The following is a 501,443-nucleotide window of genomic DNA, read 5'->3' as shown; positions in this document are numbered from 1 at the left end:
CCTCAGAGTAATCAATGGTGACCTCAAATTGACTTAGGTGAATGTTTTCTTTATGCAATTGGTTTTATTCTGAGCGATCTGATTCTGGGTCTGAGATTTATTGAAAGTACTTTTTTTTTTTTTTAAATAAAATTTTTACAGCAAATAAACTGAAAACATTTTAGCAAATTACTAGACATTTAACCTGTCCCATATATCTTAACCTCGTTTAATCCTTATAGTTTATAGAACACATTCACTTACTCAGGCCATGAAACTGGCTTGGAGAAAACTTTGTATCACCTAAAATACTTTGTTACTGAAGTTCCCATCTAGAGATGAGGTGTTGCTGGTTTTCCATCAAAGTCAACACTGAAAAGAATATTTTCAATAGTAATGCGTTCTCGAGAAACCCATTTGGATTTACGCTCTATGGCGACTTCCAAGTGGGAGTTTTATGAATATGAAATATAATTTTGTGTGAGCATGCATTGGGGGAGGGGAGTGGCCCTCCATGATACCAGTAGAAATTCTCTTTAGCCAGATATCTAAGTGCCACCAAATATGATATTCCCAAAGACCATGATATGAATGACCATCCTGGGCACAATTTAGCACTTAGTCTAACCACCATATGTAGTAGGTACCATTATGACACTCAAGCACAAATTAATTTCAAAAAGCAGTCCCAGAAATTAATATCCTACACACTCGTCAGATGGAGCCAAGTTTTTTGAAAGGAAACCTCTGATTTTCGAAGTACACTGTGTAGATCTGCTACCCCCTGTAAAGCAGTGGAAGTGAGGGGCTGGTGTTCTCAGTTAAAATAAGGAAACAAAGGGATTGGAGTGTTTGGCCTCATACACAAATAAATATGGCAGCCATTTCTTCTTGTGAACCCGAGGGGCCATTTGGCAGTATTGAGGAGGCTGAATTGGGGTTCCTGCTCCACACCAGAAGCACCAGGGCTACTGTTTTCTTTAGATAGTCTTGCACCTGTATCACTCTTATAAAATGTAGGATATTAACTGCCACTTGGAATGTTCTAGAATGTTCCTGGTTGGCCAAAATAAGATTGAAGCATATTCTGCATGATTTTAGACTTAGTGTCGTTCATTAAATTCTGGCCCTAGGTGCTCACTGCCTGGTAACTAAAATGCCCTATTTTCCTGAAGGGATGAAAAATAGAGCATTTATGGCACTGGCAGCATTTCCTAGAACACGCTTATTCTTACTATGGAATAACACAGGCACCAGCAACAGTGTAGTCAAAAATACTTGATGGCATGGAATGTATACACTGAGTACATTGTAAGTAAAAAAATATATAAGTTACAAGCCCACATACAGCATGATATAAAAAGAAAATATGAAAACAGGCATAGATAAAGCCTGGGGGAATATGCCAAAATGTTAACAGTGATTAGGCAGCGGTATCTTCCTAAAACTTCTAAAATAAGTATGCATTATTTTTAATATAAAAATTTTAATAAATATAGATTTAAATGTGGTGATTTAAAAATAGTTGTTGAGTGTCTTTTGTGTGCTGGGCAGTGGGGATGTGGTAGAAATAAGACAGACCTAGCCCCTTCTCCATGGATCTTACATTCCGATAGCTCCTCAAGATATGGTTTTATCTTCAAATTATGGGGCATCCAATAAGAACACTGAGTAAGGAATGTGCTTCACGGATGAGGTTCAAGAAGAAGGACAACATACATCTGCGGTGTTGTTTGAAAGGAAAAGAACACCATTATTTTAGGACAGAACTAGAAATAACGTATTATACTTTCTGCTGGATTCTGGGCAGTAAAATGATAAGTCAGCTTTTGACAAAGTAATGCACATCGTTCAAACACACACACACACACACACACGCTAAAAATTGAAAATCCTTCAAAGTTAAATGGAGTTCATCAACTTTGCTTTGATGCCCAAAGATGTCTGAATGCTGAAAAGCCTTTAGCAGAAGTATTTGAAACACTTGCAGATCAGATGGCATCATAAGAAATGCGTGAGAAGTGGCAGGCAAGGATAATTTTGGAGTCGGCTGTGTCTGGTGCTCTATACATAGGTTATCACTTATAGCCCGTCCTGTCCTGTGTGTAAAAAAACAAATATAATGTTCTAGGCCTAATTTTGCGGCCCTGGACCTAAAGATATTACCATTTAAAAATAAAAATTAACAAGGAAAAAAACCCATTTCCCAAGAAGTTGCCCTGAGTCCCTATTTACGTTCTCAAAAAAGATGAAATGTATTCATTTGACAGATTAGAGTTTTTCAGCTTAAGTCCATTTCACAGCAGTTTTATTTATGTGTTTGTTTTTTCTTTTTTACAACATGTGAATCCTTTCCCCCAACCAAGCAAAACGAGATCGATACCAGCAACACCACCACCAAACAACGCACAGGATAAGATCTCCAATTCTGTGTCCCCAGTAGTTGAAACGTGTGGTATTTTCCTTGCTCTTTCCCTTAAAACACACGGAAGTGGGGAATTACAGGACTGACTTCACAGCTGGGGCCGGTTGGTGTTTCTTCATGCAAAAGATAACTATTGAGCTCCGTCCTCGCTCCTGATGCTATGATCAAAACTGGGCATGCAAAAGTGCACAATCATATAAAGTAAGTCTCTGCTCTTGAGGACCACAGAATTTGATGGAGAGAAGACATTAATCAAATAGTCGCACGCATGGATAATCACAGACTGAAGGACTGACTTGGGCAAAATATTGGGAAAGACGCAGATCTCACTGAACTAAAATCCAGGTGATGGCAGACCTACCTTCCATCCTGGAGGCTCTAGGGGACCATCTGTCTCCTTGCCTTTTCCAGCTTCTAGAGCTGCCTGCATTCCTTGGCTTGTGGCTGCTTCCTGCACCTTCAAATCAGTGATGTAACACCTCTCTGTGCCTTTCTTCCGTACTCACGTCCCCCTCTGACTAGAGCTGGACAAGTTGTTGCTTTTAAGGATGCATGCGATTACATTTGACTCACCCAAGTAATCAGGAAAATCTCCCCATCTCAAGGCTTAAGGTCCTTAGTCACATCTGCAAAGACCCTTTCACCTTAAGGTAAAGTAACATATTCACAGATTCTGGGGATGAGGACTTGGACTGTGTTTTGGGAGGAGTTCTTATTTTGTTTACCACATGGAGCATCACACAGGCATTGTGATGCATTCGAATTTGGAAGTTATTTCAGCAGAGCCTGGAGAGTCAGAATGATTATGGTGCATGAAAGAAGGAGGCTCCGGAGACGCTCTTCTCTCTTAATAAGATGTTTCCATTTGTTGTTCAGCCTCTCAAGTGACAATTGTCTCAGGAAAAAGGAAGAACTGCTTCCCGACTCATTAAAATCCTCTCAAGCACAGTGGATGAGCCACCTTCGGAGCTGGGAGGGGAAGGACTCGAATTTCTGCCCCCACCCCTGCCCCAGGAGTTTCCAGACCAGCCTGGAAAGTTCAGCTTTTCTTTAATGCAGCAGCAGCTCCTTACGTGTCAAGAGCTAACACGTGTCTCTACTCTCCCTCATTTACGAAGGGCCATTTGAGAAAAGAGCACTCTCGTTTCTTCTGAGTCTTACCGGGAGAAAGAAAATGGGCTTTGGAGGCTCAGATAATTGTGTGGAAACCAGAGCACAGGCTGTGTGACCTTGGGCAAGTTACTCAACACTCCGAATCTGATACATAAAATGCAGACAATGTCTATCTTGTAGGGTTGTGGGAGTTTGGGCATGTGGGGTGGGGGGCGGGGTGGTTCTCTACTGTGGATGGAAGTGGAGAAACACTTTTTACCTGTTGTCTTCCATATCATAGTATCCAAACGAATGATCGAATGATCGCTATTTAAGTAACAGACAACTGTTTGCTGAGTGCTATTACAGTTTACAAAGTGATGCATATATTTTCTCACTCATTCTCCCAAAGGTCCCATTGCATAGACAAGGAGACAGCTCCTGGGGTTTCCAAGATTACCAGGCTCATGTGTAGCAGATCTAAACTCCAAACCCATACCTCTCTCTCCTGCCCCCCTGCTCTGTGCTCTCCAAGAGGCTGCGTGATGATTGGTGTAAGTGGGTGAGGCTGCCTCCAGTCAGAACACTCCTCAATGATTTTTACGGTTCATCCATGCCTGGGGGGGGGGGGGTTCAGCCACAATCCCTGAAATATTTCAAGTGTGTTCAATGCAGCATCACGAATGCATGTTGGAGTCTCGTTTTTTTACTTAAACCGCTGCGTTTGACGGTAAGGGAATGTAAACGCATCTTTCATTCATGCTACCGCAGATCTTTTCCACATTCTTTTCTCGTTTTGCCACTTTTGGTAGTGAGAAACCCCAATGCAGAAAACAATGCAGACACTTAACTGAGCTCTTTACAGGCATAGAACTTAAATTTGGAAGTTAAGGATGTGAAGAAACAGACATGGTAGAAGGAACTTATACCAGAAACTGCTAGCTGCATACCAAATATCCATTTTCTCCTTCTTTCTTGGTAACAGAATGCCAGCTGTACTAGGGCAGCAATGTGCTAAGCTCAAGCAGGACGTCTGTCTGTCTGTGTCTTGCTGTTGGGGGTAGCTGAGGCTGCGTGAGCATAGCTCAGTGGGTGGGGTCACAGGAAACCTCACTATAGGGAGTTGACTCAGCTGGCAGACCCTTTGTGCCTCTTCTTCCTCCTTCACTACACCTGCACTGTGGGCATGATGGCTGGGGCTCTATCAGGTATCTTGGATCATGAGGCAACCTTGACTATGGAAGCTACCATGAATAGTGGGGCAGAAAGAAAAGGTGCAAATCCCTGCTGATTGTGGGCTCACCAAACCATTCCTATATGGACTATGTCCGGACTTTTATACATGAAAGCAAAAACAAGCCTCTATCTCCCTAAAGCCACAGTTATTTGGGGGTAGTAGTTGTTTTTATTGTTACATGCAGCTGAACCAAATCCTAACTGATACAGAGAAGCTTTTCTTGACCTTACAGAATTGGCAACAGTTTATTCCAGGACCTTGTCTGAATCACTTCACCACTGAGCAGTGAAGGACCAGGCACCCACTGTCCCTTGTGAAGACATATTATCTTCCTTCCAAGTTGGAGCTGAGCCCCAGGGAGAGTTTCATGCCACGAAACTCTGCATTTTAGAACCAAATTGAGCAGTTAGAATCTCCAAGTGAAAGTTCCTTCCTTTCCTTCCTGAGCTTCTCTTAAATCTCACCTTTAAAAAAAATTTACTTATTTTTCATTTTAGTAAAATATATGTAACATAAAATTTACCATATTAACCATTAATTTTTTTATATATTTGTTTATTGTGAGAGAGAGCACATGCACGTGCATGAGCAGGGAAGGGGCAGAGAGAAAGAGGGAGACAGAGAATCCCAAGCAGGCTCTGTGCTCTCAGTGCAGAGTCCCAGGCGGGGCTGAGTCTCACCAACCATGAGATCATGACCTGAGCTGAAATCAAGAGTTGGATGCTTAACGAACTGAGCCACCCAGGCGCCCTGAATTTTAACCATTAAAAAAAATTTTTTTTTTACATTTATTTATTTTTGAGAGGGACAGAGAGTGCGAGCGGGGGAGGGGCAGAGAGCGAGGGAGACACAGAATCCGAAGCAGGCTCCAGGCTCTGAGCTGTCAGCAAAGAGCCCGAGGCGAGGCTCGAACTCACGAACTGTAAGATCATGACCTGAGCCGAAGTCGGACGCTTAACCCACTGAGCCACCCAGGTGCCCTGTAACCATTTTTAAGTATACAGTTCTGTGGCATTGAATACATTCACATTGTACTACAGCCATCACCATCACCTACCTTCAGAACATTCTTCATCTTGCAAAATTAAAACTCTGTTCCCATTACATAGTGACTTCCCGTGCTCCCCCCCCCCCCCCATCCCCTGGCAATCACCGTTCTACTTTCTGTCTCTATGAGTTTGAGGAGTCTAACTACCTCATGTAAGTGAAATCATACAGAATTGGCCTTTTGTGACGGGTGTAATTTCACTTAATATAAAGCCTACGAGGTCCATCCATGTTGTACTATGTGTCAGGATTCCCTTTCTCTGTAAGGCTGAATAACATTCCACTGTATGTGGAGACCACCTTTTGTTTATCCATTCACGGACACTCAGCTTGCGTTCGCCTTTTGGCCATTATGAACAATTGCTACTATAAAACGAGTATGAAAATATCTCTTTGAGACCCTGCTTTCAGTTTTTTTTTTTTTTTTTTTTGGAAGGGGAGCAGGATATGCCCAGTAGTGGAATTGCTGGATCATATAATAATACTCTGTTTAACTTTTTGAGGAATTACATTTCTGTTTTCCATAAGGACGGCCCCCTTTTATATTCCCACCAGCTATGTACAAAAGCTCTAATTTCTTTACTTCCCCAACAATACTTGTTATTTTTCCGAGTTTCTTTTTTTTCATAATAGCCATCCTAGCAGGTGCGAAGTGATATCTCACAGTTTTGATTTGCAATTCCTCGACGAGTGGTGATATTCAGTATCTTTTTTTTTTTTTTTAATTTTTTTTTCAACGTTTATTTATTTTTGGGACAGAGAGAGACAGAGCATGAAAGGGGGAGGGGCAGAGAGAGAGGGAGACACAGAATCGGAAACAGGCTCCAGGCTCTGAGCCGTCAGCCCAGAGCCCGACGCGGGGCTCAAACTCACGGACCGCGAGATTGTGACCTGGCTGAAGTCGGACGCTTAACCGACTGCGCCACCCAGGCGCCCCTATTCAGTATCTTTTTGATGCTGGCAGGCCGGGGCCAAGGACCCAGAGTGGGATCCTGCAGGACCAGCCAAGAGGGTCCTCGGTTGCACGCAGGATAGAAACCAAACACGAGCCAGAGAAAGTGAAAACAGAGTTTATCGAAAAGTGTGACAGAAAGTACCAGACAGAATGTCTGGGAGACTCGGAAAGGAAAGGAGAATGAGTCCTGTCGTCACTTGGGGCTGGGAGTTTATTTGGAAGAGGGTCCAGGGAACGTGTTCCTCCAGGAATCTTGGCTGAGGTTTGTTTGAAGCTAATGTCCTAGAACATGTTTGGGATCTGGCTCTTCTTAGATGTTATCGGGTGTTTGGGGGCCTAGGAGAAACTCAGAGAATGACGAACGCTCTTCCTTCCCCCTTGGAGCGGGAACGTAGATTCTTTGGCTTTTACCTGGATGAAAAATGTAGGACATGGGTACATGGAACCTAGCGGAAAAACAGCAGAGACAGAGCCTTTCTAAAATGGAATCCCTCCAGCTTCCCTACCTTGTTTTCATGTGGTTATTGGTCGTTTGTGTATCTCCTTCGGAGAAATGTCTGTTCACATCCTGTGCTCATTTTTAAGCTGGGTTGATTTCTGTTGTTGAGTTTTAGAAGCTCTCTCTACATTCTGGGACACCTGGGTGGCTGAATCAGTTAAACTGCCAACTCTTGGCTTCAGCTCAGGTCATGATCTCACAGTTCATGAGTTTGAGTCCCGTGTCGGGCTCCACGCTGACCACAAGGATAGCAAGGACGGCGCGGACAGTGTGGAGCCTGCTTGGGATTCTCGCTCTCGCTCTCTTTGCCCCTCCCCCACTCCTGCTCGCGCGCTCTCTCTCTCTCTCTCTCTCGGTGTCTCAAAATAAATAAGTAAATGAACCTTTAAAAAACTAAAAGAAAAAAGAGGTTCTTTCGACATTCCGGGTATCAATCCTTTATCAGATATGTGATTTGCAAATATTTTCTCTCATTCTATGACTTGCCTTGTCACTCTGTCCATGGTGTCCTTTGACATACATTTTTAAAAATTCTGATGGAGCCCAAGTTGCCTTGTTTTTCTTTTGTTGCCTATGCCTTTGGTGTCCTATCCAAGAAATCACGATCAAATCCAGTGTTCTGCAGCTCTCCCTCTGTGTTTTCTTCTAAGAGGTCTAGAGTTACAGCTCTTATATTTAGGGCTGTGATACATGCAGTGTTAATTTTTGTATGTGGTGTTAAGTAAGCATCCAATGTCATTCTTTTGCACGTGGATATCCAGTTTTCCCAGCACCATGTGTTGGGAACCTCACCTATGGGGTATTTTCTGTGCTTCATTCATATGTAGCACCCCTGGTAGCTGATCTTTATTGCAGCAAGTGCGCTAGATATTTTCATAATCTTCTTGAATCCTGGTGATGACTCCGTGAAGAGTCTATGGTCAGGATAGGCCGGAATGTATTGCGGTAACACACACTCTCAAATCTCAGAGTTTTACCTGAATAGTTTTTGTCACTCACAGACTTGGCTTTGGGTCTGAGCAACAACCCACACGTTGGCCCAGGATTCCATAGGGACCCTCCATGTCAACATTGATTCCACGATTTCTGGGTCAGGGAAAACAGTGTGATGAGACCCCCACATTGACTAGTCAATGCTTCCACTCAGAAATAACACAGGATACTTTCACCCAGGGCTCATTGACAAAACAAGTCACGTGGGCAAACCCGACTTCAAGAGAGCAGACAACTACAGCCCCCTGGCGTGTTCAGAAGTAGAGAACCAGATATCGGGGAATAATAGTAACGCTTTCTACATGCAGGTATGACTATTCCCAATTCACCGATCAGAAATTAGGGAGTCATAGCTAATTACGAGGCAGTTCTGTTCGGTTTTAAAACCATATTCTCTCTTCCTGTTCCCAACACAATAGCTATTACATTAGAATATACTGGATTAGAGATTATTTTCTCCCTAGAGAATGATGAATTTTCTGCCTGCACCAGCCTTTGTGATGTCTATGATGATTTAATGAAGCTGCTTGCTAACTGTATGCAACATATTTTCAATAAAACAACAAAATTCAGGGGCGCCTGGGTGGCTCAGTCGGTTAAGCGTCCGACTTCAGCTCAGGTCATGAGCTGTGAGTTCGAGCCCCACGTCGGGCTCTGTGCTGACAGCTCAGAGCCTGGAGCCTGTTTCAGATTTTGTGTTTCCCTCTGTCTCTGACCCTCCCCCGTTCATGCTCTGTCTCCCTCTGTCTCAAAAATAAATATTGAAAAAAAAATTAAAAAAAAATTAAAAAAAAAAACAGCAACAAAATTCAGATAGTGGTGAGTCATTTCTGTGGTTTTCCTGAGTTCCTTCACCAGAACCATTTACAACTCCTAAGAGTCCACCCACGGCTCTTAGGAGATAGCCAAGGGCCCTTTTCTCCCTCTGGCATATTCTGGAAGTTCAGCTGGATCAGTTTAGGATTCGGGCACATATAGGCACAGTGGTGGCCACTAAATGGAAGTATATTTGCATTGATGCCAAAGTTCAATATGCACTGATGTCAGTTTTTAAAAAAAATTTTTTTTTTTTCAACGTTTATTTATTTTTGGGACAGAGAGAGACAGAGCACGAACGGGGGAGGGGCAGAGAGAGAGGGAGACACAGAATCGGAAACAGGCTCCAGGCTCTGAGCCATCAGCCCAGAGCCTGACGCGGGGCTCGAACTCACGGACCGCGAGATCGTGACCTGGCTGAAGTCGGACGCTTAACCGACTGCGCCACCCAGGCGCCCCTGCACTGATGTCAGTTTTAAAAATACGCATCAGGAGTACGTGACCCTCAGCCCCTCCACCCTCCCCTCCCCTCCTGCAATCACGAGGTTGCTCTCTGTATTTACGAGGCTGTTTCGGTCTTTGTTCTTTTTTCTTTTGTTCTGTTTTTCAGATTCCACAAATATGGGAACTCAAATGGTATTTGTCTGAACTGATTTCCCTTAGTATAATACCCTCTAGGCCCATCCACATTGTCATGAAATAGGTGAAGGGGATTAAGAGGTACAGATCTCCAGTTATAAAATAAATAAGTCACAGAAATGAAAAGGAAAGCAAAGAGAACGGAGTTAATATTGTAATAAAGTATGGTGACAGATAGTAACTATACTCATTGTCGTGAGCACTGAAAAATGTGTAGAATTGTCAGATCACTATGCTGTACACCCGAAACTCATATATGTTGTGTGTCAACTATACTTACAAGAACAAAAACAAAAACAAAAACAAAAACAAGAGGTACATGTGCTTTGTTCACACCTCTCCCATGACTCAGATGCATTTTCTCTGGCTCTAGAATCAATATGTACTTGTCACCATGCCTTATTTATCCCTGAATACTGAATGTCCTCAGGTCCTATCGACCGGATGGGTAGAAATGGAATCCAGTAACGGTAATAAGGCCGAAGTCACGACTCTCCTGATCCACTTGATCTATAGAAACTCGGCCTCCTCAAAAGTCTTATTCCCTCACTCAGCCCCAGAAACTTAAAAAAAAAAAAACTTAAACAAGGCCTGGGACAGGTCACCCACCATCATTTCTAGCTACAGGGGTAGGAACAGATAAGAAGGCAGAGACAGAAACGGGTGACCACGTGACAAATGTTGGCCAATGACAGATAGTAAGAAGTCTACTGGCTGGCACTTTTGAAATGCTCTGGTTTACCCGCCAGAAAGAGTGGCACAGCTTTTTTCCTTTATCCTATCTCCTGATTCCTTCTTGGAATGTAAATGTGATCACTGGAGCTACAGCAGCCTTCTCTCCACATGAGGACAGAAGCCAAGGCCAATCCGATGACGGCCGCAAGAAGCCCTCACTCTGCTCTGCTCCCCTTCAGGATTCCTGCCACATGGGAGAAAACACACCCCGGATCTGTTAGGTTTTCTGTAGCTTGCAGTCAACAGCAATCCTAACTGGTACAGAGTGGCAAGGCACGTGTCTCCAAAATTACGGATGACATTAAATTGCCTTTAAGAGAGGGGTGCCTGGTTTGTTAAGTCTTGGGCGCCTGGGTGGCTCAGTCAGTTAAGCGTCCGACTTCGGCTCAGGTCATGATCTCACAGTCTGTGAGTTCAAGCCCTGCATCGGGCTCTGGGCTGACAGCTCAGAGCCTGGAGCCTGCTTCAGATTCTGTGTTCCCCTCTCTCTCTGGCCCTCCCCTGCTCACACTCTGTCTCTCTCTCTCTTAAAAATAAATAAACATTAAAAAAATTTTTTTAGTTGCTTTTGAGGGAAAACACACCCCTTTGAGTGAAGATGGGGGAGGAAGGGGCAGGGCAAGAGGCAGGGACTGGCCAGATTCGGGAGCAGAGTCAGCACAAAAATATAGACCGCGGTGGCCCATGTTCTTGAATCTCCCCATCCCCGCCACTGGCACCACTCACGTATAAACAGAAACCAGGGCAGGGGCAGGAGCAAGGGAGAAGCTAAAACCATAAAAACTCAGGAATTCAGTGACTTGGTCATTTGGTGAATTGGCTTTTAGCAAATTAGCTTTCAGAGATTTGACTGTCAGCAAAGTGACTTAAAGCCTGTGTTTTTGGTTGGAACTACTCCCATTCCCAGAACTGCCCCACCTCCCACACTAGCCAGAGCGGGGCTGCGGCCGGGCTGAGAGGGATGAACCCTCCCTGGCTCACTATATGCTCGGGAAGGGCCTGGCGGGGGGCTGCACTATCCCAGAGCCCTCTGGGGATCTCAGCCCAGTGGCTCCTTTACCTCCCCACTCTCTCTGGAGCATTCAGGCATCAGCCCCGGCGTGGGGCACAGAGGCAAACCCATGGGTAGGCCTGGGATTCCCGCACACCGGCCTCCCCTCAGGGGGCTGGGGTTTTGAAGTTGGCCAAGCTCTTTGGTGCTTGCCCCTCCCCGTCCAGGCTTTATTCTCTTTCAGGAGGCTCCTAAGTTCTTGTAGGAAGAACCCTGGGCAGGTGTGTGAACCACAATTTTCCAGACAGGCCTTGTATGGCTGACCCCCAGCTGAGGCTCGAGCTGAGAATGCACATCCCAAGTTCCCAGGGCTGGTCTGGCATATGACAGGAGGTCAGTAGACACTTGTTCAATAACTGATTATAATAATCACTGTCCTCTGTGGAGGGCCTACTGTGTGTCTTACGCTGAGCCAGATTCTTCATTTTCATATACCTCAGTTCCCTGAGGCTACCGTGAGCCCCTCTTCTAGAATAAAGAGGAACAAGGGAAATAAAATTGATCTTCCAGAACTGGGAGACCATCCACTGGAGGAAACTGGTCTGTCTAAGAGGCAGGTCAGCCTCAGCTAAAACTTAAAAATAGGTAGGATCTCTGGGCTGAAACAAAATAAAGTCACTCTTTATCCAAAGCATGGGGTAACATGGTCACAATCGCCTGGTAGTGTTTCATGTTTCCGAATTGTTTGCTTTTGGGGAACCATCTCTTTCCCACCTTCAGTCCATCTGGTTTTAGGTGAAAGTAACTTTACCTCCCTGCCCTCAGACCTTGGACACGTATCCTGGACTTAGCCTGTGAGTGTTAAAGCCCAAGGGTGCAGTGATTCAGTGAGTCATTCAGAGTTGTCCATGTGACCCAAAAGCAAGTGATTTAGAGTCATTCCTGGGACTATCACTGACCCTCACTTTTGTGTGGAGAGTGGGGAGGGAAATTTATGCTAAGTGCTTACCGGGGGATAAAATCAGCCCAGAGGAAAGCATCTCAGAGGAGAGAGAGCAAGAGGGAGAGAAAAAAACCAAACCGGATCCAGCCATGCCTGAAGCACATACCTACCCCTGAGCTTCCCAGCTACTTCAGCCAAGATATTTTGTGTTAAGCTAGTTTGAGTTGGGTGGGTCTAAGAACTGGTCTGAGTACCCCGAGAGCTCTTCAGGGGGAAGACTTGCTCATGCTTTCACATACTCTGGTCCTGTTGGCAAAGTCATCTCTACGCTTAATGGACATCATATAGCACCTGCAGTTTTCTCGTTCTCCACCCCAGATCTATCCATCTCCTAGGATCCTCAGCTAGATAAATGACACTTCCATGTACATATCTGTCGAAATCCCGAGAGGTGTAATTGGTTTTACTCTTACCCATACCCTCCAACTTCCATTTATCAGAGCCTATCAATAGGGGGCAGACGCCACACATATCCATATCCTTCCGTGGTTCCTCGGTTCTTCTGCCACCATCATGGCTGGCCTGACGGTTGCAAAGACCTCTCAACAGGTATCCCTGGGGCAGCCAAGGTGATCTCCAAACGTGTAGATCAGGTCTGGTTGCTGCCCGGCTTCCAACAATTCATTGCTCCGAGGAAGAAGGTTAAGTCTGCCCACTGGCCCGTGAGCTCTGTGCACTCTGGCCGTGCAGCCTCGGTGACCTTTCCCAAGCCCCTTGCCCCCCTGCTCATTTGCCCCAGCTTGCCTGCGTCCTTCCTGTTCCCTGGCCTTGCCCGGAGCCTTACAGCCCCTTGCGACTCTGTCCTCCTGGAACATTTGTCTCCAGGGCTCCCCATGCATGGTTCATCCTTATTTCTCTGGTCTCACCTCATGAGTCATGTCTCTCCTTGGAGAGAGACTCTCTGGCTTATTTGCTTTAGGCTCGTGTCTCCCTGGTGGGGATGGCAACTCGGGGAGGTAAATGTTACCCCACCCCCACAGTAGAGACTGTGAGACCAGCGTCCAGCATTGTTATTAGTCAACTTCAGCTCCAGGACAGATGGTGCAAATTGGGGGGCTGAACACCGGGAGTTAATTTCTCACAGTTCTAGAGGCTGGATGTCTGAGAGCGAGATGTCAGCAGGCTGGCAGGGCTGGCTTCTTCTGAGCCTCTCTCCTCGGCTTGCAGATGGCCGTCTTTTCCCTGTGTCCTCACACGGCCTTCCATCCACGTCCATCTGTGTCCAAATCTCCTCATGGGGACACAAGCCACATTGGATGAGGCCCACCCTAATGGCCCCATATGAACTTAATTACCTCTGTAAGGGGTCTGCCTCCAAATACAGTCCCACTCTTGGGTCCTGGGGGTTAGGACTTCAACTTAGGAATTTGGGGGGAAAACAATTCAGCCCGTAACAGGCATAAAGTAGGCCCTCAACCACATTTGTGAAATTAGCGCAGTGATCTTCTCCCCACATTAGCCAAGGTTTGCCTTCTCCACCCTGCACCGGCCCCAGTAACCTCCTGTTGGAGATCTGGCCTCCTGGGTGACTAGTCGATCCGGCCAGTGCTAGACGTGACACACGTGCTTTTCGTTGTAAACGAATACGGCAGAATTCTGCTGTTTGTCACCATCTGCAGTGCTCTCTAATCAGCATGGACAGTTTCTAAGGCCTTCTTACCCCTGCACAGACTGCTCCAGCCCCAACCTTCAAAAGCAACGGTCAGGTCCTGGGATGCAGTAGATGAGGGTGGGTGGGGGCGGGTACCACTGGTGTGGCCTTCCCTGGCTTCAGCACCCCCTCTCCTGATTATCCCTATTTTACAGCTGATCAGAGAGGTTAGGCAGATTGTACAAAGTCACCCAGCCAGTAACTGATGGGAGAATCAGAATTCACATCTGGTTTTCTCTGGCAGCAAAACCCCTGCGTTGTCATTGTTCTACAGTTCTTGCTTCTGCAGATGGATATGGAAAAACAAGTGGCAAGTGACCCCCCCCCCCCCCCCCCGCCAATTCCCCGGGGGCGCTGATGTCATTCCTCAACGGGGAAACACTTGCTGCTTTGAAAAAACGTGAGGATAGCAACAGCGAAACCTGAGCAGCCTGACAGGAGCAAGGAGCAGATGTAAGTATGTGGTGAGGCTTCAACTCAGACGCCCCCTCCTCACATCTGGAGCCTGAGCCGCAGGGCCCGAGCCTTGGCAGCCACATTTTGGCACTTTCCCCGGGCCTGGATCTTGTCAACCAGGATTCCAGAAAAGACTGAATAAAGAACGAGTAAACGTCAGGAGTGCGTCCTCCCCAGGGTCAACTCCTTCCAAAGCGGTGCTTCCCATTCACCCTGGCCTCCGGCGCCACCGCTGGACTAGGTTTCTTTTTGTATCATAAGCCCCGCCAGGTCTAGAGCCCGAGCCTGTGAGGAGACGCCACGCAGCTTGGTGATTAAGAACAAACGTGGGCGTTGACGTAACAGAAGTCTGATCTCAATCCAGGTTCCAACACTTCACCTTCCTTGTGAGATGTCGATGGGGATAATAGTCCCAATCGTGTTGTTCAGCTATGAAGAAAAATGTGATAAGAAAGTCAAATTCTTAGCACAGTGTGAGTCTCAACCCAAAGAATATTGGGGTGCCTGGCTGGCTCGGTTGGGTGAGTGTCTAACTCCTGATTTTGGCTTGGGTCATGGTCCTAGGGTCATGAGATCGAGCCCCGCATTGGGCTTCTCACTGGGCATCCAGCCTGCTTGGGATTCTCTCTCTCTCTTTCTCTCTCTCTCTCTCTCTCTCTCTCTCTTTCTTTCTCTCTCCCTCTCCCCCAACCTCAAGAAAAAAATAAAAAATAAACATAAAAGAATCTTAGAACCTAGACTTGTGGCTTGGGTCTTGCATAGTGATCTTCTGGATATTGAAGTTATTTTCAGGAGTTTAACACCCATTTCTTCACTACTTCTTCCTTCCTTCCTTCTTTCCCTTCTTTCTTTTTTAAGAATGTAAGACACTCATAGGCAAGGGTTTGAATTCCAGCTTAGCTGCCAGTCGGCTGTGTGACCTTGGACAATTGACTTCACCACTTAAAGAGGCAATTTCTTTTTTCTGAAAAATAATAGTAACGGCTATTATTTAATGGGCCACACACTGTGCTAGAGGACGTTAATACATTATGTAATTTAATCTTCTTAACCCAGTGAGGAAGGCATTTTCCCTAATTTAGACATGAGAGGCTTAGTAACTGGTCAAGGTTACTCAGCTAGTGCAGAGCTCAGTCAGGATTTGAATCCTGAACTTCTAGGCTTTAAAACTAATGCTCTTTTGGGGTGCCTGGTTGGTTAAACATCTGACTTTGGCTCAGGTCATGATCTCACGGTTTGTGAGTTCGAGCCCTGTGCTGACAGTGGGGAGCCTGCCTGGGATTCTCTCTCTCTTCCTCCCTCTCTGCCCCTCCCCCACTTTTGTGAGCATATGCGTGCGTGCATTCTCTCTCTCTCTCAAAATAAAAAAAGAAATATTTAAAACTGATGCTGTTTCACCTGCCCACTCCCCTTCCCCATGAGGATGACCATACTCTCCCTCCCACACGGCTTGGTGTGAACACAGAGACAGGGGAGGCGAAACTGCTTTCTGCATTGTAGAAGGCAAAGAAAATGTCAGTTGTTATTTGATCTCACCTGCTGGCTCCACATCTGTCCTCCCTTTGGGACCTGTCTCTCAACCCACAACATCTCCGGGGGGAGGAAAGTGTCAGCCAACCTACAGCTCTGTCCCTCAACAACCTCCTCCTCTGGACCTGGGGATGGTTGCCTTGGGAACCGAGTGATTTCCTTGCCGGCTGCCCTGAAGACAGGCACACTGGGAAAGCTGCCAGAGACGGGCTCCTGGTGGATTATCTGGTGCCCAGGCCGTTGGCTTTGGTGGTCTAAGACACCTGCTGCTTGGGAAGAAACCAGGAGGTATGGGGTGGAAGAAAGAACTCATCGAAATCTGAGTAGAGACCAAAACTGAAGTCAGGAAGACCATCCAACCGAACCCTGAATCTGAAGGGTCCCAGACAGAAAAGAAGAGGATGGAATACAGAAAGAAGACAGGCCAAAGTGTAGGGTAGAATCCAGAGAAACTCCCACTACTCAGAAAATGTCAGGGCCAAGCCTCTTCGAGGAGGGTGGGAACCCTGGCTACAGCCAGGAGCTGCGGCCAAGTTGCTGAACCTACCCAAAGGAGCAGGTTCAACCCACCCTTGCCTTTTGTCTCACAGCCCTGGGGGAAGGAACTTCAGGATGGGTCAGTTTTGTTCTTTATAGACTTTATTTTTTTATGGCAGTTTTATTTCATGGCACAGTCAAGTGGGAAATACAGGATTCTTACGTACCTCTGACTCCACACATGTACAGCCTCCCCCTACTATCAACATCCCCCACCACAATTATTACAACCAATGAACCTTTGCTGACACATCGTTATCGCTCAGAGTCCATAGTTAACATTAGGGTTCATTCTTGGTGTTGTGCACTCTATGCATTTGGACAAGTATATAGTGACATATACGTCATATATGTCAAATATATGCCTCCACCCATCATTACAGTATCAGATGGAATAATTTCACTCTCCTGAAAACGCTCTGTGTCCCCACTTGGTCATCCCATAGAACCGCAACTCTTTTTACTGTCCCCATGGTTTTGCCTTCGCTTGAGTATCATAGGGCTGGAATTATATAGCATGTAGCCTTTTCAGCCTTTCCCCTCACTTAGTAACATGTTTTTAAGGCTCCTCCACGTCTCTTCATGGCTTAATAATTTGCTTCTCTTTAGCACCGAATAATATTCCATTATCTGGATGTATCATAACTTATCTATTCACCTACTGAAGGACATCTTGGTTGCTTCCAAGCTTTGGCCATTACAAATAGAGCTGCTATAAACATCTGTGTGTAGGTTTTTGTGTGGACAGTAGGAAATACCAAGTAACGCGATCGCTGAATCACATGGTAAGGGTATGTTTAGTTTGGCTAAAAAAGAAAACGGCCAGAAATGAGTTAATTTTGATGGTAAGGGTTGTTCAGACACGAGAGAGCTCCTCAAAAGACGGTGTCTAGATAAAGAGTAGGGTACCACGATAGTGGAACCAGAGATGCAGACGAAGGGCAAGTAGAAGGCAAAAATGGTGAAGACTGACCCACCTCCTTCACGACCGCCAAGGCCAGGGCTAGAGACCTCATCTTTGCTTGACCTTCATTCAGCCTTCGCTGAGCCAGAGCTGCCAGCTCGAGTCACACTTGCCCTTAGGAATCACCAACTGGTTGTAAGAATCACGAGTCATTAATCCAATTCACTAATTATCCAATTGGCCCCTGGACTTTTCAGTACTTTAAAGGGGTCCTCCTGCCAAGGCACTGGTGTGTTGGAGACTGGAACTATAAATTACTCGTTTGTCTTCCTTCTGGACTATAACCAGTTGACAGTAGACACAAGGAGCCAAACAGGGACCAGAGACTCAGTTTTATCAATAGCAGCAATGTCCCCTTGCGTTAAGTCATGGCCTTCGACTGCACAATCCCCTGCCCGTGCCCTGCATGGAAGGTAATGGGCCAGCAGAGCAGGACGAATTTACAATCTACCACTTTGGTTTTTTTGCTTTAGGCTCTGCTAAGGAAGATGGAGAATGATGAGATCACGAGGCTCACTGTGCCTGGGCACAGATCCCACAAGAAGCAAGAGCCCTGCCATGAATGAGCAGTGACTGGAACACACTCACCTTGCCCAACAGAGCGATGCGCTGCTGAGAGTCAGTCTCTCGCTGGCTCTCCAGTGGATGAGTCGGTGCTCTTACTCTCTGCTACTGGGGTGGGAGAGAGAAACCTACCATCCCTGTTTGCCTGGCACTGAAGCGTTGCTGTGATATGGGATTTTTAATGTTAAAACCAGGAAGTCTCTGGCAAATCGGGACAAGTGGGTCACCTTACATCCTCCTAGAGCCTTAGCACATGTGTTCTTTCTAATGAGGGACAACAATGTGGAGAGAGGAAGAGAAGGGTTTCTCCTTACAGTGACTCCAGCAGCACCCCAAGGCTGATGAGAACTGGGGTAATTAGGGGATTGGCATGGGCGTGGGGATAATATTTGGGATGTGATACCAGTTACATCTGGCGTTGCTCTCTGTGTGGTGAGACGATGTGTGATTTTTATGTTCTTTATACTTTTCTATTTTTCCCCCAAACTTTCTGCAATAAACATGGGTAGCATGGTTATAAAAAAAAAAAAAAAAAAAAACCTCAATTATAATTAAGCAATAGGAATAAAAAGAGAAAACCAGTAATTTAAAAAATAAACCCATTTTTAAAATGTGATCTTTTGGTCATTTTCTCCTGTACCCAGATGGGGTGTGTTCTAAGAGGCAAAGTTACATTGATCAAATGGTCCAGAACAATGAGTAAGGAAAATGAGAAATGTGCTCCAAATTTTCCCTGGATGACCTTAGATTATCCAGTGGTCATACTGCAATTTTTAAGAAGTATCTGTTCCCCTACTCTTCCCTTCCCAATCATAATCTACTCTAAGTACTTATCTGGATTCTCCCAAAACACAAACTATATTATCCTATTCTTCCCCAAATACCTTCTCTGAATTGACGTTGTAATTTAATGGTATGCCCTCCATTTAAGTAGCATTTCCCATCTTTTGAGCAAGGATGGCCAAAGATATAAATTTGTTCTATTACCTGCTTAACTGAGAGGAAAATCTGAAGAGATGAATTTTTGGTCTCGATTCAGCTACTTTCTAAATGTATGGCCTTCCATGTTACCCAGACTCAGGCTCTTCATCCAAAGAGTGGAGCTGGGAGGCACTTTTCTCCCAAGCTTGAGTGGCCCTGGGGGACTCCATCAAAATCAGTGAGCATGGAACTCTCTACAACACTGCACAATTTTGTCCAAAGATTCACAACTCCATATCAAGGGACTGGCCTTTTTGCCTTAGGGGCCAGGAAACACAGAAACAAATTCAAATGGAAAATAAAGCCATTCATTCATTCATTCATTCATCCATTTATTTATCCCAAAACCTTTCCTAATCACCTCTGTGCTTAGAGCTGGAGACCCGAAGATAAATAAGGTCATCTCTAACCCGGGACCGAATCTGTGAGGTATAGTTTTCAGTGGTATTGCCAGCTCCCAGACCACTTTCCACCCACTCCTCTTAGTTCTGGGATCTGGGACCATAAGGAGACAAATCTTATTGAAAAGCAAAGCTTCCAAACACTTTTCCCCTGGTGACTGATAGAAATTCGCATTTTCTTTCCTTTTATCCACAGAGAAAAATAAGCACTGTAAAAATGATGAAAGCCCTTCAGTCAGGAAACTGGACTCAGACCTAGAAAAACCAGACCGTAAACACTTGAAATGGTAGAGAGAAAAGATCTTCTCTAAAGAGCTTCCGTGGGGCATCCAGTGGAGAGGCTGAAAATAAACCTTTTGAAAAACAGAACAGGTGGGTCTCAGCCCCTTCATAACAGTTTATTGCAAACTCTATTTCAAGCTCTATCTTGGAGCAAAGAAGTAATTAAACACACAAAGGCAGACATGCTCAGACAGAGGAACACCCACTCCCAGAGGACTGAGGCAAAGGGAAGACAGAGATGGCTTGCTTTCCCCAGGACCAGATCTTCTGCAGAGGTAGGCAACACTCCATGTAATATGCTGGCTGCTGGAAGACACCCAGCTCCCTAAATACCACGTCCCACTCCAACCTGCCTTATGGGTGTCTGAAACCCAACCCCACTGTAATTGCATTCTTTTAGGTTAAGATAGTATCCCTGTTACATAAACCACACCAGGTGTTGGTAAGAGTGGGCAAAATCGGGCAAATCAAGTTCCATGTATTTGCAGGAAGTAAGGAGGTTAGCAGTGGACAAGCTTTCTCCAGGATGTCTATTAGGAAAATGCTCAAGCCTGGGGCTTCTCAAACTCCAGTGTGCCTCAGAACCACCTGGAAAGACTGTTAAAACAGATTGACCCCCCCCCCCCAACCCCTGTGTATCCTTGGCTAGATAAAGAATTCCAAGTTCAAAGGCACATATCCCTACCACTTTGAGGCTGACCCTCTCTTGTCTGCTGGCATCTGATGTGGCTAAGATTTCTCCATCTTACTGTAGTATGCTGTTACATAACTTAACTTTTTTATTTTTATTAATTCTATGTGACTGTGACTATTTTTAAAGTATTTTTTATTATTTCTATGTCTTGAAATGAGGGCATTTTTTCCCCCCATGCTCAATCTATTATCTTGAGTGAGAAGTCTGAGCACACACTCTCAATGTTTTTCAATTCCAGGAAACCAGCCTCAGGACGTCTCCAAAAGCCCAGAGATCAATTTATAAAACTCACATTGTTAATTTTCAGAGAAATCCCACAGTTACCATTTCTGTTATGTCTCTGTATTCAGGAAACATCGTGTATGTATGGCTTGTCTAGATGCTTCTTTATTCCCTTAATTCAATTTAATATTTAAAGAAGAAAAGAAGGGGAAACAAAGCCATGTGTCCAGGCTCTGATCTGAGGTGAATAATAGCATATATTTCCTACTTCTCAACGTTACTGTGGCATATTTATCCCAGGAAAATCAAATCCATAGCTTACCAACTAGTCTGTTGTTCCATGGGAGGAGGGTGTCAGGGTCATTCGCAACCATAACCTTTGTACCTAGCACAGTGCCTAATATGTAGGGCTATGTACGATCTGTTTATTCACTGAATGAATAACTGTAAAGAGTAAGTAGGATGTATTTGACTAAAGCTATATCTCACTTGAGGAAACCAGGAGCCAAAGTCACATCCAGTCACCAGAGTTAGGACTAGCACCCTGAATTTCTGGCATGAGCCCAATTCAAAATACCCCAGAAGAAACAACACAACTATGCTGATGATTTACTGACTAAACATTTCTCCAAAATGTGTCTTATTCATCTATGTGCTCATATGAACACATAAAAGATACTCAATAAGATGTTTGTTGATTATTACAGTGAAATGAAAGTTTAAATAAACTATTCATTTGTTCCTTAATATTTTTGCACTCATGGAACATCCTAGAATTGAATAATAGTGGGAAGAACCTTCTCCCTGGAAAAATACACATCTGTATACATGCACACAAACACATGAAATTTTGCATCAATTTCAAAAGGTTTCCAGAGCTCCTAAAGCTGAGTTAAGCCTTAAAAATCCCTTTCAAAGTCATGAAATATTAGGGCTTAGAAGGAGCCTCACCAATGATTGATTTCAATGTCCTCACTTCTCAAATTCAGAACTGAAGACTAGAGACAGGGAGCTACCAGTAGATTGACTTTAGAGTGCCCTCGAAGAAGGCATGGGGTGTCTGCTTTGTGGATGTCCCCCACCCCCCCCCTCCACCCCGGGAGTCAGCTGGGGAAAGAGACGCCACTTGGAGGCAGAAGTGAGCCCAGCTTCATAGCTCCTTAGGAGAAGCCCTCGGACCAGAATTTCCAGCCCATTGCCCTTTCCATGACCAATGTGGTCCCACAGAGTCTCTTGTTTTTTCCTCTTCTTTTTCTTTTAATTGAGGTATAATTGACAACATTATATTAGTTTCAGGGGCGTAATAGAATGATTCAGTATTTGTACATACTGCAGAGTGATCACCATGAAATCTAGCTAACATTTGTCACCATACGTCAGATGAGAACCTTTATGAAGTATTAGCAACAGCAAAGTCCCTTCAAACCTCCCCCCTCCACCCTCCCAGCCAGTTCTCTCATCCTTCCCTCTGGGCCTATTTTCATGGACTGCTTTCTCATATTACATTCTTTTTTTTTTTTTTAATTAAAAAGGAATCACAATTTCAGCCTATAAAAGTGATAAATAGTTAGATTAGGGTGATTGAAACCAAAAATTACTTGTCTATGTCCGGTGTGAATCTCCCCAACCAAACTCTTTAAAACTCAATTAACTAATCAATCAGTCATGACCGTCATTCCTTCCAACACTGGGAAAACAACAACGTAAATATAACGAGCTAATGGGACAAGATAAAAGGTGACATTTAAAATCATGCCCTGAAATGTCATGAGAGGTTTGAGTAAATCTTCGTTATGGTAAAATAAATAAAAATAAAAATAAATGAAAAAAAATAACGTATCTGTGGAAAGAGATGGGCACTGAGCAGAATTGAATTCTGCTGTTACCACACTGTGATTAAACCAAATGAATTGACCCTTTCAGATAATAAAAATTGTTAACTGCTTCAGAAATTTAATTACACAATGACTGATGAAACAGATTCATCTCACAGAATTGGAAAAAAATCAGACAAATGACAACAAAAACTCGTGTGGTTAACCCTGCAAAGCTCCCTGCCCCCCCCCCATATATATATATATATATATATGAACAGGTATTTTTGAGAGTTGGGCCAGTGGCAGAACCCTGATCTCAGGGCAGGGCAATAACTAATCAAATTATACATCACTAAGTTACACAGGCTAGTTTTCCAGATAAGGTACCATGTCTCTGTTTTGGCTTTTCTGTAAATATTATTGGCGAGTTTTGTTTTCAGCAATGACTGACTGGGTTGTGTTGGACCAACCATCCTGCTGAGAGCCATAAGAGAAGCCAGACAAAATATAAAGAACACCTGTTCAAAGGCATCAGGAAACCACCAAGGCACAGAGAATTTAGGGCCAAGGTCTGGCCAAACCAAAGGGAGTGAGGTCAGGAAATAGAGCTCCTTCACTACTCAATTCAGCTGTTGATTCCAAAAAAAAAAAAAAGCTGAGCCTAAGAGCCTGAATAGAATTTTTGGGATTTTCATAGGACTAGAGGGAAATAAAATGGCATTCACAGTGCTTCAAAAAGGTAGGGATTTGAAAAACATGCAAAGTTTTTCATTGGACAATAGGAAGGGCTGTGTCCTAGGAGTAATGGTAAATGGGAATTAGAATATCCCAAGGACTGAGGCTTCTCATAATCTCAATCCCTGATTTGATGAGGTGATCTGCCCTTAGTTTAGCTCAGTTTAGGAAAGTTCTGAAGAACAAAACACAAATGTGACAAGAAGAAAACAAAGAGCAAAATGTCCGACTTAAACCCAGCCATATACATAATTATATTCAATAAAAATGGATTGAACTCTGCAATTAAAAGGCAGATATAGTCAAATTGGATTAAAAAGCAAGCTCCAACTTATGCTGTCTATAAGAGATGTATCTTAAATACAAAGGCACGGACAAGTTAAAGCAAAACAATAGAAAAAATACATCATAAAAAAACTAAGAGGGCTCGTATGGTTATACTAACATCAAAGTAGATGTCAAGATAAGGAACCTTGCCAGACATAAAAAAAGGGCACTTCTAAATAATGAAAGTATTAATTCATTAAGACATAACAATCCTAAATGAATATGTACCTAATCATAAAGGTTTAAGATACCTGAAGGAAAAATTGATCAAAACGAAAAGAAAAAAAAAAACTAATCCAGAGTTACACCAAGATTGTCCATATTCTTTTCTATAATGTCTTAATACATATTAAAAGATTAAGATCTTATATAGTATATTTTTGGCCAAATTGAAATCAAAATTGAAATTGATAACAATGTCTTCTAGAAAATCTAGAAATCTTTTAGAAAATCACCCAAGTACTTCACAACAAGAACACACTTTTTAATTAAAAAATTGTTTTAATGTTTATTTATTTTTGAGAGAGAGAGAGAGACCAGAGTATGAGCAGGGGAGGGGCAGAGAGGAGACACAGAATCTGAAGCAGGCTCCAGGCTCTGAGCTGTCAGCACAGAGCCCGATGCGGGGCTCGAACCCACGAACCGTGAGATCATGACCTGAGCGGAAGTCAGACGGACGCTTAACCAACTAAGCCACCCAGGCACCCAAGAACACACTTTTTTAAAAACAAAGTTGGCTACATTGTTGAAAAATGTGAATGTGTGATGTAATCACAAGTTTACAAATACTTCTAGAAGTCAGTAACTTGACACTTCAATTGACCAGTTTATATCTTTCTCAAAAGTAAAGTTAACATTCATTCTTTCAAAGTGTAACAATAGACAGACTTCTCAGAAGGGAGGAATCATTACAGGAGCCCTAGCATTGACATTTCAGTTTAGGATTATCTATAGGGCATATTGTATATATACACATATATGATATAGATATTTATGATATAGATATATACGATATCTATGATACAGATAATATATATCAGATATGTCGAATTAGTATCTTTTTTTACTCTTAAAATATATATGTCAAAGTTGAAATTTTATACATATAAATTGTATATGTATAAAACATATTTAGGGGCGCCTGGGTGGCTCAGCCGGTTAAGCGTCCGACTTCGGCTCAGGTCATGATCTCGCGGTTCGTGAGTTCAAGCCCCGCGTCGGGCTCTGTGCTGACAGCTCAGAGCCTGGAGCCTGTTTCAGATTCTGTGTCTCTCTCTCTCTCTGACCCTCCCCTGTTCAGGCTCTGTCTCAAAAATAAATAAACGTTAAAAAAATTTTTTCAAATCCATATTTATATATACATACATTATACATGTATATGTATGTATAAAATTGCAACTTTGACATGCAATTTTTTTCTATTTTATTTTATTTTTTAATTCAGGTATAATTAACATACAGTGTTATATTGGTTTCAGGTGTATATTATAAGGATTCAACAATTCTATACATTATTCAGTATAATAAGAACACACCTATAAATGATAAAAAATACAACATATCAAAATGTGTGAAATCCAGCTAAAACAGTATGTAGGAGGAAATGTACAGATTTAAACACTTATATTAGGAAAAAGAAGGAAATTAACTCAAAATGGATTACAGATGTAAGCCTAAGACCTGATACATAAAAATCCTAGAAAAACACAGGGAAGAAGCTCCTTGACATCAGTCTTGGCAATGATTTTTTGGGATGTGACACCAAAAACACAAATAATAGAAGCAAAAATCAACAAGGGGGACTACATCAATCTAAAAACCTTCTGCACAACAAAAGAAAAGATGCACGAAATGAAAAAGCAATCTACAAAATGGAAGAAAATATTTGAAAACATAAAATGGGTAAGGGGCTAATATCTAAACATATAAGGACCTCCTGCAACTCCGTAACAAGAACAACAAAAACACACAACTGTAAGTAAATCAAAAGCATCTCAAAATAAATTTAAGATTTTTTTAATGTTTATGTATTTTTGAGAGAGAGAGAGAGAGAGAGAGAGAAGGCGCAGAGAGAGAGAGGGGGACACAGAATCTGAAGCAGGCTCCAGGCTCCGAGCTGCCAGCACAGAGCCTGTTGCGGAGCTCGAACCCACAAACCGTGAGATCATAACCTGAGCTGATGTCGGCCGCTTAACCTACTGAGCCACCCAGGCACCCCAAAATAAATTTTAATTTAAAAAATAAAAAAATCTGATTAAAAAATGGGCAGAGGAACAAATAGGCACTTTTCCGAAAACGACATTCAAATAGCCAACAGGTATGTGAAAAGATGCTCAACATCACACAGCATCAGGGAAATGCAAACCAAAACTGCAAAGAGGTATCACCTTGCACCTGTTAGAATGGCTATTGTTAAGTAGACAAGAGACAAGGGTTGGTAAGGATGTGGAAAAGAGGGACCCCAGTGCATTGATGGTGGAAATGTACCTTGGTTCTGCCACTATGGGAAACCGTATGGAAGATATCTGCATTCTTGTGGTTATTGCAGCATTATTAGCAATAGCCGAGATATCAGCACTACCTAAGTGCCCATCAACAGAAAGATAGATGGTAGAGATAGATAGATAGAGATAGAGATAGAGATAGAGATAGAGATAGAGAGAGAGAATGAGATAGAGATAGAGGCATGCCACAGGACATTATTTAACCATGAAAAAAAAAAGGAAATCCTGCAGTTTGTGACAACATGGATGGCCGTTGAGGACTTTATTCTAAGTGAACTAAGCCAGACAAAGACAAATACTGTATGGTATCACTTATAGGTGGAATGTAAAAAATCCAAAGTTGTGAAAACAACCACAATGGTGATTGCCAGGGGCTGGAGCAATGAAAGAATTGGAGAGATATTGTTTAAGAGTACGAACTTGTAACTAGTGGATAAATAAGTCTTAGAGATCTTATTCACAATAACTGTATTATAATAACTTCAAAGTTTCTGAGAGTCTAGAACTTAATCATTCACATAAAAATAACAATTATGTACTCTGATAGAAGTGTTAGCTAATGCTGTGGATTGCAATACATACATGTATCAAATCGAAATGTTGTATACCTTAAACTTACAACATGTTATGTATCCATTATATCTCAATTTTAAAAAGAAGCGTTTAAAATAAGTCATCCCATTTCCACCTTAAAAAGTAAGAGAAAAAAAAAAGCAGTTAAACCCAATGTACAAGAAAAAAAATAAAGACCCAAAGTCAATGAAATAGTTAACAAGGAAAACAAATCGAAAAGTTCACAAAGCCAAAAATAGTAAAGAAAAAACAGGGAGAACAAAATTGTTAATATTAGGAATAAAGGAGGGGATATAACTATATATCCTACAGATATTAGGAGGATTATAAGGAAATATCATAAAGAACTTTGCCAATAACTTTGGCAACTGGACAAATTCTTTGGGCAACACAGCTGATGGAAACTAACAAGAAGAAATGAAGGACTCAAATACTGCTACATCTATTTAAAAAATTGAATTCATAATAAACATTGTCTCCACAGAGCCAGATGGAGCCACTGGTAAATTCCATCAGACACTTACGTAAGAAACAGCAGCAGAGTGTGTCAACGGTTTAAGAGTCTCCGTAGTAGATCGCTGGTCTTCCTCGCTGGTGCTACCACGCACGTGAATCCCAGTCTCCATCCCTTTCTTCCAAATTCCAGATTCCAGGGAAGAAATTTAATCACCTCGGCGTGGGTCAGGTAGACACGTCTAGAAAGCTCAAATCATCCCTGGCCATTAGGGTGGGGAGCATGGGCACTTACACAGTACTGACCAGGGCACTGGGACCGACTCTACGATCTGACATGCTCCTGGAGAAGAGGGGGTCACCACAGGCAATCACCCCAGAACACCTACACACTGTACCTACTGGAGCCTAGCCTGAGAAACGCTGCCTGCATCTGACCTCGGAGAGAACTACTAGCATCCAAACTGTATACATTGGTGCAGTCTTGTCATCTGAAAACCGGTCCCAGGCACCATGAGGTTTCAGGCACAGTGAAAAATAGTTGATCTAGTAACACATGAGAAGATCAACCAACGAACAAGCCCATGGAGTACAACCCATAAGAGAACCCATCAGGTTTTTTTAACCAGTCCCCAAGCTTACAGGACCCTAAAGGAAGCAAACGCTCTCCCCTCCCCACTCCCACCCCACCAAAAACAAAAACCGCACACATACACACACACACACACACACACACACACACACGCAATGATCCTTTGAGATCACTACAGCAGGTTCTGTATTATAATCCCCATTTTCCAGATGGGAAAGGTCACTGTTAGAAAGGGGCAAAGGAGCCTGACTCATCTCACTCTAGGATCCTCATATCTTTATGATTCCTGCCTCCATAGTTTTACTCCTTAAAAGAGAATATTGGGCCCTCATTGATTTCTGTTGGTCTAACCTGGGTACCACCTGGATGAGGAAGCAGTGGGGGCGCAGCCAGTGACAGGAAGGGTTCCTGCTTTTTTTTCTGTGCCCTTGCATTTCCAGATCCCTCAAACCTTCCTGCTTTGCCTACCTCCCCATTTTGTTGAGATTTGTTGTGTCTACTAAGGTGGAAACGAGAACAGAGATCATAAACTAGAACTGCCATTTGGTTTGCCGAAGGTGACAGAAAAGGGCAAAAATACATATTTAAAGAGGCTCACTTTTTAAAAAGCTGAGTGATTATTTCCTCTCAGAATAAAATTATGTAAAATCATTCTCTGCAAGGAGGGGGAAAGATGGCCTTTGGAGGATGAAGCTAAACTAATTTTAGCTCAATTTGCATTTCTAGTACATTAACAACTTCAATCTGGAGTGTGGAGGGGAGGAGAGAGGCTGACCCAATTATGCGTCTTAAGAGGGGGCAGGACAGAGACAGAGCGATGCCGGCAAATGCTTACTCGGGCCAGACAGGTATGCTTTGCTCACACAGCTTGTAGGCAAGGGACATTCCTCCCTCCTCTTCACCCCTCAACTCTGGAGCCCGCCAACCTTCCACCTGAATGCTGTGTAGACTCCCAGGGGCAGCATGATTCAGTGGACAGAGGGAGGGTGGATTCCTTGGGAAAGTCACATAGCCTCTTTGCTTCCTGTTCTTATCTGTGAAATGGGAACTATTTGTGGTTCCCACAAGGATTCCAGGTAATCATGTATGTAAAGCACCTGGCACAAGAAAGGTAGTATGAGATCATAGAAAATACGTATTGATCTCTGCCCCCCGTTTCACAGAGCTCCTGAAACCCTTGTCATTTCCTAAGTGTTAGGAGCACTGGGAAAATCTATTGTTCTGGTATTTGATCTTTGACTCGGGTTGCTGACACAGGGCTCCTGAAACCCTTACCATTTGTTGGGTGATAGGAGTGTCTTTTATTCTATGGGGTAACCCTAGGTGGGCTCCTGGATGGGAGGAGGAAGACAAAGCCATGATAAGAAGCTTGGAATTTTCAGCCCTGCCCCCCATTCTCTTGAGAAGGGAGAGGGGCTGAAAATGGAATTAATGATCTATCATGCCAATGTGATGAAACCTCCATAAAAATCTTGAAAGCATGGGGGTTCAGAGAGCTTCCAGGTTGGTGAAAACATCCACGTACTGGGAGGTGACGCACCCCAACTGCACAGAGACAAAAGCGCCTGGGTTCAGGACCCTCCTGGGTCTTGCCCTGTGTATCCTCTTATTTGGCTGTTCATACAGAAGTTGTAGGAAACCTGGGGACCTACTACTTGCTATTGGCATCTGAAGTGAGGTGGGAGCAGTCTTGTGGGACTGAGCCCTTAACCTGTTGGATTCGATGCTATTTCCAGGTAAATAGTATCTGAAGTGTGTTAAATTGTAGGACACCAAGTTAGCGTCGTGGAAAATTGCTTGGTGGGGAGAAAAGACCCACACAGTTGGTGACCAATAGTATCAGACATTAAGTGTTCAGTGTGAGTAAAGAAAAACTCACAGGAGGAAACAACTGTAGGGTTTCCCTACATAGGTAGTTATTAATTAGCTGAGCCCCAACCATCATCCCTATTATCCATCTACCCATCCATCCATCCATCCATCCAGAGATGCCATCAATAGGAAATTGTGTGAAACAGATTACAGGGACACCCTGAAGTTCTGGAAGTTGATGGGTTCCTGAGTCTTTTTTACTGCCAAGTTGTATAAATCAAACAAAATCCAAAATGCACCTCGTACTCCTGCCATTTGTAAGTAATTACATAAAGAAAACCGTAAAGCAAAGACTGGGCTCTTCATGTCTCTGATTTGTATGTAGGTTTTCACATAGAATAATAGACCCTCAAGATGGAAAGGGACCCACGGCTTTGTGTTCTACTGGGAGGCTGTGGCTGCAGAGGAAAACATATACCCGTGATGCGGTTTCATGCGGATTGAAATGAAACAGATAAATATCCTCCGCTTTCTAAAAAATCACTTCTGCCTTTTTAATAGTAAACTTGATCAAAGTAACTGAAAAGTATAGACAATATCAAAAATTGGTTATTAGGGGAAAATTTCCTTCTTAAAAGTCTATTTCTTCCTTATTTTTCCTCTCTGGGTATAATAACCAAAAGTATGGTCTAATGCAGACTAAAAGATGGGGAAATTGGAATCTGATTTTCAGATCCACTCTTTAACCTCTGGATATTTTCCTATCTATATAGACTCCTATCAGGGGGACTTAATCCCACATAGTTGGTGGTGCTGTTGGTGTAACTGGTGTTCCTAGCAAGCTCGATGGTGCACTCTGATCAAGACGCACCTGGTTACTCTTACGCCCTTTGAACGTGATTCCCAAAGGCAAGGGTGGGAAGAGGGGGGAGGGGGTGGCTTCCCTTGCCTGTGAGTGACGAATCCCACAGGCCCAGGCCTACTCTATTCACACTTAGCGGACAGTCTACAGGCTACAAATAAAGCTGCAATCCAGCAACGACACCGTCCAGTTCTTTTTAATGATCCAGAACTCTCAATGGGACTTAGCTTCTTACCTTCCCTTTCCAAGCTCAGGTGTGCTTCTGTGAACAGTGGGGAGAGAGAGGCTATCTTTCTGCTCTTTGTTCTCTCCCAGTTCACCTTCCGCTCAGGAGCTGCTCTTTTGGATCTGCTTGCCAGGTTTAGAGAAGGGGAGGTAAGACGGAGGGAAAGAGCAGAGGACCGTTTCTCACTTAGCAAGTGACTTTGCACTCTGGCCCTGGAGGTGCGGAAGACGCCAGGGAAAATGTTCTGAAGGTCTGAGAGTCCTTCCAAGGCCTTCACTAGGCCTGAGGCTAGAAGGTGACACTCCGCTCCCTTTATGAATCTTCTCTCAATCTTTCATAATTTCAAATCAGATAAGGGTAGACATAGAACAAGTTCTCCTTCATTCCCATGGTAAATCCTGCATGTGGGAAGGTCTCTCTCACACTGGCTCATAACCAACATATTGATACCTTTGAAAACTGGATCAAGAGAGTCTCCTTTTAACGTCCTGTCATGTAAATACAAGAAATAATATATCTCACATATAGTAGGTGCTCAATGAATTATTGACAAGTTATAATTCTTACTAATTAATTGTTTCTCCCATCTGGCCGATGAGAGGGGACTTTATGGGAAAATCCCAACAGGTGCCTGTTTGAATACACCAGAATGCTTTTCTAAAAATGTTCTGTAGTCAACCAATTTAGATTTCCCAAAGCCAATTCTTGTTAATTATTCAACATTTTAATATATGCCACAAGAAAAACCACATGCTTTAGAATTAAAAACTCTGTTCAAAAACATCCTGGGGTTGGCATATCCAATGGTTGTTGGTGATCTTCCAGAATCAGGATTAAAACAAAAGAGTGCACTGTGGGTTTGAGGTTCCTTTTAAAAAAAGTGTCGCTTTCTCAAGCATGAAAACTATTTATTCTGCAGATCCCGATGAACGTCTAAAATACAAATTTAAATAATGGTTCAGAAATCTCACTGAAAATTTGCCTCCATCAGCTCTTTGGAAAAAACAGATTTAATTCTGGTTCTATCACCTCTGAGCTTGGCAGAGAATGAGCTGGACTGTTTTCCAGGCAAGCAAATCAATGAAAAAGCGTGAACCTTCCAGGAAACCTGAGACTTCTCATTACACAGACCCCGTGTTTGTGCATATACCACGTGCATGTGGTCTGTGTCCTGCCCTCTGTGAGCTGTGGGCACTGAGGTTCCCCTGCTGAGAAAGCGGAATGTTTTGTTTTTCTCCTGGCAACGTCATGGAATCACAACTGCTCAGAACCCACTGTAATCTGGCTGACTCCATGGAAAACCAGCACCTCTTCCAAAGCTGGAGGCGCCTTTGGTAGCCAGAGGGAACTGAGATGCAAAGGCCTTCTTCTCATCTGAGCAGGACCCTCTTGTACAGTCGCCGAGGACTTAGGTAATGCCCTTCAGTTATTTGGCTCTGAAACCCACCTTCCTTTGTCAGTCCAACTTCAATCTCCCGTGCCCCCTCCTATGCCCCCACCTCCAGTGGTGCTCACTGTTTCTTGTCTGACGGTTGGCAGCCTTCTTGGCCTCTGCCTGTCCTCAGTGCTCTCTCTGGCACTGCCCCACTGCACCACCTATACCACTCTTCACTAAATTACTGAAGCCCCCATTCCCCACCTCCACCAACTGCCCATCACTGCAGCATTCGAGTAGAGACTGGGTAACCAACCACTTAAAGGGAATGTCACCCAGACAGGATGTTACCTAAAGCATCATGGAGAATCTGTGCATTGGGTGATGAATGCCTGCTCCGTGAGACTCGGAGAGGTGAATTAATTTGCCCCACACGCATTGCCAGGACAAAGCCCTCAGACCCAGCTTTCCTGCCTTGGGCACAATGCTCTTTGGTCTGTGCCTCACCAAATCTGGGAGTCAGGAGAGTCACCTTCACACTGGTTGTTTCTCCCTCAAGCAGTTTTTCTCTGGCCACATGCATCCATCACTACTGATCTGAAGGGGACCTTCTAGACTAGACGGTCTAGGTTTGGGGTGCCCCCAAATCCTTCCATCAGAACCACTCCGAAGTAGACCTGCATGGAAGGATATTTAGTAATGTTGGGTGAAATAATATAAGGAGGGTACAGAAAAATACGTGTGGAGTTATCCTACTCCAGTGCATCCCAGAGAATGCACACTGGATCATTACTATTACTCTTCAGGAGTAGTGCTATGAAATGTGGAGGAGGGAGTTTAACTCTTACTTTGTGCAGTTCCATTAATTTTTTTTAATTTAGGGGTTACCCTAGAATTGCAATATACATTTATAATTTTTTTAAACATTTATTTATTTTTGAGAGACAGAGAGAGGCAGAGTATGAGCAGGGGAGGGGCAGAGAGAGAGGGAGACACAGATTTCGAAGCAGGCTGCAGGCTCCCAGCTGTTAGCACAGAGCCCTACGCGGGGCCCGAACTCACAAACCGCGAGATCATGACCTGAGCTGAAATCGGACGCTCAACCTACTTCAACCAACCAGGCGCCCCTGCAATATACATTTAAAACTAATCTAAGTCCATCTTCCAATAACACAATACTGCTATCGATACTCTATTACAAAGTATTGCCAATACCTTCCACCGATCCCTCCTAATATTGAGGTCATTCATTTCACTTATCCATATGCTATAATCATCCAATATATCGTTGCTATCATTACATTAAACAAGAAGTAATCTCTAGCTCAGTTAAAAAGAAGGATAATAAAATATTTTATTTTAATCTTCATTTATTCCTTCTCTGATACTCTTCCTTTCTTACGTAGATCCAAATTTCTGACCTCCATAATTTGCCTTCTCCCTGAAGGATTTCTTTCAACATTTCTTACAGGGCCATTCTGTTAGTGATTAATTCCCCCAGCTTTTTGTTTGTCTGAGAAAGTCTTTATTTTTCTTTCACTTTTGAAGGATAATCTTGCTGAGCGTAGAAGTCTAGGTTGGTGGAGTTTTTCTTCCAAGACTTTAGATATTTCAGTCCATTCTCTTTTTTGCTTGCATGGTTTCTGATGAGAAGTCTGCTGTAATTTTCATCCTTGTCCCTTTATAGGTAAGCCCCTCTCCTGGCTTGTTTCAAGAATTTCTCTTTGTCTTTGGTTTTTTGGAGTTTGACTATGATAACATAAATAATGTAGATTTTTTTGGTATTATTCTGCCTGGTGTTCTGTCAGGTTCCTGGATCTGTGTCTGGGGGGTGTTATTAATTTTGGAAAGTTCGTGGCCATTGTTCAATTATTTCTTCTGCTATATTATTTATTTCTTCTCCTGGTATTCCGATGATGTGTTATCTGGCATATGCAAGTAGATTCTATCTTTTGATGTCCCACAGTTTTTAGGTGCTCTGTTCTGGTTTTTTTCCTCCTTCTATTATTTTTCTCTTTGCATTTCAGTTTGAGAGGTTTCGTTGACCTATTTTTGAGCTCACAGATTCTTCTCTCAGCTATGTCTAGTTAGCTAATGAAGTCACCAGAGGCATTCTTCATTTTACCATTACACAGTTGGGGTTTTTTTTCCTTATATTTTATTTGATTATTTCTTAGGATTTCCACCTCTCTGTTTACATTACCCGTCTGTTCTTTTATGTTATCTACTTTTTCCACTACAGCCTTTAACATACGAATCATCGTTATTTTAAATCATAGTTATTTTAAATTGCTGCGCTGATAATTCCAACATCCGTAACATATTTGAGCCTGGTTCTGATGCTTACTTTGTCTCTTCAGACTGTGTTTGCGTCTTGACTTTTGTCATACCTTGTAATTTTTCTTCTCAAAGGCTGGACATGAGGTATTGAGTAATACAGGAACGAGGTCTTCAGTGTGATGTTTTATGCCGAGGAATTGGCCTCTGTTTAATATTTGCGGTCGCGGTAGATGTCAGAACTTCAAACTCCTCTAGGGTCTCTGTCTTTAGGTTTCCCTAAGAACTCTTCCTTCAATAGAGTCTGCACCTGGCAGCTCATTCAGCTCTCTATCACCGTCATTATTCTGGTGTTCCGTTGATAAGGCAGCAAGATGTGGTAAGATGTAGTAGTAAGGAGGGAAAGCATTCTAATCTGATTATTAAATTGCAGTCACTTAGTGAGGCTGTGTCCCTGGACTGTGACCTTCACCAGTGCTGCTTCATCTCCTCCCATTCCCCCTCCCCACCTTGAGTGACATAGGAAGGCTGCAGCAAGGTGAAGTCCAATAAAGGCCCCAGGTGGAATAAGGGTCTGATATAGTCTTTCCCTTTACTGGGTAGACCTTTCTAATGCAGAGTGCCTTGGAATATTTCCAAATGGTTCCTTTTCTCCTCCCCCTGCCAGAGCCACAAGGGGATAATACTTGGATTTTCACTGCAAGAAGCTGGTAGGGTTACTAGAGGTGAAACCCATGAAAATGTGACACTCCACCAGAACTGTAGCCACCAGGAGTTTCTCACTCTCAAATTATTCTACACTCGGTCTTCAGAAATTCATCAAAATCACTATTTAAGTGTTCTCATTAGTTTTTAGCTCCAGGGTGTTTCTGTTTCAGGTAAGCAGATCTTGGCTCTGACTCTGAATTCACCTGTCTCTGCATTTCAGAGTGGCCGTTTGCCTCGTGACCTCAGTTTTCTGGTGGGTCCAAGAAAAGTCACTGATTTTCAGGCTGTTCAGCTTTTATCTTATTATAGAGATGGGATTTCTTTACATGTTGGAGCTGAAACTGGAAATCTATAATTTTTAACAATGAGTTTCACTGTTTTAATTAAAGAAAAACTTTTGAAGAATAAGACATCCTTTATAGGGGTCTATCTTTGGCCTTTAGCTGTCTATACAGTAATTCTCTTCTTACTTTAGCAAGGAGTAATAGAAATTACCTAATAGAAATTACCAATAGAATCATTGTCTCCCATAAGGAGTAATGATTATCCTCCTTGCTGAGCCCTGAAGCAGCCATATCTTGCCTTAGACAACAGCTTCCTGCACCTAGCTGGCAGCTTGTTTTCTGGACCCAGGACAACAGAAGTGCAAGAGATTCTAGAAATTCTAGAAATTCAATCTCCCCTTCTCCCAATAAATCCCAATGCCTGTAATGGGGGACATGATCTTTCTTTGTAGAAGGATAGCTATGGTTTCATTTCCAGAGACCCATGGAAGAAAGAACTCAGTGATGAGTCTGCACTGATGTGTATTTGATTGATAGTGATATCTTCCTAAAAGCAGTCTCTTCCAAGGCAGAAGAAGAACTATGTGAGCATGCAGGGCCATAAAGAAAGGTGATACATTCTCATAGGGGAGGGGAGAGGGAGAAAGTTGCAGGGCCTTCCCTTACCTGCACCCTGCTGCCAGCTCTGAGGATTTCACTCCTCATTCTCCCTGGCTAAACCTGGCCAAGGCCAGCAAAATAGTACAGGCTTTACTATAGTATGCTGAGATGGGTCACAGAGCAGCACAGGACTATAAAAGCTGCCATATAGATATAGAGAGAGATATATAAAGATACACACACACACACTCATACACATATATATGTAACTTGGGAAACTCCTTGATGCTTCTGGGTATGGGCATCCTGGTGGGGGTACTGGGTGCCTCAATACAACTGGGTAAGTGAGGAAGTGTAGGCATCTCACTTGACCTTGCTAATGGAGATGGGTCTGCAGTTTTCTCTGTGGTGTTTAGCCAGAGTAGAAAAGTTACCATCTGAAAGCTTTCTGAATTGCTAAGCTTCCATGTTCTGGTGACTATAGAATATAAGTCTTCTTGGGGCTTTTGATGTCTATGCCCAGTGACGTTTCCAGGTTGCTGATTTCATCAGCTCAAGTCTGAGATACATGGGGCAAACAAAGCAAAACGCCAAGGGACTCACCACCAGGTCATTCCTTGGGTCCTGAGGTCCCTAGCCAGTCTGCCTTCTTCTCTCCCCTTTCAGAGTCTTCCTAGGCTTGTCTTATATATCATAGTCAGGGCTTTTAACTGCGTATGGTGGGAGGAATAAGAAAAGTGTATCTATTCCATCCTCCCAGAAGCAGAACTCTGCCCTCTTTGTTTTATGATCTACTTTCAGGGCAACACCTTTCGTGCAAATAAATCTATTTCATATTATCATTCTAATGGCTGTGTATTATTCCACTACACTTGTATACATTGCTTCAATTAAGTCAATTATCTGTGGCTGGACGTGCCCGGGTTCTTCTCCTCCAACACGTTTCTTCTATTATGAATAACACTGAAGTGAATATCCAAGTAGCTAAACATTTGTCATATTCTTGATTATTCCCTTAGGCTAAATTTCTGAGTACTGGCACTGTTAACCTAATGTTAACCTACATGCTAACACTTCTGAAAAGTGCGGCTGGTTGCTCTCCAGAGAGATTGTAGCAAATTAGGCAACTGCTTCTACCCTATTGGTATATGCAGCCCTCTGTACCTCCAATATCACTGCATATTTGTTTTTTACTTAGCAATCCAGTAAGTTAAAAATGGTAGGTCACATTTCTAAAATTATCTTTATTTAGTTACTCGTGAGACTCGAGAGCAATACAGGTGCCTGTTAGTATCACATCTCCAGGCAATAGGAGGAGAGATGAGAAAAACTGAGTTTGAAACTTGAGAGGGTCTGCCAGGTAGATTAGAGTCCTGGCAGCTTGTGTTACACAGTGTAGTATAGCAGCCAGTGGGCAGAACTTGGTCACCAGGCTGGACTGAGACAGGCAAAGGATAGGGAATTAATTAGGAAGGCAGCTCTCATCTGATGGGACAACAGATTTCCTCGTCATTCAAGAGGTCATTTAATTTCTCTGGAATTCTTGGGTCTGTTTCTAAGGAAGAATCTGTCAACCATCAGAAATGGGTAGTTGTCATCACAGAGAGTGGATTGAAAGCCCGATTTAATTGTTCTATAACTACTGGCTATGTATAAATGAATACAAACATGCACACACACACGCACACACACAAAGCCCTGGCCTGTTTTAATCCTGGTCTTCTGATCCATGCCACACTTAGTCACTATCAGACTATAATTAGCGTGTGTTACTGTCTGGCTGTCATGATAGTCACGTAGGACGAGTGCAAGATGATAGGGGTTGAGCCTGATGGAAAGAGAGAGAGCTCTCCTCTTAGCAGTCCTCAGCAACCGCTTAGATTTCACCGCTGACCATCCTGCTGCTCATCAAGGGAACACGAACAATAGTGATTCGCATTTGTTTGCAAGGGATTTTTTTTAAGGGCAAGTCCTTAAAGGCAGGAACTCCCCAGGCGCACCCCTCCAACCCCCCCAAATCTGAACTAATGGCCACCTCATATAGGTTTGCTGAATCGGAACACAGTGAATCATATTTCATTAAGTTGACGTGTCTAGATTCTGGCATGAAGGGGATGCCCCTGCCCCGATACTGGTGATGGTGGGCATCCTAGGATAACTGGTACCCAATGCCTTAAAAGTACACTTGCCTCTTCAGGCTGTTTCATCTGGAGCCATTAGATTTCATCAGAACGGGGTATGTCAGATGTGCTCAAGGGCAATCTGATACTTTGGAATGCATGAGACTTCACATAAAGATATGCTTAGCGCCTCAAATTACTGTTACAGAATTGGATCCCACCAACACAGAAATTTTCATAAATTCCATTTTGTTCAATTACTATCAATAAAAGGGGGAAAAAGGTGCATTTATAAGTGTATAAATAAGTGTATGTGCGTTTTGGCTGCGCATTCATGAAAACAGAGTATGCCAGGTATAATTACACCTTTGATGGCTGGAATAATTGTATACAGAGTAGCTTCTGGTGGCTTCTGGCTCTGTTTCAAACTTTGCTACTCCTTTATCGCTCACACATCACCAGTGCCGAGCACAGAAAGGCATGTTCCTCTAATGATACAAACTCTTAACGCTGCCTCTCCGTGTCACTGCAGCTGAGCTGGGACGGTGGCCGGCTCAAGGATTCCTGAAGGCATGATGCCCTGCTGTTCAAAGCTGGCACCCTAGGTGCAAGGGGAGCTCACGTTTTCTGATTCCTGCCCCAACAAGGTCAGCCGTGGTCTGGCTGTTCTAACTGTGACTGGTGCATCCTGAGGCTGCCGAGCCCCGGGACCCAGCACATCCGTTCTGCAAGCGAGGTGTGAGGTACACTGAGGTATGCGTACTCCGTATGCAGCCCCACCACGTTCTTTATTCTAGAAGTTTCCAGGGAGAGCCTCACCCTTGGGAGTATTGATCACTGCTCAGCTGCCATTTCCAAAGCTGGCCCTGGAGCCCTAATCTGGCTCCTTGGACTGCATTTCAATGGTTAGAACCCAGAGGGAGGGAAACGGGTTCTTTGTCCTATGTCCTCTGTCCTCACCAGGTGTTGATCGTCTTACGGATGTGTACACATAGCGCAGCGGGGCCTGTCTCACAGTGGCGCGGCCGGTGAACATACGGGGAGGGGACTATGAATAGGCATTGGTCTATTGGTCTATACTGTGAATCCCCAACTCCTTTGTCTGCCCTTTGGTCATTTTTCACTGTATGAGCCCTGCCATTCCCAAACTTCTCACATTCCTGCTTGCTTTGTAGCTTGTTGCACGCGTGGGACTCAGGCCCCACCAGCTGGAGGCGTAAGCCTGGCTTCAGCAGTACATGCCCTAAGAAGTCCTCGTGCTGGGAAGCCAGTGCGTAGGCAGAGATGTGCACTCTCAAAAGCACTGGAATGGTGGGCGTTCTGGGGTCTCATCCCGAGCGAGGGTGGCCAGAGTGGTGGTGCTGTCACCGAGACAGCTCCCGTGGCGCTGATCCGGGCCGTGTAGCTTCAAAGCTTTCGGAGTCTTCCCAGATCCTGGGACCCACTTAAGACCTTTAAGTAAATCCTTTCCTTGCTTAAAATAGCAAGAGCTTATTTTGTTGTTTGCAACAAAAAACCTGACCAACATGGACCGAATCCCAAAATCTCTGATTCCCAAAGTCAGAGCTTTTTTTTCTCGGTCCACAGTCAGGTCTTAGCTTTAAACTCACATCTTATCAACCCTCTCCCTTTCTCCAGATAAACAACAGAAAAGAAAGAACTGAGGGCACCTGGAAAGAGCAGCTTGGACCCTGGGATTGTCAGAAGGAACAGCTGTGGGTGGGTGACAGGAAAATTGAGAGGGAAGCAGGAGAGGTGGAAAGCAAAACAGAAATGGGGGGGGGTGGGCAATGCAGACAAGATGACACAATCAGACAAGAAAACACATTTACTGAGCAACGACTTTGTGCCAGGACACATTATAAACCACAGCAAAACTAAACATAAGTGTCTAAGACAGGCATTCACAGAACTTCTTGTCTTCCACTTTCAAAAGAGGGTTCTTTGCTAAAGTTCTTCAGCTCCTAAGTTCTTTTTGTGGGACTTGCTGTTCCCACAGGTCTAACGAACCAGCACAAGAAATGCCTCGGAATTATGCACAGAAGAAAGAAGAGGTAGAGAAAGGGGGAGAAGGGGATGACAGGCTGGCAGTAAGAGGGAGGGTAACAGAAATAAGAAATTAAAGAGACAGGTACCACCATGAGGGAGACTCTGGGGAAGGCAATGTTTGGGAGGGTGAGGGGAGATTTGCTGGCATTGCCTGGCGTAATCCCCTTTCCCTTGTCTCCTCTTTCAAGAGCCTTCATAAAGGCTCACATTCCTCTTCGAGAGTTTAACATGCATTTGTTATTCTTTTGAAAGTATCACCATCCTGGGACCAATCTGAAGAAGGCACAAATGCATTACCTCCTTTGACGTTTATTATAAGCTTGTGAGATGAGCACTATTATGATTTCATTTCTCAGCTTAAGCACCCGAGGATCAGAGAGGTTTTATGGCTTCCCCAAAGTCACACAGCTGTCTAAGTGGTGAGACTGGGATTTGAGCCCAGACGGAAGAGATTCCGACCGCCTGGCATAGAAGAAGGTGGAGGTGACATATGTTGACCTCCTTCACATCACCGTCTGCCCATTTGCTTCCCCGGGCTGGTCACATGGATCCGGGAATTCCTGAGCTGATGTAGGAATCTGCCAATTACTTAGATCCATAACTTTAAAAAAAGAAACGAAAAGAAAAAAAACCCGCAAAAACCTCTGAAGTCCCACCAGCTATTCCCACAGCCGAAGGACAGAACCTCCAAAGCTATAATCAAGAGCTAAGCTGGGTTAAGTTATTCAGAAAATAAAAATTAATTAGACTACAAGGATAAAATAGGGGTGTAATATCCCCTTGGTCTGCTGGTAACACAACTCATTTCTCAAAGCAATTAAGCTAATATGCACTTTTTAAAAGGGTAAATCCAATGACCTCATGGTTGTTTATATCCATACAGACCAGAGAGTGATGACCCAGGAGGAAAGTCACCTTTGTGCCATAATCTTAGTCTAAGGTGCTAGTACCAGGCCTGGAAGAAACAATCGCTCTGTACTATGTAATCGCATCACAGAGGTTGTCTTTTATCCCCGCCACACCCCTAAGAGGTTAATACCATTAGTTCACAGCTTATAAATGATTCACCGGGGCTGCAAAAGCTTAAGTGATCTGCTCAGTCACTCGGCTTCTGGTTTTAATGAGGACACCATAGGGTCTGGCATAAAGACGGTCCCGGGTTCATACCTGTTATCTCAGGGTAATTAGAGTCCTCTTTTTTTATTATTATTTTTTAATTTTATTGATTTTTTTTAACGTTTTAATTTTTTTTATTTTTTGAGAGACAGAGACAGAGCGCTAGTTGGGGACGGGCAGAGAGAGAGGGAGACCCCGAATCCAAAGCAGGCTCCAGGCTCCGAGCCGTCCGCACAAAGCCCGACGGGGGCCTCGAACCCACGAACTGTGAGATCACGACCTGAGCTGGAGTCGGACACTCAACTGACTGAGCCATGCAGGCACCCCTATCTCAGGGTAATTAAAGAGCCCCCCCTTTGTTCACATTATTTTCTCCTTTTAGATGACAATTTGTCATCAGTGACAACACTGAGGTGAATGCAGGTCAGACTGACTTGATAGCTTGTGGTCACTGGGGTCTACAGGTCTGCACAGGGTACATTGTCATGAAGCAGGGCCTGACCGTAGAGGCCCTTATTCGGTGAGTCTGGATTGGGCCCAGAAGTCCGTTTTAACAAAGACTTCCCAGGTGACAGTGTTGCTGACGGCTGGAGGGCCATGTTTTGTGAGATGCTCTCCTGTTATCTCACGCTTTAGTTTGCGAGGGCCTCCACGACAAGATATCACAGACTGGTTGGCCCGAACAGTGGAGGTTTATTTTCTCACAGATTTGGAGGCTGCAAGTCCAAGATCAAGGTGTTGGCGTGGCTGGTTTCTTCTGAGGCCTCTCTCCTTGGCTTGCAGATTGCGGCCTTCTCACCCTGTCCCCACCGTGGCCTTTTCTCTGTGCACACGCTTCGCTGGTGTCCCTCCGTGTGTCCAAATTTCCTCTTGTTATGAGGATACCAGACCAATTGGATTAGGGCCCCAGCCCAAAGGCCTCTTTTTAACTTCATGACTTCTTTAAAGTCCCAATCTCCATCTCAGTCACCTTCTGAGGTATCAGGAATTAGGACTTCAGTATACAAATTTGGAAAGGGGGGTGGGGACACAATTCAGCCCACGACGCCTTACTGTCATGGAGGGAAATTGCGAAATCTTTTCGGAGGGTCTTTAGAAGTAAAACAAAGGCACACCATGAGACACAGGTGTGAGCCGGGTACAACAGACCTTGTGAGACCTGGTTAATTCCATCTTTGCCACTGGTTTGGAACTGCATCTGAGACTGTGCTTTGGCCCACTAGTGCGAGTTCCAAACGCTGCTGGGAAGAGATGCTTTTTTGGCCACCGCCATCATCATCCAGCCCTCCCCCATCCCCAACTGGGTACAACAGAGCAGTGAAATCAACTTCTGCTACTAGAAGGTGTGGATGGGGGGCGAGTCAGATGCAATTTGGATTAACCTGCAGGGCAGACAATGTTATTTTTGTACCCTAATGACGTTCCTACTCTTCCTTCCTGACGGAGGTTACCGGAACTACAAAGGCAGGAGACCTCTTGAGCAGCTGGGACATGAGCATGTGGCTCAACTTCGGTCAAGAGGATCCAAGGGGAAACCTGTTAGCTGGCTTCTGGAAAAGAATCTTCCTTTGGTTAAGATAGAGTATTCAATAGAAACCCCATGCCTCCTGCCTGGGGCATGGTTGTCTGTAGATACAGATAATGCCATCTGTGACCTCAGGGAGAAAAAGTGCCCTCAAGAGGGTGACCTGGACCCCTCACCTGTGAACCAACTCTGGAACCAACCACCTCCAGACTTACCAAGTGAAGCAATGAACATCCTAGTTGTTGAGCGTCTTTTAGTAGGGTTTCCATTACTTTAAAAAAAAATTTTTTTTAACGTTTTTATTTATTTTTGAGACAGAGAGAGACAGAGCATGAATGGGGAGGGGTTAGGGAGAGAGGGAGACACAGAATCGGAAGCAGGCTCCAGGCTCTGAGCTGTCAGCCCAGAGCCCGACACGGGGCTCGAACTCACGGACCATGAGATCATGACCTGAGCCGAAGTCGGACGCTTAACTGACTGAGCCACCAGGCGCCCCGGGTTTCCATTAGTTTTAAGTAAAACCCTCCTACCTGATATTAGGAAAAGGGCTCTAGGCTTTATGTTTAAAGTGTTACAATTGTTTGAAAATTAGCATATGTTGCATGTTTGTTATAAAAACCACAAGCAAGGATAAAAATGTATATAGAAATCAATCTTAGGGGCGCCTGAGTGGCGCAGTCGGTTAAGCGTCCGACTTCAGCCAGGTCACGATCTCGCGGTCCGTGAGTTCGAGCCCCGCGTCGGGCTCTGGGCTGATGGCTCAGAGCCTGGAGCCTGTTTCCGATTCTGTGTCTCCCTCTCTCTCTGCCCCTCCCCCGTTCATGCTCTGTCTCTCTCTGTCCCAAAAAAAATAAATAAACGTTGAAAAAAAAATTTAGAAATCAATCTTAAAAGTGTACTCCATATAATGATTTTTAATAATCCAGTTATGTCTTCGTTTATAACTTTAACTCCAGGCATATATACATGTATTTATTTTACAAAAATGGCATCATACTCTGCCCCTAGTTTTATAATTGGTTTTGTGTCTGTGCCTAATGTTATATCGTGATGTTCTTTTCACAATTTTGATAGTGGAAGCATTCCAGTGTGTATATATTCCAAAATTTAAATGATCATATATTGATGGCATTTATAGTTTTTAACCAATATAACTGCTATTATAAATATTATGATAAGCATCTTGTATATAGAAATTTGCTCATTTGACTGAATACTTCCATAGGATAAATTCAGCAAAAGGTACCTGAGTCAAAAGATACCAGATAATGCCTTTAAGGATTGGGTCTGAATTGCAAAACTACTCCCCAGGAAGGCCGTGGCACTCTATTCTCCCACAAGCAGTGTATAAGACACCCTGTTTCTCCGTTCCTGCCCCCAATGCAGGATATTATTCTTTAAAAAAAAAAATTTTTTTTTAATGTTTATTTACTTTTGAGAGACGGAGAGAGACAGAACATGAGCCGGGGAGGGGTAGAGAGAGAGAGGGAGACACAGAATTCGAAGCAGGCTCCAGGCTCTGAGCTGTCAGCACAGAGCCCGACGCAGGGCTCGAACCCACGAGCTGTGAGATCATGACCTGAGCTGAAGTCGGACACTCAACAGACTGAGCCACCCAGGTGCCCCTGGATACTATTCTTTTAAGCATGGCCAATCTGATAGACCAAAAAAAAAAAATTTATCTGAATTTTTTGCAAGCTTTTGATTACCAAATAAGGCTGGACATTTTGGCTTCCTGTTGAATGCTTGGCTATCTCAGAGCACAGGAAATTTCTTTCCTATTTTACTCAAACACAGGCTTGCGAGGCCGCTGAGCACCTGGCTTGCTCAGTCTCCCCAGTTGCTTACAGGACTGAGTCTGGCGGAGTGAATTCTCCTAGCCCCGCTGGTGACCGCCCATTACTCAAGCAGCACACACAGCCCCTGGGGCTGCCCCACCCCCGCCTCTTTTTAAAGGTAGCAACATGTCCTCAGTTGGCTAGTTTCAACCCTGGCTGCGCATCAGAATTATCTAGGCAGGTTTTTTCTCTAATATAATTTGTATTGTCCTTTCTGAGTAGGCAATATACGACTCACAACAACAACAACAAATTCAAACGAGTATTCAGTTTAAAAATCTCCCTCCGTGGCCCGGAACCACTCAGTTATCTCCCCCTGAAGCAACGGCTGTCACAAATTTCTTGGGGATCCTTCCAGAGGTATGAGATTTAAAGAAACGCCCCTCTGGAATCCCATGCCAGACCCTGTATCAGCATTTCCAGGATGGAGAATCTGAAAACTTAAATTTTTCTTTTTAATTTTTTAAAAAACTTTTTAAATGGTTATTTATTTTTGAGAGACAGAGACAGACGGAGCATGAGCAGGGGAGGGGCAGAGAGAGGGGGAGACACAGAATCTGAAGCAGGCTCTAGGCTCCGAGCTGTTAGCACAGAGCCTGACTTAGGGCTCAAACCCATGACCCATGAGATCATGACCTGAGCCAAAGTAGGACGCCCAAGTGACTGAGCCACCCAGGCACCCCAGATTTTTCTTTTTAAAGTCCACAGTGTTGTTGAGTTATGGTCAGTGTTTAAAACAACTACTCTAGTATGTCATTCGTTCATTCATTCAACACATATTTATGGACCACGTGCTTTTATTGCCAGACGCTATGCCTGGTGCCCTGGGGGACAGCCGTGAACCAAAGTCGTTACTCTCATGGGGCCTAGATAATAATGTGAGGGAAAAATAGAAAATAAACTGTAATTATCAGAAAGTGAGACATTCCATGGGGTGCCTGGGTGGCTCGGTCAGTTGAGCAACTGACTTGATTTCGGCTCAGGTCATGATCTCGTGGTTCGTGAGATCAAGCCCGCTGTGGGGCTCTGAGGCTTGTGATTCTTTCTTTCCCTCTCTCTCTGCTCTCCCCCACTTGCACTCTCTCTTTCTCTCTCAAAATAAACAAACTTTAAAAATATATAAAAAGAAGGTGAGACATTCAGTGATGAAAACTCGTCTTCTAATTGCATCTCAGCTTAAACCGCCTTCCTCTCCTTGGAGATTTTCTTAGTCCCTGCACTGGAAGGCAGGGGGAAGACAGGAAGAAAAGGAAACAAAATGTGTCAGGCAAGTAGATTGCTCCCAGAGCCCAGATTCAGGATGAGCTCGAAACCTGTGCCCACAGTCATTCCCGTGTGATGTTCATTTCTCTTTATTAGCACAGGGCATTGAATTCTTCATAAAGGCTTAGAAATAATTCTGAGAAATGTCAATTAGCTCATTGCTCCAAAATAAAAAGTCTGATCCCTTCTTTTTTCCTGCAGTCCACTAAGGCCCACACTGAAGCATGCAAGGCCGCTGCACAGCCAGCCGACATCTGAGAACTAACAGCCTCTCTCGAAGCTGAAGCAACACCAAGGGTCTCTCAAAGAGAAAGGTGGTTGGGAGTCTCCCTGACACAAACACTCACAACATTCAGTTCAGTTCAAGAAAACACTGTTGTTGACATGCGCTGTGCCCTGTTGTACCATTATTATCCTCCTTAAAAAATGAGGAAGAAACTCAGGCTCAGAGAGGTTAGGTAACTTCTCCAAGTCACCCTGAAATTCGATCTAGGTGTGCTGATGTCAGGGCTTAGTATATCCCCCAAAAGTTTACTTCAAATTTGAATGAGATGATCCAAGGACACCTGGCTGGCTCAGTCAAGAGAGCATGCGACTCTTGATCTTGGGGTCATGAGTTTGAGCCTCAGGTTGGGAATAGAGTTTACTTAAAAAAAAAAACAAAAAACCACCCTCATTCCAAATCTCTGTACTCAGCACCACCCCACAGTGCCTACACCCAAAAGGGAATAAATCTTAAAAAAAAAAAAAATTGAATAAGATGATCCATGCATTGTGTTTGATGTAACATCTGGTAAATAGTTAAGATTTCATTCTATGAAAGCAACCTTCTTCTCCTTCTCCTCCTTCTCCTTCCTCTTCTTCTCCCTCACCCTCCTACCTTCTTCCTCCTCCTTCTTCTTGTTAATTGACAAGGTTCTTCAAGATGGCAGCTATGGGCTCACATGTACCATTTTTTTTTGAGCCAAACTAATGACAAGGGATGAGGCCAGGAGGAATGAAACCACACGGTGGGGGGCTGGAATTTACCCACCTGCTGCAGCCTGGGGATTCGGAGACCCTTCCTCGTACCCGTGGGCCAAACCATGAGATGTTCCTGATTCAGCCTGCATTGTTGGTGTCTCAAAAACCTGCCTCATTTTCTCCTCCATTTGACCATGAACCACTGGAGGACTTACTCCTATTTGTATCCCCAGTGCCTAGAGTAGTGCTTGGCACATAGCAGGCACTAAATGTTGAATGAATGAAGACATGATTGGATGAGCTGCATGACCATCCAACTTCCTCTTCTCCCAGGTTGGACCCAACCCTCGTGTCTTCAGTACTATTCGTTTTGTATTTTTCCCCCACCAGATGCTGTACTAGACCCCTTAGGCATATTTTTGTCTTCAATTCCCACACCAGCCATTGGGGTAGGAAACATTAGCTCCACTTTTACACCTGTGGAAAGGGAGGCTCACGGGATGTAAGTGGTGGTCACACTGTTCTGAAGCAGCGAGGGTAGCTCTGGTATTGCCACTTCTTATCCCACACTGTCCATTCAGCATAAAACAAGCACAGACTGAGCAGAGCCATTCAAGGCTCGGCACACAGGAAGGTCATGATCCGTGGGGCCCTTGTCCTCATGGGGTTTATAGTGCTGTGGGGAATGGACAGCAGTGAGCGGGTAAAATGCAGGGTGCTGAGTGATCAGTGCAAGAAGAAACATGCAGGGACTGTGGGAGACAGAGGATGGGTGCCCACCTCATTGGCGGATCATAAGGCTTCTGGAGGAAGTGGTATCCAGGCAGAGCCCTGAAGGAAGGTCCATGAATTACCAAGATGGAGAGAGGAAATGATGTTCCCAGCAGAGGGAACAGTATATGCAAAAGGCCAAGGAGAAGGAACAGGTGTCAGGAATTGCATGGGGCTTTGCTGGAGGGAAGGGTGTAAGCAACGCAGCTTCCAAATAATCAGGGCCAGATTGTGAAGGGCCCTGCAGGCCAGGATATTTAAAGGTTGGGGGCCCAGTTTGTAGAGAAGCCCTACTTAAAATGGGAGCAGGGTGATTTGATTTGCATTTTCAAAAGATCACTCTGGATACTGTGGAGACAATGAATCAGAGGGGAGCAAGGCGGGGGTACTTTAGAGGGCTTTGTACATGCACAGCAGGGAACAGGGTGGAAGGCATTCAGGTAACCGCAGAACAGCATGGGGTGAAGAATGAATGGATGTCAGAGGCCTGTGCAAGATCCAGCCAACAGGAGTTAATCATTGAGTGGGACGTGGGTGGGTGGTGGGAGTTGGGTGGGGCAGTGCTAGGGGAAAGGGCAGGAAGCCTGTGTTCAGAAAGGGAGTACGTGGGATCAACGTAGTGCTGGGAAGGCCTTTTCTTCTGCTGGTTTTCGTGCTGCACCCCCACCTGTGCCTTGTAACCACCCGCTCTGCTGTTTCTTTCTCCCTGGACCACTGATGCCTGAATTTCCTATGACATATCCCTCTTTCTAGCAGTTACAATGGTCTGTGCTAATAATTGGTTGTGTATCTGTTTCCTCCGATTGGGATGTGGGGCTCTTGAGGCAGGGACTGGGCCTGGGGGAAGTTGAGGACGGGGCAGGAATCACTAGCCCCGGTCTTCAGACCATTGGAGTTAGAGTCACTTGGGACTTACCATTGAATGTGCAAATTCTGGGGCCCAATTCCAGGCGTCCAGAATCAGAATCTCTTGGAGGAAGGGCCCAGGAATCTGCTTTTTAACCAACTCCTCAAATGCATCCGACGTCTACTGAAGTTTAGGAACCCTTGGACTGGACGGGTGCCTGGGTGGCTCAGTAGGTTCAATCTGACTCTTGTTTTCAGCTCAGGTCATGATCCTCGGGTCGTGCGTTGGGCTGTGTGCTGAGCATGGACCCTGCCTGGGATTCTCTCTCTCTTTCTGCCCCTCTCCCCGGCTTGCACACACACCCACTCTCCTCTCTCAAAACAAAAACAAAAACAAAAACAAAAACAAAAACAAAAACAAGCAAAAATAAACCCTTGGACTGTAAAGTTAGGATGAGATCTAGTCAAGAGGACAATCTCTGGAATCAGAAGTCGGAAACCTGATTCAGGTCTTCATTGAAACTCAGTGTTATTATCTCTGCAATGGATACTCTGCTCACTCCTCAGGGATGAGAAGGATAATGTCTATAACACACAAAATATAGGGCGTGACAAAGGTACCCACTCCGTGAACACTGGTTGAAAAAAAACTTGCAAAACATGCACGGGACATGCAAGCATGTTCTTCTTTTTGTCGCCACTGACCGGCCCCTTTGACCTTAACAGCAGTTACATACTAATGGCGAAAAGCAATGGAGTGTTTGTTCTCAGGAACTTAGGACCCCACTGGCCCTGTTGAAGTGAAACTGTGCTAAATCGGTGACCACAAGGACATTTCCCTGTCCCTGTAGGAAGACTCGTCTAAGTCAAGGAACAGGTTGTTCTCTTCCAAATGTGGCCTGGACTGAAGAGTAACTTCCACGTTATTTCTTGGTCAATACTCTTCTTCCCATTTGGCCCCTTTGAAAAACCATCACTCCATTTTCCCAGAATTAAAATGACCCCTTCTTAGAATCCTGCATGCGATTTCTCAGTGGCAGTGGTCTTGGGAGGCAGTGGGAGGCCTGGGTGGGAAGGCCAGCTCCAGCCCTTACCAGCTGAGCAACCTGAACTCCTCAGAACCTCAGTGGTGGTCTCTGTAAGGTAGGTATAATAGTAGTTCCCACGTCAGAGGGCTATTATGAGGATTAAGTAATTCCTGCAAATCCCTTAGAACAATGATCTGCCCTGAGTAAACATTTGGGTGGGCTGTTCTTAGACGTTTCCAGCAGCAGATATCTGGCTGGCAGCTGATCCTCTGCTTTTTAGTCTTAACTCCTTCTAACTCCACTCGGTGAGGTCTGTCTCTGTCTCCTGTTTCCTTATTCAATTTATAAATAAACCTATTGCACAAAGGGAAGAGAAAATGTATCCCTTGTCCGGTTGACAGAAAGCAGTTTTTTCTCTGACCTCTTCCAGAAGGATTTGTAGTTTCATAAACCCTGAGCCTAAAACTTACCTAAATCCTGCCTGACATACCCCCATCGGTCAACCAAATCCACACCTCAGTAAGAAGCCTTTAAACATTAGAAACTGGACCTACTGCCTGGGTGTAGGGGACAACGGCAGAAGTAGGAGGTCCCAACACTCCTTCTCTCCAAATCTCTGCCTGTGCTTCATGGTGAGGTGGCTCTGGTCCATTGCATTCTGCAAAATGGCGGCAGCTAGCGGCACAGGCACTTTGGTGCTCCTGCTGGACTGTGTGAGCATCTCCAGTGAAAACCAGAGCACCCTGGATGTCTGAAGTTCCCAAGAGAGTAACAGTATGCTGATGATAACAGTCGCTATGCCAACAGTATGCTGTGCCTCTTCTCCTGGGTTTGTCTCCTTAGAATCACCTGGGGAGCTTTGAAAAATCCTAATGTTAGGCTACATGCCAGACCAATTGCTTTAAACCTTCAGGAGTAGGACCCAGGCACCAGTATTAGGACAATGCCTCTCAAACTTTAAAGTGCATCTGAATTACTAGGGAAACTTGTTAAGATGCAAATTTGGATTCACTAGGTCTAGGGTGAAGCTGAGATTCTGCATTGCTAACACACTTCCAGATCCTGCCCACACTTCTGGTCTAAGGACCAGAATTTGGGTAGCACAGCTTTAGGCTGTTCCTCCTCCCATCCCTCCTGCCCATCAAAATCAGTGCCTGATTCTCATTGGTCTATTTTCCTCAAGGATGTAACATCAGAAATGCAGGCTTTCTTCCAGTTAGTGTCTTTACTTCTGGAAGCTGGTCTGAGGAAAGGGAACTAATTATTATTGATTCACCTACGTTACCTTGTTTAAGGAGAAGATACTTAGAAAAATAGGAATTTATGGGGCGCCTGGGTGGCGCAGTCGGTTGAGCGTCCGACTTCAGCCAGGTCACGATCTCGCCGTCCGTGAGTTCAAGCCCCGCGTCAGGCTCTGGGCTGATGGCTCAGAGCCTGGAGACTGTTTCCGATTCTGTGTCTCCCTCTCTCTCTGCCCCTCCCCCGTTCATGCTCTGTCTCTCTCTGTCCCAAAAAGAAATAAACGTTGAAAAAAAAAATTAAAAAAAAAAAAAGAAAAATGGGAATTTAAAACGTTCTTGCAGTCAGGTCTTTCTGGCCAATGCAATATGGTCATCTTCATTCTTCCTGCCATGAAACTTCCAGTTTTAAACAGGCTCACATCGTTCCTCTTTCCCTCCACCTCCCAGCTGTAACAATATCCTTTAAGAGCATGCACCTCGGAGTGAGGCAAATGGCCCAGCTGTTCACTTAGGACCGACAGGCCTGGGTTTATATTCTGGTCCCACCTCCTAGTGGCTGTGTGACCTTGGACAATTTGTTTAGCTGCTCTGTGCCTCAGTTCTCCCACCTGTAAGTTGGGAATTGTCCTACCTAAATTAAAATCTGTATAAATAAAGGCTTAATCCTGTCGTTGGAACCTTATATAAATTTACCTTTAGTCCCTACAATTGGACCAGACCGTTGTATCATCCCACTCTGTGGATGGGCTGAGTACCCGGTGTGAGGTCACACAGCTAGAAGTTAGTGTCAGGGGCAGGATGTGAGCCCAGGAAGACTGGATCCAATGGCCATTCTCTCCACCACACAGAGCACTCCCTCTTGCCTGCATGTGCTAGAACTCTGACAGAGGACGGAGGTCTGTTGACCCCAGTCATGGTTCTCAGGTAGGGCCATGCCGCCAATGTTTGCCGCAGCCAGCCGCAAGCTCTCGGTCCCACAATCCCTCTGCAGCCTCCCATGCTACAGGCGCCCTGATGCCTGTGCACAGCCGTGCCAAAACCATGCGCCTCCTTATCGACCTTGAGGCCGGCGACTGGAATACTGCAGGCAAGCCCTTCGTATTGATCAATTCAACAAATCACGCACATAGTCCTTCACTTCTGGAGAACCTTTCGAGCTCTGAGTCGGCCTCCTGTGTTAAGCTCTGGGGATGTCCAGATCAATAAGCCATCCCTGCTCTAAGAGAGCTCATGTGGGGCCTCACGGAGGGGGCAGACTTGTGAGAGTTGATTTGTGATAACTCACAGGAAGTGCTCAAAAAAGCAGAATAAGCAAAAAGGAAAGCTCTGTCCGGGGACATCAGGGAAGGCTTCTAAGAGGAGGCGGCATTTCAGCTCAGAAATGAATCGGGGAAATGAATGAATCAATGGATTCACTGGCAACGCTCTGCTTAGTACTAAAGATGTGAGGGTGTACTGGGTAATTTCCGTTTCCTCCTGCAGGTTTCCTGGCCACTTCTCCTGCCTGCTCTGTGCCCCAGGAGGTTGACCCAGGGACTGCATCAACAGGCTGCTTTGCCCTTTGGCCTCTGGTTGGGTTTAGCAAGTAAGAAGTACCAACAGGAGATTAGCAGGTGGAAGAAGAATGAGGTCAGGCATGTATTTGCTAGAGCGCGGCTGTTTCAGTCAGTTCTGGCTTCTACAACAAAATACTGTAGACTGGGTGGCTTATGTACTATAGATATTTATTTCTCACAGCTCTGGAGGCTGGAAGTCTGGGATCAGGGTGCCAGCATGGGGGGCTTCTGGTGAAGTCCCCCTGCTAGGTTGCAAGTTGCCACCTTCTCATTGTCCTCACATGGCAGAAAGACAGAATGGAAGCAAGTTCTCTCCTGACTCTTACAAGGGCACTAACCCCATTGTGAGGCCCCACCTTCATGACCCCATCTAACCCTAATCGCCTCCCAAAGGCCCACCTCCTAACACCTTAGGGGTCAGGACTTCAATATATGAATTTGGGGAGGGGGGACACAAACATCAGCCCATACAATGTCCCTAAGGGGTTGCCTATGATTGGTTGGATCCCTCCACCAAAGGCCATGGTTCCTGCCAGGTGGCCCCCTCCACATGGCTCTCTCTTTGAGTTCCAGATGCCTTCACCTGTCCTTTCAGACCCGATGGGGTAGATCCTGCCCATGCCTCGTAAATAGTCCTTTCATTAAACTCACCTCAAGCTATTTGATTTGAGTGTGGCATCTGTTCCTGCCAGAACACTGACAAATACACAGGATAAACAAGAAAGACTTGGTCCCTGCTTTCAGGGAGCTTAGGTATGTTGAAGAAGGTGGGGGTATTTTGGGTAGGGAAAATGCATCTTAGCACAGAGTAAGGGTCTCGGGGGTTTTGAGAATGGTAGGACCTTCAGTGTGGACAGAGCGCAGGGTGTGGGGATGAGAATAGCAGCAGAAGAGGCAAAGAAGGTTCTCAGCAAGGTACTTACTGGGCACCTACTTTGTGAGAAGCACAATGCTACCTGCTGGGTGAACCCATAAATAAGCAAGGCCTGGTCCCTGTCTGCAAGGACTGACTGTAGAAGTAACAGAATGTCTCGCATAAAATAAAAATTTCCTCAGTTCGAATAAGAAAGAAAACCTTCACTTATATTTCAGTCAATGCATATGTAGTGAACATCAGCTACCAAGCATTCACCCCACAGCATGTCAGAGATCAGATCCGTTGGAATGAAACCCTGGACTTGGAAGCTTTGCTGGTGGAAAACCAGGGCAGGAATAAGTCAGGGACAGAATATCATCAAAATAAAAAACCAAAACAAAGTAAAACAAAAAAGCAATAGGTGCATGAATATCTGTTGTTTATCCACCATTCATCCCTCTTCCTTCTTCTGGCTATATCTTCCTTTGCTGTTTAAATAAATTCTGTGTACCCTGTACCCCACCCCCATGCCATCCCAAAGGGATGGACAAGTGACCTGGGCTCATCTAATCAGAACATTGAACTCTCCAGACCACTGGGATTGGTTCAGGGAGGGCTGTGTCTCATGCAAGACCAAATAGTATCCTCCCATAAGATTCGATAAAGGGGTACTGGGAGAGAGAGGACCTGTTTCTCTAAGATCACTCAGAGCGGTAATAACCAATTAAACCCTGACTTGCTGGAGTCTGTTTTCACCATGAGGGGAGAGTTTGAGAATGAAACAAAGCTGGGATCAGAAAAGGAGTGATGATGGAAAGAGAGAGATGGAATTGTGGAACACCTGGATCCAGCCATACCTGAAGCCACAGAATCCCTTGGACTGTCTAATTATGAGCCAATTAATTCTCCCTTTGCTTGAACTAGGGTTTCTAACCTCTATAACACTGAGTTTTACACAGAGGCCACCAGAGAAACCCTGGATAGCAGTGGGGAATGGTCTCTGAAACAAGAAAGGACCTAAACAACAAGAAAGGAGGGAAGGCAGACTCCCTACCCTTGCTAGGGTTGCCTTGGCAACCAAAGGAAAAGAGTATCTTCTTTACTCCATCACACAAGGCGGAGCCCAATGGCCCCAAGATCTACCCTCTACTTTGTCACTTACTCTGTGACCTCAGGCAAGTCACTGTCCCATTTTGAGCCTCAATGTCCTCATTTTCAAAATAAATAGACAAAAGCCAAACTCTTTTGGATCAAACTCCAACCCAGGTGGCTACCATAATTGTTTTCCAATCTTATTATTGTTAGGGCTTCATGTTCTCCCATCAGTTCTTAATTCCCTTCCTGCCTTCCCACAGGCTGCTAGTTTCCTGTGGGACGTTTCCGAGCCTAAGCTGCCCAGTTCAGCTGGAACATTCTACTAGTTTCCTGTTGCCACTGTAACAAATTACCACAAACTCGATGGTCTAAGACAACAGAAATTTATCCTCTTAAAGTTTGGAAGACCAGAATTCCAAAGTGAGTCTTTCGAGGGCAAAATGAAGATGTTGGTAGGGTTGGTTCTTTCTTGAGATTCCAGGCGAGAACCTGCTTTTCACTAATTTTAGCTCCTGGCAGCTGCCTGCATCCTGTGGCTTGTGGTGGCACCTTCCGGATCTCTGCCTCAGTCACATTGCCGTCTCCTCTTCTGTAGTCAAATCTCTCTCTGCTTCCTGGTGATAGGCACCCATGTCATTGCAGTTAGGGCCCATCCAGGTATTCAGGGTCATCTCCCCAGCTCAAGATCCTTCATCACATCTGCAAAGTCCTTTTCTGCCATATAAGGAAACATACATGGATTCCAGGAATTAGGACATGGATATCTTTGCATTAAAATGTAATACATCCTCACAGTAGAAATAAGTGAAAACAGAGAAAAGCAGAAAGAAGAAAGATTATCCATAGAGCTAATGATAATCACTATTAACCTTTCATCTTTAAAAATTGCAGTTGTGACCATATCACTGGCATGTTATTTTTCAGTCAAACTAATACATGCATATTATTTAAAACATATTTTTTTTAAATGTTTTTATTTATTTTTGAAAGAGAGACAGAGCATGAGTGGGGGAGGGGCAGAGAGAGAGGGAGACACAGAATCAGAAACAGGCTCCAGGCTCTGAGCGGTCAGCACAGAGCCCGACGCAGGGCTCAAACTCACGGACCGCGAGATCATGACCTGAGCCAAAGTCGGATGCTTAACCCGTGGAGCCACCCAGGTGCCCCTAAAACATATTTTTTTTTTTTGAGAGACAGAGAGAGAGAGGAGAGAGTGGCAGAGACTTTGTCTCAAAGCCTTTGAAAATCCAGGCAACAGGGGCAGGATGGGCGTGTGTGGCATGTCATAATGTCCCAACAATGACCTCATCCTGGATTGAGGGGCCCTTGGATGACACAGAGGGCTGGTTGATAGATCTCTGGCCAAAGAGTCAGAAACCTTGAGCCCCATTTTACGAACTTTGTTCAGTTTCCCAGAACATCCCGCTGTGGGGCAGGGAGGGAGGGGACAGGGAGAGACTCAGGAACAAGAAGTTTAGGGAAAGCTACCACTGTCCTGATGCTCCTATTGTGCTGTGGCTGTTGTCAACCTACAACATCTCGATGGGCCAGAGAGTAAACAAGTTTTTGAGGAACAATGGGAATCTATCAAAATGACACAGAAGGCAGCTTGAAGGGGCCACTTCTGGCCAAACCTGGGAGAGTTGGAATATTACCATAAGTAGTGGTAGTAATGTATTATTAAGCCGTAGAATAAAATAAGAATCCACAGGTCCATCCCAATATAAATTTTAAAAATTGGGAAAGAAGGGGAATATCCTTCTTAAATTAGAAAGCCAGCTAGTGAGTGTGGAAGGAATGCTGGAAATAGAAACCCACCATTGGGCAACTATCGTCATAATGGATTTGGGCAGCTATTGACATGGACGTTGAAACTGGTGGGGGGAGGCTTTAAGAAGAACCTCCCCCAAAGATAATTATTCATCACAAAGGCAAAAAAGAGTAACTCTATGGTAGCAAAACGACACCACCTTCACCAAATTAATGTCACCAGTAGTGGGAGAAATAGACATCATGGGCCTCCTGAGACCATTCACTAAACAGAACACAATGTACTTCTGTATATTCCCGCCAAAAGTCTAGAACCTGAATCTAAGCTCCAGAAAACATTGGATAAACCCACCCAACAATGAGGGGTTTAGACTAAATGACCCATACTATTCAAAAATGTCAATGTCACGAATGACATAAGAAAGAACTAAATGTTTGAGATTACAGGAGGCTAAGGAGACATGACCACTGAATGCGACACATGACCCACGATGTACTTTCTCTATAAAGGAAATGATTGGGACAGCTGGTGAAAATAAGCTAGCTAGCTAGCTAGCTAAATGAATAAGAACTATACACTGGATAATAATATTGTATCAATTTTAATTTTCAGATAGTGATTATTTTTACTGTGATTCTGCAAGAGAATAAGTCTTATTTTTAGGAAATACGTGCTGAAATATGTAGGAGTAAGGGGGCATCGTGTCTTCAGCTTACTCTCGAACAACTTAAAAATGAAATTGTGTGTGTGCGCACCTGTGCACAGCTCGTGCAGGGAAAGAGAGAGAGAGAGAGAGAGAGAGAGAGAGAGAGCCAAGTCCCTCCCCTCCCTCCTGTGGTCAGCTCCTTCCCATCTGTTAGGCTTCGGTGTAAGTCAATAATTTTCTCTACCATTTTTCCTTCATTTTTCAAAATCCTACCATAAGGTACAAACATATGTGTTTACTGCTTAATCCTGTGAACCACTTGAACGCAAGGAAAGCATTCACCTTGATTGCCTTCACACCCCAGTGCTCATACCCCCTGCTGCGTAGAGGTCACTTATTAGCTCTGTGACCCTCAGCAACTTATTTAACCTCTGCCTCTTTTTAACCATAAAAATGGGTTTACCTCATAGGTCATTTTGGGAATTAAGCGGGATCATTTGCCCAACTCTCATATTTACTGTCATTGCCTTCCCTTTCTTCCTGAGAGAGCCCATATGTTAGTCAGGTGCCCCTATTTTAAGTGACAGACACTGAATTGGAGCTGGTTGCAACAAAAAAAGGGAGGCTCTTTGCTGGTATTTCTAAACCACTGGAGAAGTAGGGCAGAAGGTAAAACCAGGGACTCAAATGCCCTCGGCTGCCCACCTCTCCTCCTTCTCAACCTCTTTCTGTGTGTGTATATGTGCGTGTACAAGTGCGTGCCTATGTGTGTATGCGTGTGTGCATGTGTGTGTATATGTGTGTGCACGTGTCCTATCTCTGCTTCTCCCTGTGTCACTTTTACTCTCTCAACTGCCCACCTTTCCTGGGTGGGAAACTTGTCTCTGCAGCTGTGGCTCCCATTGTAACTTCCTTCCGGAGAGAAAGGGCGCTTCTGTTCTCCTAGCTCCAGTTAGAGCCATCCCAGGGAAGAGCTCTGACTTCCCTGACTTGAATCGGTGACATTCCCCTGACTACTAGGGTCGGGGAGGTCGAGACATACAGCTCTCATTCAGATTAGGATAGGCTGGGGACAGTACTCCCAAAAGAAGGGGATGCATTTCCAAGGAGGAGCGGAGGGGTTCTGGGCAGAAAAAACAATGATGTTCACCGTGAGAAACACAATATAATACAAAGTGGGGCATGCATGGCATAGGGATAATTACAACTGCCTCTCTAAGCGATTTATGTGTGTTTGTCTCTGCAATCTAGAAACAGAGACAATGCCTTAATAATGATTCTTTCCCCTGTATCTAGCACTGTCACATGTACACGGGCAAGGAGTAAGTGTTGCCTAAATAAAGGAAGGAACAGCGTAAGCACCATAGCTTTCTTCCATCCCTCTGGGTGCTTGTGATCCTAGTCTGGGCAAACAGTTGCATAATGGCCTTCAAAAAGTCTCCAAGAACTCTGGCTTCTCTCTCGTTAGTTATTTACGTCTTAGAGTGGTCTCCCTGAGACTTGCCCAGTCTCCTCTGCCTCGCTTGGCTTCTTCCGTGAGTTTCCATGTTCCTATTTATAAATCTCACTTGAGCCCAGCTCTCTGGGTCTCATTCTCTCCTCACTCCCTGCCTTCCTCCTACGGGCAGAATGCTTTGGTTAACCTGGAATGGCTCTCAGAGGAGGTACAGCTGTTCATACCAATGTCTTGTGGCTCCATCCAGTTCCCTGCCAAAGAGGCAGCAGCCTTTCCAGATTGCCAGTTTGGCGCCTGCCTCAAGGACAGAGGGTCACTTAGCAGCTTCCCTGTGTCATGTATGGAAAAGTCAAGAGGCTGCGAGAGGAAGTAATGGGGCTAGAGTCCCAGAGGTCCAGACTAACTCAGTTCCGGGCTTTGCAAGTTCCAGTCCCTAGGCATGGCTAAGCCTTGGACACCTCTCCTCAACCCCTAGGAAATAAACTATATGAGACTCTTAAAAATAGAGAACTAACTGAGGATTGATGGAGGGAGGTGGGGGGGGGGTGGGCTAGATGGGTGATGGGTATTCAGGAGGGCACTTATTGTGATAAGCACCGCGTGTTGTATGTAAGTGATGAATCACTACATTCTACTCCTGAAACCATTATCGCACTGGATGTTAACTAACTAGAATTTAAGTAAAAAATTGAAAAGAAAAAAAAAACGCTAGAGATAAAGTCAGCCACCTTAAGCTGACCACCCAGGCTATGTGGGGTGCTGGGACACTGCAGTGATCAGACCAGTTCCTGTCCTTGCAAGGCTCATGTCCCCGGCAGGCAGCTGGGAAGGAAAATCATTAGTACAATGGAGTGTGACGTACCCAGGTTTCAGGCCACGAGCTGCACAACATAGAAGAGATTAGAATGCTCTGCACCTGCAAAGACCTTGGTTTGACTCCAGAAAATCCTCCAGGGCTCATTTACCGAGTACCCACTCATAGAAATAACTAAAGAAAATCCTTTAAAGTTATTATTTATAGTCATAGCAATTTTTAAGCTGGAGGAATCTTGAAGATAATCTGATCCCAAACCCTGAGTTCACAAGGGAACAAGCCAGACCTATAATTACACAATTAAATAACTGCTGTGGTGTGCAAACTGCCCCCAAAGATGTCATCCTAATAATGCATATCAGTTTCTGTTGGGAAAAGGAAAGAAATTAAACATTTATGCATAAGGCCTTGAACTACACATTCAAGTTACCGTTGTAAATGCGTACTGTTGTCACATTTAACTCTCCCAATAAGGACGTGGGTGTTTTTATTCCATTTCCAAAGGAGGAAACTGAAGCACAGAGACATTAAGTGACAGCCCAGGGTCACACAGCTGATAAATGACGGGTTGGGGATTGGAACTCAGGCTTACTTATTTCCAAAGTCTCTCTTCCTATGAGAATGGACATGTATTTGAATTACTGTCAAAAAACCTGGCTCCTCTTTTTGAATCTACCACTAACAAGTTACGTGAACTGGGAAAGTTCCTTTCATTTTATTGGGACTGAGTTTCCTGTTCCATAAACAGAATTGAGCGGGGTCAGCGATGGCACTATATGAGCCACCAATGGCCACCCTCCCATCCTCTGCCCAAGGCAGATATGACTATATGATCAAGGCGCCATTTCTCCCAGAGCTCGAATTGAGTCATGCAATCAGTAGCAATTTATACAAAATAAAACTTATTTGCCACCCTCTGGCTCTATGAGCTCTCAGATCTTTGCCAGTTCTATTTAGTCTGTGCACTCTGGCCCTGGATTTTTGTCATTTCTCCGCAGTGCCGGAAGAAAAACGGGAACAGCTTATCTGCGATTCTGCAGAACCTGCCAGAGGCAGAGCCCTGCTGTGCTGGCTGACGGCAGAGCTGCGTGCAGAGCTCCAGAGCCGAGGGTCTGCTATAAGTGTGAAGGGTTACAATTCTGCTCCACATGATGGAAATCTTCCCTCGTGCCTGACATTTACTTGGACGTCACATCGTGCTCTCATGAAATGAATCTCTATTGCTGAAATGGCTTAGTACCTACAAGAAGGCAGCCGGAGAGGTATATGGAAAAACACCGCCGTCCTCACACGCTGACTGGCACACCAGCCTGAGGGATGGGGTGGGGAGGTGATGCGGGACAGTCAGAGTTATCTCTACTGAAGATATCCAGAAGTGCCCAGCTATGTCAGGTGGTTGAGCCTGGGACAGGAGGTGACAGGAATGGAACATCAGAACAACACTGACATCTGACGCTAAGCTGACAAGTGACATCGCATGCCATGTGCTGGGGACAACAGGCAGGGTGCAGATCTGAGGGAGCAGTGCACCTGGCCAAGTCACCAGGTTGTCCAGACCTCAGCATCAGGTCATCCCAACCTGGCAACAGCCACCATGAAAACAGAAGTGGTCCATTCTTCAAAGTGTGTATTTGAGCGCAGTGTCAGACCCCATTCCCAATCTTGGCTACTCGACGGTGGTAGTTACTAGAAGAACCCACGGAGGCTCTTTAGGTGACTCAGAAAACAAACCACTGTCTCCAAGAAAGAGAAATCCAGATCTGCCCCCACCTCAACTGCTCTAACTCAGCAATTCTCCAAGTGTAACCCTCCAATCAGTAGCATGGGCATTTTTTGCCATCCCACCACATCGATAGTGTTAATTTAATATGCTTCCATTCTTACAGGGGTCCACATTGCGTAGTGAGAAGCCCCAGCCCAGGAGCTTGGTAGAAATGCATTCTCTGCCTCCACCCCAGACCTCCTGAATCAGCGATGCCGGAGTAGGGCCCAGCGGGCTGTGTTTGACCCAGCCTTCCAGGTGGCTCTGATGCCTGCTGAAGTTTAAGAATCACTTCCCCCGCTGAACAAGCTGACCTTCCAGAGCACGGGGAATTCCCCCTTCCCTCCCTCCACCCAACTCCACTCCAAGGGGGGAAACCTCCCCTCTGGTCCTGGGCCCCTGAGGCAGGTGTGAAATGGTCTGGCCTAGGACTGGGCCATCCCTGATACTGGAAGATAGGTCACTGTGGCCCGGGGCATACTTGTGGGCTTAAAATGATAACATAAAACCGGTAAGTGGGAGGGACTGAGGTGAAAGGAAGAATAAGCCTCCCCTTAATCTCCTTAATGTTCAGCCATTATAACCCTATAATTACAACCAATAAGCCAATAACAGCTACCATTTACCTGGAGGTGGTCACGAGCCACGCACTGTGGGGAGCACTTTACACGTACCATCTTTCAGCAACTTTCGAGGGATATGGCTTTATTTTACAAAAGAAGAAACTGAGGCACAGTGAGTTAGACATCTCATTGGAGGGCATTCAGCCCTTCCTAAGTGTCAGAGTTGGGACCTAGCCCCACATCTGTCTGACTCTAAGTCTTGGCCACGTTGCCTTAATCCGATTGCCAGTGTCCCTTACCACCACCAGCCCCACAACACTCTTCATCACGGTTGATGTGGGGCCAGAGGAAGACCAGGAGTGTGAACTTCCTTGCAATTCCACGGTAGTGTTTTCCACTAGCCTTTTTAAATACTCATCCTCTGCGGCCCGGTCCTCGCGAGGGCACCTCCGTATCACACTGATTCCCTTTGTGGTTTCAGGAGCCCACTCCTATCTGTGCACAGTCCAAGGAGAAACCAGGGTTTAGCCCCAAACTGGCTCTGTTGCAAGTCACATTATGACGACATCCCAGGGGGATGTTCCTGCTAACAGAGACAGTCGGACCCCGAGGTACACCCCTTCTCCAGCTTCCCATTATCACAGGAACATCTCTGCACCCTTGCCTCCTTCTCCTGAAGGAAACTAAGGCCCTGTGTGGTTGCCCGACCTGCCCACGGAGGCCAGGGAAACAACAGAGCGAGAACCAGATTCCAGGTTTCTGAATTCCCAGCCATTCTCTCACACAGCATTGTTGCTCTGGGAAGAGAGCTGGGAATCCTGCGTCTGGCTGCCTGGGGGGCACAGCTAAAGGTCAGAATTGTCTCTTTGCCAGCCAGGGATGCTCGCAAGCTACTACGCATTGCTCTGGGTGCTGCCTAGAGAAAAGCAGCTAATGGTTATGGTGGTTGGACACAGTGAATCTAGAACCGGGCAGCCTTGGCTCAAATCCCAGATAGCAGTGTACCTGTGGCTGAGTTACTTAACCTCTATTGAAGCCTCAGTTTCCTTACCTGTAAAATGGGGGTAACACCTTCACGAGGTTGTTATGAGCATGATCTGTGTTATAGTTGGCCCTCTTCGTGTGTTTTCTCCTTGGATCTTACAAAAACACTTTGAAGTAGGCATTATCATCCCTATTCCCATGAGAAGAGACAGACACAGAGCTGAGAAATATCCTGCCCCAGGTCACACATGGCAGTGATTTAATAACTCTTACTTTGGGCCAGGCATAGCAAAACGGGGTAGCTACACTTGTCCCTAATGTAACAAAAAGTAAGGGCTGAGGCACAGAGAGACTGAGCTGCCAAGATCATAAAGCTAGTAAACGGCAAAGCCACAGTATAGACCAGGCAGCTTCAGAACCAGCCCTCCTGATGGCCATTGTCACCCCATTTCTCTGTCCCCCCCATGCTACCCAGTAACGAGCTGTGGAATCAGTCATTTCATTTTCATGGGAAAAGAGGCTCTTCTTAACTTTAACAGCTTTGGTCACCCGAGGAAGAGTTCTAAATCACATCATCATCAAATAAGGGAGTTCTAACAGTCCAAACAAGAGCTGATTGTCCAATTAGAGCTGGGTGGCTCAGGAGGGCACTATTGGCATTGTTTGAGATGGTTCTTTGCTGTCATGTGGTGATCAAACTGCAGGCGCCTTGCAGGACAATCAGCACCCCCCCACACACACACACAGGATGCAAGAGACCCCCCCCCCACACACACACACAGAATGCCAGAGACCCCCTCAAGCCAATGTAATACCCCAAACCCAACCCCCACGACTTTCACAGGGTTTCTGGGAACAGGGGAGGATCCTGCCCCAGGTGAGAACCAATGAAACGGAGGGTTGCCTACTGCTCTCTCCTCTTTGCAAGAATTCAGTTCTCCAAGGAATTAGGAAAGAGCAGAATCGAACTGGGGACAGCCACCGGTAGGAGAGTAAGTACTAAGTACCAAATGGAGTGTGGGCAAGCGCCAGGCTAGGGAGGAAGGGATGCTACCCAGGTTCACGGTCAGGGCCGCTCTGTGGCAACGACCTCCTCTGCTTGGAGGTCAGGACAGAGGAGGAGGCAAAGTGGAGAAGGGGTGTCATGTAAGTGACATCCTTAGCTGTTCAGTGGCTGGGGGAAGGCTACATATGGCAAGGCTGGGCACAGGGGGAGAGGCCCCAGGGGTGGAAGTCAGAATGCCAGACCCGGGTAAGCTGTGGCACCGTGGTCAAGTCACCTACCCTCAGTCCTCAATTTCCCCAGCCACCTACTGAGAGTGGCCTCCCTCCCCATGTCCCAGCTCAAGGGACATCAGGAATGTGAGGGCACCCGGAAAAATGAATATCTCTCTCTGGTAGTTTTCTTTGTGTCCAAGGCAAGTCGCTGGGCACTGAACGCCATTTCCTTTTGAATATCTGTCACCATTCATAGAAGAATGAACTGTTTGCCAGGCCCACACTCAATGATTCATCTGTCCCCCTGGGACACCGAGAGAGTACTTCCCTCCCTGGTCAATCACTGCCAAGCGCCAAAAACCTCGAGGGCGGTGTGCCTGGGGTGCCCAGAGAGCAGGGAAGGAGCATGTGACCAGGCACCACGCAGGCTCTCGGCCTTTGCTGCCCCTCCATTGTGAATGCCGGGTCGGGGGTGCCTGGCCGGCTCAGTCGGTAGAACACACAACTCTTGATCTAGGGGTTGTGAGTTCAAGCCCCACATTGGGGGTAGAGCCCACTTAAAAAAAAAAAAAAAAAAAAAAGCAGGCCAGGACGTAGCCATAAGAAACATTTTAGGGCACTGTTGTTCAGGATACCATACAGGCTCCGGAGTTCTACAGAACTCCAGGGTGTATGTGTTTATTTTTGACAAAGGAAAGAGAACACTATAGGCTGAGCACTTATATGTGCTAGACGCTGTGCTAAGGGCCTGAGGTGCGTTTGTCTCATTTAATCCTTGCAGCAGGACGGGTGGGAGAACTGAGAATTAAAGAGTTAAGAGATTTGCCTAAAGCAGTGCACCTCATCGGTGCGCATGGCAAACAAAATAATGCCCCCTCACCACATCCACCCCCCCGACCCCCAGAATCTATGACAATGTTAGGTTCCCTGGAAAAAGGGAATTCGGATTGCTGCTGGTGAACGTAAAATCTCATGGCTTTAAAAGCAGGAGATTATCCAAGTAATCTGGGTGGGCCCAATGTACTCGCAAGGATCCTTAAAAGTGGAAAGGGAGGCAGAGGAGGAGAGGTAGAGAGAGGGGATGGGAGGGACTGAAGGGGAAGCAAAAATAAGCCTCCCCTTATCTCCTAACTTACTGTTAGGAGACAGAACCCCTAGAATCCCGTAATGACAGCTAATAATAGCTACCATTTATCTAGAGGTTGTTATGAGCCAAGCGCCATGGTGAGTACTTTACATATATCATCTCCCAGCAAAATTTGAGAGATGTGGCTTTGTTTTACAAAAGAAGAAACTGTGGGGCGCCTGGGTGGCGCAGTCGGTTAAGCGTCCGACTTCAGCCAGGTCACGATCTCGCGGTCCGTGAGTTCGAGCCCCGCGTCGGGCTCTGGGCTGATGGCTCAGAGCCTGGAGCCTGTTTCCGATTCTGTGTCTCCCTCTCTCTCTGCCCCTCCCCCGTTCATGCTCTGTCTCTCTCTGTCCCAAAAATAAATAAACGTTCAAAAAAAAAAAAAAAAAAAAAAGAAGAAACTGAGGCACAGCCAGGTTAGACACCCTGTGCATCAAAGGTCAGACCACTAGGGCAGCACCTCGCCAAGCTGCTGATGGCACAGCCACTGCCTGTGGGGGCTGAAGGCAGCTATGTGACCACTCCTTCCAAATCCTCAACGCACACAGGGCCACCAGCTACAGAGCCTTCTGCATCATCCCCGGTCTTCACAAATCCCAACTGGACCACTTTTCAGTGACACTGATTCTTTCTGCACTACACAAGCTTTGGCGAGAGGAGTTTCTTTTTGATTCTCTCGGAAAATACGTTTAGGGAATAATTTTTATGTAATAATTGTACTCCAACATTTTTCTATGTCTGTGATTCTAATTTCTTTCTCCAAATTATACCAAGAGATTTCTGGCATCTGAACCTCATTTCATAAGAGCCACCTTTGAGAGAGAGTTCCGTCAACCAACTAACCAGCCAATTAGAATCCATCATTGAAGCTCGCACGTTGAACCATGGATTGATGACCATGCTTCCTTCTTTCCCCCTCAGGTCCCAAAGGGGGGCCTACAGAATCGTTTTCAAGTGGAATATGAGTGGTGGTTTCCCACAGTTAAGCAGAGGAGTTGAGCTCAGAAACTCAGTTCTTCTCCGACTTTGTAAGCTCAGTGTTTCGGAATCATTCACTGCCATCTGCCTTCACAGCCTCCGGGAAACAAGGAACAGGAAAGGAGAGAACAATGGAATCCATGGACCGGTGGGTTGCCCCCTCAGCTCTGCCTCTTAAAGAGTCTCAGAACAGTTACTAAACCTCTTTGGTTTCAGTCTCCTCTACTTTACTGTTAGGCTGAATTCGATGGTTTCTAAGGTCCCCTACGAGGCAGACCTACCCTAATTCTCCAGGGTACCATGCCCTGATACCTAATCTGATTTGGTCCCATTTATTTAGCATATAGTGATTCACTCCCAGGCCCAGTAGCTCAGCTAATTAGCTACCACCCATCACATTGCATGGGTATATGAGTAGTTGTCCAGTATATTTACAGATACATCCAAGCCTTGTTTTGCCTGAAGAGTCAGAGATACCCCAAAATATAGTGACTTTTCAACAGAAAGAGAAAAGAAATTCTAGTAGAGCGAAATAATCACTAAGAATCTATGCCCTCGTCTCCTTTATCTGTGTATTGTTATCATTGTTCTATTTTAGTATTAATGTTAATCTCTTACTGTGTCTAATTTATAAATTAAACTGCATCATAGGTATATATCTATGTATAGGAAAAAACAGGGTATATAGAGGGTTCAATACTATCCATGGTTTCAGGCATCCACTGGGGGTCTTGAAACACATCCCCTGTGGATAAGGGGAGATACTATATTATCATTTTCTGCCATGTGCTGAGCACCAACTATGTGCTAGGTCTGTAGACACTGAGTATACTTCATCTCGTTTATTTCTCACTAAGACTGTGGAGATAATGATTTCCCCCATTTCAAGGATGGGCAAACTGAGGCTTGGAGAGTTTAGACTGACTTGCCCAAGGTGCAAACATTGGTGGGCGGGATAGGTGGGATTCCTAACATAGTCTATTTGGCCCCAAAGTGAGTGTTGTTTACGGACGTAGATCAGACATAGTGTTGGCTTCCTTCTCCATTTCCTTTGTTTACAACAATTATCCAAGGTTTGACCTCACCTACCATTTTCTCCAGATTGACCTCACCCAGTGGTCCACCAGTCCAACAACTGACCTTTTCCAGGCACTTCCCGCATCCTACTTCTCTCTCCATTCCCTACCCCACCCCCAGACCTAGCTCCCAGCAGGTGTAAAATATATGCTCGCCGGCATGCATCAGTATTCCAAAAACGTCCTCTGCAGTGAATACCACGCTGATGAATTTTGATGAAAGAAGTCTTTTTTAAACATCATTTTAAGATAGAAAAATGGGCGTTTGTCATACTGTCCATTATAGACATCATCAGCTAAGCCTCTTTTTTTTTTTTTTTTCTGCCCCAATTTTAAACTTAAGTTTGATCCGTTGGGATGGCCCATACATTTTGAAGCGATTACTATTGCTGTGATCAGATTACTCCCTGGGCATATACTCAAGCACAGGAGAGTGAAATGTGATTAGTACCCACATTCCCTGCCACCCACCTGCTTATCAGTGTCTGGATCCATCATTTTAATGAGCACAATCACGACTGATTTGGTCCCTGAGGTTTATTGCATAGACTCTGGAGTCCTGCTGACTCAAATCTTGATTCCCCCAGATTCCTAGGGAGCTCTGGAATACTGAGAAAAACAAAGGACTGAACAGCAAAGCAAATCCTTGGCTGTCACACACTTCCTTGCCCAGAGACCTGTCACTCTGTCTTCTGGACACCTTTCCTTGGTTAATATTAGGATAGAATTATGGGGCTCAAACAAAGCATCTGATTGATTCATTGTCAGCCAAGAGAACAGTCTCTGGGGTGAGGTTCAGGGCTGCTTCTTGGACTTAAAACTTGGACACTTACCTGCTAATGTTTTGTTTTGTTTCTCTGATATAACGGCAATGTTGGATCAGAAAATGCCTGTAGACTCACATGCCAACACCTACATTCCAGCTAGCACATAATCACATTTGCATTGTTTTCCCAGTGGACATTTTTGTAGTTAGGATGTTTTCTGTTTAAGGCTTTTAGTAAAGCCCAGACTCAGAGCTGAAGAGAACTCCAATATTCCTACAATTAAGTTTTGTAGTTTTTTTTAAAGTTTATTTATTTATTTTTGAGAGAGAGAGAGAGAGAGAGCACACAGGAGAGGGGCAGACAGACAGAGAGGGAGAGAGTCCCTAGCAGGCTCCATGCTGTCAGTGCAGAGCCCAGTGTGGAGCTCCAACCCATGAACCATGACCTGAGCTGAAATCAAGAGTCGGATGCTCAACCCACTGAGCCATCCAGGTGTCCCAAGCTTTGTAGTATTACATCCAGTAGAACTCCCAAAACATCACTCATTCCAGCAGTCAGCCCACCTTCCAGAACATAACCTGAATCCTCCCTCCTGTCCTCATTGCCAGCACTGCTATCCCAGCCCAGGCCACCATCATCTCTAACCCGGACCACGGTCGCTGCCTCCTAAGTGGTGCTTCAGCATTGCCCCCTGACACACCAGCCAGAATGTTCTTTGAAAGAGATAAACCCGATTGCATCTCTCCTTTGTTTAAACCTTCTAGTGGATTCCCACCGCATTTAATTTCTTTTATGTTTTAATTTTTTTAGAGACCTTCGTTTTCCATCAACCTAATTTCCATTTCGTTTGCCCTTGTGAAAGAGCAGCTTAGGACCACTCGGTGGTTGTTCCTACCCATTCGGTGGCCTGAACAGTGGAAGCTGCGGACCAGTCTTTAGGAGGGAACTGCTGGGTGGGCACAAAGGGCACCTGCACGCCTTCAGACCAGCCTGACTTCAGGTTGAGTAGCAGTGAACTCAGCAGTGGAAGCAGTCCATTCACCCTGAGATCCCTCCATGATCACAGCCTTTTTGGCAGTGGGCTGCTCTTCCTTTTCAACCCCTTCAGGATCTCTTCAGAGAGGGGGCACGACCTTCCTTATGGGTTCACCGGAAATGGTGCTACACATACGCGGAGCTCCCCAGGACAGCACCCACCCCACCAGACCCACCGAGTGAGCTCCCTGGTTGCAAGGGATGGCGATGCCCACGTAGCACAGAGGAGAGTCTGTGTCACACAGAGCAGTGTGTAGGTAGGTTAACATAAGACACCTCTGTGAGAGACTGGTGGTCAGCCCTGGGCTGAACGACCACACAGCAGTCTCGGCTCCCAGGAGGCTGCGCGGGTCTGGTTAGTGAAGTTTCCAGGAGCAAAGCGGCCGGCAATAGGAGTGACTCCAGCAGCAGCAGGAGACTTCAGCCCAGCTCGCTGGCCAGTATTCCCAGATGACCCGATACTGACAGCAGCTGGGTTTTCAATGGCAACAATGGCAGGAGCTGCCAGCAGCAGCTTCTCCCAAGCTTCACTTTTCCTTCTGTAGATGTACCGTTCCATTTGAAAGCCAAGGCCCGTGCCACCCAAGTGGGTTCCTGCTGCAAGAGATTTGAGAGCATCCTCCTTTATTTTCAGGACATCAAGAGCTCCGGAGATGGTGAAAGTTTCCCGGAAGTTACAACCTGAATGCAGAACAACGCCGAATGGACTCCTCCCTGGGTAGCGTGGAAAGGGATTCCCACTGCATTTAAACTAAACTCTAATCTTGCCGTGGCCGAGAGAGCCCTAGAGGTCTGGCCCCTGCCTGCCTCTCTGACTTCACCTCCTCCTACTCCCCTCCTTGCTCTCTGCCCCAGACTCACAGCCTCTGGCTGTCCCTGCAACACAGCGAATGTGTTCCCCACCAACAGCCTTCGCCCGTGCTCTTCCCTCTGTCTGCAACACACTTGTCCCTGTCCTTACAATAGCTGGCTTCTTCTCACCCTTCAGGCCCACGCGTCCAACTCCCTGTGACTTCTCCCTGAGCAGTCCTCCTCACCCCCATCAACGCTCCATCATGGCACCCTGCTTTTCTTCCTTCACAGAACGTCCCACTACCTGCGATGATTGTATTTATTTTTTGCTTCATTTTCTAATATCTCTTCCCCCTAGAATGTGGGGTCTTTGTCCTGTCGGGTGACGGACCTTTCTCCAGAATCTAACACAAGATCTTGCGCATACCAGGTGCTCAACACATTTGTGTTGAATGAATGAATGAATGAAAGAAGCTGTTAATTTGTGGTGTGGAAAGGTTTCCTGGAGGAGATGGCCTTTGGTCTGATTCTTGAAGCAGGAAGGGGTCTCAGGCCAGGTGCACAGGGCGGCAGAGGATGTGGAACAGGGAAGAGATATGTAATCCATGCCAGGGGGCACCGTGAGCCAGGCCTGTGCAGTGTGCACTGGGAGCATCCAAGATGAAATGACCCAAGCTGGGCAGAGGGTTGGAGGGAGGCTCCAAGGAGATGTTGCTTGAGTTGAGCCTCGAAGACTGAATTTAGAGCTCACAGACAAAAACAAGGAAGAGGCATTTCGGGCAGCGTAAGCATCCTGGACCAGGCAGAGTATGGAAGAGAATGGTGAGAAGGTGCCTTGCCTGCTAAGGAATCGGGATTTTTCCCCGAGACTATAGAAAATAGGATGCTGTTTTCACCAACCCGTGGAAAGTTAAACAAATAAACACTATCGCTGAACAATAAGCAATGGGACTCTGGCAAGAACCACAAGGATGAGTTAGGAAGGCTTGAATAGATCTGATTTAAGCACACATTCAAATGATTATATATGCACGTCCAAAACATATTGTTTTTATAACATTTGTTTGTTCGAACGGCTTCATGCATGACCAGATGTGCACGCTCTGACAGGCTTCTCTGACTGCGGTGAAGGATCAGATATTTAACTTTCTAATCTATCGTACTCAATACTTTTGTAAAATACAGCAAAAATGGCGTGAATGTCAAATTGCAGTGAATGTTCCTGAACACTTCTGCTCAGTTTCTGTATTTCCTCCTGGCCTGGTCAGAAGCACGTGGTGAGCCAGCTCTGATCCATGGGCCACACGGCCCAGCTCTGATCCATGGGCCACATTCCATAGATTGAGGAATGTCACGTTGGGCACATTTTGGCTTAGAATTCAGCACACACCCTCTGACCCACCAAAAATAACAAAAAGAATGTCTTGAATTTATAGATCCAATTTTATGAATGTTTGTGTTTCATTCAGACATGTTCATGTTCCAGTGCCCCCGATCGGTCTTCGTTGTACATACAAGGGTCACGTGATTCAATCTTAGTGTTTATTTTGCACGGGATGGTGAAAGTGGCCCAGGCTGTGGATACATGTGATAATTCAGGTCTTACTAGATCAGATTTTACTAGACAGTAATTCTATGAGCTTCAGTATCGTCCTCTGGAAAAAAAAAATGTGAGAAATAACACTTTCATTTCAGAGTTGTTTCGCAGATTAACTAATGTATGCGAAGCACCGGGCACAGAGTAGGTGCTCAGTAAATGTTGGGCCCTTTACCTGATTCATCTCATTCCTTGTCGTACCTTTAGCCGTGGGCTGGAGGAAAAGAGTGGTGCTGTCTCATCCGATAGCCTTTAGTTATAAGAATTGTTGGAGTCTGTCCTCAGACTGTTTGTGCTACACCCACCGCAACAAATCCTTCATCCTAAGCAATTACAAGCAAACGCCTCGTTTGCAGCAGAGCCAACCCTGTCTGCTCCCAATGCACTTGGGGTGATGATAGCTCTGGAACCTCATAAAGCTATCCTGCTCAGGTTGTCCTCGAGCACTTTGAACTGAGCTGGCTGTAGAAGAGAGCTCCCTTCGGCTTTTTCCCTTCCTTTGAGCTTGCATTAATTACTCCTTGAGCTGAGTTTATAGACCAGAGCCAGATGTGTAAGATCAAAGGGAAACTGGGCCTCAGGGAAGGAAATGGAAATTGCCCCAAATGCCTTCAGGCGACATGAATGGCAATGTCTTGACAAGCAGGGCCTCACGGGGGCTTTGGCAGCATCTGGGCAGACTCTCTTCGGATTGCCCGAGAGGACAGAGGGCTTGCCAGACCAACACTGGCTGACAACATCCACCCTGCTTGAAATATGTGCTTCCTGGCTGCCTTACCAGTCTAGGCGGAAGGTATGGGAATTACGGAACCATGAAAACAGTCTTTGGCTCTGAACAGCGACCAAGAGCATCTCTGAACCCCAGCCCTCCTCCCCTTCTCCATACCCTGCCAAGCCCTGCCCTGGCAGGTTTGAGGGGGGCCCTGGCAGCTGCTAAAGGGCCCCCTGGGATTGTTCGGCTTCTCTCTGCTCCATGCTGGTCCCCGCCTGCTCTGTTCTCTTTTCCCTGACTCCCCCTCACGATGAAATGGGCCGTCCTTGCAGTACTTCCCGAGGTACTGATAAAAGCCAACAAGAAAGAGTCCAACACATCCTGGGTCTAATCTCAGCTCCTCCTCTTACTAGCCCTGTAACCCCAAGTCTCATCTTCCTCACTTACAAATGATGCCTGTGACAATGATGCCTGTCTCATGAAGTTGTGCAGTTGATCGATAATGTGTTATAGCGCTTAGCGCCGTGCTTGGCACAGAGTGGATATTCAGTAGATACTCTTATTATTGTTGTTGTTATTGTTATTACTAACAAGCAGTTGGCATGCCTGTTCCCAGACCATCAAAGGTATATTAGTTTCCCAGGGCTGCTAGAACAAACCACCATAAACTGGATGGCTTAGTACCATAAACTGGATGCCTTAGTACTATAAAAATGTATTCTAGAGACCAGAAACCTGAAATCAAGGTGTCAGCAGGGCCCTGCTCCCTCTGAAGGCTCCAGGGAAGAATCTCTTCCTTGCCTCTTCTGGCTTCTCATGGCTGTTGGCATTCCTTGGTGTTCCCCGGCTTCTGGCCACATCATTCCAATCTCCATCTTCACATTGCCTCCCCTGTGTGTCCCTATCCTCTTCTTTTCTCTGTCTTATTTTCCTTTGCCACTTTCTTCTGAGGACACTTGTGAAGGCACTTAGAACCCACCCAGATAATTCCATCTTATCTGTTACCATATAAGGTAATATGCACTCTTTTGCCATACAGGTAATATTCACAGGTTCTGGGGATTGGGACCTTATTGGAGGTCCTATACCTTATTGACGACCACCATTAAGCCCACTACAGAAGACATTCCCTAGGGAAATGGGCTTGGGAAGGAAGGTTTCTACTTGTTTCATGCTCAAGAGTCTCAAATCCTCACGGCATTTAGTTATCATCTGCAAAACTCTCTTTGCTGTCTTTCTAGGAACCCATTCATGACCATACCAGATCCTAACACAGCCACTAGGTCCCTGGAACTATGATATATACACTGCCTGGTGGTGAGTTTATAGGATGGTGGAATAAGGCAGAATAGGCTATAGTGACTAGAAATATGTAACTGGAACAAAGGAACTCTTAAGAGGGAAAGAACATCAAATTTTGGCTCACATTATACTTAACAGTGGGGATGCTGTAGATGGGCCAAGCCTGGGGTCATTTGAAAACTTTTTACTACATGGGTGATACTTACTGATATTTATCATCTCAGAGATTAAAAGTTAAAACATTACAAATGTTTATTAATTCATTTAAACAAGCCATGACATATTAATGCAAGTCATATTTTTATGTAAAAAATATATGTTCCCCCAAACCAAATAACTTAGTGAGAAGGGTGGGACTGTTTGGTATTTTTGTAAATTTCTTTAGTGTCTGGGTTAGAGAGTACCCAGACACCCAGTGGGTTAGAGAGAGGCTCATCTGCGCCTCTGCATTCAGTCCTGTGTGATATACTGGTTTCACTGGAGTCTGGGAAGAAAATTCTGCCTCACTGGGATACACAGTTTGAAAAGGGGGAGCAGGGGGGGAGGCAGAATTTAATAGCCTTTCCAGGTAACTATGGCTGGGTATTCTTCTCTGATACCTCACCCAACTTGGCTAGTGATAAATTCTTCAAGATTAATGACAATTTGGAACCTGAGATGTCAATGGGCTTTTTGAACTCGGTTCCGCTAACGTCCGTTAAGCTATCTCACACTTTAAATGAGTGTTTTACCCATGTATGGATTTTGTGCCATCGTGCATTGATCTTTTGGAAAATGTTGGTTCACTGAGCTGGGCAAGTGTTCTCAATGTTAATCTGGCTCATGGTGCCAGAGAAAAGAGTTTCAAAATTCTGATTTTCACTTAAAAATGTGAATTTTGCCACTGCCACAAATTCTGCCAGTAAGGTTTTTTGAAGTGCCAGATTTGTTTCATTCATTTTTGAGAAACAATTTGTTAAATACCCAAGGCTGAATAACCGTAGTTTGTCAGTCAGTTATTACTATTTTTTTTTTTTTTTTAAGCAAAAATGGCGTTCCTTGAAAACGGTGGCGAAGTTCAGGTCCTATCTCAAACAACAGCCTGATTGCTTTCCCCCTGGATAACCAGGCACTTTGATGTGCAGGAGAAGCATTTTAGGTGCTCTATACTTTCCATTTCACTGCATGGAATATTCCAAAGAGATGTACTCAAAGTCAAGGTTTAATACAATTAATACTTTTTTACTGCCTCATCACGGCCATTCTTAAGTGAAACAGACGATTTTTTTGCAGCTAGTCCATGAGGTAAAGGACAACGGCACCGACCCCCAGAGCAGTTTGTACCCAAGACCTTGGTTTGCACCAAGGTGCCACATTTTCACCCACATTGCTTTTACCTCACCAGTGCAAATGTCAACACCATAAAAATAAATAAAACTGGCGGAAAGGCAAATAACATCTTAGTGTTTTTGTGCAAGCAGGTTTGACATCATGTATTCCCTGAAAGGGTTTCAGATTCCCCATGGATCCATGCACCACACTTTCAGAAGCTCCCTTCTAAGACACCTTCTAGTTCTGGGAATCCATGACCCTTACCCAACACCAAATTTCTTAGACGACTTTATCTAAACCTGTCATCACAGTTGGTGCCACAAGAGAGAAGAGTAGCCCCCACATTCCTGTTACCCTTCATTCCACTTAGATTCTGAGTCAAAAGATGTAAGGTATGGTTGGAGGTGGGCAGGAGGGTATAATTCACATGCGAGCATCCAGTTGAGTCCACTGGACAGCGTCCTGTGTCCCCCCTGGGTGATAGAATATGAAGGAAGTGGCCTATTTCAGGGTTCCCATAGAGTGTCTAAGACCCTTTAAGTCCTTCCTGGGCACAGTGTTCAGGAAACCTTTTCCTTTCTGCAAAGCTGTTTATCTCTTTCCCCAATTAATTCCCCCTGACATCTAACATTAGACATTAAACAGTGATTTCTGGTCTAGGTCAGCCACTCTACAACTATTTATAATCCTGCAGGAAATCATTACTCTTTGCATTTCAAGATGAATGATTGAAAAAAAAATTATGGCAGGTCATGGAAACAGAATTTCAAAGGGTGGTTTGGGGACAGAGTGACCTGGTAAATAATTATTTTCTCTTGTCCCTAGCTCTCTAACCGCACGGAAGCCTTTATCACTGTCTTCCTGATGAGTGGCTTTTAGGAATTAGCTGGGATTCAGAGAATTGGGGAAGCGGACGGCAATGAGATTTGCATCAAGGCACAAGGTTTTCAGGGTATTAATAAATCTAAATGTGTCCTGTGAGGACAGGCAATGTGGCTGCGGAACACAGGGGGATATTTAGAAGTCTGCAAAGAATCTCTGAAATAAATGTCAGTGTAGAGACCATTTGGGGTTTGGTAGCAGGGTGAAATTGACAAGATTTCAGCATAGTAAATACGATTGATCTCAGCCTTCCTCCTCTGGAGCCGTCAGGGGGCATTCTCTGTGACCTTGAGGATTTTGTCAAATCGCTGCAAAAGAGGTAAAAAGGTCTCTCAAAGAAAACTGTGTAACAAGTCACTGTGCTGACTGAGAATTTCTACGTCCCCATTCTCCCTGTCACTTAGTCTCTTCTCTAGTTAACAAATATCATGGTTTTCACATCTACCCTCTGCCTAACTCTGAGCAGGGCACTGGGGAGAATATGAAAATTATTAACATCAAACCCTTTACTTCAAGGTTTCTAATTTTTTGAAGGAAATAAGAATTATGCACAAAAAAATGATAAAAACAATACGTGAAGTAATGAAAAGCGTGGCTCTTCCACTTCCTAAATGTGTGACATTAGATAAGCTTTCTGAACTTCAGTTTTCTAGTCTGTAATGTGGAGATGATCCTAGCACATCCTGCACGGGGCTGTTTTGGACATTAAATGAAACGACATGTGTAAACAGCCCTATACAGAGCCCATACTTAGCATTACAAATATTTGAGTCAATTATAAGAACTGTCATTTTGGAGTGACTTTCCCTCCGAACAATAACCGGGGAGCCTTATTCCCTTTACAAATTATGGAACCTAAAGCTCAAGAAAATAAAATAACTCATTATACCATGATACCCTTCAGATGAGAATTATTTCAAAAGAGTCGAAGGGACAGACATTGAAAAGATATGGGTCATTGATAGTTGTGGTAGTTGTTCTCCAAAATGGCCCCCTAGGGAACCATTGTATTTGTGTCCTTGTATAGGCCCCTCACTCAGTGAATGGTTCCTGTTCCACAATAAATGTGGCATAAGTGATGTTACATGACGTCAGAGGTGGGTTAAAGGAGCCCAGTAGCTTCCACTTGGCTCCTTTGGGATGTTTGCTTGCTCTGTAGATGCTCCATTTTGGAGCTCAGCCTCCATGTTGCCAGGTGCCTAAGCCCAAGCTGCTGCCCCAGCCAAACTTACAGCCAACAACCCACACCAGCTGATAGGCTTGCGAATGCACCACTCTGAACTCTATCCAAAGTCAAGCCTTAAGAAGACTACAACCCAGATGATATTTGACTACAACTGCCTTTGAGAAATCCAAGTGAGAACTTCCCAGCCAATGGGGGTGGGGCAGGGGACATTTCACCTAGTATGTGGAAAGATACAGGGAGTCTTTCCCTCAACCTAACAATAAGAAATAACTAGATGATCCGAACAATCATAAGTTTTCTGGAGCATGTCAAAGAGCTAAAGTTACAAGGCAACTGGGTTAACTCAACTCCAAAGGTCGACAAGCCACTCCAAGAAGAGATATCAGCTATAAAAGATCTACTACACACCAGGAACTTGGAATATTTTTTAATATTACTTATCTCCAATTCACACAAAACTAAAAGTTAGATATTACTGTCCCATTTTGCACATGGGAAAGCCAAGGTCAAGTACAGAGAAGTGGTTACATCATAGGCTCTGCCGTCAGACTACTTGGGTTTGATTCCCAGGTCTGTGACTTACACACTCTGTGACTGTGGGCAAATCTTCTCTGTGCCTCGGTCATCCCTTTTATAAGACGGGGATAATACTGGTACTTTTAATAAATGAGAGAGTGAAAGTATGACATTTGGCAACGTAAGCCCTTAATGAATATGACCAGTCATCGTTAAGTTACTTGACCCAAACCACACAGTGAGAATGTCTGACTCCAAAGTTGCGTTCTCTTCAAAGAAATATTGTTCGTGGTTGTGAAAATTATTTTTGTGAAATATTAATAAATGTAAATAACATAAGTTCAACAGACCTAATATGAACTCAATCAGACTTTCCTCACTTGCCATGATCCTCTTGAGGCAGCATAGCCAGGGATGACCAGATGTTTGCTGAACGTCTTTCTTAGGTTCCCACCCCCCTCCCCTTTTTTGTAGTCCCAGGTCATTGAGACTTCCGCTTTGATGAATCTCATTCCATTATGTTACATTTAGGCAACTAAGGATCTTCAAAGTATAGTATATATTGTATTTGCTGTGTAAATGTAAGAATATCAAAGCGAAACAAGTCTCCTGGATAAGTTTATAAATCAATCTCTCTGGGCTCATTGTGTCATATAGGTTATCAAAGAGATAAAAAGACATCAATGGATGAATGGATAAGTAAAATGTGGGTGTATACACAATAGAATATTATTCAATCTTAAAAAGGAAGGAAATTCTGGCACGTGTTACAACATGGATGAACCTTGAAGATATTATGGACACTATGCTAAGTGAAATAAACCAGTCACTAAAGGACAAATGTATGATTCCCCTTAATGAGGTACTTAGAGTTGTCAAACTTATAGAGACAGACAATAGAGTGGTGAGTGCCAGGGGCGGGGGGAGGAGAACAAGGGAAGTTAGTGTTTAATAGGTACACACTTTCAGTTGTGCAGGATAAAAAGAATTATGGGAATAGACAGTTGTGAACGTACCAACCCCTAAGATACATTCCCGAGATAGTTTTGGGTTAACTAGTTTCAGTGCCACTGAACTGTGCACTTCAACATAGTTTAAATGGTAAATTTTATGTTCGTCATATTTTATCACAGTGAAAAGCGTTTTCAAAGAAGGAGAATATACGAAAATTTGGAGGAGACTAAAGACATGACAACAATAATGTAACATAAAATATTTGTGAATTTCTTGTTCTGAGTCATGCTTGGAATGGATCATGTGTGAGTCCAACATCCTGGTGGACAGTAAGAGAAAATAAAATCTAAATTCGGGGCACCTGGGTGGCTCAACCGACTGAGCGTACGACTCTTGATTTCAGCTCAGGTCAAGATCTCACAGTTCGTGAGTTCAAATTCCACATCAAACTCTGTGCTGACAGCTCAGAGTCTGCTTGGGATTCTCATTCTCTCTCTCTCTCTCTCTCTCTCTCTCTGCCTCCCCCTGCTCGCACTCTGTCTCTCTGTCAAAATAAATAAACTTAAAATAAAATAAAATAAAATAAAATAAAATAAAATAAAATAAAATCTAAATTTCTCAAGCTTCATTTCTGTCAATGCTACGAGGCCATACCTATTGAAGGATGGACTCCAGGAATTGTAACACCTGTCACTGAGGGCTAGAAAAGAAACAAGATAATCAGTTGTCAAGGATATTATAGATGGCGTCATTTCTAAGGGACAAAATCTAAGCTTCCTAAATAGAGGAGGCAAACGGGGAGTGGTCAGCTGCAACTGAAGCTCATTGAAGGTCTCTGTGTGGCCAGCACTGAACCGGGCATTGCTGGGAAACACAAACTATAAGGTATTATTCTTTACTGAAGGAACCAAGATCAAGTTGGAAGACAAACCAGTATCATGTAATCAGAACCTGTTCAGTGCTAAGTTGTGTGGATTCGCCATATACATTCCACGAGAGGTCAGGATGTGTGGAGGTCTTGTATTATACCAAGTTGGCTACACTGGAACTGTGTTTCCCAGAATTCCCTTCCCTGCATGGTTCTGAGTTAGCATTGGTCACAGAAAGAATCTGCAATATTTGAAAGCAGTCATTATGCTCTGAAGGTCCTAGTGGACCAGCACTGCATGCTGGTGCCTCTAATGAATGTGGCTGGTCTGTGGGCTCTCGTTGTTGGTGGGGGAGGCAGTCGGCCTGCAGCTCTTCAGGCCCCACCGGATGGCCTCCTCTGGCATCTCTGAGTCTGGAACAGGAGCATGTGTGACTCTGTAACAAAGAGCACCAGCTTCTGGAGGGGTTGCCCTCATCATCCAAATTAGAGGCAGCAAGCGAAAGATGGGGGTTTCAACCCCTCCTTGTGGGTTCCAATTTGCCTTTATGGGTTCTGGTTTGTCACTGGGTGCCCCAGATGGTCCTCACTCTTCTCCACTTCACATTCATCTTTTCTCCCTAACTGCTGGCCTTGCTGACCTACAGAAACTCCAAGTCCAGCACCAGGAGTAGAAGCAAGTCTTCCATAGTTTTCTTCATCACCTCCCACAACTGCCCAAGGTCTAATGTCTCTGGGGCATCTCTGACTCCATATGACCCATGGTGGCTCTGCTGGCCTAGTACCACCGTCACTGCTAAGAGCATGGAACAGAATAATCGGGCAAGAGAAGGTATATGTGAGCTCAGCCTTAAAAGCTTAGAGTTCTAAATCATTAACGTGCCAGCCACTTTCTAATGCTACTTTCCAAACATCACTCGTTCATGCCTCAAGTGTTCGGTCACAGGCCTGTGTGATTTCCAGCTCAGTACATACCAACCCCTAAGATACATTCCTGAGCTAGTCTCGGGTTAACTTCTTTTTTGGTGTGCCTGATGCCCACAGCTTTATGATGGATACACACTAGCAAAGGCTATAAAACCCGAGAGATAAGCAGGGGAAGGTTTAAAGCAATTACATTCATAGAGTTTAATGCAATCATCAGGATGATATCTGGGCTTTGGAGTGGAGAACTGAGAATGCATTCTGGCTCCACACTTTCTAATCACTGGGCTTTAGCCAAGTTGCTTAACTTTACTGAGCCTCAGTTTCCTCATCTATAAAATAGGAGGATAACCCCTTCCTTATCAGTTTTCTGTGACGATAAAATAAAAACATGTGTATAAAATGCTTGCTATAGTGTTTTTAAGTGCTTTGTAGTATACCAAATAATTGTATGTGTACACATGTGTGCATGCATGTGGGTGCCCCCCTCCCCCGCCCACACACACACAAACTCACTATCAGGATCAAAGAGCTCCATTATTTTGGTCATTGTGCCTTATCTCCAGTAACTGGGATGCTTGTCTATAACAAATAAGTGGATGGATGGATGGATGGATGGATGGACGGACTGATGAATGGACAGTGATGTTTGCTTTGCTAAGGATCTCCAGAATAGAAGGGCCACTGGGAAAGAAATGGACCTGAACATCATGACTTTGAAACAGATGTTAAGTCAAGGACATGCCTACAAGAGAAATCACTCAAGATTGCCACAGCATCAGGCTGTGCCAGGTTTTGTCCTTGCTTCCCCAGGGTCTGTTCTTCAAGCACCATGCTGTTCTGGGTTTCTCTCACAGACTCTTACGGCCCTTAAATCCCTTTTATGACCATAATGTCATTAGATCTTTGCAATAGCCCACTAAGGCAGGAAACGTGAAAATTAGTGTTTCCATCTTACCATCAACAAAAGGAGTTTTAGAGCGGCTTGAGCCACTCTGTGGCAGAACCACAACTGCCATGAGAAAAGCTGCTTTTCCTTTACAGCAAAATCATGGAGAATGTACCTTGGTCTTGCGTGACACTTCTGCAGGGGATCCAGAGCTCCAGTTCTAGGCCTGCCTTTACTAGCCGCCATTTGGCATGGAGAAGGGGAGGTACTTGGACCTCACAGTCAAATAGATCAGAGTTTGAGTCCCAGCTCTGCCACTGTCTGTAGAACTGCAGGCAAGTCACTTAATCTCCTTGAGTGACAATTTTTCAATCTACAAAATTGAGATAATATCCAGTCTTGAGGCTTAAGTGAGATAACCTAGCAAAGTGGCTAAAATCTAGCCGAGGTTCAATCAGTGATGATCCCCTATTCTCCCTTCTCTACACACTTCCTCCACAGTGGAGTAAAGAAAAGCATAGCACAATAGTTAAGAGCATGGGCTATGGAGCCAGCCCACCTGGGTTTAAATTCGAGCCCTGCCATCTATTGGCTGTGTGACCTTGGGAAAATTACTTAACCTCTCTGTGCCTCCGTTTGCTCTTCTGCACAATGAAGATAGTAATAGTACCTACCTCTTAGGGTTGTTATGAAGGTTAAGATAGTTAATATTTGTAAAGTGCTTAGAATACATACTGGCATACATAGGTGCTACATATGTTTTCTTTTTTAAATAAAAAATAATCATCTTTGTGGGACTTTTATGGAAAGAACAGCTGTGAAAATATCTTTTTTAATTCAGGAGACTCAGACAAAGGGACCGAAATGCGAAAACACCTCCCTGAAGCATCGCAAGGCATTGAGCCCTTACAATCTCACAGGCACTAGATAAGGCACAAAATGATGATATCTGAGTCATCCAGTCAGGAAACACGTGTCGCATGCTGACTGTGTGCCAGGCACTTTGCTAAGCACTCTAGATACGACAGTGGACAACAAAACCAGGCCCGCCGTCGTCGCGGAGTTACCATCGTGGGGAGGGGAAGTGGAAATTGTAGGGAAAAAAAAAAAACCCCAATAAGATAATTACAGCTCGTATTAAGGGCTTGAAGGAAAGATAGGCCGTGTACTGTGATCAAGGACAATGGCAGGAAGGGGATGCTTAGAGGGAGGAAGTCAAGGAAGGCTTCTCCAAGGAGGCATCAGGTGAGCTGAGACGGAAGGGCTGCGAAGGTTCTGCTCACAGGGCTCAAATCAAGTCATTCTAGTGGGGCACCTGGCAGGAGCATAACCACAGAGATCCTCACGGCGCTACCTCCCAGGATTGTTCTGAGGAATAAATATAATGAGGTGTGAGAAACACCTGGCACAGGGCCTGGTACACAGTCAGTACTGAGCACCCTTGCTGTCCCCCGGTAAGTGCGTCACTTTGGAGGAGCAGGGCTTCTGCGTAGTCAGACGGGGCGCTCTTCTGGGCCATCTCTGCCTCCCAGAGCAGCCTCCATTCAGGAGTTAATTCCCTCAGATCAACACCCCTTTATTAAGTGAATTTATTTATGAGGCACGTTAAAGGTACGGTTATGATAAAAGATACAGGTAGAATCCTAACCCTGCTCTCCAGGGACTTAGGGACTAAAAGAGGAAGTGAATACCCACAAACGCACAAGCCGGGAGCCCAGTGCTAGAGGGGGTAACACGGGTCCACCGCAGAGCACGTGATGGGGTGGCCCACAGATCCTCCCCAGAGAAGAAATGGAACACAGGGTCAGGGAAAGTCTGGCTACCTGGGGAGGGGGGCTCTAGGCATCCAATGAGCTTTCGGTTTGCCAGCGTGCTGAATCGGTGAACGGTGAACGTAACACCTGCCTGGCTCGTAACACAAGGCCCACGGGCAAGTCCCAGGGCAGGGGTGTGAGCTGAAGGAAGAGGGGTCTGGACACTCAAGATGGGCAACAGCCATGCCACAGGCTCTGGGGGAGGAGGGGTAACAAAGGCACCACCACTCGTGCTCTGGCCAGGAGGCAACCTCAGTCCCAAGGCACTAAATGCATTCCAGCCTCCATTCCTCTGCTGACCAGTCCCGGCCCCGAGTCCCCATCTTGTTCACCACTTCCAGATTCAGTGCCCCGCTCCAGAGTTTGGTTCTGTTTCCCTGCATATTGCAGCCCATGGCCGTCACCACCACCCGCTCCACAAACGGTTACAACGTGTGTGTGCAGGACTCAGCTTCTTCTTCAATCAGACCATAATGTATTAAGCTCTTGTTGCATACAGAACTCGGTGCTAAGTGCTGGAGGTAGAACTTTCACAGTATACAAGGTGCCAGGAGATCCAGGCGGACATATCCCCTCAACACAAGGTAGGTTTGAGCCGGCGCTGAGAGAGACCCACATACAGGGAACAGGGCCCTGGCGAAAGACGAGATTTCACACTTATCAGGCCTCCTATTTTCCCACACTACGTGGCCAAGTTCTTCATTCGTTCACTTGTTTGTTGAGACAAATACATACCAAGGACACTATTCCAGGTGATTAAGACACTTGAATGAACAAGACAGACAAAAATCCATCAGCGGGGGGATATTTTCACAAGGGCAGGACAGAGGTAAGGAAACAACTGTGTAGATGAATGCAGCTCATAGCACGTGCTTGGAGGAACAATTCAGTGCAAAGGCCCTGAGGTGAGTGCGTACCTGGGCCCCTGCGGAAGCCAGGGTGGCTGGAGCCAAGTGAGCGTGGAAGAGCCGGAGAGGAGGAGGACTGAGGGTTAATAAGGGGCCATGAGAGAACATGAGCTTTGTTCTGGGATAATTCGGGAGCCATATAATTCACATCTAGGAGGCTGTTGTGATACCACAGGAGAGAGAGATGGTGATGGCTTTACCCAGGTGAGAAGCACAGAAATACCTTTAAATTCCATTTCCCTCCCTGGTGCTTAGGACTACCAGCTGGTGGGTATGGGATTAAAAAAAAACCCAAAAACCAAAAACTGATTGGATTGAAATAAAACAAAAAACAAAACAAAAAACTAATGGGTCCTTTGGATCTGAGCTCCAGCCAAGTGCCACGTCTCATTGCACCACAGAGGACAGACATATTAAGTGAGGCCCTGAGACCTGCCCTTATCAGGCATGCTCGGAACAGTGCTGACCCAGCTGCAGTTTTCTCATGGAGAGTTCAAGGGCAATCCTGCCAGCACTGAGTGCGGGCCCGAGGGCTCCTTGGCCAGAGCTGAGAGCTGCAAGAAAGAAACCTGCGTGCTGGGTAAAGCAGTGAGAATGGAAATGTCCCTGTACTTCCATTATGTCACGGACTTTTAGTGTATCAAAGTGACCTCAGAATTAAAAGAGCCTTCTGAAGGCCCATCCGCCACCTTCCCAGTTTGCTCTCCTCGGAAGGCCTGCCCTGGATTTCAGTCCGGAAGCCTGGTAAAGAGAGGCTCACAGAATTTAAAAAGGTAAAAAGTGATGATTCAGGGGCCAGGCCCAGCTTGCGAGATCTGGTGTGCAGTGGGATACAAAAGGGGGTGATATGAGTGCATAGTGAGAGAGAGATCAATCTCCCATGGACTGAACCCCCTCGCTCTGCCTGACCTCCACTCCCCCACGCTCCCACAGGCTAGAGGCATCCAAACAAAGTATCATGTAATCTTTATGATCATTCCAACTCTTCCCCGTGAGACACCGGCGTGGTGAGGAGTCCCTTCTGCAGAATGCTGCAGGACGCAGTCCAGGTGAGAAACTGCAGGAAGACGCAGAAAAAAATCAGGATCTTAGTGAGTTTCAGTGCCCTGACCCCTCTGTTGATAGGAGTGCCCCACCCCTGCACTCACTGTAACTCACACTGTTACATCAGCCTGTGTCTAAATCCATTCCGGCTGTGATAACAAAACATCACAGGCTGGGTGGCTTAGGAAGAATGGAAATTTATTTCTGAGTGAGTGAATAAATTTCATCAGCTTGGGCCAGGCTGTGCATGGGAATAGCCCCGGAACCCCATCCGGAATCCATTACTAGTCAGAGAAAAACCTTAACTTTACCCTTTCCTTAACCTTACCTTACCTTTAAACTTTCTAGTTTTCAGAGCTCTAAGGATGCATTCCCTGATCTGACCCTCACAGCAACTCTGCGAGATAACTATTTTCGTTTCAGTTTTACAGGTGAGAAAACGGAACCTCATAAGCATCCAGTGGTATCCTCAAGATCATACAACTGATACGTAGCAGGGCTGGCCCTCAGATGGCCAAGTTCAAGTTCAGGGTTTATTCTGTGCTTGAGGAACCCTTTAAAAGAAAGGCTATTACTGCTACCTAGATCCTTTTCTAATTTATGTATCTGTATCTCCTAAGATAGGGTCCGACGTAATCTCTTTGCTCTGGAAAAAGAAGTGTGGCCCAGTAAAAAGGGATTGGGCTGGAGTCCAGACCGGAGCTACAGGAACCAGTTATGTAACCTTGGACAGGTCCTGGCATCTCTCTGCTGGCCTCTGTTTCTACTTCTTTCAAGTGGACGGAATAACACCTGACTGGTCTGCCTTACAGTGTGCCATGAGGCTATAATAGAAAAAGAGAAGAAAAGTGTCCCATACATAGAAGCTCAACATTACAAAGGGTGCCAGGGCTCCCGTGTCCTTGTGTCCCACCCACCCCCCAGCATGCTGCTAAGAATGCTGATCGTGGAAGGGCCTTAACTACCCTCACCCCACCCCACCTTATTTCCATCCTACCCCATTTCCAAGCTCTGGCCCTCCTGTCAGAGCCCAGATCTAGGATTAGCTAGTGGGGGCAGAAACTTTGTACAGCTACTGAAAACCACTGAATTTTAATCTTTAAATATGGTGTGTGGCTTATAGCTCAATGTTTTTTTAATGCAATTGCTAGCCCTAGTAAGAGGCACAAAGACCTACCTGAGACTGCGGCTGTGGTGTCATGGAGAAGACAAATTCACTGTAGGAGAATTTGAGGAAAAGGAAGAAGCCAAATGTGATTACAATTTTAGGACTGAAAATGAGGGAGGATGGTGGTGCCTTTAACAAAACGAAGGGCAAGCAAGTCTGGGAGGCACCATAACCAACTCAGCGTAGAGTGTATTGAATTTGGGAGTTCAGCGGGACTCACAGACGTCCGCGTGTATCGGGAAGCCAGGAAATCGGGGCTGGATTTCTGGGAACGATGAGGACGTGGGAACCACATAATGCCACGGTTAAAGACAAGATTGGATGACGTTCATCGAGATTTAAGAAAAGAAAAAAGAATCATCAGAGTTTTGATACCTCCAATATTCTGAGTCTTCTCTAAATTGGTGGGCTCCAATCCTTGTCAATCTATGAATTCCTTGAGTTCAGTTGAATTGGTTAACATTGACTTTCTCCAAGCAGGGTTAAGTTTTTCTCTTCTTCAAGCACATCACCTGGAGCCCATCCAGGTTTGGTTTTAGGCTTTGTTTCTTCTGAGCTGTTGTGATCTTTCCCTCACTCCATGACTCTAAGGGAAATGCTTTAGGGTGTAGCCCTTATTCCTATGATTTGGGTCTCCTGAGGTCTTAACTGAGATCCTAGGCTGGTTTACCAACGCCCTTGGCTTTGGCAACACTTGAACTCCATCGTCTATCTCCCCAGCACTGTTCTGTTGCTAAAATCTCTGCCCAGCACTTGAGCCTCCCTGCTGCTGTTCTTTTGGGTATCCTGGAATCGCACTCCTCACTGGTGCAACTCAGGAGTCATTCGATGACTTCAGGGAATTTGTTTGCATATTTGGGGGCTCCCTTACCTGAGGCTCCCTCCTCTCCGGCAGCTCCGAATGCTGTGTCCACTCCACACAATGAAGTGATACTCTCTTCTCGGGCTTCATCCTCCGTACTGAGAATGACAAGTAGCCTCAGGCAATAATCTGAGGGGAATGGGGAGCTCGGCTCATTGGCTGCCTTCTCTCCAGGATCCTAGCACCTCCACTCCCTGGGCTGCCCTCAAAGCTTTCAAATGTATTTTAAATATTTTGCCCAGGTTGCCCGTTTTAGGGAGGCTGTTAATGTAACATGTGACTCCACAAAACTATTTTCTTTATTAAGAAAATAAAAAGTTAAATAAGGGTTGGCCCTTGGAAGCCTATTTTGGGGATCCAGAAAGGGAGCGTCAGACAGAAGGAAATGAGAGAGAAGAGGAAAGCCAGAGTATACAATCTTACCGACGCGGTAAGACAAAAGTGCTACAGAGTCGGCATTATCAAAAAGAAAAAAAAAAAAAACCAACCAAAAAAAAAAAAAAAAAACCAGCCATGGAAAGAAGTCTAAAATAAGAATGTTGTCCTTGATAAGGAGCAGAAGGTCATGGGTGTAGTATTTACCGATTGTTTATAGTTATCAAACGGTAAGATTTTGAGGGTGGACAACAGGTTTACAATTGTGTGTCTTTTCACTGAACAGTTCTGAACATTCAGCACATGGCTGTTCATAAATTATACGATAAGGGAAAGTCCCAAATGTTTGAACGGTATGCGTTTGAGAGACGCTGGTGTAAAGCTGATAGAGAGGTCTGGTTCCGAGTGTCCTTTGCTGAAGGGCTGGGAGATACTAATTTAGCAGAGGCCCCCCTGCCAGACTATTTATACCCACCAGCAAATGTGCCAGTGCACAGCATTCAGCTCATGACTCGGAAAGACAGGAAATAAATTTCATTCCAAGGATCGCAGCTCACATGTGGAAAAAAGAAGTCTGGCTTGTGCTTTATCTCTCACCCAACTGATAACCACACATCCAGCCATACAGTGAGCACACAGCCCAAGCGAACCGGGCTTTGGGTCTGTAAGAAATGTTGTTTCCTCGGCTTCACCCATCAGGCATTTTTTCCTCTGCACTAAGTGAAAAGACTATCAGTGAGCTCCCCTGGACCAGTCTGACAACTGGAAATTCCCTGTTGCAGGCTCACATCCTGGTAGTTTCTCCACCAGAGGGGAAAGGGCTTGGCCCTACCCTACCTCATCCCCCCACTCCACATTCTCACCAGGCATGTTCCCTTCTTTTTTTTTTTTTTTTTTTCAACGTTTATTTATTTTTGGGACAGAGAGAGACAGAGCATGAACGGGGGAGGGGCAGAGAGAGAGGGAGACACAGAATCGGAAACAGGCTCCAGGCTCTGAGCCATCAGCCCAGAGCCCGACACGGGGCTCGAACTCACGGACCGCGAGATCGTGACCTGGCTGAAGTCGGACGCTTAACCGACTGCGGCGCCCCAGGCCTGTTCCCTTCTTGTAAGTATCCAGTCAGTTTCTAGCCTGCAGACAAGTGCACACAATAGTCTAACCCAACAGCATTTCACAGACCAAAACAGTCACAGAGGAGTGGGGCTGGAAGGGTCCACATGGGACACCCCCCCTCCCCCCCCCACCTCCGACACAACAGAGGAGCAGTGGTTTACTAGTTAAGCATCTTGGCCGCTGGAGCTGGACGCTGACGTTCAAATCCCAGCTTTGCCACTTTTTACCCTTGTGACCTTGAGTAAACCGTGCAGTGTTTCTGTGTTTCAGATCCCTCTCAGGAACACCAGGGATGATAAAAACACTTTCCTTGCAGAGCTGGTGTGAGGGTAACGCAGTACTTGGCTACCGCTATGAAGGCATAAACCACAAGACGCAAAGTACGCAGTGTGATGTGATTACCTTTATTACTCTTACTGCTACCTCTGCTTTTAGTTAACCCTTCCTTGTGTGGATTTTAGGAGACTGAACTGTTGGACTGCTCAGCTCTGCACCAGTCAGCATCTGCACTGTGCTGGGTCAGAGGGTTAGATGTGCCCCTGGGTGGGGGGAGAGGGGGGGATGCTCACCTGCCTGGGGACGAGGAGCTGAAGCCCTCCAGTCACAGTGCTGCTTGGAGGCAGGCTGTCCCCTGGAAGCAGCCAGGATTAGAGAAGGGCTCCGGGTGGAGGGCCAGGCATTCAGAAACAGTGGAGGGACGGAGACAGACTCTCTGAGAAAGTCATCGCCACCCCATACAGCAGGAGAGGAGCAATTACCCACCTCCACCTTCCAGCCCCGGGCACAGTCTTTGCATTGAGGATGCAATACATCTGCATTAGGCTGATTAAAAATTGTTCCTTGTCAGCTTCACAAATGTGATACGAGGGAGTCTGGAAGGCAAATGCGCAAAGGACTTCGGAGTCTGACATACCTTCGTCCCAACCCCCGCTTGGCCAATTACCAGCTCTGTGACCTTGGGAAAGTGGCTTTGCTTCTCTGGTTCTGGTACCTTGCCTATAAAATGGGGATGATAGATTTAACTCCACAGGGTGACTGCCGAGAGTCACAAGAGATGTGGCATATGTGACATGCTGTGTGCATACTGTGCCAAGCTCAGAGGAAGCCAGCAAGACAATGACCATGTCTCCCTCTTCCTTCCTAAGTGAATCATTATGTCCATTCCATTGCCTGTCAACCTATTTATCCCATTGCATCTCAGGTGTATCCAGAATTCCTAGCATGGAACGATAGTTGCTCAGAACATAAAACAAAAGTCTGGGGTGTCTTGCTCTACAAGGTTTCCAGTTCTATTGCTTTCATTGCCATAACTCCATCGTTTTGAATTTACCGATTCAGCCATTAAAAGGATATTCATTACTTAAAAAAAAAATACAGACCTAGGTATGCTATCACAAGGTAGCAATAGGTACTTTACCTAGGGCTATGTCAATAATTTCCTAAACTTAGAAATCTGCACAAACTTCTTTTACCAAAGTCATCACATTTGTGTTTATTTTCATGTCAATGTTCCCTACTCAGCTGGGACTATGGACGACCACTGATCTTTGTACAGTTACTGCTTAAATTAGTATTTAGCACATAGGCAGTGCTAAGGAAATCTTTTTAAAAAAAAAAAAATTGTTTTCATGTTTATTTATTTTTGAGAGAGAATGAGAGAGTGTGAGCAGGGGAGGGACAGAGAGAGGGGGAGACACAGAATCGAAGCAGGTTCCAGGTTCTGAGCCTCATGCAGGGCTTGAACTCACAAACTGGTCATGACCTGAGCAGAAGTCAGACACTTAACCTACTGAGCCACCCAGGTAGGTGCCCCAGGAAATCTTTTTTTAAGGGAGCTCTGAATTGAGCTGTTCTTCCTACTTAAATTTTTGTTTGTTTTGGTTGAATTCAATACTACTCTCAATAAACAAGGGTTTATTATGACTCAGGATAAACAATGTTATGCCCTTTACACACCAAAAATAATGTATCTGTTCACATGAACAACTCATTAATAAAAGATGCTCACCAGAGAGGTCAAAAGATCTCAGATATTTCTAAAGTATTTCCCTCCATCTCTCTTATATGTTTCAATATAACCTTTCATGGAATCTCACTGTCTAATTAAAAACAAAAATAACAACCAAATAGCCGTTACCATGTATTGAATGCTTACTGTGTGTCTGCGTGAAGTGCTTCACATTGATTATCTGAACGCCCGTTGTAGCTTCATTACATGGTCAAGGAGAAGGCAAATTGGATGCACTGGCCAGTGGGGCAGTCACCCAAGGTCACCCAGCCAGCAAGCCAAATTTCCAGCCCACAAGGTTGGACTCCAAATCCAGGACTTTTTGCCACTACAACCTACACGCCTCCCAGCCTGGCATTTGGGCTTCCTGGGATGTATTCCACAGACTTCGTTTCCCACCTCAGCTTTTCCCTTCTGTGCACCTTCTGCTTCAGCTGGGGGAGCTACTGTTAACATCTCCACTCTGCTCTACCTCCGCTTAGGAAAGTCTGACTCGGCCTCGGCTTAGGAAAGTCTGCTTCCTGGAAGGCTTTCCCGCCTTCCCTGCACAGCCTATCTCATCACCGTTTAAGACCCAGACCAAACCTTGCCCCTTCCAGGAAACTCTCCCTGATACCCTCTGCCCACCATTAACACACACACACACACACACACACACACACACACACACACACACACAGCAACAGGGGTCTTCTCTCCCTTCTCCAAAAGGCCAGAGCATTTTCTCAGCACTTCCTGTGGGCGCTTCATACCTTATCCCTGTGATTTGTGTGCAGAGGTCCCAGCTCTCCCTACTGGACACCGCTCACCTTGGAGGCAGATCCAGGTCTGGATCCACACAGCACCCGACACAGGAGATGGTGGATGGGAGCCCCTCCCATGGTGGCCCCATGACTGGATGGCTTTGTGTGACAAGCTAAGTCACACAGATTCCCCCCCACCTCCTGGCTTCTCTCTCTCACACACACCTACACCCAACTTAATTGATTTAATGGGACTTTTGTGGGACTTATCAATGAGGCTTGAAATGGACCCACATGCTGCTGGAGCCACCCAATTAATCAAAGGGCTAGCGAGAAATGAAAATGCTGGATAAGATCAAAACAAATAATTGCCCAAATTAGCCACCATCTGCGTCTTGTTGTCAACAAACAGAGCCTCATCCTCCTCTCACTCCCTGCCTGCTCAGATTGCACAATGAGGTCTCAGCTGAAAGGCATGAGTAAGGAACTGCGAGCCTTCTGGAGACAGGATGTGCCCCTGAACTTACTTGGGGAAATTCCATCGTCCCAACTGGTGTTTATTAGGCACCTACCACATACGTGACACTCTGCTGAGCACTGGAGATAGAGTGGTGACAAAGGCTTTTCTGTCCATGTGCTGAGCAGGTGAACAGGCTCATAAACAGATGGGAAGAGCAAAGACTGGCAGCTTCTTGGTCATGTGGCCCGGGGAGATCCTATCCCTGCTCTCAGCCTTGGTGTCTTCACCTGTGAGATGGGCTGATGCCAGGTCGGGGAGGAGGAAGTGAGATGACATTGACATAAAGGCCTGGTTCGTGCTATGTGCTTCATGATTGGTCCCAGGAGCTGAGCCAAGGTGTAATCCCTCCCTCCACACAAATGCTGTCGGTGAATGGAGGTTAAGTACACAGGTCAGGCAAATAAGTCCCTCCCAGAGACCTCATGTAACTGCCTTCCACAAGAAAAACGGAGCTAAATAAATGTTCTTTTCTTCGTATTTTCCTGGTGACATGCACCATTTCCCATGAGCCTCAGAGGGTACACCCCCCAAATTAAGGTGTCTTCAAAAGCAGCTAAGATCCATGTCTTAATTTCCGCATCTCTGAAGTGGAAAGGATAATATCCACCTCCCAGGGTCCTTATGAGAAAAAATGAGATTACTCTTCTATCTATTCAATAAATGTTTACTGAATGCCTGTGATGTGCCAGTACTGTTCTAGCTTCTGGGGTCACAGCAGTGAACAAAACAGATTTAAAAAAAAAAAAAAACCCTGTCCCTCTAGTGGGCAAGGCAAGGTAACAAATATCAACATAAATTACACAGTATGTCAGATGGTGAAATGCATGCAAAGCATTTGGTACAAAGCATGACTTATAATGAATGCTTGGGTTTATTGTGATGGAAAGAACGATCAGTACCATGAGTAATTTACCCAGAAAAGTCAGCTTCTTCAAGGTCAGGCCCAAAGACACGCTGCAGGTGAGAAGCAGAGGAGGATCTTAGTCCCCACAATCACTTAACACGATGTCATCCATGAGAAGAAAACGTCCCGGGGGATATCAGCGCTTGTAAGAGTCAACAGTGTGTTTTTCTATAGACTTGAGAACAGCAATGGAAACGATTTTCATGCTCAGTCATCCCTGTTTTCAATTTACTCCCTTATTTGACTCAGTGGTCCAAATATCTCCAAGACTTGCTTGTATGAAAAATGAAATTATGTTGCCAAAAATGTGTATATTCTGTGGCCTTCTGCTTCCTGGTGCAGAAATAAATGATTGCACTTAGGTGTTGGTCTTGTCCTTGGGACAAGATTCAGTGTAAATGCTCAGAGGCAGCTGACCAAAACCAGGACATCTACCCATGGAACAAAATAACAGACTTTAATTCTGTACCTGAAAAAGCCAAGAGTTAGCATAAACATTTCCGATGAACAAGCCTCACTGAGGAAATAAGGCTCCTTGACCATGAGCTCCAATCATCAGATGAAAAGCATAAAGAAGTGGACATACTTTCCACCTCTACTCGCGATCACCAACAGCCCAGAAACCATGGTGGGTGGTGCGTTGGGCAGTAATGCAGCAAAGCTCTGACTTCCCTAGGGCTGAGACCATTGCTTAATACTCTTTGGCACCCTATCACCCAGCAGAGTGTCAGGTGCATTGCAGAAGTGCTGGTGACCATTCATTTGCCTGTCCTAATCGGTCCTACACCCTGCTCCACTCAGCTCTGCACCCTGCGAGGCTAACCTTTGTGTTCTTAATCAAAGTGCTCTCTTGCTTTCATTCAGGCTTCTGGTTGAGTTTGATCAATAGCGATGTTAGGGTGTTTGTTCCCTCTTTCCTTGTGGGGTGGCTGTGGGTTGATGGTGTCCCTGGAGAGGACATTTCTCCTGTCAGGGCAACTTATCCACATCTCTCTCCTCTCTCTCTCTCTCTCTCTCTCTCTCTCTCTCTCTCTCTCTCTGGGCTCCAGTAACAGCTGGGCTGTTTCCCTTTGCACTTCAGGCATAGAAGCAGTAACAGCTCCCCTTGGATACTTAGCCCGAGCCGCTTGCACGATCCCTTCATCAGTTTTCTTAAACACTGAATTTAAAAACCAACTCATTTATTAAATGCTCCTCAAAATACCCTGTGGGAACTTGCCATTAGTTCCCTTCCAGGATCTCAACTGACAGAGAATGGGAATAATAAATGTTTGCAAAATGCATTAATTGAGTAACGGACTCAAATAGTATTATCCTATTCATATATCGATATACCATTTATAATCCAGACCAGAGAACCCAAACCTGTCTGATGATCAAAATTATCTGGAGAGCTTTTAAAATAAATATTCTCAGGTATGTCTCAGAGAAATCTAGACACTGAGTCTTGTAAATGTCTCTGTATAGCTTTTGGGATCTCCAGGGGAATCTGGTGATCAGGATGGCATAAGAACCTCTGATCTAGAAGTCTCCCCTTAAATCCCTGACCATCCTAGAACTGGACTCCGTTAGAGACTCTCACCACCTACACCTACACTTCTCATGGTTGGTTCCCAGAATAACTGGGTCCAGGAGAAAAAAGAACTTGTCCATTATGATATTTCTCTCTTCAGTTGGGAAAGGGGAGGGGGTGGAGAAGAGACAGGGAAGAACTTTCTCCCATCATGAGTAGCAACTGGCTATTGAATTCAATGCTGAAAGGAAAGGATTACTTTAGCTATTAGTTAAACAATACTTCTACCTAGAGAGCATCTATTTCAAAGAATAATCTATCATAATCACTAAGAACGTGATCTTGGGAATCTGCTCATTTGAGTCCTAGCTCTACTGCACAACAACTGTTTGACTGTGGGCCAGGCACACAGCCTTTCTGAGCCCCACTTTCTTCATCTATAATACTCATCTACTCATTCATTCTTTTTCCAACCCTTCAACCCACCCACCTACTTACTCATTCATCTATCTACCCAACCATCCACCTACCCACCCATCCATCCATTCATCCATTTACCTACCTTTCCAACAAACTATCCACCCATCTATCCATTCATCCATCCATTCAAATCATCCAGCCATGGTCTATGATGTTTAATTGCACCATGAGAATGTATTAGCTTTGTGATCCTTTACAGCCTGGAAGTCTGTGATTCCATAAAAATCAATAGACAAAAGGATGATTGTATACAAAATGAACTATAGTCTCAGCAAGCTCTCAAAGAGCTCACATCCAGTGGAGAAGATCAAAAGATAAATACACAACTAGAGCAGAAGGCAGCAAATGAAAAGAGCCTAAGGGTGGTGTGAGCAACAGCATAAAGGGTGGAGCTGATTGAATGTAAAATGGCCTGATTGACACAGAGAGAGGCAGCCTTAACTGTTTCTGAAATATGTTGCAATCAGCATTGTGGATTGAGAGGCACCAAAAGCCAGAATCTACCTCCTGCAGTAGCCAGTACTATGGCTCAAATTGCTACCCTCTTTTGCCTAAGGGCATCTGCTTCCAAGTGGTCCCTATTAAAGGCACAAATTGCCTGGGAGATACATCAATCAGTACCTATCTACAAGACTAGCAATGACACCATCTGTGATTCCAGGATCTTATTTCATGAACCTGAAATCAGGGCATGTGACAAGCACACATGGAGGCAAATAAAATGTCTATTTTGGAATCTGACCTGCCTTGGAAAATCTACCTCATATAGATTCTGTAGCCATAGAATGGCCGAGCCTGAGAGATCAGGAATTTGGTTTGGGGGAGCATGAGGAACCTGGTTTTCACCTCCATCCTGAGGGACTGTTGGGCAAAGAGCATCCAGTAGAGAACAAGGGGCACCCAAATGGTAGTGAGGAACCAAAAGTCAAATGAGAGCAGGAAGAGAGAAGAGGGAACTTGGGGAATTGTAGGCAATCTCCATCCACAATGAGCTTGACTTCCTTCATAATTATTTTCTCACCTGGCTTTCAGTGGGGCATCTGCCAGACAAGCCTGCACCAGAGGCAGGAGTCTGGGGCCCTGGGAGAGGCCTGGGGCCCCTCAGTTCCTCCCCTTCCTACTCCCCACTCTCCTTCTTCAAAGGGTCAGAACTACTGGCCCCAGGAAGTGGAGACTCCATACTCCTGGGAAGTGGGTTCCCATGGGGGTAGACGTAGCCATCAGAGAGCATTTCCTGAGATGCAGCTATGCAAGGAAGGAATCTCTCTGTTTCTGTGAGTTTGACTATTTTAGATACTTCTCATTCCTAACTGTCCATCTCTTTTTTTTTTAATTTAAAAAAATTTTTTTTTTTTTTTAAGACAGAGAGAGACAGAGCATGAGTGGGGATGCGGCAGAGAAAGAGGGAGACACAGAATCTGAAGCAGGCTCCAGGCTCTGAGCTGTCCACACAGAGCCTGACACGGGGCTTGAACTCACAAACTGTGAGATCATGACCTGAGCTGAAGCTGGATGCTCAACCAACTGAGCCACCCAGGCGCCCCTTAATGTCCATCTCTTGAGTCATTCTTTATTCTTACAAATCAAAAGCTGCCATTCAGCCCTCTAGGGCTCCTATTACACTTGAGTTTTACCTCTTACTTGGCATTTAAGAAACTTTCCATATGGTATTTTCTTATGTGTATGAATCTCTCCCTCCCCCCTCCAACCTTAGTGCAAACAGGAAAAAGTAGGACTTCATCTATACAGTGTAGTTTTCATCGTTAAAACATCAGGCGTTACCTGGATCTGTATTAGATTATCATTAACAAGTAGGTAACACAGGTGCTGTTTAAAGTTCTTCAAGATTTGTAGGTCTATCTTATGGTTATAAGACATAAGACCCAGTGGAGTAGTAAAATGTAAATTTCTTGTTTTACTCTTAAACAACCAAACTAAACTAAATCAAACTAAAAGGACCTCAGAAGCCATCCAGTTTAGTGCCCCCCTTTTACAGACAAGATTATGTATTTTCAACTTAGTCACCCCTCCAGTTACCAAGCTGCAAATATAGTGATAGTTTGGGACCCTTCTCTCCTAACCTCTGCTCCAACAAGGTCCAGTCAGTGGAGCCCAGGGCACATTTGGGGCATGACAGAACACAAGATTCTCATCAAACCCAGGAGATGGTGGTGACTCCTCCTCTTCCCTTCTTTGCCCCTCCAGGAAGAAGATTCTCAACTCTTACAGACTTGCATTTTTTCCTTCTTTGTCCAAATTAGTCATTTTAAGAAAAGGGGAAAGGAAACTACTTGTCACTTCTGGGATTAGTTACGCACACAAGTTCAGTGTCAAACCAAATCACAGACACCCAGCTTAAGACTTCCTTCTTTGCAAGATCGACGGGAGGGGAGGGTTGATGAGTGTCCACCCTCGGACTCAGCAGGAAGGTCATCAGGGAGAGAGGAGAGTTACCTGCCCAGCATGTCACCACCTTGAAGCACTGGGTCACTGTTTGAAAGGTTAAAACCAATGACAGACAATTGGTTGGGGATGGCACAGGGGAGACATGGGGAGAGCAGGATTAATATTGCAGCAAATATAGCCATAGTCCCATGGGAAAGTCCAGTACAGCCATGGATGCTCAGATCCACTAGCCTCAATTCTGAGGGCAAATATTTTCAATTATGGCATTGTCACTAAGAGGTGAAAATGCCAAGCTTCTATTCTGTTTGTTCACAGACTGAAATCCAGGATGTCTAATGAAAAAGACTTGACATGCACAGTCTTTGCTCATCCGCCATAGTTTTACTGGGTTCTCATGACTGGGACATAGGACAGGGATGCTGATGCCCATTTAAGAGCTAGAACATTGAAGTCCAGACTTTCCTACTTTAGGCAGGTGGTTAGGGCAGGTCATGGACTCAAATCCAAACCTTCTGCCTCACTGGTTTAGGAATCTTTCTCTACAGTGGGAAACAAGGCATCACAAAGCCAGCAGGTCCTTCAGAGGGGACAGTACAGTACCCCCAGCACAGCAACGGTAGCCATGCAAACACACCCACAAACACAATATCAGCGGGGAAGAGGGGCAGCGGGGCTCTCTCCTGGTGGATGTCTCCCGTCGATGCCCCCTGAGTGTCACCTTTCTCCCACTCGGCTTCTTGTGGCCACCCCAAAATTATCCTCCTTTCCCTTAAAACTTAGGCCCAAGTGGGCCAACAAGCCTTTTCTTCTGCTTCTCAAAGCAGAGCTGAGACAGCCAGACATTTCCAAATAGGATGGTTATAAATAGTAGCCATAGAATTGTGACCCACAATGAAAACATTATCACAACCGCCACATTTCCAAAAGAGAAGTTTCAGACACAGAGAACCACAGACTCGCCCCCAGAAGTCCAGAGCCTCTTCCTAGGCACTTGGTTAGCTTGTCTTCAGGTCGGTCATTGGTGCCCAACTGCTGATAACGATCGGTACCTGCACCTGTGAAGTGAGACCACCACCCCCGGCACCTCTCCTGGTGAAAATCAGAGAAAAGACACCAGATAAGACGCAGCTGAGACATCTTCAAACCTGCTCAAATCTAGGGCTGTTTCTTTTGTTGGTTTGTGTTTGCTTTTATCCTTCATCATCACTCTTGGCCACAATTTATCACACGGATCAGGAGAAACATGTCAGAACCTCAGCAGAGACCTTCCAGAAGAGAGAGAACTTGATGATTTCAAGGAGACGCTGGCATGGAACAAGCCTTCCTTCTCCTGCACTTGTCATCCTCCCACCAAGGCAAACCATTTGATGCACTCCAAATCTTGGTCTAGAAAAGAAAAGGCCCACATCTACCTGTTGGGTTTACCTGCCAGCAACAGGTGGCAGCCTGAAGCCTCCTTCCCCCTCACTTAGGGGTGTGAGGTGAGTGGATCACGATTTCTGAAACTGCAGGGGGTGGCCTGGTCTGTCAAAGACCTCCAGAAAGTCTGCCTTTCAATGGGTTTACCTAAAAGGGTCTTGTCCAGGTACATGTCTGCTGGAACCATATGCCCTCTCTCCCTCCTGCCCCCATTGGCTTTCGTCAACTCCAGATCCCAGTGTGTGAGTCTCTGCAATGGAGAGTTTCCTCCTGTGAACGCTTCTAGCACTTGGACCTCAAGGGGACCCAGACTAGAAACAGCAGGAGAATTCAATCAACCTGTATTTGCTGGCTCTTTGAATGAATGAATTTGAGTCTAAAATCTTGCCAGGTCCAGATTCTACTGCTGTGAATTTAACAGGTACCCAGGAAAGAGTGAAATCAGGTAACCTTTTCATTAAATCATAATTGCTACCACTTAAAAATATCTATTGTATACCAAGTGCTTTACAGACGTTACTTCTGGAGACAACTAGGAAAGGTAGATGTTCGTATCCCAACTTCACAGATTTTGAAACTGGAACACAGGAGTATTTCTCCAGTAACTAAGCTACTGATTGACGGGGTTGCAACTTTACCTCTAGCTGGATCCTGAAGACCAGCCCCCTTCCATCTTGCGAACTGCCTGTGCACCAATGCGGCCAGCAGTCCTTCTACTTATGTATCCCACCCCACCGGTCATCACCATTCCAGAAAAAGCATTTGAGGCAACTCGGTGAGCAATAGGTCCTACATCTCCTTCTCTACCTAGGATCCTCTGTTTAGAAAGATCATCTGCATATGGGGGTGAAAACCCATGACCACTGTTTAATCAACCGACAAGTAGCAATTAAACTTCACAACACACGAAGCACAGGTCCCACGTGGGCACTTTGGGCAAAGGGCTCTAGTTGAAGAGGCAAAAATAACACACTTAAGAACAAACTGATAGAATAAAAAGATGGCATTTAGTCGTTTGCCACAACACCAATTCTGTGGTGCCTTCAGTGACTCGGCCACATCCTGGCATGTTCTCATTGCTGGCAAAACATTTATTGACTGTAGATTTGGGTATCAGAAATTGCTAGATGCTATCCACAGCCAAATCGGGGAAAGAAAGACATCAAAGAAATGGAGTAAGTCCAATTTTGATCAAAGAGTAAGGCAATGATTAAAACAATCTTTGGATTTTTTTTTTAAATTAATGTAGTTCTGAGGCAATTCTGAAAGAAGCCTTCCCACTAAGAGTCTTGAGCACTGACGCTCACTAAAACAGGGCTTCCATTGTCAGATTTATTTGAAGAGGGAAATATTACTTGGGTTTATAAACTCAAGGGTGCTTGTTTAAAAGGATAAAATCATGCTATTTTATTACTGAATCAGGGTAATTTTAAACCTGAATATGTAAGAAGCTGAGTAGGAAACAGGCTAAATGCGTTCAGAATGTATTATTTCTGAGGCAGCTGGATGATTCATGATCTTGAGGTTGTGAGTTCAAGCCCCATGTTGGGCGTGGAGCCTACTTAAAAAAAACTGTTTTAAATGAATGATTGAATAAATATAATGAATCAATCAATCAATGCATAAAAGAATGTGTCATTTCTGTATCTGGAGTAAAATAAGACTGTTGATACCCAGGAAGACAGATGTGTGTAAGACCCTCATCAAATTGAGCTCCTCAAAGTTCAGAAATTGTTTTCTGAATGCGGCAAGGATGTTCTTTCCCTTCTGGCTTGTAGAAATGCCTGCTTCCACATTGTCGGACAGCTTTGGGGACTGGATAAGGCTTATTTTTGTGTTTGTTTGTTTGCTTAATGAAGACTACATTTTGAAGGGCCCCAAAACCCAGGCCAACTCTGCACATGCCCAGATGCCTAATGGCTTCTGGAGCCTCACTCAAGTCCCCAGCAGAGCTCCCCGACCTCGGCTGCTACTGGCATCCTCTAAAGAGCTTTCAGAGCTCCCAGTGCCCAACCAACACCCTGGTGCAATTACCTCCGAATCTCTAGGGAGGGACCCAGGCACAGGTGTTTAAATTTTTTTTCCATGTTTATTTATTTTGAGAGAGGGAGAGAGAGAGTGTGAGTGGGGAGGGACAGGGAGAGAGGGAGACAGAGAATCCCAAGCAGGCTCCACACTGTCATTGCAGAGCCCAATGTGGGACTTGATCTCATCAACTGTGAGATCATGCCCTGAGCCGAAATCAAGAGTGGGTGCTGAATGGACTGAGCCACGTAGGTGCCCCGACAGGTGTTTTTTAAGGCTCCCCAGGCAGTTTCCATGTGCGTCCCAGGCTGAGACTACTGCTGTATCAGTGTCCCCCTGATACCCAGGTTGTAGCAGGGTGCTGGGCCGTCAAGATTCAACAGCAGCCAGCAACACACCATCGCCTGGGGGGTGGCATCCCAGCCTCTGCAGACAGCCCCCGCATGTGACTCTGACCTCGGCTACAATTGCAGTTGTGGAACCAAAGGCATGGGCAGAATGATGCATATTTCTGCATCTTCATTTCCTCACCTGTAAAATGGGAATTAAACCTTCTTTGGGGGTCATCGGGAGAATGGAACAAGGTGGCGTGTACAAGGCACACAGCCAGTGCTCAGAATCATGACTCCTGAAATCTCTGTGTTCCATCCCGAGTTAGGAGGGGAAGAGGCCATGGGTTGGGCAATGCCTGCCGATCAGGGAGGGATTCGCTATAATTTCTGTCTCCTCTCTCTTCTCTCCAATAACCTTCACCCCAGCATTTGGGGTGGGGCACTAAAAAGCTTGTCTACCTCATTCTAGCTGCAAATTGGCCTTTAAAGAACGTCTTGGGGAGCAGAGGGCGAGCACGGTGTCTCTGGGTGGTGGAGCAGGAGCAGTGCACCTGGGAGATGTGCCCTGGGTCCCGGACTTCTTAGGGGCTTTGGTCAGTGTCCAGAGGAGCGGGGTGCATCTGACGCTGGACCCTGAGAGGCTGTGAGGCAGGGAGAGCCTGACTTCCCACCCTTTAATGTGTAGAAAGCCACCGCGAACAGAGTTCAGAAGACAGGAAGGACAGATTCTCATGACTCCAGCTTCTTTATTTCTGAGAACCATAGAGTCTGAATCATGGTAAAAGCTCTGTGATTCAGATTTTATACTGAGATAAGAAAGGTCACATTAACACAGCAATCTTTCAGTTTTAAGAGAAGTCCCTTATATTTGAACACACTCTAATTCCAGCTATGAGCTGACAAGTCATAGGCACTCTTGATTGGAGGAGGATCAGTTCGGTATACCAGATGCCTGGTGCGCCTGATCTCATTGTGTTAGACAGAAGCTCATGGGAGAGAAATAACCTGCCAGGGCCGCTCAGCTGGCAAAGTCTGGATTGCAAAGACTAGGGTTGCCCAGGGGCTCCCAAGCCTGAACACACAACAAGATTGCCCAGGGGGACTTGTTAAACAGATTGCTGGGACCCACCTGCAGACTTTCTGATGCAGGAAGTCTGGGATAGGGCCCAAGAATGTGCATTTCTAGCAAGTTCCTAGGGGATGCTGATGCTACTGGTCCTGAGAACTATAGTTTTAGAACATCTGCTTTATGGCAACCTCGTCAATTACTTAAACCTCAGTTATGAAGAAAATGGAAGAGTTCTTAGGAATGACTCTAAAAGGTTTTTGGGTTTCCCTATTCACCCATATACACCCTTGCCAACACCATTGCTTATCAAGCAGATGTATCTTCAGACACAGGTTGCTGATCACTCCAAATCTAATCACACCCTCCAGAGCAGCTGAGGGTGGAAGACCAAGGCCTCCCTAGCTTCCCGGAGTGGGCGACTTGGTTCCCTGAGGCCTTTCCTTGGGCAGGTAAAGAAAAGTCCAGGAAAAGGAAAATAAACCGGACTGCAATGCAACCAGAGCACTGCCAGCCTCTGCCAGGCAGCTTAGCAACCACTGAAGCTTGATTGCAATTTGTGGCTATTAACACAAGCTGGGACCCAGGTGAACTCAGAAAGCCCTTTCCCTGATGTTTGTCTGGTGTCCTAGCAACCCAAACATTAAGGGACCGAGGTAAAAACAAAAGGTTCCGGAAGATCATCCCCTGCTGGCTGCCCCCACCAAGTATTGGAAGAGGTTTCTGCCGAATTAGAATTAGAAGAGTTTTGTCTGCCAGCATGAATAAGGTCTGTGATCCCAATCCACAGGCTGAACATAAAACCACAGACTGATTACCGCAGTGCCCATCACAATTAAAACCAGGCAAGAGCACAACTCTCATTGTTGCAGCATAACTGTGAGATGCTGGTGGAAAGACCAGCTCAGTGTGCAATGACCTGAAATAAAACCAGTATTTGAAAGTTCAAGGCTTTGAGGAATGTATGCCATGGCATTTTTTAGAAGACATTGTTATGAAGTGATTGCCACCGACCCAATAGCATGAACTGACCCAAATGGCAAGACATGCTATCCCAATGAGCTTTCCAGTCCATCAGATGATGTTGGAAGGTGTGATGTTTGGAGAGAAGGCGAGTGTGGGCCTTGGAGTCAGCCTTGAGTTCCAGTCCCTTATCTGCCATTTATAAGCAGAATGACTTTGGGCCTATCACCTCATTCCCACATGCAAACCATCTGCAAGCCCCTATGGCTCTACCACCCAAACACGTCCCTAATCTGCTTCTCTCATCGTCACTGCTGCCCACCGCAGCAAGCCATTAACTCTAGCCTGGATTACCACAATAACCTGCTACCCAGTCTCCCTGCTTCCATAGTTGCCATCCCACGGTTCATTCTCCACTCAACGGCTGAAATAATTTGTTGATTTCATTATACTAAAACATGCAAAACATAAGATTTTTCCATCTTAACCATTTTTAGGTTGTGTTAAGAATATTACAAATATCATATGATTTCACTCACATGTGAAAATTAAGAAACAAAACAGGTGGATATAGGAGAAGGGAAGAAAAAATAAGATAAAAACAGAGAGAGAGGCAAAGCATAAGAGACTCTTAACTATAGAGAACAAGCTAAGGGTTGCTGGCGGGGAGGTAGGTGGGGGATGGGCTAAGTGGGTGGTGGGCATTCAGGAGGGCACTTGTGATGAGCACTGGGTGTTGTACGTAAGTGATGAATCACTAAATTCTACAACTGAAACCAATACTACGCTATATGTTAACTAACTTGAATTTAAATGAGACATTGGGAGAAAAAATATTTACATCGTCGTGCAACTAATCTCTAGAACTTTTTCATCTTGCAAAACTACAACCCTCTGTCCATTAAATAATTCCCCATTTTCCACTCCTCCCAGCCCCTGGCAACCACCATTCAACTTTCCTTTTCTGTGTTTGACTGCTCTACGTACCCCATCTGAGTGGTATCATATAGTGTTTCTCATTTTGTGATTGGCTTCTTTCACTTAGTGTAATGCAATCAAGGTCCATCCGTGTACAGCATGTGTCAGAATATCTTTCCTTTTAAAGGCTGGATAATATTCCGTTGTCTGCATATACCACATTTTGTTCATTCATACATCTTTCAATGGAAATTTGGGTTTCTTCCTCTTCGCTATTGTGAATAATGCTGCTACGAACAGGGTAAACAGATATCTCCTTAAGATCTTGCTTTCAGTTCTGTTGGGTAAGTACCCAGAAGTGGTATCATATGTTAGTTCTGTTTTTAATTTTTTGAGAAACTACAGTACTGTTTACGATAGTGGCTGCAGCATTTTACATTCCCACCATCAGTGCAGGGTGACATTTTAAGACCTCATCACTATTGACAGTTGGGTCTAGATATCTACTTGTTGTGTGTATATGTGGGGAGAGGGCCGCTTTGTGTGACGTAGAAGGCTTAGCAGCATCTCTGGCCTCTACCCACTAGATACCAGTTGCACCTGCTCCCCCAGGTGTGACAACAAAACATGTCTCCAGATATTGCCAAATATTCCCTAAAGGACAAAATCACCCCTGGTTGGGGACCACTGAATTAGATCATGGCTCTCCCCAACTTAAACCCCTGTAAAGTCTTCCCATCACATATAGGATAAAATCCAAATCCTCCCATGGCCAACAAAGCCCTCAAGACCTGCCTTCCCCACTTCTTAGATCTTATCTTCTCCCACCTCCCAGGTGCTCAATGAGCCTCACCACAGTGACTATACTTGGTCCCTTGAACCCAACAGATTTATTCCTGCCTCAGGGCCTTTGAACTTACTCTTCCCATTGCCTGTTGTTCCTAGGTCTCTGTTATTCACACCTGAGCTCATGTATCACCTCCTCAGGGAAGTGTTTCTTGACTACCCAGTCTAAGCAGCCACTCTCTGGAATAACTCAACCACAGCATTTTGAAGCTTAAGACTTTGAGAAATATGTGTCTAAGTCATGGCATTTTTTTTTTTTTACAAGACAATGTTGTGGTTGTTTTCTTCATTGCCTTTGTCACCATCTAAAACCATTTTGTTCATTATCTGTTTATTACCTGTAGAATAAAAATATAATTTATCAACCAAATCAGGACAATTTTGAGAGTAAAAGGGCATACTAAAAATAATGAACAGGTGTTAATGATCCCAGACAAACTAGGGGGTTAGGACAGCCCTCATTATCCATCTCCTAGACTCGGACTTGATCTCCATGAGAACTTCTGCTTCATTCATCATCCATCCCCAGCAGTACCTGACACACAGTAGGTGCTTGGTAAATATTGCTGAATGAATGTCAGAACTTTCTGACCTCAGTTACTTCAACTATGAAAACGACAACTATGACAGCCTCGAGAATGTGGTGAGGAACAGATATCACAAATGTACCATCAGATCCTCAACACAATGCTCACTGCCTTCTGTGCTATTTTCATAGAAAAATAGAGCTTTAGAACTGAAGGGACCTTAGTCCCTGGAAGTGAAAATCCAGAACTGGATGTGTTGGTCTCGTCCAGTGTTTCTCAATCCTGGCTGAACACAAGAATCCCCTGGACCATGTTTCTAAACACCAGTGCCCAGGCCCCACCTCAAGCCAAGTGAAATGAAAGCTTTGGAGGCGAGTCTCAGGCAAATGGTGGTTTTTTAATTTTCTTGGGAGATTCTGATGCACAGAGAGGGGTGAGGTCCCTCAATCATGTCAAACCCACTAATTTCACAGGTGAGGAATCAGGCTCAGAATGGAGACTTGCCCAAGGTTACATACTGTGTGGCAGGTCTCCTGGCTCCTAGGTGGACCTCTGTCCATCCTGTCAAATGATTTCCTGCTGGCAGATGTAGTTTACCAGACCTGGGAAGATCCTGAAGATGTTCTGTGGGAAGACCTAGGCTTGCTAATGAGCCCCAGTCATCTGCAGAATCACAGAGTGGAGTTCAAGGCCAGTTAAGTTCCTCATCAGATCATCATGCCTACCTCAGAGCAATCAGCATGGGCACCATGGTGGTCAGTCTCAATTTGCCTCTCCAGATTCACTATCTACCCTCCACACATTCCCAGTGTCAGGTGACACTGAGAATTCAGATGCTGAGCTTCAAGCACTGAGCCACCCAGGCTCCTCTGGCTTCTAATTCAACTCATCCAATGGGTGGCACCAACAGGAGATCAGATGAACAGAAGAGAGGCTGAAAACGAAGCCAACCTCACTGGATTCCACGAGGAAGACCTGAGCAGATGAATCCAGTGCTCCTAGCTGACTACACTATGGTCACATGGTCAGTACATAATAAATATCCTTCCTTTCTGACTCATAGCAAGACATGGGTAAAAATCTGTCCAGTACTCGGGGGGAAGAAACAGAGATTAGTCTATATTTATAGCAAAGGACTGACTCAAAAGATTCATTTAGCTAAGCAGAATGGCAAAAATAAAACTAAGAAGTCAGCATTGTTCTCCTTTCCCTGTGTTTGTTGTTCTTGTTAATTATACCTTGCTTCTCCAATGCAGGGCCAACTTCGTTTTCCTTTCCCTAATCTGATTACTTTGTAAACAACATCCAGAGCTTTTTTACAATCTCTTGTGAGGTTTCAAAAGGGCTCCTGTACTTAGAGGAACACTCTTTCCTCTGTTGACAGTGTGATTTTCCCAAGTCTAAACTGCAGCCAGACTCCAAGGAAAAGCAAGTGATGTGTTCTCAGCTTCCCAAGTTGACCAGCAGCCTGGGTTAGCCATCAGAAGTGTAGTGGCCCCTTCTCAGAAGCGTTTGGGGCCATCTCAGACAATCCCGCTGGGATTTTCTGACCTGCATTCTGTTATGTGAGTTGGATACCCACATGCTCGCAGTTTGGTCTGAGCGGACCAATGTAACAAGGCCATAGCAGCTAGTGAGGTAGGAAGTGAACAGGTTGACCCTGCTCTGGGGTCGACTCATTACTGCTGCATGTTGTTGCCTGTCACTAAATCTCCTCATGCCTCAGTTTACCTGTGTATAAAATTGGAATAGCAATCATGTTTCTGCAGGGACCAGTGGTAAACACTGAACTCTGATTTGGGTTTCTGATTTGAGAAAGGAAGGGGATTTGAGAGGATCGGAAATAATGAACGTCAAGCTCTTGGCACATAGTAGGTGATCAATAAATAATTGTTATTGCTTCATAGGGTTCTATGAGTGTTCAGTGTCTTAATGTGTAAAAATAACCAGTTGCTGGTAGACACATAGTAGAGGCTTAGCAAATACACACACACACACACACACACACACACACACACACATATGTATGTGTATATGTATATATATATATACACATGTGTATATGTGTGTATATATATATATATATACATGTGTATATGTGTGTATATATATATATACATATACACATACATATAATGTATTTGAAAGCAGGTCTAAGAATATCCATAAAGAAAGCTCAAAAGTAACTCACTCTGCCTTGAGCTTCACTGGGATTATTCTAACACCTCTTTTACTCTTGGACAGTATCCTCTGGGGCCATCTTCTCCTCATCAAAAAGATCAGATGAGCTCCTGACAGATACAGTTAAGATTGATGGCAATAAGCCCCGTCATGAAAGTTAAATTTATTACTAGCTATAGACACGGTTCAAGCATCATTTTAAGTTCCATTAGTTGAAGGTTGGAGTGCAAAGTTGAAAGCAAAGTCCCGTAGCCTTGATTTGTACATCATTGCAGTGTTTGTATTTTTCCTTGTAGGAGGTGTTACTTTCTGGAGTGCTGAACTAAGAGGCAAGAGGTGGGGCTTAGGGCCCTATCATTAGCCAGTTAGATGACCTTGGGGCCCTGGTTCATCACCTGCCAAGCAGGGGAGTTGGGCTAGATTGTAAGTGTGTGGCTTCCATTTTCCCCAAATGTTGATGTGGTTGGATGGATAATAATGATGTCCTTGAGTGAGTGAGGTGGAAGGGATGGAGGCTAAGTCCCCCCACAGAACCAGGGAAGGGACTCTGAGGTGGGGCCAGTGGTGTGTAGGGTATAGGGGAGGTATGGGGCTGTGGTGGCAGCAAATGGCTTTGAGGGACGGATTATCTGGGGCAAATGCTGAAGAGAGAGGTCCAATAAGACAGGAGCACAGACTGGTGATGGATTTAGTGATGTGGCGTCACTGACGACTTTGACAAGAAGCCCTCTGGTGAAGGGGTGGGGGTAAAAGCCTGACTGGGAGGAGACTGAAACGAAAGGAATTAAAGACAGACACACTTTGGAGGAATTCTGCTGTCAATCTAGAAGATGACTGTTAGTGATAAAAGAGATGAGCTACGGAAACACTTTGAAGAGTGCCTGTCTTGATGGAATTCTGACACATGTTAGCCAGGATTATGGTTCTCCGTTCTCTCATCTGACCCTCACCACATGCCTGAGAGGTTCAGAGGTCAAGCTTTATCTAAGTTTGACAGGAGAAAACTGAAGCAGATAAATATGAGGACTTACTCAAGGTCGCACATCCAGTTCATTGGTTTATCCATTTGTGCCACACATGTCAGGTAAGTGCCTGCCGTATACGGAGAGGACAAACAGGTCACTAAAGAGTGGACCTAGGAACCAGGTCCCTGGGTTCACAGAGCCATACTCTTTCTACTATATTAGGAAAAGTTCTTAAAATGTTTAAACTTATTCTCACTGCTAAATGTGTGAGTTACAAATCATCAAGGCAACTCAACTCCTTGACCCCTCAGAGAACCTTCACACAATCCAACAATTCCAGCTCTAGGTATTTACCCAAAGAAAATGAAAACAATAATTTGAAAAGACATATGCACTCTTTTATTCATTGCAGCATTATTTATGATAGCCAAGATATGGAAGCAACCTAAGTGTCCTTGGATTAATGGATGGGTAAAGAAGATATGGTATATAAACTTACAATGGAATATTATTCAGGCATAAAAATGGATGACAGACATCTTGCCATTTATGACAAAATAGATAGACCTGGATGGTATTAGGCTAAGCGAAATAAGACAGAGGATATTATTTCACTTCATAAGTGGAATCTGAAAAAAAAAAAAAGAAAGACAAACAAAACAAAACAAAACCGAAATAAACTCATTGATACAGAGGACAAACTGATGGCTGCCAGAGGAAAGGGAGATAGAGGGATGGATGAAACAGTGAGGAGGATTAAGAGGTACAGTCCTCTAGTTATAAAATAAATAAGACACAGGGATGTAATGTACAGCATAGGAAATACAGTCAAGAATATCGTCAACAATTTTTTAATGGTGACAGATAGTAACTAGGCATCAAGGTGACCATTTCATAATGCACATAAATATTGAATCACTACGTTGTATACCTGAAACTAATACAACATTGTATGTCAACTACTCTTTTTTTTTTTTTTAATTTTTTTTTTCAACGTTTATTTATTTTTTTTGGGACAGAGAGAGACAGAGCATGAACGGGGGGAGGGGCAGAGAGAGAGGGAGACACAGAATCGGAAACAGGCTCCAGGCTCTGAGCCATCAGCTCAGAGCCTGACGCGGGGCTTGAACTCACGGACCGCGAGATCGTGACCTGGCTGAAGTCGGACGCTCAACCGACTGCGCCACCCAGGCGTCCCTGTCAACTACTCTTTAATGAGAAAGTAATACAATGAAAACAAAGACTGACCATCTTACTCATGGGCAACCACCAAAAGCATGTCCATACTATGCTTTCTGGAACTAGACACCCATCAAAATTGGTCTCTTGGCAGAGACTCCAGAGAAAGAAGTTTAATTCGTGATCATTTTGGGGTTTCTTTAGATGCAAGAAAAGTTATCCCTTGGAAACAGGGCTAAAATTTTTTAGGTCCTCAGCCATCCATCGCTGTCAAACAGGCAGGATTTAATTATTGCTTAGCACGGAAAAGGTTAAAGATCTGAGTGTAATACATCTCTTTGAGCTTTATTACCAACGTTCCTTTTCTCAGCCTCTTGAGTAATCAAATTCCTCCGACCAAGGAAATTGAATGTAGAATCAGAGAAGAGACACCAATTATCCACCCACCATCACTGTCGCCATGACACTGTCTGCAAGCAGAGACCCACACACTGTTTCGCATGCCATCCTTGCTTACTGAGTCCAGGGAACTATATAACTTTCCTTACCACCCATCTCCACCGAGGTTCCTTCTCTGACACGGATGGGAACAGCCAGAGACAAGGATGGCCTGCCTGGCTCCTGACAAAACTGAGGCTCTGGCCCCCAAGCCCTGCCTTCCAGAACCTTCTGCACTAGCCCATAGCCCAGTGGTTCACTCTGTGGCTATGGAGCAGACCAAGCTACAGGCTAAACCCCAGAGCTGACATCTATTTTTGGTTGGACTTTGGGTCCTGGGTCTCAATTAAAACCCACTTCAAAGGGCTGTGCGGATTCAGGGTAACATGTGGTACATAACCCCTTAGCATATTCCAGCATTCAATAAATCGTGTCATAATTATTTAGTATTTTCATTGTTTTTACACAGATCATAAAAAAGGAGGATTCATTCAACAAACAGAGTTTAAACTTATGTCACTGGTTAAACATATGTCACCTCAATTTAACTCTCCACACCAGACATGGAGGGTCCTTGCATTCAGATATTGCCATATGTGTGTGTCCTCTGTGATGGTGCTATCTTAGGTGGGTAGCCCTCTGGGGCCAGTGGCTCTGTAAGTTCAATATGGAGTCTCTTATTCAGCGATACAGTCTGCCCCCCTGCCCTCTTCCATTTGTTCACCTTGTTCTGATGGTCACAAGATGCAGACGCCTTGCTACGATATCTCCAAAGTCCTCAGACTCTGTCCCATCACATTCCTCCCAACAGGTTTGCCTTAGATCCAAGGACCCGGAAAGGAGGACCGGGTGTTATATTTCTTGGCGAGCCGTTGCTGCGATTTGCAGTCTACCTTCTGTCAATCGTTCGCTCCTCCCTACAATGCTTCAGGTGCTCCACGGGCCAAATTGTGCTCCCCCCCTCCCCCTCCCACCAAAAAAAAAAATTTGTATCTTGAAACCCTAAGCCCCAGTGGCTCAAAATGTGACTATATTTGGAGACGGCCTTTAAAGAGGTGATTAAGTTAAAATGAAGCTATTAGGGTGGGCCCTCATCCATTCTGACTGGCGTCCACATGGGAAGAGGAAGTTTGGACAGAGAGAGACACAGATGCACTCACACAGAGAAAAAGCCATGTGAGGACGTGTGAGAAGGTGGTCATCTGCAAGCCAAGGAGAGAGGCTTTGGAAGAAATCAACCCTACAGACACCTTGATTTCAGACTTCCACCCTCTAGAACCGTGAGACCATTAATTCCTGTTGCTTAAGCCCCCCAGTCTGTGGTGCTTTGTTACGGCAGCCAGAGCTGACTAATACAGACTACTTGTATTTCTCAATAGGCAGATGCTTCCACATTAACTCACAAGTTCAAATAAACCACGCTGACTCATTCTCACAGTGGCTTTGGGAAATTGTTTCCAGCCAATTATATTTAAGGTGTCACTAGACAATGGTGATATAGGATGAGGCACAGCACTTGAAAGCACATTTCTTACAGTCGGTCGTTCTTCCTGAAGAGACACCGTGGCTCCCAAAGGTGGGGCTGGAGCAGACAGTTACTTCCTATTCACATTTCAGCTTCTTCCCATGCTAGGATTCTCCTATACATTCATTTCTAGTCACTTCACTGGAATGTTCCTCTCATGAATATGCACCAAACCACTAACAAAAGGAATTCACAGTTTCCAATCCCCGTTCCAACACTGAGCAAACTGTGTCGCATCTGAGGCACTGCGGGGAGCTCCACAACGTAGCTGCAACCTTCAAATGCAAACTGTATTTTAAGCTCTCTAGATGTGACAGAGCCCCCCATACACCGCATATTGCACTGAACAACCTGGGGAGGGGGGGCAGTTGCACAGACTATAGGTGCCAATAGCACACTCTAGGGTTGTGCAGTGTACAGCCTGCACAGCTGTACAAAGAGGCTCTGGAAGAAACTAGGTCTCATATAATCATCTCCCTTCCAGCTTCACACTGTGTGACTAAAATGCCCTTTATAAATATTATCAATTGGCTGACATTTCTAACTGAAGTATTCTCCTCCAAAAAAGAAAAGTCACCAAGGCAAGAAAAAGGCTCTGGTGAATATTACATAACTACCACACAGCTCCCTGGATCACATTGTGTCCTCTCTGGACAATGGGAATTACCCACTAGAGATAAAATGACCTGATATACATACTTATCTCCGGGAAGAGAAGAGACTCAGTTCTGATGCTCCTCCTTTAGTCCACATGTTTGAGCATCACCTTACAATCACCTTCGGCCTTTCATTTTTTACACTTAATACCGACTCTGTTGTCCTCCAATTTCTATTTCCATAAGGAACCTCTAAGCACATCCACATTGATTTATTGGTCGAATAATGGTTGTCTTGTTCATTAGAGTGTGTGCAGATGTGCTGGTAAGAGCATGTTGCAAGGGCTACGAGCAGGTGAGGTCTCAGAGGGAAGAAGCACATGCCTCGGGCTTACAGGGCATGCAGCACTTAGAGACTGAGACACGAGTCAGAGTGCCTGCTTGTTGGTTTAAGACAGGAAGTGCACCTGCCATGCAAGCACAGTTGCCCACCTCGGCACCTCTCACCTGCCTTTCCCGATACACCAGATGCCGTTGAAATTGCAATCAGGGGCTTGCGAGATGAGTGGGGATGCCGAGTTGTGTAGACTGATACGTCACAGATTCCATCTATTCAGAAATAAGAATGGCGAGGCCCATGGGGCAGCAGACACTCCCTACGGGACAGTGTTGAAAGGCTCGGCCACTTCTGGGTCTTTGAGGATTTTCTTCGTTCTATTCTTCAGTCTTCTTCTCCCCCTTGGTCCCCACAGTCTTTCACCAAACCATAAAGTACAAGTGAGTAGGTATGTGCTAAGTGGGTTCCAAAGACTCCTGCTTGGTCTCCTTAGAATCGGGTCACCTGATTGCAACTTCCTATAGTTTCAGATTCTTTGGTTTCTTCTCAACAGATACTTGCTCGGTTTACTCCTGGCCTCCATGCATGGGTTTTCCTGACCTACCTCCCAAACAGAAACTTGCCCTCTGAGTTTGCAGGCACACATCAGACTCACTGCCCCTTTTCAGCCTCTCTTTTCTGCTTTCGAAGGACTGTGGACAAACAATGAGATGGTGCATGTGACATTCTGCAATTGGGGCTCAGCACAAGGAGCACTCAGTAAGCTTGGTTTCTTTTCCCAGGGATAATGAAGCGTGTTTCGGAGCTCTGCATACTCCCACCATCGTGCCCTCCCAGAGAGCTTCTGTTGAGTGATTGTGGGGATCCAAATTCTAACCTAATCCCAAACCTCAAAGGGGACCGAAGTGTGGGAAGACCCCAAGGGAGACTATGGAAGTGGATGTGGATCCCCAGAGGGGGGCCGTGCTGGAACACTGTGGCCTGACCAGTGCCCAACCAGATAGGGGCAGCGACTGACTCTCCCAGCTAACTACGAAGCTCTGACCAGGTTCATCAATAAGAAAACCTCTAACTCAGCGTTCAGGGATAGTCAGGGGCCCAAGAGAAATTCAGCTTTGATGTGAAACATGTTCCAGGATGGTGAACAAGGTTGCATATCGTTGCCTCCCTACCTCGTCAGGAGCAATGATAAGGCCTGATGTTCACTACCCTGAGATGGAGGAGAGAATGTGGGAGAGAAATAACAACAGTTGGCTTTGACTTTTCAGTGAGAAGGAAGAATTACAAGGTACTCCTCTCAGGGGACGTCTTACCCATATTTGTGTCTCAGGTCCTATGAGGAGGGCACCAGCCCCATCCTGCATCCTCAAAAACTGCGGTCACTTACCACAGACGAATGGGGCAGCTGGAGAGGCTGGTTGATGCCCATGGTTGTACGTATTCCACCTGCAGCCTGTAAGCTTGAAAAGTGGCCTTCATGGAGACTCTTCATGGAGGTTTTCATGACCCTCATCTTTAGGAATGAAGAAAATAGAGAGCTGGGGTCCAAGGACCTTCCCAGCGACTCTTTCAGCAAACACAGTTCTGGGTGGAGCATGTGTTCCATACTGGGTGCTAGGTGTGGTGCTGTGTATGTATGTGTAATTTCCTCCATGTCTACACCAGGAGGCAGGTGCTATTTTCCCCATTTTCAAGAGGGAAAACTGAGGTTCAGTGGGGGTAAGTATCTGGTTGACTGAAGGACAGCAGTTGGTAAGTGGCTAGACCGGGATTTGGATCCAGATTGGATGGCCACTTTCCACTTGGCCAAACTGCCAGCGCCTGTAGGAAAAGTCTGAAGCAGCACAAATTGTGTAAGGTTCCCTAAACTTTGTGACCTGGGCTTGTTATTTTGCTCTCTCTGCTGTGTCCCCATGGTGATTAGTTAAGAATAAAAAGACCTTCAAACAAGAGAAATCCAACTGCTTGTCTTTAGAGGCAATGAGAAGAGAAATCTCTCATGATCAGTGGGGCCAGAGTGGGGAAAAGCAACATCTAAGTGGTGAGATTCTGGAGGCTTTGGAAAACGGGATGGGACAGTCTGGGAATCAGGCTGGAAGAAGCTGCACTCCAGGGGCTCAATGGTAGAAAGACTCAGGTTGGCACACACTATGCTCCCAAAGACATACAGAAATCTTGATGTGGACAAGAGAGGGCCAAAGGTACACTGAGAATTGAGGGCCCTGCCCATTTCATGGACTATAGCATGATATATATACAGAGTCATCGTCCTTTTTCAGAAAAAGTAACACTCGTTGAATTTTGACAATATCGTTTATTTTTTTTTTTTAAGTCTCTTTGGTTGTTTTCATCCTGGAAACACCTGGTCTGAGGCTGGGCCAAGGGAAAGCACACTCAGGTTACCCCTGGCCCTTTGGGTGCTCTTCTGTCCTCTTCACTCAGTGACTTTAACTCGTATAAGCCCAGAGGGTTTGGGAAGGCAGGTCTGGCTCCAAATAATATGTCTATTCCACAGGATATTTAGCTGTCACTGCCCGCCCCTCTCAGGTTAATCTTGGTGCTATTGGTGTATGAAGGACACGATGCTACCAATGGGTCTTCTTTAATGGGATGTGTTCACAGGAGGGAAAAGCCGTGCTCCATGCTGCCCCCAAACATGGCCCGTTAGTCAGGGACAGCCAGCGCCCAGACTCCAGGAAGGCACCACTTTCAAGACGCAGGGTCAGTCTTGCAAGTGAATGGAACCTTCCCTGCCCATCACCATCCATAATGGCCCCACCTCTTCCAATGCCCCGTTCTCTCTAAGTCCGTATCTAACAGTTAAGTTTGCAATGGTGTCTGACTCTTCCAGAGGCATATGCTTCATTTCCATGGCAAATTCCTTGAGTTTCGTGAGGTGGGTGGGAGTAGGGGACTGGCTTGTAGATGGTTCTATCCCCCACAGGCCAACCCCAGGATCCAGCTCACATTCACCAAATCTTAGCCAACTCTATGGAATTTCTCTGTGTCCTCAAAACTGCTTTATGAACAGTCCTAGATGCAGTGGGGCTCACCCCTTGAATTCTTTTTCATGACTTGTTTTCACTTACAGTATATGGACTCAGAAAAATGAAGAGAGAGAGAGAGACAAAGACAAAGGAACAGTAAGTTAGGAGAATTAATCCTGGAATTAAAACTGGTTCCTTGGGAGTGCTCCTCTCCTGCACGCAATAATCTCATTTTGATTAACCCTGCCCCATCAGGGAACAGGTACAGTTTGAATGCAGTAATGGAGAGATCAGATTTGGAACAGCCACTAAGCTGTCAAGGTTCTTTAAAATATGTTTCCAACTTTCATTTCTGTCTGAGCCTCCACCATTCTTCCAGCTCCCTCTGTGCTCTGGGCCAAGACTGTGTCTCTCCATCGGAGAGACAGCTTGTGGGATGGGGAGACAATGGGCTTTGGGGTCTGGTGGGAATGTGTCTGAATCCCACCTCCATGTGCTAAGAGTTATGACTTTCCTTTCAGGGTTTTTGCCATGATTAAGAGAGCCAATGTGCTCACGTGCCAGTGCGCACAATAGGGGCCCAATACATGGAAATGGTTTGTTTTGATTCATATCATTGTGAACCCTGAACACACCTTGCTGTCACAGCTGCTGCTGCCCTGGGTGAACACCTCTGCTGGTTGACATCCTACTCATCCTTTCAGTGATAGGTTGATGGATACCTCCTCCAGGAAGCAGTCTCTGATTTCCAAGTCAAATAAGATATGGCTCACGGAAAGGTGACCGTGTTGTTCCTCTATTCAAAACCACTGGGCGATTCTCCATTGCCTAGAGCATAAAATCTAATCATCTCTAGTGAGAACAAGGCCCTTTGTAATATAACCTTTGTCCCCAGTCCTTCCCCAAACTCCACCTTCATTTTACATTCCAATCATATGCATCTACAGTTTCCTGAATACAGCAAATTCCCTCTTACTCCCCTACTGTTGGGGGCTGCACCATCAAACTCAGGTGGCTGAATCAGCTTGCACTGGATTTCTGGGACACAAGGCATGCAAAATGTGGGATCCAGTTGTAAAAGGGCTCTTGTGAAAGGTTTCTTCTTGGGGAACACCAAGAATCACGCCCAAGGTCCCTGAGGGTCTCCACATCTGCATCTTGCAAAGAGAGCACTCTTGAGTTCATCTGAAGTCATCCTCGTGATGGCCATGGAAGATGCGTTGGGTCCCCACCTCCCAAGCCAATCCATCTTGCCTGTCTGTCTGTCAGCAGCCTGGGGTCGGAGGAAAAGGCATCCCTCCCATGGGTGGCTCAGAAATCCAGGACTCTGTCATTGCTAGAGTACTGGGGGCAAGAGTGCGCCCCCAGGCAGAACCACATCTGGCCCAGACCTGACTTGTCACTTACCAGCTTTGGGACATTGGTTATGTCTCTGTACACCCATTTCTTCGTCTGGAGGAGGAGAGTGGTAATAATACTCCAAAACGTTATAGGGAGGAGTGCATGGCATACAGCAGGTATTCAATAAATATTTACTATTAGCAGAATTTCTGGAGATGTGGGCAATATTTCGTCTAAAATGCCCCTGGACCGTAATCAGCATTTGGGGGCTGGGTTTTATGCAATGCCTGAGGAAAGTGATCCATTCACTTTGGATATATCTTTAGTTCAACATGGAAAGGTCAAGGTTAAAAAAAATAATAATAAAATAAAAGGTCAAGGTTATATCTGTCCTCCACTCTCATCCTTTCCCCCCAGAAGGCTCTCTGTGCTCCAGCAAACATGTTCAAGAAGTCAACCTTTGCAGTTTTGATTCTTCAGAACTTATTATATGATATGTAGATTATGGCATGGGATGATCCAAGGGCCTGGAGACAGAGGACCTGGGTTCTGTTCTAGTTCTGGCCCACCTGGTTACCAGCTGAGCTGTGTGATTTTGGCTAAGTCACCTAGCCTCTCTGAGCTTCAGATCCCTCATCTATAATATGAAAATGTATACCTCACAAGATAATGAGAGGGACCGTGTTTTATAAACTACAAAGTATGGTGGCTCAGGTCTGAAGTTCTTGGATTTGCCTCTTTTCCCTCTTGGGCTATTTTACTATGGGCAAAAAAAATCTCTTACCTAGAATTCCAAAATGCAAAAACAGCTGAAAAACGATACCTTTTGTAACTCATTCGGCCGCAACACTTGACCTCAACTGATGTGATTCTACTTATAGACTTTATTTATCCGAGTTATGGTGAATATGTTTTACCACAGAAATAATGTGTTTGAAAGTCCTGTTCCAGTTACTTCTTGGTGTGACAAGAATGCATGAGATATTCTGAAATACATCTGGTCCCAAGCATTTTGCTTAAGGAGTTATAGATTTATATCCTAGGGATAGATCCTAAGCTGTAGTCATTCAGGTACAATTTTCATGACTTTTGTCATATTATTATACTACTTGTATTATTATTCGCTATATGTATTTTAACTGACTCATTTTTTACTTATTTTTTCAAATGAATCTTTTTAAAACATTCAGTAAAATAAATACCTAAATACACACTAAAAATATTTGTCTATGCGATACCCCAAATCACCTTGCACGTTACAGTAAACACACCCGACGCCTCAGGCAACAGTGATCTCCAACCAGGACAACACGTTAGCTCCTAAATAGAACATCAGTGTGATAAGGGCAACATCACCAAGCTCAGACTCATCTTTAAGGTTCTCAATTATCATGAATGTTCAGCAGTTCAATTCCACCAAGTGCTGGCTGCATTCCTGCTGTGAGCCATGATCTCAGTCACATCAGCCGTGAAGGTCTGTTAAGAAAAACCAAGAAACAGCCAGCAGACAGACAGCAGGTGAGTCTCCTAAGAGCTTAGGGGTGGGAAGTTCTTTCATTGATATCCTTATGGATTCTCACCTACACCAATTGCACAGGTAGCATTGGCATCATTTAAAAAAATTTTTTTAACGTTCATTTATTTTTGAGAGAGAGAAAGAGAGAGAGAGACAGACAGACAGAGTGCGAGCAGAGGAGGGGCAGAGAGAGAGGGAGACACAGAATCCGAAGCAGGCTCCAGGCTCTTAGCTGTCAGCACAGAGCCTGACACGGGGCTTGAACTCACGAACCGTGAGATCGTGACCTGAGCGGAAGTCGGACGTTTAACCGACTGAGCCACCCGGGCGCCGCGCGCGGACATCATTTAAAACAAAAGCTAGGTCCACATGGGTTGAGAGCTTCCTCTGAGATTTCAGAGCAACAGGACGAGCTGAGAGTAAATTCGGGAGCCCGCTGACCACGTAGGGTTTTCTGGGCCACGTCGCAGGGTCTCTCGCCCACATCCGGCCAGTCCTAGCTGCTCGTGGTGCTACTGCACTTTCTGCCTGTGGTTAATATTCACAAAAGCTGCTGGACATTCATAAAACCAGCCTGCTCTCAGCCTAAAATATTCCCTCGGCGCTTAGTTATTTATTATTATTCGGTTCGTGAAAAAGCTCTGCAGTGGTTGAACGGGTCTAACAAGGCTTTTAGGGGTTTTGAGAATCTTCAGAATGGACTGAGAAGAATTATGTGACTGTCTTGGTGTTTTCTACAAAACCAGGGAATAGAAGTTTGTGGAAACAGGACAGAGCCCAGACATTCCAAGGCCATACATAACAGCATAGTTTAGCTTTGCGGTAAATATTTTCTAGGAATCACAATTTCTAGAAGAATCAAGAATTTCTCAAATTATCTAAACAAGTAGAAGAAAGTCAAAAGTCTCTTTCTCTCTTTTTAAAAAATGTTTCACCAGAAGGAACCACTGACGGTCCCAGCTTTCCTCTTTTTTCCCCATGTGTAAGGTCATGAAAGGGAAATGACGCTGGAGGTCAGGAGGCCTGCCTGTGTCCCAGGACCAGTCTACTATCCATAGACCACAGAAGCATGTCTGAAGGAGTTGGCCTGAGTGTAATATGGAAACCTAGGTGCTGCGGTCAAATAAACATATGTTTTTCCCTAGCTCTGCCCCTTGGTCAAGTTATTTAACTTTCTCTGAGCCCCTTCTTTCCTCATCTGTAAAACTGATCTCAAAGGTGTTAAGGAGGATTAAAAAGCAAAATGGATGTAAAACACAGCGCAGCCCTGCTACAGAGCAAAAGTCAAATAAATGGCAGCTGTTGTTGATAGTGTCAATTTGCATAATCTGGGCCTTTTTAAAAAATGTTTATTAATTTTTGAGAGAGAGAGAGTGAGTGTGTGTGTGTGTGTGTGTGTGTGTGTGTGTGTGAGTAGGGCAGAGGCAGAGAGAGAGGGAGACACAGAATCCAAAGCAGGCTCCAGGCTCCGAGCTGTCAGCAAAGAGCCCGACACGGGGCTTGAACTCACAAACCATGAGATCATGACCTGAGCCAAAGTTGGACGCATAACCAACGGAACCACCCAGGCATCCCGATAAATGCCACTTATTATTCATGTGCCATCTCAGGAGGATTTCTGTCTCCAGCAGAAATTCATGGTCTAGAAGGAGCCAAAAACAAACCATGCCAGGAATTGTATAGCCGAATAATAGAGGTGAAAACAAAGTATAATGGTGTCCCAAGACATGTGGGGTCAGCCTGCTTGGTGACACAGAGGGGCAAGGTCTTCCCTAGGGGTGCCTGGGTGGCTCAGTCAGTTGAACATCAGACTCAGGTCACGATCCCATAGTCATTGGATTGAGTCCCACATTGGGCTCCGTGCTGAGCATAAAGCCTGCTTAAGATTCTCTCTCTCCCTCTCTCTGCCCCTCTCCTCTGCTCACGCTCTCTCTTTCTTAAAAAAAAAAAAAAAAAAAAAATTAAACAAGGTCTTCCTCCACTTGCACATTTTGCAGGTAGAAAAAGTGGGTGGAGTGTAGAGGTTAATGGATTGACAGGGACAGGTCACATGAGCAGAACGAGTAACATGGCAAAGCAGGGAAAGGTAAGAGAGCCCCTGGCACATGTGTGGAGGCACAGTGATTCTTTATGTGTCTGGAAGGCAGAGAGCGAGATTTCGAGGGATAGCGGAAACATGTCTTCTCAACTGTGCAAGATTACAGGCATGCTTGCCTTCCGCACAGAAGAAAGGCCATTTGAAGTTTCTGGCATTAAAAAGCACAAACAAATCTCTAGGCTCTACTCTGACTTGATTTTTTTTTCCTTTTCCTAATCTGAAAATACACTGGCATCCTCCACCAAATCCCAAGTGGATGCTAAATACAGTCGGCTTCACCATAAGGTGTTTTGCTTGTCTTCAACTCTCTCCTGTAGGTGGTTTGGCTTCATTGTGTGCGGCACTGGGCTGTAAGCTCCTCAAGAGAAGATGTCCCGTCTTACCCTCCTTGGGGTCCCCACTGCAACAGCCCTCCATCTCCACTGCCCTTTGGGGCTCCAAGTCCCTCTCCTAATTTAGCCCCAAACCCACTGGATTTCTCTCCTTATTTGATCTCATGTCCACTCCAAACCTAAAATCTTTCATTTCCTTAGTCTTCAGAGAAAGGGGATCCTTTCTTTCCTGGGCCCCGAATTCACCCACACCCCACTTTAGTTTCAGGTCCAAACATGTGCATTCGGTTTGCACCCTGGTCAACTCAGGTCACTAAGCATCTGGCAGTAGGCACTTTGCTCAACTTGTCATCACATCTTGATTGTCGTCTCCATTGCTGGTTCTCCCCGGTTTGGAGAGTCACTGAATTCTGGGGCTGGAAGGAATTTTTGAGTCATTCAGGATAACTTTCCTTGATTCACTTGTTTTTTAATTTAATATATTTCTCGAACACATACATTGCTATATCCTTCATATGGATTCTCTTTATTGCCAACCTTATAAGGTAGGGATTATTATTCCTGCTCTACAGATTAGAAAACCAAAGCTCAGAGAAGCTAAGTAATTTGCTCAATGTTACCTAAGTGATAGAGCCAAGACTCAAGCTCAAGTCTGTTGTTCCCAAACTGAATGCTCTCTCCATTCTTCTATTCTACCAGCTCTAGAATATCTACCTTGTATGGATTCTGCAGCCCCTTCCATTGGATCCATGTACGTGTCCTCTCTCTCATCCTAGTATCTCCAACAGGCCCACAGCTTTCACTCTTTACAGCTCTACTCTCTACCATCATTTACCTCTGATTTGATTCAATCCTGAAGTTTCCTTTCCTCTCGAAGTTTGGTCAACAATATTAGCATGAACAATGCAACCATAATCTTACTCTGGAAGGTCCTATGTGCTGTCTTTATTAAAACAGAAAAAATTTTCAAGATGCCACACTCACAGTTTATATTGTATACCTAGGCCCACATCCCTAACGCAACTATTTTGAATCACCCGTGAAATGGAAGAGGAGAATTTTAAGAGGAGAATTTTTTTTATGCGTAGACCTAGGTGTCATTATTTTATTCCCTTATTTGTACAATAGGGCAGCTTCTGGTCAATGACCTTCAGTGGGTAGGTTGTGAAACAAAAACTAACTCCTTTGAGTAAAGGTGCTTTGTGAACTGCATCGTACTGGATACTCATTGGGCACTACCAGGGTCATAATTCTGCCTGGTCCCCGATGGTCCTGGGAGTGCTGAAAGGGCCAGACCACCCTGCACACCCAGAACTTTCCCTGCTCTCAGGATTTCACTTCTACTTGTAATCTACCAGTGGGCAGAGCCACGATATTAAAGCAGTGTGTGTACCCTTCTCTTTCTTCGAACACCTCCTCTTTCCGACGTTTCCACCTTTCCTTTCTATCATCCAATCTTCCCTTTGGGCTCTAAATACAAAATTTCCATTTTTCCACATCCATCCCAACCTAGTATTCTTTCATCTTTCACCAGCAGTACCACTCCTGCAGTATCGGGATGCTACCAATTTCAATATCTATTCTTTTTTTTTCTTCAGCTGTGGTGTAATTTTGAGAAATAGACTCTTGAGAGCAGAGAGAGATGGGCTATTTTTATTTGAAGCAAAATCCATCACTGGAACTGCTATCTGAGGTAAAGAAAAAGACTTGGAGAACAGGGCATTCAACTATTCCCATAGCAACAAGGGAATTAGGCATTGCTTCATGGCCCAATAGATGTTTATGGAAACGCCAACACCTACAAAAGGATTACAAGGCAAAGAGCATAGGATTTAGAAGCCTGGATAACAGAGAACCACCTCTGCTATTCATTGTGTATAGCCTTGAAGTTCCCAGAATTCAAGTTCCTAGAATTCAAGTTCCTTGCCTATGAAAAGGGGGAAGGAATACCTGTGACTTCAAGGCTGTTATATTGGCCAAATGAGATAACCCCTATGAAATTTCTCTGTCAACTAGAGAGCTCTAGACAAATTATGATCACTCTTTTTGGATAGATAATGCTGAGGTTTAGAGGCGACAGCAACCAAAGATGAACGATCAAGTAAGGCACACGCACACACACACTAGGCTTTCTGGAACATGTACAGGGTGGGGGAAATTCAGAGACAAAAGCCACAGCAAATGTGTGAACCTGTTTCCGATTGCATTTGAACAGCATACAAGGATCTAGCAGGGCCAAACTTCAGGCACTGGAAGAGAAACCTCAGTCTTCAGGCTGTAGTTTTTTGTTTGTTTGTTTGTTTGTTTGTTTGTTTGTTTTGAGGGAGGAGACGAAGGGGCAGAGAGAGAGAGAGAGAAACACAGAGAGAGAATCCCAAGCAGGCTCTGTGCTGTCAGCGCAGAACCCGATGCAGGGCTATAAGTCAAGGACCCATGAGATGGTGACCTGAACCAAAACAAATGTTGGACGCTTAACCGGCTGAGCTACCCAGGCGCCCCAACTGTGGGGCTTTTAAGTTGTATGACTGAGAGAATACAAGCTCCTCACGTGGTGTAATCAACAGCTAGGGTCCCAACTTGTGGTCCCAGCTACCGTGTGGCAGAACCTTGGCTCTGTCCTTATGTCTCTGCCTCAGCATTCACCAGCTGTCCCAGCTAAACTGCCATGTCAGGTTTCTAACGTAAGTTGGTTTGCATGTCTTAAACTTTCAGCTGTGGCCGGTTTCTATGGGGTTTTTTAGAGGCCAGCTTAGGAGGAATCAGTCTTGGATAAGTTAGCCCTGCCTTTTCCATAGATTAATAAAGAATACTTTTTTTTTTTTTTCAATTTTAGTTCTAAACATTTTGAGAAACAACGAAGATGTACAGTTGAAGACAAAAATAGGCTTACCGGTGACAAAGGGTAGGGTGGAAATATGGATTAGGTGAATAGCAACAGTGAGCTTGCTAATTCTGCAGCCCAGACTTAGGCAGACCTATTGTCAAGTCACAGGCATCTTTTATAAACCATGGGCCTTTCCTGGCAGGAGCAAAATGTTTTCTAGTAAAATTATCAAGTGGCCAATTTCTCTGCAGGGCGTCAGATCCCAAAGGAAACCCAGTAAGTGACAAATTCCCCCCAATCCAACCATCATAAGCAAAATATGGTAGATACACAAAACCTAGGGGAGGGGAGGAGTCCAGTTAGTAATTGAGAGAGGCTAAAACTGTTAAAATAGAGAGCTCATGAAGAAATAAATGCCATGAGATGAAATATCTCCCTTAGCCGATTTTGAAGAATCCAGTGAACTGTAGTCAGTCCTATTTCACACGAGAAAGGAGGTGTGTCTGAAGTTTTCCATTAACCGGAAGTCCCATTTCACCCCCCCGGATGTTTAGTGTAACGTAAGATAATGGCTATCCGAGTGACAAAGCCATTTCCCGTGCAAACTCTTATACAACCTTACAACAACCCTGCGAGATGATGATAACAGTGTCCAGTACTCAATCTGCAGAAGAGCTGTGTGACCTGCCTAGGATCAAACAGCTAGTACACAGAAGACTTGGGACTCCGATTTAAATATTATTTCAGTAAAGCCACAGTAGTTTCCTAGGACCTCACCAGTTTTAAACAACATGCAAAAAAATATTGGGAGGCTCCAAATCACCGCACTTTGGTGCAGTGATTCAGGAGTCATAGTGCCACAAACAACTTCAAAGCCATGTGTTTGATCTGAGTTATCTTTTGGTTGCTTCACTTCAACGAAGGTGTGTCTGATGGACTGTGATTCCAACACTTAAAGTCACACTATAGATGCCCAGAGAGAGAGAAAGTGGAATGTTTTCACTTTCCCATTATTCCTTGGTTCAAATATATTCAACAGATTCCTTTTTTTTTTTTTAATATATAACCATCAAATTAAAGACCAGGGAGAGTCCTAAAAACCGCTATCTGAGCAACAACCATTTACTGAGCACCTTCTATATGCCGAGCATTTCATCAGGTATTATAAATATATAATTTCAATCCTTATAACCCTAAAGAGAGATATTATTGTCTCAATTTTATAAATGGGAACCCTCTGAGACTTCGGAGAGGCTAATCCTCATGTGTCAGCTCCCATAGCTAGGAGGTGATTGGCTTAGAACTGCTGGTTTCCAAATGACAAAATTCACATGCCTTCGGAAAAGTAAAGGACTTCCGCTATGAAAGCAGACCTTCCCCTATGACAATGGCCAGGTCTACCTGCAGCAACCACTTCCCTCAGAGGCTCAGAGACTCAGAGGTTCAGAGGCTCAGAGGCTGGAGGCTTAAAAAGTGCACTGAAAATGGGTGAGTAGGTTAAATCTAACCCATATCTTCTTAATAAGTTTACAACTCTCTTACCAAGCCTGCAGACGTCCAAAATTGATACACAGCTAAACAAACAAACAAAACAAAAAACAAAACAAAACACCCAGGTAGAAGGAGGGATAACCTATAAATGGTATCGTGGTAAATACCAAGGACACAATAACACATTAGTCTTTGCCTCAGTCTTGAGGCATCACACAACAGATGTGAAACAACGTGTTGATGGTGTCCACAGGGAGCCATGGAATCATGAAAGATTTAAGTCTCTAATTTAAACGGAATTTTTGTCTCGCCCTTTCAGATTGCTATACTTCATTTATATTTTTCCTGAATTGGAATGATGCCATATTTTTATTTAAAAGGTTACTGACAGTAAGTCACTGCAGAGTGAAGATTAAGCAATATGAATAGTGTCAAAGTGACTTACTTTATTGCCCAATATGTTGAATTATACAAAGCAAAAAATTGTAATATAATGCATTACAAGAACTTAACAGCAACATTGTGACCCACGTGGGTCACACACTTAGATTCACAGAACTCTAGAGCTTACAGAGTACCTCCTAAAGGTTCTCCATCTCCCTGATAGCAGACGATTCTCAAGGGAAGAACTTGGATTTCATGATTCTCTTGACACACTTCCTTCATAATCTGGTTCATTACTGGACACCAAATACATAATGTAAGAGCGAGTGCAGAAAATATTTTTCTTCTGAACTGCATTTTGAATTTCTGAATTTTGCAGAGACAAAGAGAAAAGCTGAATCTTAAATTAGTAAGTGAAACTATTTATTAGCCGTCTGAGGGGGAAGAATATTGCAGGAAGATATCATTATAAAACCTGAATGTAGCTGGGATCCAGCTTAGAGTTTTCAGCCTGTTTATAAAACATGCCAAATATCAGATGGCATGCAAAGGGTAATGTGTTAATAGCAGATAGACGAAACACTGGCTACAATTTCCAGGAAAGACTAAAGATTTGGACTAAGTTTTTGGCAGAACTGCTTGACAACATACTTTTTCTCTCAAAATCCAACTGCTTAGAAATAGAAAGGACTTGAAATAAATGAGGAAAGTTTATTTTTAAGCACCTTAAGCATTGTTCTTTTTAAATGTTTCATTTTCTACACAGAGAAATATAAATATGAAAAGGAGAATACCAACCAGAGAATGTTTACTGTGTAAATTTAAAAACTCTAAGTTATCTACCCCTCTATCCAATTGCCTAACATAATGCAATCCTATAAAATTTGAAGAAAAAGAGAAGCCTACAATACGGAATCAGAAGAGTTGCATTTAAATAAAGGTCTAGCTTCTTAAAGAACTTTGCAACTTGTTCTCATATATAAAATTGGGGATTGTATTACCCTTCCTGCTTTGCCAAAGAAAAAAAAATGCTATGATTATTAAGAAATTCTATTGACTCATCGATGGCTGCTATTTGCTTTTGCCAGCTCTGGAGATTATGATTTTTTATTTATTTTATTTGAGAGAGAGAGAGTATGAGTGAGCTGGGGAGAGGGGCAGAGGGTGAGAGGGACAGATGGAGAGAGACACAGAGACACAGAGAGACAGAGAGAGAGAGAGAGAGAGAGAGGGAGGGAGGGAGGGAGAGAGAGAGAGAGAGAGAGAGAGAGAGAGAGAGAGAATCGTAAGCAGGCTTCATGCTCAGCGCAGAGCCCAATGGGTTCAATCCCACAACCCTGGGATCATGACCTGAGCTAAAATCAAGAGTCAGATGCTGAGCATCCGACTGAACCACCCAGGTGCCCCTGGAGATTATGATTTTAAGTGCTTTGCAATATATCTTTTCTACTCTACTACTGCAATGATATGTTTTCCACTTAAGCTTTTTTCCACTTACCTTTTATTTCTCTTAGCATCCAGGAAAAAGCCAACACATATTACACAGTGTGCAAAGGTCTGTGATAGTTGCAAAGAAAAACACAAAGATAAATCAGATCTGATTCCTACCTTCAAGAAACTTAGGATATAATAGAAAGGATATCGGCATGAAAAAATGCCTGCAATAATAAGGCACCATGATTACAACAATAGTCTCTAATGAATAATGCCTTCCTGTGTCCATGCCCCTTTGCAGTGTGACATAGCCAGTTCTCACATTAAAAGGATACAGTCAGCCTCTTCATCCCTTTGAATTTGGGCTGGTTTTGTAACTGGTCTTGACCAAGGGAAGGTGGCAAGAGTTGCATGGCATGAAGTCTGGAGTGTAGACATTAGGAGACCTCAGGGCTTCTACTTTTCCTCTCTTGGGACCCAATTGTCATGTAAAGATTTGGCTAGACTAAGAAAGGATGAGAAACCATGTGATGAGAGAGATGGTAGCCTTCTACCCATCTCTGCCTGAACCATCTCAAATCCTCTAGCTTCTGCCAACTCACCAGTTGACTGCAGCCACACGACGGAACCCAGGCAAGACCAGCAGAGACACTGCCCAGCCCATACACAGAAATGTGAGAAAGAGTAAATTACTGTCTTCAGCCACTAAGTTGTGGAATAATGGTTAACTGAGATGTCTGATAAGTACTATCATGGGCATAAAAAGTGACCTTGGAACAAGGAAGAGTCAGAAATTATTTTCTGTTCAGAGGATGTGGGGTGAAAGTTAAAGACAACTTTAAGCAGAAATGACTCAATGTTTTTCGTTTTTTGTGGGGGGCATTTTTAATACAGTTTTATTGCAAATATTTCAAGTGTAAAGTTTGGTGAGCCTGGGCATATGTCATCCAATAAGCAAGGTAAAGAATGCATCCATCACCCACAAGTTTCCTTGTGACCCCTTTATAATCCTGGCCATTCTCCCTCCCTGTCCTCCCTCCATCCTCAGACAACCAGATGTTTTCTAACACTACGGACTAGTTTGCATCTTCTAGAATTTACATACAGTAAATGGAATCATACAATGTGGACGCTTTTCTGTCAGCAGAATTTTCTGTACAATGTCTGGCTTTTCTGTCAGCAGAATTATTTTGAGACACAACCAAGTCGTTGCACGAATCAATAATACCTTTTCATTGCTAATGTGTATCACATTATATGGATACACACGATTTGTTTATCCATTTTCCTGTTGATGAACATTTGCATTGCTTCTATTTGGGGGCTATTGCAAATAAAATTGCTATATACTTTAGTGCTAGGTCTTTGCGTGAGCATATGCATTCATTTCTCTTGCATAAATACCTTGGGTAAAATGGCTAAACCACACAACAGGTGTGTGTTTAACTTTTTAAGAAACTGCTAAGTTGATTTCTAAAGTGGTTGTACCATTTTACGTCCCTACCAGCAGTATGGGTAGAGTGAGTGTGTGTGTGTGTGTGTGTGTTTTTCCATTTTAGCCATTCTAGTGCGTGTGGTTTCAATTTGTATTTTCATGACTAATGACCTTGAGCATCTTTTCATGTGCTAATATGCCATCTATATATCATGTATGGATGTTTGTTTCACTGGATTTTGTCTTTTTTTTTTTTTTTTTTGCATCTATTGAGATGATCACAGAGAGAAATTGGGTCCTTAAATACCTATAGTTTCCCTTCTTCCTCCCATTCTCTATTTCCTCTCTGAGACTCCAACTACACATTTTTAAAGGCCTCTCATTGTGCCCACATGCCACCAAAGGTCGTCTGTTCCATTACTTTCTTCTTCCTGTGCCTCAGTGTGTATTGCTTTCTATTGACCTGTCTTGCAGGTCATTAATTCTGTCTTTTGCTGTGTGAATCCATTACAACTGTCTAATGTGTTCTTAATTTCAGATATCATATGCAGCTATAGAATGTCCATTGGATTAATTTTTATAGAATAACTTTCTGATGAAACTCTCTCTAGGCCTTCTCATTTTTTTCCCCCATAACGTGTCTCAAACAAAAATAACACAGTTATCACTATATTGTATACCAGAAACTAATATAAACACTGTACATTAACTGTACTCAAATTGAAATTTAAAAAAGAAAGAAAAATAACAGGTATTTTGGAGTTCTTGTCAGCTAACTCCATTATTATCTGGATTATCTGTGGGTATATATTTTTGTATCTCTTTTTTCCTCTTAGTTTTTGGTCATATGGTCCTATCTTTTGGCATGTCTAATAATTTTCAATTAATTTCCAGGTGTTATATATAAAAATTTTATGGGCTTCTGATGATTATCTTCCTCCTGAGAGGTTCATCCTTCCTTTTGCTAGGACAATACAGAGTGGTCCCCTTAATCTAATTAGGAATCATGATAAATCGAGGGAGAGGTGCAAACCTCTGTATAAGGCTCATCCCACATTTGATCTGCCCTGACCTTCAGAATTTTCTAATAACTTAGGCTGTTCCCCAGATCCTCTTCTTCTAGCGGGTCCTGAATTTAATCTTTGTTTCATAAGGTTCTCTGCTTAATTTTGTCTTCTGTCCTAAATAGCTCTGCAATTTTGCAACTTTTCTGAGAGGAAATTTTACATGCTTGAGGCTTCTGTATATCTCTACCAAAAGCTCTCCTGGTTTCTGTCCCCCAGAAGCAAGCCTTAAAATATATAAAACCAAAATTATCAGCCTCCTGACGGCAACCAGAATTGACAAATGCTCCCAAGCTAAAAGCAACGTTAGAAGTCAGCTCATGTTGGGGCGCCTGGGTGGCGCAGTCGGTTAAGCGTCCGACTTCAGCCAGGTCACGATCTCGCGGTCCGTGGGTTCGAGCCCCGCGTCGGGCTCTGGGCTGATGGCTCGGAGCCTGGAGCCTGTTTCCGATTCTGTGTCTCCCTCTCTCTCTCTGCCCCTCCCCCGTTCATGCTCTGTCTCTCTCTGTCCCAAAAATAAATAAAAAAAAAAAAAAAAAAAACGTTGAAAAAAAAAAAAAAAAAAAAAAAAAGAAGTCAGCTCATGTCTAAGATGTTCGCTCCTCTTTGGAGTCCTGCCTAGGCGGGTTTCCACGGCCTTCAAAGAGATGAGCAGAGATACGGTAGTGGTGTATTTAGTAATTTCTAGCAACTAGTGAGTAGAAGTGATTTTACTTTCTGAGTAGAAGTGATTATTGCATACTGGGTCTATAGGGGCAGATACTTTTTTCATTTGTAGGATATCCGATACCAATGAGCCAGTTTAAAACCTTATAAAGAGAACAGTACATTCCCAGAGTTGAATGCAGTCACTGCAGGGAAACTTGAGCCTACCTCCCTATGGATGGGTGTCTCCCATATAGAGAAAAAGGTGAGGCATGAATACTTGATAGCCAAAATGGTAGATTGTGATACACAGCTAGTTTTTCCCCGAAACGTCCTTCCCTTCCTCCAATTTCTGCCTATACATTTGGCCATACAGATGGGGAGATTTACAAGTGTCTCTTTCAGCTCAGTGTTCTTTTGATGGTTTGATAGATAAGTAGATGTGTCACGTGGCAACTTAAAAGTTGGTTCAAGCCCTTTTCTTTTTACTTCCTTCCTCCGGATAGACTGCAGATGTAATAGCCGGAGCTGAAGCAGCCATTTTAGAGTATGAAGCGACTTTGAGAACAAACACTAATTACGTGATGAAGCGGAAGGATGGGAATCTAGGCTTAGCTACTTTGTGAAGCAATGTAAGCTGAGACTAGCCCTGGACCACACACCACAATCATTTCATAGGGGAGAGAATCAATCTCCATTTTGTTTCAGCTTACTATTATTTTGGGGTTTTGTTACTTACAGCTAAACCTAATCTAAATCAATTAGGAAAGTTCAGGATGGCAGTTCTCCAAGTGTGAAAGTGTGGTCTGCAGATTCCTAGGGAGTCTGTGAGGTCAAAACTATTTTCATAACACACGAGGACTTTATTTACCTTTTTCACTGTGGTGACATGTTCACTGACGTGTGAAAGCCGTGGCGGGTAAAAGCACCAGCATTAAAGGCACTAGCAGTCGCTGTCGTCTTCGCTGCCATGCACTTGCAGCTGGGGCCGGGCCGGGGGTGGGAGTGAGGGCGGTGGGAGGGGTCGGGCAGAAAAGCTTCACTCAATGCCCTTCAGAAAGCAGTAAAAATTATTTAAATCTTGACTGTTGAGTAAATGTCTTTTTAATATTCTGTATCAAATGGCAGAGGTACACAAAGTACTTCTGGGGATACCAAAATACGATGGTTGTCTTGAAGAGAAGCAATTATGAGATTGTGCTGAGTTGTGAGATAAACTTGGTTGTTCAGATGTGCGTATCTGGCAGGTATTTTCTCAAACATGAAAAAGCGAACTGTGACTTCAAGGAAAACTAATGGTATGTGTTCCCAATGACAAAATTTAAGAAATCAGAATTTGGGGAAACCTGTATCTGCCATTGGAGAGGGGCTTTTTAAAAATGAGATCACTGACCATATTAAACATGATTTTTAAAATTTTATGTGGTATATGTATTAACATTTGAAAGATCTGCATAATTCAGTGAACCAGTAATTTCCAAATGCCGAATGCATGGTGTTATAAACTCATGCATGGGAAAAATGTTCAAAGTGCAAGGTAGACCGACAGGTTTTAAATGTAACCTGATGCAAAATTTCATGGATATGGTTTTGAGTTCTATAGTGTAATGAACTGTTTAGAAACTACCCCTTGTAAGTTTTGGTAGCACCCAAGAATAAATCTACAGTCATATAAAAAGGTTATTAAAAGATTCCTCCTTTTTCCAACTGTGTCTGTGTGAGGCAAAATTTTCTTCATGTATTTCAAACATGACAAATATCAAACAGATTGAATGCAGAAACAAATATGAAAATCCAGCTGTCTTCTATTAAGCCAGACATTGAAGAGATTTTTAAAAAATGTAAAACAATGCTAATCTTCTCACTAAATTATACTTTTAGAAAATAATCTTCATAAAATGTGTATCATTTATGTTAACATAAAGCTTGTTTATTATTTTAAAATAAATTAGTAATTATTTTTGTAATTTGTTGGCTTTAATGCTAATGCAGTAAATATTTTTATAACCTTCATAAACAAAAACTCTGTGAGGACCTCAATAGCTTTTGTCAGAATGTGAAAGAGACTTGAGGCCCCAAAAGTTTAAAAATCTTTGGTTTGTGACACTGAAAGAATTTGAGATCGAATTATAAAGCTATCCTCTGTGAGGAGCGCCTGGGTGGCTCTGTAAGCTAAGCATCTGACTCTTGATTTCGGCTCAAGTCATGATCTCACAGTTCACAAGTTTGAGCCCCACATCAGGCTCTGAGCTGGCAGTGTGGAGACTGATTGGGATTCTCTCTCTCCCTCCCTCTCTGCCCCTCCCCTATGCGTGCTCTCCCTCTAAATAAACTTGAAAAAAAAAATAAAAAAGCTATTCTCTGTGAAATAATGAGAAGATCAGGAAAAGTACCATTAAGCTCAAAGTTGTATAAATAATGCCCTATTCAGAAAAAAGAGGAGTGCAGACAAGTCCTAGAAGTTGTAGACTACTATACTTGATATTAATCCTCAGGAGAAAGAATAGAACAGACTAAACAGAAAGAAAAGTGGTAACCATTGGCTCCCAACACAAGTTCACTAAGAGCAGATCCTATCAAGCCAAAGAATATTTGCTTCCTTGATAACCAGTAGAATAGGATAGATAGATAGATAGATAGATAGATAGATAGATAGATAGACAGATAGATAAACTATGTCCCATTCAACATTTTACTGTCTGTTACAACACAACAGACTAGAGAACAGCCAGCAGAAGATGAACCATGGACCAATCTGCCTGAAGGAAAACGTGGTAAGTTCAAAAATGAATTCGGATGTGACCTACAAAGTGAGACAGTTGTTTAGCACTGATACAGAATGGGCTGGGAGTCAAGCCAGAATTCAAGCTGCTAGAGAGAAGCGCACCACGTAGCGGGTGGCAAGGACTGAACTCCTTAAACACTTATCTACTGTACACCCACCATGTTCCAGGCACTGTACAAGCTTTACAGATAGAGAAGTGAGCAAGTTAGATGAGATCCCATCCTTCGTGGCACTGACATTTAAAGCACAGTCAGACCTTCTTCTTCTTATGAAATGTGGGTACGAATCAGAATGGAAGAAAGATCAGTAAGAACGGTTAACCATATAACGAAACTAAAAATGAATTTGGATTTGTTCTCCTCCCAAATTGAGGGCAAGAGAAAAAAGAAACTGACTTATGGTTTTAAAATAACAGCATGGACCATAGCATACATTCTAAAAACTTCATTTCCATCAGTCTGAGGTTGGGGACAAGAAGAGAACATGAGGAAGAGAACGAATGCACTTGAGACAGGAGGTGAAGAGATACAGAATTACCACTGTTGCACGGGCACGGTGATGGTAGGGTTGACATGCAAGAAGGAAAATTGTTCATTCTAATTAAAGTACTCACAGTTTTTTTTTTCCAACTGCCCCTCTTAAACCCCATGTACGTCTAGCGTCTGCATCACTATTTTGCAAATGGTAGGCACTACACAAATGAACAGCTTTCATATTATTAGCAAATGCCAAGTCTTTACTGAATTTTACAAGTCTCACAGTTTTTGAGGGCTCACCCCATCTCTCCCCAAAACTAGTTCCTTTGAGTTTAATTCTTTAGTCATCATTCTCACATCTCACATTTATCATTTGAGACAAAAAATTTGACTTGAAATTGTGGGGAAATTATACGATCTCTCAGGTGACTACTCTTTTTAATTGGTGTCATAAAAAGTTGCTCAAATTTTTTTCATTCATAAACTTATCAATGGCATTAACATGTTTGATGTCACAAGATTTAATATAAAAACCTACACAAAACACCATGTGCTGTCACAAGATCAGAAGACCCTAAAAGCCCCGGGCTTCAAAATTAAAAACGTTGTATGTCCTCACTTTAAGTAGTACTCCATTTCTAAAAGTTAGAGAAGAAAAACCAATTTCAGTGTTACAACTCATATACCAATAGCATTTATTGCTTTGGTAAAAACAAGTGATCTGTTAGTGAGGTTTCATTAGGAGCACATGATAAACCCTAAATAATTTGCAGATGGGTTATCCACAGACTTTTGGAATTCCCAGGTAGCTTCCTCAGGCTTCTGGGCCATTTCCCTCTATGGCTGTCAGTAAGTATGCAGGGAGTATTAATCCTAATATTTAAATATTAATATTTAAACTTATCCAGAAAGCATTAACCTGACCACTTGATAAAAATACCCCCTAGATATGATCACCAATACTTTCCAGGCTCCTTGCTTTGTTTCATTTATCTCTAGAACTTACCACTGTCTGACGTAAAACATACTTCAGTGTGTATTTGCCCCACCGATGTCCTCCCCCTCCCACCCCCCAGAATAAACTTCATGAGGATGATGATGTTCCGGCTGTTTGCTCAGTTCCTTGAATAGTTCTGAGCACACAGTATGCACCCCAAAAGACAGAATTTCTTCAATGAACCTTGAGATTATAGGTAAGAAAATGACTCCATGAATCTGGAGGTAAAAAAGGAACCTAAGCAGAGAAGAGACGTTACAAAGTCCATACAACTGATGCCCTATTGCACAGTAACTAAGAACACAGGCTCTGAACTTGGACAAAGTTGGATTCTAGTCCAATTATTAGTAGTGACCTCGTGGGCAAATAAACCTCTCCACATAAAATTTACCCAATATAACATAAGGATCATAATAGCACCAACTTATCATCATTATTAAAGTGATTAAACATGATAAAGTGTGTTAAAATCCTTACACGGCAGCAAGTAAGTGCTTAATAAAAGGGAGCTAAACATTATTATCACCATCTTACTCAGGTTTCATAGCCTAATATTCCCCCCCCCCCCAAATTCCTGGTAAGACTGTCTATCTAGGTGCCAAGTCCACACAGATGAGAAGTGGCAGCTTAGAGAGACAAGGCAGTTGCCAAAAGTGAGAGCAAGAAAAGGATAGGAGGAAAATGGAAGTCTTCCTGAGGCACTGCATTACAGCACAGTAATGTCCATGGGGGTCACACATAGCCACTAAGGAAAGGGTGACATTACATTTCATACATTCTTTTAAGAAGAGAAGAAAATATAATTCTAAAATTAAGAAGATTTACTTCAAAATGGTTCACACAAACTTTCCGTGTGAAAGATAAACCTCCATCAGCTTCAGAATTCACCTCCTACAGAAAAGGATAAATGAAGCCTTACTATACAGAAGGCTTGGATATCTCTGCTGTCAAGACCCATCAGTGTGATCTATGCTGATCTCTCTAGTGCTATTTTTGACATCCTATTAAAGGTCAAATTGTCTCAATATGGGATCATTCTTCTCTCATAATCTGTAGTGGATCTCCAGTATGGACCTCAGTGAGGCAGTAAATAGTTCCATTTCACTGTGTCAGTGACACTGCTACAACCATGTAAAAAAAAAAAAAAATCTGCACTTATTAAACCTATTTTCTTTAGTGACAGATTAACCAGGGCCCTCCCTCAGAGATTAGGAAGAAAATCAAATTTCAAAATCAAAACCACATTCCAAATTTCTTAAAAGATATTTTTTGTTCAATTCCTTTGTAAAAACATTGGTCACCATTTAACATACAGTGGCAACAAAATGCACCCAATTTACATGCATCAACAGGTCAATAAATCGTAATACACAGACAACATGATTTTCAAACAAACAGTACTAAAGTAGCTCATGTTCCATTTAAGTACAGGTATGGTGCTTCCAACAAAGAAATAGCTAATATGAGAAATAAGATTCCAGTTTCAATCTCAAATAAGGTTATTTGTGACAAGTACCATGAAACAATGATTTTATGACGTCATTATCTTAAAGGGAACCATTTTCCAGAAGTCACGTTGTGCAAAGCACCAATACTCAGGTAGAGTAAGATCTTGAAAAGATGTGAACTTAAGTTAAGGACAAAGGGCTCCATTTTTTGAAAACTAATTATCTGAATGATTCGAATGTTTATTATGTCCATAAATTAAAAGATCTTTCAACATGAAGGCTATATATACTACATTTTGACACCTTAAATAATTCTGCAGACATTCAGCTAAGCTGAAAGCTTCTGTAGGACTACTTCCAAGAGCAAAGAGTGGAAACCAATAATTAAAAGCCCTTTCTATACTCACAGGCAAGGTTTCTGGATATGGGATTTAATTAATAAGAAGAAAATTTAAGCACCACAATAAAATACTTTTTAGAAAACAGAAAGGACTGGGAATATACAAGTTAGGAACAAAAGCACTTAAACGTTTACCCCCCACCCCCACCCCCCAAAAAAAAACTGTTTAAATAAGCACTTGAATCCTATCAGCTGAAGTAATAAATTCTTTTTGGTGTGTGTGTAGTACTAGGTGGAAAGTAAAACCACAATTCTGTTTAAGGAGTCAACTTCTGTAATTCTAATTTGATCAAATGAGACTGTTGTATTATTTGTACATAATAAGAATGTTATATATTTTTACATTATATGATTTATTTTCTTCTTTTCCCTCAAAACCTATGATTGAAGGATACCTTTAAATTATTTTGAAATTCACAGAGCATAATTTATGACAAACTGCTTTGTGGGAAAAAGCAGCCCCTCTGAAAATAAGAGGTCAAAGTAATCATGTGCAAATAAAACTTCAAAATAAGGTAGCTGTAAATACAGCCATCTTAGAAGTTTCCCTTCGTTTGTATCTATTTAGCAATATAAATAATTTCAGTGGCCCAAACAGTAATTTTAACTTCAGTTTTTCTCCTCCATGATGTGTTTACTCTTAAGAAGGAGGAGTAATTTTTTAGCATATGGTGTTACAGACCATATGCTAACAAACTTAAAGGTTCATAAAATTAAAATTTATGATTCATATATAGTTATACTATGTATGTCAGATATAGAAGGCTGAACATAAGTAATTTCAACCTAGAATATTATTTCAACATCACAAAAGAAGAAAAAAGACAAAAAACAAAGATTTCTCCTCGCGTAACTTTTGACTACTAGACTATTCATAGCAAAAAAAGGCAAAATATAAAATATGTAGTTTTTAGCTCAAAGTGAGTTATCCCAAAATAGAATTCACTAAATGAGACAAGACATCAGGATTATGAGTATGGGGTACTCAGATTCATTCAAATCAGATGAGGAGACACTTTGGGGGAAAAGAAATCCATCCCAAACAATATAATTTGTATCTCACTAACCCTCTAAACACCACAACTTTACCGCTTATACCATAAGCCTTCTCGACAGTTCCCATTTTCTTCTTCTCTAAAAAGATGTTCTAGCCTCTTAATTTCCAAGTGTCATGTCAAACCCCTTATTTTACCCTACTTCCATACTCCTCATTTATAAAAGACCTTAAAATAATCATTTTCTTCCCCTAAGGAGTTAGAAACCACGAGGTAATAATTCAAAATTGAGAAATTAAAGGTTAAAAAATCAACTGAAAATACACTTATTAACATTTGTGGTTTTATGTAGTAGGGACACCACATAATTACTCATTCTGATTAACCTCTTGAGACAGTGAGGTCAGAAAACTGAAATGAGTAACAGATACTTAAAACGCTTGAAGTGTCGTCTATCTTGAGTAGAATGAGTTAAAAAGGTGACTGAAATTATATGATTCTAAGTGTTTACTGTAAAACAGTACAAAATTGATGTTGCCAAATAGAGTAAAAAGAAAAACCTTTAACTTATATTAAATATCGTCCATAATTTGGAAAAAGTCTCAAGGCTGAATTGTAACTAGAGAACAACGGCCACAACAGAAGACCCTTTCATGCATGCACACACATGAAATAACAAATAGGCAAACCCCAACTGAGTACAGTACACCAACGACTAATACTTAAATGATATTTTGATATGTAAAGAAAAAGGTAAAATGTTGACTGCTACTGATGAAAAAGCATTTCAACAATTTACACAAGATGATACTAAACATTTTTTTTAAAAAGATGTCCTAAGAAAACCAAGCCACAATAAGTTAGTGTTTTCCATAATACATGCTGAATTATTTGATCCCGTATCTATACACTGTTATTGTCTTAATTCCTAAATGTTGTGACAGCATATTTAGTAATTGAGGTACATTAGTTTACATCTTTTTATAGATATTCTAAGAGAGTTAATTTTTCTTTTCCAGTTTTTCATCTTCTTCACCTCCTCCAAAGAAAAGCAAAGGAAACATTCCTAGAATGCAGCCAATAGTCACCCCAACAGCTTTGCCCTAAGGAAACAAAAGAAAACATTTTTTGAAAGTTATTTTATCCCTAAAAGAAGAATCCTTGCCTAAGTATCTATGATAAACAATTACTATGTATTATAAAATTCAACTGTAATTGCATTTCTTTTGACCACAATAACTTAAATATAAAAATAAGCAACATATGGGGCGCCTGGGTGACTCTGTCAGTTGAGTGTCTGACTTGATTTCAGCTCAGGTCATGATCTTGAGGTTCATAAGATCAAGCCCCACATCGGGCTCTGCGCTGACAGCTGGAGCCTGCTGGGGAATTCTCTCTTCCCCCCTCTCTCTCTGCCTGTCCCTCGCTTATGCTTTCTCTCAAAATAAATAAACATTTTTTAAAAAGTAAGCCACATATGACAAAGGAGGTAAGAATATACACAATGGGGAAAAGACGGTCTCATAAATGGTGCTGGGAAAGCTGGTCAGCTGCATGCAAAAGAAAGAAACTGGATCAACTTCTTAAACCATACACAAAAATAAACTCAAAATGGATTAAAGACCTAAGTGTAAGACCTGAAACCATAAAAATCCTAAAAGAAAACACAGGCAGAAATCTCTTGGACATCAGTCTCAGCAACATTTTTCTGGATCTGTCTCCTCAGACAAGAAAAAACAAACAGAAAAATATAAAATTAGAAACTACTTCAAACTAAGAAGATTTTACACAGCAAAAGAAACCATCAACAAATGGGAAAACAATCTACTGAATGGGAGAAAATATCTACAAATGATATAACCAATAAGGGGTTAATATTCAAAATATATAAAGAACTACAACCTAACACCAAAAAACCCAAAATGATTTAAAAATGGGCAAAGGACCCGGAATAGACAATTCTCCAAAGAAGACATACAGATGGCTGACACGTGAAAAGCTGCTCAATACTACTCAATCATCAGGGAAACGCAAATCAAAACCACAATGAGATATCATCTCACAACTGTCAGAATGGCTGAAATCAAAACCACCAGAAACAAGCGTTGATAAAGATGTGGAGAAAAAGGAACCCTCCTGTACTTCTGTAGGAATGCAAACTAGTGCAGCCACTCTGGAAAAAAGTATGGAGGTTCCTCGAAAAATTAAAAACAGAACTATCATATGATCCAGTAATCACACTACTAGGTATTTACCCAAAGAATGCAAAAACACTAATTTGAAAGAATATATGCACCCCTATGTTTAATGCAACATTATTTATAATAGCGAAACTATGGAAGCAGCCCAAGTGTCCACTGATAGATGAATGGATAAAGAAGATGTAGTATGTATATATGTATGTATGTGTGTGTGTGTGTATGTGTGTGTATCATTCAGCCATAAAAAGGATGAAATCTTGCTATTTGCAACAACATGGATGGAGCTAGAGAGTAAAATGCGAAGCAAAATGTCAGAGAAAGACAAATACCATATGATTTCACTCAGATGTGGAATATAAGAAACAAAACAAACAAACAAAGGGGGAAAAAAGAGACAAACCTTAAAATAGACTCTTAACTCTAGAGAACAAACAGATGGTTACCAGAGGGGAGGTGGGCGGGGGATGGGTGAAATAGGTGAAGGGGATTAAGAGTACACGCATCGTGATGATGAGCACGGAGTAATGTATAGAATTGTTGCATCACTACATTGTACACCTGAAACTAATATGGCACTGTCTGTTAATTACACTGAAAATTAAAAAACAAAATAAAACAATAAGTAACAAATATTGGTGAGGATGTGGAGACAAGGAACCCTTGTGCTCTGTCAGTGGGAATGTAAATTGGTGCAGCCACTATGGAAAACACAATGAAACTTCCTCAGAAAATTAAAAATAAAAACACCATGTGATCCACAATTCCACTGCTGGGTATTTATCCAAAGAAAATAAAAACATGAATTTGAAAACATATACCCACCTCTATGTTTAGTGCAGCATTATTTACAATGGCCAAGATACGGAAGTAACCTGAGTGTCCACTGATAGATGAATGGATAAAGAAGATGTAGCGTGTGTGTGTGTGTGTGTGTGTGTGTGTGTGTGTGTGTGTGTGTGAATGCATACACAAACATACCTACATGCATGTGGATACATATGTATACATACACGTATATGTGTACATGTATATGCATTTGTATACTAGCATATGTGTATGTACACATGTGCACAAATATACACAATGTAGTGTTACTCATAAAAAAGAATGAAATCTTGCCATTCGTGACAATGCAGATGGATCTAGAGGGTATTATGCTAAATGAAATAAGTCAGACAGAAAAAGACTAGTAACCTACAATTTCACTTACACATGGAATCTAAAAAGCAAAACAAAACAAAAAACAGAAATAGACTCATAAATACAGAACACAAAGTGGTGGTTGCCAGAGAGAAGGAGGTGGGGGGACAGGTGAAATAGGTAAAGGGCAATAAGAGGTACAGTTTCTAATGATAAAATAAATGATAAATGATAAAATAAATAAGTCATGAGGAAGCAAAGCACAGCACATAGTAAAAATATACAGCACATAGTAAGAACTATTATAGTAACTTTGTATAGTGACAAATGGTAACTATACTTCTTGTTTTGTAATATACATAATTGTTGAATCACTATGTTGTACACCTGAAATTAATATAATGTCGACTACACTTCAATTAAAAAATAATAAGCTACAAAAAGGTTCTAGAACAAATAATATTTGAAGTTCAATGCAACTAGGAAGTTTTTTTAAATGGCCACAAAATATCACCAAAGAAATATTCAAGTATAAAAACACTTTTTAGAAATCATACATATATTTTCTGAAAGAAAATCTGAAGATAGGAAGAAAATAGGGAAAAAAAACCCTCACCAAATACTCTCAATAGATTTGAATGTGCTCCTTTTTGTATATATTCCTTTTCCATATTTATCCCCATGTATACCTAATTATATGTAGGTCTAACCATTATGGAAACGTACCTTTGTGTTCTGCCCCACCCCTCAGCCACACATGTTATATGAGCTCTTTTCCAAACTGTTTCATAATCTTAATATAAAAACTTTTAAATTCCCCTAAACTGATAGCCCACAATCTGCTTAAAGCTCTCCTTACACCATTAAAAATCACTGCTATTTTTTCACCATTATAAGTGATATTACAATAAACATTTCTGTCTATAGTTCTTCCCTAATGGCTTATTTAAAATCAAACAGCATGAATACTTGTGCATATTCATAGGGTAATGAATGCCATGCTGTCTATTCCGGGCAAAATTGACTGCAAATTCATATATACCAGTTGAAATACAGTTGACACTTGAAAGACACTGGTTTGAACTGTATGGGTCTGTTTATATGGGGGTTTTTACAACACAGTACTGTAAACGCATTTTCTCTTCCTCATGATTTTCTTAGCAACATTTTTTTCTCAGCTTACATTATTGTAAGGATACAGTATATAATACACAAAATGTGTGTTAATTGACCATATATGTTACTGGGAAGGCCTCCAGTTAATAGTAAACTATTAGTAGTTACGTTTTTGGAAGTTGAAAGTTATACGTGGATTTTTAACTGCACAGGGAGTTGGGACCCTTAACCCCTGTGGTGGTGTTCAAGGATCAACTGTGTATGTATATACACACATCAATTTTTCTACAACCATACCCACATTATGAACATCTAAAATTTTTATTTTTGTAAATAATTTTTAAAATTTGCATTTCTACAATGACCATCAAGGTTAAATACTTTTCAATTAAGTTTCATTTCTTCATACAAACATTTATTTAGAATCTATTCTGTGCCAAATTCTGTGCTAGATACCAGTGAGACAAAGACTAATTAGATGCAGTCTGTCTCTCGTCTAGGAACTTCCAGTTAGTTATACACAGAAAAGCAAAGAAATAAATTAAGTTCTATCAAACATTACGGGTATATGATAGCTACCTAATCCAAAGTCTTGACTAAAATAAAACACATTTTGCCTATACAATGTCAATTTATCTATCAGACCCTACAGTTTTTCTAATAAATTTCAAGAGTAGCCACTAATGGTTTGACAACAGCTTGCATAAAAATTTTCAAGTCTATTATTTTTGGGTTTTGTTGGTGGGGGTAGTGATAGTGGTGGTGGTATGTCCATGTTTTGTATTAATAGATTTATCACTTTCATACCACCCCACTTAGAAAAGTATCGGTTCTACAGAGTTTTAATAAGCAGAAATTTTCTTCATTCCTGATGCTGAAAAAGTTAATCCTAGACCCTTATTTTGACCTTCAAGTTTGTATTCATTTATATTTATTTATATACACATAGAATATTTTATTTTAGATTCCTGACTTCCCCATATACATGAAGTGACCACGGCAACAGGCTCCATGTCCACTTTCCACCCATTTGTTAGAATGCCTGTTACAATATATTGTCTGTGGAACTCAAGCCTTTCCTCCCCATTCACTTTAGGATTGCCAGTTAATGAGTTCCAACCCAATCATCTCGATGGCGTGTAAAGTCAACAGGGCAGAGAGGGAGGAAAGAAGTGAGATATCCTTTTCTGGCTCCATGATTCAGGCAACATTTTTCCACTGAAAAATCAGTTAATGAGGCACCTGGGTGGCTCACTCGGTTGAGTCAGCTCAACCGTCAGCTCAGGTCATGATGTCCGCTCAGGTCATGATCTTGCAGTCTGTGAGTTTGAGCCCCATGTCAGGCCCTGTGCTGACAGCTCAGAGCCTGGAGTCTGCTTCGGATTCTGTGTCTCCCTCTTTCTCTTCCCCTCCCCTACTCGTGCTCTGTCTTTCTCTCTCAAATATAAATAAACATGAAAAGAAAAGAAAAGTTATCAGGGCTTATGATAGTCTAGGCCCTATAATTAACTACACTGGAACTAACCCAAGAACTTGAGTACATCTGTAATATGGTTCTGCAAGAAAATATTTTCTGAGTTTCAAACAGCCAAATCATAAATGAGGTTTTAAAATACAACCTGTATCAACAGGAACCTGCATGTGTATTTGCATATATTGTATTATGGGTAAATTTCAGAGTTAGCTTATGTCATGAATAAATTACTGATCACTAACTTAAATTACTTCAGGCTGTTTGTTAACCAAATGTTATGTTACAGAGTAGATTTGACCCTAACAGAAAATAAGCAGAGTCAACAACTAAGGGACAGAATCACCTCATATACTGGTGGAAGATTTAGCAAAATATACAAACACACAAAATGTATTTATAAATGCTAGTTTAATAACTAAGGTGCTTTTATAATAGAAGAGGGGAATGGACCTGCTTGTAATACAGAAAGAAAACAGAATTACCAATTATGTGAGAAGAAATCCCAGGAAAATAATCTTCTTTTGATCCCAACTGTACTGCTAAAATGTTAAGCCAAGCTGCTAGAATGTTAGAATATCCTGATTCCTAAATAATGCTGGCCGACATTAGCCAGCTAGTCTCACTTCCATTTATTTACGAATTGCAGAATATAGACACACACATGATTTTTTTACAGAAATAGGTCTAAGGAGGAGGTTGAGATATGCATTTCTAACAAGTTTCCAGGTAACGTTGATCCTGTTGGCCCTGGCATCACACCTGGGGGGAACCAGTGCCCTGTCTAATCTCACTTTCCCCCATGGTTTTAACTATCACCTTTTCAGTGTGGCCTACAGTAACCCTCCTATCTAATCCTGCAATCTGTCTCCATCTCAGCACTCCCAACCTCTTAATCCTGCTCTGCTTTTTTTCTTTAATTCCTGTAACATTTGCAAACTTCTAACACATTAAACATTTTATTTGTCAGATTGTTTTAATTGTCTTCTTTCCACTGCTAGAATGTAAGATCTACCAGAAAAAAAGATCTTGTTTTGTTAACCAATATATTCAAAACTCCTACATATGTACTGGACATATAGTAGGTAAACAATAAATATTTGTTGAATAAATGACTGATAATACTCATCATCTCTAATTCAGATCTCTCCAACTCTTCACTTTTAATCTAAATGCCTACTCAGTATTACCACTTCAATGTCCTGTTAGTCTCAAATTCAACTTATTGAAAACAGAACTCAATACCTTCCCTTACTAACTTGTTCTTCCTCCTTTTCTTCTTGACTTAATTAGTAGCATTGTGATCCATCCAGTTTCCTTCCTATTTAAAATTCTTCACTAGTACTCCATCAGCTAGGTATGAGATTCAAGCTCCTCAGCATAGCTTATACAATGTCTTTCCTGTCTGATCCATTTTACTTCTCCAATACTGTTTTTCTACTGCTGCTTCTATCCTCAACTACTACCTATTATAGTCCAGCAATGCCTAATTTCTTACTTTCTCTGAACATACCCTGTTTTTATCATGCCTTTCTACTTGCTAGTCAATGTATTTGGAATTCTCTAATGTCTCATCAATAATTCAAAAATCAGCTTAGATCCAATAATTTCCAAGAAATATTCCCACCAAAAGAAATTCCTCCCCACAAAATATTCTTACTTAATGCTATTTCTAGTGCATAATTCTATAATTGCATATGTCACACCAAATTATAGTTTGTTTACATGTTACACCTAAACAATTCGTAAAAATAACTAGTTTATATTCATTTTATATCCTTCAGTTGCTAGCACATGACAGATATTCCTTAACATTACCTGAATCATATAAAGAATACTTCAAAAGTCAGTTACACTATAAAAAATAAAGAGTCAATACAAAATTACCGTTCTCTGAAAACTGCCAAGGCTTACACAATTTGTGTTAAAAACTCCACTCAAAACAAGCAAACAAAAAAAAACAGAAAAACTCCCCTCAAATAAATTTGGTCTCAAATTTCTCAGAGGACTGAACTATCCAGTGTCTTGGTCTGGCTACCTGAATTCATGATCATAAACCATATGAAGTACTTACAAAATGTGTACTAACACGTGTTTGCCACATGTCCACTTGTTTTGGTGTAAGATCAGGAATTGACAAGCCTAATCTGGAAGCCAAAGCTTCAACGTAGCCTGCAAGTCTTTAAAAAAACAGAAGGACAGAATATGAGTTTTTAAAGAGACACACAAATGTCCTCAAGATAATGAACTAGTTACTACAAAAGGAAACAAGATAATTTCACACCTGTAACTGGCACTCCAGAAATGGTGTAAATGTTTTTTACAACTTCCATTTTTATTGTGCATAAATATATCCAACTTAAAAATATTTAGTATTAATATATTCGATACACAGGTAAACACGTTGCCTTAGAGCAATTATTCTCCACAATTACTTTAAAAAAACCAATTCAAAGTATATAAAAAATTTTTGCAACAATTAACAGTTATGCGCTTATTCCAAATTCAAAGCAAAGCACTTTAACATATGATATAAATTAATAACTGTCACCAGAAAGCAAAAATTTCCAAAATTTATCAGATTAATATACTAAGATTGATATACTTGAATTTTCAAGGCCATCTCAAGTATTTATCAGATACAAACTTACTTTATGAACTGTAATAAAAAAAGAATTGCCAACTCATCTATGCATACATCAATTATAAGATGGATCCCAAGAGCAGATATATTAAGTTCTAAAAAAAACTTAATCTGTATATCTAAGAATCAATAAAATGTAGTATCTGTTATTTGATGATATTTTTTAAAGGCAGAGGAGAAATAGTTCTTAAATATAAAGACTCCCAACAAAATCTTTATCTCTAATCAAAAAGAACTGTTTCATGATGCAATCTAAAATTAAACGGCTTTAAATTCTATTAGATCATTTGGTTGTATTAATTATAAAAAGCTATCACAGTAGCTATAATATTACCATTTTTAACATTAATGTTGGAAATGGAGAAGTGGAACGTGTAAGGGGTGATATCATTATAAATTAATGTCACAAATCCCAGGGATATAAAATTTCTGCCTTGGCCCAGAAGCAAAGAAACTTTGTGTTTAACAGTAGCTTTGGCCCCAAACTCCAGTACAGAAGTCTAATAGACAGGGTCAGATCACTTATGAAGCTGCCTTTTCCGAGATTATAGGGCTAGGTAGACTACCACTAGATCCAAATCCAAATCTCAAAACTGACCACTCTAACACATGAAGAAAGGAAGAAATAGAGCCAAAGACTGGGCAAAAGAGAGTATCTTTATCACAGTAGTTAATGTCACCTTAGTCTAATTTATAATTTCCAGGCTTCCTCAAGCTCAAGAGGAAGCCCAGTCCACGTGTTGCTCAGAAGAGAGAATGTAAAGAGAGAAAGGGGAAAAGCTGGCCTTTTCTAAGTAGACATCCTCACTTTTTTTCATCATTCCTGCCACATGAAATAAAGGGAGCGAAAACTGGCCAAACCCTGTAATGCTCTGGCCATTCCCACATATGCTCCAGCCATTATGCCTTTTGAAAGTTCCTCTCTCCGGAAAACATGCCCAGTCAGTATCCTCACATTTGAGCCGTATCTTTTATCTTTGGGCTTAGTGGGAGAAGGGTGGGGTGAAATAATGATGGGGATTCTTGCTATTAATCCTGCCTCAGCTTGGAAATGTCTATAAAAGACATATAAATACCTCAGTAAATGAAAATTAAACTCTGCTTACATTGTGGTCATCTTAGAAAACTTTTTTGCATGTATCAGTCTCTTGAAAGGATTTTAAACACAAATTCCAGGTCCCTAATTCTGAAGTGCAACCCAGGCATTCATATTTGATGTACACCAAAGATTTAGCACCACTCATTTAGAAAAAATAAATTTAAAACGTCAGTTTGAAAACACACCCAATAAATATCCCATTTCTTAATTCTTCTCAATTAAAGAATGGAGAAGAGAAAGAGAGCAAGGTCAGTACACACATGCACAAATGAATGAATAAATGGACCTACCCGAGTCCAGCTAAATCTGACACAAGATTTCCCAAAGCAGCAGCTAAAAAATTGAGAAGTGGATAAGTGAATTGTTATCTGGAAATCAGAAAAATCCTTATAATACATCACTGTCTCATCAATAAAGCACTGATCTGGAAGAGTTATCACAGCTTCTGAAACCACAACAACTATATCCAAAGTAACTCACTGGGTAGCTCTGAGTCAAGATTTCAAAATAGAACACAAGTCTTTCGAGATTACAGTGCTGTACTTCCATCAAGTAGTGGGTTTTTTTCTGTTGTGGCAGCCAGTTTCCATTCTGGTGTCAATACCCATACAATATTTCGTAGTTTTATCTTTCATTATATTTAAGGAAATTTGGATATTTGGAAGTTAGAGTAAAAGTTTTATGCATAGGTCTGAAATTCAAGAAAATCATATAGAGAAGAAATGTCTCTTTTATTAACTCATCTACTTCATACTTTTCTACATAATAAACACACCACTGAACCATTCCCAAATTTCACCATCATAAAAAATAGAGTAGTAACTGGGGGAAAGAAGGTAATAGAACCAAATTAGATTTTTAAACTTGTATTTCCTTCTTTGATTTTTCTACCCTTAAAAATAAATAACAGTAGAAATAAGGGTAAAAAGGTTTTAGGATAACACTGAATTAAGAGAAAAACTTATTGGGGCACCTGGGTGGCTCAACTGGTTAGGTGGGAGACATGATTTCAGCTCAGGTCATGATCTCAGAGTTCGTGAGATCGAGACCCACATCAGGCTCTGTGTTCACAGCTTAGAGCCTGCTTTGGATCCTCTGTCTCCTTCTCTGCCCCTCCCCCACTCGTGCTCACTCACTCTTTCAAAAATTAAAAAACATTTTTCAAAAAATTTTTAAAAAAGAGAAAAACTTATTTTAACATAGTCAGTACAGCACTATTACCCATTAGCTAACATAAAGTACCTAAAATTTCTCAGGAGAAGTGCAACATATACAAAATTAAGAATCAGAAGAATAGGATTAAGGAGATAAACTATTAGACATCTCAGTGAGTAAACTTATTCAGATTAAGTATCTTCTTCTAAACCTAACCTACTGAAATGTTTTATAAATATACAGACAATGGAATAATAACATTAACATTATTAAATACCTGCCATAGTTGAAATTCCCAAAATAATTCCAATAGACATCTCAATATGGGTGCCCTGAAAAATGATTACGAAGAAATTAATCTTAAACATTAATGAAGTGGCTACAAAAAATAGCAAAGTAGTAATAAAAAGTTAAAATAGTTAAACATGTTATTGCAACAAAATTATATACATAAAATATGCAAAAATATTCACATATAATATAGTAATGCACTTAACTATTAAATATATGCATTCACACAAAAATAACATCGATATAATTTTATTCATTAAAATTAGGCTTTCATAGAAATAAACAATAGCAACAAATAGAATTATAATATAAAGAGCAATATAATCCATAATTAAAGATCTAGAATTTATATTTTCCAACCACAAAGAAAGATGCTTTAAACCTCTTGGAATACAGGGGCATCTGGGTGGCACAGTTGGTTTAACATCCAACTCTTGATTTCAGGTCAGGTCATGATCTCACGGTTTTTGAGTTCAAGTCCCACATTGAGCTCTGCGCTGACAGCATGAAGCCTGCTTGGAATTCTCTCTCTCACTCTCTCTCTGCCCCTCCCCCATGTGTGTGCACGCGTGCATGCTCTCTCTCTCTCTCTCTCTCAAAATATAAATAAACAAACAAACCTACCTCTTGGAACACAAAGAAGACCAACTCACCTAATTTTAAATTCTGAATGATACATTTATATAGATATCATTGTTATTTAGTCTATCAAAAACAGAGTAAAAAACTAGTTTCTAGGCAACCAAGAGATCACAGACTTCAAAAATTACCTTTATAACCACTTTGTTCTTTAACCATTCAGTAGTGAGACTATATATGGTTCATTATAAGCAACAACAGCTTCTTGTACAATAGATAGAGCTGCAGCAAAACAAAAGGCTCTAGCTCTACTGCATTTGCACTGAATTTATTGAGAGTTTCAGACGTTCCACATCCATCCCATTCTGAAGACAAGAAGGACTCATATTTTTACTTCCATTTTAAACAGAAGAAACTGAAATGAAAAAGATTAAACTATTCTAATGGGTTATTACATAGAATAAAGAAGAAATCCTATGGTCTATTGTGCTAATTCCATTCTAATACTTGGGCAATGCTGCCATAAGTAGACTTAGGTTTCCTCCTGAATACTGATGCTTGAAAATTTCTAAATAATTTTTTTAATGTTTATTTATATTTTAGAGAGAGAGAGAGAGAGAGACCACAAGCAGTGGAGGGGGAGATGGAGAGGGAGACACAGAATCCGAAGTAGGCTCCAGGCTCCAAGCTGTGGCACAGAGTCCCGACTCAGGGCTCAAACTCATGAGCTGAACTCAAAACAGAAGGGGTGAAAGAAAGAACTTACTGCAACAATCATAATTGCATTATCCAAAAAGCCAAACCCTATGAAAGGTATCGCATTGTGGATGAATACTGAAAAACACCAAAAAGAGAAAATATATGTTAAGATTTCTATAACTTAAAATGATAAAAACAGACCATATGACTAAAGTCTCCTAAATAGATCTGATAACCTTTGAAATTTGCTTTTCATTCCCCACAGCCAAAAGATTCTGCTCCTGCAGTAAGTTCAACTACTTCGTAGAAGCTATACTAGGGAAAAACACCAAAATTAAAAACGCTGTTACATGTAAAAATAATTGTGTTAGACTTCTGGGTTGTTTTCTTACTAGCTACAAAGTACATACAGTTACTGGCGGAACAAATAAGTAAATATATATTACGAGTACCATGTTTTACCTATTTAATTGCTATGAATATCAATCTACTTCTTATATTGTAAAGACTGATATCATAAAATTAAGCTCCATATTAGAAATAATAAAAAATACCCTGAATCAAATTTCATGGAAACCATATGGTCGCTTTTACTCACTAAACAGTTTTTTGGACAAATATGATAAAAATGTTACTACCTCATCTATATTAGCCATCTATATCCAGTCTTTTCCCCCCTCACATCATCAGTATCCCTGAAAGCTTTCACAAACTATAAACAAACTATTTGATTTAAATCAAAATGTAATTTGATCTCTTCCTAACAAAAGCATACCTTACCTTATCTATCTAACATATAATCTGAAAGACCTGACATAATAGAAGTGTAACTAGGAAGAACTAATACCTATATATTTTTTATACATTCAGCCTCATTTTTTTTTTCATATTTGCATCTTCAGCATGTTGCAGAATGCCTAGTGCATAGCAGATACTCAATGAACATTAGTTAGTTAAGTTGAGGACCACTAACCTGGAAAGGAAGAGAATTCCATATTAAGAGAATTGAAGGCAAACTGTGAAATAGATTAAAAGCTGGAATAGTTAAAAGATTTTATTCTAATTCATCTATAAAATTGCCAAGATATAGTCAACATCAATTTAACTAAGGACTTTTTTAGATAAACATCAAAACTGTGAATTTTATACCATATCCAAAAAATAGTCCCTTAAAACAATTGGTGGTATGTGTTCAGTGACTTTAGAGTGTTTTTCTTCTTTTAATGTAGTTAAGTCCACAGAAAGTATAATTAAAATATAATTCAGAAGTTATGAAAGTTTGATATTGCTACACCAGTTCTGCAGTGGTACAGTTCTGCACCACCCCAGGGAAGGCTAATAAGCAGTGAACAGAACAAAACAAAAAATGCCTCTACCCAAAACAACTATCGAATACTAACATCACAAGAAAAGGGTGTATATACATCCCAGATCATTTCAGATTTCTTTTTGCTATCAAGTAAGAAAGTTCAAGATAAAAAGCAGCATTTTTTAATTACAAGGAATATTATTTTAAAAGTTATTAAAGATGATAAAAATCAAATAGTGTATTAATGAAATGGGATTCTTCAATTAAGGAGTCTAACCTTAGCTCTTTGACTTTTTGCCTAAGTCTAGTTACTTAACTACTAGACATCCAAACTTCTGTAATAAGCAACTCTGAAATATAAAATATATCATGTTTTTATGCTTAGACCTAAATAAATGTGTCCTATATATTAAAATTTACTTTCAACACAAAGGAAAAAATACAATTTTCATGTTGTTAAGTAAACATGTACTGGCCACTCCACTGGGCATGAGATACAAAGATAAATAAGATTTGGTTACCAGCCTTCAAAAAGTTTGGGTATGGTAACACACCATACAAACGGCACCATTCAATATGACAAAAAAACTGGTAACAGTATTATACGGTGCTTGGATACAAACTGCATGAACCTAGGCTAGGAGAATCACAAAAAATTACCTGGGGGAAAAAAGTCTTAAAGAATTCTTAAATGTTTTGGTATTTGGGAAAAGTTACTTATTTCTAATATAAATTGTATTCTACCTCTGAGAGAAAAAAGAACTGGCTATTAATTTTTAAAAGTTATGTAAGTTTACTCTCCAGTATGTAATGATCTCCTATTAATTTGTGATTTCTTCAACTTCCTTTGGAAAATACTATTCTATAACAGCAAATCACATCTAATATTTAGCTTACACTTACAATCTACTCAAATTTACTGCACCATTAAAACATTCTCTTCTTTCATTGTCTCTATAATAAGACCCCAAACTGTTTTACATTATGTCAGTGTTAGCCTTGACTATTTAATTCCTATCATAACAGTAAAGAAAGCACACCAGCACCACTTATAAGCTTCTTCTTCGTGGCAGTGTTAAACGAACTTAACTTTCTTCATCATTACAAACAGCACGCCGTAAGTATTTTCTCCACCAGAGAACAGTTCTACCCAGCCCTGAGCTCAGACTTTCAAGTTCTGAAATTACCCAACTTAAATCCAAACTAAAGTAAACATATCCTTTTTACTGGGAATCAAGGAAACCTTACCATAAGTATAATTTTATTTCTACATGGTAACTACAGTTTAACAAAGTTAGATACTGTTACAAATGTCGAAATTCCCTAACATTGTAATATGTCTTAAACCAAGTTTATAAACTTTTTGTTTCAGCATGATAAATAAGATAATCTACTCTCTCTGGAAAAATTAAATTTACTGACTCTTCTATACTATCAGTGAATGATACAGTTATTTCAAGTCTAAAAGACAGATGCGCAAATATTTAACAATTATAGAACCATTACCATATCTCAGCTGTCCTGGTGTGGGTGGTGGTGCTTCCAATTTTTCTAAAGGGGAAAAAAAGGGTTTAGGTCAAGAATTAGGTACCATAGCATGAGTTCTTTTTTATTACAGTGAAGAAAATACCAGCAGATTTACAAAGTGGGAGAATATCAAAGTTTATTCATACATTTTTGTAGGATAACAAACCAAAGTTATCCATACAGAAAATAATACTTGGTATGGATTACATCACAAGGCTAGAAAACAAAACTGAACTTTAGTTACGAGTCTACCATGGACCCTATGGCCTTGGGTAATCATTAGCTTTTCATTTTTCTTTTTTTTTTTAAATCTTTACATCTATATAATGGGCCTGATTAGTTACAGTAAAAACAAAACAAACAAACAAACAAAAAAACCCACCAAAAACACAAAAAACAAAAACCTTTGAAATACAGTTACCCTTCTTTAAGATGGCAATGATAGATGTCTTAAGATATATACAAACAAACATTGATAGCAGAAAAAAGAATATTCAAATAGACCTAGATATCCTTTAAAAAACAGAAAATATTATTTTTAAAGCAATGTATTTCAACAATGACTTCACCGGATTGTGTTCTGTTCCTTAATCTCCCTTGATAATATAACGAAATATTTTGAGTTTTGGAACCTATACTATCGGATAATATAGAATATTCTACACAATAAAAAGTAGAGTGCTAGTCAAAATCACAAGTAACAATAAACTGTTTATAATATATATCATAATAAACACACCAAATTTTCCCAAAGTAATATCTTTAACTGCCATCATTAAATCTAAAAACTAACAATTATTATAAAGAAACAACATACCTCATCTCATAACAATAACCATCTCACCATTTGTGTAAGTACAAGAGTAAGCTCTGGTAAAATGGCAGAGAAATGTACTTTACCCTCCTCCTCCAGTCCAAAAAAATTAACACCCACACCATGGATCACACTGCTGTAAAGGTTTAGTACAACCAGACTGTCCAAGGAAACACATTACAAACTGGATATATATTTTCTAAAATTTTTATTTATACTCTGTGACAACATAAGAAGTGAAGAATTTAGTTTTAGAAAAAGTAAAAAGCAAATGTATCTCCATTGATAAACTATGTAAAAAAGTATTGTCCATATTTGTGAATGGTATTTTACTAAAAGCGCATACAGTACCAAAATGGTTTTACAATAAGTATGCTAAAACCTTGAGTTTAATCAATGATCATATTATCCAGACAGTTCTAAGAATGCAAGTTTAAGTTTTGTTTTCCCCTTTTTAGAAGAGTTATGAAATGAAGATATACTAATCTTTGCAGAATTTCCCATCTGATTAAAGTATATTCGCTGTCTGTTGACTAACACCATTACCTCAAGATCTATTTTGAAAGCATGCAAATGGTTTTCCAAATTTTAACAAGGAACATAGGTTACTACGTACTCCAGAGTTTTCTGCTGAAGTAAACATGCAAAAGTGGTTACATACCAGAACTATTTGCTAGATGCATTACTCTCATCATCACTACAGTTCTGACACTGTGAGGAGAAGTCCTTGTCAGTTGACTGGAACATCTTGAAATACCTAAAAATTCAACAAGCAGGACTTTCCCAATAGAATGAGAGTACACAGAGTCCTTGCTTTTACTTCTTCAAATTCCCTACATCTTCATATTGAGCAAAATATTTAAAATATTTTACAACTCCTAAGAAGAAAGGGTAAGAGGTAGGCAAATGTATAATGTGCAGCAAAGAGCAAACAATCAAATAATATAATCAATATTCCTCATCTCTCTTTCCTATTACACATACGGATTAAAAAATTAAAACTAATGAAAAAATAACTTTTTTAAAGACTGAGAAAGAGAAAGAAATATAAAGTAAAGGAGACAGAGCAGGAAGGAAAACCACTGGCACAGAGATTAAAGTAAAATCAAAGCAGAGACTTTGCCTCCTGCTTCACAAAGAACCTAATAAGCAGCAAGAGGAAACATGAAAGGAACATTTCCTAGAAAGTGGAAATTTTATTGGAAAGTATCTGTCAAAAGTGTTTTAAGCCATAAGTTGATCATTTTGAGGACTTTGACGCTGTTTATTACCTTATTATGTTAACTAAATCAAAATTATATATATCAGAAGTGAAAAACATTAGAGGTTCAATGCACAACAGAACTCAATCTTGGAAGTAAGCCCACGCAATCTTACACAGGTTTAAACTGTACTGGCTGTGGGGCGCCTGGGTGGCTCAGTCGGTTAAGCACCCACCTCTTCATCTCCACTCAGGTCATGATCTCACGGTTCCTGGGATCCAGCCCCACATTGGGTTCTGTGCTGACAGTGCGAAGCCTGCTTGGGATTCTCTCCCTCTCCTTCTCTCTCTACCCCTCTCCCACCCTCTGTCTCTTGAAACAAACTTAAAAAAAAAAAAAAAACACCAAAAAACTGTAGTCGCTGCTAACATAACCTCCCTCAAAACAGTCACAATAAACCCCAGAAGCTTTTTATTTCCCTACATATGTATCTTAACCTTAAGAATTATCTTTTTTTATTAAAAAAATTTTGTTTTTTATTTTTGACAGAGACGGAGACAGAATACGAGTGAGTTAGGGGCAGAGAGAGGGATACACAGGAGCAGAAGCAGGCTCCAGGCTCTGAGCTGTCAGCACAGAGCCCGACGCGGGGCTCGAACTCACGAACTGTGAGATCATGACCTGAGCCGAAGCCGGACGCTCAACTGACTTAAGCCACCCAGGCACCCCAAGAATTTTCTTTTTGAGGGCACCTGAGTGGCTCGGTCAGTTAAGCAATTGACCCTTGATTTTGGCTCAGGCCGTGATCTCACGGTTTGTGAGATTGAGCTGGTTTGTGAGATTGAGCCCCACTGTGGGCTCCATGCTGAGAGCAGCACAGAGCCTGCTTGGGATTCTCTCTCTCCCTCTCTCTCTGTCCTGCCCCCTGCTCGCACTCTCTCTCATTCTCTCTCTCAAAATAAATAAATAAACTTGAGAATTTTCTTTTGACATATAGTAAACTATCGACGCTTACATCGGAAATATATTCTAATCTAATGTTTCATTAAGAAGACTTTGGAGTTAGAAAAACCTAGTTCTTTCAGTTTGGGTGTGTATGTGTGTGTGTAATATACACCATTACTTTTTTCTTTTTCTAAATATCTTGAAATAATAAGATAATCATTAACACTAGACTGTATTTTACCATATCATATTTTCCAATGATTTTAACTTAAAAAATTCTGGTTCTACTTCCACTACTGGCTTCCTAACCTCCTGTGAGACCAATTTTCCTGCATAGAATATCTATAAACTATAAACAAATATGTAATAAATATATAACTACCTAAAAGCACTAGAAAATGTCCAAAAACAGGTTGATTCTGGAAAGGAATCAACACTTAGAAAAAGGAATGGAACTAAGTGAATTAGCTGCTTATTGTAGCTTTTGGCCTAAGGGCAGACCTCACCCACAATATTGGGGCAACTAAAACTCCAACAAAATATCTTCAGTCTTTCTGGCCTGCAGAAGCAGTGGCCAGGGTGCAAGGTAGCCAAAGCCACTAGAAAGTGAAAGGGGAGTCCTGGAAATGATAGAGACAGAAAGGAGGAGGAGCCCTAAATTCTGTATATACAGTCAGTTCAAATGCACAGCTGACCTGTGAACCACACATGTGTGGTAAAAACCAAAAAAAATCTCAGCTAAGAGTAAAATAACTGAAGATTTGAGCTGTACACCAAGATACAGTTTGTAGTATGAGCCTAACCATCAACTGCCTGCTAAAACAAGTAAAGAAAAATCAGTCTCTTTTAGAAGAATAAAGCACAATCCAGAGTCTCTACAACATGATAATTGCAGCAGTGATTAAGATATAATCTAAAATGCTTCACAAACAAAGAAACAGGACAAAATGACCCATCTTCAGGAGAAAAAAACAATAGATGAAGATAAATTCTGAAGTGACTCAAATGTTAGAAGTAGCAGATAAGGTCTAATAAAGTAGCAATTAAAATTATATTCAAAAACATAAATGAAAACATAGTCAAATAGAAACTATAAAAAGAACCAAACTCATATGAAAATTATCTGAAATCTTAAAATTAATTGGATAGGCTTAAAAGCAGAATGAAGAGCGAACATGATAGACCAATAAAAATTATTCATCCAGGGGCGCCTGGGTGGCTCAGTCGGTTAAGCGTCCGACTTCAGCTCAGGTCAGGACCTTGCAGTCCGTGAGTTCGAGCCCCGCGTCAGGCTCTGGGCTGATGGCTCAGAGCCTGGAGCCTGCTTCCAATTCTGTGTCTCCCTCTCTTTTTGCCCCTCCCCCGTTCATGCTCTGTCTCTCTCTGTCTCAAAAATAAATAAACGTTAAAAAAAAAATTATTCATCTGAAGAACAGAAGATAAAAGGATTGAGAAATAACAAATCAGTCTCAGAGACTTGTGGCTAAATATCAAAAAGTCAAAACATGTATAACTGGAGTTCCAGAAAGCAAGAAGAAAAAAAAAAAACAAAAAAAAAAATGTTTGAACAAATAATGTCTAATAATTTCCCAAATTTGGTGGAAGACAAAAATTTCAAGAGTCATGAAAGTTCAGTGAACCCCTAGTAGAATAAACATGAAGAAAATCAATGATAAAAAAGAATCTTATATAGTCACAAAAAAATGACATGTTCACTAAAGGAAAACAATGATTTACATGATTCAAGAAGGGGGAAAAAAAAGCTATCGGCCTTTATTCTGTATCCAGAAAGATTATCCTTCAAGAATGAAGGCAAATGTATTTCAGAAAAACTAAAACTATGAGAATATGTTGCCAGCCAACCTGCAATATAGGAAATGTGAGAGCGAGTTCTTCAGACTGAAGGGAAACGCCAGTTGGGCAGTAGGATCTTTAGGAAAGGATGAAGAATATCAGAAATGGTTATATAAAAAACTGTTCCCTGGTAATTTAATTTAGGTAGACCTGACTACCTATAGAAAAAATTGTAACTCTGCCTTATGGAGTTTATAACATACGTAGATGTAATACATATGACATCAAAGCATAAAGGATGAAAGAGGTTACAAATGGACCAACTGGGTAATTTGGTTGCGATATTTCTACAATGTCTATTAAGTAGTACAATATTAGCTCTAAGTAGTCTATGAAAAACTAAGAATGAATATTTGTTTTTTAAAAAAATATTTATTTATTTTTGAGAGAAAGTGAGGGAGGGGCAGAGAGACAGGGAGACAGAGAATTGAAGCAGGGTCAATTCCAAGCTGTCAGCATAGAGCCCAACGCGGGGCTTGAACCCACGAACCATGAGATCATGATCTGAACCAAAGCTGGACACTTAACCAGCTGAGCCACCCGGTGCCCCAAGAATGCATATTTGTAATGCCTAGAGCAATCACACATACAGACAAAATGCAATGAGAATACGGTTAAAAAGCTAGTAAATAATTTGAAAGGAATTTTTAAGAATTAAGTAAAAAAAATGCAGGAAATGAGAACAGAGGGACAAAAAGCAAATAGTAAAATAGCAAACCTATATCCTACCATGTCAGTAATTTACATTCAATGTTAATGGACTAAACTAAACGCGTCAATGAAAAGGCAGAGTTTCGGGGCGCCTGGGTGGCGCAGTCGGTTAAGCGTCCGACTTCAGCCAGGTCACGATCTCGCGGTCCGTGAGTTCGAGCCCCGCATCGGGCTCTGGGCTGAAGGCTCAGAGCCTGGAGCCTGTTTCCGATTCTGTGTCTCCCTCTCTCTCTGCCCCTCCCCCGTTCATGCTCTGTCTCTCTCTGTCCCAAAAATAAATAAACGTTGAAAAAAAAAATTAAAAAAAAAAAAAAAAAGAAAAGGCAGAGTTTGTCAAAATGGATAAAAAAGCAAGACCCAACTATATGATATCCACAAGAATTACACTTTAATAGGTTGAAAGTAAATGGATGGTAAAAGATATACTTACTATACAAACACTAAGCTTATAAAGGCTGGCGTGGCTATTTTAATATCACATGAAGTAGACCTAAAGAATATGACCAGAACCAGGGACATTTCAAAATGATAAAAGAGTTAATTCATCAAAAGGCAAAATAATAATTTGATTATGCCTAATAACATAGCTTCAAAATGCATGATGCAAAATCTGACAGAATTAAAGGGCAAAATAAACAATTCCACAGTCATACTTAGAGAGATAGAAACCTCTTTCTCAGCAACTGACAGAAAACTAGGCAAAAATATCAGTAAGATACAGATTATTTGAACAACACTACCAATCATCCTGATCCAATTAATATTTTAACAACACCCAACAACTATAGAATACATATATTCTTCTAAAGTGGAGATGGTTCACTCACCAAGAGAGACCATAAGCTGATCCACAAAACAGATATTAATAAATTTATGATTAAAATCATAAGGAATACATTCTCTGACCAAAATGGAATCAACAATAAGGTATCCAGAAAAAGAGTTTTGGAAATTAAATAACATTTTCTAAATACATGGGCCTGGGTGCCTGAGTGGCTCAGTCAGTTAAGCCTCTGCCTTTAGCTCAGGTCATGATCTCACGTTTGTGAGTTCAAGCCCCACACTGGGCTCTCTGCTGTCAACACAGAGCCTGCTTCAGATCCTCTGTCTCCCTCTGCCCTTCCCCTGCTCACTCACTCTCTCTCTCTCTCTCAAAATAAATAAACTTTTTAACATAATTAAATACATGGGCCAAAGAAGAAATCAAAAGGGAAATTAGACTGAATATCAATGAAAATACAACATATCAAAATTTATGGGATGCAGCTATATGAATGCTTAAAGGAAAGCTTATAGTTTGAAATACTTACATTAATAAGAAGAAAGGTCTAAGATAAATGGCTTACAGTTTTATCTTAAGAAGCTATGAAAAAAAGACCAAGAGCGAGTTAAATCAAAAGTAAACAAAAAGGAAATAACAAAAGAAAAGAGCCGAAATCAATAAATAGAAAATAAAGGAAATAGACAAAGACAAAAGTTGGTTCTTTGAAATGATCAACAAAATTAATAAGCCCCTAGGTACACTGATCAAGAAAGAGAAAACACAAAATACTAATATCAGAAATGAAAGAAGGGACATCACTACAGATCCTAAAGAAATTAAAGAGAGTATTACCAGTAACTTTATGCCAACAAAATCAACAACTTTGATAAAATGGACAAATTGTTTGAAAAATACAATTTACCAAAACTGACATAAAATGAAACAAAAAATCTGAATAGTTCTATCTATTAATAAGATTGAATTTGTCACCAAACACTTTTCCATAACATATACACACAAAAATCCTCCAGGCTCAGATGGTTTCATTGGTGAATTTTGTCAAATGCTTAAACACACACACACACACACACACACACACACACAATCTTATATAAACTCACAAATTATTTCAAAAAACAGAAGATATGAAAATACTTCCCAATTTGTTTTATGAGGTCAGAATAATCCTAAAAATAAAACCTAACCAAGAAATCGCAAAAAAGAAAAATCTGCACACCAATATTCCTCATGAACACAGACACCAAAATCCTTAATTGAATGATGACTCTTCTGCTTTCTTTAACTGTGTTTATTCATAATAGTGGCAAAAAAATAGCATCCATATTCCCTTGCATTTTTCCCTTTTTTTAGATATTTCTCATTATTGGAAGAAGTTGCTCTTACTAGAGTTCCATGTTTAAAATACATAGGTTAGGGGGTGCCTGGGTGGCTCAGTCAGTTAAACATCTGACTCTTGATTTCGGCTCAGGTCATGATTTCATGGTTTGTGGGTTCAAGCCCTGCATCAGGCTCTGCTCTGACAGCATGGAGCCTGCTTGCGATTCTCTCTATCCCTCTCTCTCTGCCCCTCCCCTTCTCTCTCTCTCTCTCAAAAGATAAACTAAAAATAAAATTAAAATTAAAAAAAAGAAATACATAGGTTAGGAAAATTATCTGCAAGCATTTATGACGTAATATTTACATATAGGATTTTTTTCCTTTGGATGGTGCATTTAAAAGTCTGCCTGAGGAAGGGTAAATAAGAAAAGACAGTTGTTGCAAACAGCTAGTTTTTACTGTATCAAATCAAATGAAAATTATTTGAAATGGAACTCTCTCTTCCTCCAACATGTCCTTGAGAATTTAAATATATTAAAGTATTATAAAACATAGACAAATCTTTTCCTAATGTAAAAATATCTGAGATACTAATTACAAATCTTGAGAATATAAGAAAAACACTTGGTATGTTTAAATATAGGATTTTTTTAACACTTTCAACATTTTGTTTTGCTTCAGCAACCCAGCAAGACTAGAGAAAATGATTTAAAATGTAAAGCAATTTTACTTTTTTTCTAAATGCAATGAAACTCTAACTTTTTAGATTGTATAAAACATGAGGTATTCAGTTAGTTTTCTAATTAACTGAAGCAACCAGAGACCTGTCGTAGCTTATAAAAATGCCATTATTGCCTGTGTAATATTAACATTTTTTAAAAAGGAATTATTTCTTTGATGTATTAGAATACTATAGTGCATCACAATCATTTTAATTCTCAATTAATAGCTCTTTAGGAAGCATAAAAGTGAGGGCACTATCATATAAAAAAGAAATGAGAAGAGAGTCAAAAGAAAACACAAATTAAGAATTTTTTTCTCCTATTTCAGGAATAATAATGTATTTAATCCAGCTGTGTTTTATATTTTCCTACATAAATATAAGTATAAATAAGTTTGGTACTGTATTTACTTAAAGAAAGAGGAATGTTAGATTAGGAAGAGAGCAGCAGAGGGAGGAATGAGAAACAGAACATGGTAAGAAAAACAGATGAGCAACAAATGCAGAGATTTTTTTTTAAACGGAGAGGGAGGGAGGGAGAGAGATTATTTTAAAGGGAGCCTCAGAAAAGGCGACACAAGAAAGAGACTCCCTAGATCTGGGCAAATGAATTGCTGGAACATGGATTTTTTTCAGTCTCTCTACTGTGATGCTTTGTTGATCAGTCATCTAGCAGTCTAAACTTGGTATCTTTGGATCAGACTCCATTGTGCACACAGAGAACTAATACACAGCACAATGCTGAGCACTATGGGAAAAACAGATGAATAAAAAGCATCTCAACTGTGCCAGAGGTTCTCAGGTTTTGCTGTAGGACACAGGTCTAAATGTTTCTGTATCCTAGGTCACATTCTAAAAGCTTATTTTATTTTTTAAAGTGTATTTATTTATTTTGAGAGAGAAAGAGTGCACAGGAGGGGCAGAGAGAAAGAGAATCCCAAGCAGGCTCTGCACTGTTAGCACAGAGCCCGACGCAGGTCTTGAACTCACGAACCCTGAGATCATGACCTGAGCCAACATCAGAGACTTAACTGACTGAGCCACCCACGTGCCCCTATTCTGAGTGGGGCACCTGGGTGGTTCAGTCAGTTGAATGTCCCACTGTTGACTTCAGCTCAAGTCATGATCTCATGGCTTGTGGGATCGAGCCCCATGGCCGAGCTCTGTGCTTATAGCACAGAGCCTGCTTGGGACTCTCTTCCTCGCTCTCTGCCTCTACCCTGCTCACGTGTGCACATGTGTGTGCACATGCACTCTCTTTTTCAAAATAAACATAAAAAATAAAATAAAATAAAATAAATTTTAAAGTAAATTCCTGACCAATTGTTTATCATTACCCTTTTTTAAAACCTTAAAATGGCATTTAGTAGGAGATAAGTTGGCTAATTGTAGGTTCTAATAAATTAATTTCCAGTTAATCTTTTTTTTTTCTTTTTCCTGTACTGGAAGGTAACCAATAATAGTTTATTAGTAAGCATCAGGAGAAGCTTTTCCTAGGACATGTTTTTGGGACAGTAATCCTACAACCAAACCTATATTATTGCAATGACAACAGGACCTCTAACCATAGAAGAACAACTATTACCACTTTAAAGTTCATATTTCCTTTAATCCTAGAAAATTCCTAGTAGGTTTTACTAAAATATTTTATACTACTTCATAACTAAAATGTAACTTTTGTATTCAAATATTTTTGTCAGTGTTATAAGTATACTAAAATTTACTCTTTATATTAGTGCTTAGAATAAAGTAGAAAATTTGTTTAAATTACACTTTTCAGGAACATACAACATGTGAGTTAAAAACAAATTTTTTTAATGTTTTATTTTTGAGAGAGCTCAAGTGGGGGAGGGGCAGAGAGAGGGGGACAGAGGGTCTGAAGTGGGCTGTGCACCAACAGCAGCAAGCCCGACGTGGGGCTTGAACTCATAAACCTTGAGATCATGACTTGAGCTGAAGTCAGATGCCCAACTGACTAAGCCACGCAGGTGCCCCTATATGCGAGTTTTAAACAGAGCCTCTGGAAACAGAACAACTGTCTGCAACCTGGCCATACAATGCCTTGTGCCTCTGATTGTGCTTTTCAAGCAAAATACATTGCTTAAATAGGAATTTACTGTAAACATCTTACATTAAACAAGCCATATTTATATACACACATGCATGCATTATGTATATGTATACATAACTTACACAAATATTTATGTATTTGTATTTACATATATTAAAGAGATGTGGATATTGAGTTTGTTTTTTTTTGACTTAGGAATTTTTAAGCAAAATTAGAAAATAACATTTAAAATACTAATATCCTTTGCCTTGTCCAAAGGAAAAAGTTACACTTTTCAAGTATGAAGATCATACATGTTTACTGCAGGAAGTTAATTGGATTCAGAAAAAAAAATTAAGTACCTATAACTTCTCAGAAATGAACATTTTGATGTATTACCCTTTGATCTTTTTTCTATAGAGATGTATACATAAAACATATTCTGCCATTTTTACAAAGCATTATATGGTGAATATTTTCCCTTATCTTCAATTTTTTTAAGGTAATGATTTGATTGGTGGCATTTTTTTTCTATTTGCCCATGATTTCTATTTATTTTATTTTATTTTAATTTTTTCTTCCAAGTTTTTATTTAAATTCAAGTTAGTTAACATTTAGTGTAGTACTGGTTTCAGGAGTAGAATTTAGTGATTCATCACTTACATACAACACCAAGTGCTCTCCTTAATGTCCATCACCCATTTAGCTTATCTCCCCACCCGACTTGCCAACAGCAGCCCTCAGTTTGTCCTGTGTAGTTAAGAGTCTCTTATGGTTTGTCTCCCTCTCTGTTTTTATCTTATTTTATTTTGCCTTCCCTTCCCCTGTGTTCATCTGTTTTGTTTCTTAAATTCCACATATGAGTGAAATCATATGGTGTTTGTCTTTCTCTGACTGACTTATTTCACTTAGCATAATACACCCTAGTTTCATTCACCTCGTTGCAAATGGCAAGATTTCATTCTTTTTGATGGCTGAGTAATATTCCATTGTGGTGTGTTTATACGTGTGTGTGTGTGTGTGTGTGTATTTCTTTATCTATTCATCAGTTGATGGGCATTTGGGCTCTTTCTATATTTTGGCTACTGTTTGACAGTGCTGCTATAAACACTGGGGTGCATGTGCCCCTTTGGTAAGTTATTTTTGCATCCTTGGGAGAAATACCTAGTAGCACAATTGCTGGGTCCTAGGGTAGTTCTATTTTTAATTTTTTGAGGAACCTCCATACTATATTCCAGAGTGGCTGCACCAGTTCAGATTACCACCAAGAGTGTTAAGAGGGTTCCCGTTTCTCCACATGCTCACCAACATCTGTTGTTTCCTGAGTTGTTAATTTTAAGCCATTCTCACAGGTGTGAGGCAGTATCTCATTATAGTTTTGATTTGTATTTCTCTGATGATAAGTAATATTGAGCATCTTTTCATGTGTCTGTTAGCCACCTAGACATCTTCTTTGGCAAAGTGTCTATTCATGTCTTCTGCCCATTTCTTCACTGGATTGTTTTTTGGGTGTTGAGTTTGATAAGTTCTTTATAGATTTTGGATACTAGCCCTTTATCAGATATGTCATTTGCAAATATCTTCTACCATTCCAATAGCTGCCTTTTAGTTTTGTTGATTGTTTCCTTTGCTGTGCAGAAGTTTTTTATCTTGATGAGGTCCCAATAGTTTATTTTTGTCTTGTTTCCCTTGCATCCAGAAATGTGTCTAGTAAGAAACTGCTATAGCTAAGGTCAAAGAGGTTGCTGCCTGTGTTCTCCTCCAGGATTTTGATGGTTTCCTGTCTCACAGGTCTTTCAGCCATTTTGAATTTATTTTTGTGTCTGGTGTAAGACAGCCATCCGGTTTCATACTTCTGCATGTCACTGTCCAGTTTTCCCAACACCATCTGTTGAAGAGACTGTCTTTTTTAATTGGATATTCTTCTTTAATCGGATATTCTTTTGTGGTAGATTAGTTGACTGTATAGTTGTGAGTCCATTTCTGGGTTTTCTATTCTGTTCTACTGATCTATGTGTCTGTTTTTGTGCCAGTACCATACTGTCTTGATGATCACAGCTTTATAATGTAGCTTGAAGTCCGGAATTGTGATGCCTCCTGCTGCGCTTTTCTTTTTCAACATTACTTTGGCGATTCAGGGTCTTTTCTGGTACCATACAAATTTTAGAATTGTTTGTTTTAGCTCTGTGAAAAATGCTGGTGTTATTTTGATAAGGATCGCACTGAGTGTGTAGATTGCTTTGGGCAGTATAGACATTTTAATAATATTTGCTCTTCTAATCCATGAGCATGGAATGTTTTTCCATTTCTTTGGGTCTTCTTCACAATTTCTTCCTCAACAATTTCTTTCCGAAGTGTTCTATAGTTTTCAGTTACACATCTTCTACCTCATTGGTTAGGTTTATTCAGAGGTATCTAATGGATTTTGGTGTAATTGTAAATAAGGTTGATTCCTTGAATTCTCTTTCTGCTGCTTCATTATTGCTATCTAGAAATATTGGTGGCATTTTTTCATCATATGATGTATAACAGTTTAATCCCCTATCACTAGATATTTTTTTTTCCACATTTACAAATAATATTAATATAAACTTGTATCTAAATCTTTTTATGTTCCTCTGAAAGTTCCTTAGGGTAGATTCCTAAATGGTAATACTGAGTCAGAAGGAAGGAAGGAAGTTAAGGATTCTTAAAATTTTGCAAAATTTCTCTCAGAAAGAGTATGTCAAATTATTCCCATCTTGCTTCATGATTTTTCCAATATAACACTCCATTAAAAATATTTTCATGTTTTCAGAATATAGACACGTTTAATGTTGTCATTAAAGCAAATATTTGAAAGAAATTTCTAAGCCCTAATCAATTATCAATTATTTTAATTGGTATTTTAATTGGTAAAATATTGTAATAAAACAATCAGGTAGAGTGAGTCTGAGATATCTCCCTTTAACTATATTTTCCTTTGAAAATAACTCTTATAAAAAACCTTCAGTCTAATATTAATAAGTATTTATAAAATACTTTTTACGATAAGGTATGCCTTGTTTCTTTTTTAAACAAGTTACTCTACTTAGAGGTATATCTTAAATTGAAAATCAAAATGCTTTGGTAGAACTGTAAGTAGAATATTACTGTTTCTATGTTTTAGCCTCTATTATAAAATTATAAAACACATTTATAATGGTGATACTGGAAAACAAAACTAGACCCCTTGGCGTACAAAATGAGTTTTATTACATTATTCAGTAGAAACCATAATTTGTCATTTTCATAGTTAAACATTCCATTCATTAAATTTAACCATATTTTACAAAGTATAAATCCAAACTTAAAAAAAAATCTGAAAAACAGAAGAAGTGTCTTGTTTTCTATTATGATTTCAAGGCAATGATAATTCTAAATGTGGTAACTTATTTTAGTCTGTTACTATGGACATAATCATCAATATAAGATCACAAATCAAAGGAATAATTTAAAATCATTTATAATGTACTTAATAAGAAAAGTACTAAAGCAACTACACTCTGAGACAGTTTAATGCGCACGTTATTCCTTCAATTACAAATAACTCAATAGTCTAAATGTCCAATTAGCTAGTTTTGATCTTTTGAGCACCTACTACTTGTTCCAGGCCCCACCCCAGCATCTTCCCCAAGGAAGGACAGGAAGTAGAGTTGGCAACACAAATCACACTTTGGTCTAATAAGAGATTTATGAAAAGAACAGGGATGAAACTGCTGTGTTTAAGCAACAATTTAGAGCCTGCAAGTCTCAGTTACTCTATTTATGAACATTATGAATAATGGTTTAGACTTTTAACAAAATCAAAAGTTCTAAAGGGTAAGGTGAAATTTACAATAAATAGAGATAGAACACATTAAAGAATTTAAAGATTTAAAATGCAAACCATGCCATATACAAAATAATTTAAACAAATTGTATAAAATGATCAAACATGCACCAAACAGGAAAAAGCTTTAAAAAAAGGTTTATTTTCAAAAGCCACAAAGCAGTATTTTCAAAAGAAACGCAGTCATATGGCTAAGTAATACACTCATAAAAACTGACACTCAAAACTGAAAAATGGAAACATTCTTTATTTATTTATTTAATTTTTTTTAACGTTTATTTATTTTTGAGACAGAGAGAGACAGAGCATGAACAGGGGAGGGGCAGAGAGAGAGGGAGACACAGAATCTGAAGCAGGCTCCAGGCTCTGAGCTGTCAGCACAGAGCCTGACGCGGGGCTTGAACTCACGGACCGTGAGATCATGACCTGAGCTGAAGTCGGATGCTTAACCGACCAAGCCACCCAGGTGCCCCAGGAAACATTCTTTAGAAGTAGCAAGGAACTAAACTTTTTAACTTAGTAAGTTTAAATTATCAAGTCTTTTATAATAAAAGCTATAATTGTAAAAGTACTTTTTAATAATTTTTTTAAGTGCATGCTTTAAAAAAAAATGCATGCCTTAGCTAAGACCAAAGACAAAAAGCATTTGAGTGTGATTTTGTCATTTTATTTAGCATTTAAAAGTTTATTGCAACATGCACATTATGTAGAAAAGAAACTTCTACCTGGATGGCATAATAATACTATTACCTCATTAACTTCTGGGGAACATAACATGGGACCTGGGGTTTCATTGTAACCTACACTGGTATCTAATTCACTTCACTGCAATTAACCCATTCCTGGGTTGAGGCAGGCCAGTCATGTAACAGCTGAGGGCAGGAGTTGGCCAGCAGTAATGATGAAGAAGACAGTGCCCAATTAATTATCACTTTTATTAACATAATTAGTGTATTAGCTTGTTAACTGCTTAACTCTGGCTTAAAAAAGAGTAAATACTAGAAGTACAATAATTTATTTCTCTCTTATCTGTCATTTTCTAGGATTTTTTTTTAGGATAATCAAACATTGATTTGTTGTTGCTTTTACATGTCTAACTTGTATATATTATATATACATATGTATATGAATATATGTGTACATACACTTATATATACTACTTAACACAGAGATTACATTCCTTCCTTTCCTTCATGCCAAAGGAAGGCAGAAAAAGGAAATAATTATTACTATATATAATGATATTCCTTTTTTAAAAAAGGCTAAGATAAAAACAACAGTACAACTCAAAATAATCAGATCTTACTTTTACTTATTACATACAGACGATAGTATGTAACTTTAAGAAACTTTAGAAGATCATACGGCTAGGTATATTATACATAGATACATTGTATTATAGATGGAAAGCTTAAAGTGAGCTAGAAAAACATAATATTTCATCTTGGAACAGGATAAGTAATAGAGATATCTGTGGGTATAGTTATCTAGATTCCCCAGAAGACATTCATTTTAAAACAAAATTACTTAGGGGTGCCTGGGTGGCTCAGTCGGCTAAGCGAAGCATCCAACTTCGGCTCAGGTCACGATCTCAACAGCCGTGAGTTCGAGCCCCACGTCAGGCTCTGTGCTGACAGTCCAGAAGAGCCTGGAGCCTGCTTTGGATTCTGTGTCTCCCTCTCTCTCTGCCCCTCCCCCACTGGCACTCTGTGTCTCTGCCTCTCAAAAATAAATAAACATTAAAATTTTTTTTAAATAAAATTGCTTAATACCAGAAAGGAGCTGAGATTTTTCATCAATGAATTACCTTTTTCCTTTTCAATCATTCTTCAAAGAATTATTTCACAGAATGTTAAAGCTGAAAGGATCCTTAGAAACCATCTGCCAGTAATTCTCAACATGGAGTATACCTCAACCCTTGTTCACAAATAACAGGGTTGCTTTTGGATGTGACAGTGACTGGGAAATGCTACTGGTATTAGAGATTCTAAACACCCTGCAATGCACAAGAGAGTCCTTCATAATGAAGATTTATCCAGCTCAAATGCCAGTAGTATACCCACTAAGAAATACTGAGTTAATTCTCCACTTTGAAGATGGAGCCATTTAGGCCCAGAGATGTTAAGTGACTTATTTGAGGCTACACAGCTGGATCTAGAATCCAGATTAACATTCTCTTGTTCTACTTCTCTTTCAATGAATAAAATCTCAATAGAAAAACATAGAAAACCAAGAATCACTTGTATATTAATACATACATTGGTCATATATTAATATTTGAAATTGAAGTAAAACTACAATTAACTAAAATATTAGTATCCCTTTCAAATTGCTATTTTCTGGTCCTAAGAAGTAATTTACTTTCAGATAAATCATATTTCAAAAATCAATCACAGTTAAAAGAAAGAGGAGACAATGAACTGACATATTATGGTTACCAAAGAACATTTTTTGAATGGAAAATTACAGGGTTTCTGCTGGTTTCAGAACAATTTAATACCCTATAGTCTAGCACTAATCGTCCCTTCTAATCCTGAAGAAATTTATCATAGCAAAATGAACACTGACTTAAAAATCCAAAGGACTTGACGCTAATCTCTTTGTGATGTATATGTAACTAGTTGCCAAATCTTGAACATGTCGTAAACCTTCTAGATCTATTTCATGTTACAAAAAACGAGTTTAGGTCTTTGTGATCCTTGCCAGCTCTAAGATTCTCATTCCATATTTCTTCTTTATTGCATAATTAGTGGGATAAAAAAATAGAGGGTTTGAAAAACATATTCACGAAGAAGCATCCTACAGTGAGCAGAGATACAATTAAAGACTAAGTCTCAAAAGGTAACCATGGACAGGTCAAGTTCAAGTATTAAGTACTTATTGTTCAGCAGCATCTTACCTCCTACTGATATCTGCCATCATCTACAGAATCACTATTATTCCTTTTTCCCTACCTTGTCCTAAAAAATGAAGGCTAAGTAAACAATCTTCAGAATAATTCAAAATTAAAACTTTATTCTTAAAAAGACATTTCCATTAAACAGTTAACTTCTACATATATACAGAGATAAAAACTTTTTAATTTTAAAGTTACGTTAGAAATGGCCAAGTAGAATATACTGGGGTCTTTTTGCAGGAAATATTAATGTGTGTGTGTGTGTGTGTGTGTGTGTGTGTGTGTGTGCACTACGTTTCTACGTATCTCTTAAGCTCTTACAGTTTGGTTTTTGCTCTTGACAGTATATATACAGCCTAAGAAAACTAAGTTGCATTTAACCTTTATTCTTATAAAATTCCAATCATTCCATATGATATTTTTTATTCCTTTTCATACATGTGTTATGCTTCTTAGGCAATATATCTATATTAAATAGTAATCAAAAATAAATAAAATAGGGACAGAGAGACTGTTATTTTTATTTCTCCCTCCCTCCATCTCTCTCTCGCATACATACACATACACATGCACACACACACAACATAATTCCTCCAACTAGCACATGCAACATAAGTTAGCTACCAAGCTGTATGGAAACTGAATCTGAAAAAAAAATTTTGTGTCTTGTTAAGGTCATAAATTTAATCCCTCAGTTAATTAAACATGCAATTATTATTCCATCATATCCACAAAGTCTAGGATTAGATAATAAAAATAAATACTCTATAGACAGTCTAAAACACTGGTGCAAATAAAAAAGGGGGTTATCATTATAACCAAAACATTCTATTTCAAACAAGCAAGAAGTTCTGTCAAATAGATGCTTTGCTATTTGCAGTAACAGCTGACAAACACTCAATACTGTTAAGATTGTACTATACCAAAACTATCAGGGGTCTCTGCTGATGATACCTTCTTCGCTCGCTTCACAATGGCAATCTCAGGTTTGGGATATCTGCATGCTAGAAATATTGTAAAATCAAAGTGTATTCAAGTGATAAAGTAAAATATGTATTAATAAAAAATTATGAAATTTTGAAGTGAAACATGTTAGAATAAAGGCAGTCCTTGCTTTGCACAATAGCGTGGTTAACACGACCAAGGACAAATTAAAATCATGGGCAAATGACACGATGAAAAAGAACAGAACACCACTTCTATATTATTCCTATCAAAGATGCATAACTGGAATCTATTCATGAGGAAAGAGACAAAATCAAATTGAAGTACATGCTACAAAATAACTGGTCTATAAACCTCAAAAGTGCCAAGGTCATCAAGGGCAAGCTAAAGACTGATGGACTGTTTCAGATGGAAGGAAATTAAAGATATTTAATAACTAAATGCAACATGTGACTTTGGACTGGATCTTTTTGTTGTAAAGGCACATTGTTGGAACAACTGGTGAAAGTGAGCTTCCTGGGAGTACTTAGATGGCAGTGCATGTTACATTGTGGCTATATAAAGCAATGTTCTTGTTTGTGAGAAATATACACCAAAGTATTCCAGTTGTGGCCATTGCAATGCAGTCGGTCCTTAACGGCTGGAAGTTCTGCCAAGAGACAGCTCGTAGTGGCCAGTCACTACGGGAGACAGCCTCAGCCAAAGAATGCTGCCTCACCCAAGGCTCTGTACCCTGCCCAAGGCAGTCCGCATCCAATAGCTCATTTTTACAGAGACAGGGGCCCAGACCTCTCACCCAACTCAGAACAATGTTGTTGGGTCATCCCAACTGTAGAACTCTCTACAGGGTAAGCTGAGGCTTCCACCGAGACCCCATCACTTAACTTGCACCTCTGTCCAAACCTGCTTCCTTCCCCCCATTCCCTTCCCTTAGGAAGGTGAGGATTTCAACAGCATTCCCCAATACACTTCCTGTAAGCTAATCTTTGTCTCAGAGACTGCTTTCTAAAGAACGCAACCTATGACAGGAATCATATCAGGAGCTTATTCTCAAATGTTTCAGGGGAAATTAAAAAAAAAAAAAAAAAGCTTATTGTGCTATACTTGAAATTCTGAGATTTGTTACATAAATAGAGAGAGATATATAAAATTGAAGTTATTTCAAAATCTTAAAAGCAATTCAAAATTAAGTGGGGAAAGCAAAGGAAGAACAGAATGAAGGAAGGCAAAAGAATAAGACTAGGGGCATGGTTCACTGAAGAAATGAAACTAACCAATGGACGGAATATTAAAGATGTTAATGGATAATGAAACAGATGAGCAACAAAGAATGTATCTATCACACAGCATTTGTAACCAAAAGTAATCGTTGTGTAACTATAAAATCAGTATTAACAATTTACATTTTTTGCTTGTCTTTAAGAAGCCCCTTGAGCAGGAAAAAAAAAAAAAAAAACTAGAATGTTTTTTAAACCGTAAGATCTTAGTCACAAATACAAAATTCTGCCAGCTCACAAAATGTGCCACATCTTACATTATCATGCTCACATCTGTTGGCCTGTTATCTTTCTTTTTTTTTTTTAATTTTTAATGTTTATTTATTTGAGAGAGAGAGAGAGAGCGCGCACAAGCTGGGAAGGGGCAGAGAGAGAGGCAGACTGAGAATCCTAAGCAGGCTCCAAGTTGTCAGTGCAGAGCCCAATTCCAGGCTCGAACCCATGGATCATAAGATCATAATCTGAGCCAAAATTGAGAGTTGGATGCTTAACCAACTGAGCCACCCAGGCACCTCAACCTGGTTTCTTTCATAATTCAAACATGCCTGAGTTTATCTATATGACTTCAACTCTTTCCAACCTGAAAAACATAAACAAAAACACTTTCTATAACCTTGCTCCTCAATGGACCTGTAGCACTGCCATCACTACAAACTTGTTAGAAAGGCAGAATTTCAGGTCCCACTCCAAACCCACTGAAATAGAACCTGTATTTCAATAAGATTCCAGATGACTTTGTATGTACATTCAGCTTTGTGAAGCAGGGCTCTAGTTTCCACTATGGGATGTCAAAAGCCGTAAAGAGTACTGCTCCCACCTTTCGGGTGAAAACAAAGTCACACTAAATTCAAATTCCTGACTTATTTTGAACCTGGAAGAGAACTCAAGTCACAGAGCAAACAAGAGGCAGACACCTGCAAGGACAGAGGGGACATTAGCACTTGCTTAGTTGCGACAGATGCAACTAGATACCACAAGAGCATAGCTAGAACGGTAAGGGAACTGGTGATGGCACAGTGAAGGCTGGAGGGACAGTGTGAAGGCACAAAGGTATGCATAAATGAGAAGACTCTGCACCTTCCGGCAGATTCTTTGACCAGAAATCCTACCAGATGCAAAAAAGATGAGAGAAAGCTAAAGTGTTCATTATGGTGCAGACTTGGAGGAGGGGAAAAGCAGTCGTGCAGGGAATATGAAACTCTACCTAGATCCTTTTGCAATCTGTCCTATGAGTCAAAAGTCTTAATCTGCAAGAAGGGGAAAAATAAAATACTATTATTTTCCTTAGGGCAGGTAGGGTGATCAACTGCCCAGTTTGCCCAAGACTGTCTCAATTTTAGCAATGAAATTCCACATCCCAGGAAAAAATGTTCCCCCAATCTCTTAGGTATTTTAATTTGAAAAATAGAATTTCCAATCATCTTTTTGATTTCTATGAAAATTTTAATGACACTGAAGAAAAAGTAAGACTGTGGATAAGTTGTAAGAATCTATAACTGGTAAGAATATGACTTTCTGGAAAAATGAAATAGCTAAAGCTTTATGAAATATAAGAAAACATAGTTTCAATTAAGATATATTACGATTGAAATGTGTTAAAATGACAAAAGCTGGTCTCTTACAGGTATTGGTTCTAAGAAAATACAGATGATTTAAAAATTAAATGAATCTATAAAAAAGTTTCCATTAGTAAAGTTTAAAGTTACAATATACAACACAGTTCCCCAAAAACTGCTTATTAATTTAATCTTATCTTGATATATGGTGAGTCAATTTTTTTGGTGCCATCTGAAAGTGGCTTTTGGAAATGTGAATTCATACAGCATGAGAATAATGCCCCTATTGGACTAGAATTCTACACACGGCTATCTGTAAGAAATGAGTATACTAGTAACAAATATTCAAAATAAATTCAGACTTCTGATTTATAAAAGATAGTCTCAGATAAAGTTAAGCTACTACCCAACATCTCCTGCCCTCCATATCCAAAGTTCCTGTTAAGAGATGAATCCTTCCTTATTAATACTCCTGCAGCCAACTAAAATCTGGTTTATCCCCACAGAGCTTTTTATAAGACTGCTTCTAACAAAGACCTCAGTCTCTTTCATGCTTTTAAATCCAACAGACATCCTCTTACCAACCCCCCCCCCCCCCCCCGCAAAGTCTTCCTCTTACTTGACCTATCCAAGGCATCAGATTTTTCTCTCTTGAAATACTCTCTTCTTCACTTTGCTTCTGGGATACACTATTCTTGATACTTTTCCTGTCTTTATGAACATTCCTTCTTGGTCTCCTCCTAGTTCTGGTTCTTCTCCCTCTTCCCTTCCAGCCAACTTTGGTGTTTTTCATAGTTCTCTCCTGGATTTTCCTCTCTTTTCACTCAATCTCCCCAACCTTGCTGCTAACTATATGGGTAGGATCCCAAATTTGCATCTTACTCTGGAGTTCAGGGTTCATACAACTAATTAACTAATGGGTATCTTTATATGTATCTCATATCTCACAAATACCCAATACCAAAGAAGCTAAACATGAATGCACCTCTCCATTCCAAAACCTCCTTCTCCCCCGCACAGTCCCTTCCATTGTAAAGAATATCACTATCTTGTCAATGGCCCAAATCAAAAATCTGATTTTTATTTCATACCCCTGTCATCAAATACATATTCTATTGTTCGGTTAACAGTTTTATTATTTAACTCCTAAATAAACTCTCTTGAATATGTGTACCCCTTTCTACCTTAACTTCCACTAGCCTAGTCCAGATCTCTATCATCTTTCCTTGATTTCTGCAAAGTTCTCCTAAATATTTTCCTTTCTGCCTCTAGTCTAATTCCTTTACTATCCATTCTCAGTGCTATATGCAGAGTGATCTTTCTAAACTGCAAACATGTTGGCATTATTCATGATAGCTTACCACTACAACCCATATACCCCTCTAGATTTCAACTTGTTACTTTCTGTAAGGTGACATTGTCCCCTCTTCATTTCCCAGCTCCCTGCTATCCCTCCCATGCACTTCAATGCACTGTACACCCTTTTTCATAGCACTTAACACACTGCATTATAATTTCAAACTAAACTGTCTCCTTCTTCCCTAAAATATAAACTTCGTAATTTTAAGAACCCTATCAATTGCCTCAATAGTGTCTGGCAAGTACACAGTTGAAGCTCAAATTGTTAAATAAAAAAAATTTAATAAAATATCAAGCACTACAATGGTGAAAACTGGCATTTTTCCAAAATGTTATGACTTTTGTAACTCGTAGTAGTTACCCAACCAAAAATAACTTAATGATTACAAAGTTGTATAATTAGGTTCCACAGACAGTTACAAAGGAAGTGGAAGATAAGGCCCTAGCATTCAAGGAAGTTATAATATACTGATTTCATAGGATTTTTTAAAAAAGGAGACTTGTATATATTTTAAAATGTACTACAGAGCTGGTAGAGATCTTAAAGATTGTATAATTAAACCCATGTTACAGTTATGATGGAACGAGCCTAAAAAAAAATTAGTGACTTATAAGCCCAAAGTGTTCTTTCCATTATGGATAATACACTACCAGGAGGAACTGAGATATACCTAAAACACAGTGTAGTGGAGCAAAAATTTCCTGTCCCCTTCTAGATCCTTTAAATGTTTCTTTAATGTTTATTTATTTTTGAAAGAGAGAGAGAGAGAGAGAGAGAGTGCAAGTGGGGGAGGGGCAGAGAGAGAAAGAGATACAGAATCTGAAGCAGGCTCCAGGCTCTGAGCTGTCAGCACAGAGCCCAACGCGGGGCTCGAACTCACAAACTGTGAGATCAAGACCTGAGCCCAAGTCAGACACTTAACCCACTGAGCCACCCCTCCCCTTCTAGGTCCTTTTAGCTGGACTAAGAACCAAATTGTCATGAGACAAGTTAACAGAAGAAAATTAAAATTAATTTCATCATATATGGGGAATCCACACAGACATGGAAATTCCAAAGATAGGCAAAGTGAGGTATACATGTCATTCTGAACTCAGAAGCAAAGGGTAAGGGTCTGGTACTTTAAAGGGAAGTAATGAAATTTACAGAAAGATAAAAAAGAGTAAATGTCTGGTAAACAAATGTTTGCTGGGTCACTCAGACACAATGGGACATAAAGGACTTAGAACAAACAGGCCTTGCCAGGTTCCTGTCCACCACAGGATAGCTCTGTTCCCAGAGTAAGTACTCTATCTAATTTTTTTAGGAAGTTGTGGGGGAGGTAAAGAGCTTTATCCTGAATCTGCTGGGTTTTAATTGCTTTTAACTCAAAAATAACCTTCATGCCAAAATGGCCCATCATGGAAGGGCCTGCCCTTGGCCCCTAACACAAAGACACACAGACACACACACACACACACACACACACACACACACACACACACACACTTCATGCTATTAAAACAATTCCTTTCCTTTATATTACATACTATAATGTCCAAAGTTTTCAATAAATAAGTTACAAATAGGTGTAGGGGTCAGCAAACTATGGCCTACAGGCCAAATCCCACCAGTTTTTTATGCAGTCAGTGAGCTAGAAATGATTTTACATTTTTAAATAGTTGGAAGAACAGCCCTCAACCACTATCAAACACTGAATGGCTACAGAAATTAGGTTTAGCCATGGAAATACTTCTTAATGAATTAAATCTCAAACAGCATTTAAATATGAAATATACCACAGTAGTCACTGGAAGACTAATGATGTTTGAATCACAAGTAATGTTGAGCTGCTTTATATACTTCCCTTACTGTTAAAAGTTAAAAGAGGCAAGATCTTCATTTCCACACAAATATGTAGTGGTTTCATTTTCCTAGCTCAAACCACGATTCCAGCAGCATTCTACAAACCTCAGAGCAAGATCCGTATTTCAAAACCCTTTTAACTGTGTGCAGTTGAGAAGCTTCTGCCTACCACAAACTGGAAGGGATTAATATACAATGTGAAAAGACAAATATCAGGAGAAGAATCTAATAGAATTCTATAAAAGTCTTCTAAGCAATCAATATGTTCACTTAAAGTCAAAGGCTTACAGACTCATGTCAGTATTTGGAGGTACCTATCTTTGTGAAAAAGACATTTTCAAAGACAAAACATGTCAAACCTTATTACAGATTGGCAGTAACACATGGTATCTACAATCAATTTTGACAATGAGAGACACTAATATTGAACCCCAATTCAACCAAATGTTATCTCCCCAAAAGAATTCCACCTTCCTCATTAGAAGATCTGTATTAAAAAAAAAAAATGTACTGGGGCACCTGGGTGGTGCAGTCAGTTAAGCCTCTGACTCTTGATCTCAGCTCAGGTCATGATCTCAGTTTTAGGGTTCGAGCCCTGCATCGGGCTCTGCCCTGATGACGTGCAGCCTGCTTGAAATTCTGCCTCTCCTTCTCTCTGCCTCTCCCCCCACTAGTGCTTGCGCGCGCACTCTCTCTCCCAAAATAAATAAACTTTAAGAAATTTTTACAAAATTGTACTGTTACTTTATTATATTTTTAACTTTTCCAGCAAAAAAAAATCTGTGGAAGTTTGTTTTCTTTTATATAAATACTATACAATATCCTCAATTTTGCCTTTTGGCCGATAAAGCTTAAAATTTTTACAATCTGGCCCTTTACAAAACATTTGCCGACCGACCTCTGTTCTGTAAAGAAGCTAAATACTTTTTTTAATTTCTAAAAGACTAGTACCAAAATTAAGAGTAAGAAGTATTTTAACTAATTCTCTATTCAACCTATTCAGGTATGTCCCCCCACCAGAGATCTTTCCAAAGTTGCCAGTGACCTCCTTGCAAACAAATTCTATCTTACTTGCCCTCTCAGCAACATATATCATTGAAGGTCATTTCCTCGTTCTTGAAGCAGTTTCTCTCTTGGCTTCAAAACTCTTTGGTTTTCCTATTTCACTGGACGCCCCTCCTCACAGCCTTCTTTGCTGGCTCCTACTCTTCTGACTTTGAAACTTTGGGGCTTCACAGTCTCAATTATGGACTTTTTTCCTCTTCTCTATCCAAAGGTCAGCATATAGTTTCTGTAAAGGAACAGATTCTAAATATTGTAGGCTTTGGGGGCCATATGTCACAACTACTCAACTCTGCCATTCTAGTGCAAAAGCAGCCATAGATAATACATAAATGAATGAGTGTAACTCTACTGCAATAAACTTAGTTTACAAGAAGTAGGTGGCTAGATTTGCCTGTGGCCCCACCCCTAAACTAGGCTCTCACCTTTAGTGCCTTCCTCTCTCCCCTGACTAGGTAGCAATCTATATACAACTGTTAACACCCACACTTACATCTGTAGCCTAAACTTCTCCTGTGAATTCCAGGTTTATGTGAAAACACACACACACACACACACACACACACACACACCCCTAATCTATTTTTCCCCAGTCTTTTCCCTGGCAGTTAATAGCACCACCTTTAATTCAATTACTATAGCCAGAAACCTAAGTCATCACTTACTGTTTCCTTTCCCTTACTTACCTGTCCCTTTCCAACTCATCAGCAGTCCTACCAGTTCACTCTCAAATATATATCTTGAATCCATCTCCTGCTCTTCATCTCCATGGCTGCCTAGTCTAAGCCACCAACTTCTCTAGACTAAACTGCTACAACAACTTCCTAATGGTCTCCTAGCTTATGCATTTGCACCCTCTAATTTGTTCTCAAAAAGCATCCAAGTGCTCTTTAAATTCCATTACTTCACTCTCATGTTCATACCCAGGAACGGCCTTCAGACGGTTTACCTACAGAGGCCCTGACTAACCTTGCTTCTGCCTACCTGCCTATCTCCTCTCATTCCACGCTCCCCCTTGTTCTTTATGTTGCACCTATGTCTGCCCTCTGTCAATCCCTACACCGTGCAGCCTCTTCCTGTCTCAGGGTCTTGGTATTTGGTTTTCCTTCTCAGAATGCTCTTCCTTCAGCTGTCTGAATGACAGCTTTTCCCTCAATCCTTTATTTTCAGCTTAAATATCACCTACAAAAAGGCCTTCCCGGATTATCTTATCTAAATCAAGTGTCATTCTGTTTATTCATCTAACAGTACACACTATCAACAATTATCTTGCTTATTTACTTTACTGCTCATATCTTTCCTCCCTCAAAATAGTAAGCTTTATGAGTATTTTGCCAAATCAATTCTCTGATGTACCCCCAACACCTAGCACAGCATCCATTATATAGTAGGTACAGTAACAAATATTTACTAAATAAATAAATTTTCAAAGCTGGAAAGCTTTCCTATGAATAATATGTTACATATTTAAAAATAAAAATCCAAGAACTCATTCACAAAACGTAAAGGAGGGGCGCCTGGGTGGCTCAGTTGTTTGAGTGACCGGTTTCGGCTCAGGTCATGATCTCACGGTCCCTCAGGTAATGATCTCACGGTCCACAAGTTCAAACCCGGAGTCGGGCTCTGTGCTGACAGCTCAGAGCCTGGAGCCTGCTTCAGACTCTGTGTCTCCCTCTCTCTCTGCCCCTCCCCTGCTAATGGTCTGTCTCTCTCTCTCAAAAATAAACAAACGTTAAAAAATTAAAAAAAAAAACTAAAGGAATTTTAAACTTAAGCTTAGAAATTTACGTCAGAAGTCCCAAATACTAGTTTGCTAACTCTGCCAAAATTCTCACCTATAAACTTTTTAAGATATTTATAAACTTTTTTTGCATATTGATTTTACTTTGACTCCCCTTATTTTCAAAGTAACAATGCCATGTTTGCTTTTGTACTGATGTTGTATATTGTGCAAATATATAGAAGATAGACTAAGATATGTTACCAGCACATGTCACTTTTATTATTTCAAGTATTACTTTTTTTTCCCAATGTGTGTTAAAAAACCCAAGTCTGAATATCCAGAAAGGTGCAATAGTAAGAAACAAATAAAGCCAAGTTAAAAATTACTCTGTCACACAGGTTGTAGGATCTTGGGCAAACTACTCCTAGTCTAGGTATCTTAGTCTATAGAAAAAAAAAATTCCTTCTCTAAGAGAAATAAACAAAATAATTACATGAAAATTCACTTAGTTCAGTATGGCACATAACAAATACTCAATTGCTAAGTAATAGTAATAAAGATGATGTTAGCAACAGCAATAGTGGCAGTAATAGGATGTTTTCTATAAAATATAAGAACTATTATACAATAGAAATTCAGAAGTTAAGTCACAAAATGCCAGACTGTTTTTAAAATTATAAACGTTTCTAATAACACAATGTACTGAATAATCTACCCTAAAATTCAGAAAGAAGACAGAAAATGTAAACAAAGGGCACCATTCTAATTTAAATTTCCCTAAAACTTTAAAAATAGTAATGTCTCAGTTAACTACCTTTTATGTTCTTAAGACAACAATCCTTTAAGTAGCCACAATCAGACGTTAACAAAAATACTCACAAGATCTTCAATATGAGAGCTGAAGAGTCAAAAGATTAACAAAAACTTGATAGATGCAACTGGCTTGCTAAAAAGACAAAAGAGAGCAGTGGTGTAATGACCTTGAAATGTCCATCAGGAGTAAACCCTACTGGGAAACATAGAGGTATCAAAAAAGGGGGGGGGGGTAATGAAAGAGAAAGGAAAAAATAAAAACACTACGGAAGAACGACAAAGACTAGACATTAGAAAAAATAACAGAGGTATCAAGAAGCAGACCTCCTTTAGGTAGTAGAAAAGAATTTAACAGAACCACAAGAGATGAATGAGAACAGAACAGTCTGAGGGCACCAGGGAGTGGGAGGAGGGGCACAATAAGCCCCACACATTTCACCATCACTGTGACAAAGTCTAAAGGACATGCCAACTGCAATGGCACAGCGCTCTGGAGGCATTTGATGTGATGACTCAAATGCCTACAAACAGAAGTAGCCCCCAAAGAAGCATTAGAGTATAGTATATAAAGACACCAGCATCTGGTAGAAGCTAAATTGTGCTCATTATACTTTTACTAAGGTAGAGAATAATGCAATACGTTCAAATATGTCACCACCAAAGCCATCAAAGTAGAGCTTAAGGGGAACAACATCTTGTTACCTGTAAAGTCCTTTATCTAGAAGAGTCTCTCATTTACCAGATGATCTGGGGTAATTAACTTATTATATTTTAACATATACCAACTTGTTCTTAAGGGATTGTTTTCATTAACTTAAGATAGATAGACATAAACCAATGAGTCAAAGACAAGGCTAGACAGAGTCCTATAAATCTACATTCTAATTAATTCAGCTGAATTGAGCAAGATGCTAATAAAATCTACACTCAGGGATTTAGTCCCTATTTGTTCCAGTTACTTTTACACTATGACCTGCCAAAGAAAACCAGACAAGAGTGTGGTTATGCAAACTCATCACTATTTTTAGAAAAACTGAAACAATCTTCACTAATAATGGTTCAATATCAGATCATCCCCAACACACGAGATCATCCATTTAGTTCTACCTACCTTTCTAGATGGCCCTATAAATTGCAGATCTATTATTCCAATTTTCCTATCTACAAAATTGTTTATAAAAATTTGCTTGTCATAATTGACACAAAAATTAAGCAATATGTGACTACTGAGATTACTAAGACAGACACCACAAAATTAATGACTGGTGAATTAAACTGAAGCAGGGTTTCACTTTTCTGAAGCCATATTTTCTAAACATCTAATATTTAGAATTTGGTCAAGAATTTAGAAGTTAAGAGGTACCACCATCAAGGAAAACAGTTATCATAAAACTCATTTTATTTGATAGAGAGGCGAGGAGTTGATAAGGAGGTGAGTTACTTCTCTGTCCTTATCCAAAGAAAAATAAATGTATAATAAAGCAATAAGCTTGAAGCAAAGATAATACACTGATAATAGCAAGTACCAATGGATAAAAGAAGAGGAGAGAGAAGGCAGAGGACTGAAGAAGAAACAGCCATATAGCATTTCGTATAAAGCAATGGCTCTCAACCAGGGCAATTTTGCTACACTCCTCTCCTTTCCTTGACCCACAGTCTCCTCCAGGGAACACGTGGCAATGTCTGGAGAAACGTTTGCTTGACACACTAGGGGCGAGGAAGGTGGGTGGGTACTATTGGCATCTAGTGGGTAGAGGACAGGGATGTTGCTAAACACCCCAGGTAGAGGACAGTTCCCACAACAAAGAATTGTCCAGCCCGAAATGTCAGTACTGCCCAAGGCTGAGAAATCTTGATACAGAAGGAGTCCTCTACATCTTATAAAATGAATCACTGTACTACCACTCAGTACAAGAATGAATGTTCTAAAGTCTTAAATACCTGGCATGTTAATTGTATGCATTAATAGAGAAAGATAAAAGATTTCCAACAGAAATGATTAATTTTTTTAACATACTGATATAAAGGAATAAACTACAATTAGGCATGGTCACGTACATAGAATACCTCCTGATTTCTCTTCCCTGAATCTAGACTTTTAGCGATATGCTTAACCAACAACATGCAGTAGAAATGACATTCTGGAACTTCCAAGACTAGGTCATAACAAGTCTGTGGTAGGCTAAATAATGTCTCCCCAAAATGTCCACATCCTAATCCTCTAACCTGTGAGTACCTTATTTTATATGGCAGAAGAGATTTTGCAGGTGTCACTAAATTAAGGATTCTGAAAGAGTGAGATTACCCTGGATTATCCAGGAGGACCCTAAATGTAATTCTGCAGGTCCTATATGGAGGAAGCAAAAAGGTAAATGAAGGAGATGATGTGTCAACCAAAGCAGAGATTTAGAATGATGTGGTCAGGAACCAAGGAATACTGCAAGCTGGAAGAGACAAGGAACAGAGTCTCTCCAGAAGCCTCCAGAAGGACTGAGCCTTGCTGAGACTTTTATTTTGGCCCCTTAAATCTCCTTTTGGACTTCAGACCTCTAGAACTCTAAGAGAATAAATTTGTGTTGTTTTAAGCCAATAAATTTGTGGTGATTTGTTACAGCAGCAACAGAAAACTAATACAAAGTCTTACAGCTTCTACATAGATAACCCTCTTAGAACTTTTTCTCTGTGAGTCATGACCAATCATATAAGTACTACAGTCTCCCCGAGAATGTTGTGCTAGTGAGGTCATGTGCATCTACTCTGGTCAACCATTCCAGATGAGCCAGCTTCCAGCCACCTCCACCAAAGTACCAGGCATGTGAGTAAAACCATCTTGGACCCTGCCACCAGCACATCTACCAGCTGAAATTTATGGAGGGACCTCCACAGACGCCACATGAAACAAAGTCATCCAGCCAAGCCCTCCCTATATTCCTGAGCTGCAAGATCATGAAATATAAGAGAACAGTTGTTGTTCTAAGTCACACGTAACCCTGAACATCCAGTTATATATGAGTGATGATTAGAGATTGTCAAACAGCATATATACATTTTATAATGGAAGAAAAAAATCCTATTATGTTAGCTATGTTCTGCTGGCAATAATCCCCAGTGATAAGATTACTCCATTATGCCAGTAATTCTAAAGTGTTCAGAATTAAGTTTTGTTGGAATATACTGCTGTAACTAGGCTCTTTCCATATTGGTAAATAACAGATTATGGCAAAGCTTCATAACTTATCTGGGCCCAAGATATAGAAGGTCTCAGGCGAAGAAGAAGGAGAAGATGAAGGCAAAGAAGAAGGAGGAGGAGAAGGAGGAGAAAGAGAAGAAGGAGAAGGAGGAGGAGAAGGAAAAGCAGCCTCAGCAGCTCTCAGCTTATTAGAGATCCTTCATTCCTCTTGACTCAATTCACACTTCATATCCCCATCCTGGTTCTTCCTCTCTTGCGGGGTCTAGTTTGGGCTACACCTCCCTTATTCTTCTTTTACCATTTCAACCAAGCCTCTGAAATATATTTATTCACACATCTTAATTTGGAATATGAAATGTTTTTCTTGCCCTTTTTTTAATTCTCTTTGAGCAAAAGCCACAATTATCTCCAATTCATCCCAGAAACCAATAGCTTAGCTGAGTTGCTACTTTCTCACATAACCATGGGCTGAGAAAAACGGGGATACTCTTGTTAAGAGTCCAAGATCCCCAGTGAATCAGAACTCCATGAAAAAAGTCTTGTTTTTAAGCATTCTCGGTATCCACTTTAATATCAGATTTTAATCTTTTGGCCTTTCATTCTGCCAAAAGCCTCTTGTTGTATATGACAAGTTCTCACAATGAAACATCCTACCTTAAATGAATATCCACAAAAGATGAGAACTATAAGATTGAAGTTTAGAATTATAAGGTGTATCTATATGGATGTAGATAAATGGCAAAAAAAAAAAAAAAAAAGCAAATTTAAAACATACACAATTACCACTTATACAGAGAAAAAGAAAAAAAAAATACAAGTGATTAAGATCTAACATTAATAGGGGCGCCTGGGTGGCTCAGTCGGTTCAGTGTCTGCCTTCGGCTCAGGTCATGATCTCCCGGTCCGCGAGTTCGAGCCCCGCGTCAGGCTCTGTGCTGACAGCTCGGAGCCTGGAGCTTGCTTTGGATTCTGTGTCTCCCCCTCTCTCTACACCTCCCCTGCTCACGCTCTGTGTCTCTCTGTCTCTCACTAATAAATAAACGTTAAAAAAAAAATTAAAAAAAAAAAAGATCTAACATTAATAGAAAAACTGCTCTTTTCACCTCCATACATTTCTTATCTACTATTACGTAAAAGAAATCTCATTTTGAAAAGTACCTCGAGTACACATTTAACAAAAATAATTCCCTAAGAAGCTCCTTTTTTTTCAATTATCTTTCACTGTGCCTTCCCCAAAGCCAGTTCTTATCTTGCTGTGTAATTCTCCAATAAACACTGGTTATAACACTTTTAAGTAAGTGCGGAAGGCAGCCTCCAAGATGGCCCCCAGTGATTTCTACCTTCGGGTATTTGCACCTTCCCACAATGTACCAGGACGAAATAAATGGACTCTCTCTTCTAAGACTGGGTTATGAAAGATTGTGGCTTCCAGCTTAAGCGCCCTCTCTCTGCCTCCCATCACTCATTCTGGAGGAGGCCAGCTTCCATGTCTTGAGAACACTTAGACAGCCCTGTAGTGAGGCCCACAGGGCAGGAAACTAAGACTTCCAGCCCACAGCCACGTGAGTGAGCCTTCTTGAAAATGCATCCTCCAGCCCTAGGCAAGACTTCAGCTGATGCAGGCCCAGCTAAAAACTTGATTACAAAAAATAAAAATAAAAGCTTGATTATAACTTCATGAGATATCCCGTCAGAAACATGCCACAAAGCTGATTCGAGATTCCTGATCCCCAGAAACTTTGAGAAAAAACATGTTTGTTTTAAGCCACTATGTTTTACACAATAATGTATAACTAATACAATGAGCATCGCCTGTCCTTCAAAAACCAACTCATATGTTTTGAAAGCTAAAAACAAAAACAAAAACAAAAAAACAACTATGAATAGAAATAATAATTGCAAAAACTTAAAAGACAAATTTGCTTTAAAACTCTTGGCTAAGATTGAAAGGCAACTATACTAATGTCAGCTTGCCAGTCCGGTCATAAAAACAATGAACCAACAGAGAATTATCGGGAAAATATGGACTGTCTCTAGAAGAGAGATTAGGTTGAGCATGTACATTGAGAACACAACATCAACTTTTTTAAAATTGAGAAGGAAATCATTTTGTAATTTGAAAATCACAATAGCCTATTTAACTATGATAAGACATCCCACACAGCTCATCTTATCTATTTAGAATCATGTAAAGCTTTATCTTGTCACAGATCGTATCACATGTCTACTGATAAGCACTAAGAATGATAAGGGCAAATGTACCAAATTTCAACAATAGATTCCACTGCCATATCAAAGCATAGATGATTTTTTCCTGTAATGTTTCCACACCAGATCCAAAACACTTCTTTCGATTATACAAGCACACTTTCCAAGAACACGTAAGACTTCCTATAACAAGAAACAGTCCTTTTAACATAATTTATTTAATAGAAAGTATGTTTAGTACACATACATTTAGTACATGAATCAGGTATTTAAAAAGATTCAAAAAGCAACAATAAAAGAAAAACATGGGAGTTACTCATTTGGGGAAAAATGATTTCACTGATCTCCATAGGAACTGTATATATTGATATTGAACACAATAAGGAACACTAAGACTGTGCTAAAAATTAAAGCAGCAGCATCAGTAAGTATCCTCTGGGTCAAAGAGCAATGATTTAGTCATCAATACTGGCAAAAACAGTTGATTTAAACTTTGAAGTTCTTTAGCTTATGAACAGGAGACAAGCATTTGACTACCACATCACTTCCTATACCTTTCCCTTTTTATCTTGAACAAAGGAGACAAATTACTGATTTCTTTCTCCTATAACTTCCATAGTGATTAAGTTTAACTGATGCTAAGGAACCTCCACTGACTGAAGTTTATAGGTCCTTTCTCAAATACTTAAAACCACGTCAAATTTAAAATTATCTTCCCAGGAGAATGTAGCATCTCTACTGCCATCCTACTGTCATGTGCTAAAACAATAAGGCATCAGGTAAAATCTACCCAGTTGTATCACAGGATATGCTTTTCAAGAATTATCATAAAATTACATTAATAAGGCCCTTGAAACTTGTAACAATGTTAACGCAGAAGAATTTCTAAGAAGTTACTTAGACTAGGCCGAATATATGTTCAAAAGTGTTGCCCATGGAGAAAACACTCCTAATATTAACGTTCCAGCATATATGACTGTCTGTATTCTCCCAGGAGCACATTTTCAGAACTGAATATCTTAAACCACACAATGAATACAAACATACCTTACAAATAACTAGTATTTGATTATTATTTCATATAATGGCATGGTTACACATTTAATAACTGAACTGATTATGAAGTTACATTTCTCCTATAAATGCCCTAGGGGTGGACATTGTCTGGAATATCCAGTACTATAAACTGTTCTGCAATTCCCTGAATCTAGAAAAAAAAAAGCAGTTCAAAGGCACAAGTAAGAGAAAGCTTCTGAAGAAGCCGTATAGGTAAGTCACACTTACATGACTTTCTTCCATTCCTATATTATTGGCCCAAGAAGCACTTTCCAGTGCCTCTGGCTAATCAAATGCCATGTTTCAATCAATGTACTTTAAACTTCCGAATCTATGGGATGTTTACGCACCTACCAACTTTGGCAGGGTGGGGGAGGTAAACTTGCTAAAAAATGTCAAACACATCGTAATGTAAAAAAAAAGCTATATATTTTGTCTGTATTATGTATTTTGTCTGTACTACTGTATTCAAATTGCAAACATATTTTAATATGGAATTAATCATTTAGTCCTTTCATCCTTCTGATTTTCTGAATGTTTAGGTTTTTTTTTCACCTCCTCTCAAATTCTGACCTACAGCACTCTGCACTCGTTTTTAAAAATATCCTTTTTTAACATGTTAGCTTAAAAATAGCTTTGCTTTCACCATTCCACATTACTTTAAAGCAGAAGTCTGCTTTTTATTGTAGAGCCACAGATTGCCAGAAAAAATACATTCTTATTACATTCTTTCAACCTCTGGGGAAACAACTGGCGTTGAACTTGTGCAGCGCCGAACCTATACGGGCTTGCAAGTTATGTATCTGCAGTTGCTGGTATGATTCATTCTTTCCATTTCCCAGGAAAATGTTTCCTTTGGCTGTTTAATACAACTAGAAGTGTGTGCAATCACACAGCTGAGAGCATCTCTGCCTTAGGAAGCAATATCCCTTCTTTTGGACACCCGTACAGCTTGGTTGGATAACCTTTCAAGAAAGTTTCTTCCTGCCTCTCGGGTTTTGGTAGCGCTTTCCGAGCAGGCACGGCATGCACCTGCGTAGCTGCACGTTCACAAGAAAGCAGCAAGGGCTTAGGGGGGACAGGAGGGCTGGGGAGGGGAGGCGCACAATAAATCAAAGCACAATCGAAACAGAATCCTTTGACAATCTGGGCTGAAGCTCCGGCCTCTGAGGCTGGGGAGGAACCGGCCAAGCGTTGGTCCTGGCTGCCTGGCACGATCTGCTCCTGTCCTACCTGCCCTGGGGACACTCAGGAGGCGGAAAGTAACCCCCCCTCCCGGGCCCGGACGTCCCAGGCGCGAGGCCAGTCGGGCGAGGGGGGTGGGGGCGGGCCGAGGGGCTGGAGGGCTCCAGGGGTGCAGGCCGCGGAATGGGGACGCCGGGCCCCGGGCTCGCCCCTCACTCGCCCCCTTACCTTGGGCGATGGCAATGGACTCGAAGCGGTGCAGCTCCTTGAGCAGGCAGCTCCTCTCAGTGGAGTGCAGGCTGTAGATGAAGTCGCGCGCGCCCTGCGCCGTGTTCAGCGCTTCCATGGGCTCCTTCTTGGGGTGGGTGCCCAGCCCCCGGGAGCCGCCGGGGGCCGAGAGCGCCAGCAGCCCCCGCCCGCAGCAGCACCAGGACGGCGGGCGGGGCGCGGCGGCCGGGCCCGGCCTCAAGCTGCTCGCGGTCCGGCTCCTCAGCAGCGGCAGCAGCCGGGACATGGCGGGCTGAGGAGCGGGGACCCCCGCGGCAGTCCGGGAGAGCGATTTCTGGCGAGGCGAGGGGAAGAAGGAGCTCGGCTCAGCCCGACCCCGCCCCGATGTCCTCCTGACTGGCAGCCGAGGCGCCGGGCACCATGCACTCCCCGGGTCCGCGCGTCGGTCGCCTCCTTTCCTGTCCCCCTTCTCTTCCGAAAGGCCCGCGGCGGCTCGGGTCCCTCCGACAAGAAAAACTTTCTCCGAGGCTGCCGGGCCGGGAGAGGGCCGGTGGGCGGTGCGGGCGGGCGCCTCCCGGCTGAGGAGGGGTGGCGCGGGCGGGCGGGTTTGACGAGGGTTGTCTCCGTCAGTTAGATCTTCCAGAGGGATGAGTCAGCCACGCGCCGCCCTCCTCCGGCGCCGCCCTCCGCTCCCGCCGGCTTTCCCACCCTCTTGCCTGCCCTCGCCGGCGCTCGTTACGGCTCCCGCGCCCTCAAAGCCGCCGCGCTCTCAGGCCGCAGCAGCACCGATACCCCTAGCGGCGGTATAAGGACTAACAGGGCGGGGCGAGGGGGTGGGCGGGGCCGCGCAGGCGCAGTCCGCGGGCTCCGGGCTGTGCTCTCTCCAGAGTTAGGAGGGTGAACAAGAGTCCCCGCCCCTTTCGGTGCGTGACGGTGGAGGAACCGAGGGCTCGCGTCCTCTGTGCTGGCGTCCGCCACCCTTAAGTCCAACGCAAAGAACGGGGAGAAACAGATCTGGAGTTCTTGCTCGACAGGGTAGTGCCGCTGCCACCGGCCCGTCCTAGCGCCATGCGTAAACCTGGGGTTCGTTGTGAACGGTGCCTCTGCGTGCGGCCCCTCTCGCCAGGCACGGGCTTCGCCACTTCTCGGGGGTCGTCGCACCGTCCTGCTCAGGCTTTTGAGGATTGAAGCGCCTAAGCCGCGCCCTTTGGCAAGGCACCGCCCACTGAGGCCTCTGCCAGACACTCCGTCCAGTCTTTGAGGCACCCGCTCTGGGAGCTCCAAAGGGAGAGGGCAAGGCCAGGGTTTGAGACTGAGGCCGTGACACGGAAAACACGCTTCCTCGTTCTGATGCCAGCAGTTGCAGATCGTTAATGCTGGAGCGGGAGGCAAGAATGTCACAGACCTTTTCCGGGTGTTTGTCAAGGTTTGTTTTGTTTTTGTTTTTGTTTTTCTCTTTGCCGAGGCGAAAAGAATCCTGTGGTGCAACACTGTTTTCCACGTGTCCAGGACCTAGTTCTCTTTCAGGACCCAGCTCGAAGGGTCTCCTACTCCAGCCTTAACTTTATCTCCTCCAAAGAAATGAGATTGCCCCTTTATCCGAACCTATCTAATGATACTTAGGCTTCCTGTCTTAGAGAATAGATCCACTTAAAGACTAAATCTGCTCAAGCGCAATCAAAATCCAAATCTTATCCTTATCGTATCCGCTGTGGCACCAGCCCAAGACCTTGTATGTCGTAAATGTGCTATAATCATGGAAGTGCAATATTTCAACGTGAGTCAGTGTTATCACTAAATCATCCTACTGCTCTCAGTGGTTCTCAAAGTGTGGTTCCCCACAGCAGAGCTTGTAAGGTATGCAAATTGCCCTAGTCAGCTCTAAACCCCTTGAATCAGAAACCGAGGATTGGGCAGTCATCTGTGCTTTAACAAGCCTCCCCCCCACCCCCCGCCCCGTTAATATGGCTGCACACAAAAGTTTGAGAACCACTGCTAACTTAAACATTAAAATTATTTTAAAAAAAATTTCAAGGCAGCGTCTCTGATGTAATTATGACAGTTAAGAATGTGCTCTGTGAAGGGTGTCTGGCTGGCTCAGAAGAACATGCGACCCTTGATCTTGGGGTCATGAGTTCTAGCCCCACGTTGGGTGTAGGGATTACTAAAAAAAAAAAAAAAAGAATGTGCTCTGTGGGAAATGAAGTTGCGTATTGAGACTGTCTTGTTTTTGAAACCCTCTGTGCTGGAATCCTCTGCGGAGTTATTTCAGTCTGAAGTTTTGGGGAGTACCACCACCTTCTCTCCTGTATCTGTTACCCCTCAAGAGATTCTGATTCATTGGGCTCGGGGTGGGGCCTGGGAAGTGAGGTTTGGAGAAGCTCTTGACTAATTACCGGTTCCTAACAGCCTCGAGGACACCAGTTGTGTGGGGGGGCTCCAGAAACAGATTGCTGAAAGGTTGACAACTGGATCAACCATTGCCTAGCTGTGTTAGTGGTACATTATTACAATGGTGGTCCAAGTGAATCATGTCTTATGGTGTCCATTCCCTTGTGTAGACCTGTCCCACTTTGGGCTTAGCTATGTGACTTGCTTGAGCCAGTAAGTGGAACATCACAAACCTGATCTAAGTGCTTGTTCTAGGGGCTTGTTGCAATGTGTTTGCTGTATGATTTATGATTATTCAAGTCTGCTGTAGAAAATAAGAAACTAAAAAGTAGACACAATTTGCTTCTGAGACATTACACAAAGGATAAATAGATACGTGTTGATCATAGATAAAAGGGATGGAACAAATGAAAGTGCTACTTTAGATAGAAAGAGATAGACCAAGTGAACTTTAAACATTAATAAGGTAGAGATTATACTACCTCTAGACTGACAACTAAATTGGCCACTCACTAGTGACACCCATTATAGCCCCATTGCGGCCTTGTGTAGTCTGTACAAGAAAAGCAGATGGGGGCGCCTGGGTGGCTCAGTTGGTTGAGCGTCCGACTTCGGCTCAGGTCATGATGTCGCGGTTCACAAGTCTGAGCCCCGCGTCGGGCTCTGTGCTAATGGCTCAGAGCCTGGAGCCTGCTTTGGGTTCTGTGTCTCCCTCTTTCTCTGCCCCTCCCCTACTCAGTCTCTGTCTGTCTGTCTCTCTCTCTCAAATATAAATAAAACATTAAAAAATTAAAAAAAAAAAAGAAAAGAAAAGCAGATAGACCCCTCGCTACTCAGTCAGCTAATAATGACCAGCTACGGTTATGACCAGACACACTTGCTCCTTCATCTTTCTGACAGAACAGATATCTGTTGGTTCCAGGCCCCTCTCTCTTACTTTCTGCTCTGGTCCTTACAACCACACCATCTGCAGAGAAGACTGGCACAGCAGAGGACATAGGAACACTGCACAGTGTACATAGGAACACTGCATAAAACAAAATTCAGATACTCTGGTCTTCCGCCCTGCTATCCTAAGCTTGTTTATCTACCCCATCTCTTTCCCCTTGCTTCCCACTCTCTTCTAAATTGATGAATGGGGCATCTGGGTGGCTCAGTCGGTTACATGTCTGCCTTCAGCTCAGGTCATGATCTCACGGCTCATGAGTTCGAGCCCCACATCAGGCTCTCTGCTGTACACACAGAGCCTGCTTCAGATCCTCTGTCCACCCCCCACCCCCCCCACACCCCCTTCTCTCTCAAAGATAAATAAATAAATAAACAAATTTAAATTGGTTGATAAATAGTTTGGGTTACTATTGCTGCTCTTTTGAGTGAACATGTTATGCTAAACTTAGTGGCTTAAATAGCCAGTTTATTTTCTTCATGATTTTGTGGCTCAAAAATTCGGGAAGGACTTGCTAGGCAGTCCTTTTTTGGAGTCTCTTATCAGATGTCAACTAACTGCAGCTGTCACTTGAAGGCTGATTTGGGCTGGATACCCAAGATAGCACATTCTTGTGGTTGACAACTGATGTTGGCTCTTGGCTGGCTGCATGCTCAGCTGGGACTGTGAACCGGAGTACCTTCATACAACCCCTCCATCCAGCATGGCAGACTTCTCACGTGGCAGCTGGCTTCCCTCAGAATGAGTGTCTGCAAAGAAACCAGGCTATGACCTTCTCTGACGTATCCTAAGAAGTTGTGCAGCATCACTTCAACCGTACCCTACTAGCTACCAGAAAGCTACTAAGGCCAGCCAGGATTCAAGAGAAGGGAATATAGCCCCCCCCCCTTCAATGGGAGCAATGCCAAAGCATTTGGGAACATGCTTTAAAGCTGTCACATAAACAGTGTAATTCAAGTGTCTGAATTTGGTCTATAAGCCTATCTGTCCTGTGACCTACCATACAGTCCACGTGGTGGTGTACTTGAAGGCTGCCGTTACATCAAGGTAATTTTCCACATAACATTTACCCTTTGGAATTTGGCTGCCACATGAAGAAGTCTGGAGTATCCTGCTGGAAGGACCACATGGAGGACGAGGCAACAGCCCCAGCTAACTACCAGGCGCCTGTGTGAAGCCATCTTGGACCATCCAAGCCCCAGATGACAGCATTGCAAAGAGGTTGAGATCATTAGCTCTGGAGCCAGACTTCCTGGGTTTGGGTCCTCACTCCGCCATTTACTAGCTCTATAACCTTGAGCTGATAACTCAGACTTTCCATGGTCACTCATCTGTTTGATGGGATAAGCGTGTTGCTAAATTTGCTCATCTGTTAAATGGAGATAGGGCATCTGCTTTATAGGGTTTTAGTGAAACTAAGTTAATACATGTAAAGCATTTCAAACAATACCTGGAACATGGTAAGTGCTCAATAAATATTAGCTATCATTACAAAATTCCCGTGAACCTCTCAAACCTCTAGGATTATGTCTTTTGACCCTAGCTTGAGAAATACATACCTAACTATCTGTCGTTTAATACCCATTTAATGTGTACTAACTGGATCCCCTACCCATCCCCTTTCTCTGAACATTTGAATATCCTAAATGCGAATAAATGGAGGAGATGGGAGGGCTTGGGGTCTGTGTATAAAGCTTTGGAGAAATATAGGATAAGGCAAGTCCATGTGGGTGGCAGGAGGAAGGTTCTGAGGAAATTGTGGGCATGCTAAAGAGGGACGGCCAGCAGGTTGGAGAAGGTTACAGAAGAGGGAGAGCAGGAGGGCCTGGATTCAGCCAGCCCTGCCCTTCAGTTTTAAAGATGACACACATCATGCCTCCATTAACAATCACAGTCTCCTCATGAAAAATTGCTGCTGAATCAACAGTCCACAATAGATTACATCATGCAAATGCTCTTCAGAGTTCCTGGCATCCCTGCGGCTGGCAGAGCACAAGGATGTTTGCTGTGTACATGTTATGATACATTATACACCCAGCTATTACCGTCCACTTTAAAATTCCTGAATTGGGTCTCCTGGGTGGCTCAGTTAAGCATCTGACTCTTGATTTCGGCTCAGGTCATGATCTCATGGTTTGTGAGTTCGAGCCCTATGTCAGGCTTCGTGCTGACAGTGTGGAGCCGGCTTGGGATTCTCTCTCTGCCTCTCCCCCTGCTCACACGTGTTCGTTCTCTCTCTCTCTCTCTCTCTCTCTCAAAAATAAATAAACTTTAAAAGGCATTAAGATTTTCTATTTTTTAATTTTTTTTTTAAGTTCATCCATTCATTTTGAGATAGAGAGTGCGAGCAGGGGAGGGGCACAGGAGGAGGGAATCCCAAGCGTGCTCCGAGCCACCAGCGCAGAGCCAGTTGTGGGGCTGGAACTCACAAACCAGGAGATCATGACCTGAGCCGAAACCAAGAGTCAGACGCTTAACCAACTGAGCCACACAGGCACTCCCACTTCATTTTTAATGATTTCATCTACATGTTGGAAAGTGCCCTTCACAGGGAAGAAACAGTATCTCATGAAGGCAAGGTAGAAAATGGAGGGGCTATGATCACTGGACTGCAAAACTCCTCTGCTCAATTTCATACTCCAAGAAGCTCATATTTATCTGTCCTCAGGCATAACTCTGGGCAACAAGACTATGACTATCCCACACTCACCATAAAAAGGGCACCTGCAGGGGCAGCTGGGTGGCTCAGTCAGCTGAGTGTCTGACTTGGGCTCAGGTCATGATCTCATGGTTTGTGAGTTCCAGCTCCGCATCGGGCTGGCTGCTGTCAGTGCAGAGCCGGCTTCAGATCCTCTGCCCCCATCTCTCTGCCCCTCCCCCACTTGCACTCTCTTGTTCTCTCTCTCAAAAATAAATAAACTTTTTTAAGTGCACCTCCACACTAATACATGCACATACACGCATGCACACACCTACTTGACTCTTTCAGGGCAATACTTTATAACATTTTTTCCTTTCCAGGCTTCCTATCATGTTTGAGGTTGGGGAGGAATATTGATCAAAGCAAATATAAACAATAGGGCTATGAAACGCCTCTTTGAAAACTTTAAACTTGAATTCTTAGTGAGGCTTCAAACATTTAGATGCTGCACGAACTATTTTTGAAAAATGACTCTGTCTGTAAGCCCAGCAGAGAGGTCAGTAGAATGATTTTGGATGCTCCTATATTTATGACCAAGTATTTTCAATGCTATAAATTACTACTGTTCAACAGTATCCAATTCTCAGGGCCAGAGGGAATTATTCTCTCCTATGCCCTTGAAGTTAGGGGTAACTGTGTGACTTACTTTGGCCAATGAATGGAAACCTGACATACTTATTCCCCCCTCCCCCCCCCCCCCCCCGCCAATACAGGTACTTAATTGCCTGTGCTCAGGTAGGCAGCTCTCTCCCCTGATCTTAACATGGCAAGATTCACAACATGTGCTGAAATGGGAGTTCTATGAAATTGATGAGGCTGGGAGTAGTGAGCCAATGTAGGAAAACAGCTGCCCTGGAGAGTTGCCCCAATCCATGACACATTTTGCATGACAGAGATACAAACTTTTTTGTGTTAAGTCAGTGTGATCTAGAGATTCCTTTTTACTGCAGCAAAAGCTCCACTATCATGACTAACACAGCTCTTCTTTGGCTCTTTCTCTTACATTTTATAAAGTTGAATGCCTTCTTTTCATTCCTACCTGTTGTTCTAAAAGGAGGACCTGTTTTGGGTCCAGTGTGTTTGTTTCTCCTGAGTAGGATGTAGGGAGACAGGGTCCTCTTTTCTTCTGGTTTCTGAGCTTTATGTGAGTCTGGAGCCACAGACAGATTTGGGGGTCACCAGCATTAAGGAATGGTTCAATCCATGCAAGTGGATGAAAATGCTATAGCAAATGTGTGCATGAAAACATAAGAGGACAGGGGCACCTGGGTGGCTCAGCTGGTTGAGCATCTGACTCTTGACTCAGGTCATGATCTCATGTTTTGTGAGATTGAGCCCCTCTTTGGGCTCTGTGTTGACAGTGCAGAGCTTGCTTGGGATCCTCTCTCTCCCTCTCCCTTTGCCTCTCCCCTGTTTGCATGCACATTCTCTCTCTCTCTCTGTCTCTCTCAAATAAACATTTTAAAAAAGAAAAAGAAAACATAAGAGGACAGAGACATGGGAAGCAATAATGGTTAAGAGATAAGCAGTGGAAGAAATAACCAAGGCAAGAAGGTGAGATAATGTGGTAAAAGGGGAAAATATCTGGCCACAGAAACCAAAGGATGATGAAGTTTCTAGAATGAGAGGTCTAGAGTTTCAAGTGCAGCAGCAAAGTAAAGCAAATTAAAGACAAGGAAGTACTTATTAGAGATGGTGAGTTGAACACATACAATTATGACCACTTTGTAATAAAAGTGCACTAAAAATGAATGTAAATGGGTTAAAAATAAAAAGCCATACCCTCATAAGCACAGAGTTAATGGGAGAAGAGGACGAGGTGACAGCATTACAGAAATACAAGACGGAAAGTGGATGGAGGAGTGTTAATTAACCTCACGGATCAGAGAAAGGTGAAAACTAAGCCAGAATGGAGCACCTACAAGAAGGTTAATTCGAGCAACAGTCTCGAAAAAGTACCAGAATTGGAGGCACCAGGTACTTCTGAAGGTAAAGATATAATCGAGCTAAAAACAGAAGATCCAGGTGAAAATTTTTAAGGGGGTGTTTATAAAGCCAGGTCCCCTTCCACATGCTATACAGCTGGGAGAATGCCACTTCCTCACTGCAGCAGGAATCTAGTTTACCAGTGGAGAGACAGTGGATTTGGGGCACTAGAAACACCCGAGGGCAAGGGAGGTATACCAAACACAAGAGAGTAAGTGAGTACCACATTCTGACTCATGGGGCCCTTGTCACTCTTCTGCTCTGCTTCAAGAACAGTATGGTAGCCATACTATTGGAGGATTCCTCTCTAGGCCCCCAATAAAACAGCTCAGCCAGATCACCCTACCGTAAAACCATCAATTAACCAGCTCTGCCAACCACAGAGATTCCAAACAGCTTTTTGTTGTTTCACGCTTAAATACAAAATATGAGCCAAGAATTTAAAATCACAAGTCAGTTGAAGAAAGCCTTCAAGACAGAAGAAAAATGGTTAGCATTTAAAAAAAAAAAAAAAAAAAAAAAAAAAAAAAAGGCACCCAGCTGGCTCAGTCAGTAGAACATGAGACTCTTGACCTCAGGGTCATGAGTTCAAGCTTCATGTGAAGCATAGAGATTTTAAAAAAGGATAGGGGGAAAAAAAGGATCTTAGAGGACATAGGAGCAAAATAAGACTTTTGAAAATGTGTAATACTAACATATTTACGAAATAAGAGAAGACACAACATCTATGGAAAAATAGGATTCTGTACAAGTAGGAACAGCCAGAAAACAAAAAAATATTTCTTGAAATTTGAAATATGATAGTAAAAATGAAAAAATTAGCAAAAAGACTGGAAGATAATATGGAGAAACATTTCTTTAAAAGCAGACAACAGGTAATATATAAAATAGAAGATAAATGACAGAATTAAAGAATCAGGCCAGGAGGTACAAGAAAGTTGAAGATAACACAGTTTGAAAATGTAAGAGAGAAAATTGTCAAGTGTCTAAAGGAGAATTCCTCAAACTGAAGGTTATTTGTTCCCAGACCAGGAGAGTTCGCTGAGGGCTCAGAACACGAGATGAAAAAAGACCCACTTTAAAGTATGTCATCACACTTTATTGTCATCAGATTGCTAGAGAACAAAAAAAGATCTTAAAAATCTCCAGCAGCAAAGTCAAGGGATGTCAAGGGAAGTTCAGTAAAAAAGGATCCCACTTCAAATATAGTCAATGGTACAGTAATAGCGTTGTGTGGTGACAGATGGTGGCTATGCTTGTGGTGAGCATAGCATAACTTATAGAATCACTATGTTGTACACTTGAAACTAATATAACATTGTATGTCCATACTCAATGAGTATGCAACTCATTTGCATATACGACTGTACTAAAAAAAACTTTTTTAAAGGATCCCATTTCAGAACCGTTTCAGACATCTCAACACTAATGTTGGAAGCCAGAAGACAAATGGAACAATAACTTCAAAATTCTGAAGAAAATTACTTCCAATCTATAATTCTGTATCCTGCAATCCAGCATGAAGGTAGATTATAACCTTTTTAAACATTGAAGTCTCAAAATATTTATGTCCCAAACATCGTATCAGGAAGAAACTGGAAGATGTGCTCCATCAGATGGAAGGAATAAAGCAAGAGATCCAGGAGATGGGAAGTTGCAGGACAGCAGGTCTAGAGAACTCCCAGGCTACATGGGTGCAAGGCAGTGGAAGGCTTTGGGAGTGTGCCTCTGACAAAGAGATGGACTTTATAGATTTTTGTGATGTATTTGAAATATTGAAAGGAGAATTACACTTCTGGGGGAGAATTTGGGAATGGATTAGTGATAGGTGCCTAGAAAATTAACCAAACAAAAACTGAGGCAATTAACTCTAATAAATATTTTTTTATTATTTTATTCCAGTATAGTTTAGTGTTATATTAGTTTCAGGTGTTTACTATAGTGATTCAACACTTCTTCTTTTTTTTTTTTTTAACATTTATTTATTTTTGAGACAGAGAGAGACAGAGCATGAACAGGGGAGGGGCAGAGAGAGGGAGACACAGAAACTGAAACAGGCTCCGGGCTCTGAGCGGTCAGCACAGAGCCCAACGTGGGGCTCGAACTCACGGCCTGTGAGATCATGACCTGAGCCGAACGCCCAACCGACTGAGCCACCCAGGCGCCCCGTGATTCAACACTTCTTACAGCACACAGTGCTCATGACAACAATTAAGTGCACTCCTTAATCCCCATGACCTATTTCCCCATCCTCCCACCCACCTCCCCTCTGATTACCATCAGTTGTCTATAGTTAAGAGTCTGTTTCTTGGCTGCCCCCCCCATCTCTCTCCCTCTCTCTGTCTCTGTCTCCTTTACTCTGCTCATTTGTCTTGTTTCTTAAATTCCACATATGAGTGAAATCATAAGGTATTTGTCTTTCTCTAACTTATTTCACTTCGCATTATACTCTCTAGCTCCATCCATGTCATTGCAAATGGTAAGATTTCTTCTTTTTATGGCTGATGTACTAAATAGAAGTTACATTAGGGAGAAATTATAATAAATTAAAGGATCACAGGTAAATAGTATTCACAAGATTATAATAATACAGAATATTTATTTAACCAAAAATTGTGATATATCTTAAATAGGGCAGAGGTGGGGAAGGGAAATGTCTTACCTCAGACTGCCATAACAAAATTGCATGGCTTACCAGGAGTGTATTTCTCACAGTCCTGAAGGCTTAAGTCCAAGATGAAGGTGTGAGCAGGTAATTTTCATTCTGTAGCTTGTAGGCAGCATCCATCTCACTGTGTGCTCATATACCTTCTCTGTGCAAGTGTGGAGAAAGAGGGAAAGCAAACTTCCCTCTTACAGGATGCTAATACGATCACGAGGGCCCCATCCTCATGACCTCATATGACACTAATTACCTTCCCCAAACCCCTTCCCCAAATACGAACACATTGAGGGTTAAAGCTTCAACGTATGAAGGGGGTGGAGGGACACAAACATTTAGTCCATAACAAGAAGAGTGTGCCTGTGTGTGTGTTTGTTGATATGTTTAGCGGGGTAGAGCAAGAAAGTGGGGAGTATGAAAGCTAAATCCTTATCTTGCATAGTAAGTGTACCAGTCAGGGTCTAGAGAGCAGTACACTCTAAATGGGATGATTTGAGGGGGGGTTTATATACAAAGGTGTGACAGTTGGCAGGAAGGAACAAAGAGATCGTGCAATATTCCAGGGCTTAGTAGCAATTGCCTTGTTAGCAACCCTAGGCCCAGAGAGCTAAATGGAGTACATGGGGACCACAGTCTAGAATGAGAACCAAGCAGAGTGGCCCTTCTAAAGAGAAGCAGTGACCTCCAGTTGAGGACATAGCCAGCTAGAGCAGATGGTCAAGGAGGGAGTCAGGGGAATAAATATTCTCATCTCACTGTCTTTTATCACTTGCTTTCTCTAATCTCCTCTCCAACTTCTCCCAACTAGAGGAAAAACTCAGCTGGAAACCAGAGTGCCTATTCATAAACCCATTGCTGTGGCCCAGACAAGTGAATTTCTCTGAACAGAGAGGAAGGAGAAGAAGAGTAGATCCAAGGGACAAATGGAAGATATCCAACACAATAATAAAAAAGAAGAAGAAGAAGAAGAAGAAGAAGAAGAAGAAGAAGAAGAAGAAGAAGAAGAAGAAGAAATAATAGGCATGTAATTCTATTATGTACCCAGAAGAAACCTAAAGCAGTTGAAAATAAGTGCCTATCCGAAATGAAAATTGGAAATAGGGAGACACTGGAATGGGAATTTCTTCTTTTTCTTTTTCTTTTTTTTTAGTATATTTTGTAGAACAATTTGACTTTTATAACTAAGTAGAACTTTGATAAAAATAATTTTTAAGTGTTCTTTGTATTTGCAATGAGAAAATCACTGATGACCTTTTGCCCTGCAATTTCAGTTAAGTGATGGGAATTGAGGTCAGATTATAGTGGGTTGAGAAGAGAAGCTGAGATGATTGGGAAATGAATTCTAAAAAGCCAACCGGGGGTGCCTGGGTGGCTCAGTCGGTTAAGCGTCCGACTTCAGCTCAGGTCATGATCTCTCGGTCTGTGGGTTCGAGCCCTGCATCAGGCTCTCTGCTGACAGCTCAGAGCCTGGAGCCTGCTTCAGATTCTGTGTCTCCCTCTCTCTCTCTGCCCCTTCTCAGCTCATGCTCTGTCTCTGTCTCTGTCTCTCTCTCAAAGATAAATATACATTAAAAAAAAAAATTACAAGCCAGCCAAACTGTGTTAATCAGATGTTTAGTGAATGTCTGCAATAGCTAGTCAGTTAGTTTAGGTAGATGGAAGGTGTGCCACATGTGACTTCTCTGCCTATTAATGAGCTCTGCATCGAATACTTTGGACCCACGTGTATAATCCATATGTCCTATATGTTCTTACACAGTTTTAGGATTCAGAATATCTTTTTGAGCTTTTAATTATTAAAATGGTTTCTGGCAGTTATTTATTTTTTAAAAATATTTATTTACTTAGAGAGAGAGTGCGAGTGCATGTGGGAAAGGGGCAGATAGAGAGGGAGAGAATCTCAAACAGGTTCCTTAGTGTCAGTGCAGAGTTCAACGCAGGGTTCCATCTCACGAACCGTGAGATCATGACTTGAACCCAGATCAAGAGTCAGATGCTTAACCGACTAAGCCACTCAGGCACCCCCTGGCTATTATTTTTTAACCTGTCCCCAGAATTTCTTGCTTCTAACACCCATTCCTCCTGCTGTGTTTCCTTTATATACCTTCCAAACTCAAACTCAAAAGTCTGACCCATCTTTGACCTCCTTGTTCACTTCAAAAATGTCCTTGCTAAATTCCATACATTCTATCCATTAAATGTGGGTTTTTTAAAATATTTTTTATTTATTATTTTTTAAAGTAATCTCTATATACAATGTAAGGCTCAAACTCACAACACCAAGATCAAGAGTCACATGCTCTACTGACTGAGCCAGCCAGGTACCCCTATCCATCAAATGTTTTTAATTTTTATTTCCATTTCTCCATCCTGGCTGGCTCTGACAGAGGTTAAGTTATCAGGATTTGTTGACTGTCACTATGCATTATCTCTCTGTGCCTCGAAACTGTATCTCCAATAGCTCCCTTTATTAATTTATGGATTTTGTGATCTTATTAGAAACTGCTTTTCTAGCTAAATGTCTTACTACTTCCCCTTTCTTGAACCAAACATGACTCTCTTAGTACTCTCTAAGATTTCCAGTCTCCACGCTGGTGCTCACATTGTCACCTCTGTTTGCAGCACCTTCACCCTCAGTGTCTCCATGTCCAATCTTTCCCATTCTTCAGGGGCCCAGCTCAAATGCCTTCTCATTCCTGGGGTGGCTCTTGAAGATGCTTTCATGGAAGATATGACCTCTTTTTCTGAACTCCCTCATTACTGGCTCTGAACCTTCTTGTGTTCTAGTATATGGCAGGGGTGGGGGCTGGTTGGTGGGGTAGGCCTCACTTATAACCAACTTGAAGGCAGATTCCCTGTCTAATTCATCTTTGTTTTCCCTGAGCAGCTAGCATAGTATCCTGTAAATATACACAATATACAGTACATTTGTTGAATTTTTAATTAAGTAGTTGATCCATATTTTTTCCTTGCTTTATTGAGGCATAATCGGCGTACAAAAGAACTGCATATAATTCATGTATATCATTTGGTAAGTTTGTACATATGTATACACTTGTTATACTATCACCAAAGTTAAGGTAATAAACATCTACATCACTTTCAAAAGTTTTATTGTGTCCCTTGTTTTTGTTTTGGTTTGGTTTTGGGTTTTTTTTTTTTTTTTGTAAGACTACAACATGAGATAGACCTTCTTAACAATTTTAAGCACATAATACCCTATTATTAACTGTAGGCACTGCGTTATACAGCAGATCTCTGGAATTTACTCATCTTGTATTAACTTTATACACTGAACAACTTCCCTATATTCCTCTCCCCCATCCCCTGGTAACCACCATTCTGCCAATCCATATTTGATTTTATGATATACTGCCACTTGAAAAGCAAAAAAGAACAGTAATCTTAAGGAACTGTCATCATAATAAGACCAACTTACTTTGCCCTAAGTCCCAGCAAGATGAGAAAACACATATGATTGTTAAGGAGAACATGGAGGGTGCATAGACTAAAAAGTCCTAGTAAAATTGAGAAGCTGTAACCCAATATTGTATCCACTGTGTACATAGAACCTCCAGAGGTATTGGAGTCACATTAACCTGGACTAAAATCTTGCCTCAGCCCCTTACCAGCTGCATATCCTTGGACCAATTATCCTCTTTGACCCCCAGTGTCCTTCTTAGCAAAATTTAAATAATAATGGTACTTACCTCCCAAAGCTGTTTGTATAATTAAATGAGATAATCTACATGAAGAGTTTTGCAGAATGCCTAGAATACATCATATACGCTCAGTAAATGATACCTTCTCTTTTTATTATCAGTGGTGAGAGCTGTATTAATCAGTTGCCAAGGGCACTAGCTTTGAAACCAGACAGAGCTGGGAGTTCTTATCATTAAAAAATGATGAGACAACACTTCCAAACTCATTTTATTAGGCCAACATTAAACTCCTACCAAAGCAAGATAAGGGCAATACAAGAAAGGAAAATCACAGGCCAGTATCTTTGATGAACATAGATGCAAAAATGCTCAGCAGACACTAGCAAGCCACATTCAACAGCACTTTAAAAGGATCACATACCGTGATCAAGTGAGATTTATTCTTGGGATACAAATCAATAAACATGATATACCACATTAACAAAATGGAGAATTAAAAACCATATGATCATCTGAATACAGAAAAGGCACTCGAAAAAAGTAAATATCCTCAATTGGGTATGGAAGGAATGTACCTCAACATAGTAAAGGTCATATATGACAATCCCACAGCTAACACACTTAACAGTGAAAAGCTGGGGGCGCCTGGGTGGCTCAGTAGGTTGAGCATCTAACGCTTGATTTCAGCTCAGGTCATGATCCCAGGATTGTGGGATCAAGCTCCATATCAGGTTCCACACGGAGCATTCTCTCTCTCCTTCTGCCCCTATCCCCTGCTCACTCTCTCTCTTTCTTTCTCAAATTAAAAAAAAAAAGTGAAAAGCTGAAAGCTTTTACTTTAAGATAAGCAGCAAGACAAGGATGCTCACCCTCACCACTCCTATTTAACATAGTACTAGAGTCTTAGAGCAGTTAGGCAAGAAAAAGAAATAAAAACATGCAAACTGGAAAGGAAGAAGTTAAATTGTCTGCAGATGATATGACCTTATATATAGAAAACCCTAAAGACTCCACCAAAAAACTATTGGAACTAATAAATTCAGTAAAATTACAGGAAACAAATCAATATACAAAAATCATCTGTGTTTCTATACACTAAGAATGAGCTATATGAAAAAGAAATCAAGAAAGCAATTCCAATTACAATAGCATAAAAAACAATAAAATATTTAGGAATAAATTTAAATAAGGAGGTGAAAGATCTATATAATAAAAGCTATAAAATGTTGGTGAAGAAATTGAAGAAGCTACAAGTAAAATGAAAGATATCCCATGTTCATGGGTCAGAAGAGTTGATATTGTTAAAATGTCCATACTACCCAAGGCCATCTATAGATTTAATGTAATTGCTATCAAAATTCCAATGGCATTTTTCACAAAAGTAGAAAAAAAAATCCTAAAATTCATACAGAACCACGAGAGATTCTGAATAGCCAAAGCAATCTTGAGTGAAAAGAACAAAGCCGGAGGCATCATACTTTCTGGTTTAAGCTATATTACAAAGCTATAGTAATCAAAACAGTATGGTACTGGCATAAAACAGGCATATAAATCAATGAAACAAAAATAAGCCCACACATATACAGTCAACTAATCTTGGACAAAGGTGCCAAGAATATACAATGGAAGAAAGTATAATCTCCAACAAATGGTGTTGGGAAACTGGAAATTCATATGCAAAAGAATGAAATTGAGCTCTTATCTTACAGCATACACAAATTTCAACTAAAAGCAGATTAAAGACTTAAATGTAAGACCTGAAACATAAAACTCCTGGAAGAAAACATAGGGGTAAGCTGCTTGACATTGGTCTTGGCGATGATGTTTTTTGGATATGATACCAAAGGACAGGCAACAAAAACAAAAATAAACAAATGGGACTACATCAAACTAAAAAGCTTCTGCATACCAAAGGAAACAATCAACAAAATAAAAAAGCAACCTACACAGTGGGAGAAAATATTTGCAAACTATATATCTGATAAGGGGTTAATATTCAAAATGTATAAAGAATACTCAATGCAAAAACAAACAAACGTAACTCAAGAAACTTCTGGGGAACAAACTTCAGTGAAAATCAATTTAATAGAGACTGCTAAACATTTAAGATGTTATATACAAACCCAGTTGTAACCACAAATCAAAAACCAGTAATAGATATGCAAAAAATAAAGAGAAAGGAGTCAAAATATATCACACAAAAAAAGTCCAGAAAACTGTGAGAGAAGAGAGCAAGAGAAAAAGGAACAGAGAAAAATAAAAACAACCATAAAACAAGTAAGAAAATGGAATAAGTACATACCTATCAGTAGTTACTTTGATTGTAAATGGAACAACACTTTAATCAAAAGACATAGAATGACCTAATGGATAAAAAAGCAAGACCATCTCTATGCTGCCTACAAAAGACTCATTTCAGACCTAAAGACACAGCATGCAGATTAAAAGTGAAGGGATGGAAAGGCATTTATCATGCAAATGGAAGTGAAAAGAAAGCTTAAATTGGACAAAATAGACTTTATAGTAGACTGTAACAGGAGACAAAGACACTATATAATCATAAAGGGAACAATCCAACAAGAAGATACAACAATTGTAAATATTTATGCTTCCAACTTGGAAGCACCCAAATACATAAAACCACTAATAACAAACATAAACAAAGTAATCAATAGTAATACAATAATAGTAGGAGACTTTAAGACCCCACTTACATCAATAAATAGATCATTCAAACAGAAAATCAACCAAGGGATAGTGGCTTTGAGTGACACATTGGATCAGATGGATCTAATATATATATTCAGAACATTCCATCCTAAAACAGCAGAATACACATTCTTTTCAAGTGCACATGGAACATTCTCCAGAATAGATTACATATTAGACCACAAAACAAGTCTCAACAAATTTAAAAAGATTGAAGTCATATAATGCATCTTTTCTAACCACAACACTATGCAACTACAAATCAGCCACAAGAAAAAATCTGGAAAGAGCCCAAAACATGGAGGTTAAATAACATGCTGCTAACCAATGAATGGATCAACAAAGAAATTCAAAAAGGAAATCCAAAAATACACGGAGACAAATGAAAATAAAACCCAGTGGTCCAAAATCTTTGGGATGCAGCAGAAGCTGTTCTAAGCGGGAAGTTTATAGCAATACAGGCATGCCCTAAAAAGCAAGAAAAATCTCAACCTAAACTTACACCTAAAGGAATAGGAAAAAGAACAAATAAAACGCCCCCAAACCAATAGAAGGAAGGAAATAATAAAGATTAGCACAGAAATAAAGAAAATAGAAATTTAAAAACAATAGAAATCAATGAAACCAGGAGCTGGTTCTTTGAAAAGATTAACGAAATTGATAAACTTTTAGCTAGACTCATCAAAAAAAGGGGAGGGGGAGAGGACTCAAATAAACATCAGAAATGAAAGAGAAGAAATAGCCAACACCACAGAAATACAGAAGATTATAAAAGAATATTAGGAAAAATTATATGCCAACAAATTGGACAACCTAGAATTAATAAATAAATTCTTGGAAACATATCCTCCCAAAACTGAATCCAGAAGAAATAGAAAATTTGAATGGACCAATTACCAGCAATTGAACAAGTAATCAAAAAACCCCCGACAAACAAAAATCATGGACCAGACAGCTTCACAGGTGATTTCCACCAAATATTTAAAGAAGTAATATCTATTCTCAAACTATTCCAAAAAAATAGAAGAGGAAGGAAACCTTCCAAATTTATTCTATGAGGCCAGCATTACCCTGATAACAAAACCAGATAAAAGCGCTACATAAAAAGAACTGTAGGCCAATATCTCTGATGAACATAGATGCAAAATCCCTCAACAAAATATAGTAAAACCTTGGACTTCAAGTAACTTGTTCTGTGAATGTTCTACAAGATGAGCAAACATTTCTAATAAATTTTAACTTGATAAACGAATGATGTCTTGTAGTACAAGTAGTACATGACAGTGAACATCACATGATCACAACTGAGCCAATGGTTCTTCTCTCTCTCTCTTGCTCTTTCTCTGCCACTGTGGGATTGTGGGTAATCATCTCTCATGCTCTGATGCTTACTCTCAGGCCACAGTGTTTGGCAGAAATCCGTGATTCTTCAGAACATTGGAAGGTCCCCACAACTGGCACTGGTGTATTTTTTGTCACTTCCAAGCACCTATGGACATTCCTTTGCTTTTCCATACAAGAGTAAGCTTAGCAATACTTTGCTTCATTCTAACTCAGGCTGCCTGCAGATATAGACCCTTTCATCTGCTGCCTTATTGCCAGTTACGTTAAATACAGTGTATGACAAGAGTTAATTAATACTGGACTGTAGTCACCATCCATGCGAGCATATACAATGGCCCCCATGCGGAAAAAGATTCCATTGAGCCAATAGGTAGAAGTGATTCCGTTAGTGAAATCACTTGTCCTATGGAACATCCCTCCTCTCTCTTGTTTCCCCCACACTAGTCACGAAGGTTTTCAAGGTTAAGTGTAGGTTAGTTTGTTTATTTTCTTCATATTTTGTATTTTCTTTATTATTTTGTATTATATTACAGTATTATAATCAATTTTATATGAATATTTTTGGGTTGTAGAGTGAATCATCTGAGTTTCCATTATTTTTTATGGGGAAATTTGCTTTGATATACAATTGCTTTAGATTACACGCATATATCTGGAACAAATTATGCTCACAAACTAAGGTTTTACTGTATAGGCCAACCGACTCCACAATACAGTAAAAACATCATTCACCATGATCAAGTGGGATTTATTCCTGGGATACAAGGGTGGTTCAGTATTCACAAATCAATCAATGTGATACATCACATCAATAAGAGAAAGGAAAAAACCGTACGATTATTTCAAGAGATGCAGAAAAAGTATTTGACAAAGTACAACATCGATTCATGATTTAAAAACCCTCAACAAAGCAGATTTAGAGGAAATATGCCTCAAAATAATAAGACTTTATATGAAAAAAAAAAAAAAAACACAGCTAACATCATACTCAGTGGGGAAAAATTGAGAGTTTTTCTGCTAAGATCTGGAGAAAGACAAGGATGTCCACTCTTACCACTTCTATTCAACAGTACTGGAGGTCCTAGCCATAGCAGTCAGACAAGAAAAAGAAATAAAAGTTATCCAAGTTGGTAAAGAAGAGTAAAATTTTCACTACTTTTATATGACATGATACTAAATATAGAAAACCCTAAAGACTCCACCAAAAGCTACTAGAAGTGATAAATGAATTCATAAGTCACAGGTTACAAAGTCAATGTACAGAAATTCACTGCATTTCTATGTGTCAATAATGAAGTAGCAGAAAGAGAAATTAAGAAAACAATCCTATTTACAATTGCACCAAAAATAATAAAATACCTAGGAATAAACTTATCCAAGGAGGTGAAAGACCTGTACTCTGAAAACTATAAAATATTGATGAAACAAATTGAAGATGACACAAACAAATGGAAAGGTATTCCATGCTCATGGATTAGAAAAACAGATATTTTTTAAATGTCCATACCCAAAGCAATCTACACATTTAATGCAATCCCTATCAAAATACCAACAGCATTTTTCACAGATCTAGAACAAATACTCCTAAAATTTGTATGGAGCCACAAAAGACCCAAATAGCCAAAGCAATCTTGAAAAAGAACAAAACTGGAGGATCACAATCCCAGATTTCAAAATATACTATGAAGCTGTAGTAATCCAAACAGCGTGGTACTGGCACAAAAACAGACCTATAGATCAATGTAGGAGAATAGAGAGCCCCAATAAATGTATGGTTATATGATCAATTAATCTTTGACAAAGGAGGCAAGAATATACAATGGGAAAAAGACAGTCTCTTCAACAAATGGTGTTGGGAAAACTGGACAGATACATGCAAAAGGATGAAACTGGATCACTTTTTTACACCATACACAAAAATAAACTCAAGATGGATTAAGGACCTAAGCGTGACACCTGAAATCATAAAAATCCTAGAGGAGAGCCCAGGTCAAATTTCTTTGACATCAGCCATAGCAACATTTTTCTCTCTTTTTTTTTTTATTAAAAATTTTTTTAATGTTTATTTTTGAGAGAGAGACAGAGCACAAACGGGGGAGGGGCAGAGAGAGAGGGAGACACAGAATCCAAAGCAGGCTCCAAGCTCTGAGCTGTCAGCACAGAGTCTGACGCAGGGGTCGAACCCACAAACTGTGAGATCATGACCTGAGCTGAAGTCGGTCGCCCAACGAACTGAGCCACACAGGCGACTCTTCTCTCTCTCTCTCTCTCTCTCTCTCTCTCTCTCTCTCTCTCTTTTTAATGTTTATTTATTTATTTTGAGAGAGAGAAAGCATGAGCAGGGGAGTGGCAGAGAGAGAGTCCCAAGCAAGCTCTGTGCTGCCAGTACAGAACCCAACATGGGGCTCAATCTCACGAACCATGAGATCATGACCTGAGCCAAAATCAAGTCAGATGCTTAACTGACTGAACCACCCAGGTGCCTCGAATAGCAATATTTTTCTAGATTCGTCTCCTATGGCAAGGGAAATAAGAAGCAGAAATAAACTATTAGGACTACTTCAAAATAAAACCTGCACAGCAAAGGAAATAATTAGCAAAACTAAAAGACAACCTACTGAATGGGAGAAGATATTTGTAAAAGACCTATCTGATTAAGGGTTAGTATGAAAAATATATAAAGAACATATACAACTCAACACCAAAAGAACAAATAATCTAATTTAAAAATAGGCAAAAGACAGGGTGCCTGGGTGGCTCAGTCAGTTAAGCGCCCAACTTCATCTCAGGTCATGATCTGACAGACCATGAGTTCAAGCCCTGCATCCGGCTCTGTGCTGGCAACTCAGAGCTTGAAGCCTGCTTTGGATTCTGGGTCTCCCTCTTTCTCTGCCCCTCCCCCACTGCCCTCTGTCTCTCTCTCTCTAACAAATGAATAAACATTTTTTAAAAAGTGGGCAAAAGACATGAACAGACATTTCTCCAAAATAGATATACAAATGGCCAACAGGTATATGAAAAGTTGCTCAACATCACTAATAACCAGAGAAATGCAAATCAAACTCACATCTGTTAGAATGGCAAGTACCAAAACAGCAAGAGATAAGTGTTGGAGAGTGTGTGGAGAAAATGGAACCCTTAAATGTTGTTGATGGGAATTTATACAACTAGTATGGAAAAAGTGTGGGGGTTCCTCAAAAAAATTAAAAGTAGAACTGCCATATGATCCAGCCATTCCTCTTCCAGATGTATATCCATATGAAATGAAATCATTGTTTTGAAGAAATATTTGCACTCCATATTCATTGCAGCACAATAGCCAAGATATGGTAACAGCCTAGTTGTCCATCAACAGATGAATGGACAAAGAAAATGTGGTATATTGCTAAAATGGAGATTGCTTGAAAATCCCCGAAGCAGACAAAACCATATAAGCCACATAAGCAAAACTTAATCTAGCTTATTTCATGATTGTAAACAAAACTTAACATGTTATTTCTTGTACATGACTCTGATAATCATAAATGAAACTTAAGTCATCTTCCTAAAATGGTGTAAGATAATCACTTTTAACTAATATCTTGCCGTATCTAAATTCCCCTTGTAGTAACCAGTCATTGTAAAGGTTAAACAATTTCTTCATTTTCACTTTATTAGCCATCCTGTAACATCATGCCTATGATCATATCAGTTTTAGGTTTGCAATATTCCTGTTTGCAGTTTGTTTCTCACTCAGTAAAATATTCATATCAAATAAAGTTCTCTGAATTTCCTTTCTGTGATATACACAATGCAATATTACTCATCCATAAAAAAGAAGGAAATCCTGCCATTTGCAACATGGGTGAACCAGGAAGACATTATGCTAAGTGAACGCGGCAGATACAAAAATACCATGTGGTCCCATTTGTATGTAGAATCTAAAAAAGTAGAACTTGACCAGAGAATAGAACAGTGGTTGCCAGGGACTGTGGGGGAGGAGGGGATGTGATGTTAGCCAAAGGATACGAACTTTCAGTTATAAAATGAGTAAGTTTGGGGATGCACAGTATGGTGGCCATAGTTAATAATACTGGATTGTGTGCTTGAAATTTGCTAAGAGAGTAGTTCTTACGTGTTATCACCACACACAAAAATGGTAGCTACGTGATAGGTATGTTAATTAATTGATTGTGGTAATCATTTCACATATATACTTATATTAAATCATCACATTGTATGCCGTTAAAAAAATTATGCTGTACAACCTAAATATAACAATTTTGTTTGTAAATCACACCTCACTAAAGCTTGCGGGAATAATGGTGAAAAAGGCTTATTTGGTGAAAGCCTCATGACTGTTTGACCTGTAGGTGGAAAGCAGTCCTTGGACAGAATGTGGCTCAATGAAGTTGTGCTTGCTTCAATCTTTATCATCTTTTCAGACCCAGTCAGGACTTCTATTTCCTGAAATGATTTCCAGGACAGTCTCTACTCCACCATTTGGAAACACTTCCAAAGGACTACTATTAGCCAGCACGGGATGGGGTTCAGGAGAGGGATAATGCTACTTTCTACCACCATCACTTCCCAGGAGCTATAAAATTAAATGACTAGGTCTGCTAAGCAATGTCACAGTAATAGCTAATCATTAGTTAGTATCACCACATAGAAGGCACTGTGCTAAGTACTTTGTGTAATTCATCTCATTTAATCCTCTTGGCTTTGCAAAGTAGCTTTTTTAAAATCTCCAGCTTACAGATAATAACAATGAAGATTATAGCTCACCATTATTGAGTGCTTATCATGTCCCAGGTACTTTACTACACCTTTAATATAGATTACCTCTCTTTATCTTCATTAATAACCCCATCAGGTTATTTTTAGTCCTCATGTTTTAGATGTGAAGCTAGAGGTAAAGACAGGGTAAGTAACTTGCCCAAGGTCACACAGTTAATAAATAATAGATGGGATTGCAACCTATGGTCTCCGTGAATCCAGAGTTCAAGCCTTTTCCCCTTCAAAGGCGCAGACAAGTTCAGACAGACATGTTGACCTTAGAGCCAAGAGCTACTGAGTCACTATGGCCTTCTCTTTGCATGAGTTTCAAGGTACTTCAAAATCATAAGTCTGTTTTTCCTCTTGATAGCTCCAGTGGCAACTTCTCTTAGTAAATTATCTGTTGCCTGACTAGCTTCATATCTAATGACTTTATTAAACTCCAGTTTGAATTTTCTTTTAACATTACCCTTTTAACCATCCCAAATGATTTCTTTCATGTAATGTTGTCCCTGAGGCATTGGAAAATATATCATTTCAAGAAAATTATATAATACATTAAACACAAGACTCATAAAGACAAACCAAAACACTATAAATGTTGGAAGATTCACATATTTCAGCCTTCTTCACTTGTGACTATTTATTGGCAACTTGTCTGTATGTAGCACTGTACTAGGCATCCTGAGCTCCTAGTTCCATGATCTCCTCTCCCCCCAGTGATCCTTTGCTCCCCTCTTTCCAGCCACTTATTCCCATGGTCATACCTGGCCTGATCCCCACAAATAATGTCAACACCCTAAAATTCAACTATAACACTTCCCCCCCCCCCCTCTGATCATCACTTTCTACCCTTCAGATCACCATGGTCGTTTGACCCTATCACGACCTCCAACCATTGACTCCACCACTTTTTCGTTATCCATCAATCCTCTCCTCCTGTGTCCTCCCTTCCCTTTGAACCCAGTTTCGATTCCTTGGCATTACAATCAATCCTTTTGAAACACTGTTAACTTGCTTGTCCCCTGTCTCTCCATCCTACTTGTTTGGCAAAATATCAACTCTGGCTAAACTCAGATATTGGCCAGATAACCACACTAGCTCCTGAGCGGCTGCGTGTGGTTGGAAAACATCACAACCTTCTTCACCTGTCCTCGCCTCTGGGGCTTCTCACCCTTTACAACAGATGCAAGATTCCTGCTCTTCCTTTTTCTTGTTCTTTTTAATTTAAGTATGGTTGACACACATGTCACGTTAGTTTCAGGTGTGCAACGACTTAATGCTCACCACAAGTGTGGCTACCATGTGTCACCATGCAAGGCTACTACAATGCCATGGACTGTATTCCCTATGCTACTTTTTATCCCCGTGACTTATTCACTCCATAACCAGAAGGCTTTGTCTCCCACTGCCCTTCACATATTTTGCCCATCTTCCTCCATCTGGAAACCGTTAGTTCTTTGAAGTTATAGGTCTGATTCTGCTTTTTGTTTGTTTATCCACGTGTTTTTTAGATTCCACATATAAGCGAAATCATATGGTATTTGTCTTTCTCTGATTTATCTTGCTTAGCATTATACATTCTGTGTCCATCCATGTGGTTGCAAATGGCTAAATCTCATCCTTTTTATGGCTGTGTATTATTCCAGAGAGTGTGTGTTTGTGTGTGTGTAAATATATATATATATATTTATAAACACAAATACATACATTTATATAAATATATATACACACATGCATACATATAGACCACATCTTCTTTATTCATTCATCTACCGATGGACACTTTAGCTGCTTTCATACCTCAGCTATTATAAATAATGCTGCAACAGTTTCCAACTCTTACCAGGCATGTTTTTTGGGGTCTTGCCTGCTCAAGAAGACTACTCCAAGAATTAACATCTTTAATTAACTAAATGTTTCTTGCATCTTTAAGTTCTTTCTCTGGATACTTAGCCCAAGCATAAAATCATCTTGTTTTATCTTCCACCTTTAAAACAAACCAAATCTTCTCTTGAAGGGAATCTGTACATCTACAGCTACAGCCCATTTTTCTGTTTCACTTCAGAGCAAAACTTCTGAAAAGAGGTGTTCATGGTCATCATCTCCACGTCCTCACTTCCTGTTTACTGTTTAACACACTCAGGCCATCCCCCTCCCCCAACTGCACCAAAATTGCTTTTATCTGACAAGTAATGAGGTCTCTGTTGCTAAACCCAATGCTTATTTATCTGTTCTGACTTTCCTCCAAATCCCGAAGGTATGTGAAACAGTGAACTATACCCTCATTCGAGAAATACTTTCTGTTTTGACATCTGAGAAAACACTGGAGTTTCTGGTTTTCCTACCCTCTCATTCACGTCCTTCTTCTAAGTCTTCCCTCAAGGTTCCCCTGCATCACCTTGTCATGTTCCAGGTACCACTCCTCAGCCTCCCTCTTTCACTCTTCACTCCAGGCAATCTCAGTCAGTCCCACAGCTATAAATGCCATCCACATGCTTGTGACTCCCAGATCTGCATATCCAGATTCATGCATCTAGCTGCTCATTTGACATTTCCACCTGGATGTACAATACACATTTTTTTAAACATTTATCCACTTTTGAGACACAGAGAGAGACAGAGCATGAGCGGGGGAGGGGCAGAGCACGATGAGGGGACACAGAATCCAAAGCAGGCTTCAGGCTCTAAGCTATCAGCACAGAGCCTGACATGGGGCTCGAACTCACAGACCATGAGATCATAACCCTAGCTGAAGTCGGACGCTTAATCGACTGAGCCACCCAGGCGTCCACAGTACACATCTTAAATGTGACATTCGCAAAAGACACATGACTCTACACCATTTATCCCTGATCTGGGCCTAGGTAAGCAACACCACCATCCACCAAAATTCTTGGGGCAAAATCCTGGAAGTGAAACGTGAATAATAGGTAAATCTCTGGAGACAGAAAATAGATTAGTGATCATCCAGGTATACTGGGTTGAATGATGGTCCCTAAAAAGATATGGTCCTAACCTAGGAATCTGTGAATGTAACATCATTTATTTGGGGAAAGGGTCTTTGTGATTGTAATTAAGTTAAGCATCTTGAGATGAGATCATCCCAGATTTCCCAGATGAGCCCTAAATCCCATGACAAGTGTCCTTATAACATATAAGAAGAGAGGACTTGGAAGGGCAGGGATGGCATGTGAAGACGGAGGCCGAGATTGGAGGGATGCAACTACAAGCCTGGGAGCACCGGGAGCTGCCAGAAGCCAGAAAAGGCAAACAAGTATTTTCCTCTAGAGCCTTCAGAGATCATGCAGTCCTGCTGACAACTTTAGTTTGGACTTCTGGCCTTCAAAACTGAGAAGGAATAGAGGCGTCTGGGTGGCTCAGTCGGTTGAGCATCCCACTTTGGCTTAGGTCGTGACTTTACAGTTTGTGAGTTCCAGCCCTACGTCCGGCTCTGTGCTGATGGCGTGGAGCCTGCTTCGGATCTTCTGTCTCTCTCTCTCTCTCTCTGCCCCTCCCCCATGTTCCCTCTCTCAAAAACAAATAAACATTCAAAACTGAGAAGGCAAAACTGGGTGAAAAGAAAGTGGGCAAGGGAGGAGTGATTGCTAATGGGCATGAGGTTTCTTTTGGGGTGATGAAAATGTTCTAAAATTATATCGTGGTGATGGTTGCACAGCTGTGTAAATATACTAAAAACCATTGAACTGAGGACTGAGTGGATAAACTTTTATGGTCGCTACCTTATATCTAAATAAAGTTGAGAATAAAACCCTTAGGAGTTACTTTTTAATCTCTTTTTCTCACATCTAAATCCACCAGCAAGTCCTTGAGCTCGCTTCCTCAAATCTGACCACGTCTCATGGTCTCCATGACCAGCATTTTAGTGCAAGCCTATCGTCTCTGGTCTGTACCACCAGAATAGCCTAGATAATTTCCCTGCTTCTACGTGAGCCTCATCCAAATCCATACTCCTTAAGACAAACAAAACAGTTCTCTTAGAACACAAATCACACCATGACACTCTCTTGCTTAACCCCTTCCCTGACTGCTCCCATGGCTTTCCTTTCCACTTAGAGTAGAATCCAAACTTCTTGCCAAGTCCTACTGGTCTTGATATGACCTATCTGGCCTGTGTTTACATCCGAAACCTCATCTCCTCAGATACTGCCTTTTGCCCTACACTTCAGCCACACAAACATCCCTTATGACCCTGGGACAGACCATTCCTGTCCCTGTCTCAAGCTTTCGCCCCTGCTGTTCCTTCTGTGAGTGCAACTTCCCATGACTGTCTTCTTCCTGTCAAAACCTCTTCTGACCACCCTATATAGAGTCGCCTTTCTCTCATTTGCTCTCAATCATGTTGCGTTTTTAGCTATTTTTGTTTTTTGAAATAATCTTGTTTGTTTAGTTGTGTATTTATTTCTAGTGTCTTTCCGTCCAGTAAAAGTAAGCTCTGTGGGAATAGGAACCTTATTCATCTTGCTCGCTGTTACATCCCCACTCTTATCCCAGTGCCTGACAAAAGAGATGCTCAATAAATACTGCATACATGAACAAGTAAAGGATATAAATCATCATGCATAGGCTTTTGCCCTTAGGAAGCTTATAGTCTATTGGAAATACAAGACATACTTGCACTGTCCAGATGGCTGTGAAAATTCTTGGCACTTATATTCCGCTTATCTTTATCCTATAGGTTTCTTTAACTGATAAGTTCAGTGAAAAAGAGCACAGGCTCCTCGATGGCAGGGACATTCTCTGCCTCCTTCACCCTGTATCCCTTAGGTTGAGGCTGTAGGCATGTACTGCATGCTCATTTTCCTAGTGAACGAATCAGCCATGTTTAACAACAGCTCAAACAAAACACTCCTACCACCAACAACGAATATCCTGAGCATCCCAGCTGCAAATTTGCAATATCAATAATATTTAAATAAATAGATGGTCTTTTATAAAGAAGAAAACCCCACCGTGAGAATCGTCAGGGAGGAACAAACACAAATAAATCAACTACCTCATTAAAAAGATTAGGCTAAGTGAGCCTAATGAAGTGAGCCCTTTCATTATAAAATTCCAATTCCGAGATTATACGTTAGGCATTTGGAATGGCAGCTATACAAATTCACTGAGAAGTAATTACGGTAGACATAATAGTTCCCTAAAGATGTCAGCCTATGAATCCCCAGAATGCGACTATATTACTTCACATGGCAAAATGAAATTTGCCCGTGTGATTAAGTTGAAGATTTTCACATGGTTAGATTAACCTGGATTATCCAGATAGGCCCCATCTAATCACAAAGATCCATCAAAGGGAAAAAGACAAGGGAGTCAGAGAGAAGAAGATGTGACTATAGAATCAGTGATGTGCTTGCAGGCGGGGTGTCACAAGCGGAAAACTGTAGACAGCATCTAGAAGCTGAGAAAGACAAGGGAACAAATTCTCTCCTAGAGCCTCCAGAAGGAACGCAGCCCTGTCAGCACCTTGATTTGAGTGCCATAATTTTGGATTTCTGCCCTCCAGACCTGTGAGATAATATGTCTGTGTTGTTTGAAGCTGTTGTTTGTAGTAGTTTGTTACAGCAGCAATAGGAAATTAATGCAACATTTCACTATCATTCATCATAACTGTTTTCCTTGGTAATTTTCTCTGCAGTTTGTTTTATGCATTTAAAAAACAATCAGTTCTGCCACTTACTAACCACTGTTGTGACCTGGAGCAAATTGTTTCCACTCTGCTTCCTCATCTGTAAAATGAGAATAAAAAATCCACACTGCAGGGTTTTGTGAGAATTAAATAAGACAATTTCTGTAAGGATCATAGAGCACCAGGCTCATAGTAGGAACCAACAGAATGTTCTTTCCACTGACTGTCTCCCCAAACCTTATGGTTATGGACTTCCTCGTGAATTTCAAGATAATAATCAGAGTATGACATCATGACATTTTCCAGACCTGACCAGTGTTGTTAAATCTTAATTGTAGCTACTGCTAAAAATATCTAAGACGGGTTGCTTAATCTGACTTTGACCTTGAAATATTCAAGTACTGGTAGTGTTTTCGGAAACCTAGTTAAAGTTTTGACTAGTATTTTCTGAATAGCTTTGGGGAAATAATTTATGGTTTCTGTTTATAACCTTGCTCCCCTCCTTTTGAATAACCTTCAGGTACATAAATTCAAATACAATTTATAATTGAAATGGTGATTAAGTAAAAAATAAAGTGATAAGGTGTTTTTCCAGAAATCATGCACAATAAATGTTATTGTCTTAAAGATTAAATTGTCCGTACTGAACGCCATATTTTGCCAGTGTCTTAAGTGTCCCTTGTTAATTAAACACCTTTGAAATCATTCCCTTTTGGGTGTCTATTTGATATCAGGGAAGTGTGACATATTTAGTACCTAGGTTATCCAAGCCTCAAAGGTCAATGCATTATAAATCAATAAGTACTTATCAAATCCCTACTTTTCTGTCAATTCCTTGAGGGCAGGGATCATGTATTTTTCATTTCTCCCATTTGTGACTCACAAGTTATCTGGAACATATTAAGTTCAATGACATGTCTTCAAAACTTTAAAAGCAGGATAAGAAACCCCCAGGTTACAAAAAGGTTAAAATACAAAGGTTTCCTTTTCTTAGCATAGTTTTCTATAGAAATATAATATGTGTATATTTCTTTAGAAATAACTATATAAGTAGGAATATAATAGAATGTTAATAATCATAAAATATTTTGATACATACTTATAAGTGACTGTCATGTTACATATATATTAAGTTTCCAAGCTGGCCTGTAAACTCCAATTGAGCCCATAATAAATAAAGTAAACAGGCTTCACTTTATTTTGAACATAATGAGATATATTTTAATATAGGACAAGACTAAGGATTGTCCCTAGGCCAGGTTTCCTTTCAAAGCAAAACCCTGATTCGCAGCCACTTTCTAATTCCCCAAACAGGATGCTGAGGCTGGATTGGGGCATAGGAGAGAGACAGAAGGCATAGGGCATTCTAATGGGTAGCATTCTGGTGGCAGAAAAGGGGCTAAGAGACTTTGGTTTGCACTGATCTGGCTTCCAGGAAATAATACTAATAACATCCTCTGCCAAAGTTAGTCTTTATGGCTTATAATGCATTTTCATGTGCAGGCAGGTGCTTATAACCTAGAGTCTGTGGGATGTCTAGTGAGATGTCTAGTGGATGTCTGTGGGATGTCATTGAACTTTGGAACTTCAGGAGTGACTCCTTAGAAATTGTAGGCAAAGTCTAGGCTACTTGTACATTTTTTTAGAGAGGGTCATTCTCAAAGGGCTGTGTGACTCAAATAAATTAATTGCTCAAGAGACATGGTCTCATTTGCCCCCCCCCCCATAACCACTTGGTGGGGAGAATAGTGTAAGCATTATTATATCGGGATCGTCCCCCAATCAGAAGCCATGGGTAACAGGTAGTGGCCCCACAAAATCCACCAGCCAGCTGCCCAAGTGAGCAGGGGTCAAAGTGCACAGGGATGTGAACATGACAGGTGGCTGGTAAGGGAAGGACTAGAGGGAATAAGGAGTTATTGGAGGGAATTCCCACAGGGTAATCTTGTGAGAAGGTGGAAAGAGAACGGGGAGAGCAAGTGGACTTGAAGACATGAGAGAAGCCTGAAAAATAGTAAGGCTTCATTTTTATCTAAGGGACACAAAGAAATACGTGTAAAAGGCATAGGCACTCCCTCAAGGAGCTCATACCCTTGATGGGGCATGGAGAAGTTGGGATCAACTTCTAAGTTGACTCATAAGTTGACTAAAAGTAAGTGCTATTTTATGGATCTGGCCACATCCCACAGTAATTATCTCAGTGTACATAGTAGGGGCTCAATAAATATTTTGTTTGTATATCATGTTGACAGTAGACACCAGGAGGATAAAAATAGAATGAGTGATCAATGTGTGGTACTATTCACTGCTGTGTGTGGTCAGATAAAGGATGGAATAACAGTGGGAGACCCAGGGAGCCAAGACCACTTTGGCTGTACCAGAAAAGATGGGTAATATTTCTGCAAAACAAAGATGCAGTTGAGGGAATGTTTAGACAAATATTGGGGAATATAGTGATATTTTTTTCTGATTAAAACTCAGGGAGTGAAAGAAAGGAGGCCCTTTGAATCCAAATTTCTCATGTGATAGGGGAGGTGATATGCCAATTATATAGGAAGTTCAGGGCTATACTCAGCTCTCTTGACTCCTAGGCTTACGATGTCTCCACTATTCCATGCTGCTATGTTGGATAGTAGTGAGAAATAGGGCTAGATAGATAAGGTGGGACCTGATTAGCAGGGTGTTATATCTGAGGATAGGGGTTTGGGCATTGAAAATGCAAGGTATGAGTAGGAGGAGCATCATAGAAGAGGCATTGGCCAGTGGAGGAAAACTAATCCTGGGTTTACACATGAAGAAAGAAATGGTTCCACTCTACAATCAGTAAACATCTGATGATTTGGCACGTACCCAGCATCAGAATGAGAAATGTGGCATCTGGAGATTTAACATAAACACTGAAGATAACCAGGCACACAGCATTGTGGCCCAGACCTTTGATAGCAGCCACCCGCACCTAAATGGTGATGGTTGTCGGCCAAACATTCGTGAGTATCAAAGACACATCCCAGCCACAGCATATAGATCACTGATAGACTGGATGCCCGTGGATACAAAGAGCAATTTCACATGCTTGGTGCATGAGTGGAGAAATGATGGCCCATTAAAGAAAGTCTTATTAATCATTAACTATGTGACTCGTGATTTTTCACCAAGCCGTGTCAGATGCCTTGTGCCTGACACACCAGCTTCACGATATAGCCTTCCGCAGTTGCAGACAACATGCTTCCCACATCTAAGATTCTTGTGATGGCAAATCCATCACTTGAACCATTTTTAACCATTCCCAGACATTGTTTAGAGTGGCTGCAAGCTTTTCCTTGACAATGGTCACGGTGACTGAATCACAGACTTCTTTGAGACATCTCAATTGCCAGCAAAGGCAGAAGATCATTAGGTCATTCTAGTGATGACTAGGATGAATTAGGTCATTCATACATTTTTTCTGTTTTAAAGGCAGAGTTGTCAGGATTCAAGGTGTTTTTCAGGAATGATTTACATACAATGAAATGCAGTGTACTTCAATATAAGTTCAGTGAGATTTCGTGAAGGCATACGACCCAAGTTACCCACATCTCTGTAAAATACAAAACATTTCAATCACCCCAGGAAGTTTCCTCACACCCCTGCCTTGTCAATTTATGCTCCACCTGAGGCAATCGGTATTCCGATTTCTATCACCATACATTAGGTCTTCCTGTTCCAGAACTTTATGTAAGTGGAATCATGATTATATACTATTATCTTGTCTGGCTTTTTCACTCAGCATACCATTCTTTAGTATCTGTCCATGTTGCTGACTGTAAGTAGTCTGTTCTTTTTGTTGTGGAGCAGTATGCCGTCACGTGCATATACCGCGGTTTGTGTATCCACTCCCCTGGTGGTAGACTTGTTTCCAGACTTTGGAAATCATAAACAAAGCAGCTACGGACAATCTTGTACTAGGTTTTTGTGGACACATGATTTCATTTCTCTTGAATGAACACATAAAAGTGGTTTGGTTGGGCATAGGCTAGATGTCGGTTTAACTTTATAAGAAACTGCCAGCTTTCCAGAAAGATTGTACAATTCCGCCTTTGCATCAGCAATGTATGAGGGTTTTCATTGTTCCACATCCTTGCCAACATTTGGTGTTGTCAGTATTTTTCAATTTAACCATTCTAGGAAATGTATATTGGTGTCTCATTATGTCATGATGAAAATTATATTGAGCACTTTTGCATGTGTTTATTGCCCATTTACACGTCATTCTGTGTCTGCTATGACTATGTGTTTGCTAATTTTTTGGGTGGTAGGGTATTTTGTCTTTTTGTTATTGATTTCCTGGAGAACTTTATGTGGCACTGTGAATATTTTCTCCCATCTATTTTTTGATGAGCAGATTTTTTTTTTTTTATTTTCATGATGACTAATTTATCAGGTTTTTTCTTCTATGGTTAGTACTTTTCATGTTCTAAGAAATCTTTGTCTGTGCCAAGTTACTAAGGTAATCTGCTGTGCTTTCTTCTAGGAACTTCATGGTTTAATTTTATATTTAGGTTTATGATCCATTTTAAATTACTTTTTCTGTATTATGTGAGGTAGGGATTGGGGTTCATTTTTTTTATATGAATGTCCAGTTGTTGAAGCATTACTTATTGAAAAACCTCTCCTCTGCCCACTGAACAGCTTTGGTGCCTTTATCAAAAAATCAGTTAGCTTTATATGTGCCTGTATATTTCTGGACCCTTAATTCAGTTTCATAGTCCTTTTTTCTATCCTTATACCAACTTCAAACTATTTATTGCTGTAGCATTATAGTAAGTCTTCAACCGTGTCCAGGATTGCTTTGACTATTCCAAATACTTTGCATTTACATACAAATTTCAGGACCAATCTGTCAATTTCTACCAAAGAGCCCACTGGGATTGCATAGAATCTAAAGAAAACTTTGGAAGAACTGGCATCTTAACAATATTGCACCTTCTAAATCACGAACATTTCCCCATGTATCTGGGTCTTTAATTTCTCTCAGCAATGCCTTACAGTTTTCAGTAGAGTTCTTACACATTTTCCACTAGATTTATTCCTTAGCCTTTTATGTTTCTGATGTAATTGGAAATTATTTTTAATTCATATTCCATTTAGGTCCCTTTGTCTTTCCTTCTTTTTTAGTGTTTATTTATTTATTTTGAGAGAGAGAGAGAGAGAGAGAGAGAGAGAGAGAGAGAGAGGGAGAGAGAATGCACATGAGAGCAGGACAGGGGCAGAGAGAGAGGGAGAAAGAGAGAATCCCAAGCAGGCTCCACGTTGTCAGTGCAGAGCCCAGTGTGGGGCTCAATCTCATGAACCATGAACCATGAGATCATGACCTGAACTGAAGTCAAGAGTAGGGCACTTAACCAACTGAGCCACCCAGGCGTCCCTGTCTTCTTTTTAATATAGCTGTCTTAAGTATTCTACATACATTGAGCACTATGTATCAGATGGTATATAACTTTTGTTTAAACCATCAAATGTGATTGTAGAAACTCAGGAAGAAAAAAAGTTTATGAGAAATAAGTGAGAAATCCAGTGGGTGGAGCATCTCAGGACACATATTAAAGGAGGCCAACTCAGTGCTGTGGTCTTTTGACTTTCTCCCTTTCCCTTTCTTCTTCGTGTAGTGCAACTCTGTGCTGATATATGGAGCAGACATTTTAAGAGCACGAGAGTGAAGATAAATGAGAAATCCAGAAGGATGTCTGGTCTCGGAAGGCATTGTGAAGCTGCCATACCAATTTAGTTTACCTAACTCCAGATTTCTTGCTATGAGGAAAATAAAAGCCATTTGATTAAACTAGTATGGGGGAGAAGTGCCCTCCTTACTAAGGTTTCTGATTCAGTGGTTTGGAGTAGGGCCCAGGAACCTGCATCTTTAAGATGAGCTTCAAGGGATTCTCATGCTGGTAATCCAAGGACATCCTGAAGAAACTCTACTTTGGCAAGTATAAATAGGAAATTTAGTGATAACTGGGGCAGAGGGGTAGCAATGCAAGGAGGAAATTTCAGAGGCATATAAAAGCTTACAAATGACTGCTTAGGCTTTACATTATGATCCACCAACACGATCCTTAAATTTCCTCACTTAAGAGACATGACAGGGAAAAGGAAACTGATGTGAAAACTAGAAATTGCTTTTAGCAGATTCAGTCATTTCAATTCTCATTTAGCTTTATTATGAAATTCTATCAAGTAGCTGAAATGAGAGCATTTTCTTCCAGAGAACCATTACTTTATAAAATATTGACTTGTGTGATCTATACCCAGAAATATAAGATCTATTCAATTCTCCTAAGTGCAGTTCAAGCAGTGCCCTTTCTAAGATGGATGCTACCCCTGCTTAAATAAATAAATGGTTTCAATTGTCAATATCAATGCAAAAACATTCTAAAATTTTCTTGCTGAGAGTATCTTATTTATAGACATTAGCCCCGGTTCTAATGTTGAACTATGACAGATCCCGTGCTAAAACCAATCCAACATTCAGTAGTGTGTTCTTCCGGGAAGATAGACTTGTGTTATTCTTTTCTTTATGAAATAGGAAGCTCCCCTAATGCATTTAAAATTGGACTGTATTAACATAGCTTCAGAATTCTTATACTGAAATTTTTGTGAAGTGTGTATAGCAAATACAAGATAATTACAGTGGAGTCTTATCTTATGCAGGAGTCAGGCCCTTAAGTGTGCTCATAACAGTTTGGTGTAGACATAAATTAACTTTGGGAATTTCTTAAATCCTGCATGCAGTGTAACCCCAAAGCGGTTGTCTCTGGTCTTTGATGACATGAATGTTGAAATTCAGAATCCCATTCTCTCGTACTTTCAGAGCTAGAAGAGAGGAGCTGAGAAGAACTGACAAGAGCAGGTTGAGTGGCCCATATATGCCCAGGGGAGGGGATTTAGAAGAAAAGAATGAGATGGCGGCCCTCCACTGTTCAGTCTGGTGGGAAAGAGAGACAAACCAAGAAATCCTTATAGCAAGGTAAGTGTTGTAGGGGAGTTACGGTGAGTCTGGATCACGGACCCACATCAGAGTGAGTTCCAAACTTTGCTGGAGCTGAGACTGAGGCAGAGAAGGGGAGACCAGCCAGGGAAGACATCTGAGGGGAGGTGCTGGCATGGCAACCACATTTTAGAAGGCGGCATAAACGTGACTATGTGCTATATCTGTGAAAGCACAAAAGAGGGCGAGGTTGTTCCCCTCCAGAGCACAGTGTGCTTCAGGAGAGGGGCCACACATCCAGGAAGAAGCACATAGGATCCGTGGCAAAAAAAGGTTTGGATGCAATGCCAAGGAATTCTAACTTTATTATAAAAATAATAGGTAGTCATTAAAGGATACTAAGCAGAAAAATGAAGTAACTAGATATGCATGTTAGGAAGTTTACTCTGATTGATCAGATTTGGTGTTTATGATCATTTCTGCAAAGCTCTCAATATTAGAAACTTGATCAGGAACTTTACCCTTAATATATCTCCCCAAAATAAAGATGGCTTCCCATGGAACTCTGCATTTTTCTGGCTCTCCTTCCTTGAGCCATTGTAACTCTTGGAACTTTCTCTTTGAATACAAGAAATCAATGGAAAAATAATTTAATAGCAACTATCTATCTACTTCTTTTCATTCATTTATTTCCCACAGCCAGCTTTTAAGTAAATCTCTACAGAGAAAATGCTACCATGGATTGCCAACGTGCACCCTAAATGCAAAAGATAACTAATGATGAAGCAATGAAAAATAAGCCCAAATCTCTAGTCATTGGAGCAATATTTCTATTATATGACATGATTTTATTAGTCCATACCGAGGAAATGCAGAATCAAAGCCAGTTTATAAAGGAACCAGTTTGAAGGACAGGAGTCATGAATAATTATTCCATTTGCCCAGAGACCATACAAAACGATAGCCTGTATGTCCGTATTTGTTTATCATGTAAATGGGTGTCATCTCTAAATTGGACATACTTTGGGATACGATCCAAAATCCGATTCAGAGTTCAAACACACCGTCATTTATTTCTCTGTTAATCAGCTATGGAGTGTAGTGCAGTAGTCAAGAGCTAAAGCTAGAGGCTGCAGATTTCAGGTCTGCCTCACTCCAGCTGTGTGATCTTGGGTACGTTCTTGACCTTTGTTGAGTCTTCATTTCCTCATCCATAAAAAGGGATAATGGTAATACAATTTACCATTACCAATTACCTTTCAGGGTCATTGTGAGGGTTAAGTTAGTCAATAGATACAGAGTACCTAGAACAATGCCTTTCTTATAATAAACATTATAAATGTATTTATTCTTGTTGTTAGTATTATCTTTTACTTCTGATCTGGACAACTAACACTGTCTACTTTTTTCAAAAACCTAAAAAACTATTTTTAAATTACAGAAAAATTTTCTATGTATCTATTTGCATAATTATTTTCCTTAAAATCAAAGAAGGCAATGCACTTGGACGTAAACATAATAGATTTTGCCAGGACACATCTCAGGAAAAACTAGTAGTTGGCCCTATTCAGTGATCTCTTATGAGATGAGTTTGGAATCAACAATATTTGAAAATAACTACAATATCCTTGGGTGTACATTAAAGCAGATTTTTAATGGAAATAGTTTCCTGGGGACCTATACTGGCAGACAATGATAGCATTTTAGGATTATGGGCACAAGCCCTAAAGTCTGATAGCCAAGTGAACACAAAAGAAAAGAGGAGTTTTTTTTCTGAATTTTAATTTTTCTAAGCTACATTAAGGCCATCACCGTATAGGTGGAAAATATTGTCACCTGCCTGACTACAATATTCTTTTCCTTTCTTGGTGATTATCGAGTATATGTATAATCATGTCTAAAATTTTCTATGACTATTTCATATAATTATATAAATATTAATAATTACACTAATTTATGTTATGTCTAGACCTCAGTTCCCCTTATTTTTTATTTATTTATTTATTTATTTTTAATTTTTTTAACGTTTATTTATTTTTGAGACAGAGAGAGACAGAGCATGAACAGGGGAGGGGCAGAGAGAGAGGGAGACACAGAATCGGAAACAGGCTCCAGGCTCTGAGCCATCAGCCCAGAGCCTGACGCGGGGCTCGAACTCACGGACCGCGAGATCGTGACCTGGCTGAAGTCGGACGCTTAACCGACTGCGCCACCCAGGCGCCCCTCCCCTTATTTTTTAACTTGCACACATTTTTGGTTATTTATTTATTTATTTATTATTTTTTTTAATTTTATTTATTTATTTTTTCAATATATGAAATTTATTGTCAAATTGGTTTCCATACAGCACCCAGTGCTCATCCCAAAAGATGCCCTATTCAATACTCACCACCCCACCCTCTCCTCCCTCCCACCCCCCATCAACCCTCAGTTTGTTCTCAGTTTTTAAGAGTCTCTTATGCTTTGGCTCTTTCCCACTGTAACCTCTTTTTTTTTTTTCCTTCCCCTCCCCAATGGGTTTCTGTTAAGTTTCTCAGGATCCACATAAGAGTGAAAACATATGGTATCTGTCTTTCTCTGTATGGCTTATTTCACTTAGCATCACACTCTCCAGTTCCATCCACATTGCTACAAAGGGCCACATTTCATTCTTTCTCATTGCCATGTAGTACTCCATTGTGTATATGAACCACAATTTCTTTATCCATTCATCAGTTGATGGACATTTAGGCTCTTTCCATAATTTGGCTATTGTTGAGAGACTTGCACACATTTTTGAACATGCACACATTGATCGTTGAGATCGGAAAGACCTCATTGTATGTATATTCACTTATTTTTTTTTTATTATATGAAATTTATTGTCAAATTATTTTCCATACAACACCCAGTGCTCATCCCAAAAGATGCCCTCTTCAATGCCCATCACCTACCCTGCCCTCCCTCCCTCCCCCCATCAACCCTCAGTTTGTTCTCAGTTTTTAAGAGTCTCTTATGCTTTGGCTCTCTCTCCCACTCTAACCTCTTTTTGTTTCCTCTTTTTTCCTTCCCCTCCACCATGGGTTTCTGTTAAGTTTCTCAGGATCCACATAAAAGTGAAAACATATGGTATCTGCCTTTCTCTGTATGGCTTATTTCACTTAGCATAACACTCTCCAGTTCCACGCACATTGCTACAAAGGGCCATATTTCATTCTTTCTCATTGCCACGTAGTACTCCATTGTGTATATAAACCACAATTTCTTTATCCATTCATCAGTTGATGGACATTTAGGCTTTTTCCATAATTTGGCTATAGTTGAGAGTGCTGCTATAAACATTGGGATACAAGTGCCCCTATGCATCAGTACTCCTGTATCCCTTGGGTAAATTCCTAGCAGTGCTATTGCTGGGTCATAGGGTAGGTCTATTTTTAATTTTTTGAGGAACCTCCACACTGTTTTCCAGAGTGGCTGCACCAATTTGCATTCCCACCAACAGTGCAAGAGGGTTCCCGTTTCTCCACATCCTCTCCAGCGTCTATAGTCTCCTGATTTGTTCATTTTGGCCACTCTGACTGTCATGAGGTGATATCTGAGTGTGGTTTTGATTTGTATTTCCCTGATGAGGAGCGATGTTGAGCATCTTTTCATGTGCCTGTTGGCCATCTGGATGTCTTCTTTAGAGAAGTGTCTATTCATGTTTTCTGCCCATTTCTTCACTGGATTATTTGTTTTTTGGGTGTAGAGTTTGGTGAGCTCTTTATAGATTTTGGATACTAGCCCTTTTATATTCACTTATTTTTAAACCATATACACTTACACACAGAATTGAACTTTGAACTGCTAGATTTATGTACACGGTAAGCATTCACAAAGACAGAACTTTATTTTTTTTAATATGAAATTTATTGTCAAATTGGTTTCCATACAACACCCAGTGCTCAGGTGCCCTCCTCAATGCCCATCACCCACTTCCCCTCCCTTTCACCCCCCATCAACCCTCAGTTTATTCTCAGTTTTTAAGAGTCTCTTATAGCTTGGCTCCCTCCCTCTCTAACTTTTTTTTTTCCTTCCCCACCCCCATGGTCTTAAGTTTCTCAGGATCCACATAAGAGTGAAAATATATGGTATCTGTCTTTTTCTGCATGACTTATTTCACTTAGCATAACACTACCCAGTTCCATCCACGTTGCTAAGAAAAGCCATATTTCATTCTTTCTCATTGCCAAGTAGTATTCCATTGTGTATATGAACCACAATTTCTTTATCCATTCATCAGTTGATGGACATTTAGGCTCTTTCCATAATTTGGCTATTGTTGAAAGTGCTGCTATAAACACTGGGGTTCAAGTGCTCCTATGCATCAGCACTCCCACAAAGACAGAACTTTAAAAACAATGAGTTCAAATATTTATTAAAGAGCTGTATTACTTCCCTTATAACAACATTACTGAAAAAACAAATTTGTTTTCTTACAGTTCTGGAGGTCACAGGTCTAAAATCAAGACACAGACCTCCAGTTATGGAATGAGTAAGTCACGGGAACAAAAGGCAGAGCATAAGGAATACCATCAATGATGTTGTATTGGCAGTGTAATGGGACAGATAGCAGCTACACGTTGTGTTGAACATCGCATAGTGTATAAACTTGTCAAATCACTCAGTTGTACACCTAAAGCTAATGTAACATTGTGTGTCAATTATACTCAAAAAAATTTTTTTTATTAAAGAAAAAAAAGATGGTAATAGTGGGTTTCTTCTAGAGGGTCCAGAAAAGAATCCATTTCTTTGCCTTTTTCAGCTTCTAAAAGCCACTTAACATTCCTTGGTATACGCCTCCGTCCTTGAATCACTCCAACTTCTCACTTCTGTTGTCACATCTCCTACTCCCTTTGATCCACATTTCTCCCTCTTATAAGAACCCTTGTGATTACACAGGGCCCACGCAGATAATCTAGAATAATCCCCCAATCTCAAAATCCTGAATTTAATCACACCTGCAAAGTGCCTGTTACTGTGTAAATATGCATAGGTTCTGGAAATTAGGAAACGGACATCTTTAGGGACACATTATTCAGCCTACCACAAGGTCTTACGTTGTTGAAAATCTCCTGTGTTGCATGAATGTTACTTTAGAGATAACCAATCTGGACATCCCCTGAAGGGTCATACCCAGGGATATTCAGCAAAAAGTCCTCCTGAACTATCTTATTTCAGGCTGGCAAATCCTGACAGATTCTGAATACATTTTATTGTTCTTATAACTTGTTCATACTCAGAAAAAGAGCAGCAGATGCCAGAAGGGAGGATCAGTTCTCTTTGAATCCTTTCCTGGTGTTACCATGTGAGAACTGATACACAAATCTGTGTGGCCTGGATCTCTGAGCACAGGATGGCTCAACTGAAATCCTGGAGCAACAGACTTGGGAGAGCAGATCTTGTCCCTTGTTGGTCATTATCTTTCATGGTTCCCCATCTCCTTCTGGACTACATTCAAGGCCTTCTGCACTGCCCACAGGACTTTCCAGATCTGACCCACATTTATCTGTCGACCTCTCCCTGAGTACCCCCTCGTGGTACGTTAGATGCTTAGTACTACCAGAGTCCATTTAAGCTGTCCAGTCAATCCCACGTGCTCGCTGAAACTCTCATGCTTGCACACGCTTTGTTCATTCTGTTCACCATCTGGCAAATTAACCTGTCTCCAAACAAACTCCTCCTTTAAGGAAATCGTCCTACCTCACGGCCTTACTGAAGAAACATCTCCCTCAGATTATGGGTTCTCCTCTTTACCCTCTTTATAATGTTAGTGATTCTGTAATTATTGTAGTGGGGACACGTTACACAATTTGTGGGGCTCACTGCACGATGAAAATGTGGCATCCCCCATTTAAAAATTAAGAATTTCAAGACAGCAGAGCATTAAACCAAGCTTAGGGCACTTCTAAGCCCAGGGCTATGTGCGACTACCACGGTCGCACATCCATGAAGCCAGCCCTTGACCCTACTGTGTGTCTGATAAGGACATTGAGGTCAGAAACTCATCTGTAATCCACATGTTCCCTGATGCTTGGTCAGTGCCCCCCACACAAAGGCACACAAAAATAACGGTTGAATAAATGCATAAATGAATGAATGAGCAATGTTGAAGATAGTTTTTATTTTACAGAAGATTGTATATATTTGTTTCCTATACAAGGGGATGTCAGAGCAAATTGTCACAAACTTGGTGGCTTAAAACAACAGAGGTTTACTCTGTCATAGTTCTGGAGGCTATAAGTCTGAAATCAAGGTGTCAGCAGGGCCATGTTCCCTTTGAAGGCTCTAAGGAAGAATCCTTCCTCTTCTCCTCACTTCTGACAGCTCCAGCAATCCTTGGGGTTCCTTGGCTTATAGCCCCTTCCCTCCACTCTTTGACTCCATCGTCACAAGACCTTCTCCCTTCTGTGTTCATCTCGTGTGTCTTTTTCTCTCCTTAGAAAGACACCAGTCATTGGATTGAGCGCCCACCCTCGTCCACTGTGACCTCACCTTAACTCATTACATCTGCTAAGACCCTATTTCCAAACAAGGTTACCTTCTGAGATTCCAGGTGGATGTGAATTTGAGGGGGAAGACACTATTCAAACCACTACATTTGTTTCTGGGACATTCTTCAGAATGCCTCAAGAATATTTTTTGATGATAACGTCTTTAACAGTTCTTAGGATTTGTAACTTAATTGTATTTGTCAAAGTATAATCTGGAGAACTAGAAGACATTTGGATGTGGTCATATAACCAATATCAACTATGGTTGAAGTATCCTGGAATGTGAAGGGAGCAAAAAAACCCAAAAAACAAAAACAAACAACAACAACAAGAATAGGAAAATGGCCAATTTTCATAAGGAAGATAAGGAGAAATCCAGAAACTGCTAAGTTTCCTGCCAGCTCTGTGCGTATGTAAATGGCTGGGAGCTAGTTGGTTGGAATTTCCTGTACAGTCCCTGTTCCCTGGGGATGGCTAGGTGGTTAGAATGCCCTTGGGCTTAGCAGTTTGCATGTTGTTTATCAAGGGTTAGGAACAGTGTACTACCTTGCATGTGATAAGTAGATAAGATCTGAGAGAAGCCTTTTGAGGGTTTTAATTAAATTCACATTTAGTGGCTTCTTGCTGAATGTTCATTGTTTCATTAATTGTTCAAACTATCACAGAAGCATGAGGGTTTAAGTACCCCCCCCCCACCTGCTTTATTGGGGTATTAAAAGTTGACCAAAATGTAATATATTTAAAGTGTAGAATGTGATGATTTGACATACATATATATTATACACATATACATATGTACCATAATCAAGTTAGTTAACACATCCATCACATCACGGTTACCTTTTTTTTTTCCTTGGGTGGGAATGCTTAAGATCTGCTCCCTTAGCTATTTTCAAATGTATAAAACAGCATTATTAACTCTAGTCACCAGGCCTTACATCAGATGCTCAGAACTTGTCATCTTCTATAACTGAAAGCTTGTACCCTTTGACCAACATCTCCCACTTCCCCCAACCCCTAGCCCCTGTCAGCCACCATTCCATTCTGTGTTTCTATGAGGTCAACCTGTTTGTTTGCTTAGATTCCACCTGTGAGATCATACAGTATATGACTTTATCTGGCTTATTTCACTTAGCATAATGCCCTCCAGGTTCATCCATGTTGTTGCCAATGGCAGGATTTTCTTTCTTTTTTATGGCAGAATAATAATCCAATATATATATTTACATATCATATATAATACAAAAATATATAATATAGTAGGTATATTATAGATGATATATTTATATGATATATGCATTATATAAATATATCTTTTCTTTACCATTCAGTTGTCGATGGACACTTAGATTGCCTCTATATCTTGCCTATTGTGAATAATGCTACAATGAACATGGAGAACAGATAATCTCTTCTAGATAGTTAATTCATTTCCCTAGGATAAATACCCAGAAGTGGGGAGGGCTGGATCATATTGTAGTTCTATTTTTAACTTTTTTAATGTTTATTTTTTGAGAGAGAGAGAGAGAGAGAGAGAGAGAGCAAGCACAAGCAAGGGAGGGGCAGAGAGAGAGGGAGGCACAGAATCTGAAGCAGGCTCCAGGCTCTGAGCTGTCAGCACAGAGCCCAATCCAATACAGGGCTCACACCCACAAAATGTGAGATCATGACCTGAGCTGAAGTCGGACGCTCAACCGACTGAGCCACCCAGGCGCCCCAGTTCTATTTTTAATTTTTGAGGAGCCCCCATCCTGTTTTCCATGATGGCTGCACCAATTTACATTCCCACCAACAGTGCACGAGGGTTCCCTTTTCTCCACACCCTCCCCAACACTTGTTACCTCTTTTCTTTATGATAATAGACATCTTACCAGATGTGAGGTGATACCTGATTTGCATCTCCCTGATGATAAGTGATGTTGAGCATCTTTCACAGAGCTGCTGGCCATTTGTAGGTCTTTTTTGGAAAAATGTCTCTTTGGATCCTTTGCCCATTTTTAAACCAGATTATTTGGTTTTGGTTTTGCTATTAAGTGTTCCTTATATATTTTGGATATTAATCCCTTATTGGATATACAGTTTGTAAATATTTTCTTCCATTCCATAGGCTGCCTTTTCACTTTGCTTCCTTTGCTGTCCAGAAGCACGTTAGGTTTTGTTTTTTTGTTTTTGTTTTTGTTTTGTTTTTTTTTTTTTTTGGTTGTTGTTTTTGCTTTTGTTGCCTGTGCTTTTGGTGTCAGATCCAAAAAATCATTACCAAGACCAATATCAAGGAGCTTTTTCCTCTGTTTCCTTCTAGGAGTGTTAAAGTTTCAGGTCTTACACTTGAGTCTTTAATCCATTCTGAGTTGATGTGTGTGTGTGTGGTGTAAGATAAGCATCCATTTCATTCCTTTCCTGTGGCCATCCAGTTTTCCCAACACCATTTGGTGAAGAGACTATCCTTTCCCCATTGAGTAGTTTTGGTGCTTTCCTTGAAAATTCGTTGACCATATGTGTGTGGATTTAAGATTTTCTCAATGCATTTCCTGCTGAAGAAAGAGGCAAGTGTGGTTAGGTAATAAGAAGAATCATGTTTAACACTCATTTGGTAGTAAAACAAAGCCAGTAGAGTTTTTCCTGCTCTGCAGGTACTGGGCTAGGCCCCTTGTCTCTCCTGCCTTTAACAGAAGTAGAGGAGATGGAGAGGATTTCCATTTAAAGTGTAGAGGCACCACCTAGAGTGCTTCTGTGAGCTGTCCTGGGCCACTGTTGGCACGTTTCCTACTGTTTACCCAGGCTGGCTCCAAACACCTGAATGTTCTCCACGTGCAGTTACCAGACACTGCAGCCGTTTTCTGCAGCCTGTGGTTTTCTTGGTAGGGAGCTTATGACTCTCTTCCTCTCCCTCAAGACTCTTTCCCCTGAGTAGGGCTGTAGAGTGAAACCACTTTGCTGGGAAGCAAAGAGGGAAGCAGGCTTACAGCCTAGAACAGCCTCTGGGTTTTGTCTGGGCACGTGGGAATGCAGAAAACCTCCTGAAAAAGTCCCTGACCCTTCCAAGTGTGGTGGGGACCCCAAGAAGCCTCGCAGATGCACACAAGGGTAGTCACAGCCAACCCAGACCTCCCATTTCCCCATTCTTGAGCATCAGCATAATCTTGAAATCATGTCAAAATTCGAGGTGTTGGGAGGGTCTCCAAGACCGTGGCCCAACCCTCCGTGGGGAGAACCCCAGGAATGAGTTTAATTTCCTATCAGCTGGGAGGAAGAGAACCTTAAAATGAAGTCGAATTATAGATAATAATTATTGGACACTGCCTGTCCCAAATGTAGTGGCTAAATGTCCGGAGCCTCTCACGGCCAAGAGGAGTGAACTCTGTTGGCAGCCTGCACCCTGAACATACCCCAAAACATGCTACAGGGGCCCAGAGCTGAGAAGGAGAGCAATGTAAGCTCAGGCTTTTCTCCAAGCAAACCCAGAGCATTGCCAGAACAGCCAGCAGCAGATCCAGGTTTTGTGGGGCCTGGAGCTTAGAAATTCGTGGCTGTCTTGGGACGCCGGGTGACTCAGTTGATTAAGCATCTGACTTCAACTCAGGTCATGATCTCATGGTCCATAATTTCTAGCCCCATGTTGGGCTCTATGCTGACAGCTCAGAGCCTGGAGCCTGCTTCAGATTCTGTGTCTCCCTCCTCTCTTCCCCTCCCCTGCTCGTGCTCTGTCTCTCTCTGTCTCTCAAAAATGAATAGACGTGGGGTGCCTGGGTGGCGCAGTTGGTTAAGCATCCGACTTCAGCCAGGTCACGATCTCGCGGTCCGTGAGTTCGAGCCCCGCGTCAGGCTCTGGGCTGATGGCTCAGAGCCTGGAGCCTGTTTCCGATTCTGTGTCTCCCTCTCTCTCTGCCCCTCCCCCGTTCATGCTCTGTCTCTCTCTGTCCCAAAAATAAATAAACGTTGAAAAAAAAAATTAAAAAAAAAATGAATAGACGTTAAAAAAATTAAAAAAAAAAAGAGAAATTTGTGACCATCTTTAAAGGATCAAAAAGTATAAACTACCAGCTATAAAATAAATAGGTCATACAGATGTAATGTACAGCATGGTGACTACAGCTAATATTGCTGTGCTGCAAGTTTGAAAGTTCCTGAGAGTAGATCTTAAAAGTTCTCATCACAAGAAGAAACAACTTGTAACTATGTATGATGATGGATGTTACCTAGACTTAGATCACTTAGTGGTGATCATTCCATACTATATACAAGTATTGAATCATTGTATTGTACTCCTGAAACTAATATAATGTTATATGTCAGTTATACCTCAAACAATGAAAAAAAGAACACAAAATTACAAGTATAAAAATAGGAACAAAGCAAATATTTAGAGGCACCTGGGTGCCCCAGTCAGTTGAGCGTCAGACTCTTGATTTTGACTCAGGTCTGATCCCAGGGTCGTGGGACTGAGCCCTGCGTCGGGCTCCGTGCTGACAGCGTGGATGGGGTTCTCTCTCTCCTTCCTTCTCTGCCCCTGCCCCCTTCTCTGTCTCTCAAAATAAATAAGTAAACTTTAAAAAAAAGATTCTCTCTCCATCTGTCCCTCCCCCCCAACTCTAAAATAAAATTAAAAAAAAATTAAAAAGTAAATATTTCAATTAGTTATTTAGAATAAGAAAAGAAATCCCATATTGCTAACTTAAAAAAAAAAAGGTTTATTTATTTTGAGAGAGAGAGAGAACGCATGCAAGGCATGAGTAAGGGAGGGGCAGAGAGAGAGGAAGAGAGAGAATCCCAGGTGGATTCCATGTGGTCAGTGCAGAGACCAACCTGGGGCTCGATCTCACAAACCATGAGATCGTGATCTGAGCCGAAATCAAGAGTCTGACGCTTAACCCGCTGAGCCACCCAGGCGCTCTGACAGTTGTTTCTATTATCGGTGGTTGGAATGTATAAAATATGCAACTTCACAGACATTCTTGCTGTTTTTATTATTGCCACTAGTTTGTGGCCTACAAACATAAGAATTCTGGTAAATTCAAATGTGTGTGTTGCCATCTAATTTTTTAATTTAAAAAGTATACATTTTATTAATGTAGGGAATAGTGAAAAAACAGGATTTTAATTCTTTTCATCTTTGGGACATTAAGAGCAAGTAGTAAATTACTGTCTCCCTTGGGTTTACGCGGAAGAAACAAAGTCGTGTTGGTATCTTTTAAATGTTTTTATGTGAAAAGTGTGTTTTCATGTAACTTTATATGAAAATTTTATAATTTTTCTGACTTAAACTGCATTGATGTAGGTGGCATAAGGGAGTGTGACTCTGGCTTTTTCTTTTCTTATTTAGGTTTTTGGAAAATCCTCAGCCAGCAACCACTTGGTTTTAAAACCTTTTGATCAAAAAATCAAATTGTTTTGTCAGAGAAATTAGCCATTTGTCATTTTTTTTTAAATTTTTTAATTTTTTTTTTTTTTTTTTTTTTTTTTTTTTTGAAGGAGAGAGAGACAGAGCATGAGCAGGGGAGGAGCAGAGAGAGAGGGAGACACAGAATTCGAAGCAGGCTCCAGGCCCTGAGCTGTCAGCACAGAGCCCCATGCGGGGCTTGAACCCACGAACCGTGAGATCATGACCTGAGCTGAAGTTGGACGCTCAACCGACTGAGCTGCCCAGGCGCCCCAGCCATTTGTCATTTTTAAGATGAACGACTTGAGTGACAGGAGATTCTTTCGGAAACTCACAGGGGGGCCAAAGTGAGACCTCAGCATCAGGTAAGTGCTCGCCTGCCTGCTGCGGGTACTGACTGGGCTACCCACGTCGGCTGGCCGGTCTGGCTTCTTTTTCTTTTCCTTCTCACTCTGGGTTCTGTGTTCTTATCCTACAGGAGGTTTCTTCTTGGGGGATATTCATGCTCTTGCTCTATTCTGCCAAAAGGAGATCTAAACAAGAGACGTTGGATACTCCTGAGGTTGGATGGTGAATGTATAATGACTAAGACGTGGAGGCTAGAACACAGGCCTGTAGCAGGACTCTTGTTTCGATATCCCATTCACGCGGTTTAATGAGTGCGGTGTGTTTTTAAATTGCAAGCACGTGTCTTGGTTGAACTTGTGTTGAATGTGATGTTTCACTAAATATCCTACTCTCGGGGAGCCTAGCTGGCTCAGTCGGTATAGCATATGAGTCTTGATCTTGGGGTCATGAGTTTAAGGCCCATGTTGGGTGTAGAGCATGCTTAAAAAATATATACCCTATTCCCAAGTTCTTTTCTAAGGTGTGGCATGTTTATAATGAAAATGCTATGTTATCTAGCATATTCCTAACAGAATACTAACCAGGCATTGTTGAAAACTGAATCTTCCATTTAAAATTGTACATGCCAGGGATGCATGTGGGTGGCTGAGTCGGGTAAGCATCCAACTCTTGATTTTCACTCTGGTCGTGATCTCACGGTCGTGAGAGTGAGCCCCATGTTGGCTTCTACGGTGGGCATAGAGCCTGCTTGCGGTTCTCTTTCTTCCTCTCCCTCTGCCTCTCCCCCACTCACAGGTACTCTCTCTCTCTGTCTCCCTCTCTCTCTCTCTCAAAAAAAAAAAAAAAAAAAAAAATATATATATATATATATATATATATATATATATATATATATATATGCCTGAAGCTTAGAAGAAACTTCCTGCACACTAGCTGCTGACACCTTACTTTTGAAACTTGGTTTCTCCTCTGTGACTCATATCCTTCCAGTGCCCACCATCAGAGAACATGCTCACATCACCACGGGACACCTGGTCCTGTACTTCTGTGTCAGGATGCTGGGCGAAGCAGTGGCTAGCCATAGAAGTATCTCCAGCAGCTATTCCTAAACCTGAACGCTGGCAAGAAGTGAACTACACACAGAAGAGACTGCAGTCACACTAATGTATCCCACTACACCCAACGAAGCGTATTCCAGCTTAACTTCACCTACTGAGTCCCCGAAATGCCGGCATCCACGCCTTACGGGAGGGGAAGGTGGCGCGGAGCAACACAGTGATCTTAACCGTTTGTGGTTAAGTCCTCTTACTTTTGCAAATTCCACAAAAACACCCGACCCTGTGAAATCACTGTCAAAGGCTTCATCCATTGGAAAGAGCCAATGCACCTGATAGGGCCTGAAGCTTAAGCTTTCTTACCATCACAGTAAATCTGCTTCTCAGAACAGGAAAGGGACTCAAAGGCTAATGCTGTCCAAAGGTTAATTCTTGTGTAGATGGAGCCACCACTCCTTAATCCAGCGGGGTGCGATGGTTACACGTTTAGTCACCCGAACGCAGAACAAGCTGACTCTGCAAAGTCACTTCTGTACTAACAGTTATTTACCGCACGCCCCCTTGCCTAGGCACCGTGCCGAGCCAGAGAGAGTGGGTCCCTGCTCCTGAAGGCGTCGCTGTTGGTAAAGTGGGTCTCTGTACCCTGCGGCATGCACCACACGTGAGAAATGAACAGAGTTTAATGGCACACTAATGGAGGCAGGAGTTCCTTCAGATTAGAAGGCGCGGTAGGGACAGGGAGGCAGAATGGTGGGGGAAGGTAGGAGGCAGTGATGCCCAAGCAGAGTTTAAGAATAAGGAGGGGCGGAGGGCCTGGGTGACTCAGCGCCTGATTCTTGGTTTCAGCTCAGGTCTTGAACTCACCGTTCGTGAGTTCGAGTCCTGCGTCTGGCTCTGAGCTGACAATGTGGAACCTGCTTGGGATTCTCTCTCTGTCTCTCTCTGCCCCACCTCTGTCTCCCTCTCTCTCATTCTCAAAATAAATAAATAAAAATGTATAATAATAAAGAAAAAAAGAATAAGGGGGGTTTAGGTGGAGAGGAGGGATAGGAATGCCCTTCTACCTTTTCTCTGGGCTGTGATAGGTCAACTCCTGTAGTGATTTCCCAAAGCCTAAAGGCAAATGGACCAACCAGGTGAGTGAAAAGTATCCAGTGGGCAGAAGGAAGATGGAGAGTGTGTGCACAGAGGCCTCACTACAGCCAGACAAAGGAAGTGATGAAATCCCTAAGCCCTCCCTTTGGAAATGTCACCAGTCTCTTTGCCCACGAAGCACCCTCTGGTGGAGATACCTTGGAATCCGAACTATAGAAATGATCCCTGAAAGTATAGTCTTTGATACCTTGTAATACAAATACACTCAGACTGAGCCTCTGGAAAAAGCCCCAGGCTTTTAACCTGCACTTCTCTCAGCTCTAGTAGCTGTGTGTTTTACTTCGAAATCTTGGAAAAGAGCTAAAGTGCTAACATAGTATGTACTTTATTACATGTAGGCAGATACAGAAATTAAACATAGGAGACGCAAAAAAAAATGAAAGGAGGAAAATTTAGTATTTCCCCTTCTTACCCACTAGACCATCTCGCATACTCACACTGCATCATTTTAGAGACGTCTGAACACTGGTGTTGTCAAATTGTGCTTGCTTGATAGCAGTGCGGGGTAATGGTTAAAAATGTAGACTCAGGAGTCAGCTGGCCTGGGTATGAAGCCTGGCTGCACCACTTCCTAGCTGTGTAACAACTTTAATCGCCTCTTTTAAAGAACATGAATGATAAAAAACCAGCTCTTGGAAAAGTTCATTACTATACAACATTGAAATTAGTGCCTGGCACCTGATGAGCGCTTTGTAAATGTTACTTATTATTTTTCTCAGTGTCACTATTAAAAATACCTTTAAATCTGGGGTGACTGGCTGGCTTAGTTAGTGGTACATGTGACTCTTGATCTTGAGGTCCTGAGTTCGAGCCCCATGTTTGGCATGGACCCTACTTTAAAAAATACTTTTAAATCTTTTTTTTTTTTTTTAAATTGTGCTTTAAAAATTTAAAAATCCCAGGTGGGAGGAAAAGGCAAGAGAAGTCTGGAAGGACTTCCTGTAAAAGATGTTCCTAGTTAAATTCGAATTTTCAGAGTTTGCAGAGTGAAGATGAAGGCAACAAGAGTCAGCTCAGCCCTTTCTTAGCTGAACTATGTTATTAAAACTTCTTCATAGATGTTGGGCTTTGCTCTTATGTCTACTTGCCGTCTTTTATCCCAACCCCTGTCCAGAGCCCCTTTGTTGTTTCCAGGGTTTTTGCCCCCCTGCTTACTGTGTAGAGGAATGTTGCTTCATGGCTGATGTTTGCTCACTCTCCCTTTTTTGTCCTCGATCAACCCCACAATCAAAAAGTAAAGCCAGTCCACTTCCCAGCCTCCCCAGCCATCAGGGGTGGCCTTGGGACCCCTTTCTGTCCCAGAGGGGTAGTGGAAGTCCATGGGGCAGACAATTCTTTCTCTTTGCTCTGCCCTATTCTTTCTGCCTTGGTTTGCACACAGAGCCTAAAAGCGTAGTGGCCATATTGACACCTCAAGGATAAAAGGGTCACGCTAAGGCTGAGGAGGAGGCTATTTTACTGCCGAGTTCCCTGAAGGCTACACAAGCCTTGGACTTCCTTTTATATGAAAAAATACATATCTCCTCACCCACTGTTGAGCTGCTGTTCCTTGGAGGTTTTGTTAATTGCTGCCAAACACATTCATGTATCTGGATTGGCCACGTCGTAAGGTCAATAGAGCTGAATGAAGAAAGGCCCGTTGGAGAAGGGTAGGCCCCTGAGGGTGTCCAAACCGTGAGAAACCCAAGAACTTTGCTCAGAGTTGCAACTACTGTGGTGCTGGTTGTTGCTGCCATCTAGTGGCAACAACTTGGAACTAAAACGCTCACCTGGGCCACAGACTGTTTTTCCGCAGATCCTTCTTTCCTTCCATCATTCGTTCATTCATCCATGCACTCACAAACTCACATGTTCATTCTAGAGATATTTTATGAGAATGTACTGTATGTGGCGGGTCCTCATAAATACAATAAGGAAATACAATAATGGGGGGAAACCTAGCTCCTTACCCACCCCCCCCTTGAAACTTACACACTGTGGAAAGATAGCCATTAATCAAATCAACATGAAAAATATGACTGGAAAGGGCTCTAAGAGAGGAACATGATGCTATGAGAATTATTGGTAGGTATTTTCCTTATTGGGGAGATGGATAGGAGGTTAGAGAAGGCTTTCCTGAGGATGTTCTGACTGGCCTTAGGAAGGGAATTTTCTGGGCAGTGAGACCCGTCATGAAAGTGAGCTCAGCAAAGAGAGGGAGTGTGTTGAGTACAGAGGAATAAGAGAGGACCATGTGTTTAAATTATAACTTGGTATTAAGCATTCTAGTGGGTTTTTTTTTAATGTTTATTTCTTTTGAAAGAGAGAGAGAGAGTGCAAGTGGGTTAGAGGCAGAGAGAGAATCCCAAGAAGGCTCCAGGCTGTCAGTGCAGAGCCTGACATGGGGCTTGATCTCACAAACCATGCGATCACGACCTGAGCCAAAATCAAGAACAGGATGCTTAACCAACTGAGCCACCCAGGTGCCCTTAGGCATTCTAGTTTTTTGAATTAAGACTATGGTTGTTAATTATAATGATTATAATATAATAATGATCTGATCATAAGCTGAAAAGATACAGGCTAACAGACAACTAGAGAACACTCAACCACCAACAGTGGAACACACATTCTTCTCAAGTGCATGTGGAACATTCTCCAGGATAGACCATATACTATGTCACAAAATAAAGCCTCGATAAATCTAAAAGGCAGGCTTGAAAGTATATATAGTATGTTCTCCGGCCACAATGGAATGCAATTATTAACGAGTTAAAGTGAGAACTTTTTATATTTAAAAATAGTGTTGGGGCACCTGGGTGGCTCAGTCAGTTAAGCATCCGACTTTGGCTCAGGTCATGATCTCACGGTTTGTGAGTTTGAGCCACACATTGGGCTTTGTGCTGACAGCTCAGAGCCTGGAGCCTGTTTCAGATTCTGTGTCCCCCCCCCCCCCCACTTCTCTGCACCTACCCTGCTCGTGCGCTCTCTCTCTCTCTCTGAAAAATAATAAAATTTAAAAATTTTTAAAAATAAAATAAAAATGTTGCTAAAATTTGCTATTTGGGGGACACCTGGGTGACTCAAGAGCGTCCAACTCTTGATTCCAGCTCAGATCATGATCCCAGGGTCATGGGACTGAGCCCTGTGTTGAGCTCCATGCTGGGTGTGAAGTCTGCTTAAGATTCTCTCTCTTTATCTGCTCCTCTCCCCAGCTTGTGCTTCCTCTCTCTCTCTCTCGCAAAGAAAAAAACTTGCTATTTTTGAATTTTTACAATTTTAAACATTACAAAGTCTCAAGCTCTGGGTATCATAATATAAATTATTCAAATCCCATTCCCCTAATGGAACATTCAATTATGGCATAATGTACTTTGTAATGTGACCATGTAACTCTTTATAGAATAAAACAAAGCTTATGAAAAAATTCCTTACCATCTTGGGGCTTTATTTCAAACACCCTGACATAAAATAAAGGGAGTAAAAATAATAGTACGTTACCAGTGAAATAAGCAAAGGTGTGCAGTCCACTCAGGAAGCTGTGAGACAAGGTCTAGGGCACTGTCACTGACACCGAGAGAAGGGGATTCTTTGGGGGAACTGTGTGGCAGGTAAAGTCCATTCAAAATGGAGGTGGCTTTGTTGTGAGTGCTGAGGACAAGGGGAGGCATAAGTAAAAGAAAAGTCTCAGGTTTGTGACATGAGCAACTAGATAGACTGGCAGGGGCATTTCATGAGCTAAAGAGGAGTGGGGGGAACACAGGCTGAGTTCAATTTTGGAAGTATTGAATGTGAAGTGTCTGGGAAACATCAAATGGGAATCAATCTGGGAAACAAATATGGTGGCAGGGGGGCCGATGAGAGGAGGTAGACAGGTGTACCCATGGGAAGAAGCATTCAGTGAGGTAGGAGGAAAAGCAGTAGAACGTGTTCTTCAAAATGAAAGAGAGGGATGGCTTGATCTCTCCTCCATGCTCACAAAACACTTGAAACTGCAACTCCAATAGCACCTAACTGATGGCATCAGAGGTATTTGGGAGTGTACGTATAACTCAGAATAGAGATCCGTGGAGGGAGGTTAGCAAACAGTTGTTCAAAAATTGCAGAAGTGATGCTAAAATGAATGAACAAATGAAGAGGCACCTAGGGGAAGGGAAAGGCATTCCAGGTGAAGCCGGTGAAGTGGAGAACAGAAGGAAGAGAAAAATAAGAACGTGAACAAACTTATTCCTCTTTATTTCTAGACTCCAGGGTCTATCAAGCCATGGAGGAAAGCTCTTGTGTATACGGCCAGCCCAACACCATTTGGAACCTCCTTCCTACATGAAAACTGACAGCCCTTAACCAACCGAAGGCAGCCTCTCTTATAAGAAGCTGGTGGATAGTCTCTTGGTCTTCCACGTGTTGGCATCTCATCAATAAGAGGTGGTAACAAACTCATCTCCAGCTGGGGTCTCTCGGACAACAACTCTAATGGATATTTTTAATTCATATGGAAATAAATAATTCTGGCCACTTCAGGAAAAGCAGTTTGTGATAAAGTTTGCCTCCTCTCTCTCTCTCCTTTTCTCTCCAGTTAACTTCCGTGACCTACTTCTCCTTTACTAAGTAGTTATCCTCTTCTGCATTTGAACTCACGGGTTGTCTACAAGCTTGTTTACTATCGTCATTGCTGGTTGCTTTTGCTTTGTTGTCATTTTAATGAGTTCACATGGTAGAAGTGGTGGGGAAAGTGAGGTCATGTGCTTGAGGGAAGGTGGATCAAGGTGGCCATGCACAAGTGGGGCTCATTTGTAAAACTTTTTTAAAGGATGATTTCTAACTCTCAAATATTTAGTTTTCAAATCTACCCCCCCCCCCAATATTTTGTTTACTTCAGATTAAAAGTAGGATATATCTGGGTCAAAGTCTGCACTACATTATCTTAATTATTGTTGCAAGGTGTTAGACTGACTTTGGAACAGAAGGAAAACCTAGAGAAAAAAACACTTTGCAAGATATGACTTTTATCACCTCCCACTACAAATAAAATGAAAGGGAGTTTCCATTTGTATGGAACCCAGAAAACAATGTTTTTGCTGCCTCGGGGATCTTCTAAAGATTTTTATAAGATATAAAGATAACATTTGTTCATCATATACAATTTGTAACTGGAGAAAAATGTACAAAAGAAAAAGGAATCACTTATAATTATATCACATTTAGGGAGTCACCGTTCACATTTTAGATCCTGCCCTAATAAACTTTTTAAAATACATAAATAATATCATCTAAGGCATAATTGTATATTTTTCAATTTAACATTGCAAAAGGAGTAACTTACCATGTCATTAATATTTCTTATAATCATGACCATTGTTTAATATTTCCATCTAAAAGATGTATCATAATCCATTTAACCTTTCATCTGTACATTTAAGTAAAACAGTAAGGAGTCTTAGTTTATAATTCTTTGTTTGAATTTCTAATCATTCTACATTTATGGAATGGATTACTGCTTGAATGGGTACAAACATGTTCAAGTCTCTTGGTGATCAATCATTCTCTTAATTACTACAGTATTTGCCAAGAAATGACTGTGACCAGGAACTATATAAAATACTGGGGATATAGCAGTAATTTTCCAGCATTTCTGGCATGCCCTGGACATAGGCTAAGCCAATTCTGGTGAGCAGAGAAAGCCATTAGACAGACACCTAAGTGCTTTTAGTTAGAAGCCATTGGATTGACATATACAGGAATGGAGAGTCCCAAGGATATATGGGGCACCAAAAGGGTCTTCTACTCTGTCCCACTTAATTTTTTGTCTCCATGGAATCTGAATTTTAAACATAAAGACAAAACTGACAACAACAACTCTGATCGATACTGAATAGGTGTCAAGAAACAAGAAACTGTTTTAGTCATAGCCTGGTGCCTCCCATACAGAGAGACCTGAATTGGAAGTCTTAATGAATGTTAACCTCTCTGGGTCCCAACATCCTTGGTATAGAATGGTCGGAGGTAAGTAGAATGAATAGGGCTTCTTTACAACTCTTATTTTTCACCATTTGAATTTAGGTGTAGGGGAATTACTCTTTGTCCTCATTAGCTGTATCAAAGCATTTCAAGGGGCTATTAATCTACTATCTAACCAGTTCAACTTATTCCATATATCTCTTTTGAGTATCTACTCTTTACGAGCCACTGTTCAAAGCGTTTTATATATATCTATAATCATAGCAATCATCTGAGAAAGTTAACATAAATCCCAGTTCATAGGTGAAGCTTCTGGTTCTGAGAGGTGATATGATTTACTCAGATGCTTCTGACTTCCAAACACTTTTTTTTTTATACTGTAGGACAATGAGTTGGTGACGACTATCTTAAGGAAAAGGAATGAGGAAGCTATAGTTGACTCCTCACTCTCAGCAAATACCGTGGCCACTGACACTGACCTGAGAGCAGCATGAGACTATGGAAACCATGCCTTTCTCCAAATCCAGCCCATCATTCCAAGTGCACTTCTCTCTTTGGATTCGTGAGCATAACTGAAGAGAGTGCACGAGGGTTCTAGCGGATATCGACTAATTTTAAGTTTTCGAGCCCAGAGAATTTCTTGTTTTAACTAATCTCCCGTTAAGCCGAAGCAAGGCATGGTCAACCACAACAAAGATGGCGGCAGCAACGTCTCCACGGCAACGGCGACGCATTTGTCCGCAAGCGCACCAACCTTTTGTTCCGGCCTGCCATTTTGACGTCACTTCCGGCTCCGGCGGGCGGTGTGCGCGCAGCTCTTCCTGTTGCTGCTGTGGTGGAGATCCCGGTCCTGATGAGTGGAGTCTGAGTGAGTCTCGCGGAGGGACTCGGAGAGAATGGGGCACCAGCAGCATGGAAAGGGAAGGTGGGAAGAACGCGGCTGTTGTCGCAGTTGTGACTGAGCCTCGGTTTACCCAGCGATACAGGGAATATCTCGAGAAGCAGAAACTCTTGGATAGACAGCACCGTGTGGCAAAGATGCCGGATGGCACCGTGGCGCTACCCGTGCTGGGCGAGGCTTTCCGTGAACAGCACCTGCGGGAGCTGAGGAATTGTGTGGCCCCAGGCAGCACCTGTATAGTAACCCAGCTCCTGGATCCTGTTCCCTCCAAGAAGGCTCAGAGTTGTTCACCTGCCCAAAGGCTGTGTCTTGAAGTGAGTCACTGGGTAGAGGGCCGGGGAGTGACGTGGTCAGCTGAGTTGGAGGCTGATTTGCCCCGATCTTGGCAACGGCATGGTAACCTCTTGTTGCTGAGTGAAGACTGTTTCCAAGCCAAGCAGTGGAAAAATCTGGAACCAGAACTCTGGGAGACTGTTGCGTCGGCCCTTGGCGTCCGTCGTGTGGCCAAACGAGGGCGGGTATCACCAGACGGCACTCGAACACCAGCCGTGACTCTGCTGCTGGGCGACCATGGCTGGGTAGAGCATGTCGATAATGGGATCCGATATAAGTTTGACGTGACCCAGTGCATGTTCTCCTTCGGAAACATCACCGAGAAGCTTCGAGTGGCATCGCTGCCCTGTGCCAGAGAGGTGCTGGTGGATCTCTACGCAGGGATTGGCTATTTTACGTTGCCCTTCCTGGTCCATGCTGGTGCTGCCTTCGTCCACGCCTGTGAGTGGAACCCCCATGCTGTAGTTGCCCTGAGAACTAATCTTGAGATCAATGGAGTGGCAGATCGGTGCCAAATACACTTTGGGGATAACAGAAAACTGAAGCTCTCAAACATTGCAGACAGGGTGAACCTGGGGCTGATTCCCAGCTCTGAAGAAGGCTGGCCCATTGCCTGCCAGGTGCTAAAACAGGATGCTGGGGGCATTTTGCATATCCACCAAAATGTGGAATCTTTCCCAGGGAAGACTCTCCAGCCTCTTGGAAGCAGTGAAATGGAGAAGGAGCATTGGCCTTATCCTCAGCAAATTATCACCAACCAAGGGACAAATGGAGCTACCGGGGATTCTAGGAGAAAAACGCTGCCAGCAGCCACCAAACCAGAGTGGCAGAGGTGGGCAGAATCTGCAGAAACTCGTATTGCCACCCTTCTTCGGCAGGTGCACGGGAAACCATGGAAGACACAAATCCTGCACATCCAACCAGTGAAATCCTACGCTCCCCACGTGGACCACATAGTCTTGGATCTGGAATGCCGCCCCTGCCCTCTAGTTGGCTAGAGAAGGTGGATCCTGAGACCCAAGGATCTACATGTGAGTGAACCTTAATACGTAAGTTTAGGCTGGGTTCTCACCCCTCTTTTCTCCTGGCAACCTATTTTAATATTTTGTGGCCCTGAATGCAGGCTCTAGACCAATCCGAGTCATTGCATTTGTCTTCTGTTAACACATTGAGAATGAACTACATATCTGGGAGAAGCAGTATGGCTCATTAAAATGAGGCCAGGGCATTTCTGACTTCTGACTTCAGTTCTGTCTTACCTTGGGTGGGTGATTCCAATATTCTTTTGGCCTTGAATTTCCTCACTTGCAAAATGAGGATTTCTTTGAATGGTCTCATACGGCTGTTATCTAATAAGCAGTTGTTATCTAATAAGCCTTGGTTATTTTAGAGTGAAAGAAAGACACAGTGCTGTTTCCAAAATCACTCCGGCTACAATATGGAAAATCAGCCAGAGTGGGGCCAGGATGGAAGCAGGGAGACCGGTGATGAGATTTCTGTGGTTGTCCAGGCAGGAGATGGTGGTGGCCTGGACTAGGGTGGTGGCAGTGGGAAGTGGATGGATTTGAGATATAAAATTGATGAGACTAAGCAATAGAGTCCAAATCAAAGCAATCAAACGGTGCAGCTTTGTTATTAAGACTGAATTAGGGAAGGAAAAGGATAAGAATTACTGTAGTGTATTAACTTCATTCCCTTGCTTTAGCGTTGCTAAATGAGTGTTGGGGAGGATGTCTTATGTATCAGGTTAGTTGTTGTAGAAAAGAGGTTAAGAATGACTGCTTTAAATTATAGGGAAACTAGCTTTCCAGCTTTAAGCTTGTACAAAAAGCTAGCTATTTTATTCGAGGGAGGGAGGGAGGGAGGGAGGGAGGGAGAGAGAGAGGGAGAGAGAGAGAGAGAGAGAGAGAATCCTAAGCAGATTGCATGCTCAGCGTGGACTCCAGCGCGGGGCTTGATCTCACAACCCTGGGAGTTGGACAATCAACCTACTGAGCCACCCAGGTGCTCCTAAGCTAGCTATTTTTAAAGTTCAGATTAAAATCTTAGATTTTAACAGGCCTCAGATTCCCTTTCCGTGTTCCTTCTCAGGTGGACATCAGGGCCAACGTGAGGAGCTCTAGGGAGTGAGAGATATTCTGCAGGGTTTCTCAAGCGTCACTTTGTTTTGTGACTGTCTGCCAGCACCATTGTGTGCCCCTGGAATGACTGATCGCAGAGAAGCACTGTTTACCTTTGGAATGACTAATAGTTGAGAATCACTTTTTGGAGCTGTGTTTTCGTGCACTTCGAAGCCATCTGGGCTTGTGTGCCTGATGAAGGACGCACAGGGAAGTTGTGCTTTCTCAGGATTATGACTGTGTCTGGCATTCAGCTTGTTGGGCTCGAGCTGGGGCTGCTCGTCCTTCTCGGGACAGCGTCAGTAAGGACAGGATTGGTGCTGTTTATGCTTCCACGCAAATTAAGTGCCTGCTGTCTATATGAGCTGCAGATGCATTCGATACAGACCCTGTCTCTGAGGAGTTCACAACCTAGCAGCAGAAATAACACAAAAACTCAGAGCTGGAATACAGTAGGTACCGTAAGAGTGATAGCACCATGTAGAAGTGCAAAGGTGAAGAAAAGTTTTCAGAATGGGGAAGCCTTCAGAGGGGTAGTGTTTGACCCGGCTCTTAAAAACTGGGTAAGATTTTGTTAGTGAGTCAGGCTGGAAACAGATGCTAGCGGAAGAAAAGAGTGAGTGCAGAGAGTTGGCTCAGAAGATGTTTGGAGCACCATCACTAGAGCAGTCCGTAACAGAAGAAGCAGCGAGAGGTGTGTTGAAGATGGAGGTCGTTGTAAGGATGAAAAAGAATAGTGTCCGGTACCCAGTAAGCCCCCAGGAAGTGGTAGCCGTCGTGGGATCCTACCACAGAAGGGGGCCTGACTGGTCCATTACCATCCCACCGAGTGGCCTGTGTTTGCCCGAATCCTCTCCTCTTCCCCATATTGGTTTCTGACACGCGTGCCTGCAGCTTTTGTGCCTCCGGCTAAAAATGCCATGCTGGGACTGGAGGCTGCGTGGGGAGGAAGGAAGGCAGGGGAGAAACAGGGAGGAAGGGGGGTCAGGGAGCCACGTGGCTGGGGGCTGAGGAGTTACCTTTCTGACCTAAGCTATGGATGGGCCGCTGACATCAGATACACCTGACTGGTCTCGTTCGACCTGTTACGTACACATCAGGCCTTGAGTGTTCAGTGGTCAAAGAAGATTGACATGGATTCTGCCTTCGTGGAATTGAGGTTCCACTCATACACTTTCTGGCCTCCCTTCTTTCTCTGTGACCTGAGGCAGTCTCTCAAGATTTAGTGTCCTCGTCTGTACATACAGGTTAACAAGTGTACGTAGCCCGAAGCATACTTGTTAGGGTTAAGCGAGTTAACGGACCTGAACCGTCAACACCGTGACTGGCACATAGTGAGTACTTCAGTCTTCGTGTAAGGTGAACTGCCCGTTCCTACTTTGGGTGTGAGGAATTGCTGTACATTTGCTTTAGTTAAAGTAGAGGGTCCTTGTTTTGAAAAGCCATTCACTGATTAATTGGGATGTACCGTGTACTCTCGCTGTCAGGCACTGTGCTGAGGGCCAGAGACACAGAGGTGAGTAAAGCTGAGTCCTGGGGGGCATGTGACTCTTGATCTCTGGGTGGTAAGTTCAAGCCCCATGTGAGGTGGGACAAGTACTCAAAATCTTTAAAAAAAAAAAAAAATTAAAAAAAGCCGAGTCCTGCCCAGAATGGGAGGGATCACTTCTGGTGACGTGGACACAGAGGAAACAATGTTAATACTGGGCACTAAGTGCTGAGACAGAAATAGACGGGTGTTGACAGGCACACACAATGGAGGCAGCTGTCCACGTTCGGGGGTGTGGGTTAGGGGAAGCGGAGAGTGTGGCTGGGAAGGTGGGAGCAGGGACGCTTCACTTGAGACTTAAAGAATGAGCCAGAGGGGCGCCCGGGTGGCTCAGTCAGTTAAGTAGCCAGCTGTCTTGATTTCGGCTCAGGTCACGGTCTCCCAGTTTCATGGGTTCAAACCCCGAGTTGGGTTACTGTGCACTGACCGCACAGAGCCTGCTGGGATTCTCCCTCTCTCTCTGCCCCTCCCCTGCTCCCGCTCTCTCTGTCTCTCTCAAAATAGATAAATAAACTTGAAAAAAAAAAAAAAAGAGAGAGAATGAGCTGGAGTTATGTGTGAATGGAAGAAAGTAAGGGTCCCCTAAGCCTTTTCTCCACCTTGAGTGTGTCCGTTTACGTTACAGTCTCCTCCGAGCACTTGCTGGATTGGCCTGGTCAGAAAGAGGCACCTAATGGAACCGAGGAAAAAAGACTGAAAGGATCAGGAGGCTCATGGAGGCTTGGTCACCTCGGTCCGGGAACGTTTAAAAGTGCTGAAGCTTCCTCCGTGAGCATCAGTATTAGTTGTCACTTAGGGGGCACCGTTTGATGGAGAGGTTGTGATTAAAAAACAGTGACGATAACTTTATTAAACTCCCTCAACTATGAGTTGCTTTATTCATTAACTTCATGATTTTAATAAGTGATGCGCATCTCTTGGCCTAGGGAGTATAATGCATGCATGTTAAATATAAAAACATAGAAATTTGAAATGATGAGAAACACATAAATAGCATTTTGAATTCACTTTCTCCCACCCTGGACACGTGTCACTATATGTCATTCTGAACAGCCTCGGGGTGCGGCCGCTTCACACTGGGCAAGCCGTGACACTCGTCATTTTCTTGGCCTTTGGTAGCGTCCTCTTGTGCGTACTGATCATTACTCAGCTGACGCTTCAGGGGATGGTCGGCAGATCTCGGAACTTCTCCGTGGCCCTCTCCCGTTTGGCATTCCAACCTCTAAACTCGCTAACTGGGCTCCTGGGACTCCCAGTACCATCTCCGCCTCAGGGAGTCGGCTGGGCTCCACCCGGCTTCCCCCTCGTCCTGCCACAGCCGGGGAACTTTCTCCAGGCAATAGGCTGGAGCCATCAAACCATTAAATGGCTCGCCTTATTTTTATCTCCCGTGGATCATTGTCCTTCATTGCCTTGAGGATAGTTGTTTCTTATATTTTGTGTAGCTTTTTTTTTTTTAACTCTTTAGAAGTTTATAATAGCGTATAAATTTACTAGTTTTCACAATCACTGAAGAAACTCACGTTAGCAATAATAAATACAGATCAGTACTTAAGCTGACACAAAACTTCAACATATAAAGTTCATAAGAATTTCTTACCACAATTGTGTTAGGATCCCTACCTATGTTATAAACCGAATGTAAAACTATTAACACTAAGTACAGGGGAAATTTTCTGATGAGATTTGAGACTGCCTGCAAGATTACTTGATCAACAATCACATAATTTCAGAGAGGGCCCAAACTGTCAGAACAGGTGTTTGCTTCTGGCTTTTTGAAGGTGAAGGTTGAATCAAAGGCAAATAGAAAATAACGAATATGAGGCTACAACTGCGGTTTGGAACATACCACACACATGCACACGCACGTATCCACCACACTTATGTACCCTGTCGTCTCCTGGATGGAGTGGCCCATGCAACGAAGCTCTCTCTACGCTATTAGGTAGGTATTTATAGATGGACAGACAGACGGTCCTAGTTTCCTTTTTTAGTCATTGAATTTTGCTTTTTTAAATGAAAGCTATATGTATGCATAGTTTCATAACTCAAGCGAAGGTCAACAAAACTTGATGAGTAAAACTGCAGCTGCACAACACCGAACAAAGCAACTGGCTCAATCCTACACGGCTCCTTTTCTCTTGTTTTTGTGTCTTCTGTCAACAATTTCAGCTGGGCCCATGTGCCAAAGGGGATGCAGGATCTAAGCAACATGTACCAGCAGGAGCCATGAGAGTACGTATGGAACTGAGCCCTGAGGGTGCTGGGTGAGAAGCAGTTTGCGTTCATGTAGGACCCCACTCCCCCATCATTATAGTCTGAGGAGACCTATGGGAACATTTCGAGGAACACCCTACTAACCTACTATACTTACGGCGTCATACTCATTAGGCCAGAGAAACAATGAGCTAGTATATTGTACTCCGAATAATCACTAATACCATCCAGCAACCTGTTCCATCAGTGAAATTTTTAGGGCTACTGGTCTGCTTGAATGCCAAGATTGCTCCTTCACGGTAAAGAACAGATTTTTCCATCTCACCCACTCATCAGTGTTCCTCCGTCAAGGAAGCACGCCAACCTCTGTATGCTCCTTTGTGGGAATTCGGGACTTGGGAATACTGCTCTGACTCCTATCCTGGGTGATATAGAAGGCTGCCAGTTTTCGGTGGGATCCACAGCACATAAAGTCTCTGTAGCAGGTACAGGTTGCGGTGTAATTAGCTTTGTTTCATGGACCATTCAATCCAGGAGATTCTATGGTACAAGAGTATCTGTGATAAGCAAAGCAGCCATGGAAGTTTAGGACAAGCTCCAATGGGAAAATCACAAGGTAGTCTCAAGTGGATGTCTGTAGCAAGGCCAGATGGTATGCAGCAGAGAGCCAGGCGTCATCCAAAAATGGCTCCTGGCATGCTAATGGGCATTGGTAGAATCTGAGCATCTTCTGGGACTTCGGGTAACCATGTAGCCAGAGTTGCCCATCATGAGCTGAGTTTTGTCAGACCCTTCAAGTCAAACCATCATAAGGTGGAAGTGGTACATCTGGGATGGATGGCGAGAGCCAGAGGAAACGAATAGGTGCACAGGTAGGTGGCCCAGACTCCTGTGTCATGTTTATAATTCTTGCATCAATGCCCTTCCCTTGGCCCACAATCATGGCCACTTGAGAAGCTCTTCTGTCTTGCTGATAAAGGATGCAAATGCAGAGCTAAGTTCATTGATGGGTTTTCTTGGAATACGGGTCCAAAACCAAAATAAACTGCTGCTACCCTACAGCCCTACTCAGGAATGGTCTTAAAAGACAGCAGGAAAGGGTATCTTCCCACAAGGCAGAACTGGGGGCAATATTCCTGGTCATCCACCTCGTATGGAAAGAGAAGTTGCCTGAAGTAAGAATATACCTTCATGGCAAGTGGCAGATAGGTTAGCAAATTGATCAGGGGCCTGGAGTGGGAAAGATTAGTTCAGGGACAATGAAGCCTGGAGAAGAGGTGGTGGGGAATCTATGGGATTGGATACATGAGTAAAGAGCTTTGTGTTGCGTAAGTGCCTACCGGAGACATGCACATCAAAGAGGAACTCAACAAGTAAACGAAAGACTTGGCTGGTTAATTTTAGCAGCGGTCGTCATAAGCTACCCCAGTAGCATAAAGAGCTTATGAATAACATGTTGCAGGGATGCAGGTTAGCAAGTTGCCAACAGCATGGCTCCTACTCACCAAAGAGCCTAGTATTCAGCGCTGAGCCCTTGGTTCAACACCATCCCTCAAGAAAACCAAGCAGCTAATTGGTAGTAAATGGGTTACATTGGGCTTCTGTCATGGAAGGGCAGTGATTCACCTTGACTAGAATCTTCCTACGTGCATCCATGAGTTTACCTTTCCTGCCCACAAGATGTTGGCCAGTGCTGCTATCCAAAGGTTTACAGTGTTCGATCCATCAATATGTCTCCTGCATAATATTGCCTCTGAACAGCAAAGGAAGTGTTTGAGTGGGCACATGACCAGGTGATTCACTGATCCTATCATGTACTATACAACCAAGAAAATGCTGGCCTGGTGGAGTGGTGGAAAAACCTTTTGAAACCAAATCAAAGCTTGAAGATAATGCCCTATGAATGGGATCCCATTCACCAGGATGCAGTATACACTCTAAACCCATACCTATTACATAATGAGTGCCATGCCCCATTTAGATAGAAAATCCACAGCTAGGAATTAAAGGATAGAAATAGGAGAATTTCCACTGTGGTGGGCTAAACAATGTCCCCCAAATATGTCCATGTCCTAATACCCAGAACCAGTAAATATATTATCTTAACATGATAAAAGGGACTTTACAGGTGTGATTAAGTTAATCTCAAGATGAGGAAAGTATCCTGGTTTATCCATTTTGGCCTGATATAATCTCAGGGGCTCTTATAAGAGGGCCTTATACAATACAAGTAGGACGTAGGACGTGTGATGACAAAAGCAGGACAGAGTAACATAAGGAAGAGGCCACGAGCCAAGGAATGTTGGAGGCCTCTGGAAACTGAAAAAGGCAGGGAAATGGATTCTCCCCCAGAATGCTTCAGGAGGAACAGAGTGGTCGATACCTTGATTCTAGACTTCTGACCTCCATAACTATGAGAGAAGAAATTTATGTTGCTGTAAATCACTAAGTTTGTGGTAATTTGTTATAGCAGCAATAGGAAGTTAATACACCCACTTACTGTCCCCACTGCCCCCCGTCTCCCCCCGGGAGTTCATGCCTCCCGTCTCCGCAACTTTGTGAGACTAGAGGGCTGATCCCTAATTGGGAAGCTCTTTCATCAGGAGATGCAATAACAGACCCTTTACACTTTAACCTACTGAGATTTCCCAGGCATGTCAGGCTTCTTGTGCTAAGAGACCAGCAGGCAAGCAAGGAAGAGTCACCACTCCGGTTGGGGATAAGTGAATCTGATCATCAGGAGGAAGGAGGGTTATTGTCACACAGTGAGGGCAGGAAGGAGTATATTTCACGCTTACCCCACCCACTAGGGCATCTCTTGGTACTTCCCTACCCAGTATCAAGAGTAAAATGAGTGGCTTCCAAAATGACACAGTAAGGACCTCTGAAAACTGGCTTCTCCATAAAATTAATGAGAAGACTGGCACAAATTGTCAAAATCAACTTTTCTTTTTAGAATTTTAGAAACTAAAAGCTTACAGCAATCTGAAGATCATTTATTTTTAAAACTGACAAATTTTGATTAAAAAGGGAAGCTCTGGCATTCTAAAGTGTCCAATTCCCACTCCCTCCCTCCACCACCACCCCCCCCCCCACACTAATACAAGTTAAATTGTTCTTAACTGTAGGGAGGATGCTTCCAGTGTGATTCCCTGTGAAGTGATATGCAGCCTTTGTTAGACACATTATATTGCCGGGTTTTTATCCTTTCCCACTGCACTGTAGTATCAGTTTTATCATAAATCAGGTGACTATACATGTGGGGATTGTTACCAGACTTTTTTGTTCCACATTCAGTTACTCTATTCAAGCACCAATACTATCTTGTTTAATTTGCTATAGCTTTACGATAGGTCCTGATAACTGATCTAGTAAGTCCTTCAACTTTGTTCTTTAAGATTGCCGTATTCTTTTTTTTTTTTAATTTTTTAATGTTTATTTTTGAAAGAGAGAGAGAGTGAGAGAGAGACAGCGCAAACAGAGGAGGGGCAGAGAGAGAGGGAGACACAGAATCCGAAGCAGGCTCCAGGCTCTGAGCTGTCAACACAAAGCCCAATGCGGGGCTCGAACCCATGAACTGTGTGAGATCATGACCTGAGCCGAAGTCAGACGCTTAACTGACTGAGCCACCCAGGCGCCCCAAGATTTTGCCGTAGTTATTCTTGACCTTTTGCATCTTCTTAGGAATTTTAAATCAGCTTGTCAATTTTTGGGAGAAAGAACCTGTTGAGATTTTTCATTGGGATTACATTGAACTACAGGGTAAAATTGACATCTTTATAATATTGAATCTTCCAGTTTTAAGCTTTTATTCTACTCCGTGAGGTGGAGCTCTGTGAAATGAGAAGTGATTATTGATTATTAGAAACCCGAACTATAGAAACCTGTCTAGGATAAAGGGTCCTATCCTTCCCGTCTGTCAGTGGGGTACTATATCCATCTTCTTTGGGCTTCCTGCCTTGGCAAATGTTTTTAACTTAGTATTCCTTGTACTCTGCCTTTCAGCAGTATCTCGGCCCTCATTATCCTGGACCATCACTTAACATACTTAACATATTTGAACGTATTATCTATTTATATTTTATTTATATTCTAATATATGAATAATTAGCATATATAGCAATCCAAACTCCTGAGCCATACACGGAACCATTGCAAAGTGTTGTGTGTAATATCATAAGGGTTCCAGTGAGTGGATCTTGTTCAACATACTAATTATTATTACATACTGTATATCATACTGAGTACTTAAAATATATTAATTTGTATCACTGGCATGAAAAATTGCTTGCGGAGGAGCAGATCATAATTCTCTGCAATCAGAAAAATATGAGTTAGAAACCTTGGCTCTGCCACTGTTCTTGTCCGTGTCTTTCAGTAGGTTTGTTAAGATTCAACTGGATAACGCATGCTATGTATTTCGTATCTTATTTGGCAATATTAACCACTTTTTTCTTTTTCCCAGGTGAGGATACTGATGATTAGAGAGTTTAAGTTCTCTGTCTAGAGTGAGAGGCAGAAGCGGGCAAACTTCCTGCCAAATGCATAGAAAGTGCTCGGCAAATGTCTGTCACAGGAATTGAACGAACTGAAGGAGTCAGTATATACTCAACATTGATTGCAAATGCCACCATATTCTCTGTTGTTTCCTTTGTTAACTAAACAACAGACTTTTCCTATTCACTTGGCATTTACAAAACCGGAAAACTCAAATAGTAGCTGAATGTTGATGGGCATATCTGAAATTTACTTTAATGAAATGAGAAAAACTGTAATTTGGGATCAGAAGCCTTTTTTTTTTTTTTTTTTTTTTTTTTAAGTAATTCCAAAGGTCTGAGAAAAAGTTATGGGGTGTATCTATCCCTTTTTGGGCTGTCAATTCCCACCCTTCCCCCCAGCATCCCCATCATCCGTTTGAAGTAAATACATAATACATTGGTGGGTAGAGGTGGGGTGGGTAGTTCTAAGTGCTGGCTTCTTTCTGCTTTCTCCCGCTAAGGAAGCTGTTGGCACTGGCTGGTACAGCTGGGGTAAGACACAGGGTCCCATAAGCTCGGCTAATTGCATCTCACTCTTGGAACTTGAAATCGTGAAGAATAATGAAAATAACCCTCTAATAATCTCCCTTTTTGCTTAAGATAGCCCAGAATCAGTTCCTGTTGCTTAGAACAGAGACCTGGCAAGTGCAAAGGTCAACAGAAAAGTCAAACAAGTTTTTACATGTTCTGTTTCCAAAGGCTTTTTAGAACTAAAGGGCATTCAACCATTAAAGCCAAATGAAGTTATTTTTAAGCTGGTAATATTTTAAACGGGCAACTTACGTATATAGAGTGTGTCTGTGTGAATGCACACACACCCTCCACACTGCTCTGAGTGGATTCAATATAAACATATACCTGAATTGTGCAACATTCAAGTCAATGTAGAAACCAAGCAAAGATTAAATTCAGTGAATTGCAGCTATTTCTTTGAGAGCTTATTTAATTTTTTTTTTTCACAGTGGGTGCTATGGAGGGATTATGCTTATTAGGAATTTAGCTTCTGTTTGGATGACGACTAACAGACATTTCCTGATACAAAGCTGAGAAAACCTCTTGCAAAGCTAAGCAAACATAACCAGTTAAGTTCCTTCTGTAAAAACAAAAAACGAAAGAACTATTCCTCTGAGATTTTTGTCCTTGTTCCTCTGTTTCCATCATAGCATCTATTAAGTGGTTTGGTAGTCATTAGCTTTTTGGTAGTACAGGATATTTTGGGGTAGTACAGGAGGGTATCCCTTCATCTTTACTTGAAGGTGATTATTTCTCCTGACTTAACTGGACCCCTAAAATGTAAGCAGCCACCTGGAGCTCAGGCATGATGAAACTGAGCTTAGAATATAGACTTGAGAGGTGGCAAATGTAAAACAGAAAAGTGCACCACTGACGTAGGGATTTTTCTTTTGAAAGCTTATCTTTTATTTTTAAAATTCCTAAGCTTTCTTTAAAACAAAAAAAGTTTATTTTGAGAGAGAGAGAGAGCAAGGATAACTGAGCACGGGAAGGAGAGAGAGAGAGAGAGAGAGAGAGAGAGAGAGAGAGAGAATCCCAAGCAGGCTCTGTGCTGTCAGTGCAGAGCCTGATGCAGGGCTCCATCCCACCAACCATGAAATCATGAACTGAGTTGAAATCAAGAGTCTGACACCCAACCGATTGAGCCACCCAGACGCCACCTCCCCCCGCCCCCAAATTCCTAAGTTTTCTAAAAACTACCTCAGTAATATACATTTAATTTTAAGGTAGTATTTTAAAGTACTTTGCCAGAATCTTTTTAAACCTTCGTTTTATAGATGGGGAAAGTGAGATCTAGAGCTTAAAGAGATGTGCTTGAAGTCACGTAAGATGAGAACGACTGTGCCATCGCTCCCGAGAGTGGGATTTACTTTGAATTAGAAATTCTTAAACTAATAAAATTTGTGCATTAAATTAAGATTAGAAACTATTAAAGCATTAATAAGTAAGGGCTGAAGCGTTTTATAAGATTTTTATTTACTATTTATTCCACTTAAGTTTTTATTTTTTATTTATTTATTTTTTAAATTTTTTTTTTCAACGTTTATTCATTTATTTTTGGGACAGAGAGAGACACAGCATGAACGGGGGAGGGGCAGAGAGAGGGAGACACAGAATCGGAAACAGGCTCCAGGCTCTGAGCCATCAGCCCAGAGCCCGACGCGGGGCTCGAACTCACGGACCGCGAGATCGTGACCTGGCTGAAGTCGGACGCTTAACCGACTGCGCCACCCAGGCGCCCCTCCACTGAAGTTTTTAAATAAAAATTGGAGAGCCCATACATTATTTAATTCTCCATTTTGCATAATCATAATGTAATTGGTACTTGCCTGCTTTCTCTACCACACTCCTGTTTTCGATTAGTCCTTGTGGACCTTTTCCTCCACAACAGCTTCTCTCTTTTTGCTTTAAGTTGCAATCAGGGCAGAATAACAGGTGAGTTGAGAAGCTAATTTACGTCTCTGAGGTTTTCTATATAAACCTTAATAATCCTCTCATCTTACCAAGTTTGCTTTCCTTTGGGAATTTTGTCAGCGCCACAAGTTTATTCCCCAAGTGTGCAATTTAGGAAAATTAACCTGGCAGAGGTAAACAGACTGATTTATAGGAAAAGTGGTGATCATAATAACATAATGAGGATATTGCAGTGAATCAGGCAAGCTCCAGTAGGATCTTGGGTTCGGAGTGTGGCAGTGACCACAGAAAGGGGAATACAAAGGAGACAGGTGGATACAATGTGGTTGCAGATTGGCTGTGGGTGTGAAGAGGAAGGAATCAAAGATGCCTGAAGTTCTAAGCTTCCTGGGCTCTAATCCTTGGTTTGACTCCTACTAGCTATGGCCATTCTAGCATACTACTTACATACATACTTTGTGATTTGGATAACTTATCTAAGCCCCAGTTTCCTCCTCTCTAAAGCAGAGATAATCCTACCTACCCCAAAAAGGCTGATGCAAAGATTTAAGTAAAATGTAAAACCCTCCCCGTGGTGCCCAGTACACAGCACTAGATAGATGGCAGTCATTATTTGTGGGGGATAACAACAACAGGTTAAAAACATGAGACTGGAGTAAGGAGTTTGGGTATGAATCAATCTTCCTACCACACCTAACTCCACCCAGAGAAAGGGGTGTTGGAGTTTTATACTCCTTTCCTCTGGAGGGTTTTTAATAGAGGATAGTCACCCACGCAGAGCTCTGATACAGACGGATAGCAGAGCACAGTTTGGGCTAGGATCCTAAATGAGCCAGGTTTTTTTAATTTTGTTTTTGTTTTTTGATTCCCCCTTATTTTAAGATGGCTGAGTTAGTAAAGCAGACTCTGGCCCAATTTACACTCTCATTTGCTGGTGAAGGAACAGAAAAATAAGAATGACCACATTACATTAATTACATGGATAGGCAAGAAAGTGTAGGGAGGGAAAAAGACCTTCCTTCGTGGTCCCACGTCCTGTGACTTGGGACCTGGAAATTAAACTGACAAAAGAGAGATCAACAAGAGAGAAGCAGTTTATTAACCCGTGAGTGCACATACCCATGCGAGAAACTAAGTGGTGAATGACTCAAAGCGTGCCTACGATTTGGGGTTTAATGTATTAACAAAGAATAATTTTGTAGAGAAGTGACAAAAGAAAAGGGGATTAGGCTTTCAGCGACAGCAGACTGCTAAGGTAAAAACGTAATGGAGGAAACGAATGGAAGATAAGGGTTCATTTAGTTAAGGTTTGCGGGTCACTGAAAGTCTGAGTTGCCCTCGTCTTGGTAAGGGAGAGGGAGGCACCTTTACAAATAGAAATTTATGTCCTGCCTTTTAGGCGAACGGGGGCAGTGAGGAGGGCGGGCAGGGATCTTAAAAAAAAAATTTAAGCTTCTGCTGTTTCTCTGCTATCTTCAGCTCAAAATTATCTTTGTGTCAAAGTGGCATGTTTTGGGGTGGCACATTCTGATCCCCTACAAAAACATAAGTGCGGCTTCTTCCCTGAGGAGGAAAGAAGGGACTGCCTGAGTGTGGGAACCTCAAAGGCCAGAAACACAGACAGAGCCCTGGGTTCTCGCCCTTAAATCACAAGTGGCCCTTGACATTCGCAAAGTGCGGCCGATGGGTGTCCTCAGTTCTGTCCAGTCGGGTAGAAGACACGGAAGGTGATGCGCAAGAGAGGAGAGGGATGCTTTCCTTGGCAGCGCCTACCACCCCCAGCTCATTGCCACGTCGCACGGCCGCAGCACAGAGCGCGCTCAGCGACGCTCCAGCAGGACCCCGGGCGGCCTTGCAGAGATTTTCCCTGGAAAATGCCATCCTCAGACCAGCCTCCGGGCGGGGTGGGGTAGGTCCGGCGGGCGGCGCCCTCTGCTCTCCTCCTCCCAAACAGCTCTGAACCACGTTTATGGGACGCTTAATGGGTTAGAACGAAGCGGCTAATAATTCCGCCCACGGAAGCAGGGAGTCCCTCGCAGAACCTACGCTGCCACCGCCTCCCGTGAGGAAGCCACTCAGGCAGGAGGGCGCGGCTGCCGGAGAGCGCCTGCGCCACCCGGTGGCGCCAAAGCCGCGAAGGTGGGCGGAAACCATGGCAACGCGGCGAGACGTTCGCTACGCCGCGCGTGATGACGGTCTGGGGAGCGCCCCTAACGCCGGATTATGACGCAGTCGGCGGCGCGGGCCCTGCGGTCTCGCGTGACCGCGGACGCAGCCTCCTGGCCTCCAAACAGCAGCAACGGCAGAGGCAGGCGGGCGAGGTCAAGATGGTGGCTCCGCGGGCGGGGGAGGCGTTGGAGGGAGGAGGAGCCAGACCTTAGCCGGCCGGAAACACAGACACCCAGAGGCCTCCCGGGAGCCTCCGCCGCCTGCTCCAGCTCGAGAGACGCGAGCGGGCGGCGGGGCAGGCAGTGAGACAGACCGGAGAGGAGGGAGGGCGGGGGCGGAGTCGCCCGCCTTAGCCCCCGCCCCTGGCCGTGGTCCCGGGCCCTGCCCCGCGCGGCCCTGCCCGGCTCGCCCAGCCCCGGTGTGGCAGCGGCTCATGGCGGCGGTGGGGCCCCCGCAGCAGCAGGTGCGGATGGCCCATCAGCAGGTCTGGGCGGCGCTCGAGGTGGCGCTCCGGGTGCCCTGCCTCTACATCATCGACGCCATCTTCAACTCCTACTACGATTCCAGCCAAAGCCGGTTCTGCATCGGGCTCCAGATCTTCCTCCGGCTTCTTGGTAAGCGGAACCGGGTAGCTTGCGTCCCAGGACGGCTGTGCGGGCCGAGACGTGCTGCAGGGAGCGGGCACCCGCGCGCAGTCAGTGGGTAGTGTGTGTATGTGTGTTTGAGAACCAGTTTCTTTCCCAACAGAGGCATCTTTGCAGGCTGGGAGAGGGGAGGAGATGACACTTGTCTCAGAGTTGACAGCGGAGCAGTCCTCGTCAAGAGTCAGCCCTCTGTTCATTTTTGCACCCGAGGGTGGGGAGAAAGCATGGATGTGTGAGCATGCGGCTCTTTGCCTGCTGTTTCTCTTGGGGAATGAGTACTGGCTTGCCGCGTCTCCTGCGACAGCCTTGGAAAAACAGCAACTCTGCCCCATCTCGCCGTGTGTGACCTTGGGCTTGTAGTGCCAAGGCCCGGGCCTCAGTTTCCCCCTCTCCAAAATACAGAGCACTCGTATGTTGTCACTTCTGTATCCCCGGGCCCACATGATCATGAAGCGTCTGCGGGAAATTACACCCAAACGAAGGAGACAGGGTTTCGAATGTCAAACCTTGAAACGATGACCAAAAATGCTCATGAAGACAGCGATACTTGTAACGAGTCTTAGCATTTTCCATGAATAGAGAAGGTATTGAAAATCGTAATAAAAATGGCTAGAAAGTGAGGAGACTTTTCCGAGACTCCTGAAAATCACTGCCTTTGTTGTAAATGAATGGAGTGTTAACAATATCCTGTTTCATCCCCCGTCTTTACTTGCATTACCAGTGTGAGAAGCATTTATGCATAACATTTTTTTTTAAAGCAGCTGAAACTTGGCAAATTTTGTTGATGAGGTAATTCTTGTGATCAGTTTTCAGTAGGCTTGTGATTTTGAAGTGTTGCTGATGAAGGGTTGATGATGAGGTCCTTATTACCGAGACTTTCTGAATTAGGAACCATCTGTTGCTTGTTTATTCCTCCAAAAAGGAAAAAAAAAAGTGGTGTTGAGTTTTATTATTGGCAATAACATTTTACATTTGTTTGGTACTTTATTTTTGTAAAGCATTTTCACTGTTTTTATCTAACCTAAACTTTACACATCCCTCAGAGGTTGATGGTGCTAATCGCATTTTTTAAATGAGGTAACTGAGGGCCATAGAGACTAAGTGGTTTTGATTTTGATACATAGCAGTAAGTGGTTGCCAGAGCTTGGGCTGAAAAATCTTCTGACATCCAGGGTGGTTCACTTTTCTCCTCTATACAGCTGCTATCCAGATACAGAATGGTATAGTAGTGATCATATGTTAGATCTAAAACTAACAGATGGGACAGTGATGCTCTTTAGCACAAGACTTCTCAGTAACCCACCAGCTACTTGATCCCAGTCATTGCTACTTACCATTACAAAAGTGTAATGCCCTCATTATATGTGGCAAAAAGGGAGCTGTGTGATTTCACAGTGCATATAATATGGAATCATCATGTTCTACACCTGAAACTAATGTGTTACATGTCAGTTATACCTCAGCTTCAAAAAGAGCATTAAGTGGTTTTTAATGGTTTATGCTCAACATACTTTGCTTCATTTTGGTACTCGTAGATAAAAGTGATTTCAGTTAAATAAAGTGAAATTCGTAAGGGGGGGGGGCCTGTTGGGATGGCATTTTATTTCTGCCAGTTAGAAGCCATTCAGCAAGATCATAGATTAATAGGCTCTTACTTAGTATAGTTACTTAGGGGTTCCAGCTGAGCCTGATCAACTACCAGCCCTCTTTCCCTGCCATACCCACCCACATTAGTTAGGGATATGCATGCGGGCAAGATCTGTGCCGTTTTTTGGCATCAAGAGACTGAGAAGTGAGAAGAATTACCATTTTTGTTCCTCAACCCCATAGGATGAGAGAGAGCTTGCTAGAGAGAGAACAGAAGCGAACAGACTTCTAAGGAGCTTTATCAATTTTGGGATAACCCAAGTGTTGCTTTGGAAACTCACCGAATATAACTACAGGGATGACTTTCGTCACTTCTGTTTTAAGAGGAGGTCATGGTGGAGCAAAAAAAAAAAAAAAAAAAAAGGCCACCAGAACCAAAAAACAAAACAGCTGTGTTTGAGGGGATTCATGTATTCTTTGGCAAATGGTGTAGCCACTGCCTTGAATGTTCTTTTGACCTGCAACTTCGTATCCTTTTGAGAAGCCCTTTGAGACCAGGTGCTTAAAGGCAGTGCTCTTGAGAGTTGAGCTTTAGGCAAAGGAGCTTTAAGGAAAAGGGAGTATTTTCCTTAATTAAATCATGTGTAGTTTAAGAACCCTGAACAGTAATTTTGGTATTTTCTTTGTAACCCATGCGTATTTTTATGGTAAATCATGGAAGCTGTATTTGGCAAGTTAAAGAATGTGACCTCAGGCAAGTGATTTAACTGCGCTGTGCCTCCCTTTTCTTAACATTTTTAAGGATGGGCAGTGATGGTCTGTCTCAGGATGTTAAGGATGGTAAGTGAGTTAGGATGTAAGCTCTTAGAACAGTACCTGGACCTAGGAAAGGCTATCTAAGTGTTAGCTATTAATAAGCTTGATAGCTTTAAAAAAAAAATAATGCTTCAGTTAAGACCATACTGTTAGATATTTTGGTCTTTTGAAGGTCTCAGTGAAATTTTGGTGCTTTGTACCCACAATTTTTTGTTCACACTTTGTAAGAAATACAACATATTTTCCACATCTATCACCTGGACTGCTACTTACGTTATACCAGTGTAATTTGCTAATTTTTCATACTTGTGAGAATGATAAAATTCTTTTTTAAAAAAATGTTGGGGCGCCTGGGTGGCGCAGTCGGTTAAGCGTCCGACTTCAGCCAGGTCACGATCTCGCGGTCCGTGAGTTCGAGCCCCGCGTCAGGCTCTGGGCTGATGGCTCAGAGCCTGGAGCCTGTTTCCGATTCTGTGTCTCCCTCTCTCTCTGCCCCTCCCCCGTTCATGCTCTGTCTCTCTCTGTCCCAAAAAAAATAAAGGTTGAAAAAAAAAATTTAAAAAAAAATAAAATAAAAAAATGTTTGTTTATTTTTTAGAGAGAGAGAATCCTCAAGCAGGCTCAGCACTGTCAGCGCAGAGCCCAACATGGGGCTCCATCTCACAAACTGAGATCATGACCTGAGCTGAAATCAAAAGTCGGACGCTTAACCGACTGAACCACTCAGGCACCCCAGAATGATAAATTTCTTAAAAACTGGTTTTGTTGCTAAAGATTTACCCTGAATGAAAACAAATGTCTTCAATTTTTGAGGCCCATTTAATGAGGCAGCTTATGTTGTTACCGAAAGTGACAGATTTGTGTGTAAAAGCTACCAGAGGATAGTTGAAATTAATTGTTCTATCTAGTTGTTTTTTTTTTTTTAATAATCGTTGACCTCTCAATACTACTGTCTGTAAATCTCAAAACTTGTCAAATCTCATCTTTTTCTTTAAAGTGGAATTGTAGGGGCGCCTGGGTGGCGCAGTCGGTTAAGCGTCCGACTTCAGCCAGGTCACGATCTCGTGGTCTGTGAGTTCGAGCCCCGCGTCAGGCTCTGGGCTGATGGCTCGGAGCCTGGAGCCTGTTTCCGATTCTGTGTCTCCCTCTCTCTCTGCCCCTCCCCCGTTCATGCTCTGTCTCTCTCTGTCCCAAAAATAAATAAACGTTGAAAAAAAAAAATTAAAAAAATAAATAAATAAATAAAGTGGAATTGTAAACATGGAAATCTATTCTCTGGAAAGCATTACCAATTTTATATCTGGTCTCTGAAAAATTTACTCCTCTCCTACAAAAATGTAACACCACTGCACTTGCATTTGGTATCCAACTAATACAAGAATTTCAGCAGATTAGAATATAAAGCATCTCATTTTGGAGATCCAAAAAATACAAATCACAGCATATGGAGTATTTAAGAATATTAAGCTATTCTTAGGAGGTGTTAAATGCTAAATGAAATGCAACCCAGTGCGGCATAATGCTGAATTAGCAAATCTAAATCCAAGGCAGAAAACACAAGCAGATGAGTTTGATAGTATTACTCATGTAATGATAATTCATTGAAGTAGAAAGGCCTTTCTAAACACAAGGAAACCCAGAAGTTACAAGGAAAAAATTGATAAATTTGAGTGCATAAAAATGGAAGACTTTTTTTGTGACAAAACTCTTTTTTAAAAAATTCTTAAAAATGACAAACTGAGGGGAAAGTATTCACACTGTATAAGATTGAATAAAAGTTTTACTTTTAAGAAAAGACTTACTTAAAAACTTAAACTCCCAGAGAAGAATGGGCCCAAGATAAAGTAGTTTCCAATAAATGAAATGCAGATGGTCAGTAAGCAAAAACAAAAAACAAAAACTCAGCCTCATTTACAGTTAAGGAAATGCAGGCAACAAGATTTCAGTTACCAGACTGGTGAAGAGTTCAGCATTCAAATAAAAGTTATACTATATACAAAGTTCAAATAAAGTTATACAGTTGTCACTTCTGTGTAAAGCCATTTGGTTCTGTCTCTTGAAATCCATCATCCATCTTTTGACTCAACAATCCCAATTCTAAGAATTTGACCTAATGATATAATTGTACTTGTGCAAGACTATGGGAAAGCATTTTCATGGCAGCATTGTTGGTAATAACAAATTGTTGATCTAAACATCTATTAGATATCTAACTTAGGTAATCTAAATATCTAAAAGGAATCTGTTCTTTCTATTAGGTTTAGACATAAAATGAAGTTTTTGAAAAGAATGAGATAGGTATTTTTGGTGGTATAGAAAGAACTCAGAAAACCTTTGAAGTGAAAAAACAGTGAAGCAATAGTACTTTTCACACCATAGGGATAGACTGGGGATTTTCAACAGCAACCCTATTGATGTTTTGGACTGGATAATTCTTGGGGGGGGGGGCATTGGGGAGGGTTGCTGTTCTGTGAATTACAGGATTTTCAGCAGCATCCTTGCCCTGTTCCCATTACATACCCATTAGCATCCCTCTTCCTCCTTTTGTGACTGCTAAAAATGTCTCTAGACATTTAGATATTACCAAATGCTGGGTGTGGGTGTGGGGAAGTGGGGTTGGGGCAAAATCTGATCCTAGCTGAGAATCACTGAGGTAGATAAATAGACCAATAGCACAGAATAGAAACCCCAGAAACAGAGCATCCATGTATATAGAGAAACTTGATGTGTTTCAGAGGTAGAATTGAAGTACGTACATTGAGGTCAATACAGACTATTCAGGTCGTGGTCATTTAGTTACATGGAAAAAATTACACTGGGTCCATACCTCACATCAATATATAAATAGTTTTAGGTGGATTAATACCTAACTGTGAAAAGCAAAACTTTAAAAATTTGTGGAAGAAAATATAGGAGAATATAGAGTTTTTTTAACCTTCGAGTAAGGGAGAAATTCTTTAAAAATGTATGAAAGTAAATGTATAAATAAAGATTGGTAAATCCAACAATATTAAAATTAAAAACCTCTGTCAATCAAAAGGCAGCAGCAGAAATGTGAAAAGATCAGCCACATACCTGCAGAAGATATTTGCATTACAGATAACTGATAAAGAATTTGTAGCCAGAATATTTTTAAATGTCTACAATTCAAGAAGGAAAAACCGCTCCATAGATAAATGGTCAAAAGATAAATTGGCAATTCACAGAGAAAGAAACATGGTCAATAAATCGGAAGATGCCCTCTTTGATAAGTAATCAGAAATGCAATTTTTAAAAAAGATAATAAAAAACTCCACTATTACAATGACATCCTCTTTGGATAAGAAGCAAAAAGAATGAGTTCGTGAATGTGTGTTTGCTTATGCAAAACTTTGTTTACTCTTCATTTTATACCCATACCTTTTGACTTAAAAAAAATTATATTCACATTTCTTTTTAATAAAAACGTTAAAAATCTTAGTTTAGAAGCAAAAATTTAGTTTTCTTATTAATGAAAGACTTAGAATACCCTTTTAAACCCCAAATGAGAATTCTGTAGAAATACTTTCTTTATGCTCTCGTTTATTTATCAAGTATACCTACAGATTAACATTTCAAGATATTTTATTTACTTGGTCTACATTTTATTGCTTGGGACTCTCTTTGGATTACGGTAATCATAACATTTCTGTGTTGTTCATTCTTTACTTTGTTAGGCATTTAAATGTTTTTCCATAGTTTTCTTTAGATTGTGTTTAAAAGATATTTAAAGATATCTGGAGAGTTATAAATGTTATGTCTTATTTCCTTCCAGTTTTTAGTCCTCAGTCTCTAGACAGGGTTAAAGGTATGAATGGACTTTACATATAAAGGGGTTAAACACTTTGTTGTGCGCCATGCATGGCAGTGTTTGTTTTGTTTGCTTATTTTGGTAATCAAGTTGAAAAGGCCCTGAACTCTTTCATGAATAGAGTTTGTATGTATCTTCCAAGCTCCTGAATTGATTTTGATACTTGGCTCTTTTCCTACTGTGAGAACTTCAGTGGAACTCTAATCACTGGGTACTGAGATCCCTGATCTCCAGTGTCCAAGGTGATTTTTCTTCATAAAGTAGCATTTATATATAGTCTTGATTGCTTCTTCAGGTTACTCTTAAATCCTAATGAGAAATCTACCCCTGCGCTTAATTTTCTTAGGCCTTCAGGATAAATACCAAAAGTTTTATGTCTGAAGTTGTAAAAATGCAACAAACTTTGGTACTATTTCAATGTTAAAAGGCCATAAGAGGGAATGTTACTTGAGAGACTTGTTACTTGGCACGTGGGCGTTTTCTGTGAGATGAGAGCTGATTTTTCCTACATTCCATACATAGGAACATGAGCATAAAAGAAAACTGTAAGAACCTTACATGCAAACTTTGGGTAGGAATTAAAATAATTTTAAACTATTCTTGAAATGTTTTGTCATTATTGTATCCTGGAGTATAATTTTAATCATGAAAAGTAACAGTTTCTTACTGTTACTTGCTGGGGCGCATCGAGACTTGGAGTTTAGTCTCACAACGTTGGCCATCATCTCCCCCTTTTTTCCTTTGATACATTTGCATGAAGCAAAATAGCACTTTTTCTACAGAAATATTTGTAAAAATCCAGTCATTCCTTCATTTGTGTATAAAAATAAGCTTTAAGGAAAAGAGCTGTTAGAATAAAAAGGACTGGTTTATAAATTACAACAGAGTTCATGGTTATTCACAGGTAAAGATTAATTTACCATTTTGTGGATAGCAAGTTGACAAAAATAATTTATAGTCCCTGTTTGGCTTTCTCCATTTTAAGTGGCATAAAATAGGACTGAAGTTATTTGGGTTTTATTTTGACTTATTTTAGGAGATTAAGTTTTGTCTCAGGAAAAATACCTTTTTTTTTTTTTTTTTTTTCCACATAGAAAAAGTAAGATTACACATAGTGGGTGAGTAAATTCTGTTTCCTGTACCGTACATGAAAAAAGTTTCTAATCCAACCCCCCAAAAAACCCATTTTCTAGTGAAAGGGCCTGTTCCCACCTGTCAGCTCTTTGGGAGATTATCAGTGACCACTTGCTCCAGGAATTAGGTGGTTCTTGTGCAGACATGTATGTGTCTTTCAGGTGATTGTGCCCTTCCCTCCTTTTCACGAATAATCTGACACGTGGGCACAGGATAAATTTTAAGTTCATAGGCAAAGCCATCATTGAGAACTAGCCCTTGCTTTTTTACATGCAATAGACTGTAAAATGCCTCCATTGTAATATGCAGTGTCTTTCTTGATTACGTGTTGAAATAAGGTGGGTAGATGATGTTTTTGGCGTTTGCCATTTTTTCTGTACTCCAAGCTCTGGTTTCTCAGTGTTGTCTTACCTTTCCATAGGTTTCAGTTTCCAGGTGGGCTGTATTTTGCGGTTGCCTTTACAAATACAATCTAGAACGCAGCAGAAATATTTCCCCAATGTGACTTCAATGAACAATGAAATAATTGTATTTATTTTCTGCAGAATATTTTAGGATCCATAGATGTGCAAGGTAGGAACCTTGCTTGCTATCAAGAATACATTGTATAGCAGGATAGATGACCTACTCAGATAACTACAAACTACAACATCAGGTAGTATATGAGTATTGGGCGTTTCCCCAAGTTCTGTGGGTAAGTTGAAAGATCAGTCACTACCAGAGAGAATGGGTCGATTGGATGGGTAGGATTCAGACAGGGATTTGGGAAGCCCATCATACCAAGCAAAGAGAAGAATGTAAACATAGCTGCAGTTGTGGCAGAGAAAGGGGTGTGTTTGAGAAGTCTGGAGTGGTGGTCTGTGTGTGTTGGGAGGAGCGCTACTCTAAAGCACGTTGGATCCTTGAATGTTTGGACAAGGAATGTAGATTTCACTTGATAGTAATTTCAAGAGCCACTGCTTTGGAGCATAGAAATGAAAAGGCAGTTTGGTGTTCGACTGGATAGATTTGGACAAGAGCTTTTAGGCACCAGCTGACAGGTTGGTGTCGCTGAGTAAAGGGACATAATAGGTGTTAGCAGAATTGGCAAATAACTGTCAAAGTTGGAGGATGTGGGGCTAGAGGTGCCATTAAGAGAATAATGGTACGTGTAACTGAAATTGGAAATTGCAAGAACTATTTGAAGCGAGTTAGGTTTTAGAAATTTTGAGTGTTTTCAGTTGTAAGGTAGAGGTGGAACTAGGTGAATATTTGGATATTGTTTCCATAGTTGAAACCTTGGGCGATAATGTTTATTGTGATCTCACTTAAATTTGTCAGAGTTGGGGTGCCTGGGTGGCTCAGTCTGTTGAGTGTGTAACTTTGGCTCAGGTCATGACCTCACTGCTCCTGAGTTCGAGTCCCACATCGGGCTCTGTGCTGACAGCTCGGAGCCTGAAGCCTGCTTCAGATTCTGTCTCCGTCTCTCTGCCCCTCCCCTGCTCATGCTCTGTCTCTCTCAAATATAAAAAAAAATAAAAACATTAAAAAAATTAAAAAAAAAACTTGTCAGAGCACAAAGAAAGATGATCCTGGATGCATGTCACACTGTACATTGGTTACATACAGAGTGTGGGGGGAGGGCTTTATTATCATTTTAAAAAAATGTTTGAGAGCGAGCACGAGCAAGGGGAGGGACAGAGAGAGAATCCCGAGAAAATCTGTATACTGATAGTGCAGAGCCTGATGTGGGGCTCAATCTCATGAACAATGAAAACATGACCTGAGCTGAAGTCAACAGTTGGATGCTTAACCAGCTGAGCCACCCAGGCGCCCCTTATTACCAGTTTTTAAAACATGTTTTGGTTTTCTAAATGTTACTTCTGGGGGCGCCTGGGTGGCACAGTCAGTTAAGCGTCCGACTTCACCCAGGTCACGATCTCGCGGTCCGGGAGTTCGAACCCCGCGTCAGGCTCTGGGCTGATGGCTCGGAGCCTGGAGCCTGTTTCGGATTCTGTGTCTCCCTCTCTCTCTGCCCCTCCCCCGTTCATGCTCTGTCTCTCTCTGTCCCAAAAATAAAAAAAAAAAAAAAAAAAAAAAAAAAATGTTACTTCTGTAATTTAGAGAATAAAAAGGGTTGACTGTTTGTAGTAAAGGATACAGTAATTACAGGAAAAAAGAGAACTTTGGAGGATGTTTCTGAAATCTGCAGGAAAGTATGTAGAAAAAAAAAACCCTGATTTTGGACCCATGGGAGAACGCAGATTTAAGGAGCAGGAAAAATAAAAGCCAGCAGGAGTTCACTGTTTGAGGAAAAGGAGGCCTTAGGTGTAAGTATAAAAGTTAAACTTGATTTCCTAAATGTGACTTTTAAGAAAAAGGAATCTAAGGTTTAATAGGCAAATATGTGCATTTTGATTATTTTTAATTCTTAATGTTTTTTTAAAGTAATGGAATTGTTTTAAATATTTTTAGTGATTATGAAATTATAAAGGATATGTTCTTTCAAGATTTTAAGACATTAAAATGTATGTATCACTACAAACTGATCTTGAAGATAATTTTGGGGTCTGGACATACAGTACTACTGGAATTACTTTGGGAATTAGAACATAAAGGAATAAGATTTTTTAAAATATTGTTTGGTCTGTTCTGGTGAACTCTGACTTTACAAAACCTTTATTGGCCTTTAAACCTAAATTGTCTTGAGGCTTAGTTAAGTTCGTAACTTTGAAAATATTCATATTTCCTGAGTAAGGGGAGAATGGCATAATTATTAGTAGAAAAACATTCTTAAAAATGTTGTGTTCAAATGACCTGTTCTTTCTTTCTTTCTTTTTTTTTTTTTCTCTCTCTTGTTTAGGTATATTTGTATCCAGTATTGTTCTGATCTTGTCACAACGATCACTTTTCAAGTTTTACATGTACAGTTCGGCCTTTCTATTAGCTGCAACTTCAGTGTTGGTAAATTATTATGCTTCTTTGCACATTGACTTCTATGGTGCCTACAACACATCAGCTTTTGGAATTGAGCTGCTTCCTCGCAAAGGGCCCTCACTATGGATGGCACTCATCGTTCTCCAGCTGACCTTGGGCATTGGATATATTACACTACTGCAGATCCATTCCATCTATTCACAATTAATTATTTTGGATCTCTTAGTTCCTGTAATAGGCCTGATCACAGAGCTGCCATTACACATCCGAGAGACTTTAGTTTTTACTTCTTCCTTGATTCTCACGTTAAACACAGTGCTTGTCTTGGTCGTGAAACTTAAGTGGTTTTATTATTCTACACGATATGTTTATCTTTTAGTGAGGCACATGTATCGAATTTATGGATTACAGTTATTAATGGAGGACACATGGAAGAGGATTCGTTTTCCAGATATACTGAGAGTCTTCTGGCTAACAAGAATTACAGCTCAGGCTACGGTGTTGATGTACATCTTAAGGATGGCAAATGAAACTGATTCCTTCTTTATCTCTTGGGATGATTTCTGGGACCTCATTTGCAATCTTATAATTAGTGGATGTGATTCTACACTAACTGTACTGGGCATGAGTGCTGTAATTTCCTCAATAGCCCATTATTTGGGCCTTGGAATATTGGCTTTTATTGGATCCACTGAAGAGGATGACAGGCGACTTGGCTTCGTAGCACCTGTTTTATTTTTTATTTTGGCTCTTCAGACTGGTTTAAGTGGGCTAAGACCAGAAGAGAGACTTATTCGCTTAAGTAGAAACATGTGCCTTTTATTAACTGCAGTCCTGCATTTCATCCATGGGATGACAGACCCTGTATTAATGTCTCTCAGTGCCTCTCATGTGTCATCTTTTCGCAGACATTTTCCTGTGCTCTTTGTCTCAGCTTGCCTGTTTATTCTTCCCGTTTTACTCAGTTACGTGCTTTGGCATCACTATGCGCTAAATACGTGGTTGTTTGCAGTTACAGCCTTTTGTGTGGAACTCTGCTTAAAAGTAATTGTTTCTCTCACTGTTTATACATTATTCATGATTGACGGCTACTATAATGTCCTTTGGGAAAAGCTTGATGATTATGTCTACTATGTTCGTTCAACAGGCAATATTATTGAATTTATATTTGGAGTAGTAATGTTTGGAAATGGGGCTTACACTATGATGTTTGAGTCAGGAAGTAAAATTCGGGCTTGTATGATGTGTCTACATGCATATTTTAACATCTACTTACAAGCAAAAAATGGCTGGAAGACATTCATGAATCGTAGGACTGCTGTTAAGAAAATTAATTCACTTCCTGAAATAAAAGGGAGCCGCTTACAAGAGATAGATGATGTATGTGCAATCTGCTATCATGAGTTTACGACATCTGCTCGCATCACGCCATGTAATCATTATTTCCATGCACTTTGCCTTCGGAAATGGCTGTACATTCAAGATACTTGTCCAATGTGCCATCAAAAAGTGTACATCGAAGATGACATTAAGGATAACTCAAATGTATCTAACAACAATGGATTTATTGCACCGAATGAAAATCCAGAGGAAGCTATAAGGGAAGCTGCTGCTGAATCTGACAGGGAATTGAACGAAGATGACAGTACAGATTGTGATGATGATGTTCAAAGAGAAAGAAATGGAGTGATTCAGCAACACACAGGCCCTGCGGCTGAAGAATTTATTAATGATGATACTGACTGATTAAAATAGCATTTGCTAATCATTGAGGTATTTGTTTAAAATTCAGTTCATCCAAAATGGAGTAATATGCTTCACTTCAGTGTGTAACCAAGCACAAAAACAGTATCCATGTTGAATCTGTGAATGGTTTTCCGTTTACTGTGATGTGCTACTGTAAATATACCTCTTTAATTACTTCTGGTCTCTTTGGTGACCTATTTAAATTTGTGTACATTGTTGTACATAGAATAAAATGTTTTCACGTTTTTATGACAAAATTTGAACAACTAGCTTTTTAATAGATGTAATGATAATACAGTGCATCAACTGTGCCAAAGATTCCTCAATGAAAGCATATGAAAGTATCTAACTGTGGACCTTAGTTTTTCTTTAAAATGGATGGGAGGAATGAAAATGCAAATCAGAGGAAACCACATTACGTGAAAGAAATAAAATAATTTGGACCAGAGGATAAAGGCTATACCTAGAGCATTTTAAAACAAAGGCAAAAATAGGCTGCCGGAAAAGACTTTCTTGAAATTTGAGAGCAGCCCCTTGTGGAGCTGGGGTGGAAAGTCATGATTCAGAGATTGTATAAGAGTTGAGAAACAGGTTTATCTCAGCTAAACTTTGGGATATAAACCAGAATGTGCTACTTGTTTAATTTTGAAGTAAAAAAACAAAACAAAACAAAACCCCAGTATGCTTATTGGCCATTCTGTGTTTGCAGCGTTGACATAAAATTGTCCTTTCAGACTTTGGAAGAGATTACAAAATGAAATATTTGGGAGTTTTCATTGATGTAAACTAAGACATTAATTGACATTAAAATTTTTTTGATCTGACTTTATGGGTTAAAAATGAGGGGGATGGTGTGCAGTAACATACAATAACTTTTCATTCAACTTCCAGAGCATTTCTTTATTCAGTCCTTTAGTAAGGTTTACCATGAAATTTTACATACATGATGGAAAATGGAAAGGACATACTAATTACATGTCAGGAAAAAAGATTTTAATGGTGTTGTTATATAGTGTATTGGCTAATTCCAGTGGATCCTGCTCTCTCACTGCTGACATTATCTCCAGTATTTGACTAAAAGAGAAAACAAAAATGGATGGTTATTTCCAAGTACCTGCTCAGTTTTAAAGGTTTTCTCTTCATCCATGCAAAGGAAGCTTTTGTACTAGCACCTTTAACATAATAAGCTTTAACCAGCTATAAAGTTTTCAACAGAAAGGCTGAACTGCTGCCATATTTAAAACAGGGTAAGTTGAGACAAGGACCAGGTTCAAATAAATTCTAAAACCAGCCCATATCATGTCTACCACAAATTAATGGAACTAACCCAGTGAAGACGACGAGTTCTTTTAAACCGTAAGTCATTATGCATTCATTAGTGGGTCATGATGAATTTTCAGAAAATTGTAAGAAAAGGAAAAGTACATTGCACTTAATAAGGGAAGTACTGTTTCATTTTTGTTTGGTTTTATACGTACGTGTGTGCTGAGTCACAAGGTAGGTGGCATTGTGGGTACAGCAAAGTTTGAGCACCTCTGCTAAGAGAATTAGTCTCAAAGGACAGCAGGAAATTGCTGCATCATCATTAGCACAGTGACCGCAAAGGAAGTTACAAGTTATTTACTTGGAATAATGCATGGTTATTGGGGGAGGGGGGAGGAGACGTGCTTTCTCCTCTGTACTTTTTCCCTGCACGATCAAGAACAGCCTGGGTGTCAGATCTTTCAGTTTCTCTGCCTAGAATAATCATCATCATGAGCGTTCTCTAGCCGTACTATATGTAATGTTTTTATACATGAATTAGAAAGTTCTAAAGTCCAAATTAAACATTTAAATATTCTTTGTGTTAAGTTTTTTGTCCCTGCTATGGGTTTCTTAAATATAAGCAACTAAAGGAATTAGGGACAGAGATTAGAGACTTACTGGAATTTTTTAAGTATATAATCGTAACACAAAAGCTTCGCTTAATATAGACTAAATTTTTATTATCTAGATCAAAGTATGCTAAAAGCAAATCTGTTAACATTTAAATTGACATTAAGGACCCAATTTTCTTAGTAAACTACAGAACTTTCCTCTGTTAACTACTCAGAATTAGAACTTACCTGCATAATGTGTGAAATCAGTAAGGTTCCTGCCACCCATCTCCTTTTTCAGTCCTTTCTCTGTGCTGATATGTTAACAGCGTTTTAAAAACAACTGCCATTTTCCTGCTGAAAATCCTTTGGGTCCTGGTGAAATCTAAACTACTAAGGTTGGCATACAGGAGCCCTCACCAGTCTTCCCAGACTTATTACTTACCCGTGCATCCTACTTTTTGTCACAGTAAACTCATTGTTTCCCCTCTGAGCAGCCAGGCCCTTCTGCAGCCTGCCTTTGCTCAAGGCGTCTGTCCTGGTCTGGCCTAACTCCCAGTTGCACTTTGTGACCAGTTGAAATGTCACCTTAGTTAAGCTACTTCCCCACAAGGCAGGCAGTGACTGTGTCCTGTGCTCCTAGTCGTATATTCATACCTCTATAACAGAACTAACATCTTGGATTATACTTTCTGCTTCTTTGCTTCAGGAGGGCAAGGATTCCTGACTGACACCTTCAATGTCTTATCCAAAGTGCCTGGCAGAATGTATCTCGTCATCTGCTGGGTGGATGCGGGCAGGGACTTTGATTCTTCTATGTATCCTCAGTAACTTACACCTTCCTGACATACAAGAGCTTCAAAATGTGTTTCATGGAATTTATAATCTAAAAGGGAGAAAAGATCTCTATAAAAATAATTAAAATATAAAACTGTTAACAGATGGGATTGATAAAAATGACTTTTTAAGTAGGAATTAATTAGTAATTAGCGTTAGACTAGAGGCATGTGTGTTTTTGAAATGTGGTTTAAAAACTTTCAGTTTGTAAATGCTGGCTTTCCCAAGCTCAGCCTCCTCAACTGGTATTCATAATTGCAGCTGAGACTCCAGCTTTCTTGCTTAACAGTCTGCACTTGGCAGACCACAGAATTTTGTTTTACAGATGTGTAACCTAGGTCCAGAGCTATACTGTACTTAACATTAAGGCAGTACAGAAAACTGACTTGGATCCCCGTTGGCCAATACTTCCTCTAAGCTGGCTGCTGGAAAAATACCAGTTTGTTGTCTCTAGTGTCTCTTTAAATCTCCGAAAGATTCAGAAATAATTGTCTTCTGACAATCTGCAGGTAGCTGCATTTTATAAAAATTACAAGTGATTCTTTACTAGCCAGGGTTTAAATGTATTCCTCAGCCTATGGGTTTTAAAACATTTGGTTTTAAAATCCTTGCCAACAACAGAATGTTAACAAAGGAAAATCTTTCCAGTATTATTTTTGTAGAATAATTTTTCACTTTTCTGCCTGCTGCATTTTAGATCTTATCTGATACACTTACCTGTTAAAAGCTACTTAAAAAATGTATATGAAAGGAATTATTACAACCTAAAATTAACAGTTCAATTGCCTGAACTGGTAAACCATACTAGATTGATACAGTCTAGATTTAAATTATCAGCTTATGCAAACAAAAACTGGATGTGCCCATTAAAATGATATAAAGTTAACCTGTAAGTTACATGCTCTATAGCTCCTTAACAGTTAGATGGGTAAACAGCCCTTCTTTTCACATGCTACATGTATTATAATCAAAAACTAATTCTGAATTTTTTTTTCTCCTTTTGGGGTAGAAAAAGGAAATCCTTTCTATACCTTTGCCCTTTTGTTCAGGGGCTCAAAGAAATGTGTTACTTCTTAGGTTTATTCAGGTTGTCAATTCATTTAAAATACAGATACCATTAAAAAGGTCTCCTGCTAAGAGTGCATTTTTATAACCATCAGCCAGGAAGCAGTATGAGAATCTTCTCTGCCTTTCCTACAAAATGACAAATGACCAAAATCACATGAAGTTCTTACTGCTGTAATAAAACCAGTTTTATTGAGCTGAGAGGTTGAAATGATATGAAGAGGGGCAGAGACAGAGCAACTTAGTGCAAATCCTTCCAAATCCTTTCAAAATGGTGGCCTTTGAGCTGAACTTCATTTGAATTTCACCCAACTTTAGTCCCTTGAGTTCATTCTGTAAGTGGCATTTGGTAGTTGACTTTAATGTTCTGAAGACCAAGAAAACAAAATACTTACATTATATGGCAGGGTTCATTCCTGTCTTTCACACAGTGTCCATTTTCCCACTTCTTTTTGGTAGGAAACGAAGTTTTTACATATTTTGACCCAGCATGTGTACTTTTCACTCCACACCAAGGTGCATCTGGAGTTGAGCAAAGAAAGAAGTCTCTTCAGAGATTTACCTTTCAAATTACTGATTTTTTAAAAAAAGTTTTAAATGTCTATTTTTGTGTGAGAGAATAGGGGAAGGGCAGAGAGAGAGAGAGGGAGACACGGAATCTGAGGCAGCCTCCAGGCTCTGAGCTGTCAGCACAGAGCCCAATGCAGGGCTCGAGCCCACGAACTGTGAGATCGTGGCCTGAGCCGAAGTCAGACACTTAACTGAGCTGCCACCCAGGCGCCCCTCAAATTACTGTTTTTGTAATGAACATTATCAAACAAATAATGTAAATTCCTAAATACAAGCTATGATTGAAAGCAAAAAAAAATCTAAGCACAAGATTAAACCTTGAACTCCACAAATTTTTTAATGCATTTTTAAAATTTTAATTGCTTTTTAGGAGTCTTATTTTTTTCTGCTAACATTACTGTTGGTGTATGACATACTTTTAAAAAAGAAAGCTAAAAGAACACCAATTATAACAAGAAAAAAGTTAAACCTCTATTTGCCTCTCCTGAATGGAAAACAGTGGCTTTCAATACTAGGATTATTCACTTACCTCTTTCTTTAATAAAGAATTGTAAGAATTTACACATTTTACAAGCATTGTGCTTTTAATAAAATAATTTGTCATGACTCTCCAAGGAAATAAACCTGATTCTTCAGGATGGCTTAGTCTTGACCTTACTAAAAAGTCCATATGTGTAAGTAAATCCTTAAGTTCAGGGCTAGGTAAAATTTTTAGCTTCTAACCTTGTTTTAAGAGGCAACAGATTAATTTCTAAAATTCTTTGACTAAACCAGTTTGATTTAAATTTATGTACTTTACTTGAAAAGTATCGTAGAATTAAGCCATTACAAAGATGACATTATGTAAAAAAATGTTTTGAAGATTTTGAAACCCTGAGGTGAAATAAGACTACTAGTTTAATAAAATATTTATAACCTCCTTAGTCACCACATATTCTGACATCCCATTTTTAAGTGCTTGGCTTAGTCAAACTTCTAAAATTGAGAAACTTGATTGGATACTTTTCTGTTAATAAAAACCTCAAAGGTTTTCTGAAAAGTATAATTGTTGAGATTGATTGAGCGTCTTTAAGATATTTAACTTTTGTCTAGCTCTGTTTTGGTATGGTTTAATATGAAAATGAAGGTTCAAAAAGCATAAACTTACCAGTTTCAATCATTAATTTTTCACTAGGTATTGACTTCAAAACTTCCAAATTAGCCTCAGTTTTCAGTGAGCTTAAAAAAAATTTCAGAGATAATAAGAAGGTATATTTAATGAGGAACTTTTTTTTGTATTATAAACTTACCTAAAACATTACAAAACCTAAAATCCCCAAACAAAACTTTGGTTGGCTCTAATGGCAGTATACACATTTCTATCCTTACAGAATCCGGATTAAGATCTATTCCAACCATATCCTGGCTTTTGGGGGATGCAGTTTTTTTTCTGCTTATCAGTTGACCTGGTAAACTGATTTTTATTAAAATCAGTCTGTGTAAAACTTTATTTAAAGAATTCATTTGCTTCCCTGGGTAATTTGCATAACGTAGAAAGGCTCAAAATGCTGACTTTGAAGGTCTGGTCAGTTCTGTATGGGCCAAGTATTGGTACAAAGATATCAAAGTTAATGCTTCACTAACCAGAAATCGAATCTTCACAAAGGATGAAAATCATAGTCTCAGAACAAGCAGCATTTAACAAGGAATGAAAATGACAACCTAGTTAGGAGATGTCAGTTTGAGTCTCCTTTTTTGGTGCCCTTTCCCCCACATCTGGAAACAGGATCTTCCATTACTTTTGACATTCTGAAACTTGATGTGTTAGAACCCTTCCAATTTAGACCCCACCCCCCCACCACCAACTCTGAGAAAAATTATGGGAAAAAAGGAATTTTCCTCTTTTGTCTTCTCTCTTTCTGGGACTTTTATTAGTCAATTTTAGGACTCCTGAATTAGTCTGCTAGGCCTTCTTTCTTTCATCCATTCCTGGGAAATTAACTTTCATTTCCTTAACTTTCATTTTCAGACCACGAGACGACTGTTTTATTGGTCTCAGTTCTTCACTTTCCTTGAATAGAAATGTATCTCTACCCTTGCCATGGTTTCTTAGAAGGAGGAGCTTAAATCTGGCCATGAGCAGAAGCTTGAAATGCACTGTTTTGATTTTGATGGCACTTTTGTGACCTGAGAATAGCATGCATTTAACATCTATTGCCTCTTCAGCCTGGGCATCCAGAATGAAAACACGTAACTTGGATCTGAATTCAACATGTAGCCCGAAAGATCTGCCTCTATCAGTCAACCCCTAGCTAACCCAAAGACTCAGCAGTAAGAAAAAAATGCCTCCTGTCATAAGCCAATGAGTTTTGGGATGGTTTGCTATATAATGTAATGATGATTAATACTGTCCTTACGTTGCATTTTTAATTTTAGCATATATATAACTTTCTTTCTGGAGAGGTTAAAATATATATAAAACTAGAATATAAAAACCCCCATGTATTCATTACTTGGCCCCATCAGTTATCAACTCCTGGCCGATAACTATCCCATCCACTCGTCCCAAACCTCTTCTATATAATCTTGAAGGAAATTCAAATTGTTGTAGTTTCTACATTTTAGCATTTATTTCAGAAAATATTTCAGCATGTATCTTTAAGCATGAATATTAAAAAAAAATGCAACCACAATACTATTATCATGTTTAAGAAACCCCAATGCTTTTAATATACCAGTATTCAAACTGTCACAGTGTCCTACATTCTTGTTGTTTGTTTGACTTAGGATCCAAATGGGAGCCACGCATTGCAGTCTAAATCTCTTAACCTGTTAAATTTTCCTGCATCTCTTCTTCCCCTTAAAATTTATTTTATGAAGAAACCCAGTTGTTTGCTTTGAAGTTTCCTGGTCTTGATTCCATCTGTCTCCATCTGGCTTTGTGTCGGGCGTCTGTATACTGTTCTATTGATGTATATGTCTGTTTTTGTGCCAGTACCATACAGTTTGGTAGGTTCCTTTTGTAACGGAAGCATAGTGAACATACAATATTACAGCAGTTACAGGTGTAAACCATAGAGATTTGACATTTGTCTACAAAATGCTCACCATACAAACTTATTACACTATTATTGACTATATTCTCTACATTGTATTTTGCATCCCCATGACTAATTTATAACTGGAGTCTGTACCTCTAAATGCCCTTAAAACAGCCACGAGTTCTCTATTTTTAATTTTTTTGTTTGGTCATTTATTTTTTAGATTCCACACAGAAGTGAAATCATAAAGTATTTGTCTTTCTTTGTCTGACTTATTTCACTTAGCATAATACCCTCTAGGTCCATACATGTTGCATATGGCAAGATTTCATTCTTTTTTTATGGCTGAGTAACATCCCATTTTGTATATGCAAACCTTTGTCCATTCATCTATTGACAGGCACTTAGATTTTTTCCATATCTTGGTGGTTGTAAATAATGGTGCCGTTAACACAGGGATGCATGTATCTTTTTGAATTAGTGCTTTTTTTTTTCAGGCAGATAAGCAGAAGTGTAATTATTGGATTGTGTGGTATTTGTAATTTCTTGAGGAACTGCCATACTGTTTTCCATAGTACCTGTACCAATTACAGTCCCACCAACCCTGCATGAGGGTTCCCTTTTCCACACCCTCGCCAACACTTGTTATTTCTTGTCTTTTTGATACTAGCCATTCTGACTGGCGTGAGGTGATACCACATTGTGGTTTTGATTTGCATTTCCCTGATGGTTAGAGACATTGAGCATCTTTCCATGTGTCTGTTGGCATGTGTATGTCTTCTCTGAAGAAATGTCTGTTCAGGTCTTCTACCCATTTTTAAACTAGATTTTTTTATTGGTGTTGAATTGTATGAGTTCGTTACATGTTTTGGATATTAACCACTTATCAGGCTTATCATTTGCAAATAGTTTCTTCCATTCAGTATGTTACCTTTTTGTTTTGTTGATGGTTTCCTACACTGCGCATAACCTTTTACTTCAATGTAATTCCTGTTGCTTATTTTTTTATTCTGTTGCCCTTGCCTGAGAACAAATCCAAAAAATATAGCTAAGACTGATGTTTAAGAGTTTACTGCCTACATTTTCTTTTCTTTCTTGAACTTGATGTTCAAGAGTTTACTGCCTATGGTTTCAGATCTTACATTTGGGTCTTTAATCCATTTTGAATTATTTTCGTTTATGATGTAAGAAAGTGGTCATTTTCCCAACACCATTTATTGAAGAGACGGTCTTTTCTCCTGTGTATTCTTGCCTCCTTTGTTGTAAATTAATTCACTGTACAAGTATGGATTTATGCCGGAGCTCTGTATTCTGTTCCACTGATGTGTGTCTGTTTTTACAAAATTTTATTTAAGTAATCTCTACACCCAATGTGGAGCTTGAACTCACGACCCTGAGATCAAGAGTCACATGCTCCTCTGACCAAGCCAGCCAGGCACCCCCTTGTGTGTTTTTGTGCCAGTATCATATAGTTTTGATTACTATAGCTTTGTAGTATAGTAAATCTGAGATTGTGATAAGATTGCTTTAGCTCTTCAGGGTGTTCTCTGGTCCCATACACATCTTAGGATTTTCTCTGAAAAATACTACTGGTGTTTTGATAGGGATTACACTGAGTCTGTGAATTGCTTTGGGTTGAATGGACATTTTAACTAATTCCTCCAATCCATGAGCATGGAATATCTTTACATTTATTTATGATATCGTCACTTTCTTTCATCAGTGTCCTAGAGTTTTCAGAGTAGAAATCTTTAATAACTTTGGTTAACTTTATTCCTACGTATTTTATTCTTACACAATTGTAAATGGGGCTTTTACAATGTTTGTTTATTGAGAGAGAACACAAGCACAGGAGGTGCAGAGAGAGGTGGGGAGGGAATCCCAAGCAGGCTCTACGCTATCAGCACAGAGCCCAGTGTAGGGCTCGATCCCACAAATCGTGAGACCATGACCTGAGCTGAAATCAGAGTCAGACACTTAACCCACTGAGACACCCAGGGTGCCCCAGTGGGATTTTCTTAATTTCTCTTTATGCCCATTTTAGTGTACAGAGACCCAACTGATTTTTGTACATTAACTTTCTATCCTGTAACTTTAGTGAATTCATTTATTCTAATTGTTTAGGGCTTTCTAAAAATACTATGTCACTTGCAAATAGTGACAGTTTTCCTTCCTACTTACCAGTGTGGATGGCTTTTCTTTTTGTCTGATTGCTGGGGCTATGACTTCCAGTACTTATGTTGAATATAAGTGGCATGAGTGGACATCTTTGTCTGTCTTGTTCCTAATCTCAGAGGGAAAGCTCTTAGCTTTTCACCACTGAGTATGTTAGCTTGTCATATCTGTCCTTTATTATGTTGATGTGTGCTCCCTCTGTACTCCCTTTGTTGATAATTTCTATGAGTGGATGTTGAATTTTGTCAAATGCTTTTTCTGTTGTCTATTGAAATGATCATATGATTTTTATCCTTTCCTTTGTTAATGTGCTGTTTGATTTTCAGACATTGAACCATCCTTGCATCCCTGGAACAAATCCTACTTAGTCATGATGAATGATCCTTTTAATATATTGTTGGATTCAGTTTGCTGATATTTTGTTGAGGAATGCTACAATCATGTTTATCAGAGATATCTGTAATTTTCTACTTTGTAGTGCCTTTGGTTTTTGGTATCAGGGTAATGCTGGTTTAATAGAATGAATTTGGAAGGATTCCTTCCTCTTCAATATTTTGGAATAGTTTCAGAATAGGTAGTAACACTTCTTGAAAAGTCTGGTACAACTCATCTGTAAAGCATCTGATCTAGGACTTTGGTTTGGTGGGAGTTGTTGGATTTTGTTGGTTGGTTGGGTGCGTGGGTATTTTTTTTCTTTTTTTAATGTCTCAGTTTCATTACTAGTCATCAGTCTGTTCGGATTTTGTTTCTTCCTAATTCATTCTTGGTATTTTTCTAGGAATCTATCCATTTCTTCTAGGTTGTCCAATTTGTTGTATAATTTTTCACAGTAGTCTCATAATCCTTTCTGTTTTGTGGTGTTGGTTATTTGTCATTTGATTTTGAGTCCTCTCTTTTATTATAAGTCTGGCTATAGGTTTATCTATCTTGCTTATTTTTTCAAAGAACCAATTCTAGTTTCATTGGTTATTTTTTTTTCTCGTTTAAGTCTGTATTTCATTTATTTCTGTTCTCTTTATTATCTCTTCTAATTTTCAACTTCTTCTTTTTCTAGTTTCTTTGTGTGTAAGGTTAGATTGAGATTTTTGTTTCTTGAGGTAGGCTTGTATTGCTCTAAACTCCCCTTTTATTTAAAAGTTTTATTTATTTTGAGAGAGTAGGGGAGGGGCAGAGAATCCCAAGCAGGCTCCACACTGTCCGCACAGAGCCTGACACGGGGCTTGAATTCACCAATTATGAGATCATGACCTGAGTTGAAATCTAGAGGTGGACGCTTAACTGACTGAGCCACCCAGGTGGCCCTCTAAACTTCCCTTTTAGAACTGCTTCTGCTGCATCCCAAATATTTTGAACTGTTGTTTTTCCATTTGCATTTGTCTCAAGGTATCTTTTTAATTTCCTCGACCCAGTTCAGTAGCGTGTTGTTTAGCTTCCATGTTTTTTTCCCCCATTTTTTCCCCATAATTGATGTTTAAAAAAAATTTTTTTTTAATGTTTATTTATTTTTGAGAGAGAGAGAGACCGAGTGTGAGCAGGGGAGGGGCAGAGAGAGAAGGAGACACAGAATCTGAAGCAGGCTCCAGGCTCTGAGCCGTCAGCACAGAGCCCGGCACAGGGCTCAAACTCATGGACTGTGAGATCATGACCTGAGCTGAAGTCGGACACTCAACCGACTGAGCCACCCAGGCGCCCCCATAATTGATGTTTTTAAAGATTTTATTTTTTAAAGTAATTTCTACACCAGTGTGGGGCTTGAACTCACAACCCTGAGATCAAAAATCCCATGCTGTACTGTCTGAGCCAGTCAGGTACCCCTCTGTAATTGATTTCTAGTTTCATACTGTTGTAGTCAGAAAAGATGCTGGATATGACTTCAGTCTTAAGTTTACTTGTTTTGTGGCCTCACATGTGAGCTATCCTGGAGAATGTTCCGTGTGCACTTGCGTGTTCTGTTTTTGGATGGAATATTCTGTATATCCATTAAGTGCATCTGATCTATTATGTCGTCCAAAGTCAGTGTTTCCTTATTGCGTTTCTGTTGGATGATCTATGCATTGATGTAAGTGGGGTGTTAAAGTCCTCTACTATTATTACTATTCATTTCTCCCTTTATGTCTGTTAATAAATTGCTTTATATATTTAGATGTTCCTATTGGATGCATAGATACTTACAATCATTATGTCCTCTTGTTGGATTGATCCTTTTATCATTATGCAATGCCCTCTTTGTGTTTTGTTAGTCTTTGTTTTAAAGTATACTGTATCAGGGGAGCCTGGGTGGCTCAGTCCGCTAAGCATCCAACTTTGTCTCAGGTCCTGATCTTGCAGTTCCTGAGTGCAAGCCCTGTGTTGGGCTCTGTGCTGACAGCTCGGAGCTTGTCTCCCTCTCTCTCTGCCCCTCTTCTGCTTGCATTCTGTCTCTCTCTCCCTCAAAACAAATAAACATTAACATTTTTTTAAGTATACTGTATCCTTTAAGTGTTGCTAGTGCAGTTTTTTTTGTTTTTTGCTTCTATTTGCATGGAATATCATTTTCCTCCCTTCACTTTCAGGATGCATGTGTCTTTTTTTTTTTTTTTTTTTTAATATTTATTTTTGAGAGAGATAGAGCATGAGCAGGTGAAGGGCAGAGAGAGAGTGAGACACAGAATCCGTAACAGGCTCCAGGCTCCAAGCTGTCAGCACAGAGCCTGACATGGGGCTCAAACCTACAAACTGTGAGATCATGACCTAAGCTGAAGTTGGTTGCTCAACTGACTGAGCCACCCAGACACCCCAGTCTATGTGTTGTTTCTTTAGATCTGAAGGGAATCTCTTGTAGGCAGCAATTTTTTTTTTAAACCCAGTCACCCTATGTTTTTTGATTGGAGTATTTAATTAACATTTAAAGTAATTATTGACAGGTATGTGCTTATTATCATTTTTCTGTTTTCTGGTTGTTTTTGTAGTTTCTTCCTCCTGCTCTCTTCCCTTGTGGTTTGATGGCTTTCTTTAGTCTTCTGCTTGGATTCCTCTTTACTTTTTGTGTATCTATTATAGGTTTTAAGTTTGTGGTTACCATGAGGTTCATATACAACAGTCTATTTTCAGTTGATGTTTAAGTTTGCACACTGAAAGCACTACATTTTTATTCTTTCCCCAAGTTTTATGTATATGGTGTCGTATTTTACATTTTTATTTTGTGTAATTACTAGAAATATAACTGATTTTACTATTTCTTTTAAATGTCCTATTAGTCTTCCAAGTGATTGCTCTACTATATTGTATGTTTGCTTTTACTAGAGACTTATTTTCTGTTTTCTCTTTATGATTTTCTTCTAGTTGGCATTTTCTTATCTACTTAAAGAAGTGCCTGTAACATTTCTTGCAAAGACCATTTAGGGATGATGAACTCTCTCTTAAGTTTTGTCTGAGAAAACCTCTCTCCTTGAATTCTGAGTAACTCTGCCAGACACAGTATTCTTGGTTGTAGGCTTTTTCCTTTCAGCACTTTGAATATATCATGACACCACTTTATTCAGGCCTTCAATGTCTTTGCTATAAAAAAAAAAAAAAAAATCACCTGATAGCATTAGGGGGGTTCCCTTGTATGTAATCAGTTGCTTTTCTCTTACTGCTTTTAAGATTCTCTTAATTTTTGACCTTTTTATTACTAAGTGCTTTAGTGTGGACATCATTGGGTTCATCTTGTTTGGGGCTCTGTGTGCTTCCTGGACATCTATTTCCTTCCCCTGATTAGGAAAATTTTCAGCTATTTCTTCAGATTTTCTGCCTCCCTCTTCTCCTTCTGGGACTCTGATACTGCGAATATTAGTATACTTGATGTCGTCCTAGTTGATGTTTTAAAAATCCTCGTGTTTAAAAATTCCTTTTCTGTTCAGCTTGGATGGTTTCCACTACCTTGTCTTCCAGGTCACTGATCTATTCTGCTGTATCCTCTAATCTAGTAGCGGATTCTGTTTCACTTCATTTATTATATTCTTCATCTCTAATTGGTTCTTTTTTATATTTTCTCTTTTTCTGGGTTTATACAACTCCTTTCTAGTTTAGTGAGCATCTTTATAACCATTACTTTGAACTCTCAGGTAGACTGCTTGTTGTGGTTTTATTTAGTTCTTTTTATGAGGTTTTCTTTTGTTCTTTCATTTAGAATAAACTCTTGTCTTCTCATTCTGTTGACTCTGCTTTTCTCTTTGCATTACATCAGTTACGACTCCTGGCCTTGCAAGCAGTGGCCTTGTGTAGAAGTGTCCTGTGGGGCCAAGCAGCATAATTCTACCCACCCCACCAGGTCACCAGAACCAAGTACCCCAGGGACGTGCCAGGTGGGCTGTGTGTGCCCTCCTGTTGTGACTGTGCTGCAACTGCTGCAGGCATGCTGGGTGGGGCTGGGATGCAGTCCCAGCCAGAGCTGTCCAAGGTGTGGTGGGGCGGTGGTTGCTTTGCGGGTTCACCAGTCCCAAACAAGGCTGACCACAGGGTATGGCAGAGCAGGTGCCGATTAAGAAGGGCACACCTGCCTGAACTAGCAGGTTGGGTGGGGTGGCTCAGACAAGGAATGCCAAGGCAGGGTGAGCTGTGCTAGCAAGCTAGTTGGAGAGGGTCAGACTTGGCTTTCATCAGCATCAGGCCAGCTAGGCTGGAGAAGGGCAAGAAAAATGGCACCTGCTACACTCCCAGTCCTGGAGAAAGTTTCTACAGATCCTTGCCCCTCCAGCACAAACCCTAAAATTAGCCAATAAATCTATTCCTGTATAATCCAGATACTTTTCAAACTGCTGCCTCTCTGCTGGATCTTAGAGTTAGTAATAGTGTGCTGGTCCTGTAAGAGTAGTCTGTTTCTTAATGGCACCCTGGCTCTGCTGGAATAAAGCCCTGATGGTTATCAAAGCCACATGTTATGGGGGCTTGTCTGCCTGGTACAGATCTCTGGAGCAGTTGAGGTGGGGGGTGGGGGCACTCAACATGGGGTTCGATCCCCTTGCTCTTCAGGGAAGACCTCTACCCCTGTGATATCCCTCTCGGTCGTAAGTTGCCGTACCATGTAACTGGTTCCCTACCATGTCTCTGCTCCTTCTTGCTTTCTCAGTGTGGCTTTTTCTTTCCCCATGGAAGAGTCGTTCTACTAATTAGGTCATTTTCCGAATGATTTGCATTTCACATAGTTGCTGCCTGGGGTGTGTCTGTGGGAGGAGGTGGGATCCTCCTCCTCTACGATGTTCCCTGGTCATCTCGACATTAAGAAAATTTTGCCTGCTGTGTTTCTTACAGGATGTCTAGAATACCATCTAGAGTCTTGACCAGATTCAGGTTGGATTTTTTTCTTCATGTTTCTGGCAAGACCTTCATAGGTAGTGGTATGATCTTCTATTTAGAAGCACATGGTATCTGGTTATATTTTTGTGACATGAGGCAGCCACAGATGCCCAATGCTTAGACCTCTTAGTTTACTAGGAGTCGCAGATGTTGATAGAATCCTATCAACCCTTTATTCACTAGAATACTTGTATGAAGAGAAAATTCCTAGGTCTACTATTAGGTACCCAATGGTAGTTGGTAGAGGGGAAAAATATGTATCTTCCTGTTGAATGTGTTGATTCCCTAGCTTAGCCCAATGGTGGTATTAACACTGACATTCATTTTTAATCATTAAGGAATTCTTACTTTTATGTTCTTTCTCTTGTTACAGCCAGACTGACAGAATGTTACATTTCAGCCTTTACCTATTATCAGGTCTCTTTTAAAGTTCTTTTTCCTAAATTGTTTCCTCTGGTGTTAATTTTTCTATTTGGTCTTTTTCCTTCTGTTGAGGCACCTCATTTATCTGGTGGTCCTTAATTATCAGTTTACATTTAAGTAGGCTTGAGTTTCCAGTGTTGTGTTTCCTCTGCTTTTGTGTAAACAGAGGACTGTTTTACTGATAGTTCTGAATGGGGACTCTTTTTAAAAAGTTTACTTATTTTGGTGGGGAGAGGGGCAGAGAGAGAGAGAGATGGGGGGAGGGAGGGAGGGAGAGAGAGAGAGAATATCTCAAGCAGGCTCCATGCTGTCAACAGAGAGCCCGATGTGGGACTCAGTTTCACGAAGCGCAAGATCGTGACCTGAGACAAAAATCAAGAGTTGGACACTCAACTGACTGAGCCACCCAGGTGCCCCTCTGAGTGGGGACTCAATGGAAGCTCCTTGTGGGACACCCAGGACTAGGAATATTGATCTGCAATTTCATCTAAGAGTGAGAAGGTAAGGAGCTAATGGTTAGGCTATTGCTTCTCTAAATGCTTTCCTCTGGCATCAACATAAGAATCCCAAGTCCTGGCTCCCACAATTGGGTTTGTTCATTTTTCTTGAGAAGAGGTTTTTCCCTTTGGTAGAAATGCTTGCTGCTCTTGTACTCTGCGTACAGCAGTAAATATAGGGGTGAGAGCTTTCTCTATAAAGGCCATCAATCACCCTAATTTGGTCCTGTTAGTCACTATTCTAAACCCAAAGCCCTCTCTCTGATTTCTGCCTGCTAAATTTGCTCCCATCTCCTCTGGGGCCCTTTATAAAGTCTAAGCTGGCTGTTCCAGAAACTCTGGCCTTGTTTCTTTGCCCTTATAGATGCCCATACTCCATTTTGAGTATGTAGGACTCTACTTTAGAATGATTTTAAGAGGAGTGAAAGGGAAATGTGTGTAGTTTGCCATAAATATCAGCCTTTTAATGATATCCTCTAGAAAAAACCAAAATTCTTATTTTCAGCCAACTTAACAGTTGATCAATATGAATATTTCCTAAATATGTTTGATATGGGTACTAAATTTAAAACTTCCAGTTATGAAATTATTTACATAGTTTTAATTTCATGAGATCATATCTTAGTCTTTTCCTACATTAATTCCATGCTTGTAAAAAGTGATCTACATACAGAAATATGTACTACCAGAATAAATATTTTTCAATCAAAACCAATTATTGGATGCAAATTAAAAAAAAAATCAAAGTCGATTATATCTTTAATAAGGTTTCCCATTTAAGGGAGAGCAGCTGCATATTCTGGAGTCAAATCTGAAACTTCCCCATTTTCTTGGGGGAAAATGTTATAATTTAATCCTTAGAAATCAAAGACTTTATGTCACAGGTAGTATAGATTAAATTACCATACCTCAGAGCCTCAGATTAAGACTACAATAAACTGAATTTCAGAACAAGAACAGAAATACTGACTTTGATTAAATGACTAACATTAGTTCTGAGTTAATGGAGGAGGAAAAAATCTTGTCATTAACTTATGCCAAATCTTTATAAATTCAAGGCCATTTTGAAATCTCTCAGACAGTTCAAGTTAGTGAAATAAAGGTCTTCTACCTTCTCTTAAAAATCATTTCAAAATAAGGAAAAAAAAAAACCACAAATTTTTTGATGAAACCAGGGGATATTTCTAACTCCTAGTCACAAACTATAAAGCAGAAAGTATACGTTAAAATTATAAATGACCTGTTTATATGCAAAGTGACTTCAGTGCCATGTGCCTGCAGAGAGAGATACTGAAGACAAGCAAACCAATTCACCCAAGGAAGTTCTAAGAACTGAAGATTCCAGGTACTGAGGCTGGGATAAGGCAGGGGACTGAGAGGGGGTTGTTTTAAAATGTGGGGTACAGAAAAAAGGGGACTCTCAGATTATTTTCCAGCGAACTGACACAGAGATGACTCCTTCTGCCCCCCACCCTTGGCCTGAGAGGGAGAAGGGAGGAGAGGGTTTGTGTGGTCTCTGGAGAAGCTAAATCAGAGCCGGGACAGGAGAACAAGCAGCACAGAGGACTGCAGGGGTGAAGATGGAGACTGAATGCTGACTGGCTGGTGAGTTCCTCTCTCCAACCCCATTCTGTTCCAGAACACAGGTACATTGATGAATCCCCACCCTGTTTTTCCAGCAGAGATCAGAGGATCCCTCTATGAAGAAAAAGAACCCGCCGAGAAGATCCCCTGGTGAGGTCAGCTGGCCTGCATGTTGATAGGCTGTCTCCCCACAGAGATTCCAATGAGCTTATTTCTTAACTTTTTAAATATACAGAGTAAGAATTTCCTGGCATTTGAAGGAAGTCATGACAGAGACGAAAAGAGGAAATAAAAGCATCCTCTGGCAAACAGAAAATAACTTATCATTCATGTCTTTAGAGAGACGAGAAGATGCATCTGCAAATGTACACAGTTCCAGAGAATGGCAGGGGGAAAAGCTTTCAGAGATTAAAACCAGAAGCTGAAGTTTCATCAAAGAGGTTGAAAAATATTTCTGAAAGTAGGTGGAGAAACTAGAGATAGAAATTAGAGGGGAAAATATTGAGATCAGGTTATGAGCCTGGGAGCTCCAAAGAAAGAGAGAAAAAAAAGTTTCCCAGGACTGACAAAGATGAGCTTCCAGCCAGAACGGGCCAGCAGCAAGTGCACAAATTATCGGCCACCTGTGTGAAGTCTGGCAATACCAGAGGTAAAGAACTAAAATATTCCACTGGGAGAAAATAGTAGGTCATGGGGTAAGGACTAGGAAACAGAATAGCCGCTGACTTTAAATCTAGAAATGGAGCCCTATAAATTCTCGTGAAAATTATTTCTAGTCCAGAATATTATGCCGAGGAAAAATACCAAGTGGAAGGGTTTTTGGTTTTCTTTAGCTATACAGGCAAACTTTCAAAAATAGAATAAATTCATTTTGAAACATGGGTTCCATCAAAACAGCTGAATACATGGGATCTAAACATCAGAGTTCTATCATGGAGCAGACGTGGACTCAAAACGAAGCAGAAAGGGTCAGGAACTAATGGAGAGATCATCTAGATAACGAGATTATCTAGACAGGGTCCTCATGCAGAAGAACAGATAAAGGCACTTTACAGTTGTTGGGAAGTGTGAGAAGGCTTCAAGTGTTGAAGAAAACCAAGTAAAGAAAAAGGAAGAAAGCTGCCCCAGGAAAATAAAAAAAGTGGTATATCTTGTGGTTCAGCAGTCAACAGTATTTACACAGACATCAATGAAAATACTGAATACGCATATAACCAAAAACTCTGCAATAGCCACACTGTGACGGCTGTGGAGGAAATAATGCAGGTGGCAGGGCAGTCCTGGATGGAAGAACTAAGATGCTCATTTCCTTAATGAAAACAGACAGAGGGAAAGAATTAAGAGACAACATCACATACATAATATTTAGATATATGGTGATAAAGAGCAAAGTGGCGGGGGGCGGGGGGGTGCCGGGGTGGCTCGGTTGAGCGTCTGACTTCGGCTCAGGTCATGATCTCATGGTTCGTGAGTTCGAGCCCTGCATTGGGCTCTGTGCTGACAGCTCAGGGCCTGAAGCCTGCTTCGGATTCTGTGTCTCCCTCTCTCTCTGCTCCTCCCCTGCTCACACTCTGTCTCTCAAAAATAAAGATTAAAAAAAAATTTAAAAAAAAAAAAAGCGAAGCGGGGGTCTCTGGAAAAGCTGACTCAGAAAGCATGGTGTAGAGACTGTATCAGTAAGTTTTTTAGAACTACTATTTAGTCCATTATTCATGCATGCCTTTTCACAGTGGTTTATTAGTTAAATCATTAAAATAGAGAAGCAGCATTGAGGACATATAAATAAGTCTGAACTCCATAGCCAATAATTTCATGATTCTATTTTCCTGAGGATATTTTAGCAAAAACTCATGTAATCAGAAGTGTGGTCATTTTAAAGGAATGAAACACTGAAGAGGGAAAGCCAGGGACCCAGCAGTGCTAGCTGACTATGTTGGGTTTATGAGGCTTGGTATGCTGTACCAGCAGAAAGGCTGAGTGTGGAGCCAGAGAACACTGGTTCTCACACTAGGAGTACTTTATGCCGCATCCTTAGCTTCTGTGAGTTTCCTGGCCTATAGAGATACATAAAATGATGTCATAGTAGGACTCTCCCCACATCAGACATCACTTGCATGCACAATGCTGCGAACACATACACTTTAAAGTGATAAAATGACCTAAGTATAAATGGCATTGCCAGAGAAAGCTAGCTGCTGATCTCAATACAAAATTGTTGTCCATGATTGTAATACAGGGTTAGTAGTTTATAACGTTTAACTTTTTTCTTTTTTTTAACTTAAGTAGGCTCTATGCCCAACACGGGGTTTGAACTCACCACCCCAAGATCGAGAGTCGCATGCTCCACCCACCAAGTAAGCCAGGCATCCCTATAACTTGCAGGAGTAATGTAGTTTAATTTCTTGTATAATTACTGAAATTCACAAGCCAAGATCCAGGTGATAAATACATTTAAATAAAAAATTTAAACCTTTATCAGCAATTCACTGTAAAGCAAGGAATCTACTTAATATAAAACAAACTTAAGGACCTACCAACCATTAAATCCTATATAGAGATCCAAGTCCATCAAGGCAGCTGCTGCTTCCTTGGTACCGTCAAATGAATGCACCTAGAACATACAGGTGTAATTTTATTTAATAATCGCTCTTTCTTTAACAATCCTAAATAACATTAATAAGACTTTCTAAGGAAAAGTATAGGTGCGTAGGGTTTTTTTTTTTTTGTTTTTGTTTTTTGGATCAGAGGGTTTCAGATGTGGTGGCCCCTACAATTTTTATTTTCAATTCGAATCTCACAATTATAATGGGTCACCATCTCCAAAGAGGTGACGCATGAGGGGGCGTAGCTGCCCAGACTCTCTCTGTGGCTGTGCTGATGGCTCTGCAGTACCTTCAGGAATGGGGAATGGACGTGGGAGCCACACTCTTAGGCAAAAGCATGAAGAAAAGTTAGAAATGTGACAAAACCATGTAAAATAAATCTTAAAATGTTGAGTTTTTATTATGTTAGGGGATACTTTTTTCTAGAAAATGACTTTTAGAAGAAATTTTAAGCAGATCTAGAAAGAGTTGCGAGAACGTAACTACAAAACTGAACTGTGAGACAGTAATAATCAGCTCAGTAGGCAAAAAGGAAGAAGATGGTGTTGTTCTCCTTCAAAGATGTAAGGAAGAAAGCATAGTCTTTCATACTTTGGATATATCTATGTAATCTAAACAATAAGTTACACTTTAAATACACCAACAAGTAATGTCATTAATCTGTTACTACAGCATCCAGAGTCAGAATCCACTATGGATAACACGTTTCTGAAAAATAAAACTGCATTACACAGCTGCCCAAAAGGGTTTATTCTCCTCTCAGCATCTCTAGCTGACTAGAAAATATATCCTCCATTAACATCAAAGTAATTTTAAATATAATTCCTCATAAACCATTGCAGAAAATTCCGTTTTTCTTTATTTGGCAATCTTTTTTTTTTAAAGCTTTTATTCTTAAGTAATCTCCACACTCAATGTGGGGCTTGAACTTAAAACCCCAAGATCAAGAGTTGCACGTTCTACTGACAGAGACAGCCAGGCGCCCCTTGGCAATCTCTTTTTTTGATAAAATCAAACATTTAGGTTTGGATTTGCTAAGTAACTTCTTATTTAGAAATGAAGCAAATGGGCAAAGAGGTAGCGCCATTAATCCCCCCATTAACGAAAGCCTCTAAGCCTCTCTCAGTTCCCAAGTACAGTTCCTAAAGGATAAATTAGAGTCAGTAAACTATAGATAAAAACGTGTGCAGTAATATCAACAGCAACATAGAAAACATTATCACCAGCAGTACACGACATGAAGCAGAGGCTAAAAACCTGAGAGAATACAGATGAAGCTATCAAAGCAGCATATGTGGGCAAACAGTAAGTGCTCCGTGCCATTTCCTCTTTCTTTAGTTGGTGTAGTATAATTGATTTTATATACCTGGATAACCTTTTTGCTGGAGATTAGTGAATCTCCTAAAATCACAGGTGAAAATTTGTACATCTGAGCATTTTTTTGGAGGCAGATTTTCCAAAGAGCCCATGATCGAAAAAAGATTTAAGGAACACTGCTACGGATACCTGAGCTAAGTGGTGGGCAGATAATGTTTACGGAAACTGTCTCAAGACTAGTGGTTGAAATGACCACACAGAAGTGTTTACAGAGTACAAGCAGATTCCAGAAAGGAGGAGTCTCTAATCAGAGTGCTAAGTGAATACAGTTGACAAATTAAGAAGGCAAACCTGAGGTGAATATTAAAATATTTCAAGATATTAAGATTAGTTTATATTTTGCTCAGAATTTAAATTGAAGAACACTGAAGAATGCTGATGGAAGAGGCAGAGAAAAAGAATTGTCACCCATGCTATTAAAATATAGGAGTAAATCCATGGGGTTTTCTTGTGAGCCAAATTCTTTATCATTCTTGTACTTTGGACAAAATAAATGTAATTAAGTCGGTGTGATTTAGGTCTGTATTACATCTGGCCCACAGATTTAATAGTAAATTTATGTACCTCAACAAGAGAGGGAAGAAGTTTAATAACTTTACTGCTGATATCTGAATTCCTTTAGAAGTCGACAGGAGTAACAAAGAAGCTTCTGTGCATCCTTTATTAAAAACAACTCTTGGGGCGCCTGGGTGGCGCAGTCGGTTAAGCGTCCGACTTCAGCCAGGTCCCGATCTCGCGGTCCGTGAGTTCGAGCCCTGCGTCAGGCTCTGGGCTGATGGCTCAGAGCCTGGAGCCTGTTTCCGATTCTGTGTCTCCCTCTCTCTCTGCCCCTCCCCCGTTCATGCTCTGTCTCTCTCTGTCCCAAAAAAAATAAATAAACGTTGAAAAAAAAAAAAAAGTATGACAGTGTCAAACTTTAAAAAAAAAAAAACAACTCTTGGGGCGCCTGGGTGGCTCAGTTGGTTAAGCGTCCGACTTCAGCTCAGGTCACGATCTCACGGTCCTTGAGTTCAAGCCCTGCATCGGGCTCTGTGCTGACCACTCAGAGCCTGGAGCCTGTTTCGAATTCTGTGTCTCCCTCTCTCTGACCCTCCCCCGTTTATGCTCTGTCTCTGTCTCAAAAATAAATAAATGTTAAAAAAAATTTAAAAAAACAAACAAAAAACTCTTCTACTTACCACTCCACCTACACATCGATCTCGGTTTCTTTTCATTATGTCTGTAAATTAAAAACAAACAACTTTTGGCAAATACTTTGCTAATTTCTGCAAAATTCTTTAATTCTAAAGGAGATTTTAGCTCTAACTCACCCAAAAATTCAGCATGTGAGTTCCGACAGTGAAGAAACATTGGTAATTTTGTTTGTTCTGCCAGTTCAAACTGTTTTTCAAAATATCTGCATAATGCCAAAAAAATTTCGTTAATTTTATTTTAGCATAAGAAAAATAATTTTTTTAAAGGACTTTTATTATCTAGGAGATTACAGGACAGAAGTAGTAAACTCAGATGTTTAAAATACAGCTGGCTTAGCCAGAGGCATTGATAATTATCACATACATCTTCCTGAAAGGGATACTTCATTTTCTGGGATTACAAAATCATTTTCAAAAAAAGTCTGTTAGTGGAGACCCTGGGTGGCTCAGTTGGTTAAGCATCCGGCTTCTGCCCAGGTCATGATCTCACGGTTTGTGAGTTCAAGCCCTGCATCAGGCTCTCTGCTGTCAGCACAAGTCCTGCTTCAGATCCTCTATCCCCCCAACCCCCCCTCTCTGTCTGCCCCTTTCCCACTCACATGCTTTCTCTCTCTCAAAAATGATAAATAAAATTTTTTAACGGTTAGCTTTCCATTATAACTTCTAGGTAAATTAGACAGCACTTTATTGATCACTAGAAATAAAGAGCTATAACGTTTAAGTCTACAGTGATAGGAGCTGCTCCCTCAAATATACTTTTAACTAGCTTTTCCACCAAACCCCAGCAAATGAAGCAGACACCCTCCCATCACCTGTGGGACCCCTTCCCTGCAGCATGTGTTGGTGGTGAATATACCACCAGCCTCTTGCCTGGAGAGCGGGCTGAGCACCATCAGTGGGAATCCATTCGCTCCAGCAAGAGGCCAGGTAAAGCTTTATGCTCCGTGTTTTCCATGTGCTGTTACACAAGAAATTATTACCACTAAACACAAGGATTTATTAAATATACACAAAAAAACTAAAACACTGTTTTTCAAAGATCTGAAAATTACATGATAAAATGGCAGCCCTAAATGTTTGAAGAGTACTTTAGAAAAAGGTTTTTCGAGTACCACATACCATTATCTCATTTGATCCACAAAATAACCCTAGAATAGGACAAGAGCTGGTGTCAGTGGATTTAGGACTTCATCCAAGATCACAGAACAGTGTGATCAGAACTTCAGTCCCTAAGTCCAGGTCCAGCCAAAATGACCCAAGTTGTATTCAAAGAAGCCTTTTTTCCTGGTCCTATAGCATAAGAGCGAGATATAATGGGGTGGGCTGTCCTATGTTTTCTCAGCACAGTGCTCACTAGTTCTCATTAATGGTCATGCAGTTAAAATAAAACCCAGGAATTACAGATAATAAGTGTCTTATTTCCTACAGGAGTTTACCTCTTCTAGGCGCCTTGATTTTAGGGAATAATTTCCCTGTGTTTCACTTAAATCTCTGCTATATTTTCTGCTGTCTTGTCTCCTTGAAGTGTAAGGACAACCATTTTCCTGAAGTACCCCTTTGTACTCTTGAAAATGCTCAATTTCTTTTCATTTTTTTTTTTTGAAGTTTATTGATTTATCTTTGAGAGAGGGAGGGAGGAAGGGAGGAAGAAGGAGAGAGGGGGACAGAGAGTGGGGAGAGGGAGAATGAATGAATCCTAAGCAGGCTCTGCACTGTCAGCACAGAGCCTGACACAGGGCTTGAACTCGTGAAGCATGAGATCATGACCTGAGCCGAAACCAAGAGTTGGACGCTTAACTGACTGAGCCACCCAGGTGCCCTGAAAATGCTAAATTTTAAAATTAGAAATAGAAATGTACTTCTTAGTTTTCATAAACTTGGTGTTCTTTGTCTTTATTACCCAATGTTTAGGTTTTTATTTACTTATTTTAAATGTATATTTATTTTGAGGGGGAGAGAAAGAGAGCAAGCAGGGGAGGGGCAGAGAGAAAGGGAGACAGAGAATCCCAAGCAGGCTTTGCACCATCAGCACAGAGCCCGTTGTGGGGCTTGAACTTTCAAACTGTGAGATCATGACCTGAGCCGAAAGCAAGATTTGGATGCTTAACTGACTGAGCTACCCAAGTGCTCCCACTGTGTTCAGGTTTTTAAATCACCTTTTCAGATTCTGTTGGGCTAGAAAAAGCAAAAATGATTTAACAAAGTGCTAAAATTTCACAGGGTAGGAAACAGAAATGAAATCTTAAAAGAAAAGTCACTGTTTCCATAATGTTTAAAGTAATACAAGTGTCAGCAATTAAGTGTGCTCCAGTCATTATATAAACTTGACCATGTATCTGGCTTCTGGCTACACACCACATACCCTTTGTGTTCACCACTGTACATGGATCATTTTTTCACACAAAACTCCATGTACAAAGCCACACAACCAAGCCACAGATTTACAGAATCTAATGATCACCTTGGGAATAAGCCTATCACAAAACAGGCAAAAGTACAAATTATGAAAATAATAGATGCTCAAGCAGGGTGCCTACAAAATTTTGCATAATATGAGAAAAGAAAGGTCCATGCGTTCAAACTAGGTAGGTGTCTTAAGGAGGCCAATTATTCCTAATGACATATTGAGAATAGCTGGTGCTTGACATTAAACTATTGTCTGTAAAGAAAAAAAAAGCCACGGTAACTAAAAATAGCATAAGTTAAAGGGCAGGAACTGGCACCTTTCAAGAGACATCTCTGCTTTTATTATTTTTTTCTTAGCTCATATATGAAAACCGCTGTTTACTTGTGTTAGATTTGCTCATTTTAGTGAAACTGTAATTGCTTCTAATTGTAATACTGCTTCTTACACTTTAGGGTCAACAATCAAGTACAGGTCAGCTTGACCTTGGAAAGGTCAGCTTCAGAATAGTGGCTGTGAGTAATCACGACTGAGGCAACTCCAGAGCACCCAAAGCATTACCACAGTGTACCTTAACCCACGGTGGCGATCCCTCCTCTGGACTGGCTGATGGCAAGGACAGCCTCAATCTCTCCTCTCTGAGGTCCCCTAAATCCCCAAACAATTTTTTTAAATCCTGTCTGATGTCGGATTTCTTTTTTGCACAGTGTTAATATTTTAAAGCCCCAAGAAAAATCCCAAAGCAAATTCTCCCCACTCAAGTGAACCAAGCTCTAAACTTACAACAAGAAAAGAGAATATGGCCCGTGGCAGAGAAACTGAAAATGCAGGGAATGCTTAAAGGGTAACCCTTCCAGGATGGAATCAGCCTTTCCCTTGTTTTCTGATTTTTTTTTTCTTTTTAAAAAATACTTTCCAAAAACCCCAAAGAAAAAGAACAGCCAGTATTTTCTTTAGGATGAAAATATTTCTAAGAATAACACAACTGCCACAATTTATTGAACACTTACTTTGTGCCAGGCATGTTACTCTGGGCCTTACATACCAAATGTTAAGAAAAGTAGGTGGAGGGGCGCCTGGGTGGTGCAGTCGGTTAAGCGTCCGACTTCAGCCGGGTCACGATCTCGCGGTCCGTGAGTTCGAGCCCCATGTCAGGCTCTGGGCTGATGGCTCAGAGCCTGGAGCCTGCTTCCGATTCTGTGTCTCCCTCTCTCTCTGCCCCTCCCCCATTCATGCTCTGTCTCTCTCTGTCCCAAAAATAAATAAACGTTGAAAAAAAAAAAAATTAAAAAAAAAAAAAAAAGAAAAGTAGGTGGAACAATGAAGAAATTGAGATTTACAAAGAGACATACAGCCACCAATGGCAGTTGTGATTCCAACCCAAAGCTGTTGATTCCAAAGAGAACTACTTTCAAACACCGTTATATACTGCCTTTACTTACCATTATTTGTCAGACACTATTTTTTAGACATCGTGTCTACCGCACATTATTTTTGTCTTGCCTAGTAATCTATCACACCATTTTCTATTTTTCTCTTCTCCTAGATCTTTTTCCTGACTGCATTTTTACACAAAAAACAAAAACAAGTCATACACTGGTTAAGTCTCCAGGATGGTATCAAATAACAGCTCAAAATCTAAATTCTTCCGAGAAAAGAGCCAACAGTAAAAGCTGAATTATAAGCTTTATATCCATGCCCCTCTACAGGAATCAAAAAGGACCCTCTCCTCCTCATTAAAAACTCAGTGAACATTTCCCGAATACCTACCACGTACCGAGAGTACTGTGCATGGCACCATGGGAACTACAACATGAGTAAGACTTGGCACCTGCCTCTGCAGAGCCCAGAGGCTAGTCTGTGTGGGTGGGAAGGGGTAACGGGCTGCAGCGCACCCACCGCGGGAGCACTGAAATTGGCACAGCCGCTGTGAGCAGAGCAGAGCCTGTGAGCAGAGCAGAGCCGGAGCCATGGGAGCACAGGTGGAAGGCGGGGCATTTCTTTCGGTAGCAACGGTCCACACAGGATAACTGCTAGTGTGGTTTTTTACTACATCATTTGAGGTTTTAAAATTTTTAAAAATCTCAGATTGAACTGCCCATCTCTTCAAAATTTATACCAGACTTCAGTCTGTCCTTAGCTTTATCTACTCTGGAAGAGGCCTCACTCACATCTCCTCACCTTATTGGCAAAGGCTTCCCTGACTCCCCCGGAAAGTCCTTCTGCCCTACTGCCCTACACCTTTTTGATAGCATTTTCCAGCCTATTTTAATTATTTATGTCTTCTCTTATCTATAAAGGCACAGAACCAAGCCTATCTTTCCTTGTATCATACTGAGGAGGCACTTGGTAATCATTTACTGAAAGAATGGAGTTCAGACTCCCTAGTACAGATTAATACCTGGGCACTTGGCATCTACGTTCAAGCCTAAACCATATCCTGCTATGTACATACTATTTTAATTATGAAAGGATTTACTCTAATGTTTAATTATCTTGATCATTAATACACTGTTTCTGAAATGTAACAAAATGCTCAAGTCTTAAGTCTATTTTTCTTTTTAGCCAGTAACACTATCCACCAGTGTGCTTTATAGGAGCTCCAATTAAAAGGTACAGGCAGTGGGTTGTAGGAAGTCTACATGGCTTGTGAGCTTTGGAGTTTTCTCAGAAGCCACCATTCTCCATGTGGCTCCTAGGAAAGGATTCTCATATTCTAAGTTGACAATATCCAATGCCCAGCAAGAGTAAAGTAAGTTTTTCTAGCTTTGGTGATTGATCCTATAATTTCTTTTTAATATCCCTTGCCCGTAAATCGTGTCCCCCACAACTGAATTTAAATCATCTCATTGGAATGATGCATGCATGAATACATTCGTGAAAAAAAGAACAACAAAAGTCTCTATCATGTAAAACTCATCCCTTATTTCCACCATTAAAATTAAGTTAGCCGGTTAACCAATTAGGAGCTATATGCTTCCATCCCTTATGAATTCCATGCAAGTATGCATGGAATTTGTTTCACTTAACTTTTGATATACAAAGGGATTAACAAAAAATCCTGATGCTTACTCCAGCTATATTCTGAACTGATAAAAGCTATATAAAAAAAAAAAAAAAAATCACTCTTAAGATTTTACAATAATTCCTGAAGTGAATAAATTTCCTTACTTGAGCTGAGTATCTCTGGGACAGAACTGTAGTCGGTCAAAATCTTTAAAAGATAAAAAAAGAACCAACAATTACTCATAACTTGTACAGAACAAATCACTTTCAAAGTCACTCTAACAGGGCTAGGTTGGCACTTACCAAGTCCACATTCTCCTATTGCTACAACTTTCCCCTTATTGTTTTCAGCGAGATTTAACAACTCCATTAGGTAAAGATCAGGGTCATTCTTTTCAAATTCATCACATCTTGTAGGATGACATCCAACTGTACTGAAAAACATATCTAGCACAAAATAATGTCTTAGGATTATTTCCAAAGTATTTTTCATATTATATTTAACATGTAAAAATGACAGATCAAATACTTTCAGCTGGTTAATTTTTAATAATAGCCATAAACTATTCAAACTGCCTGAATGGCATGAAGTTAATCATATAAGAATTTTTGGAATACCTTAGCAAAGCAGGACAGGAATATGAAAATTGCCTTAACAGATTGGTAAAAATAATTAATTCACCTCTTTCCAAAGCCTGGCATTTACTCAGCCTAACAGAATGGAAAATGAAACAATTTCTTACAGAATGAAGTGTCATAACCTAACTATGTCTTTATACTCACTATTCATGTGACCATCTTGTTTCACATAGTTAATATCACAATTAAAATTTAAACATGCTTAAAAAGGGTGAGTTAGGGAGGTGGAAGGGAGATTTGTTTATCTGATAAAAAATTAAGCTCACTTATTTGCAGACCATGTCTTGATAACTGTAATTGCACAAAACACCAACGTGAAGTCAAAAAGGGCTTCTGAGTGGTTTGCACCTGAACCCACGTGAGAGGTGGGGAGCCTTCCTCAGCCTCTCCTGCAGGTGTTTACATATAAGAGGAGGCAGAGGTTTTAAAACAGTGAGAACACAGGTTCATGAAGGGGGGAGTGAAGAGGGCTGACAATGAAGATTCAAGAACTTTTGAAAATAGATCTCTCTGGGGATAAAAAGTATAGAAGACAATATTCTTATACACCTCAAAGGCATCTGGGAAGATGGTTATTTTTATCTTAATCATTAAGAAAAAGTGTCAGTGGATCCTGAAGAGAAGTACGCAGTTTAGAAAGATTGCCACAAAAAGATAGCTTTTTTAAAAAAAATATTTTGTTTACTTATTTAGAGAGACAGAGAGAAAGAGAAAGAGCAAGCAGGGGAGGGGCAGAGAGAGAGGGAGAAAGAGATTCCCAAGCAGGCTCCAAACCATCAGCACGGAGCCCGACATGGGGCTCAAACCTACGAACCATGCGACCATGACCTGAGCTGAAACCAAGAGTCTGGAATTTAACCTACTGAGCCACCCAGGTACCCCCCAAAATAGCTTTTAGTAAGTAAATCAGTATTTTTAAAAATAAAATAGAATGCCTAATTCTTCAAAGTCTAGCACATGAAGTATGACAAAACACAAAACCAAAAAAAGGTGAGGTAAAATGAATGCCAGATAAAGGAGATGTTTTGTGTAACTAGGATTCCCTTTGGAACCAATTCCAAACCTTATAGAGTTTAAATAAATGCAAAACATGTAACATACAGTGAGCATCTGAGGGATGATACATTATTACTTGCATTCCTGGGGCCTTACACCGTGGTCTGCATGATACATACTTAATAAATGATCCTTCACAGTTTAAGTTTAAAAAAAGCAAAATAAAAGCAACTCCCATCCTGAACACATTACAGCATACAGACAAAAATCCTGTATCAGGAATACTGGAGACTAAATTATATACCTGGTGAACTTAATTCTCATTAAGGAAATCTTATAATCCTTAAGTACGATGAGAGAGGATTTAACCAAACATCTGATATATCAGTGTCAGAACCCTTTCATCTTAATCACACCCTGTTACACTCAGTCCGTTTTCCTGTTGTTTCCAGTCATGATCCGTTGTATTGTACCTGAGGCAGTTATAGAAAGATTTCTTCAAAATAACTTAATTCATTTGGGGGGGAGAGGGTCAAAGTGAGAGGAGGATACCATTTGTTTGTGCCAAATGCAGTGCCTCTTTACTGTCCTGCAGATTTCCACCTGTGATCATAAACTGAAACAGAAAGAAAACATGCCCACTTTAACAGAGTATCAACAAGTTTCCTAAACACGCCTCCCTGCTGCTTTTCCAGAATGCTTTCCTCTCTAAGACTGTCACACACTTACCTTCCTTTAAAATTTGGCTGAAAGGTCACCTCCTACGTAGAGTGGTCCCTGACCACCCTTCTCCACACATACAAGCATACATCCAACACAGAATGTGTCACTCCTTCCTATTAAAGTGTATTCATGTCTGTTTTACATTGAATGACAGAGGACAGATTCCACATTATGAAAGCCTGACTAAATACTTCTGAATTTAGAATTCTGTTAATCTAAGTTAGAGATTCAACAGTGTTTATTAATTCAGCAGTTCTCCAAGTGAGGTCCTGGGACATCCAGGGGATATGTGAGGTCAAACCTATTTTCAAAATAATACCAAAGATGCTATTTGCTTTTTCACCCTCAGTCACAAGTGTGCAGGGAGTATTCCAGAGGCTACATGATGTGTAATGTCACAACAGACTGCCTGCAAAAACACATACCCAAGTTCAGCAGTCTTTTTTTTTTTTTTTTTCAACGTTTATTTATTTTTGGGACAGAGAGAGACAAAGCATGAATGGGGGAGGGGCAGAGAGAGAGGGAGACACAGAATCGGAAACAGGCTCCAGGCTCTGAGCCATCAGCCCAGAGCCTGACGCGGGGCTCGAACTCGCGGACCACGAGATCGTGACCTGGCTGAAGTCGGACGCTTAACCGACTGTGCCACCCAGGCGCCCCATCAAGTTCAGCAGTCTTAAGAGCTAGACAGGAAAGGGACGAGATGTTTAAAAAAAAAAAAAAAAAAAAGTAAAAATTCCATTCATGTCACTACATTTTTGGGGGTTGGAAAATATTTGTTTTTCCTAAAAATATGTTCCTTATGTAATATATTGGTTTATTGTTAATAGATATTTTGAATTTTTCTCAGTTTTAATGTCTAACAGTATATACTAACAGATAAAACCAAAATAAACAAAAGTTCTTTGGCGTCTTCAATAATAGTGAAGAATGTGAATGGGTTCTGAGACCAAAAGTCTGACAATCTGTGGGTTAATGTATATTGATGACTTCTTTGTAAGGAAAATGTATGGCTCTTAGCAGAAAAGCACGCTTCTAAAGGGACAGCCCTTAGGGTCGACCAGCAGTCAGAACAGTGTCTTTGCTACTGTATTAAAAGGAAAATGTCACCAAAGAGCCTGTGTGTTGACGGTGGCCACTGAGACAGTGCTGATAAGTGTACATCCTTCTAGAGCAGTGATTTAAGTGCACCGATGTATATTTCTTTAAGCATCTCACTTCAGGTGCCTCCCTGAGCTAAAATGAAGAATTCACTCTAGGTGTATGCCTAAAGAGAAAACAATAAAACACAGGAGGAAATGCAAATGATAAACAGACGTTTTTATAAAGCAACTTAGACTTCTAATATAGCAGACATTGAGTATCTTACTCAGGGGATGCATAGGCATAATTAAATCCTCAACTTTTGGGAAAATTTTACTGTTTACCAACATTCCCTAATTCTTTAATACAAGACCAGGTGCCCACATTTAGTATTTCAATTGTGTAAAATAGTTGCTAATTAATTCTACCTTTTATCTGTAACTTTCCCAAAGAGATTAGAAAAACAACAAGCAAGGACAAGACGAGAGGACATAATTTCCTCTCCCAGTTCACAATGATGACATTAGGCCGATGGCCTCTGCCACAAACTTCACAAAATACAGGCTGCTCACTTCATGCAGGTACAATACCAGGTGCTCTGCATTCCTGCTCTAGTTCACCCTCACAAGTCTCAAGTAGGCGTTATTATCACTGTCAGACGACGAATGGCGCCGGGGCTGGAAGCCAGCAGTGCCGCGATCACTGCGCTTTCAGTCACAACGTAACAGCAAGGCACCAAGTTAGATTTCAATTTGGAAGCATGTCCAAGTATATTCCATCCCTGTCATTCTTACGTGTGTGTGTGTTTACAAATGTTAAGACTGAACTACTCATGGCCGACACGCGGAAATTCAGGAGCCTGGTATTCAGAGTTTGCAGAAAAGCATTTTATACAGTGATTTGCCAAGCACAGAATGACTGCATCATGAGAAAGAAATGCTGTAACCTTTATCCTTTCTTATTACTTGTGAATGAGAGTTATAGCGTTCCGAGCTGGGACTGAGAACTCATGAGTCAGCAGTGTCATCTTTAATTTTTTTTATGTTTATTCATTTCTGAAAGAGAGAGAGCACAAGCAGGGGTGGGGAGGAGAGAGAGGGGGACAAAGAATCTGAAACAGGCTCCAGGCTCTGAGCTGTCAGCACAGAGCCCAACGCGGGGCTTGAACTCACGAACCGCGAGATCATGACCTGAGCCAAAGTCGGACGCTCAACTGACTGAGCCACCCAGGTGCCCCAGCAGTGTCATCTTTTAAAACTCAGGTTATTTGGGGCGCCTGGGTGGCGCAGTCGGTTAAGCGTCCGACTTCAGCCAGGTCACGATCTCGCGGTCCGGGAGTTCGAGCCCCGCGTCGGGCTCTGGGCTGATGGCTCAGAGCCTGGAGCCTGTTTCCGATTCTGTGTCTCCCTCTCTCTCTGCCCCTCCCCCGTTCATGCTCTGTCTCTCTCTGTCCCAAAAAATAAATAAGCGTTGAAAAAAATAAAAAAAATAAAACTCAGGTTATTCAACTTAGCAGCCACAGTCACCAAGTGTCCTGATGCCATACTATGGAACTTCGCCCGATTTCTTGTGTGCGTGTGTGTGTGTGTGTGTGTGTGTGTGTGTGTGTGTTGGAGGGGGGGGAGGAATAGCTTGATATTTTAAAAAAAATAAGAAGTATCTATCTATTCAAATAATTTGACACAGTGCTAATATTCATTTGCTTAGAACTCTCTAAAAGGTAGAATTTTCCTGATAATCAAATTAGTACTGTAAAAATTAAAGTGTTCTCTCAGTTTTTGAAATGGTATACTCATACTATAAGAGCTAAAGGTGGTGACAGGATACACATTTTTTTTTAATGTTAATTTATTTTGAGAGAGAGAGAGAGAGAGAGAGAGAGAGAGAGAGAGGGAGAAGAGAGAATCCCAAGCAGGTTCTGTGCTGTCAGTGCAGAGCCCGATGTAGGGCTCTAACTCCAGAACCATGAGATCAAGACCTGAGCCAAAATCAAGAGCTGGATGCTTAACCAACTGAGGCACCCAGGTGCCCCAGGATACATGTGTTTCTGATGATCACTTAATTCTAACAGATGCTAAATTACATTATAAAATTAAGAGTTGCATTTTGACAAACCTGGTAATTCAGATAGGTCTTAAAAATTTTTTTCAAAGAGATTTTGCCATTTACCATGTTTCTGATCACATGGAAGAACTATCCAAGCATGAGGTCTGTATCACTTAAATAGCTGTGAACAGAAAATTTTGATATTTTACTTCATTAACATGCTAATATTACTTGCTGACAATACATATCCGAAAATGCCAAGTGTGGCCTGAGCTCTTTCTCTTCTATTCTGTAGTACCTTAACCAAAATTTAATTTTTTAAAAAAAACTTAAGAGTAACAAAAATGAAATGTTACCTTTTTAACACCAATCTGGACAGCTCTTTCTATTACATCTTGTAAGTCGTCTATAAAAGCAAAAACCCCACATTAAGAAAAGCTAGTAAAAAATTTTTTCACTTAATTATCTCTTCTTGAAAGAAAAACACATAGAAACAATCATATTTACCAAACCAATACCATTTGATGAGTACTTATGATAACAATCAGTGATAACCTTAAAAAAAACAAAAAAAGGAAACCTGTATCAGTCAAACTAGGTGACTAGTTATCCATTTAATTGTATTTTATTCTGTTGACCAAAAGGGAGAAAAGTGACAAAAATCAGGAAGTTCAAATGAAAGGTGAATTTGCTCACTACAACTTAAATCAGTTGCCTTAAAATTGAAACTTGTTGGTATTGTATTTTTTTTAATAAAAATAAAATTCATTAAGATTGCTTATTTTTACTAGGGCTTTTCAGAGTGTATCTGTAATGCTTCCCAAAACATGATAAAACCTCTCTTTGTAAATTTCAGTTAATACCGTATTATTATAATTCCCATTCCCATTGAGGAAGGATAATTTTTATTTTCACTGACAGTTTTTTTCTTTTTCCCAAAATTTCTTGTTAAGTAACAATAAGCTTTCTGGGGAGATCAATTGAAGGCTAAGCTTTAAGAGGCCTGAGGTAAATGGACAGCAATATTAAAAAATGACATAAATCCATGTATTAATTTCAGATTTAAGTATCACAGTAAATTTGGTTAGAATTATCATTACTTCTAGAAGCTATAAAATTTCTTTTAGACAAAAAATATCAACTTAGTGAACTTACACTAAGACATCCAGTTTTGCTAAATATTGTAAACCAGAGGGATACTGATAAGAATAAAACTTATTTCATAAAAACACATACAAACATACATACATATAGAGTCATAAAGCATGAAATCTATTAAGTGCTACAAAGGCAAGAAAATCAATATAATTACATACTCTAAGATGTAGTACCTAACATTTGATAAACATAAAAACATTATCTAAACTTGTAAATGAAGTAGAAAAGGTATGTTTTGAGGTAAGGCTTATGAAAGCTAACGTTTAACTTTCTTGTGACATCTAACGTTCTCTGTATTCAGAGAAGCTTTCGCTCATTACCACCTAGAAGCATAGTAAAATTATCTTGACGTAATTGCTGAAATGTGCACTTGCACTTCACCCAGGCCTCAAAACCAAATTTTCCTGTTTGCATTCACATAATAACAAGTATGGTAATTTTCTGAGACAATATTCACAAACCAGTTTATTGGAGAAATTCTTTCAAAAACTTGTTGTTGCCATCATTTCCTGCTTACTCACCTCAGCTGACAAAATATGCTTTTTAAATGAACTTGATATGATAAATATAAGCCATTTTGCTTTTGGCTAAGCTTTCCATCAACCTTTGAGAGACTCCTGTCTATTCCCACCTATCCCACAGGTATCTGGGATTTAGCAAAACTTGGATGGAAAGGGGGGAAAGGTAAGACAGGGAGGGTGGACAGCAGCACACCTACTCCTTAATCCCATTACCTCTTTGTCACTTAGCAGAAAATGTTTTCAAAGGACTAGATACTGACGTTCAACTGCAGGTGATTTTTTAAATTATGTGCCCTACTGTTCAGATGCTTAAAAGACCAGTTAAGCAATCAGCGATTGTTTGGCTTTTATGCATATGGTTAAAGTTCTTTATTCAAAATCATAAGCTTCCTCAGAGAAGACCTTGGTAACACTTTGTTATAATAGGTGCTTTATAAATGCTCATGGCCGTGGCTTACCAATATAGCTTATAAATGTTTCACTTTGTTTATAGTTTTATCCAAGTTGCATAATAAATCCTTTAATATTTCACCTGTAAAGTGGATTATGCTTTCCATCATCTCCCTGAGGCAGAAAGCTTGTCTTTATTTTATCTTAACAACAGAAACATTTACCTTGATGCTTCTGAACTCCCCTATAAATTCCTCTGAACATAGGATCTGTCAAGTTGATACCAATATCTGTGGAAGGTAAAAGTAAATAATTAAGAGCTTCTATTTTAAACTTCTATGATAAGTAAAAGCTGTTACTAAATTTTTCATTCAAAGTCTAAGTGCCACCACTTGTCTGTTACTGTGCTAGACACCTGGGATGCAAAGAGTAAGATATAATTCCAGCCCTCAAGAAACTCCCTGCAGAATTGGGAAGGCAGACGCATTACAGACAATTAAGAAATATTATAAGTAGACACTGGCACCGTGGGACACAGAAGAGGAACAACTACCTTAGTCTGGTAGGTGGCCTAGAAGTTTCCACAAAGAAGGGACCCCTGAACTGAATCTTAAAGGGTAAGTTAGAGTTACCCAATAGAAGAGGGGAAATGCAGACAGAGGAAGAAGGAACAATGCATTCGGGGTGTGAAATAGTGATTGTAGAGAGCTATAGACTGTTCTGGCTATTGGGAGAGAATGATAGGGAAGGGAGTAGCCAGAAAGTCCAGACTCAGCTCTGTTACAGACATCGGTCTTTAAAATACCGGATGCAACAAGAAGCACAGATGGGTTTTAGGCAGAGCAGTAAGAGTTGTCTTCTGGGGGCGCCTGGGTGGCGCAGTCGGTTAAGCGTCCGACTTCAGCCAGGTCACGATCTCGCGGTCCGTGAGTTCGAGCCCTGCGTCAGGCTCTGGGCTGATGGCTCAGAGCCTGGAGCCTGTTTCCGATTCTGTGTCTCCCTCTCTCTGCCCCTCCCCCATTCATGCTCTGTCTCTCTCTGTCCCAAAAATAAATAAACGTTGAAAAAAAAAAAAAATTAAAAAAAAAAAAAAAAAAGAGTTGTCTTCTGGACATCTCATTCTGGCATCTTTGCAGAAGGCAGGATTTGAAGGGGCAGATTGAATCCGTTTATCTCATTTGGAAACAGGCGAGAGCTCATTTTCACAATGAAGAGAAACTGAATTGAGGTAATGTAGGTCGAGATGCAGAGAGTGGAATGAACTATTTTTTATTCACCAAATATTATGAAGAGCATCTATCTCTGTGTCAAATACTATGTAAGGAGTTAGGGGATATAGAAATGAGTAAGACCCAACACTTGGTCCCTGCCCTCCAGGAATTCATAATCTATATGGTAACTAATATATAATTTGTGATCCAGTAGCCTAGACTAAGCAACACAAGGCAAGGCTATTTTTCTTTACTGCTGTATTCCTCGAACCTAGTATAATGGTTGGCACATAGTAGGAGCTCTATACATGTTAAGTTTGTAAATAATTATTATGTGCTTGGGAGCACAAAGAAGGCGCAATAACAGTTTTGGCAAGAAAACCTTCACAGGAGGGCTAGATCTTGAACAAAGCTAAAGCTTGCAAGCTGATGAATGGAAAGGGCATTCTGCAACATGGATGTGTGGAAGAAAGAAATTCTGCATCTAGAAGAAAGAAATTCCTTGTGCCTGTAGAGCAGTGGTCCTCAGTGGAGAGCAATTTTGCAGCCCCTCTCTTCTTCTAACCTCCCTTGTTGCACAACATTTAGCAATGTCTGTATTCATTTCTAGTTGTCCCAACTGAGGGAGTGCTATTGGCAACCCAGGCTTGTGGCCACGATGCTGCTAAATATCCTATGATGATCACGATAACTTCCCCAAAGAATGATCTGACCCCCCCCAAGTCAAGTGCCATTCTTGACAAATCCTGCTGTAGAGTATACGGGAGCCAGGGGAATAACAAGATGTGAAGTCAGACTGTGACGGCCATGGGCAATAATAATGCCTTCCTTATTTAAAATACACTCCCTTTAGCTTTCAGAACTAGGACAAGTTCACAATGATAAGGGGCAGTTGACTACCAACAGACCCTTATGTTAGTTCTGCTTACTTTCAGCTTCCTCTGAGGATATTCTCACTCTGATTTCTGCCAACCTGGCCCTCAGTAAGCTGTGCTGCTTCAACATTAAGGCAGACCTTAGACAATGAATGGGAGTTTGGATAATCCAAGAGATGATGTGGAGACTATCCCAGGTATTTGAAAACAGCAACAAAAAAGGCAGAAAGCATCAAAGATATTTCAGCAACAGTATATATGCCAATACAGGGTAGGAGATGAATTCGGACCTGGTACCCTTTAAAAGGACCATGGACACACAAACATCGAATACTATAAATTCAATATAGGTGTTCAGTGGGATGGCTCAGATCACAAGAATTCAGCAACTAGTTTTTTTTTCAATTAAGGAAAGGAAATTAGATAGGGAAGGGTGCAGACTGAGAAGGGGAACCCAGGAGAGAGGGGAGGTCTTTCTGCCTAGAATAATCCTTCACAGGGGTCCGTCTACAATCACCCACCATGGATGATGGTTAGGAGCACAGATTCAGTCTGCATCGTTTCTACCCATTTCTCCTTTGCACAGCTAAGAGATTAGTATTTTTCCAAAGCAATCTTTTACTACAACACAAAGTGAAAAACAAAGGAAAAAAAAGCAAGCAAATTTAACAAGTAAACTTCATGATGCTCATTTTAAAAGCAACCTGGAAAAAACCAAAAAGCAACCTGAAGACTAGCTTGGAGGCTCAGTTTATGAAACCTTTCCATGTCCTTGTCTCATCCCTCACTGGACTGGATGCTAAACTGTTCTTCAGGGCTTGACCCTGAGGCAGATATGGCTGAAGCCAATTCCAGGTGATACCACTACCTCTGAGAACCTACTTCTTCCAGGTGTGGGTCAGTCCTTTGGGCCCTAAGTCACAGTATACTTCAAAAATCTGTATTTGGGGGGCTCCTGGATGGCTCAGTCAGTTGAGTGTCCTACTTCACTCAGGTCATGATCTCATAGTTCGCGAGTTCGAGACCCACATTGGGCTCTCTGCTGTTAGCATGGAGCCTGCTTCGGATCCTCTGTTTCCCTCCCTCTCTGCCCCTCCCCTGCTCATGCTCTCTTGTTCTCTCTCTCTCTCTCTCTCTCAAAAATAAACAAACATTTAAAAAAAATCTGTATTCAGCTTTGGACCCAGATGAGACTTGGCCTTTAGAATATCCTGCACTGACTCAGTCACCAATTTCTTCCCTCTTCTGCAAGACACCTCTTGTGACTTACAGCCTGTGGCCCTTTTCTTTCTGACAGTTTGCCTGAAGTGTCTTCCCTAGCCAGTTGTCAGAGCGGCTTTCTAGCCTTTGAATAGAATGCCTCACCTTATTCAGGTTTGGTGAAGGAGATCAGAACATACCACTCCAAAATATGTCACTTTGGCATATCAGTTATTTTAAGCGGAGTGCACTGGAGAAACAGCAGATGCGAGCAAGGCTCTCTGCTCTCCCCCCGAACTAAAGATACCCTCCCATACCAAGAACAGAAGAGCACTGTCATCACTAGACTGGGAGTCAAAGACAAAATGAATCTGTATGAACAAACCCAAATAACCCTCATCATCTTCCATTAGTTTCCACTAGTTTCCTAGTCATTGTCCCACAACTTAGACGATTTAAGCCCCCCCCCCCTTTTTTTTTTTGGTCACATTGCCACTTATGCTTTAGGGCCTAACAGCTGCTTTGGGGCTTCATTCTCCTTCTGAAGACTCCCATATACGCAAAAAATAAAATGTATGTGCTTTTCTCCTGTTAATGTCTTAATGTCAGTTTAATTCTTAGACCAGCTACAGAACCTAACAGGGCAACAGGAAGTTTTTCCTCCTCTACATCTACAGAGGCAAATATGTTCTTTTTCTGGACTCTGAGTCACTTCTGTCTCCTCTAAGTTCTCTCCTCTATGGGTTGGCCAATGGCCCTCCCACTCCCATCCACCCACTCCCCGGCAGACACCTACAGGGTGATTAAGTAACAGGTCAACATGGAGGGATCAAAGAAAAGTTTAAATCGACAGATCACCAAAAAGTAAATCTGTAAGCAAGTTCCAAGAAATACAATAAAACGGAGGAACTGCAGTTCTGGAAAGAGAATGAGCTCTGGAGTCAGATTCCTAGGGGCGCCTGGGGTAGCTCAGTCGGGTTGAGCATCCGACTCTACTTCAGCTCAGGTCATGACACTACTAGGGTCATGAGATCGAGCCCTGCGTTGGCTCTACTCCACTTGAGCCTGCTTGAGATTCTCTCTCCCCCTCTGCCCCTCCTCTGCTTGTTCTCCTTCTTTCTCTAAAACAAGAAAGAATTCCTGGTATTGTGACTAATAAACTGAATGACTTTGGGCAAATCAGTAGGCCTTCTGAGCCTCAGTTTCCTCACTAGGAGAGAGGGCATAAAATTTCTCCTTCCAGGAATGAAATGTGGCTCAAACTGGAAAATAAATGTGAAAGCATTTTGCAAATTAAAATCCTTATAAAAAGGGGTGCCTGGGTGGCTCAGTCGGTTGAGCGTCCAACTTCGGCTCAGGTCATGATCTCGCGGGTCTGTGAGTTCGAGCCCCACATCAGGCTCTGTGCTGACAGCTCAGAGCCTGGAGGAGCCTGCTTCGGATTCTGTGTCTCCCTCTCTCTGACCCTCCCCCGTTCATGCTCTGTCTCTCTCTGTCTCAAAAATGAATAAACGTTAAAAAAAAAAAAATTTAAAAAGGGGCGCCTGGGTGGCTCAGTCGGCTGAGCGTCCAACTTCGGCTCAGGTCATGATCTCACGGTCTGTGAGTTCGAGCCCCACATCAGGCTCTGTGCTGACAGCTCAGAGCCTGGAGGAGCCTGCTTCGGATTCTGTGTCTCCCTCTCTCTGACCCTCCCCCGTTCATGCCATGTCTCTGTCTCTCAAAAATAAACATTAAAAAAATTTTTTTAATCCTATAAAAAGTACTTAACTATTATTACTGAGCACAGTATACCTTCTGTAACGTGCCAACAACACATGGAATTTCAGTCAACATTAGCTACACTTCCATACCACCTCAGGTGGCTAACACTCTCAATTCATTGTTAAACAGCCAATCTTTTTTGTCAATCTTTTTGTACCCAACTCATGACACAATTATGAAAAAAAGCCAGTCAAAATCTTACTCATTTAACAACTTGTTCAAAATATCCTAATCCATAATAAGGGACAGTCTCTTTTCAATTAAAAAATTCCTGTCACAAGTATGTCTACTGACAACAAACTCAAAAAGGTAAACAAATACTACATGAGAAGCAATTTCCAGCTTGAAATAGCCTGAAAAACTAAGAAAGTGAGAGACTGGGTAACAGCACAACAGGAAGAAAGACAAGGCAGAAACTGCTACTTCTGACTAGGGGGAAATTGAGGCAGTTATACAGTTAGGAGTATGTTATCTTATAAGGATTAGTAATATTTACCTTTTTTTTTTTTTATAAACTAGCTGCCTTTAAAAGCAGTACCTGCTTTATTGCTAAAAACTACTTCTGGTATTAATGAGTTTTATTTTTCAAAACAAGAGTGGAAAACTGCTTGCAGCCAAAACAAAACCACATCTCCAAACTAATGCCTCACTGTTTGGGCTCAGTGAATCATGTCTATCACTGCCACCTATGATCTAGGGATACAAAAGGACAGCAAACAGGGCATTTAAAATAGTTTCAGATCTGCTTAGCCCTCTGACAGAACTTCGACTTTACAGGAAATACAGGAAATTAGGAGACAAACTAACCACCACCACATAGCAATCAGAGGAATCCAAAAGACAGACTTCTGTGCGGCAATCTCTTGAATTTCTGAGACAGGGCCATGAAAAAAGGGCCAGGAAAAAAGAAATGTGCTAGGTTAAGGGGTTGGCAAGCTCTCGCCCACAGACCAGCGCCTATTTTTGTTTGCCCCTGAGCTAAAAATGGTTTTACATTTTTAAATAGCTGGGGGGAAAAAGTCAAAAGAATAAAAGTATTTTGTGATGCATAAAAATTGTAAGAAACTCAAGTTTTAGTCTCCAGAAGTTTTACTGCAACAAAGCCACACCCATTTGTTTACGTAGTGTCTATGGCTGCTTTTGAGTGACGAGATCAGAGTATTTCCAATAGAGATCATATGGTCCACAAAATAAAAAATATATACTATGTGGCCCTTTAAGGAAAAAGTTGCCCAACCTCTGTGCTAGATACAAAACTGAAGGACATCCAAATGCATGGCTCTGGATTAGATACTGTTTTGGACGTGAGCACTCTTGATCTTGGATTTCCCAGACTCCGGAACTGTGAGAAATATTTGTTTATAAGCTATCCAATCTTCGATATTCTGTTAGAACAGCCCAAATGGACTAAAGCAATTGAGGACATCGCCTTTTCTCTCAAGGTATACGTACCAAGTAGGTAGATTTTATCTCCCAACCAAACCTGTATACTCTTTTCCAACTACCATAACACTCTAGTCAACCAATTCCAGTCCGAATGCCACTCTGACCCCTTTCCACTCTGTTCTCCACTGGACCCAAATTTTCTTTCATTCATAAATCAGATCATGATACTCTCAATCAGACTCCTCACTCTTAGGATGAAAACTGAAGTCCTAACATGGTATGATCTTGGCTCTGCTGATCTCTTTAGCTCATTCTGTACCATCCACTTAGCCCCTTCCCCATTTCTCTCTGCTCCAGACCACTGGTCATTTTTCAGTTCCTCAAAAAGTACCATGTATCCTCTTGCCACAGGATATTTGCATCGGCTGTGCTGTTTCGAACCTTCTGCCTATTTTGCCTACTAACTCAGTCTTTCAGAGCTCAGATCAAGGGTCACTTCCTCAAGGAAATCTTTTCTAACCCACCAGAGTAAGTTTTGTTCTTCACCAGACACCCAGAGAACCATGTTTCCTTTCTTCAGTGTCCCCTTCTCTGTAACTGTGGCAAAGCCATTAGGGCACTTATGAGGCTGTCTCCACCACTACACTGAGACCCGGTTTCTGACCCCCACTGATTCCTAGCATTCAGCACACTGGATGGCACAGAGACTCGGTAAATATTTTAGAATGAATGAATGACTAGGTTGCTCAAGGCAATCAAAGACGAAGAATAGGAACTAGGATCCAATCCCTAGGGAAACAGAATTTATACAAAAAAGGTGGCCAGAACTCCCAACCAGCCTGCTTCTAGGAACACAGGACAGGATGAGAATCCTGTCGAAAGAAAACAACTACAGATAAATCTTAGGTGCCTAAAAGCCCCCAGGTGGATGGCCCCAAGAGGTAGTTAGGTCACTAACTACTGCCAGCTGCTCTCATTGGCTCATGGAGGGGCAGGAGGAAGGGCTAGAACAGGAATCATCTAAAGCTGTGCTTCTCAAACTGGGGGTGTTCCAGAGTTTGTAACATTTTGAGATTTCCTGGAGTATCAATTTTACTTTGGAAGATTTAGAGAACAAAATACCTTAATTTAAAGAGAGCACTACATTATTTCAAACATATACACAAAACATCCAAAGAAACGTAAATGCGTCAAGTGTTACACACCACTCCTGTCACTGCTGGAAAATACTTCCATGTATAAATGTATTAAACAACTAGGGAAGGATATACACCAAAACCTTGGATTGTGAGTAACTTGTTCTGCAAGAGAAGCAGACATTTCTAATAAATTTTAACTTGATAAACGAGCAGTGTCTTGCAATACAGGTAGTACATGACACTGAACATCATATGATCACAACTGAACCAATGATTCTTCTCTCTCTCGCTGCGGGATTGTGGGTGACCTCTCATACTCAGATGCTCAGTCTCAGGCCACGGTGTTTGGCAGAAATCAGTGATTTTTCAGAACACTGGAAGGTGCTCACAATTGGCACTAGTGTATTTTTTGTCACTTCAAAGCATCTATGGACAGTCCTTTGGTTTTCCATACAAGAGTAAGCTTAGGAATGCTCTGCTTCATTCTAGGTCAGGCTGCCTGCAGATATAGACCCTTCCCTCTGCTGCCTTATCGCTAGTTGCATTAAACACAGTAGATGACAAGAGTTTGTTAATGCCGTACTGTAGTCAGCATCCATTAGTGATCGTGAAAGTCGTCCTACACAATAACCCTCCTCTCTCGTCTCCCTCACACCAGCCACGATGGTTTCCAAAGGTAAGTGGAGGTTAATTTTTCTTTATATTTTGTATTTTCTTTTTTATTTTGTACTATATTACAAATCTTCTTCTAAGTGGAACTAATGTTCTGAGTTTCCATTATTTCTTTTTTTTTTTTTTTTCAACGTTTATTTATTTTTGGGACAGAGAGAGATAGAGCATGAACGGGGGAGGGTCAGAGAGAGGGAGACACAGAATCGGAAGCAGGCTCCAGGCTCCGAGCTGCCAGCACAGAGCCCGATGCGGGGCTCGAACTCACGGACCGCGAGATCGTGACCTGGCTGAAGTCGGACGCTTAACCGACTGCGCCACCCAGGCGCCCCTCCATTATTTCTTATAGAGAAATTTGCTTTGATCTACAAGTGCTGTGGATTACAAGCATGTTTCTGGAATAAATTAAGCTCCCAAACCAAGGTTTTACTGTACTTAAAAATTTTAACACCAGCTATCTCAGAAAAGTAGAAATGAAGATCCTACAGGAAAAAGAATGGATTCTAATTACAACCACCTTCTTCAAGAAGTCTTTCCTAGCTTAAAATTCCTTCATCGATTTTCTTATCACCATAGTACTAAAACTACATATATTGTTTTACCCACCCCTACTTCCATTGAATGGTCACTGTACTAAGCCCCAGGGGGAAAAAAGAAATATTACTGATTATCTGCCTTAAAGTGTGGGCTAGTGGGAAAGGCAGACACATAAATATTATAAAATAATGTTTTAAAAGGTGTAGTTACAAAGTCTGAAAAAGCAAGCAAAAATCAACCAGGCAAGATGGTAGTCAGTAGGATATTAGAGGCAGAAGTGACTTTACGGTTCCAAACTGCCACTCTAAAACCTTGTCAGAGGCAAGAAACAGCATGTCCAAATGTTTCAAAAATAAGAGGGATAAGGCTGGAAAAGTGGACAGGACCGGAACACGAAAAGGTTTTGTATTCTATGTCAAGGTACTTCAACCCTCCTGAGGACAGTAACTGAAGGATGTGAAGCAGAAGAAAAATGTAGTTGATTTTTATATAGACCACACTGGAGACTATATGTACAATGGGTTGAAGGAGACATGACTGGAGGCAAGGATTTAGTTTTATATCACAAATAAGTCTTCTCCTTGGGTACTGCTTCATGGCTCTTGGCCCACCTCCCTCATCAATTATATCACAGATTGGAGCGGGGAGGACAGACACCACACCTGGAAAATGTCTGCCACCATTGAGGGCTGTTCCCCCCAGCCCCACCCCAGGCTCTCCTACACCATTTTTAAATTTCTTTTGTGGCACTTGACACATTCTCCGCTGCAGTTGCTTTGATGATATATAAGTCTTGACTGTACATATCTCTTCAGGCTGAAAATTAACTGTGCCACTAGATTCTTTCATAGTTCCACAAAGTTAGCACAAAGTCCTTGGTAAAAAATACTGCTCAAAATAACTGATTGGGGCACCTGGGTGGCTCAGTCGGTTAAGCAATCGACTCTTGGTTTCGGCTCAGGTCATGATCTCCCGGTTTGTGGGTTATAGCTCCGTGTCGGGATCTGCACTGACAGTGCGGAGCCTGCTTGGGATTCTCCCTCCCCCTCTGCTGCACCGGTGCACTCTCAAAATAAATAAACATTTTTTTGAAAAGTAGAATTGACAAATGTAGTAAAAATAAATAACTCTCAGGTCTAAATTTATAATCCTGACCTCTCACACTACATTTCCGATTGCCCAGTGAACGTCTTCAGCTGGATGTCCTATTAAGACTCTCAAACTTAAACCTAAATCACATGGATCTCGATACATCTCCTACCCATTGCCAGACTAATCATGCTTCCGCTCATATTTAGGTACTTATTCCCAACCCTGAGTCATCTCTGACTGTTCGCGCTCTCTTACCGCCATCAACACGCTGCTGCGAAATGCTGCATACGGACATCTCTTGTATTTCTCTCTCCCTTTTCCACTGCCCTAGTTCAAGCTTGGAAACTTTTCCCTAGCTCTCTCCCTCCCCCACCAAACCTACAGTAGCTATCAGGATTGCCTTATTAAAAGAGAGATGTGATCATTGCCATTTTCCCACCTTCAAGTAGCTGGAAATTCCACAATGACAAGAATCATGCCCAGCTTCACTCACTGCTGTAATAACGCACAGCCCAAGGTTCCTGGTGCATAACTGGCACCCCATGATTTACTTAACCCATGAAGGTCAAAAGCCTTCAGCGAAGCTCCACTCTATACACAGTAAAAGTAAAGTCAGCCAGACATTTGAGTCCCAAGTTACCCTTTCAATCCTAGCTTTCACAATGTCTCAGGTTTTCCTAGGTGCCTGGTAGTAAATACTCTTCCCCCTTTGGTTCCTGTCGCATTCTCCCTCTTGTTCTACCGATGGTGAACGGATTATTGTACTCGTCAAGTAACAGAACTTGTTCTTCTCCCCACTATTTGTGTCCTCTAGTTTTCTCCACCTGATGGTGATCCCAGCAGATAAGGGTCTTTGTGCCTTGAGTTCCTAGACCGGTGCCTGTCCCACCAGAGGCGCTCAGTAACTGTGATATGAACGCATGAATTAGTGAACGGGTCCCTTGAAGCTGTCATCCTCTCCGTCATGGAGGGGGAAGGGGCGGGAGGTGCGCATGGGAGGGAGGGGAATACAGTGAACGGCCTCTCTTTTCGTAGTGTCGCTTCCTCTTATAACTGAATAGAACACATATGTTGAAAAGAGCATAAATCGTAACTGCACAGTTTGTTAATTTTCACAAATGAGCGCACCGTGAAACCAGCACCCAGGCCGAGCACCAGAACATTAACGGCAGTCAGAAGCCTCCCTGCGCCCTCTTCCACTGAATGCCCTTTCAACCTTCAAAAAGCGGGAGCGCTCAAGTCCTGGGTGCCTGGCCGCGGCGAGCGACGCATATAGTCAGAAAAGCCCAAGAATCCCCAAGACACTCACCCACAAACTTGAAGCGACTCATGTCTGCGGCCCAACTCCTCCCCGGCGGAAGCGGAAGTGGCGTCCGTCGTCCCGCCCTTCCGGCCGCCCCGCCCCTTGGCCCGGCCTCCCGCTTCCCGGGAGTCCCCGCGGCCGCTGGAGGAAGAGGGCGGTCATGGCGTTCTGCGCGCCGGGTGCCTACCTGACCCACCAGCAGAAGGTGTTGCGGCTTTATAAGCGGGCGCTGCGCCACCTGGAGTCGTATTGTGTCCACAGGTGGGAGAGGGGGACCTAGGGTGCGGGGAGAGGATCCCGGGGATCCTCAGGCCTCGGGGGACCGAGCGGCTCAAGGACAAGGAGGACAAAGTGGGAAGCCGGCCGTAGGCCCCAGTTCGAATCCAAGCTTGTCGCCCCTAGCTGCGAGACCTTGAAGAGTTGTTTATCCGGCTTAGGCCTCAGTTTTCTGTTCAGGAATACCGATGCAAGTCCAGCGCTTACAAAATAAGAGCTTTCTTCGTGACCTTCTTGTTCTTAATATAAGCAACAGTAATATGTGCGTTGTTTTTTAGTTCTCAAAACAACTCTAGGAGTCCGGGATTATTTAGCCTTATTTTGCAGGTAAGGAAATAGGCAGGGAGAGTAATTTACCAAGTCCCTCCAGCTGGTGGCTGGGCCGGGATTAAAACTCAGGTGCCTAACCCTAAAGCATCATCAGTTTCTCACCCCTCGAGTCAGCTTTCCTCTTCAGCTTCATCCAGCCCTTTCCACTATTTTCACATTCACATAATTCTTTACCAGCCACGTAATTCTCTTCTTTCTTCTCTCTCTCTCCATCCGAGAGTAGTCTTAGGACATAGTCTTCAGACATAACAGATTTTCATGACCTGGATGCAGTGCATGGTGGGGTGGCAACCCAAGATGTGTAGATGCCAGGCCTTATCCGAATCCTAAAGCCTAGTCCCAGGAGAAGAGCTTTTGGGAAAAAGCTCTAAATGATGGGAAACCAAGTAGGTCTGGAAAAGTTGGGGAGGGTATCCTTGAAGCCCAGATCGCACATTTGTGATTATTGGAAAGCCATTGACCTGCTTCTCTTTGCTAGACAGAAAGATGGCCAGGCTCAATTGTGGAATTGTTAGTCTCTTCCCTGACTTTCCTCATTAATTCATCTGACAAAATTTGCATTTCAGGTTCTTCGCTGGCTAGTGAATAAATAAAAATTAGTAAGTCCTCTTTCTCCGCTGTAGGAGCTCATGGGTTAATGCGGAAGATGGACATGTAAACAGATAACAGAGAATTATCAGTCTTACAAAGATGAAGGATTCAGGTAACACTGAATCGCATCTGGGATTTTTTTTTTAATTGGTTTATTTTTGAGAGAGAGAGAGAGAGAGAGAGAGAGAGAGAGAGAATCCCAAGAAGGCCCCCCACTGTTAGCACAGAGCCTGATGCGGGGCTTGAACGTAACCAGCCGCAAAATCATGACCTGAGCCAAAATCAAGAGTTGGATGCATAACCAAGTGAGCCACCTAGACTCCCCTGCATCTGGGAATATTAAAGTCCATAGTCATGGAGGAAAGAATGAAAGCATCTCCTATGATAACATTGACTCAGCGTTTTTTAAGACTTACCTCCTCTCTTAGGACTTTTCTTTCTCCTTTTGTCCCCAGTGCTCTTTGTTCTCCATGGTTGTATCCCAGGTCCTTGGTTATTGGTGTATATACTTCAGGTAGCCTCATCTAATCATCTAGGACTTGAGTTACCACCTACACTCGCTTGTCTCTATCTATAGCTGTTTTCCAACTGTTTTGTTCTTTGAAACTCAACTTGTCTTAATGCCTTAAAACCAGACTCTCTGCTGCCTCATTCTGATCCTTTCCCCAAATTCCCTGTCTCAGCTAATGGTATTGTTAGTAATGGCATTATTCAGCCACTCAGCGTTAAGTTTTAGAATTGTTCTCAAATACTCTCTACTTACCAACTCTGCCAGTGACACATGTACTTGTGTGCTGTGTATAATTGGATACTGATTTTTGTAAATTCTCTCCACAGTGTAATAATGTTAGTAGCTGACATTATTGAGCAGGGGAGGTACCAGGCACTGTCTGAAATGTGTTTATATGATTTGGTTTGTCAGATCTTTAGGATAACTTTAAGATCTAGGTACCGTTACTAACACTTGTAGAGGAGGAACCCATGGCCTAAAGACATTACCCCCAGGTTACATGGAGAGTAAGCTAAGATTTAGTCCCAAGCAATTTGATTTCAGCAGACACTCTCATAATTCTGTAGCATAAATGTCTCTCTCCTGTCTCCTACCATCACAGTTGCCTGCTTCACGCTCTTCTCATCTGTGGTCTGTGGCTTGGATTATTGAAAGGCTTTAAATGATCTCTGCCTACCATTTCTTCTAGAACCTGACCTTAATTTGCCTACAATCCTGCAGTTAATGTTGGAGTCAGGATTCAAACTCCTATGTCTCTGATTCAGGCAATAGAATTGTGTAACACCTCCCTTCCTACTCATCTTTGTATCTCCAGAATTTAGCACAGTACCTCGCACAAAGTAGGCGGAAATTCAGTAAGTTGTCATTTAATGCGTGTTGAATGATCCTACAGAGGCTATAGTTTTTCTCTTTTGCAAATTATCTTTTTTTGTTGTTTGAATCTGCATTTTTTTTTTTTTTTTTTTTTGGAGGAGAAAGTGGGGAAAGTGGTTAGGTTGTATTTAATACAGTGTTTTTAAATTTTTTTTAATGTTTATTTTTGAGAGAGAGTGTGAGCAGGGGAGGGGCAGAGAGAGAGGGAGACACAGAATCCGAAGCAGCTCCAGGCTCTGAGCTGTCAGCACAGAGCCCAATGCGAGGTTCAAACTTAGAGTTCAGGAGATCATGACCTGAGCTGTAGTCAGAAGCTTAACCAGCTGAGCCACCCAGATGCCCCTAATACAGTTTTTTGTTTTTTTTCCCCCCCCACTGTCGGGGGGCAGGGGAACTTCGGAGCAAGCAGTCCTAACGATGTGGCTGTTCCATTGGCAGGGCCTGGGGAAGGTCCAGGTAGTCATGCTACATAACCAGAAGGGCTTAGTGGAATTACAGCCTCTTGTCAGGCAGTAATCCTGCTCAGTTGAGTAGATAACATTTCTAATCTCCAAAACCATTTTGATTTAAGGGACAAATACCGCTACTTTGCTTGTTTGCTGAGAGCTCGGTTTGAAGAACATAAGAATGAAAAGGATATGGTGAAGGCCACCCAACTGCTGAGGGAGGCAGAGGAAGAATTCTGGCACAATCAGCACCCTCAGCCGTATGTCTTCCCCGAGTCTCCAGGAGGGACCTCCTACGAGAGATACGAGTGCTACAAGGTGGGCGAGCATCGCGGGGGCAGCCGCAGACTCTGTTCCTCCCATCCTGAACCCTTGGCCCCAAAACCACCTGCCCCAGGGAGGCCAACTTCTTTCTGACAATTGTGAATACTTTTCTGCGGTGTCTGTTTCCTCTCTCCCAGGTGACATTTAGGCTTTTCTTTCGAAATTCAGCTCCAGAGTCTTGCGGTATCTTTTTGACAAAGGAAGGGGCTAAATTACTTGGTGTATATCACCCACTTTTGCATCTTAAAGGTAACCGATTTGGATTGTGCTCACTATTTCTGAGCAATTACAGGTAACAGTTCCACGTAGCAGGAAGAGTGCGGGTCAGGGAGCAGTGGTGCCAGCTCTCTGGACGGGCCTTGAGGTTTCTCGGCCCTGGGCTCTTTGACTCTGAGCTGCCCTCTGCTGCTCACTGCGTTGTGCCAGAAACGGTCTGGTGTGTGCAGTGCTTCAAAATATCCCGACAGTTTTGCCTTCTGCCTCCTGGGCAGGCCCTTTGGTTGGCACGTCAGTGCCTCCCTTAGGCCAACGCGGTGATTTCGTCTCCGGACAGGTTCCTGAGTGGTGCTTAGACGACTGGCATCCATCCGAGAAGGCGATGTATCCAGACTACTTTGCCAAGAGAGAGCAGTGGAAGAAGCTGCGGAGGGAGAGCTGGGAGCGGGAGGTGAGTCCTCCCCGCCTTTCGCCGCAGAGCTCGGCCCGCATGGGCGGCACGGGAGCACGCTCGGGTTTTGTTCCCCGTGCGCAGAGGCCCAGGTTCCGGTGATGACAGTCACCGTGGCCCCTTGCCTCCCAGATATACTTCCTAGTATATCTAGATGTTCCTAGATGTGTTAAATGTAACACAGGCTTCACGCAAACAGGTGGCGATGTGTCGCTGGTCTCTGGGTTTTCTGCTATTTTGCTTCTCCCCTCCTCTTCCTCAGTCCTTTGCCTGACCTGCTTGCCATCCCCGCGTGTCCCTAACTTTCCTCTCCATCCGTGCCTCAGACACTTTTCACTGCGGAGGTCTGAGTTACATTTTTAAAAGCTGAGCGTTGCCATAGTGGGAAGGGTGTGCTGGAGAGGGTGGGAGGAGAGATGGAGAGGCCGGTTGGGGGTTGCACCAGGGCGGATGCAGCGGATAGGGAAGGGGCCGATTCAGGATGTCATTTGGAGGGACATGAAGGCTGACTGGATGCAGCCATGAGGGGGTGCGTGAGGGACAGGGAGGAATCGAGAATGAGTTCCAGGTTTCAAGCTTTAACACCTGGAGTTTGGTGATAATTTATCGAGCTAGAGAAGATGAGGGAAAAACAGGTGTCAGAGGGACAAGCAAGCGCTTGGTTTTCAGTTTGTTAAATTTGAGAATACCGTGAGACCCAAGTGCAGATGTCAGTAGGTGACCGTGGGTGTACGAATTGCGAACTCAAAGGAAAGATTTGAGTTTGAAATAGAAATTTGTGACGTATCCGTTGTTTTAAAAGCTACAGAGTGGCACCTGGATGGCTCAGTCGTTTGGGTGGCCGACTTCAGCTCAGGTCATGATCTCACGGTCTGAGTTCGAGCCCCACATCGGGCTCTGTGCTGACAGCTCAGGGCCTGGAGCCTGCTTTGAATTCTGTGTCTCCCTCTCTCTCTCTGCCCCTCCCCAGCTTGTGCTCTCCCTTAAAAATAAATGGATAAACATTAAAAAATAAAAGCCACAGAAACGTGATTCTTAAGAGAGTGGAAAGAGACAAGCAAAGTCACAGGCGCTCCCACCTGTGGAGGTCAGGAAAGGAGATGGCAGAGCCCCCTGCAGGGGAGAAGGGCGACAGCAAGTCCAGGACAAAGTGTTTCAGGAATGGCCGGCCAGCGTTGGTCACCTTTGCTGAAAGTTGCTAAAAAGTGGAATAGAGTGACACCTGGAAATAATGACCACAGATTGCGGCCACGGGAAGGGCATTAGTGGCCTTGGCGAGAGCCTTTTTTGGAGGGTTTAATGGCACTGGTGGGAGCAAGTGGAAAAGAAAGAGAAGACAGCTGTGGGGTTGGGGGCGAGGGATTCTTGAGAAGTTTTGCTGGAACTGGAGACCGAGGCATTATTTTAAGATAAATATGGATGCATGTGTACTGATGAGGAGATGGGGTGGGAGAGAAATGGACGAGATTGAAGCAAGGTGAAAAGGTCAAGGAGGAAAGCTTTCGAGAAGAGGGATGGGATCCCAGGCATACGTGCAGGCCTTTGAAAGGAGAACGGGTTCTGCCTCCACGAGAATTGGACAAAAGATGCGTGGAAGTACATTTGGGCCAGAAGTTTTGGTGATGGGAAAAGGGGAGTTGTACGGGATGGCTTCTCTTTTTTGCAAGGAGGAGAAGGGATGAAGTGGGCGCAGCCTGTTTGGAGAATGTGGGAAGGATGTGGTAGCCGCGGGAGAGGAGCACGCCGGGAATAGGAAGATTGCCAGGTGGTGGTGAAGGCCCAGTTGAAGCTGGGAATGGCTCGTGTGTTGTGATACCAGTTGTGCCAGCATTTTTTTTTTCTAGCAATACAGGCTGTCTGGTGCAGACTGGAAGTGAGTGGTTACCGTTTGTCCAGTCGAGAGTGTCCAAGACCAGAGGCTGTTCAAGTGATTGTTCTGGTGGGATCTAAGTGGGTAGAGGAGGCACGGAGACAGGAGGCTGGTGGAGAGAGAAGGGCAAGCTGGGTCAGGAGGTCTGTGAACCGGCCATCTCTTGAGTTTCAAGAGCATCTTCAAAGGGACATTTAAGCACGAGCCGGAGAGGGGCACTGTGTTTGTATAGTGGGATATCTGATTCATGATTCGAAAGTCATATGGGTGCTTGTGATAAGGTCCAGGATGTTGACGGCAGGAAGTCCTTGGCCAAGGCGGAGTGGAAAGAAAGTCATTGTGACCAGGGAGGTCAGTGTTTGCTAAGGGATGTCTCCTCTTTGGGAAAGGGGGCAGGGGTGTATTTACTCATGGAGAGCAGTAGGTTCATTCTGCAGTCAGTCACCGGTGACCCCTCCATAGAAATGTTCTCCCTTTACCTCGTCCGCCTGACATGATTAAACAGCACATATGCTGGAGACGCTGGTCACCCACAATCCAGAACTTTTTCTGAAGGAAGTTCCAGAAAATCATGGCTCTGGCGAGTGGGTCTCTTACATGTCCTCTGTCAGGACAGGGATAGTCTTGGAGGTCTCTGGAACTGGGGGGTGACTGGACAACATCAGGCAGAATGGAGCACGTTTTCACGTGTGATTTCACTTTATATCTTGTTCTGGTTGCTACTTGGGGGGCTTTAAAATGAGCATCTCTAACATAGAAGAATTAAGGTTTCCTAATGGTGCTTTTGGAGAGCTCTTAGCTGAGACACAAAAATGTCTTTTTAGGGAGTACAGGTGGGGGACCATAACAAGGGGTAATTGTCGCAATTTTGCTTAATGAGTAAGGGACAGGGGCAGAGGGTTTCTTGGCTCTGCTGTTTTAAGAACGGGAAAACCTTTAAGGAGAATTGTTTCTCTGAGTTAAACTGTGGGTATAAAAATAAGGCAGGTATATAGAAAAAACCCTTTGCAGTAGTGAGAGCCAGAAAGCACGTAAATGTGACACAGATTCAAAGCAGATACTTCACATTTTCCAGTCAGTTTGACTCTAATTGTTCCTCCCTTCCCCCTTCTAGGTCAAGCAGCTGCAGGAGGAAACCCCACTCGGTGGTCCCAACACTGAAGCTTTGCCCCCGGCCCGAAAGGAAGGCGATTTGCCCCCCCTGTGGTGGCATATTGTGACCAGGCCCCGGGAGCGGCCCATGTAGAGAGAGAGGAAGACGCCTCGCCTGTCACGCTTGCAAGTGAAATAAGTTACAGAACGGGCACACACGTGCCGTAATAAAAATAACTCCATGTGGTGTGACTGATGTGTTCCTCTGCGTGTTAACGTGACACCAAGCGGCTGTGCCGCTGTCGTCTCCTGCCACCTGTGCCAGAAGGATGCGGAGTGTGGTCAAGTGTCCTCTCCCCAGGGAGTCCTGTCGATAGCGCGTATCATCAGGGACAGCTGCACAGAACCAGATACAGGAGTTACTCTGAAGATGAGTCACAGACTCCAGTTGAAGGCTCAGGGGCTAGAATACGAAGTCTAGGGAAGGGGTGTGAGGATTGAGGGCTTGAGATACCATTTTTGGTTTTCTAAAGGTGCCACGAATGAGATTTTAGATACTTAAAAGAAAACCTCGAAGCAGCACACACTCAAATAAGTATGATGGAGTTTGTGGGGTCACGCAGGATTGGAGGTTTGGGGGTTGCAGTGAAAGGGTCCAGTCTGAAACTGTGACACCTATTTTGGAGGCAGTGTTCCAGCCTTGCTTCCTCTCCTGTGGCCTGGATTGTCACAGGGAAGGGGACGGCAGCACTCTTTATATGTTGGAAGAAGCTTCTCTAAAAGCTAGAGCCATTTTTAGCATCATCAGCCAACCCACCTGCTTTTAGTTTGTGATAGCTCATTAGAACTGTGTTCACATAGTTCACCGATTGAGGCAACTTGTGTTCTCGGGGGTTCACGGCCATCACAAAGAGAACGTTCTGTGGGTGTTCTGAGTAAGCCCAACCGGAGTCTCCGGGTGTCTTCTAACAGCTAAGACTTGCAACTGAGTTTTAATAAGTCTTGAAATACCGTTTTTTGTTTTCTAGTGGTTCTTTATTTATAATGTAGGCTGAAGCAATTGTTACAAGGTAGAAGGGAGACACATTACACAATTGTTATTTATACAAGTTTAGAACAAAAAACTGCACAGGGAGAGGTCAACTCTCAGTACAAACTAGCAACTAAACCACAATAATTTACCTTGAGAAACGATTTCTTTATTTTTAGCTGTGACACTGCTTTTACAATATGCAAAAACACAAACAGAACTACCCAAGGTGTTTTGTCACATTCTTTCTACATTGAATTTGGCAACATTTTATATTAAATTTATTCAGGTTATACTAACGTTTAAAAACTAAACACGTGAAAAGCTGTACCAAGGTACAGTCACATCCGTTTATTTCGAAGGTTTAAAATACCACTTTTATCTATTGTAATTACCTTGCAGTGATTTCTGCTTTTGCAAAAACCATCTCAAGCATCATATGCACAATGCATCAGCTACTTTTAGTCATCAAGATTGGTGGGCTAAACCACAGGCACTACTGTTGCTTATATTCTGTAGAAGGAGCTTGTTTTTCAAAGAAAAAAAAGCTTAAATAGTTTCTAATAATCATGCCTTTGCTTTAAAGCCGTAACATAAAATGCCCTCGAGCAATCACAGCAGTGTTAAATGTTAATATACAGAACAGTGACTATACAGGTACGTTACTCTCACATCCAATGCACTTATGTATTAAAGCATAAGATTATGTAATTGAAGATTAGAGCCAACAGAAACCTGCAGGGTCTGGGGGACCCACCAAGCTCCTATTCGTTCAGAGGAACGGACCCAATTGCTTAAGGGACCTGCTTGGTTTTTTTCAAACCCGGCTGTCTTCTCCAAACAAGATCCCTTTTAAACCTACAAATCTCTGTTGGCTTTAGGGAATGGGCATTAGAACAAATCGAACTTTCACTTAAAGTAAGAAAAGACATAAATCCATTCCAAAAACATTACCTAGAATACAAAAAAAGGGACAGTATAGTGGCCAGATTCCCAGTGACAATAAATAAATCCTCCTCTCTTCAATGTTTGGTATGATGCCAATTCACTGCCATTTGTTGAAAAGAAGATAAGAAAAACAAGCCCCCAGATTGGTAAACACATTGGCAAGTTGCTAGATTCCAAGCTGGTTACCCTTGTTAAATCCGCTCGAGTTTTTTCAAAATATTTGGGCTTTTCAATGCGCCCAGCCTGCTGGGCACAGTTAAGTAAAAGGCATTTATTTGCTATATCTAAGAATTCCCTGCTCGCATCATTTTAAAATGTTCTTCACATTTTTAAAACTGCCTTACCCTTTTTGGACGCATTTGGATCCCATGAAAGTGGGTACAAGAGACGAGTAACTGAAGTGGGGGGTTCTAGGTCTAACCGGCGGCAGCAGCATGCACGGGATTGGAGGCGGGTGCTGTGCAGTCAAGAGGAATCGTGGGAGAAAGGAAGTCCTTAAACACCCTACAGAAACAGACACTGCAATCCAGTATGGCTTGTTCGGATGCATTTACCATGAAGATACTAGAAATTCAACCTACAAGGCTACTCTTAAATGTTAACAGGATCGGCTATGTTGACAGTGTGCCCCTCCCACGGCCCTCCCCCCAATCCCAACAGAGTCTACCATTTCCAGATTCACTTCTCTCTGAATATTGCTCATCAATTGTTACTCCTGCTTTTCTCAGCCAGAACATACTACATTTAAGTGAAGATTTTACCCCTTTATCCATTTTGTTTGTACATTAAAATAACTTGAATTTGCTTCTAAGCCAGACTACTAACAATGCATCTACAAAAGCTTGCAGGAAAAAGAAAAGAGAGAAAAGAAAAAGCGAAGTATAGTTATCCTTTTTTCTGAAATTAACTACTTCGTGGTTCCCCTGCCCCGACCACCCCCCGCCCCATTATGCATTTAAAATTTTACAAAGACTTGTAAAAAAGTTAAATGGAATTTGGCACCTTCAGAAAAATCAAAAGGGAAACTAAGATTAAAATGTGCAGAAAGAAAACTGTCAATATTTACAAATTAAAAGATCAAAGTTATGTCAGTTACGTATGTTGCTTTTAATTCTTAGCTAAAGGTGTCGAGTACTTTCAAAAGAGCTGTATTCTGAGTTGCCTACAAAATCTTTTGTTTGATTACAGATTGGAATGGATCGAGACAAATTAGGTTTTATGAATTAAACAGTTCCTTCCCCACTGGCAGCATTTCTTGGGAGCCTAAGCGAGCCTACGAGAAGCGAGGGGCTGAGCGGTCATTTGTGGTGGTCTTCTTCAGTTTCACGCCCCTTCGGATGGCGTTCAGCATGTCTTCCCCTTGCGGAGTATCTCTCGGGCTCAGGTCTGCAGCGTCACTCTCTGGAATCTGGCCTGGGGAAGCAGTGGCACTTGAGGGATCCCTTTCCTGGTCTTCGGCCTCGCTTTCTGGAATCGCCTGTCTGTGCTCCTCGGGGATACTGGGCTTCGGGCCTGGAAGAGGAGGGTTGACGGAGGCTTGGCCACTCCACATTGAGGAGGGCATGCTGGTGACACCCTGGGGGCCCTCACCCACAGAGGGCGACTCGGGGCTGTGCTCACCCCTCTCCTCTGGCCCATCCGGAGGTGCCGGCAGCACCCCGGGGAGGTCTGGGACGGTTGGGGTCTTGACAGGGATCACGGGTGTCTTGATGGGGATGGGACCGGCTCCGATGGTCCCCCGGCGGACAGAAGGCTTGGTGGAGGGGGTCCGTCGGATGGTTGCAACCCCTGGGGTGACCATAGCAGGTCCGAGGGTGGTGGGGAGGCCAGCAGTTGAGGCCGGGCGCTTGGCTTGGAACATCCGTCGGTAAGACTGGCTGATGTCACTGTTTCTCGGAATGGTGGATGATTTGTCAAACTCCTGCTGGTCTGCCTCCTGGTCACCGCTTACAGAGAAATAATCATAATCTGAAACTGATGACAAGATTTGATTAGGAATCTCCAAGGCAGCAGCTTTGCTTTTGGATTCTTTTGTGCTAGAGGACAAAAGGCACGAGAGGCCAGGTGCTTTACCCACAGCCTCATCCCAAACACCTCCCCCAATCTCCACACCGTCCTTAGAGGCCCCCAACGTCTGAGAACTGCCCCCCAACCCCACCACCAGGCAGGGATCTTCGTCCTGCTCCCGATGTAATCCTGGGCCCTAGAACGGGGCTGGACATCACAGGCACACACGCGATCCTGTTGAGCGGTGAAGCATGCCCGAAGACCGGGCCACATCAGGGCTACCCACCCAGCTGCTCTGGTAGGAATAAAGGAGGTGAGCGGGAAGAGGAAAGAAACTCCACAGACTCTCCAGCCCAGAATTTGACAAGAGAAACAACCCTTAGACAGACGACCGCAGGCCTTACTCTCTCATAAGGGACTCGCCAGGCGAAGGCTGGAAAAAGAACGGAGCTACTGGCAACGAGCCCCTGAAAACAGGTACAAAGACAGGCTCCGTCCGCGAGGTGTGCGTATGTGCTCTCAACACTGGGGTCACACGGGAGGTAGAAGCACACAGAGTGAACGTCTTTGAGCGGGTTTCTGAACAGCAGCACCACCGGCATCTGGGGCCAGGCGAGAGGTTTGTTGCGGGGACAGGGGCCCGTGCTGTGCATTACACGACGTTTAGCGGCATCCCTGACCATCTACTAGATGTCAGCAGCACCCCCTCCATGGGTGACAACCAAAAATGTCTCCGGATATTGCCCGATGTCCCCTGGACAGCAAAACGGCCTTTCACTGAGACCCACTTAATCCTAGAAGTTCTGGCCAGTGGACCGCAAATACGTTTGCTCAACTCCCCCAGATGCACCCTAGCCCCGGCCACCATCTTGCTGGCCTGCGTGTGCTGTGGTGAGGGAGGCGGGGTTAGTAGAAGAGTTGGCTGGAATAGGTGAAGAACTCGGGCCTTCAGAACTGAGGTTCAAGCTCCAGGGCTGCTCATTAATTGTTTGGGCGCGGTACTGAGCCTCGCTGTCCGACGCGTAAAACGAGGGCGGGAATCGGTACTACCATCAGGTTAAATGGGAAAAGAGAGCGCTTCGCACGAAGTGCTGCGACACAAATGACCTGATTGTCATTCGCGGCATCTGAGTTCACCCTGGGAGCTATCCTGCACCCGGATGGTGAGACACGGGAGAAGCTGCAAAAGTCCGGTCACCGGACGTGGCAGCTACCCGCTCACTACAGGTCAGCTCTCCCGAGCATGCCCAGAGGATGACAGTGGCTCTGAAGCGGGTCTGCTGGCCAGGGCTGACGCTGTGCTCATTCTTCTGCCTCGTCCCGGCAGGGAGGGCACCCCTTGTCCTCACCTGCCAATGCTCAGGAAGCCCCGGACCGCCTCGTACCTTGGGAGGGGATGGTGTCCTCAGAGCAGCATGGGGTGGTCGTCTGCGTGCTGTAGCCGCTGGAGCACTGGAGCGAGTCCCGGCTGCTCCTCTGCGTGTCCAGCTGGAGGCCCCGCGACAGGGCCAGCGCCAGTTCCTCGCAAGCCTCCATCTCCTCACCAGGCTGCACGCGGAAGGAACGAGAAAGACACAGACAAGCCACAGGGGCCATGAATCCCCTGTCCGGTGTCCCCAGAGCCTTTCCGCATACACCTGCAAGTGGGAGCCTCCGTAGTGCTCCTATTCTGCTCCCGTGAACATCACCCATCTATGGGTCCTACCCGGGCTCTAGAAAGTTCTACCAGTCTGATGTCAATACAAGGCTTTTCCCCGGGGGTGCAGGAAGTTCGGGGTTGGGGCGGGGGGAACAGGGCTCAGGTCCTTCCAGCCGCAAGGCTGACTCGGCCCTCTGCTGCTGGCCAGGTCTAGAGGGCAGAGAATAAAAGCGTCACCCTGGTGGCAGCTGACACGGTCATGCTTCGTGGTCTCTGAGCTTCCTCGGCAGCTGCAGGCGCACCACCCACAGCAGTGGGTCCTCCTCCATTGGGGTCCGGCTCCCGCTTCTCCTTGCGGCGCTGTAGGGTGTTCACCAGGGGCTGATCATAAGGTCCTGGCTTGGCCCAGTCCTAAGTAGAACAAGAGTGGTCAAGCGCCAGGGCCTCGGCCTCCATGTGGAGGGCCGCAGAACCCTCCGGACAGCTGCCCGCAGACGGCAGCTGGCCCCGGCAGGGGAAGCTCAGGCTAGGACAGGCCAGCAGGCCCTTCTATGTCCTCAGCCGGCTCGAAAAGAAGGCAGTGGAAAATCCTTTTGGGGCCCCCGGGTGCCTCCCCTTTCCTCATATCTGCCCAAAGATGAAAAGCCCTCAACAACCAGGCAGGTGGGTACCTGTGGGAGACTCAGCCACCTAACGGCTGACCAACTGTCTAAGGTGTCCGAAGGCACCAGCCAGTGGAGACCCAATCCCCAGGGACAGCGCCCCCCCACTTCTAATGTCTGAAGGAACCCTCTCTCCCCCAGCAGCCCAAATGTCTTCACTTGAGTGAAGTGGCCACCAGGAGGCACTAAAGGAATTCAGCCTCGCTCGGAGGCTGAACCTCCACTTCCAGGATACTGCGCCCCCCAGCAAGGGCCCTCAGGATGTGCCCTCTGAGGCCCTCGCATAGGAAAGGCAGGCCTCTGGGGTCAGCAGGAAGACCCTGAGGAGCCAGCCTGAGGGGTCCACACTACCTGTGAGGGGTTAAGTCAAGACCTGCTCTAGATGCCACAGCCTCGGCTAACCTGCGATTCAAATTCGGGGCACCTCCTTGTAGGATATCCTCCTGGCATCAATTGGACTTGCTAGGAAATAATTTTAAAACTTTGCTTTTATATTAAAGCAAACATGTTTTAATATAAAACAAATGAGACTAAAAGTAAAGTCTGCATTCACATCGAAGATAAAACATGATGATAAGCCAAAAACATAGTTTGGATTATGGTTCCGTTACCATGGCCCAATAAGGGACTCCAGGGACAAGTCTGAGGCACATGGCGGAGAAGGGCAGTCCCTCCCAGCCCCTGGTAACAGTGACACCCTGCGGTGGCCCCAACAGTGTAGAACTGCCTGCCGGCCCTGCAAGGCCATGTCTGGCATCACCGTCTAACCACCTCTAACCGGGCCGAATGAATGTTTCTGAAAAGGAGCCTCTCCCAGCTCCGCTCCACGTGGACATTTCTATCTCAGATCTGCCTGCTGCTTTTTGGTTCTTCCCAGTGGGAATTTTCTTAGGGAGAGGTGTTATATGGGGAGGAAGGCAGAGTGTGGAAGGAAGGGGCAAGGGGGGGGGTCAGGATGAGGACCGTGGGACAGAAGAGGGGGGAGCACAGAGCCATGAAGGGGGAGGAGGGAAAGAGAGGAGGGAGGAGAGACACAAACCTTCCAGCTAGGGATCTGAGATGACGGGAACATGCCGGGCCCAATGGTGTAATAATGAGCGTAGTCTGGAAGGTGGACAGAGGTGACCCGAGGGAGCAGGCGGGAGGCAGGCAGGCAATGAGGGGAAAGGCTTGCCCCCACGGGCCCCACATGGGACTCACTTGGCAAACTACAGTGAGAAAACCCGTTAGACAACTGGAAACAAAACAAACAAAAAAAGGGGGGGGGAAAGGAAAATAAAATTAATATAACAGGATGAGTGTGGAGGTACAAGATGGCATTGACATTCAAGGGAGGAGGGAGACCTGAGTATTTATAAATAAAACAAGCGGCGGGCCCCGCTGCTCCTGGATGATCCGTGGTGCCAGAGGAAGGGCCACGGGGCAAAGAACACATACTGGACGGCAAGAAGTGTTCAGTCAAGCAAATAATTTATCTACATTTTAGAGTAGTGTGGAAATTGATCGGTGTCCTTAATTTTTTGGCGTTCTCAATGGTTTTGGATGATTTATAACCAATGGAGCTTAATTTCACGGTGATAATGATTTGTTCATCTCATTATGCAAATTTAAAACATTCTCAAGCAACAACTGAAAACTGTTCATTCTGGGTTTCTGAAATCATCACACTGTTCAGGAGCAGAATCCAAATCGGGGTGACGGGGGAGGAGGGGTTGGCGAACTAAAAGGCAGAAAAGCGCACAGCCTCTGATGCAGTGAGATGTCCTCCTCCGATGGTACCGCAACAAGGAGGCCACGGTGGGTGGGGTACTTGGGAGGGGGAGGGGGGACAGATGAGCGCACGACACTTCTGAGAAGGAGCCTTCCACCTCCGAGCTCCCCATACCCCTTCCTCTCCCTCAGGACACTGCAAGGTCATTGCCCAGGAGCCAGGCACCCTTTCAAGAAAAAGCCCTCAGCCTTGTCCCTCTCTCTGTCCCCAAAAGGGACGGCTCCTGGGATGCATTTTGTAGATTTTGAGTTTCAAGGTCCTAGTGGTGACAGTGGCGGTAGGTGGGGGGCAGGGGAGGAGGGGTTGGCCACGGTGGCCGGGGCCCAGCCGGTCACCTTCTCTGTGGACGCCCAGGCGCCCATGGTGGAGCCTGAGCTGACTGAGGTGGGCGAGCTGCACTCGCTCACGGACTGGCAGGTTTCGGAGGCTTCAGAGGAGGCCGAGCTGGACGAGTTCTGCAGCAGGGAGGGACCACATGCCACCAAAAGTAACAGGAAATCAAAACAAGAAGATGGGGTGGGGAAGTGCACGCACAGAGAGAGAGACAGACATATACACAGAAGAGGGAAGGATGAGAGAAGCAGAGGGTTAGGGTTATTTTTTTCCCTTTGCCAAAGCTGCACCCACACAGAGGCTTTCAAGCCCTCGAAAAGCAGCATGAGACACCTGCCAGATGGTCAGCCCCCCAGGACCCTGATGTGTGTGTGTCTAGTGTGTGCCTGGCACTGGTCAGTGAGACTCCCCGTGTTCCTTTGGGCATTTCTTCTCATGCCACAAGTCGAGGTCCCAGGGGAGGCCTGCCTTTGCTATCTCTCAGGTGCACAGGCATACTTAGTGCCTGAGGACTGACCCCCTCCACCACCACCACCCAGCTTGGGCTTCTGCTGCATACCTCTCCAGTCCCCAGCCTCTCCCTGTGTCACATGCAGCCTCTGCACCCATGCAGGGTGGTTTCCAGCCATGAAGCTGCATCTTCACAGGGCAGGTTTTTAGGTTTCTCTGCCTGGGAAATGATTTTGAGGTTTGGCCAGTGAGGCCTTGAGATCAGTGCAATGTTTCCAGGGGCCATCTAGGGAGGGACGGAGCATCTGGAGAGATCTGGGGCATTACAGAAAGGAGGTCTGACTTGGGACAACATGTCCTCGTGCCGATCTTTATTTCACCTCCAGTCTCGCCAGTCGCCTGGTGTCAGCCGGGGTACGTGCCCCCAGCTCAGTCTCCTGACATTCGGCTCGGGCAGGGACCATACCCGTGGGCTCACCGTTATGTCTCAACTTTCTAGTCCTGTACTGGCACGTGACAGGTGCTCAAAACTACTGAATGGATGAGTGATGAAGACCATCTCTTCCGATATAAACTTCCAATATAAGCACCAAGATAGTGCTTCAGGCACACCCAGATATTTAAGTTCTGTTCGCTGCTAACTCCAGTCTCCGGCTCATCCTTTTGTTTAAATAAGCCCAACCCTACCGGGGTCTACTCTTACTTCCTCAAAGTGTTCCTGAATTCACGTTTCTGTCATGTTCATGTCCACCTCCTTCACAGCCAAAGAAAGAAAGGTTCCGGCAAAGGGACAGAGCTACAGCTCTCCATCCTGCAAGCGGCAAGGCTCCGAGAAGACACTCCACTGCATGGGGCCCCACAGAACCAAAGCAAGGACACGCTACCCACTGGACGCCCTGATGGGTCCTCAAGCTCAGAGTCTGGTTGGTGGTTCAGGAGCCAAAGTTTGAGGGTTTGTATTTAAGTTACGATTCTGTCACTTCTCAGTTGAGGAACCGCAACCTTAATCTAAAACTCCAATTTCTTTCATTTTTGGCATAGGGATCACTAATATCTAACAGAGGAAGAGAAAATGAAATTTTCTATGTGTCCATCTATGTATGTAGCACTTAATGAAGTGTACAGAGAGGCCAGTTATCACTATAATTTACTAGGGCTGTTCATTTTGGTCCCTCTAATTCAAGTATGTTCAACTTGAAAAAAAGAACCAATAAACCATTCCAGGACTGCAGGTTCCTATTTCTTTTGGCTTCTGTTCATTTTTCCTAAAGAACCTCTTGCCTCCACGGAATGAACAGCTCTAGGACGAGACCCTCACAACAGACATAGTCCCACTCCTGGGCACAAGTGGATTGAGGTTAAATTTGAAAAGGGCACAGTGGAGGAAAATGAGAGAATTCTTAACATATTTCATCACTTGGCATTGGTTGAGACCCATGTGACCGAGTAGAGAAATGAAGGGCTCCTTCCCCCTAGAGATGTGTGTGCCCTTCCTCATCCTAAATAAAGGTAACATTTTGGGAGACTGGATCCTCTGGCCTATGTGATTTGTACAATTTCCTTAACTTCCCCTCTACCTTACAATTATAAGCACTGTAATGCCTTTTTTTTTTTTTGTAAAAATAGAATTCTGTTTTAAATTTTGCAGCATCCCTGAGCCTATTAAAACTACCCTAGAGTACCTTAGAGTTGCTAGCCAAGCAACTTGGGCACCAGCTTTCAGATTTAAGTAAATCCCACATGCCAACTTCTGCTTCCCTTGACATTACTGGAGGCAGAAACGCTCACTTCAGCCCGATCCACACACAGTCTTTGTCAGGGAGGCTGGAGCACGTGGCCTCTCTTTTTTTAGAAAGGAGTGTCAGCACACAATACTATGTTAATTTGTCAGTTGATTAAAAACACACACAGAATTAGGCTGCACATCAGAATAGCCTTGGAAGAAATTGCAAATTCCTGTTTTCCTTTCAACCATTCACACTCTGCTTTCAAGACACACAGGTATGGTTTAGCTCTGCCGCATGGCGGGGGACAGGCAGGTGACACCTTTCAGACCAAGCCAAAGCGCCCCAGCTAGGACAAGCACATTAGAACTCAAAGTCGTGGCTCTTGGCCCAGAATGTCTCTGTTTGAAATGAAGTCTCTCTCCCACAAAGACAGAGAGAGGCCACAGTCTCCTGGGACAGCTGAAAAATGCCAGAGGGACCACTGAGCTGAGAACCTCTGGGTTCGCCAACGTCAGACACATCAGGCGAGGAACCTTCTGGCTTAAATTCCCAAAATACTTCAGCTGCTTTCTCTACATGAAGTGTTCCCCAAAACACTCTCCCCGGGACACCTCATGGCTGAGACAGAACAGAAAGGACTCTGGACTGCTTGCCAGAAACCCTTGTTCCAGGTCCCCAACCTGCAGGTCAGATAATTGTGCAGCTTGGGTAAGTCACATCTCTGAGCCTCTGTTTCCACAACAAAACAGGGATAACAATGCTGCACAGATAGCAGACGTAGCATGTCCTAGGGTGGTGCCGGAGACACTGTAGTCAGTGACTGTGAAGCAAACTGGATACCTGGATACAAGAAAAGCACGCGACCTTCTAAGTCCAAAGGATCTTGGGCCAAAGCTGGGTCAGCCTCAGAACACACAGCGGGCACTGAGCCACATGCTCCCAGCAGATGGCACTGTGGGGCACCCTGGATGGCATCTGCTGTTGTGCTGCTTATTACTAAGTAGGAAGCCAGACCCCTGGCACTCAGAGAAAGAGGACGGAGAGGGTAGCACGGGAAGGGCGTCACAATACCCTGTCCAGCCCCTGCCTCCTGCTCCAGCTGGAACTCCTGCACGGGTTGGGCTGGGTCTGGCGCCACTTGACCCAACTGGGGCTGGAAGATTCCCCGCCGTCCCCTCTCCCAGGAGCAGAATGCCAACGGAATTATCTGCAAGGGCTCTAAGGATTCATTCTCATCCTCACACCAATTGCTGACAGGAACTGGAGAGGGCCAAGGAAGGTTTCCAAGGCACCGTTCAAGGACAGAATCTCCGCCATTCAGAGAGAAGCAGACGTGCCGGCGGAGAAGGTGCCACCATCGCACGCATGTCCGTTAATTAAGCAGCATGCGAAGCCGGGCACTTACAGGGATGCCGGAGGATGGCCAAACTTCCTTGAGTCCGTCTACTTACCTGAGAGGACTCCCCAAACCAATGTGGCGACTTGACCATCACCACCATGGAGACAGGCTTCAAACCCAACTTATGGTTCTCACCCTTTGGGGAAAGGACACATCTAAAGATGAGAAATTAATCCAGAGGTTTCTTGCGTTGAGAGGACAGGGGTCTGCCTGAACCAACATCTTTCTTCGCATCCGGCCAGTGACGGTGGTCCAGGCACCACAGCCACTTCTGGAGCCAAGGGCACCCTTACCTGGTTGGGAGCCTCTGGCGGCATGGGGGACGGTGACTTGGACTGGAAGGCGTCCTGCGAAATGAATCCTGAGTCGTGGGAGGACACGCTGGACAGGCGGACAGGCGCCTGCTGGGCCAGGTTGGAGCTGCGGTAGCGGTAGTGTGAGCTGGGGGAGTGAGTGTGAGAGCCGCTGGAGCGCGAGTCACTGCTGTTGACGCTGTTCAGGCTGCTGTGGGGGCGGAGGGAACGCGGGCGTGCAAGGTTAAGGGGCAGGGATAGGGGAAGGGGGGAAACAGAAGACAACGGAACAGGGGAGGGGGGAGAACATAATATAATCAGCTGGGTACCACGGAGAGCTGGGCAAACGGTAAAACGTGTTTCCAAAACACCAAGTCTTTAAGCTAGTAAACAAAAGGTTTTTATCATGTGAGCAAGCGGGGAGAAAAGTGGGAGTTGTCAAAACGCAGGTCTGCCAAGACTCACTTCTCTTGATGGTACGATGAGGTGTCCCTGGCACGGAGGCCCAGGATTCTGAAGAGTCAAGTGCTACCCAATTAATTCAGCTAGGTCATCTACCACCAAAGCTAGAGACCTAACATCTGTGGCAGGAAAAGAGACGGGGCTGATCTTATCTGCTCATCTGCTTGCAGAACCTCATGACCACGGAGCGAAACCCACTAAGGCTTCAGCATCATCTGGTTAGTATATTCAAGGCTCTCCCTTAGACGCACCATCTGGGTCCAGGAAACCAAGGTCCACCCGGACAACCATCACTTTGGGAGTGCAGGTGTCACGGGGCCCCTCAAGGAGACTTCATCCTCGACGAGCCTGGTTCAAGACCGTCATAAAGAACACGGGCAAATCAACTCTGTGTGTTCATGTCAGCGTGTTTTACCTCTTCTTACCAGAGTCGATGCTTGAATGAATGGCTTTTCCCTGATCACAGAAATTTCTCTGTGAGAGTATCTGCGGGCCTGGTGTTAACAGCACACGTGGCAAGAGGCAGGCGGCTTTCAACAACTACAGGCAGCCGAGGCTGAGCTGTTTGTTTCCGAGGTGAGCAGTAAACAGGATGTTGAGAAGCGTCACACACCCTCTGGGTGTTCTGTCTGCGCTGCGTCTCCAGTTCTAACAAGTATGCGCTCTGGTAACTCAGAGTGCAAAAACCAGAAAACCGAACACAGCCCCGCGGTCCAAACAAGCAGAACGGACAACGGGAAGCACTGGAAGGGCCGGAATAAACAACCCAGCCTGGGATTACCAAGTGTGTGGTTTCTGCTCCCGGCAAGAGAGTCTTGTCAGATTTCACAGACCCTGACAGCTAATGAGGTAGTCAGGACCGTGACTGCTCTACGCTAGAATTACTTGACAACGAATGTTCCGACAGATAGAGGGGAGTGTGCCAGAGGAAATCACTGCCGCTGGGGATAATTACCATAATTTTTGCTTCCCCCGACCCCACCCCCCCACCCCACCAACCAGCCAGAAGAGGGCATTTGGGGACTGGCAGTAAAGCCCACAGCAGCTGCACTCCAGCAAGCTGAAGGCCGATGCTGTCAGTGCCGCATGATTTTTGACTGAAGCTAAAACTAGAAGAAAGAAGAAAGAACTCGTGCAGCTTTGTTTTGTATTAGTGAGATAGTTCTCTTTGTTAGCAAAATGAAAACCCAACAGATTTGTCAAACACACACACACACACACACACACACACACACACAGTCCATAAGTGATGACAAGGAACCAACCAACATTTTCATGATGTAGCATCTTAAGTCTGAAATTACTGCTCTGTGTTTACTACCCAAGGTCAAATATGAAACCACACACACACACACACACACACACACACACACACACACGTGTGTGTTTGGGGACATAACCATACACAGACCAGGCAGATCCACCCTGCTCTTTCCTCTCACTGCTAAATTCACAAGAAGTGGAAATCTACTTGGCTTTGAAAAGTCAAAGAGAAAGGTCAGTATGTTGCGTACATCAAGAAGGGTTAGTGATGCGTGATGAAGTTGCCATCCTTCGAAAAGAGAATACGCTTTGCAGTCAGCAGGCCAAGAATGGTCTTCTAACAGAAAACCGCTAGAGAACAATTTTGCAGATGGCAGACATTTCCGGAGGATTCTCGCTGCAGGTGAGGAGGGGCAGAGCCCAGCTTTACTTACCTGCAGACACTAGACTTGCGGGACATGGTGGTACTGGGAGAAGAGGGTGGCGTCTGGTACGACCAACTATAATCAGAACCCTTCAAGTCCAGAATCACCTAAGGGGACAGAGCCAAGTGGGTAGGTGAGGTGCTGAGAAGGGAAACATCATCCATCAAATCTTTAACCTGTATCATCAAAATGCTGTCATCATCAAGGGGTGGGGGTTAACGTACAAAATGTTGTTAACGTCCTTTCTTCAGTTAAAGAACAACAGTACCAATCCATCAATGTCATAATCCTTTTTCTGAGACAAGCAAAAATATAAAAAATTGGAAGGGGGGAGGGGACCGTGAAATGTCAGTCTAGAGGGAGAGGGAGAGATTTACAGCTACAGATTAACGATTTACAGGAGTCAGGTATACTCAAGGCCAGAATTTACAGGATTCTTGTCTTATAGCACCACAAATTCAACGATGGTGTTAGGATTTGTCGGTCTTGCACGTTAGCCGCCTGATATTCAGTGGGTCACTTCTGGCCCTGAGATTTTAAAACCTGACAGAATCAAGAGCAAGCCAATTTGTTCGCAGTTACTTCTACATCTGGCTCCCCTGCTTGACAAATAGCTATTTGAATGTGAGGTCTACCTTTCATTCACGTAGTAGATTCTCAATAAATGTCATTCACGGAGCAAACGCGTGCCTGCTGTGATTTGACAAAAGCAATTTCATAGAATGGAAAACGTAAACTCTTGTATTTGTCCTCTGAGTTGGTTCTCCAGGGAGGCAATGAGAATTTTATACAAAGGGCAAAAGCCAGCATGTGATTCATCAGCTGTCCCCCCAAATACGGTCCTTCCCACTTGATATGTTAATGTCATATGAACCAAATGAATAAGCACGAAAGATGTCATCTTTTCTGTAAAAGAGATCCTGTTTTAACCAATCAGAATGGGAGAAATTCAGTGAGAAGGTTCACAAGGATGACCAAAACACATCACCATCATGTTCCTGTGAGAGTTTATTTCTAGAGGACAGGTGAACACAGTGGTTAAGGCCATGCATGGGCTCTCGACTGCTGGGTTCAAATCCCACTTCTACCACTAATTAGCTAGATGAACCTGGTTAAAGGACTTTATCTCTCAGTGCCTCAGTGTCCTGCTCTGTAAAATGGGAATAATACTGAAGATTAGCTGAGGAAGTCTATGTAAAGCGCTTAGAACATACATGGCACACAGCAAATGCTCTATAACGGCTAGCAACGATGGTTACTATATTTCACAATATAGCGAAACACAGATAGGACTTTAAATGAGATGCCTCCGGGAACTCTCGAGACCTTGAACCTTTATGTCTTTGGTTTGCTCTCCCGAGTGCTTAGCCCACAGCTCCTACCTGTTCACTTGAGGAGGGCAATTTGTGAGGGTCCATGGTCAGGCTTTTCAGATCTTCTGAGATGGTCTGAAGGTGAGTTATTTCCCCTAGCATGGAGATTTCTTCTTCCTGAAGGAAAGTAATCCACAACGTGTCATCATGAGTGATTCATTCATGGTCTTGGCTCAACTGTTTTTATTAGGGTTACTGTCTAACCCTTTCAACTTTCCAGAAAAGTCACCTCGAGACTGGTACATCTTGGCTAAAGGCACTACCAGCCCTTTCTTTTGGGAAACAGAAAGGGAAAAAGGAATCTGCCATAATCATGGAGTGACCTGTCCCGCCCAGACAGTGGTGAGCAAGTCAAAGAAAACACGTGGCCTTCCTCATGGTGCCTGGTGGGGGGGGGGGGGGAGCTGCCACATCTTCCTGGATGGTCCGCCTGCATCTTCTCATGGAGTCCTGCAGCATAGCCCCTCCATAGGCCGAGGCCCTCTGAGCTCACTCAGCTTCGACGGTTGACACGATTTGGAACAATTTGGGTCCAGATCTGATAACAGCTCTTGGTGACAGCACATGTGTGTGTAATAAAGTTAACTATCCCCTCCCCCTTCTTTCTTATTTTTTCCCCACCTACTTGATAGAAAGTCACAGCAAGTGAGATAGGGGCAGGAGACTGTGGAAGAAAGTCATTCACTTCACCCAAGTACCAAGCTGGGACTGCAGGCCTCGGCAAGAATGAGCCATGGAAAAGTTCTGTGCTCAGAGGAACGACTCCTACTTGGGCATTTTGCTAGGGCTGAGGGAAGTGAGCTGGGGTCGTTGTATCAGCTTCAAGAATGCCTACAGCAAAAGTCCTCAATTATGGCAATGCAAATGATTTACTTAAAAAAATAAGTCTTGGGGCGCCTGGGTGGCTCAGTCGGTTAAGCGTCCGACTTCGGCTCAGGTCATGATCTCGTGGTCCGTGAGTTCGAGCCCCGCATCGGGCTCTGTGCTGACGGCTCAGAGCCTGGAGCCTGTTTCAGATTCTGTGTCTCCCTCTCTCTCTGACCCTCTCCCGTTCATGCTCTGTCTCTCTTTGTCTCATAAATAAATAAATGTTAAAAAAAAAATAAGTCTTGCAGGGGGCACCTGGGTGGCTCAGGTTAAGCGTCTGGCTTTGGCTCAGGTCACGATCTCACGGTTTGTGGGTTTAAGCCCCACATAGGGCTCTGCGCTGGTGGTTTGGAGTCTACTTGGGATTCTCTCACTCCTTCTCTCTGCCCCTTCCTCTCTGTCTCTGTGTCTCTCTCAAAATAAATAAATAAACTTAAAAAAAAAAATCTAGGACGTCTGGGTGGCTCAGGTGGTTAAGCGTCTGACTCTTTGATTTCAGCCCAGGTCAGGATTCCAGGATCATGATCATGGGATCGAACCCTGCATTGGGCTCTGTGGTGTGGGCATGGAGCCTGCTTGAGATTCTCTCTTCCTCCCTTCCCCACCCCTCGCCAACTCATGTGCTCTCTCTCTCTCTCAAAAACAAACAAAAAAGCAAAAACAAAAAAAGATTCTCTATCTGCCCCTTTCCCTGCTCATGTGTTCGCTCTTTCTCTCAAAAATAAATAAATAAATAAGTATGAATTGATTTGTTGAGGCTCCTCCCATATTAACCTCATGGTCACTCACTGGTGTTGAACCTAGCCACTGGGTCTCAAAATCACCTGAAAGGCTTGTTTAAAACACAGATGACTGGGGATCACTTAAGTGTCCAACTCTTGATTTCAGCTCATGTCATGGTCTCAAGGTTCAGGAGTTCAAGCCCCACATCGGGTTCTGCACTGGGCGTGGGGCCTGTTTGGGATTCTCTCTCTCCCTCTCTCTGTCCCTCCCCTGCTTGCTTTCTCATTCTCTCTCAAAATAAATAAATAAACTAAAAATAATTAAAAAAAAAAACACACAGATGCCTGGGTCCCCACCCCTAGAGGCTTGGATTTGGTAGGATTTGGATTCAGTAAGGTCTGGGTTGGGCTCGAGAAGCCGCATTTGTAACCAATTCCCAGGTGACACTGCTGGCCAGGCGATCACACTTTAAGAACCACTCTGCAAGGCCTTCTAGACTTGGGGGGGGAAAGAGTAAGTCAACAACTCGGGCTAAGAACTGTGCACCGGGAGTGGGCCATGTGGCCATCGGCAATTCATGGAGAATCACTGCTCTACAGAAGTGATTCCACCATCATGATCCCTGCTACACAGCAGATTCCTGACGACTCAGTGATGGTTGGATAAATAAAGGAAAGTCTCCTCCACACCAGCAGTGTAAGCCTTCCAGAGCTTTCCACTGACTTACAATCACGGGCCGCAGCATAGAGATGAAGGTACAGAATCGGCCGCGTTCTTCAATCAGTGCTTTCCGGACCGCCTGCTTTTCGGTCTCTTCCAACAAGAGATACTTGTCGTTGACATCTTGGAGAGCGCTGTCCAACTGAGGCTGGATGTCACCTCTCCCTGTAAACAAAACAAAGCCCCAAGCGTGGCTCGCTGAAACACCAGCTTCTGGAACAAATGCCCTTCCTCCCTCGAGTCCTTGCTGGAGTGGAAACCACAAGTTGCCAGGACTTAAAACAATGACTCAGTTATACTCAGGACTGAAGGTAGCTGTTTGTCTAGTACCAGCCATTTCCAGTTTCCAGGGCCCAAAGGGCACGTTTATCCTCGTGACAAGGAAGATTTCCTGGGGTGACTCCTCCTGACTTGCCTTCTTGCCTTACGTAACCCCCTATGGAGACTTCTGCCAACAAAACCCCAGGATGTGGCAGCCAGACAGTATTCTTTCTTTGTAGAACATTCTGAAGAGGCCAAGGGATGAACAAGGTGAGGGCCTGTGGATGTTGCCCAAAATGGGCAAAAAGTGGCTTTGCTGGGTCAACCTCAATCAAAGAGCCTCTGTTTGGACAGAAGTTTCTGCCTCTGAAGACAAAGATGGCAAGGATCAACTGTCCTGGCCATGGCGTGGGGGTGGGGGGCGCCTGAGAATCCCTGGCAGTCAGCTTAACTCCCTGGTGGAGTCCTGAATGTTCTTATAAAACAAGCCCAGTAACCAACTGACCTACAGTCAGGTCTCTGCTGGTGCAAGTCTAAAGGGAGGGTCAGTGCTGAGCCTGACCCACGTGCGGTAATCGTCTGGCCACATCCAGACCCCAGTTACGATGACACAACCCCTTCTAGAGTTTAAGACAGAGCGTTAACCTTTCAAACTAAAACTTTATAAAATAGTTAGCAAACCATGTCCATAAATAAAGTTTAATTAGAATGCAGAGATGCCCACTTGTTCATATACTGTCTCTACTTGTTTTTGCTATAACTGAAGAATGGAATTGTTGTACCACATGCTGTATGGCCCCTGGGCCAAGAATATTTACAACTGGATTCTTTAGAGAAAAGGTTCGCTGTGCTAGAAGAGAAACACTGGCACCATGACAGAAGGAGAGGCTACTGCAAATCTGATTTGTAGATGGGGATAAGGGGGTGACCAGCTGAGAGCCCAGCTCACGGGCTTCCATACTGGTCTCCCTATGCAGGGCCTCACCTATCACCTGAACCAGGGAATGTTTTCTAAACTCTTTCAGAGCAGGGACTTGGAACTCTCCCAGCCCAGCCCCTGGTACAATGTCATGTGTGTACACAGCAAGTGCTCAATAAATGTCTGATCGTTTTCAACACAGAATGCTAGACATGGAAGGGGCCTTTGGGGCTATCCAACCTGTTTCCACACTTCGGCAGAGGCTGAGAGAGACTTGTCCAGCGCTGTTCAGGGAAAGGTGGGGATCCAGGGCAGAGCCCACACAGCCTGACCCCTCTAGGGCTGGACTCGTTCTCCTCTGTCTCACTGCCTCGAGCCACATGAAGGAATCAGCAAGGGGCCTGAGCAGTCACCATTTAGCCCTCTCTAAAATGATGTGTCCCACTCTTGATCTCACAGTCCGTGAATTTAAGCCCCAAGTGGGGCTCTGAGCTGACAGTGCAGAACCTGCTTAGAATTTCTCTCTCCTTCTCACTCTGTCCCTCTCTCACTCAGGCATGCACATACGCTCTCTCTCCAAATAAATAAATCAACTTAAAAAAATTTTAAATGATGTAAAGAACATTAAATGCAATGTGTTATTTGGTTTGAAAAGGGAAAGGGTCAGGGGAAATTGCCTTGAAAGTAGGAACATGTTCCATATTTTCTCTCATCAGCGGATGAGAAAGCTTAATATGGAGCAAGAGGTTGACCCAGGCTTCAAGAACATCCCACCAGAAAAGGTCTTTGGCTTTAATGAGGGAAACATCACTTCCTGGGCAGGGACTGAGCTGTAAGTTGGCACACAAAAAGAAAGTCCTGCCTAGTCAAAGGTCACCCCTGAAAACGCCTTGGATGGCTGGCGAAGTACACGCTGCATGCAGGACTCTCGCGAGTCAAGCCAGTACAAGTTCCGGACGGCTACAGCAGGCAGCACTGAGTTCCGTGCAGGGATTTTATCCAGTGATTCCATGATGGGAGAGTTTGCATCTGTCCAAGGTGACCCTTCACCCATTCCTCCATTTAGTCAATGTCTACCCTAAGGATAATTACAGCATCTCCTGCAGGTTTCCCAGCTGCCTCCCCAAGGATGCAGGGCGCCACCGCCCCCCACCCCCCCTACGTGAACCTGGCCTCAGACCATGGGTTTCTCGAGTCTGCAGTGGATGGGAAACCTGTGAGAGCCAGGGACCGTCTAGGGAGGGGACAAGTGCACCCCACTGAGGACACCCACCGTCTGCAACTCAAGCTCTAGGAGGGAAGGCTGGGGCATCAGCAGCCCTATGAAAACCGGGGGCTTTCTATTAAATTGCTGGTTTGGGGCGCCTAGGTGGCTCAGCTGGTTAAGCATCCAACTCTTGATTTCAGCTCAGGCTCATGATATCACAGTTTATGAGATCGAGTCCTATGTCGGGCTCTGTGCCAACAGCACAGAGGCTGTTTGGGATTCTCTCTCTCTGTCCCTCTGCCCCTCCTCTGCTGGCGTGTGCACACACACTTTCACTCTCTCTCTCTCAAAATAAACAAATAAATAAGCATTTAAAAATTATTGGTTTGTGCAACTGAATCCACATACACCTAAGGTACACCTGACACAAGCCTCTGGTAGAGAAGCTCCAGGAGGCTGAAAATACTCTCTTTTGTTCTGCAACGTGCAAAACTGCCTGGTCCGTCCCCAGCCCTGCCGGGGGAGGCAGAGTGATTTCAGGCTGGTCTAGGGCCTCCTCACGTCTCTCCATCTCCTCTATGATGTTCTAACAGAACATGAGGGGCCCCAGCCATCAGAATGTTCTCAATTCCTGGGGTGGGTGGAGGGGCATCAGGAAGATAGATTAAAACCCACAACGCTTGACCAAACCCACTTGGATGTGCTTCGATTATGGCAGCAATGTCTTTTCATATCAGCCTCTAATTATAAGAAATTAGGAAAACGTGTATCTTCCCTTCCTTTCACAAAGTATAAGGCACGTTTCTATCTGTAATTAATCACACTGACTTTAGAAAACATACCCACATAGGAATGAAAAGTGACGGGAACCAAGTGTCATCTAATCTGGTAAATATAAATTTAAATTATTCTATAATTATAGCAAAGTTATCTTAAATATGTATTATATTGTAATTAAAGGACTTGCAAATTGTAGTATTCTAAAATAAGTATAATCTGTAAAGACCGCTATAATTATAGGCACAGTGAGTACATTTCCATTCAGGATATATCATAACCTAAAAACACAATGTTTATTTCTTAAATTCACCAATATAACATATAATTATATTTATAAAGAAAAAAAACTGCAGGAGAAATTATTCCATGTCCCAGTTGGATGCACTAGCTTTAAGATTCAATCCAGAGTTGCAGGAGTACTGATTCAGTGCACAAGAGTTCATCCATTTGGCTCCCCCAGCACAGCTGGCCGCTCGAGTTCCCACTGGACTTGACCCCAGCCTCTTGTTCCACCTCTGCAATGGCCACCCTCACTGGGTCACCTCGATCTCTCATCTGGAGAGCTGCAATGTCCCCCAATTTGTCACCTAACATGCTGGCCCAGAGCAGTGCCAGACTCTTGCAAAAGGCAAAGTACCACTTCTCAACACTGCCCAGTGCTTTCAGGAAAAGTCCAATGTCATCAACATCGCCTGCCCTGCAAGGCATGCATGGGTCAGCCCACCCACCGGCAGCCTCTGAGATTCTTCTCAGGCCACTCTCTCTCCTCCCTGCACCCCACAGACCCTTCTCCAGAGTCCAGGGTCTGGCTGCATCCAATCCTCATACACGCTCTCCTCCCCCTCCACAGCCACCTAGGGCCTGTTCATCTGGCAACTCTCTGTCCTTCAGGAAATCTCTTCTGGAACTCTCTCATTAGATTGGGATTTCCTTCCTTGATCTCAGAACTGCCCTCCATGGATCCCACAGGACATTCCTCCCAGTACAAATTCCATCTTTATTTCTTGAGTTCTTTGACTGAGGTCAGTCTGCCCTACTGATCGGGAACCCCACGAATGTTTCTGCTCTGCGCTGTACCTTCTTACCGAGCACACAGGCTCTCAACACGTGCGAATGAACGAGGCACTGGTAGGGTAACTTGGCCCAAGTTTGCTGAAGGGGCTTGACCATCCTGCCCTTAAATGGCCTAACATTATGAAACACAAATCCCGGGACCCAGGACTGCCAGGCAGCCACAAGAAAGGAGAGGAGTGCCTTCAGGGGACTTTCCAGACAAAATTCCCGAGTGAAGAGTTGCTGGTGACCTTTTCTCTAAACCTAAGTCACCTCAGTCTTGAGAACTGTCTTCCCACTGCCAGTTTCCAGGTCTTGGTTGTATTCACGCCACAGAATTCCAATGAACAACACCCAGGAGGCTTTTACTCCCCCAGAATTCAGAAGATTATTTTCTTTACAGAAAATGCTGCAGGGACAAAGCACCATTAATGGGCACAGTGTCACGGGCCAAAGCAGCATCCCTAAAAGAAAAAGGATTTCATTTTTCATTTTAATTAAGTAGGGAGAGATTACAAAGTGGTCTGGAATGATATGAAGATGCCATATCTTGCAAACATTTATATTCTGTTTTCCTTAATCTTTATGTAAATGTTTAAGGCAGGAATTAATGCCCCCCATTGAGAGAAGGGAAAACCGAGACTAAGGGAAGCTACGTGGCTTGCATGGAGCTACTGAGCCAGGAATAGGCCCTGCCACCCTCGACCCGGAGGTCTTTCCTGTTCAGGGGCCGCGCTCTCTGTATTTCATGCTCACGGCAAACATCAACCCTGGGAACAAGTCACCAGGAGCTAAATGTTCAATGTCCCCAACAGCCCAAAGCAAAAACCCAGTCCACTGTGAATCGCATTATCTGGAACCTCCCAGCCTTCTCATCACACCCTGCGGCCCACGCCTGAGCCCTGGGGCTGGACCACGCAGGACACATTCTCAGGCAAAGGGCTTTCCCACGGGGAAGAACCAACACACTGGGTCAAGACCGCTGTCGGGAAAATATCCAAGGTCATCTGTTTTTCCTGAGACGCAAGTACAGGGAAACAATCAGGATCTAACAAAATGCCTTCCATCTGCCACACACACACACACACACACACACACACACACACACACACACACACAGTACTTCATTTGGAGGCACCCATTTTTTCTCATTTTTATAGCTCACAAATCAGGGTGCGTCCTGCAATCAATGGTGCGCTAGAGTTCAGTCGGCACCATCTTTTCCCCTCTTTTATCGTGGTCCAGAAAAAAATGGCGTGTATCTCATGGCATTCTAGAGTCAATGAAATGTGGGCTACAAATACAGAAACAGACGCGCAAGAAGAGGCTGGAGATGAGAAATGGAATAAGAACTCCCTTTCCCCATCGAAAGGCGGCTGTCCTTGTAATCCCTGTACAAATCTTCTACCCTGATAGCCTGTAGCAGTTTTGGATTGATTCCCCAAAGTGAAAACAAGCAGAAGTCAAAAGAAAGATGGATTCGATCAGACAAGATGGGAGGCGTTTTGACTTAAAAAAATTCTCAAACCAACTCAGTTTCTGTTATTCTTTCAACGTGCTGTGTGCCTCACTGTCCACTCGTCTGTGAGATATACATAATAGTACCCTGCTCACAGGGTTGTTTTCAGACCAAATGAGTTCATTCGCGTGAAGCATGTAGCACAACGCCCAGTACGTGGTGATCGCTCGGTACGTGTCAGGTGCTATCAGTGTCTCTGAAGCCATCCTCCCCGGGCTGGGCACCTCAGTCGGGGGCAGTCTGCTGGGCACACAGGTTGGTTTTTTTTTTTAATGAGCTTTCAGTTCAATGTCTTCTTTGATGTACAGAAATGCAAAAGATTCCATAATCCTTTCACTAAAAGGTGGGGGTTTTGTCACCAGGATTCGCTGGTCCCTGGACCACCAGCTGCTTAATCAAAGACAGCTTAGAGGAAACTAGGAAACAGCCCATGCCAACGCGTGGCTCACCACCCATGGCGTGTCGGAACCCTCCTATCTTTGACATGATTCCTCCTCTGTGGTCAAAGAAACACTCTCCCATTCGTCAACCTGGTTGCCTGAAGCCTGCATCTTCTTCAACTCCTCTCTCTCTCTCTCTCACATTTCCCCTAAAATGCTCCTTCTCCATCCCTGTGGCCACTTCCCTGAGCCCTGGTCACCGTCATCTCCCGTGTGGATCACAACAGCCACTTGTTAACGGGTATCCAGCTACGTCACTAATCCAAATGCACACGTTCACAGAACCTTCTAGAAGCCAAGGAGTCTTCAAGGGCTTCAGAGTCCTGAAAGTCTTAAGTCTTTAATAGGGTAAAAAAAAAAAAAAACAAAAAAAAAAAACGGCCCTGCTCACCTCCCTGCTCACCTGTGGCCAGTTCTACACTTGAGGGAAGATGCAAGAGCCACGCCTATCCAAGGTAAGGTCTTAAAGGTACAGCGCACTCCTCCATCTTCCCTGGGCATGGGGAGAACCTGAGCCCTGCATCGAGCCCCTGACGGACACCTACCAGGCACCAATCAATATTAAATGGATGAAATGTCAACAAAACCCGCCTTCTGCTTCCAGCCCCACTGATTTTTCTGTGTGCCTCTTCCTGGAAAGTACACTCATCTCTTGTCCCCCCCCCCCCCACCCCCCCCCCACCCCCGTCTCTACAAGAATTCGATTCAACCTTTAGGAGTCTGCTTGAGTATTTGCCTCCTCCTGGAAGCCTTCACCTCCTCCAAGGAGAATCCAGCCCCAGCGTTTTCTTCATAACGAACTGTACTGTTTGTGTTGCCAGGTCACGGTTGTCGGTAGGACGCCAGAGTGTTGTGTTAGGACAGAAAATATGTATATGTTCGGTCTTTGCCCCAGGTCCTGGCACAGAACTTCCCCAAACCCTTGGAATTTCCAGAATGACAGGAGCGTCTTTGTCATCCTGATGACCCGGGGGTAGGGGGTTAGATAAGTTCAGGATGGGAGACACTTACAAGGAAAACCAACCACAGGGTTAGAGGCTTGAACTTTCAGCCCCAACCCCTGACCTCCAGGGAGGGGAAAGAGGGTGGGGTTACATCACCAATGATTAATCAATCATGACTACATAACAAAGCTTGGTAAAAACTCGAATAGCCAGTTTCTGGAGGCTTCCTGGGCTGGGGAATATACCGAAGTGTTGGGAGGGTGGTATGCCCAGAGAGGACAGAGCAGCTCTGCACCCTCCCTGACCCCACCACCACCCTATGTATCCCTTCACCTGGGTGCTCGTATGTATCCTTTATAATAAGCCAGCAATCCCAAGTACAGAGCTTCCCTGAGTTCTGTGAGTCGTGTTCATGAATCATCAAACCTGAGGGGAGTCCAGAGGAAATCCCGACTGTGAGGTTAGCCAGGCAGAAGTGTGGGGAGCCTGGGGAACCCCACTCATGGCAAGTGGCTAAAGTGGGGGCAGTCTTGTGGCACTGAGCCCCTCAGCCTCTGGGACCTATGCCAACTCTGAGTAGTTAGGGTCAGAACTGGGTTTAACTGTAGATGTCAGAAAACTGATGTGAGAACATAAATGCCTTTGCCATCCCGGGGACAGCTTGAGGGCAGAGGCTTCCTTTGCTTCCTTAACTGCCCACAGGGCAAGTGGAGGAGGCACTCACACCCCTCTCCTCAACGGGCTGGCTTCCCAGGGCTCATCTGGAGCCTTCCCAGAGAACGGTTATGAACAAGAGATAGCACACCAGATGTGAACCAATTAGCCCCGTGAAAACCAAGGACGGCTTGCAGCTCTAGAGGGGCAGACCTACCATCCACCTCCCACTCACCGCACCAGCCACTGAATGTTCTCTACATAGATGAAAACCAGATTGTACAAGGAATCAGTTTCTCCAAGCAAGCTGTTCTTTAAATTCTTGGCCTTTTTGCTGGGATTCTGTTGTAACCTCTCCACGCCACTGTAAATACCTCTCCCTCAGCTTCTGAATGTAGCCACTGGGAAGCCAGGTGCTCCACACCGAGATGACAGTCTCACCGTGCAAGAGACACTTCAGAATTTCAGCCTCCTGAGGTCAGCCATCAGCTGACCAGAGTCACAGGCAAGGCACCTGGTGGGCTGCGTCGGGGTGAGGCTTTCCTCAGAGACCAGCACTGCACAGGAAGAGGGTTCGCAGCTCTGGGCCTCTGGGGGTGTCTGCGTGGCCTGTCTTTACTTACATTCTCAGTTGTGAAATATGGCCAATGAACCTCCCGGCCTCTGAGGACCACCTGCTTTCTTCTCCAAATGCAATAGCCCTTTGAAGGAGTTTTCCAGGGTTCAATTCCAAGCAGGGACAGCTTCCGAATGCCACACAAGGTGTAAAAAGGAAAATTCCATCATTCCTGCTTTTGCCAAGGCTGCCCCTTTCTCTCCCGCTCTGCCCACTGCTCTATCTGGGGCTTCCCAGAACCAGAACGTTCATCAGGCTGTGGCTCCCTTGTGCTGACTCATTATTACAAAGCCCTTCCCTGTCCATTTCACACAGGTTTCCCCATTAAGTAGGGCTTGTACCCATTCAATTATCTGCTGCATAATTAAATGTGTGTGCTCCTATAATGCCTTCCCCAAGCCTGGAAAGAAGCGGTGACTCAACCTTCCCCACTGAGTTACAGTTGGGTGCAAATACCCAGACAGATCGCGAGGCTGCATGTGGTCAAGCCACCTCTGGAGGCCGAGGCCAACACCCGACCCCTGACTTCAGAAGGAACTTTTCCAGCTTTAGTTTCTGCAGAGAACAATCATCTGTTCAGGCCCAAGGTTCACTTCTACCATTTGCACAGGTGTGAGCACAGGTTGGGGAAGCAGTCTGGACCACTCGCCAGCCCCACACCACCGAGGGCAGTATCTAGGAGGGGTGGGATTTAGGAAGGATGTTAGACTGGTTGTTGCTCTGCAGACAGTTGACTCGTGTTAGTGAGGTGGTGACCACAGGGGGTATCCAGAGATTTCTAGGCTCTGCCACCTCCCTTCCAGGACCAGGTCTTAGGACCTGGACAGCAAGAAGCAACCAGGGTGGGCTCTCAGCTCCATATGGATTCCAGTGGCCCAGGAGCTCCTAAAGGGGATGGCGATTCCTGATGACTCTCAGAGGCCCCATCCATGACGCTCGTGGTTCACAGCCATGCAGGTCCCCTCATGCCAGCCACACCGGCTTCTGACCGTTTATCCCTCCTACCCAGCAGCAGAACAGAGGAAAGAGGTCTTCTGCCCATGCGGGGCAAGAAAGCCAGGTGATTCGCTAACAGCTCAGACTTTAGATTTTTAGGTGGGAATTCCCTCCGGGGAAGAGGACTTATAGAATTATTCCTCTTCCCAGAACCAAAGGCAGGGGTGCCTGGAGGAGACCCAGACACATCCAACTTTTTACCACGGAGACGGGGAGAACAACCCACACTGACTACAGTCTCAGGGGGCGTTCTTAGAGCGGTTTCTGCTGGTTCTGTAGGTACAGAAGAAACACACATGGGAATGTGTGCATGCACTTGATGTGGCCACAGGACATCAAAACCACTGCTCCTGGTGAAACGGACGCTGATGGGGGAGAAGTTTAGTCCAGTTAGGGGTGTGAGCAGAAATAAGGCCCAGTGATAGAACCATCTAGAGGCAGGTCAGGGTGGCCAGGCAGCTGAGGCTGAGCAGGCGGGATCCCTGTGGTTCCCCTATGGGTACTCCTGAAAAGCTGACTCAGGGTAGTGCACACAGTTGCCCTCGGGGTGCCCCTTTGCAACATGGTCACCTTCTCCCATGGTTCTGGTGCTTGCGTCTAAATGGTGACGACCATGTGCTGGCATATGCTTTGCCCCTCCACCTTGAACGTCCCCCACCCTATTCTCCACTGGCTGACCCCTTTCCATCTTCCCATCACCTTCCACTCCAAGCTTCGCTGGGTTTCTTCTTCTTTGCCCATCGCTAGACCCTTTGTTCACCCTCATCACGGCACTGAGCATACAGATTAAACAGGGTGGTTTACTCCCACTAGAGTCTCAACTCCTTGAGGGGGCGGTATACGCCTGGTGGAATACTTTTGGAGTTGTAAATTCCTTCCCTCAGGAACCACGCTTATGCAGAAACCTGGGGTTCAAGGTAAATACTTCTAACTGGATCAAAGGAGGGTTTTGTATAAATATTTTTTTTTCTCTTGTCAAACCAGGACACTTTCATTACTGAGAACCTATGTTAAAATATAGACGTTCAGGTTCAAAAATGATTTAAAACTTGTAAAAAAAAAATTTATGAGGGCTTCAAGACATATTGCTTTCTTCTGTCTTTTACGCCCGAGTTTACTGCTATGATTACATATCACTGTGGCTTAGCCTTGGGACCCCTGCTTGAGTAAGAAACAGAGGGAGCTGTGATTTTTCCTGAGATGAGCCACATGTAAGTGACAGAGCCAAAGGTCTGTGCGATTTCTCTCCTCATCCCCAACCCTGCTGCCCATCATTCAAAACGAATAAACCATGCAGTTTACGCCACAGACTGACTCACCCTAGACTCTTATAAAAAGTTCTAGTAAAACTCTGTGTCATCGAAAGGACACATGGTACAGATGCCTTTATACGAAATGTCCAGAAGAGGTAAATCCATAGAGTCAGAAAGCAGACAGGTAGGTGTCCAGGGCTGAGGGCAGGGGGAATGGGGAGCAGCTGCTCAAAAGGCAGGGGGTATCTTTTCGGGGTGGGAGAAATGTTCTGGAATTAGACAGTAGTGATAGTTGCACACCGTTGTGAATGGACCACAAGCCTTTAAGACGGTGAATCTTATGTTATATAAATCTTATCACAGTAAGCAAAAAACCAAAAGTGGCTGTCTTACCTTCCTTCCAAAAGTACACTAAAAAATGTTCAAACTGTTTCATAATCACAACACTGAGGACTGGAAAAGATCATCATTTATAAAGCTGGGGACCATCTCGGCCCCACTGGTCATAGGAGACCTATGTCGTTTGGGTTTGTCGTGGATGACAGATTCCAGTTCAAAAACCTCTCTGGAGCTGTTCAGTAAAAATGTTCTCAGAGAACACTCAAGCACATTCAAGGCAAGGATAAATCACACGGATGCTGCACGGACAGACCTTTCCGAGACAGAGGGACAGCCACAAGACTCCAAAAGCAGATCACCCAGAGAATGAGGTTCAACATTTAGGCAAGAAGAATCATTTTGATTATTGAATTTGAAGATCTGATACCTCTGAAATGAAACACTGCACAAACTCTGCTGAAATAATACTTTCGATTTTTTTTTATGGATTATTCATTTTGAAAAGAACTGTATGGTCCCAGGGAGACAAAGTATAGAGACAGTTTGCTAGCTTAATGCAACCAAATCTGATTTGGGAATTATTATAAGGGGTTATTTAGTGCAGTTCTACAAATTTTGTTTGTGATATAAATACACATATACATATATAGCTCAGGTATATATGTATGTATAAATACGTTTATTTCCTGTGCAAATCACTCTGTATTTCTTCTTTCCATAAGTCTAATACTGAATTATGGTGATGTAAAGGCCCTCAGGGTGTTGGGCTAACCCGTGAAAGGGCCAAACACCGCAGAAAGAAAATGATTACACACACACACGCACGCACACACACACACACACACACAGGATTTTCTTAGTTATGGAAAATTAAGTAGGCACAACTGATTGCTCTGAGCCGGCAGAAAAACTTGGGCAACTAGCATAGGTCTGGACAACCATGGAAAGCCCACAGCAAGGACCACATCGTGACCAGCCACCAGAGAGTCAGGATGGTACACTTACCGAGAGCGTCCACTGGCGGGGGGCGCACGGTGACAAAGTGCAGGATACACAATTGACACAAAAAGGAAAATAATAAAGTCAAACTGGTATTCGAGCAGCAGGCTTACCCTTCTTTCATGTGTTAAACAGTCCGAGGCTGGCCACCGAATTTTGTTTTAGGGCAATTAAACCCACCTCCACCAACAGCCGTGCGCCCAGGTTCCCTTCCCTGACTCACTCATATTCTTTCCTTCACATCTACACAGAAATCTTCCTACTTAGTAAGCATCACCCCTAGAGAGGACAGTACGGCTCCTAAGAAGAGAGATGACTATATTCCCAAAAGAAGCCAATTAAGGTATCAAGAAAATCCTTCAAGTATAATTTATTATAACTTGCAAAGTAATTAGAGAAACCCAAGGAAGAAAACTTAAGCTAAGGTGAAAATAAAAAAAAAAAAAAGTTAACATTTTAGCTTAACAGCAAATACCACATTAGTCTGGAATTCTGTGAGTCTGTTTGTTAGGTTTACAGTATTTGCTTTGCAGGGTCTGGCTGAAAAGGATAGATTGGTATCTATCTGTAGAATCTGTAGAAAGGTCAGGCTCAAGGGTTAATCCAGCAAAATGTTCCAGTCTCAGCGCTCCCAAAGAAAGTCCCTGATAAGCTTTTAGTAGTTACAGATTGAAACAGAAGGCTTTACCATAATTAATTTTTAAATTTAAATTAAGAGTAACATGGGAGTTAAAGGAGAAGGTTGCTGACTTCGTGCAGTACAGCGGCAGAAGCAGGCAAATGCCGTAAAATGTTTCCCACACCCAGTCCACACGCGCTTCGCCCGTGAAGGTATGGCCGACCCCAGGACCCCAAAGGGCCATGAGCTGACATCAAACAGCAGGGCTTGATGGGGACTCATGAGAGGCCTTTCAGAACGTGGGCTACTAGGCCAGCTCCACACCATGTCCCTGCCTTCCTGCTGCCTGTGTCTTCTCCCCATCAGCTGTCCATAAGGCTGGCTCTGCCTGGGTCCTAACCCCGGACACCAGCCTGGAACTTCCCAGAGGGCAGGTACCGTCTCTGTAGCCCCCAACATCTGCCTGGAGTTTACTCCTGGTAGGTGTTCAATAAACCTGCCTTCCAAAAACTGGGTACATTCACCCACAGCTGGAGCATCTGTCAAGTTGGTTTTTTTCTACATGTTTATTTATTTATTTTTGACGGGAGGGGGAGGGGCAGAGAGAGAGGGAGATAGAGAATCCCAAGCGGGCTCCATGCTGTCAGCATAAAGCGTGTCGCAGGGCTCGAACTGACGAACCATGAGATCATCACCCAAGCCGAAATCACGAGTTAGGCACTTAACCAGCTGAGCCACCCAGGTGCCCCTGCCAAGTTATTTTAAAATGGTTTTGAGGTGTGCCTGGGTGGCTCAGTTGGTTGACTCCAATTCTTGGTTTTGGCCCAGGTCTCGATCCCAGGGTCATGGGATCAAGCCCAGAGTTGGGCTCCGCACTAAGCTTGGAGCCTGCTTAAGATATTCTCTCTCTCTCTCTCTCTCTCTCTCTCTCTCTCTCTCTCTCTCTCTCTCTCTCTCTCTCTCTGTCTCAGCCCCTCTCCCTTGCTCACCGTGCTCTCCCTAAGATAATAAAATAATAAAAATCTTAAAAAATAAAACATCTAAAACAAAATGAAATGGTTTTGAAATTAAATCTAGCCAAATCTACCAAAAAACATTCAAAGTTTTTTTGATGGTAATATTTAAATACCTTTAGATTATAAATTACCACTCTATATTACCGTAAAAAAAAAAAAAAAAGAGTCAAATAAAGCATGTGACAAAAGGTGATTATCTGCAGAGTGAAAATTAAGGTAAATTAGTCACATACAAAAATTACACCCCAGGGGCACCTGGGTGTTTCAGTCAGTTAAGCATCCAACTTTGGCTCAGGTTGTGATCTTGCGGTTTGTGGGTTTGAGCCCTGCATCCAGCTCTGTGCTGACAGCTTGGAGCCTGGAGCCTGCTTTGGATTCTGTGTCTCCCTCTCTGTCTGCCCCTCCACCGCTCACTCTCACAGTCTCTCTCGGTCTCTCAAAAATAAATAAATGTTAAAAAAAAAATTGCACCCCATATGTGTCTGCCTTTGTCAAAGGCAGTGCTACAACCATGCTTAAGTTAAATGCACAAAGGAATTTGAAATTTTGAAAAAAAGAGAAGAATTTTTAGATCAAAGATCACAGTTTTTTTAAAAAGGCACGGCAGAATGCTGCTTGGTGATCTCCTGAAAACACATTAAAAGGTAAGTGATTATTTGGTTATCAGATTCAGTTCTATCAGGACAAAAAAAAAATGTATCCAAAGCACGTGTCTATCCCAACATATGGTATAAATCTCAGAAGGAACTACTAACACTTTATAAGCCAAGAGTCCAGGAAGGGACCACTTGAGGGAGATGATGCAGATGCCTCTATAAGAGTTCTGGCAGAAAAGGGAAACTCCCGGTAACCAGACCCAAAAATTAACTCGAAGCCTCAGATAACCAGATTTCTTCTGGCCCTTGTAGCATTCCCGCTCCATTCTCAGGCTACCCATCTTCCAGGAGAGCGCTCCATTCTAAACAGTCAGAATGATGACTCTGGTACCTTCTAGAAGGTTCCATTCACCCCAGAAACACACAAATGCGTGCACTCAGGTCAAATAAAATGCACTTATATATTGTAGAAAAAAAATTATAAAGGATAGAAATAAAAACTGCTTTCTGGTTGTACTCTGGAGTAACTAGAAAATCATCTGGAACATTCCAAGCTACTGATCTGACTTGGCTCATAGATATAACTACACCACCATGGCCACCTTGTCTGGAAGGACATGGTGCCTGACACCACCAGGTACATGGCTAGGGCTGAGGGATGGATGCTTCAGAAACCCTTGGTCAGAGCCTCCACTCTCTACCTTCAGGCCCAAGGGCCCCACAAAGCCCCACAACCAATGCCAATTATTCTGAATCCCGGGACCAGAAGCATCTATCTCTTCATGTTACCCAGTCCAGCACCCTGGGTGTCCTGAAACTTTCTACCGGGTGCCTGGAAGGGGAGCTCATTATCCTCTCCAGGCAGCCCCAGCCAGTGCTGGGCAAGTCTAGTTGTCAGAAACTTCCTTTTGTGTTGCACTGTAATCAACCCATCAGGCTTTCCCCGTAGGTCCAAATTCTGCTAATTGGACAATGCCAGGGACTTTGAGTGACAGATGAAGACTAGTTCAGCCTCCATGGAGCATTCAGATAAAAGGATTATCACTGCAGCCAAGAACTTAAGGCCTCTGGAAAGACAGCTCTGGAACAGCTCCTTTTTAATTCCCTCATCCTCTTCACCAAACTCCCAAACCTTTCCCGAGCTGGAAGTATCTTCCCTGGACCTTCCTTCCAAATCCCTTCTATCTCAAAGTTGCTAAGCTGTCAACTACATGGAATTCGGTTCCAACCTGTTCTTCCATGGGACCCCAGATTCAATGGAAGTGGATGACTGGCTGTTTTACTTATGAACATTGACCTCTGGACACACTAAAATGTTACTGGCCACAAACCCCATTCGTTGTCCAACACTAGCTCCCTGGTGCACTAAGAAGATATAATGTACATTTGAGAAGCACTAAGACCAAGAACACACGTCCAAAACTAACTACCGAGGCCAATACTAACAGAACATCTGATTATGAGTGAAAACTCTCCTGCCTTGGGGCGCCTCAGTCGGTTAAGCGTCCGACTTCAGCTCAGGTCATGATCTCACAGCTCATGGGTTCAAAAGCCCACGTCGAGTTCTGTGCTGACAGCTCGGAGCCTGGAGCCTGCTTTGAATTCTGTGTCTCCCTCTCTCTCTACCTCTCCCCGACTCATGCTCTGTCTCTCTTTCTCTCAAAAAAAAAAAAAAAAAAAAGAAAAAGAAAAAGAAAAGAAAAAGAAAAAGAAAAAAAAATTTAAATTCTCCTGCCTTTATCTTGAAATGGTCTTATGGTTTTTCACAAGAACTAGGAAGGCATTTTTTAAAAATGTCCAAGCTTTAAAACTTTGCCCAGTCCTCACCCCACTGTCCACCAAACTACTCCATCTCCCCAAATGTATTTTCCTCAAATACCAAATGAGAACCTCTCATTTAAGGAAAAGAGGAAATTTGGTTTGGGGGATTTCTACCTAAAAATTTTCCCAAACAAACACTAAGCACAGAGCAGCCTCAGGGGAAAAACAAAACATTTCATCAGTTGTGAGACAACAACTTCAAAAACTTGTTATCAAGAACAGTCTGGAAAGAATGTCACCTTCTCAAGTTTGAGTCCCTACATTCTGGGTCTTAGTAAAACATCACAAATGCCTGCAAAGTGGATGTAGCTAGATTTTTCTGTGCACATTCGAAGTCCATGCTGGAAGAGCAGAGTTGGGTCTCGTATCTGACAGCGGGCCAGCTGGTGGAGGACAGTCAGCAGGGAGGTGGGCAGACAGCCACGAGGCACCAGGCTGGTTTCCCCTAGGGAGCCCCCAGACTCACGAACACCCTGAAAAATCTCTCTATACAACAACAGCTCCCAGCTTCCCACTGCAGCCGTTTCTAACATTCTCACAAGACTTAATAAAGGGTTTCGGAGATTATAGGCTGTGAAAGATGGAGGAGAAAATGACATAATTTCTGTAATAATTACTAGAGGACATTTGCATGAAGGCTTTTATGCGTTATCCCAAGGCTTCCAAGAAATTTATAGGTTTCATTACAACGCACAATAGGGCACGGAAACTGTCAAATTTTGGAGACAAAGGTGGGGGGAGGGAACAAGTCAAGCACAACTTTGCAAGGGCCTCAAATTAATAGATATTCTGCACTTGAGAACTTTAATTCAGATGGATTCTATTTGCTCCTGTTCTCCAGGGCTGTCACAGGCAAGGAAGTCTCAATCGAATGCTTTCTGCTTCAAAGACAAATCAAGCACATGTTCATTTCCCCAAAGTAACACTATGCATAGCAGAATTTGTAGAGTTACCTTTTTTTGCTTTCTTCTGCAGTTTCAGCGTATCTGAGGACTTCTTTTTTATCTCTTGGCGGGCTTTTTTATATTCTAAGAGAAAGCAGAATTATTGAATAATTTTACCACCTTGCTCAACAGAAAATCTTTTAGGAACAACCATTACTTTCATCACAAAAAGAATGAACAATGATACGCAATAAACAGCTTAATCAGGGTACTATATGGTAAAAATCTCCTGCTGAAGGGGTTATTAACATGAAAACCAACAAAATGCACCATGGTCTTTCCCTGATAGAATTCACACATATCAGCTGTGAGGAAAGACATCATTTGGGAATACTTCACTAAATGTGAAAAATCCACTATTTCTCAGCTCGTGTCAGGAAATTGAAGAATAGGATTTGCTTTCCCAAGGCCCCCAGTTTGCAGTGCTCTGCTCAAAAAAGAACCCATGTAGCAAAACACTGGCCAGATGTTACCATTCAGAGAAGAGCACTGAAGACCATAGCGTGAGAAATCAGACGGTGTCGGGGGGGGGGGGGGGGGAGAAACTGTGAAATGCCCAGCTGCCTTAGCCTCATTCTCACATCAACACCAAGGCCGGCACCAGACCCCCCGGAGGAGGGGGCGGCCCACAAACCCCACACTTCCCCTGACAACCACCTCCGCTTCCCCTACGGGTCTACACCTATTCCTGGATTTCTCATTTCTGTTGCTGGCACCTCCATCACCCAGATTCAGACATCTGAAATGACAGCTGCCTCTGACACTACTCTCCTTTGCTGCCCTGGTATGCATTCAATTGATTGCCAACTGCTCCAGTTCCCTTGCAGCCTTCCCCGATGCCTCCCTCCCTGCTGGTGCCATGCCACCAATCAGACACCTCAGTCACGTGCTCATGCGATCCACTGTTAGCCAACCCTTTCATTCTGGTTCACTCCCCTCAGATCCACTCACGTGCTTTCTCTCCCCGACACTTTACTGCAGTTATGAGCCTCCCAGCAATGAATGGCTCCTGCCCCTGCCATGAGGCCAGCACCCCCACCCATGGGTTCCAGGAAGACCGGCTTGGGAGGTGTCTGTCTGGACCACTCTGCCCCCGGCGGCTGGCACACGAGGGCCTGGGACATGTTTGTTGAAGCATTTCCAAAGAAGGCAGCAGTTCTAGGGGTGCCTGGGTGGCTCAGTCGGTTAAGCGTCCGACTTTGGCTCAGGTCATGATCTCGCGGTTCACAGGTTCGAGCCCTGTGTCAGGCTCTGTGCTGACAGCTTAGAGCCTGGAGCCTGCTTCAGACTCTGCGTCTCCCTCTCGCTCTGCCCCTCCCCTGCTCTCTCACGCTCTCTCTCTCTCTCTCAAAAATAAAGAAAAACATTTAAAAAAAATTAAAAAAAAAAAAAAAAGAAGGTGGCAGTTCTGGACAGAAGACCCAAGGATAGCTTGTATCATTAAAAGTTTGGTTTCCAAGATGTGTTGTGATGCCTGAAGTATGAATCTTTGGCAATTCACATTTAATTTACCTGATCGCAATTAATACCACCAAGAATCTGGGCTCTCAGCAACGGGGGGATGTTTCATGGGATCACTTTTGACTCCTTATTCTCCAACACAGAAATGCCTCCAGGAGACATGGGAACAGAGTGGGCCCTTAGGATGACACCAGCAGAGGCAGCAGGCAGCAGCCGGCAATACCCGTGCCTCTGCTCGGAACACGCGTACTACTATGCAGAGGACAGCTTGCCCCCCTGTACCTTTTGCGTGGTCTTTATCCAGCTGGTTAGCCACTTTCTTCCATTCTTCCATCTGTTCTTGAAGCGGGTTTATCAGACAATCAATTAAAGCGCTTTCACCAAAAAGAAAGAAGAAATTAGATACATTCTGTTGTCAAGATTTACACTTGGCTGTCAAAACTACCTAAATCAAGGATTTCATGATGCAAGACAAGGCAGTATACTAAGCCCAAGTTCACGTCCAAATCCCTCCATTTCGTAACAACCTTATTCTCAGAACGCTGTCCAGAGACTGTTAGGAAGCCATAAGCATGACTGGATGGAGCAACATCTCTTCTTGTTTCCCCTGCTTATCTTCTGACTCTTGTATTAACGAGCACGGATGCAGACCAGCGGGGTCACCCCTCTGGCTGCACAACAGAAGCACCTGGAGAGCTTTAAAAAGGTAAGGACGCCAGGGCTGCACCCCATACCTAATGCCTGGCATACGCTTAGAGGGTGGGACCCCATTATTACTAATTTTTAAAAAGCCAGGGGTGCCTGGATGACTCAGTCAGTTAAGCAATCTGACTCCTGATTTGGGCTCAGGTCATGATCTCATGGTTCGTGGGTTCGAGCCCCACATCTGGCTCTGTACTGACAGTTTGGAGTCTGCTCTCCCTCTCTCTCTACCCCACCCCTGCCCGCATACTCTCTCTCTCAAAATAAATACATTATATATGTATATGTATATATATATATTTGTATATATACACATATACATATGTATATACATATATGTATACATGTATATGTATGTATATATACACACATACATATATAAAAGAGCCACATGAGTCTGATGTGCATTCAGGATTATGGTCATGACTGTAGGCTAACTGTGGACAGCCTGGAGAAAGAAAGGCTGAATGATGAGCTCTTGGATCAGAGGGTATCCCCAGGGACTCCCTGTATTTTGTGCAGGGTCCCAAACAGATCACACATAAGCATGTGGAAAGGCAGCTCCCCACCCAGAGGAACTATGCAAGGCACGGACCCCCAAGGTTTTTGTCTGTGTAATGGAAGGAAAATGGACACATTCTGACATTTACAGAGATCCTGTAGGAAAATTAGAAAGTGCCCATAAATTGCCTGAATTGCACTGATGAGACGTACTAAGAAGGTGTTCTCAGACTGCCTTTTGATCACAGAGCCTCCTGAAAACCTTCAAGTTCTCGGTACAGTTCCCTCCTTTCCTCATCAGGGTCTACGTGGCACTCCCCCCTTCATACACACTCCCTCCAGCCATCAACACAGCTCACTCCCTTATTTCTTCCAGGTGTCTGTTCAGATCTCTCTCTGGAATACACTCGCTCCCTAACCACCCAGAGTCGAATGGCCACCACCCGTCTCCTCTCTGTGTGCCTCCCCTGGTGGCATTCAGCAGCCCCTGACGTCATGTCACATGTACATAGTGCCACATAGTGCCCAGAGCGTAAGTCCCATGAGAACAGGACATGGTCCTATTCAGTGCTACACCCCACACTCCCTAACTAAGATAGTGCCTGGCACACAGTAGATGCTCAATAAATCATGGTCGTTGAATTGGTGTCCCCTCATGACTCAAATGTGCAGGCCACAGGCTTGCAAATAAACCCGGGAGACAAGTGTGAGAGGAGGTGCTGCATGGTCTGGGGAGCACCACCCAGGAGCCAGCAGGAGGGAAGGCAGGCAGATGTCATCACCTGCTATCCAGGCACTTTCTGCTGGAAATGTGTAGATGTTTCATTAATTTTCACAAGAACCCTTTAGAGACCATTATCCCCATTTTATAGTAGCTATGATTCCTGCATGATTCCAGCGCCTGAACGGCCAGTCCAGGGCTCAAACCCAGGCCTGGCCATCTCCAAGACCAGGCACTTCCCAGAATATTCTGCCACCTCCCACAGTGGCCCAGCCAGGGGGGTCAGAGGCATCTCACTTGGGCGTATCTGTAAAGCAGAATGCTATCCGTAAAGCAGAATGGTATGAGAGTGCTGAATTCTGCCCATGTTCTTGGAAGAATGCCCCCCTCCCTCCCACTGACTGGAACACGGGTGACTCCACATCCTGGTGCCAGCCGTTGCCATTTCCACCCATGCTGGCAGCGCGGGGTGCTCAATCGCTACTGCTGTCCTCCATGGAGGGTGGACCCACAGCTGCTCCTCCAGGGGCTCCTGTAGGGGGCGGCTGCACCGTTCTTCCACCAGCGGAGGGCAGGGCGAGCAGAGACACACAGGAGCACAGAGAAGACCCCCAAAGTGGGGTGCAGGATCCACAAGGGCAGGGACCCAGGCAGGCTGGTTGTCCGCCACATTCCCCGCACCCAGGCCAGTGCTGGCATGCAGCGGGCGACCAACGAATACTCGTTCAATGAGCGAGCAGAGCGATGGGCAGTGGGGACTTCGATGCTACGGGGAGATGATTGCTGCTTCGGGTGGGCAGGCGAGTCACTGCCTCCTTAACCTGAAACCAGCAAGGGCACATGCGATCGGGGCAGGATATGCTCCTCACCTCGAAAACTGCCTCAGCTTGGCTTCTATGCTTCTGTGCCTCATGCACATCCTCGTCAGGGCAGAACCGATCTCCCTGGTACCACCTGAAACAGAAACACACGCAAAGTTGAGGGCAGGAGACACACTGGAATCACTGAAATCTTAAAAAAAAATTTTAAGTTTATTTATTTTGAGAGACACAGTGCCAGTGGGGGGAGGGACAAAGAGAGAGAGAGAGAGAGAGAGAGAGAGAGACAGAGAATCCCAAACAGGCTCCGCACCGTCAGCACAGAGCCTGATGCGGGGCTCGATCCCACAAATCATGAGATCATGACCTGAGCTGAAACCGAGAGTCAGACGCTTAACCGACTGAGCCACCCAGGCGCCCCAGAATCACTGAACTCTTGAAAAGAGAATGAAATAATTTGAAAACAAGCCATATTTCACCATGTGATAAAACCCAAGCCACTGCTTCTCACCACGCATGTGCGCATACACACACACACACACACACACACACACACACACACAGGGTGACACATTTTCCTATAATCACCAAAATAGAAGTTAGTTTTACTGTATGCAATGCCCAGTAACATTTTATACTCTATCTGATTTTCTTTAAATGCTGTGACCCAGAAATTGGTTTTACAACCCACTACCGGATCATGACCTACAATCTGAAAAACACTTCCCAAGGAAAATGATCAAAATAGTATCCTGACTTTTAAGGAAAAGCTGTTGTTTTGTTCTGTTTTCCTCTTCTGGCAAAATAACCCTCTTCACGTTATTTAGAACAGCTAACAAGGCTACTCCGGCTAATTGTTTCAAGATACATATTCTAGAATACGAGTAATTCAGAGACTAGCAAGGCCAAAGCAAAACGAAACAAGGGAGTATTTTCTGACGGGGTTGGGTAGCCCTAGTGAAAGAGGGTCCCGCACTGAACAAATGTCAATGTAAGCTGTAATTCAGTTTTATTTTCCCAAAATTCTGGTCATGCTGCTCCCTTTAGGCACACCCTCTTTAAGACTATTTGTGAAGTGCCCTTCCTGCCCCCTCCAAGAAACAATGCCCGAATCAGCACTTACTTGGGCGTGGGGAGCACATCACAACTACAGATGGGAATTCTGCACCAAGCACTGGAAAAGCTCAATTATAAATGTTATGAAAACATTGGGGCTCATGAAATTGGGGAGGGGGAATGTCACATGAAGCACTATTTTTCACAGACAAGGCCTTCAAGGGAAAGCTGTAGGCATTTATGGTAGGTTTAACGAAGCCAAGTTAATGGGAAAGAAATTCCCTCCCTTATTAGTGCTGGTGATGTTATTATGGTTCGTATGTCCCCCTCTGCCTTCTCTTCTAGAAAGGTCAATGTGCTATTTCAGTTCCTCTTATTTGCCATTTTATTCTGCAAAACTAGCAGGTTTTCCAGAACAAATAAATTAGTGTTAATAGTAATAAGTATTCAATATGAATATTTCTATATTTTAGTCTGAAAAGAGAAGTCTTCTAGAACAATTCTCCCACTCCTCTAAAACAGGGTTTCTCAGGGGCGCCTGGGTGCTTCAGTTGGTTAAGTGTCTGACTCTTGGTTTCAGTCAGATCATGATCTCATGATTCGTGGGATCGAGCCCTGTATCAGGCTCTGTGCTGACAGTGCAGAGCCTGCTTGGGATTCATTCATTCATTCATTCATTCATTCATTCATTCTCTCTCTCTCTCAAAATAAGCAAGCTTAAAAAAAAAAACTCACAGAGTTTCTCAGCCTGAAGACTACCCACATGTCAGTCAGATGATTCTTTGTTGGGGGGGGGGGGTTATCCTGTACATTGTAGCATGTTTAGCAGTATCCCTGGCCTTGACCTTCCACAAATCAGTAGCAGCCCCCAATTTTGTGACATCTAGACATGTCTTCAGACAGTACAGTGTTCCCTGGGGAGCAAAATCCCAGTTGAGAAGAAGCACTGCTGTAAGAGAACCTGAGCAAGACCTAAAGGTCACCGGAGGCTGACTTTTTAAATGGCCGAAAGTCTTGGTAAAATGTTGCCCTTTAGCCGCTGGCACCTGCAGCCACTCTGGAGTTAGAAACCACCTGGGCATCCCCATCTACTGCAGCTCACCATGCTCCACCCGGGAAAACCAGTAGAGGGCGCTGTTTGCATGCGCACCACTTGCCTCCTGGGCTCTCTACAGATTCTCCTAAGCCTTTATTGCTTATAAGCAGGGACGAGGAACACTTTATCCCCGGGGAAATATCTCCTATTTTTCCTGGGCCTTCATTTGACTCAAAGTTAATAACCCGGCCATGCAAGGAAACTGGCACACTCATTCACTGCTGGAAGGAGTGTAAACGAGTACTTTTCTGGAGGAGAATTTGGCCACGTCTATCCAGAAAAGCCTTTAAGACAAGTCCCCTGTTTGACCTGGCAATCCTACTTCTAGAAATTTAACCAGAGAAAACAATTAAGGACGAGAGCAAATCCCCACCTATGAGGACAGTCATCGAAATGTTGTTGACGACAAGAAAAACTGGAAGCAAAATCTCATTGTAGGGAGCAGGGCAAATAAAGCATGGAGCACAGACGTACCCTGTCGTAGCACGTAGTTACCTAAATGCAGGACGGTGGTGTTTACGGTCGTGGGAAGGTATGGCATCTGTATAGAGCTTAGGCTGTGCCAGGCCCTGGGGTAAGCGCTGTGCACACATGAACTCATTCAATCCTCCAAAATCCTGGTTGTGCTAGTATGATTACCCCCGTTTCCATCAGTGCCTTGTGGAATTTGTCCAGGGTCGCCCTGTCAGTAAGTGGGATTCCAACCGAGACTCAAGTTCCAGAGCCTATGCGTTTAACCACCCAGCACACGGCATTTACTACAGACCCAGGAAGGTAGGCAGGGGCAGGACGGAGAGCCTAGAATGAATCCCGCTGAATTTACTTAGCGACACGCTATTATGGGTGTTAGGCCCTTAAAGCCCTGCTCTCAAATTCTGGTTCTGGACCCTAGAAATGTTGAACTGGTCCCAGAGGACTGAGCTCCAATCCTTGCTAGGCTAACACTAAGAGCTAAGTGGGGGGCAGCTGCCTCACTAACAACCCATGCCTCAGTTTCCTCAAGATTGATTTCTAGGCTTGGAAATGATCACCTCAAGGTTGGTTCCCTCACCCCATTTCTCTGCTCCATTCTTTCTCTCACCTTCCCAAACATTTTCCATAGACGGCCACCAGTCACGTGTCATCTCCAGGAAAGCCCAATGCTTCCCAGAAACAGCTGACCTACGGTGCGGTAACCAGCAGTTTCTAAACATGCTGTCTGTGCTCACCCCCGGGCCCTGCGGCACAGGAAACCCTGAGAGGGGAGGAAATAAAAACCGCAAAGAAAACTTCCAAATGGCAATTGTCTCCGTCCAATTGGCACAGAGCAGATGACATCCTCTGTGGACCCCGGGACCCAGCCGCTGGAGGGACTGCTGATCTAAGCAACATGGGGCACCCTAAAAATAGCTCTATGTGTGGAGGTGCTTAACATCTTATGCTCTTCCTGACCCTGGCTAAAACTTAAAAAAAAAAAAAAAAATCAGCAAGTTCGAAAGAGCTTTCAGAGGAAACCGGCTGTAGCTACAAAGACAGAGCAGACATGTGGAAGGGCTCTGACTTGACAGTGAGAATATTTATGGAATCAAACGGCTGGGTTGAGACGCTCAGGAGCCTGTGAGTGAGGACAAGCTCTTACTCGTTTCTGTGCTGCCTGTACCCAGCACTGGTGCCGGATGAAGGAACCAACATTTACCATTCTGGGAGCAAATCACCACGCTGGCTCTACCTGGAGGCAGGACCACGGACTGGGTTTGTCTTTTCTTTAATCCATAAATCTTGGTGTGTCTTATAAGTGCACACTATACAATGTCCAACATCAACACGAGATTCTTCTCCTACAAAAGATCTATACTGATGCGAGCTCAATCTGAAGAGAGAATGGTATATTCACTTCCTATTGTTTTTGTAATAAATTACCACAAACTTACTGACTTAAAGCAACACACATTTATAATCTTATAGTTTTAGAAGTCAGAAGTCCAAAATCTGTTTCACTGGGCTAAGATCAAGGCCTTGGGAGGGCTGCAGTCCTTCCAGAGGCTCTAGGGGAGAATCTGTTCCTTGCCTTTTCCAGTTTCTAGGGGCTGCCTGCATCCCTTGGCTTGTGGTCTCTTCTAATATCTTCAAAGCCAGCTACTTAGCATCTTTTGTCTTCTCTGACCTCTGCACTGTTCTCACATCTTCTCGGACACTGATTCTCTCTACCTGCTTCCTATAAGAATCCTTGTGATTACACAGACCCAGCTGGAGAATCCAGGATAATCTCCCTGTCTCACGATCCTTAACTGAATCACATCTGCAAAGTCCTTTTGCCTTACACTGTGGTAACATAGTCACAGGCTTCAGGGGCGAAGATGTAGACATCTTTGGGGAGGCATTACCCTGCCTACCAGCACTGCATAAGAGTTGCTCATTTGGAGAGTGCAGAGGGGCAACACGAGTCTCACCAGAGCCTATGAATTGTCAGCTGGTTAAGTCTGGGCCAATGATCTAATTCCACCCCCACCCCCCACTCCCGGCAGTGGCTGGTCTAGGGATGGGACAAGGAGGAGAGGTTGTCGTAGAAGCCTGTGGGGAAAAGACCCTGATCTGAACATCAACACAACAAAGAGACACCACAGGATGTAAACAGAAGCAGGGTGCCCAGTTACTGCAGTCACCTATCATCATGGCCATGGGGACACCTGCCTCAGGATGAGACCCGTCCTCTGAAACTAACACACACAGCCTGGTCTTCCTCTGGACCCAGAGCTCCTGTTTTGTAAGAGCATACATCTCCTTTTTTTTTTTTTTTTTTTTAAATGTTTATTTTTGAGAGACAGTGTGCATGAGCAAGGGAGGGAAGGAGAAAGTGGGGGACAGAGGATCCAAAGCTCTGAGGCTCTGAGCTAACAGCAGACAGCCTGACATGGGGCTCGAACTCACAAACCGTGGTGAGATCACGACCTGAGCCAAAGTCAGATGCTTAACGGACTGAGCCACCCAGGGGCCCCACATCTCCTTATTTTTAAAGCCACTTTGATTTGGTTTTGTTTCTCGCCAGTTGAAAGGAGAAGAGGGCAGGGAGCAAGGGCCTCCCGTGCTTCCCCGTAGCACCAGGAAGCAAGCTGCTGCTGAAAGAAATAACAGTCTCCAGTGGCTGCGGATGTAGATATACTTTATGGCAAAAATCTTAATTCTTTTCCATGTGGCAGATGTAAGAGCTTTCTCCTGTAACAAGCAAAGGTTTTTCATAATAAAGTAGCACAAAATCAGTCAGTGATCTAAATTGGATGGATTGCAAAGGAGCCCAACAGTGGAGAAAAAAGAATAGGGTCCAGAGGCTGGACTAGCAAAGTATGAATGTCGGGGCAGAATACTATGTTTTGCACCTGAAGACACTTAAAAATTCCATAAATGTTTGCTGAGTGGCACACCAGTTTCCTGGGGCTTCCGTAACCAAGCACCCCAAACCAGCGGGCTTAACACAGCCACAACGTACTGTCCTCACACGTCTAGAGGCCAGGAGTCTGATGGGGCCGTGCTCCCCTGGGAACCTGCAAAGGAGAATCCTTCCTGCCTCTTCCCAGCTTCTGGTGGTTCCAGGCAATTCCTGGCTTGTCAAAGCTTCACTCCCGACTGTGTCTTCATTTTCGGGTGGCGGTCTCCCCTGTGCGTCCGTCTTCACATGAGGCATCTGTGCCTGTGTCTGCATGTGTCTGTGTCCAAATTTCTCTCTTCTTCTAAAGACACCAGCCACACTGGATTAGGGCCCCACCCTAATGACCTCACCTGAACTTGATTACACCCGCAAAGACCTTATGTCCAAATAAGGTCATATTCACAGATACTGGGGGGGGGGGGGAGGGAGGGCTTCAACCTATCTTTCTGGAAGACTCAATGCACCCATAATGGGGATCTACCATGCAGCAAGAATTAAAGTGATTCTGAAGAGGACAACAAGGGTCTGACCCTTAAGGGGCCAGCAGACTGTCTGGTAGGGATAGCTACGAAATGGGGCAAAGGAATGCAACCTTTGCAGCATCCCTGTGGGGTTGGTATTCTCATCCCCATTTTATAAATGGAAAAAACGAGCTCAGAAGAGTTCGCTAACTTGCTGAGGGCTACAGGGCTGGGAAGCGCAGAGCCAAGATCCAAGCCTCACTTTTACTGATACTGAAAGGCCCTTTCCCACTATGATAAGCTGGAGACATTCCCAACCGAGGACAAAGAGACACGCTAAAATAACAGAATGCAAACTATCTAATGCCATTTCGGGGATGATAAGGGAAAATAAGGAGCTGCTATCATCCCTCCCCGCCCCCCCCCCCAACAAAGTCCTATAGGGCTACACCCTTCAGAACGCAACTGGCCACAGTGGCTTTGCAAAGGCGGGACCATGGTGCACACCCAGTGGCATCGTCCCATCCGCCCACGCTGCCTCATTTGCAGGCGGCTTCCGTCTCCCCACGCAGCAGGGGACTAATGCACAGGCCATGGAGGGGTCTACAGCATGCAGGTGGCCAGCGAGGACTGAAAAGCCAGTCTGTCAGGCCCAGCTTCTGCGGCAGAAAGGGGGGAGGGGGGAGCAAGATTTAAGAAGCGCTCGAGTCGAAGCGCAGGGTGACAATAAGTCACTGTGCGTCCCGGAGGCCCTCTGAGGGCTCATGTTGTTGGGAAGCCTGATTAGCAGTCAGAAAGAACCACTGGACAGGAGGGCTCTCTCTGAGGCCTCTGCAGGAGAGGGCTCAACAGGACGGGGCCCCCCACCTACTGCGGGGTTCGTCGACCCCAACACTGCTTACATCTTGGACCAAATCCTTCTTTGTTGCACGGGGCTGCCCCGAGCACTGCCGGGTGAAACCAAGTCGTGATGACCAGAAATGTCACTAGACGTTTGCCAGGGCGGGGAGGGGGGGCAAAATGGCCCCTGTCGAGAACCACCGGCCAAGGGGGAATTGTGACCTTTTCCCGTAAGAGGGCTCGCTGACCTTGGTGCTGGGTCTTGAGAAGCCACAGGTGACATATTCAGCTGTACCAGCAGCGGCTAGGAGAGGGGGCTAAGCTCGCCACCCACCCCGGCTTCCTAAGCACAGAGGCAATAGGAGCCTCCTGTTGATGTGACCAAGAAAATACTCCACTCGCCATTAAAGAAACATTAATTTCAAAACACACGGCTGACATTCCCCACAAAGTCAACAGGCACTAACTCCCTCCCCTGCAGCCTTAGGGACACATTAATTCCACCAGAGGCAGCTTATGTTCAACTGTAAAAACAGCTATGAAAGGGAGGCGGAAAAGTCCACGTGAGGCAAGACCCCAGGCACAGAAGATCCACCGCGGGTGGAGTTAGGAAGGGCTCCTTTGTGGGACCCACGAGAGCTCAGAGGAACAGGGCGGTGGAGTAAGTGGCCTCCGACCGCCCAGCAGCTCGTGACTTCTATCTGGACGCAGGCCAGCAATGCGCTGACAGCCCCAAAGCGTCTCTGAAGATGGGTGACACCGGACACCAAACAGGCGTCACAAAACCCTCACTCTGTCCTTGCTGCACCCGGATGCATGAAATTGCTTCCTGCGCCCATCCGGTTAAAGTTTAAAAGATCTAAGATGGGTGGCCGTGTGTGGTTCCCAGGCATATGACCACCAATCACACCAAATGCACCAAACACATCAATTTCAGACTGGAGGTCACCCCTGTGACACATTTTTATCGGGAATCTTTTTCCAAAACGTATCTGCTTTATCCACACCAAATCTTACCTCTTGTGGTATGTGACCCTGTCCCCTTCCCCCACTGACCTCAGAAGAGTTCTGGGGGCCCAGTCCCAGCTGCATTCCACCCACCCCACACCACATACCTGACTGACATGTGGCCCCCAAGCAGCCTGCAGGCCCTGGGGCTCCCACAGCCCCACTCTCACTGTGGCCAATCCGGAGTCGTGGCACCAGCTCCCTGTCCCCTCCCAGACTAACACGGGGATCAAGAAGAAAAGCAGTAGAGAGGTTAAGAGAGCTCGGCTTTGAAGTCAAACAATGTGGATTCAAAGCCCAGCTCCCCTCCCCCCCTCCCCCCCAGCTCACTAGCTGTGTGACCTCGGGAAGGGTCTAACTTTCTTAGACTCACATGTGGATGACTGTACTCTAACAAACAGCGAGCCCGACTCGTGTTTCAGGTCATCTCTGTTGTGCACATCACACCCGAAGAGCATCACCTGTGATTCAGAGTTTGGGCTTCTTGTGAAACAGTCTGAGTATCCCAGATTTTGATAGTCTTGTCCCCTGATCTTTCACAATTGCCTCATCCAGATGTCATCTGATGGCGACATCTCTGTCTAAAAGCAACTTGCTTCTAGCCTATCTTTTAAGCATTCCACTTACTGTGCAGAAATAACCAATCTTGGTTTTTACACTCATATTCCAAAGATTTACCGACCTTATAATTAAATAATTTCATGAGGGTCCGTAACATGTGGATATACAGAAAAAGATCTACCAGCTATGAGCTTACGAAAGGCAGGGGTTGGTATAGTTTATAGAGAAACACGGAGTGCTGGATACATCAATGGGCCAGTTAAGTAGGGCTTTGGTGTGGCAATAGTCAGCCAAGTCCTACAGGAGGGCAGACGCCAGAGGAACTGTGGCCTGACTGGAGGAACCATCCACATCAGTGCACCAGCCATCGCAGCACAGCCCTTCCTTCTTCCATGTGGAATATCGCCCTTCTCCAAGGAGCTGGCTAATGAGAACATGGAAGGCAAGTTAACAGTACAGAGGGTGGTTTTTGCAAAAGCCCAGATAATTCCTTCTTCCCAAACATCTCAGGAGACCAAAGGCTGGGAAGGAGCGGTTCAGAGGGTCCGCCTTGGAAAGGCTGTACTTATGTTCACATCAGTGAAGTGGTCATTTGATGGTACTCAAAGCTCTAGCTTCGAGAGGTTCATGGTCAGCCGACTGCAGTGAGCCTCAGTCCCTCAGTGTCCCAGGTCTCCAAAACAGGCAGGCAGCTGTCCTTGACTAGCCAGCATTTGAAAGTGTCCCCAGCCTTACTTCTCTGTTGTTTATTTTTACGTTGCAAAGATCAAGACAGTTGCGTCACTAGCCTCCTTCCAGCAAAGGATGGAAAGGAAAGGTCCTATGGAATCCACTGCTTGGTACCATCATTGGCCACTCAGGGGATCCTTCTGCAATGGCTCATGGCAGGTTGTAGTATCACAGGCTCAATATATGAGGAAAGAGTGTGTCTGTCCTTTCTCTCAAGCCCCTGCTCTTCAACAGTGCAGAAGTCTTAAAATGTCAGGTGTCTTTCACCTTGATGACCGGCTGGAAGACTGCCCAGGCATTGCATCACAGAACCTGCCTCGGCATGCGTCAGCTGCCACTGTGGCCAGACGGAACAGGGCACGGCTGGGGACACCATCTGCCGCCCTGGGGGACGCCTGGAGGCCAGCATGCGCCACGGCCACCGTGGCTCCACACGCACGCCAGTGCCACACCTGACAAGGAAGCTGGAACCCCACTTCTGCGGTCTTGCAGGTGGGTTTCAGGGTTCTTACAACTCTAAGTGATGGTACCTGGACTCTAGAAGGGAAAGTAAAAGTGTCTCGAAATGGCACCTGAGCGTGAGCCTGAATTCGAATAAGATTATGCCTGGAAAAGCTCAACCACGATGCCCTGGCTAACAAAGACCACATGCTATCCAAATATCCGGTTCAAGGGGCCACGTCCAAAGGCCACCACTGCCACGTGGATGAAAAGATGGGTCTGTAGGGAGCACTTCGGCACTCCAGGCAGGGGACCAACTGGACGTCAGGAGGAGGTGGGCATACCTGCTGGAGGCTCTAGAAACTGACCTCCAGGCTGGACCCGATGACCCACCCTCCTCCTTCGAGGGAAAGCATCCCATGGCAGCCAGGATGCTGGAGAAGAGACGGGGCAGCATTCCTGTACTCAACAAACACTGAGGAAATGTCACCGTGGTCCTGTCACTGTGCTATGAACAGGGAGACAGCCCCGGCCCTCATTTCACCTACATGTGGAAGCAGGGAATTTTCAGGGTGACTCTTGGGCTGGAAGGTACCTTAGAAAACTCACAAAGCAACACACCAGCGGTTCCCTACCGCTTGGCATCACACTCTTGCCTTTAATTAACAGAGAAGCTTCTGATGCCCTCCCAGGAGTCCCACACTGGCTGCCCTCTCTCTTGTTTGGGAAACACACCCTTGCCCATCCCCGTGCACTTTTGAGGCGGATGGCTCCTGCCGGGGGCCCCATCATTTTCATTAAAGGCCAAAGAAGGCCACTCAGGATATTAAGGACAAATTAGCTGCGTTTCTTTTGGCTTCATCAGCACTTTATTTTTATCCTCAGACACAAGAGAAATGGACGACAGGGAGGAGGTGGCATCATCTGATGCCCTACATTTGTTTAACTACAGGGAGGGGTGGATCAGGGGAGGGGGAGAGAAAAACAACCAGTTCCTATCGCAGTTACCACCCAGACCGTTTACCATTTACATCAGCCACGTAAGCTCGCTCCGCTCCGTAGAGACACTTTCAGGCTTCAATCACTGAACAGCATCCACACACCTTATGTTAGCCCTGGCGGTGGTTTCGAGAACCCCCAGCACTTCTGTATGAGCTACTTGGCTTCTTAGATCACCCAAACGTTCTTGCAACAAATACACGATCTGATTTCAAGGAAACTAACGGATGAGAAAGGTGCGTACTGTTTTAAGCAGTGGAAGGATCTGCCCCTTTGTCCTCATGGGGTCCCTTAGGACAAAAGTGAAAACGTAGAAGATTTGTCAAAAATAAACCCTTACAGCTCCCTGCAAAGGAAGCATAACTTCCCTTTTGCTACAATGGCAATCCTAACAACCCGCTTCCATCTTCACGGAAGAGACAAACACATGGGAGTTTCCGGTTTGAAAAACTGGATTGTTCAGCTACTGTATGTGGCTGAGGCAACGGACAATCCAGCTGGTGTTTACGGGACAGCTAATACTGTGAGCTCAGCAAATGCTGGAGAGGGTCAGCAGCACATTTTGGGAAGACACCCTCGTGCCCACGTGCGGGGCGGAAGGCACTGCAAACTGTTATCAGCTGACACTCTTGCAGCCAAGCTCACACTCCCCAGCCTCTCCCACTTCACGACTTTTCAAAAAGCAGAGGAAACAAAACCACACACAGCCCTACCACCATCTGGCGGCTTCAGCAAGCACGAGATTCTGGCAGGCACGGTACTGGCAGCCACAGAGACCAATATTCCTCTTTCTTTGTTGCTGTTTTAAAAGCAAAGCGAGAGTGGTAATATGGAAACACAAACACACGGACCCGCTCACACTCTGGGGAAGACGGAGCAGCAGCAAACGCATTCCGACAGGGATCCTTCCCCACCGTCATTTCAGATGGAAAGGCACCAGGCTGAAAGACGCCGTGGGGGGGATCACCCAGGAAACGTCTCCGGCCCTCTGCCACCTGCCATTGGTAACGCCCACAATGAGGGTCTGCCTCTGACCCGCGGGCGCAGAGAGGTGCTCCCGCTGGAGGCAGGTGCACGACTCAAGGATGCCAACTTGGGCCAGCGAAGCAGATGTGGGCCGCTGTGTCTTCTTGGCTTGTGAAATTGAACTGTCGGGCAGATAAGATGCTTACAGCCACAGATCTGGGCATTACCTCTCAGGAGGCCTTCAGGGAAGGCCAGATGATTTAGAAGGGGGTTTGATGAACCCTACAGACACAGAACAGGGCAGTTATTCTAGGGATCAGAGAGAGCCTGACACATCCATCTCCTCAAAAGGGATGACACCCCAGAGAGTGAGCCCTTGATGCTGCCTCTGGAGCTATGCCCTGGTTCTGCTTCTGCTGGTGACCAGACAGACCCTCCTTGGGACTAACAATTTATGCTTAAAACCTCTGCTATCCAGGGGTGCCTGGGTGGCTCAGTCACTTAAGGGTTCGACTCTTGGTTTCGGCTCAGGTTGTGATCCCAAGGTTTGTGAGTTCAGGCCCCACATGGGGCTCTGCACTGATGGTGCTGAGCCTGCTTGGGATTCTCTCTCTCCTTCTCTCTACCCCTCCCCCACGTGTGTGCTCACACTCTCTCTCTCAAAATAAATAAATAAAACTCAAAAAAAACCCCCAAAACTCTGCTATCCAGAATCAGGCTACCCTCATGGGTTGCTGGCCTAAGAACTATTTTACTCCTTTAAGGGGCCTCTGTACATCCCTGAACTCTGCCAGAATGCGTCGACTTTATCAGCTCTCAGGAAGCAATCTTGCTGCTTTCCAAGTTATTAGGAACAGCTACCATTTTCTGACTGCTTGTAATCTAATAGGCATCTGCAAGCACATTGTATTCAATTTTTAGAACCTCATTCTACTCCTTATATAGGTATCATTATAAAGTAGGTATTCTTATTCTCATTTTACAGATAAGGGAAGGAAGCTCAGAGAAGTTAAGTAATTTGCCCAAGGTGCCACAGTAGAGTTCAGGTTTGGGATCCAGGGCTGAGTCTATAGAACTTTTAAACATTCTTCAGGATATCTCACTATTACAAATACATCTCAAAATATTTGATAGATGAGAAATTAGGTGTTCACCACCACCCCCCCCGCCCCCACTGTTTAGCTCCACTCAGATATCTGTTTTATCAGGCAGACTTCACTGTCACCACTTCCTTGTTGGACTATGAACAGGCCCTGGCTTCAGGGTGGACACAGAGGGTCTCAGCACGTCACCATCTGCTAGCTTCCTTTGGAGGGCGTGCTATTTATTCATGCAGAGGACCCTGGACCCTTCCCTACTCACAAGAAGTATCTTTCCCAAAATCATCCTTTCAGCTTCTGCCCCATCCCAGGAGGGACCTCTGGAGTACAGTTTCATGGTGACGCTATCTTTACTCAGCCAAACTACAGACTTTTTCTTTTCTACTAACATGGTGTCTCATAAAACAGCACAGGATGGGATGTGTGCATATCCCTGGACATAGCAGGTGCTCAGCAAACCTGAGTACGTGGGAAGTGGCAGGCATGTCAAGCTGCGAGTTCCAGGCCTCTAACACTGGCTGTTCCAAATTCTCTTAGCACCCCTCCCTGCTCCCCACTCCTCTCCCGTGCCTGCTGCACACCCCTTCCTCCCACTGCGACAGGGAACTAATCAAGAGAAGCTAAGATATAAGATTCTAGAGGAAGAATGGCCACAATCAGCCTAGATTCCACCAGTGGCACACAGGCACACAGTCAGACTTCTGGTCACTGACAGGGACTCATCTACTGTCTCATACTCCTCTGCCCCTCCATTTGTATCTCAAGCTGCACCTTCCCCAAACGGTTTCTGGATGAATGTTTGGATGGCTTCTGATCTATTAGAAACCGGAACACTAACCAGAACAGACAACAGCAGGCTGGCTCGTAACAACCAGAGAAAGCAGGTATAGGGCTCAGGCAGGCAAGAGAGCAGCACCATGATGCAACCCAAGCATCCTCAGGACCCTATAGGCCCCCAGCCTGCTGGTTCAACGCAAGGGCGTAAACTGGTTTTAGGGTCTAGTTCCCCAGCTGAGTCTCAAGGTCAACAGTAGCGATGTGAACCCAAAACTATTTTCAGTTATTTCTAGGTCTCCTTACTGCTCCGGCCCAATTTTCATTAAAGCAGGATACAACTCTAGCATCCTAATGACCCTCTGAGGTTGACCTAAGTGACCTGCATGATATGCCCCTGAGAGGCGGTCACGGGATGGGATGTGAACTTTCTACTCGATGAGCAGAGCTACTCTTGTCCTTCTTCCTGCTCTGTTCTCCTGTGTCCTTCTCTTCCCCAGTTCTTCTAACAGAGCACAAATACTTCCTGAGGACAATATCTATTCGTAAGTGGTTTAAACCTAACTGTTGCCCAGTCATCAAACAAACCCAACAGGAAGTTGCCAGAAAGCACGGGACTGGCCCTGTGTTCTGAGGGGGACTGCAGGAGTCAGGGTAACACAGGGGCTTTCCCTGCTTCGTCAAGTTCACTGCCTGACCGCAGAGGACTAGCTGGGTTTGGTTTAGTGCCACTGCACTGTGTATGTTCCGGTTGCCAACAGCTGTTCCTTCAGTGGGCTCTTGTGTTCCTTTCCTCTTCCCTGGGGAATGATTAGGGACATGATTCTTAACCCTTAAGGTCTAGGCAAAAAGCTATTTCCTTGTTTTTTCAGAGGAGTTCTTCACACAGGCGGGGAGGGGAGGCAAATGGGTTTTACCTTCTGGGATAATTCCAACTGTCTGTTAATGATGCCTGGAACACTGAGTTAAGAAGGATTCTGAGGCTGGATCTGGACTTGAAGGAAAAGAGGGTGCCTAGATCAGCTAGCAATGTCTGCCATGCATGCCTTGTATTTGCTACTTTGGCCCTAAAGTCTCACAGGAACTAGAGCAGTAATTTTTCAAACTTTCATGTGATCACGCGGGGATTTTGCTAAAGTGTCGATTGTGACTCAGAAGGTCTGGAGTGGACCTGAGATTCTGTATTTCTAACCAGCTCCCAGGTGAGGCCAACTTGCTGCCAGACCAGCAGCTACACTTTGGGTCGAGGGTCGTGCATTAGCCAATACACCTTTCCCAAACTCTCTGAGAATCCACCACCACAGGGATCCCCCACCCCCGCAGGCAAAACCTAGGTGGGCCAGATGTCCTAGACTTGGGAGGAGGGACACAGGGGATGCCATACCCCCACAGGACACTGGGGCCTGCTGTTGGGACAGCCTCCTGCTGGTGAAGCTTCCTCACCCCTCACCAGAGGTTCCCCTGCCAACACACAGAACTGCAAATCTGGGTCCAGAGAGAAAAAGAGAGCTCAGGAGCATTCGACAACATGTGAGGGCAAAGCGGCTGGACACAAGCTAAGTGCAGGTCACAAAGCGGTCCTTGATTCCCACTGGCCTCCATGTCCCCCCATGCCTAGGACATTAACTAGCCTTCAGAGTGACTCAGTATAAAAAAGTGGGCATGGGGGGTGCTTGGGTGGCTCAGTCGGTTGAGTGTCCAACTTCAGCTCAGGTCATGACCTGACAGTTCAAGAGATCAAGCTCTGCATCGGGTTTGCTGCTGTCAGCACAGAGCCCGCTTCGGATCCTCTGTCCCCCTCTGTCTCTGCCCCTCCCTGACTCATCCTCTCCTCCCCTTTCTCTCTCAAAAATAAATAAACATTAAAAGAAAAAAAAGCATGGAGTAAGCTTTCCCCTCTGCCTTATGGAGGATTAGTACCTCAGAGGGCTCCAGCACATGCAGTTAAGGATGGGACAATGGAGGAAGGGAGACCAAGGGAAACTAAGGGGACCAGACGTTGCTAGCTCACCTGCCTCTTTCCTACACTGTGATGCATTACCACACCGGTAACGCCGCCCTGGGCTTCCTACTTCCTGGTCCTGGGTCCCCCACTCCTCACGGACAGCAACAGCGTCCCAGCCAGCTCTGAATTCCCAGAGTCGGGCAAGATGTGTGGCCCAGAATAAAGGCTCCAGAGATATTTGCAGATAAAGGAAACCAAAACAGAAATAATTTTTTTTTAATTGGACAATAACTCATCCTGAAGCGTAACGCAGATACTCCCAGCATGTGGGTAGCTGGGTTACATCTGCGCTCCCAGGAGGGGGCAACGAGGAGTTCTTTATCAGAGTTACACTCAATCGTGGGTCCTGGCTGTCCCATGGTGTGAAAACAAAAGAGGCGGGAGTTCTGACCCTTGTGAGCTCTGGGAGGCCTGCCTGGCTTGAGGTTCAAGATCATTTAGTGAAAGGCTATATCTAGATGCTAATCTAATAAAGAATATTTAGATCAAAGCTCGGCTGTTTTGCCTGTGCAAGTAAAATTATAGGGGTACCTACTATGTGCACGGCATTATGGAACAATGGATTCTTCTACCATGTAGGAAAGTGCACAAAAGAAAAAAAACAGGGCAAAATCAAGAGGAGTATTTTTATTAGCCTTTTTAGACAGGGGACTGATACGGCCCTCAGAAGTCCCCATCAGGATGGAACAGGGCCCATTAAAATGTTCACCATATTCAGGACATATTTTTTTTTTTTTTTAGAAGATAATTACTAACAGTCTCAGGAAGCTTCAGATCCCCTTACATGCTATTAGAAAAGCCTTTGCAGGCGCAGCTCTGTTGCCATGACAACGATCACTTGGCTGAGGTATAAAGAAGGACGAGGGATCCACCAAATGGTATTCTCAACAGTAAGCCCAGAGGTTTCTTAAAGCCACTTTCTAAAGAAGCTTCAGCATCTAGGGGTTAGAGAATGTTACACGCCGAATGAGACCTACAGGCGACCCAGTTTTAGCATGTTACTGGCATTTTTTTTTTTGTCACCCCTGCCAAACAGTCGCCTAGACTCAGGTGAAGTATCTCCCAGGCCAGAACACTTCCTCTGTCCCATGCTTGGAGGAAGGGGGCGGGGGACCCGTCCTCTGCAATCCTTGGAGTGAAGTGAATACAGGTGTACTTGTGGGAGGGGTGGGAGCTCTCATCTGAAGAGGCTCTCCCGTTCCAAGCAGAAGGTTTGGGTAAAACACGCTGACCTCTTTGGTGACACCTACCATTAGCTCAATGAGGCCGAACAAAACAGAAACAGCCACGGAAGATAGTTTGTCCTAGGTATTAAGTACAGGGCCAGTTTCTAATTCCAGCCATTAAATGCCACCCGGAAATTTCATGACTTCACTGTCCTACTGTTACCCTAAACAGAAACAGCACACCAGGCACCCTAATGGTATTACTCAGTGAACCACTTGGGAGGCTGTATATGGCAAAAACATAACCACATGCCTTGTGTCCACATGTGTCAACAGTGCGCGGACCCACGGGAGAGGAACCCACCATGACGTGCGCCTCTTCAGTCACCTCTGCAGAGCATCACCGAGGACGGCCTCTCCCAGGGCCCCAGGCACCAGACACCTTTGAGATGGATGCAGAAGGATGCTCAGGGAGCTCCCAGGGGAACACATCTATGTAGAGCAGGTTGGGAGAAGGGGACAGCGCGGAACCGGGGGCACCGCCGGCTAAGTAACTTGCATCATGAAAGTGGATGCAGGCAGTGCTGGAGGGGGACCCCACATTCCACCCATGGGTGCTGCTGGGAGGAGTGGCACAGCCCGAAGAGGAGCCTTCCAGAGCCGGCCCATCAGAACAGATGCTCTCCTGGGTGTCTACTCCCATCCCGTCCAGGACGGAATGGCCCAGAACCCTCATCTACCTTCAGTACAGCACGCCCCTCTGCTCATCACTTCCCAGATGGCCTCTGGACACCATGTGCATCTTTCCACGGTCGCCCTGCGCAGCACTACCTGGCACCATTACCCTGAAGCAAGCTTAAAGGCTCATTTCACAGGAGACAGAGTCAGAATAATTGAAATAACCTGTTCTTAAAACTCCAGTTTATTTAGTGCCTTACAAATAATTTCTACCATCCTAAGGCAGGACTGTGAAAAGATCTGTGTGACCTATACACTGCTCTCCACAAAATCAAACACCCCAGTGGGCTTACTTTCACAGGAGCAGATTTGCTATGAAGACCGTACCAATGAGCAGGTGTTTCTCCAGAACGCTGCAAGGCACCCCCCAGGGTTCCCACCAACGTTCCCAATCAGGAACCCAGCCCTCGTTCAGGGAAGGACCCAGCAACCCTTAACAGCACTGAATCAGCAAACTGGCTCAAGTTGGAGGCAAGAATTAGCTCCTGTAAGAATCAGCGTTGATTTGGTGAGCATCCCACAGAGAAGATACGGCACCAGCCCAAAACGGTGGTGACAACGGGGGAGGACAGAAGCACAGAGAGCGGCTCCTGACCAGAAGGCAGAAGACAAAGGGTGGAGGGACTGGCAGGGAGTCAGCATGTTCCTGTTACAGAAAAAGAAGCCGGCCCTCCCCCACCGTGGGACTGTTAGCCACGTTTCCAGATGACTGCACACGGCCACAGGAAACGGCACAGGCACTCAGCATCCAGATAGCAAGGAAGGCAAGCTTACAGCCCTGGGGATGCTAGTTTATTTTAAGAGACAATTACCCAGTTATTACAAACCTGAGACCAACCTTTCAGCTAGAAAGCTTGGCATCAGGGACCTTCTTGTCTCCAGAAAGAAAACAGGAAAAGCAACGACGTACGAATGGCTTCCAGTTTAAAGAGTGTGTGTGTATGTGTGTGCATCTGTGCACATGTGTGTGTAAGAGAGAGACAGACACGAGTGAACCCAAGGGCAGGGACAGACCCCCCAGCAATATACTAGGCTGCCAATAACACTGAACTGTATTCAGCTCACCAACAAGCATTCGGAAGTGGACAAGTAACTGTTGGAAAAAGAGATTGAGCAAACCCAATGTTCGTATTTTTGAAGTTCAAAGACTGAGCCCCATCAAGTACATTAAGTTACAGGACAGACACCAGCCAGCCACGGACACCCTACTGAAGAAGCAGACAAACCCTGTACTCAGGCTGCTGCCCCCAAGCTCATTCCTCCGAATGAACGGATTCCTTGAGGCTTGATGCTAGGACAAAGGAGCCCAGGGGGTGTTGCTCTGGCCCTGGAAAGACAGCATGATTCCCGAATGCCCAAGATGGACAATAGAGGTCCCGCTGGTTATGCATCTGCGCCCAGTCCCCCGGCTACACCAACTCTAGGTCAGCTTGGCGTGACCCAGCTGAGCGGCCATGTTCTAAGAGAGGTTCAGATCTGGCTTCTGGAGTTGAGCATCCCAAGTCACTGTTCCAGCTCTTCCTCCAACCAGTGGTGTAACCTTGGGCACCATCCACTCTGAACCTCAGTTTCTCCATCCAACAGCACTTCTTCCCACAGAGGACTGAGTGAGATAATCCACATAAGATGCTAGGCACCTGTGCAGGCTCTCTGCAGACACGGTACTCAACAGATACTCGCTGTTATCATGCTATTAACATTCAAAACCACAGCCGCCCTATTCCAGATCTCTTCACTTGAGCCTTTGTGTGCAAAGCTTCACACAAGACTCTTTCAACTAAATCTGGTTTGGGATTGACATCCCACCTCATTCCCAGATGCATTTGAGTTTTCTGTTTAAAACGTCAACTGCAGCAGAAATGTCTGTAGTGATCAATTAGGAAGAGGAGGTCACTGCCTTCAAAGACGGCCACAGAAAGGCCCTTCAAGCCTCTTGGGATGGGTGTGTATGGCTGCACAGGTTGTGCACTGCATGACTCCAGGGGATACCATTCCCACAGACAATGAGTCATGGGCATCCAAAAGTCTGGTTTCTGCCCCAGTCAAATCCAGAATGAGATGTGAATGGCATCTGAGTCACAGCACTGCCGGCTCTGTTGCCCCTACCCTTCTCCGTTCCTTTCCCTTTGTCTGTTGGCAAAGCTTAAAATAGACTAATTCAGGGGTGCCTGGGTGGCTCAGTCAGTTGAGTGTCTGACTTAAGGTCAGGTCATGATCTCACAGTCCGTGAGTTCGAGCCCCACGTTGGGCTCCGTACTGACAGTGCAGAGCCTGGAGACTGCTTCAGATTCTGCGTCTCCCTCTCTCTCTGCCCCTTGCCTACTCGTACTCTCTCTCCCAAAACAAAATAAATACACAATAAAATTTTTTTTTAAATAAAATAAAATAGACTAATTCACTCTCAGCAAAGGGACAGGTCCCACTCCAGATGGTTCGAAGAGAACAGGGTGATTATCTGCTACTGACACCTGGTTCCAATGGGGCCAGGTGTGACTGCCGATGGCCTGCCGCCTCTGTGAAAAATCATACATTACATTCTCAGAAATCACTTGACTACCACTGAAGTTGCTACACCTTTTTCTCTCCTTTCTGGGTGGATGGGTAGATTTTTTTTTTTCCCTGATGTACAAAGGCCAACTCACCTTTGTCCTCATTACGGGGATGGAAAAACATCTCTGGCTTCCAAACCAAATGGCACAGTCACTAGGAGACCTCAACTTATCAGAGAGGTGCGTGTTCCAGAAGCCTGTTTACATTTGGTGTTTTAAAAATGGACATGGCGGGCACCTGGGTGGCTCAGTCAGTTAAGTATCCAACGTCGGCTCAGGTCGCGATCTTGAGGTTCATGAGTTCGAGCCCCACGTCCGGTTCTGTGCTGGTGGTGTGGAGCCTGCTTGGGATTCTCTCTTTCCTTCTCTCTCTCTCTGCCCCTTCCCCACTTGCGCTCTCTCTCAATAAATAAACTTAAAAAAAATTTTTCTTTTTTAATGGACATGGTTTTTTCCCTGCAAAGAAACAATGCCCCAGATGGTAGTTAAGTTCTCAGGCTAGCCCCCACACTTTACCCATGACATCCCTGAGCCAATTACTACTGAACGTGACCATAGCCTGTTTCTAGGGGGAAAAAGCACTCAATTTCAACGTGGGACAAAGAGAAAAGGCAAAGAGAAAAGGGCAGTAGGAGGCAGTGAAGATCCTCCTACATTTGAAAAGACAATATTTCCCATGTGTTTAATAAATGTGCCACACCTACCATGCACAGATGCTGGGATTAGTCAATAAAACAGTCCTTGCTCTAAAAATGGCTCACAGGCCCCTGGTACAAAACGAGAAGTAAAGAGAAATGGACAATACAACGTGCTAAGTTTCCAAATTTGGGGAAATCAAGAAGAGCTTGTCTACGCTGAGCAGGTAGGGGCCCAGCCAGGCTAAGAGAGTGTGCTGGTGGGTCGAGAGGGTGGGAAAGAACCCGCAGCGAGGGGGGACAGCTCTGGAGGCCTCTCAGGAGTCCAAAGTGGCTGGAGCCTTGTGGATGTGAGGGCAGGAGCCAGGGGATGAGGCTGGAGAGAGAGGCAGGAAGAGGCCCAGCCTCGAAATGTCCTGAGTAACAAGGTTAAGGTTGGGGGAGAAATTTTACCCCAAGGCAAATGGAGAGCCACAGAAAGGTTTGAGAGAAGCAGCATGGCCAAGAAGCAGAAGCAAGCCAGGCCCATCAATGGATGAATGGATAAATAAGATGTGGCAAATCCATACAACATAGAACTACATAGAACTACATACAACATCCATAGAACTCAGCCTTAAAAAGAGATCCTGTCACATGCTACCACTTGGATGAACCTTGAGGATGCTTATGCGGAGTAAAATAAGCCAGTCGCAAGGAGACAAATCCTGCCTGAGTCCACTTAAGCAGGGACCTACAGGTGTCCAATTCACAGACTCAGAAAGTAGAATGGTCATTGCCAGGGGCTCGGGGATGAGGAAAATGGGGGAGGGGGGGGCGGGCTCTTGTCTAATGGGTACAGTTTCAGTCTTGCAAGATGAGAAAGTTCTGGAGATTGATTTATGACAAGGTAAATACACTTACTACTACTACTGAACTAGATACTTAAAAATGGTTTAAAAAAAAGATGGCAAATTTTACATGATGTGTATTTCACCACAATAAAACTAAAATTACAAAAAAATTCAAAAGATTTCAATGATCTCGTCTCAGCTCCAGCTTCCGTTCTGGGAACGGTTTTGGACGACAAACCAACACAAGAACAGGAATGGGACGCCTTTCCTGGACCCGATCAGCTCGGTGGCTCGTGCTCCTCCGGCCGGCTTCCTCAGTGCTGGGGCAGCTGGGCCCCAAGCCCTTCGACCTTCAGGGTCCACCTGTCCCTCCTCAGCATTACTTTTCCCATTGCCTGCATCAGAGGTGACAGTGCCACACGTCAGGCCGTATCTGCCTCTGATCGAACCAGGAGCGCAATTTCACGTTTCCAAATGCAGGGTCCGGAGAAACCAGACCAAATCGGAAGACACTCGACAGAACAGGGCAAACGCTCTGTGTGGCTCTACGGGCTACCCGGGGCTTGAGGGTGCAACAGGTAAGGTGTCACCTACAGTGAGCCGTGAAACGGAGCCAATGTTCATTTGCATTTGGGTTGCCAGGGAAGCAAGTGGAGGTAAGAGCACTGGCTCAAGGCACCTTCTCATTCGGTGGGCGGTTCCTCCCCTGCAAATGTGTTTGTTTCCGGCAGTAAAAACACCCCACTGGTGCTGCTTTGTTACCTGAGCTCGGCCCATCAATACGCCTAACTACAATCTGACACCCGGCCTGGAGCTAGTTGCCAGTGACTCCGCCCCCACGTGCCAACACAGGGTATGGGACATACGACAAATAAGACCATCCCTGCTGTTGGGGTGCCTGGGTGGCTCAGTCAGTTAAGCGCCCAACTCTTGGTTTCCGCTCAGGTCATGATCTCATGGTTCGTGGGTTTGAGCCCCACATCAGGCTCCACACTGACGGCAAGGAGCCTGCTTGGGATTCTCTCTCCCCTGCTCTCTCTGCCCTTCCTCCACCTGCTCTCTCAGTCTCTCTCTCAAAATAACTAAATAAACTTAAAGGGGAAAAAAAAAAAAAAAGACCATCCCTGCTGTCAGTAGTCCACGGTCTCACGAGAGAGTAAGCTCCATCAAGTCACAGGTATGACTGAGTAGGGGAACACGAAAGCAAGAAGGGGGACGAACAGGGCCCTGTGAGCCCCCGGCCCCTCCAAATCCTCTCAACAAATTCCTTTTCGGAGTCTGCGGTGATTTCTCTGCTACAAAGCAAACTCTTGACTGATGACGTCTGAGAGAGAATTGAGCCCTTCTCAACTCACCCCTTGAGCAATGAGGCATTTAGCTATTGAAATCTGGACTGCTTTTTCCTTTCAATTTTTGAGCTCCTTTAGGAAAAAACAAAACAAAACAAAACAAAACAAAACAGGGATTGATTAGCAAACAATCAGATTAAACTAGCAGAAATCCACACCTACTGACCAGTATTTCATCTGCCCTCCAGCCTGCGACAAATCCTAATGTTTTTCCCATCAGGATTATGTAAGCAGGAACCCACAGCTGGAAATGCCGTCTGCTCGCAGAGTGAGGGCAGGGTGTCTCCGTCTGGCACACAAAGTGCGTCGGACTTAAAGTCTGTGCCTAATGTTCTTCCCAGGACTCCTTCCCAGAACACTGGTGGCAACAAGATGATTTTCAGGCAGGGCCGGGCATCCAGTGAGGACACCCTCCCTGCAGCAAGAGGTGGTGATGCGGCCACCGGGCAGCTCTGAGTCAGGGAGACCAGCAGCTGTGCCCAGGGGCCCCAGGACTCTCCCATCTCCAGGGGAGCAAGTACTCACCAGAGGGCCATGAGATTGGTAGCAGACTTTTAGGCCCCAACAGGCCATTAACTGCTTTAACCCATTCACCTTAATTTCCCTGGCCTATCAAGTACAAAAGACCCGATTCCCTTCTACTTCTTACAAACTAGAGAACCACAAGATCTGGGCTGGTCCTTGAAAAATCAGCTGGGACTTCCTAAGGGATCTCACCTCAACCAGAGATTTGGAAAAGAATGTTTTGAGCAGCAAAACCCTATTTTGACTTCAGATGCTTTACAAAGAAAAGAGGTCCAGTGCTGGCCAGAGGGGTAGAGGAGCACGGGGGGCTCCTCAAAGACTGTTTTCCACCCCAGTCCCCTGGGCACCACCTGTGAGCTCACCTATCTGACAGTGCTATTCAAAAATTAGAGCATACCTGCCATTTTAGGGTCCTCGGAGATCTAAGGAAGTCAGCTGGCAAGATTTACCACCACCTTTACACTCTTCACTCGGGGCAGAAACCTTGTTAGGCAATGTATATTCTTTCTTTTTTAATTTTTCAAGTGTTTTATTTACTTTTGAGAGAAAGAGCATGAGCAGGGAGCGGCAGGGAGAGAAGGAGAAGAGGATCCGAAGCGGGCTCCGTGCTGAAAGCAGTAAGCCCGACATGGGGTTCAAACTCACGAACCACGAGATCATGACCTGAGCCGAAGTCAGATGCTCAACCGACTGAGCCACCCAGACTCCCCTATTTTTTTTTAATGTTTATTTATTTTTGAGAGAGACAGAGACAGCAGGTGAGAAGGGGAGGGGCAGAGAGAGAAGGAGACAACAGAAGCCAAAGCAGGCTCCAGGCTCTGAGGTGTCAGCGCAGAGTCCGACACGGGGCTTGAACTCACGGACCAAGAGATCATGACCTAAACTGAAGTCGCCCGCTTAACCGACTGAGCCACTCAGGTGCCCCTATACTTTATTTATAATATTTATGATAGCTCTGCATGCTGGGCATTAATATTCCCACTGTGGATGAGGAAACCAAGGCAGAGGGACCAAGGCACTCATTCCAAGAGGTGCCCTGGCACGTAAGCCCTCACCCCACCCCAACTGTGTTCAGGAAGTGGGATTCTTTATGTAGGCTCTGCAGATTTGGTGTGTTATGTAGAAGTACTCCTTCCAGACCCCTACCTAAACACTTGTTTTGTTTTGCTTTGTTTATTTCCTAAACACTTCTTATAACAATACTCTCAAGCTGCCTGTGAACAGAGAGGGTAAGTAACTTGCCATGGGTCACAAAGTAAAGGACCTGGGCTTTAGATCAGATTGTGTGCCTGTAAAGTCCATGCTCCTTCCACCAAACCCCACTGCTTCTCAAATCCCTCAGGCGGCTGCCTAGGCCTCAGGGGAAGGTAGGGACCACTGGTCACCACCCTCCATGTACCAATTTTCACAGGCGAATGGACAAGTACCCAAAACACACTCTTCTGTTTTACAACATTCCTGGTTTTCATTCACGGAAAGAGTAAGCTGCTGGTGCATCATTCTGCATTATCACGAGACAGATTTCCAAAGATGATGTCAACAGGGCAGAGTCTGTGCCAGTTTTTTCATATTCGATCCGCAGTTGACAAAACTAATACTTGGACAGCTGGCAGAGCAGATCTGGTGACCCGCTCCTAAAGCCACACGTGCTTTTTGTGCATTGTGACCAGGGCGACGGATGGCAAAGAACAGCAGCAGGGGGCCGCGGCCATTCCTTTCATTCCGGAGGGACACCAAGTACGGGGTTTCCTGCACACGCCTTCCCCTATAGGCTCTGCAGTGACCCTGGTACCCAGCAGCTCTCCACAACGCAGGTGCCATCGGCTTCAGCGCAGCACCACAGACACGGAGCGAGAAGAACAGCCTTCTCCAGGCCCAGGGAAAGACAAAAGAGAAGAAAACCAACACAAAAAGCAGCAACCGATAAGCAAGCTGAAATACAGTTCTAAGGAACAAACGGGAACAGATGTGAGACAGTCTCAGACTTAACGATGACTTTTACACAGCCTCAAAATCACTTGACGCTAACAGATTTATAACATTTGGGGGGTAGGATGGCTGGGAAATGCAAGGATGAAGTGCTTTGCTGCAAATGACTTGAACAGATGTTTGCTAAGTTTATCTCAAATCTTCTCGTACGTGTTAACGGGAGGTAATTAGCATTCACGGGAGGAGGATTTCACCTGAATTTCATAGAGTTGACATCTATTAAAGTTAACAGACAAAAAGGCAGAGCCGTGAATGTTCTTTTAAACTGGCACCTGAGAGTCTTCACAGAAAGCAAAATAGGCACAAACTGCCAAAATTTGCACTCCAGATGACAGGCATCCTGGCAGCTCCCAAATGCCCAGCCCTCCCTTCCGCTGTCTCTCAGCTTCTGTACATGCCATTCCCTCTGCTGGGACAGTGCCCTTCTTGCTGACTTCCACGCACCCTCGTGACCCTGCCTGGATGTCACCCAGATGGGAGTGGCACTCCTGGAGCTCTGCCTCCAAGGAGCCCCCTCGCTGTGGGAACTCTGCACCCATCGCTACCGGACACACTGTTCTGCCACTGTTCCCCGTCCCTCTCACCCCACTCACCCCATGGAGCATGTCTCCTCCACTACGACTAAGCTTCTTGCTGCTGGGGCTCGTGTCCATGGCATAGTGCCTGGCGTGAGCAGCGCTCAACAAATACTTGCTGAATGATGGAAAATGGAAGGAAGACATCACCGGGAAATGGGGGGGTGTCATTAAAGACAATAGAAATGTGAACAAACACAAAATAGATCTGGTTGATCCTTCTAGATCTTTCTTTAAAAAAAAAAAAGTGGGTTTTTTTTTTTTTGTTTTTTTTTTTTTTAATCTCCAGCTGGCTAGATAGAAGTATCACAGAATTTAGACGCCTGGAACTGGAAGGGATCCTGAGTCACATGGCCCAATATCTGTATAATGCAGGGAACATGTGTCTGCCTTGCCCAGAGTCAAACCCATCGCTGATGCTCTGTTCTCCTGGCAGACGATGCTCCCCGAAGAGCCATAAGCTGCAGGCCTGTTTTTCTGCAGGAGAATAACAGTACACAAATTAGAGCAGAGGGTTTTTTTTTTTTCTTTCCACTGTTTCGACTTTCTCCAGTTTATCATCTCCAACAGATGCCAAAAAACCCACAAAAACTTAGAGGAGTTAGGACTTCATACTCAGAGGTGGGTGTTTTTGTCCTTGGGAACATGGAATGTATCAGTGTTCTGAAAGGGATGCTTTTTGCTCCTCTCTTCTCAATAAGGCATTCATGAAGGGCACTGGAAGGGAACTTTAATTCTTAACGGTGCCCAGCAAGGTCCTGACACACAGCAGATGCTCAAAATACCAGAGTTGGTCTTTTACCAACATAAACCCAATGTTGACCACACCCGTTTAACGTTTGAGGCCCTCCATTCTTCTCCTGAAAATCCCGTTAGATGGCACAGGGCAAAGCGCTTTTTAGGAGTCACCTAAAAAGTTAATTAATGCCAATCAATTTTATTACTAGGATAATAAAGCTAGGATCCAACCATTGTGTGAGGAGAGGCGTTACAGTGGCAATGGCCACCTTATGCGTACAGAAGCAACACTCTGAGGAAGGAAAAGCCGGTAGCAATGTTCAAACATCGTTTCTTCTTTCTGCATAAAAAATTACGTTAAAAAGCAGAACAACAGAATTTCAATGCCTCACCAAGTTCTGATAGTACAAATGAAACCCTATCTTGAAGACTTGACACAGAATGCGATTCCTTGTATTGAGCACAGTTGCCCAGTTCAAAGGCCACCCTCGCCCACGTCCCAGCCCCTTCCCGGCATCCCTCTGGAGAATCAAGACAAAGAAAGGGGAAAAAATATATATGTATATATATGCATATATAGCTACTCTGATCACCTGGAATCCCTTCACCCATAAAGGCAACTTCTAACTATCTTCCTTCCCACACATTCTCTTCCTTCCCATTCCCTACGCAAACCCACAAGGAAGGAAAACAATGAGTTCACTTGCAATCACCATGACTTTGACCTTTAAATGTTTAACCAGGGATGTTTTTTAAGGGCCAGATAAAGAGGCAGGTGATTAGTTTTCAACATGAGTCACAATATCCCCACAGTGAAATAATTCAATTAAATATTTAGTGGCCTTCGGCTTTGTTTGAGGCGCTGTGTATGTCGGGGCCTTGTTAGCTCTGGCCACCATCTCACGAGTGAAGAAAGAGTCCGCTCCCAGGCAGGGCCGAGTTGCTTAGGAGAGAGAAGGCAGCCCTTCTCTCCAGCACTGGAAAGCATAAGTGTCTCTCACAAGCAGAGGCCTCTCACAGAGAAATCCTTACTAAGCCTTGGAGGGCCCCCAAAGATTCTCGCGAGGGTTCCTGGCACTTAACTGTAGGTTTCAAGCTTTGATTGGGTTTTGCTTGTCTCCAGGTGACATGTTACCATGAGCTGGCTTTCCCCCCTCAGTTAAGACGACTCTCCCCAAGTAATATCCCAAGAAAATAAGGGGAGGGGGCCTAGGGTAAGGTCAGAGAACAGAAAACCCATCCCTGTCCAAGAACAGGACAGTAAGAACGATCGAATCTGTCTGCCTTCATTGGCCCTTCAGAAGCTGGAGCCACAGCGATCAGGCAAAGCATTCAAGTGCTATCTATTCCAGAGGACTGTGTCATCGAAGGACTCTAATGATGAAAGATTCCCCAAACTACTCCATGTGGTTGTTTTGAGGCATGTTTAACTTTGTCTGTTATCATATGAACTCACACAAATGTTTATCCTTCTCACAGAGGCCACAGGGATCAAACTGTATGCATTTGTGTTCATATGTATGTATTTCCCCAGAGAGTTTCTGTTAAGATATTGATCAATCACTTTTGTGGATGGCAATCATGAAAGGCTAAAATTATCGGGAAACACGGTCAGGCTCAATTCTGCGAACACCCCATTTTCTTTTTAGCAAACACAAATCAATCTGGCACCCGAAATAGTTTGGTGCTCTGACCCTCTCCCAAAAACAACTCATCTGCACAATGAACTTTTGTTTGAATTAACAAATCACCGCCAAAGAGTGAAATTTATAACATTAACCACCCAGCTGAAGCATCTGACTTTAAAACAAAACAAAAAACAAAACAAAACAAAAAAACCCAAAAAACAAAGAGCATCTAAAACACAGAAGCACCTTATAAAATATGCTGCCTCCCTGCCCTTCCTGGGGGAGACAGGAAAACTGTCTCCCCTTCTCTTATCATCTACTCAAAGTCATCAACCATTGCTTCCTGTCTGTGAAGAGGTAAGCACTGGTTAAACGAGCCTAAAACAAAGGAGACAGGCGTACTTGCCATCTCCATCAGACACGCTAGCCAGCGCTTGTGCATGGGTTCGAGAAGGCTGGACACCGCGCAGAGGCCTGCTAGGGCAAGAGAAGAGCAAGACCCCGCTCTCCAGGACTGGAGCAGAGCGGGAGAGACAGGAACAGGTGCCCACTGTTTACTCTCAGTGACACAAGCGCTCCAAACCAAATGGCACCGTGTGTCCATGGCAAGGGAATGCCATGTTTTGAGCAGGGCAGGGCCTCTACTCGAAGATTCGCCGCCCAGGTTGTAAGAGGAGACGCAGTGGGCAGCAAGGATCAGAGTACGGAGAGGAGGCGGCCAACAGCAACCTGGTCTCGGTGGTGACGTGCTAGAGAAGCAGAAAGGAAAGGGGCGGACACAAGGGAACTACAGGGAGTATTGGCTCCCAGCTAGACAGGGCCAGAGGGATCAAAACACGGGACCAGGGGACCTTAAGAGGGCCAGGAACAGACATGGAAAGCAGGAGGAGGCAGTTTGGTTTGGCAGACTCCACTGGGTGGACTGTACTGTGCCAGGCACACCGATGGCACGGACATCAACGATCGAACCTGTCTGCCTTCATTGGCCCTTCCAGAAGCTGCCTTGTTTGGATGGATGGAGACCAACCAGCAGACAGCTGGACTAGGAGACTGGAAGCGGACCCAAGGAGGTGGATTTGCCCAGAAGAGGGATGTGTGGGCACCAGAAAGAATGTGCCCTACACATAAAGCGCTTTCCTCCCCTCCACATTACAAATGGCAGATGTCTGGCAAATGCCTGGAAATTTCCTGACACGCACCTCATAAATGCTATAAACAACATGCCCACATTTCCCCAGCCACAGACCTCGCAGCTGGAATAGCACATGGCCCCAGAGCTGTCAGCGCCAGGATGTGTGGATTTCAGATCCAAATATCCAAATCACCCCCTTTCAGGGAAATGGTATTGTGGGCGGGGCTCTGGGCTTGGGAGCCTGCAGGAGAGTCAATGAGAAGGTGCAATGTTAAGTGATCGTCATCCTGTTGAACATTATCAAGGACTCTCCTTGTGGCGCTGCCTCCTGCGAGTTACATGCCCCCTGAAAGGATTTTTCTGAGCCTCAGTGTGCTCATCTATAAAGTGGGACTCTCTCCAGGCCTTGAAAGACTGCAGTTAAGGAACACGTGAGTTAAACCTCAGAAGAATACACTATAAAATGTTAAGCCCTCCACGAGCACAAGGGATTCTTGCTAAGAAGCAGAATCCTTCTGATCCTTGCATTGAACCTACCACATCAATTCTGACTCATTTTTACAGGTGGAATTTGGGTCCAAAGAAATGAGTGCAAGCTTGAGAACTGAAGAATAACAAAAGCTGAAACTGTAGACAGACCAGTACTTTCGGACTCTAACTTTCAATTCCCCAACACAGACGGCTTTCACAGCAAAGTTCAGCTGGTACAGACCATCTACTTTCGAGGCAGCTCTACTCCCGGAGGCAGCCCAGTCCTGGCTCCAGAGAGAGAAGGCCAGCTAAGTCCCCCATGCACAGAAACTGCAGCTTTGAGAATCATCGTGAAACGGGCTGAAACACTCCAGCTGCAGGCACAGCTCTCTGCTGCCTTTCTTAAACACACCTAGTTCCTTTTATTCCCTGATGAACACACTCCCAGGCTGCAGAAGGCTTTGGAAGGCTACACGCCATTTTCATGAGCAAATCCTCTTACAGGGCCTTTTCCAACCAAGAAATCCAGACGACAGGATGCCGTCCCTGCAATATCTCCCCTGCCTCTCTGCACCTCTCAGTGTATAGGGTCAATGTTCCACGGTCTGTGCCTCTGGCTTATGCATAGCGAGCACCTACTGTGTGCAGCAGAGCCTGCTGGCAGCCGGAAGGGAGGGGCCGTGTCTAAGCTGGACTGGAGGGCGGGGCTTGTAATCACGGCCCTGTGCAGGCAAGGATGCTGATGAGGATGATGGAGGAGGAGGAGGAGGAGGAGGACAACGACGACAATGACGACGGGGGACCCAACAAAAGCACAACCACAGGGACCCTGAAAGGCTATGGGAGAGGAAGGTGCAAGGGCGTGGGTCCTCCACAAGTGGAATTAACTTCTCACACATTCTAACGTGTCACCAGTTCTTGTCCTGGGAACATTCTACGTGCAGTGCTGGGCAGTTTCTCAGCTGCCTTTTCTGCCAGAATGCCTGAGCTAAAGGATAATCCCATGGTCAAGGCAGCCCCAGTCAAAGGGGCCCTGAGAAGCATTACATCCAGAAATTAGCTACCTTGGCCACGGAACTGGGGGGGGGGGGTGGGTATGTGGGAGGGACCTTGTGAGATTCCATTCTGTAATGCAGTTTGTTGGGAGCTACTCAACCTGCCACTGGAAAAGAGGTGATATGAGATGGGATGATTAAAAATGGCCAAAGCCCCAGGGGCGCCTGTGTGGCTCAGTCAGTTGAGCACCCGACTCTTGATTTCGGCTCAGGTCATGATCTTAGGGCCGTGGGATTGAGTTCCTCATCAGGCTCTGCGCTGACAGCACAGAGCCTGCCTGGGATTCTCTCCCAATGGCGTGACACTGTCATTGTCTACACACAGAACTGTTCCGTGGAGAGAACACTAGCCAGGATGCTAGTACAGCACAGGTCATAACGGAGCAGGCACTAAAAGCCTGGCAGTGGGCAGAGGGGTGCTTCCTGCCACAATCAGCAAGTATGAACTCCATCGGCCTCGCTGCTCCTGGGCGTCTCGCTCTCGGATCGTGTTCCCCAGAACACAGCACCAATTATCTCTTCCAATTAAACCACCGCCACAGGACACTAAATCCGATGACACAAACCGGCAGCAGGATGCTCGCTCAGCTTCAGGCTGGCATTTATGACCCTGATTAGCAGGAAGGCTCCGTCTCCTGCTCCCCACAGCTTGCCCGAGGAACCCAGAATGGCAGGTGAGCCCAGTAGGACCCTCCACCTCCCTCTCCCGCAGGCCCCTGAAGCAGGGGCTCTGGAAAAGGGCACAACGACACTGATGGCAGAATCCAGAGAAGCCAGGGCTCCCTCACCTTCATGTCTGCTGTCCTGCACGACAGCCGGGCTTTCAGGATGCACGAACCCCAAAGGGGGTTCCTTCCCCGTTGACGAGAGCAATTTATAAAACATCAAGCTACAGGCATTTTGTAAGCTATATATTCCTGTGACTGGGGGCATACAGCGGGCCAGAAACTGTGAGGAGCACTGACAATATTTGATTCAATCCTTACGGCAAGCCTCTGAGGCAAGTGGGGTGTTACCCACCCTCCATTTCCTTTTATTTTTTAAGTGTTTATTTTTGAGAGAGAGAGAGAGAGAGAGAGAGAGAGAGAGAAACATTGCACAAGCAAGGGAGGGACAGAGAGAGAGAGGGAGACACAGAATCTGAAGCAGGCTCCAGGCTCTGAACTGTCCACACAGAGCCCGACACGGGGCTTGAACTCACAAACTGTGAGATCATGACCTGAGCTGAAGCTGGATGCTTAACCGATTGAGCTGCCCAGGCGCCCCTATTTTTAATTTAATTTAATTTTTATTTTTTGACAGAGAGTGAGCACAAGCACGGGACAGGCAGAGAAAAAGGGGGAGAGAGAGAGAATCCCAAGCAGGCAAGCAGGTTCCATGCTCAGTGCAGAGCCTGATGCAGGGCTTGATCTCACAACCCTGAGATCATGACCTGAACCAAAATAAAGAGTCAGACACTCAACTGACTGAGTCACCCAGGTGCCCCCTTGTGTAATCCTTTTAAAACATATTATGCACGTTTGGCTTTCGGTCAACAAAGCCGTCAACAGACAGGTGGGTTCCCATTACGCAGACAGCTGTCAACCACACGGGGACAACGGTAACAAGGGGCAGGAGCAGAGGGAAAGAACTGCAAGAAAAGGACATTTAAGAAGGACTGGGGGGGGGGGGACAAAGGGATGGAAGGGCCATTGATATTTTCCATTAATTTGATTTACAAAGAGTTCACATTTATGATCTGGTTTCTAATGGCGATTCTAGGGAAGAAGGGACAAGTGATAACACATCTGCCCAGTTTACAGATACTGGAAGTGAGATTCAAAGAAATTAAGCTGTACAGCAGATAGTGTAGACACTTGCTACACCGTGAAAGCAGGAAGACATGGGAGCCCCGCTTCAGGCTTCCTGCCTCCCGCCTGCATTTCACCACGACCCCAGGTGATTCTCAGGCTTTTTAAGGTGAGAAGTGTTGATCTAGTGCATAGGCTTTGGGGTCAGAAAAATCTGGGTTCCGCTACTTGTATGTGACCTAGAGTAAGCTCCACAGCTAGAACCCTCTCATCTGCGAAGCAGTGCTTACTTACAAGGTAAAGCACAAGCGAGCAAAATAATGCGGGTAGAGCACTCAGCACAAAATCCGCTACAAAAAAATAAAATAAAGGAGCAGTTGGCTGTGCCATCATCAACACTTGAAGGTAGACCCACGTCACAAGATCCCACCTCCTGTCACCTTCATCTCTCTGGAAACCTGTGGCCATGACACTCCAGAACCTGCCCGATACGTTGGAATGCCCCTCCCCCTCCCAATGTGTTCTTAAATTCACAACTGAACACAGCATCATCGCCGACATAAAGCTGCCAACCACATTTGGAGCCAAAGACACACTTGTATGATGACAAAAGGTGGCATTTAGAGTCTCCGTCAGCCAGCACCCTCCAAGGCTTTGCCCCTGAGTTTAAAACACCTCACACGCCGGGGGCTTCAGTTCAAGACAAGGAAGCCGGGGCTGGGGATGGGGGGGGCGGGGCAGGCCAGCAATTCTGGACCCTGACTCCAACAAGCTGGCACAGCTGGGGGCCCCGAGGGCAGCACAGACCAAAGGCCACTGCCTTGACCTAAGAATCTCCCCAGTGACACAAAATGTCCTTTACTTCCAGAGCCAGCAAACACAGCAGGCTGATTTCACAATGGGTGAGTCCTTCCAGGCACTGGAGGCACATACACATACAAAATAAAGGCGGGGTCTACACGTCAGGGCCCAACACCTCTGCACAGGTCACACTCTGTCCTGGCCCTGTCCACACCACATACCTGACCTGGCATCCCGGTCAACTCTTGCCTGTCCCTCACTCATCTCAAGGCTTACCATCCTAGGAGGTCTCTGGCCCTGCCCTGTCCTCGTCACTCCCCAAACCACATCTCAGGTTCTTGCCACGAAAGCCCCGGGTCTGCACAGCTCAGTCCTTGCTCAGTACTACTCTGCTGGTCAGCCCCATACGACACGTCCGACCCCACCACGCCCTTGGGTGGCTCTTGAGTATAAACCCAGGGTCCTTCAAAGGCAAAGGCTCCCAGCGCTGCCCATGCACCCCCTCCTGGTCTTCTGTGGCAGCCCCTGGAGTGGGAGATCTGGAGTTTGCTGGTGGTGGTGATTTGTCTGGTTGGGTTTTAACAGAAAGCAAACAGAATGGGGCAAAAGGGTAAGAACCATGACTGTCCACGCTGCCTATTATCGGCACACACACGCCACAAACAAAAGTCAGTGGAAAGAAGGCGGATCTTGCCACGAAGTCCGAATTTCTCCAACCATATGGTGGTTGTTCTCTTCGTAGCCAATGATTTAATAAACCTATTGTTGGGCAAAACCTTCGGGGAACTCCTATCTCAACGGCATTCAGAATCAGGTTCGTAAGGAACTGAAGAGCAGCCCTTCTACTTGAGTCAAACACACTTTACTGACCACAAACGGTACTGAGCAGCTTTGTCACCCACTCTGGCCCCAAGATTTGGCACTGACCCTTATTGCTGAAGGGAAAAATGAGGTCCGCTCTCGCCATAACAAATGGTTTTAAAAGTAACATTTGTTGATTCCAATTTGATATCGTGTAAAGTTCTCATAGCGGTTCTAGGGGAGGGAGCCCCCCAAAAATCTGAGCAATGGCCACGCCGACGAAGCAAGTGGAATTAGCTTCCAAAGGTAATTAATCACTTCTCTTATGCTTCAAGGTGTGATCCAGATCTAAATTTATGTATGAAAATGTAAGTTATTCAAAATGACAAAAGAGCAATGTTCTCTAAGTAGCTTCCTTTGAGACCAGTAAGAAGGTTAATATACAGGCCAGTCCTTATTTAAATGGGAGTTAGAGGGCGCCTGGGTGGCTCAGCTGGTTAAGCGCCTGACTCTTGGTTTCAGCTCAGGCCATGATCTCATGGTTTCGTGAGTTCAAGCCCCGCCTCAGGCTCTGTGCTGATAACACAGAGCCTGCTTGGGATTCTCTCTCTCTCTCTCTCTCTCTCTCTCTCTCTCTCTCCACTCTCCCCACCCCTGCTCACACTATCTCTCTCTCAAAAATAAACAAACTTTAAAAAATTAAAATAAATAGGGGCGCCTGGGTGGCTCAGTCGGTTGAGCGTCCGACTTCAGCTCAGGTCGTGATCTCACGGTCCGTGGGTTCAAGCCCCGCGTCGGGTTCTGTGCTGACAGCTCAGAGCCCGGAGCCTGTTTCGGACCCTGTGTCTCCCTCTTTCTCTGACCCTCCCCTGTTCATGCTCTCTCTCTCTCTGTCTCAGAAAATAAATAAAATGTTAAAAAAATTTTTTTTTTAATTAAAATAAATAAAATAAAACGGGAGCTATAGAAAGTGCCAATTCCCCCTAGGTTTCTTCATGCCTCTCTTCTTCATCCTCTCAAACCATAGTGAATAAATATTTACAAATATGAAGAGATCTCAATCTGTCACCAAGGAAGGACACCAACTGGAAAATAAAAGTCACCAGCGTGGTTTTCGTGACGAGCTGATGAGAGCAGCAAACTTTCACATTTCCTTGATCTAACTCTCTTTTCTCCCCTGTCGCTAGAAACAACAGCAATAACAGTAACTAGCAGGTATGCAATCCAGGCCCTGGGTACTCAGAGTGTGGTCCCTGGACCAACACCCAGGAGACTTACTGGACACTCAGCATCCCAGGCCCCACCCCCGACCTGCTGAATCAGAACCCGACTTTTACAAGATCCCAGGTCATTCCTACCCACGTTAGAGTCTGAGAAGTGCTGTTCTCTGGGATAGGCTGAAAAGACAGCAAATGATTTTTTTTTTTTTTAATTTTTTTTTTTCAACGTTTATTTATTTTTGGGACAGAGAGAGACAGAGCACGAACGGGGGAGGGGCAGAGAGAGAGGGAGACACAGAATCGGAAACAGGCTCCAGGCTCTGAGCCATCAGCCCAGAGCCTGACGCGGGGCTCGAACTCACGGACCGCGAGATCGTGACCTGGCTGAAGTCGGACGCTTAACCGACTGCGCCACCCAGGCGCCCGATTTTTTTTTTTTTTAAAGTCCTAACGAACGTTGTGGTTTTACAAAGTAAGAAACTCTCCTCTGACTCTTGGTTCCCCATCTACTGATAGGAAACACCATCCATTGTCCCCAGGTCTTTTCCCTCCTCCCTCTTTCTTCCCATAAATAAACCCGCACTTTGGGTTAAAAAAGGTAGGAGGAGACAAAGACAAGAGGAAAGAGACACATGTGGAGCACAAGCCACAGAACAGAGCTACACTTGTCCGCCCAGAAAATAAACTTGCGAGGTGGGAGGAGGCACACAGAAGCCGCCAGGTGCGGCCCCCCTTCCAGACTGCACGTCCGCTGCATTTAATCCTAGAAGCGTGGCCGTGGTCCTCGAAGTTTTAGAAGACTCGGGACCTCTTTGCTGCATGGCTCAGCTCTAAATGTATATGTAAACAGAAATGTGTGATGCTCGATGGACATACGCCAGCCAAATGCCCAAACACCTCTGTTCCTATGAAGTCCCCCGCTCCCCCCATCCAGAGCACACAAAAACCCTTATCACGCAGTTGGCTACTCTGATTTTCAGCTTTCAGCTTATCTCCCAACTGCCAGGCTAAGTTGTTTGAGGCTAAGAGTGGGTTATTCATCTTCGTACCCTCCACAGCATGGCACGATCTAGTAGACAGCAGGTGCTCAATCACTGTTGTCACATGGATGTCTTGAGCTGTTCCCGTCTCTGATGCAACTTCCCTATTTTTAGGGGGAATCAACTTAATTGATGACTCCCGGATTTCTATTTTATTAGACTGTTCTCATGCCTTCTGTCTGGCTGCTAAACAAAATAATGAGAAAGGTTGCCTGATCTCAATATTCTCACCTGGGCCGAATACAATGCCCAGCTGTATACGCCAAGCATCCGGATGATTCTCCGAACAATGATTCTCCGTGCGACATTCCGCACTCTAAGGTTAAAAGGCACAAAGGTTAGCAGGCCTGTTGTCAGGCTCCTCCGGCTTTGAGCACAAAGCAGCCTCGGATAAGGATCCCAGGTGTAATCAGATTTTTTTCTTTCCTTCTTTTCTACTCAACAAGTTTTGAGAGTCCACAAAGACTAGGCCAATGAAACAAAGGTTATTAACTCAGGGAGCCTGCCTCTGAGAAGTTTTCCAAAGGGCAGCCAGTGTGACACAATCATTCTGACAGCTGTGACAAACTAAGCTTTATTTGCGGAGAGCCCTCTCTGTTCATTTAGTGCGATCACTGGGGCCTCATGGTCCTTGCGGAGGAGACGCACCCAGCTGACCGCTGAGAGCTGCAGATCTCCCAGGCCAAGAGTCTTCAAGAACTGCCATACAACTAACTGAAGGCAGCAGCCCCACTGGAGAGGGCTCCCTTGAAAGCGGGCAGCTTCACCCCCTGGCACATAGGGCTCTTTGCCCTGTCACAGCCTTGCAGGACCGCCTTAGAGCCTCTGTAGAGGCACCTACAGTTACCACTTCTCTGGGTGGGAGCTATTTATTTGTGCTCCTCTCAAAAGCCATCCCGCTCCCTTTAAAACAAAGAGTTCAGGGGCGCCTGGGTGGCTCAGTCGGTTGAGCGTCCGACTTCGGCTCAGGTCATGAGCTTGTGGTTCATAGGTTCGAGCCCCAGGTTGAGCTCTGTGCTAACAGCTCGGAGCCCGGAGGCTGCTTCGGATTCTGTGTCTCCCTCTCTCTCTGCCCCTTCCCAGCTCGTGCTTTGTCTATAAGAAATAAATAAACATTAAAAAAAAAAGTTCAGATGAAGACAGGTTTTTAAATGAACTTATTAATCCAATCCATCCTGAGGATATATTTTGTACAAGGGAACAGGGAAACGGGGCGGTAGCCAGGTAAGGAAAAAGAATCGAGGGGGGTTTTGGATGATGACTTTAACGACACCAGTGGCTAGTCCCGAGTGCGGGCTGTACAGGGTGAGGAGCATGGTAGGCTGGGGAAGCAGGAAGCAGAGCAAAGGGCTCTGACGTGGACAGGCTGGCGCTAGGCTGGGCATGGGCAGCTGAGCACGCAACACTGGCAGGAATGCAGGAGGGAGGGGGTGAGGTCATTTGCAAACCCCTAGCTGTGGCCCAGCTGCCGTTTCACGCGGGGGCCTGCAGGAAACAGGTGGCCGGTCGTCTCCACTCACATCCTGGCAGGCATGGAACCTCTGTGTCACATTTGGGCCTCGGATTCTTTGGCCAAAGTAGCATTATTGTGACGAGTCTTCAAGGGAAGGGTGACCTGGCCCTCAGAGTTACAGGGCTGGTCTTCACAGGTGCATTTTGGATGGATGCACTTGCTCATTCGTTCATTTTACGCAAATGTCTACTGACCCCCAGCGTGAAAGCTGCTATGGGGACATGAAACCAAAGCAGGCTGAACTTGCCCTCAAAGAAAGTGTGCTCTCAGAGAAGATTTTCCCATAAGTTAGATCAGTGAAGGAGGGGAAACAGGTTTGGGAGGTTAGAGGCGGTAGATTAATTCCATTTAGGAGTATAACAGAATTTCTGAAACTTTACCATGCATAATACAAATCACCTGAGAAGCTTTCCCTGTGGGGTCTCTTCCTTCTCATAAAACTCTACGATTCCTGTATCATTTTAGGGAAGAAGATGCTGACTATTTCACGGTATTATCCTCATGATGGAGAATGTAACCTCTGACATAAATCTAATAGAGATGTTAACCATAATTCTTTCATTATCTTTTTTATATTTATTTTTGAGAGAGAGCACGTGCACATGAGAGCAGGAGAGGGGCAGAGAGAGAAGGGGAGAGAGAATCCTAAGCAGGTTCCGTGCCATCAGCACAGAGCCTGACATGGGGCTCGATCCCATGAACCGTGAGATCAAGACTTGAGCTGAAATCAAGAGTCAGATGCTTAACTAACTGAGCCACCCAGGTGCCCCAATCATAATTCTTTTATCCTAAAAAAAGCCAAGGAAATTTCACATTTTATAACTACCAGGTTTAAAGCTTGAACGCTGCGGCCCAAGTTTAAGGGTCTTTCTCTTCAATCAGTGGAGAAGATAGAGTCAAGAGGATACACAGAAGTGTCTGTGATCAAATCCACTACCCCTAACTGGCCCCACCTTAGAATTTAGTAATGCTGCTGAGTGGAGCTTCAAAGGAAGCCCGGGTCATACAAAAATCAGCTTGGAATGAGAAAAGTCCCGTCTGAAACAGTAAAGGGGATCACACGCAGACATCCACATCCGGAATGTGGTGGAGATTCACGCCCTTTGGAACACTGTCAGGCAATGTATGGTCCATGATGGTATAAGCAGACACTTTAGCCTCAGGGCAGTTCTGTTCTCCCTGAGCTGCCAGAGAACTGAAGGGGCCACAGAGCTAATTGCCACCACTCAAGCATGAAGTTGAGATCTCCCCCAAATGCTTCCCTTCTAATAACCTGGGGGCTTTTAGATTAACACCCATCACATACATATTTCCTACCACTTTGGTCAGGACACAGGAAGGTGACAAGGGCCTCAAGGCCAGAGAAGAATTGGGTAGGCAGAGGAGGATGCTTTTCTTAATCACTAGTAATTATTGCTAGGGTTACAAGCAAACGAGTGACAAATATCATTTTGGAAAAATAAAAACAGCCCCTACAAGAGAAAGAATTTTAATTAAATGGGAAGACCAGTTTGAACTCATCAAAAGGCTGACCTGGCAAGCATTAACTCTACATTTTAACAAAAAAAGGATGTTGGGGTGCCTAGGTGGCTCAGTCAGTTAAGGGTCTGACTCTTGATTTCAGTTCAGGTCATAATCTCACAGTTCATGGGATTGATCCCTACATCAGGCTCTGCATGGACGGCACAGAGCCTGCTTGGGATTCTCTCGCTTTCTGCCCCTCCCCCACTCACACATTTGCATTCTCTCTGTCTAAATAAATATATTTTTTTTAATAAAAGGACTTCTAGGGGCACCCGGGTGGCTCAGTGGGTTAAACATCCCACTTCGGCTCAGGTCATGATCTCAGAGTTCGTGGGTTCGAGCCCCGCATCGGGTTCCGTGCTGACAGCTCAGAGCCTGGAGCCTGCTTCGGATGCTGTGTCTCCCACTCTCTCTGGCCCTCCCCTGATCACACTCTGTGTCTGTCTCTCAAAAATGAATCCAACATTAAAAAAAAATTTTTAAAAAAAGGACATCTATTTTTGAAATGCATACACAGTAATGAGCTAGGTTAAAAAAGTGTGGGCAAGCAGAAGTCCTGGAACGTCTGCTTTAACAAAGATATAAATCTCTAACAAAAGTGTGTCAACAAGCCCCTCTACATTGCCGTAAGAGTGTATGCTATTAATCTTTCTGATAGTGCTGACTTAGCAATTTCTTTTCCATGTAGCATTAAGGCAGTTATAGTCTAAATGTTTATAAACTTGGGATCTGGAAAGTCTAGTCAAGTAAGATTTTCACTAAATTTCTTGCCCCCAAACTCACAATCATATTAGCGAATAAGACACACCAGTATAACGAGCCTAGCACAGTCAGCTGACATTTCATGAGCACCTACTATGTGAAAGGTACTTTCACGTATACTAATTACTAGCTGGACCCTCCCACCTGCGGTGCTGGACAGGAGCTGTTCATCCCATTTTACAGATGAGGAAACGGAGTGGTTTCCCTTTGGTCTCAGAATCGGTAGGTGGGCCAAGCTGGGGTAAGAACCCAGCCCAATCACCATTCTTCCATCCTCTGGCCTGTTTCCCACCAAGCAATGGGGCGGGGGGGGGGGGGGAGGGGATAGGGGAAGAAAGGCAGTGACTCCAGCTCAGCAGAAAGACTACCCTGTCTGATGTGATGGCTGTTTATTTTAAGAAGTCAGAGCAGGAAAGGACTCAGAAATGAAATCTACACACCTTAAACAATTTATTTTAACTTAAAACATTCATTCCTCAATCCTGTGATGAAGGGCCAAGGTCTTTTGAGTATGGATCTGTTGACTAAAGTTCCATGGTCTTTCTACAAAAACCATACCCACAATGCCTCGGTACAGGTTCCTTCAAGGAAAGCTTCACTGCTTCTAAAGAGAAAAATCCCTCCTCAATTTTAACCACCACCATCATGCCCCTTCTTTATTTACACTGATGCATCTCAACCACACCTAAAACGATAGCAATTTTTTTCCTAATAACATTGCTTTTCAAGGCTTTCCAAAACACATAATGTACTTTTCAGGAAAACAACTTCTCTTCACACTCAAATTTCATCAGTTTATATAATACTTCATTCAGTTACATAATTCAAGGGACAAAAACAAGTTTGGAGGGAAAAAACACACTGACCAGTAAGCACGGCACTATTGGGAGGGAGGGAACAGACGCGCCAGGGGACAGGTGACAGAGCAATCCCAGACCTCAAGGGAGCAGTGCCCAGCAGGCCCACTGGAGGCCAGTTAAGACAGCTTCTATCACACACACCTGTAAGCACTTTGGGGCAAGCACTAGGTGAAGTTTCCATCAAAAAGCAGGACGGTGGGGCGGACGCCTGGGTGGCTCAGTAGGTGAGGCATCCAACTCTTGATTTCAGCTCAGGCCATATGACCTCATAGTTTCATGAGTTTGAGTTCGAGCCCCACGTTGGGCTCTGTACTAAAAGTGCAGAGCCCGCTTGGGATTCTCTCTCTCCCTCTCTCTCTCTCTCAAAATAAAGAAAGCAGTTTCAGAGAGAAAGAAAAGGTGAGCCCCAACAAATGTGGATTCATATAACCATGACTTTGGCAAGTCCCAGGATCTCTCTGAGCTTCCATTCCTATAGTGTGTGGTTAAAACAGTGTTTTCCCATGAAGCTGCTGAAAAAAATTAAATAAGAACACATAAAAGCACTCAGCCTTGGCCCCGAAACACTGAACTACTCAACAAACATAAGTTCACTCTCTGCCTTATGTACCTTTCTTCCATAGCACCTAGCAATGCACTTCAAGGTAGAAAGCTATAAAGATGGATAGATGGGTGGATGGATGGACAGGCAGCCTGACAGACAGACAACTGGCCCAGTGAAAGAACTAAAAACACTTCAGTTTAATAACTTCTGTGGCTCAAATGGAACCAAATAAATGAGTTAAGAAGCTATATCCTAAATCAGAATCTTCCCTACCCAAAGACGGATGGAATTTCTAACTTTAACAATGAGCTTGGAAAGAAAAGAGGAAGGATAAAGGAGAGAGGCAAGCAGAAGAGAACTGTGAAAGTATCAGTCCTAGATATTAAGCAAAAGCCCTGACTCACTGGTACATAAATCTCTCCCCCTCCTTCCTTCTAACCGTAGTTCTTGAGAACGAGGAAACACTAGCACGGGTGTGAGGTTTTCAAGGCACAGAGAAATGTATAGACAGCTAAATCCAGCATAAAGGTTATGTACTTTTAGTTTTCAATAAACAGCAAGTCTCAAAAGTTAAAAAGGAAACAGTTCCAGAAGGACAACCACGTGGTTTAGTTTCAAGTACTTAGCATTTCCTGAAAGGCACAGTTAACTGGAAAGATGTTCAAATCCTGAAACGAAGCAGGTGCAGGGTACATGCTTTCAATGGTGCCAGTGATATGAATGGAAAGCAGGCAGAAATGGAAAGCCCTAAGCATAGCATGTCTTTGGATTTTTTTTTAGAAAATGAATCACAACAGATAAAGCTTTCACTCACTCTGGAGATTCTTTGTTTACAAAAGCTCAAAGTGCTGGAGAAGACACACCTAAAACCTGGGATGCGACACTATATTCTGGGAAGAAAAGCATCACAATTTTAAATAGGAGCCTCACACATCAACTTACCTTTCTCAAGTGCTTTCAGCTAATTCCCATCTTCTTTCTGACAACCCATCTTTGGTGGGCCCAACTAAGCTTTAAAACTATTAGGTCTCCAGGCATCTCCTCAGCTAGTAACGTTAAGCATTGACTCACCCAATTTGGGAATAGGAGTCTCTTAAGACAGTTTCGCTTGTCCTCTGTGTTTTTAAAAGACAATATGAAAACAGTCAATGGCCTTTGTTTCTCTAAGCCTCAGTTTCCCCATCTGTTAAATGGGGATATGGTGGGACCCATTTCAGTTGGCTGTTGTGAGAACCAAAGATACCTAACTGACTTAGTGCATCCTGTGCAGTAACTCCTTAATCCTACTATCATTCTTCTGGTCTATAAAATTAACAGAAACAACCAAAACTAAGGATCTCTGAATAGTCAAATTAGCAACGTGGAAAAAAAAAATTGGTAACACCTAGTCTTAATGAGATACCCCACTGCCTGGTGGAGGATTAACTAACCAAATCCTTCCAAAAGGAGCATTTGGCAATAGAGGGCAAAAGCCTGGGGGCGCCTGGGTAGCTCAGTCGGTGGAGCCTCGGACTTTTGGTTTTGGCTCAGGTCATGATCTCACAGTTGTGAGATCGAGTCCCATGTCATTCTGCGTGCTGGGTGTGGAGCCTGCTTAGGATTCTCTCTCTCTTTCTGCTCCTCTCCCCCATGCACTCACACTCTCTCTCACTCACTCTCTAAAAATAAGAATAGAGAGGGCAAAAGCCTTAAAAATGCGACTGCCCTTGACTCAATGATTCCACCTGAGGACCCTAACCTAGGGAAACAAGATCTGCAAAATGATGAACAGAAATGCTTAGTGCAGCATCATTTGTAAACACTGGAACATCAGAAACATAGTAGAACCAACAGCGGGGAGATGGCTAACTAAATGGTCATCTGCTTGTATGAGTGTTTCTGCAGCCATGAAAAAATTATTACAATATGGTAATTTAAAAATTAAAATCTGTAGCTAAAACTTGGGAGACTTTACATGTAATATATGTATACATTTAAAGTATTATGCATTCACACAGTTAAATTATATACATGTGTGTGTGTATATATGTACATATGGAAAAATATTCTCAGGAGTACAAAATAGTATATTAGCTATTTCCACATGGTGAAATGACAAGGTAGTTTTCATACACTATAAAAAGATAAGTGCTATAGTTCTGAAACTCTGTAAAAAGAGTTTAAAAATCAGGAAAAAAAGTGCATGAAGTATGTGTGACAAAGAGAAAAAGTACATTAAAGAGATGTCCCACAGCCCATTTCCATGAAAATCAATTGGAAGCACATCATTAGGAGCTAATACTTGAACACACAGAAAGAAGGCACAGAACACGATCCCCTTAGGCCCACAGCTTGAGTACATTGAGCCCGGGGTCATCTCCTTTAAGACCGGGCACATGGGCTTTGCTCATTTCCATGTACTATCATCTGTGTCTCGGCAGGTGTGGAGGGGGGCCCGTCCCAAACCTCAAACCACATTTAAATGTATAAACAGCACATAGTTATGTAGCACTTTGGTGGTTTCCCTGGCAACCTTATCTCTGTCTTCTTTTATCTCAGCTACACATGATACAGTCTTGGTCCTACAAAGTCCCTGAGATCACTGCCCACTACCAAGGAGCCAACCAGGGCAGGACGCTCACTCGCTAAGAAATCCTAATTAACAAATCTGTTCACACCAATCCCACCCCGCAACAATTTAAAAAAAATTTTTTTAATGTTTATTCATTTTTGAGAGACAGAGACAGAGCGCGGGTGGGGAGGGGCAGAGAGAGTGGGAGACACAGAATCCAAAGCAGGCTCCAGGCTCTAAGCTGTCAGCACAGAGCCCCACGAGGGGCTCGAACTCAAGAACTGAGAGATCATGACATGAGCCAAAGTCGGACGCTTAACTCACTGAGCCACCCAGGCGCCCCTCATCCCACAACAATTTTTAACAAGAGAACCTTGATACACATTCACCATTTGAGTTCCAAACTGTGATTTTCATGTTACCAAAATTTAATCTTACCATCATGTAAACACAATTAATCTTTTTCACTAAGTGAAAGGAAAAAGGAAATTACATTTAAGTCTCCAACTTAGCTTAATAGTACTAGCATCTAAACACATACCTGCTATTTCCGCCTCAGGCCCCCCTGAGTAGCAAGGAGGGGAGTTTCCAGACCTAATTTTAACAGGGGAATGTCAAACTGGCAAGGCTCCCACCAGGAGCTGTGAGCAAGGCTTTGACAACTGAATACTACAGACAGAATATTACAAAGAGACCAGTGGATCATTTCAAACAGGATGGAGAAACTTAAGTCACCTATTTTATTTATTTGTTTAGTTTAAGAGACAGTGTGTGCAGATAGGGGAAGGGGAGGGAGAGAGGGGAGAGGGAGAGAGAGAGAAAGAGAATATCTTAAGCAGGCTCCAAGCTTAGCGCAGAGCCCAACTCAGGGCTCCATCCCACAACCCTGGCATCACGACCTGAGTGGAAATCAAGAATTGGACCGTCAACCAACTGAGCCACCCAAGCGCCCATAAGCCACCTATTTATGATTCGGTAGCTATCAGGGGACTTTATTTATTTTTATTTTTTATTTTTTGATGTTTATTTATTTTTGAGAGAGGGGGAGACAGAGCGTGAGCAGGCGAGGGGCAGAGAGAGAGAGGGAGACACAGAATTGAAGCAGGCTCCAGGCTCAGAGCTGTCAGCACAGAGCCCGACACGGGGCTCCAACCCATGAACTGTGAAATCGTGACCTGAGCCGAAGTCGGACACTTAACCGACTGAGCCACCCAGGCGCCTCTGGGACTTTAAATATTTCACAGAATTTGTGTCTTCCCCTTAAAGTGGTTTTTCTACCAAAATGTCTGCCTCGAGAAACCTAATGGAGTCAGATGCGTCATGCAGACCCATTCAACCATCAACATGTATCAGAGGCCTGCTATTAACCTGGCACGGTGATAGGCCTCAGGACCCGAGAGATGAAAAGGGGACACCTGACCCAGAGAGGGTCTCAGGTTAGCGGGCCAAATACATCAAGTGTACAGAGGTGCATGGGGCTCCCCCGCGCACAGGGTGGCTCGTGGGATGACGTCTCCTCTGACGGCAGTTGCACTGTGGTATCACAAGCTGAACGCGCACCCGTTTACCAAGTTGGGTTGATTTTTTTTTTTTAACTGTTTTCCCCAGATCTCATTTTCTCCACTAAGACTCAGCATGATTGTCAATGTTAAGCCCAAACCATTGACCTCAACTCTTTATCTTGAGTGCCCAGAAAGTGAAAGTGACCATGTACATTAGTATTTTGAGCACTCTATGCTTTCAATGAAAACAGTCGTTCATATTCCTAAGCAGGAAAAAGCCCTCCCCCCCGCCCAGCACCCAGCTTCCTCCTCCACCCTCAGGCCAAGTGGCAGCAGGAGAGGACCATTCCTCATTCAGGCCCGGAAAGCCACGGACTCTCGCCTCATCTCAGGGACCGTGGTACCTTCAGGAGCTGCTAATGCAAACGGGTCCCAATTGCTCCTGCTATATCTCTCCCCCTTCTCTCCATTTATCTATTTAGAAAAAAATGAAGTATTGAAAACACATTTAATGGACAGTAAGGTTTTTTGAAAATTGTACTTAACTCATTTTTTTGAAAGCAGTCTGGGCCATGCTGAAATCTCAAGTTGTTTGGGCTTCTTTGGGGAACCAGGAATCAATTCCCTCTGTGTCTTCGCCCCTTCTTTCCATTGTGACATGGTCAAGGCCAAGCTCACAAGCTTATGAGTCCATTAACTCAAAAGCTGAGCCAACTAAGCTTTAGTCAATTACATGTTAAATAGCTGATGATCTGGAAAATGTGTAACAATGAAGACAGCTGACATCTAATCAGCATTTCTGGGTAAATAAATGGAATAAACGATCAGATACAGGAAGCCATTCTGCTGTCAAATCCATACTTTCATTATTTAGATAACCTGCAAGAAATCCAACGGCAAGATCCTCCAAGGCTTCTCAACTGCTTTAAAAGAATAAATGCCCCTGAGTTTTAAGCCTTCCATACAGAACAGTCATTAGAAAGCTGTCACCCAGCACCTTGAAGGAAAATTTGTGTCATCCATTTGTACTACATAAACATGTTGTACAACTTACTGGATTATAGCCAATGGCTATTTTCCACACAGTTAAAAAAAAAAAAAACAACACTGCATCATTACACATACCTTCTTTAAATTGAAGGGATTTACCTACATGTTCAAGAACTACCTCAAACTAGAATTTCCTATTATTTAAGTTTTATGTATGTATTACGTTATTCATGTCTGGATACATCCAAATTTAAGATCTTTTATTTAACAGAATTTTTTGACCTTTATTAGATATCAAAGTTTCTGTTTTTAACAGTTTTTAACCTTAATAAAACAGGTTCCACTACACCAAAAAAAAGGTGTGTGTGTGTGTGTGTGTGTGTGTGTGTGTTGAAGGGTTACCATTCCTCTAATCTTCGTTGTCGTATTTTAGCCAATTTCAAAAGTACTAAGATAATTTCTCATCTCTTCATATTGACACAGCTTTGTTACAGCCACACACGCCCTCATCTCAGACTTAGGATACAGGAAGCAAAAGCCACCTTCACCTCAAACAGCAGCCATTGATGACTCCTGACCAGGAGATGTTTCAACACAAGGTAAGAGAGAGAAGGTGAGACACCCTTCATGGGCTGCAGTGAAATGGGCATCACCAGGCAGAGAGTTCGCCAGGATGAAAAACGCTATTATTTACCCAACACCTGTGGAGTCCACATCTGCATTCACCAAGTAACATGGGGTGTGCCACAAGCCTGCCCTCCAAGACCCTCTACAATGTCCAACCTCTATGAGAAGCCCCCCAAGCAAGAAGGGATCATGATTTAATCTTCTCCAAAATAGCTACCCTTTCTATCTTTTGTGAGCTACTTGCCATCATTCTCCAAAAGATTTCCGAAAATAATAGTGATAAACAGCCATTTCCATTCAGACTGAACCCTGAATCAGGAGTTGGCAAACTGCAGCCATCAGAGCAGATATGGCCCACGGCCTGTTTTTGTAAATAAAGTTTTACCGAAACACAACCCGGGCCATCCATTTAGCTCTTTTCTATGGCTGCTTTTGTTCTACTAGGGCAGAGTCGAGTAGCTGCATTAGAGATGCTGAATCTCTCAAAGTCTGAAATAGTTACTCTGTAGCCTTTCAGAAAAAGTGTGCCCCAAATGGTACAAAGCATTTAAACCTCTAGGAGGTACATGACATTGCCAGCAGGAGGCAGCTCTTACCTAAACAGTACCCTCACGTGGTGCAGTAGACTGAGGGGCAGAGGCTCTGAGACAGGGACTGTGCCTCTTACCAACTTTCATGACAACCACATGACTCTGGCAGGTCTCAGCTTCTCCGGCTATACCATCAGGGCATCGAGATCTATTTCACAAGGCTGTCGTGAGGATCAGACATGACAACACATATAAAAAGCCCCTAGAACCAGGCCTGGTATTCCTCAAGGCGCTCCGTTAATGCCAATGACCCACCATCCATCCTTCACCAACCGTGGTTACCTGAGTCAGAGCTTAGTACTGAATGTGAATCACTGAGATACTCCCCTTCGATCAGTGAGGCCCCTATTGCCATGATCTCAAAAAAGATCACAGACTCCGTGTAATCCAAAGAAAAGATGCAATGCTCTCTTCTTTGTTGAGCCACAGAAAGTTAAAGGCTCAGGATTTTATATCCGGTGTTTGGGGAAAAATACTGTGGACTGTTTCCGGACGGAATCTTTCAACGCCAAACTTCAGGTGGCCTCTAGGATACGGAAAGACCCAGAGCTTAGCCACCTACAGTCAGTCTTTGAAGGCTGTGTGTTTAACCTCATTAATAGAAAGCAAGTAGAACAGGGTATCCCCAGACAGTGATAAAACCACACCCTGGACTAGCCGGAACTGTGAAGAGAGGATGTTTTAAAGGGCTGTGAAATCCCACTCCTGTTGCTTCATGCTGGTAGGAGGTGTGACTCCAGCCAGAGTACACAGCAATGACAAGGAACGAGATCATCAGGACACGGTGTGGGGCAGGTGCCCAATGGGACCAAGTCATGAGAATGCCCTAGGTCAGGGGCAGCCACGTCTCCTCAGCCCTCTCTCCTGTGCTCCCTTTTGCACCCCGTCCCCTCTGACACTTGCAAACCAAAACCATGCAGCTTTCAACCACCCCAATCACATTTCCCTGCTTCAGGGCAACTGATCCAAAAAACAAATCCCATGAAGTAGGTAAGGCAGGGTTTGGGTGTCAGCTTTACAGCTGGGGAAACTGAGGCTCAGAAAAACAGTGTGGCCTGGCAGCAAGGTCACAGCTATCTGACTTACCCACCACTCCATACCCAACCCCAGGGCCTCGCAAGTCCTTGGCAGTTTAAATACAGGTACTTAGTCAACAATTGTTTAGGGCCTAGAATCAAATTCCAGCTATTCCATCGACTAGCCGTTGACCTTGAGAATGTCAGTTTACCTCTCTCTACCCAAGTTCATCCATCTGTGAAATGGAGATAACAGTTAACCTACCACAGAGAGTTGCTGTGAGACCTAAATGAGTTAATACATGTGGAGAGCTTAGGACAATGCCTGGTGCAAAGCAAGTGTCCATTAAATGTTGGCTACTGTTATTTGCTGAACTGAATCTACCTGACTTCAGTCCAAATCTGTGGACCACCTTTTGCCTTCTCATTCACAGAGTCCTTCCCTAAACACACATACAGCAATTTTTTAAACTATGACCTGAGAAAAGCCAACTCCTAGGATGTCAGTATTAAAGCACAAGGCAACAAGAGCCTTTTTCAGAAGGACATCTGGCTTAAGCTGATAACATGCCACAGAGTAAGCTGATAGCAGCAGTCGGTCACGTGTGGAAGTCTCAAATGAAAACCTGAGCAGGATGTGCCCACTCAAAGAGCATTGCTTTAATACACTTTGCACATGCACATAAATGACACTGAACCGCTGTACCTGTCCCTAGTCACCAAACACCAGCTCTGTGGCCATTTTTTGCCAACGATGACTAAGTTGTGAACATGTTACATCAGAAACATTTCTTAAGGCTTCTGCCCTCTAAATAAAGGCTGCTGCTGATTCTCCAGCTGCAGAAGGGCCCTTCCCTGAAACCACAGACCAGATAAAGAACAATGCGAAAGGGTTCACAAGAAAAGAAGTCATTTCGGCTGCTCTGGGACATGAATCTCCACTAGGTCACAGAGTTCCACCCAACACCCAGTAAAAAAAAAAAAAAAAAAAAAAAAAAAAACCCAAAAACCTCGTTCAGGAAGAACTTGCTAAATCATCCAAGGGGCTCAGTGGCAGGAAAATGCACTGAGTCTGGGTCACCCTGATCCCTGGATCAGGGGACCCAGTGACTTCCTGTTTGCTGGGGCTTCGTCCCTTCCTTATCTCAGAGCCACAGCACACTCCCTCCCAGAGGGAGAACTTCTTCTATGGTTCCTCCCAGACTCCCACTCCTCCTGGGGAACAGGGGAGACCTGATTCTGTCCATTTCATTTTCCTTAAAGGATTTTTCACTCCCCAACTTCAAAATTCAGTTCTAAGTCTACCTCCCTCCGGCGCCCTTTCCCGGCTGCTTCCACAGGTTTTAACCACTGTTACATCCACCCTGTCCACTAGGAATCACATACTGTGTAATAAATGGATGGGACCCAGGACACATCTATTCCAACTTCCAACCCAGTAGAGGAATTTTTTTTCTGTACACTGGCATTGTCCAAGAGAAATATAATGCAGTCCACAATGTAAGCCACAGGAGCAATTTTTAAATTTCTAGGGGCAACGTTACCATTAAAAGAACCAGGAGGAATTAATTTTCATAATATATTTTATTTAACCCAATACAGCTACAATATGGTCATCTCAATACGAAAGGCAATCTACAAATTACTGACGAGATGCTTTAATTCTATTTTTTATACCAAGTCTTTAGAATCCAGTGTGTATTTTCCACTTACAAATCTATCTCCATGCAGACCAGTCACATTTCAAGTGCTCGACAGCCATAAGTGGCCAGTAGCTACAGTATGGGACAGGGCGGTTACCCCATTGTCTGTGGGCATTCCTACAGTGCAGGGGAGTGTGTTCCTTTAAACAATATACAGGAAAAACACAGTTCCTTCCTACAAAGACAACACGTTGGTTATGTCAGTTAGCAAAGGCTACTACGGGTGAGGAACACAGGGCATATGCGCAGACCCAGAATTTCCTGGGTAATTCACTACAACAGCAACTTTAGAGATCTCGTGGTCTGACTTAACAGGTAGGAGACTGAGATCCAGAAAATGACTGGGAATAACCTGAAGTCACACAGATGAGCAATAGAAGTGGGAGGCCTGAAATCTACACATCTAGTCAAGCATTCTTCAAATATTAAATATCTCTCTCTCTCTCTCTCTCTCTCTCTCTCTCTCTCACACACACACACGCGCGCATGCACGCGCATGCACACACACACACACACACACACACCAGAGTCATGTATCAATATATTGGGTTACCACTGTCTGCAATAGATGCATAATTTAAGATTAAAGCTGTTGTAGAAGTCAGCTTCCTCCCAATAAGCTCCAAATTTCTGAGATCTAGGAAATACAACAGAATCTCACCAATTCACTCCAACATCCCACTTCCCTACCCTGACCTAGACTTAGGAATAGCCTAAGAAAACAAAAATAAGGAAGATAATCACAGACACACCAAAGCATGCCTCTTAATTAGGGGTAAAGCACAAAATGTGCAGAATGTCTCTATCCTAGAGGCTCTTTTTTTAAAAAAAAATTTTTTTTAACATTTATTTATTTTTGAGACAGAGAGAGAGCATGAACAGGGAGGGTCAGAGAAAGAGGGAGACACAGAATCTGAAACAGGCTCCAGGCTCTGAGCTGTCAGCACAGAGCCTGACGCGGGGCTCGAACCCACAGACTGCGAGATCATGACCTGAGCCGAAGTCAGACGCTTAACCGACTGAGCCACCCAGGCGCCCCAATCCTAGAGGCTCTTAAGATGTATCCACCCCTCCTTCCACCACCAATGGACACACTTTAAGAGAGCGAACTTTGGGAATCTTACAAAAATGGGTAGTAACCTGTAATGACTGCCATCAAAACTACTTCTCAAGAGTAATCCCACTGAATCTGTTTTAATGAATCTCTACCTGAACACCCTGAAGGCTGTGCACCCCCAATACCTGTGGTAGGTTACCTATCGCCTCTGCAATCTCATTCACACTGTGACTTGCCTGCAGCAAATTCTCTGCTTTACCTTGACCACCTATCCGAGTTATCCATTCCTCTGGAGACAAGTGTCAAAAGGAACCCACAGATCAAAACCCCAAACGTACTTGGTTCTGTGCTCAGACACATGAGGCTGGCCTAGATCTGGAAGGCCTGGATGGGAAAGCCCAGATCAATTCCTGTGTCCAGGAACCCTCTGAGGGATGACGGCTGACTAGGGCCAGGAGGGAAAGGTATCAGCTCAAAATTATGTGTCAGTGAAATGTGTGGCTTACTCCACCATTTTGAAACAAACTGCTTGGCCAACAACTTCTCATATACTACGTCTTTTGTAAGTTTTTAATCATTACAACTACGTAGATAGAATATCCAGGAAAAGGATATAGACGCTGGCTTTAAAAAAAAATACAAAAAGGCCTTCATAATATGTACTTTGCATAAAAATACCCCTTTTCTGCTTAGGAGATACCACAAGGATGACTTTCCATGAGGATGTTGGGGTAGGTCCACACTCAACAGAACCACTAGAAGTAACTCGCACTCAAAGAATGCTAAAAACTTAGAAAATCTTAACTCCCTGATCGCCTCAGTGCCCACCAAGAGGCAGCTGTAGCCTTGGCTGCAGGACCAGGCCTCTTTCCTATCACAGATTCTCAGGCAGACTGGCAACATCTCAGGTTGTTTACATTCCAGAGCTTCTACCGCTGGGCGGATGCTCCCGGAAATATCTTACTGCTACCCCACGTGAGGGTAACGAGGTGTATCATCGACATTAACCCACCAGCTAAGAGAGGAGTCTCAACTCCAAAGAAAGGACAGACAGGCCTGAAGCATTCCTGCGGACAGCTGCCAACAATAGCCCAAGGATGAGACTCTTTGCTAAATGAACTATTAACCTGTTTTTAAATGTTTGACCTTCTTTTTCCCATCCAGTTTTCATTTTATTTTATTTTTTTAGCGTTATTTTTGAGGGCGGCGGTGCAGATAGGTCTAAAGTGGGCTCTGTCCCGACAACAGAGAGCCCCATGCCGGGCTTGAACTCACGAACCCTGAGATCATGACCTGAGCCAAAGCTGGACGCTTAACCAACTGAGCCACCCAATTTTCATTTTAAAGGAATGTGTTCTTAGGAAAGAAAAAACTCACTGTTTCAAGAAGCATTACAGAAGCAAATGTTCCCATCTACTCTCTCACAGTCCCTGTCACATTTAATGGTGAGAATAATAGTGTCTAAAATGTAGGGCACATTAATAAATTACATAGCAGAAAAGGTCTCTCCTCCCCATAGATCAGAAGAAATGACAAATCAAAATTCTGAAGAACCTGGAGAAAACCAAGAGTTTCATAAAATGTAAATATTCGAAGGTTTCATACTAAACCCCATGAAGTATATTCTTACGTCAAGAACTCCAGGAGTTGAGAAATTTTGTCTTAACCTGGCTCAATCACTACTAGCAAGATGACCTTTGTCAGCTGGGAGCCCTTCTAGGCCCCAGGTGCCTTACCAAAAAAGGAAGGACATAATTCGTAGGACTATTCTGTGATAAGCATAACATGACATTATCTAGAGATGGTTCCCAACTTACAATGGCTCAACTTAGGATTTTTTGACTTTACAATAGTGCAAAAGTGAAATACAGACATTAGAAAACATACTTCGAATTTTGAATTTGGATCTTTTCCCCAGCTAGCAATATGGGGGACAATCATCTAGCGATGCTGGGCGGTGGCAGTGGCCGCGGCTCCCACTCAGCCCTGCAATCACGAAGGTCAACGACCGATACACTGACCACCGCTCTGCACCCATTCAGCCGTTCTGTTTGTCACTTTTAGTACAGTATCCAAGAATTACATGAGATATTCAACACATTACAAAATAGGCTTTGTGTTAGATGAGTTTGCCCAATTACAGGCTAATGTAAGTATTCTGAGCACAGGTAAGGTTGGCTCCACTAAGCTATGATGTTCTGTAGGTTAGGTGTATTACATGCATTTACAAATCACGGTGTTTTCAACTCACGATGGGTTTATCAGGATGTAACCCCACTGTAAGTCAAGGAAGATCAACATTAGCAAACCTGATAACCAATGTGAGCAGCCCTTTATAGCTTACTTATACTTCCCATCAACTCTGTGAAGTATCTTCTGCCCATTTCTTTATTTATTTTTAAATGTTTATTTTATTTTTGAGAGAGAGAGAGACAGGCAGAGAGAGAGGGGGACAGAGGATCCAAAGCAGGCTCTGTGCCAACAACAGAGAGCCCAATGCAGGGCTCAGACTCACAAACTACGAGTTTATAACCTAAGTCAGATGCTCAACTGACTGAACCACCCAGGTGCCCCGCTTCTGTCTTAGACAAGAACACCCTGAGGCTCAAATAACTTGCCCAAGGCCACAGTTAGAAAGTAACAGAACAGGGTGCTGTTTTCTAATACTGAAACCTCTAATAGTCTGATAAGAATGCCTAAGATCAGTCAGGCACTCTCTTCTTAATCAAAAACCACTTCCCAAGTGAAGCACTACCCCATTCTCCCTTTTCTGCTCTGCGGTCCATAAAGGGCACAGCAACATGTGGACCAGAAAATGATGTGCTTACAAGCCAGGCGTGGTAACTGCAGCCGCTCTGTGGCTCAGCCCAGGCACAGGTACTTGCCTGCCTGCAGAGGGGACCGGCGGAGCCCTGCCTGTGTACGAACCACGTCCACTGACACCTTCTGGGGAAGCATTTGTTCCCCAAATCACTGCAAATGGTTCTAAAAGGCAAGACATCAGATGCCAACTCTGTTGGAATAGTCAGCTGGACAGAGAATGGCACTCCTGAGTATCTGGGGCTTTTGACATCCTCTCACTGGATATGGAGGTCTACGGGATTCCCAAGAGTAGTCAGACAGCCCTCCCTCACCTCAGCAGAGCGCAGAGGAGTCTCCAGAGTGGCCTCAGGAAGGTGAGAGCACTTAGAGTCCTAGAAACTCACCAACACCCACCTCACATCAAGTGCCAGAACATGGACTAAAGCTTTCTGCCTTCAAAGAACTGACCGATGAACTGCAAGAGAGAGAGATTCCTACAACCATCCATGGGGCAACCTGGAGAGTGACATACAATTTAAATAAAGAAGAAGGGGCTGTTGCAGACTAGATGAAGAGAGATTTGAGTATATATCAACAAGTACGATGATGGGACTTGGTATTCTCATGGGAACAAACCAACGTGAAAGACATTTGAGTCAACTGGGGAAAACTGAGCACGGACTGATGATGTGAAGAAACGACTGTTAATTTTGTTCAAAGTGATAACAGCGTTGTGGTTATGGGCTGTTGCTTTGTTTTTTGTTTTTTCTTTAAGTCTAATCTGTTAGTGGTTCCTGCTTAAGCATAGATGGGTAAAATACAGTGTGCATTTTGCTTGCAGATACTGCAGCACACAAAACAGGAGGGAGGGCCACGCGTGTCGGAAAGTAAGCATATAGCAGCAAGTCGACAGTTGTTGACCGAAGCAATGGCTACACGGGGTCCATCAGAGTATTTTGTGTATGTGCTTAAAAATGTCCATACTAAAAAGCTTTTTAAATGAAGCCACAAAAATTGGAATAGAAAAATGTTTTTCCTTCCTCTTGACACATAGATCATTTTAAAGGCAGAGTCAGCTAAAAAAAAAAAAAAAAAAAGAAAAGGAAATTTAGTCACAGATGGACTGTGTGTGAACAGAGGCTAGTTCCCTCTGTACTGAGCCAAAAGAAAGCACAAAGACACAAAGGCTCAGCAGCAGCTCTGTGCCAAAGAGAGTTCCAGGGTCACCTCCCCCCGCCCCCGCTGCCCAAGCCCACTGCACATGCATGGTGCACAATGCTGGTAACACAGCCCTTTCCCCAGTCTGAATTTAACCAGAAGACAAGGGCCTTCTAATGACACACAGGACCCCCAGGTACCAGCCTCCTTACAAGAAGCATGAGACCCTTAGCTCATACATCCATCCTGGATGGAACCCGGCCGTAACCTCATTATTAACCCATTTCAAGTTGTCAAATTATAAGCATTACGAAATGGAAGTCCCTCTCCATCTGCTATGGACTGAATGTTTTGTCCCCCCTCAAATTCATATATTGAAGCCCTAATCCCCGAGGTGATGGTATCTGGAGGTAGGACCCTTGGGAGGTACATAGGTCATGAGGGTGGATCCTCATGGATGGGATTAGTGCCCTTACAAAAAGGGACACAAGAGGTAAGATTTCTGCCATGTGAAGACATAGAAGGAGGCATCCAACTACAAATCAGGAAAAGCCTCACAAGGAACCGAATCAGCCAGCACCTTGACCTTGGATATCCCAGCCTCCAGGACTGTGACAAATAAGTGTGTTGTTTAAGCCTCCCAGCCTGTGGTATTTTTGTCACAGCAGCTCGAACTGACTTACAGATCATCTTTGCATTATTTCAAATGAATGTGAACAAACCCCAGAAAGTCTGAACTGTGTTATACGTGACGTTAATGATTTACCATTTAACTCGAATACATAATTCCTTTATAAGAACTCAGTGCTAGTTAAGAACCTTGATACAACTAGAGTTGTGGATGATCCGAGATGAAATCAACAATTTGCTATGAAAATTACCTTTCTGTCCTGCTCAGAACAGCTCTTTCTCACAGTAGGAACTCTAAATTCTCTTAAAGTTCTCACAGGGAACTTTAAATAAATAACAGCCAAATGGTATCGTGTGGTAACTGACACCACGCTGGCTTAAGAGCTCAGATTTTACGTATCTGTGAGCTTTGGTTTATTCTGTTTCCCCCATGACTGTTGATCTATTTTAGTGATTCACATCTCAGCAATGATCATATACATTCATGCTTTTACCGGATAACCTCAGAAAGTTTCTCTTTAAGTAAATTAAAACACTTGGTTCCCAGCACATGGATCACCACTCTAGGCTTATTCCAGAAAAGCTACCTAAAAATCACATGGAGCTGCTCAGCTCGTTTCTCAGGAGATTAAAGGCTAAGAATTATGATTTCACTCCAAAAGCAAAAGAGCCAAACACTGAAACCACACTGTTTCCACTGCTTAAATTATGAACTCTGCAGAAATTCTTGGGAGGGGACAGACAAGGTACAAGCATCATAGCATCAAAGGGGACCGCGTAAAATTAACCTGGTCATCTTCTGGATCCTCTCCCTAAGCAGAGTGATGAAATAACATCTGGGCCACTCCACTCCCACCTAGGTGCCCTCCCTGCCCTCTTACAGAAGCCTCTCCCAGCCCCTGGATCACATTCTCCCTGGAACTGGTTTTCCAGGGATATTTCCATCTTGACCAAGGCCCTGAAGGAAAGGATTATAATTCACGCATCTTCAAATCAGCAGCATCTACCATAGTCCCTGGCTCGTGGCTGGCACTCAAATGCCTACTGAGTGAACAGAAGGTGGATGGATGGATGAGTGGAGAACCCATAATCCCGAGGAATTAATAAAACATACAGAAAAGACAGAACGTACTCAAGTACTATGAAGACATGAAAGAAAGGAATGGATATTAAAGCAACTTCAGACAGTGAGAGTCGTCCTGAACACAGAATTAAATGAGAGTCCAAATAAAATGACTAAACAAATAAATACAAGGACACACCATTGTCAGGCAAATGCGCTAACCACTACGCTACAGGAATATCCATCAGGGACACACCGTTGTAAGGAGTAACCCTCTCCTTGACTCTCTTACTGTTAAAATCAGACCTTGTGATCCATCTCCCGTGGAAGTTGAGTAACAACAGAGTATTAGAAACACTCTGTGTCTTCACCTGCTCAAAGGTACCACCCTCCCCCCCCCCAAAAATACGGCAGGTGGGATGGCCATTCTAACCAGTTAGCTCTCAAAACCATGCAACTGTCCCAGTGACATCCTTGGACTTCAAAACCGTCTACACACGTACATTTCAGAAAAGAACTTTGAAAAAGCCCCGTTCTGGCTTTGGGCTCAACTGTGCAAGATGACAAGGAGCTGGGCAGCCTAGAGTCAGGTTTCAAAAAAGTACAGTGAGGGGCACCTGGGTGTCTCAGTCTGTTGAACGTCCGAGTTTGGCTCAGGTCACGATCTCACGGTTTATGAGTTTGAGCCCCGCATCACGCTTTCTGTTATCGGCGCAGAGCCCGTTTCCAATCCTCTGTCCCCCTCTCTCTCTCTGCCCCTCCCCCATTGGCTCTCAAAAATAAATACACTTTAAAGAAACAAACAAAACAAAACAGTACAATCATCTGAGCAATTTGGAATAAGTTGTGCAACAGAGAAACAACCCCTACAACGGGGAGACATTTTGCCAGAAAAGTCAACAGGTGAAGGAGGGGCAAGAAACCAATGACACACGTTGTAATTAGAAGGTATGTTTTGGTATTTAGAAAGAAGCACACATGCACACACATACCCTCAAGCAGGGGCAAGGCAAAATCAAGGCAATAAATCAGCAAGGCCTCCCCCACAACAGCACACATCACTACCCTCCTCCTCCCACAAAAAAGGAACTTCCTGGGTTATAGCTTAACCCCACTGCCACTAGCTTGGGCCGAGATGCCTCCCAGTGTACAAAACTGAGGCTGTGGCTTAGTGAGGGAATTCAAGTAGCCCCACTATTTCCATGATGGATATTCTAAGTGCATGTAATGTGAACGGCTCTGAAATTCTCAATGTGGTATACCACATGTGGTTGTGATGGGTCGAGTACCAGAAGCCCAGGACCCTTCCCTCTGATAGGATATTCTCCCCTAGGATATTCTGCTTCTCCCCACTGTGAAGGCTCTTGTCCCCGTACCCGCCCCCCCCCCCGCCCCCCAACCTGGGCAAAAGGGTGAGGAACTGATGCCCCGGTGCTGTTTCAATCAACAGAGACACAGACAGGGAGGCAACAATCAGTGAACAGGAAAAACCAGACCCAGCCCTGCAGCAACATGCCCGAGGGGGAGAAAGAGCTTGGCCATTAGAAAGTTTATCTCTCAGAACCTTCATCCTTTGAGTAGAGTTCTCAGTAAGAAAAACTGACTAACTACATCTATGTTTTAAAAAATGAAGTCAATCTGCTTTTCCTAAAATGAAAAGGTATACTATAAAGTAAAAAGCCCATGAAAACATCACCCATAAAACCCACCGCCCAGAAACAACCCCAAAATTATACAGGTTTATTTCCTTGTGTTTTCGTTTTTTTTTGTCCTGCAAACAGATGGCTATTTGTGAACAGTCCAGGTCTGCACAGGCTGATAGTTACAGTATCGAGACAAAGAGCACACTTCATGACCCAGTGCCCCCGTGCCCACCAAAGCATTCGTTCTTCTGTTTTTCAGGCTAATTCAAATAGAATTGGAGTTGGGAATATACATACGACCACCACGCATGAAGACCGGACAGGCTAAATGATTAGGCAGCCGGATCCTAGCAAAGCCACAGGTACAGATACTGCTGGGAGAAAACACAAACCACGAGCCTTCCCAGCCCAGGTGAGGGGCAGCAAGCCTTCCTTCCTGGACCAGCCCCTCCCTACAAATGCCACCCTTCTAGGATGGGGCTGGGGAGGAACCTGGGAAATCCACCCAGCACAGCGGGGCTTCACGCGCGGAGATTTTCCTAGTCATTAAATCTACCAAAGTCGCTTTAGTGAAGAGCCTGTTCACAGTTTGCTCATCACACATTTAGAACCAATTACACTTCTTTGCATTCATCTGTTCCCACATCTGTCTCCCCCACTTGACTAAGCAACCCATAAGCTTGGGGGCTGTGATTTACCTTCGTGTCCATGTTGCCTGGCACATGGTAAGTGCTCAAGAAACGTTTGTTGAGTGAATGTAAGAGGCATTTAAAATGGAAGAGAAAGCCAACCTCAGCTTCTTTTTATATTAAAGAGAAAGTAAAAGGATCCACCCGTCTTGTCTTCAGGCTCTGCTCTTTAGTCTCAAAGTCAATGGGCAAACCAAGGGTGGCGTTTTAGATCTATGTATCCCATTTTCTACTAACGCTGACAATACTCCAGGGTAACTCCCCAATGGTACGTGGGAAGACCACAATTCAGTGATGCCTGAGGATGAAGAGAGGCCAGTCTCCACATTTCCTTAGCATCTAATACAAACAGGCACCCTCAGCCCCTTTGGGGGCTCCAGAGGTACCAACAGTGATGCTCCCCATTGCATTCCAGGGCCTGGCCCATAGCAGGTGTTCAATAAATACCTCTGAATGGTACTAAATGTCGGGTACAGCAGGGGACACCAAGATATAGAGGGCTCAGGCTCTGCCACCAAGAAGCGTTTCCATCTAATGCAGTGGTTCTTGGTCTAGGGCACCCATGACAATTACCTGGGGATGGAGAGCTTTTCCAAAATATTCAGGAGCCAAACTCTGCCCAGACCTCCTGAATCACCTCTGAAGACGGGGTCTGGCACACCTACTTTTCAAATAGCTACCCCAGTGATTCTGATACACAGTTGAGCACTTCTGCTCCAGAGAATAAAATAAAGTTATTGTTACATTTATAAATATTGGGACATAGGCACACAGAGAGGAGTGAGGCAGGTAACAGTTTTCTACTTGTAAGCATCAACGCTTCCCTCCTGGCCCTCAGCCTTCCCATAGCTGACAGCACTCTGCAGTCAGACAAAGCAGGCAGAGATCAAGGGCAACTTCCTAAGGGTCTAAGTGACTGAGAGATGTGGCCCTGAGCCATTTCTGATTCAGAGGGCAGCTGCTCACCTTTAGCCAGATGAGGACACTGGTTGTCAGGGCCCCATCCCCACCCTGACAGCCCCACTCAGAGGCACTGTGTCAGGTGCCTTCTGGATGGCCTCCAGCCCAGAAACAGGTGACCTGCAGGGACCTACACCAGAGGCCCTACAAGCATGTGTCTTCAGAAAAGAAGGAACACCTGCAGCCTGGCCATAAACTCCCTTGTGGGAACCAGCACATTGCTCGGGAAGTTTTTCCTTGGGCCACTTGCTACAACCTCATGCTAAGTGAACAACACACATTTTGTTGAGAAAGTCATAGCCTCAGGTGCCCTCTACTCAAGGAGGTATCCCACAAAGGCCTTGGCAAAGAGCGATACGTGAAACTGAGGACACTCGTCCCCTGGAGGGGAGGAAAATCCCCAGTGTTCTCCATCCGTTGGCCCAGCCACAGTCCTCTCCTCCCCGAAGCCTCCAGGAACATGGACTCAGGAGGCTGGTAGGAAACCTAGGCTTGCATGTGCATGATCTGCCCCAAATGACCCACCTGCCCCATCCATGCCCCTGCCAAGGTCAAGTGTAGGGCTGCTTCCCCTTCTGCTTTATCCCATACTCCTTAATGCAATGGATTTGGTCAATTCTTTTCCCCTTCTTGGCTCCTCTGTCACGTGACCCATTATTCACCTACGTGCAAAGGCTGCTTTCCTCCCCTTCCTCCTTGAACCAGCCTTCAGAGTATCACCTTTTGCTATTTTGTCTTTGTCCATTCCAGTGTCCTTCTGTAAATGGCCTACCACGCACAGAGCACAGTAGATACAAAGAAAAATAGGATGCAGTCCCATTCCTGAAGATGGGCCGAGACACACAGAACGGAAAATTGTGATAGAAAATGCAATGGGGCACCCGGGTGGCTCAGTTGGTTAAGCATCCAACTTTGGCTCAGGTCACGATCTCACAGCTTGTGAGTCTGAGCCCTGCGTCGGGCTCTGTGCTGACAGCTCAGATTCTGTGTCTCCCTCTCTCTGCCCCTTCCCCACCTCTCCTTCCCTCCCTCCCTCTCCCTCTCTCTCTCTCTCTCTCTCTCTCAAAAATAAGTAACATTAAAACATTTTTTTTAAATAAAAGAAAATGCGATGAAAGAGATAAGCCAGGGCATCAGGGGAGCACAGGGGTGAGTACAGCTCACAGAAAACCTTCTCAGGAGGGGAGGCCCAGCTGGAGTCTAAACACCAAGGATGAGCCGGTGATGGCCAAGTGGTATTGGCAGGCAAAGGACACACTGGGAGGAAAGCACGGAAGCAACCCCATGCCCGGACGGTGGGAAGGGACTATAGGCCCTGGAGTGTGACCATAGGTGAATTCCAAGTGAGGTAGGGCAGGGGAGCACGCTGGACTGACGGGCAGGGGCCAGCGCCTGCAGGGCACCCCCTCAAGTCCTTGGGTGCCACCCACAGCTCTGCTAGGCTCTTCCCAGGAGTCGTTTCATGATTTAGAACCACAGGCCTTCATTCAACCTGTCATCACAAGGCAACCAAGTCAATGGCCCTAATTAAAGTCCCCTGGGAGACAGGCGTGGCCACCCCCTTCCGGCAAGGCCCGTCTCTAGATAAAGGCTCCTCCACCACAAGGCCCAGAGGCCCAGTTCTCCGAGCGGCTTCCTGCTGGCCTTTAATTTGGTAGCACCCAGGCAGTCCAGTCTGAACCCGACCATTTAAGGTTACAAAACGTCTCTCTAATGGCTGGGAGTGTGTACATCAGAGCGGAGGGTGTGCAAGATTAAAGGCCATACTCTAAAACTGAGCCCTTCATTTTCCCTCGGGTTTGGAAAAGGCAGAGGACCACGGGGCTGTATCAGACCTCAAAGCACACACACTCCCAGCCCCGGGTCATGTGGAATTACAGGCCGCAAGGGCTCTTGCTCATCAGCAGACCCAGCTAGTCTGAAATCTGCGAAATCTGCAAAATCTGCAGTGAGTGCACTTTCCAGACAGCTTCGGCCTACACCAGGCCATTAGTCACTGCAGCCTCCAGGCCCCTTTCTCCCCTCTATAAACACCACCACCACCATCAACACGGACTGAGTAATGACTGTGCGTCTGGCACTGTCCACCCGAACCCTGTGAAGCAGACGACCACAGTTCATGGATTCTAAGCCCATGCTTGGACTCGTTTTATGGTCAATCCTTTCTCTCCCCACATTTTAGGATCTCGAAAAAAGCACGTCATACTTTAATTAGCAGGACTTTTTCTTAGGGGTCCAAAAAATACAGGTGCAGCTTAACTGACAGTATCTTGGGTTTGAGGAAGTATCTCTCTCTACCACCCTCCCCCCTTATTGATATGGACGCTGAGCACACAGAGGGTAAATAACTCACCCTCAGGCAAATGTTTGTACCAGGTAACCTGCAGGGGGCCTTTCAGCACTTCAGTTATTTGAATGCGCGTATATCCAAGCAGCAGTGCTGCCTTCCAAACCTAAAGACAAAAATCAGTCCTGCGGGGTCTCTCTCGAGGATTCTTCCAGATTCCTTAGCTCAATTCAACAATCTATTCAGTGTCAAATTCTATTTTTCTTCCTGAATCTATTCAATGAACACTGCATTCCTTTTTCCTCCCTCTCTAGACCTCAGGGCATAAAATTTCATCCAAAGTTCACTCATTCACTCAGTCCCACCTTTTGGCCTTTGCTTGCTTGGTCTCCATCCCCATTCTGCACCCTCATCCAGGAAGCCTTCAGTGATTTCGTCCTGGTTTCTCTCTCTCCTCTCTGCTCCTCTAGCCTCCTGTAGGGTCCTGGCTTGGCCAGGCTGGTCTTAGAAAGCCTAGCAATAAAACACCTGGCCCCTGGAGACAGACCGCAGAGTTGAAGTCCCACTGTTCCCACTAAGAAGTCTCATGATTCAGGGCAAATTAGGAATGTATCTGTGCCTCAGTTAATTTCATCTGTAAAATATTAGTACCTACCTTACAGAGCTGTTGTGAGAATTCAGAGGTGGCACATAAAATGTGCTCATTAGCACCCAGCACATAGTAAATGCTCAATTAGCATTAGCTATTGTAATTCCACAGTATTCAGATGGCCTGTTTATCAGCACACATTCTACATTAAACTGAGAGCCCTGGGGTGGCCAGTGGATCATATCCCTGAGCACATCTCCAGGGCCCAGCACTGTAGCTAGCCCATAAGGGCTCAAAAAACATGTGCTGGATGAATGTGCACACGAACGCATGCCTGTGTGCACAGCACGAATAAAGCACTTTGCTCTGGAACACATGGGAAAGGCAGTCATGCGAACCATCAACTTTCACACAAATGTTAACCAGGTGTTCCAGGGGCGCTTGGGTATCTCAGTCAGTTAAATGTCTGACTTCTAGGTGTTGGCTCAGGTCATGATCTCACGGTTCCTGAGTTCAAGCCCCGTGTCTGGCTCAGTGTTGACAGCGCGGAGCCTGCTTGGGATGCTCTCTCCCCCCCTCTGTCTTTGCACCTCCCCCTTCTGTCCTCTCTCTCAGAATAAATAAACTTAAAAAAAAAATAGGTGTTCCAGTAACGTGCTGTGCAAGAATAACAGAACAAAAACTTATTTCTGGCTAGAAGGTGCACTGAAGAAAAATACTAGTGGAAGGGGAAGGAACAGAGACAGATGGCTATAAGGAAAAAGCACGGGCAAAGGCAAAAGGCTTCATATGCACAGTCTTCCCAGGAATGGTGCAATGCAGCGTCAGGCAGAGGTCGCAGCTGGGATCCAGAGACCCTTTGATATTGAATGGACAGTTAGCTGGGTGAATACATATCTTTCCAGGTAGAAGGTCACAGCTTTCGTTACCACCTCAAAGGGAAGATGAAGGGCCCCTGGGACAGTGTGTCCAGTTGAGGGACAGGGACAACAAAGGAGGGGGTTACTCATTTCAGGATGAGCCATGTGGCAGAGGGGTTAGAGCGCCACTCAGCAGAGTTTGAGCTTTATTTCATCGCGATGGGGAGTCACAGAGGGTTTTCAGATAGCAAAGTGGGGTGATCAGGTCTGAACTGCCAGAATACCCATCTGCAGGAGGAGGCTGAGGGGCAGAGGAGGCAGGGGAGACCAGCAGAGAGGCTGCTGGTGGAGTACAAAAGGGAGAGATGCTAGAGGCAGTGGGAGTAAGAACAGAATCAAGATCCCCATTTAGGAAGGAACAGTTCAAATGAAACCCAGACTGAAGTCTAGCCCTGCCAGTTCTATAAAAAGGAAAAAAAGAATGAATTGGGGAGCAGGCTGGGATTCAGGTGGAGGGGAGAGCAATGCCTTCACTTCCTCGTCTCTTAGAAGCTGAGTTTCCGTATTGAGCTTGGGGTGTAGGCAGGACCCCCATGGGAAGCTGTCCCTGGGTGATGTGGAGCTTAGCTGTCACAGGCAAGAACTTCAGCCTCACTGGTTCAGACTCTTAATTCACCCACAAGGACATATCAGGGATAGGGTCTGAGGTTATTCAGAAAATGCATTTTTGTAGATAGTACCAATTAACACAACAGATTCTTAGGAGATGTCAAACATTTAAGACAGCAAACCCTCTTGAGTTGTGCTATGGTAGAAAGAACACTAGACACCTGGGTTCAAATCCCAGTTCTTTTAGGGGAGAATGGGGAGTTATTACATAATGGGCACAGAGTTTCAGTCTGGGATGGCTAAAAGTTGTAGAGATGGATGGTGGTGATGGTCAAACAACAATGTGAACCTACTGAAGGTCACTGGAACGTATACTTAAAAATGGCTAAAACGGTAAGTGTTATGTATAGCCTGCCACAATAAACAAATAATAACCCTGGCAAGGTAGGTATTATTACCATTTCAGACAAGTGAGGAAACAGTCTTGAAAAGGTTCTGTAATTAGCACAAGGTCGCACAGCTGCCAAGCTGCAGAACTAAGATGCAAAAGCTCCAGGGCTTTGAGCTCCACTGGCTGACTCTAGATCCAAGATGGCGCAGGGCAAGCAGCCACGTGTGTTCCTACGAAGCCACTGAATGGGCTGAAGGAGGGTGGTGCCTCTACTCTCCCCCTTTGGTTTTCTTACAGGCACAACCAGTTCCACCTGCCACATCTTTTCCAGCAGGTTTTATTCTGGCTACATGTCTTGGTGGAGGATGGTGCTGTAGATAGGAGGTGTCAGCAGATCTGCTCGATCTTTAAAAGACACGAAGCTGAATTGCCACCCCTCAGTTCACAACTACAGCAGAGATTCATCCCACTTCTTCCCCGTTCTCAACACCCCCCATCTTTGCTTTCCTTCCCTTGTGGGTCTGCAAATGGATTCCTCACTCCATGTGGCCATGGACAGCTAAAAACTTCACATCAGCCATTTTTTTTCAGGATGGCAAACAGACTGCAAGGTCAATTTAACATATCCTGACACTCTTCAACAGTATCCCAGATTTGGTGATGGGGGGGGGGGGGGTGGTGGAATCAATACCTCCAAATGTGACCAGAAAACAAAAATGTAAAGATACCTAAAGCAGTTCAGTTGAAACCAAGATTTCTGTGTATCAGGGCAACCAGTCAACTGACCACCATTTTGAAAATAACTCCTGTACCCAGAACCCAAACTCAATTCTTAACTGTATCTACAGGATCTCACCTGACTCGAGGTTTTACCAGCAAATTCTACAAAGCTTATCAAGGTCTGACTCACTTTGTTCCTGTGATGTAAAAGAAACACCTTTCGGGACACACGGGCCCTTTCCCACACAGCTATGTACCCTCAGTAATGTCCTGCACATATCAGATTCCCCATCAAAGCTGCCCAGTGAACACCAGCCTCATGGTTTAGACAGGTATTTTGACTATATCTGGCTTTTAAACTCTTTTCAAACTGGGTTTACCGCCACTGGATTTCATTTTGCTCCACTCGAAATATTGAGCACAAAACGAATCTCTCAGTAAACACCAAGCGGCAAAATAAGACCCCCCTGCCAACTACCCACACGCTCCAAAAATGCAATCCCTAGGACATCATGATAACACAGTACAATTAGAAAAGGTTTCATCCCCACAGCTTTAGATTCTATTTTCTCTATAAATACTTACTCATTTTCTAATTAAACAAACAATTAGCAGAAAGCACAGTCTGAGAAACTGCGTGGGTGTCACCATCTTACTACACAGATATTGTGACAAATGATGCTAACCACGGGGTAAATAAAACATGGTTGACTCTGATGTCTGCCCAGGCTGAGACGACCTCACAGCCCAGCTTTTACGACACAGCCTGCTCCAAACTTGAAATACACACTCGTAACGATAAACATCTTCAATAGAATGACAATTCCTTTAGATAAAGCCCAGACTTCTTGGACTGGGGGGAAAAAAGAACTAGCTACAGAATACATTCCAAGCAGTTTTATTTTTGTTTGTCTTATAGGATGAGACAAGTACTCTAAATGGCCCCAGTCAGAAATGAGTAAAAGACAATGAACCACACATTTTTGGCTGGCTTTTCCTAATGTTCAGCATCTCTGTGACCACATACTCAGGGATACAAGGCAAAGCGATGGCCTTTCTAGCTCAGGTGCTAAATCTGCTGGTTCCACTTGCCAAAGCAAAGTTAATATTTGCTCTTCTTAGCTGAGTCCTGGTAAAAGAAAATGGGTAGTTGGGGCACCTGGGTGGCTCAGTCGGTTGAGCGTCCAGCTTCGGCTCAGGTCATGATCTCACTGTTTGTGGATTCGAGCCCCACGTCGGGCTCTGTGCTGACAGCTCAGAGCCTGGAGCCTGCTTCGGATTCTGTGTCTCCCTCTCTCTTTGCTCCTCCCCCACTCATGCTCTGTCTCTCTCTCTCCTTCAAAAATAAATAAAAACATTAAAAAACAAATTAAAAAAAAGAAAAAAGAAAACGGGTAGCTATAGCACTGAAGTCTCCTACACTACATCAAGGCAGACAGTACAAGCGTTTTGCTCCTGCCCTACTAATAGTATCCAAATATCATCCCCACAGAAGGATGTGTCTGTAAGCACAGCTATTTTTAAATCCATTCATTTAAAATTCTTATTCATTCATTCATTCATTCAACAAACCTTTACTGAATGCCAGGTACTTGTGGATACAGAGGTACATAAAGTTCTGTCCTTGTGGAGCTGACCTGCTAGTGGAAAGGAAACAGATCAAAGAAGTCATGCAAATAAGAATTTCATATAACTCCAAGAGCCATAAAAAGGGAAGTGGAGAAGAGAGAGGGAATGGGGGGCACAGAGGAAGGGGGATGGGATGTTTAACCTGGGGTAGGTGGGTGCTCAGAGAAGGCCTTTTTGACATCACACTGGAGATGAAACTTGTACAAACGTCTGGGGAAGAACATTCCAGGCAGAGGATATTGCAAGCACAGTGATCCTGCAGTGGAAAGGAACCAGGCCCTTGAACACCACAAGCTATGGAACAAGTGGGGCGGGGGTGGGGGGGCGTAGCAGGGGCCTCTCATGGAGCCCTGTAGGCCCCTGGCAACTTCCGATTGTGTTCTGTCTGTAAAGAAGTCTTACAAATGAACAAGGAGCTACTACTTTAAATACAAATGTGCGGGTGAGCTCAGGAAACATGATCCACTTGGAACTGATCGTTTGAGAGGATACAAATAAGGAAGTGGGCTTATGATAAACACCATTTGTATAGCACCCTAGGGGCTACCAAGAGCATGCACCACATCGTCTTATTTGCTTGGTTATAGCGGAGCAGTGAGCATCAGAGGTTAAGGACAAGCAGTAAAAAGAACTGCTAGCTCTTAATTACTAAGAAACCAACTCATCCTGTCTCTAAAGTGGTTAAAGAAGAAAACTCCAGAGGCTGTAGATGAAAGAGGTGGCTTCTGGGCTCTTGTGCCTCTGAAGACTTCAAATCATCTCTTTAACGTGGCTTGGGGTATGAACCCAGGAATGCCAAAAGGCCTCGTCACCAACACAAAACACACAACTGCCATTTTCAGGACGAGACACAGGCGGCCTTCATTTTCCACCGTGATCAGTTCAAATGACACCTTCTGGAACACATGCCTTTTCAGTTTTTGTTGTTTTCCAAGGTGCCTCTGAATCCCTACTGCCGATAAGCTCATAGGGTCTGGATCACTCCAGGTCCATCTCGTCAGGCTAGCCTCGTAAAGACTGCTCTCCCCAGAGCAATTCTAACCTCAAGAATCCTCCACAGAGCCCTCCTCCAGAAATCAGGGCCTACTCTCCTGCTCTGATGGTGCCAGCCTCTGTTTCCTCATTGTTTCCACCCACCTCCAGAGAGCAGTCTCCCTATGGCCCTCATTAGGGCCAAGCTGGGTACACATGTCACATGTCAACACTGTCCTCCGTCATTCTACCCAAACTCAGTACCGCTGGACCAGGAAAGTCACATTTCTTTCATGAAGTCTTCCTTCATTATTCTCCCCTTGGCTGGCTGCCTTGTCTTCTAAAATTCCACAGCACCAGAACAGGGACACTCAGAGTTCCCATAAAGAAAGATAACTTTTTGAAAGAAGACCAAAGTAGAGAGAGTATTCAGAGACATTCGCATTCCCACTGGTGGCTCAAACTCTGGAGAAGGATTCATGGCGGCAGCAAATTAGTTCAACGTGTCCCAAGTACAGGTTTGAGATTGTGTGACTGTAGACAGCTGATTTCAGATAGCAACTCCTGGACAAGGAACATCCATCCGATATCCCTTACATAACTGCCATCATATAACTCGTAACCAGCATCCTGCCCCAAGAAATACCTGCCATGGGTCAACGGCCATTTCTCTTATAAACATAAGAAGAGATTGAGATGTTCTATCCACAAACACATCATGATCTACACTATTTGTACAGGACAATAAGATACACAAAAGCTCGACTTTTGCTATCTTCAGTGACTTTACAGAAAAATCCCTAACCATTGCAACACACACTAAGGGTACATGCTTCTACACTTAGTAAGCACTATTCTGTAGAAATTTTAAAAGAATTGGGCAGCCATGTCCATTTGATATCTTTAGGAATGTCAGCTGGAATACAGGCTTCATGATTATCTCAAAGAATGCTAATTAAGGATGTACTCTGTCAGCCTGCGTGGAGTGAAATAAGATGTACTCAGATGCTAAGGGGCACAAAGATTGTATTAAATCAGTAATATTATTTTCGTCCACTTCAAAATATGGAGAAGGAGGAAGGGCATCTGGAGAAATGTGGCCTTCTACTGCTTATCCAGGAAAGAGAAGGAAGCTGACTTCTAGGTCTTTTCCACTTGATTTTTTAAACCTTAAGAACCTAATCCATGCCCATGGCTCTGGACTAAGCAGTCAGGGTTTCCTTCAGGGTCTCCCCAAGTTAGGAAGTGAAGTTACTATACATTCCACACTGACTGGTGTGTTCTTTTAGTAAGGTGAGCTGTGTTTTAAAGGGGTACCAAAATGCATAATGACGGCGCAGGAGAGATGGAGAGGGGGAGCCCCGTAAAATGAAACACAAAGCCAAAAGGAGACCACGCACACCTTCCCAGCGTGTGTTCCTCTTGAAGAAGATTGCTCTGGACAATGCTGTAGATCTGCTCACGAGGACACGCGTGACCCACACACAGACAGGCCACGTGGACCCAACGCAAGGCCGAGACCCCCAAACGCCGTGTGAGAGTCCCCGGGGGAGGGCAGGGAAAACGGGCTGCTCTCAGCCATTCCGCCCTGCGCTATTTTAAGCACTATGACTTCATTGTTGTTTGTTCTGAAGCAGTGCAGATGGGCTGCTTCAATTTATGTTACTACAGGAAGATAAGGAGACCCAGATCAGGAGCAGGATGATCGCCTCCTGTTAGAGCATCATGAAGCTGGAACTGGGTCGTGTTCAGCAGCTGCAAGTGCGGTTTCTTGCTTTCCGTTTGAAAAGCCTAAGAGCATTTCACACACGCTGCCATGTTTCACGGGAACCAAACGCCAGACCCACCTGGGCAATGGCAGAAGGTGAACTGCTGGTAAGCACTTAAGCTTTTCCGTTTCATGGGTGCCACCCGCCCGTGAGAGTAATTCCAGCGCCTCAAGACGCGGGAAGACTCCTCCTCAGCAGAGAGCAGAAGGGAAACGCCAACCACCCAAGCTGGAATGTGGCTTATGGGAGACTGGGGCTCCCCCAGGACATCTCCTTCCCCAAACATACCTCTGAAGCCACGAGGCTTCTCCTCAAACCCTTCCAAGGAATGTAACAAACCAGACTGAGGAAGGAGCAGGTATATAACAGATTAAACCTCTCCCGGGGCTGCCCATTTTATTAAGAACTCTGGGGGTGCCTGGGTGGCTCAGTCGGTTAAGCATCTCTTTGACTTCGGCTCAGGTCATGATCTCGCAGTCCGTGGGTTCAAGCCCTGCATCAGGCTCTGTGCTGACAGTTCAGAGCCTGGAGCCTGCCTCGGATTCTGTGTCTCCCCCTCTCTCTGCCCCTCCCCCACTTGTGCTCTGTCTCTCTCACTCTCAAAAATAAATAAACACACAAAAAGTGTTTTTAACTCTGAATGATCCAATGATCCTCTTATAATTCTTATGATCTCCATTTTAAAAGAGAGAAAACTAGCTCAAAGAGGTGGGGAAATAACCGGGCCAAAAATACAGTTAGCAAGAATCAGAGCACAAACTAACCCTTCTGCTCCAAGGCAGGTCCTGTCAAGAAACTGTCGTTTACTGGGAGGTAGATCTGAAGCTTCTAGAGGAATAGAGACCCTTCGCTAGCCTACCCACTTTGCTGGCTTCTCCCATCACCCTGCCAGCAAATGTCACCTATTAATAATAAAGATGTACAGGAAAACCCAGGGGTCAGTCCTACAACGACCACTTCCCAATGACCCGGCTGTGAGCAAGTTCCATCATCCACACGGGGTCCCCATGTGGACAGGTGTGTTCTCCTCTGTTACAGGTGGCAGACCAAGCACATCAAGGACTGACAGCTCCTGGCGATACAGCAGGAGTGCCCTATGCAGTGGTATCGATGCACCTCCGGGGTGTGTGTGTGTGTGTGTGTGTGTTAACAGAAGTGAAACTGACTTAACATAAAATGAACCATTTTAAAGTAAACAATTCAGTGGCATTTAGTACATCCACAATGTGCAGTGACTACCTCTACCCAGTTCCAAAATATTTTCGTCACTCCAAAGCAGACTCCGATGCCCATTAAGCAGTCAGTCCCCATTGCCCCCTCCCACCGCCCCTAGCAACAAATAAACCCTGCTTCTTGTCTCTGTGGGTTTACCTTTTCTGAAAGTTTCACATAAACGGAATCATAGGAGACCTTTTGTGTCTTTCATGGAACGTAACGTTTTCAAAGCTCATCCAAGTTGTAGCAAGTACCAGTACTTCATTCTTTTTTATGGTCAAAGAATATTCCCTGTGCGTCTATACTTCAACTGGCGTACCCTCCATCCCAAAGGACCGCTGGGCTGTTTCCACCCCATGGCTATTGTGAGAAGAGCAGCTTCGAATATTCAGGGGACAGGTTTCATCTCCTGAAGCATTTTTACATTTGATTCTAACAACTTTGTGAGGAAGGCCCTAGGTCTTATGAATGATATTCAGGGTGTGCTGCCTTCTTCATTAATTCATCACACTCAAATCCACACCGCCCCCCAACCTTTTTTTTTTTTTTTAAATCAAGAAAAATGGTGGGGCGCCTGGGTGGTTCAGTAGGTTAAGTGTCTGACTTCGGCACAGGGCGTGATCTCACAGTTTGTGAGTTCGAGCCCCATGTCGGGCTCTTTGCTGTCGGTGTAGAACCCACTTCATACCCTCTGTCTCCGGCCTTCTCTGCCCCTCCCCCATGCACATGCATGCTTCCACGCACACTCTCTCTCAAAAAGAAACATTTACAAAAAAAGAAGAAACATGACGAAAGATTCCCAAGGCCAAGTCAGATGCACAAAGACTTTGTGAAGAAAGGAACAAAAAGGTGTTTACTCATGACTTGATTTTTTTTTTAATACAGAATTTTAAATGTTTGTTTGTTCATTGATTGAAAGAGAGAGAGAGAGAGAGAGAGAGAATGAATGAATGAATGAATCCCAAGCAGGCTCCGCACTGAAAGCGCAGGGCCCGAGGTGGGGCTCCACCTCATGAACCGTGAGATCATGACTTGAACTGAAATCAAGAGTCAGATGCTTAATGGTCTCAATTACCCAGCCGCCCCTCATGACTTGATTTTTTAAAATCGTAACTGAGAATACAAGAGGACATTCACAAAATTGGACGTTATCGCTCACATGTATGAGAAATGGAAAAGCCACAAAAAGAATTAAACTCTTTCAAAAGTAATGAGACTGCAGGAACGTGGAGAGGAATGAGACATGGGGGAGAACAAAAGCAAAGCTCCTCGTCTCTGGTTCCACACTTCGCCACCGCTGAACCCAGCGACTCTGGAGCACCCGGACCTTCCACCGCCCAGAATCATTTTCATCCAGTCCTCTCACTACCGTCCGGAGACTTTCTGCTCAAAGCCTAAACAAAAGTGGGCAACCACCAGGCAACTGTGGATCCGAGGGACCCTCAGGGCCTTCACCACATTTGTAGGGTCAAAGGGAAGAACCTGCTCAAATCTCAACTCGGAAAGGTTGACATTGTCCTCGTTACTGTGGTCATTGTTTGGCTTCCAAGACGACTCCTTATCCAAGCACAGAAATCCACCTCTTCCTAGATGCGACGAGTCTGAAGCTCTCAATAAAAAGGTCTCCGGTCCCTTGAGTAGTTTTCAAGTCTAAGGTTTGGGGCTTCGAATGCAGTATAAAGAGTGAACTGCATACAACAGGCTCCCCGAACGGGCAAAATGCAAACTCACCTGAGGAAGGAGGCCTGCCAGCCGCAGTCCCCAGGGGCCAGCCAGGCACAGGCACAGGGCACAGCCAACGCCAAGAACTTGGCGCGACTCGCTGTACCATGTCAAGTACTCTTCATTGCATACATAATAAAGTCAGTCAGATGAACATTCTCATACTGTGTTCCCTGTGTGATGCAAACAGAAAACCTGCTATTCAAAATTTCAAAGGTTCTGGGGGTGGGACACAGAAGAGACGTGAGAACCGTAAGAATTTCTCTTACGCCACGGTATCAAAGCCTTCCTTCCCGCTGCTTCCACTGTCACCGATCATTAATTTTTTTCCTTTGTCTTTCCCAATCAAGACTTTCAACCCAGGGATACACAAAATCAGGAGGGAGGGAAAAAAAAACCACCCACATTTTAAAAGAAAGATTCATTTTGAACATTTAAGTTTTACCAAAAGCAGGGAAAAGGGTAAGGGAAAACATTTTCCACCTTTACCCCCCTCCCCACTATTTCCTCTCAGCCTGCTTTGTTTCAAACCAAAGCAAACTTATTCTCTAAAGGGTCACGTGGCAAATACTCTAGGCTTTGTGGGCCATTTGGCCTCTGTTACAAACACTTCACTCCACCACCGCAGCACAAACCTAGCCGGAGACCAAACATTAACAATAAGGCGCTGGCTGTGTTACAATAAAACTTTATGGGTGAACTCTTAAGTCTGAATTTCACATTAATTTTTACATGTCATGAAACATTACTCTTCTCGTTTTTTCAACTGTTTAAAAACACATTCTGCAGTGAAGAGACGCGCCGCACAGGTTACGGTTTGCCCAACTCTGTTTTAAATCACTGATGATAGCTTTTTAGGGATGCAGGGTATATGGGGGATTTTTTTTTTTTTTTTTTTTTTTTTAGGAGGGAGGTGGGTGGGGGAAGGTTTAGAGGTCTGCATAAACCAAAACAGAATCAGGCATGGGTGATATGACAACACCGTATTTCAGAAAGAAATCACCCACCTCATTACCCAAATCCCAAGAAAGTTTAAAAACTCCTTTAATTGTTTTTTGGCAGAAGACTACAAACTTTAAGATTTGGGGTTTTTTTTTAATATTTATTTATTTTTGATAGAGAGCGCAACTGAGATAGGGGCAGAGAGAGAGGGAGACAGAGAATCAAAGCAGGCTCCAGGCTCCGAGCTGTCAGCGCAGAGCCTGACGCAGGGCTCGAACCCACGAACCGTGAGATCATGACCTGAACTGAAGGCAGACTCTTAACCAACTGAGCCACCCAGGCGCCCCAGAAGACTACAGATTTTTAAATGTGCCTGCTTACTTCTAAAAGTGAAGTATTTCACTCTCTCTCCTTTGAAAAAGAAATCTAAGAATATTATTTATGTTTTCTTAATCAGATTGCTAGGTGCTCACTAGATGCCTCTTGTGTACTCAGCAGTGGAAAAAACTGCTGGATAGAAAGGATATCAAAACACACCTTTTCCCCTAAAGGTCTTTGATCCCTGAGAGGCTTCAGCGGCATACCCTCAGTATGGAAGTGATAGATCCCTCCCGGAACCATAATCCCAGTTAATCCCCCTCTGAGCCACTGCATGCATTTTAAAAATGATTTTAGCTGGAGGTTATTCTACATATTTTTTTCTTTTTTTGTGTGTATGTATGTGTTTGTCTGTGTATGTGTCGTCAGCACACATATTTATGGCAATGAAGTTAGCATGGTCTTGTAGGTACAATTCCAGACTTTAAAATACTGATTCTGGGGGCACCTAGGTGGCTCAGTTGGTTAAGCGTCTCACTTCGGCTCAGGCCACGATCTCACGGTTCGTGGGTTCGAGCCCTGTGCTGGGCTCTGTGCTGGCAGCTCAGAGCCTGGAGCCTGCTTCGGATTCTGTGTCTCCCTCTCTCTCTGCTCCTCCCCCACTCATGCTCTGTCTTTGTCTCTCAAAAATAAATAAACATTAAAAAAAAAAAATACTGATTCTGCCACGTAGCTCTGTGACCCTGGGAAAACTAACCTCTCCCAATCTTCTAGAAGAACAGACATAAAAACAATCTTTCTCAAATAATCCCAACCCTTTAGTGCAGGGCCTGATAGGCAGTAATTCACCCTCTTATTCACCATAGGTTTAATGAGCCCCTACAACGTCTGGGGCTCTGGGAACACACTGAACAAGGCAGACCCAGTCTCTTCCACTTTGGAACTTACAGACCAAAGGCAACTCATTGGCTGTTTTCACTAAACACACACACATGCCTAAAACACTCCTTAAACTATGAAATGCCTATCCTCCCTTGCTTTCTTTACTTTTAATTCCACTCCAACCCGTGAGCCTGGGAGTGGCACTGGCTTTAGAATCTAACAGACGCAGATCAACACACAACGTCTGTCATGTATCTGTCATTCTTGCTCCAGAGGGTGACTTCAGAAGACCGCAGGCATTCGGAGACTTAAGCACCGTCAACTGAGACCATTCTTAAGAAATGTTATGGTCCATGGCAAGCGTTAACAGATGGTTTTGCCAAGGCAAGGTCTGAATCCCATACGCAGTGAGGGGGATCAGGATATGCTGCCCCCAAATATGCTACTTTGACATGAGAAATACTTTAAGCTAAAGGGATTTGAGAAGCAGCAGGTGCAGGAAGGACTCTGCCCTCAGAGGGATATCTAGAGGAATCCGAATGAAGAGGCCTTGATACATTTCCCCCAGTAACCACCCTTAGCTCCTTTGTTTTTAAGTTTATTTATTTATTTTGTGTGTGTGTGAGAGAGAGAGAGGGAGAGGAAGCACAAGCAGGAGAGAGGCAGAGAGAGGGGGGGAGAGAGAGAATCTCAGCAGGCTCTGCACTATCAGTGCAGAGCCCAATGCAAGGCTCGAACTCATGAACTGTGAGATCATGACCCTGAGCTGAAATCAGGAGTCTGATGTAAAACTGACTGAGCCGCCCTGACGCCCCACCCTTAGCTCCTTTTGTCCCATCACATTTTTCCGTGACTTTCCCCTCTTCATCAAAACTCATTATGAAAGCACTCAGGTTTAACCATTTCTTAGGGTCTTCATTTCCTTATGAAGGCTCCCATCTGGTATAAAACTTGCATGAAATAAATGTGTATGTTCTTCTCTTGTTAATTTGTCAGTCCAACTTATGGGGCCCCAGCTGGAGAACCGCAGAAGGTATTAGGAAAAAGTTTTCCTCCCCTACAGAGGCGAGGTTAGTCTGTGAAGGTAAGACACTTAGCTAGTAAGCCAGCCAAGCCTGGCACCTGCATCTCAACTCCAGTTTGTTCTTTTTATTTAACAGAAGATTTTATTTAATCCTTGCAACTACTCTAAGAAGTAGCTATAACCATCCTCATTGAACAAGTGCAGAAACCAAAAATGGCTTTTGAGCATGTGAAAATCCACAAGCATCTTGTACTGTCATCCTGTGATATTCAGGGTCTAAGAGGTCTGTCTGCACTTAGAACCAATCTGGATGCTATAGAAAATACTGATGTCGGCCCCACTTCAGATGAGTTAAACTGGACCAACAGAGAGCAAGACCTAACTATCAGTACTTTTTAAATGCTCTTCTGAGTTTCATCTGGGTGGAGATAGTAGAGTGATAGTCCGTGAGCCAAATTTAGCCGGCAAACTCTCAAAAATCAAAGGACTGCACATAATATCTGGATTCTAGCTTCTTCTACAACTGTGCTGCCCAATATGGTAGCCATGAGTCAGATGCAGCTATTTAAGTTTAAATTAATTCAACTGAAATAAAAATCAAAAACATAGTTCGATAATCCCAGCCACATTTCAAGTGCTCAGTAGCCACACATGGCTGCCTTACTGGATGAAGCAGATACAGAACATTGCCATCATCAGTACAATGGCTACGACAGTCCTATTTCAGTCTAATGCAATTCTATTGGACGCACGGTTTCCAAAACTCCAAGGATCCAGGCCCTCATTCCAGTAAGACAACAGTGTCAGCACCTGCTCTAGGCAGAGCAATGCCTTCCTACTGGCAGCCTGACTCAGTTCATTCATTTCTGTAATCTGCCCAGTCCCTCAGATACCATACCCAAACCCTGGCTAGCCATTATGCAAGTAAAATAAAACTTGTCCAGAGCCTGATTAGAAATAGATTCAATTCTTTACCTCTAACGCTTAACTGCACGTGTGGTAAGTTCCCTCGGTCCCTCCACCTCCCTCCTTCCATCTCCTTCTGTTTTGACCGCAGTGAGAAGGATAACCTGTATGACAATAGATTCTACCAACAAATGACCTGGTAGCCGTTGGAGTCCATCCCTGCATGAATGTGTACTTGTCTCACATGGTTCCCGGTGCTTTGAAAGATCAGATTTTTAACCTTTGCCCACAACGATGATTCAAGAATACTTCAATTTCCATAGAAATGGACACATTTTCCTGTGAGCGACAGGGATTAAGGTGCATGCATTCTCTCTCGTTCTGGGCAGTTAATCTTATTGAGGCAAAATCCCTGCCTGATCTGCTTCAAAAGCCCTTTCCAGAAGCTGCCCGGCCCTTTAAAAGTGGAATGTAGTCACAGTATGTTAGGTGAACCAAGGAGCCATCTGCCATTTGGTTGCAATGGAAAAGCTGGATGTGGTGTAGAAACCCACAGCACCCGTTGACTTATATAGCTCCCCCACACCAGGCTCACAGTGAACATCAGAGAATGCCAACAGAAGATTTACAGACTGTGAGAATCTCAAAACCCCCCATACTTTGCCACACGATCTAGGAGAAAGTTTAGAAAGCAGCCTAACTCCTCAATGGGAAAAAATTCATACAACACTCTGTTCCATATTTGACCAGGACTAACCTCCACAGACACCAAAGAGTTATTAACCTCACGTACCCACTAGTTTGGGATTTAATTAAAATCACCTCTAACAACTGCCAAGATCAGATCCTGCCAAGGTTAAAAATCTGATCTTTTTTTTTTTAATGTTTATTTTGAGAGAGAGCGAGCAGGGGTGGGGCAGAGAGAGGAGACGGAGAATCCCAAGCAGGCCCCACACCGGCAGCACAAAGCCCAACACGGGGCTCAAACCCACAAACCACGATATCATGACCTGAGCCGAAACCAAGAGTTGGACACCTAACCGACTGAGACACCCAGGCGCCCCGCTGCCAAGACCTTCTCTAAACTTAGTCTTCCTTATCCTCTCCAGAACTTCTTTTTTAGTGCCTAGGGTTAGCAAAACAGTAAGTCAGGTTCTCTCGATCATCATTTATGTATTAAGCCCTAAGAAACACAAAACTCAAGAGTCATATTGGAGTGTCAGCTGTCAGTACATAAAGTGTGAATGGCAGAATAGTGCCCTAGGAAGAGATTTTTTAAAGGCAACTTCTTTACCACTGGATCAGACCGTACATCTGGAATACAGGATTCTCCTGAGCGACAGGTCCATCCCTAGCCCAGGAATCAGCACTGAGACAGAGCACCAGGCAAGGCCTGGAGTCGGCAGCCAAACAGGGAGGGGATGAGTCACCAGAAGGCCCTCATTCCTCCAGATATCCACCTCACGGGACCACTGCCCGACAGCTGCTGCTTCCGTTCTCAGCTGAAAGTAGTTAAGAAGGATGCCTCTGGAAGGTGAGCCCCAGGGAAGACGTGCGGGGCAAGTGGAGGGATCACTCCGAGGTAAAGGTGGGGAAGATGATCGTAAGAAAAAACGAAGGCTATTTTATATGCCACAACTCGGGCACTCAGCTTCCAGAACCCAACAGCATGTAATAGATCTGTTAGAGTAATAGCGTATTATTTCAACACTTCTATTATACTCCTCTCTTTCCAGAACCCCAAAACCTGACCACCAACATATTCCCAAGATAGAAACTCAACAACCCCCTATATGTGTCGGAGAACATTCACTGGTGCCAGGCCCAGCGCTTCTACAGAATGAGTAACGGGTACACCCCTCCGCAAAATAGGAGCCCTCCTCCTACCCCACTGCCTGCAGCCTATCTCTGCTCTGCATGGACTCCTACCCCAGACTCAATTCTCGGGGGCAGCAAGGCTACACCAGGCCACAAAGACCCTCAGGACCAGAGCGGTGGTTTCTCTGGACCCCAGAAAGGGGGCTCCTTAATCACATTTAAGCAAGTTAATAATCTCTTCAAGGCCACCTGGGGATTAAGTGGCAGAGCACAGAGTAGAAAGGTTTCCCCCGCACGGAGTAGACTCTAAGGTTCAGGGTTGAACAAAAAGGAGGATTATTGTGCTCAGCTTCCTGCCGAGTGAAAAGCTGGACTTTGGAAACCATATATAAATGTATCTATCAAATCCAAAACAACACAGGAAGCTGTGGCATTCTGTAAGAAAAGAAAAATAAAGGCAAATGACAAACTCCAGTAACTAATCTTCTGTCTCTGATCATCAGTCAAGAAACGTTAACTGCTTCTATGCTGCATCAAGTTTTTGGGGTGTGTGTGTGTGTGTGTAAAAGAAGAGAGAGAGAATAACGGAGAAAGACAGGGAGTGTTTTGGGGCGTGTGTGTGTGTGTAAGTTTTTCAAACGTCCACAATGAAAAGAACCCATCCTAAATATATTTCAAATTATTTTAGGGAACCTGACCACCATTTCATTTAAATCAACAACACCTCAGGGCCCATGGGTGGCTCGGTCAGTCGAGCATCCGACTTCAGCTCAGGTCATGATCTCGTGGCTCGTGAGTTCGAGCCCCACATCGGGCTCTGTGCGGACAGCTCACAGCCTGGAGCCTGCTTAGATTCTGTGTCTCCCTCTCTCTCTGCCCCTCCCCCACTCGTGCTCTGTCTCTCTCTCTCTCTCTCTCTCTCTCTCTCTCTCAGAAACAAATAAACATCAGAAAAATTTTTTAAGTAAAAAAATAAATCAACATCACCTCTCTCAGAACCACTTTGTATAAAGATTAGCAAAATCTATACCAAGCACACGGCATAGTGCCTGACACAGTCCTATGTGCTGACAAGTAGTAGCTCACCTTTTTCGTAATAGCAGCTAATGTGCAAAGGCCTCTATGGCCAGGCACTGAACCAGGCCCTACGCGCATGTGCGCACACACACACACTTCCCTGCAACCCCACATGGGTGCTATTATCACATCCAACTTACAGACAAGAAAACTGAGGTACACAGAGATTAGAGTAATTTGCCAAAGGTCGCGCTGCAGAAAAAAAAAACAAATCGCAGGCCAGGGTTCAATCCAAATTGAAGGTGCTTAACCAGCACACTGTGTGATTTCTCAACTCCAATAGCTGGGCAGCACTCACACCAGAAAGACGTACCTTCTTTTACAATTCACGCTGACGTGGTTTTGGTGGTCGTATTTCTGTGGCATGTGAGCAGGGTGCATCGATATGCATGCCCCCCACCCACCGCCCCCCAGCAGGGGGGAGTGGGGAGGGCCTCGCAGGGGTCAGCCCTGTTTGCAGACTGGCCGCGCTCCCTGGGCAGGTGGGCGCAGGCCGTCAGTGGCAAAGCAGCTGGGACCCAGGGCTAATATGCCCTCCCCTCAGTGCTGCTGCTGCACTCAGGACAAAGAGTCCTCGCCAATCTGCAAGGTCACAGGTATGAGGAGCACAGAGGCAGGGGGGAGGGGCCCTGTTCCAGGGGAGTAAGTGTTTGGCTGTGAGGCTTACAGGGCGCGAAGGCTCTGGCCACTGCCTCAATTCCTGCAGGGAAGGATACCGCAAAGGGGCATTGGAGGGGCCAGCCTTGTGAGGCAGAAGGAAGCCACACACACAGCACATGAACAGGTACAACAAAGTGAAACACTTTAAGCCGAATTTATACCAAACACAGTCAAAGAAAACCAGCGGGTTTCTGAAGCGAAATCACATCCCTAACCGTGTTCCTGGAAAACACAAAAATGCACAAACCTTGAAAAATGGATAACAGTGCTCTGTCTTGCTTTTCCGACACTGACAAATGGTCACCCGCCCTTCCTTCCGCAGCCTCTGACCTTACCAGACCATCTTGGTTCCGATCCTGGGGTTTCTTAAAGTAATGAGTCAACAGCACATTGAACTGCTGGCTCCATTCTATTTTCAGGCGACTTAAGCCCAACTGGCTCATGTCTAATGTTACAGAGCTTCTCGTTAAAGTAAGCAAAAAAAATAAATAAGAATAACACACTCAAATGAAAAAACGGAAGAAGAGCCGTAACACTAGACATTCTCCCCCTGGAGGAAACGCGAGCAGAAACAAGGTTTTCAACAGCCTGTGGTGTATCATCCAACATTAGCACGCAGGCGCGCACACACACACACACACACACACACACACACACACACACGCTCCCTGGGCCCTTAGGCTCCAAACTTAGGAGGGAATTTCCAAGAGTGCTGGCTTCTTTGACAGCCCGGAAGGAGTGCAACACAGGTCCATCTCCAACCTAGAAAACCATAGCTGGAGGCCAGAGGAGGCACAACCTCTTTAAAGGCTTCCAACTCCAAGGAACCGAATGTCACATCTGGGTCCATTTCTCTGTCAGCAAACACCAGGACAAGTGAGAATTTGAGAAACTATCTCATTAGGATGGTCAACCGACAGCTGAACAGACACGCTGGGGACAGAGGCAATAGAAGAATATGGTGGCTCAAAGCCTCAAGGCCCTGGAATGAGAGCCCAGTTCACCCCCTCCAGGGGTGGGAACAGAAGCCACCCTGTGCATGTGGGGAGGCCATAATGAATCAGCACGAACGCAGTGAGGGCTCAGCATTGGGTGGCTATCGACACCCACACCGGTCTCCATCACTAAACCCAAGAGTGAGCTTCAGTATAAGAGAAGGCAAAAGGTTTGAGGCACCTGGGTGTGGCTCAGTTGGTTAAGTCTCTGACTTTGGCTCAGGTCATGATCTCGTGGTTCACGAGTTCTAGCCCCGCTTTGGATCCTCTGTCCCCCGCTCTCTACCCCTTCCCTGCTCGCTTGCTCCCTCTCTCAAAAATAAACATTAGAAATATTAAAAAAAAAAAAAAAAAAAAAAGAGAGAAGGCAAAAGGTGACCTAAGCCCACAGATTCCAAGTACTGATCATCTAAACAAATGGAATTTTCTGTCAACAGCAGAACATTTTAGAAAGGAGAAAAGATCCAAATCTTTAAGACTACAAATGCATCACGAGAGTAGAAAACAGCCATAGTAAAACAAGAACCTTTCATTATTTTGTTCTAGACAAACAAAACCGTAAGCTACACTGCATTCCTTTTGTTTTTTTTTTTTTAAATATTTGATAATACGGCCATTAAAAACAATCTCTAAAAGTCTTTGTTGAGCGTCAGAATGAGACAGCTGGGATACAGGCACGAGGAAATGTTCAATCTTGTCATTTTGTGAAAGGAATTCATATTCATAATTAATGATGCTTTTGTCCACGCCAGAAAGAAAATCTAAAGGCTCAACTATGCTTAAGTAAATTCTACCCAAGCCAACTGCAATGCAATTTTATAAAGTATAGAGCAACAGGGAAGAACAAGATTTTATGAGTTGTGAACATAAAGAAAAGGACTAACATACTTCAAGGAAGAAATTGGCTTAAAAATAAGAATTTCTGAAAGGTGGCTGCATTTTTTTTCTCATCCATAAAAGAAACAGTAATAGAAATTTTTTAAAGTTTATTTTATTTATTTTGAGAGAGAGAGCACGGAAGGGGCAGACAGAGAGAGAGAGAGAGAGAGAGAGAGAGAGAATCCCAAGCAGGCTCCACTGTCAAAACAGAGTCTGATGTGGGGCTTGAACTCATGAACAGCGAGATCGTGACCTCAGCCAAAATCAAGAGTCAGACACCGAACTAACCACCTGGGCTCCCCAGTAATTGAAAATTTTAACATCCTAAGAAAAAGCATCACTACCTGTATTTGAAAGACTCCGTAATTTTGTTTCCGAGTCTGCCAGACAGACACCACCAGGTACAGAATCAGGACCACTGTTATCAACCCAAAACATCAACTAAAAATAACCAAGATGGGCAGATAAACTACAAAATTAGCTTTGGCTTAAGAGGCACCTTTATGCAGATATCAACAGACAAGTAGAAAAACCAAAACCTTACATACTAGTGAAACATTTCAAAGAAATTTCCTTAAAGATAACTTTTTCACTAAAAATAGACTGTTGAGAGCTGCTGAAGAAATAGACATGAGGCAAGTCGGTGTTAAAGTAAAACCTAAGTGCATTCATTCAACAAAGGCTTATCTAGCAACAACCATGCTGGGGGCTCAGGGTATAAGGGTGAAAAAAATACAACACACCGGCAGACCCTAGGGGAGGGGAATGGACAAGACAGGGATTACATGCTTAATGCATATGGGTTTTTAGTTTTTGTGGTAAAATATACCTAACATAAAATTTAGCATCATAATAATTTTTTAATTAAGATTTTTTTTTTAAGAGCAGTTTTAGGTTCATAGCAAACTTGAGAAGAGAGACAGATTTCCCATATATGTACCCGCTTGTCACCACAAATGCATAGCTTCCCCATTATGAATATCCCCCAATCAGAGTGGTACGTTTGTCATAAGCAATGAATTTGTTCTGGTACATCATTATCACCCGAAGTCCGCAGTTTATTTTAGGGTTCACCCTTGATGTTGGGCATTCTATGAACTTGGACAAATGTATAATGTCGTGTATCCATCATTATGGCATCACACAAGAGTATTTTTACTGCCCTAAAAATCCTCTGTGCATTATAGCCATTTTTAAGGGTACAGTTCAGTGGCATTAACATATATTCCCACCGTCTTACAACCATTGCCACCATCCATCTCCACAACTTTTTCATCACCCTGGGTGCAGGGTTTAATGCTTTGGGGACTAGACAGAGGTGGCAGTTGTCCAACACTATGAATAAACAAAATGCCCCGAATTTAAAACAGTTTTATGTTATGTGAATTTCATCTCAATTAAGAGAAAAAGAAAAGCCGTGTTGGACACACCAGAGCGCTAATGTCTTCAGTGGGGGAGTGCTTGCCTTGAAGAAGCTCACAGATTATTAGTAAGATAATGGTGATGCCCAGGCAGAGTGCAGGTTCTGGGCTTGGAGCAAAGCGGGGCAGCCTCCAACCCGCTTCAGGACCGAGAAAAGGGTTCCCAGAGGGGAAATGGCTGGAGAGAAGCCTTACAGGATCAGCCAGGGTCTGTGTGAGGGAAGGAAAGGAACATTGCAAGTGTTTGCCAAGGCAAAGAAAGTGATAGATTCCATTGACCCAGGGCACGCGGGAGACAACTAAAAATCTCAAAATTCATTTTTAAAAAATGGTAACTATGTCAGGTGATGGGTTCCTTGATTAACTTAATTATGGTCATCACTTCACAATAAAGAAGTATATGAAATCATCATGTTGTACACCTTAGGATAAAAACACAAACTAATTATATAGTTTTTATTTGTCAATCATGCTTCAGTAAAGCTTGAAAAAATAAAAAATAAAACAAAAATGGATTCGAGTTACTATTACAAAACCCCAAATCTAATAGCAATATAATAAAATAATAATACTTATAATTACATGTAATATTTGTAATATGTGAATATTCATTTATAAACAAACAAACTCTAATAGTGCTAAACAAAATAATAACAAAGCCCAGAGAATAAAGGGAAATTTTAAAATGTCCGAAGTCTTTCGAGGGGAAAAACAGGGCCGTAAATGGTCTAGATGGATGCGCAGAGGTTGGGGACAGAGAGGTAGGAGACAGGGCAAGCAAAGGTGGAATCAGACTCGAGCACTGGTGTCCAAGAAGAAGCCGAGGAGACACCCGTCTGACATGGGCAGGACCCCCAGAAATTATGTCAGATGGGAGCATGTGACCTTGTGTCATAGCCGTTTGGGGCTTTTCCAGCCACACCATTGTGTGAGCTCCATGATCACCCTGACAGGAAGGCACAGTCAATCCAAATGTCCCTGAACAGATGACAAAGCTAAGGTGTGTGTGATCGGACAGACCCACCAAAGCCACACAGCTGTGACCGGGCAGCACGGACCTCAAGCCAGCCTCCTGACCCAGGTTCTCCCTTGGCCAAGCCACCTCTCTGTGAAGGAGGCAGGAACGAAGACCCTCCATTCATTTCCATCACTGTTCTTATTAGATTTAATCTTTTAAAAATACGATGCATATTTTCACACTGGGAAATGACCTTCTGCTAAAAAGGAGCCATCTTCTTTGGTAAGATATGGACTCTTCACAAAATTTTATCCACAACTTAGCACAGGGGTCATTTCTCAAGTGACACAACTACACAGACTGTCAAATGTCTAAAATCAAGACGTGGTTATAAATAACCTAAAACCTTAAGTGGAATAAGCTCTCCACAACTGCCTCAAGAATAGGCACAGCCACATCCATTAAAACACCAGAAAAGCCGGGCTCAGTGCTTCTCTACCGGGGCAGTTTGAACCCCCAGGGGACACTGGGCAATGTCTAGGTATATTTTTGGTTTTCACAACCGGCAGATGGGAGCCAGGGATGATGCCAAACAGGACGGTCCTCATGACAAAGAATTTTCCAGCCCCAAATGTCAATAGTGCCAAGATTAAGAAATGCTGGTCTAAATTCTGAGGTTGTTCTATATATACAGCTGACCTCTGAGGTGGAAAGAATGGGAGACCGAGCACAGAGCGGATATACGCTCCAGGCTCTGCTGCTTCAAAGTCCTGTGACACGTGAACCTGGTCACTTCAAGTCACCAAGCTGGTTGCCCTTGTTTGCAAAATGGGGTTGCTTCCTCTCTCCAAGATGAAGCAGCTGAGGGGCCAGCTGAGTGTTTCAACAGGTAGGGGGGGCCTTAGTCAATCCCCAAGGCCATGGCTGGACTAAGATCCCCACCACCTGTGACAGGCAAAGGCTCTGGGGTATCCCACTGTTTCTGAAGGACATACACACCCAGTATTTGCTTTGTACAAACACATTTGGAAAAACAAATGTCAGAGCAGCAGGCGTCCATCTATACAAGGTTAGGGTCAACCTTACTCTCCTTCAATGTCATGCAGCAGGAATCTGTTCACGGGCAGTGGGAACCCGGGGCTGGGTATCTGCCATCTCCCAGATGTGGCCCCACCTGTCACCATTATTGACCAATGGGCCTCAACCGGGAGGTCAGGGGGTAGGTGCAGATGGCTCGTGAGTTCCTCCAGTTCTCGTACAAGCCATCTTGCACTTGGCTTTAAACCGTATTATCCAAATGAAGTATTGCTCTCATAATCAGCATCCGCCTTTCAACCAGCACAGATGGCAACCGCGTGCTTAAATAGCAATTCAAGGGCTAAAATTTGGGCAAGCTCTCCAGGATCTCTGATCCGGTTCTCTGGGCAGGTTCTGAGAGAGAGAGAGGTCAGGAAATGCAGGAAGGGGGGACCATGTGCAAAGCTGAAGGTCTTTTGTCTGCTTTCAAGCCTTTCCAACAAATCAAGCTGAAGCCCACGTCAGCCCAGCTCGCCCATCATTCCCAAAGAGAAGCTTGCAGATCACCAGAACGGGAAGAAGGTTCCATTTTAGCCATCTCCTCCAAAATTCTTCTGTATTTTACCAGATACCTTTGGCCACCTTTGGATAACTGTGCTATCCTACTACTGACAATCATGTGGAAACAGTACCTAGTGAGGTCTCTTTCTGCCTTAGCAGAAATAGCATTTTTTAAAAAATTTGTAATCACTCAGCTTTTCCCCCCTCTCCTTATTTTAAAGGGGGAAGACGCAGCATTGTACTCAACTGTGAAATGCGCTCAGATGCAGCTCTAAAGGAGAGGTACCACCCAGTGGCTGGATATTAGTTTCCATGGTAACCAGGGTCCCTGGGCCCTGGCACACACAGCAGAAATGCCGCAGATTTCCACAGCAGTATCTTTTACTAGAAAGAAGAGTCCCGTGGCAATTTTACACATTTGGGAATGAAAAAACATATTGCGTGTGCGCACGGGTGCATGTGTGTGTGCACGCACGCACGGATGGAGATACAATTTGCAAAACTAAGACAGCGCAGACAAAAAAAATCTAGTTATTCTTACGGATAAATGGGCTTATGTCAAATATAACAATATATTTTCACTTAAAATATAAGCAAAACAGCCCCCACACACACAGACAGACAGACACACACACACACACACACACACACACACACACACACACAGCTGAAAGAAAAAAAAAATATCTTCCATAGAAAAATGAAGGACTGAAAGAGTGGAAAATGGCTTTGGAAAACCAGTTGACCAAGGATCCTGCAGAAACAAATAAGTGAGCAAAAATCTTTATAAATAATCGACTGAAAGCACAGAAGAGATTTTTTTTTTCACAGCCCATGTTATTTTCTACTTGAGTGCCCTCAGCATTAAACCAAGGGACAGAGTGAACAAGCAGATTGCCATGCGGCTTTCAGAGGAAATCAAGAGACAGAAAGCCCTGTGCTAGAAAGAATCCTCCCCAGGAGCCCCTTCTGAGCTGAGTGGACTTGGGCAAGTGATCTCACCTCCCCTCCAGGAGATTCAGCGTGCCCCATGAAAATGAAAAAGTCCCACCAGACACTAGATGGTCTATAAGAAAAAACGCTGTACCATCTTAAAAATCAAAGATCACAGGGTTAGGCTAGAAAACAAAACAGAACAAACTCCAGATAATTCTCAATTCAGGCCAGAGATAGGTTTCTAAAGGTAGTGTATAAAAATCTAATTTCTTTAAAATGTATCAGAAGAATGTATGGCCAGATTTGGGGGACGAAAGAGTATCCTTTTGAATAGTCTTTATTCTCTGAGTGATTTCCCAATATCAGCTTTTTTCCCTTACAGCAGAGCACATGTGCCCAAAGTGAAAACCTTAGTTCAAAGAGTTTCCGCATCTCCTGCAAGTTTCAGGCAGGGGCTTTATCAGAGGGAGGGGAGAAGAGATAGCCATGCAATCAATCAGGCAGAACAGACTCACTAGTATTTTTCGACAACTTCAAGTGTCTTCACGTTTGTTCACCATACATTCCAAACGGTTATTTTTATCTGAGGTGGGCAGACCAAACCAAGTTCACGACTCTAAGGCAAATGATCTTTCACAAAAAAGCACTGTTGAGAAGAGAAGAGAAGAGAAGAGAAGAGAAGAGAAGAGAAGAGAAGAGAAGAGAAGAGAAGAAAAAGGAAAAAAGGAAAAGGAAAAGGAAAAAAAGAAAAAATTGCCTCATCTGTATGAACTAAGATAACTGCATCCTTCCACGAATGCTAATCCATATTTTACCGAAGTAACAACGGCACATTTGTGTGCGGCAGCAGGATGGGGTGGAGTATTACTTATTAAGCCAAAACAAAAAGCAAAGGGAAAGAATTAGGATGGAGAGGAGGGAGGGCAAGGGGGGGAGAATCCTTACTGCTTGTGTACAAAGCGCAGACAGCCCAGCAAGCTGGAAGGGATGGAACTGCTGAGCAAACCACTTCATTATGTAAACTGCCTAACGACACAAATAACAACGCTGCACAGATCGACCCAGTCACCCATAAAAACACACATCCTCTCCACGCCTGGACCTTCCTCCCCGCTGCCGCCACTACCATCACTGTGTCGTTCACCAGCGTTTATTAAGGCTGCGGAGGTTAGACAGAACACAGCACACATCATACTCAAGCATCATCTGGGAAAATACACTGGAGCAAAACAGGGTGACACCACCGAACTGAGCAAGAACGGGTGCTTCTCTTGGTTAGAGGTAGGATGAGCCTTAACAGGACACACGGGCTCGGGTGTGGAATTCGGACACCCCCAGCTCTCCCTGTTACAGGATTTCAGGATTCTGGGGACTCCCTGCTCTGGACAACCCAGGAGGTGCTTCCCTTACAGTGGGACTCAGGTTAGTGTGTTTCAGGCTAACGCACACTAACCACCGTTTCAAGTGTCATTTGGGGAAGACAGTGAAAAGCCAGACACTGCACAGGCAGGACACCGGCTGACCACGATGAGACACCCCATCCCTGGCAACTGTTGCTACCCAACCAAAGATCAATAAGGAAAGGCCACTTGTAGAGCGGGGAACTGTACTGTTCTGAAGCATCAGTTTTAACATCGAAAAAACATCAACAGGATCACAAAGGAGGGATTTCATCGTATCACCAGCAAGGCTGGGTTCATGATCCCAAACCTACCAGAAAATGGGAATGTGCTCACCAAAATAATCGCAGATATTAGCACCTACCTCTTAACCCCTTCAAGCAAAAACTGGGGAGAAAAAAAGGAAGATTTTTTTTTTAATTCATAAAATAATGATACTTAATAAACATATGAATTCCTTTGAGTCCTTATCTACAGTGTAATTTGCAAAAGAAAAAAAGACTTAAAAATACCCATGCCTTCCTACTGTCTGACGGTCATATAAAGCAAATCAAACAAAAATCACTTTTAAAAATGGAAAATGGTAAGACAAACTCCACATTCATAAGACCATTTTTAAAATGTTGTTTTGGGATGCCTGGGTGGCTCAGTCGGTTGAGTGTCTGACTCTTGATTTTGGCTCAGGTCATGATCCCAGGATTGTGGGATCAAGCCCCATGTTGGGCTCTGCACTCAGCATGGAGCCTACTTGAGATTCTCCTTCTCTCTTTCTCTCTGCCCTTCTCCTCCACTCATGCACTCTTTCTAAAAATTAAAAAATTAAAAATTAAATTAAAAAATAAAAAGTTATTTTGTCCTAAGCAGAATATGTAGGATTAAATGTACTGTGGTTACGAATTAAAGCGACGCAAGGTCTATCAGAGTGGAAAAGCATCAAAATAATGAAACCCACAAGCAGGATGTGCATTTATGAACCCACTTAAAAAGACATTTATATTTTTTTATGTCCCTTCTTAGTAAGTCAAAGACAACTCCAAAATCTCTTTAGGAGATGGAGAACTTATATCCCGAAGCTGTTTACATAATAGGCAACACTTTTTAGCTAGGCTGAATATTATCATAAATAGCAGCAAATTAGAAATTTTTCATTTGTCCTTCACATAAGATTGAGACTACAAGAGGTATTAAATACAAACACAGATGTATACGCACTCCTCCACATGTACACATTTAAGTATGGAGTGGCTTGAGAAGCTGATAGAAGTTCCTGAAGCAACACCAAAGCTATCCGAGGTTGAGGTACCACCACAGCCCTCAGCTAAGTTGCAAGTTATATATAATTAAAATGAATTAAAAGCCAAAAAAAATGAGAAATTCAGTTCCTCAGTTACACCAGCCACATTTCAAGTGCTCAATGACCACGTGTGGCTTGTAACTCCCACATTGGACAGGGAAAGGTAGAACATTTGCAGCATCACACAGAACGGCCTGGCCACGACTGAAGGCTCCACAGGGCCAGGACTCCACGGCATACACGACAGCCGTCGAGTCCTGGCACTGGGCCTGCAATTAAAGTGAAAACAAACAAAAAAGAACTTCGAGAGAAAAGGTGACTTTGTCTTTGCTGGGCCAATTTCCCACTTCAGCCAAATACAAATGTTCTTATTCTTCCGAGCTCTGTTCTACTCCCCACCACACCCACCAGCATCCTAGCAGGGAGAATTCAAAATGTCAACTACCAGCAGAGGCAAAATTTGCTTAGGGTTTCCTCAGCATAATTCATGTGAATCAAAATCAAGTTCAAAACCCTGAAAACGAAAAGCAGTGGAGAGTTTCTAGGTCATCTTCTATACAGCATACCTAAACTCATGTTTAAAAATATGAGAGAATACAGCAGCTGGTCCATCCACCCTGTATGCTAGGAAGTGTTTTGTCTTATGAAATTTTTCAACAAATCAGCAACTGTTTCCCAGGCACTTACGACATGCCAGGCTCAAAAAAAAAAAAAAAAAAAAAAAAAAAAAGACATGCCAGGCTCCAGGAAATCAGAGCTAAGGTGCCCCAACTACGGCCATATTCAGGTTCCAAGCAAAATTAACCCCTGCCAGGTTTCCACAAAACTTTTTATCCAGGCTCCACAGATGCTTTATGCCAGACTCCTTTTTTCCTCCTATTATCTATAAATCCTCAGAATAAGATCATCAGAAAAATTAATATATGATCCTTGAATTTTTTTTTTAGAAAAAGGCTCAGCTCTTAAAGAAAAATCACAACTAAGCTCGTTTCTCAAATATTTGTAAGTTCCCTCTTTTCCTAAAGGCATTAAAATCCCAAAGACAACAACCAAAAATAATAGTTTGTGATCCACAGCCATATCTAGAGATTAGCAGATTGCAGTTTTAGACATCTTTATTTTTAATCAGTGAGTAACTTTGTCGACATTCCCTTAAGGTCATATTCAAAGAATATTCAGTTCCAGGCCTGTGAGAAGGGCATTATGACTTTTTAAAAATAATTAATTCCCTCTTCCACCTCCGGTTTGTGGCTAAGTAGCTTCCTAGGTAGAAATCATAAGGCTCTAATTACGTGAAAGGGTCTGTCTGACTTGAACACCAAAGTCAATCCAGAAGTTAAGGGCTAGTGAAATTCCAAACAACCTAGTTAAAATAAAACTTGGGGGCAAACAGAACCAGTCTGGCTGCCTCTTGAAAACAGCTTCCCAGGACCTCCTCTCCTAGAAGGGAAGGTTCCGGCTCTTCCCTGGGCTCCGTCTTTCACCCACCTGCCCCTTCCTGTGACCGCATGGAGGAATTGCTAGGCCCTCTTCAGCTACTGAAATATTAAGTCACACATTCCACCAGACTCGACCTCAAGGAGGGGTCATCAAAATTTGAATTCTGAATCCCCAAGTGGAATCTGACCAAGATCCCACCCCACTAGCCTCCCACCGGCCGCAAGGACAGCCCTCCTCACCCAGATCCACTGAGGGCACCGTGGGAGTGTGGTAACTGTGACACGCACTCGGTCATTCATTGAGACGCTGTCTGCACCTGGCCCAATGCCAGACACTGGGCATCTAGGTGCCTGGGCTCCTCAGAGAGGAGCAGGGTGCAGGCCTATCCTGGAGGCGCCTGCGTTCTGGTGGGGAAACGGTAAGGACACAGCGAGGTGCACCTGCCAGCAGCAGCAGGTACCACAGAGGTCCCGAGGCCTGAGGTCTCACTCTACCTTGTGGGCAAAAGTGTCACTGGTGATGTGACTGTTTACCCGGCTCTTGGAAGACGAGCAGCAAATCCTCAAGCATCTCAAGGAGGCGGACGGGGTGGAGTGAGAAGGACATTCCAGATCTGGAATGCACATGTCCAGCAGACACGGATCAAAGGTCTTAAGAGTTTCAGGGAGCCATGAGCATTTCTTTGTGGGTGGAAGTGCCAGCCCCCGGCAGAGATGGCCCCGGACAGGTGGTTTATGGCAGGAGGCACAAACCTCGCCGGGGAGTAAAATCTCCTGAGGAACTTTAAAAAAAATCTGAGATTCCCAGGTCCTACCCAGTTATTCAGATCCCACAGGCAGGGCCCCGAAATCTGTCTTTTTAAACAAACTTCCTGGGTGATTATGATCCACGCAGCCAGATGCGGAGACCCTGGCATTTAACAAAATATATACTAAAACATGTAACATATACTATGCACACGTAACGTATTTGCAAAAACCACTAAGCCACAGAGGTTTTCTTCACGGACACACAGAACCTTGGCAACCCAGGCTCCCTGATTAAGGCACATCTCCCAACAGTCTGGATCTAGGTGGTGGTCCAAAAGTTCCAGCTTCCTTCCACCTGCCCTCGGGCACACGCAGCAGCAGCAGGTCTGGGGTGGGGGAGGGGAGCCTTATTTTTCTCTTCTAACCCTCCCTTCTCCATAGTCCTCTGTGCTTAACTTTGCTTCCTCCACTTCCTGACTCCAGAGCAAAAATTGGAAACTCTAAAGATAGCCTTGCGGAGAGAATTTAGACTGTCCAACTTCATTCATATTTTATGAATTTAATAGGACCAAATGAGGTTTAAAACCATTGAATATTAGAACTAAGAAAGAGGACTTGTGACCATCCAGGACTCTATGTCCCGGGAAAACCCCTTTTATAGTTGGGGAAATTAAAGCCCAAAAAGCAAAATATACCGTAGTTCTCCCCCTTATCCATGGTTTTGCTTTCCGTGGTCTCAGTCAGCGGCGGTCTAGAAGCAGATGGCCCTCCTTCTGACAAAGCGTCAGAAGGTCCAACGGCAGCCTAACGCTAGGTCGCAGTGCCTACGTCATTCACCTCACTTCATCTCATCACGTAGGCATTTTATCATCTCCCATCATCACAAGAAGAAGGGTGAGTACAGGACAATAAGATATTCTGAGAGACAGAAAGGCCACATTCACATAATTTTTATTACAGTGTATTGTCAGGATTGTTCTATTATTAGTTTTTGTTGTTCACCTCTTACTGTGCCTGTTTTTATTTACTTATTTTGAGAGAGAGTGGAGGAGGGGAAGAGAAAGAAGGAGAGAAGAGAATCTTAAGCAGGCTCTGTGATGTCAGCGCAGAGCCTGAGGTGGGGCTCAAACTCACGTACCATGAGATCTTGACCTGAGCCAAAATGAAGAGTCTGACGCTTAACTGACTGAGTCACCCAGATGACCCTTACTGTGCCTAATTTATAAATTAAACTTTATCATAGGTATGTATGTATAGGAAAAAACAGTCTATACAGGGTTTGGGACGATCTCCAGTTTCAGGCATCCACTGAGAGTCTTGGAACGTATTCCCCCGTGGACAAGGGGCTGCTATTGTAATTTACTCAGGGCGGCATAGTTGGCAAAGCCAGAAGACACAACTGGGCATCACAGCTCCCAATCTTGGTTATTCCAAGGTGCTACACAGATCCTTTTAGTACATTCAGGATCAAGTAACTTGAAAAGCAAATATAAGTTTATACTAAATCCAGGAGCTCCTTACATAAGGAATTGTAATTTAATGGTCAAAATTTAGGCTCTGGGCCAGACTCCTTTTACCACTAACTGGCCATGTAACTTTGGTTTAAGTCAAGTTCTCTTCATCCCGATTTTATCACCTAAAATGGAGATCGTGAGCACCTATCTCACGAGCCGTTGTGAGAATTGACTCCGCATACGTGATGTACTTAGAACAGAGCCCGCCCACATTACTAGTCAATAAAGGTTTGCTATCATGATTTCCAATATCGAAACCACGCCCACTTTTTAAAGTGATGTACAAAGGCTTTTGGACATTAAAGATGATCTGGTCGGCCGAGGATCCATTTCCTTTCTTAATAAAATCTTAAAACTCCTCACTCTGGGTTTGGTGGATCATTATCTAAACAGCCCTGAGATGGTTTTTCAGAGCTATAAAGTAATTACCCAGGCACACAGAGGCAGCCAGAAATGAAAGTCACATAGCATTATGCACTTCAAAGGCCCTTGCTGACATAAGCAAACAATGCAGTGCTGCGCAGGGCCAGTGCTAAGGCGGAGGGTCTCATCAGCTCGGTACCCCTGCCTTCCAGTGAAACAGGGAGCAGGGCCCAGTGTGCAAGGCACACTCAGGCGCAGGAGTGCTATTCCCCCAACATGGTGCCTCTGCTGCCCAAGACTGAGAAGCACATGAACACAACCCGGTAGTCCTTTTCTTTTTAAGTAACTCAGACAACTGCATACCAGTCAGTTCAAACATTTCTCAACTCCTATAATAGGCCATTTGCTGGTCCATGATGGACACGAAGAAGATGGGGACCCTGCTCCACAAAGTCTGTCATTCCATGCATAGCAAGTGCCTAGACGATAATTCTTTGCAGCCAGTAATATGGGAAAAGGTGTACTTTCATACTAAATGCAAACTGTATATTCATCCAAGAGTGCAAAAATCAACAAAACATGAAACTGTACTATGTATTATGGTGTTAATAAACCCTTAAATTCCATTATAGTTCAATTATTAACCTACACACATAATACCAACTTATACACGTTTGTGTGACAAACAAAATCGAGTTCTAACGTATTTCCACATTCTATTTAACAGTAGTTATATAATGACTAGAGTAATTTTGCTCTTATAGTGAATAGCTTTAAAAGTTTTTCCTAAATACATTATATTAATAGCTAGTGCAAAATATTCGCTAAAAAGGATAGAGGAATTTCAGAGCTTTGGGAGATAATATGGAATGCTAGTATTTTGGAAACCAGGGGCATGCTAACTTGAGATTCTGGATACCTGACCAAAAGAGATGCGCTTAACTTCCCTTCTATCACTTCCAGCAAGAAGGACTCAAAAAACATTTCGAGAAGCTCTAAGCAAAAAACTGGACCTCGTAGAGGGCAGATATCAAACTGCAAACCACATTAGAGTTACAGCCTGTAATGACATCAAATCCAAGTAGGTTTGCTGCTGACCAAAACCGTTTGAAGCATTTTCTATAGATCGTTTCCATGGAGATGCACACACTATTAAAAACAGGTCACACATAAATCTCCCAAAGGATATAGACATGGGCATCAATTGCTGAGTGCCTTGTAAAAGCAAATAAATGGAGATACCCTAAATTTCCATCAACTGAAGAATGAGAAAATCCTTCTGTTTCCAGACTATGAAATTCCATTTGGGCACTAGAAAGATCCACAGGTATGGACGTGGAAAGATAACTACAATATACTGTGGAGTACAAGCATGAGAACATGTTCCTTATGGGCTACCTTTAGATCACCCAGATGTACTTTATTCCACATGCCATTCTACATATTGTTCTGCAACTAGCTTTTTTCCTCCCGGACGCATTTATGTATACAAAAAAAAAGTATATATATGACGCTTACTCCAGTCGCTGCCAGGGGGTACTGGGAGGGTGGATTTTACTTTACGCATTTTGTTCTATGAATTTTTTAAACAAAAGCACGTGTTCCAGGTTTTTCAATTTGTAAGTAAAAAATAACTTAGTAAAAATCACTTCTGATGCTCATGGAACATACAAGAAGCACCTCCGTGCTTCTCTCTTATCATCTCCATAAAATACACCTTCTTTGTTATCGACCATACCCTTTTTAGGTCACGGGAGAGTTCTCACACTCAAGGGAAAGTTATTTTCCCCCAGTGCACATGGACACTAGAGATGGCGAGATGTAAAGTATTCTGGCATCGCTAAAAATGACCTGAAATCAAGTGGTTTAAAAATATATCAAAGCGAGAGTCTGTTCACTGTGACATTAGTTGTCTTCTGTCGAGTACGTCACCTCCAAACTCTGACTCTTACCTCTGTCACCACCAGAGAGAGGCTATTTGCGTTCTTTCCCCACAGATGATTGCTCTGTTTTTCTTCCCTGCAACCAGGAGATGTGCAGGTCCCCCTGGTTTCCTGCCGAGAACCACTCCAGGGAGCAGCCTCTGCAGAAACCCTGGCTCCTTGATGCAAGCAATTATGAGAAATCAGGGGATGCTGCTTTATTCCATCCTTTAGGGTCCAATCAATAATTCAATATTAAAATATAAGACCTGATTAAGGATCACAGAGCCTCAAAAATGCAATATCAGCTATCTAAGTTCTTTCAAATAGTAGAGCAATTCTTTTAAGAAATATACATTCTGATGGCTATTCTAGAAAGACAAGTCCAGTTCTGGATATCGCTGGAGAAAATATAAAACAGACTCAAAAACACTTAACAGTGGTGATTATTGCCTTAAAGGTTATAGAATGTTTAGAATATGCACGTATGAAGAAGAATATAATGGACACGTGTCAACTAGGTCATCATCTTTTAAGGGATTAAGAAAGATACTAGCTAAGACCCATATCAAGCTGGCGAACCAGATCAAGTTCTTCAAACCACCGCTCTGATATCTCCATCACATTCTCCTAGGGAACCTTTCGAAACACCATTGGCATCTTGGAAATAAGGAGATAGAAGACCTCCCCTGGGAGGACTCTGGCTCCTGAACTGAGTACATTGCTCACGTTTCGATATTCCCCCAGCACGCTGTTCTAATCGCTAGTACTGTACCACGCATGTTACTTCCACACCGAAATCTTTTATTTGCACATCTCATTTCCCACCCCCCCCACTCAACTGCAAGCCCTTCCAGGCCAAGGAGGATAAATAATATATTGGTTTTTGTGGTCCCATAATGGTACCTAAAATATTAGCAGGTTTTGGGCTTCTTGAATGAATGAGAAGTGTCCTCACTGCACATTCATTTGAATATTTATTTTTTTTTTTAATTTAATTTTTTTTTTCAACGTTTATTTATTTTTGGGACAGAGAGAGACAGAGCATGAACGGGGGAGGGGCAGAGAGAGAGGGAGACACAGAATCGGAAACAGGCTCCAGGCTCCCAGCCATCAGCTCGGAGCCCGACGCGGGGCTCGAACTCACGGACCGCGAGATCGTGACCTGGCTGAAGTCGGACGCTTAACCGACTGCGCCACCCAGGCGCCCCCATTTGAATATTTAAATTTTTTTTTAACGTTTATTTATTTTTGGGACAGAGAGAGACAGAGCATGAACCGGGGAGGGGCAGAGAGAGAGGGAGACACAGAATCGGAAGCAGGCTCCAGGCTCTGAGCCATCAGCCCAGAGCCTGACGCGGGGCTCGAACTCACGGACCGCGAGATCATGACCTGAGCTGAAGTCGGACGCTTAACCGACTGAGCCACCCAGGCGCCCCATGAATATTTAATTAAGTACCTATGGTAAAGGGGTACCTACTGAAACCCACTGGAGGTAGAGAGGTGTGTCAGAGAAGCTAAACCCTCGTGTGACTGAGGGCAACCCCTCAACACTTGCCCCCAACACCCACCTTTTCCAATGTTCCCATGACAATGAAGAGAACAGGCAGTGTAGAAGCAGACCCAGAAATATAAGGCAAAAAAAAAAAAAAAAAAAAAAAAAAAAGAAAGGGAGGAGAGCGTCCCTGGCTGGGAACGAAAAGGAAAGCACCCCTCTTTGAACAGAGGTCTCCACGTTACGGGTAATGTTGTCTTTCCAACAATGGTAGTGGATATAGGAGCTATCATTTTCTCCTTTATACACGTTTTTGTTATTCTTTTGTATGATTCAGTAGTCCCTGAAATTACTGAAAATTGGCACCACAGTCCCCTTTGTTCATTGATTTAATAAGCCAACTTTAAACACCTGCTACGTTGTAAGAACTATTTTTGGGGAGTTAAGACACGACCAAGTCACACTCTTCAGGGGTTTGCAGAAAAATGTGGGAGACACATCACCAGATACGACGCAACAGCGCACCGCTTACACGAGGGCTCCTCACAGAAAAATGGTCTACCCGAGCATTCCCACTGCCCGCTCCCCAGGGAGTAAGGCAAATCTTAGGACAACCCGTGTGAGGAGGGAAAAACAAACTGCAACCAGACACACGGTTCAAGGCTCTGCAGCCGGCATGTCATTAAAAGTGATCAAACTAACACGCCCAGCCACTTCCCGCATAACCCGCGGTTCCTTTCCTTTAGTTTTCATTCTTCTCACGTGCTTCATTGTCCGGAGAACTGTTTGCAACTTCTAATAGGTGGAATCCCACAAAGTGTTCTAGGACGTGAAAACTAGGAGTCAGCTAAGCTCTGATAACTTAAGCTGTATCTCCTCGTGACGCCACCCAAGGGTAAACAAAGAGGCACATGCTGACTCGGTTCACGCTGGGCGCCATCCCTCCATCTGCTTACCACGTGTGTTGGTAGCCATGTCGGCCACTTTCTGAAAGGCGTCCAAGAAGGCAGCCGCTGCTACTACTGTGGTCCTAAAATGCAAACAGATAACAAAAGCATGAGGAATGTCTCACACTAGCAAATTCATTACAGCTCAAGGGTTAAAACCTCTGTAGAGAACTGAATGCAACCTTCTAGGAGAAACGACCCTACTGGACGTGGACAACCACTGGCTTTGCAGGCCTACTTTTTTTTCCCCCCCTTAGGAAGCATTTCTTCCCGATATTAGCGCACTCTCCCAAAAACACCCAGCTCATTCGGTGCCGCTCGGTGAATGCTGGCAAGTCTTCCCATCACGACACCTGATGGTGTAACACAATTACCAGGCAAAATTTCACAAAGGAGGAAAGACAGGTGTTTTTACCTAAATGAAAACCATCATTAAAAACTATAAACGGTACAAGTGGAAATAATTTTAGAGCAGGAAAACAGCATATAGACATGGACCGGGAGACAGAATCTTGGAGAGAGATCCTCTACTTCAAATAATTCATTTTAGAGATGGGAAAACTGAGACAAGTAGAGTGACTTTCAAGATCACTAGTTTGGGGGCATCTCGGTGGCTCAGTCAATTGAGCGTCTGACTTCAGCTCAGGTCATGATCTCGCAGTTCATGAGTTCAAGACCCGCATTGGGCCTTCTGCTGTCCGTACAGAGCCCGCTTCAGATCCTCCCCCTCTCTCCCTGCCCTTCCCATCCTCCTGCTCTCTCTCTACCTCTCTCAAAAATAGACATTTAAAAAAAATTTTTAATTAAAAAAAAAAAAGATCACAAGTTCATCCCAGAACTGAAACTGGTAGTCCAGAAGGACACACAGTCCCATGCTCATCCCACTGCCAGATCAGATCCTGGCTCTGTGACTCTTTCCCCCTAAATCCCATTTACAATGAAATTGAGACACCATTTTTTCAACCTTAGAATGCTATCTCGACTGCATCTTCTGAATTCCTCAAAGCTGACACCAGGGAGAAGTCACTACATTCATTTGCTGTCCTAGAAATTATTTTGAGTTCTTCACATCCTCTTGAGCAGTCTGTGGTCTACTGGTTCCTAGCGCTGTGATCTAGCTGTCATCCAATGGAGAGGAAGCACCTCTCCACGCCAGGGTCAAGGACAACGAGAACAAGCCAGCCTCAGGACTCACACACACACGGGACTCACAATCAAGCATGGAGCCTGAAGCTCATTTCCAAATATTTCACGTATGAATCTAATCTCTACTCAGCACTCCTAAGAATGTAGAGCTGTTGAAGGAAGAATGTGAGAATAAGAACTAAAAAAGAGTTCAAGATGGAACTGAAGAAGTGACTCTAAAACTCAGCAACCATAGCTCTGAGACAGAAGGTTCTGGAAGATGCTGGAAGTCATCCCTGGGAAAACCTATGCAATAGTCCCTTAGCACCCAACTGCAGAATGAGGCCTGATATTTTCCATTAGAGCAAAAAGCCATTCTGCTCAAATTTAAAAAAAAAAAAAAAAAAAGACATACACACGGCAGAAAACTGAAAGAAAAAACCCCTTTGAAGCATATTTTTCAAAGAGTTGACATCATACGCAAACCCTGGAAAAGTCAGCTTTATCAAACATCCTGGGATTTATAAATAGCTCATTCTGATTTACAGTTACTATCTGACACAATGGCCGGATTTATTTTCAAGTCAATGCCAATCATCCCAATTTAATGAGCCAGCTATAGAGATGCCTTGTGTATTACTCCGTCACCAGGGCTCCACTGAAAAGGAGGATGGTGGTCAAGTGTGAGGAATTAGGAGCTTTTAAACACCGCCTTCCAATGAGTCCTATTTCATTGTCTGCTGTTGTCATAATATATCTTAGTTCTCTGATGGGGCAGCACAAAGGAGTGATTTGGTGTATGTGTTCCCAGCTTATTTGCCTCTTCTATAACCTTATCCTTTCTTTACTGCAGAACACCAAACCGTGTGCGTGAGGCTCTCAGCTGGGCACTACCAGTTTGACAAAATAAAGAAATGGTCCCTGCCCTCAGGAGGCCTAAACAGTTGTTAAAAAACAAAAAGTGTACTTTGTACTAGTGAGTATAAGATTGCTTTAAAAGTTTTACTGTAACTAATCAGCTGTACTAACCTCATATTTACCTTAAGTTTTGGCTTGCTCTTTGGTAAAAGGGGAAGAGAATCTTTTCATTGGTCGACCCTGAAAAGGCTGCCAGATAATTAAATGAGGCCACATAAGAAAAACATGTATGTGTTGGGGGGATGGTGGTGGGGGGGGGGCTACTTAAATGTTTTACTGGTTGATTCCAGCAAGGACCTACAGGATGGAGACTATTTGAAATCAATGAGAAGAGTGAGTAGACGTAGCTTGATAAGGTGAGGCTGGTAAGGCTTCTGCAGGGCTTTGCATTCAGACAGAAGAGAGTGGAGCTGGCCCAGCAGAAAGTCTTTACAAGTTCTTAAGCACCGAAATGGTAAAGGATCTGACAAACAGAGAAGGGGCTGTATTCCTGAGTCTCCTGGAAGACCAATGACAGCTTGGGAAACCCCAGGTGCATGGGATAGAAAATCCCAGGCCCCACAAAGCTGACAGAATGGAAGAGGAAAGATCCATCCTTCTGGAGTTCTTCTCTCCTGATCTACAGGGGAACCACGAAATGTCCAGTCCTATGGTTAAAGCTCTGGGCAGTAACCCCCTGATGTCCACGGGCAAAGGACCAAAAGTGCCATGTCATCCACATGGTTTTTTATCCTACAAAACCCCTACTTGCTTTGTCCTCTGGAAAACCACCTGCATACATTCAAAACAACTGATGTCATCCCCCTTATGCCATGAACAGGAGTCATGAAAATTACTGCTTTTGTAAATGCCCTGTCCCTCATGGAACACCGCTGAGTAGCCTTTCTCCTCACTGATTTAAAAGCACACAGCTGTAACAAGAAGATTCTATTTCACATCAAATGATACATAAACAAGCACAAGACAAAGCAACAATAGCCCCTTAGAGCCGACTGACCCTAGATCTTGTTGTTTAAATAGCTTTATTGAGGGATAATTTGTATACCATAAAATTCCACCTTTGTAGGTGTGTGATTCAACAATTTTTTAGTGAACTTAGAATTTTGCAACCACTAGCACGAGCCAACTTTAGGACATTTCCATCACCCCGAAAAGATTCCTCATGCCCACGTGTACTCAATCTCCTTTTCCTCCACTAGGCCCAGGCAGCCACTAATCCACATCTGTCTCTGCAGATGGGCGTTTTCTAGACATTGCACACAAATGGAATGATACCGTAGTCAACAATAAGCTGTAAGCTCTTTATACGGATAGGCAGTAAGCAGAATGGACCTCGCAGCCAGACTCAGGTTCAAATCCCTGCTCTGGCTTTTACTAGCTGTGTGACTTTGCACAAGTTGGTTAAGTTTCTCTGTGCCTCATTTTTTTCATCGGTAAATTGAGGATAATAGCTGTACTTACCTCCCAGGGTTGGGAGATTTAATTAACATATGCCTGGCACATAGTGAGCGTTACATGAATGTTGCCCATTATTACCTTACATATATAACAGCTCATCTGACTCTCAAAATTCCTATGGAAGAAGGCAGAGCAGACAGTTCAGTTTTACCTAAGGCAACCGGGGCCCAAGACATAAGGCAAACAAGTGGCAATGCTCAAATTAGAACCCACTACATGCTTCTGTACCTGTAACGCTTCCAAAATTAACCTCAATCTGCATCCTGGGTCTGTCCTATTCCATCCTTTGTCTGTGGATGTTGCCATTTTCTGGGAACGGCAGGCTTCTATACTTACCGAAGCTGGGACTGTAGCTTTCCTGCTTTGTTTATGAAATCCTCCCAAACTGGATAGCTCCCCTACAACAAAACAAAGTCATCGATCAGTAAGGCATGCTGTGACCGACACCTGACTAAGACAATAACAGAACACCCAGACTCCAATTACACAGGGAACGATCTGTGTGTGCTCTCTTCCTCTGCAGTCTATGGTATGTTGCCCACATTACATATAAACGTATTGGCTCAGAAATGGGTTTTGAATATACTCAGGCCCGGTAATCTTATAAATACTACAAACACCGACTGGAACACGTTTGGTGGAATCTAACCTATAGATGGATGGATCACATTTTGAGTAGTAGATGATGGGTCCAAATTCAAGATGTGCAGAACACGTAAGGCTCTGCCCTGAACCACGTGACCATGGCTGTGGCTTTTTTCGCCCTTATCTCAAAGGACAGGGAGGAGAGAACCAGAGTGACCGGAGCCCCTCTAGGACAGGCAGCTATTGGGAAGCGTTGTTAGACCATCAGAATCTCAAGGTTGAGAAGATACCTAAATATAGCCACTCAGCTGATGGCTTGAACCCAACATCTACGTACAACATGCCAACAGGTAGTTCCCCACCACATTTCGGCTCACAAGGAGCTCAACACCTCTCTCTGCCACCCTGTCTTTTGTGTCCATGCAGCATTGGCTTGAACCTTCTGGGGACCCTCAGAGTGAAGGCCTACCCTGCTTCCAGAGGGAGGTCTTCTCGGGGAATTCATCCACAGCTTTCCCTTCCCTTCCCAAGTGCAGTTCATTTTCTACACAGGCCCCTGTTTCACGTCCCTGCAGCATCCTGGGACACTGCACGATGTCTCTCTTTTAAGTGTGGTACTCAGACACAAACTCAAAACTGCAGGTGCCATTCTGACTGGAGCAAACCAGAGTGGACTGTGACACCTCCCTACACGTTAAACTTATATTAAGATCAAATAGCCAACTGACCAAGAGGTGATGCAAAATAAACCCAGGAAAGGAAAAACCATGGCTAGAGAAATGGAGCTGGGGGGTGCCTGGCTGGCTCAGTCAGTAAAGCGTGACTCTTCTTCTCAGGGTTGTGAGTTCAACCCCATGTGTGGTGTGGAGTTTACTTGAAAGAAAAAGTTAAAATAAAAAAGAAGAGTTTGGCACGGAATCACTTAAACATAGAACTAAGATTAAACACCTAGGGGGTGATCGTTGCAGGACAGAATGTAAGTGTTAAGAACACTGACATAGTGAGCCTAACATGGGCCACCTCCTGATTTTGCAGTTTAAGGAGAGGAGGGAGAAACTCTAATGAAGTTAATCATCTCATCTTTCACTGCAGAAGCCCAATCAGAATAGTCTATAATTGCAACTGAGCTAAAACATAATGATTTCATCTTCCTATTGGTTTTAACAATCTTATTTTCTTACCCTTGGGGACAGTTTCTCAACCTTGCCACCAAGGACATTTTGGGCCAGACAGTTCTTTTGGGGTATTGGGAGGGGCTGTCCTGTGCACTGCAGGGTATCTAGCCCCATCCCTGACCTTGGTTCATGAGATGCCAGGAACATTCACAGATGCCACTGGTGGGGACTACGAAAAATATCTCCAGGCATCTGTGCCAGATGGACCTTATGGGATAAAAATCATCCCCTGGTTAAGAACCACTATTTTAGGGGTGCCTGGGATGGCTCAGTCAGTTGAGAATCTGACTCTTGATTTCAGCTCAAGTCATGACCTCCCAGTTAGTGAGTTCGAGCCCCATGTCAGGCTCTGCGCGGACAACGTGGAGTCTGCTTGGGATTCTCTCTCTGCCCCTCCCCTTCTCTCTCAATCCCTGGCAAAATAAACACTAAAAAAAAGGGGGGGGGTGCCTGGGTGGCTCAGTTGGTTAAGCGTCCAAATTCAGCTCAGGTCATGATCTCACAGCTTGTGGGTTCGAGCCCCGCATTGGGCTCTGTGCTGACAGCTCAGAGCCTGGAGCCTGCTTCAGATTTCCGTGTCTCCCTCTCTCTTTGCCCTTCCCCTATTAATGCTCTGCCTCTCTCTCCAAAAATGAATAAACATTAAACAAAAATAAAAAATAAAGAACCACTGCTTTAGAGGAATGTCTGAAAAACTAAGTTCTTTTGGAGAAGAAATCATCATCTGAAGTTCAGTAATCTCTCCAGTATTACTTCACTCCAGTTTCAATACTGTTACATGAAAGTAAAATTAAATATATTTTTGTTTTACATTTTGTCATAAAACAGTCTCTTTAGGGGAGCCTGGGTGGCTCAGTCGGTTAAGCGTCTGACTTCGGCTCAGGTCATGATCTTAGAGCTCATGGGTTCGAGCCCCACATCGGGCTCTGTGCTGACAGCTCAGAGCCTGGAGCCTGCTTCACATTCTGTGTCTCCCTCTCCCTCTCTGCCCCTCCTGGCTCATGCTCTCTCTCAAAAATAAATAAACATTAAAAAAAAAAAACCGTCTCTTTATACATTTCTGTAGGTATCAAGCCTGCCCGAAAATGCACACAGAGATGTCTGGAAAATTCTCTACCAAAATTAAAATGGGCTATTTCTGGAAGTTAAGATTTGGACCAATAGGTTACTTTCCTGTTTGTACTTTCCCATATGGCCAGAATTGTGTGTGTGTGTGTGTGTGTGTGTGTGTGTGTGTGTGTGTTAAATAAGGATCATGTATCATTTTTATGAAAATAGTCATTACTTTTTTTTTTAATTTTCAGATCAAACTAGAGGTTCTGGCAACAAAACACCATGAATTTACAACCCACCCGGAACCTAAAGTCTGTTCCACAGATGCCACGAGAGCACATCCATCAGTTCTGCCTTTGAGACCTGCTTGGCCCAACTGCAGGTCTCTGGATTTATTCCCCCAAGCGACAATTTGCTCCCACGGGGCACTAAGCCACACCCCAGGGATCCTGTCTGACTGGCTCCTGGCAGAGGTCCATTGGCAGCTACTGACACCAATACCCACGCACAGATCCTGTCACCGTTCTGCTAAGCCACACCGCCTCCATCTTGTCTCTGTGCCCCGGTGGGCTGCTTCTACCCAAGAGCACAACTTTATTTTAACTTACACTGAGTGAACCTTTGACAGCTCAGGCTACCATTCCAGACCCATCGAGACATTGTGGGGAATTCCAATGAAAACACCTAACATATTTACCATTTTCTTATCAAGTATGAATGCCCCTTCTACATCTACATCCAAGTAATTAAAGAGGTAAGGGCTGAGATCAGAGTCCTCTGACTGGCCACTGGGGATCCCCATCCAGATAGACATCAGTCAGCATCCTTAAAAGCACAAGAGTTCAAAGCAACCAATTACAGCCTCACCTAACCTTTTATTCTCTTTCAGATCCACAAAAAAAGTATGAGAAGCTCTTCTGAAAAGCCTGAAGATGTTCAGATATACTGACCACCAACTTGTAGCCAAAAGGCTAGAAGGCATTCATCGACGTAAAGGAGGCCAGTAGTGCTGGGCCCTCCTTTTCCCAACACCAATCACTCCCATACAGGGACCCCTGGAGAAGGTCACTGAGATGATCTAGAATGTTTCTTAAGAAAAAAAAGGAGGCACATTTCATAAGGAACATGCCAGAATGGCAAGAGGCCAGTGCAGGGAGCACACAATCCCGACTTCTAGCCATGGCTCTGCCAAGGATCAGGGGAAGTCACTTTACCTCTCAGGGCCTGCTCCTTACAATGACAAATAACAAAAACAAATAATTCCATCATCATTCCTGACCACTCTCACCACTGAAAGATTGTAGGGAAGGAGTAAGGGACACCAACTCGGGAACCCAGTCTCCCAGACTGAACCGTGGCTCTCAGGTTTGCAATGTGTTATCAGGCAAGTCGTTCGACTTCCACAAGGGGTAAGTTACTGCTTCTCAGGGCTGGTGTGAGGAATAACTAGGATCGGAAAGTGCTCAGGGCAGGGGTGCCTGGGTGGCTCAGTCAGTTAAGTGACTGACTTCACCTCAGGCCATGATCTCACAGTCTGTGGGTTCGAGCCCCACGTCGGGCTCTGCGCTGACAGCTCAGAGCCTGGAGCACGCTTCGGATTCTGTGTCTGGGAGACAGAGAGAGATGGAGCGCAAGCAGGGAAGGGGCAGAGAGAGAGGAGACACAGAATCCCAAGCAGGCTCCAGGCTCTGAGCTGTCAGCGCAGAGCCTGACGTGGGGCTCGAACCCATGAGCCGTGAGATCATGACCTGAGCTGAAGGTGGACGCCCAACGGACTGAGCCACCCAGGAACCCCCCCCCCCAAAAAAAATGTTTTTAAAGCACTTCAGGGCAATGCCAGGCACTCCGTCAGTGTCCAATGAACATTTGATAGAACTGAACCAAGGGTGTGCAGGCCCCTGCAATCTCCCTCAGGATGCTGGCAGAGATGTGAAAACCTCTAAGTCAGACTGTCCATCCAGGCTGGGATCCCACATTCTTAGGCCTAAGTACAGAACCAGCTGTAGCTCACGACTAGTTAACTAGCTGGGCACATGTCAGCCTAGTCTCAGTCATCCCCAAATACATGGCAGGAAGAGTACTCAAACCGACATGAATGCGCCTGAAATCTACTGCTCAAAGCACTTTAAAAAAAAACAAAAAACTACTTATCTACCCCCACTGCTTAGAGCCTCACTTAAGTCTTTACCAAATTAGCAACAAAAGGAGGGTCCCCTCTCTAGTCAAGGGGTGCAGCACAAAGCTCTCCACCCACGAACGCCCACTCACCCAGAAGAAGGCTTCCAAAAGCAGCTCGCTCCTGATTTAATGATATTCGACAGTCTATCAAAGAGTGTCAGGCCCACCTGTTTTAGGCAATATATAATTTAATGGATTCTAAAAAAAAAAAAAAAAAAAAAATGAAAAGGAAAAGAAAAGAACTTCTAAGAACGGAAGACAAAAAGCCTCCTTATTGAGAAATTTTTTTTTAAAAAGTGTGTAAATGTTATTAAAAGGTAAAGGCAAAGTGATGTTGGATTGTTCGAGATCTGGGTTGTTTTTTTAAGTTTCTTTCAAGGTAGAAAAAAGTTTCTACCCACCTAAAAGTAGTTTTACTACTAAAATCACAATCTTGGAGGAAGTGAGAAAGGAGAGAGAAGAAATTTGAACAAAGCGTTAAAGGTAACAGAGAAAAAGCTCTGGCTTTTTCTAGACTCTAAGACTGAGCCAAAGCGAGAATGCTCAAATTTCAAAAGAAATCTGCAGATCAAGATGCAGTATCCACTGAGAACCCTTTTAGAAAGCAATTCCAACACAGTCCTCAATTTTCTGACCTGCACCACCCACCAAGAAGTCCCAGAAAGCTCCCCTCTGAGGCTTCTGGTTCTGACCTGGCTCAGGTCACATTTGAGGTCCCTAGGAATGCATTTCCGGGGCTGTGAAAAAGTCTTCACACAGACCCCACCGTGGGGCTCACCAGAGAACACATAAAAGTTTCACAACTTTCCAGACAGACCAAAATCAAAGCAAATGAGACTCCCACCGGGCACCCGGGTTCTGCCAAGACCAAAGTGACAGGCAACTGGAATGTGACTCTCCTCTCCCTGGAACCACTTGACTTTCTGTGGAGAAGAGGGTAGGTTTTGAACCCCTGGCAATTTGTTGAAAATAGACCTTAGACCACACTGGATTCTGAAAAAGGGAAAGTCCCCTATTATAGAAACGGGAAGAGAAAACGAGCCTGTTTACAAACATGTAGAGGACACTCCTTTAATCAAGCTGCAAGACTGCCCCCCTCCTACAGCAAGAGAGGCGGGGCTTCCCTGAACACCGGCTACAGGGCCCCACCCCTGCATCCGCCAGGTGGGGCGTCCACCATGCTCCCCACACCACACACAACACCAAGGGCGGCTCTTCTCTCTCCCGACCTCCAAGGGATGCAACAATCTTGAAAACTCCTATTCCACCATCACCACGTAGCTCAAATGTCACCTCTTCCACAGCATTCTCAAATGCACCTGCTTCCCCCACATCATGCAACTCACCATCTGTGAGCCTGAGTCTCCCTCACCACACTGTGGGCTCCAGGACAGAGAAACAGAGGGAGGAAGGAAAAAGGTTTCTAGTAAGAGCAACGGCTGGCACACAGACAGGGAAGCAGAGATGACACAAGGGGGCTCTCGCCAAGGGACACTGGAGTGATGCACTCATGCTGGGGACTGGCAGGACCTGGGCAGGATGGACAAGGTGACCATGAGCAGCCTTCAAGGGCAAGGTCAGAGTTCAACCACAAAGAAGAGAGCAGAATTCCAGGCAGATGGTGAGGGACATAAATCCCACACCACCTAGGTGACCAGAGAACCTAACAGGTCACATACCTAACAGCAGCCTGGTTCCTTAGGGAGTGGGGAGGAAACTGAAGTCATTTTCTTACTTCTGAAAAAAAAGTCCCACCCAATCTGTCAACTTTCCTGGGAGTTTTGTGGCCACTTAAACAAATATGCGAGCCAGCTTACCCACCCCTCCCTCCCTCGAAGTTGAACTCTGGGAACACGCCTGGGTCCCTCTCCTCTTCTCCCCCCTTCCTCCACTCTCCCCACAGCCAGAAGGCTGGACAGGCCACTCGCCTAATGCAGGGCGCAGGGCTCAGCCCGTGGCTGTTTTGGCTTGGGGTTCTGTTTTGCTTTGTTTTGTTCTGTATTAAACAGAGGCCCAGGATGGCATCCCACACACGAAGCAGAAGAATAAACTGTGTGTAACTCATCAGTGCGGCTGGTTAACGATGCCCCATAAATAATGCAGCAACTGCCTCTCCCAGCCCAGCCCGCTGCGACAGCAGAACCTCAGGGGACAGCTGAGCGAATCAGACACCCACGCTGCCACACAGGGAACACAGAGGAGCCGGGAGCCGTGGTCAGAGAAGGGGCGATCTGAGAGGAGCCAGAGCTGGAGAAGACTCTCACAAGGAGGAAGCATTCAGCTTAGATGAGAATAAAACAGTGATTGGAGGAGCAGGGTGCAGGCTATAGGGAGTAGGGTTCCAGCTCAAAGGCCTCTGTCCTGTCCAAAGGTTGCAGATGGAGGCTGGCTCGCCAGTGGTCATGATCCTGAGGACTCAAGTCTTGGGCACACCGCTGGACAGGGAACCCCCCCACCCAAGCCCCACTTTTCACCCTGATGACGTCAATGTCACCATCATCATCATTAAGCATCACCATTTTCTAAAGGGTTGCTTGGTGCCAGGCACACATATCAGCGTTTCTCTAACTTTCACATACATTGTTTCTACCACCTGGGGATCTTGCAAAAACCTAAGTTCTGATTCTCTTGGTGTGAGGTGGGCCTGGATGTTGCATGTTTAACCTGAGTGATGCTGAGGCTGCTGGTCCACAGACCACACAGAAGAACACAGCTGGATACACACTCTATTACACGCTCACAACAATCTGAGAAGCAGATGCTAATATTTTGCAGCTGAGGACTGACGTCGTGACCCAAGTGCTACCCTGATTCTGGGAAGTGTGCTGAACAGAACCGGCTGCCCAGCCCAGGCCTGCAGAAAGCCACTCAGTAGGCAGGCTGGGTCCTGCCTGGTCCGCAAAGTGAGGTGCAAGGCCTCCCCCAACACACAGCTCCCAATCACAACTGCAAATGCTCCAGGGGAGCTATAGTGTCACCCTAGAAATGGTCATGATCCTCAAGAACTTGGGGGGAAAAAAAACAACACAAAGGCACAAAACAAAGAAAAGCCCTTTGTGTTGGAAAAGGTCTGATAGGAATGAACCAGAAATGGTCACGGGTGCTGTCATTAGTGGTATGATGATGGATAACTTGATCACATCTTCCGGTTTTCTATGGATGCCGGGACTGATCTGCTTCTGCCAGATCAGAGAACCTGTCTGGAGCATCTCTAAAGGCTGATGCTGTCACCTCCCCAGCCACCAGGTCCTCGGGGCAGGTCTGCGGGAACCTCCTCAGAATGGGCTTGAGCAGTGCAGCCCACAGCATCCCTCCTCCTCCCCTTCTAGGTCAGCCCTTGTTGAGCTCAGCCTTCAGGGAAATGAAAAGCAAAGCTTCCAGAAGAAGCTTCTGACCTGAGCAGGAGTGCCTCTGGACCCCAGGCTTCTACAAGCAGGAGGCAGGAATCTGCAGCTTCCAGAAGTGGGTGTGAAGGATGAAGGACAGGGCCCCTGACTGTCTGTCACAGCTTTGTCCCCCAGACCACCCTTCCCCACCCCATTCTGCAAGAGGGAGGGCCCCCGAGATCCTCAGAAGAAATGCACCGTGGAAGCCCATCCATCATAAAAACCATTCCTGGGCTTTTATTCTCTGATTGGGGCTTGCCTAATCCACTAATTATCCCTGTCCATCAAGTGGATGACAGCCTTGGGGATAATCAATGGTTACTTCCTCACACGCCCACCCTCACCCACTTGCCCAAGCTCACCAACAATAAACACGCCTGTGAAAAGGAAGATTTAACCACAAAAGGGGCTTCCTCCACCCAACCTCCCCTCACAAACTTCTCCATTTGTAGCCATAACACCCTGCTTAAGTCAAGGACATCAGCGTCTTCTTCCTCCAGCGCTAGGAGGTTCCATGCCCAGAATGCCTGTTTTCTGACACACGGGTAGGTCTCCACCGGGAATAAAAGAAGAACCAAACAAATAGGTCAACTGTATCTTCAAAGTATGATTGGTTTTTTACATTTTCTACCAAGAGGCATTCCTTTGTCTATCCTGAGCCTTCCAACAGAAGAGCCACTAGCCACCTGGATGGAACTTTAAATTCATTAGAGTTAAATAAAATGTAAAATTCAGCTCCTCACTCAAGTGTTCAATAGCCGCATGGGGCTAGTGGCTTCGGTACTAGACAGGGCAGATGCAGAAAGGTGTGCTGGACGGTGGCGGCCATAAGGTGACAAAGCCACTCTGGGCATCCCTGGGTTGTTCTGGAACTGCAACTAGGCTTCCAGTCCTATTATTTAACTTTTGCAAAATGGAAGCGTGAACCCCTCTCCTCTCCCTTCCTATTCCCCAAATTTATCCCCCCAATCTGTACCGCCATATTGCCTTTACTATTTCAGATAGACACCTAAGGCCACCTAGGAGTCCAAATTTATTTCATGATCATCATTAAGAACCCCATCTCACATTTACACAGTACTTGAGAGAGTATAAAGGGCTCTCAAGACAGCCCTGTGTGGGCACTTGGCAGACAGACATTTAACACTTTTCCTTTTCCACAGGAAAATAAAGCACAGAGGTTAAGCAATCCGCCTAAGGTCAGGTCTGCCCTCGCACCCAGTTTGTATCGTGAAGTGCTCCTAAGTTTGCCCAGTTGTTTTTAAAAAGTTTTATGTTTACTTATTTTTGAGAGAGAGACAGAGCATGAGCAGGGGAGGGGCGGAGAGAGGGAGACACAGAATCCGAAGCAGGCTCCAGGCCCCGAGCTGTCAGCACAGAGCCTGACATGGAGCTCGAACCCGTGAACTGTGAGATCACGACCTGAGCTGAAGTCGGACGTTCAACCAACTGAGCCACCCACGTGCCCCTGCCCAGTTCTTTTTAAAATGCCATTGTTCCAGGGGCACCAGGGGGGGTTCAGTCGGTTAAGCATCTAGTCAAGACTCTCTGTGTCGGGTCGGGTCATGATTTCCCAGTTCATGAGTTCAAGCCTCCCATCGGGCTCTCTGCTAATGGTGCAGAGGCTTCTTGGGATTCTCTCTCTCCCACTCTCTGAGCCCCTACCCTGCTCACATGCACGCTCTCTCACAAAACAAATAAATGAAATTAAATTAAATTAAATGCAACCGTTTCATATATTCACCTAAAACTTACTCCTTCTCCACAACCGGACACTTGTGAACTCAAGATCTAACCACCTTGCACGGGGGCTGGAGGCTCTCACCCAAGTGCTACATCTACGCCTCCCCGAAATAATACATGTACATCTACCCCCCACCCAACCTCTGTCCCACTGCGTAGAGTGCAAAGCTTCTGTTCCATCGGTTTTTCCTGTGTATAAATGTCCACATGAAATAGTGAACAAAATACTTGGTGACCTGCACACCCTATCAAATGTTTAAGTATCGCCACCATTATTTCCTGTTTGCGCACCTGTCCTCACCCACTTCTCCCTGGAAGTGCCCTCTCAGACTTGCCTCCACCCAATCCCAAACCGGATTCTGCAACTTGTCAGGTCCACCCCGGGGAGCAGTGGCCTCGTGACTCTGCACACACTTCGTGTGCTCTGCCACCTTCCACCAAACAGTGCCTCCCCCACAACCCCCAAACCCCACCCCAGGCTGCTAGGAATGACAGCCGGCCCGGGGGGGGGGGGAGGTCACCAAAAAAGGCAGTAACTCTGTTTGATACCTCTACACCCACCACCCTCTTTGTAGCCTTTCCACTGCACGCCCTCCTCCTCGCCTGGGTAAGTGCCCTGATGGGCAGCCAGACTCCAGTGTCTGAAAGGACCAGTGTGATATAGCGGTTGAGAGCATGGCACGAGAAGGGCGCCTGGGTGGCTCAGTCAGTTAAGTGTCCGACTCGATTTCAGCTCAGCTCATGATTTTCACGATTCGGGAGTCTGAGCCCTGCGAGGGGCTCTGTGCTAGCAGTGTGGAGCCTGCTTGGGATTCTTTCTCTCTCTCCCCCCCTCCCCCTGCTCTCTCTCCCTCTAAATAAAGAAACATTAAAAAAAAATTTTTTTTTTTTTAAAAAGAGCATGGCTCTAGAGTCAGACTGCAAGATTTCAGATCTACTCACTGGGTAACCTAGGTTACTTAGTCACGTGGAACTGCCCTGTCTTCATCTGTAAACGATGCCCATGCTAGTCCCCACCTCCAAGGAAAGCAATGAGGATAAGGGAAATAATGCAAGTGCTTAGAATGGTGACCAGCACTTAGAACTCAATAAATCCCAGTGACTGCTATTTTCAGGAGTCAACGTACAATGCCAGCCACCCTAACTCAGACATTTAATGAGCACCCACTATACACAGGCACAGAGTGGGGTACAGGCCACACAGAGATTAGGAATCAAAGCGTTGAGGAACTCTAGCTAGTAGGAACGCTGATGTGTGAGCCACCAGTCAGAGGGCACAATACTCCAAATATAAAGCACTAGGAGGTGGGGTTGATGCAAGCTTCCAGAGGTGGGTACTGCCTCACCTAGGTCTTTAAGGACAAAGGGGAGTTTCCCTGGCAAAGAGGAAGGAAATAAAGAAGGGAGAAAATTTTCCCTGCAAAAGAAACAATTAGCAAAGGGGGCGCCTGGGTGGCTCAGTCGGTTAAGCGTCCCACTCTTGATTTCAGCTCAGGTCATGATCTTGCAGTTCATGAGATAGAGCCCCATTTTGGGCTCTGCGGTGACAACAGAGCCTGCTTGGGATGCTCTCTCTCCCTCTCTAGCTGCTCCTCCCCCGCTCTCTCTTTCTCTCAAAATAAATACACGAACTTTTAAAAAGAGAAACAATTAACAAAGGAAAGGAAATACAGGAGATCATGCTACATTTAGGCTTGGGCATCATTTTGGTCACCTGGAACACTTTCCAGGGAAGTGTAATTTGGGGGCACGGGAGAGGGGAGCAGGAGAGCTTCATGGGCGGCACAGGAGGCTCTTGGTAGGTAGCTCAGGGTGGCCCATGAACCACCCCCCACTGGTGTAATCACAACCTACCAGAGACTCACCAGGAATGTTTGCTGAAACTACAGATGTCTGAGCCCCATCCGGGGCTACAGAACCAAAATCTCCGGGGAGGGGGCCCAGACACCTGCATTTAACACATTCCCCAGGGGAGATTCCTACTTTCTCGCTACAATCACACACAGCAAGATTTGAGAATCACCACCCCAGATAAAACGCCCAGTCCCTCTGAGGCCTTGCAAGCTATGGCCTCAGCAATTTCTCAGTCCCAATATTCAAGTCTAGCTCCTTGAGAAATAATCCCTGGTGATGAGCACCCACACATGGGAATGTGAACTGATATGCGCTTTCTGAAAGGCATTGGGCAATGCGTTTGAAAAGCCTTGAAAAGTACGTACCTTTGACCCAGGCTAAATCCTTCAGGGGAAACTGTCAATGTAAATCAACGTCTAGCTTCAAGGATATACTCACTGCAGTGTTGCTTATAATTAGTGAAAAACCGGGCACAGCCTAAACACGAATCCGTACGGAACACACGGAACTGGCACCCATCTCAAAGTCTTTGCACACTCTCCCCCTGACCTGGAACATTCTTCCTCGGATACCCACATACGTCATACGGTGTGGCTCAAAGGTCACCTTTTCCGTGAGACCTTCCCTAGCCACCTTATTTAAAAACAACAACATCGCCCCTGCTCTATATTTCCCCATTCTAATATACAAAAGGACTAACTTATTCAGTTTGTCTGTCCCCACTCCCCTAGAATGTCCAAGAGACGGACTTGTGTCCATGTTATTTACTGCTGTGTCCCCAGCACTTAACACAGGACTTGGCATACAGTCAGCCCTCAGATACAGGTCAATTGAATAAATCAACTGTTACACAAACAAAACAGTGGAACACCACACAACATTAAAACTGACATGGCTCATAATTACAGACACGGAAAGACAGCGTAAGTGCAAAGCTAAGTGAAAAAAGAAATTTCTGGCACAGCGTAGGCCACGTGAACCTTTGTCTGAAACATGCGTACATAACCCACTTTGTAATCAAGTGGTTATGGGCGAGTTCTATTTTTTACTTAACTGAGATTTCTTAGTTTTTCTTCCATTAACTTTATATTGCTTGCATAATCTTTGAGAAGTAATCCCTCATGAAATGCTCCCAAAACATTTGCTAATTTTTTTTTTTTTTTTTTTTAGAAATAAGCTTCCTCCTTAGTGACTTAATTAGGGTGTCCCTAATTAAGGCCAGCACAACATCAAAGAGGCCAGGTTCCAAGGGACCCTTGCTTCAGGTTGACTCCTGGCTGCAAGACGACCTCAGTCCCTCCAGCAGCAGTTTGCGGAGCCTCGGAGTGCTCAGATGCCAAAGGCTTGGCCACCAGCTAGCTACTCCTGGCTCTGCTCCCCGCTACTTGCTTCCTATTGGGGTGCCTCATCCAATTATTCAGGCCCGAGATCACATCCTGCTGGAGAGCTGGCTTTGAAGGTTCAGTAAACAATCACTTCAAAACAAAGCACAACCATTAAACCAAACTCAAAGACTTCCTTAATGACTCCGTGCTCAGCTGCAGGAGCCGGGCTCAAGCAAGCCAGGCCTCAGAAGTGAAGCTGAGGTCTCCCTGGAAACTAATCTCGAAGCATTTGCAGCCTCCTACTGCAAATATCCCCCCTTCCTGTTTTGCACTCAGTCATGTGGGGTGCAGAGCCGTTACTGGGACGACCCCGATGGAGGGGGGGGTTCCTCAGTAGAACAAACGTATGTCCTGTGGTTGTCACCTTCGACGGCTGCATCAGAGCCTTAGGTCTCACACCCTGCCTGCCCCCCACCTACTTCAGTCTACTGACAAATCAGAGGCACCCATGGGGTGAGTCAACCACCCAACAATATCACGTTGGCTGGGTCAAACTCTGCTTTAAATAGAGAGAGGCCCCTGGAGCTCCTTGAAGCACTTCAGAGAAGAGCCTAGATTGTTATGCTTCATCTGGTTCATCATGAGTCCTAAAGGTATAGATAGGGCAATCAACAAAGACATCAATGAAACACACCTATCACAGAATCTGAAAAGGAAAGTCTCAAACACCATGCTGTGAGAGCCCACGGTGGTAGACGAGCACAGACCCTGGGACTGCATGGGTTCAAATCCCAGCCTTACCTCACCCTAGCTGTATGAGGTGGGCAAACGGTTTAACCTCTCTGCACCTCACTTTCTCCATCTGTAAAACGGGAGTTATAGCAGTAACTACCTCACTGTGGATATACAGGAAGTACCTGGGTTGCTGGGAGGAGTAAGAGTCTATCTGTAAAGCACTAGAATAGTGCCTGGTTGTGCCACATAAAGGCTTATTAAATAGCAGAATAAAACATAGTTCTCAGTTTAGGTGTCACTTGTACCAAAGCCTTCCCTGACCCTGTCCTCTAGCTCCAAATGAAAATCAGAGGCCCTCCCCAAGATCCTGTTGTTTGTCTGCTCCTCTTCTAGACAAAACAACTTTAGGGCAAGGACTTTATCTGTCTTGTTCACAGGTGTATCTCTGCCCCCAGCAGCGCCTGGCACATAACAGCCACATCATGATATCTGTTGAATACATGTACCGTGTTCTCTCAAATTACTCGTTATGTTGAGAATTGAAAAGCATATATGGTCTCTATTGCATATCAAAGTGGAGATACAGGTTTCTTGGATTTTCTGAAACATCTCATCCTGTTATCGGCAGGATACTCCACTAGAAACTACCAGGGTAGCTCAGACAAGAGCTACACAAGAGCATTTTGTTTAGCATTTATTTCATGCTATGCCCTTTCCATATACTTTCTCATGTAAACCTCTACAACTTTAAGAGGGAAGTATTATTTCCCCCATTTCACAGATACGAAAATCAAGTCTCAGGGAGGTTGAGCAACTTGCCCAGAGTAATTTAGCTACGAAGTGGCAGAGCCAGGCTTCAAAGCCCAAGGGCAACCGCTTAAGGTAGAATGCCACAAATACTAGATGGAATCAACACAGAATGTGAAGAATGCCTAAGGCTATCTGGCTTGGTGGAAAAAAGAGGGCCCAGAAAGGAGATAACTTTGTAGCGGGGCCTTGAAGGATGAGAAAGATTTCAACAGACAACAATAGAGAGAGTCTGCATTGCACTGTCCAAGCAGGACAAACGGCAAGGGTGAGAGGCATAGGATGTGCTCCAAGAAGCCAGGGACTCCGGGATGGGGAGCACTCAGCCTGCAGCAGAGCACTGGGCTAGGGCCAAACTGCAGGCGTCCTTGAATCCAGGCTAAGGCAGGTGAGCCCCATTCAGCAGGTAGGAAGAACCCCAATATGGCCAAGTCCTAGAAAGGAACAGAAGATCAGTGCAAAGCTGCTGCTACAGGGCAGGCTAGAGGCAAATGAGGCCACTTTTCAGGTGGTCATTCCAGAAAAAGAAGCGAGAATTCAAACAATGAAGACAGAAAAAGATGGGCCTTATGAAGCAACTCCTCTCCCCTTAATATCACATCTCGGCAAGACTTTTTTTTTTTTTTTTTTTAATATAAGCATTAAATGCCCTGAGGACCTCAGCCAGGCACCCAGCCCTCCCCTCCCTTGATATACAGCGAGTGTGCAAATAGAGAACTGCAAATAGGCTCAGCTGACGCAGATGAGGTTATAAATGAACTCAGGAGTCATTTACTTAGCATGAAAAAAAAAAACAAAAAACTTCATCTTGCAACTTCACTGCAAATTCTAAATAACAGCCAAGTCAAGGGTGGGGTAGCATTTGCCCTAAGAAGTGAGGTAGAGAGAATTACTATATTGATTTAAAGAGTTTCGGAATGTCCATTTTCACATCTATAAGCTGGAGAGTAACAGCAGTGAACATTCGAGGGCCAGCACACAGGGCACAGTGTGGAGTGCTTCACAAGCAAGGTCTCATTTCGGAGTCGTCTAAGGTGGGTACTTTCTTAGACCCATTTACAGAAGAGGAAAAGGAGGCTGAGAGATTAAGCAAATTGCCCACAGGAGTGAAAACCAGATCTCTTTCACTCTAAGGTCAACAATAGCTCTAGAATTTCTTCAGGAGGGCTTCAGAGGCAATGAAGGAGCCAGAAGGAAACAGAGGTGTGCAGGAAGCTCACTATTTTTACTTAGATGGTATGTTATATACAGATCTTTACTGTCCAATATGGTAGTTGTTAGCCACATAGGGCATTTTTAAAATATTGAAACTGAGTAAAACTTAAAAATCAGTTCCTAGGTCACAGTAGCCATACTTCAAGTGCTCAACAGTCAGATGTGCTACTGGCTAACATTTGACAATTTCCATTATTGTAGAAAATCATATTGGAGGGGCACCTGGGTGGCTCAGTTGGTTAAGCATCCAACTTTGGCTCAAGTCATCATCTCACAGTTCATGAGTTCGAGCCCTACATCGGGCTCTCTGCTGTCAGCACAGAGCATGCTTTGGATCCTCTGTCCCTCTCTCTCTCTGCCCCTTCGCCCCCTCTCAAAAATAAACATTTTTTAAAAAAAAGAAAATTATTTTGGACAGGGCTACTGTATATTTAAAATTGTTAAGAATGCTAAATATGCTTTTTCTATTTTTCTATTTCAATTATTCACTTTAATGTTGTTTCACCATAAATTTTTGTTTTTTTATTTTATTATTTTTTTAATGTTTAATTACTTTTGAGAGACAGCCAAGGCGCAAGCGGGAGAGGGGCAGAGAGAGAGGGAGACACAGAATCCGAAGCAGGATCCAAGCTCTGAGCTGTCAGCACAGAGCCCAACGCGGCGCTCAAACCTACAAACTGTGAGATCATAACCTGAGCCGAAGTCAGAAGCTTATCCAACTGAACCACCCAGGTGCCCCTATTTTTATTTTTAATCATGGCAAAATACATATAACATACAATCTACCCTCTTGGCCACTCTTAAGTGTCCAGTTCAATAGTGTTAAGTATATTCACGTTGTTGTGCAAACATCTAAACATGCTTTTACTCAGACTTCGGTAAGGTTGAGAAAAATACTTTTAAGGATACTGAAACTGTTTGTAACTCAGTGGTTCTCAAGCCTGACTACACATTAGAATTACCTGGGGGTACTTTACAAAAAAAACTGAATGTCCAAGATGTACCCCAGAAGCACTGAATGACAGCTTCCAGGAAATAGGGTCCAGGTATCAGTGTGGTAAGGCTGGCAGGGAATCCGATGCTCTTATGCCTGTAACCAGGCCCATTCTACCAAAAGGGGCACACCTGCCCAGAACCTCCTTCTCTGGACAGACCCAATCCTCCAGCCCCCTAGAGACCCGTCCTGTTGGGGGGGGGGGGTAGCAGGGAAGGGAGTTCCAGGCAAAGCCTGCCGTCCACCTCCAGGACTCGGGAGGCCACTGATGCTGAGCAAACTCAGATTTTACTGCTGCCCAAATTCTTCAAGGAGAAGAAAGCAAATAAAAAGACACACAGCTCAAAGGCACTCAATTGATTTTTTTTTTTTTCACCCACTTAAACTAGACAGGAAGAGAAAAACCACTTAGAAACTACGACCAAGGCTGTATATGCCAAGAATCAGCACAGGAAGGAGTTTTTTTGGCGATCCCATCAACTTCTCCAAACACAGACCTGAAATGGCTCTACAGACTCAACCAAACCAGAGGGCTACCAGGACATAATTAAATACAGAAAGCTCTTTTACAAGGAAGTTCCAGGGCTGGACACAAAATGAGTTCAAGGTAAGGAGTTCTTTTTGAGGCCTCATTTGAACTTTGGGTGAACTTATTTAACTCCTGTAATTAGAAAGGGTTGCCAGGCTTGTATAGTCGTCCAGTCTCAGGGACCGATGGGTTCCCTGGACATATAAACATGGCCCTCTGGCCAGTTATGGAGAAGAAGACTGCAGACACTTTGCATGAGGACAAGGACAGGAGCCAAGGGTGACAGGCCAGAGCCTGGCCCAAAGGCTTCTTTCCCCTCTGCACACCCAGAAGAGGAAAGGAGAATGCCAGGTTGTCTGTTAGAGAAGACTGGTGAGTGGGAGAGGGAAGGAAGCCACAACATATCAATAGATCATAAATTAAATGACTTCCACAAAAGTGACAGCCAGATGGGAGCGGCCGGCCCTACAGCAGTCCTCACACCATCTGAGCTCAAGTTCACACCTCCAGGTTGGCTCTGGGCTAGAGGCACAGAGATAGGACCCTGATTCCTTCCTTGAGCCTCCTGTAGTACTAGGAAAGTGTTCCGTATGCTGTCCTCCAGCAATAACCCACCCCCCACTCCCACCTTCAGAACGTTCTAAAGAGCTCCAGCTTTAGGATCAAATGGGTCAAGGTCTGAAGACCAATCCACCTCACCACGGCCTTAGGTAAGTCACTGCCTCTCTTCAAGCCTCAGTTTTCCCATCTGTAAAGTGGGGTTGATGTGAGGATATCAAGAATCCATGCCCACCAAGCACTCAGCGCAATGCCTGGCACATAGCAGCCTCTCACAAGTCCCTTCCTACTCCACGTTCACCATATGCAACGAACACTCAGCACCTACCATGTACCAGGTGGCGTGTGAGAGCATCTTAAAAAAGGAAGCAGCTGAGACGACACAGCCCCATGCCAAGGTCCTCCTTGGGCTAAGAGAAGGGAAACACTGCCAATGGGTGGGCTGGTCTGGAATCTAAGCTGGGTGGGTTTAGTTTTGCTTTTGGGGGGGTTGTGTGTGTCTGTGTTTCAGATACTCAGAGGAAACCTTCCGCAATCTCCAACTAATTCAAGGGAGAACCTGGGCAATCAAATACAACAGGCTTCCTCAACGCTCAGCCAATTAATTTACTCCACTTGCCTCTCTGGTTTGCTTACTTAATAAAGCTGTATCAGCAGTACAATCTGCAAATCGGAGTTAAACTGCTTAAGGCATCCGTCAGTTCCCTCTAAGGAGCCCCAGATACTTCTTGTCTGATGTCCTAGGCAGCTAAATCTGCCTTCGGCTTTTGTTTGGTTAGGGGAGAAGTGTTTCTTTGTTTTTGCAGAGGTGTGGGTTTCAGGGGAAAGTGTCCCGAAGGCAGTTCCGAGAAGTAATGGTGAACTTGGAATGATCTCATTTTTCCATACCCAATTTGAACACCTAAACGGTCTCCTGCAGAAGGAATCTTGCCAGCTCTCACCCATCCCTGGGAAGACTGGAAAAGCCTAGATGAAAATTACAGATAAAGCATCTAATAGATCAATAGTTTCAACCTTTTCATCCTCCAAACATTTTAACAACCTCAAATGAACTGGCCATATTGACAGATATCATTTTAGCTTTTTCCCTTTCCCTGGCTGCAAAAGAGCATTTCAATGTACAAGAGGTCAGTCAGTAGCTGAGAAGACAGAGTTTGCACAGGACATACATCCACTAAAAAGTTGCTGACTGTTTACCTGAAATTCAGATTTAACTGGGAATTCTGTATCTTTACTTGCTGAATCATAGCATCAACTTTGCAACCTTGCTGATGCTCAATAAATACTATAGAATTATGAGTTACTCTCATAAGAACTGACTGATAGCTGAACCGGGCAAAATTCAAACTCAGCTCATCTTCCATTCAAACCATGACCTAGGATTGACCTTCTCTCTTTGTTCAGGGCATCGCTAACTGCAGAAATTCAGAACATAAAGGTTCACAGCATCAATCAACAAGTTCTAAACAATTTGGCGAAATATGATGTATAAGGGATTTTCCCAGAGAAACATCCAAGCTAAGACCAAAAAAAACCAAAACCAAAACAAACAAACAAGACTTCTTTCTAAATCTGGATGAGATCTGCACCTAAAAAACCAAACAGATTGATCCAGATAGAACAGGCCCTAAATCTTTGAACAGCCACCCATTCTGGGCGGTTTCCTGCTGCAGATTTTATGATATCTTCACTTCACCTTCTCTCACAGGCCCAAACTGAGGAAGCAGTAAAATCCTGGGCAAACACAGCCATTTGTGAAGAGAAAAGCCAACATGAGGCCCATCTGTACTTTACAAGGGTTTTGCTTGTCCTGCTTTTGTGTGTCACCATTTACAAGGAAGCCAGCCTCCCTTCAGAGCACCTGGCTGCTCTTAGAGGCCTTGGCTGGGTTTTCAGTATCTTCCTAGAGAAAATATTTTTATTATTATTTTTTTTTTTTGAAGAGTCAAAGGCAAGTCCTTCAAGGACTGACTGATGCCCTTCCTTCGTGGCCACCATATTACACTCACGTTATCTACTCATGACCCACAGGACAAGCTGCTCTCCAAGGACCTGCCTCAGTGGCTCTCTGGCTCCTCGCTGCCCAGCAAAAGGCCTTCCACATAGCAGGCCCTCGATAAACACCAAGGAAGGGAGCCTCTTGTCTGACAGGAACCCTGAAGCCAAAGCAGCAGGGCGGGGGGAAAACAACCCTGAAATCATTATCCAGTGCTGGACCCAATACCCGCATTCTTGATCTATGATAAGTAAGGGAAAATACCATGTCATGCCTTCGAACCACAAAAGATTTCCATGGAATTCAAGAAGCTCCTTTAGCAGCTCTAATTTTAAGGCAGAACCTAGGAGAGAGGATACTGGTACAAACAGAGGTGGGGGGCAGTGGAGAGGAACTGAACAAGGCCCCTATTCTGCTCGGTGCAGGTGCTGGTAACAGGACACCCCTGTCCACAGGGGGACGTAGGGTAGGGAATTCAAGGTGTGGTCGGGTGTTCTTCACCCCCCAGTCCCATTACATAACCCCCAACACACTCTCGAACCTAGTACAAAGTTCTCCCTGCACCAGGCCCAATTCAGCTCCCGACAAACTGATTCTTGAGCAACAAAGCTGAGGAAAATATTTGGTTTTAGGATCCAACTTTAAAACACACACACACACACACACACACACACACACACACACACAACTAAGTTAATTATTAAAAGAAGCAAGATAGCCACAAAGTGACCTGCCCTCAAGTTTGGCCAATCTCCTGGTCTTAAAAGCACCCGAAACACCACCAAATTCTATGGCTGGTTCAATTACCTAAATAAAAAAAAAATATATATATATATATTTTTTTTTTTTTTAAACTACCACAGCATCAAATCCCTATGTTGTATACCTTAAACTAATATAATGTCAAATGCAAGTTATAGCTCAATAAATAAGTAATGGCTCATATCTGCTATTTGTTGTACGTAGCCTGTTTTTCTTGGTATTTGGCTAGAAACTACAAAAAAGATTCTAGGCCCTCTTTAATGTCTAAATGTTGTCAAGCATCAGAAGCCAGTCAACTGGCCTTCCATACAGTCACTTCCATGCTATAGTTCCCCCAGATGTATGAGCAACAAGCCCTTGCCTCCAGCCACATGAATCTCATCTCCCCTTTCCTTTGGGACCAGCTCACATCAGACAACTTGATTTATGTGGACGGGCGGAAAGGCAGCCAGTAAGCGATTTTGCACACCACCATCATTAGTGACCACCACCACAGTGGGGTGGAAGACAGGAGGAAAAAAAAACACAAGGTTTCCTCTCGTCAAGGAATCAATAAGTTATTTAACAGCTGCTGCTGGATCCCGATGGAAGACGAGTGAGGGTTACTTCCGCACCCCTCCCCTGAAAAGGATAAAACACTGAGGATTTAGCCAGATGAAGGATCATTAGAAAAAAGGAGAAAGTTTCCTCTCTAGCTTCTCAATGTCTTGAGGTTTGTTTTTTTGGTTTTAGAAGATATATGGTGTTAGGCCTTGAAATTATTCCATTTTTTGTTGTTGTTGTTTTTTTTTTTCCTCTCCTCCAAAGAGGAAATTGACTCCCTTCCTGTGTTGCTGTACATTTTGGAGAATCAAATGCTGCTTAAAAAAAAAAAAAAAATTCCTTACCCTTTCCTCACCCCAGTGTAACATTCCTTCTGGGAAAATAACCTAAAAATTTTCTCAAGATGGGATTCCAAATGGGTTTCCAACATATACATACACTTGTCCTTCAAAGCAAAGAGAAAGGGGACCAAAGACATTAGAAACCCATCATGGCAGTTCAAAAAAGAGGAAAACAAGGATAAACAGGTCATTAGAAAGCCACCTGATTTCAGATAGGAAAGACTGACTTTAATTGCTGGTGACTTCAAGCATTATGCATACTACACGTTGCTTATCCTATGTGCCCAAATGTTTTAATTCCTTTTTAAAATGTCACTCCCATCCTATCCATGAAGTCTTTTAAGAAGAAAACTCCATGAAAATATTCAGCAATTATCTTATGCATAAACAATCTTGGAAATAAGTCAACTCCTCTCTTTTTCCTTATCTCTACTCCCCAAAAACTCTGGAATTCTGCAGACCCCAAGGCAAGTTTTAGTCTTCAACACAAGCTTGCTTTTACAATCTTTGCCAAAACAAAACAAACAACCTTAAAATAAATGCGTTCCCACAGGATGCTGAACAAACCCTACTAAATTCAAAGAGAAAAAAGTCAGGAACCACAAACTATAGATCCAGCCCCGAAGGGGCATTAAATAAATCTTTATTTTTAACTGGAATCTTGCAGAGGGAAAAGCATGCCACCTTAGCACCCACAAATCCCTCTGGCCAGAATGCTAAAGGCAGCCATGGGAGGCAGGTGGAAAACAGGGGGCCCATCCTGTGGTGAGCTACCTTTTGAATGGCTCAGGGTTGAAGCCAATAAATACAAAGAACCAAGACTGGACAGATTATGTATTAAGGAACAAAGAGAGAAAAAAACTCAAGATGTGAACACGCTGGGACTGCAGTGGGCAGAACTTTTAGGTCACTGGGTCCTTGTTACTACTGAAGGACTAGGAAACATGCATTTCTCTTCTCCAAAAAAAACACCCACATTTTTACCAACCCATCTCAAATTCTTCCCCTGGTGATCAAAATACACACGTGCCTCAAACTAAATCTTTGATTATAAGGCATATAGAATTTAAGTTAACAAGAGTCCCCCTCCCCCCAGAGTCCAAGGCAGGGACACCAATCTTTGTCTCAAAAGAGCACTTCAATAAATCCATGTGGATTGAGGGCAAGGGAATGAAAGAGGCTGTCTTTGAACAGGGAATAATCCACCTAATTCCAAGTGGCTGGATTAAAGGCATTCCTGGACAAGCAGGGTCTCGGGAAAGATAATGCTACATGAATGTCAATTTCTGACAAAAACAAAAACCAGAAACAAGCAAACAAACAAAAAAAAACTGCCTCTGTAGAAGGATGGACAAGACTGTGATGGAGGCACCTTGGGAAAGTTCACCCTTGAGGAGATGGCAGTTGGTTCTAAAAAGGGGAAGCAGGCCATGACAGCTGAGCATTCCTTTGCAAAGTCCATCTCCCAGGCCAAACCCTCTCCAAACCTTACACTTCATCAGACAGAAGCTCCTCCAGACGCCCAGGCAGCGGCTGAAGAGGGGCTGTCCACACCCACCGGCTGCACAGCCTTCCAAACCTGCCTACTCGTTTTGGAAGCCGAGCTTTTAATTAAACACCACCTCCCCGGATCTGTTGAGGCAAACTGGGGCTGGGCCAGAGCCAAAGAGAAGCTCCCTAAATACACAAGAAAAAAAAATCCCCCCACCGCCCCCAATTCCCACCTCCAGGCAGCTCGCACGGCTGGTTATATTTCCTTTGGATGAGTAACACAGGGCCCTGGTCTACCTCTATGCACCAGAAAATCCACATCCAAGGATCAGGTTATCCCCAGTCCCACCCTTTGCAGGAAAAAGCCAGGGTGTTGTTCCCCGCCCCCAATACACACACACGTGCCCGCGCGCGCGCACACCGACACACACAGACACACACACAATATCTACACAATCCTTCCAAGAGAAAACCGGGAGTCTGTGTTTGGGGGGGCGGAGGGGGTAAAAATACAGTTGTTTAGGGGGCTCCAACCTTGCCTTCAGGCTAGGAGGCTCAGCCAGAAGGAAGGTCCCCAGCAAGGCTACTCTGGGAACTTCTGCTTCGCGCCCCTGGGGAGGGTTGAGGGAAGGCATGCATACCCTCACCAGCTATGGAACAGCTTAATTAATACCTAATTTGCTCAGATTCCGCACCACCACCCCCCCCCCCCAAGGGTGAACCTGAAAGCCCAGGAGGGAGAAGCAAAGCTATCCGGCCGGGGACGCGGGTGGGGGGTGGGGGCTAGTTCCCGCGACCGGGCAGAGCCCCTATACCCCTCCCCACCACCGCACCAGGTGCCCCCACCCCGTACTCGGGGGAATCAGGTGTCTGCCCAGGCACCCAGCCTCCGCGGGTCGCAGACGCTCGGTCCAGCGACAGACAATGGAAAACTTGGGGCCGGGGCCCTGCGCCCCCAGGGAAACGAGATGTTACCGCCCCCTGGGACAATAAGCGTGGAGAGGGCAGGGGGCATCAGACACCCCCAGGGAAGCCGCCCAGCTCGGTGACCCAGCAGTGCCCGGAGCGGCGCCGCGGGTGAGCAGGTGACACCCGGCCAGAGCGCTCCCGCAGGTGGCCGGCGGCCACCGCGTAAGCAAGGGCCGGGCGGACGGCCCGGGGCGGAGGCGAAGCTCCGCGGCGAGGTCACTGCGCGGCCGCCCGCACCGCAGCCGCGCCCCCGGCGTCCTACCTTCATGTCGCTGATGATGGTCTGGAAGAGGCCTCCGAGCGCGCTGCATTCCTTCTCAATCACAGCCTCCATTTTCCCGGCGCCGGCAGGGTGAGGACACACACTCGGGGCCGCCTGGACTGTGCGCGGGGCCGGGGCTCGCTCACCCGCGAACAATTCCACCCTCCGAGCGACCCACCTCCGACTCGCAGCCTCTTCTGCAAAGAGGGCGAAGTGCCCGAGATCGGCTGTTCACTGCCCCAAATAATAATTTTAAAAGCCAAACCGCGCTGCAGCGTGATTCGCCTACATGCAGCGCTCGGCTCCTTGCCTTAAAAATGCCCGGAGAAGACTGACAATCAGGCCACCACTGGTGCCCACGACGGAAACGGCAAAGCCCATCTTGAAGCAAAGAAAACCGCCCGCTGACCCGGGGCCAGCGCCATTTAAAAATCCAAGATTTTCTAATTTAATAATATTTTTGAAGTTAAGAAAAAAAAATCGACCAACAGCAGAACGCGTCTGCTCGCGGCTCCCGGATCTGTTGCTCGCAGCCGCGGCCGCCGCCTCCTTTTCACTCCTGCGCGCCCGGCCCCAGCGCTCGCTCTGGCGCGGCTCCCGGGGACGTTCGGAGGGGCGCACGCGCGCTCGTGGCCGTGCGTCCGCCGCGGGGGCGCGAGGAGGGCGCGCGCTCGCGGCCGTGCGTCCGCCGCACGCGGGCGGGGCTAGGAGCGCGTGGCCGGGAGGTGCGTGGGGCTCCCGCAGCCGAGGGGAACCGGCGGGCTGTGCAGCGACTAACCCACCCCCGCGGGAGCCGCTTCTTCCCCCGAGCACGCACGGAGCACCCCCTCCTGCCCTGACCGCGGGTCGGAGCACGGAGAGGGCGTGTCAGCACGCTGCTGGGCGAACGCCCACCCCACAATGGCTGCGAGCGCCGGGAACGGAGGGTGCACCGCCGCTCCCTGGGGACTTGCTGGGTGGCACGCTTAGCGCAGTGCCCAGCATATTGTAGTGAGCGCTCAGTAGGGCGGGAAAACTGCTGTGGCTGCTACTGCAGCCTTCAGAGAAGAGGCCCGTTTTGTGATATCAGGACTGCAGCGCCAGTCACGATTGCAAACAGCCATCGTAATTTGTAATTAATTTGTAATTAACAAATATGTAATTACCGAGAGTTTGGGGGCGTATCCTATGGCGGGAAGCCCAGTTCAATAAAAGTTGCAGGATGCTGGCAAAGCAGATTGATTTGCCATTGTAAAATAAATGTATACTGTGCTTCGATTTATGGGGATTGTTGACTGCCCCTGATTTGGACGGGTTTTTTTTTTCAAGCCCACTGAGGGGATTGGCTGTTGGGAATAACTGCAGAGAGCCCTGTTGGGAGATTTAACCTGGAGAAAACACAAATGTGCCTAAGTTGATTTGCAGGCCGGTGGTTCATTTTCATAGCTCTACGGCCTAACTGCATAGCTTAACACCAAATAGGCAAGAAGGAAGGGAGAATCAAATGAAAGGCTTTTAAAAGACCTTAAAACATAAGCACCTAACTCTTCACTGCTCCCTTGACCTTTGAGCTGACTTTGTGAAGCACAATGTACAAAAGGAAAATACTGATGAGGAGACCAAAGAAATTACATGTAAAATGCTGTAGACTTGTGTCAGACTCACTAGTAATAGCTAAAGTTCTGGCTTTGAAAAACGGCATGAGTCAAATACATGGAAGGGCATATCACAGCTGCAGAAGATAATTTTCCCCTGGGCCACCTTGCCCAACTCTTAATCCCAACTCCCCTTCTCCGCCCCTCTCCCAAAAATCATAAGGAGGAGTGTTACTTCTGGAATTAACCAATCTTTTAGACAAGTCTGCTGGGTCCTGTCCCCATGGTGATTTGGATGCCTAGGTCACATCTTCACCTTGCCAATAACAGTACGTGATACAAATTTTGCTCTCAATCATTACCATTATAATGATTTTTAATACTATTGGTATTATAGTGATCAGGTCACTGTTTATAGAGCCTGATTGCCTGGCTTCAAACTCCAGTTTACAACTTACTAACTGTATGACCTTGGGCCAATTTAACGGCTTCATTTTCCTCATCTGTAAGTGGGGATAAAGACTTAATAGGGCTGTTGGGACTTTCACGTGCACTAATATATGTAAAACATTTAAAGTAGTTTCTAGCATATAGTAAATAAGCGCTCAATAAATCTCACTAACAGATGTAGTTTATTCATAATAGCCAAGATGTGGGAACAACCTAAATGTCCATAATGGATGAATGGATACAGAAAATGTGGTATGTCCATACAACGGGATATTATTTAGCCCTGAAGGAAATCCTGCATAGGTGACAACATGGATGCAACTTGAGGACATTGTGGTAAGTGAAATAAACCAATTACAGGACAAATGCTGCATGATTCTATTCATATTAAGTACTAGCTAACATACTCAAACTCGTTGAATGGTTGCCAGGTGCCGTGGTTGAGGGAAGGCGGTAATGGAGAGTTGCTAACCAATGGGCATGAAGTCTCAATTACACAAGATGAGGTAAGTCTAGTGAAGGAGAGATTTTGAACAGTAAAGGGGCAACACCAAAGTTGCACCCCCTACATTGCATTCTTTCCCCGTGTTTGAGCCTCCCTCAAACTCTCTCCTCCCTTTGAAACACCTAGCACTCACTGGGCTGACATCAAGAGCTGATTAACATGCAGTTTCTCCCAGGAGTATTTGCTTTATTATTATTATTTTTTAAATAGCTCCTAGGAGGAGGAACCCAGAGGAATGAAGCTCTACTAAAGGAATTTCAAATCTTGTGGCCTTCGAAAGGAGAGATTGAGAGGCAATGAAGATTTCTCAAAGCGGTTCCCGTCACCCTGCTTCGCCCAGTAGATGGTGGTGGGTCAGGATGCTTACCACCATCTCCTAGCTCTGTAACCTCTGACAGGCTATTTGATCTCTGAAGCCAGCCTCTATTTCCTTGTGGGTTCCTAACTTGTGGCCTATTCCCAGGATCGAAATAGATATCAAATGCCTATCATGTAGTCATGCTACACACGTGAGTTTCCTTCCCTCCAGGAAGTGATTCTCAGCCCTGGGTGTACTGAGAGCCCTGCCTGGTCCTCAGACTTGGCAACTGGAATCCCCTGGGGGGACTTTAAAACACCTGTTCCTGGGTTCCACAACCAGGGAACCCAATTTAATTCATCTGGGCTTTTTAAAACTTCCCAAATGATTCTAATGTGCAGCAAATTTGAGAACCTTGATCTAAGGAACTTTAAAAGATACCCATGCTCAGGTCCTACCCCTAAACAATTAAAGTAGAATCTCTGGGGACTGGGCTCCAGATTTTTTAAAATGTAGTATACATATTTTATTCCATCCTCATATAAGGATACATAGGCATATGTGTGTGTGTGTTCATATTTTGTCCTTATTTGCTTCACCCAAATAGGATCACATCACACACACTTTTCTGGATCTTGTTATTAACACTTGGTGTTAACACCTTTTACCATCAACAATTCCTATAGAAATCCCTCCAGGTCAATTAATATTATTCCAATACATTTTTTCTTTTAATTTTTTTTTTTACTTTGATACATTTCAGACATACAGAAATAAGCAAGAATAGTGCAGAGATCTCCACACTTACCCTTCCTTAGATCTCCCAAATGTTTATCCTTTATGGTATTTCCTCCATGTCTCCATATGCTTTAATGGAGGGGCGCCTGGGTGGCTCAGTAGGTTGAGTGTCAGACCTCAGCTTAGGTCATGATCTCACAGCTCGTGAGTTCTAGCCCTGCACCGGACTCTGCACTGAGCCTGGAGCCTGCTTTGGATTCTGCATCTCCCTCTCTTTCTGCCCCTAACCCACTCACATTCTGTCTCTCTCAAAAATAAATAAACAGGGGCGCCTGGGTGGCGCAGTCGGTTAAGCGTCCGACTTCAGCCAGGTCACGATCTCGCGGTCTGGGAGTTCGAGCCCTGCGTCGGGCTCTGGGCTGATGGCTCAGAGCCTGGAGCCTGTTTCCGATTCTGTGTCTCCCTCTCTCTCTGCCCCTCCCCCGTTCATGCTCTGTCTCTCTCTGTCCCAAAAATAAATAAACGTTGAAAAAAAAATTTTTTTTTAAATAAATAAATAAATAAATAAACATTAAAAAAATTTTTTTTAAAGGCTCCTCATGAGATCCTTAATGTATGTCCCTGAGGGGAGGCCTCAGGGTTGCTATGAGGGTTGCCATTGTTTGTGAATCTTCTGACCCCTTGTAAGAGATCCTTGTCCAGAGGTAGCTGTGCAAGGTGGTGAAGAGGGTAGGCTCAGAGTCAGGCTGCCTAGGTTTGAATTCTGACTTCTTTGCTGCCCAGCCTTCTGTGCCTCAGGTTTTTCATCTGTAAAATGGATAATGGAAGTGTGAACTCCTAGGGTTATGTGAGGCCTAAATGGGATCATTTACTCTAGTACTTGGCACACAGTAAGTATCCAACAAAGGTTAGCTAGTAATATGTATTGATCATTACCATGGCTCATCTATGAAATAAACTTAGTTCAAGCTCCTTTTTGTGACCTATTAGCAGAATGCTTTATGAGCTCCAAACCACTAAATCCCTTAGATAAATTGGGAAGTTGGCAGTATATAAAAGTGTCTCAAATTTAGAAACTGAAGGCCATTTTAAAAATGAAACCAGCAAGAATCAACAAATCATATCTGTTGCAATGACTCACCCTAAGAGATGGTTTGTCTGTGTTTGCAGATGGTGGCCTGAGATACACCCCAAAATAATATAGCCTTAATGTGCAGAATGTGTCACTGAGGCAGGAAACTAATGAAAGAAGGTATACCATCATGAACCAATTGGTAGCCAGGCCAAAGTAAGGTTCTGGAACTGCAGGGTCCCAAACCCATGCCTATGGGGGTCAGGCAGCATACCTGTGTGAAGCAGGCCAATTGTAAGTTCACAAGAGGTGGGGAGGGACACTGGAGCCCTGGTCAGCAAAGTGCTCCCTCAAGAGCCAGCTGCTCCATACTCCCAGGCCAAGTGGGAATGTGTGTCCTTAATCACCACATGTTCCAGTCCTTCCAGAGGGGCTGACACTTTGGATCCTGGTGTGAAGTTCTCCAAAATCTAAATATTTTTAAATTTCCCAATTTTTAAAAATCTCCTCTGCAGGCCAGTTTGTGGTTTCTGATCATGGCACTCACATACGGGGTTTGGTTCATGAGGAAGATGTAAAAGAGGGGGAAAGGTATAAGAATTTGCATTTCTCTGGGACTGTTCAAGGACAAGAGGCCCAATGTTATGGTGCTAGGTCACCAGAAAAGTGTGCCTGCCCTGTCCTGGATAGGGATGGTTTTGTCCATTGCTGAGACATTTCTGGAGCATCTACTCCATCCCAAGTCACACTTTTTTTTTCCCAGGAATTCCTGGTTCCCTTCTCCCTGTTGATATTCTCCCAAGCTGCCTGCCACCTACTCATTTAGCAAAATTAGTTACCTTGATATTGAGAATGGGGCTTGCAGGGGAGCAGATACACCCATCACAAATTACAGAAGAAGATTGTCCAGGATCCAATCTCTTCCTCTTCCCATGCTCAGCTTTTCTGTTCCATACGAGCACCGATGAAAAAAAAGGGGCATTGTGTAGGTAAGATATGAGTTCTGGTTATATAGAAGCAAAAGAGTGAAAAGCCTTATTAGCAAACGTTACTTTTTTTTTTTTTTCCAACGTTTTTATTTATTTTTGGGACAGAGAGAGACAGAGCATGAACGGGGGAGGGGCAGAGAGAGAGGGAGACACAGAATCGGAAACAGGCTCCAGGCTCTGAGCCATCAGCCCAGAGCCCGACGCGGGGCTCGAACTCACGGACCGCGAGATCGTGACCTGGCTGAAGTCGGACGCTTAACCGACTGCACCACCCAGGCGCCCCAGCAAACGTTACTTTTAACATACCACGTGAAGCAACTGAAAAACATCTAGTTATATCTAATTAATCAGAGGCATCTGAGTTTACCTAAAAATGGAAAATATTACACATTCTGCAAAAACCAACAAACATTTCCCTATGTAAACATTTTACAGTTATTTTTAGTATACTCACAGAGTTGTGTGACCACGATCACAACCAATTTTAGAACATTTTCACCGAAGCGAATCCTTACCCATAAGCAGTCACTCCCCACTTCCCCATACCTCTCCATCCCCAGCCCTAGACATCTACTAATCGATGTTCTGTCTCAATAGATTTGCCTCTTCTGGACATTTCATAGAAATGAAATCATGCATTGGCCTTTCTCGTCTGACTTCTTTTACTCAGCATACTATTTACAAGCTTCATCCATTCTAGCATATTTCTGGACTTCATTCCTTTTGTGGCTGAATAATATTCCATTGTATGGATATACCACACTTATTTATCCATTCATTCGTTGGTGAACATTTGAATTGTTTCTACTTTGACTATTATGAATAAAAGGGCTATAAGCATTCATGTATGAGTTTTTGTGCTGACACATGTTTTCACTTCTCTTGGGTATATACTTAGAATGGAATGGCTGGGTCATACAGAAAATCTGTTTGTAACCTTTCGAGGAATTGTCAGACTATTTTCCAGTAAATGTTTTTTTATTCCATGTAATTCGTAAGGTTTTTCACAACATGAATTAGCTCTGATGAAGTCAATGTCAATCTATTCATAACAGTGCTACCACCTGTCTGCATCAAGATTTGGCTGCTGTATCATCCCCAACTAGTCATTGGTTATATGGTAAATTTCTCTGTTACCTAGCATTGCACCCACAGCAAATTGTTTATTGATCCTTCCAATAGCATGATTTTAGAAATTTTAAAATTTGTTTTAGAGCAATCCCATTGTTGAGATGTTTCTAGCATTAAGACTTCCAGGTAAACAAAATTCTACTGTAGCCAATTAATAGTCTGTCTAAACATCTGTCACTCATAAGTTTGGCTAGCGGTAGTCATTACTGAGAATTCATTAACCCTAGATTCACCGATAAGGCCAAGATTCTGCACCTGCAAAGCTGAATTCTGGTTTGTTTGGACAGCAGAGAGTATAAAATGACACAGGAATTAAGAGTGCGTTGCGGCAAGATACTAAAGACATCTATAGTCTTTGCTGTGCCCACTTTGCACATTTAACTGATCGGGGTTCCTCTCTCCAGCAACACCACAGGCATGCCTACAATTTCAGGAGGTTTTGCCAAGGCAGATGCAAGCTTCCTTCTCCTACGTCTCGAGCTTTTCTTTAAATCAACAGCAAAAACAGGGGCATGGGAGACCTGTCTTTAATGTGCTAAGGTAGATTGGGCACGGTTGTGGAGTCATAGAGATTTAAGTTCAAATCCTCATGTGTCCATATGACAGGTGTGTCCGTGAGTAAATTACTTGACCTGCCCATGCCATTGATAAAATTCAAAATATTCTTACTTCCAAATCTTAAATATTAGAGATAATGTAGTTACTGAGTCTGAGCTGTAACAGACACTCAAAATGGGGTGTGTGTGTGTGTGTGTGTGTGTGTGTGTGTGGTTCTTAACCAGACTGCTGGCTTTGTTTGGGGTAACAGAGGTGAATTTCGGCCTCTGAGCCAGGAGACATTTAATCAATTGTTTCAAAGCAGTTCTGTCTTGTTTACTTTTAATAATGGGTTTGTTTGCTTTTAATAATAAGACCCAGGCCCAGCCCTTCTATTTTCTGAAGCTTGTGAGCAAATGAATGCTTGTGAACTGAAGCTCGGCAGCAATCTCTGCAGCCACAAGTGGCCAGCGGCCACAGGCAACAAGTGAAAACAGGTTGTGCGCAGGGAAACGTTTCATTTGCAGAGGGTAATGATATTTACCTGTGATCCTATCCAGTAGCTTCAAAGGTGGTGGCAAGCATTACCTAACTAATGAGCACGACACCCCGTGGGCCACTGGCCCCAAGGCAGGAATGATGGTATGTAATATCTTCCCAAGGATGCCCATCAGAAGAGAGAAGGAGAAGAAAAAACCTGTCCACCTGAGCTTGACTAGCTGTGTGATCTCCGGGAAGTCAGAGATCCCTTCTGGGCCTCACTTTCCTCATTTGTAAAATGAGAGGGTTGGTACCTTCCAGGTGATGTTAAAGGTGTCTTCCGTGTGACGGTGGCTGACCTTCAGGCCTGACTTTAGGCTCACTCTCAACCTTTGTTGGCTTTACATATATAGGTGTTTATGTCTGTCTCTGTGGGTGTATATATGTTTATGTTTTGGAAGCAGCTGGAGAAAGAGATGAGGGAAGAGATGGGTGCTGTTTGCTCCAGGCGGTGACTTAGGAAGGCATTCCCAGAGAAAGGAGAAAATTGGAGCGCCTGCGTGGCTCAGTCGGTTGAGCGTCTGACTTTGGCTCAGGCCATGACCTTGGTTTGTGGGTTCGAGCCCTGTGTCGGGGCTGCTGACAGCCTGGAGCCTGCTTTGGATTCTGTGTCTCCCTCCCTTTCTGCCCCTCCCCTGCTCATGCTCTGTCTCTTTCTCAAAAAATAAATAGTAAACATTAAAAGAAGAAAATCACCTCCCAAATGATGCTTCATGCCCTTCCCCCACTGCCTTGGACTCCTGGACTCTCCCTATCACCTTGTCTGTCACTAGACAAGCAGAAGGAAGCACAACCATGAGCTTGTCTCATCTGCAACGGGGGCACGTCTTCCCCCCAAAACTTGTTGTTTATATTTATTTTACTCTAAATCTATTTTAACCGAAACATATTGAAGAAGGAGAGACCTACCCATCATCTCACACCTCCTATAGATATGTATTTGCTAGAACAAATTCAACCCCAATCATCAAATGAAAACAGATTTCCACATAGTTGTTCCCCATAATCTAAATTTTTCTGATAGGGAGCTTAATACTTCAAATGGCAACCAGTCCCTTGTTGGTCATAGCTATTTATTTGAAATAAGAGCTTTATCCTGAGTTGGATTCTTTTCCCCTTGTTGCAGTGAATGTTCTTTAATTCTTTTTTTAAACGAAAAAAATTTTGGGGGGCGCCTGGGTGGCTCAGTCGGTTAGGCATCCAACTTCAGCTCAGGTCATGATCTCTCAGTCTGTGGGTTCGAGCCCCGCATCGGGCTCTGTGCTGACAGCTCAGAGCCTCTAGCCTGCTTTGGATTCTGTGTGTCCCTCTCTCTGCCCCTCCACCCCCCCCCCCCCCGCGCACACACTCTCTCTCAAAACAATAAACATTAAAAAATTTTTAAGTAAAATTTATTTAAAAATAAATTAAAATTAATAAAAAATTAACATTAAAAAATATTTTAATGTTTATTTTTTTGAGAGAGAATTCCAAGCAGGCTCCACACCATCAGTGCAGAGCCTAATGTGGGGCTTAAACCCACGAACCGTAAGAGCATGACCTGAGCTTGACCAACAGTCAGACACTTAACAGAGTGAGCCACCCAGGCACCCCTGCAGTGAATTTTCTTAAGGTTCTATAATCAATGCACCATCTTTCCTTCAACACCATCTCCCAGAGGAGGAATGTAAATAGCCACACAATTTACATACATGTTAGCCACTGGGTCTCAATAACTTATTATTATAGAAATTATGTGTATTATATAAACTATATTCTCTATATATTTATATGTTCAATTCCATAA

General features: G+C 43.6%; 6 protein-coding genes, 4 long non-coding RNA genes and 1 pseudogene across 42 annotated transcripts; 5 read left to right on the top strand and 6 right to left on the bottom strand.

Annotated features, from left to right (window-relative positions):
- Window positions 1–6,834: 6,834 nt before the first annotated feature.
- Window positions 6,835–7,362, bottom strand: LOC123586771. The gene is made up of 2 exons (XR_006706942.1): window positions 7,242–7,362; window positions 6,835–7,146 (listed from the first exon to the last, which is right to left on the bottom strand). It is a non-coding gene; the product is annotated as an uncharacterized LOC123586771 (long non-coding RNA).
- Window positions 7,363–62,884: 55,522 nt separating this feature from the next.
- LOC123585491 lies at window positions 62,885–65,631 on the top strand. Its single transcript, XR_006706236.1, has 2 exons — window positions 62,885–63,093; window positions 65,223–65,631. It is a non-coding gene; the product is annotated as an uncharacterized LOC123585491 (long non-coding RNA).
- A 2,083-nt stretch (window positions 65,632–67,714) lies between these two features.
- Window positions 67,715–82,446, bottom strand: LOC123586613 (annotated as a pseudogene).
- Window positions 82,447–134,475: 52,029 nt separating this feature from the next.
- Window positions 134,476–187,791, bottom strand: TMEM65 (transmembrane protein 65). Of its 3 annotated transcripts, none has more exons than XM_045453738.1 (8): window positions 186,891–187,696; window positions 169,366–169,446; window positions 151,278–151,322; window positions 148,530–148,597; window positions 147,171–147,225; window positions 146,029–146,071; window positions 144,070–144,175; window positions 134,476–137,170 (listed from the first exon to the last, which is right to left on the bottom strand). In XM_045453738.1, exons 1-8 carry the CDS (start codon window positions 187,174–187,176, stop codon window positions 137,069–137,071), a joined length of 786 nt encoding a protein of 261 aa, XP_045309694.1. In that variant the 5' UTR covers window positions 187,177–187,696; the 3' UTR covers window positions 134,476–137,068. The 3 variants fall into 3 exon arrangements, with proteins under 3 accessions (XP_045309694.1, XP_045309693.1, XP_045309695.1); XM_045453737.1 differs by lacking the exon at window positions 169,366–169,446 and adding an exon at window positions 152,774–152,869; XM_045453739.1 differs by lacking the exon at window positions 169,366–169,446 and having other exon boundaries at window positions 186,891–187,791.
- LOC123585490 lies at window positions 181,796–182,555 on the top strand. Its single transcript, XR_006706235.1, has 2 exons — window positions 181,796–181,838; window positions 182,237–182,555. It is a non-coding gene; the product is annotated as an uncharacterized LOC123585490 (long non-coding RNA).
- Window positions 187,792–228,781: 40,990 nt separating the features above from the next.
- Window positions 228,782–243,633, bottom strand: LOC123585487. Its single transcript, XR_006706234.1, has 2 exons — window positions 243,527–243,633; window positions 228,782–229,119 (listed from the first exon to the last, which is right to left on the bottom strand). It is a non-coding gene; the product is annotated as an uncharacterized LOC123585487 (long non-coding RNA).
- On the top strand, window positions 234,780–270,261 carry TRMT12 (tRNA methyltransferase 12 homolog). 12 transcript variants are annotated; one of them, XM_045453720.1, is made up of 3 exons: window positions 234,780–234,917; window positions 243,431–245,312; window positions 248,576–248,819. In XM_045453720.1, the coding sequence occupies exon 2, from the start codon at window positions 243,744–243,746 to the stop codon at window positions 245,277–245,279; it is 1,536 nt and encodes a 511-aa protein (XP_045309676.1). In that variant the 5' UTR covers window positions 234,780–234,917; window positions 243,431–243,743; the 3' UTR covers window positions 245,280–245,312; window positions 248,576–248,819. The 12 variants fall into 12 exon arrangements, 6 of the variants coding, with proteins under 6 accessions (XP_045309676.1, XP_045309681.1, XP_045309677.1 ...); XR_006706226.1 differs by lacking the exon at window positions 234,780–234,917 and adding an exon at window positions 254,633–255,626 and having other exon boundaries at window positions 248,576–251,039; XR_006706228.1 differs by lacking the exon at window positions 234,780–234,917 and adding an exon at window positions 246,373–247,917.
- RNF139 (ring finger protein 139) lies at window positions 259,421–272,317 on the top strand. The gene is made up of 2 exons (XM_045453718.1): window positions 259,421–259,915; window positions 270,154–272,317. The coding sequence occupies exons 1-2, from the start codon at window positions 259,735–259,737 to the stop codon at window positions 271,971–271,973; spliced, it is 2,001 nt and encodes a 666-aa protein (XP_045309674.1). The 5' UTR covers window positions 259,421–259,734; the 3' UTR covers window positions 271,974–272,317.
- On the bottom strand, window positions 260,631–318,713 carry TATDN1 (TatD DNase domain containing 1). 11 transcript variants are annotated; one of them, XM_045453726.1, is made up of 12 exons: window positions 318,638–318,713; window positions 307,680–307,745; window positions 305,743–305,792; window positions 302,087–302,150; window positions 300,203–300,346; window positions 300,065–300,107; window positions 294,607–294,692; window positions 294,475–294,515; window positions 291,851–291,927; window positions 277,449–277,519; window positions 276,127–276,253; window positions 260,631–260,857 (listed from the first exon to the last, which is right to left on the bottom strand). In XM_045453726.1, exons 1-12 carry the CDS (start codon window positions 318,657–318,659, stop codon window positions 260,830–260,832), a joined length of 819 nt encoding a protein of 272 aa, XP_045309682.1. In that variant the 5' UTR covers window positions 318,660–318,713; the 3' UTR covers window positions 260,631–260,829. The 11 variants fall into 11 exon arrangements, 9 of the variants coding, with proteins under 9 accessions (XP_045309682.1, XP_045309689.1, XP_045309685.1 ...); XM_045453733.1 differs by lacking the exon at window positions 260,631–260,857 and adding an exon at window positions 272,853–273,047; XR_006706231.1 differs by lacking the exons at window positions 260,631–260,857; window positions 276,127–276,253 and adding an exon at window positions 272,853–276,098 and having other exon boundaries at window positions 291,855–291,927.
- A 27-nt stretch (window positions 318,714–318,740) lies between these two features.
- NDUFB9 (NADH:ubiquinone oxidoreductase subunit B9) lies at window positions 318,741–325,863 on the top strand. 2 transcript variants are annotated; one of them, XR_006706233.1, is made up of 5 exons: window positions 318,741–318,892; window positions 321,784–321,976; window positions 322,536–322,649; window positions 324,494–324,576; window positions 325,634–325,761. XR_006706233.1 is itself a non-coding variant. In XM_045453736.1 (4 exons), exons 1-4 carry the CDS (start codon window positions 318,792–318,794, stop codon window positions 325,763–325,765), a joined length of 540 nt encoding a protein of 179 aa, XP_045309692.1. In that variant the 5' UTR covers window positions 318,745–318,791; the 3' UTR covers window positions 325,766–325,863. The 2 variants fall into 2 exon arrangements, 1 of the variants encoding a protein (XP_045309692.1); XM_045453736.1 differs by lacking the exon at window positions 324,494–324,576 and having other exon boundaries at window positions 318,745–318,892; window positions 325,634–325,863.
- Window positions 325,864–326,624: 761 nt separating this feature from the next.
- MTSS1 (MTSS I-BAR domain containing 1) lies at window positions 326,625–492,430 on the bottom strand. 9 transcript variants are annotated; one of them, XM_045453710.1, is made up of 17 exons: window positions 491,824–492,430; window positions 467,659–467,720; window positions 463,831–463,904; window positions 364,934–365,018; window positions 362,423–362,514; window positions 360,689–360,763; window positions 355,690–355,701; window positions 343,711–343,868; window positions 341,403–341,510; window positions 340,030–340,127; window positions 337,871–338,081; window positions 334,004–334,123; window positions 332,937–333,131; window positions 331,473–331,646; window positions 330,982–331,144; window positions 329,210–329,563; window positions 326,625–329,101 (listed from the first exon to the last, which is right to left on the bottom strand). In XM_045453710.1, exons 1-17 carry the CDS (start codon window positions 491,893–491,895, stop codon window positions 328,863–328,865), a joined length of 2,292 nt encoding a protein of 763 aa, XP_045309666.1. In that variant the 5' UTR covers window positions 491,896–492,430; the 3' UTR covers window positions 326,625–328,862. The 9 variants fall into 9 exon arrangements, with proteins under 9 accessions (XP_045309666.1, XP_045309664.1, XP_045309669.1 ...); XM_045453708.1 differs by having other exon boundaries at window positions 326,625–329,563; window positions 491,824–492,429; XM_045453713.1 differs by lacking the exon at window positions 332,937–333,131 and having other exon boundaries at window positions 326,625–329,563; window positions 491,824–492,427.
- Between the last annotated feature and the right edge of the window lie 9,013 nt (window positions 492,431–501,443).

The sequence above is a fragment of the Leopardus geoffroyi genome, chromosome C3, assembly GCF_018350155.1.
Source record: "Leopardus geoffroyi isolate Oge1 chromosome C3, O.geoffroyi_Oge1_pat1.0, whole genome shotgun sequence".
Lineage (NCBI taxonomy): Eukaryota > Metazoa > Chordata > Mammalia > Carnivora > Felidae > Leopardus > Leopardus geoffroyi.
Note: the sequence above shows the minus strand (reverse complement) of the source record. Positions and strands in the feature narration are given on the sequence as shown.

Coding starts and splice junctions, on each gene's coding strand:
- TRMT12 (XM_045453721.1), top strand. CDS start 243,744: ATGGCGGCAGCAACGTCTCCACGGCAACGGCGACGCATTTGTCCGCAA.
- TATDN1 (XM_045453733.1), bottom strand. CDS start 318,659: ATGAGTCGCTTCAAGTTTGTGG. Junction 302,151..305,742: donor TCCAGATTGGTGTTAAAAAG/GTAACATTTCAT, acceptor TTTCTGTTTCAG/TTTATGATCACAGGTGGAAA. Junction 300,347..302,086: donor GCATTTGGCACAAACAAATG/GTATCCTCCTCT, acceptor ATTTTGTGCTAG/ATATGTTTTTCAGTACAGTT.
- RNF139 (XM_045453718.1), top strand. CDS start 259,735: ATGGCGGCGGTGGGGCCCCCGCAGCAGCAGGTGCGGATGGCCCATCAG. Junction 259,916..270,153: donor GATCTTCCTCCGGCTTCTTG/GTAAGCGGAACC, acceptor TCTCTTGTTTAG/GTATATTTGTATCCAGTATT.
- MTSS1 (XM_045453708.1), bottom strand. CDS start 491,895: ATGGAGGCTGTGATTGAGAAGGAATGCAGCGCGCTCGGAGGCCTCTTC. Junction 467,721..491,823: donor CCATCATCAGCGACATGAAG/GTAGGACGCCGG, acceptor GTTTTGTTGTAG/GGGAGCTATCCAGTTTGGGA. Junction 331,647..332,936: donor CTCAGATCCCTAGCTGGAAG/GTTTGTGTCTCT, acceptor TGTTCTACTTAG/GACTGGGCCAAGCCAGGACC.
- TMEM65 (XM_045453737.1), bottom strand. CDS start 187,176: ATGTCCCGGCTGCTGCCGCTGCTGAGGAGCCGGACCGCGAGCAGCTTG. Junction 148,598..151,277: donor ACCAGGACAGCTGAGATATG/GTAATGGTTCTA, acceptor GGTGTTTTTCAG/TATTCATCCACAATGCGATA. Junction 144,176..146,028: donor TCAGATTTAGCTGGACTCGG/GTAGGTCCATTT, acceptor GTTTTTTTAAAG/ACTTGCAGGCTACGTTGAAG.
- NDUFB9 (XM_045453736.1), top strand. CDS start 318,792: ATGGCGTTCTGCGCGCCGGGTGCCTACCTGACCCACCAGCAGAAGGTG. Junction 321,977..322,535: donor AGAGATACGAGTGCTACAAG/GTGGGCGAGCAT, acceptor GTCTCCGGACAG/GTTCCTGAGTGGTGCTTAGA. Junction 322,650..325,633: donor GGGAGAGCTGGGAGCGGGAG/GTGAGTCCTCCC, acceptor TCCCCCTTCTAG/GTCAAGCAGCTGCAGGAGGA.